This window comes from Cavia porcellus, unplaced genomic scaffold (assembly GCF_034190915.1).
Source record: "Cavia porcellus strain 051 isolate PalLab524CR breed Dunkin Hartley unplaced genomic scaffold, mCavPor4.1 scaffold_18, whole genome shotgun sequence".
Classification (NCBI taxonomy): domain Eukaryota; kingdom Metazoa; phylum Chordata; class Mammalia; order Rodentia; family Caviidae; genus Cavia; species Cavia porcellus.
In genome coordinates, this window is record NW_026947501.1 from 16,187,302 (window position 1) to 16,764,017 (window position 576,716).

General features: G+C 38.8%; 4 protein-coding genes, 2 long non-coding RNA genes, 2 other non-coding genes and 1 pseudogene across 20 annotated transcripts; 7 read left to right on the top strand and 2 right to left on the bottom strand.

Moving 5' to 3' along the window:
* The first annotated feature begins 10,962 nt into the window (after window positions 1–10,962).
* On the top strand, window positions 10,963–12,869 carry CUNH2orf74 (chromosome unknown C2orf74 homolog). Its single transcript, XM_063229473.1, has 4 exons — window positions 10,963–11,109; window positions 11,303–11,416; window positions 11,510–11,666; window positions 12,433–12,869. The coding sequence occupies exons 1-4, from the start codon at window positions 10,991–10,993 to the stop codon at window positions 12,610–12,612; spliced, it is 570 nt and encodes a 189-aa protein (XP_063085543.1). The 5' UTR covers window positions 10,963–10,990; the 3' UTR covers window positions 12,613–12,869.
* Window positions 12,870–18,557: 5,688 nt separating this feature from the next.
* Window positions 18,558–29,392, top strand: Ahsa2 (Putative activator of 90 kDa heat shock protein ATPase homolog 2). 2 transcript variants are annotated; one of them, XM_013150065.2, is made up of 9 exons: window positions 18,558–18,741; window positions 19,741–19,931; window positions 23,232–23,317; window positions 24,894–25,008; window positions 26,034–26,122; window positions 26,832–26,948; window positions 27,447–27,548; window positions 28,727–28,778; window positions 28,881–29,392. In XM_013150065.2, exons 1-9 carry the CDS (start codon window positions 18,662–18,664, stop codon window positions 29,051–29,053), a joined length of 1,005 nt encoding a protein of 334 aa, XP_013005519.2. In that variant the 5' UTR covers window positions 18,558–18,661; the 3' UTR covers window positions 29,054–29,392. The 2 variants fall into 2 exon arrangements, with proteins under 2 accessions (XP_013005519.2, XP_003467559.2); XM_003467511.3 differs by having other exon boundaries at window positions 18,560–18,741; window positions 26,838–26,948.
* A 302-nt stretch (window positions 29,393–29,694) lies between these two features.
* Usp34 (ubiquitin specific peptidase 34) lies at window positions 29,695–276,052 on the bottom strand. 9 transcript variants are annotated; one of them, XM_063229475.1, is made up of 80 exons: window positions 275,866–276,052; window positions 245,439–245,526; window positions 233,552–233,969; window positions 226,283–226,333; window positions 225,968–226,117; window positions 223,045–223,112; window positions 219,720–219,912; window positions 217,586–217,647; window positions 212,406–212,487; window positions 212,228–212,320; window positions 201,091–201,216; window positions 200,803–200,932; window positions 199,173–199,208; window positions 198,607–198,737; window positions 197,912–198,522; window positions 194,745–194,959; window positions 190,600–190,715; window positions 190,388–190,515; window positions 181,848–181,937; window positions 179,977–180,072; window positions 165,053–165,135; window positions 162,368–162,522; window positions 160,295–160,408; window positions 158,310–158,409; window positions 158,023–158,182; window positions 155,257–155,383; window positions 155,022–155,169; window positions 145,027–145,127; window positions 144,392–144,601; window positions 140,979–141,104; window positions 138,859–138,981; window positions 138,643–138,726; window positions 137,262–137,348; window positions 128,893–129,093; window positions 125,779–125,861; window positions 120,226–120,266; window positions 119,981–120,105; window positions 118,515–118,667; window positions 117,494–117,598; window positions 115,261–115,316; window positions 114,992–115,112; window positions 101,036–101,219; window positions 100,634–100,794; window positions 98,193–98,258; window positions 96,567–96,713; window positions 96,424–96,480; window positions 96,261–96,338; window positions 95,621–95,715; window positions 88,135–88,307; window positions 84,931–85,084; window positions 82,752–82,830; window positions 80,137–80,190; window positions 79,931–80,026; window positions 77,911–77,975; window positions 77,737–77,812; window positions 77,608–77,655; window positions 77,422–77,487; window positions 74,567–74,647; window positions 69,784–69,869; window positions 68,797–68,965; window positions 68,633–68,707; window positions 66,770–66,921; window positions 63,381–63,429; window positions 63,194–63,298; window positions 63,070–63,114; window positions 61,939–62,043; window positions 60,431–60,578; window positions 57,636–58,270; window positions 55,101–55,258; window positions 52,814–52,892; window positions 50,160–50,286; window positions 49,770–49,877; window positions 48,630–48,734; window positions 48,388–48,512; window positions 47,278–47,401; window positions 34,581–34,669; window positions 32,434–32,574; window positions 32,190–32,333; window positions 31,106–31,265; window positions 29,695–30,927 (listed from the first exon to the last, which is right to left on the bottom strand). In XM_063229475.1, the coding sequence occupies exons 1-80, from the start codon at window positions 275,906–275,908 to the stop codon at window positions 30,320–30,322; spliced, it is 10,647 nt and encodes a 3,548-aa protein (XP_063085545.1). In that variant the 5' UTR covers window positions 275,909–276,052; the 3' UTR covers window positions 29,695–30,319. The 9 variants fall into 9 exon arrangements, with proteins under 9 accessions (XP_063085545.1, XP_063085546.1, XP_063085544.1 ...); XM_063229476.1 differs by having other exon boundaries at window positions 34,590–34,669; window positions 100,634–100,797; XM_063229474.1 differs by having other exon boundaries at window positions 100,634–100,797.
* LOC111756091 (small nucleolar RNA U13) lies at window positions 70,374–70,474 on the top strand. Its single transcript, XR_002790585.1, has one exon. It is a non-coding gene; the product is annotated as a small nucleolar RNA U13 (small nucleolar RNA).
* Window positions 276,053–307,945: 31,893 nt separating the features above from the next.
* Window positions 307,946–356,763, bottom strand: Xpo1 (exportin 1). Of its 4 annotated transcripts, XM_063229484.1 has the most exons (26): window positions 356,548–356,763; window positions 355,987–356,095; window positions 352,854–352,985; window positions 346,721–346,822; window positions 343,040–343,112; window positions 326,570–326,631; window positions 326,302–326,346; window positions 324,698–324,879; window positions 323,214–323,262; window positions 322,691–322,810; window positions 321,512–321,640; window positions 320,936–321,094; window positions 319,219–319,416; window positions 318,574–318,712; window positions 318,105–318,286; window positions 317,865–318,021; window positions 317,624–317,787; window positions 317,229–317,363; window positions 316,715–316,898; window positions 316,343–316,449; window positions 313,378–313,572; window positions 312,547–312,715; window positions 311,191–311,325; window positions 310,945–311,104; window positions 310,728–310,824; window positions 307,946–308,985 (listed from the first exon to the last, which is right to left on the bottom strand). In XM_063229484.1, exons 3-26 carry the CDS (start codon window positions 352,977–352,979, stop codon window positions 308,839–308,841), a joined length of 3,216 nt encoding a protein of 1,071 aa, XP_063085554.1. In that variant the 5' UTR covers window positions 352,980–352,985; window positions 355,987–356,095; window positions 356,548–356,763; the 3' UTR covers window positions 307,946–308,838. The 4 variants fall into 4 exon arrangements, with proteins under 4 accessions (XP_063085554.1, XP_063085553.1, XP_063085556.1 ...); XM_063229483.1 differs by having other exon boundaries at window positions 355,987–356,763; XM_063229486.1 differs by lacking the exons at window positions 352,854–352,985; window positions 355,987–356,095; window positions 356,548–356,763 and adding an exon at window positions 345,590–345,653.
* A 403-nt stretch (window positions 356,764–357,166) lies between these two features.
* LOC134471273 (uncharacterized) lies at window positions 357,167–365,983 on the top strand. The gene is made up of 2 exons (XR_010040575.1): window positions 357,167–357,707; window positions 361,537–365,983. It is a non-coding gene; the product is annotated as an uncharacterized LOC134471273 (long non-coding RNA).
* Window positions 365,984–371,005: 5,022 nt separating this feature from the next.
* Window positions 371,006–371,131, top strand: LOC111756082 (small nucleolar RNA SNORA2/SNORA34 family; annotated as a pseudogene).
* A 169,495-nt stretch (window positions 371,132–540,626) lies between these two features.
* Window positions 540,627–544,695, top strand: LOC134471483 (uncharacterized). Its single transcript, XR_010040929.1, has 3 exons — window positions 540,627–540,687; window positions 541,761–541,992; window positions 542,501–544,695. It is a non-coding gene; the product is annotated as an uncharacterized LOC134471483 (long non-coding RNA).
* LOC111756084 (small nucleolar RNA SNORA2/SNORA34 family) lies at window positions 541,450–541,583 on the top strand. The gene has a single exon (XR_002790580.1). It is a non-coding gene; the product is annotated as a small nucleolar RNA SNORA2/SNORA34 family (small nucleolar RNA).
* Window positions 544,696–576,716: the final 32,021 nt, after the last annotated feature.

Below are 576,716 nucleotides of genomic sequence, written 5' to 3' on the forward strand. Positions count from 1 at the left end.
GAGGCCTGGCCCACAGCAGGTGGTGCCTGTCTCCCCTACAGCTGTAAGGTATCTCTGCGCTGGCTCCTTTGAGGGCCTAGCCCTCTCACCACCTATATTTTTAACTTGGCTGCCGGGGGCTGGGGATTTAGCTCAGCGGCATAAGCGCCTGCCTTGCAAGCAGGCGGTCGTGAGTTCGATCCCTGGTACCGATAAAAAGGAAAAAGACAAAAAAAAAAAAAAAAAAACTTGGCTGCCTGCCACACTCGCACTGGGGAGGCTGAGGCAGGATGATCAACACCAGTTTGAGGCCACCCTAGGCTACCTAGTGAGTTCAAGGCCAATCTGAACTATACAGTAAGACCCTGTCTCCCACAAAATAAACTAAAAACATGAAGGAGAACTTATAGAACTGCTTCAGAAAGTTAGCTCAGTGGCTCAAGTGCTTGCCTGGTAAGCACAAGGTCATGAGTTCAATCCCCAGTACCAACACAAAACAAAAACCAAAAACCAAAACATAAAAGTAGAAAAGGTGGGGAAATGTCCAAAAAATAGTGGCTGAGACCAAATTTGATGAAAACTTTTATTCTTCCAGCCAGCTGAGCAAACTCCAAGAGGATAAATGCATCCGCAAATGTATACTTTAAAGTGAAAAATGCTGAGAGCCAAGGACAAGGGGACAATCTTGAAAGACCAAGAGAAAAGTGAGTCAGCACTAACAAGAGAACCTCACCAAGATCTTCAGCTGATGTCTCACCAGACGTGATGGCGAACCGAAGGCAGTGAGGTGACACATTCACCATGTCAGGGAAAATTCTGTCAGCCCAAATCTTGTATTCAACAAAATGCTCTCTCAAAAATGAAGATGAATAAATGCATGTATTTGCCCAAAGGTGTCTACCCATCCTGCACAGGAATGAATACAGAGCAAATGAGACCCACAGATGGAGGTTTTTTTTATAAAAAGCAGCAACAGAAAACATTATTTGATCAGCACACTATGACCACACATTCATTAAGCCAGCCGCACACATGTAAACACGCGGGTAACTGACACATCTATTAGACGGTAAAGCAGATGAGGAACTTCTGGCCTGGCTCGTTTTCTCTCTCACCTCGATTGCTGCCCTTTTACTGACCCGATTTTCCCCCACTCAAGTCCCTGCCCAGAGCTCACATCCTTCACAGGTCTGCTCATCTCTCTCCTCCCTGAACTATACTGTTCTCACAGTTTGGCCACAGTTTGGCACTCTGATGTTTCCATGCTCTTTTCTTCATTGGGCTTGACTCCCTGACCAGCAAATATTCTAATATTTCTATTAGAAATATTTATCCTTTGTATATAAAAATATCTGAAGTGAAAAAATGAGAGCTCATATTAGTTACTTTTGAGTGATAGTGAAGCTGTTAAGAATTTTCTGTACTTTTCTGTAGATAATGTATTTTTTCAAATTTAAAAAAATTAGAAAAACTAAAGCTTCAATAAATATAGGCAACTGTCAGAATTATTTCACATCAGGAACAAAGAGTTGAAAGGATCTTAAAAGTGTGTGCACTTTTGGCTATAAATACTCATTGACCACATGAGTGCCTGGAGTCAAATACTTGAGGAAGAAATCAAACTTTCCCCAGTAGGTGCTGCAAGTGAACATTTTTAAACGACATCGAGCTTTGTCCAAAACTCCAATATTGAATGTTTCTCTGATGGTAGGTCTGGAATTGGACCTCCTGTCCACATGTGTTAAAGTTCATCAGATGAATCTGTTATACAGAAGGATTGAAGACCATAATGCAGTGTGACAAGAAAACTTTAAATGATAACTCTGCAAACCTTAGGCTGAAAGGCATTCTGTAGCAAGCAAAATTAGGTAAGCATAAATTCTGACCCTGGAACTCTACCATAAGGTGGCGCTAAAGTGCCAGGAAAGCACAGTTTGCGTTTCCTAGTAACCTGTCTAGTTTTCTTAGTAAGGGGCTCCTGTGTTTTTGTAAAATGAAACAATACTGGGGGGAGGGCTGAGGACACATAGACCTTGTCCGTGAGGAATCCTAGAAGACAGCAAACAGGAAGCAAAGCAGAGAGAGAATTAAAAGACCGCACAAGATGACTTTTTTTGTCTTTTTGAGACAGGGTCTCTGCAGTTCGGGATGGCCTTGAGCTCCCTTTGTGGCCCAGGGTGGTTTTGAACTCACAATAATCTCCCACCTCAGCCTCTCTGAGTACTAGGATTACAGGCATGAGCCACCACATCCGGCTACAAGATGACTTTTAAATTTGATGCCCTGCGTATGCCAGAATTGCCTATTTTCAGATCCATGATTTTGTTGTTCATTCCACAGGTGTTTAGACTAGCAGTTATGAAAAGCTGAAAGGGGAATTTTTAAAAGTAGTGTAAACAAATCAGAATAACTGATAGCAAGCTAATGAATACTGCACTGTTTCTCTGTCTAGGAAATACCTTTCACCGAGGGAAACCGCAGCCTCTAAGCAGGTAGATGAAGACCCAGACTTCCTAGCTTGCTAACTGCACGCTGTCTTCACAGCAGGCACCCAGCAGGTGGATTTTAATGCTGCTGGAGATCAAACCAAGTCTCCAACCTCCTTGCCTGCCTGCCTGCCTTCCTCTCTCTCCTCTCTCTCTCTCTGTTTCTTTCTTCCAAGACACTCTCACACTCTCATAGTCTCAGTGGTTTGCCTAAGCTAACCTGGAGCTTAAGCTCCTCAAGCAGTGGCCTTACTGCCACATGCTCTTTCCTGCTTCTGTAGCTGCTGCTTCTTCTTCCTCTTCTTCTTCCTCTTCTTCTTCTTCTTCTTCTTCTTCTTCTTCTTCTTCTTCTTCTCCTCCTCCTCCTCCTCCTCCTCTTCCTCCTCCTCCTCCTTCATTTTTTCGTTTTTTTCTTCCCTGTTTTTTTCTTTTTAGTTACTATTAAACATTTCCACTAAGCAGAAAAAGAATAATACAACAAACATTTAGGTACCCAATACTCAGCATTTCAACATAATCATTAGAATTGTTTAAAAGAAATAAACAGGGCTGGAGAGCCAAGGTATAAGCGGTATAAGCGCCTGCCTGGCAAATGCGAGGTCGTTTGATCCCCAGTACCAAAAGAAAAAAGAAAAGAAATAAACATTCCAAGCCCCTCCCTCCTAGACAATCCTGCATCCTTTCTTTTCCACGAAGTAAACGTTCCCTTGTGATTGCCATGTGCCCATCCTTGTCATCCTGTATTGATATGCTTTTACTTTTGTGCCCACTGTACTGTGTAAATCTTTTATAATAATCTCAGGCTGTGGAAAAGTTTATATAATAGTTTTCTTAATTTTTCAGTTTTACATATTTTTATGTAAATTCTTTATTAGCAACTCTGTAGTAACCTAGTCTATGGATCTAACAAAATATATTCATCCATTTCCTACCCGCAGACACAGGACTGGTTATTTCCCTCTATTTAGATATAAAGTACTCAGGGACCATCTTCTCTGCTGATTTATGTGTCTGCCTTTATATGTCAGATGTCCTGTGGAGAAAGTCACTGGGGTTCTTGTTTTGCACAGAATTGGCCTCTAATTTTGTTTCACTGTTAAGTGGTCAAGTGCTCTCACGGGAAGAGACTTTTTCCCGGCTCCAGAAGACGAACCCTGCTTTGTTTGCTGCTGAGGCCTTGATCAGCCGTGGGACTGCGGACAGTGAGATGGAAGGCAAGTCTGCTGTAGTGCTTACGGTTGTTAAACTTTCCCTGGAGTTTAAAACTAAGCATGACTGTGGGATGTATATATATTTTCATTTTTCAAGCCTGTGAGCTTCTTGTCAGGACATCATGCTTGGAGCTGCTAAACCATACTGCTTTCTAAGAGGAGTCAGGAGTGCCGGATAAGGTTGCTGCATTAAGAAACAGAAGAGGGAAAAATTTAATGAAACACTTCAGACGGTGAGCGAACCCTCAGGACATTTACATAAGAAAATAGATTTTTCTTAGTAAGAGACCAGTTAGCGGTGCATGGTGGTGCACGCCTGTAATCCCAGTACTCTGGAGGCTGAGGCAGGAGAATGGCTATGAGTTTGAAGCCAGCCTGGGCTACAAAGTGAGTTCAAAGCCAGCCTGGACTGCATAGTCTCAAAAAACAAAACAAAACAAAAGAAAGGACATTTGGATTTTCTGTTACTTGCAACCAAAGCAAAACTAAAACGAGCAGATCTACAAGGATTTTGATTTAGTGGATTCTACAATACTTAGAACTTTTTGAAAGTGACTTCTTTCTTGTCTCTTCTTTTTTCCCCTAGTATTGGTGCTTGAACTCAGAGAGCACTGATTTTGAGAGAGGATCTTATCAAGGGAGCTCAAGTGTGGGACCCTCCTGCTTCAGCCTCTCACAGTGATGGGATCACAGGTACACACCACATCACCTTACATCTGTCTTTAAAACATGAACTTTGAAAAAAGGTGAAAGTTTCTGATGCCCTTAGCATTGGCCTTGTCTTCTGGTTAGTCTTAAAATGATAGGTGTAAGTTATAGTATCAGCGAGAAGAGTTTCTTTGAGGAGGAACAATTAAATGAGGGAATTAGAAGAGGGATATTAACACGGGGCCATTATAGAAGAACCCAAACAGCTGATGGAACCAAGGGCTTATCGTTTGCAGACTCTGGACATGCTGTTCACCTTCCACAAAGGAACAGTTCAAAGGTTGCCCAAAACTAATCATAAAAAACTCATCCTTCAACTGCTGAGCGTTTTGAGTTTGGTTAATAAGGTGTCTTAGACACTTCGTGAAGCTGGTGTCAGTCATTTGATTAATAATGGCAAGAAAACAGAGAATCCATTCTCCAGGCTCCAGAAACGTGTACCCTGAACAACAACGTAATATTCCTAAAACATCAAAGGAGGCCAAACTCCAGCCAACTTCCAGGAAATGTAAGATGATGATGATTGTAGTCAGAGTTTACAAGGGAGAAGATTTACCACGGGACACATAATTTATAGGATTAGTTTATAATAGGTACCCAAAGAGTCAAATGCAGAAGAGCCCAAGAGATCTGTCCACATGCTAGAGACCCAAAGAATCCCGCCAAGGCCTGGATCCCATGGCAACATCCTGCCTGGGTCCAGCTGTAGACCTAGAGCCCATGACAGTGCGCCCCGTGAGTCCAGCCGGAGGCCTAGAGCGCACAACAATGTCTCATGCAAGTCTGTGCCAAGGATCTGCACTGGGAAGGCCTAAAGGTCACTGTGGAAGCTAGAAAGTCTGTGCCAGGGGAATGGAGGATCCGTGCCAGTAGACTGAGGGATCTGCACTGGAGCCAGGAGCAATGCTCAAGGTGGGGACCAGGGCTCCCCTGAAAAGTATCACAGCCATCCTCAGCGAAAGTGAGGTCCCAAGCTCCTCTGATGATGGTAACAGCCGAGCTTACATCAGGAAAGCCAGAGTGACAAGCTTCTCCAGGAGAATCCACAGCACCATCTTCCCCTCCAGTTCTGGTTATATGCTGTTGGCAACGATCCTCAGGGGACCTTCCACATCCAGAACCGCACTGATTTGGTTTGGCTGGGTGTTACAAGTTGCCCATTAGTTAATCCACGGTGGTGATCAGAAAGAAAAGGCTTCTGAAAAGTTGTTATGAGTGACAAAGAGGACAGACTATGACAGTTGAAGTGGTAGCTGCAGCTCAGGGTGCATCTTGGCGTCTGGGGCAAGAGCAGCTGCAAGAGCCCTCCGGCCCCGCGCTCCTCCGCCTGCGTCCCATTCCCGGTTCTGGGGAGGCCTTTTTACTGCAAGCCTTGCAAGCCCCTGGCATCAAGTGTGGTCTGTGACCAGCTTCTGTGTCACCTGCTGCCCTGAGCAGCCCACGCCTGGCTCCCTGCCACACCCGAGATGACCATTTCCCTCTCCAGGGCTAGAAAATGTTATACCCTGAGTGTGTTCAGGGGAGTAAGATGGTGAAAAGATTAATTTTGAGAGAAAAAATTAAACAGTTTGTAGGAGACCAGGATATATCACTCCAAACCATGCCACCTTAATCAGCATTAAAATATTATTTTGATCTGAAGGCAACTGAGAGGCAGACAAAAACTTTCTGCCTTCCCACTTTTGTCCAAATAATATGACATAAACATAGTAATGTCGCTTCCCCTCTCTGACAGTGTGCAGGACAGGGAACCCACAGAGAATTAATATGTGTCATCACTGCTTTGCTGTACACATCCTACCATCTTAGTGTCCCTTGGAACACTGAAGCAGACTTATATTAAGTACTTACAGAAACAGTTTGGTTTTGGTTTAGTTTTCTTTTAATTAATAGATTTTTAAAATTTTTATTTTTGAGGGGCTGGGGATTTAGCTCAGTGGCATAAGAGCCTGCCTTGCAATCATGCAGTTGTGAGTTCGATCCCTGGTACCAAAAAAAAAAAAAAAAAAAAAAAAATTAAAATAAAATTTTATTTTCGAGAGAATAAAACCAAGCAAAGTAAAACAGAATAAAGCCAATCAAAACAAGAGCATGTAAGTGACACAGAATTCAAAACAAGATAATAGGAAAGCAACAATGGTTACCACAATGCCTCTTATTGTCTTCAACAACTATGTACGAGACACCCTCAGACATAGTAAAAATCAAACAAAACAAATAAAATAGAACCAATAAAAACAAAACAATGAATGCAATACAGGACTTGAGGATAATAGTAAAGGGGGCTGAAGATTTAGCTCAGCGGCATAAGCACCTGCCTTGCAAGCAGGCAGTCGTGAGTTCGATCCCTGGTACCGATAAAAATGAAACAGACAAAAAAAAAAAAAAAAAGATAATAGTAAAAATCCAAAATAGCTACTATAATATAGCTTGTTATTCTCAAAATAACTGCCCATGCCATCTGACACAGCATCAAACAAGATAAAACAGAATAAAATCCAATCAAACAGAAAATGAGAATGATACAGGATTTCAAAACAAGCTAATAGGGAATTAACAATGGCCACCACTTTCAGAAGATCTCCATATATGCTGCGATGAGTATTGTTATCCTCTGAATAGATGATTAGACTGTCGGCTTTAGGCCTGCCAAGTCAGTGAAACACCAAACACTACAAGCATTAAGTTGTGTTTTGCCTCATTAGCCATCATCACAGCCTGTGTTCCTCCGGATCAGCTGGTGGCTCCTGTGGCTGGGGTCTGGGGAGAATGTTGGCTCTTTCTGTCTCCCTGCCTGCAAACGGGAAGGGGCTGGCACTGGCTCTCCCCTAGCAGCCCGCACATGCTGCCCACTCACAGGAGGACTTAGCTTCTTACTGACTTCTTGTCCTTCTCCCCCTCAGTCCATGAATGGCCAGTAGATTTTTTTTTTTTAGACAGTCTTGAGAGCCATGTGGCACATGCTGTAATCTCGGCAATCGAGCCTGAGGCAGGAGGATAGCCACGAGTTCAAGGCCAACCTGGGCTTCACAGTAAGACCTTATCTCTTTTTTTATTGTTTTTGTTTTTGAGAGGGGGTGCCTCAGCCTCCCAAGTGTTGGGATTACAGGTGTGTGCCAATACTTCCAACTTAATAATAGACTTTTAAAACCAGTTTCAAGGGGCTGGGGATTTAGCTCAGCGGCCTAAGCGCCTGCCTTACAAGTGTGTGGTCGTGAGTTCAATCCCTGGTACTGATAAAAAAGGAAAAAGACAAAAAAACAAAAACAAAAACAAAAAAACAGTTTCAAGCAAGTGTGAGGTCCTAAGTTCAATTCCTGGTACCCAACAAAATAAAAAAATAAATAAAACCAGTTTTAGGTCTATAGAAAAGTTGAACAGAAAATACAAAGTGATACCATGTACTCTTTTCCTGATTTCTTCTACTATTAACATCTTGCAGGAGGGGCTGGGGATTTAGCTCAGCGGCATAAGCACCTGCCTTGCAGGCAGGTGGTCATGAGTTCAATTCCCGGTCCTGGTAAAAAAAATAAAGAAAGAAAGAAAAAAAAAAAGTGTAAAACGCTAAATGTATAAAAAAAAATCTTGCAGGAGAGTTGTATATGTTATAGTTGATGAATCCATATTAATATAATATTAACTAAAGGCTCTTTGCATCAGGTTTCATTCTTTGTGTGTTGTTTACAGTACTAGGGATTGAGCTCACAGGTGGACAGGCCAATTTTTTTTTTTTTGGTGCTGGGGATCGAACTCGTGACCTCACATTTGCCAAGAAGGTGTTTATGCTGCTGAGCTAAACTCCAGGCCCCTTCTTCTGTCTTTTTGCGACAGAGTCTCACTCTGCAGTCCAGGCTCACTTTGTAACCCAGGCGCCTGGCTCAAACTTGCAACGATCTGCCTACCTAAGCCTCCGGAGTGCTCTGATAATAGGAGTGTGCCACCACGCCCAGCTGATAGGCGCATTTTAAACTATTATTTTTTTGAGACAGAATCTCACTAAATTACCCAGACTGTCTTTGAACTTGGGATCTTCCGGCCCCAGCCTCCCTTGTAGCTGGGCTTACAGGCGTGCACCCCCCATGCCCAGCCATACTGTGGTTTTTGGCAAATGTTTGATGTCATTTGTCCAAGCCAGCATCATACAGAATAGATTCACTGCCCTAAAAATCCCTGGTCTTCCATCTGTCCCTCCTGTCCCACGTTCCCTAGAAACCACAGATCTCCTGGCATCGCCATAGCTTAGAGTTTTCTAAAATGCCGTAATTTGGAATCAGACAACATGAAGCTTTCAACAGCTTTTACCCAGCAATATAATTTAAGATTTCCTTTTGTTTTTGTTCTTTTGTTTGTTCATTTGTTTTAAGACAAATGCTACTTAGCCAGGCGGTTTTGAACTTGGATCCTCCGCCTCTTGAGTGCTGGGATTATAGGTGTGTGCGCCCACCCTTGGCAAGATTGCTTTGTCTTTCCATCTATCAGTTATTGTTAATGCTGGGTAATATTCCATTGTCAAGATGTTCCAGTTTGTGTATTTATTTGCTACTGAGGGACACCTTGGTTACTTCCATATTTTGACAATTATGAATAAAAGTGCCATAAAGAAAAAAACAGAGTTTTTTTTTTTTTTTTTTTTTCTTTGGTATTTTTTGTTTTTATCGGTACCAGGGATTGAACTCACAACTGCCTGCTTGCAAGGCAGGAGTTTATGCCACTGAGCTAAATCCCCAGCTCCCTCTTTTTTTTTTTGAGACAGGGTTTTATTATGTAGTTCAGGCTTAATGTTACTGATGGAACCTTAGACAGTAAGTGTTGGATAGGATCATAGAACACTTTTTTTTTTTTTGTCTTTTTGAGACAGGGTCTCGCTATGCAGTTCAGGTTGGCCTTGAACTCTTTGTAGCCCAGGCTGGTCTCAAACTTGCAGCAATCCTCTTGCCTCAGCCTCCTGAGCTCTGGAATTACAGGCATGCACTGCCGCACCTGGCTATAAATTTTTATTTTGGAACAATCCTACACTTACATACAAGTTGCAGGAGGGCCAGGGATATAGCTCACTGGCACCAGCACCTGCCTGGCAAGTATGAGGTCATTAATTCAAAGAATAGTAGAAAAAAATTCCATATAAACCGAGAGGCCACATTTAAGTTTTGTGAATTGTCCCAGTTATGTTCTTTATAGCCAAAAGATCCAACTTAGTCAGCACTGTATCTGTAGTTAGTTGTTTTGTCTCTCTAGTCTGTTTCAATCTGGAACAAGTTCAAAGCCTTTCACCTTGACATTTTTGAAGACTGTAATTATTTTGTATCATGTTCCTCATTCCAATGAGTTTCTTAAATCATTGTCTTGTCTATATCATTTCATCACCCAAGTAATTTTTTTATGGTTTAATAGAATTGGTAAAAATAGTACCATATATATTTATTTTTCTTCTTTTTTCTCTTAAGGGGTATTCCTAAAATTCATACACATCGACACATGCAGCTGTAGTTTACTTTTTTTTTTTGTCTTTTTAAACAGGTTCTCACTCTGCAGTTCAGGCTGGCCTTGAGCTCACTTTGTAGCCCAAGCTGGTCTCAGACTCACAGCAATCCTAATGGCTCAGCCCTGGAGTGCTGGGGTAACAGGCATGAGCCACCATGTCCATAAATTTACTTCTTTTTATGGCCACATTTGGTTCCACTGTGTGATTACTAACAGACTTTATTTACCTGTCCTTGGTTTACTTTATCACCCCTCCTATCACTCCCTTCCCCACCTCCCCCAGTCTCATATTTAGGCTGGAGGTTTCAGTGTGTAAGATAATCCGAGCTCTCCCTCCTCCCTCGCCTGCTGGGTCACCAGCTCTTACCTGGAGTTAGGTTGGGGCCAGTATTCATCTTTGGTCTGATCATCTCATTCAACTCCTGCTCCGTCAACCCTTTAGAACTGCCAGTTTCCTTGTGTGTCCAGGAAGAAGATCCGTGAGATGAATGAGAAGCACATGGGCTCTCGAGGTGGGAGATAACACCGTCCGCAGAGCTGATGACTGACGTCTGGCTACGGAGAGGGCTGTCGTAAGAAGGATGAGGACTCATTGCTCGAATCTGTTAAGGAAGCAACAAAGAGCTAGGCTCAGATCGGGAAAGGAAGGCTGGTGTTAGAAAGTAGAAAGAAAACCCTTATCCAAGGGACGGCCTAGACACTGGCTTCCACCCTGGACCTTTCAGAAGACAGACAGGTAAGCGACAGCACAGAGGAGCAGCTGGTGGTTCTCTGTGGTCTCTCTAACTGCACAGTTCTATGATTCTGTGATGTCACTGAAGAGAGGAGGATGGGCTCCAGCTGCTGCCATTCCCCTCTCCTCTGGATTCCTATGGTTTTTGGGGTGAGGGGAGGTGACCTGAGTGATCACCGCGACCCAGCTCTGTCTCCCCTCTGGCTGGCCACCTCAGCCCCCACCACATTGATGGAGAAAAATTAGCCACGTGAGTCACCTGCACCGAAATGGGAGGGGGGTCTTCAGGAAGTTCACCCGCTCAGGGCAGCAGCCCTGAAAACAGCCTTCTATTCTTCTGTTTCTAGAAAACTTCAAGCTGAGCTGGAAAAGACTATTCGGACAATCTCAGAATGGACACGCCTTTAGATGCTAGTCAGAGCTTTGAAAGTGCCACAGTCACTTTCTTCATCATCTTTCTACTTTGTTTCATCTGCATCTTCCTTTTACTGGCGTTTTTTATATATAAATGGTATAAGCGCATGCTGATAAGATGGAAATGTACCTAGAATTAATTTAACACAGAACAAGTAACAGCAGCTACCTACTTTTTCCATTTCAGAGCTTTAAAAGTGCTAATTTCCCGTTTAAAAGTGAGCTTCCCACTGCACACCTTAGAAAGAGGGGAACTCTCCCTGTTCTGAATTGTTGGTGTTTGTTTGCAGTTTCCAAGACAAAAAAGATGAAGTGACGGGAAAGAGTCCTTGTGCAGATGGAGGTGCCGACTGTTCACCTTCAGCTGCTGATGAGGAGACATACGATGCAGGAGACCACGAAAAGTGTGTACCTGGAGATGCGGCAGGAAGCCCCTTTTGGGTGATAATGCTAACTCGTATGCATGGGTTTTAAATGTCTGCGGATTGACTTTCCAGGATCATAGTGCAAATCATGGACTCAGATGAACCAGTGAGGCCTGGCATCCTTGTCCAGAGACAGAATAAGGACACATCCTTAGGAAGCACAGAGGACACGGAGACAGAGCAAGAGGACAAAACAAAAGGCAGGCAGGCTGGAGAAGTGAATCAAAAGGTGGGTGCTTTTCTACTTTCACAAAGTCGGTTATAGCTTCATTTAACTGTGAAGCAGGAAAATTACTCACTAGGGGTGACGTCATCTGTAAGTGAAGTTTGTACCAGAAGAGTCCGGGGTCCAGTCATTTAAGCCATTTTTCTAAGCCTTAGAGTGTAAAACCAGCTATGTGTGCCAAGCCTGGTCATGTGCTCATTCTTTATTCTTACATTTTAGTTTATTAATAATTTCCCCTGCTTTTGTTTCTCTCAGACTCCTGGGATCTTGGAGCTATCAGAGAACTCATAGGTCACCTAGTGATACAAATTTCTCAGCTAGAAAATGAGAGATTTTTAACTCTTCACTGAGGCAGCGCTCAGGGCCATCCTCCATGTCCCTGCTCTGACACCTCTGTCCCAGTGCCACACAAACACTGTCAGCACCTCCATACGCTTGTGTCCAAGGCCCTAGATGACCACAGGCACCAGCCCTCCCCACACAGCCAGAGCCCACCCAAGACAAGCAGCAGTGGGCCATGTGGCTGTTGGCTTAGACTCCTTTACAGAGACTAACACCTGTGGTCAAGTAATATTTGACTGTGTCAATTTAGGCTTTTACAGCTACAGAAACATTTGAATGTGGTGACAATGTTGCTTTCCTATATCAGTTAGAAACATAGTATTCCTTTGTTTCTAGTTTACAATGTACATAGAATGTATACTTTTTAAAAGCAGGGCTTGTTATGCTCATAAACTAATCACTTTTGCTGTATCCCATTCTCTTACAGGGTGACAATTTTAATAAAACACTCAGATCTTCAGTTACTGAAAGCCAAAAAAGACCCTTAAAAGGAGTGACGTTTTCTAAGGAGGTAATTGTTGTGGATCTGGGGAACGAACACCCTGCACCTCACAGATACACTATAAAACATAAAGAAAGAACAAGAAGCACAAAACGCAAAAGATAAAAAGAGACATGGAACTGTTGACTAACAATGGAGTGAGTGAGGGTACTAAGTCTGTCAAACAGCAAAAGACAAGAATAGAATTAAGCAAATGCAGATCTTTGGGCAGGAACAAGTGTGCCACCTGCGGAATTTTGTAAGTGAAATACTCAAGAGCTTGAGTATAGTTTTTAAAAAACGGAAATCTGAGTTCAATAAATGATAATACTTTGCCTACTCACTGTCCAAACATGTAAAATAAAGTTTTGTATTTTGGTGCAGATATTTGTTGGGTAAATTATATTAAAGGGGCATTCCCCCGCCAACAAGGGCACTTTTAAGACAGTGTAAAACAAACTGGATATTGATACACCATAAAAACCAATAAAAGCTACAACTATATCACCCTTAGCAATAGAAAAGACATTTATAATAATACAGAATCACATCACTAAAGAAAACGTATAGAAAAAAAAATACAGAATCACAGAAAATACTAACATATAGAAAATCTCTGCCAAACACAACAACTATACCACCATTAACAGTAAAAAAGAACTCATTTTTTAAAAAATTTATTTAAAGAAAGACTAAACAAAACAGAAAATATGTAGAAATAATACATACAGAGAAAAAAATAAACAGTAAGAAATCACTAGTTGATGTTTACATACTGTCATTTTACAAATACTTGTTCAAGGTACAAAAATGGAACATGTAAAGTGGGAATTCAAACAGCGAGACTGCAAACAGCTCTGTTCAACTGTCCAACAAAAACTTGGTAACATGGTTGTCAATCCTATACACTTAAACATACATGCAGGTATCCATATCATCATTTTTTTTTTGTCTTTTTCCTTTTTATCGGTACCTGGGATCTAATCTATATCCTCATTTATGTTTAGATTAAACAAACTAAAGCAGGTTAAAATCTGAACAAAGTATTGCCAGATTTCACATCATGACACTCCATGATCAGCACTGGATACTGTAGTGTCTTTTTTTTTTAATTTAATTTAAAGAAAGTCTAAATAAAACAGAAAACGGGTAGAAATAATACATAATTTCAAAGAAAAAAATAAACAGTAAGAGATCACTAGTTGATGATTACAGATTGTCTTCTTACAAATAGTTATTCAAGATACTAAAGTGGAGCATATAAAGTGGGGATTCAAACAGTGAGAGTGCAACCAGTTCTGTTCAACTATCCAACAAAAACTTAGAAATATAGTTATCAATCCTATACACTTAAACATACATGCAGTTAATCCATATCTTCAATTATGTTGAGATTGAACAAACTCAAGCAGGCTAATATCACTCTGAACAAAGAATAAAACTACTGCTGGATTTCATTATGACCCTCCAGGATCAGCACTGGGAACCTTAGTGTCTCTTTTTCTTCCAAGTATCTGTTCATTTCATCATGTGTCATAAGATCAGGTTTTCATAAACTGTTTATAGATTCTACACATGCATGAGTCTTAACATGTATTTCTATCCTTTCTATGTTAGAGGGAGAAACAAAACAAAGCAAGACAAAACAAAACATATTCCTAGAAACACATGAAACAAAAAAAAAACATATAAGACCATTGTACAAAGAGTTCTACCATGGTTCCTGTGTTGTCTCTTGTTATCTCCAATAGAATTGGCTAAATCATCAGACATAGTATAATTGAGTTTATCAGTACATACAGTATTAATAAAAACAGAACCTTGTATATAGTATAGAACTTCAAAAACCGGCAGTTATCAATCCAGAATGTGTATCATAGAGTCTTGTCGTCTTCAGTGTAGTTGCCTATACTCTGACTTGATACTATCAATAATATCAGTTTTCAATCAAATCTTCTCTGCCTCATTTCTGTGATGCTCTTAAAAAAAGAACTCATTAGTAACGACAACAAAGTCAACTAAGTAGCTAGAAATTAATAAGGCTTAAGAGCAATATAATGAAAATGGAGGCACTGGGAAAAGGGGAAAAATTAAAGACACTGAAGAAGGAGGAGAGACACGTGAGCTCGAGAGTAACAGAAAGTTAACAGAACTAAGAAGGGGCCGTGGTGGTGCGCGCCGGGGATCCCGGGACTTGCGAGGCTGAGGAAACAGGCTTGCTGTGAATTCAAGACCGTGTCTGGGAAGGAAAATGAAAAGCAAAGGGGAAAAAAAAAGAAACAAAAGCCCCCCAAATCAAACAAACAAGGAGAATGCCAAGCTCCCCAGCATGGTTGGTTGAGTGGCTTCTTGTTGGTGTCTGTAGAATCAGAATCCTCCAGATCCCGGTGAGAGGTAAGGAGTCACAGCCAGGCCTTGTGGTGGCCGCGCCCACTTCTCTGTGTGACTCGGTCCTTCCCGGCCTTTTCCAGTGAGTGAGGGGCAGTGAAGGTTACCAGTGTGGGGTCGGCCTTAGGGCTGCGCTCACCCACGCTCTCAGAGTGTGTGTCCCTCTGTGCCCCCATCACTGCTGTCCCCACCTAGCCCTCCAGCCTGTGAGCTTGGGAGCCGCCCCCTTGCTCCCGAGCCCCTCTCTCCACGCACCCCAGGAAGTGGGAACATCCACGCTGGGGTGCAGGCCGAGGGTCAGAAGCTGCCACACAGCAGCACCTGGTGAAGCTTCCTGCAGCCCCTGCGCCAGCGAGGCACCCAGGTTCTCTCAAGGGCTTAAGCTTGCGCTCCGGGTAGAAGGGGACTGGAGACCTGCTGTCTTCGTAAATCTGTGTCCGGCTCTTAGGGAAATGCAGGGCAGACAACTTTCCTACATTCATGCTTCCTGTCCTCGGGCTCACGATGCCCTCCACTTTGCGGGAGGAATACTCTGATGGCTCACGGTCACTCAGCCTGTGAATGGAGGACCAGAGCGGGGTCCTGGGTGCTGGCACCGCTGGGGGAGCCGGAGCCTCTGCTGCTGCCTGCCATCTTCACGCTGGTCCTACACTGCGTGCTCCTCACAGCCTCTTCCACGTCCTCAGGACCTTCCTGCCTGTTTGTGTCCATCCTGCCTTCTAACTGGTTCCATTGCCGACCTTCACGCTTTGGCCAGCGTTGCTCTTTTCCGCCCGGAGCGAGCTGCTCTGTTTCCATCTTTGAGAGTCTGCCCCTGGCAAGGCCAGGCCTCCTTGCACAGCCTTTCGCTCTCTGGTGCCAGTGTACCCACACTTTTATTTATCTCTTCAAAGCCCCAGGCATGGGGGACTCATGTTGTGCAAAACAGCTGAAGAGTCACTTGTCAACTCCTGTACTTGGTGTTTGCTACCAGCAGTGGTTTTAAGCTTAAAGAAAAAAACCAAAAAAATGGAACTTCGTAACCATAAGATATCACGACTGGAAATGATGCCAGCACATATGCACTGCCTCGGTGATTTCGCAGTATTCACCTTAACCACACTGACCATTTAAACAGGATTCCATGTTTAAGATAAAAATGTCGTTAAGATGAAAATGACAGCAGAAGTCAGGTTTGAGGCCAGCCTGGGCTACATAGCGAATTCAATGCCAGCCTGAACTACAGAGTGAGACCCTGTCTATAAAAAAAAAGTAGGGTAGGGTGGGATGTAGCTCAGTGCTAAGGTGCTGCTGGGTTCAATCCCCAGTACTGTAGGGGAAAATCCTTAATAGATTTTACACGAGTCTGAGAGACAGTCACTCTTTATTTCGCCAGTCATCACATCAGAGATTTCCCGGGTGCCGCTGGGTAGCTGGCCCACCTCCAGTGGGCGGATAACGGGGAGGAAGAACAAACGCTGTCCCTCAGCCAGCACCCTGTGCAGACGGCAGCCTGAGACCAGGCTGGCCACCACAGCGGGGTTCCCTTGGCGGCTGTGCATACTGGCAGCTCAGTAAGCAGAAATGCAGTTTAAGTGAGGAATGGGCAGCAGGGTAACAGAAGGGGACAGTGACTTCCTCCAAACAGAAGCACGGCAGCTGGGGGAGCAGTTCCGGTTCTAACTGTCTAGTGAGCGCCCTGCTCAAAGCAAATCCTGGAAACAGAAGTCGAGGCTGCTTTCTTTTTTTTTTTTTTTTTTCTTGTGGTCTTTTTCGTTTTTATCGGTACCAGGAATCAAACTCACGGCTGCCCGTTTGCAAGGTAGGCGCTTATGCCGCTGAGCTAAATCCCCAGCCCCCTTGGGGCTGCTTTCTCTAACCTGTGGAGGGTGACATTAGGGGAGGATACACTGTCTTGAGTTTAACCCAGTACAGATTGGTTATGGGAAAAAAACAGAGCATTTTGTATTACTTACCCCAAAGTCTGCCAGTGTCATCACCCTGGCTACAGGGCGAGCATGATGTCACCTACGATTGTCCAATTGTCCATTGTCTCAAATCTAAACAGCACATTTGACTGAAACTATTTTCATGATTAAATATTGTTAGGAGTGTGTGTGTGTGTGTGTGTGTGTGTGTGTGTGTGTGTGTGTGTGAGACGGAGCTGCGCCTGGAGCCAGGGAGCACCGAGTTCTTGGCCCTTTCAACTTTTTAAATTTTAATTTGAGACATCTTGGAAAAACTGCTCAAGCTGGCCCTAAATTTGTGACCTCCTGCCTCAGCCTCCTTTATAGGATTACAGATGTGCTCATCCAATTTAATTTTTGATCAATCAGCTACATAAAATGTTTTTCATTTACATTAATGAAATGAATACAGTTTAGATGATCGGTGGTGGTGCATGCCTAGAGTCCCAGCATTCTGGGAAGTGAGGCAGTATGATCACAAGTTCCAGCCCAGCCAACTGTCAAAAAAGAAGAAGAAGAAGAAAAAAGGAAGAAAAGTAGAAAAGGGCTGCAGATGTAGCTGTGTGAAGGCCCTGGGTTCAGTCCTCGGTGGTGGGGAGTACATTCTAATGTAATTTTCGCTGTGATCAATTTTCTTATAAATAATATGTTTGTTCCATACATTTTAGTGATTATACTTTTGCCTTTAAATGTTTTATGATCCGCCGGGCGGGATGGCTCATGCCCGTAATCCCAGCACTAGAGAGGCTGAGGCAGGAGGATCATTGCGAGTTCGGGAAAAGCCTGGGCTACAAAGTGAGCTGAAGGCCAGCCTAAACTGCATAGCGAGACCCCGTCTCAAAAAGACCAAAAAAAAAAAAAGTGTTCTATGATCGTATCCAACACTTACTATCCAGGGTTCCATCAGTAACATTCTTTCTGAACTGGGCAAACGGTGCGCAGCTAACCCACAACACAATGGCGCCCGCTGATTGCGCATCAGCTCTTCCCCAGTACCACAGGTTAGTGGTCCACACTGGCAAAGTGTGGAAGAAGTTACAACGTCATTTTCTTCCGGTTTCAAAGCACTGTAAAGAGGCACGACGCACAACTGGTGTCCTTTTTTGGAAGATGCTGGAATGCCATAGCTCCAGGTGGCACATGGGGAAATCGTTCTTCGCCCATTTCTTCACGAAGGAGCACAGAGCACAGAGCACAGGACAGGGCAGAGCAGCACAGGCCGAGCGAACCGTCAGGGACGCCAGCCTTCCACTGTCCCCTCGTTGTCTCTGCTTAATAAACCCACGCATACTCTGTAACATTTTCCAAGGAGCCAGGGCAACCCGCGAAAGGGATCCTGCAGTCCTCCGACTCGCAGAGCGCTGCAGGCCGCCCCACTCGGGCGTGTGACCGCCCCCTGGCGTTACCGCTAGCGGATCTGGAATGAGACGCCCTTTCTGAAGGCGCCGCGCGGCGCTCGCTCCCCGGCCGGAGCTGCCGCGGCCAGAAGCGAAGGCTCAGCCCGGGCGCGGCCACGCGGGGCCCGGGGAGGCGGGAGCGCGCCCCGCGGGCGGTGTCCGGCCGGGCTCCCCGCCAGGCGGCAGGCGGCAGGCGGCAGGCGGCGCCCGCCCCGCGCCCCAGCAGCTGCGCGCCCCGCCCCGCCCCGCGCCGCGCCCCCGACGCCGGCGGGGACCCGGCCGCCGGCCTCCTCCTGCGGCTCCCGCGCGCCCGGCGCGGCGCGGGGCGGGGCCGGGGGCGGGCACTTCTGGTACTTTCTGGGCGCCGCGAGCGCGCTGCGCGGGGCGCCGAGCCGGAAGCGCGGCCGGGACGCCGCCGCCGCTCGCCCTTGTTCTCGCGCCGCCATGGCCAAGTGGGGCCAGGGCGACCCGCGCTGGATCGTGGAGGAGCGCGAGGACGCGACCAACGTGAACAACTGGCACTGGTGCGCGCGGCGGCCTCCGCCTCCGGGCCGCCTCCCGGGCCACGCGGCGGGGACAGACGGGCCGCCGGGTCGGGGCGGCGCGAGGGCCGCGGCGGGGAGGGGGCGGCGCGCCCGCCGGCACCCGGGCTGCGGGTCCCCTGGAAGTTGGGCTGGGCCGCGGGGTGCTTCTGGCCTTTCAGCCCCCACAGCCGTGACCGTAGGTCCCCCGCCCCGAACCAGCCCTCTTGACGTCTCTGGGAGTGAAAGGGGAGCCAGGAGCCGTGCGCGCGCGGGGGCATCTTTGGGCATGGAGTGGAGAGCGCAGGAATTGGGGTCCCACCCCCGTCCCTGACGTGCAGGCCTCCCGCCAGCCCTGCGTTCTCCAAGTCGAGCTCGCTGTCCGTGCGCTTTGTAGCCTTCAGGAGCAAAGGATGAGGTTCGCCTCGCACCCCCTCATCCTCAAAGGAGTGCGCTGTGCCTGCAGGGCTGGGGCGCCTCAAGGCCGTGGGGCGGATGCTGAGGAAGGGCGCAAGGCTGAGCCAGGGCAGCAGCCGCGATTGGCTCTAGTGTCCTCGGTCTGTTTCTATGGTCAGGGCACTCACGTCTCCCGCCCGATTTGTCTGCTTTTGTCCCCTAGACAGGAATACAGTATGACAGTACTTGGGCAGATTGCGTGAGTTAATGCATGTGTGAAACGCATGACAATTGCCATTGTCGTGATTAACATTATTTTAATTATTACCACCATCACATATGCCCATCCTTTTCCAAAGGTGAGATTGGTAGACCTTCCTTCCCCAAGTAAGCCATTGTTTTTGAGACAAAATCTAACCTTGCATGGTGGATACTTACGTGTTGAACAGAGCAGGGAGGAGAGTGAATGGGTGTTTGGTGAAAGGTAGTTGGAGGAGCACTTTGTGAGTGAAGGGCAGGGCTGTGGAGGCGGTGTGAGGGGACCTGGGCTGGTGTGGGCTGGACTGGGGTTACCAGTGAGCACTTTGGCCTTCTGGATTCCCGCAGGACGGAACGGGATGCCACCAGCTGGTCCAAGGCGAAGCTCCAAGAGGTCTTGGTGGGCATTGTTGTGGAGAATGAGGCTGGCCGCTGTGAGACCAGTGAGCTGAAGCAGGTGGAAGGGGAGGCTTCTTGCAGCAGCCGCAAAGGAAAGCTGATTTTCTTCTATGAGTGGAACATCAAGCTGGGCTGGAAAGGTAACGGTGTCGGGGGTATGGTGGGGCTGAGAGCTGCTGGGCAGTCAGTTCATTCATTCAGTAAATATTTTTAGGACTCCTGCCATGGGCGTGGCAGTGACAGGCCGCAGAGTTGGTATTAGTAGTTCTTGACACTCAGATGCACTTGGCATTGGTTCTGGAGCTCCCCTTTCTCCCACCACTCAGGGGCTTGGAGCTTGGTGCGCTCAGCCGGGCCACTTTCCCCACTGCCTGTGAAGTGGGGTCTGGGGAGCTGGTGCCTCCGCATGGTTCTTTTTCTTTGAGACAGGGCCTTTGTGTGCAGTTCAGGCTGGCCTTGAGTTTACTATGTAGCCCTGGCTGCCCCTGAGCTTGCAGCGATCCTCCTGCCTCAGCCCACTGGATGCTGAGGTTACAGGTGTGTGCCCTCTTCCTCCTGTTCTTACCGCCTGTGGAGCGTCTCCTCCCTCTTGTATCTAATTGCAGACCTTTCTTTGTGCTGTTCCCCTTCCTACTTCTGTTTTACTCAGAGTGTTAGAACTTGATACTGTGGATGGTTTTCTAAAAGGTTTTTTTGCTGTCCTCATCCTCCTCCCTTCCACTCATGCATCAGGGCAGGGATTTTTTTTTTTTTTTTAGTAACATTATGGAGCTATAATTCATACACCTTTAGGATGTATAATTCAGGGTTTTTCAGAGTTCTCCAGCCAGCACCCTAGTGAGTTTTAGAACATTTCTTCAGATTATGAGATTGGTGTGCTGCCTACAGTGGTGCTACGGAGGCAGTGTAGAACATTTCTTTTTTTTTTTGTCTTTTTCCTTTTTATCGGTACCGGGGATCGAACTCATGACTGCCTGCTTGCAAGGCAGGCGCTTATGCCACTGAGCTAAACCTCCAGCCCCAGTGTAGAACATTTCTAAGTGTCACCCCAGAAAGAAACTCTCCCCTTAGCAGTCACTTCTCTTTCCCAGCATCATAAACCCCTGGAAGCCGATAGTCCACATTTGTCCGCGTGGACGTGCAGGCGGGTTCCTGCTGAACATTGTGTAGCATCTGAGGACTGGCTTCTCCCGCTGCTGCGGTTTATGCATGTTTAACAGATATCAGTATTTTGTTCATTTTTACATCTGATTAATAGTCTGTTGTGTGGCTATGCTACATTGTATTTATCCATCCATCAGTTAATGGCATTTCAGCTAGTTTCCTGTTGGGGTCTTTGGCTGAGTTTTATGGTATTAGCTCCTGGTGGGGAAGACAGTAGATGCCTAGCAGATACTTGTTGAAATAACCAAGGAGGGAGAAACAGGGAAAGAAACAGGAGGAGACGGTGAGCCTGGGGACCACTGTGCTGTGTGAAGGGCTGGGCCTCGTCCCTGGAGGCAGCTCCTTTCTGGGGAGTCTGTTAGGGAGTCTGGCCTTGGTCTCTGCCCTTGTTCTGTCTGGGAGCCAGACCAGAGCCCAGGCAGGTGTTCAGCAAAACCGTGATCACCCCTTTCTGGCGACAGAACTCCCAGCGAGGGATTTGCTCTTGGTGTTCCCTCTTTGTGGCTGCTGGCTGCATTGTAGCAAGAATCTGGCTGCCCACTGTCTTCCTCAGGACAGGGCTCTGTGGCCCGGGGAAACCTGCTCTGTCTCCTGTCTCCCTTAGCTCAAAGCAACAGTGAGTTTCTTTGCAAGATAAGACCCATCCTGCCCTTCTGGGTTTTTTGTTTAGTTTTGTTTTGAGACAGGATCTCACTATGTAGTTCATGGGTTTGAACTCACTGTGTAATCGAGGCCGACCTTGAACTTAAAATGATCCTCCTGCCTCAGCCTTTCAAGTGCTGGGATTACAGGTGTGCACCCCGACACTTGGCCATTCTGCCCTTCTGGACTAAAGACATAGCTCCCCATGTCTGCAAGGGAATGGCAGCCTGGTCAGTCATCTAGAGGGGCTCTCTGAAGAGGCCATCGTGGAGCTGCTTCTGCAGTCTGAATTCCTGTTGTCATGAATTGGGCGAGAACTTGAAGCCTGTCCAGCCCATCTGGTTCTGGAGAATGAAGAGACCAGACTGCCATAAAGCCACGGAAGCCGTGGGTGTCCAGGACAAGGCCAAGAAGGAAAGCAGGTTGGGGTGTTGTCCTGGAGGCCCCTGCCCTCCGTGCCACTCTTGTGCACCTCCCGCTGCCGCGTCTGCAGGCATCTCAGGCTGAGCTGCAGGAGACCTGGCTCCTCCCGTGTTCGCGCAGCCTTTGGTCTGCACCTCGTCCCTGCAGAGAACCAGGGAGCGGGGAGTAGAAGAGGACTCGCAGCCCAAACTGGGCAGGCGGCTCCTGACCCTGGAGAGCTGAGGGTTACTAACTTGGGGGTTTCGCTGGTGCTTCATTTACTGAAAAGGAGAGGGTGGGCGTCACACCAAAGCCTGACTGATAAGGAGAAGCTGGGCGCCCACATGCCCGCCGGGGACTGTCCTGAAGTTTTCTGGGCATCACAGGTGGTTCTAGTGAAAGATAAATGTAACCTGTAAACCTGTTTTTAAAAAACGTTTTCTTCTTCAATTCCATAGGAGCTAGCTCCAGAGAATTGTCATCAGTCTTGAATTAAATTTATTTGTTGCACACCCCCCCCCCACCCCGCACTCCCTGCACCCAGAAAAAGGCTGCTGAAATTGCTCCACATTGTGGTCATTGGAAAATAAGCCGTGGGCAGCTCCTTGACCTCCGAGCCAGGGCGGATGCTTCCTGCTGTGTATCTTAACCCTTTCCCCAGTGCACTGTGGCAGTGCGGGGTCCCAGCGTGTTCTCCGCTGTCTGATTGCCGAATGATGGTCTAGTTGCTTGACCCATGAGCCCAGAACTCATTTTGAGCTTCACTAAATCTTTTATAGCGGATTGGTATAATAGAGTGATGTAAAATTAGAACAAAACAAAGAAGACCCGGGCAAAGCCTGATGCAAGGCCTGCTGGCCCCCTGCTGTGTCCTAGCGGTGCGTCCCGGTGGCCATGCTGAAGTCTGGAAAGGAGTCGGGGTGCTTGGAGTGCACCTGCAGTTCACTGCGCCGCTGATTCCTGCTGCCCGTGCCCTCCAGGGTCTGAGCTTTCTGTCTTGCCCTTATCCCGTCAGGATGGCCAGTCCTGACTTCCCTGTGCCACCCTGGCTCGTCCCATCCCCGTATTGGCGCCTTCTCTCAGAGATGGCCACAGCCCTGTGACAGAGGTGGGACCCCGTGTGGGCTGTTCAGTTATGCAGGGCAGTTTTTTTTTTTTTTTTTCAGGGCAGTTTTGCACAAAACCAGTTTATTAATTTTTTTAAATTGAAGGACTATTTTGTTCATTTTTAGGTACAATTAAAGAATCTGGTGCAAAGCACAAGGGATTGATTGAAATACCCAACCTTTCTGAAGAAAACGAAGTGGATGACACTGAGGTATTGGTTGGAGTTTTCTTTTTGCTGTATTAATAAGCTTCTGCTACAGGCGGGCATTCAAACACTTTTCAGACTGTGCTTCTCGTGCGATAGTTTGGTGGGCGTGGAGGGGTCACTGCACTGAGGGGCAGCCTGGGCCAGAAAGCCGAGTGGTAGGAAGAGCAGGAAGGGTCCGAGCGGGTGACCGTACCCTCGGTGGCCTCCTCGTGTGAGGTGGGGTTAGCCCGGTGTCACCAGGTGACGTGTGAGTGTATGTACTGTGAATTGCTTCTGCCGCTGGCATGGCTTGCTGAATGTGATTTTGTTTTCCCTTCCCCTGTACTTTGGCTGTTTCCCTTTAAATAGTGACAATTCTCAGCTGTAGCTGTGCTCTGCCTTGGTTACGTGTCATGACTTTTTTCATAAACCAACAGTGCGCTTGCTTCTGACTGTCCCTGGGGAATGGAGCCAGTGCAGCCCCATGTCTGGTTTGCAGTTAGTTAGTGGACTATTTTTGCTGAAAGTGTGGCTCTGGGCGGAGACCATTTGTACAGCAATCAAGAGAGTTAAGTAAAGGGTCTTCGTTGACTTGTGAGTGTATCCAGCATGGAGGCATCCTGAGAGGTAAGGATGAAATCCTCCTGAGCGGCATGTCTTGTGACTTGCTGTTTGAAGGTTACCAAAGCCATCGAGGTGAGGCTGTCCCGGCTGCATCTTTCAGACCTGTGGTTGCTGCCCTGAGGGGCTGTGTTCCCGTCACTGGCTGAGCAGCTTTCTAACAGCAGTTAATGAGGTCTTTTAGGTTCCGTTTCTTCAGCGGCATTACAGAACAAACTCCAGGTTCAAGTGGGGTCTGGGGTCAGGCTGAGCTCAGCTAAATCCCTGGGACCCTAAGCGGTTCAAGGCGGCACCTCTGCTGTGCGCCGAGCGCTGTGCTGCGGCCCTGTGCTCCCTCGCCCAGCTCGCCTCCCTGCCGGCAGTCTAGCCCAGGCCAGGATGCCTGGGAACTTGATTTCCTAATCATCATGCTTTGGGTTGTGCAGCACTAGTGCTGTACAGCATGGTACAAGCCACACATGTAATTTAAAAATTTTAATAACCGTATTAAAAAACAAGTGAAATACTTTCAACAGAGTTTTATCTAAGCCAATATGTGGAGCTGTCTTAGTATATTACTAGTATAAATGTTTTCAATAAGATACTTTGTGTTCTGTTTTCGGTACTGAGTCTTTGGGGTCTGGTGTGTATTACTGAACTCAATTTACACCAGGCACATTTCCAGGGTGCAGCGACCCCACGTGGCGAGTGGCCACCACGCCAGACAGTAGGTTTCCGGCCCTGGTCCACACCCGCACTGTAGTTCCGACACGCTCATGGTTTTGACGCAAGTGGAGGGGTTTGCATCCCGAGCTGCACTTGGCCGCCTCGGTCAGCGCACCCTGATCACCAGCCTTCCCTTATCTCTGGCTCCTCACGGAAGAAAGCAGTCAGGTCTCGGGCAGCTGCTTCCCTCCCCGTCAGCGCCTCCCTCTCTGTGGCCAAATGTGTAACACATTGAACCAGATTTTTCTTAGGTTTGTGTTTTTCTGATTTGTAGGTGAACGTGAGTAAAAAGAAAGGAGATGGGGAAATACTGAAGGATCTTATGAAAACTGCAGGCACCGCCAAGGTCAGGGAGGCCCTTGGAGATTACCTGAAGGCACTTAAGACGGGTAAAGAAGGCACCATCCCCTGTGGCCCAGAGGGTCCCTTTCCTATTTGCCCAAGTTATGCTCTGGACTGTGTTCTGGATTCCCAGGTTAGGCTCCAGAATCGCCCTTCACACTGCAGCCTACGGTGTAGTGCGGATGTTGAAGGCTAGTCCTGGGTAAGGCCGCGTTTAGTGGTCATTAGGGTCGTGCAGAGCGTGAACCATTGTGTCTACAGCATCATGAGCAGTTTTCTGGAGTGGAAGTCACTTAGTCAGTGGTTTGCATAACGCCCTGTTGAATGTCTGTCTTCTCTGCTAGACTGTAAGCGCTGTGCGGGCATGGAAGGTGTCTGTCTTGTTCACTGCTCTTCCTCCAACATCTAGCACAATGCCTGGCACAGAGTAGGTGCTTAATCGGTCTTCGTTGGGTGAATGAATGTATGAATGAAAATGACTGCAAGTATCACAGTGATAGCTAAAATACACCCAGATAACCCCTGCAGGGCATGGAAGTGAGGTCATCACCTTCTAAATTAGGAAGGTTGCCAGCCAGGCGCAGTGCCTGGCAGAGCTTTATCCTGCCCCTGCCCCTTGGCCTCTGTCTGCTGAATCTCCAGGTTTGGGGCTGTTGCCCTTGCCTTTTGCCCGAGATGGCACATTTGCGGGCTCACAGGCTTGAAGCCTGGAAGACGCCCTTGAGGTGGTGGCCCATGAGGGTGCCTTAGTGTTGGGAGTGGGGGAGGGGCACAGCGCTGCTAGCAGTCATATCGAATATAGCTATTTGGAAAAGAGCTTTTAACAAATATTCTGGTTTTTAGGACATGATATAATGAGGCAATTGAAAAGGAAAAGCATAAAAGGCTTTAGATTCTGTGGAATTCATGTAAAGGATCGGTTTTATAAGGAAAGTTATAGATTCTCAGTATGGTATAGGAATTATTTTGATACTTTTTTTATTCATACTGTTTTTGGTTTCTGCTTTGTTTTTTTTTTTTGCTTCACATAAAATAGACGTTTCTAAAACTCTTTCCTCATGTCTCTTTGTAGAATTTACCATGGGAATGATTTTACCAACAAAAGCATTGACAAACCAGGAACTGACTGTTAAAAGGAAACTGAGTGAAAGTACCTTGCAGGTATGACCGTTTGTGGCCAGAGTGTAGGGAGGGAAGAAGTACAGCCTTTTAGGGCATTAACCCACCTGTGCATCCCCCGTAAGGCTTTACACCTGCACATTGTACTGTAGAAATTATAAGACTTTCATTTTAGGGCTGGAGATAAAACCTAGGTCATGCACACGAGGCAAGTGCTCTACTACTGAGCTATAACCACAGCCTTAAGCTTTTTGCTTTTGGTGGAAGGGAAGTATAAACTATCCTTTATAAATGGTGGGTAGATAATGAACTCAAGACTACGGTAAAAATGTGTTTCTTGGTAGGAAGATTCCAAAGTGAGGTAACGGAGGTGAATATATCACAATCGAAGAGCTCTCTCTTAACTTTGGGATTGGGGGACCGGGAGTGTGGGTGTAATTAAAACCTGTTAGCCTTAAGTGGACTTATCTTTCCTTCCACCCTCTTGGTCCTTATTTGCCTGTCCATGTAGAACTAGGGGAATTTATATCATAGCCTGGGAATGGAAAGAGCTACAGACCCGGGAAGAGTGAGCCTTGTTTCCAAAGACAGCACTGCACTGGTAGAACTAAGAAAAAAAGATTTGTCCTGCTGTTTTCCTGTGTCTAGAAGGGGTAGGGTGGAATTTGGGATGCTGTTTTATCGAGAAGACTTAAATCCCAGCAGCATTCTCTCTTGGTATGCTCACTGTGCTCTGAAATCTTTGGCTGAGATTCAGGCGGCCTCTCCAATGGCGCTGGGTGTAAAGATTCCCACTGTGGCTCTGCACATGACAGAACTGTTTGATACAACGGTGGAGCAGCTCTACAGCATCTTCACTGTGAAGGACGTGAGTAGCTCCCTAAGCTAGGATCCTGCATGCTGACGATGGCAGAAACGTGCTACAGGGGCTGGATTTAGCTTTTGATTGAAGGGCTCTGGGATGGTGCTGTCACTGGGAATGTGTAAGCCTGGCTTGTAAACAACTTCAGGGAACCAAACGGGCACCTCCGCGGGCCGTATCAGCAACTAGAGGATGTGGTAGTGGACCATGTTCTCTCTCTAGGAAGAGAAAGCTTTTTTTTTTGCGTCCCTGGGTGGGCTGGAAAGAGAAAGCTTTTGTATAAGCAAAAGCTACATCTACGATAAAAGCAAACAAGTACACTGTTGCAGTATGTATTTCACAGGGCTGGAGATTTAATAGTGGTTTCCTAGCTTGGGGCTTTCCTAGCATGACAAGGCACAAGGTTCTCAATTCGATCCCCAGCACACATGTATGCAGTTACACACATGAAAGGTAATAATAGTGTGTAATGAATAACATGTCTACTGTGTTTTGCTTGGCTAGCTGGTGCAAAAGTTTTCTAAATCTCCTGCTGTGTTAGAAGCTGAAAAGGGAGGGAAATTCCAAATGTTTGATGGGACCATCACTGGTGAATATATAGAACTGGTAAGTAATCTTGGAATTAAAAGTAGTAAGCTGGGAGCTGGGGTAGTCCCCGCACTGGAAGACTAATGCAGGAGCGTTTACAGAGTCAAGCCCAGCCTGGGCAACTTAGTGAGACCCCTTGACTCGAGAGGTTTTTTGTTTTTGAGACAAGTCTCCCTGTGTAGTTCAGGCTGACCCAAAACTATGTAACCCAGCCTGGGCTTGAATGTGTGACAATCCTCCTAACTGCTGGGCGTGTACATGGGCACCACCAGGCCCAGCTCTTCCAAATTTTGAAAAAGGGCTAGGGATCTAATACCAGTGTGAAGGTCCTGGGTTCAATCTGCAGTACCTCAAAAAGCAAAAAACCAAGCTGGCACTTAACTCTGCTTTTAGAGTATTACTCTTTTACAAAAGAGTAATAACTCTTTTTGTCCATACTGTTTTTTTTTTTTTTTTTTTTTAACTTGGAATTTTATCTGAGCTCACAGAATGTTGAGATTGTAGTTGGTTGTAGAGAAAAATTAAAAATGTTATTTAAAATCCTTCCAAAGGAGCTCTGAGGCTAAAGACAACATGATGAAAGCTCACTCTCCTAAGCTGAAAACATTTATGGACATGAATCATTGAAAATAAATGGTGGCAGAGCTGATCCCTTCATCAATCTGGTGATAGATGAGTGTGTGTGGATGGCAGTTAGTAGGCAACAGAACCGCAGTGGGATGGTGGCTGTGCGAGGCAGTGCAGGGTCAGAAACCTCGGAAAGAGTTTAAGTAACGACTGTCCACGTTCTCTATAAAGTGCTATTTTTGTTATGTTTTCAAGTTAAATGTTTTGGTAAACGAATTTTATCTATACTGTGATAAAGATGAAGCCTTCAGTTTCTCAATTGTGCAGATGCTTATTATGATAGAAACAGGTCTGAATCCCAGCTGCTTCTAGACATTTCAGGTTTTATATAGATATAAAACTGCTCTAGTTCTGCACTGAAATCATTATGGTTTGTGTTGCCAAATGTCAGTTGGTTCACCCTTGATACTGGCTGTGCTGTGGCTCCCAGTATTTTCTACTGGATGCTCATCTGTAGGACAGTGGTACTGGCACGTCAACTGGATGGGGGACTGTGTTCACTGATTCTCCTAGTAATTGGGGGTTTCAATTCAGAATGTTTTCAGTGGCGTTTCCCCTTTTGATTTCAGTTAACAAATAGAAAGATCGTCATGAAATGGAGATGTAGAAACTGGCCAGAAGGTATGCTTTGTCTCTTTCCTATCTAAGTGTCCAGAAAACTAAAGCTGATACGGGTAAATTTTCTTTTCTAATGTAGTAATAAGGCTCCTGTTTTTCTTCTAGAACACTATGCAACAGTAGCACTGAGTTTTGTGCCTACTTTAGGGCAAACGGAATTACAATTGGACTGTAAAGGAGTTCCTATATGTAAAGAAGAGAACATGAAATTCTGTTGGCAGAAGCAGCACTTTGAAGAAATAAAATGTTTACTGCAGCTGATCACCCTAAATGGTTGAAATAACTTTTGTAGGGACATTACTTTTTGTAGCAGAAAGTGTCATGTTTACCTCTTTATTAGTCCTTCCTTAAAAAAATTGTAATTTATTTTATATTGGATGAGATCCATGAACAAAATTTAAAAGCACTGACACCAATTAGATTCTGCATTGAGTTCAAAACGGCAAACAACCTGAAATTAGATGTCAAGTGCACTTCCCATAGATGTTCCTTGGGTAATAGATTGAATCTGTGTGCAAATAGTTGAAGTTTCTCAAGCTAAAGCTTGTGCTAACAAGCTGACTTTCAGCTGTACTTTTAAGTTCCAGAAAACAAAAAATAAATGGCATGTTATAGTATTCCTTTATTTTACTTTAGTGCTCTTAAGGTGTGTAGCCGTTAGCCAAGCAGTGGCATGTTGTGGTCAGCAGCATGCTGGTGTGTAGGCTGTTTGGCTGTGTTGTTACACTCCTCCTCGCCCTCTTGGGTTGATCCTGGGACCTTTTACGCACTTTGTGATGGAGGAGAGTGAGAAACCTCGGGAGTAAATTACTCTTTTGGATCGCCACTAAGTCTAATGAAATAAGAGCAGAATGAGTAATTACAAATATTTTCCCTATTCACAAGTTTCCTCAAGACTGAAGCAACGTATATAAACGAATGAAAAGTCATCACAATCAGTTTAATTAAGTGCACAGAATAGCAATCAGTCATGTCAATAAAAATAAAACAATTATTTTTACATCAAGTGTGCTTTATTTCCTCCACAGGTATTCTGTTAAATAAAGCACCATTTATATACTGCCAGGCCACAGCTAAAGAGGATTCTTTACAGAATCAAATTTCTTGTGGTTGTTCCGTATACAAGTAAACTTAATTTTGATAATAAGAACCACAGCGATTGGAGGCAGTCTGCCTCTATTATAAGGTACAAAACTGGCACAGAGGACACCATATTATACACAGTAAAAATGCTGTAAGTTTAAATTACATTGTACAGGGCTGGGGAACCCTGCTTCTCCCAGACAGCCATATTAACCGAAAGCCACTACCGTGAACTTTAATTACATAAAACATACCCATTATCTGATTGCCCTTTAGAAAGTATACTGAAGATGCAAGTTTTTCATCTGGAATCTGCCTGACCAAGAATTAAACCTATAAATCTATCTTGCCATTCAAGCAGAGAGCACTGGACAAACTGAAGCACAAAAACAAATAAGCAAAACTTATACAAACAGCGTGGGTAGGTAGGGGACTTAAAAGGAGACATGCTACAGCTCATGTCAAGAAGCAGCTTGGTTTCCTTTGCCAGATATCCTGGTGACCACGTGGATTGTAGATTCAAGGGTCCTACACAGAGTATCTAATATGTCATGCTGCTGCATGTGACTAAAGAGTCCTCTGGGATGGCCACAGCCGAGTGGGAAAGCAGCCTCAGGGTCCTGGGAAGGCAAGGCTTGGCCATCACAGCTTCTCAAGTCAGCTAAGTCGGACAGAACTGCAGAGAGAGAAGTAGAGGGGAACTCGGATTCTTCCTCGGCCAGGGCGGAATCCTTGGAACAGTGGAGACCTTTGAGTTCTCTGCAGTCCTCCACTCTGCCGTTGTTGGACTGCTCCTCTGTGTGCTGTGACCTGGTGCTAGCCATGTCTTCCGAAAATGAAGCTGGAGCGTCCACTCTGTAGTCTCTCACAGAGCTATTTTCAGGAGAAGGAAGATCCTGCTCAGTTCCTGGGTCAATAATTGAGGAGTCTCTAGTCTCATTGTCTGATGTGCTGGTTGGGGTCAGGACCTCTCTGCTTTCTGTTCTCACGTCACTGATGCAGCTGTCCACAGTGTGCTCCTCGTCACTGCTGACACGCCGTCTTTTAACAGGAGTTGCCCCTTCATCATCTGTGAAGAGAAACATCAGAGTGGGAGGTGCTGTACAAAAGGGGTTACACTAAGCTCACACTGAGGCGTCTGGGAAGGTATCTTTGTTTTCAGCACTGATTTAACAGAACAGATAGTTATTATAAAGTTAGTTAAAAGAGTATTTTATTGCCCCATCCCCAGCCTTGAAAACACTCACCTTTAGTTTTTCTTTCTTTGGCTTCTTGCTCTTGGAGTGAGTTTCTGTGGTGTAGACATGTCCTACATTTGCTTAGAAGTTCTTGCAGAGTTGGAATTAGAGCTGGATTTAATTGTTTGGGAGTGTGAACTGACAGGAGCAAAGCAAGTGCCCTCAGATCCTACAAAAACCCAGACAAGAACATTTCAAATTCTAAACCCAACACTTTGACACTACTGTCTGCAGTTAAATACAGATGTTTACTTCCCAGGAAATCATCTTGGTTTCTCTAGCATCTTTAGAAAAATGTTAGCACTAAATAGGGTTAAGATACTACTGTATTTCATCAGTTTTAAGACACTAACAGCGTTATTTTGTGTCTCCATCAAGTAAACCATAGTATTTTTTGAGACTGAAAAAGGAGCAACCCCCCTGCAAAAGAAAAACACCTTAGGTGGACTTATTGTTAGTAATTTTAAAATGAGGCCTCAAATAATGAGAAATTTAGGTCTTAACAGAAATCTCAATTTGTGAAGCTAACTGGTAGATGTCACAAATAGGCTTTCTTCACATAGCTTGTTTTTAATAGTAGTGTTTACTGACAGAAAACAAGTTTCTCTCTGAGGCAGGAGGTCCTGAGCAGGTGGGTCCACACAGCTTTCTAACCTGTTCGGGGTTATCAGCATCTTATTACTTAGGGAAGTTGCCACTGAACGTGTATCCTTGGTAGCATACTGCCTGTACAGCTGTCACTGGAAACACAAGGCAATTAATTTCCTAGTTTTACTTGTTTATAAACCAACAGATGATTATCTTGGTATTTAGGATCCAGAGGCACTAATAAAATGTTTCAAAAAATATAAATGAGCAGAAATAAAAGTAGTTTTTCTTAATATTGCCCCAACATACCCAACGCCATTAGCTCTTAGCTTCTGAGGTCATGTAAGTATGTGCTATATATAAGAAGGCATTTCTGCAAGTTTCACCCATGTGACTTAGATTTGAACAGTAAGTTAATGTCAAGATAGTAAATTTACGAAGGCCAGCCAAAAGAGCTAATTTAAGGAAAGCTTTAAAGTAGATGCCTACTCTGCGTAGTTCTTACCCCATTTAAGGAAGCACTCGCTTTGGAAATTTCAACTCGGTTGGTGAAGTCAGAGTGTAGGTTTTGGTACTGATTTATCAAGTTTGTAATTAGGGTGCTGATCAAGTTGGCACAGTTTGCTTCAGAAAACACTTGACTTTGAACCTGAAAAAGATGATTTATGAAAATGTCTCCAAAAGGCCAACATAATGAAAACACATATTAACTGGAAACAACATACTTAAGTTTCTGAAATACTACATACCTTTAGAAGGAAATGTGTCATGAATGTGTAGACAATGTTGTTGTTTAGGAAAGTTCTTTCATCCATTAGGATACATTTAATATATTCTGCAAAAACCGGATCTTCGCACAGAAGCTTGATGCAGTTTTTTGACATAGTGGACTAAAGTGGGGAGAAGAAGCACTGCACTTGAGCATGGAAGTGATGGAGCTTAGGATGATACTTAGGACTGGACATCGGAAGTCTTTTTTTTTTTTTTTTTAAATACATTTAAGTTCTCAAGTCATTTTAAATCCTAAAGCCACTTTTGACTCTGTCTATTTAATTTCTGGTGATGGCAACCACGATTCCCAGTACTCCACATTATTACTGGTCTGGGTGATGTAAGTAGGGCTGAAGGGAGACACTGAGTAAACCAAACAAACAGGGTTTTTTTGTCTTTTTATCGGTACCAGGGATCGAACTCACGACTGCCTGCTTGCAAGGCAGGCGCTTATGCCGCTGAGCTAAATCCCCAGCCCCTAACAAATAGGTTTTATAAGAAATGCAGCTTTATTATTCAGCATGCAGCATTAATAAGAACTAGAAAAAAGGCTAACAGGATGAGGCTTTTCAGGGGACCAATGGGCGTGTAATTTGCTTGGTAAATACCCCCTGTAGGAATTAAAAAATAAAGCAACCTTTTCCTATCTTCCGAATCAGTAGACCCAACAGATGGAAATTTTGATTTTTTGTATGTGTGGTGCCGGGGAATCAGACTCACAGCTACACGCTTGCCAGGCAGGTGCTTATGCCATTGAGCTAAATCCTCAGCTCAACAGATAGAAATTTTACTAAAACTTAGTTTCCTGTCTTCAAATGATTGTGGCATTAAATTCAAGTAGTACATCTTTAAACACATATAATCTAGTATTCCCTAGATTTGTATGTGGGCCTTAATCATGTATTACCAATTCATATGAAAAAAATTGACCAAGGGGGTGACTTTTAGATAGCATGTACAAATTTGTGTAACTAGGTATTCAATTAGAGTGAGCAACTGTTGTAAGTAAATTGCTCAAGGTCACCCAAGAACTTAATGCTACAACCAGGGCCCAGGTCTTTAGATCTTAGCGCTTGGGACATCTTGTTTATAGGAACAATAGCAGCAGAGGGGGAAAGCAGATCCAATTTACAGAATAGACCACCGATTTTTTTTTTTTTTGCCCATCTCTGAATACATGAATAGACCACCTAGCTTTAAAGAGGAAAAAAACAAATCAAGCAGTAAGTCATTTTCTTAATATCTATTATGTGTCAAGTCAAGTGAATGAGATCAATGCTTTTCAAAGATTAGAGAAACAAGAAGTAACATTCATTCAGGGAACAGAGATGAGTCTAAAGTATTATCATTAGAGTACAGTGTGACAATGAAATATAGGGCTCTCTATTGCTTGGTAATAGACTAGACTCAAAGTATTTTAGAAACTGTTATGTGCAAAAAGGTTCGTGCCCAAGGAAGGTTAACAAAGTTATCTCTTCCTCTGGCATAGGGCAGATGCAGCCAGGTAGAAGCAATATTTTTTTTTTCCTTCACCACATTTCAAAGATTTGATGAGGATCCTGTGGGTCAGATCCAAGGACTAAGCCAAAGGATGAATAAGGCTTCTTCCCTCCCCCCTTCTCCCTCTACAATTTAACAAGCATTATTTATATGTATACTTTATTCAAAAGAGTTCGTCCTTACTCAGGTAGAAACATTAGTCTCCTGGTCTCTTAAAACTACTGATAGGAAAACAAACAAATGCTTGGACCCCTGCAAAACTATACCACCAAAACTAAAGGACACCTGAGAGAGAGGAAGGAGAGGGGACGCAAGAGGCAAGAGGCAGAAGTGGCTTTTCCCCTAGTATCTTCTTGATTTGGGCTCTCCCTTCACACTGTTGGTATTGACCTATGGATAAGAAATTCATCTATAAACAACTCATTTGAAATGTTCTCTAAAGGACAAATCTAAAAAAAAAAAAAAACCTCAAGGGAAACTTAGAAGCTCAATGTTTAACTGCTAATATTTCCATTAACTCTAAAATATATTCAATTTATAGCTGGTTTTCAACTTTTTTTTTTTTTCCTAAAATTCTGTACAACCTGGTTAGATAAAATTAAAGATCAAATCATCTAAAACTCACTTGCTTTACCTGAGTTTGGCATAGCTCAGTCCAAAGTTTGGGGAACAGTGCAAGATGAAGTGGCAAGCCTTCATAGGCAACTAGGACACCTAATTTTGAAAAGAAATTATAATAGGTTATAATTATAAATTACACTACTGAGACACTAAATTGCAGGTACAGTATTATAGCTAATTTTGGTTAAAACTATGCATATTTCCCATATGTTTAGAAATATGTAAACTACCTATAGGTAAAAATTCATCCCACAATTTTAAACCACTGAAGTCATTTAGGATATAGTATTTTTAAATTTACTTATATTCCATCTCTCATTCCTTGAAAGACCTGCAGCAAATTAAACCAACTCTTTCCTTTTTGAGTATATAACTTTATCTGGGAAAATTATTCCAAGTGGCTTCAAAGCTCTCTTGGATTAAGGTAACACGCTGTGTATTAGAAAACCTTCAGGAAATAGCTACATTTCAAGGCAAAAAGAGGGGTGGAGATCAAATAGGAAATGTTTATCTAAAGACAGAACTACCTCTTCGGTTCATTTAAGTCAATGCTGCTCTGAGTCTACCAGTTTTCTTTTCTTATTCCCAGGATCTTTTTGGAACTTCAGCTTTTTCTTTTTTTCTTGGTAACACTGGGATCAAATCCAGGCCCTTGCACACAGTAGGTAAAGTACCTTTCCCTGAGCTGCATCCCCAGTCCTGGAACCGCTGTGATTTTCATCTTTTCCTCTTTTTGGTGATTTCAGGTATCAAACATTTCTGTGGGATTTGTTCCTCCCACTCTCTACTTCTCTCTCTACAGATGTTTCAGTTCTGTAGCCCTCAATAAATTTCCTTTCTTTCACTCCATAGGAAAGTATAGTCATGGAGGAGAAATAGAACACAAGCTATCTTTCTTCACCTGTGCAAAAAAGAACTATGGGTGGGACCAGGAAAGGCCAACTATAGTTAAGTCAGGCGTTGTGTCTGTATGATGTATCGGCTGGGACTCCTCAATTCTGGCAAGGTCATGTGAAAGCAGCACAGTAGACATTAAGAGTTATCTGTGGCTATCTTCAAATAATATGATGAACAGTGAAGTTTCAATCTCATAATTTTTATATATGTCACAAAACTCTATTTTGAATGTGTAAGCTTTCCTAACCATTTAAAAATACAAACCAAGGGCTGGGGATTTAGTTCAGTGGCACAAGTACCTGCCTGGCAAGTGCGAGGTCGTGAGTTTGATCCCTAGTACCAAAATAAAACAAGTGTGGTGGTACATGCCTGTAATCCCAGCATACAAGAGGTTGAGGCAGGAAGATCACATGTTCAAGCCCAGTTTGGGCAATTTAGCGATTTGGTGGGACTCTGCCTTCAAATAAAAAAAAAAAAAGAACTGGGGAGGTAGCTCAGTGAAGGCCCTGAGTTCAATCTCTAGTACTGCAAAACAAAACAAAAACCTATTCTCAACTCATAGTAGCCAGCTTCTGGTTGTACAAAAACAAAAGGCAAGAGGTGGGTTATAGTTTACCAACCTCTGGGTTAGGCCAAGAATTTTGAGACTAAAATTCTTTTTTTTTTTTTGTCTTTTTGAGACAGGGTCTCACTAATGCAGTTCAGGCTGGCCTGGGGATCACTTTGTAGTCCAGGCTGGTCTCAAACTTGCAAGCCTCCGAAGTGCTGGGATTACAGGCGTGTGCCACCACGCCCAGTTTGAGACTAAAATTCTAAAGAAGCAAAACCAGATCAAGTCACTCAATTTCCCAAGGAAATTTAGGATCACTCTTGTGGGTAAAACTATCTATTTTCCTGTCCAGATCAGTCTTTTTGTAATGACTCAAGGAAATTCTCGTTTCTCCCCTTTTTCTTGACCTAATCTGATGTTGGAAATATTTACCTACCATCACATCACAATACAAAAAAGCAAACGTACTATCAAACTAGTGGCTATCGGGAAGAGTATCTATGCTCCCAAATTTCTCATAATTACCCCTAAAATAAGGGATGATGATGGTAGTGAGGGACTGTGGCCTTTGGGGCCAACTTTGACTCTCAATCTGCTTCTGTATGGCCCTGTGAGCTAAGAAAAGTTTTTACACTTTTTAAGGGGGAGGGGAAATGGGCGACAGTAAGTGATGTGGCCTGCAAAGTCTAAAATATTTAGTGTCTAGATCTTTGCAGAGTCTCTCAGTCTCTGATCCAGGTCTCTTCTGATATTAAACCTCTCCTGACATTAAACCTTTCGTGGGAAAGACTGTACACTAAATTTTTCTGGTCATTCTTTTCTTCCCAATTATTTCCCAAAGTGAAACAAACTATCTCCGTTTTCCACAGCTACCAAAAAGATAGCACTACCATAATAAACGAAAGCCCAGGTGGGGTGGGAAGCTTTTTATTGTTTGAAAACATTTACAGGTGGTATTCTAAAGGTATTTAATTTTAATTTTCTCATCAACTTTGGGAGATGTTATTTTGTCCTCAATGTTTTCATTTTCTTGGATCAGGAAATTAGGCAAAGACATATAACTTGCTTGGCTTCAATTCCAAAGCCAGTACTAGTGTTACAGTTAAGATTCTACCTCCAGGGGCTGGGGATTTAGCTTAGCGGCCTAAGTGCCTGCCTTGCAAGTGTGCAGTCATGAGTTTGATCCCTGGTACCAAAAAGCAAAACAAAACAAAACCAAACCAAGATTCTACCTCCAGATGTCTCTAATTCTAAAGCTTATCTGTCCATTAATCAATGTTTACTCAATCTCATTTTTATGACCTTCACATGTGACCATCATCTGTACTATTGTTTATTTAATACTTTCCTTTAGATTCATTGTGGCTAATATCACATTAGCTTTATTTTAGGCAACACAACATTCAGAGAATTTAATGAACTAGGTTGTAACACAGTAAGAATTATACATATTAATGAATATGAGTATTTTTCCTGGGCCAGGGGTTTAGCGGCCTAAGTGCCTGCCTGGCAAGCATGAGATTGAGAGTTCAATCCTCAGTACCAAAAAAAAAGAGAGAATATTTTTCCTGGACAAACTTATACAGTACACTCCAACACTCTGCCACTCATGGGGAGCTACTAACACTGTATTCAAAGTCCTTCCTATGCCCTCTCTAGCTGTAACAGCTACTCTGGAACACAGGCCACCCTGTCAGAGCAACAGGGCTCCAGTTTTTCCCCCAGCATCTTCACCAGGGATGCTAAGCCTCCTGTGACCCAACTAAGAAGCCAGTGCTATCGTAACTTCAACGTTCTCCTCCAATACCTTCTGTGGTGTCTCACTTGGGAGACAGTCTCCCAAGAGAGATGCTATCTCCACAGTCCTCAGTCCATGTCTAGACTTTGTCTCAGTAAAGGGCGCATCTAAAACAGGATGGGCCTATCTAAAATACATTGGATTCTGTACTGCTTATGTTTCTGCATCCTGTGACTTAAGGTATTTTCAGTAAGTTCCATATCCTGTTTCTTCTGCAATCAAGAACTGTTGCAAGTACGTCCTTTCCTCACTAGTAATGACACACACTGTAAAAGCTGCTGGGGGGTGCATTATTGAAACACTTTTCAAAACTCTTGCTGCTGTAACTAAAATGGTTTTATGTGATTCCTGTGAGGATGAAGTAATTCCTATGTGTATTTTTTTGTTAAGGTTTTTCCTATCTGAATTGTGCTGTGATTCTGTGTCTAGTTTTCTATAGGAGCGCCTACCCCTCCAAGCATTATCCAGAAGAAATGGTGTCTTTAGCTAATGGATGAAAGCTCATGACTAATGCTGCAATGTGAGACTGAATCATAATGACACCCTGAGCCTAAGAATACCACATATATAACCTAATTCCTCTCATTCTGACTTCATATTCATTAAGCAACCTACAGTTGTTTATCTGGTTTCTTTATTGTTCACCAGAAAGAGCTAGCCAGGTGTGCCGCTGCACGCCTGTAATCCCAGTGTTGCTGAGGCTAAGGCAAGAGGACTGCTGTGAGTGCAAGGCCACCCTGAAGTACACAGTGAGATACTGTCTCCAAAAAGCAAAAACAAAAAAACCCTGATGGTCCTTCTTTGCATGGAATATTGAGATATATATGCCATTTTGTCCTCTGGCAACCAACTTTGGAGTTAGAGATCAATATGTCTCTTAAACATGATTACTGTATCAGCCTAGCGTAAGTGGATTTGCTGTTGGTGGCTTCTAATTTGCACTGATTACCTAGAATGGTCTGAAGTATACTTTGCCATTTGAAGCCTTTTGGAAAACAGCTAGTTAGACACTAGTTGTCAATACCAAAGAGAAGTTATGCATCAGATGGTTTGAGTGTTGTTCCCCACACCCTGGTTCTAATTTTTTGAAACAGGGCCATACTATGTAGGTCAGGCTGGCCTCAAATTTTTAAAAGATCCTCTATCTTGGCTTCCAGAGTGCTGGGGTTTCTACCATATGTGGCTGTTTTTTTTTTTTTTTTTTCTTTTTTGAGGCAGGGTCCTGCTATGTAGTTCAGGCTGGTCTTGAACTTGTAGTGATCCTCTTGCCTCTGTGTTAGTGCTGGGATTATAGGCATGTGCTACTGTATCTGGGGTATGGTTGTGCTTTCTATGAGAATTTTTTTTACCTGTTTTTATTTTTTAATAACAAATTTTTAATTCTACAAATTCTGAAGGTTTAGGCTTTCTAGGTGTATCATGTTACTTGCAAAAATTTGTTAATCAGTATATTACGAAAATTCTCAAAAGCAATGCAAAATACTTAAGGTAATAAAGAGACCCTAGTTTTGTTCCTGAAAATGAAAATCACTTACTTAAATAATGATGAAATATGAAGATTTTATTTGTACACTGCATTGTTCATTTTGCATATGATCTATGGGACCTAAAAAACAGTGTGCTTATAATTTCTCGTCATATCAGTTTCTTACACTCAAAAATTATTTCAAATGAAAAAGCCAATTTATGATGATTATAAATAAAACTTTCAAGTTTTTTAGGTGTATGAATTAAGGGTGCCCCCCCCGTTTATAAGAATGTGATTCTATTCTGCATATTTATCTTTGATTATTTTTTGTGGTTTTGGAGACTGAACTCATATAATAGGGCCTTGCTTACCATATAGCTACACCCTTAACCCATTTATAATTTTTTCTTGTATAACTGAAGAACATTTCTATCTTATTTAAAGTCCATATGTTCTTGGTAGACATGTGGAGTGTTTCTAATTTTTACTCCCTATAAACCAAGTGAACATACATATCCTGTGCCACACCCCTGCCACTGGTTTGCGTTATACAGTCTTCATGCCCTACTTTATGAGCACCACACTGAAACTTCATTTCATAGTTACTTGCTTTTATTTTAAAAGACAGATAAAAGTCAGCATTGCTTGCTTTCTTATTTCATGAGTCTGGGCAACTTCTCATATAGTTAGCAAACATTTTTTCTGTGTATTTAAGTGAACTGCCTATTCATGTTCTTTGTGGACCATGACAAATTTTTTCACTATCTGAACAAATCCTAAGAATTTTACATGCTGGCAATGTCAGTCATTAACCTGACAGTTTTTGAGCCTAAGATCTCACATATGTTAGGCAAGCATTCTATCACAAAACTGTATCACAGCTCTCATTTATCAAAGTATACAAATACTTTCCCATTAGCTAGTTTATGTTTTAATTCAATTTATGGCATTTTAAAAAACCACAGTGGTTTCAATTTTTACATATTCAGATTTTTATATTTCTTAAGTGTTTCTAGATTCTGTGTCCTGATTTTTCAAATCTCAAGATGTTATCCATATGACTTTATTTTTTGAGTACTAGGAATTTAACTCATGACCTCATGCTTGCCAGGCAGGTACTATCTCACTGAGCTATATGCCCAGTCTTCCATATGATCTCATTCCATTATTATTTCCAAATTTTTTTCAATTAAACCTTAAGTTCTCTTAGAATTTATTGTGGTCCAAGGAGTAAACTTAAGTATTAAAGACTTGCCTTTATCCCCAAGAGAACTATTTCAGTACACCTATTCTCTAACTTGATTTTATCTTTATTATCTAGTAAATCCCTATATTGATTGGGGCTGTGTTTTCACTGCTCAGTGCCATACGACTTTTATTTTATTTTATTGACAAAGGGTCTCACTATATAGTGCAGGCTGGCCTTGAACTCAGTGATCTTCCTGCGTAAGCCTCCTGAGTGCTAGGATTACAAGCATGTGCCACCATGCCTGGCATTGCCATATGGCTTTAATCATTATAATTTGTCTTTGTTAAGAAAGGGGAGAAGGACTTCCGGGAGAACATGGCGGATAGATAACAGCAACTACCGGAAGCTCTCTGAAAGGCTTGGCTCAGAAGTCAGGAATGATGCAGACTAAGGAGACATGAGCCAGTAGAGATATGCTCTGCTGAGCCAGGAACGAACTGGGCTGAGAGAAACCAACTTGGAATGCAGTCCTGGCACTAAAATAGGAACAGAAAAGACTCGGTGTGGAGGCTGGACCCCGTGCCATTGGAAACCGCGATTTGGGTTTCCCGCCGCTAAGCGGCTGGCTGCCTCCACAGCGGCTCGGCAAGGAGAGACGCGCAGAAGCTCTGGGAATGGGAGTCTGCGAACGGAGTCGAAAACAGGACGGACAAGGAGGCGTACACTGACTTATGGCGAGGTGAGTGAGAGAAACTGACACTCTACCACAGTTTGACTCCAGCGGAGGACTTTTTGGGCTCGGGCAGTCCTGTAAGAGCAGGGCGCGGTGGCCACTCCAGCCACACATTTCCCTCTCGGACGGGATTGGTGAAAAGTGCCTGGCCTGCATGACGCTGCGGGCGGACTTGGTAGGCTGGCCTAACCCAGATCCCAGAGCCTGACGGTGGCCCGGAGGGGCGACTGACTCCCGCGTAGGCTGCCTAGTCTGTAACTCCCTGGTGTGCAGTGGTGGGCGGGAACAACTAGCCAGCGCAATTTGATCAGGCTGTGGTTGACAGGCAGGGAAGCTGGGCCTCCTATGTAAGCTTGCATATATATAAGGAACAGAGAATATGGGGAAGGGAAGCAACAAGAAAGGCTCCTCGGCCCCCAATTCTGAGAAACAGGCAATAGCGGACACCGCACCAATAGACATTAAGTGCCATATAGAGAGCCTCATAGACCAATTCAGGAATGAAGTTATCAGCGACCTGAAGCTAGAAGTATGCAGAATAGTTAGAGAAATGCTATGCACCACCCAGGAAAAAACAGATGGTGGAATGGAAGAACAGAAAAAGAGGGGAGAATTAAAACAGAGAAAGCATAGAGTACGTGAAGCAGGTTCAAAGGGACTATCAAGAAATTAAGAAGTCTATCCAAGACTGGCATAACAGCTTGAAAGAAACTAAGGACAGACTATCTGAACTGGAGGGCAGACTTGTAATATGGGAGAATGAAAAGAAAAACTTCTTAAAAATAACAAAGAAACAAACAGCAATAATACAAAGACAAGAAGATGATAAGAGGAGCCATAACTTAAGGATTAAGAACATAAAAGAAGAAGTAGGGACACAAACAAGTGAACTACAAAAGCTACTCACAGAAATAATCCAGGAGAATTTTCCTAATTTAGCAAAAGGTAAAGATACTCAGATGTATGAGGCATACAGGACCCCAGCCACCTACAACCCAAACAGAGAAACACCCAGGCATATAATAATAAAAATTCCAGAAATTCAATACAAGAACAGAATATTAAAAGCTGTAAGAGACAAGAAACAGACCACTTACAAGGGAACACCCATCAGAATTACAGCAGATTTCTCTGCACAAACCATCAAATCACGAAGAGCGTGGGGGGAAATAATTCAAGCTTTGAAAGATAATAATCTCCAGCCAAGATGGAGATATCCTGCACAACTGTCCTTGGAAATTGATGGAAAAACAAGGTGCTTCCAGGATAAAGAGGAACTGGGGGAATTTGCAACCACCAATTCAACCCTACAGAAAGTATTGCAGGATATTCTAAAAAAAAGAAAAATACAAAGAACCCAGAAATAGTGGCGGGGAGGCCACAACGAATGGAGCAGAGAACAAAATGAAGAAGACAAACTGACAGCTACTGACAGAAAAAGAGCACAACAGAAGTGAGACAGAGAAGACTGGATGATAGGAACAGCTATTTTGGAGAAAAGGACATCTTAATAGGTAATACTGATTTAGTATCATCTTGTTTTGAAGTCTCATCTAGCTTTTGTTCTTCTGTCTCCAATGGTCTAAACAGGTTGTATCTTATTGGATTTTATTATCTACGATAGTATAAGCAAAAACCTTTTAAAGACAAGGAGATTATACAGAAACCATTGTTCATTTTCTGTTAGTCGATTCTAAATACTCTGTAATGCTGTCATTCTCTTAAATGGTTTTACATTGTTTTGATATACTTAATGCTACAGTATACGAAGTTGTACTCAAGGACTTCAAGGAAAGAGTCAATATGGTAACTACTCTTGGGTCGGAATTATCTGGTGGTGAAACACTATTCTGCTTAAATGGTTATGTTTTGATCTGCGCTGTTTCGCTGTTATGCCCTCTTTTTTCTCAATCTCCACTCCATTATTTACTTTTTAATTTTTATCCGTTTAATTAAAGGGAAAAAAATAGCAGGATATAATATAGTAACCCACTTTGACTTTCTATTATCTCAATTTGAAGCCCTGTATTACTCTCACCATCTTGTTTTTGACTGATGTTCCCCTATTCTGTTTTGCTGGATAGTATCAGGTTTGAAAGTTTAGGCATCAGCTGTGAAGATAATGAGATTCATTATAACGCCCATTCTCGTTGACTTTTATCTACTTTTGAAGACCTACAATGTCTCCAATGTTTTGGTTTTGTCGGTTTTGTTCTTTACTGTTTTGTTCAATTGTATTGTAACTAATGATATAGACAATTCTATTAGAGATAGCGGGAGGCATTATGGTAACCATTGTTGATCACCTTGTATTATGTTTTTATATTATCTATTATGTCCACCCTTTTGACTTGACTGATTCTGTTCTGTTATGTCTCATTTGGTTTTACTCTCTTCCAAAAAAGCAGTAAGAACCGTGGGAGCAATGAAACCCAAAATGTGTAATAGTCATTGTACAAAAGAGAGGAAAAGAAAGTGCTCTAAACTATATAACTGCATGTATATTTAAGTGTATAAGATAGAAAATGATATCACAGAGTTTTATTGGATCATTGAACAGAACTGTTTGCAGTATCATTGTTGGAATGTCCACTCTACAAGCTTTAATTTTGTGACTTGAACAATTATTTCTAAGATGGCAATATGTAATCCATTAACTAATGATCTCCTACTGTTCATTTTTTTCTTCTGTAAATCTGTATAACTTGTACCCTTTCACTGTTTTTTTTTTTTCTTTTCTCCTTAAATTAAAAAAAAAAAAAAAAAAGAAAGGGGAGAAAATATAACTATAGTGGTAGCTCAAATTCAGTGGTTAGGTACAGGGTTGACTTTGTGGATTTGGTTCTTGTCCACTTCAGTTTGCAACCAGAATAGTGGAGAAAATTGGGTTCATGAACTGAGGCACCACTGTATTTTCAACAAGGAAATAGATGAATAAAAGTAGGAGACAGATCTGTGATTTTGGTGGGGGGTACTGGTGATCAAACTCATGACCATGTACCATCACTTCCAAGGCAGGTGCTTATGCCACTGAGCTAAATCCTTGGCCCCTAGGTCTGTGATATTTTGAAACGTATCTTCATAGTATTTTAAACTGTGAACCACATGTGTGTATGTATTAAACTCTAAAAATGACCAGACTTTTAGTAAGTATTTTATAAATCAGTAGCAGTCCTCATTCTTTTTCAGAAATTTTCTTACTGTTCTTTTGAAAAAAACTGTGGTTTTGTATATTCGGTGCTTTCTGATAATGAGTTAGCAGCTCTGTTCGTTCTCCCCGAGTTCTCTTCCCTAACTGTCCTTACCCTCAGCACTAGAATATTCCCTTTTTGTGTACTATTTAGTATCTGCAACCCTACTTTCCTCTGCAATTCTAATCTGTAATTACTAAATTATATATTCTTATCTCCTAATAAATTTTAAAGTCTGTTCAAAAATCCATAAGAATCAGCATACCTTCCTTTCAAACTGGAAATCATCTGCAATCCAGTATAGGTTTTAAGACAATGTTGCCTGTGGTCAAAACGTTTTAATATTCTGGTCTTTGGACCATTTAAAACTCAAGCTTTACATGAATGAGGATATAACCAATTCAAACTTACCCTACTTGTTATCAAATATAATTTCTTAAAAGGAATTACACAAATTAAAATTCTGTAAATATTGTGCCCAACTTTGCAGTCATTGATGAGGTTGTTTTTCAAGTCTTTTCCTATCTGCCTCTCTTTGGAAATTTTCATTTTAGGTAGAAGAGAGAGTTAATGTCAAATGCTAAGACACAATCTCCATTTATAGAATGGCAAAAGGATATTACTGCTTTTAGGTCTTTATCTAACTTCGCATCTAAGACAGTATCAAATTTTCTGCATTAGTTAAGAAGTGATTAAAGAAAACTTTTGTTTCCTGCTCAGTTGGTCAAGATTCTGGTTTGAATTTAGTGCTGTACCACCAGTCACATCTTACTGTTTGAAGGAAATCTGGTTGTAAGTAAGATAAAAATTTAGTTCCTGAGTCATCATTTCAAATTCTCAACACTCTTTTGAGGCTATCATACATAATACTGTAGTTAGAAAATATGCCCATTCTTGTAGAAAGTCCCCTAAAATAGTTCTGATATAGGTAACTAAACATTGTATAGCAGCATCAATAATGCTTCATGGCAGGAGGGTTGCTATGAGTTCAAGACCAGCCTGCGCTACAAAGTGAGTTAAAGGCCTGTCTAAACTTTGTAGTGAAACTCACTGTTTCAAAAACAAAACAAAACTTCATGGTTTTAAGAGTGGTATGAATATAAAAAGAATCATGTGATTTGATTCAGCATATGCGATGATCGATCAGGCATGTATCCTTCCTTCCTTTTTTTCTTTTTTAAATTTGAAACAGCTCTCTATGCAGTTCAGGCTGGCCTCCAACCAGCTGTGACTCTCCTGCCTCAGCCTCCCAGGTGTTATGACTATAGGCTTTTTGCTACCACACCCAGCTTCTTTCCTTTCTTTCTTCTTTGGCACCACAGATCGAACTCATTACCTTGTGCTTGCCAGGCAGGTGCTTGTGTGGCTGAGTTGTACCACCAGTCCTTTCTTTTCATTTTTAATTTCTCTAAAAGTATGCATTTGGGTCAGTGAAGAATACAGTCCCCAAAAAGGTAAAACTTCATTATTTGGTCAGAGTTGTTACACAGTTAGAATGATTCTTTACAGAAGTCTTAGTATAAATTATTTGAACACATTTTACCAGGAATTTCCCCAAAGACCAGCAACTTTGTAATAATGTAGTAAGTCTCCCTCCGTATCTGCACTACTGACTCATGAGTTGTTTTCTCATACCTGATCACTGCCACTGCTAGGTTTTTGCCTTTTACCAACCAAGTGTCACAACCCAGGTGCAAAATCTAGAAATGTTTGGTTTGCGGGTATCCTTACTTCCCACATCTTGGCATTTCAGCCAAATATATGTATTTTAAATATATATATATATCTCCAGCTAATTATGACAGGTGAAGGGAACAACCCTTTATTTCTGAATATACTCTAATCACTTACCAATAAGATGTTTTTTCTGAAGAGGAATTATTCCTCACAGCTGTATCACTTCCTTCTTCTTGGATAATGAAATCTAAGATAGGATCATGTCTTTTTGCCCTACCTGAAATGGATCAATCTTCTGCATAGGAAGGAGGCAGTTGGGACTGAGCCTGAGCACAAAGGGGACTTCTAGAATATGGTAATATTCTGTTTTTTGAGCTTAAGTGATATTTTACTTCCTATCCTCTAAAACAAAACTAAAGAACACTGAACAGGATCGTAAGTTATTCTTAGTGAAGTCAAGAGGTAAGATACATAGAGGCCTGGGTCACTGGAGGGCCTAAGATAAGGGACATATATGTGGAGGGCAGCTACATAGACTAGTAGGTAGAGGAAAGTCACCCAAAGGGAACAGTTCTCTAACAGCTCTCAAGTATATCCTTGGAGTGACAACAAGTACTATTACAAAAGAGGAAAATTTCTTCCCTCTATATAATTCGCTGATGGTTTTATTTTCTATTGCTCGTATTCCCCCTTTCAAATTTTTCCTCACTCACCTACTTAGTCAGACTTACCTCCTAATTACTCATATATGCACCTCTGCTTCACGCAAGTGAGCCCACTCAGCTTGCTTCTGGCACTGCCAGCTCCAAAGCCCAGCTGGCACCATACAGCTCATCTTATCCTCAAGATCAGAGCTAGGGAAGTTCATCTCTAAGCCTGTCTCTCTATGCAGAGCAGTTTTTTGTTTTGAAATTCTGCTGGAAAGATGGTGGACTTGGGCTTCTATGTACAAAAGTGATTAGCCCCACTCCACACTACTTTATAGGCCAGCTGAAACTCTGGGCATAACTATTCAATGGAAACCAGTAAGTTGGTGTTTTCTTAATGAAAATTAAAATGCTCCCAAGAATATTAATATTTTAAAACATTCACTTTAAAAAAGAAAAAAAAAAGGATTGTCTCATTTTTTCTCCCCTTCCTGAATGGCTAAGGGCTTAAAATAATTCAGTGGAATTTACTGCTCATCTTTTATACTTACTCAGCTTAACTAATGTTTCAGTAAATTTTTCACAGTTGATTGCAACTCGGCATAATAGATGGATGAATTGATGATAAGAAAAGAAGTAGTCTAGCAGCATACGATCATAAACGTCATCTTTGCCCTGAAGGTTAAAGATGATAAAATGGTTGCACTTAAATTGTATAATAAAGAGCATATTTTGTGCAAATGTAATAAGTTTAACTAAAAAGCTGATTAAATCTTTAATTCTATAAGAACCTAGTTTTAAATTCCAAATTTCTAGTAATGTTAAGATCTTAATTTCCATAACTTTATTTTCAGTGTGCAAATGTATCAGTTAAAATTACCCATTATTTCTATAAACTAAGAAAATTACTGTAGGATTTCAACATGTGACACTTCAGTTCTGCAGACATATCATTGAGAAGAATGAATTAAATGTGATTTTTGAAAGAGATCTGAAGTTATTTCTATAAGGATAACTACAATGTTAATTATTTTAATATTTTATCTTATAATTTCTGAAATATGTTTAAGATCCATAGATGATGGGCAAGACAGGGTGTGAATGAAGTGTAGGTGAAGAAAGATAAAGGGGAAAAATTGTTTTAAAAAGAATGTTATAACTAGGATAAATTATCCTGTGTCTGTACCTTGGCTCAGTATTTAGAATCAGCACTATTTTAGAATGAGCATTAAAAGAACAGAAACCAGACTAAAAATGATGATAAATCTATTAGTTAGTGATATTATACATAGGTCAGAAAGAATATGATTTAAGGGCAGAAAAAGAAGTCTTGATTATATGGCCAAAGTTTAAAAAAGTATCTAACTTTTCAGATTTGATGTATAACCCAGTTATAATTTAGTCTAGTGACAAATACTAAGGCTTACTGTTACCTATTTTTTGAGGGGGAAAAAAACCTTACTACTTGTGCTTAGTGTTGATTTTGCAAATATTTAACCAATTCTACTATTTCAGAGCACTGATAGGAAAAAAGTCCAAATGAGTCAAATCTTAAGATCCACAAAATGGTCATTTAAGCCTAATATATTCAAAACTGCCAGGGGGGAATTTCAAATTACTTTGTGCTGTAGAAACATGATTTTCCTGGCACCCCAACATACCTTACTGGTTTCCACCATTGTGGGCAAGAGGCACATATTGAGTTCAGGGCGCGGAGGCCGAATATTGCTTTTCCCTCCTATTAGCTTGATATTTTCTCGACAAGGGAAATAAGGTCCAAGAGACACTAAGATATTAAAAGTGTACAATAAGAATAAATGGAAAAAATAAATCTCCAAGCTTCAGTGTTGCAGAATGATTAAATGCTAACCATATTTAAGTACTGTGCTAGATAAATACATACTTGGTATATTACTGTGATGGTAAGTACAATGGTTATGTTGTAGAAATGGAACCAGAGTATGAAGAAAATCATGGGGACTCAAAAGCACGAGTTCCTTGAGGACATCTGAAAATTAAAATACAATTTGGGTATTAAAGTACTGGAGTCACATCTATTTGCTACTTTAAAACTCAATCTTGATAGAGACTGCAGTGTGGCAATACTGAACATCTTGGGCTCTAGAGGATAACTGCTAATTTTGTATTCTACTATTAAGTTTCATGATGCTGACTAATTGATTTTCACGCTCTAGTCACACAGGAATAAAGTTTAAAACAACAGTCTACTGGCAAAATTTGTGGTTAACAAGATTATTGCTATGTGTCCCTCTTTACTGAAGAACAAAAAAATTAGGTCAGCTATTGTGTAGGACATCAAGACTGCTCACACACAACAGTCAAGAGTTCTTCACGTTTTTTTTTTTTTTTTTTTTTTTTTTTTTTTTGTCTTTTTCATTTTTACTGATACCAGGGATCGAACTCACGACCGGCTGCTTGCAAGGCAGGTGCTTATGCCGCTGAGCTAAATCCCCAGCCCCCTTCATGCTTTTTTATGATAGTTTTTAAAGATCATAACTTTAAAAAATTTACTTTAAATTTATAATGGAGTATCTTTTAACAGGCAGATTTCTATTGTATTATAAATATGCAATTAATAATCAGGTGAAATACTCAGAACCTGAGAAAGCTACTGAGAAGTATCTTTAGGTAAAAGAACTCAAAGTGCAATACTCATCCTAAACCTTTACAATGTCAGTTGTACCTTGTAAACATCTACATGATTCTACCCTGCTTAGGATGAGAAGATGTTAAAGTTGTAAAATATAGATAACTGAAGGTCAAAGAGCCCAGATACACTGAGTGACCTGCCTATGATCACATGGATAAACACCAACAAGTTAAAAAACAAAACTTAATTTTCTTAGGGTTTGCTAGCCAGTGTGAGTTATACATAAAATCATAAAATGTCTTCCAAGTCCTGCAGACCTAACATCACATTTCAAACAAAACAAAAGCAAATCAAAACCAAACCAAACCACCTTCTTACAAGATGTTCTTTCACTAGGTTATTTAACATAGGTGTATTTTTCAAGTAACTTACCTATACAGGCATTTCTTAGTTCTGGAGGGCTGTATGAATTCAGAAGAGTTAGCAGTTTATGAGCAAATTCAATTCTTTCTTGCCATTGGATTAATGCTTGTTTCACGTCTGCAAATATAAAACCATACACAAATTTTTTTTTACAAATATCTTTTACGAGATCACATTTTTTCTACTATAAACTATAGAATGCTAACAATGAAAATTCTGATTATATGAAAGTAACTTTAATGGATTGTAAGTGATTGTTTTTATGGGACAGCTACTAGATTTGTAATATGGGGTCATGATGGACATTTCCTGATAGCTAGCTTAGGCCTCATCTTCTGCACATAAACCAGAGGTACAAATAAGTAGCATTAACAAAAATTGAAGAAAGATTGACCAAACCTTTTCTCTGAAGATATGGGCGTGTAGATTTCAGAACCGAAAGAAATATTGACAGAAGTTCTACTAAGTCTCCAGTCACATGGCAAGCTGTAGCTTCATGATACATCATGTGCAATGTGTTGAAAGACTACAAAGTGATTTAAAAATAAATGAAAACTTTATTTCATTTTTAGTTTGAGCCAAAAATTGATAGTGTTCATCCTCTCCAATAAACACTTTCAGATTTAGATTACAGGCATGCACATGTGTGCAAGACAAGCATGTGCTTTCTATCCCAAAGTCATATATTTGTATTCAGCTTTTAAAATGTACAGTCCTTACTTTTAGAACTCTGAAACTGTGTATTTTAGTCTGAATAATTAACACGATTAATCACATTTAAAAAAAAACACTATTTGTTCTGAGACTATAAACCTTAGAAAGTACAAAGCAACTGGCAGCAGCCAATTAGGTACCTGCTTTAAACTTTTCAGGGCCTTTATAGAAATACAACTGTTACTGGCTTTTTGTCATATTTAAAATAGCAAACCTGAATGAGGTAAAAGAGCTACAAAATGTAAGACTTTGGTTCCTTAAATTGTACTAGTTTATATTTTTTAATTCCTTTAACTATATTAGGTTAAACCCTAAAGTTTTTCCTACTTCATCTTTTTTTTTTTCTTTTTTCTTTTTATTGGTACTGGGGATCGAACTCACGACCGCCTGCTTGCAAGGCAGGTGCTTATGCCGCTGAGCTAAATCCCCAGCCCCTTTCCCACTTCATTTTATAAATGAAGCATTCCATTTTTAATTTTGCATTAGTTCACCAGTGTTCATATAATACTCATAGTTCAAAATGCTGAACTTAAGAAAGAGTCTGTGACAATACATAATCTGAATATTTCTTTTGAACAAGGTACTTCTAAACCACTTACAATGTAAGCATTAAGGACAGGAACTGGATGGTATCACTATTTAGCATTTTACCCATCATAACATAGACATTCAAATGTCTGCTGAATCAAAGAATGAAATTCTGACTACTACTCTTCATATACTTTTTCTTTTTTTTTTTTTTTTTGTCTTTTTCATTTTTACCGGTACCGGGGATCGAACTCACGACTGCCTGCTTGCAAGGCAGGCGCTTATGCCACTGAGCTAAATCCCCAGCCCCACTTTTTCTTTTTTTTAAAGATAGAGTCTCACTGTGAAGTTCAGGCTGGCCTCCAATTCAATGATCCTACTGCCTCTATATCCCCAGTACTGGGATTACAGGTGTGTACCACTATATCCAATTATGCACACCCATACCTTTTCTTTTAGTCTAACATAAATACCTGTCAACCTTCAAACAGGACGAATACTTGCCTACTTCTGTGCTCATAAAGTTCTTCTCTTTGGGGTAGTAAGCCAAGGGAAGCACTTACTACTGAGTAGTATATCCCCTCAACCTTGGATCATAAGTGTGTGGTACTGTGCCCAGTTCATTATCATGTTGACTACAGGGCTGTATGTCTCACTGCTAGGTGGCGTAAACCACTGGTGGTACATGCACATTTGTCACATGGGTGACTTTTTATTAATTTTATTAGTAGCACTGGTGGCAAAAATGTATCTAATTACTTTCATCCATCTTTTTAACTAATAAAATTAATAAAAAGTTGGCAAAGGGAGAGTCATGCATGTACAATGAATGGTTCAAGCAAGTGGGAATCTTGTCATTTATTTAAATGTTCTCCCACTTACATTCCCAGGTCCAAATTCTTCAAAGAACGCTTTCAAACATGTTCTATTTCCGTTTTATAATATCATCAACTGAAAATGAAAAAACTATTTTGTTTTTATAAAACAAGCAGTCTGCCTTTTGTGGTGCTGAAGAGTGAATCCAGACCCTGCATGTGGCCAGTAAGCATTCTATCACTGAGTTATATCCATAGCTCCTTAACTGCTTAATTCTTACAATACTTTAACATGTACTGCTTTATCTCTATCATGAAATAAGGGTTAAAATGTACTTCTGTTAGATTTAAAACTATTTCACACTTGAAGAATTACAGTGAGAATGATAAAAGATTTTTTTTTTTTAAATCGGTACCAGGGATCGAATTCACAACTGCCTGCTTGCAAGGCAGGTGCTTATGCCACTGAGCTAAATCCCCAGCCCCTAAGAATGATAAAAGATTTTAAGATACTTGAATAATTTGTAGCAATACAGCAGATTTTTATTTGTTTGTAATAGACTCAATAGTTTCCTTTAGTGATGCTAATCCTGGTTTCTATACTGGGTCAGTAAGTGAGCTCTTAGAAAATAATTTGTGCCTTTGATGAAGGAGAAAAGCTATGAATTAATGTAGAAAAGAAGTAGCACCAAAAATTGCCACCTATTTAAATTAGCATTTACTAGTCTATATAATTAAATCCTGCCTGATAAAAGTCTACCATAAACTATTTATAAAACAAGAATTCTTTTATTAAAAACTAATTTTATTGGTACCTTTTAGATACATATAATGATCATTTATCATCTGTACTTGTACATGATATATCTTGCTTCCTTCTTCCCTTCCCTTCAACCCTTTTTCCTTACCTTATTTACAAAAGCTTTTAAATCAAGAATTCTTGATGAAAACATTAAAATCAGGTAAATTCATAGTAAAAAGCAGTAAAATATTTACCTCGGTCATTAGGATCAACCCCCGGTTAAATACAACAAGAAGTCTGTCTTCGTCAGATTCTAATAGTATTCTGAAGGCACTAGAAAAATATGTTTAAGATGTAGTTTGAGATCCTGACTTAGAACAGAACATGTAGGTGAAAAAAATATAAATAGAAGTAACACTGTCACTTAACCTTGCTGCTTTCCTACCTATTGAAGGGTACATTTGGTTTCTTTATTTCTTTTTGGTCTTTTTGACACAGGGTCTCACTATGCAGTTTAGGCTGGCCTTGAATTCACTTTGTAGCCCAGGTTGGATTCTCAATGATCCTCCTGCCTCAGCTTCTTGAGTACTGAGATTACAAGAGTATGCCACCATGCTCATTTACATATTTCTTAGGATTGAACATCTCAAATCTGAAAATTCAAAATCCAAAATGCTCTGAAATCCTGAACTTTTTGTGTGTCATACTGACACTTTAAAATTTCAGTTTTGGAGGATTTTATATTTTTATATTACGGCTGCCCACCACACAAATAAAACTCTGAAAACATGAAACACTTCTGCTCCAAAGTCCTTTGGATAAGGATACTCAACTTGGAAAAGAAAATAAATAAAATTAAATAAGAAACCTTCAAAGTAACTTGAGAATATTACATTTATTGATATCTAATTAACTTGTTACAAAGAAGTATGATGAGAATATTTTTCAAGTTTCAGAATTTGTAATGTTGATTCTTATGACCATCTAAAATATTCTTGTGATGGATTCTTATGATGGATTGATCATCTAAATTATTCTTATGATAGATTCTTTTATTTTTTTTTTTTCGTCTTTTTCGGTACCAGGGATTGAACTCACGACTGCCTGCTTGCAAGGCAGGCGCTTCTGCCGCTGAGCTAAATCCCCAGCCCCTTATGATAGATTCTTATGATGGATTCATCATCTAAATTATTAAGTTCTGGATAATAAAATACATTTATATTACCAAAACATCATCAAATAGTAACTGGGAAAACGGAGTAAAATGAGTGTTAAAAAAAAAAAAAAAAGTAAATGATGACTTGAAAAATCACCATGTATAATAATCCCAAAGTATTTGTATCACTATTGTTCTACAGCTCTGATTTTATTAGGACCAAAATGCTGTTAGTGAGTACAACTAGAAATATCATTTCATGAGATGCTTACTCCTTGCCTTTTTCAAACAAGAATTAAGACTCTAAATTTTTAATGAAAATAACCTTGAAGTATTACATCTTGAGAAAACAATATACTCCAAATTAATGCCAAATTTCTTAAAGAATTCCTTTGAATGGTGGCACACGCCTGTAATCCCAGCACTTGGGAGAGGAGGTAAGGCAGGGGGATTGCTGCCCATTCCAGGCCAGTCAGCTGAAGACCAGCCTGAACTACACAGTGAGATACTGCCTCAAAAAATAAAACAGAACAGAACAAAACAAACTAAATTCCTTTGAAGGGTCTTGGCAGAAGTGTCAATTTCATTTTGTGGACTAATAAAGACTCAAATTCAAAAGCTTTCTGAGAAAGTTAATATGAAATAACCCTACCTTGAATTGATTAGTTTAAGATACTATTAGTAAAGTCTTCATTAAAATATTGCAAATGTATGCCTAATAAAGAACATCATCTCTAAGCCTTAGATACAATACACAGAAAGAGGTTTTTTGTTGTTGTTAGATGCATTATAAAAATTGGCCTTGAGGGCTAGGGATTTAGCTCAGTGGCATAAGCGCCTGCCTTGCAAGCGAGTGGTCATGAGTTCGATCCCCAGTATCGATTAAAAAAAAAAAAATCAGTCTGGACTTTAAAGAAGTATACTATAGCAGTTCTTTTGTAACCATTCAACAATTTTGGTAGCTTTATATAATTATATAGACTTGTTTCATTATTTTAACTAATTCATACAGGTAAGAAATCCAGGGAGAAAGATCTGGACTAAAAAGAATGAAAAACACAATAAAGTAATCAGACCCTTTAAAAGATGGAAAAGCTTCTGAAGGGCTTTAGAACTGAACTACCTAAGCAGAAGTTCAGATGAATTGCCACAGAGAATGATTAAGACTTAAATAGAAAATTGTACATTAAGATTCTCTCTAGTCCTGATTCTAATAAACAAACCGAAGTGTTTAAAAGCAGATAAATTTCTAAATATAATTTCTTCCACAGTAACTAAATGATTAAATGCTTAACCAATGACATTTAAGAATTGGGAAAGGGGTAGTCCCCATCCTCTCACCTGGAAAAACAAAAAGAAACAAGAAACAAAAAACACATTTTTACCTTATTAAAGTAGTCCAGCAGGAACGTCCATCTAAGCAGCGTAAGTAACAACTTATGGTTGTTTTCTTAAATTGTTTAATATCTTCTAATTCTTCTTCCCTCATGTCTGGCCTCTGAGCTATGAAGAGCTGCATCAAGTTAAACAGTTCTTCCACTGCCTAAATAAGGCAAATAAGCAATATGATGATCTTTAAACTCCACAATATTTCAGTATATGACTTCTGATTTCTGAAAGTCAGGCTCATTAGCTGACTCTTAAAATTATACAAGTCTAGGGGCTGGGGATTTAGCTCAGCGGCATAAGCACCTGCCTTGAAAGCAGGCAGTCGTGAGTTCGATCCCCGGTACCAATAAAAAAGAAAAAAAAAAAATTATACAAGTCTAGATTATACCAGTACTGTCATCCAAGAACAGTTATAACATTAGCAATGAATTCTATTTTAAAATTTAACATATTATACAACTAAAAGAATCAACAAATCTTAAAATCAAAATCCATAAAAATTTTAAAAATGACAAATACATTTAATTTTCCTACAGTTTAAAGGACTAGGTTTGTGACTTCAAAGATGTGTTGAGATAGTCCATACCAATGCGTTTAACAATGAGAAATCACTACTTTGTCTCAAAGATTTTTTTTTTTGACAGGGTCTTGCTATGTAGTTGAGGCTGCTCTTGAACTCACTATGTAGCCCAGGCTGGCCTCAAACTCACAAGTGATCCTCCTGCCTCAGCCTCCCGAGTGCTGGGATTACAGGCATGAACCACCATGCTCAACCATCATAAAATTTTTTAAAAAGCTAAATCACATTTGAATTAATACTGTTTCTGAGATGACCCTTTCTGGAAACACATAAAATGATTTTTTGAGACAGGGTCTCACTTCATAATGCAGGCTGGCCTTGAACTTTCAGCAATCCTCCTGCCTCAGCCTCCCGAGTACAGGGATTACAGGCATGCACCACCATGCCCAGCTGGAATGATGATCAGTTTAAGGTCTGATGGATGAAATGTAAAAATGTAAAATCACTAGTTGTGACTTTATAAAACTAACACTCATATGATAAGAGCTATTCTAATATATGTTTGTTAAAGAACTGATATCCTCATCTTTACATTCTTCCCAGCAAATGTTTACTTAACATTTTCACAAAGACATCTACAAAGCCAGTTCTACAACAAAGAGCCTTACATTTCACTGATATCAAGGGCAAGAAACAACATGGACAGAAAATTGCTCTAACTCACTTAGTGTGCATCAACCCTGGATATAATATTTAGTAATTTAATATTATCTGTATGATTTGTGATAAGAGACAAGTCCACTGAAATGTAATAAATCCTGACTCCTTCAAAGTCTGGCAGGGTAATGTTTTCCCCTTCTCTTCTCTTATTTTTGAGACAGGGACCTGGTAGCCCAGCCCAGCCTCGAAGTCACAGTGATCCTCCTGCCTTAGCCTCTCAAGTGCTAGGATTACAGGCATGCACCATCATGCCTGGCTCTTTCTGTATCCTGACAGCATTGACTCTGAACTTCCTGATACACTCTTTTCCTTTATTACAGGCACTCTAATATCCACAAGTGGAAATCGGGTTATTCTTCTGTGTAACAGAATCTAAAGAGCTCATTAAACCATCTATAAAGAACAGCTTAAATAATAAAGGACAGTTAAAGCATTAAGGACAACAAGAGCGTAAGAAGCAGTAGTAAAAAAGTAAAACCCACAAACAATAGTCTTATACAGAGGAAAAAAATTTTAATATAAAACCTATAAAAATTCTTTTGCAGAGCTAAAGGAATCAGTTTTAAACTTTATATAACTGTCTCCTGATGGATTTTTTAAAAAATGGTACTGATTTTATTAATTTGGACATAATCTTTTTTTCTTGGAGACAGTCTCACTATGCAGTTCAGGCTGGCCTTGGGCTCACTCTGTAGCCCAGGCTGGTCTCAAACTTGTAATGATCCACTTGCCTCAGCCTCCCCAGTGCTGAGATTACAGGAGTGCTCCACCATACCCAGCTAAAGATTTGAAATTTTTTTGGTATTGGGAATCGAACTCAGGATTTTGTACTTGCCAGGCAGTCACTGTGCTGCTAAGCCACATCTCCAGCCCCTATTTGGACATAATCTTGAGAACAGCATTAAAAAATAGTTCCCACTTAAAATGTTGTCTAGCTCATAGCTTAGTATACAGATCTTGATCACAAATGTCTAATGTTTGACTAGTACTTACTTTATAAAACTGTCACAAAAATAACTTTTTCAGTAGACACACATGAAAGAGACATTTACAAAGCACAAAATTCCATGAGAAATAGAATTTTACCTTCAACCCAGGAAAACTTGTCCTAAATTAATTTTATAATAATGTACCATTATATATTTGATACTCAAGAAAGCAAACATTTTAAATCCTTAAGAAAGCATGGTTAAAGACTATTCTGTATTTTGTCACCACTTTGTACAAGGGGAAAGACACATAATGTTAACTACTTTGAGGATACAGATACAAGAGTACCAATTTTACTCACTCCAGGGTATTGGCTGGCATGTGGTGTAAGATTTTTAAAGGCCCACTGAATGTTCTGATGAGAAGCCAGTTGTCGTGTAAATGAAGGAGACTGCTCACAGCAGAGCCTCAGAATACCGTAGTAGGCAGGCAGCATCCCACGGTTAAAAAGCACCACATCCTGATCATCATGGTCAGCAAGGATGTAATTGAAGGCAATGTTCTTGGTTACCACTGGATTCTGAACAATAAGGCGGATATTCTCTGGACAGTCAGCACACACATTGTACCAAAATGAAAGCAAAGCCTGTTTATTGTGATTTGTAGCTATTGCTGGCTCAGAAAGTTTAGGCTGGAAAAGGTTCCACAAATCCATGAAATATGTGGAAAACATCAGCTTCTCAGTTTTGGAAATTAAACAGTAAGTCATAAAGCTAAAATAGGGCACTAGCTTTGTAGTGCCATGAACAGCAGCATCAACATAAAGTTTGGCTCTTGAGAGCAAACCAAGGAGCACGTTGTAGACCTGATGTAGGACTACTGTTGTGTCTGGACTGAGTGGAAGGTCACGGGTTGGGATGTGCAAAGACCTTGTTGACCGGAACATCTGGCGGAATGAATTGCTTGGTATAAGGGACACCAGAAGATAAGCTGCAGCTATAAAATGTAAAACAAAACTGTCAGACCTTTGTAAGATATAAAATAGACTGAAGAACAGTCATTAAACACAAAGCCACTCTGCCCTTTAATAATGAAAATGAATAAAAATTAAGGGACATTGCATCTCTTTTAATATCCTTGTGCTTAACCCATGACCCCATGAAGACTCCCCCAAGGGGTGATAGAAATACACGCCTTCTTTTTACTCTGCCACTGGTAAAGGCAACATCACCATTACCAGAACTTGTTTTCGAGCCTCTTTTGTTTACTATTCCCAAGTTGGAGAATTTTCTCTCTTTATTATAAACTTCTGAGGAAACAGTATGATTTAATAAAAAGAACATATAAACACAATATTTGAAACAAGATCTATGAAAATAGATTCCCAATATGGTCAAACTATTTAATGTTTTTGGTTTTAGGGTTTTTTTCCCTCTTTTTATTTATTTATTTATTTTTGAGATAGGGTCTCATTATGTAGCCCAGGCTGTCCTCAAATTCTTGATGCTTTTTCTTAGCCTCCCAAGTGCTGGGATCATTAGGCATGTACTATCATGCCTGGCTTTGGTCTTACATTTTTCTTGTTACTTAAAAAATAATAGTTATTTTGTAAGAACATGCAACAATGGTATAAAATTTACTTAAACTATAAAGACAGAGATCAATATAAAAGTTCTTTGTAATATGTAAGATTATAAAAGGTACTTATAGAACATTAATATTGCAAAATCTTTAGAAGTCTTTTAAGGCTAACTTCAAATCCAAAGATCTTGTAACACATTTAGAAACTGTCATTAAGCGTATAATTCTGAGTTAATGACTTTTTAAAGTCACTAGGCTCATACTCCAACAGTATGCAGGTTAAGTCTCACTTCCTGGGGCATGTGAACATAAATTATTTGGGATTCTCCTATATAGATCTGTTTCTTTTCTATTTATCTAATCATGCATCTACACCAGTATGGACTCATGTTTATTTGTACTTTATAACTTTTTTTTTTTGAGACAGGGTCTTGCTATGTAGTTCAGGCTGATTCTGAACTCACTGTAGAGTCCAGGCTGCCCTTAAACTCTTGGCAATCCTTCTGCTTTAGCCTCCCGAGTCCTGCTGGTACTATAGAGGTGCACCATCATGCCTGGCCTATGACCGTACATCATTTACTTTGTTACTCTAACTGGCCCACCTTTAGCCAATGGAAGGTCTTTCAGGTTAATTCTGTATCTTGAAATATCCTCATTATTTTGTTTTTTTCAGTCTTTAATTTATGGCAACTTCTAGGCCTAAAATCATTCTACAAGGAGCTGTGAATCTTTTTATTAGGAAGTGGTGTTCAAAGTCCAAAGTACTGGATATGCTTGTTACTACTTGAGTATTGCTGATTTTAGGCCGTCTCAGTGGACAACTAGGAAACAGGTTGCTAATGCTGTCAAAAGTTTACTTTTTCATTTCTCTCAACTTTCAAAAGTGAGTACTGTGTGTTTATAAGCAATTTCTTATTCTGTAAAATATTAATTTTGATATCTGTCTACTGAATTATATGTAACAATGCAAGTATTTTTTGTCTTTATTACTCTTTTAGCTTCCTCAAGTTATTTTCAAGACAGGATTTTTTTTGATCCTTCACTAATGTTGATCCTGCTTTGCCATTCCACTAAATGAGAAAACAAAAATACTAGTAATGATATGTCACTCAAGAAAAACCAATGCTTCCTATCCTCTAAAAACAAAAACAACAAGTCTAGGGACGTAGTTCAGTGGTGGAGCTTGCTTCATATGCTTAAGTTCCTTGGTTCAACCCCTAACACAAAGAATAAACGGAAGGAAAGGCACTGTAGATACATTTGTGTAGCACTATAGGTTTCTGAATGTTAACAGACTTCAGCCTTCAAGGACAACATCTCGCCAGGTGTGATGGAATGTGCCTATACTCCTGGCACTTGAAAGGCCGAGGCAGGAGGATCAGTCTGAGGGCAGCCTGGTCAGGACTACATAGGAAGATCCTGTTTTTAAGTAAAAAGAATAACATCTGTAAGAGATTTGTGTTATATAATGGGCATATGGTAAGTGCCTTTAAAAAAAATGTTAAGTATCTTAAAAAAGAAAAAAATTGGAATGACAAGTTGCTATGTTTGCTAAATTCTGAATATTTGACTTACAAGTCCTGACTCTAGGATAATTGTGAGCCAAAAGAAACCGTTCCACCCAGTTTTCCATATTCTGTAGGACCCAGCTGTGTGCCAGTTTATTTCGGGGTGTCTGCACTGCCAACCAATCCAGACATTGAGAAGGATTATATTCAATCACCTATAAATAAAAGGACAAGAACAGAATATAAGTTCCACTTAATGAATAGTTAACATTTTTTATTTTGTGCGTGCGCGCATACACACATACCCACCCACCCACCATGGAACATTGAAATGTAAAGCAGTTTTTGAAAAAAATAGAGTCTGAAGAAGTTTTACCTACATTTTTCACTATTTTAAAATGTATTTGCAATGCACATGGTGACGCATGCCTGTAATCCCAGTACTCTGGACAATAAGGAAGGAGAATCACTGCAAGTCTGAGACCAGCCTGGGCTACAAAGTGAGTTCAAGGCTAGCCTAAACTGCATAGTGAAACCATAAAAAGACCAACAAAACTACACAGAACAACAACAAAATCTATTTGCCTTTATCAGTGGGAAATGATTTTTTCATTAGTTCACAAAATTTAAAATAACCAAGGAATATAACACATGACAAACATGAGAACTCAATGATTTTTAGGTCTTGTTAAATTTATAAATTTATTTAAAAATACTGTTAATTCTTTAAAGTTTCTCACCTCTACTTTTCTCTCCATACCTAACCTACTATTATGTGAGAATGTTCACTGCATTGTTATGATCTTGTTTCCAAAATAAAAGGGAATCTTAGGAATGTAGAAAGAGTTTAAGGTGCTGTAGTCCATCGTCCAAATTCTGTGACTGCCTGTTTTCATTTTATTACTCATTTACTTACTATCTATAGTTATTTTTAGGCTAAAACAGCAATGCTGAGATTAGTTTTAAAGACTATGGCCAAGACAGCAGAGAAAACCCTTTAAAAAAGATTTGCTGATCTGTGGTCAATAACATTTTCGATATTATGAAGAAATTTTGTGACACAGCATTAACTTTAGAAGCAAAGGGGTTGGTGCTTCCTTTTTCTTTTTTTTTTTTTTTCCCCTTTACCATTTCTGTCCACTGCTGAGAACATCTGGTCTTATTTATAGGATTCTAGTTGCCTCATGTAATCTTTCTTGAGGCTAAAGGAATATTTAGGTGAAAGAAATTTTTAAAACACCTGGGAGACTAGCTGAAAATTCATTTTGCTCAAAATCTTATGATTAAGGCTCCTCTTCTTCCTTTGACCTGTGAATGACTCAATGAAATCATTTGGCAATCCAAATAAGAAAAAACTGGTACAGTCCCTAATTTACAAATGAGTTTTGCTCTGGGGAAATTATAAGTTGGATTTGTTTGTAAGCTGACAAAGTGAGTCTTACAGTTGTGAAAATTCACAACTTCAATGTTTATAAGTCAGGGACATATCTTACCATTCTTAAGACAGTAGTGATTGTATTACAAAAGTAGAATCTTCAGAAAGTAAATAATGAAAATACCCATGTCAAGACTTACCTCCCATATCCTCTGCAGAATATAAGATGCAAAGGGAGGCATTCCAGGAGGTCCACCAGCAAATTCCATTAGCATAGTCAACAATTTAAAGAAAGGATTGGCTGCCTGTAAGACACATATGCATGTATTTTTGGATCAGTGTGAACCCCTGTCTTTCAGCAAACAAACCACATATATTCTGCTACGTATTTCATTTAAATCTGCTATATTAGCAGAATTCACTCATACTGTAGCATATGAACTTGAACTACATAAAACAGCAGGATCAGCTAGAGAATACAAAGTCAATTGCAGAAGAGTACATAAAATAGATTTTTTTCTGGATGTCAAATGTGTTTGAAAAAAAGTTTAAAAACTTTATTAAGCTGCCAAACATTTTATGTATTTACAGCATACATTGGGATGTTCTGAAAACTGCATACGTTGTTGAATGGCTATTTTCAGCTAACTAATTTCATACTGTATCACATATTGTTTTTCTTGTGATGAGAATACTTAAATGCTCTTAGTAATTTCCAAGTATTCAGTGCATTATCAATAACTATAATCACCATATGTACAACACATCTCTTGAACTTATCCCTCATGTTTAAATGAAAAATTTTATCCTTTGACTGACATCTTCCCAATTCCCAAAAATTTATTAATGAAACAAGCAATGTCTATTGAAAAAGTTATATTAAAAGTTTCCTGTAGCAAAATGTGGTCCTTGAGGAGTAATTTATACTAATGTTTGATATGTACTATTAAAGTATCTAAACTTTCATTTTATATAATACTCTTCTATGATACTGTATTTTACTTTCCATGTATCTCTCCATATGCAGAGAGCTAGCTAGTCTAATTTGTCTCTTGGACACAATTATGATATATGCTTCACACTAAACAACTGCAAAGCTTAACATTAGGTGCCACTCTGATATACTGAATTCATGTATGTATTTTTAGTTGCAAAAACTGTATTATGATAATAAACCAAGAGATAATTTAGCTTATTCAAACTATACACTTAAAAAGTAGACTACTATGTTATGGGAGAAACCCTAAACAACTAGAAAGACTTATAATACGAAGGCACTATCAGTACTGATAGTAATTTCAAAAGAAATGAATTGAGAAAGATTTACATACCTCAGGAGTCAACTTTGCTATTGAGGTGAAAAGCATAGATACAATCTAAAACAGAAGTAGGAGAATGTTAGAATATTCTTTTGAAAATTACCAAAAATCTTTAAGACGGGTTTTTTGCACTTACATGTTCTGCAAGTCGATTATTATACCGACACAGGCTGAAAATCAGATTACAAGTTTGTCTTATATTGATGCCATCACGAATATGTTGAAACAAGAAGGGAAATCCCTGTTAAGAGTAAAATTTGTTCACTTAAGAACCAGTGAATTATTTTTATGATCAAATTGTCTAATATTAGAGAAGGTATTACCTTTCCTCCTGTTAATGCTGCCATGTCAGTCTGTGATAATGTCAAATGCCTAAAAGAAAATATTAGTGGAAATAAATTTTTTTCCCTGTGTATTACTTTATAGATATTTACATCATGACATGCATCAAAATTGTCATTTCCATTTTAACTGTGACAGCCCACTAACATAAAATGTTTGGATTATTTCTGATAACTGGACTTGTTTGCTAAGCATCTGTTAGGGAATTTTCCAAGATTCTATGATTGGTATATGGAAGGCAAAATCTACTTTATTTTCATTTAGTCAACTCTATTTTAGTACATTAAAATGCTACATTGAGTCTAATTATATTTAGCTGTTTTAGATGTGAGATCCTTTAAAAAACAAATGGACTTCTAAGAAACATTAGTTTTATCTCCTTGTCTAAATGTATTGCAAACAGTTTGTGATTTATTATAGAAAATTACAGATATGTAAAAAGTAGTGCAGGTATTCAATCATTCAGTTTCAAATTTAACAAAATTATAGCTAGTCTTGTTTCGTTCTTACCAGTGACTTAGTATACATTATTCTTGAGTCAAACTCCAAGTATTTTATCATTTCATTCATAAATTCCTAATAGGTAAGTTCCAAAATCATAATTATGGTACCATTATTCATGCCTAAAATAAATTAGTAATTCCCTACTGTCTTACAATATCCAATGCACAAATTTCCTTAAGTTTCTGAGAGAATTTTTTTATAGGCAATTTCCATCAGGAAAGTCCTTTGTTGCAACTGGTTGAAATGTGTTTTAATCCTCTGGTTCCCCCTCTAACTTACATTATTTTGTAATTCTTCTGGTGAAGGAAGAGTCCTGTAGAGTTTGCTATATTTTGCTAACTGTATCCTGGTGGTGGTGCTTTAATATGTTTCTGACCCTGTATTTTACATAAACTGGTAGGCAGGCCTAGAGACTTGATCAGATATAGATTTGACTTTTTAATCAAGGATATTTTGTAGATAGTGGTGGTATGGATTTTCAACAGAAGTGACACAATGAAGAGTTTCTTTTCATAATATTTTTAGCTGACAATGATCATTGTTTAGAGCCACTATTTCAAGATCACAAAATGGTGATATTCTAATTCTAACAGTATTGTTCTTTTATTAACTTGATTATCTCTATGATGACGAGCTTTCTCTCATCCACCACTTGACTGGCATCAGGTTTACTTCCTCCAGATAGAATAAGTAAATACTTGGTACCACTGCCTCTATCACTTTTTAAAATAAAGATCTGATTTTCTAGTACACGCCAAAGGTTGCCAACAAGTTTAAATTTTTTTAAGGTATTATTATGAACTTAGGGATTTAAGTATCTCTGATGTGTTTCAGAGTCCACTGGAGTTACTTATTTTTGAAGCTCACTTTGTCCAACCTATGACCAGTATAAATTACTTTAAATCATTCGCTGAGTCCTATCAACATGAGCTCAGTAGTGTTAAGATAACCTAAATGTGCTTTCAAAAAAATAAACAAATAAAATAAAAATCTAAGAGTTTCATTCATTCTTTGCCCAAAACCTGGCATGCAATAGTTTCAGAATAACAATTCCAACCATATTACTAACAATGTACTGAAATGCTTTAGGACAATTTTAAAATTCTTTTTGTTCTCCATATATATCCCACTAGAAATTTACAATTCGTGTGTTCTAAAGCCACTTTAATTCCTCTCCAGTTGGTTGTATCACCTCCTTAATATGTAGTAAGGCTTATTTCATTATACTTCTGTTGTTTAAGGATTGCTTATTTATTTATTTGTAATTATACAAAACATTTACATTATTCCAAGGTTTAATCTACAAAACAATTTTATCAAGCTTCCATTTCTGCCCCCCTCCATTTTTCCTCCCACCTTCACTGGAAACCATTTTAAACAGATGTTTTTAATTTATAGTTACTTCTTGATATTTATGCTAGTTATGATCTATGTAATGTTATAAATCCCGAATTAACAAGTATCAAATCACTGTGTCTATGGGCTATGTAGAAGTAAGTTCCTTAAGCCTCTGGTCACATTTTCATCAATTAATCAATATATTACCTTGCTTTATGAGTACTTCTGTTTAAAGATACATTTCATATATGTTGTTGATGCGTTAACATTGAACTCACAACCAATAGCATTACAACACATGCCTGAAAAAAACTTGTCTAAGAAATGTATTTACATCCTAAGGCACATAACAGGCTTCCCTGAGGTTAGGAAAACCAGACAGCATTTCAGCATGGTGTTTGGGTGCCATTTTAAACAGTGAAATCAACAGGAAGCATAAACATTTGAGAAATGTGGCATACATCATGTAAAGTACATTTGTTTACAACATGAAAATCAAAACAAGACGGCAGATGGTCGCCTTGTTTGACCTCAGCTAAGAAAATGTGTCAACGAACTCAAAATTTTTATCACTTTGTATCACACGTTTCAGCAAATGACTGTGTAAGTTCTTCAAGTATTGATATTGGTATGACAAATTGATTTTAGCAAATAGGTGAATTTATGTGTAGGAAATACATGAATAATTAGGATCAGTTGTATATGCACACATTCTTTCTCAGCATACTTCTTTTTAAATATAGTATAAAATATGTGTATTTTTTTTTTTAACCACCTTGCTGTTTTAGAGTATGTTGCATGCTACTTTTTTGCAGGTGGAGTTATACACCATAAAGATTTCTCCATGGCAGAACAGGTAATTTCCTCTTGAACTATAGAGGACTCTATGAACTCTGGAGGGGAGAAATCTTGATTGCTTTATTAGTCCCCTTTTGATGCATATGTGACTATCTACAGTTTCTTGCTATTAGCAATACTGCTTTAAATAAACAGCTATGACCATACATCTGCATTCTGGAACAGATTCTTATATAAGCAGAGTTGTTAGGTTAAAGAATGAACGCACATATAATTTTGCAAGATATTTTACTATACATTTCTTTAAAGACACTGGTTTTATTTATTTATTTATTTATTTTGTATGTATCAGGGATTCAGCTCACGACCGTATGCTTGCCATGCAGGGGCTTATGCCACTGAGCTAAATCCCTGGCCTCCCCCTTTTTTTGAGACAAGGTCTCACTATATAGTCCAGGCTGGCCATGACAGCAGCAGCACTTCGGAGAGTGCTGGGATTACAGATATGCACCACCACACCAAGCTTCCTTTAAAGACTATTTCTACTATGACTGAAGAGACACAGTAAGAGTTTGGTAGAAAGGACTAAAATTCTTAAGCCATAAGAGTTGATAAATAGTGGTGTTATTATTTAAAAGGAATTATATAATGAAAACTGAGTATCAATAAAATCATTTACATAGAGTTAAACCAACATGCTTTAAGCATTTTGAATGTTGAAACATTTCACCTTTCTGAGCGAGACTGTTCAACCAAAAGAGCAACTAAAGCTATCATCTTTTCAAGGGCAGCTGGTCTGTATTTTTCTTCTGCCAGAGAGAGGATATCTTCTTCTTCCTCTTCTTCTTCCCCTTCTTCCTCTGATAGGACTTCAACTTGTGGCTAAATGGAACAAAACTGAATTTTAGTGTGTTATTAGTTTTAGCATCTTGATAACTAAGTCAGCTTTATATAATCATCTAGGGCAGATGGTGGCATGATAATGTTATCACAAAAAACTACCATTTAGAGGCCCAATCCTAACTTAAAACAATCTAAACTACATTCAGGACAATTTAAATCAAACTGGCAAAACTGAGAAAACAAGGATTCCTAATACTGTTTACCATGACTAGAGAGAGAAATCCTTTAAAAGTTACTTTGCTCCTCATAAGCAAGTTCCTTGGAAGATGAATTAGAATAAAAAGCTGTAAGTAGGACTGAACAGTATTTCTTGTTTAATAAGCTAGCCACACAGAATAGAAGATCCTTATTGTAGCTTTCAGATAATCTAAACAATAAGTTTTGAAAGGCATACTTTCTGGTGCTCTGAAATGCAAGAGACTAAAATGATTTTATCATGTACAATACCAAGAGAAAAGCAGTCAAGTAGGTAGCCATTTAGACTGGAATTAAGTAATAATGGTATATATTTTAAGAACACTGTAGCATAATGGTTAAGTGTTGTAGCTTAGTAGTCTGACCAAAGATCTAAACCATTCATTTTGATCTAACACAAGTAATCTCTGTGTCAGTTCCTCATCTGTAGAATGAAGATAAAAATAGTGTTTCTCTCTTAGGGTTAAGAAAGGATTAAATGGGGTTGGGGATTTAGCTCAGCGACATAAGCACCAGCCTGGCAAGTGCAAAGGTTGTGAGTTCAATTTTGGGTACAAAAAAAGAGAAGATTAAATAAGATAGTGCAAACAGATCATACAATCTAAATGGCTGTCGCAGATAACACAAAATTCATGATACTTAACAATTATTAAAATAATCTAATTAAACTGGATGTGGTGACATCTATAATCCCAGCATTCAAGAAGTGAAGTCAGGAGGATCACTGTGAGTTGGAGGCCAGCATGGGCTACAGAGTGAGTTCAAGGCTTAGTTGAACTACAAAGCTAGATTCTGCCTTAAAAAAAATACATTTTGGAAGACTGTAACAGATTTAATAGTAAGGCCTGCCTGGCAAGCAAGATCGTAAGTTTGATTCCTGGTACCAAAACAAAACAAAACATCCAAATTTAATAGTAAAGAACTTAGAAAATATGACTACTAGCCAAATGTGGTGGCTTATGACTGCAATTCTGGCTACTAAGCAGGCTGAGGCAGAAGACTGCAAATTCCAGAGCAGCCTGAGTAACTTACCAAGACCCTGTTTCAAAATAAAGAGTTGGAGATTTAACTCAACACTCCCTAGCTTTAATCTCCGTACCATAAAAACAAAATAAAACCCAACCAAAAATGTGCAACCAAGCAATATACTGGGCAGCACAAGTGCCTGCCTGGCAAGTGCAAGGTTCTGAGTTTGATTCCTGGTAGCAAACCTCCCCTAAAACCAACCAACCAACCAACCCCAAAAAAGAAAAACACCAAAGGTTCCAAACAAAGTAGGCTGTGGGTATTCTTAAATTTCTTTGGTTTGTCCCATAGCCTTACAAAGTAACTTATTATTCAGTTGCTTCTTGCTTTGCCACAGATATTACAATTAACAGTATCAACCAATCTTAGAGCCTTAACACTACCTATTTAAACGGGCTAGAATGTAGGGGTTCCAAAACTGTATGACTTTGAATAATGCAAACAAGATCTCTAAATCCCCAATACTTACATTTTCAGGTCCTTTGGTTCCCATGTAAAAATGTACCATTGTAGATATGGCTTGCAAGGAAAGCAAAAACTGGCTCTAAAAAAATTGATTAAAAATTTAAGTTAAAGACAAACTCTATGTATGGAAAATAGGTACATAATCCAAAAAACAAGATTTAGTCTCACCTCTTCTTCACCCATTTTGGCAAATTCATAAAGGAAGGCAAAATACTCTGTAAGATGTTTACTGTGCGGTTTTACACCATGTTCCATAATTAATAAGAGAGTTCTCACAAATCGAGTGACACAGGAACGACCACCAATATCTTCTACTGAGGCATCCATATCATCTGACCTGGAAAGAAAATTAAAAAATTTTTTTGTCTTTTTTGAGACAGGGTCTTGCTATGCAGTTCAGGATGGCCTTGAGCTCACTCTGTAGCTCAGGCTGGCCTCGAACTCACAACGATCCTCCTGCCTCCGCCTCCCAAGTGCTGGGACTACAGACATGAGCCATCATGCCCGGCGAAAATTAAATATTTTAAAAACGTAAATCTGGGGATAATGCGGGTTTGGTGGCTCAATTTCTGAAGGCTGAGAAAGGATTCAAAATTCAAACCCAGCCAGGCAACTAGACAACTTAAGTGAGTCCCTGTCTCTAAATAAAAAATGAGGCTGACAATGCAGCTCAGTGCTAAGGTCCTGGGTTCAACTTCCAGGTACCAAACAAAGAAAAAACAGGGTTTTTTTTTTTTTGTCTTTGAGATGAGATCTTACTATATAGCTCAGACTGGCCTTACATTCACAACAATCCTCCTGTCTTAACCTCCCAAGTGCTGAGATGACAGGCCTTCTGGTAGCTTTCAGATAATCTGAACATCATTCTTGACTTGGGAAAAAAATGTTAAATTTGAATTTTCTCCTTTAATTTTCTGATGTCAGTTGAAGTAGCTACAATACAATTATTGTAAATAACTGTATCAAGCAAAAAAGATTAAGCCATTAAGTTATTTACAGAGGATTTTGCACCTATACTTAATTTAAAAAAGTTTTCCTTCTTGACTCATTATTTTTAAACAAAACAACCAAAATTCTCACTATGGATATTTTAAAAATATTTTGTACACAGATTAAAAAACTCAAAATTCAAAATGTTCAAAAAGTACTTCTTACCCATCTTCCATTCCTGGCTGTAGATAGAGATGAGCATGCACAGGTCGCAGTCTCTGAATCACATGAATACACAAACGCTGAAACATCTGTAAAGGAAAAGATGTAACCATTTAACAGCCAACTCATAACAGTTAAAAAAAGATACTAAGAACTAAGAATTTAACACATTTAATATCCTCTGCAAGCCACATAGTCAACATATAATATACACATAGGTATGTTCATTTACTGGTGTTTCTGAGACAAGGTCTCACTATGTATTTCAGGCCATTCTTTAACTTACTATGTAGCTCAGACTTGGCCCTGAACACAGACCCTTCTGCTTCAGCTCCCGAATGCTGGCATTATAGATATTATGAATGTATAGCACTATGCTTGCTACCAAATGACTTTTTGACCTGAAGTCTTTTTGAATTGTCAGCCAAAGACTGAAAATAAGAGGCAAAGTTTATGTTAAAAACAATACTGAAAGATGTGTACTGTGGTCCACGCCTGTGATCTAAGTACTTGGGAGTCAGAGGCAAGAAGATGGAGAGTTCAAGTCCCAGTTGGGAAACTCAGGAAGACTGTCTTAGAAAATAAAAAATGAGATCCTTCAGTTCATGAATATGATGACTGCGTGTTCATGCTGTTTGTATTTGAGTACTTTCCTCAAATCTTGTTATGATATCAGTACATTATCCATCTAATGTGAGAGAAAACACAAAAACAAACCTGGAGATACAGCTCAATGGTAGAGCATACACGGGTTCAATTCCTAGCACTACAAAAAACAGAAACATTCAAAGCTGGGCATGGTGGCACAAGCCTGTAATCTCATCACTTGGGTAGTTTATGTAGGGGGACCAGAAGTTCTAGGTTAGTCTGAGTTCTATGAATTTCAGAACAGCCTGGTCTACACAGTAAGACCCTGCCTCAAAGTATAGGGAAAATTCAAGTTGGGAGAATGCACAATTGTAATTCCAGCTACTTAGAAGGCTGAGGCAGAAGAATTACAATTTTGAGGTCTGCCTGGGCAACTTAGTGAGATCCTATCCCAAAATAAAATTTCGAAGGGCTGGAGCCAGGTGTGGTGGCACACTCCTGTAATTCTGGCACTTGAGAGGCTCAAGTGGGAGGACTGCTGTGATTTTGGGCCAGCCTGACATACATAGTAAGGCACTGTCTCAAAAAAAAAAAAAAAAAAATAGATACATAGATAGATAGGGTTACAGATGTGGCTCGATCCTACCTAAGTTTAATCTCTAGTGTAAAATTTAAGACAAGTAAAACAACATTCAGGGGACTGCAGTGTAGTTCAGTGGCCAAGCACATGCTTATTAACTCATTTAGAGCCCTGGGTTTGATCTCTAGCACCAAAAAATAAACTTTCAGTTTTTTTTTTTTTTTTGGGTCTTTTTCCTTTTTATTGGTATCGGGGATCGAACTCATGACTGCCTGCTTGCAAGGCAGGCGCTTATGCTGCTGAGCTAAATCCCCAGCCCTAAACTTTCAATTTTATGGTATACTGGGAAAAATCCAGCCAAATATAGGCTTCAGTAATACAGATAACCAAACTAAAAGCTTCACAAAAGCTCCTTGACTGGCAACGCTTTATATTCATCTTCTTCAGCAGGGGAGGGCAGGTGCTTGTCAGAGGAACAATGGTTTAGAGAAGGAAATATATGACTTCACTCAAAAGTAACATGGGATTAAAAATGGCTAGGGATTCTCTAAAAAGCACAAAAAAATGGCAAATAAACACATGAAAATATGTTTAATATCATTAGCTGTTAGGCAAATGCAAATAAAAACTACAAGGAAATGCTACTTCATACACACCTGGATGGCAAAAATAAGCTAATACTAAAGTGAAACCCTTATGCATCATCGGAAGAAATGTAAAGTGGTACAGTCACTAAAAATAAAAACAAAAAAACCCCTCATTTTTTTGAAAGCACAAATTGTTCTTTTTGATGACATTAGAGATTAGTAGTATAGTTATCTATCTTGTATAGATATTACACAATACATGTTTTTATCTATATACAGAATAATCTTTTCCATTTTCTCTTATCCCAGTTGTTCTTTCCTTCTGAGCACTTTCTTTCCCTTTCATTTTCACAGTATCTACTGTATATTTTGAATTTTACTACCCTTTGAGTTTTTGGTTTTTTTTTTTACACTAAGGAGACCGTATGATATTTACACATGCAAGTTTGACTTAATTCACTTATGAGTATGGTTTCAAGATGTATCCATTTACCTATAAAAGCCTCAAGTTTATCCTTTATTATTGCCGAGTAATCCTCTATTGTATAAAAATATCAAATCTTGGGGCTGGAGATTTAGCTCAGTGGCATAAGTGCCTGCCTTGCAAGCAGGCAGTCGTGAGTTCGATCTCTGGTACCGATAAAAAGGAAAAAGACAAAAAAAAAAAAAAAAAAAAAAAAATCACATCTTTTTTATCCATTCTGTGGCTGATGGGCATGTGGGTTGTTCCCAAGATTCAGCTACTATAAACTGTGCTGCTATAAACATGGGTGCACATATACCACTGTGGTATTACGTTCTCAATTTTTCTGGGAAAATACCCAGAAGGGGAATAGCATAAAATGGAACCTCCGATCCTAGTTTTTCGGAGAATCATCATACTGATTTCCACAGTGGTTATACCAGTCTACACTTCTTCCACCAACACTGTTGAATGTTCCTTTTTCCCTAGCACCCCACCAACATTTGTTACTGGTTACTTTCTTGATGACAGCCATTCTTTCTGGAGTGAGATGGTCTCTCTATGTTGTTTTAATTTCCATTTCTAGAATGACCAGAGATATTGAACATTTCTTTACATACTTAATGGCCATTTCTATGTCTTTGTATGAGAAATGCGTGTTCTTATTGAACTGTGTCTTTGAATTTGGGAGGCCAGCCTGATGTTTTCCAACAACAAAAAATTTTAGTATACCTAAAATTTAATTTAATTTAATTTAATTTAATTTAATTTAATTTAATTTAATTTAATTTAATTTTGTCTTTTGAGTCAGGGTATCACTATGCAGGTCAGCCTGGCTTTGAGCTCACTTTGTAACCCTGGCTGATCTTGAACTTGGTGGGATTACAGGCATGTGCCACCATGCTCAGATTAGCTATAAATTTTAAATGTAAGAATGACCACAATACCTAGTAATTCTACTTTAAATATATACCAAAAGGAAATGAATGTATGTCATATGCCTATAATTCCAGTTACTCAGGAGGCTGAGGCAGGAGGATCATGAATTTCAGCTGTCAACTTGGGCAACTATGCATCTCTGTTTTAACATTAAAAAAAATTTTAAAAAGGACTGGGGTCCTGTCTCAGTGGTCCTGGGTTCAATATCCTTACCACAAAGAAGGAAAAGTAAAAGAGAAAAGAAAAATATTATGTCCAAACAAAAATTTCTATGTAAATGCCCATCATTATTCAAAATAACACAGAAACATCTCAAATGGTAATCAACCAATGAATGGATAAATAAAATGTGGTGTAATCATTCAGTGAAATATTTGGCCAAAAAAGGGAGACATGGGGTCAGGGGTTTAGTTCAGCGGCACAAACACCAGCCTGGCAAGCGCAAGATCGTGAGTTCGATCTCCAATACTTCCCGCTCAAAAAAGGATACAAACTTTAAACATGGACAATTCCTAAACAAGATGATTAAACTAATGGAGACAGAAATTAGGTTAGTAGGCAAGCGCTGAGGAGAATGGAACTGAGGTTTCTTTATGCAGTGTTCTAAAATTATAGTAGTTACAATTTTTCAAGATAGTGAACATATCAAAAATTATTAAATTTTACTGTTTGAAAGGATTGAGTGACTTTTACAGTGTGAGAATTCTATTTCGACTAAAAAGCGGCAAAATTCAGGCTAACATTCTGGTTTGGTGTCATAAATGATCATAAAGTTGTCATGGCTTGTGCCTAGATACCCACCCAAAGCTTCATGCAGTTGTAGGTGGGACTTTTCAGAGGCGGTTGGGTCTAAAATGTGTGATGCTGGAATTAAGGATGTGTGATTATTAAATTAGTTCAGTGATCGTGTTGGCATTTGCCCTAAGTCAGGCAGTGTATATAGAATATAAAAGCTGCCACTGTTGAGGTTTGCTTGTTTGTTTTTGCTATTTCCTGCCTGACATGAACTGTTTCTCTTCTGCAATGCCCCTTTGCCCAGCAACCTATGAACTGAAACCTCTACAAACTGTGAGCTAAACTCTTCCTCTTTTTACTTTGAGTGTTATTCTGTCAATAATAAGAAAAGTAATCAAGATAAAAGCAATACTGAAATTTTCATTATGTAATTTTCCAATAATGTAATGATAACAAACTGACTCATCTGACAGTTCCCACGGCATTATTGAAATTCACTTAACTTTCTAGGTTATTATATATTCTCTTATAGTTAAGACTATCTAAGGATCTGAAAAATAATCAGTACAACTCATAAAGCATCCACATCTGAAAAATCAAGCAGTTATAACTTATCTTCCTATATCCAGAAAATGTTCATTTTAGTCCCTTGATTAGAGTAATAGCTGATGTTAAGAGGTTAGTGAAAACAATATTAAAATGCCTTTTATAACAGATGATGTATTTTCAAAGTATTTTCATTACAATATTAAGATGTTTTCAAAGTATTAAATATTAAGATATTTTCAAAGTATTTTCATTGCAATATTAAGATGTTTTAAAAGGTAAATTTAAGTAATTAAACTGAAAGCCATTTCTTTTTCAAATAATTTTTTCAAATACATTTTTCCTTACCTGTCTTACAATTTGATTAGGGCACTTAATTAGTATCTGCATTGGCCACCAGTCATCATCAGCCATGCGGTCTAAAAACCACTGTTAAGAAAACAGAGCATGATTTAATACTCAACCGATATTTGTTAAATAAGATGAAAGTCATAATTTACCTCCACTTGATGTTTAAATTAACTTCTTAATAAAATGGCTTCCCTAGTTATTAAAAAATCTTGTATATAAAATAACAATGATCATCTCATTACAGTTTTTTTGGGGGGGGGGAGACAGGATCTTGCTTGCTATATAGTTCAGCAGAGCACTGGCATGACTGATGTGAGCCACCATGACCACCTCATTGTACAATTCCAAGAATTTCTTTTAAAAATTATAATATACAATTCATATGATGGTGACCTAATTAGAGTAATATAGAACACTATTTTTCTCTTAGTCCTCATAAATGTCAGACTGTAGAATCTTTTGTTCTCCTATATGACCTTACAAATCATTTTCCTTCTGCTTAAAAACAGCAGCGGTGAGGAGTTAAGTAACACCCAGAAAATGTAATTAGTCAAAGCTAGCATGTAAAGATACCCTTCAGAGCAGATTGTACAAAAGGGCATGAAGAAAAAGAGTAACAAGTTTTTATGAATGAATGATATATGTTTTCTTAAAACACTTCAGGTGGAAAAAAAAGGGCTGGGAGGACAGGAAGATAAAACAAGAATGACAACATAGTGACTCACAAACGCTTCTGTTTGCAAACAATTCAATTCACAAACAAAAGCTTTTAGCAAAAATTTTACTTCCATTCATGAACTCCACATCAGGTAACAAACATGACCGTCGCTGTCTTCCCCATATGAACACAAATACAAGCATCTTCCACAAAAATCATAAAAACAAAGTTCGTAAATTAAAGTTTCACTGTATTACTACTTATCAGAGCAATAAGTACAGGAGAATTCACTATGACCTTAGACTTTCTTGCATGTTTCCAAAAATTCACTGAAAGTTAAAAAAAAAAAAAAACTGCACTTTTTGTCTGAAATGTCTGATGGTCAGATTTTCTTAATACATTGCTACAAATAAAATTAAATGATTTTCTAAGTAAATAAAAACTCAAACTGATTTCATGTACTCATCACTAGGCTGTTATCTCTCACCTTTGGAAAATCCTAAGACTTATTAATATTCCTAGGGAAGTTTCCACCTTGTTGTTTTCTAGTAAAAAAATTTTACTGAGTTGTGGAGAGTGATGCACACCTATAATCCCAGTTGCTCAGGATGCTGAGGCAGGAGGATTACAAGTTTGAGGCCAGCCTGGATAACTTAGTGAGACTTTACCTCAAAATAAAAAACTAAAAGAGCTAAGGGTGTGGATTAGTGGTAAAGCTGCCTTTTGGTTATATTCCTAGTACCACAAACACAAACGCAGACACACAGTGAGTTTATGTTTGGGGATATACACTCCCTAAAATAGGTAAAAAAAAAAAAAAAAAACTGAATATAAACTTTTATCTACTAGAACTTTTTTTAAGGGGGGTGAAGAGATAGGTATATATAAGTATGGGGAGATGTTAGCCAAAGAGTAGAAAATTTCAGGTATAAGATAAACATATTCTAGAGATTTTACACATAACATTACTGAAAAAAGTTACTAATATGGTACTGTTTAAAAGGAAGAGATCTTAAAGTGTATTCATCACTTACAAATACACGTTAATTTAGAGAGGGGAGAGCCTATGGTACTGGTGAATAAACCTAGGGCCTCTAGACTGAGGTATATCTGTCACCCTTTTCATTAAGACAGGGTCCAACCAGGTCAATTAACAGCCAGGCTGGGCTTCAACATGCGATCTTTCTGCCTCAGTTCACAAAATGTTGAGATTTTACTACATGTGTGCTGCACCTTGATACCTGACTTACATGAATAGTTTCCAAGTATAAGCGATAGCACTAATTTTAGTGTCACTACACTGTATACCTTGAATATATGTAATTTTTGACAGTTATACCTCAGAAAGGAAGGGGAAAAAAAGTATTTTAAGAAGTATCTGTGCTCAGTGGTAGAGTACTTGCCTAGCATGAGGCCATGGATTCAATATGAAGCAGCACAGAAAGAAGTGAAAGAAAAACTGAGTCTTTTAAATTGTTTGTTTTATCTTGTTGTAACATAAGTGGGGCAAGGTTTTAAAAAATAACAGCAATACTGCCAAAGTGGTGACAGCCATGCCAAGCCTCTCTATGAGTCAGTGCCATGTGAGGACTGGGGTGGGGTGGGCAGGGGTAGAGAACCAGGTCTCACCAAAAGGTGATTCCCTGCCTGGCCATATCATTTTCATTTTTTCTTGTGTTGAGTTTTATTCTCTTTTGTTTTTATTATGTTAAATCTGATGGCATGAGCAGCTATTTAAAAGATAGCAAGACAAATGGTAGCTATTTTGGATTTACTATTAGCTTATTTTTCAAGTCCCTTATTCCACTGTTTTGTTTTTATTGTTTCTGCTCTATTCTGTTCCATTTTTACCATGTTTGAAGGTATCTGCAGCTATTTTGAAGACAACAAAGAGGCATTATGGTAAATATTGCTGATTTTGTAAGGTTTTGAAGTCCTGTATTACTTATACTGATTGGGTTTATTCTGTTTTGTTTTTCTTGGTTTTATCCTCTTAAAAAAAAACAACCAGTGATGATTATTTAACTAGTACAAAAGATTTGATACATAATTATAACTCAGCCATCAAACAGAAACAACTTACCCTGGGTTCACCGTGATTTAGAACCGATAAAGTAATTTTTATATGGTACCTCAGTTAACAAAACAAAGAAAACTGTTAAGTATGTTCTGTTTATAAACTTATTCACCTCACCTCGCAAGCTGCTTGACTATTATTAAACTGTTTGGTCAGTAGTTCAATCCACTGAAGCATTGTGGGCTAGAAAAGAAAAAGAAGTCAGTCAAGAAACAGGAACTTTTGAGCCAAAAATAACTCAACCCAGAAGATAACTAATGACATAAATGATACAAAAATTCACAAAATAAAATACATACATACCTTTTCCTTTGAATGAATAAATGTCTCTAGGACAAAGGAAGTGCTTAACTGTAAGAAAAGATACATTTAAGCACAAAAAGATTCAGGTATTTTAAAGTAATGAATCCGATAAACTTATCTATATATTACCTTTGCTGTCATTAGAGATACAGCTTTAGGATCTGGTAATGTACTTGGAATGCAACTGCACAACTGCCACATAAACCTAGAATTTAAAAAGAATAACTTAAAAAGTTCTTGCAGAAGAGTTTGGAAAGCACAAAGTAAAACAATCTATTTACATAAAAAAATTTTATAACTTACCCAAAGTATGTGTGTTCAAAAATGTTTTTGTCTTGAAGAAACTGCATGTTATCATGCCAAATCCACTAGTGAAAAAAATCCACATTAAATATCAGAAAGTAGTTTACTTCAGACATTTTCAGTAATATTTTTATTAGATAAAAAAGATATGCCGTAAAACTACTATAAAACCAACAAAAACCTAGGCACCTATAATTTACATTGAATTGTTCCCAGGTAAAAGAAATAAAGATACTAAAACCATTATTTACCTGGCTACCTCAAGGGATCAAAGATTTTTAAAAAATCTGTAAAGGTTCTGAAAGAGCAAATGCTGTATTTATAAAAATTATGAGAATGATTATTACTAACATTACTAGGATCATTATTTTGTGTTCCTCTTTCAGAATATCCTAAATATGCTTTTAAATCTTTTTTCAGACAGTCAGTAAAATAATGGTAATTATTATTATAACTTTCATTCTGGTTATCTTTCCAAAGTTTTAGTCATGCTAACCACATGGGCTATCACTGAGCTGCACTCTCAGGTCCATAAATTTATCTAGTACAGATTTGTTCTGTGATTAATGATACTAGGCAGGGGATACAGCTCTGTGGGCTCAGTACTTGCCTACCAAGTGAGGCCCTGAATTTTATTCCCAGGACCAAAACCAAAAAAATCTCCAGCTTAATGGTATTATTGGATTTGTACTACTGCATTTCACATATGCATTTTGAAATGTGAGATGGTAGGTTTGTGTGTGCGTGTGGAGATCAGGCTGGGCTTAAACTCATGATGATTTTCCTGCGTTAGCCCAGTGAGTGGTGGGATTACAGGTGCACACCACTATACCAATTCAGCTTTGGTAGGTTCTTTTCTTTTAGATAGGGTCTAACTTTGTAGTTCAGGCTGGCACTGTGCTTATTACGTAGTCCAGGCTGGACTACGTAACTCATGGCAATCCTCCTGAGTGCTGGGATTACAGGTGTATGCCACTACACCCAATTTGGTAGGTTCATTTTTTTTTTTTGGCCTTTTTGAGACCGGGTCTCACTGTGCAGTTCAGGCTGGCCTTGAGCTCACTTTGTAGCCTAGGGTGGTCTCTAACTCACAACAATTCTCCTGCCTCAGGCTCCTGAGTACTGGGATTACAGGAGAGAGCCACCACGCCCAGCGGGAGGTTCATTTTTAAAGGTCTCAAATCCATCTTTAATTCACCAGTAAAGATTTTTGGCTACTTCTGTCTGTCTCATCAATCTTCTACACTGGTCCAGAATCATATATTAAGGCTCTTGCTGTACAGTGACATTTGGGACATCGCAGTATGGCCTGCTTTAGAGCTCTAGAGCATTTCCAGGCCCCAGCTTCCTTCATATTTTGTTTATAATACTGACACATTACATATTGAGTTATATAATCAATAATGTACCATTTCTACCTCCTATAATATGAAACAAAGCTTAATGAGATATTTTATATAAAATAAATAAATTAATTTCAAATGCACTATGTGGAGTGTTTATATCATGACATACAAGAAAAAAATTTGCAAATTTATCACATAATCCAAGAAAAAGAACATACTGACCACAAGAATTACATGTGAGCACACACTGATTTCAGTAATCCTTTCAGCTTTCTAGTTTTAGTTTCACCGAAAATTATTTTCCACTTCCTTTAAACTCATTCAACTATGTCAGTTAACACCATGATTATATATAAATAGTCCTTGTTTCCCACAGTACTGAGGACTGAACCCAGAGCCTTCACAGTGAGTTATTTTACCAGACCTTTTTATTTTTTATTTTGACACAGTCTGGAAAAGTTGCCAAGTTGCCCTGGCTGGGTTTGAACTTGTGCTCTCCTGCCTCAGCCTCTGAGAATGCTGGGATCACAAACCTATGCCATCCTGTACAGCTATTTCTTAAATTTTCTTAAATTCTGTATGGGATAATAGATGTTATTACTATAAAACTTATTCTTACATAATATCTCATATAAACAAAATAAACTGTTGCTAAAAATAAAGTTAACTTATACCTCTAGTAATTCTGATGAAACATCAAATTTGTATTCTCTGCCATTTTCTTCTTCTGGCTCCATGCGTTTATAAAACAGCATATATGCACTGTGTGTCTTTAAGAGGCAAGGAAAAACAGAATATTTTCATTTGTACAAGATGTAATTCTCACAGTAGAGAATGTAGAAGAAAATATAAAACTACTTTATATGAAAGAAATAATTACCTTTTCAAAGGAGAAATCCATAAATTTATCTGTAACAGAATCATACGTCTTTGTCTGTGGAAAAAAAATCATACAAAAATTTGCCTTGTTTAAGAAAATTTTAATATAACAAGACAAAACAAATTAAGGTATAATGAGGAAATAGTTGGTCTGGACCTAATTTTTGCAATGTATTAAGTGGAAATAAAAACACCACATTGATGCCAGGAGGCATGGTGGTACATGCCTGTAATTCTAGCACATGAGGGGCTGGTGCAGGGGGGTCAGCATCAGTTTGAGCTCAGCCTGGGCATGTCAGTGAATTAATTCAAGACCAACGTAAACTCAGAGCGCTACTCCATCACAACCAACCAACCCACCCACCAAAAATTGCATCAAATTGAAACAAAATTCTTACCAGTACCAACATCAACATCATTATCATCATCATTTTTAGCAACAGGCATTGAACTCAGAGCCTTTACAGTGAGTTACATCCTCAAACTTATTTTTGTTTTGTTTTTGTGGTACTAGAGATTAAACCCAAGTTCTTCAAAATGACTATATCCCCAGATCCTTTTTTTGAGATCTAAGTCACTGAGTTGCCTAGGCCAAGTTTGAATTTATAACCCTCCTGCCTCAGCCTCTGAGTGCCATGATTATAGGCATGGGCTACCGTGCCCAGATATCACAACATTATATAAATCAGAAAAGCAGGTAACTGAAATATCTTTTAAGCATAAAATTGTAACTTAAGATCTCAAAATAGTATCCATGTGTCTCCATCTATCCTTAAAAAAGCCCCTTTTGAGTCTCAGAGGTATAAATACATTTTTGCAAATAAAACTGATTAGTCATATATACATTTAAAAAAGTGTAACTGATAGCCAGGTATAGTGCTACATGTCTGTAATCCCAGTACTCAGAAGGCTGAGACAGGAGGATCACTGTGAATTAGAGGCCAGCCTGGGTTACACAGTGAATTCAAGGCCATCCTGGACTACATAATGAGACCCTTTCTCAAACCAACCAACCACCAACCAACTAATTGATGGTTGACACAGAAAAAAGTATCAGAAGAAGGTATTAGCCAACAATATCACAAGACAAATGATGGAAAAGAAAAATGGTGAAAGAAAAGAGGGAAGCCAGGCATGGTGGTGCATACCTATAATGTCAACCCTGGGAAGACTAAAGCAGGAGGATCACTATGAGCTTGAGGCCAGCCTAAATTATATATAGTGAGAACCTGTCACAAAACAAAACCAACTCAAACCCAACCACAACAAGAAAGAAGAGAGAAAGAGATAGCAACTGCACATGTAGAATATGAAGAGTTAAGGAGTGGGGCTTCTAAGAACATGTACGAGCTACCCCTTAATCAGGAGAAAGACAAAAGTTCTATTGGTAATCTTAGAAAATTATACTGTGATAGAAAAGATGAAAAAGAGTAAGAAGATGAAATAGACCTTTAATCTGAAAAACTATCTTTTAAGTTTCTTATATTTTGTTCTTGCTTTGGGGGGGGAAGTACGGGGGGAGGGGTTGAATTCATGACCTTGTGCTTGCCAGGCAGGCACTTACACCGCTGAGCTAAATCCCCAGTCCTTTTATCTCTTTTTTTAAAGAACAAACTTCAAAGCAAATGTCCTACGAATAACATGTAGCAATGTGTTCGGTTTAGTGACAAAATATGCATTGTAGGTTTTTATTTCCCTTTTCTACTCAGACTACTTTTCTACACAGAAGGGTAGAGAAAGCATACACAGAAGGAATAAGGAAACCTTTATTAAAATATAGGACGTTAATAGGCATAAAAGTACAACAAACAAAACCCCCAAAGAACCCCTAAAGTTATCTTAAAAGAAAAAACAGTAACATAAAAACCTCAAACCTCTATGTGAGCTTATTTATGAAATAAAAATCACAAATGATTTTTTAGAATGAGTGAATTTAGAATGATTTTTTTTAGAATGAACAAATTCTGGGCCTTGCACACACTAGGCAAGCACTCTTAACGCTGTCTAAAAAATTTTTGAAGTTTTCAAGAAATTGGTATTGTGCAAGGATAAAATGACTACAGAGAACTGCAGTATTTTTTTTACTGTCCTGTTACAAAATATTTAATGAAAGATGTTCTCTTTATATTCTATAACTAGTATCAACCAAGTTGCTGCTTGCTGTTTTATAGAAAATACCAAGTTACAATTCTTTCAGCCAACTTCCTTGTGCAAGATTTTTCAGATTACATAAAGGTACTATAATGTCACTTTGGTTAATCCCACAAAACTAATTAAACAAACAGTATATTCGATTATAATTCTCATGGCATTATTCAATTTTTGTAAGGTCTCACTATGCTGGCCTTGAAGCAATCCTCCTGCCTCTGCCTCCCCAGTGATAGGGTTACAGGAATGAATCATCACACCCAGATGGTGAAGGCTGAAATAATTTTATAATATTTCCTAGTGTCTACTGTATATTACGAACATACTGAAACTGAATACATCACAAGTAAAATACCGATAAAAAGGAAAAAGACAAAAAAAAATAATAGCAATTGTAACAAATTTAAGTGACTCTGCTATTTTATGATACATAGAATAATAAACCATTTATAATTTCTGAATACTTACTGTCATCTCTCCACCAAAACATTCAGAGGCAAGTTGAGCAGAGTCAAAAGGTTTTACCTCAGCATCATTAAAAAGATACCTAAAACAGAGCACATAGGACTGATGAAGTATGGCTACTATGTAAAAGTATTTATATACTGCTAAATTGCAAATACTATCAAATTATTATTTCATAAAGTCAATTCTAACATGTTCTTAAACTCAAGTCTATTAGTTTGCAGTGGTCATAAACAACCTTAAAATCCAACAGATATAGTGTGGGGATGCAGCTCAGTGGAAAAGCATTGGACCAGCACATGCAAGAACCTGTGGTTTGGTCCCTAGCATCAGAAAAGAAAAAAATTGATGGATGCCTTTATAACATAACATAACATAACATAACATAACATAACATAACATAACATAAACATTAACATTAACATAAACAAGGAACAGAAAGCTTTCTTAACTATAATATATAAAGCTACTAGATGGGAAAGAAAAGAGATATGAAAATTTTCAGTTATAGACACCATTTCAAAATATACAATAAAAAGACAATATACTTACTGAAAGATATTCAAATGGTTAAGTAAAAATATGATGGCTAAAAGAGAAATCACAGAATGGAAACTATTCTGCTCACTGCAGATCAATTAATAATTATATATTTTGTTCAAAGCAATATCTTTGAACATGTCCTACTACACATGTAGTTTCTGTTCATGAGACCCTTCCTCACCACACCTGTGGCCCAATACACAGCTCAGAGTGACTTAATTTCTAAGTGTTTGCTTGATAAAAGATGGCAAAACGAAAATGTGTATGGGAGGGGAAAAGCAAGATGAAGAGTGGGCAGATAACTCGTAAGTAGCAAACATAAGGACTCTGTGGCCACCCAATGGAGGTATTCAGTTAACAGCTTCTGGATGAATGCATGGAGAAGGTATGATATAAGAAGTGAAGTTTTGCCTATGAATCTCCTGTGGTTGTATGCCAATATCTGTGTGTTCATCTTTCTGAGGAAAACAGTAATCAAATTTTCAAGAGTTCAAACATCTGTAAGTTTAAAAAGCGACTGATAGCCAGTAGAATACTACTCTGTCATATAAAGGATAAGCTGGAGTCACTGGTAGGAAAATGGATGCATTTTTTAAAAAATTAAGTTTCCTAGTTTATTTTAGGTATATGTAACGGTCATACTCCTCATAGAGAATTTTCACCTGTACATGATATATCTTGATCCTTTTTTTCTCATTCCTCTATCCTCTCTTCAACCCTACTTCCCCTCCTTATTTATAAAAGCTTTGTTTCAATTTTTTCCTTTTCCTGTTTTTATTCTCTCATTTCCTCCTAGTTCCCCTTCCCATGTGATTATTTTCTTCCTATATCACAATACCTATTACATATTCTGTTCCTTATTTACACAGAAAATGGATGCACCTTGAGACGAGGTTAAGTAAAATAATTCAAACATACAAGTTTAGATGTAGCATGGTTTCTCTTTTATGAAAAACTCAATATACACATATAAAGTACAAAATAAAGTACAATACACACATATATATTTATATGTAATACAAAATAGAAGACAAAGGGAAAAAAGAAAAAAAAAGGTATTGCAATCCAATACAAACCACATATCTAAAAGTGTACCTTGCCTTAGTACAATTGTCTTATGTGTTTTATATGTTCTTTGGCATAAGAGTCTGGTTTTTAATCTGTATATATGATAATTAACTTAAGGTCTTAAAAATAAATCAGATGCTGGAAAAATAAAACAAGGGTAAAAAAAAATTAAACTGCAATGTATATGTACCAATTTCCTACAATGAATGTGATCATTATGAACCACAAATATGTACTAATCAAAGTAAAAAATAAGCAACAAATTTTAAACAAAAATTGATATTCTTTTTTTTTTTTTTTTTTTGGTCTTTTTCATTTTTATTGGTACAGGGGATCGAACTCACGACCGGCTGCTTGCAAGGCAGGTGCTTATGCCGCTGAGCTAAATCTCCAGTCCCAAGATTGATATTCTTTTGAAAATCACATTCATTAAAAAATTCTTTTATAGGAAGTTTTTAGAAAACTTAAACCTGAAAACACATTTGAAGAGAAAATGCAACAAATATACTTTAAATATAAGGAAGAAAGTTTTATTTTTTAAAGTATAAAGAAAATAATACTTAAAACTCACCATTTATTGTTTTTATAAGCATGTGGATTAACTATATCTCTAATAAAGCTGTAATAGTGTCCACCATCTGCTGTTCCTGTGTGAACAGTCACTCCTATCAAGTCATACTCATAGCTCTCGGTATCTTTTGAATGATCACTGGCTTCCTTAAAACCTGAAATGATTTGTATAAAATAATGGCAGTAATTTTGAAAACTGCCTAACAGTAACATTTTAGGATAACTTTTTATAACAATTTATGTAAAGAAACAGGCACGGATGCTTTATGAATTCAAGCTTTATAAAACAACTATTTGCTAGTCATTCACCAACTGTAGCCTCCTACTTCAAGGAATCTATAACCCATGCAACTAGTCATAGTAAGTGGATGGGACAGCAAGAGCTAAATAGTAAGTTCAAGGCCAGCCTGAACTACTACTGCTCAACAATCAATCAATCAAAAATAGCCCATATACCAGGATCTTTGTGTATAAGAAAACAAAAGATACATTTCCTATAACTAAAGATTTAAAATCCAAAGATAAAAAACACTAAAGAAAAAATATTTCAAATGTTTTAAAGATGATAAATGATTTATGACCTATGTTCCTCTCATCACTCAGAAAAGAAAAAGCAGAATCACGAACAAGGTAGTGAGAGCAGATTTGGTTAAGTAACAGGACCCAAGGAGCATGGATGTGCCTACGTATGTAGGTAGGCCAATTCCTTTATCTCTACTGGTACTGAAAAATCATGAAAAATATAATGAAGCACAAATACTGGGAAGTCCTAAAATTTTCTAATTGGTCTGGCAAAACAGGACATATATAAGCAATCCCACTTCTTAATTCTACCTAAAAATTACAGCTTTCATATATTCCCTGCCAAGGCCTCATGCATTCTTTGGTGGGCTTTTGGCGATCTCTGGATCTAGGGTATGTGATACTGGGATTAAGGGTGACCCACCTTGGGTGGCTTGGGTGAGATAAAAAGGAGAAGCAGGCTTGCTTCTGCTGCTTACTACCTTCTACCTGTCATGCTATGGACTGTGTCTCCTCTTTTGATGCCCCTGCCATGCTGCCCTGCTCTATGGAGTGAAACCTCTACAAACTGTGAGGTAATAAACTTTTCTCCTTTAACTTTGGATGTCAGGTATTTTTCTCTCAACAATGAGAAAAAGCAAGTAAGATACGACATTTTCAAATATTTCTACAAGGCCATTTCATGCAACTCATACACAAAAGCAAATCGTTAACTATAAAAATTGTTTCCCATAACTCCATATTGCTTCATAGCTGAACTCCACCTTCTTTCCTCTCTTTGAATAAATATATGCCCTTCTCTTGAAAGGACAGATTCATTCACTGTTGGTATGTCTCGTTTCCCATTTAGTAAGGATAAAACATTGGACATCTAGTAAGTGTTGGACACTGGAGTTAAAGATTAAAACATGTTCTCTTCACTAAACCTTGCATAGTACAACAGTTATTTCAAATCTTAAAAATTTTAATTAAACATTGCCAGAACTATTATATGAAAAGGAATATCCTTTTAAGAAAAATGAAAGAAACATGAGCTAAATACTTCCTACTTTCTTCTCTTACCACTTTATTTTTATTATGCCTGTGGTCCTTGAGGCACATCAGGAGTTTGAAAATCACTGACTTTATGGAAGTAATAATTCAGTGGTTATCTACTTATGAAACAGCTATCATCTTTAACTTACCACAATCCTCATACTGCAACAGTCAAATGAAATTGCTCTAGTAACCAGACTTTTAACTTGTTATTTTTAGTTCTGCTCTTAGTAGGAACTAAATCCCTCTCTTTATCATTTAATATTTATGATCACACTTCATCCTCCTTGAGATCTTTTTGTGAGAGTGGGGTCACTACCTCTTTCTGGCTAGAAACCAGTCGTTTCCAACCCTGATTCCTCCTTCCTCTAGAAGACCAACAAAAAGGTAAGCTAATCCAGCATTCAGGAGGCTCACGACAAGTTTGAGGCCACCTGGGCTATATAGTGAGTTCGAGGCCAGGCTGAAAAACAGTGAGACTCTTTCTCAAAACATCCAATCAACCAACAAGCTTCAAGGAAGCAAGACTTTGGTTTTTCATCATGTTGTCATTCCTATTACTATAAAAATAGCATTAAGTTCCACATAGTGAATACATGTTTGGTAACTTTTTAAGTCTTTTACTCACTCGATCATGAAGTCTTATTAATTCTACTGATACTGGTTCTCATCTAAACCACTATCTTCAGTATGGTTTACTAGACTGATCTCACCACACATCTTTTGTATTCTTCCTATTCATTTAACTCAACTCCTAGATGCCACCGATTTTTCAATTTCCTGCTGAAAAATTTCTAACAGTGAAATAATCAATAATGACCAAAATTATTGACCTCTTAAAATAAAAAAAGATATGTTCTGATCACAGCCTTTCGCCCATCTCAATAGTATACTCACTCTCTACCCTCCTATCCAGAAGTTTATTCTTTCTTGTCAACTAAGTCTTAACTCTGTTAGACTCATGATATATTCACTATCCTACTTGGTAGCATACTCTACTTGCACTTTTTGCTCAACATAAGACCTATACTCCTAGACCTAAGCTCCATAAAGGCAGGAACCATATTTGTAGTGCTTTTCATTACATCTAAACTGTCTGGAGGAATGCCTACAACACTGTTCTACTAAACAGTATACATTTAATGGGTAACTAAAGTAATGAACCACATTGTCTTTATTTTCTGGTTGACAGTCTCACAGTGTAGTTTAGACTGGCCTCAAATTTGTGGTGATTCTCCTGCCTCAGCCTCCCAGGTGCTGGAATTACAGGAATATGCCACCACACCCAGCTCACACTGTCTTCAAAAACATTTTTCTTTCTATGATTCAATTTAATTTTATTAACTGTGTAGATGAGGACAACTTGATGCTTTGCTTTTATAAAGACATGTAAAAAACAGACAATAGTGGGCACAATAGCACGTCCTATAATCTTAGTATTCTGGGGAGCTAAAACAGGATGATAGCAAGCTGATCCCAGTCTGGGCAAGTTAGTGGTTTACCAAGATGCTGTATCAGTAACAAAAAAGAGATCATGGCAACTGGGGACATAGCTTGGTGCAAAGGCCCTGGGTTCAATTCCCAGAACCATCTATACCCACCCTACTTCCTAAAAGAAAACAGATGAGAGAAAGAAATGGAAAATTACCTTCTTTCCTGTCACTCTTTCCCATAAGAAAATCTTCGGTATATGGTGTCATATCCAAACGTAATGGGAAGGAAAAGTGTGTATTCACTTTTTCTTTCATCATTGTGACCATATTAAATGTATACCTCATAGTATTGAAACTCAGAATGCGAGGTAATTTCTTAAAACATGCTCTGAAAGGTAAAATATGTCCATTAAATACTGACTTTTGAAAATACTTTAGTTTCATTTACAGCTATGCCATACCTATCTCAACATTCAGTGCAGAGTAAGTAAATAGCAGTGTTCTAAATCACATTTTTACTAAAACTGTTTCTAGGGTTAGGGCATTTGCAATGTTATAACATTTGCTTACTATGAATGCGTCCCTGGGTTTGATCTGTAGCACTACAAATAAATAAATAAAGCCTAGTGTGTGCACATCTATAATCCTACAACTCAGAAGGCTAAGGCAGGTGATAGTCCTGTCACCAAGTTTGAGGCCGTCCTATATTAAATAGTGAGTTCAAGTCCAACCTGAACTGCAGTGATACCCTGTCACTAAACATTAAAAAAAAAAACAAAATCTACATATATCCCTCTCTTATATAAGTTTTTCTATTCTGAAAAGGCTATCTTAAGTCTAAATGATGAAAATAAAAAAAAATAGTACACCATATTAAATAATAATGAAAGCACAGAATTCAATGGAAGTATAAATTGTATCATTTATCCTCCAGAGTCAAAACAGGTCTCTGGTTCTGAGTTTTCTTTCCTTTTCTTTTATTTACTTTATTTTCTGGTATCAGTCTTCACACTGAGCTACCTTCGCAAAGCTTTTATTTTTTAAGATAGTTTCACCAACTTTCCAAGTGGTTTATCTTGTTCTTCTCCTGTCTCAGCCTCCCAGAGCACTGACATTACAAGTATGAGATCCCACACCCAATTTCTTTTCCTCTTTTAATAACAGGAATCAAAAAAATTTCTTTTTTTTGAATTTGAAATAGAAAGTCTGGGTGAATTACTTACTAGATATGAACCTAAACAAGTTATTTAACCTCCTTAAGATTAATTCCGTATTTTAAAAAGGAAGTTTAAACTGGGCATGGTGGTACACACCAGTAATCCCAGCACTAAAAGAAATTAAGGCAGGAGGACTGTAAGGCTAAGACCAGTATGTGCAATTTTACAAGATTCAGTAAGCTGAGACCCTGATATTGAAGTAAAAAATATGGAGGATGGGGCTACAGGGGTAGCTGTTCAATGTGAAAAGTCGGGTTTCAATCCAGGGAGAGTTTGTGGGGACAGAGAGATAAAGGGAGACACAGACTGATTCAAATATCTACCTCATATTATCTCTGAAACAATGTCTGGCAAATAGCATTCAGTGTCACCTGTTTATTATTTACTACAAAGGCAAAAGTGGCAGTGGCAGCAAATAATTAGTCACCTAAATTTTAGAGTATGACATCATTGGTTTAAATTTAAAAGTGCAAAAAACTGCAGTTATAATACCTACTACAAGCTTGGATTTTTAAAGAAAATATGACTTTTAGGGAATAATTTCTTACTGTAGTATATAAGGATTAAAAGGATTAGTTTAGGGGCTACAGATGTAGTTTAGCAGTTAAGCACTTATCCAGCATGTATGGCCCAGGGTTCAACTCCTCAATGCAAAACAAAATAAAACAAAACAAAAAAACAAAACAGACAAATGGAAAGAAAAAAGAAAAGTTGATTTAAGCATGGTGGCACACACCTGCAATTCTAACATTCAGAAGGCTGAGGCAGTAGGATAATTATGAGTTAGAAGCCAGCCTAAGCTATATAGTGCATTCAAGGCTAGTTTGTAGCACATATTAAGTCTTTAAAAAAAAAATGATTTAAACTAAGAGGCTAGTTAAAAATTAAAATTTAAGGAAACTAGAAATAAGAAAAGATATTACAAGCAGAGAAAATACAAAGTTCTGCAACTTAAAATGTCAGATTAATTGGCAGACTGGCAAATAACACGGTTAAAGAAATGACAGTCAAGATGGGCATAGTGGTGCATGCCTGTAATCCCAGAACTCAGGAGGTGCAGACAGGAGGGATCACTGTGAGCTTGGGACCAGCCTGGGTTATACTGTAAATTCAAAGCCAGTTTGAAACAAACATGTAGCAAGATCCTATTTCAACAACAACAAAAAAGTGAAAAAAAAAAAAAAAAAAAAGACAAAACAAACAAACCCTCCAAAAGACATCAGTTAAATGTAAAGTTAGAAATATGAACTCCATCCTAGATGCTCTTAAGAGTCCTTAAAGAGCTTGTAGATAGTAAAATCATGCATGCTGATAGAATACAGAGAGAGAGAGAGAGAGAGAGAGAGAGAGAGAGAGAGAGAGAGAGAAGCTGAATGTGATAGCCTATGTCTATAATCTAAGCAATAGGGAGGCTAAGGTAGGATCAGCACTAGTGCAAGGCCAGCCTGGGCTGCAATAGTGAGTTCAAGGCCAGCCTAGGGGGAAAAAAAGAGAAGCAAAGAAAACAGATGCAGAAAGAGACAGAAACAGACATCTGAAAAATTCACATCTGAAAATCTATTCAGTTTAAGACACCCAAATTAAGAAGATACAGCACAGCAAAGCATTCTAAGTAAACTGATACGTAAATGAATAATATGTCAGTAGTACAAACCAGTGTTACAGTGGTACATTTTACTCAAAAAGAATTACAAGACTAAAAAAAAAAAACCCAGAAATTTAAAAAGATAGAGCAGAATACGATCTGTTGAGGAGATAAAACTTTTTTGTTTGCTTTGTCAATCATCCGTCTCTGTTGACTCACAATGTTATTGCAGACATATAAAAGCATAGGAAGAATATACTGAAAAGCACTAAATAACTATTTTGTTTGGAAGAGATGTGACAGATACTCTAGACAAATAGCAGAATCCTATTAGTTAAAATGAGGGAATGTTTCCTGACATAGGGGTTTAACAATGGCAGAGTTATCAGTAAATTTATTCTAATTAGAAAGAGATGCTCCAAAGCGCTTGATTCAGCCCTTCTATCATCTTTTCATGACTTACTCTACTCTACAGCAGCTAACTTCATTTTGGATCAGTTCAAAACTCACCCAACTCACTTTTCCACAGAGGATGTCTTCTTCCTATAAATTTGCCTATACTACTCAGCTTCTATTTCACTATATCCACCCATAGCTTTTTTCTTAATCAGCTTGATTTGAGAACAGAGAAATATCATTCCTTTCAAATGTATATATACTAGAAGACAGAATTTGGTATCAGAGAAGTGGCATTAGTGCTGAGACTAGACCTGACAATGTGGTTCAAGAGCCTTTGGGAATGGTTTGTGGGAAGAGTCTGAAAAGGTTTGGGGATGCAAGATGAAAAAGTACTGCTGGAACGCCTCAGGTTGTTCTGTCTGGGCAATTCGAGTCAGAACTCAGAAAATCAGAAGGCTGACTGAAATCCTGCCAGTAAAGACAAGGCTCAGAAGGTTTCTGCTGGGAAGGATTGCACTGGTTGTTGGGAGTACAGATGATGTGTGTTATGGCTTGGAAGAAAGTTTGTCTGCATGTTGTTCATGTCCAGAACCTTTACCTAAGATTGAGATTAAGGATGGTAGACTAATCTTGTAGAAGAAATTTCAAGGCAGTCCAATATTGAGACAGTGGCGTGGCTACTATTGGGAGACTTTTGGCAAGTCTATATAGAAAATCAAGAGCAAAGAGCTGAGCAGAATGATTTAAAACATTATGCGTTTGGCCAGAAAGAAAGGTCCAGTAAAGCCACTAAAAATATAGAGCAGAGATCTTGACTGTTGAGAAGGAATAGGAGAACAGGAAAAATGGCCTGAGGACATCACAAGCAGCAGCAGGATTTTATCCTTTGCAGCCTCAAAAATGCAAAAATGAAAGCCCCAGAGAACTATGTTCCAGAATGGCAGTGTCATAGAGAAATGCTCCTCAGAATTAGATTCAAAATGCTCAACGATCCAGTCAAGAGAGAGGGAAGCCCTGGTCACTGCTCTACCTGGCAGCAGATCTTGGCATAATCCATTTGGTGCTAGTTTTAGGTACATGCAGAAAGGCAAGAACTGTGAGGTCACGAAGGCACTTACACAGATTTCAGAAGAAAGCCCAGGAGGGCAGGCAGTGTGCTCCTGAGAAGACATGTGTGAAGCTGTATGAAACAAAAGATGCAGTGAAGATTCCAGAGTCTGGTATTTTTGGTGTTGAGTACTGGGAATCAAACTCATAACTCCACATTTTCCAGGCAAGTTCTGTGCCACTGAGATAAATCCCTGGCCAGAAGTTTGGAAAAGCTAGGAATCATCTAAGGAAAGCTGCAAGGAGGGAGCAATGCAAATCTAAGAAACAAACTTAAAGTGCTGTAGGGACAGAGCACCCAAGCCCTTTGGTTCACAAATTGTCACAGATTGTCTTGGATGATGCACATGAAACGATGGGATTTAATGTTTGCCATGCTGGATTTTCAATTTGCTTTGGTCCTATTTCTTCATATCCCCATTTGTAACTTTTGGAATGGAAATGTTTATCTTATGCCACTGAATGTTGGAAGTCTTTAACTTTCTTTTCTTTTGTACAGGAGCTCACAGCTAAGAGTATGCTGTATTTTTCAGTAATGCTAAAATTATTAGGACTTTGGCAATTCTTAGAGATAGACTAAATGCCTTTTTTTGCAAGGAGGGGAATCTTTCTGAGAAAAAGTCTGACTAATGCAGTTCAGGCTGGTCTTGAGCTTTCTTTGTAACCCAGGCTGGACTCAAAGTCACAGTGATCATCTTGCCTTAGCCTCCCTAGTGCTGGAATTACAGGTGTGCACCACCACACCTGGTTACTAAATGCCTTTCGCATAAAGGGATATGCATTAGTCTTTGGGTGGGCCAGGATGGAAAGTTGTAATTTGTGTCTATATGTCCCCCCAAAACTTCACGCAGTCATAGGGCAGACTTCTAAAGTTTGTAATAATGCTGAGATTATGGGTATGAATGCTAGTGCATACAATATAAGCAATGGTAAGAAATTTGTTCCTCCTCCTCAGTTGTTGATTTTGATTTCACTGTCATGAACTGCTGCCGTTCTGCTGTACCACCATGCCTTGATTACGCACTAAACCCTCTGCAAACTGTGAACTAAATAAATCTTTCATTCAATAAATTCATTCATTCATTCATTTTGAAAATGTTTACTGAGATAAACAAGATTTCTCTTAAGCAATTTTAGTATCTCATGGTACGACAGCTTTTCATTCTAATTTCAAATATGCCCAGATCTCTTGATCTAGAAAAGCCCTTGATTATCCTTGCTGTATTTTATTGCCAAACTCCCTTTATCCCACCAAAAGCTGTGTGGTATTTTTCTAAAGCTTTTATTCAGCTGTTGTTTATTTCACATTTATAAACTATGCCAATTGAGCATCATTTTGAGAGTCTCTTCTAAGTTCATAGGGTAACATCCTACCCTAATTTTATTTCTTACCTTGTTTAGCTTTTGTTACTTTTTCCTGTTCACATTAAGGCTGGTTTTAGCACTAAATCCTTTCCAACAATTGTATTCTTTGTTAGGAAGATACTCAATAAACCAGTTATGCAATATGGATGTCAACCATTTGACCATTTGATGCCATCAGTTGTTACCAATCTAATATTCCATTGCTAGTTGTTATGAACCCTTTACTTCACATAGGCCAGCCTAACTAAGAATTTCTGCAGACACAAGGTATCTAATAATTAACTATCAGATGGTCTTTATATGCTATTTCTAGTTACATTAGCATTATTGAAGTCTACAAATAATATTTTACCTGGTCATATTTTTTTTCCAAACCTGCCAAATCACAGTTCTTAAGAACTTCCCACTATATACACTGAGTAAAGTATGTTTTTAATTTGTGAATAGATTCTTTGTTATACTCCACTGAGTGTACAGTACAGTGGCAAACAGAATTTAAATATATTAATGAATTAAAAGAATAAAAGAAAAAATCTGAAAAAAATGCACGAGTGTTTTAAATACACACTGAAAAAGTTTTTATCAAGCAAGCTATTGATTTGGTTTCAACTGAGCTACACAATTTAAAAATTCTCAGTACTAGGGACTGAATCCAGGGTCTTGTGCATGTAAGCAAGCGGTAGCCAGTGGCTACCACTAAGTATCTCCCCAGCCCTTATTTTTTGAGTCAGGGTCTCACTAAGCAGACCACATTGTCCTCAAACTGTTTATTCTTCCAAGCCTAGGAAAGCTGAGACCCATGGCACTCAGTCTACAATCCTTTTTCTTTTTAATACATGAGAACAATATTTATTTTAGATTATTTCACAGATGAAAGAAAAGACATCAGCTAGATATGGCAATGTACACCTATAATCTCAACACAAAAAGAGGCCAAGGCAGGAGAATCATGAGTCCTAGGGCAGCCTGGGCTACACAGACCAGTCTCAAAAGACAAAAGATACATTTACACTGATATCTTTTTTTTTTTTTTTTTTTTTTTGGTACTGGGGACCAAACTCATGACCTTGCGCTTATGAGGCTTGAGCCTCTAAGCTAAATCCCCAGCCCTACTTACATTGCTATCTTGAAAGAATGACATAGAAGTGAAAAAAGATAGTAAGATTTTTGTCATGAAATACTAAACTATTGAAAAGCAACTAATTTTGTGAAGATTAAAACATTATTTTTCAAGAACTTCCATAAAAATTTAAACTGAGGCAGAGTATTCTTAATAGATACACCAAAACTTAAGCAACCCAAAACAACATCAATGTACATAATAAGAAAAAAAAATCAGCTTGAATACAGTTTATAAAACTTACACAACTCTAACTCAAAAGTTAACTAACCCCCAAATATCAGATCAACTCAGAACTCTTTCCAAGCTCCAACAGCTATCAACTGTTAGCAGAATACTTTCACCTAGATGGCTTAAAGAGAATTCAACTTCAACTGGATTAACTATTTCCCTAGAGACTGTTCATCTCCATTTCCTGTCTTAGGGGGCCAGCACTCAGAAAATGTCTCTATTTTTCCTCACAACCACTTCATCACCTGATAAAACAGGAGTAACAATGGTATCTTACCACAAATTAATGTCAAGATTAATTAAATGAAATCATGTAAACTTCAGAGAGTAGTGCTTATTAAATGAAAAAATCCTATGTAAAAATCAGCTAACATTACCTAAGAACAAGTCACTACACTCAGAGACCTGAGAACACAGATGATGATTAAAAACAATCATTGCCTGTAACTTCCATATATCTGCTTCTAAAAATTAGATTTCTTGCAAGTTTAATGAGTCTAAATTTCATTTTAGTGCAAATGGTATGTCAAATTGAATGAACGGTTGCTATATGACACTGAGCTCCACAGGGCTGATTTTTACAAAAAACAATTTCTTAAAAGTTTAATCTTACTTTATTCTTAGTCTTTCACTGGATAATTGATCAAAGCGATAAGAATTACATTTCAAAATCATACCTTTTTTCAGCTCTTACTTTCTTCCCACAATGAGAACAAGTGTACATGTTGTCACCTTCTAAGGTGTCTTTAATAGTAACTTCATCAAGAGATTCCTGTGTATAGAACCACATTTAAAATTTCACATTATTGTGTATAGCATGTAAACACACTGAAGTAGTAGTGAGATTCTGGGCAGAATGCAGAAAGAAAAAAACAAATTTGTTTTAAAAAGTGAATTCTTACTTTTAGTAGAAAGTTTTCTTTCGTATGAGTCTTACTAAAATATTTTAAGGATTAAAGTGTTTACATTTTGATCAGACAAAAGCCAGTTTTGTGGTTTACCATTAATTCTCGCTTAAATAGCAGAAAAGGAGAAAATACATGAAAAATGCTAAACCTATTATAAACAAAGAGTTAAAAGTATACCCAAGTGCGGTGGCACATCCTTGTAATCCTTGAACACTGGAAGGCTGAGCCAGGAGGATTAAAATTTTGAGCCCAGTCTAGGCAATTTAAGGGACTTAGTGAGATCCTACTTCAAAATAAAAAATACAAAAGGGCTAAGGATTTATCTCAGCATGGAGGCCTGAGTTCAACCCTCAGCACCAGAAAACAAACAAATAAAAAACTGTGAAAAATTATGTACACTATTACTCACATAGATGTTCTTCATATCAGCCACCTGGCACCTCACAGTATAAAACTCTTCAGCAGTTTGACTGACATGTTCACAGTCCTGATTGGATAGACAAAAATTAGCAATGTGTTATAATAAAGTAAAACATAATTGCCAAATAACAAAAGCCAGATGTAATACTCACCAGAGACACAACATTGTTCGTAATTACGCCTCCAAATAAACTTTTGACAGTATTTTTCTTTAATATAAAACAAACAAAAATCAGTAATACAAAATACAGGCAAATCCACATATGTTTCAAAAAAATGTTATTTTAGTACTAACCAGTTCTGGAGACATTTCTTCAATTTTAGTAATTAGATCAGTAAAAAACTCTGTCATATCTTTTTGCTCGCCAGTATTCAGAGGCTGCTTGTCCATTGTGTATGTTTTACAGAAAGGTCTAGGATTATATGCTTTGCACTCACTCTCCTAAGAAGACAAAAAAAAAAAAAAATCCTATCAAATAAAAATAACAAAATAAACACAACAAAGTTCTTAAATGAATAACCAACAAAAACAACTATGCAGATAGTAAACCCACAAACTTTTAAAAATGCAACCAGTACTTTACTTTGGTATTCCTGGCATTTTCAACTTATTGATTGTGGTGCCACAGATGATTAAATTAACCTCATAGAACTATTATTTTTAGCTGGGTGTGGTGTATATACCTATAATCTCAGCACTCTGGGCGCTGAGACAAGAAGATTACCTGAAGTTCTAGACTGGTATGGCCTACATAGTCAACTCAAAGCCAGCCTATACTATATAGGGAAACCTTATCTCAAGACACTGACACACACACACACACACACACACACACACACACACACACACACACACCAAAACAAACAAACAAACAAAAAACTACAATATTTTTAGGTATTAGAATTTTGAGGAAAGAACTTGAGAATTAAAGGACTCAGATTTATACTGTGAAGCACAAAATACAAAACTTCTGCAGTCTGAATATATTTTTTTACAGATTCAAATTTCAATTATTAGCTTTTAAGAGTAGTTTAAAATAGTTTTTTTTATTTGTTGGTTCATGACAGGTACTAGCACTCATAAGAGGGAAATTAAAAACAGAATGGAAGGATAGCTAAGAATATCTTTTAAATGTTAAAAACATTTTGTCCTTACTAATCATTAGAAGACAAAAAATATATGAATGAACATAACAATCTTTGTCCTTAAGATTATAACAAGTAAGATTGGAATATTCAAAGATGGAAGCTTTGACACAAAAGGTACAATCTGATGAGTCTGGTATCTCTGGGTTTATGTCAGTAGGAGCAAAAAACAAGGATAATAGAAAGAAAATCAGTGTTAACATGTACAGTGATGTAAGGCAAGAGAAATGGCATAAATAACTGTACAGGCAACAAAGCAAAAGGGTGGTGGGCTCCAAAAGGGCTTACAGTTACTGGAGGTGAAGCTAGATACCAGGCAAGAACAGAGAGGAGGCTGGAGGTTGAGGCAAAATCACAGAGGATATGTGCTATCCAGACGACTCTGGATACCATTCTTTTCAAAATAACTACCTGAGGAATTTTAAGCAGAAAATTAATATTTTCTGATTTACTGTCTTTAAAAAAGACTAATCACTTTTATAAGCTTTGGGGTGAGAATTAAGAGGGGCAAAGAGAATCAGAAAGCTCCGGGAATAAAAGAGGTGACCTCAAAAAAGAAAAAGGGTCAGATACATGGGATTCTTCAAAGACCAAACTAACACAATGTATTTAACTCAAGAAGTGATTGTGACAAGTCCTTAGGACAGTTAAGACAGATAAATTAAAAAATTCAACTTGAAAAGTGAAAATATGTAAGTTAAGAAAGCCAGTATAAACATATCCTGTGGCAAAGGATGTATCTAATTAGTTTTCTCTCCATGATTCCCAAACATACCATTAAATATGTAAACATTTTCTGAAGCTCCAGCAGAGTGGTTTTGTGCTTCATATCTTCTGAATACTGGAAATCAAGAAAAAACTTTCAATCAAAACATACTGAAGGTATTAAACTGGACATTCTAGCAAACAAAGTATTGCAGTGTGCTTAACACTAAATTTATTTTCATCCTTTTATCTGTATGTAGGAAAATACCCTCATTTTATTCTTTCTTTAATTACAGCATTAAAAACTTGGAAATTTTTTTCATTACAATGAATATATCATTATGTCAAGAAACTGAACACAAAGATCTTAAAAATATTCTTTGTAGATTAACACATAATACAATGCTGATTAGTAAGAATGTAACAATGAAAAACTCACATCTTAACTTCTTCTGAAAAAGTATATCCTTAACACTAATAACCAATATGATAAACATCTTTGAAAATCATTTAAATGTCCAAATGTCAATAACATATTCAGATAGCTGGCTTGTTAGCTCGTTCACTAGTGACTTTGTGCATAACATTAGCATTATATGAAAGATCCATGCACATTCACAAGGACTTACTATATATACTGTATTCTCCTTCAGGTACAGTATTAAAATAAATCGATGAAATTACTAGTGCCATTGAAAATACCTGTCATAATGTTAGGCTTGGATAGAAACAAGAAATAATAGGTCTCTCATGTACCAGGAGTATACACCAGTTATTTGTGCCAATCTTGTGAGGAGTGAAGTAATTTGTCTCTACTGTTTAGGAGCCTATCATCAAACTGAGGTCACAAAGTAAGGATTACACCTGAGATCTGTTCAGCAAATAGTTACTATAATATTTCTATGATGGTGTAAGATGAATTAAAGTTAATCAACAAATTGGCAAAAATAACTACAGTATATTCCTACTACATTAGATGTTTGGCAAACAAAAATAAAAAAGATGTTTAATATATCTTGAGATATTATATTTTTATCTTGAGAGTTTAAAATTAGTTGCATAAAATGACATTTTCCAACATACAACAGATTTGGACATACACAAACTTCAAGTCAGCATAAAAAAATTCAGGTAATGATTGTTGTATTTCTGTTATTCTGAATAAAGTATCAGAAAGAAAATTCGTTAATTTCAAGCAAAAATTTCAAGGAAAATTTACTTTATGTACAATTCTTAAATATCCTACAGATACATGTTTTTACTACTAAAATAAACAACAAAAGAACATGTTCACACCCCATTAGCATGGCCATATTTCTTAAAAACCTAAAAACAAAAACAGAAAATGGCAAGAGTCAGTGAGAATGCAGGAAAACTGTACAGTTCTGATGGGAATGTAAAATTGTGGAGTCTTTGGGAAAAATGTATGGTGATTCCTCAAAAAATTAAACACAGAATTAATTATGACCAAAAATACCACATCTAGGTATTTACCCAAAGAACAAGAATTCAGTAAGTATTTACGTACCCCAGTTTCTCATAGTTTTACAAAAGCCAAAAAGTAGAAGCAACTCAAATGTCTTTCAACAAACAGGAAAAATATGCTATGTATATATATGAATAATGAAACATTATTCAGGCATAATAAAGAAGAAAACTTTGACGTGTGATGATATGGGTGAATTATGAAAATGTTCTGCTAAATGAAAATAAATCACTCATAGTCACAAAAAAGAACTAATACTATATGATTTTACTTAATGCCACAGAAATGAATATTTATAAAAGGTTAAAATAATATTTTATCATAATTAAAAAACATGTTAGCTGGGTGTGGTGTTGCACACTTGCAACCCCAGCACTTGAGAGGCTGATGCAGGAGGATTGCTGAGAGTTTGCGGTTAGCCTGGAGTACAAAGTAAGCTCAAGGCCACCCTAAACTCACAATGAAATCCATCACAAAAAGACAAGAAAAAATATATATACATGTGGCTTTAAAATTTCCATGAACTTCAGAAAAAGTAATAAAGATAATTGAAGTTCAAACCAAACACATCACCTTTCTAAAGTCAGGTATCCATTTCTATTTTTAAAAATTTCTAGTGGTTGGGCAGAGTGGCACATGCCTGTAATTCCAGCACTCAGGAGGTTGAGGCAAGAAGACTGCTACAAGTTCAAGACCATGCTGAGCTACATATGAGCTCAAGGCTAGCCTGAACTGCAGTGAAATCTTATCTCAAACACATACTCACACACACAATCTATATGTCTAAGTACATTTTTGACTAAAAACAACATTTAAGAGAACTAGTTAGAATTAGCACAGCTTGGCTGGAGGTTGAGGTAGGATCACAAAACTTTGAACCAGGCCTAAGCTACACAGTGAGTTTGAGGGCAGGGAACTACACAGTTCCCTGTGCCTCCTGCTTCAGTCTCCTGGGTGCTGGGATTATAGATGTGTACCACCATGCCCAGTGAGATTTTCAATTTTTAAAGTGAAGAAAATTCTACCTTAGCAGTGAAGACAGCCTGTCTTGCCTCAGGTATCATGTAAAGTTGTTGAATAGTGGAAGCCAAATAACAAGTAGCTCCAAGGTTAGTCAGACCAACAAATCTACACTCTGCACGGACATCTTCATGAGGCCAATAGTCCCACTTATATGGTGCATGAGCTGCTGAAGAAAGAGGGAGAGAAAATGTCCCCCAACAAACTATTAAACATAATGTATCTTGCTTGTATTAACAACTGTTACCTCCACTAGTTATTCTATTTCCTTAGAACATTATACATTAAAAATTAAAATTAGGTAAGACTACATGCTAAAAAGAAAATACATTTCTGAAAATTCAAGCAGTAATGAAAAATCTCATTTGTATGTTCGAATTTTATAAAGATTAAGGAAAAATGCTTACACTGCATGTGTTGTGCCATAACCCAGTTATGTATTAGCCTGTAGTTCTCAACAGAACCCTTTACCATCTCTACTAATAAATCATAGGCAGCAGCTCTTGAAGAATGTGATTTACACTTTGGCTGTTGTCGATCTTTCAGACTGGGCAACAAAAAGAGGAGGTTGAAGATATCTCTTAAAAATTCCTAGAAGGAAAAAAAAAAGTCAGGTATATCACTTAAACTTGGTTGTTAACTACTTTTCCAAATGCAACAAACAATATACAGAATAACCTAGATTGCAGGACTATCTACAATTTACTAAAAAAAATTATCCAAAATCCTACAGCAGCATCACATACAGTTACCTCAAAGTCTCAATATTCACTTGTCTAAAAGAAAATAGAATGGACGGGGTATTATGTTTCCTATTTCCCTCCCTGTTGATACCTAATAGTTCATTCTTATAGATTACTCATGTACAATGTTATTATTTGCCATTCCATTAGGACATCAAAAAGTTATGTTCAGATCTTATTGCTCCCTATATGGGTTGTCAACAAGTGTGATAGGTACTCACTCATTTAATTTTCTCATTTCATTCTACTAAAAGTAGAAACTTCCTTATTCTGAACAATTACTAAGTGAAATATAATACTGAAAGGCCCAAAACCAAGAAGCAACAAAAGTTAAGAATTTTTCCAATAATTATACAGTAGGTAGATGTCAAAATAAGGATTCCAGACATCAAATTCTTAACTTCTGTAATAGTTTAGTTCAAACTGAAGTAACAAGGCCCTGGATCCAGCCCTCAGCACAGAAGAACAAGGAAAAGGAGGAGTAAGGAGAAGAGAAAGGAAAGAAGAAAGGAAGTGAGAAAAAAGAATGAAAAAAAGGGAAGAATGAGAGAGGAAAGGGGGAAAGAGAAAGAAGAAAAAGACACAGTATTTACCATGTAACCCAAATTATTTTAAAGGAATCGATTTCCAGGTCTCCAGATTAATTGGAGTTTTTCTTAACTAAACCTACTTGGAAAATGTGTTGTTTGCATCTTTTCCATTTGCTCTTTCTTAATTGCTCTTTGCTAGGTTACCTAGTTATTTCCCTAGGTAAAATCACACATATTACCAATACATTGCTCCAAGGTATAAACCCTCTTGGGGCTTTGCACAGAAAAGATAACACAGCAAGACTGAAATATTTCTACCCTCAGTAAGAGTGGCCCTTGGCTGTCACTTGGAAACTGGACTGGTAAACAGTTCCCTATGATGATATAAAACTTTTCCTAAGTTATAAAGGTGGCTCACTGTACATCACTGTGTATGTAGTTAATATTAACATCTGTTTTCCTTTTTAGGATTCTGAATTTGATTGACTGTGGCAAAATATGCAGGTACTGTGTGTCTGTGTGATCTATCGCATAAGAAATCACCAAATTCCTAGGTTTATGAGATTCTCTAGTAGATAACATTTCAGATACTTTGCCACATTCATTCCTAGAGAATTACTAAGGTTTTCTTATTTTCAGTTTTTTTGAGATGGTCTCATTCGGTAGCCCAGGCTGCTCTGAAACTCACTATGTGGCTCAGGCTAGCTCTGAACTCACAGCAATCCTCCTGCCTGAGCCTCTCAAGTGCTGGGATTACAGGTGTGCACCATCACACCCAGCAGTAGTGTATGTAAAGCAACTTATTCAGAAATAGTAAAACGTATTTAAATGAATGGAATTTTTAAAATTCTTGAGTTCATCAAAAAAACAGGCATTGATTTAAAAAAAAAAAATCAGTACTGAGGATCAAACTCACGACTATGCGCTTGCAAGGCAGGCACTTACGCCGCTGAGCTAAATCTGCAGCCCCAGGCATTGATTTTTATAATGTATCTATTTTAAAAATCATGGTAAGTCAATTTAGTAAACATTATAGAAAGAAGAAACTAGTCACACTACTACATAAATGAATAGTAAAAGTAGTTTTGGTGATAAAGCAGTGTAGCTTTTGACATGATTTGGAAGAAATTTAAAGAAGTTAAAAAACATCACTGGCACTGAGGATACTGCTCAATGGTAGACTATTTGCTTATCATGTTAGACATCCTGGGTTTAATCCCAAAAATCACAAAGAAAAAGAAACATAAAAACATCATGAAAACAATTTTGCTGAGAATTTATATCTATAAGAATATGAAGCAAGAAAATAAAAAAGTTTGTTGTTCTAGATGAATATTCACTCACAGTTATATGACTAAGCCCTTCTTACTAATGCATATACCTTCAATAAAATTTTATTTTCTAGTATTTCATATTAAGTTGGAAAAACTTAAAAACATTTCTACTGCAATGATTTCTACTTCCTACAAATAAATATAATGTAATGATGATTTAGTTTGGAAGGAGTTTCGGACAATACTATGTTGTCACAAGAAATAATTTATGATTGTTCTAAAGTATGATAAATGAATAATAAGATGTTCAAAAAGTTTCTATAGTCTTCGCTTGGAATCCACTTTGTATGAGAATAGAATAGCTACTCCTGCTTTTTTCTGGGTTACTATTGCATGGAATATTTTTCACCCTTTGAGTTTCAGTGTATGTTTCTTTATGAATTAAATGTGTTTCTTGTATGCAGCACATTGTTGGGTCTTCCTCCTTAATGCATTCTGCCGTTTTGTTACTTTTGATTTGTGAATTAAGAGCACTAGGATTGACGGTTATAATCAATACATATTGACTTAACCTTGTCATATTATTTTCCTCTTGTGGGCTCCTTTTTTCCCCATTTAGTTGCTTGCCTTGCCTGGTGGACTCATTCTGTTGGGTTCATGGAGTTTATAGTCCTCTTAGCTCTTTCCAAAATGTCCTTCAAAACATTGTGGAGAGCTCGTTTGGTGTGCTTTGTCATGGAAGTATCATTTCTCCATCAATTTTAAATAAAAGTCTTTTGCAGGATATATCAATCTGGTTTGGAAGTTTTAATTTTAGGGCCTGAAATAAATTCAAGCTTTCCTTGACTTGAGGGTTTTTGTTGAGAAATCTGCTGAGATTCTGACAGGTTTTCCTCTATAGGTGACGTATTTCTCTAACAGTTTTTTTTTTTTTTTTTTGTCTTTTTCCCTTTTATCAGTACCAGGGATCGAACTCACGACTGCCTGCTCTCAAAGCAGGCGCTTATGCCTGCTGAGCTAAATCCCCAGCCCCCTCTCTAATAGTTCTTAATACTCTGTTCTTAATGTTGAGTTCTGGAATACTGAGTATTACAAGCATTGTTAGAGATTTTTTTTTTCTTTTTGTCATGGTTAACCGGAGTTCTAAGTGCCTCACTTATCTGTTTATGTCTAATTCTGTTTCCCTGCTTGGAAATTTTCTGCCATTGATTCTGTGAACAGACATTTATTAATGTCATTTGTGCTATCTCCTGCTTTTTCAGTAAGTCTGATCAATCTTACATTATTCTGCTCTCCATCACCTAGCAGCAGCTGGCTTGATTTTCATGAGGCCCCTTGCTACTATTAAGAAAGCTATCTTCTCATGATTGCTATATGCAATCCTGTATCTCTCTTTCTCTCTCTAAAATATACTTTCCTCAAAGTAGCTCATGCTTCTGCATACGCTTGCAATGAAAAAAAAAATTTTTTTGGTACCATGAATTGAACTTGTGACAGCACACTTGCCAGGCAATTTAATGAAATTTTAAAACTCCTGAATATCTGAATCTGTTACACAGGTTTCTTTCTTGGCTATGGTGGAACATTCACAGTTTCCATTGTTTTCTTAAGCCCCAACATTTTTTTTTTCGCTGTACCTGAATCATTGTTTTTAGTCACTAAGGATGTCTTTTATTATGGTACCCAGTATTAGTCAATAAAACTGAAGATGTAATTAAAAACGTACCAAACAAGAAAAAATCAGGCTCTTACAGATTTGCTATTGAACTCTACAAGAATTTAGAGAAGACCTAATGTTGCTACTTCTCAAACTTTTTAATGAAACTGAAAGGTGAGCAATACTCCCAAATTTATTCATGGAAGCAACAATTATCCTGATGTCAAAAACCAGAGAAAGAGTCACCAAAAAAACTACAGGCCAGTCTAATGAACAAAGATACTAAAATCCTCAATAAGATACTGACGAACAGAAAGCAGCAAAGTATCTATAAGATTATACATCATAACCAAGAAGGATTCATACCAAGGTTGCAAGAATGGCTCAACATATGCAAACTAATAAGTGTAATACATCGTATTAACACAGCCAAGGACAAAACTGTATGATCATCTCAACAGATGGAGAAAAAGCACTTGACAAAGTCCAACATCATTCATGATAAAAACCCTAAAGAAAATTGGCATAGATGGTTTATCTCAATTTGACAAAAGCCATTTATGAGAAACCAACAGTAAAAATCATACTAAATGTACAAAAACTGGAAGCTTTCAGACTAAAATCAGGAACGGAAAAGGATGTCCACAGTCACCACGCTTATTCAATATAGCTGTGGCTACATCAGCCATATATACTAGATAAGAGAAAGAAATAAAAGGATTAAGTATAGGGAAAAAAGAAGTTAAATTAACATTATTTAAATTTGACATAATACTCTACAAAGAAGACTCCAAAAACTCCACCAGAAGACCTCTGAACTTAATAATCAAATTCAAGTGTTGCTAGGTACAAAGTTAACATTCAAAAATCAATAGCCTTCCTGTACATAAATAACAAACTCATTGAGAGAAATATGAGGGAAACATCACTTTTCACAACAGCAACTCCCAAAAATGAAACACCTAGGAATCAATGTAGTGAATGAAGTAGAAGATCTCTACACATTGAAAAGTACAGTACAACTTCTGGGAGAACATGGGGGACAAATAACAGCAGCCATGGAGGCTGAGATTACCAGCATAGAATCCAGGAGTGGTGCGGTGTGAGGAGTCCTAAGCGAGGGGAGATGTACCCTGCCGACCCAGGAAAAAACTAAGCTGAGAGAAACCAACAGGAAATGCAATCCTGATGCTATAACAGGAACAGATAAAATCTCAGCACAGAAGCTGGAACCCACGCCTCTGGAAGCCGTGATTTGAATTTCCTGCTGCCACTGCTGCGTCCCAATCCGCACAGCAGGGAGAGAGACGCAGGAAAGCTCTGAGAGCATGAATTGGCGAACCAAACGGAGTTGAGAGTGGGACTGGCAGGGAGCCCTGCATCCACCTGTGGTGAGTGAGAGGAATGGGGACCCTTTGATAGACTAGGAGACTTCAACAGAGGACATTCTGAGACCGGGCAGACTAGCAGGAACAGAGTGCTGCAGGGACTTTAGTCACATATCCCCCTCTTAAGCGGGACTGGTGGGGAGTGCTTGGCCTGGTGACGGTGCGGACTTAGACCCAGTAGGCTAGCCCAAACCAGGTCTCTGCGCCTGATGGTGAACCCTAGCAGTGAAGCCTTCACTATGTTGATCTAGAGGGACAGGTCCAGCAGAGGCTGCCCAGGTCTGTGTCTCCTTAATACACTGAAGTGGGCGGGAACACCTAGCTGGTGGATTCAAACAAACTGTTAACAGACAAAGAGAAAAAACAAAAAACAAAAAACAAAAACTGGGTCTCCTACATATGCGTGAAGGAACAAAAAGTATGGGAAGAGGGAGCAACAAGAAAGGGTCCTCAGTCCCCAATCTTGAGAACACTGATCCAGGAAAGGTAAATGCAAAAGAGAATGAAGACAGAAAACATGCAGTATTAGACACAGCACCAACAGACATAAAGCGGTATCTCCGGAGCCTCATAGATGAGTTCAAAAATGAAGTATTTAATGAAATAAAGCAAGAAATAAGTAGTATAGATAGAAAAATGCTAAGCACCGCCCAAGAAAAAACAGATGGTGGAATGGAAGAACAGAAAAAAAGGGGAGAATTGTTTGATGGAGAAAATAGAGAAAACATAGAATATGTGAAGCAGGCTCAAAGAGATTACCACGAAACTAAAAACTCTATTGAAAGCTGGCATAACAGCTTGAAAGAAACTAAGGATAGATTATCAAAACTGGAGGACAGATTTGTAAGGTGGGAGCGTGAAATGAAAAACTTCTTAAAAATAACAAGAAAATAAACAGCAATAATTCAAAGGCTAGAAGATAAGAGAATCTATAACTTAAGAATTAAGAACATAAAAGAAGAGGTAGGGACACAAACAAATGAACTACAAAAGCTATTCACAGAAATAATCCAGGAGAATTTCCCTAACTTAGCAAAAAGTAAAGATACTCAGATTTATGCGGCATACAGGACCCCAGCCACCTACAACCCAAACAGAACTACACCCAGGCATATAATAATCAAAATTCCAGAAATCCAATATAAGAACAGAATATTAAAAGCCGTCAGAGACAAGAAACAGATCACTGGGGCTGGGGATTTAGCTCAGCGGCATTAGCACCTGCCTTGCAAGCAGGTGGTCATGAGTTCGATCCCCATTACTGATAAAAAAGAAAAAAGACAAAAAAAAAAAAAAAAAAAAAAAAAGAAAGAAAAGTACAGTACTCTAAAAATGGAAATGGAAGACGATTTCATAAAATGGAAAGATATTCCTTGCTCTTGAAGTAGGAAGAATGAAAATGGTCATACTTCCAAAATTGTTATATAATGAAAGCCTGATCAAAATTCTAACAGTGTACCTCACAGAAATAGAGGAAACAATTCTAAAATTAATTTGGAATCAAAAGAGACCTACAATACCAAAGACACTTCCAGGCAATGCAGCCAAGGCAGGGGCATCACAGTCCCTGACTTGAAAACACTAGCACGGATGGCATGGCAAAGAAACAGACTTGAGGACCAATGAAACAGACAAGAAGATACGGAAACAATTCAATACACACTCAGCCACCCTGTCTTTGACAAGGAAGTCAAACACTTTCGCTGAAAGAAAGGCAGCCTATTTAATAAATGTTGTTGGGAAAACTGGCTTTCCTCATGCTGAAGATTAAAACTAGACCTATATTTTTCACTACATTCTAAACTAAAATCAAAATGGATCAAAGATCTAAATACTAAACCAGAAATACTGGGCTCTCACTTAATAAGAAGCTTTTATACAACAAGAGAAATCACCAACAGAATGAAGAAACAACCCAGTCTGTCTGTGAAAAAAATTTTTGCCAGCTGTTCCTCAAAGGACTATGTAGAAATACATAAAGAATTCAAAAATTAAAAACCCAAACTTAAAAGACCCAATCCAAAAATGGGCATCTGAAACGAAAAGACAATCTTAGATGAAGTAGAAATGACAAATAAATACATAAAATGTCCCCGGTCTTTCAAGAAATACAAATGAAAATAACTGAGATTCCATCTCACTCCAGAAACAATAGCTATTATCAAGAAATCACCAATAACAAATACTGGCTGGGCTGTGGAGGAAAAAGGAACTCTGCTGTTCGTGGGAATGTAGACTGGTGCAACCACTATGGAAATCAGTGTGGAGATTCCCCAAAAAACCAGGACTACAAGCTCCATTTGATCCAGCTATTCTCCTTCTTGCTATCTTCCCAAAAGTATTAAAAGCATCCTACTACAGTGATATATGCACACCCATGTTTACAGTGGCAGAATTTGTAATAACTAAATCATGGAAACAGCTCAAATTCCCACCAATTAATAAATGGATTCTTTATCTAAGATGTGCTTTTTTTAAAACAATGGAGTAGTACTCAGCCATAAAGAGGGATAAACTTGAGACATTTCTAGGTAAATGGATGTATCTTGAGATCATATTCTTAAGTGAAATAAATCAGAGACACATGTGTAAATAACATATTTTTTCTCTGGTGTGAGAAACTGAAAGGGTAAGTAGATTCCAAAATGTATAATAGATATTGTGCAATGGGAAGAAAATGTTCAAATATGAAGGGGACTTGGGGCAGGAGCAGGGGAAAAGGAAGGAAGGAAAAGGAAAAGGAAAAATAAAAACAAGAAAAGGAGGGGAAACCATGGAAACAAAGCTTTGCTAGGCATGATGGCATATTCCTGCAGTAATCCCTGCACGTAGGTAAGGTGGAAGCAGGAGGATCACCGGATGTCTGAGGCCAGTGCAGGCTATAAAGAGAGCTTAAGGTCAGCCTGGACTGCACAGCAAAACCTTACCTCAAAAAGACAGGATTAAGAGAAGACACAAGACAATACAAAATGGGAAGAGGGGTAGAACAAAGGGTAAGCGAATGCAAACAAAAGAATTAAGATATATCACGTACAGATACAAATTCTCTATGATCAATGTTATCATTATGTATATCTAAAATATACCAATAAACCTAAGTAAAAAATTTCTTGCAATAATACTGTTTGGAGTCAAATAGAAATATTGTGGTAAAATTAATTTTATTGTTATACTTTAGATATTCATAATGATAACTGAACACAGGGAATTTGTACCTATACATGATATATCTTCTTTTTTTAATTTTTTTCCTTCCATTCCCCTTCCCTTCCTCCAAACCCCTCTTCCCCAAGGAAGATTAAGAAAAAACATAGCAAAGTAAAATTTCAGAAAGCAGACCTTATGTGTTTTGAAATATGTTGACAGTAAAGATGTTCTATCGCTCAGATTCCCTTAGTTAAAACAGATATGATTTATCTTAAACACTAATTTAGGGGGGCATTCCTGTAAATCCAGCACTTGGGTAGCTGAGAAAGGAGGATTGTTTTAAGTTCAAGACAGGCCTGGGCTACAAAGTGAGTTTAAGACCAGCCTGAATTACATACTAAGACTGTGTCTCAGAACGACAAACAAAAAAACAAAAAATACTAATTTCAACAATTCCCTGGATACATATCATTTCATTTATAAACACTTAAAACTAAAAAATTCTATAAATTTAAAAAGCTTAATACTCTGACAATTAGATCACTCATTATTTTAAAAACATCTGGACAAAATAACATGATCAGTACAGTGGATATATACCCTATGTTCAAGTATCTTCCTGGGATTAGTGGAAAACTTCAAAACCATCTTTTTTAAAATTATAAAGTATTTGTCATGATCTGATCTTTTTGTCTCCTAAAATTCATGTGTTGAAACCTTATAACCAATGTGATATTAGGAAATGGGCCTTTCAGAAGACATTGGATCTGTATTCTCATGAAAAAAAGCACTAGAGATCAGTCACCCTTTTTTTCACAGGAATCAGAAGGCATCACCTATGAAACAAATAGATTCAATGCACACAATTTGCCAGTACTTTCATCTTGTACTTCCTTTGTCTCAAAACTCTCAGCAACACATTTTTTAAAATTATTTGAAGTGCAGTCACACTACGTAGTTCAGGCTGGTTGAACTCACTTATGTAGCCCAGTATAGCTAACACAGAATGCCTGGCAATTCTCATACTTCAGCCTCCCAAAGTGCTGGGATTACACATGCATGCCATCACACCTGGCTTATTTTATGATACTTTTATAAAAATATTTATATATATATACATGTGTATAGAAATAAATCTGAAAAAGACACTTATTAAACATAAACTGGTTACCTATGATAGGTGCCAGAAATTATCTCTGTTACTTATATGTACATTCTTCCTGTAATAAATGTAGAGTGGGCTGTGACTTTCGAATGAAGCACTGGCTTAATATGCCCAAGGCCCCATATTCAATCACCATCACCACCAAAACAAACCAACAAAATGAGCTACATCCTTGTTCAGTAAAAAAAATACATAACAAAACATTACTGCATCATAGAAAAGGGTGTAATTATCTGATGTTTGAAAAATATGGATAAAAAAAGAGTTCACTATTAAATGAAATAAGCTGGACACAAAAACATGGGCACTGCATTATCACATTGATACACTCTTAAAAGATTGATCTCACAAAAGTTAACAGAATTGTGATAAACAAAGGCTAGAGAGAGGAGGGAAGACGGAATAACAGAAAATTTAACCACTTACAAGTCAAGTTATTTAAATATAGAATGACCAGAAATGGCATACTTTTTTTAATAAGACAACAGGGGATATAAAAATAACGTTTTTATCAAATTTTATTCAATAATTTTTCTCTGTATAGTACATGTTAAAAACATTCAACACACAAACAATGCTACAATTTGGACAGTAGTATCTAGTTCGCATTGCTGTCTTTCTCTGAACAACATACTTTACACTCACATGCTGATCTTTCCTTTTTTCCTGTGGGTGATATAATTTCAATAAAATGCCCATTAAACATAATGGTGAAGATGTTGATTATGGACACCTTGGCTGGCATTTCTCTATCCCGTGTTTTTCAATTATTTAGATTAGGTCTATTAGACCTAATCCACATTGTATATGACTTTATGAACCCCCTTGTTTTGAATAAAGAACAAACAAGTTATATTGTTTGGTTCAGAGGGTACATCAATATTTAACAGTAAAAATTTTTCCCTCACTTTTTAATTACAGGGTAACTTTTAAGATGTTGGTCAATTCTGTCAAAACCACCCAGAGAATTATAATTACTGACTGCTACTGGAATTTTTCTAACTTTGTTTTTTCTTTAAAGTTCTATCATTTCTGTATTATGGATAGTTGTCAATAAAGACACGTTGTCTTCCTATTTCATAACAGACCTTTCCACTCTAATGTTAATATTTCTCTCTTTTTCAGTTTTTCCTTTGCACATCTTTTGGCACTTCCTTCCTATTCAGTCTCAGGGTCCCAAACACTATTTACACAGTGTAAAAGAATATCATTGAGTTCTGCAGAAGTATAAAACTTTTATCTAATTTATCTAATGTACTTACACAATAAGAGTTTTTATAGATTGTAACACAAAGTTATAGGTTGTTTTTCACAAATAAAACATGAATTAGTAAGAGTAGATTTCACTAGTAAAAAACATCAAAGGCAAATACAACATTCTAAATAAAAAATATGCAGAAAAATAGTCTATTTAAAACAGACATACAATATTCAGGTATGCCTGGAATCCAGGACTCGGGAGACTGAGGAAGGAGGATCTTTGCAAATTTGAAACCAGCCTGGACTACAAAGTGAGCCTAAGGCCAGCCTGAACTGCATAGGGAGACCTTGTCTCAGACAGACAGACAGACAGACAGATCTTGCGTAAACCAGAATCAACTGGTTGACGTGACACCGCCCAATACTGGAATAGTCTTTTATGCAAACAAGTGTATTGCCCGAGTGATGCCTGGGGAAAACAACAGTTAAACACATGAAAATAAATTCACCTTTTTTTTTTTTTTTTTTTGTTTCAAATACAGGATCCTATTACCTAGCTCAAATGGCCTCAAACTCCTTACAATCCTTCTGCCTCAGCCTCCTCAGGGATTACAGGCATGTGCCAACATACCTGCTAAGAAGTTCAATTTTAGTCATCATAAAAGAAATACAAAATAAAAGCAAGGGACCTTTTTTCCAGACTGGCAGAGATTAAATATTTGAAAATATAAAAAGTGTTCATAGAATGTGAGAAAATAAGAATTTATTCTTAGATTGTAGATGTAATCATATATTGGCTCAGTCTCTAGAGTGGAAACATGGTCATATTAATATGTAGACTCTAAAAATTGATCAATGTGTATACCCTATGAACCAGCAGGTCAATTTCAAATTTTTTTCCTATGTTTCCTAAATGTGCTAAATGACGTTCATGTAAAGGTCTTTACCACAATATCACTTGAAATAGTATGACAATGTCTCCAATTAGGAAAGCTAGTTATGTTACATATGTGCAGATAAAAATTATACAGTTATTAAAGAATGAATATATACATATACTGACATGAAAAGAGTCAAACTACACGAGAACCTCTCCTTTGGAATGTCGAAACTTTATTTTCTAATAATGATCTTTCCTTATATAATGCTACCATAAAAATCCATACATTCATATGTTGGGATAAAATTTACACATTCACTCGTATACAAGTCTTCAATGAGATTCTTGGTACAAACAAAACAAACCATGATTCAAGTTAGCAAGTTTATAAATCAAATTATGCCCACAGAGTGTATTGGAAAGAATAAAAGGCCCTCAAATACACAGCATAGGAGTCGTTGTGACTACTGGTGGCAATGTAAATTAGCACAGTCATAAAACTACCCACAATCCAGCAGTAACACTGAAAGGTACAAACTGCAAAGAAACGAAATCGACATGCTGAAAAGACATCTGCAGACCAGGCACATGTTACACAACTGTAATTCTAACACTCTAGAAGGCTGAGCTAGGGGAATACCAAGTACGATCCCAGCATGTGTAACACAGTGGCCTAGAAGATAGTGTCTCAAGATAAAAAAAATTTTAAATGGGCTAGGGATGTAGCTCAGTTTGAAGGCCCTAGCTCAATATACAGAACTGAGAGAAGAGAGAGAATGCGGAAGCAAGAGAAGTGAGGAGGAGAAGGGATGCCAAAGAAAAGGAAGGCAGGGGTAGGAAGAAGACCAAAAAAAAAAAAATCTGCAGTGTAATGCTTACTGCAATCCTATTCACAATAGTCAGGATACAGATAATGCCTAACTGTCCATCAACAGAGGAATGGACAAAGACAACACAGTGTGAGTATATAATGTAAAATTATTCAGCCAGAAAAAACATTAAATCCTTTTACTCCTGAAAACATGCATGGACCTGGATACTGTGTTAAGTGAAGTCAATTAGGCACAGAAGAACACCGCACTATCTCACTCATATGTGAATCTAATTAAAATAGTTAAACTCCACTCATACAAACTGAGAGTAGAAGGGGTAAAAAACAATGGGAAAAGTGAACAACATATGCTATACCCATATATCAAAACCCCAAAAAGAACTGAACTATGATGTACTATAAACATACACTAATTAAAAAGAAATTGAGAGCAATAATGCATTTCATATTTAGAAAAGACTGTCAGAAAGGAATCTGAATGTACTGAATATAAAAAAAGATAAAAGCTTAAGATGATGGATATACTAATTACCCTGAGTTGCACATTCCACAATGTATACACAAACCTAAATACTATTAAATATATTTCATAAATATGTACAAACAAAAATACCGTTACACATTCTATTTCATAAATATGTATAAATACTTTGTATTAAAAAAAACAACCTTGGAGAAGAAAAAAAAAATGGTTGGGGGGGAGGATTAGGGAAAATTTACACATTTAAAACAGAAAAGACTGTAGCCTGAATTTTATCTCAAGATTATTTAGTCTGTGCCGATGAGGACTGCGGTTCTTTTGGTTACCGCTTCTATCAATAATCTCAATGTAACAACTTTCCAAATCATAATAACTTCCTCAATGCAGGAAGTGCCAATGGCATATCAAACAAACCATTAGTACCAACAACAAACATTTGTTGGTAAAGTCAACAGATGGTTCAGAAATTCAATAAACACATTTCATGTAGTGCTTTAAAATATGAGAAGTGTGGCCCAGGGTTATAGCTCAGTGGCACAGCACCTGCCTGGCAAGCACAAGGTATTGGGTTCAACTCCAGGTGCCAAAAAATGTGTCCTGGTACCAAAAAGAGAGAGAGAGAGAACACGAACGAGAGAGACAGGCATGCAGGCAGACAGACACACACTCACACACACACATACACACAGAGACAACTGTGAAACCATTATAACTCTGTAATGACTAGTTATTAATTTCATTATGTAAATCAGATACTAATTTACAACTTAAAATTTTCAATCCTCTAGAAACCATACCATTAAAATGTTAACTTTTTATATATAGTAATAGAAACTATATATAGTAATAATAACTTGTTTTTACCTTCTAAAAATGAGTGTAATTTTGTATTTCCAAAGGATTAACTTTTTCAAAGTTTAGTAAGTTTACTTTTCCTACTTCCAATTGAGATTGCGGCAAACTTTGTGTTTAGATATTTTTAAAGACTTAACATATTCACATACAGTGTAACAACAAAAAACTCTGGTCGCCCTTTATGTGTACATTTGGGTATTTTAATACATACCTGTCCTTCTCTTGAAAATTTAAAGGGTGGTTTGTGTTTAATAACGCTTGTTGCAAGCCTTAGGAGTCCCGAAAGCCCATCATCTTCTATATTACCATCTTGATGATCAAGAATCTCTCTACTGCAAAAACAAAAACAAAACAAAAACAAAAACAAAACAAAACAAAACAAAAAAACAACCAAGAACACAAGCAAAACAAGATAGTATCTCTAATCACATTCTTATCTTTCCTCAATAATATAATCATGAATTTCACATCAAATTTTACCTTCGAATGCAGTCAGCCAAATGTCTTGCCAAAGCATCCAAATCGAGGAGTGTTGTCTTAATACAAAGAGAAAACATAATATTCAAATACAGATTTTTATGTTTAGTAGTACAGGTTAATTCAAAAACACTTCTTTATATGTAAATTATAAACTCCAAACATCTACCCTCATGAATACAAATTAATACAATTGTAGCTTTAAATGTATTAATAGTACTATAAAAAAGAATCCAATGAATGTTGTTCATAAATTATGACAGTCACAATAATGTGATGGTAAGGTTGATTGTTTTCTTCTTTACTAACTTTACTGAGATGTAATTCACATATGATTTGTTTTTAATATCTTAATAAACTAGGCTTCAACAATAAACTAAACTCTATGGTTAACTTCAAAAACTTTAGTTTGTATTATAACTGAAAACAAAATCAAAACAGACTTCACAAAATAGAACTTAATTCAAAAGTGTATTTAAAAAGATGAGCATGGTGGCACATTCCTGCAATCCCAGTGGAACGATTACTGTGAGTTCTGGACTAGCCTGTGCTACATAATGAAATCAAGGCCAGCCTGAATTACACAGCAAGATCCTGTCTCACCACCCCATCCAAAAAAAGGACACTCAAAGAAACAGACCTTTAAGAAGGAAAATCAACTTCACTGAGAATGTTTAGATTTGTTAAGAAGTTTTAAACAGGTAAACCTAGGTTTATAAAATGACAATGATAATCTGGTATCGATATGTTAATAATAATCAAATGAATTAAAATTTGGTCAGTATTAATTTTTAATTATTACTCTTCAAATGAAAAGTAGATTTTAACAATTCAGATATAAACTAAAATGTAGAAGGTATAATTATCATATGATTTGTATTGTAAAGTTACATATTTTATTTTCACTTAAATAATTTAAACAATAAAGGATTGTTTCCCAAATATAAATGGACCTTCCTCATTTGATTTCTTTTAAATTAACCCAGATGCATTTTACCTTAAGTAAATATACATATAAATAAAGAGATAGTCTGCCAAAAAATATGTATGCACACTTCAGGAAAAGAAAAATAATATGATGTCTTGTCAATAAATGGTGTTGTGGTGAACTCTAGAGGATGTCGTGTATTGCATAAAATCCACTATATGCTGCCAGCCCTTACAGAAGACACTGAAAAGCACATGTGTAGCAATCTCAGTGTTTAAGGTTATCTAAGCAACAGTTCCCTGTACTAATAAATGTCTAACCTAACTAATGGCCACCACTTTGAGTATCTCTTGTAATCAATAAGGTCAAAGGTACCTTGTATTAATTTCATAAAATTTCAGTAAATTTAGTATTAAAATATTTTTGTAAGGTTTTTTTTTTTTGATCTTTTGAGAAGGGTCTCGCTATGCAGTTCAGGCTGGCCTTGAGCTTATTTTGTAGTGCAGGCTGGTCTCGAACTTGCAAAGATCCTCTTGCCTCAGCATCCTAAGTGCTGGGATTACAGCTGTATGCCACCATGCCTAGCTGTAAGTTTTTCTTTTCCTGGGGCAGTGCGTACACATTTTGGGTAAGCTGTATATGTGAAAAATCAAGTTTATGAGGCATGTGTGTGTTTGAAATTTAACTACTTCTTTGAAAAGAAATGTTACTTTACTATAAGAAAGTACAAATATGGACAGTGTTTCTTTAGCTTAAAATTAAATTCAAATTTGAATTTGGCCTTAGTTTATATATTCAGGACTCCAAAGTCAAATAACATTATAGAGAGCTGTATATTTAAATTTAAAAATCTTAATTTCACTTTCCAAATAAGGTTTGGAAATGCAAATTTCACTCAGAAGAGGAGGAGGTAACCAATAAAGATATTTCACATTAGGTCTAAGAAAAATGAAATAGAAAGGAACAAATATAGTAGATAAATTATGATAGTACTACCTAGTTATTGATGAGTAAAACAACCCTTAATAGGGGGAGAAGGAGGGTTGTTACTACCGATTGAACCCAGGGCTTTCAAACTGAGTTGTAATTCCAGCCCATTACTATCTTTATAAATTTTCTGAGATAGGTATGGCTAACTTGCCCCTTTCCCTCATACTGTCTCAGCCTCCCAGAGTGCTAGAACCACAGATGTGTACCACCATGACCGACTTAAAGAGTCTTTACTTGCCAAGAAATACTGAAATCATGAACATTCCCATGCATAATTCATATTTATTAACAAATTAATGTATAATCTTCTGAACATACCTGACTAGCATCCTTTATATGTATGTTGTCAACTAATTTGCATAACAACCAAAAGTACTCTTTACATCCAGGTTTTAACACTGGTTCTTCCTCATAATCATCTATCTATTAAAAAAAAAATACTTGGTGAAAATACTTTAAAAACAAGTTAAAATTATAATACATAAAAGAGATGATATACTTTATGAAATAAATTCCAAACAAATAAAATTCAAAATCTAACAAAAAGGGTAAAAAATTATAATAACTATGTGCCTAAATAATCAGCATCAGGAATTTGAGAAAAATGCAAAATAAAAGGAAAATAGTCTCATGTTACTTACATTTGCAAGGATATAAGAAGGAAATAATGTAAGTCTTACAAAATACTTTATTTCTGAGATTATAAATTTTTGTAATAAATGGGCTCTAGGTTTATCAGGTCACAGAATTCTTCCACCAAATTATATATATATCTTATATGGATAAGATAGAAAATTTAAAAACCATAGATTGATACAGATTAAAAATACATACACATGACTGTGTAACTCAACAGAAAAGAATTTATGATGTTTTTATCATTCGTCTACTAACACAAGGCCCCAAACCTAGAAAGTACAAGTGTTATTTCCAAAACAGAATATAGTACCCATGAGAGAGCCCACAGTGCTAACATCAAAACATTTACATTGTACTATTTGGAACATAGACACAAAGTGCCACAACATTGTCATTTTATTTTATTTGGTTGGTGTTTTGAGACAGAAGCTCAATACATAGTCCAGGCTGGCCTGGAACTTACTATGTAGCTGAGGTTGGCCTGGAGCTTCTGGTGATCCTCCCAGGTCAGGCTCCCATGTGGTGGGTTTACAATGTGCCACTGAAGCCAGCATCACCAAGTTACTTTAAAAACCATACAACTACTGTGCTACTAGAAAGTACCTTCAGTAACTACAGTGATACAGTGAAATAATAAATGAGGCAAAGCAAATTACAGGAATAGGAATCTCTCCTAAACACAGAACACAGAAAATCTTACCCTGATAGGTTTGAGTGCTTGGGCATCAGGAAGAAATTTCAACAGTGTTGATGCAGCCAAAAGCAGAAAAGACCGATGGATTGAGTCTCCTCCATCTAGGCCCGACAGAGATAATTTATAAAGACCATTACAGGATTCATGACGAACTGCAGTCTAAATGAAAAAGCAAATTCCAGAGACAGTCTACTTTAGTACTGAAAAGCTAATGTTAATACATGAACAGAAATAACTTTAGATAGCTTCTTTAAGAATATATATTTTTTCTTAGTAATATATTTTAAATACAATATTCTGGTCACATACATATGCATGTAAATAAATAATCAAATACAGTACAACAAAATGTTTAATATAAATATATGCATACATTAAAAATTCTGAGTATGGCCATAAGAACAGAAAACCAAACAAGCCTAACAATAGAAAAGAGATTAGGGGAAAGTAATTAATAAAGTAAACAACAAGATAAATAATTTCAGCCAACTAGAACCAACTCAGAAAAGTATTTATATCAGAATATTTCAGATTGTAAGTAACTACCAAAAACAACATGAACTAATACAGGATTCAATTCAGTCAAGATCCAATATAATCCTGACCACAAAAACATGAAACTTTGTGTTTAAGTATATAATAAAAAGTATATGTATATACAGTTTAACTAAGGAATAAGGCCTGAGCATTACAAAAGAAATATAGCTAGTGATACTGTGGATGAAGCTCAGTGATAGAGCACTTGGACTAGTATGTGTCAGGATCTTGGTTCAATCCCCAGAACCACACAAACAAAAATAACAACAAAATTACCAATGAAAAGAATATTATATTATCAGTGACAACAGAGAAACAAAATGTGTTTAGTTTACTAACTTTAAGACTCTCTTATTTCTACTTTTAATAATGGAAAACCTTTTCCATTTCAAAAGATTCCAATGAAAACGTTCTAAACGTAAGTTGCCAAAGAAACGCTCAAGCTTATACTATGTCTTACAAAAGTTATTTAAAAATCAAGGTGTGATGGTGCACACCTGCAATCCCAACACTAGGGAGGCTGAGGCAAGAGGATCATCATGAGTTGAAGGCCAGCCTGCACTATAAGTGAGACCCTATCTCAAAAAAATGAAACCAATAAAAGTTATTTAAAAATTAAAGCAAAATAATCATTTTTTCTCTTTGCAATGCTGGGATGAAATCTAAGATCCTCACATGCCAAGCAACTATTCTACTGGTCCCAAAATAATCACACTCTAAAACAAATATTTCAAAAAATGACAAAATGGACAAATATGGATGCCAGAGAATATAAAACAATCTCTTTTTAATGTACATTCAAAACACTCTAGACCCAAAAGAACTAAATAATGTGATATACATCAGGCACACTTGTTTCTTTTACTTCCTTTTGTTATCAATACTAATGACATAAACACATATAAAGATTAACTAATCTTCAATCTTTTCCTTACCTCAGGAATAAGGAGGGTTAACTTCTTCAGCCAATCTTGCAAATGATCACTATCAGCAAGGCTAGATTTCACTAAAGAACAGCAATGAGCCCAACTCACCAAGAGCCACATTGAATAATGTGAAACTTAAAAAAAAAAAAAAAGATTATAAAGGCAGATGGTAAAAAGATATAATGCTCATTATTAAAGATATAAATTTAATTATGTTAACATCTTTATTAAAAAGTAATTTGTAGAACCCTTACCTTCATGTCTAGATCTGTGATCAGACTGAGCTTTCAATACTCTGTGAAGAAAATACATCCCACAATCACAAATTAAACTCAACAATGAGATAAAAACAATTTACTATGTCCTGTAAAGTGTATAACAACTTCAGAACATATAAAATTTTAAGAGAATTACAAATTTATTTGTTCTGTAGTTTTTTAGCATTTGTTTTAAAAATCAGTGATAAGTCCAATACAGAAAAGTGGAGAGTAAAATGACAGGCTGGGGATTTATACAGTTGTGTTCAAGGGGTACAAAGTTCTAAATAAAAGAAACAAATGTTAAGATCTACTACACTGAGTAACCATAATCAATAAAAATGTATTGAGCTGAGGGTTTAACTCGGTGGTACAGCTCTTGCTCCTCATGTGCAAGACCTCTGAACTGCCATACTGCATTTGTACATTTCTAAATATATTGGTATATTTCTAACTGCCATTGTATATTTCAAAATAAAGCAAAGATGGCTTTAGATGTAAGTGAATACAATAGTGAATGAAATACATGACCCCTCAATAAGGCTCATGATCTGGACTATGAAGATAGGGAGTATAATAATACACAGTTTTTTAAAAGTCAGCATGGTGAGACATGCCTATAATCCTATAATTTGAAAGGCTGAGCTATAATGAGTGCTATGAGTTCAAGATCAACCTAGATTACACAGTGAGTTCAAAACCAGCCTGAAACACAAAACAAGACCTTGTCTCAAAATAATCAATTAACAAACAAAACCCTTAAAAAACAAACAACGAAAAAGCTGTGGTGATGAACATCTGTAATCCCAGCATTCAAAATGGCTAGGAGGAGGGTCCAAAATGGGCATGGGCTTCACAGTGATTCCAAAGCTCATTCTGACTATATAGCAAGCCCTTGCCTCAAATGAATGGATGAGACTGAAACTATAGCTCAGCTGCATAGCTCCTGCCAGCAAGTGCAATGTCATGAGTTCAATTTCTGATATACGGATTAAAAAAAAAAATCTTTTCAGATGAATGAATGAATGAAGTCAGTTACCTGGCCTGTATCCTCAGCTACTCAGAAGGTTGAGAGAGGAGGATTCAAAGTTTGAGGCCAATTTGGGCATCTTAGTGAGGCTATGTCATGTCATGTCATGTCATGTCATGTCATGTCGTAACATAAAATAAAATAACATGAAATAAAAGCCTGGTGGCACACACCTGTAATCTCAGTACTGCTACTGAGTTTGAGAACAGCCTGACTACACAGTGAGTTCAAGGCCAGCCTTAATTATATATGGAAACCCTATATACCCTGTTTAAGTAAAAGCAAGCAAGCAAGCAAATAAATAAATAAATAAATAGATAAATGTGTAGACTATGCCTGGGTTCCATCCCAATACCACAAAAAGCAAACAAAGACACACTGACATAAAATTTCCTGCCCATATTTTGAATGCCAATTTCTATCAGGAACAGTTAAATTCAAATTATCTTAATTATTTCGTTATTATTTTTCTTCATGATGCTTTTAGTAACTTTAACAAAATTGATGACAAATTTTAAAAATCAAATATTAAAAAAAAATGTCATTTTAGGACTGTGGATTTAGCTTAGTGGCTTAAGTGCTTGCCTTATAAGAACAAGGTCCTCCTTGGTACAAGAAACAAAACAAAAAATTTAACAAAACCAAAATATGTGGATTATTTGGCCTTATAAATAAATCTTGTTGAAAAAGAAGTCACTGGACAGTTGCCCAAGCCTTTAACCCTAGCTACTCAGAAAACTGAGGCAGGAGGGTCCCAAGTTTGAGGCTGGCCTGGAAACATACCAAGACATTGCCATTTCACTCCCAACATTTGTTTAGTATCAAAAACCCAAGGAGACAAGCACCAATCTCCAGCATTCCTATTTTGTAAAAATTAACAAAATATTTCTCAAAATTGCAAATCTAAGACTCGTTCACTTTTATTAAAGTAAAAGATAACTGATTAATACTTACCAATCAAATATTTGGCCATATGTCATATTCAATTTTTATTGTATTGATACAATATTTATTTTTTACCAAGTGTAACCTACTCATGTACTTTTTAATTTTTTTCATCTACCTTTTATTCTTTTTTTTTTTGTCCAAAAAATTAAAACTTAGTTTAATATTTGAAAGCAATCCCATGTAATTCACTTGACTGACAAACAAAAAAGAAAAATCATATAATTGTTTCAGTAGACACAAAATCCAACATCCATTTCTTATAAACTTGAAATACCAGGGGAAATTCTTTAACCAAATAAAGGGCATCTCTGAAAAACCTATGAATCTTTTTTTTTTTTTTTTATTTATTTAAGAGGAAAAAGAGAAAAACACAAAACAAAACAAAGCAGTGTAAGGTTACACATAATACAGAACTACAAAAAAAAAAAAACATAACAGTAAGAAATCACCTGTTAATAGATTACATAATATCATCTTGGAAATAGTTGCTCAAATCACAGTATCAAAGAATACAAAGTAGACATTCAAACGGAGAGACTGCAAACAGCTGTGTTCAATGATCCAAAAACATTAATATAGTCAGCTATTTAACATCCCTAAACACACTTGTTGTTATATCCGTTAGAGCTCTTTTTTTTCCCCTCCCTCTCTTTTTTATAACAAAATTTACACATTTTGGATTTTATTACTCCTTAGTTCTTATTACTTTTTTGGGGGGGAGAGAATAAAGTCAAATATGGCAAAACAAAGCTGTAAGTCAAAACCAAGGATAGACATAGCACATGATGTAGAACAGAGTACAAGGTCATCAACAATGGTTATCAACTACCTTTTATTCTTAATGCTCATCTAACCATTAAAAGTTTTTGTTGACTTGCTTTTGAGGCAGGGTCTTGTTAGGTAGTCCAGTTTGGCCTAGAACTCATTATGTAGCTTAGGCTGGCCTCCAGCTCTTGGAGACCCTCCTGCCTCAGCCTCCCAAGTGCTGGTATTATAGGCTTGTGCCACCAGACCTGGCTAGGAGTTTAAACAGGCAAAACGTTCATTCTATTTCACTAGAGGAAAACTTGTCATCTGGTTTTATAATGAAGGCTTCACCTGACATATAAAGTATATTATCTTTACCATTTGGATGATATATATCCAAATGGATGGGTGGCTTTATCTGTCTCTTCATATTGAAGTGACTATGGTAATTGTATTCTTCTTTGTAATACAATGAGGATATAAACATAAAAAATTGAAAAACAACAATTAGCTCAGCGGCATAAGCTCCTGCCTTGCAAGCAGGCAGTCGTGAGTTTGAACCCCGGTACCGATAAAAAGGAAAAAGACAAAAAAAAAAAAAAAAAAAAAAAAAGAAAAAAGTACAAAAATATTTTTCCATTCTGTTTGTGTTATGTGAAGGCCTAAGATCAAGGCACAGAAGGAAGACCTGACAAAGCACTAGGAATAAGGGGAGGCAAAAGAACACTGCAAAGATTCTAATGGGTTAAACTCCTTTCAGAGTGTTTATAGTAACTTTAGCTGGAGATATAGCTCAGCGGCACAAGCGCCTGCCTGACCAGTGCAAGGTCCTGAGTTTTAATCTTGGTATCAAATTAATTAACTATACTAATCATTTGAGTATAATGGGCAAGTTCAAGCCAACATAATAATAATGAAATACTGGGAAATTAAATTCATATACTCTAACATATAATTTACATGATTATATAAAGCATACAGTTTTCCCCACCTTTTCTTTGTAGTACTGAGAACTGAATCCAAGCCAAGACTTCACACTCAGTTATATTTTCATCTCGTGCTCACAATTTTTATTTTAAGGCAAGGTTTTATTAAATCACACATAATGGGCCTGAATTTGCAATCTTTTTGCCTCAGTCTCTAAAGTGCTGATATTAGAGGCATGTGTCACTATGCCCACTTTGGCCCCCTTTACGTTAATCAGCAAGTTACTTTCTTAAATTTCTGTATCATTAAAGTTTATCAAAATCCCAAAGTAGTCAAAATAAATGGAATATTGCATAGTTAAACTACATTTTAGAAACATTTGTCTAGCCTGTTCACTGACAGTCTACAAGCAAAGATATGCCAGTAACAATACATATAACAAAAGCCCATTTTTCAAGTTTCCCCACCAGTAAGTGTTAGGACTTTTAACGGCTGACTTCAGAATTAAGGCAGGGAAGCTACAAGATGAGCCTAGAAGATATTGTGGTGACATTAAAAGGATCCTAAACTTTCCCCCACTTGATGCCTCAAATAACAGAGTTGCTGGGCACAGTGGTACATGCCTGTAATCCCAGCACTCAGGAGGATCACTGTAAATTCGAAATCAGCCTGGGCTATAAAGCTGAGTTCAAGGCCAGCCTGAACTGCATTGTGAAACTGTCTCAAAAAGACAAAACAAACAAACAAAATCTGGTATAATCTGAACAATGGCAAAAAATATACCCAAAGAACTACAATATACTGAGTGAGGAAAAATAATGAACTGATACTAACCAGGTAAATAAAAGGAAAAAAAGCTTTTCTCATAATGGAACGTCAATTATAATAACAAAAAATGCTGACATTTTGCAAACTTTATATTCATATTTAAAGTAAGCACAAGTCATTAATAAAACCTAAAACCAATGAATCAAAGTTTGACGGAAAGTAGAAAATTTATAGTTTCAAAATGTCTTCCCATACATTGTCTATTAATTTACAGAGAACATTCATAAAGAATCTAATACAGAAACTGATAGAAATCACATTAACTAATGGGACAAATAATACATCACCAAAATGTACCGGGAAAGACATAACTTAGTGAATATTTTTGCTAGAAATGTACAACTACATCAAATAATGAGAAACAATTAGGAAAACAGAAATTGAAAAATGTTCTCTACGATAAAAAAAACAATTAGCCTATAGTACTCAAAAATGTCAGTATCATGAGACTAAGGTTAAGAAACTGTCAATGATTAAAATCCAAGGAAGAACCAGTAATGGTGGCGTATGCCCGTGATCACAGCATTCAGGAGGATGAGGGAGGAGGATTGCCTTGAGTTCAAAGCCAGCTTGGGTTAAAAAGGGAGTTCAAGGCCGGTCTGTAGTACAAAGCAAGACCCTGTCTCAAAAAAGCAAGCAAGCAAGTCAAGGAAGAAAAATGATAAAAATGCATCATTTTGGACTGAGAAAAATGCTGAATATTAATGGAATAATTTGAATATGGACCACATTTGAGATGTATCAACACTAACTTTTGTAAATTTGAAAAATTCTACTTAACAAAATGTCCTTGATTTTACGAAATTAGTATCAAAGTATTTATAAGTTAAAAAAATCAGGCTGTCTACAAGCTATCCTCAGATTCAGAAAAATATGTAAATACCCAGAAACCACATTTTCATGAAAACTTGGCAAAATTTTGGCAATATATTTGATTCTACATGAAAGATTATGACAATTCACTAAGAAATAATAAATTTTCTACTATATTTAAAATTTTCAAACTAAACATTTAAAACACTATATTCTCATTACAAACATACACATACAAAACTTAGGAAAAAGTATACCTGGGAGCCAGATTATCATATGTATAAGCAACAGACATAAGTCGTTGAATCAAACTGGTTCCTTGGACAAGAACAAGAAAGACCTTTAAAACAAAAACATTGAAAAAATTTTAATACAGCAAAACAAAAAAATGCATTTAAAAGCCAAAATGTTAAGTTACTTGATTAATTTTTTTTTCTGACAAAGAATGTCCTGACAGTTGTTGGAAAATACTGTGAAAAATATCAAAAGTGAGAAAACTACAATTTTAAAATCACAATGAAAAACAGCACCTTTAAAATGAACATACTGGAAAGTTACAAATAATAAAGGCAAAAATACTTTTTACATTTGATCCACAATTCTCTAATGTTACGGAACTTGAAGCTATTAGTCTAGGAGAGCACAGTTACAGAAAATGGTACAGCTCAAGTGTACACAATGTGCTAAACAAGCAAACAGAAGAGAGCAGCAACTAAAGCTATCCCTGGCAGAATCAAGGAAGCTTCCAGAAAAGCTTATGTTTAGGGTAGAATCTGAAAGCTATTTGAAAGATAGTAAGGGAAGCCAATGGAGCAATGCATGACAATAAATTCTTACTCAGTGTTCTTTATTACCATTTGAAGTATCTCAAAATTAGATAAACGGGCTTTCTGAATTAATGTAACAAAAATTTTTATTTCTAAAGGGATTTAATACACACACTATTATAATTATTTCGGTGAATAATGGAAAGAATATACAATATGCACATTTTGTGGTTTTTCTTCTGTTATGTTGGTTTTTCAGGCTGGCTTTCAACTTAATGGCAATCTTCCTACCTAGGCCTCCCACAGGCTGGGTCTATAGGTGTGCACTACTGCATCAGGAAATATCTTTTCTCTCGCTCTTTTTCCCCCCCTAGAGGCAGAGTTTCACTATACAGGCTAGATTTGAATTCATTATGTAGCTCAGGCTGGCTTCAAAGTCATGGTGATCCTCCTGCTTTAGCCTCTAAAACGTTGGGATTACAGGCATACACTACCACATCCGATTGGCATATTTTCTAAATTATAAAAATTGCATGTGCATGAAAAAAAGCTCTGATACAGTATCAGGTAAGGATAATAAAGCTACCCTCTAACACCAGAACTTTCCTCCTGATTTTTTTAAAGTACATATAGATACACAGAATTTTAAAAACAAATCGGTTACTTTAAAATTCCATAAATTATATATACTTTACATTTATATTATAGCATTCAATTCTGCAGAGTATTACTTATAATTATTAATGAATATTCAATTTACTAAGTGAGCTGATGAAAAGGATCTCAATCAATTTGATCGTTTATACTATAATCTGAGATGATTTTTTCTAAAACAAAAAATAAAGTACCTGGAATACTGTCGTAAGACAAGGTTACTAACACAGTTCACAATATAAAATACTCTGGAATGCATTTAGACTGTACATGGCCATAAATTTAATATTACTAGATATAAATTATCTATAATACTGGCAGAAATCACTTTTCCCATTTAAACCCTAGTATGCTTCAAGTTTCCATCTGTATCAGTCATTTTCAAATCTCACGTTCATCACCATAATCCTTTATAAAACAGTAAAAATTCATTGCTCTTATGTTTCTTGGGCAGAAGGGGTGAGATACTATTCTTAAAACATTACAGAATGACAGAGAGACTTCAAAAACTCATTTCCATCTCTCCCTACTACTCAGTACACTGCTAGATTTTGGAAGGACAAATATAATCATATTAACAAAAGAATCCATAGTAAAAAAGAATTCTATTTTTTTACTACTGAATGTTCTGGTTACTGTACTTTTTTTGCTTTTTGAGACAGAGTCATGATGCATTTTAGGCTGGCCTTGAGCTCACTTTGTAGCCCAGGCTGGTCTCGAACTTACAGTGATCCTCCTGCCTCAGCCTCCTAAGGGATTACAGGTATATGCCACCACACCTGGCTTATCATACTATGTTCTTTCAGCTTTAAATCTATTTACTTTTCCTTGGTTTTTTGAGACAGTGTCTTGCCAAGCAGTTCATGCTCTCCTTGAACTCTTTATGTAGCCCAGGCTGCCCTCAAATTCATTATGATCCTCCTACCTCAGCCTTCCCAATGGATTATGGGTATGCAGTGTAACAATCAACTCAAATATACATTTTATTTTTTCTACAGTGCAAGGGCTAGTCTATCAAAAACCAAATTCACTCTCTAGTGTTTTGTTAAGTTCTGCCAACCTGGGACACTAGACAACCTGCTACCTGGCTCTGTCAGCATTTACTGCAGAAATAAATTTTTTCATAAGTGCAATTGAGTGTCAGTCACCAATTTTTTTTTAGGTTTTCCCATAGCATTTTTTTTATCAGAATCCCTGGTAGTACCTAAGCAGAACCCTTTTTTCAGAAGCCTAAATTTTCAGTACTCTAACACACATCTGTATATAAATCAATTTCCCATGTTAAACTTCCTGTTTTGAAGTACTTGGTTTCTATTTTGCCCCTGTGGTATGGTTGATACCTGTGTCAACTTGAGAAGTTTAACTAAGAAACTCAGGAGGGAGCCAGGATTCTTACTTTGTAAATATCCTCATCTTGTATAAGAGGAGAGCACAGAAACTTTTTTGAGTGCTGTATCTGCCCTGCAGGGGAGGCGTGGGTGGTATACAATATAGGGGAGAAGAGGCATATTTTTCTTCCTTTTTGCTCTGGCTGCTTTTGCTAGTTTCTGCCTTGAAGTGTTGCCCTAGCACCATGCCAACCTGCCTTGGAGCCTGCTGATTATGGACAGAAACCTCCAGAAACTGTGAGAAACTTTCCTCCCTTCATTCTGGGTGTTGAATATTTTGTCCCAACAAGAGAAAAGTAACCGAGATGGCCTGATTATGAGTTCAAATAATGAATATAATCTCAAACAGTATATCATACCTTCAATTTGGATGATGCACTGAACAACTTTACCATTTAATCACAATTACTTCTTTAAACCATGGTATCCTTTCAGCTATTAGAAAATAACAGTAATCTAGGATAACTTTTCTTAGGTAGTAATGTATTTCTTCACTTTGTAGAAACAAAAATGCATGCTCTCAAAACATATGTGAAATTTCGTGCTGTCTTGTGTACTTTACCTCTGTCAATCGTGGTATATGAAGACCCTTGGCATGATCCCCAGCAGCTTTCCTTGATTTTCCAGGCCAAGTTCTTTTCCTATGGCTTTCGGCTACACCAGACCAGGCAAAGACATCATGATAAGCTAAATCCAAATCGGATGGATCTACTGCAAACTGGCATATTAACTTCAGCAAGCAAGCAAGACAGTCTAGCTGCCACTGTGAAGGAGAAAAAATTGCCATTTCCATATTTTTATTACTTAAATACAGCTATGGCATTATTTTGAAATGAAAATATCAAAAAATAACGATAGCTAGTATTTACCAGAAAGTTTGCTATTCAAATATTATGGCAACATTCCAATTTTATAAAAAGAGAAAATAAAAATCTGGATACTAAGTGTGTAATTAATAAAGTGATATATTTAACAGACACCTATAGTTTTGAGGAAGACACACAGGTTAAAATGTACCATAACTCTGAACAACTACTAAAAATGACATAAACAATAAATTTACTCATTAATAAAGCAAACTGAGAGACAAACTATTATGCATTGCTTCTCCACAATCAGCATATAATGTTGATATTCTGAGGTCAAAGTAATTCTTTTTTTTTTTTTTTGTCTTTTTTCTTTTTATCGGTACCAGGAATCGAACTCATGACTGCCTGCTTGCAAGGCAGGCGCTTATGCTGCTGAGCTAAACCTCCAGCCCCTCAAAATAATTCTTCATAACTCAAAAATATTATGCTTTATATATATACATTAAAATAAAATAATATATACATTGTCAAATAACTATTCAGTATGAAAAAATAGTTAAAACTTATTTCAAGCTCTACTTTGACAGTTCAAAACACTTTCTTTGTACAAGAAAAGAGATATAGAGCCTTCACTACAAATGTTTGGCTTCTTATTCCCAAGATCAATGTCAAATAGTACAACCATATCCATCCTCAGGAAACAATATTCTTCCAATGATAACACAATAATACATTACTGCTGGGTGTGGTGGCCCATGCCTGTAATCCCCAGCACTTGGGAAACTGAGGTAGAAGTGTCAATTCAAGTTTGAGGTCAGTCTGGGCTACCAAGTGAGTTCAAGCCCATCTTTAACTGCATAGCAAAACCCTGCCTCAAATAAATAAATCAACCTCCCCCACAATAAACCTCAATTTTAAAGACAAAGCCAAAATAGTTATGAGAACAAATTCTTTTTAACAAGTGGTGCTACAAAAACTCCCAAGTTCAAGGCCATCATGTGTTACACAATAAATTTAAGGCCAGCCTGATTTACACAACACACCCTGTTGAAAAAAAAAATCATGAAATTAAATATCAAAGACTAGGCAGGTGTAATGATAAAGGCCTGTAATCCCAGCGCTTGGCAGGCTCAGTTAGGAGGATCTCTGTGAGTTCAGGCCAGCCTTACCTATAGAGCAGGACTCTGTTGCTAACACACTAAACAACTATAAAACAAACATACGAAAACAAAGAAAAATCTTTGAGATCTTGGAACAAATATTTCATAAATTGGAGCAAAATTTTATAAAAATTTTATTAAAAATTTCTCTCCTTGAAAGACATTGTCAATAAACCAGAAAAGCAAGCCACAAACTGTGTAAGTATTTCCCATACATACATACACACATCTGACAAAGTCTTATGACTCTTCGTTTTTGTGAGACAGTGTTCTTATATAGTTCTGGCTGGCCTTGAAATCGAGGTAATCCTCCAGCCTCAGCCTTCTGAGAGCTAGGATTACAAAAGTGAGCCACCATATGAGGATTTACAACCCTTAAATGAAGATAAACTAAACAAAACACAAAAACCAAACTAAAGACACAAACACAGTCAGTAAGCAAAGGAAAGCCAGGTGTGGTGGCACATGCTTGTAATTCTAGCATTTCAGAGGTCCAGATGGCAAGATTAACCTAAATTGCATTGCAAGGCTCTTTCTTTCTTTTTTTTTTTTTGTCTTTTTCCTTTTAATCGGTACCCAGGATTGAACTCACGACTGCCTGCTTACAAGGCAGGCGCTTATGCCGCTAAGCTAAATCCCCAGCAATGTAAGTTACATTGTTACTCACATTAGTCACAGTTACAATGCAAGCTATATAAATTAGTTCAAGGCCAGCATGCACTACACAGTGAAACCCTCAAAAAAAAAAAAAAAAAAAAATCAGCACAGGAAAGATACTAAATTTCACTAGTCATCAGGAAGGAAAAATGAAAACCACTATAAAAAATACTAAATATCCACTAGAAGAGTTCAAATTCCCCCTATCCCATGGTGGAAAATGAACCCAAGGACTTCATCCCTGCTAGGCACGTGCTTTACTATAGAGCCACACACACAGGCCCCAACTATCTTAAATTTTAAACACCAGTCCATATAAACTACTATTAAGAATGTGGTACTCTCATAGTTTAGTGGCATCTTGTAGTTATTTTTACTCTTACAATTATTATACTAAGATGCTGAAAAATTAAAATGATTAAAAGGTAATTAGCAAAAATAGTTAGCTAAAAGGATAGTTATTAGCAGTATTGTCATTCTGTACTGAGCTCCTTACCCTAGTAACCAAGCACCAACCACATGGTTATAGATTAACTGACCGTGACATTAATGCTGTTCTGTATGTGACACCCCCGCCCCCCCGCAATTAACCTGTGTGCTATGTCAACCTTTGCTCCCCTTGTAAGAGACAAATGATGCTGTGTCAACCATCGTTCCCTTTATGAGAAACAAATGTTCCTGGAGTTGGCAGACCAAGGGCTATGAATTGGCTAACCACCCACTGTGAAATGTGAAATACCTCTGACCTCAAGCAAAGGGGAACAGAGGCCCACCTCGTTTCTGTTTCTCATCACTACTTAATGATCAATGAGCTAATCATAAATGAACTATCAAAATCAGCCAAAATTCTAACTCAGTTGCACAGCTTTGCAAATTCCATCTCTACTGTGTTGCTGGGCCAGCTAAAATAAAAGCGCTTCCTCTTAAGACGATGTCGTTTTGCTCTATTTATCAAGTCGGGGTCTTGCTTTGTTTTTCATCATGAGGCCTTGTTTTTTGGGTGGGTTACAACAACAATATTACATAATAATTTCAATACCTGTTATTTACTCAAGATAAATGAAAACATATGCATACAAAAAGACTTAAGAATGTTCAAACTAGCTTCATTCATGATAGCCCGAAACTAGAAAGAACTCAAATGTGTATCAAAATAAGCAAAAGGAGCTGGGTATGAAGGAACATGCCTGAAGTCCCAGCACTCAGGAGGCAGAGGCAGGAGGACTGCTGGGAGTTTGAGGCCAGCCTGGGCTACAATTTGAGTTTAAGGCCAGCCTGATCAGCTTATCGAAATCCTACCTCCAAAAGGGAAAAAAAAAAAAAAAAAAAGAAAGGGAATTGAGAAACAATGTATTACTCGGCAATAAAAATAAACTACCAATACACATTCATCAATCACAAAGTACATGTGAAAAGATTACAGAAGAGTACATGCAGTATTGTTTAACTGTATTAAACTCTAAAAAATAAAATTTTATAGTAAGAGAAAGCAGATCAAAAGGTTGCTGGGGTTGGGTAGCTGAAAGAGGGAAAGACACTGACTACAAAATAGCATGCTGAATTGTTTAAAAAAGGTGGCACTGGGGGCTGGAGGTTTAGCTCAGTGGCATAAGCGCCTGCCTTGCAAGCAGGCAGTCTTGAGTTTGATCCCCGGTACCAATAAAAAGGAAAAAGACAAAAAAAAATAAAAATAAAAAAGGTGGCACAGTGACGAACAGCAGAGAAAGAGCCACTGGAGATCTTCTGTCCAGACAGTAGAATATTCCAATGTAAGGAGGAGGAGGAGGAGGAGGAAAGCAGGTCCCCAGGACAAGCAAGGATCTTACATGAAAACAGAAGCAGGCGGGGGAGAGAAAAAGACATCAAAATAGAGGGAGGAGGTGGCAAGCTGCCCTTTCTCCTGAGCTTGGACTCACTAACAGGAGGGGAATAATGACTGAATAATGACTACTGGCAACCCCAGAGGCCTCTGCAGACTATAGTGGCTGGTGGGTTATACAGATTCAGATATCCACCAGCAGAGGGTGCAACTATATAAGAGAGGGGACAACTAAGCTCAGGACTCAGTGGTTGTGGGCTGGTTCCATCTATCAGGAAAGGGAGGGGGAACCAAGTTCAAGTCAGAAGGAAACATAAAGAGTAGTACAATAGACTGAACAAATTCACTGAGAGAAATGTGAGGGAAACATCACTTTTCACAATAGCAACCTCTCAAAATGAAACACCTAGGAATCAATCTAGTGAATGAAGTAGAAGACCTCTACACATTGAAAACTATAGTACTCTAAAAACAGAAATGGAAAAGGATTTCAGAAAATGGAACGATATTCCTTGCTCTTGAAGTAGGAAGAATGAAAATGGTCATACTTCCAAAATTGTTATATAATGAAAGCCTGATCAAAATTCTAACAGTGTACCTCACAGAAATAGAGGAAACAATTCTAAAATTAATTTGGAATCAAAAGAGACCTACAATACCAAAGACACTTCCAGGCAATGCAGCCAAGGCAGGGGCATCACAGTCCCTGACTTGAAAACACTAGCACGGATGGCATGGCAAAGAAACAGACTTGAGGACCAATGAAACAGATAAGAAGATACGGAAACAATTCAATACACACTCAGCCACCCTGTCTTTGACAAGAAAGTCAAACACTTTCGCTGAAAGGCAACCTTTTTAATAAGTATTGTTGGGAAAACTGGCTTTCCTCATGCTGAAGATTAAAACTAGACCTATATTTTTCACTACGTTCTAAACTAAAATCAAAATGGATCAAAGATCTAAATACTAAACCAGAAATACTGGGCTCTCACTTAATAAGAAGCTTTTATACAACAAGAGAAATCACCAACAGAATGAAGAAACAACCCAGTCTGTCTGTGAAAAAAATTTTTGCCAGCTGTTCCTCAAAGGACTATGTAGAAATACATAAAGAATTCAAAAATTAAAAACCCAAACTTAAAAGACCCAATCCAAAAATGGGCATCTGAAACGAAAAGACAATCTTAGACGAAGTAGAAATGACAAATAAATACATAAAATGTCCCCGGTCATTCAAGAAATACAAATGAAAATAACTGAGATTCCATCTCACTCCAGAAACAATAGCTATTATCAAGAAATCACCAATAACAAATACTGGCTGGGCTGTGGAGGAAAAAGGAACTCTGCTGTTCGTGGGAATGTAGACTGGTGCAACCACTATGGAAATCAGTGTGGAGATTCCCCAAAAAACCAGGACTACAAGTTCCATTTGATCCAGCTATTCTCCTTCTTGCTATCTTCCCAAAAGTATTAAAAGCATCCTACTACAGTGATATATGCACACCCATGTTTACAGTGGCAGAGTTTGTAATAACTAAATCATGGAAACAGCTCAAATTCCCACCAATTAATAAATGGATTCTTTATCCAAGATGTTCTTTTTAAAACAATGGAGTAGTACTCAGCCATAAAGAGGGATAAACTTGAGACATTTCTAGGTAAATGGATGCACCTTGAGATCATATTCTTAAGTCAAATAAATCAGACACACATGTTTAAATACCACATTGTTTCTGTGGTGTAAGAAAACTGAAAGTGTAAGTAAGTTCCAAAATATATAATAGATAATGGGAAATCGGAAGAAAATGTTGAAATGACAACAGGATGATAGATGGGGGGAAAGGAAAGGTAATAAAGGGATAAGGAATCAAAAAAGAAGAAAAAAATGGAAAAAAAGCTTTTCAAACAATGAGGACGACAAAGGTTGAAGGGAGAAGAGCGGAACAGGAAAAAAAGCAGTAGCACGATATATTATGTATGGGGAAAAAAAAGATGTATCAGGTATGGCTAGGGATTTAGCTCAGTGGCAAAAGTGCCTTAGGTCATGAGTTTAATCCCCAGTTTAAAAAAAAAAAAATCACATAAAGGTACAAATTTCTCTATGATGAATGTTATCATTATGTGTATTTAAAGCGTACTGATAAAAAATAATACCTAAAGGGAAAATGCAAATTTTTATAGACACAATGAACCAGGCCATGCTGTTGCATGCATATAATCCTAGCACTGGGGAGGCAGGAGGATCCTTGTGAGTTTGAGGCTAGCCTGAGCTTCATAGTGGGTTCAAGGCCAGCCTAAGCTGCATAGTAAGACCTGTTTCAAGAAAATGCACAGACAGATACACAAACAAGCAAAGGGTACACGATGAGAGACTACACAACTATCCTAGATTTAAAAAAAAAAAAACAGGTAACAAACACTTTTGAAAAAAATACCACTCCTACATGTATGCGCAAAAATTGGAAAAGCTTTCATGTACACTAATGTTGACAATAGCCACCCTGTCTTTGAGTCAGCGAATTATGAACTGAAACTTCCCCAAACTGTAAGCTAAATAAATCTTTCCTTCCTTAATTTTTGGTGTCAGGTATTTTGTCCTAGCAACAAGAGAAAAGCAACCAAGACAATCACGAGAAGCTCAACATATTTTGGAGATCCATTTATATGAAATGTCAGAGTCAGAGATCCATTTATATGAAATGTCAGAGTCACAACGTAGATTAGACACATGCTTGGAAGGCCAAATTATCTGGAGTAATTGTTTAATGGGTATGGTTTGGTTTTTGTTTGTTGTAGTGTGGGAGGCTAAACTCAACGCCTCATTTGTTTGCTATACAAACAAGTCTACCATTGTCCTAGCCCCAGCCCCAAATGGTTTTATTTTGAGGGGCTAAAAAAGTGTTCTACATGAGGTAATGAAAATGGCTTTAAAATTTTGTGAATACACTAAGAAACATGAAACTGTACATATTACAGGGCAAATTTTACTATATGTCAATTATATCACCAAAATTCATTGTTGGATATGTAATTCAGTGGTACATAGAAAAATTGGACTAGTATTTGTAAACCTCTGGATTCTCAGCACTATGCATGTGTATACTCACACAAAGACAAACATACAAAGTAATGTTAATGTGTCCCTCAAATAAATTCATTTTAAAAGAGAAAAAAGTTGGATTTGAATTTACAAGAACTGTACCATACTAAGACATATACATTATAAACAAGGTATCAGCTGATCAGAAATCAATTTGTATTTTAGAGAGACTTCATCTCCGGCACTTCAGGTACTATAAGGCTACCATGTGTCATATATAAAAGTAAACTGGCTTTTCTTTGGGTATACATAACAAAAATTTCCATAATCTCAAGAGAAGCAAAGAAAAAGAAATCTTTAGTGTATGATTTCATGAAAGTTTTATTTTTGGGGTTTAATAGAACAGCATATAAACTTTCTACAAATGACACAAAATTATTAATAATTTTAGTTAAATGTTTCCACGATGCTGAAGAACTAAAAGGTACCTCATTATTATCAGAACAAGAAATAACGACAGTCAAATACAGTAAAAAGAAATCTAACGGGGTGTGGTGGCATACACCTATAATCTCTGCACTTACAAGGCTGAGACAGGAGAAACACTGTGAGTTCAAGGCTAGCCTAAACTATATAGGAAGACACTGTTTCAAAACAAGACAAAACAAAAAACAGTTGTGGCAAAACTAAGACAGGCTTGATCCAAAGGGCTAGAGACAATATATTACAGGGACAGATGTTTATGTATGTTTATAGCAGAACAACTAATAGCTAAATCTTGGAAGCAACCTACATGACCATCAACAGATAAATCAATAAATAAAACGTTGCATTTATAGACAGTGAAGTACTACTTTGCCGTTAAAAAGGATAAACTTGACTTCTTTGTAGGAAAATGGATGTACACTGAGACCACATATTTGCTGAAATGAATCAAAAACACAAGCTTAACACTTGATTTCTGTAATATAAAAAATCCAAAATATTTAAACAAAAATTTAGCACTTCAGAATTTTTAAATAGGTGAGGGGTGGTGGCACACCCCTGAGGCAGGAGGATCACTGCAAGTTCTAGACCAGCCTGGGCTACAAAGTAAGCTCAAGGCCAGCCTGAACTGCATAGTGAGACCTTGTCTTAAAAGAGACAAAAAAAAAAAAAAAAGGAATTTTTAACACAATAGATTGGATGTAGTGGTTCACACTTAGAAAACCCAACAGTTGGGAGACTAGAGGAGGATCAAGAGGTAGAGGCCAACTTGGGCTACACCATGAGACACTGTCTCATACACATACATATTTAGTAAGAGCAGAGGACACGGTTTAGCATTCTCTGGGTTCAAGCCACAGTATCACAAATCAAAAGCTACATTTGCTGAAGGAAATGAAAAGTGCTTCAAATGAGATAAGCATGGCAACTAAATAAAAGTCACTTTTTACTTACCACAGCCCATGATTCCTGTTCTTTTGGTTCTAGAATTCCAGAATTAAAAATTTCTAGTAACTGTTGAAGCCCACCAGCAGCAACAAACTGTAAGCAATTTTAAGGATAATGTTAAGAGACAGGCAGCTAAATAATAATTTTTTAAAAAGATTCTTTTAAGAGACTAAATAAGCCAGACATAGTGGTACTCGCTTGTACCTGGCACTTGAGAGGTAGGAGGATTGTTGTGAATTTGAGACCACCTTGGGCTACAAAATGAGCCCAAGGCCAGCCTCACTGCATAGTGAGACCCTGTCACAAAAAGGCAAAATAAATAAATAAATAAACAAACAAACAAATAAATAACTATAAATATAGTTTCCCAAGTTATCAGGCAGTTAACACTGGCATGTCATAACACAGTATTTAAAGTGGAGCTGGAGGAAAAGAAATCATGGTGTCAGCATTAAAAATAAAAGCAGTAAGAAATCATAATCTCAATTTATCTTATTATTACTTATAGAAATTAGATTGTAAAATTATGCTTTAAAAATAAATAGGTCTGGGGCTGGGGATTTAGCTCAGTGGCATAAGCGCCTGCCTTGTAAGCAGGCAGTAGTGAGTTCGATCCCTGGTACCGATAAAAAGGAAAAAGGAAAAAAAAAAAAAGTAAATATGTCTGATAAATAATAAGATTTAGAGAATCTAACTTTCCAAAAATATATGTGTTATGGCCTGTGTATAGATTTCCCCAAAAGCCTTGAATGGTCATACGACTTTTCCAGAGGCTGAATCTAGAGTGTGTTATTGATGTGTAGTGCAACACTAGCAATAAGGGTGCTGGGATTAAGTGTGTGTGACTGCTAGATCAGTCCACTAAGCAGAATGACATCGCCCTAATCCTGGTAGAATGGATACAATATAAGGGACAGAAAGAGGTTTGTCACTTTCTTCCATACTTGCTTGCTTTTGCTGTTTTCCACCGCCATCAACTGATGTTCTGCTACATGTGCTATTCTGCCTTGGAGTTAGCTGATCATGGACTGATATCTCTACAAATTGTGAGCTTATCTCTCCCGTTTTAACTTTGGGTGGTGGGCATTTTTCCTCAGCAACAAGAGAAAAGTAACTAAGACTGTTTTGTTTTTTGAGACAGGGTCTCAGCATATAGTTCAGACTCACCCTGAACTCCTTGCTCAGCCTCCCCAGTGCTGGGATTTCAGGCATGTACCACTACACGCAGCCAGAATTTTTTTTTTTTGGGGTGTTGTTGCCGTTAATTTTTGGTACCAGGAAATGAACTCAGAACCTTGTGCTTGCCAGGCAGGCACTGTGCCACTGAGCTAAATCCTCAGCCACAAATTCTTTTTATCAATAAATTACAAAACACTTATGACCAAACCTTGCAACTCCAGGAATTTTTACTATTTTCCACTTGATCCTCACTGGAATCATCTGAATCTGGATAAAGGTCACTGTAACTCCCCTGTGAGAAAAGGAGAAAAATAAAACATACGAAGGATAGTAGAACAAATAATCCACAACGAAAAAATAAAATCAAGAATTTTGCTCCAGCAAAAATGTAAACATTTAAGGAAAATAATGGATTCACAATTACCGTTGATTCTCTCCTTATTCTTCTGTTAGGCTTTCCTAGGGCTTCAATAATTTCTAGAGCATATAACAGTTTGTGTGCACTCTTAATTTTGAGAAGCTCCTTCCAATTAAGCCCATCATTACTCTTAAAAAAAAAAAAAAAAAACATAGGCTTAAGATAAATTCCTAACAGAACCAGAAAAACTACAGAAACCAACAATGCATAAAAACACATATAATTACATAATTTAGTAATATATTCAAATATAGGAAGGGAGGATGATCAATTATATAACTGATACAATTGCCATGCTTAAAACATCAATTACTCACTACATTAAAACGAAACCAAATCAGGCATGGTGGTATATGCGTGTAATCCCAGCATTTGGCAGGCTGAGGCAGGGAGACTGCTGTGAGTTCAAGACCAGCCTGGGCTACAAAGTGAGTTCAAGGCCAGCCTGAATGCACAGCAAGAACCTGTCTCCAAAAGGCAAAAGCTCCAACAACAAAAACAAAACACCCCAAACCAATAAAGTATACAATCAGCAGTGTAGGAAAATATAAATTTTGAACCACTGCTGTGTGCTACTTTTAACTTTATAAAATAATGTTACATATACTACGCATTTTTGCAATGTTATTACTGGAGCTATACTGAGTCATCATTCCCCATTTTCTCTTTGTTTTTTCTTGTTTTTTTGAGACTGAATCTGAATCTAGATAAAAGTTTTACTATGTAGTTTAGGCCGGCCTCAAACTTGTGGTGAACCTCCTGCCTCAGCCTTCAGAGTGGTGGGATTGTAGGTATGCAACACAATACCTCATCTATCCCCCATTTTCCAGAGTCTTTTTCATATCCAAACCATCTGACAGATAAGACATTTGAAATGTCATGACAATGTCTCACACTATAGGTAACATGAAGCAGTCTAACATTAAGACATTTGTTTTTTCATTCATTCCATAAGAATTCTTTTGAAGATCTCCAGTAAGAAATCATTGGGTTTTTTTGTTTTTTGTTTTTTTTTTTTGGTTATTGCTTGTTTTGTTTTGTTATTGGTGTTGGTTTTTAGAGATAGGGTCTCTTCTGTGTAGCCCAAACTGGCCTTGAATGTAAAGCAATCCTTCTACTTCAGTCTCATGATTGCTGAAGTTATAGACATGTAACCACCACACCTGGAAGAAACCTCTTGTTATATAGCTTTTACAAATAATCCCTAAAGATACTTCTAGAAAGATATCTGCCCCAATAAATTAAGTGATGTCTCTGGTAAAATTATTAAATACATACTAAATTTCTTTGTTCCATTTTCCCCTAATTCCATTGGTTGACTTCTATAAGCATCTAAAATAAGCACTGAAGAAGAGCATTTTACCTTAATGCATTTTCTTTTCTTTTTTTCTTGTGGGAGAATGTTTGAGACAGGGTCTCATTATGTAGTTCAGGCTATGCCTGAACTTAGTAAATACCCTAAATGCTTTTGATTCAGCCTTCTGGCTCAGTGCTAGGATTACAGATAAGTGCCACTATGCCTGGCATAATTATTTTTTTTTAAAACATTACTTTGTGTCATCAAAAACAAAGCAATAGGGCTGGGGATTAGCTCAGCAGCATATGTGCCTGCCTGGCAAGCACAAGGTCATAAATTAAATTCCCGGTACCAAAAAACCCCCAAAGCCGTAATAGCTGGGTATGATGGCACACACTACTTTTAACCCCAACACTCTGAAGGATGACAAAAGAGGACTGCCCTGAGTTTGAAGTCATAGTAGGTTTAAGGACAACCTGAGGCAGATGTTGAGATCCTGTCTCAAAAAACCAAAAAAGAATCCCCCCCAAAATCAAAGCAATGTTCAAATTGTACAGTAATAAATTTAAGAATCTGAATAAAAAGGCAAATCTTTATTTTCAAAAGACAATTTAGAAAAACCTCTCTAAGTAAATGTATAATCAACTGGGTGCTGGACAGGTCCAGGAAAAAAAAGTACAGTGAAATGAACCAATATTTTTGCCTACTGAACGTGCAAAAATTATATTCAAATTTAATGTGAATATGAGTTAACAAGTAAATGTATATACTGGGAGTAGGAATGTAAACCAGTGACATCCTCCAGGGAAGGAAAATATTGCAGGCTCACCTGTTCATCTGAGATATTCTGGAATGCCATCAACATGTTAGGACATGTAGGAAGAAGCATCAGCAATTCCCAGACACGCCTAGACAGATTTTCTGCATGAAGATGAAGTTCTTCACATCTTAAGCTCTATTCAAATAAGAAACTGCTTTAGCAAGATAGATTAAAAACGATAAGCTGAAACTTTTATATAAAAATGATTCATTTGCTAATTTGCTAGCCTGTTATAAAAGTAGGAAATACAGTATTTGTTACCTGGTTAAGTAAAATGTATTTTTAAAAAGTTATGTAAAAAGTCATTTTTTCAACTTCTAATTATTTTTCTGGAAACTTGTCTTTCTTTTTTGATGGTACTGCATATTAAATCAAAGTCTTCTTAATACTCAGAGGACTAGCTGGGAAACTTCTAATGGAAATGAAGCTGTTTCCTCCACCCATTCAAATACAGTGATACCTTGGTTCACCAACACTTTTGTTTGCAAACAATTTGGTTTCCGTTTTGAAAAATTTTGTTTTTGTCTGCCAACTCTGCACTGGGTGATAAACACAACAATGATCATCTTCTGAATATAAACACAAACACAGCCATCTTTTCCAAACTCATAGAACAAATTAAGTTTGTGAACCACAGTACCACTGTAAATTCTAAAACCAACATCTACATGATCTTGGCAGGTCACTATTCCAGGTACCACAAAGACTTTGCTGAATTAGATTCCTGACCTTCCATTATATTGCTTAATCTTAGCTTAATAATATGCTGGCACAATAATAAAATCAATGATGTTTCAGAAAAGTGTAAGATATAAGGACATTTGGGTTTTTTTTTTTTTTTTGCAATTAAAATACCACCCCAAGACATAATAAACAGCAATGGATAAAAGTTGTAACTTCGGCGTTTTCCAGAGTCTGACTCTTTTTATTGTAATAAAACTATTTTAAAGCTGCACATAGTTGCCCACAACTGCGATTCCAGTACTTGGGAGGTTGAGGCAGGTGAATCACTGCAAGTTCAAGGCCAGCATGAGCTACATACAAAGTGAGTTCAAGACCAGCCTGAACCATGTAGTGAAACCCTGCTTCCAAAAAGCCTAAAAAAACCCAACCCAAACCAAACCAAGTCAAAAAACCTATTTCTGCTAACGTAATGATTCCTTGACATAACATATTGAAATGTCAACAGAATATTTTGAAGTCTATAAAAAGCAGGTTAATTCTTTTATACCACAGCTGGTCAACATTGATCCCTCAAGTATCTGAGGGATGTTGGGGGACTGGTACCAGAACATCCACAACTCTGTACAACCCCTTCTTTATAACACCAAACTTTGTAGATACTCAAGTCTCTTATATACAATAATGCTGCACAGAATCTATGCATATCCTCATATGTATTCAAAATCATCTCAAGACCACTTACTACCCAGTACAATTTAAATGCTATGAAACACTATATAGGGTAGGGGGAATGATGACCAGGAAGTGTCTATACGTGTTAGTACAAATGCAATTTGTTTTCTAATTTTCCTTCAGTTGACTGAGTTCACAAATGCAGAACCTATGGGTATCTGAGAGCTGACTCTACAGCAGTCAGCAGGCAAAGGAATTTAGATTGAAATTTCAAGGTAAATTTGGTCTTTAATAACCCTGATGAAGAAACTGAAAAACCCAAGTTAGTACTTCTAATTGGGGAAAATGGCATAGAATTTATTTTTTTGTTAACACTCAATTCTTAGAAGAACAATTAAAAGATTTTTTTGTAAAAACAGGATTTAAACGGGAAAAAGTCTTCTGAGTTTGTATAGTTAGATTCTGTTGTGACTAAAATCCCTATAATATGGAATATATTTTTTGTTAACACCCACTTCTTAAAAGAACAATTAAAAGTCTTTTTGCAAAAACAATATTTGAAGGGGAAAAAAAAAAACCAAAAAAACAAGTTTGTATAACTAGATTCTGGTGTGACTGAAATCTCTGTAATATGGGATGTCATAGTAAAGGTCTTTAATTTTTACTTTTTGGTACTCTGGTCAGGGCTGTACTAGTCTATTCAATGAGTCCCTATGTCAACTACTGCACAGTATACCTCACATGTTTAAACATCTATTAAATCAACGAAATGTTTCCCCTTGAATTTACACTATATTAAGTCTAATACAATAGCATACTCATTGGTCCTCTATCCCTGATGTTGTTTTCCTAATACAGCTTCCACAGTAACACCTAAATTTTGTTTCTAAAAGTTTAAGAACTCATACTTTTGCTTATACCATGATGATAGTAATCTACATTACAATGAATAAAAATCACATTAAGTCTCCTTGTTTTAAAAACGGTAAGCCTTTTTTTAGCACCTATATCTGAATTATTTTTCATTCATTTTTCTATCATCCATTTATTTTTCTATCAACCTATAATGTCGTTCTTTACTCCTCACAAGGTGCAGCTAGACCCAATTATAAAAAAAACCTCATTTGTGCAACATGAAGATTTTTGTTCCTTTCCCTATGTTTCCTTAACACATAGCATAAAACACGTACCTTCTTACTCTCTTAAATCACCAAAACAGTACAGATATGAATTAAAAAGTCAGTAAGTATTTATGACATGAAGTAAAAGAGGTGAGGAAATAGTGGTTCATGATCATCAGTTAATTATTTTTCTTTTTGTAACTTTTTTTTATTAGTGCGTATTTGTCATCCATTTTTATACTTAAAGAAAAGAGAGATTTCTTAAGACTACATCAGGAGAAAAATAAGACACAGGGATTAGAGGACCCAAAATCAACTACCACTACAATAATTATCAAACATATCATGGAAATACAGAAACTCACTGAATATTCTTGGAGAAGAGCAAACGAGCAAACAAACCAAACAAGACAGTAGCCTACCAGGAAAACCACTAAAATGCATTACAATTTTAACTGCCATTCAATCTCAAGGTCATGATTTATTGGTTAAGACACATAATCAAGGTCGTAGTCTGTCATTTTTAAAAAGTTAAAAACTCAGTGGACTGGGGCTGGGGATTTAGCTCAGCAGCATAAGCACCTGCCTTGCAAGCAGTCAGTCGTGAGTTCAATCCCTGGTACCAATAAAAAGGAAAAAGACCAAAAAAAAAAAAAAAAAAAAAAAAAAAAAAAAAAAAAAAAAAAAAAACAACTCAGTGGACTAAAAATAACTTGTGTATGTGATCTCATCCACAATTTTAACTTTTAGTCCACTCGTCACGCTGATAACTCACAAGTGTACTTGTCTAGTACAACCTCTTCTTTGAGGATCAAACCTAACTTAAAAAGTTAAACAGGTTACTAACTAGATTTTACTACCCTTTAAGAAATTACTGAGAAAAATATTTTCCTCTCAACAAAAAGATTAAATAAAATTTATAGAATTGAAATCTGGTATAGTCACCTCACTATCGTCCACTGCCACTTTTCCTGAGGGTGGTTTAAATGACGCAAGCATTTCTAATAGATCAAAAAGAGTAGTTAAATGAGGTTCTTGTAAAAGCAGAAGCATTGGAATATTGTCCTTCTGAGGGGGTGGAAGGCAAGATGCAGGCAGCTGAACACCTTCTCCTTTCCGTTCTCTCCTTGGTGCACCCAAAGACACAAATACCATCTACAAAATTAGGAGAAATAGAAAAAAAAATTACACGCTTTTGGTTTAAAAATATAATATAATATAATATTATATTGACAGTATAAAATAACAGTATAAAATAACTTCAAGAACAATTTTAATAAGAACATTAAGAATTGTTTTTAAACTAGACCTTCACTGGGTATGGTGGTTTGCACCTTTAATCCCAGCCCACGGGAGACTGAGAATGGATTATGGCAAATTTGAGGCCAGCCTGGGCTACATAAGCAAAATCAAGCTCAGCCTGCATTATCTAGTGAGATCCTGCCCCAAAAAACAAAAACCAACCAAAACAGCCCCCAAACAAACCAAAAAAACCCCACAAAACAATAAGAACAAAACCTCTAGTACCTCGAACTTCAACTACTGACATTTAACATCTAGCCTGTAATTAGTATATTTACCTGCATATCCTTAAAACCAAGTTCATGAAGTGCCTTTTCATCATAATCTGTTGTTAATTCATGTCCAGATGAAATCATCCTGACAGGTCCCATGAGGCCACCTTAAAAAAAAAAAACCAAAACAGAAAATAGAAGCAAAATTTTTGAAGAAATACATATGTATAACAATTAAGTCTACTGTAATGTTAACCTTAAATATTATTGTGAAAACAGTGGAGGCAGTACTAAGCCACACTTCCTGAATGTTTTGCATTGGTGAGGTTCGCCTCATACAGTAAAAAGTACAAGACAGTTCTTTTATCAACAGCCTAACTCAAGTAATTCTTACCTGTTTAATAACAATATGAAAAATGTTTTAAATATAAACATTACACGCATCTTTCTGGGAACCACAGCATTTTTCTTAGCAATACATGTAGAAAAATCAGATTCCTTAATGCCTTCACTGCCCAACAAACAAGGAACAGTAACTGAGTTCGCTCTCTCCCGTTATTATCCAACCTAGTCCCTGTGGAGTAAAGAATAAAAATCTCAAGGGGTCGGGGGAGTCAGCTGAAGATCATTCAGACATGTCAGTTTTTTCAACCAGTCTATTCAATAGAATAATTTATTTAAATGAAATGAATAAAGGCAAGTTTTTGTAAAATTTATAACCTTTTGGATGCCTTTAGCTTTAACTTCATTTCCTAACACCTTTTCTGCCTCATTACGCTTTAGATTTGCCTCCTTGCCCTTTCACCAAAGAACAGTTCCATCTCTAGAACTAGGAAGCTCTCTAGGAATTTACAGGGCTTATTCTATCATCTCCTTCAATTATCTCATCCAACAGGGGGTTCTTCCAATTCATTCTATCTAAAAAGTCTAATTTCACTATTAATGCTTCACTCTATCTTTCTTTAAAGCACTTAGTGGCATCTGGCCTTATATATCTATTGCTCCTCAAAACAAATCCTCTAAGTTCTACCAAGGGCAGAAACTTTAGTTTACAGATGTATTCCACGTACTACCACAAGGTAGACATGCGAATTAATTATTGTACAATGCATGAATTTTTAAAGGAACTGCTTAAAACAGTAGCAAAGTCATGAAATATCTGCTGAACAATTTAAACTTCAAAAGTATCAGCTGAACATGATGGTGCAACAACTGTAATCTCTCAGGACTCTGGGAAGCTGAGGCAGGCGAATCACAAGTTCAAGACTAGCCCAGGTAAGTTAGACACTAAGGGAAACTCTGTCTCAAAATAAACAAACAAATAAAATTAAATTAAGTTAAATTTAAAAGGTGAGGATATAGATAAGTATTAAAGTCCCCAAGTTCAAGGTCCAGTAACTTAAAAAGAAAAAAAAAAAAGTATGGGGTGGGGGGCTTATTATAGCCAGGCATAGTGGTGCTTGCTTGTAATACTAGCTGTTTAGGAGAATGAAACAGGAGATTTTTGGGCCAGGGATTTAGCTCAGTGGCATAAGTGCCTGTATGGCAATCAAGAGGTCATGAGTTCAATCCCTAGTACAAAACAAACAAAAAATAGGAGATTTTCAAGTCCCGGACAACTTAGCAAGACTCTGTCTTAAAACTAAAATGTTTTTAAAGAGTTGGGCATGCAGTTCACTAAAAGTTTCTGGGCTCAATCCCTAGTATTAGAAAAAACTGCTGAATTTTATTAAGTTACTATAGAAAAATTCTCTGGACAGACACAAAACAACTATTTTCAAAAGTAACTGAGGCAGGACAAATACTTTCCCCAATGACACAGAACATTTTAAAACGACCTGTCATATTAATCAGGAAATTCTGCAAGAAAATATTGCAAACAGAAATGGAAAATAGCTTTTCCCATTAAAATTCACATTGGTAATTTACCCTAAGTATAATTCTGTGTACCTAATTTTCTTGATTCTTTCCATTATTTCTAATGTAAAGCCTATAAATTAGCCCTTAGGATGGATTGTAAAATATTCAACCCTACGTATTCATGTGAATGCTCGGTATTTTCATTATTAGTATAGATACTACAGAGCAAACATGTTCTGAACGTAAGAGAAAAAGAGATTTCTACTAAGTTGAACAAGTCACATATTAATGTACTTTGGCTGTTTCTTATTCATTCTGTATTATTAAATAACTCATTGATATCATATTACTGTAGTTTAAAATGTTCAGTAACAAGCACAAAAGTTCAGCTATTATCCTTTTAGATTTTCCTCTCGGAATTACTAATACTGCTAATTTATTCATACAGGTAATTCATCATAATTTCACTAAATCTCAAAAATTCTATTCAAATCTTAGGTAAGAAAAAAATATATTGAAAAATAAATTTGATATTATTTCTGTGGTTTTGTGAAACTGGGTCTCACACTATTGTACTTCAAGCTGGACTCAAACTCGGCAATCCTCCTATTTCAGCCTCCTGAGTGCTGGGATTACAGGCGTGTGGCACCACACTCTGTAACATCTCTACAGTATAAAGAGTACAGTATAAAAAGGAAACACACTATGCATTTCCATTTATTCAAGTGTTAACTTTATTTTCATATATATCACATTAAGATTGCTGTAATTTTTTAAATTCTATGAACACTTGATTTCTTTAGTTTTCTAGTTATCAATATACTATTGACTAATTGAAATTGAGTTCTCTCTTATAGAAGTTATACAGTATGTATTTCTTCAAATCATTCTGTATACTATCAAATCAGAAGAAAAATAATGCTTATATATTAGTCACTGTCCCATCACTGGGACAAAATATTCAACACCCATAACTTAAAAGGAAAATGGGTTTATTTTGGCTAATGGATTTAGAGGGTTTAGTCCATGATTATCTGGCACCAAGGCAGAAACAGCAGAGTGGGAGGGTAATACAGAGAAAAATGCTCACAATCTGGCAGGCAGAATAGAGAGAAATGAGAAGACAGGAAGAGAGATACACTCTCCAAGGCACAGTCCCACTAGCATGCTTCTTTGCAACAAGATCCCACCTTTTAACAGCATTTAGTTATGAACTCATCAATGGATTAACCCACTGTTGAGTATAACATTCCTATGATCCAATCACCTTCCAAAAGGTCCATATGTGAACGAAACTTTGGAGAGGACATTTTAGATCTAAACCGTTTGCATAGTACAGTATTTATTAAGGAAAAATTTTGGATACCACATGGATAGAAACTATATTAAGCTTTTATACTTTTGAAATATTAACTGACTACTCTATCTTATCAAAATAATCAAATAAATCATCATGATCAGTACTATAAAAATAAACCATCCATAGAAATGATGCATTGCTAAGGCAACACAAAGTTGATTTACTTATTAGTCTAATAAATACTGTAAATAAACATGCAACACTCTTTTTTCCAAAAGAGAATTCAGATGTTTAGGCTTTTTGAATTCTATTTGAAAAGAATGTATGATGTATGTTATGATTTGATTATTTGCGGACCCCCAAAACTCGTATGTTGAATGTGACAAGAATGGCATCCAAATGCTTAATGCAGAAATGTCTCAAAAATTTTGAAACAAATTATTTCCAACCTAGAATTCTACATCCAACCAAATTATTAGTTTCAGATGAAAATATCAGAGATACTTTTATCTATGTTGCCAAGGCTGTTTCTAAACTCATGTTAGGGAGTCTGGAAGAACATAGCGGATAGCTAGCAGCAGCCTTGGAGGCTGAGAAACCGCACTTGAAATTTAGGAATGGTGCTGGGCAGGAAGTCCCAGGCAAGGGGGGATATTCTTTGCTGACACAGGAATGAACTAAATCTTAATTTAGAAACCATCTGGAAACGAAATCCTGGTGATACAGCAGGCACCGATAAGGTCTCAGCACAGAAGCCGGACCCGCACCACTGGAAACCGCGATTTGAATTACCTGCAGCCGCCGTTGTGTCCCCGGTCGGCACAGTGGGGAGAGAGGCAGGAAAGCTCGGAGAGTGGGAAGTGTTGAAGGGAGTTGGGCGCGTGACTGGCCAGGTGCCCTGCATCGACCCACGGTGAGTGAGCGAATCGGGACCCTTCCACAGAGAAGGAGGCTTCAACGGAGGGCATACTCAGACCAGTCAGACTTCCGGGAACAAGAAGCTGCAGTGACTTCAGTCACATATCCCCCTCTCAAGTGGGATTGGTAGAGTGCCTGGCCAGTGAGACGCCACTGGCTGAGACCCAGTAGGCTAGCCCAACTCAGGTCCCAGTGCCGGAAGGTGCACCCTAGTGGTGAAGCCTTTAGTAGGTTGACCTGGAGAAGTGGGCCCAGCAGAGGCTGCCCAGGTCTGGTCTCCATGGTGCCGCTGCAGTGGGCGGGAACACCTAGCCCGCGCAATTCAAACATACTGTGGCCCACAGGGAAGGAAGCTGGCCCTTATATACACGATTAAATATACGGAACAAAGAATATGGGAAGAGGGAGCAACAAGAAAGGGTCCTTGGCCCCCAACCTGAGAAACACGCAACAGCAGACACGGCACCAACAGACATAAAGCACTATCTCTATAGCCTCATAGACGAGTTCAGGAATGAAGTTATCAATTACCTGAAGCAAGACATAAGCAGAATAGTTAGAGAAATGCTAAGCACCGCGCAATAAAAAACTGATGGTGGAATAGAAAAACAGAAAAAAAGGGGACAATTGCTTGATGGAGAAGATAGAGAAAACAGAATACATAAAGCAGGTTCAAAGAGATTACCAGAAAACTAACAACTATCGAAAACTGGCATAACAGCTTGAAAGAAACTAAGGACAGATTATCTGAACTGGAGGGCAGATTTGTAATATGGGAGCATGAAATGAAAAACTTCTTAAAAATAACAAAAAAACAAACAGCAACAATACAAAAACTAGAAGATGATAAGAGGATCTCTAACTTAAGAATTAAGAACATAAAAGAAGAAGCGGGGACACAAACAAATGGACTACAAAAGCTAGTCACAGAAATAATCCAAGAGAATTTCCCTAATTTAGCAAATGGTAAAGATACTCAAATATATGAGGCATACAGGACTCCAGCAACCTATAACCCAAACAGAGCTACACCCAGGCATATAATAATCAAAATTCCAGAAATCCAATATAAGAACAGAATATTAAAAGCTGTCAGAGACAAGAAACAGATCACTTACAAGGGAACACCCATCAGAATTACAGCAGACTTCTCGGCACAAACCATCAAATCATGAAGAGTGTGTGTGTGGGGGGATAATTCAAGCTTTGAAAGATAATAACCTCCAGCCAAGATTGATATGTCCTGTACAACTGTCCCTAGAAATTGATGGAAAAACAAGGTGCTTCCAGGATAAAGAGGAACTAGGGGAATTTGCAACCACTAATTCAACTCTATAGAGAATACTGCAGGACAGTCTAAAAAAGGAAAATACCAAGATTCCAGAAATAGTGGCAGAGAGGCCACAAGGAGCAGAAAACAAAATGAAGAAGACAAACTGAAAATAATAGAAAAAGAGCTCAACAGAAATGAGGCAGAGAAGATCGGAAGATAGGAACAGCCATTTTGGAGAAAACAAGACATCATAATAGCTAGTGCTGATTTAGTATCATCTTGTTTTGAAGTCCCATCAAGCTTTTATTCTTCTGTCTCCATTGGTCTTAAAAGGTTGTATCTTATTGGATTTTATTATATATGATAATATAAGCAAAAACTTTTATAGACAAGGAGTTTATATAGAAACAAACCATTGCTCATTTTCTGTCAATTGGTTCTAAACTCATGTTAAATGACCCTTCTGGCCTCAGCCTACAGAATACCTGGGATAACAGTTGTGCCCTGCCACATTCAGCAAGAGATTTTTTTTTTTTTTTTTTGGTACTAGGGATCAAACTAAAGACCTTGCGCTTGTGAGGCAGGCACTTTTATCGCTGAGCCAAATCCCTGGCCTGATATTTTTTATTTTAAGACAGGGACTCACTATATTTGCCAGGTTAGACTCAAACTCCTAGGCTCAAGTGATCTTCCTGCCTCAATTCTCTCAAGAAGATGTGTCAATGCAACAAGGTGAGACACGTAATTTTAATCACTCAGAAAATAAAAAACTTTCTTAATGAACCTTCTTTCAAAAAGCTGCAAAAGAGCTGGAGATATATAGCTCAGTGGTACAGTGTCTGCCTGGCAAGCACGGGGTCCTCAATTTGATTTCCAGTACCAAAAAAGACAAGATACCCCAATATAATTTAGCAAAACAAAACGTTAGACCAACAATGAGAAGAGTACCAATAATGGAAATAAGATGTTCAACAAAAGTTAAAGAAGCCAAGAGGAACACAGTAAGGATATCTCAGTATTACTGCTGTGCATCAGACTTGGAGACACTCATCATTCTACTCTACTTAGGAATGAACCTAGCCCAGATTCTTGTCTATCTTGTCTAGGGGCTACTGACATTTCCATTTCATGCCCTTTTGTAATTAGCAAAGGACATTCATTTCATCCTACAAAAAAATATTCTGTACTGATTCACTCCTGAAGGTTAAGGTAATACATAAAGAGTTTAGAAAAAGAAAAATAAGAAAACGTGAGACTATTTCTGCTGGATATTCTAGTATTTTATCAGCATTATAGTCTTAAGATACACCCTGACTACACAATGGACTATACTTGAGAGCTTTTCTAGTGAGATTCTTAGAACAACATAACATGTAAAAAGTTTAGAGCTTGTCATCTTCTTCCACCCTTCATCTAACACTGGCTGCACTGTTTTCTTCACTATACTAGGATAGTGTGGCTAACCTGTTCCACAAACCACAGTTTAGGAATCCATACACTTATAGTACAAGGAACAGCAGATTATAAATTTTTTAAATGAACAAACATATTATTGAAAGGACACAGAAAGCATATTACTAGGAAGGATCAAATAGCTTCTACATGTTACAATTCTTCATTTGGGAAAGAGAGACAAGTACTCACATTATAATTTTTCATTACAGCAAACTAATCATAGCAGGTATCTTTTGACCTGGAAATTCCATACCTATATACCTTATCAATACACATAAAATAACATACATACAAAGATATGCTTTGCATTATTTGTAACAGCAATTTGTAACAATGTGAACCACTGAAATGTCCACTAACAGAGAACAGGAAAATTAAATCATGGTACTGCCATACAATTCAAAATGCAGATTTCAAGAAGAATCAGGTAACTTTCTGTTTTGTAAGGCAACATTAAGCACTACAAAGAGGATAAATCTGCAAAGAGGATAAACTGAAGGGTATCATGTATAGTTTTCATATATATTGACATAAATTAGGCAAAGGGAAATAGCTTAGAAACAGGGATAATAAGGAGACTACCTTACATTTATTATTGTCTACACATTTATTATTGTCTACCAAATATTTTAATTATTCATGAAAAAACTTTATACTGGGTGCAGCAGTGCACACCTATAATCCCAGCTACTTGTGAAGCTGAGACAGTAATATGCCAAAATTTACCTTTTCATTAAGTATTATGGTACATTTTAGGTATACATAATATCATATTCATCATAGAGAATCTGTACCTATGTATGATATATCTTGACTCTTTTTTTTTTCTCCATTTCTTGAACTCATGGCAATCCACCTATCTCAGCCTCCCGACTCCTGGCATTACAGGTATGTACCACCATACCCGGCCAGCCGAGGCATCTTAATAAGGCCTTGTGTCAAAAAAGAGCTGTGCTAACTTCAGCAGCTCATATTCAAAATAAAAGCGCTGGGTATATAGCCTGAGGACAAAGTGCTTGCCTAGCCCCCATGAGGTTAGGGGTTCTAGCCTCCTTATTAAAAAACAAAATTCATTTAAGATAGAGACAGAGACAGAGACAGACAGAGATAGGACACTTTCTGGGTATGGAGGCATTTTTCTGTAATGCCAGCTCTCTAAGGGCTAAATCAAAATCAGGAAGATCACAAGTTTGAAGCCAGGCTGAACAATTTAGGGAGACTGTCTGAAAAAGGATAAAAGGAAAGGAGGGAGGGAGAGAGGAAGGCAGGGAAGGGGGAATCAAGCTGGTGGGCAGGTTGGAATTGTAGCTCAGTGAGAAGGCCCTGGCATCAATCCGCAAGTAAGCTTTCAATAGTTTTAAAAAATATAGTCAGGTGTGTTAGTGCACGCCTGGAATCCCAGCATTTGGAAGGCTTAAGTAGGAGAACTTCCACAAGTTTCAGGTTAATCTAAACTACATAATGCGTTCAAGGCCAGTCTGAACTACTCTTCTCTCTCTCTCTCTCTCTCTCTCTCTCTCTCTCTCTCTCTCTCTCTCTCTCTCTCTCTGTGTGTGTGTGTGTGTGTGTGTGTGTGTGTGTGTGTGTGTTTAGTATACCTTGTCTGACTATATACACATTGAGTAGACACCTTAAAATAGTTTCAGATTTCAGTTTAGATTTTAAAATATTCACTTAGATTTCACTGGTTGAGCACCCTAAACTAAATATCCAAGAATTGAAATATTCCAAAATCAGAAACTCTGAGCATCATGCAGGCATTTAAAATGGTTTAGATTTCAAAACATGTTGAATTTTCAGGACAAATGCACAACCTATATTCAAACTATTATTTCAGACAAATTATAATCAAAAGATCATTTTCATGAACTTCAATAGACATTTTAAAATAGCTCATTTTCTATATGCTTTAGAAAAACAGTAAAACATCCACTAGCAGTAAAAGTAATGGAGGTACCAAACATATTTTTGAGGCTCACATGAAACATTTCCTGCTATTTTTTTTCAGAAAGAAGATAGGCACATATGAAATGACCATGTATCGTTTTCATATCCTCAGAAAAAAGAGCAATGTAATATAATAGAGAGGCAGACATTGGACATGGTGCCACATGCTTGTAATCCCACCATTTAGAAGGCTGAGACAAGAGGCTCATCATGAGTCTGAGGCCAAACTGGATACACAATAAGATCCTGTCTCCAAAAAAACCCCTAATAAGTGGCAGCAAAATTTTATTAGATGGGCTGGAGGTTTAGCTCAGCGGCATAAGCACCTGCCTAGCAGGCAGGCAGTTGTGAGTTCAATCCCCGGTACCGATAAAAATGAAAAAGACAAAAAAAAAATTTTTTTATTAGATAAAATGGTAAGTACTATAATGGTAACTTGAACTTATTAGAAATTCTCAAAATACGCATCAAATAAATTCTCAAAAGTCTTTGTTTCTTTCCGTGTTGATGGGGATTGAACCCAGGCCCAGGGCCTTCACATTGACTACATCCCAAACCCTTATATTTTTTTCCCCCATTTTTACCTTTTGAGAGAAGGTTTCATTCATATTAAGTTGTTATATTGACCAGGGTGACCTCAAATTTGCAATGCTCCTGGCTCAGCCTCCCAGAGCTCTAGGATTATAGGTCACCATGCCCAGCTGCAAAAGTTTTTTTATGGTTATATAAAAGATCTAAGTAGATTTTTTTTTTTTGAGAAAGAAACTGTTTGCAAACAACTATTACCAATTTTTCTTTTAACCTGGAAATCAACAGTATCAAAAGGAAAGGAATATAATTGGATACCCTTTGATGTAAAGATTTAATATTGACTGGGTGGTTTTGATATTTTGGTTCCCAGCATATTCTTCTCCAAACTCAAATCAAACAATGTTGAAACAATGTTGGGAGAAAAAGTTTTTCCGAGGAAAGTGCTTTAAAGTCACGAGGACTATACTCTCAAGAATTGACTAATGTCTATATAAAAAAATTTCAGAGAAAAAAATTTTTTGACCTTTCATATCCTGTACTGGGATGGAGCATCATTCAAGGCATCATCTTGGAAAGAGAAGAGACCTCACCAAATGCAATTGTATTGATTTTGTACTTCCCAACATCTATAATCATGAGAAATAAATTTCTCACTATATGAATGTTTTTTATAAATTACCAGTCTGAAGGACACAATTATAATGACAGTATGTACTAAGATATAGTTGCTATACAATATTATGTAAAAGAAAAAAAATTTTAAACTTTTTAACTTACCAGGAAATTCTCCCTTTCTGCTGCTTTGGCCAAACTCTTGAAGCTGAGCTTGCTGATTTATTTGTTCTTTCTGTAAATTTTCATACCAATGAGTTACTTCAGCCCTAAGATCTGCTACCTGGTCACTAGGGTACATTTCAATAGTCATCTGAAATATGAGATGAACCAATTTTTTAAAACCAGATATCTGTATTGAGAAATGTTATCGATCTGGAAATCAAAATTCTGTAACTACCTTGTCGGGAAGACCAGCTGGCTGGCATACAACTCTTAGGGGCAAAGACTGTTTGTCACTCAGGGCTTTCAAATGACTACTAATACCAGTGCCTTCAATTTGCCACTGTCTCAGGTGATATGCAAACCTAAAATGAGACAAGAACACACAAAGGAAGGATACTATTTTAAATCATTTTAATATTTATGGAAGTTTTTACTATTTTATAAACTGGAAAAGTCCACTGAAGGTTCAAACATATGCCAGTTTGCTGTACTTAATTTTAGATTCATGACATTAAACAAAACTTAAAAAGTATAAATACAGGATTTAAAACAATAATAGCAGCTATTTTTAACAAAATATTCTCCATGAAAAATTGTGGTGGGGAATAATACCATTAAGAATTAGTCTAAAAAGATGATTATAGAAACAAGAAAAATAGAAAGAAAGCCAATAAAAACTCAGCAAAAGGAATAACCACCTGCCATTCTTACATTCAGAAGACAAAAGAAATTGAGAAATATTTTTGAGAAATATATTCTAAAGAAATACTTTTTAAATATATATATTCTAGAATAATTGTGCCAACCAGCCTAACAGAATTTAACAGCTCATTTCACAAATGCAGAAATTTTAAAATGAATTACAAAGACTCCTATTTCAATGGAAAGAGGCATCCAGCATGACACCAAATGACTGTCAATTTTCTAACTCATTTTTGTTTGCTACCAACAGGATCCAGGTACCTAAATTTAGCTATAAAAAGATGATCAATGTCTAAAACTAATCAATAGCTTTGGAATGGAAAGATGGAAACATACAAACAGATTTGCCTTATTCCCAAGAAGCGATCCAGTCTCAATTCTATGACTGAGAAAAATAGTAATTTTAAAACATGTTTTCTGTTATATAGTTCAAGACCATGGGTTTTCAACCTCAGCACTATTGGCATTTTGAACCCAACAGTTTTTTTATCAAGAGATGGAGGGTTGAAGGGGGAGGTATCTCATGCACTGTAGACGTTCAGCAGCATCCCTGGTCTCTCTCCCCAGATATCAGTAGAACTCCCTTCACCAAGCTGTGATAACCAAGTGTGTCTCTAGCTATTACCTACAGATCCCACGGAAGCAAAATCACTCCTTGCTGAGAATCACTGTCTAAGATTACAGATTATAACCATATCTTTTCCTAAAAAGAAAACCCTTTAAGGAATACACAAAATAATTTTACAATTTTAAGTCTATAAATGTTAGGCAATTTAAAATTTGTAGTAACACAAAGCATATTAAGCACTTGATATTTTACAATAGATGAAAACATCTAGATTTGTGTTTAAACTAGTTTTTTAATATTCAATTTAAACCTGTCTTCTAGTTTATTAATCATAGATAAATATAAATTTAATAGTAACATTAACTTTTAGCATAAAACACAGCATGTATACAGAGGTACATGAAAACTTTCACAATAAATTTGTTTCATGAGACAGAACAAAATTTGTAGATTTGGGAAAGGGACTTGGGATTATACTCATTGAATTTATAAAATGCACTAATGAACCCTCAAAAAATAATATACTTTTAAATATTCTTAAATACCCATTACAATGTTAGGTACTAACACTGAAAATTCTAAGTGTTTTAACATACTTTCTGGGTTTTCTTCTTGCAACAGAGAAAAATTTTGATAGAAGTGATACTACATCATTAACAGTAACTATCTCCTAGAGCAAGACAGCAATTATCAGAGGTTTTTATTCTCTATATAATATCAGTGTATAATATTGGATTTTATAATGAACATTTAATGATTTGTATAAGATCACCACATTTGCTAATTTATTTTTTTAAAGTGACGAATATTATGAGACACCATGAAGTTCCAATGGGAAAACTCAGGAGTTCTTGTACACATTCTTTAAAAATATGAGAAATTATTTAAAGAATTTCTACAAATTATAATCATAATAAAGAATTTCACAATTTCCAAATGTTTTGAATCATCAAGCTATGTTATCTGTAAGGAATGTGTACTTTTCTTATTCTGTATTCCCTGAAATTTAAGGTAAATGTCAATAAATGTCAAATGTATGATTTTCAATATCAAACTAAGATCTGAAGTTGAAACAAAGTATTAATTAAAAATTTTTTCAACACAGTTCTTAGTACTTTTACATTACTCATAGCTACTGATTTTAACAAATAAAGTTTAATTAAAACTATCTACTCACCTTTCATTTCAGTTGATATATTCATAAATGTTAATTTGCTTTATTTCTGTATTACACAGGGTATGTCTAAATTAATTATATAGATATTCATTAACAGAATTTTTTTTGGTCATGTTTCCATGGTAAATGGAAATTCAAAATTAAAATACTGTCTCCTAGTCCAGGAAGAAAAAAAAACAGCAAATGAAACAAATGACTCAACTTGATTCAACTTTGAAAGATTATCTGATGTTCTTGGTGAGAGGGTTTTTTTGTAGTGCTTTTCAGTCATAATTAATATCTTCTTAGAGATGGAATTCTATCCTGAGTCTTACTCATGCACATTTGCTCAGAGTCTAATAATATTTATCAGGAAGCAATACAGCCTGTTCCATGATGAAATGGTATATACTCTGAATAAAAATTACTACTATTACTAGCTCTCTAGTCTTGCTAAAATATGCTTCCTACTTGCATTCAACGAAAACTTTAATCTCATTTTAAGAATAAAATTTGGACGTGCTGCAATAAAAACAGTGTAATTCATCTCAATTGTATTTCAGTTTAAAACGTACCTTCTTCTAAATGCCTCCAGATGTGTCTTCAGCATAAGCAGTCCTCTTTCTATAACCATAAGACTTGAGTGTGACTCCTGTTCAAGACTGCTAGAAGCTATCATAAGACTTTCCATGCACTTACTAATAAATTCTTGCTCTTTCTCCAAACCCGTTTTACCTGAAAGCCATGTTTAAAAATGTATTTTAATCCAACATTGGTTAGCAATATTAACGAAAATACAATGAATTAGTCTCATAAAATATTCTCACATAAAATACTTATTAAATAATATTTTAAAACTCACCATTAATATAATAGGAGTTAATATATTGAATAGCTGCTCGACTCACATCACCAGATTGTGCTCTTAAAGCAATGCCCCAAAATTGGTCCATACCACACAGCTAAGGAAGAAAAATATGGTAATTCTTCTAAAATTTGCTTGGCAGATGATATAACTGATCAGATTAAAAATCTTAAAAGTATCAGAGTTTCAATATTTTATAACATATTAAAAAGTAAATCTTTACTGTTTAGCTATTAAATAGTAAGTGATAGAAAGCCATGGACATTTTCTCAGTTAATGAGCAATTTTTAAATGTGACTCTACTGGTTCTTTTATGGATTAGCTGACAATATGTGATGTTTAACACCTAAGTTATGGCTAAACAGTAGGATAACTCCAAAGCACATTACAAAGTAGTAAAATCAACATATGAAATAATCAGCAGAACAATGTTTCAATGGTTTCAAGTAAATTACACTAATAAAACAATCCCTTTTGTGTATTTACACAAAAAAGACATGTTTACAAAATTCTTACTCAAATTTATATTTCAAGTGCTAGATGGCAAAAAGAATGTTTTCAATATAAACTATAGAATGAGTAAAAACCCTCAAATGATGGGCAGATAAATACAGCACGCTAGCATATGCCTGTAATCCCAGCACTTGGGAAGCTGAGGCAAGAGGCGATCTATGAGTTTGAGGTCAGCCTGGGCCACACAGTAAGTTCAAGGCCAGCCTGAACCGTACAGTGAAACCCTGTCTCAAAAAAGAAAACAAAACAACAAAAAAACCCAAAAAGCAAAACAAAGAACAAAATTCCCAACTAATTCCTCCACAAAGATATCTTCTCAATAGGTGATGAATAGCTGTAGAACAAGAATTGATCGATATTCTCTACTTCAAAAGAAGTACTTGCTTATAATTAAGAGAATGACTACTCAGATAAATCAAACTGATCTGGCCACCTGAAATTATCAAAATGAAATTTACTATAAAAATGCTGTATTTAAAAAACAGAAAAGATACTGAATTAAGATTTTAAAATTTGTTTTTTTTTTTCTTTATCGGTACCGGGGATCGAACCCAAAAATGAAGAAAACTCACTATGCAAATAGGAAGATACCAAGAAAATATTCTAGCTAACAAATATTATTATTACACAGATTAACATAAGTTTTTTTTTTACCTTTCTCCTAACACAAACTTCTGAAGAAAAATATGAATGGCTAATAAACAAATGAAAGCTATTATTAAGCAAAATGTCCAATAAGGGAGACTTTTTAAGTTAAGAATGTATGCAAGGAGAGTGAAGATAACACATTCCACAGTATCTAGCAGTCACCAAAATAGGATGATATATCCCTAAGCCAAAGGTAAGAACAGCAATTTGTGAGTCTTCCATTAATAAACTGATCACCATTCCTCACTGATTGACATGTAGTCTACTTAAGAAGACAGGTTACTAAGAAAAACTCTTATTAGAGTTAAATTGCCCAAAAGGAACTAAAAGCTTGGTTATACAACATGGCAAAAGAAAAATTAGAAGAGACAAATTAACTTTTCATTTCACAAAAAATACTTGACTGTGGAGGAACTTTTTTAAGACCAAAAGAACATTCAGATGGTTTCTCTATAAATCAAAGAAAGTTTTCATGCATTACATCCAAAATTATCTCCAGTAAGGGGGGGGGGAGGAATATAACTAAATTTGCTGTATAAAACTTTAAAAAACCAAAACATAAAGCTTTTAAAACTTTAGACAATGGGGCTGGGGATTTAGCTCAGCAGCATAAGCGCCTGCCTTGCTAGTGTGTGGTAGTGAGTTCAATCATCGGTACCGATGAAAAGAAAAAGACAAAAAAAAAAAAATTTTTTTTAGACAAAAAGCTTTTCGGTTAATAAATTCAGCAGTTAGTAAAAAGCTAATCTGGTAATGTAAGCTAAGGAATGTGGAAAATTCGACAAGTTAGCCTTAATAAAACAGTAAGTCTAAAGTCATACCTCAGAGTTTGAACCACCATCATAGGCACTGGTAGCCAATCGAGCCAAGTTACAGAGATGCTGAAACAGGTTTAAGCCGGTCATGCTAATAGTTTCAGGTTTTAGCTGGGGCATCTTGGGAACAAATTTTAAAGCTGTATTAGGGTAGTAAATTAATAGATTTTTTTTACTAGATAAATGCTGACAAATTTAACCTTATTAAAAACAGTGTAGAAGGAAAACAACAGCTCAGATTTTGTGGTAATTTAAAAAATTAATTTATACAACTGAATGAAAAATCCTTTTCAAGCAGAAATGAAACTGCTGATTTATTTCAATTTTCCAAATATATGTGGACCCAAATTAGAGGACATAAAAATATTTTTTCATCTGTTACATACCTATACAATATACACTTTTAATATTGTATGTAGCCATATCTATAGTTTGTGTTACAAGGGCTTCAAATTTAAGATGACTAAAGTTTTGTCTGTAGTTAGGTCATGGATCTACTAAGCAATTTACTTTGTATGTTGTAAAACAGTTATGGCAAATCTATGGCTGTTTGTATCACTGAAAGCTCTAACTGGTTTTCCATCCTTATTGTAAAACATTAATAGATACAGGATGATCCAAAAACTATGGTGTAGTATTTTATTTATTTTTATTTTAAAGAAAACAAAAACAATAAAAGCAATGGTACAAAATTTCAAAATAAGATTGTAGAAGAGTAATATTAGTTTAGTACATTGTGTATTATTATTTTCAAAGCAGTTGCTCCAATATGTATTTTACTTTTTAAAATGTATTACAGTAAAAGAGACATCGCCCTAATACCTTTCAAAAAAGATTCCACAATCCCCACATCAAACACATTTAGGACATTGTTTCTGCACATTCTGAAGCACTTCTGGTAGTCTTTTGTGTCTTTATGAGACATGACAAAATCATGGAGAAAGTGGCTGTTAAGTGTTACCAAGAAAGCAAGGCCAGTTAAACAGTTAAACACAGTCATGGTGTAGCCTCATTTATCTCATTCATCAGATCTGGCACCATGAAACTTCTGGCTCATCCCAAAGTAAAAATGGTCATGAAAAGTAAATGTTTTCAAGCCATTCAGGATACCAAAGCTGTCACAACAGCACAATGAAAGACAATGACAAAAGAGTATTTTCAGAACTGCTTCAGAAAGTGGCAAAAACAATGGTATAAGTCTGTTCAAAGTAAGATAGAGTATTTGAGGGAGATTAATGGCAGTGTGTCTTATAATCTAATAATTTTTCAGAATTTAAATGCTCACTGTATTTTGTGGTCACGCCTAATATATTCTACCACAGAGGTAAGAATTCAAGAACTTTCATAATCTCTAAAATAATAATAAACGTAGGGACAGGGCTATAGCTCGGTGGCATTAGCGCCTGCCTGACAAGCGTAAGGTCTTGAGTTCAATTCCCACTACAAAAATAATTTTAAAAAATAACAACAAAAAATTGCAGTCTACTGCCATTTTTCCATTGATTTTTAAAATTAAAGTGGGAATAGCTCATTTTGAAAAATAATTACCTGAACCAATGTGACATCTGGTGAGGAAGAGTAAGAATTACATCTTTACTATCATGAATATGCTTTGCCTTCTCAGAGATCTACATCTGGAAACTGGCTATTTTTGCCTATAGGACTGATAGGACCCATAGCCATTTAAATAAGGAAGAGTCACAGAATACAGCCCTCACTTGCAGATTTGGGAACCACCTCTGAAAACCATAAAATGTTATTAAGGATTCTTAACAACAAATGCCCCACCAATCTACATCTATAATTACTGTTGCTCTCATGAGCTACTCTAATTATATAAGCAACTGAACATATTTATAAAATAAATTAAGCATTCAGCTATAAATACTTAAAGAGAAAAATCAGAGTAGCAAAAAGTTTTACAAGTACTGACAAAATCAGTATATTATCTGATTTTTTAAAAAATCTATGGCAAAAAAAAGAAAGGAACACAATATTATACAGTTCCTATTTCACAAGATAAAAAAGGGATACAGCAAACCAATGTAAAAAAATAAAACTTTCAGGGAATCAAATTACCTTCTCCAGAAAAAGATGCTTGTAGGTTTCCATTCCCATGGCATGTTGATCTTTACTTCGAACTTGATTTAAAAACCAATGAAGTGCATCATCGTAACACTCAGAATCTTCCACTAAACAATGCCATAAAATGTCGACTTGCTCTAAACTTAATCCTAGATAAAATTATAAATTATACACTTTACCATCTATGCAAAAAAATCACACATCTCTCCTTTTTCTTAATTTGTTTTTTCCTTTGTTGCCTCTTAAGACAGGACTAGCTATGTTGTTTAGCCTAGACTCAAATGTGCAATCCTCCTACCTCAGTCTCCAATGGGATGTATCTCTCAAGAGTGCATGTGTGTGTGTTTATGTGTATACACATACAGTCTATCTATATAAAATATGTATGTAGTTTTTGCTATCTAAATAACAATTCTTCTGCTTTTCTGTTTAGAAAAATCCTTATCACAGTATATAATACTCTTGGTTCTAACTCTATGTACCAGAAACATCCCTCCACTCAAAAATCTAAAGGAGACATCTTAGACCATTGTAGACAGAGTATTTATTAAACACTTTAACATAACTTATGTTTTCAAAATGTAAATATAACCTATGTGCAGTCACCTAAAAGCACGTATCTTATAAAGTATTTCAGAAAGGTCAGCTATCATTCTCCCTAAAAAATGAACGCATCATTTTATTATAGTAAAAATGATTTGGGGGAACATTTACTTGAGAAATTAGTTCTAAGATTTGAGAATTACAAGTGTGAATAACACAAGGCCAGTTTCCACATACAGAGCTAAAATAATACGCATTATTTCAGTAAACTCTAAGAAAGACCTTCATGATAATTAAAGCAAACTGACTGCCTAAAACAGACAATAGCAAAATCTGATACAATTACCTTGAGAACCAGATTAATGAGATGCAATCTTCATAGTACTTTGACTCAAATATTAAAAGATTCTCAACTATGACAGAAAAAAGGAATGAACTACTCAGAAGAGAAGGCATTATAGGGAATAACAGGAAGGCATAAGGGAGCTGTTACTGAGATAATACTAGATATATGTTTTATATGCATATGAATATGAGAAATAAGACAACCCAAAAGCCTAGAACAGGAGTTTCTAGCTACTAAAGGAGTTGGAAAACATAGGGTAATTTTCGAGAATCTAAAGGGACATGATGCACTCAACGACCATCACTAAAACTTTAATTGGAAAAGATCAAAATCTCAAATACTGGGGCTGGGGATTTAGCTCAGCGGCATAAGCGCCTGCCTTGAAAGCAGGCAGTTGTGAGTTCAATCCCTGGTACCAATAAAAAGGGGAAAAAAAAAATCTCAAATACTGGAAAATATCTCAAAAATTGTTCATGTAGTAACAATATGTAATCCAAAAAGATTTATATTACAAAAAAGTATTCTAGCCGGGCACAGTGGCACAGGTCTGTAATCCCAGCATTCGAGAGGCTGAGGCAGGAGGATCGTTTCAAGTTTGAGACCAGCCGGGGCTACAAAATGAGCTCAACGCCAGCCTTAACTGCACAGTGAAACCCTGTCTCAAAAAGATCCCCTCCCCCAAAAAGTATTCTATCAATTTTTCAAAGAATTAGCTATTAAACATTATATACTCTAAGAAGAATGTGTGCCCTTAAGAACCAATAGAAAATTATCTAATTTACATTAGATAATTAAAATGAGGGAGATAAATGAAAATAGTTAAGTCTTCAAAATAAGATCCCAGTTACTCACAGTGGACTATACAGTAAAACAAAACTGTTTTCAAAACTGCAATTGTTGGTGCAATTTTATTTATAAATATATATATATAGAGAGACAGAGACAGAGACAGAGAGAGAGAGAGAGAGAGAGGCACTAACAACCCCAGCTCTTTCTTTTCTCTTGAAACAAGCTCCTCTCCCAAATTACTGAGTGCTCTGGGCTCAAATTGGCAATCTTTCTCCCAGGGTCCTTATGTCATCATGCCCATCTGATTCTCTACTTTAAAAAGCAGAAAGATTAACTACAGTTAAACAGAGTTTAAAGTGAAATAAAACTGAGATCTCCAAATGTCTCTATCATTTATGAACCTAAGTAATTTTGAAAAGATTAGCGCTGACAATAAACAATGGCTATTTCCAACTGAAATGTCAGCAAGTTTCTGAAACAAAGAGATGCAGCTACCCTAAAGTGATATTTTCCCCCATTCAAAGTATTTTGTTTTTTGAAATATCCCTTATGGACAAAATTAGCATTTTGTAAGATGGAAGCAAAAATGATAACATGACAAATATGCTCATTTTAACAAATAATAATAAGAAGAAGATTGTGTTTGGGAACTTAAACAGTATACGAAAAAAATATTCTTAATAATGATAAAATCCTGCAAAAAAAAAAAAAAAAAAAAGGAACACTAAATGACAACATACTCAATGATCATGGGCCAAAGATTTAAAAATTATTATTATTATTATTATTATTATTTTAGATTTAAAAATTATAAGAAATCTTAAACAAAATCCTAGAAATTACAGTGTAAATATGAATTTCACTTGATTTAATAAAATGTATAAATGTTGATAGAATTTAGAAATATATTGAGATTAGTTCAGAAATCTAAAGGTAGAAATAAATTTACACTCTTCTGAGGATAAAAACAGATTATAATACATATGTATTAAAAATCTTACTAAAATGATCAGGCGATCCCAGAGTTGAAAATACACAAGTCAGGAACTGAAGTCTAACTTGAACTTCGGCACTATGACTATACCTATTTGAAAAAAATTAAAATAGTTAACTTCGGTTACACAAAAAAAAGGTCAAAAAGCCAACTACTTTTAAAACATACACTGCTTAAGTATAATAAACTCCAAACTGTAACAAGTTATTTTCAAATTAAGATGAAAGTTTATAAGAACTCAATAGTAAAGCAAAAGAAATGTCATTTTAAAATCATAGACAAATAAACTGAACCCCAAAAAATCACATCTTTATTTAAAACTTACATTTCATATTATTATTCCTGAGTAATAAATAGTACTATCTTCATTGAACCAGAAATACTAACAGTCTCCATAAATCTAGTTTCACAAAGAATACAACTGATACAAAACTGGCATTTTGAATATTATTTGTATTCTAAACAATTACAATTCATATGAACAAATTCAATAGTTATTGTAAGAATATAGAAGCTTAAATAGATGGATTTACATTAATTCTGGATGAACTGAGTCGGCAGTCATTATTTGTAAAGGAATAACATTTTGAGACAGGTGGGTTAGTCTGTCCATGAAAAAGTGTAGGAGGTAAACATGAAGAGGTAGACAACAATCGAACTGTGGCCAGCCCAACTGCCAGAATGAAGAATTTGGTGTTGTTCTGATAGAAAAAGAAATCACTGAAGACTGCTGGGGAATAACCCGAGCACTTGGGATGCTGTGGTAGGAAGATCATTGCAAGTCTGAAACCAGCCTGGGCTACAAAGTGAGCCCAAGTCAGCTTGAATCACATAGCAGGACCCTATCTCAAAAAGACCAAAAAAAAAAAAAAAAAAAAAAAAAAAATTGATGGGGGGATAGGTTGGGGATGGAAATAATAATCTGGTTGCATTTCAAAATTGCTTAGGTAGTTCAGTAAACTGTGTACTGAATGGTGTTTACATGATAATCAATATTTTAGTTCCAGTAAGTATCTGAGCATCCAAATTGATGAAACTGAATGAATGCGCTTTTATTACTGTCACAGATCAAAAAGAAGATTGTGAATGAACTTTGCAAACTTCTTTGCCAACATAAGGCACCTCTGAGTCACATCCTAGTTTATACCGGGAACCAAACTCAGCACCTCATGCTTGCCAGGCAGGCAATGTGCCACTCATTATATCCCCATTCATTCATGAGACAGGGTCTCCCAATGTAGCCCAGGTTGAACTCAGGAACACTTTCCTGTTTCAGCCTCCTGAGTGCTGAAACTGTAGGCATGTGTCACCACGCCCAGCTGAGAGGGTCTCTTAAATTCAATTTCCTGACTTGAGTGGCGGCACACACTTGTATCCTGGAACTCTGATAGGCAAAGAGATTTCAAGTTCAAGTCCTACCGTATCAACTTATGGAGACCCTGTCTCAAGATTAAAAATAAAAAACAGTTAGGAATATACAAATAGCTCAAAGAAAGAACACCTCTGAGTTCAATTCACAATATGACCAAAGAAACAAAACCAAAAACAAAATTCCTATAACCTTCAAGTGCAAAATTTCCTAATTTCCCAAAAGGAATCAGCTTCTTAAAAGTTATCTTAGGTTCACTAGCAAAGTTTTAACATTAAAGTTTTCTAAAGAGGTCCAGGGATTTAGCTCAGCAGCCTAAGCGCCTGCCTTGCAAGCAGGCAGTCGTGAGTTCGATCCCTGGTACAGATAAAAAGGAAAAAGACAAAAAAAAAAAAGTTTTCTAAAGATCCCAGCACTGGGGAGGCTGAGGCAGGCAGATCATTGCAAGTCAAGACCAGCCTGGGCTACAAAGTGAGCTCAAGGCCAGCCTGAACTGCATAATGAGACCCTATCTCAAAAAGACCCCAAAAAAAAAAAAAAAAAAAAAAAATTAAATTTACTTAATATGTCTTTGCTTCTCTTTAGTATTTCTTAGTAATGTTAACAAGGGAAACAAATTTTCACTAATGTTAGTGTCCCTTCTGAAGATTAAAATATATGTAATACATGTGGGGAGGTGTTAAGGAAAGACATGTAGTAAATAATTAACAGCTTAAAATGCTACACAGCTAAAATTTAAGAACAGTTCTTTTTTTTTTTTTTTTTGTCTTTTTCGTTTTTATCGGTACCAGGGATCAAACTCACGACTGACTGCTTGCAAGGCAGGCGCTTATGCCTCTGAGCTAAATCCCCAGGCCCTAAGAACAGTTCTTCACAGCTTAATAGCTTACTTGTTCTTAATAGTCTTTAAATAAAAAGACAGGTTTGGTGGCAGAGGCCAAGTACTTCAACTAAGGAGCTATGTTATTTTGGTTAATGCATTCCTCTGAGAGTCTACAGGACATCAATACTGGACAAGAGAGAAATGAAGTGCTGCCCTTTGCAAAATGTTTTTACAGTCAAAGTACTTTCCCCCCTAAACCTGCATCCTCGAGTGAGGGATTCAAAACTGTAGAAGGCATGAATTCAGTCCCTTTGTCTTCTCTTGTATAAACTTCGGTAGTCTAGCCTTTGGCTCCACACTTCCAAAAACCCTGCCTGCTCCATCAGAAACCATAGGCAACTGGAAATACCCACCAGGAAAATATCTTGGAATCTCTCAAAGTTAACACCAGCACAGACAACTTCTAATCCACAACTTCTGACATTAGAGGAAATGCAAGATAATAGTCTCCTATAAAGGCATGAAACTTTAGGGACAGCCTAATGCTTTATTTTTATTGATTTATTTTCACAGTATTTTGGATTGAACCCAGGGTCTTCAGCATGCTAAACAAGCTGTCCATCACTGAGCTACAACTCCTGAACTTTTGTTTTAGAAACAGGGTCTCACTAAGATGCTCAGGCAGGTAGCAAATGTGTAATCCTCCTTTTTCCACCTGTTGAACAGTTAGATTACAGGTGTACACCTCTAAGCCTGGTTTAAACTAATGCTTTAAAAACAGTCAAATACTGCTTCAAGAGGAGTAACTGGAAAGACACAGACTTTGAAAAATAGTTGTAATTTTTATGGGTTTTAAGAGAATGCATCTTGTTTATAGAATGGAGGAAAAATTACAAAAATAATTTGGTAAGAGTCACAGAATAAAGTGCCTTTAAAAGTTGTTAAACAATGAAACTGGAAATGTTAACTGAGTTTAGATTTTAGAGGGCCCAGGATAGTATGTGAAAGACACTGGTGTTTTGTTTTTCAGGCAGGATAGAATCTAAACAGGGTTAAAGGGCAAAATTTTTGTTTCATACTGTGTACAGTTTTACTGAGGAAACTACAGTTTGTAGAAAATTTACTATGTGCTAGATACGATTTATTATATCATTTCATTCCTATAAAAATACATAAAATAACTAGAATTTACTGGAAAAACAATTGAAATAAGATAAAACAGTTTCAATGCTCATGTAATTTCCTCTAACACCATAATGCTTTCCTAGTTTAACATGGATAAAGAATGAACCTGCAAGCTGGAGACTGACACACATAAAAAATAAATTCAAAGTTAATTATCAAAACAACAGTAATCCTGGGCTGGTTTAGCACATGTCTAGAATCCCAGCATTCTAAAGGATAAGGCAGAACTGCAAATTCAACTACAGCTAGTTACAAAGTGAGTTCAAGGCCAGCCTGAACTGCATAGTGAAACCCTGTCTCCAAAAACAAACAAAAAAGAAAAAGAAAAAAAACCCACGACAACAAAGAAGAAAATACAATAGTAGTACTTGTGAGGTCAACTTGTGAAAAGAAATGGAATATAATTGGTATTAAGATAGATGTTGATGGAAATACAATGTAGTACTTATAAAAATGAGTTATGGGCCGAGGATTTATCTCAGCAGCATAAGTGCCTGCCTTGCAAGCGCGAGGTCATGAGTTCGATCCCCGGTACCAAAAAAATATATATATGAGTTATACAAACACTGGCTGAGCAGGCTGACTGGGGGAGAGCCAGATGCCAGCCATCTCCCATGGGTTGACGCCATTCGCCACTAGTGGACTGCAGGGGAGAAGTGTCAGCAAGAAGCTAAGACCTGTGAGTTGCTGTCATGCACGGGCTGGTTGGAAGAGTCAGATACCAGTGCCGAAGGGAAAAAAGAAAAGCCACCTCCACCTGCCCGACTTCCGCCACCGGCTGATCCGGAGAAACAAAAGGCTATGATGATGGCTAATGAGGTAAGACACAACTTAATGCTTGTAGTGTTTAGTGTTTCACTGATTTTGCAGGCCTAAAGCCTAATCATCTATTCAGAGGATAACAATACTCAACGCAGCATATATGGGAGATCTTCTGAAAGTGGTGGCCATTGTTAATTCCCTATTAGCTTGTTTTGAAATCCTGTATCATCCTCATTTTGTTTGATTGGATTTTATTCTGTTTTATCTTGTTTGATGCTGTGTCAGATGGCATGGGCAGTTATTTTGAGAATAACAAGCTATATTATATTAGCTATTTTGGATTTACTATTATCTTGAAGTCCTGTATTGCATTCATTGTTTTGTTTTTATTGGTTTTGTTTGTTTCTGCTTTGATTTTACTGTGTCTGGGCATATGGCCAGCTATTTTGAACACAAGAGGAATCATGGTAACCACTGCTGATTTCCTATTATCTTGTTTTGTTTTCTTTTTTTTTTTTTTGGTCTTTTTCGTTTTTATCGGTACCAGGGATCGAACTCACGACTGCCTGCTTGCAAGGCAGGCGCTTATGCCGCTGAGCTAAATCCCCAGCCCCAGATTTCCTATTATCTTGTTTTAAAATCCTGTGTCACACTGTCTTGTATCAATTAGCTTTATGCTGTTTTATTTTGCTTAGTTTTATTCTAAAATAAAATTTAAAAAAAGAGAAAGAAACATTGGATGGGTATAAAAAGGCTGGCTCCATTTTTTATAATTATACAGCCTTGGGCAACTGATATATACCTTGTAACTTCAGTTCTCAGTTGAAAAATGAAAGTGTCTATCTTGAAATAGTTATTTCCTGTGTATCTTCAAATAAAGTTAAAACTTCATACTGAGGTTTTTTGTTTTTGTTTTTTTGTAGAACTTACCTGTCATATAATAATTATCAATGAACAGTGAAATCTTTGACTGGGATATCAGTCTACATTACTGGTAATTTTTATCATCATCATACATCACTGGAAATAAAGAGTACACAAAAGCTCCCAGTCTCTTAGCTTAAGAGTTTTATGGTGACTGGGAAAACAGTGCTTCTCTAAAAGGATGCACTAAAATCTAGGGCAAACGAGTGGATTCATTTCTGGAAGTATATTAAAGTCTATACCTTTGGGCAGATTAGCACTTAAGTGTACTTATGATGGTTTCCTACATGGTGATTTTTCTCCATAAACAGTATGATTTCCTCCCCCCCCCCCATAGTATGATTCCCTGTCTCATTCAGTGATATACTGGTACTGACAACAAAATTATTTGATATGGACATGTTTACACCGATCAGTTCAACAGTATAAATACGAATTACACATGCAGCTTATTCAGAAATTTTAAACATAGCTGTACTACTTCTAATTGATTTCTTTCAAATCTCATCCTAAATCACTTATTCCAGTGATTTCAGTACCCACAAAATATTTTGTATATTGTACAATAAAATATTCATCACTTTTACCACCAGTTTTTAAATGTCATATATGTATAAAATCTCCTACTGCTGGCATCCAGCAGTATTTTTCTCTATATAATAGAGAAAAATACTTCAAATTAACTATGTTAAAAATAAACTGTTAAATATATTATTGGAAGTACATATTGACAAATTTTGAACCTAATACATTATGATACCATCCTAAAAAACTAAAGACAATGATGTTGATTTTAGAAAAATGTTTATCTTTTTAAATGTTTAATTTGATCTCTAAGAATAACTTTCAATAAATCTCAATAGTGAAGGAGATTAAAACTGACAGTAAAGATGACACTAACAATGAAATCAGCCTATCCCGCACCTAGAATCAAGACACCTAGAAAATAACACGGTAAAGGAAAAAAAAGTAGATCTCTGGGAAATTGGACACACAAGAAAACTTGGAACTAAGCTGGGACTGGAAGTCTCATTTGATCCAGCTATTCCACTTCTAGGTACATTCCCAGAAGAACTGAAAACATCATACCACAGTGATATATGTGCACCCATGTTTATAGCAGCACAATTTGTAATAGCCAGATCTTGGAAACAACCTAAGTGTCCATCAACTGAGGAATGGATAAAAAAGTTGTGGTATTTTTATACAATGGAGTACTACTCAGCTATAAAAAAGGATCACATTGAGATATTTATAAATAAGTGGATGCAGCTTGAGACTATACACATAAGCAAAATAAATCACACTCACATGTATAAATACCATATACTCTCCCTAGTGTAAGAAATGGTAAGAATACATAAAAGTATGTGATAATCATGATTCTTCATTATATTTCTTTGAAGCCTTATAATGTTTACATTCATTAGTTAGAATGGTTTTACTCTGGGTTGTTTGACTTTATTGTCTGTGATGGTATGAACAGCTATTCTGAAGAAAACAAGACATTATAATAGCTAGTGATGATTTAATATCATCTTGTTTTGAAGTCTTACCATGCTTTTGTTCTTCTGTCTCCGTCGGTTTTATTATGTTGTATCTTACTGGATTTTATTATGTGTGATAGTATAAACAAAATTTTTTATGGACAAGGAGATAATATAGTAATCACTGTTCATTTCCCGTTAGTTGGTTCTGAATACCCTGTAATATTTTCATTCTCTTGAATAATTTTACACTATTTTGTTATGTTTGATACTATAGTGTACAAAAGTATACTCAAATATTTCAAGGAAAGAGACATTATGGTAGCTACTGTTATGTCAGGTTGTCTGGTGGTGAAATACTATGTTTCTTAAATTGTTCTGTTCTAATCTGTTTTGTTATGTCCTCTTTTATCTTAAATCTTTTTATAATAAAAAAAATAAAAAGAAAACTTGGAACTAGACAGAAGCAGGAGAACCAGAGCACCATGCAGACAGAAATGAAGCAGTTTGGAAACCTGACCAGGGCTCCCAGGAAAAAAAACTGTCCTCATTAATGGAATACAACCCTAGCAGTACCACCAAGAAAAGCCTATGGTTATTTGTGACCTGCAAAAACAACACAGGGTTTTTTACTCTGTAAGTGACTGCATACACATGGCTCAGTTGGCAAAGAAATGCAGGGTAGCACCTTCCTTATTTGAGAGTGTTTAATTAGAAGCTATTTTAAGCAGTTAATTGTTTTAAAACTGAGCTATACAACAAATGCACTTCTGGGCTTATGGAATCACTCTACTACTGTGACCAAGTAGGAAATGACCAAAAAGACAGTTGTAAATGGGGAACACAGGCTAGACACAAACCTCTCCCTCGCCCCCAGCACAGAGAAGTTTTAGCCCAGAATAAGAAGTAAAAAGTTCTATCCTCTGAGCTGAGAAACCAGAGCAGTCATGTGTCACTTTCAAAGGGGACTAGATCTGACGGCACAGACATTAAGTATAGCAGACTGCTTGATATCCCCCTCTGCCCACCTCCATGTGATAAAACTAATGAGATCAAGGGTACATCTCAGTTCGGACAATTGCCACAGCCTAAGTAAGGTATAACAGAAGAGAGGGGCCACACAGTAGGGGGATGATAACTCATAAACCCACAAGCTGCAAAGCTAGTAGAAAAAAATCATGACTTGGGAAACATAAAGGACATGAAAACTGGGAACAGGTGGAGTGAACACAGCTTTAGGGCAGATGTTACTGACACAAAACACTCAGCAGGAAAAGCTGAGCAAGTTTCAATAATCACAAAGGAGTGTGGAAAAAGAATAGGTGTTAGTGAGTCACAATTCCTCCCAAATATCTGGTGGATTTCAATACCAGAAGCCAGTAGAATTTAACCTCTTAATCAAAATCTTATTTTGGTTGTCTTTTTTTCTCTGAGTTTTCAACGGTTTGAGTTTGTTTCCCCTTTCGTTTTCTTTATTCTGCTTTTTGTGTTTTTTCTTCTATTGTTTGTTCCTGTTAGTTTTATCTACCAATTTCTTTTACTCCACAAGTGTCCTCTGTTTTATTTTTGCCATCTCCTTCTCATCTTCCTTTTCTTTATAGCAAGTCACTGACTTATGAACAAGTTCCATCCCAGCAGAATTGTTCCTAAGTTGAGTTCATTCATAAGCTGACAAAGTGAGTTTTAAACAGTATACCTGTGAAAATTCACAACTTGAACTTTTCTGTCGGAGACTTACTGTATTAAATTTTACTTCTTTCATTTTTCCCTTTCCCCGTCCTCTATTTTTACAAGTTTTATTATTCAGTTTGTTAATCACTAAACATTTAGTTCACTATATGCTATCATTGTTAAATGCTTTTCTAATAAGAATGGTATAGTTAGGGCATGTAGTAGACATTTTGTTGTATGTCAATATTTGGTTTCTCTTTGTGTCTAATACCACTGTTGTCTAAAACCAACACCTACCTGGAAAATAATCAGCCTTGCAAACGAGAGCTCAAAAATACCCATTCCAATCAGCCTGTCCTTGCCTCACCTGCCTTAAATAGAGACTAGCTACCAAGCAGGAAAAACATATTAAACAGAAATTCAGGAAAATTCTACTGAAAGTATGGGCAGCAGAAGTGACCAATGTGAAAATACTGTCAAAGCTGGAAGATAGGGCTGATATACTTGACCATATACTCAGAGATAAAAACAACAAAAGAACATGGAAAATAGTTTAAATATCTGTTAGGTAATAAAAATTATTGAAAAATTACAAGATAATATGAATGGCAAAAATGTAAAGTATTTACAGTGAGGAAAGAACATAAAATATAGGTAAGGCATAAAAAAAGTCCAAATAGCCATGATTTTTAAAAACCTCTCTGTAACACATCATAGACAAAAGCCCAGAAAACCAACATAAGGACAGAATCTTAAAAAGCTGTTGAAGCCTGGCACTGTGGTGCATGCCTATAATCCCTGCATTTATTTGGGAGGCTGAGTCAGGACCACAATGAGAGTTCAAGACCACCATGGGCTACACGTGAGTTCAAGGCCAGCTTGAACTACATAACAATATCCTATCTCAAAATAAAAACAAAACAAACTCCATCAAAAACAAAAACACAAAAATGGAGAAAAGCAAAAAAATCACTGATAAAGATAAATCCATTTGAATTAAGCAGATTTCTCAAAATAGATTCTAAACACCAGGATCACATGGGATGAAGGGGTAATAATCCCTAAAAGAAAACCACTTCCAAGCCAGACAAATATATCTTGCAAAACTATCTTTAAAATTAATGGAGAAATAAGATCTTTTTATAGCAAAGAATACAAGAAACTCATGACGATCAAACCATCACTCCAAAAAATTCTCAAGGATACCCTTGAAAGAGACAATAAAGCCAACAATGGCAAAGAGTCTAAACTAATGTATATGTCAAGTAAGGTAAGCAATTAAGAAAGGAAAAGGAGGGTGCAACACAAAAATAACATAGTAACAGAAATATGTTAATGCTTTCAGTAATAACTTTTAATGCAAATGGTCTCAATTCCTCAATCAAAAGACAGAGAGATTGGCAGATCAGATCATAAACAGCAAGCCAATGCTGTGTACAACATACTTTTAATTCAAAAAGAAATTCACAGAGTAAAAATCAAAGGATGGTGGGGCCAGGGATAGTTCAGTGGCACAGCACCTGCCTAGCAAATACAAGGTCTAAGTTCGATTCCCAATATTTAAAAAAAAAAAAAAAAAAAATCAAAGGACGGGAAACGGGGGCCACGAATTTAGCTCAGTGGCATAACAGCCTGTCCGGCAAGCTTGAGGTCATGACTTCAATCCCCGGTACCACCAGGAAAAAAAAAAAAGGATGGGAAACGATATTTTATGTAATAGGAAGCCAAAAAATAGGTAGCAGCAGTAGCTATACTATTTTCAGATACAGTGGACCTCAAGCCAAAACTGATCAGAAAAAGCAAAGATGGTCACTACATATTTCCTAAGGAGATGATTCAACAGAAAGCAATAAGAATTATAAATATAGGCTGATATAGTGGCACATACCCGTAATCCTGGCACTCACAGGTTGGGGTGGGAGGACTGCTGCGAATTCAAGGCCAGGCTGGGCTACATAGTGAGTTCTAGGGCAGCCTGGACTACATAGCAAGACTTTGTCTCAAAAAGCAAACAAAAACCAAGCAAAAGAAATTATAAATACATATGCACTAAACACTGGCACACCAAACTTCAGAAAAGAAATATTACTAGACATAAAAGATCAAATAAACACTGACACACAATGGTACCACTCAATATTCCACAAACTTATTTTAAAAACTTATAAATTTAATAAATTAACAAAGATCACAGTTGACTCACATCTTTTAACAAAGACTTTTGATACATACAGTGTTCTGCCCAACAACAGAATATGCATTCTTCCGAGCAGCACAAGGAACTTTCTCTAAAATAGACCACATGCTAGCCCATAAACTGTGGTTAAATACAAAAGAATCAAAATTATTCTATCCATATTGTCAGGTCACAGTGCAATAAAACTAGAAATCAATGGCAAAAGGAAGTACAGACTATGCAGAAACATGAAGACTAGACAATGTACTCTTGAGTAACTGATGGGTCACAGAAGAAATCAAAGAAATATTAGTTCCAAGAACCAAATGCTACTACCTATACATCATACTAAAACCTGTGGGGCAAATGAAAGCCCTAAGATGTAAGCTGGTAACTGTGAATGCCCACATCAGAAAAACTGAGCCAGCCCCTACAAATAACCTAAGGTCCTAAAACACAAGAACAATCCAAATCTAAAGCTAGTACCAGGCAATGAAATTATAAAGATCAGAGCAGAAATTAATTATGTTAACACTAAAAAATAAGGTTGCAAAGACTGAATCAAACATCTGGTTCTTTAAAAGAATATAAACAAAATAGACAAGAATATAAACAAAATAGACATTGTATCAAAAAAAGCACAGACATATATTAAAGCAATTAGAAATGAAAAAGGTGAAGTCACAAAGACAGCACCAAAATCCTGAATATTATTAGTAACTACTTCAAAATCCTGTATCCCAATAAATTGGAGATTCCAGAAGAAATGGATAGATTCTTAAACACACAGGAATTATGACAACTAGACCAAACAAATACAAAAATATTGTAGACCAATTAACAAGCAATAAAATTGAAGCAGTTAACATTCTATCAACTATGAAAGACCCAGTACCAAATGGTTTCACGACTGAATTCTGCAAGAACTTCAGATAAGATTTAATGCCAAGAGTCTTCAAACACTTTAACATGTTCCTGCTGACTGTCAGTACCAGTGGTACATAGATGATTGTTCTATTGACATAACTGTCCCATTGGCTTGTAACACTGCTGGTACAAATGGATTTCATCATTTTTATTACGCTTTGCACTAATAAAATTAATAAAAAGTCTACAAATGAACCAAATCTAACTACCTGAATTTCAAGTTACTGCTCAAATATAAATATTAATACTATTCATGCCAATTTGGTGGAGGGGAAGTAACTGGTAATCAAACTCAGGACCTCACAACTTGCCAGACGGCACTGTGCGACATCTCCAGATTACCAATTTAAAAATTGTTATAATACTATAATAACTCTCAAATTTATTTCACTAAAGAAATTTTATATTCATAATTTATCAATGATTCTCTATAAACTTTAACATGGAAGTCTTACAAATACTCCATTGCTGTACCACAAATTAGCTGTATTACAATTTTTAAAATCACTTTGAAGTTTTCCTTAAAGAATTATAATAAGATGACACTTAGTCTACTAAATCAATGCTCTCTTTACACTATTGTAGTCAACGACCCTGAGTAGAGCTACAAGCCGCCTGATGCTACTGGCAAAACCAATCAAATTTAGAGCTGCCTAGCAATGAGACCTGAATTTCAGCCCATCCTGAACACGTTAATGAAACTAAAAGTGGAAGAGTATCATCAAACTCATTCCTGTAAGCTGCGTTACCTTATCCCAAAACTAGACAAGGACTCAACTAACAGAAAACTGCAGGCCACTCTCTTTATTGAACACAGATACAAATGTTCTCAATAAAATACTAGCAAACAGAAGGTAATAAGTCATTAAAAAGATCACACATCATGACCAAGTAGGTTTCTTCCCAGAGATGCAGAGTTGGTTCAACATATGCAAATCTATAAATGTAATTTATCACCTAACCACAAGGAAGGAGGGGGGAAAAAAAAAATCACAGTATCATTTCAAATAGACACAAAAAAAGGTTTTAACAAAATTCAACATCTGAGCCAGGCAGTTGGACTGTTCTAAGTTTGAGATCAGCCTGGGATACAAAGTGAGCTCAAGGGCAGCCTGAAATCTGTCAAAAAGACTGTGTGTGTGTGTGTGTGTGTGTGTGTGTGTGTGTGTGTGTGTACATTCATTTGTGATAAAAACCCTGAAGAAAATAGATATAGAGGATCTCTTATCTCAAGCTGATAAAAGCCATTTTTCACAAACCCACTGCCAACATCATCTTAAATGAGGAAAAACTGAAAGCTTTTCCTCTGAAGTAAGGACCAAGACAAGTGTCTTAGTTACTTCTCTTGTTGCTGGGGCAAAATACATGGCAGCCAAAGTTAAAAGGAGGAATGGTTCATTTCAGCTCACAGCATGAAGAGGTTTAGTCCTTGGTCAGCTGGTTCCAAAGCAGAGTAGCACAGTAGAGGGGCACTGCAGAGAAGAAACTGTCCATGCTGTGGCAGGCAGATGGCACTGAAGCAGCAAGCAGCAGTAACAGAAGCAGCAGCAAACCCAAGCCTTCCTTTTCCTTTTATGCCATCCAGACTACAGGCCATTTGAGTAGTGCCATCTACATCCAGTGTGGACATTTCCAATTCCCATACCTGAAACTATGCTATTCCAATCAGTACACTAATGTAGTACAACACAGTCTTAATCCCAGTATAACACATCATAGATCCAGCCAGCTCTGAAAAGCCCCACCTATGACTGCATGACGCTTTGGAGGAACATTAGATAAAACCACAACTAGGCTGTCCACCAGTATACCATAGGACTTGAAACTTAAGCCAAAGCAGTCAGGCAAGAGAAAGAAATAAAACAGATACATATAGGAAAGGAAGCAATCAAAGTATACTTACAACATGATCCTTTCCATAAAAGACAAAAAATCTTAAAAGACTGCTAGAACTAGTAAATTCATCAGATAGCAGGATACAAAAATCAACACACAGAAATCAATAGTATTTCTGCACACCACTAATAAAGTCACTGAGAAGGAAATGAGAAAAACATACATAGTGGCTTGAAAAAAAATTACGTCCTTAAGAATTAGCCTAACAAAGGGGGATTAGAAGACCTTTATAACAAAATCCACATTGCTCTGAAAAAGAAAACTGAACAGAACATCAGCAAAATGGAAACATGCCTTGCTCTCAGGCAAGCAGAATTAGTATTGTCAAAATGGCCTTATCACCAAAAAATGATATACAGATTTAATGCAAAGCAAATCAAAATGCCTAAAGAATTCTTCACAGAACTATAGAAAACAATCTTAAAATTCATACACAATCAGAAGTGACCTAGAATAACAAAAGTAATCCTGGGCAACAAGAATAAAGCACGATGCATCATAATCCTAGATTTCAAGTTTATATTAGAAAGCTAGAGTGAGTGAAGAGGCAACCTATAGCAACAGGAAAATAATTTTTGGCAGCTACTCCTCAGAAGACTAAAAACTACAATAAAACTCAAAAAAATTAGGTACCCCCAAATTAAAAAAAAATCCAATCAACAGATAGTCAATTGAAATGATACATGTCTCAAAATGAGTACAAATAGACAGTAAATACATATAAAACACTCAACATTAATCATTAGAGAAACAGAAATTAACACTTCATTAAATTATACTAAATTATACTTCATCTTACTCCAAAATCCAAAAGAGCAGCTATCATTAAGAAATCACAAAATAACAAATACTGGCAAGGGTGCAGAGGAAAAGGGAACTCTTCTACAGTGTCTGTTCAAATGTAAACTTATGGAAATCAGTATGAAGATTCTTTAAAAAAATGAAAAACAGAAATTCCATTCAATTTAGGTTATCCCCTTTCAAATATCTTCCTGAAAGTTAAGACAGTATATTACAATAATATAAGCATACCCATGTTTACAGTAGCACAACTCATAAGAGCTAAGTCTTGGAAGCAGTCTTCATGCCCATCAACACGATAACTCAATAAAGAAAATGTGTTACATATACACAATGCAGTACTATTCTGCTGTACAGAAGGATAAATCTGAGTCAGAATGAAAATGTATGCACCCTGAGACCATGGTAAGTGAAATAAATCAGACATACAAACTCAAATATAGCATCATTTCCCTTATGTAAGAAATCCAAAGAGTAAGTAAACTAAACAGGAAAATAAAAGATCATAGGCAACAGGGAGACAGATCTTTTGAAAATGAGAAGCAGACAAGAAACGGAGTGGGAGCAGAGGATGGGGAATGTAAAAAATTTCAAGGCATGTTATCTATATGCACCAACTTCCCAATATTAATACAATCATTATGTAATGCAATCATACTAATGCAAAACTCAACAGTGAAAGTTAACCAAGAAGTTACATAAGTTATTTTCAGTAAGAATTCTAAGAGTAATATAAAAATTTTTCAAGCAAAAAAATTCTATTTGTCTTTGTTGTTCTTATAATTTTACACAAATGAAACCTTCTGTTATGTTTATTTACTGTATACAACATAGAAATGCTGCAATATTATTTTTCAGAGGAAAGACAATCCACATATAAATATATTGACCACAGTTGAGACGTACTTACAGTGCATGTTTTTGTCTTCCTTCTCTTACAGTTTGAATGTAGTATACCAAATTATCAAAGAAAAGCTTCATCATGTTCAGTTCTTTTTCTGCCCACCTGACCCAATTAAAGAAAAAATAAATTTTTAAAAAGGCAGAATAAGAGAGCAAAACACATGTTTGGAAGGAACTTATTTAAAAAACTTTTTAAAGCAAATATTTTAAATCTTTAAATTTACAAGCCTTATTCATATTTGAATAGAAGAAAGACATAAAGCAATGCTCCTTAATTTCTCTATGAACTTTAAAGTATCATTAGTATCATAATATTAGATAACATGCCTAGTAGTATACTACTATAAATGAGTTTATACTAAAACTAATATATTATTCCATAAAAATACACTACATTCTTTGGTTACTACATAACAAAATTTATTATTATATGGTTTCTTAAATGGTCAATTATGTTTTTTAACAGTCTAAATAAGACAGAAAGAAAATAAATAAAAAAATAAAAAAGAAAGAAAAAAGAAAGAAAAAAGAAAATGCCTAAGTGCTAAATTCCAAAATAACTGAGGAATGGTAGCATAAAATAAAAATAGTGATAAAAACCTTCGGAAACCCAAAGATCTGTATTTCACATAACTTCTGTTAGCAATTTATCTGCTAAATGTATGGGTCAGTAAGCATTAAAATTCCAAAACTTTCCACATAATTTGCAAATCTTTAACATAGCCATGATAGATTGCCGTATAAATTACAATCACCATGCCAATAGTTCAACAAAGGCCAAATGTTAGCATAAAACATGCAGTAAGACATGGGTTTTAAACCAGCTCCCAAACAGTTGCTACATGTCTTCAGTTAAGTACCTGAGTTCTTTTAACTGTTTGCTGTTTACCTTAGATTTGCTAAAAGTCTCTCATTTTTAAAATACTGCCCCCTAAAAGTTTAAGAAATAATATGTACTCAAATGCTGAATCTGCTGTATATAATAGGTTCATAACAAAGGAAAGTTCTTGTTATAACTGATAACTAAACATAGCATTCTTTCACATTATATCACCTTTAAAAACTTTTTTTTGTCTTTTTGAGACAGGCTCTGACTATGCAGTTCAGATGGCCTTGGGCTCACGTAGGTGGTCTTAAACTCTCAACCATCCTCCTGCCTCAGCCTCCCAAGCACTGAGAGAACAGGCAAATGTGCCACCACACCCAGCTTTACAATATTACCTTTCAAAGAAATTCTTTTAATATTAATCACAAATTCTCTATAAATATAAAGAAGCAACAGGATAGTGTAAAGATTATCCCTAAAGGGATATTAAATCTAGAAATGACTTCTAATAATGGAAAAAATTAAAAGAATCTAAGACTCTGTGGGTCTTATTCAAGAGTTCTCTGGTGTGGTCACATACACTAAAAATCTTTTCCCTAAAATTAAAGCATTAATTTCTATAACACGATTCTCTCATTACAAGGAAAAGAAAAAGTTTTCTTTATTGAGAGGGACATAATCTTAATAGGACTAATGGCAGATAAACCTTGGAAATGCAAAACTCAATCCTTCTTGATATACAATAAAAAAAACTCAGCCATTGAAAACCATAAATGATAACTATTATTTTTGGAATGTGCCTATTCATTTATTTACTTAGCAGTACTGGAGATCAAAGCCAGAGCCCCTCAAATGGTAGGTGAGCAGCAGAAAAATTCTCCTAAAATCTTGTATGTCTTAGCTCGTTATCATGACCCATTATTTATAATCCCAACTACTTTGGAGGCTGAAGTAAGGAAGATCCCAATTAGAGATTAACATACAACTTAGCGAGGTATCAGCATTCCCTGGGTTCAAATACCACAAAAATAAGTTATGTCTTTTCTACTTACATTGTAATCCAATGTGTATCATAACTGCTCCCAAACTGCTGAAAAGTGCCAAATAGTTTTGGGAGAAGACGAAGTGAAATTACTACTGATCTGAAACAGCAAAAATAGACATTCACAGAATAAAAGAGTCATTTACTACATTTATTTTTTTACAGAAATTCAGTTATTTAAAATCTTAAAGGATATAATAAATTTTACATATACAAACATCTTAAAAATATAAGTATATTCGTTACAGTTTTTTTCTCTAACAAACAAATTCACTTTATACATGTTAGGCCAAAATAATTAGTTTTTTGCTGATGTGGTCACATACGCTTGGAATACCAGCATTCAAGAGGCTGAGGCAAAAAAGGATTACAAGTTCAAGGATAATTTGGGTTACATACATACTTCAAGGCTGAGCTATATAGCAAAAGCCTATCTCGAAAAACGTTTTTTAAAAATCCAAATTTTAGAATTTCAATCCAAGCCTTTCAAAATGAAACAGAGTAAATACCTGGACACAGATGTAAATGAACAACATTTAAATGTATTTCTTCCCATGAAAAGACTTTTAACACTTTATTTATCACATATGATTGGCATTTGTGTAGAGAATCACTGTCTTAAGAACTATATTAATAAGAAGTACACCACATATGTCATGTGTGAAGGAACAGAAAGGAAAAAGAAATCACTCTAAAACATCAAGAAAATCTGTGTGCACCTAATTCTCTCAAAATAGCAAGTGTGAGAAATATACTGACTTTCAGGTCCCAGAAGTAGGTCAGTGTTTGATTGTATGAGTGTTAACAGAAATAAGACAAATTCTAACAAGGCACTGAATTTCTTCCTTCTTTTTCTTTCTTTTAGAAGTCAAACTCCTTGATACATTCAAAAACCACCATAGGGGCAAAGGACAAACTCATTCCTGAGTGCTTATGGCTTTACTCATTAAAAACATGCTTGTGTTTTCTTCTGAGTCAAAGACATAAAAATACTTTTAGCAAACAACAACAAAACAGTGACTCTTCACTTTGTCCTGCAGATGCTCAATAGGTAACTGAAAGCAGAAAGAAGCTTGACCTTCATTTTGTAAAAGTCTGGATCCAATCCCTTCTCAGAGGTGAGCATGATAGCACATGTCTGTAGTCCCAGTATTCTGGGAGTCTCAGACAGGAGGACGGTAAGTTTTAGCTCAGCCTGGGCAACTTAATGAAACTCTGTCCAAAACAAAAAAATGAAAATGAAAATGAAAATAAAAAATTGAAAGGTCTGAGAATGTATCAAACTGTCCTACGTTTACATCTCAGAACATTGCCAAATATCACATCACATAATCCTAGACAATGTCAATAGTCCAGAAAAGCAAGACACTAATTATACAATCAAGATAAACAGTTATTATCCTAAACTGCCCTATCTATGTGCTCAAATATAAGAACTTTTTTTAAACCAAAAGCTTTATCATTAGGCAACAGTATAGTGTTCCTATAAAAATACTAATGCTGCTGTTTTTGTTTTTTCTGTGGTTCTGGGGATCAAATCTAGAGCCTCACACACATTAGATAAGGCCTCTTCCAACCTACATCTCCAACCCTCTAATATAGGTTGTTGTTAATATAGGTTTTTTTGTTTGTCTTAGAATATTCCACTAGTGGCTTTCACAGTGGAAGTCATGTACGGAAGATTTTATCTAGTTCTGGACTCATCTAAGAAGTATACTCTACAAAACATTAATCAATACAAATAGGTGACATCATAAATTACAAAAAGTTGACAGTGGCATATTCCTGTAATCCCAGCACTTGGGAGGATGAGACAGGAGGTGATATCACTGTGAGTTCAAGGCCAGTTTGAAATACATGGTGAAACCATGTCTCAAAAACAACAAGAAAAGTTGACAAAACACTGTATATAATAATCTCTAGGGAGAGAAAATAATTATATTACTATCTATTTCTTAGTAATATGAACTTAAGCAAACAAGGTCTGTGACACATGCAGTGATTTTTAACTCAAGAAATGTTTTCTACATATAGGCAAGAAATTTGAACACATGATTTAACATACCTAGAAATGGCTCAAGGATAGGCAAAAACTAGTAGTATAATTAATAAGATTCCCAGAAGAGTCTCAACTCAATTCTTGGGAGACCAGAGATTTCAGGGGGTACCTAGGCACATGATATGGACCTGACTTTTATTAAACACAGAATAACAAAGCAAATGATTATAACCCAATGCATATTTCCATCCTACTCACTGGACAGCAGTCCTACCTTATTCATCCTTGGTAACAAACTGTTTTTAAAACTTTTCATTATGGGATCTGCCACCTGTTTTCAATTTATCATACTTTCAAATTTTGGCAACATTCTAAAAGCCAGTCTTCTATGCATTTATGTGCATAAGTTTAAAGCTTTCTCTACTGCTGAAATGTGACTGTGTGCCTCAAAAAACAATCTAAGGCTAAATATGCAAAGGATAAGTATCATATTACAGAAAGAAATTATATAAAAGTTTAAAGTGGTTCTGAATAAATGATGCAATTATGCATGATTTATGGGAGACCACGATTTTCTTTTTCAGATCTCCACACTTCATGAGTAGTTAAGTGTCCATGGGCCAAGAGGAAAAACAAGAAGCCAATCTACCCTTCCTGTGAGCCAGCCAGTGCATGGGACGGGACACAAGAAAAGCCAAGCACCACCACCACCATCCCAGCAACTGGCTGGTTCAGAGGAAAACATACTGGGTTGATAGCAACCGAGGTACAAAAAGAACTTAATGCTCATATTGATTCATTGACTTTGCAGGCCTAAAGCCAGTAGTCCGAGCACTTACTTAGAGGATAACAATATGCAATATAGCAACTATGGGGGATTTTCTTCTGTCTTGTTTTTGAAATCCCATAATGTTTTCACTATTTTGTTTTGGTCCCCTTAGTGTTTGTTTTATTCAATGTTTTGTTTTGGTTGGTTTTATTGTTTTATTATGTCTGAGAGTAGGGACAGTAATTTTGAAGATAACAAAAGGCATTAGGGTCACCATTGCTGATTTCCTATTATCCTGTTTTGAAGTGCTGTATCATTTTCACTGTTTTGATTTGATTGGCTTTATTCTATTTGGTTTTATTCTCTTTTTAAAAATTTTTTTTAAAAGTTGCAAGTCTATGTTTCATTGGGTTTTGTTTTGTTTTGCCTTACTGAGAACTGGACCCAGGGTCTTTGCTCTCAACTACATGTCCATCCCTTTCTATTCTATTTTTCATGCTTTGCAGAGGCAGGATCTTGCCAAGTTGCTAAACTGCCCAGAATAAATTCTACAGCCACAACCTTTCAGCATGAGTATATGATTAAAAAAACCCTATGTTTTGGTAAATTCATTTGGTAAATGAAGTATGAAAAGAGAAAAATAAGATATAACACAATGTCTGACTGATATGTATAAGGTACTCAGGTTGTTCTTAGTAACACACACACACAGAAGAAAAATACAGTGACAGGTATATGAGTCATTACAGGCAAAAAACTGCAAAGAAAATTTAAATATACAAGACAAGTAACACGCAAGCAGCTCAGGCAAGAGGACTGCTGCGAGTTCAAGGCCACCTTGAACTATACAGAACAGCAAGACCATCTCAAAAACACACACAAAAAAATCTTGAAATACATTTACACAACACAAACTCCCCTAACTTTTTTTGGTCAAATGTCAGAATTGTGGTAAACAAATTGAAGTTGGGATGGCCCACTTGTTTGTTACAAGCATAAACTTTCATATTAATTTCAACTTCCTTATGTAGCATTCCTCTATTACTGTGATAGTAAACTCATGGCTAAGTTTGGAAAAAAGGAGTTTATGATGATAGCGAAATCTCTCAATCTGAGCACTTATAACACTTTGCACTGGAAATTTGTTGGGGAGAACTGTCCTCTCTGCATCACAGGATGTATGACAGTACCCCTGGCCTAAAAGAACATCACTAGCTTGATTAGGGGTAACAACCAGAAATATCTACAGACATTGCTTTGGGATCCATGCTTTGGATTAACTTTTTCATTTCATATACAAAATTTTAATTATGTTTACTAAACTCCCTTAAAAAAGATGTTCATTTAAAACAAAAAGACTGGAAACAGATATAAAGAAAAATAGCTCTCAAATATTGCAGAAATAGCCACATTTGGGTAATATATTTCTTGAAATTTAAATTTTTTTAACAGATGTCTGCCCAGCGAGTATGAGGTTCTGAGTTTGAGTACCAGTATGCAAAAAAAAGAACCCAAACAAGACTGTAAGAATTTCCCCATATTGCTATGCAATCTTTGAAAAGATTTTGTTTTGTTTGTTATGAGGTACAAGGACTGAACCCTGAGTCTTGAACCCTGAGTTCAGCTAAAAGCTCTACCACTGAACTATACTCCCAGCCCTTTATTGTTTACATAGTCTCTCACTAAATCACTCACACTAGGCTCCAATTCACAATCTTCCAGCTTCAGCCTCCTGAGTAGATAGAATTTTAAAAGTACACCACCATGTCCAATTGAAAATAGAACTTGGCGAACAGCGGGGCCAAGTCAGGATCTTAATATGTAGCGAGACTGGCCTCAAATTCCAGATCCTCTAGCTTCTGAGTGCTGGGATTACAGGCATGCATGACCATGCCCAGGTAAAAATAGAATTCTTAATGGCTTCACGTTCATCTTTCACTTAGGGTTAGTTTACTAAAGTAGAATATATGAAAAATACACACATTCTAAGTGCACTGTTCAAAATTTAAGGTAATTACATCTGTACAATATCACTGTCCAGAAGCCTCCACCACGTCCCCTTCCATTCATGAACCCAAAGTACAATAGTTTACCTGTTTTTAAACTAACTAGAATATAGATGTTTTACTTTGTATCTAGCTTCTTTCACCTAATATTATTCTTACGAAATTCTTCCACTCAGCTCCATGTGGTATACTCACACACTACTATTGCTATATAGTATTTCATTCTATGAACACTCCCTAATTGGCATTCAAACAGTTGTACAGAAGTTATTTGAAAAGTGCTGCTGTCAACATTCTTCAATGTTTTATGGTACCAACTTAATAGAAATCCTCCTGCCTCAGCCTCCTGAGTGCTAAGATTAAGGTGTGTGTCAAAATTTAACATTGTATAATTAAGTGCAACAAAAAGATGACATAAAACTTAGTCATTAAGAGCATTTTTAAAAGAATGCCAAATAATCACTTAAAAAACTACTTGTGATTTCTTTTAACTACATGAACCAGCAATTTTTCTACTGCAATTGAAGATTCAAAAGTAGACAATAAAATACTGCATATTTGAAAAACACTACTACAGAAAGGGGAAAGAAGAGAAGAAAAAGAATTAAGAGGAACACGTGTCATGCGCAACTGCCACCTCCCCACAATGAATGCATTCATTATGTACTGCAAACATGTATTAACAAAATATTTTAAAATTCAATTACAAAAGAATATCATAAAGCATTTAGGTATTCAACAAAATGACAGCAAGCATAGGTAGATATGAGCTGCTATACCATACACACAATTTTATTCATCAGAAAAAGGAAAATTATAAAAAGCAGTCTAAATTGAGTGAAAGTTAAAATTGTACTAATCGAAATAGCACTAAAGAATCAAAACTGTAATCATTTAAATCTTGAGAACGATATGTGTGACAACAATCAAATTACAGAAAATGATCTATTTTTTAAAAGTAAAATCAGTTTTCTCACTGATAGTTAAAAACTGTACATATGATCTTCAATATATTGTATGCAAGGGGCTGGGGACTTAGCTCAGCGGCATAAGCACCTGTCTTGCAAGTAGGCAGTTGTGAGTTCGATCCCCGGTACCAATAAAAAGGAAAAAGACAAAAAAAAAAAAAAAAAATTATATATATATATATATATTGTATGCAGGGCATAGTGCCACAAACCTGTAGTCCCACCACTCAAGAGTGCAGACAGGGAGATCCAAGCTTGAGTTTTCTCTGGTCACCTTAGCAAGAACCTCTCTCAAAATAATAAAGGGAAGGGAGAAGCACAAGGATGCAGCTCAGTGCAAAGGCCCTAGGTTCAATGGGATGTGTGTGTGTGTGTACACATGCACGTACACAAAGTGCTTTATTCATGTCTTTATGGTAAAAGTTTTCAATACTTTCTTCTAGTTTTTGAAATATACAGTTCATTATAGTCTACTGTGCCACCGCACACCAAAATTTCTTGCCCTTAACTAACTCTAACATAGTACCTACTGATGCATGTTTCCCACTATTTCCTTTCCACTACTCTCTCCATAATCCCTAGTACCTACTACTCATTTCTCAATTTCTATTAGGTCAGCTTTTAGAGTCCACATGAGAGAGAGACGATACAGATGACTGGTCTTTCTTTGCCTTATTTAACACAATGATCTCTAGTTTCATTCATGTTGTCACACAGGACAGTTTTAGGCAACAAAGATCAGCCTAAAACTGATCTTTTATTTAGGTTGCTTCCACTTCCTAGCTATTATAAATAGTACTACACGAAACATGAGAGTACTACACTATACATGCATAAGTCTCTTCAACACATCAATTTCATCTCCCCTAGGTATATACCTGGTAGTGAGACTGCTGCATAATATGGCTGCTACATTTTAAAAATTTCTGAGGAAACTCCATACTGTTTTCCATAATAGCTATACTAAATTTACATTCTCAGAAACAGCACACAAAGGTTCTCTTTTCTCCACATCTTTGCCAACACTCATTATCTTTAGTCTTTCTGATCACAACCTTTCTTATTCAATTAAGATAACACCTCATTGTAATTTTTGGTTTGCATTTCCCTTATGAGTAATGAGAATTTTTTTCAGAAGCATCAGCTATTTTTTAAACAATTTTTAAAAACTAGATTATTTGTTTTTGTGCTATTCAAACTCTTGAGTTCGTTATATTTTCTGGATATAACCCTCTTCTCAGATGTATAGTTTATGTATATTTTCTCTTGCTTTTGAAACTACTTATCGACCTATGAGGGCTTTACATTAGCTGTACATAATCAAAAAGCTACTAATCTAATGCTTTTATACACTATAGAAATTAAGACAAAAAACCTTTCACATGGAAAAACAGCAACATATTCAACATATGTATAAAGTGCTTTAGTTTACATTTAATTTCTTTTAGTTGAGTTTCTTTATATAAAACAAGACAGTTAAAGAACATTTAGGTACAAACTGAAAGCAAATCAATCATCACTTTGCTACCATAATCAGAAAGAAAGTACAGATATTTCTTGTTTAATTAAAGAGTTAGGGCCCCAGGGGCTGGGAATTTAGCTCAGCGGCATAAGCACCTGCCTTGCAAGCAGGTGGTTGTGAGTTCGATCCTTGGTACCGATAAAAATGGAGAAGACAAAAAAAACAAACAAACAAAAAAAAACAAAACAGAGTTATGACCCTGCACTAACTTGTTAAATGAACTGATCAATAAGGAACTGTATATATGTATATATTATAATATTCAGAAGAGGGACTGGGGATATAGTTCAGCAGTACAAGCACCTGCCTGGTTAGCATGAGGTTCGGAGTTTGATTCCCAGTATCAAAAACAAAAAAACAAAAAACAACAACAAAATATTCAGAAGAAATGGTCAAAGAATATTCCCAACTTGATGACTTTGTTTTTACTTGCATTAACTGCTACATGAAATACTGCAATGTACAACAGAACATAAAACTACAGTATTATACAGTACAATCAGCAAAAATTATAGTACTGTATAAATAAGATATACAGTCCAAAAATATTGGTGCTCTATTAGCAAGAGGAACAGAACTGAACCACCACCAAAAAAAAAAAAAAAAAAAAAAAAAAAAAAAGACAGGGCATATATCCAAACAGTCATTAATCAAGTTGGTAGTTTAACAAAGAATATCATGTTAGTTTGTTTTTTTTTATTGGTTTGGTTTTTTTTCTGTTTGAGACAGGGTCTTACTATACAGCTCAGGCTGTCACTGAGCTCCCTTTACACCCCAAATTGGTCTTGGAACTCACAACAATCCTCCTGCCTCATCCTCCCAAATGTTGTGTTTACAGGCAGGAGCCACCATATCTGGCTTGAATATCATGTTATTAGTCCTCTGTTACTGATACAGAGGATCTAACCAAGGGCTCAGAAAAATGCTTAAGAAAGATGGGTATAGTGGTGCACATCGGCAACTCCAGCAAATGTGAAGGTCAGGCAAGATGAATTGCTACAAGTTGAAGGCCAACCTGGACATCTTAGACAAACGCTAACTTAAAAGACAAAACAAAACCAAAGTGCTGTAGAAACCAGTAAGTGATAAAATACAGTAAAAAGAAGCCTTTAAAACTAAAAAAAAAAAAAAAAAAAAAAGTAAAAATAAAAAAATCACAATAACTAAAAAAATAAATAATAGTTTGAAAAGGGTACATTAAAATCAATGAAAACACTACAACTAGTAAGAGGGCAATAAAAGAACTTTTGACTACTTTGTAAAAAAATGCTTAAATTCCTTTTTACCTGTTGTTTCCTAAATTTTCAAGGCAACCTTCAATGAATCTCATTCGAATCTGTCTATCAGTAAACCAACATACCAAGGAACAGAGAAGTTTTTCTGCTTCATTTATTAATCCTTCAGAAAGATTAACCTAAAAAAAGTATATACATAAAGTTACTATTTATTTTGATTTCATTTTGCTATAATTTTTATTATTTTACCTTAAGTAACTTACAGCATTATCATCTTGGACTATATCCCACAATAATGTATTTCCTTTCTTGCAAACATTATCCAAATTAATGTCTGTCACAGCATTACTGTTGAATTGATGTTTATGAACTGCAGGTCCTGCGGGAGCAAAGCAGATCACACTATAAAAGAATGCAAGTGAATGCAAAAAGAGATCAAAAGCACTCATCAAGCTAACAAATCTGAAGAAAAGTATAAGAGTAAAGCTCTTCTTAGATCATAAAACAAAAACAACATTAATGCAATTATTTTATTAACGGAAATAAATAGTATTGTTTAGCGTTAAGGCTAAAGAAACAACTTTCATCAAAACAAAGCTATTGTAAATAAGGAGAACATGGGTTGAACAGGAGAGAGAACAGGAAAAAATTACCAAGATATTATCATGTACAAGTACAAATTCCCTATGATGAACATAATCATTTTTTATACCTAAAATATACCAAAAAACTAAATTAAAAAAGTAATAATTGTTTCCATAGTCTCTACTATTGACTGTTTTTCACATAACAAGAAAACTGGACATAAATATTTAGTATATGCACTGCCCAAGTGAGCACCGACATAAATATTTAAATATTTGAAATTCAAGGAAGCAATTTATATGAAGTAATTCTTTAACTAATGCACATTCCTCAAGTTGATCATTTTTATAGTCTGAAAATTCATAGCACCAGGAAAAAATTTATTTGTACTGGATGATTTGCCCACAACAGTCAAATTAAACATTTCTACTATAACAATTAATACTTGCCAAGAAGTAGGCTAAATAATAACTTATTCCACTGAGTAAAAAAAAAAAAATTTTTTTTTTTTTTTGCTGTATTAGTGATTGAACAGAGGGGCCAATGAACTGAGCAACGTCCCTATTCCTTTTTATTTTTTAATCTCGAGACAGGGTATCATTAAATCATTAGCTAGCTAGTCATCTAGCTAGGCTCAAATTTGCAGTCCTCCTACTCCAGTCTTGCAAAGCCATAAGATTAAAAGGCATGTGACACCAAAGCTAGCTTAATATTATTATTTTTGGTTTTCTAAGACAGGGTCTTGCTGTGTAGTTCAGGCTGGTCTTGAATTCATTATGTAATCCAGACTGTCCTCAAATCTGTGGCAATTCTGCTTCAGTCTCCCAAGTGCTGATATGACAGGCAAGCACTACCACACCAGGTGAAACTTACTGTTTTTTTTTAAACAACAACTTTACCATAAAATTTACTTTTAGGATTATACATCTAGCCAGGGATTTAGCTCAGCGGCATAAATGCCTGTTTTGCAAGTCATTTGATTTCCCAGTACCAAAAAATGAAAAAACAAAAAAAGAGAATTATACATATAAAAGGATTTCATTAAATTGAGAATTGTGACTACCACCTTAATCCAGTTTTAGAACATTTTTACTATCTTAAAATAGTCTCTGTTCCTAATTAACCTCGACTGCAGTCCCCAAACTTGACCTGTTTTATCATTTCAATAAATTAGTCTTTTTTAGAAATTTCACGTGAAAGGAATTATACAGTATGTCCGGCTTCTGCACTCAAGTGTTTTTTTTTTAAAGCACATCTTTAAGGTACAACCATGGCAGCATAATGTGGTGGACTGACAATTGGTGGTCAACTTAAAACTCAGCTGAACTGAATCAGCATGACGCCAAGTATGGATTACTAAACCAAGGACTGTTGCCAACTTAAAAAGGAGAACTGGAAAGAAGAAATGGTGTTGGTTCTCTTGGTTGTTGTGGGTTCTGTTGTTGGTGTTGGTTTTCCTGGAGGAGCTTGTCAAGCTTCTTTTTCAGTATCAACTTGGCTGTTCTCATTGTCAGAGGAACACAGGATCTCGTTGCTGTTGCTGAGCATGGCTATGGTACTTTTTGGGGGAGCACTGCTCACTGTTTTGAGTGTCACTTCCTGGTTCCAGTGCAGAACTATCAGCCTACTAGCACAGATCCTTCATCCCACTGGCATAGGCTTTTTAGCTTCCAAGTGCTGCCCTTTAGGCCTTCCCAAGTGCAGATCCAGAAAACAAACTTGCATGAGTCACTGTTGTGGGTAACATTCTTATGGGCTCCAGGTCTTCAGCAGGACTCAAGTAGGATACTGCCATGGGATTCAGGCCCTCAGTAAACTCTTTGGGATCTTAGTGTGTCGACAATTTTCTGCACTTTCTGTTTTACTCTTTGGATGAATACTATAAAATGATTTCCTAAATTATGTGTCCTGTATTGAACTGTCTCCCTTGAAAACCCTGACTACAACACATACATTATCAGTAGTGCATTACAATATACTATTATACAAAAATACATTTTACTGCTATATTCACCAAGTAAAGGACATTTGGAAAAGGCCTAGTTTGGGATGTTATAAATAATACTGCCATAACATCTGTTTAACAAATTTTTGGATAGGTCCATGCTTTCCTTTTCCAAAGTCAGTAAGTAGGAACTATTTGTATCTTGATTGACAGATACACATAAATTTTAATTCCCAAAACCAATTAGGGCATGGTAGTACATACTTGTTTTCTCAGCACTCTGGGAGATTGAGGCAGGGGAAATCACAAGTTTGAGCTCTTCCTGGAAAACAGTGACTGCTAGGGTTTATATCTAGAAATACCCACCCCCAACCCCTGCACACATCCACCTCATATGTTCATAAATGGGCCTTTGGGGAAGTGAATGTATTCCCCTCTGCTGAAGCTAGCGAACTATAAACTGAAACCTCTATAAACTATGAACCAAATTAAACCTCTCCTTTTAATTTGCAGATGCCAGGCATTCTGTCTCAGCAACAAGAAAACTGAACAAGACAGTGACTTAGTGAGACTGTCTCAAAATGATAAATTAAAAAAGGGCTCTGGATATAGCTCAGTGACAAAGCCCTAAGTTCCATCCTCAGCACTGGGCCAGGGAGATAGCTTAGTGGCATAGCACCTGCCTGGCAAGTGTAAGGTCTTGAGTTTGATTGCCAGTATCAAAAATACAAAAAAATCAATCCTCAGTACTATCAAAAAATGAAGGAAAAACATGAAAATGAAAGAAAAAGAAATTGGCAAATTGCTTTATCAATGGTGTTGTGCCTTCTTATATTCCTACATATGAAAGTATCCCTTCCTGTTTACCTACACCCTCCTCAAAATGTTTGTATGGTCACTTGTTAATCTCCCCCACTGTGACATTTAGCAGAATAGCACTGTGACTACAATATACATTCCCCAATAAAATACTGATTTTGAGTAGCTTTTAATGTGCCTATTCTTATTATCATCTTAGGTAAAATTCTTCACCACTGTTTAGGTTGTTTTAATGAGTATAAAAGTTTCTATATATGTGGGATGTGAGCCCCTTGCCAAACACACAATTTCAAAATATTTTTCTAGTTTATAATTTGTTTTTGGGGGGTGGCTCAACATGAATTTTATGGCAGCAAAATTCAATTGGTATGATATACCAACTTCTATTGAAACACATAATCATGTACTGCAAACGTGCAAATAAAAATTAAGAAATATATATTAATTTTAGAATGTAACGAGGTAGCTCAGGGCGCAAAGCCAGGGGTTCTCTACCACTAAGCCATATCTCCAGCTAATTTATTTTTTATTTTGAGGCAGGTCTCTTTAAATTACACAAGTGACACTCAAACTTGCAAATCTTTTGTCTTAGCCTCTTTGGTACTAAAATTATCATTTTATTCACATTTCCCGACCTCATAGCAACCACTAACCTATTTTATTTCTATAGAATTAGTTACTTTAAATGTTGCTTATAAAATAGGATCCTGTAATATTTCATCTTTTGTGATCTAGTATTACTTCTAGGTCCTAAAATACTAACAACTCAACACAGCCATGTATTTCCTAAACTAAAAATCTGTAATTTCTCTGTATTATTAGTATGCATTGCCTTTCCCACTGATAGAAATGCAGTCTTAAAAAAAAAAAAAAAATGCAGATCTTACTTATATTTATGATGGAATATTTAGAATGATTTCATTTCCTTAGAACGAAAACTAGCATATATAAAAATTGTTTTGATAAAGACACTTATATTAACTGCTGATATGTTTCAGATGTGTAATATAAATTATTCTTGTTTTGAAGAAGATAATAAATTTTACTTTGGAATCTTACCTTGACTAAGATGTTCATGATAAATAGATGCTAAATTGGGAAGGTGCTGTTGGAGATGAGATGTCAGTTCCGCATGTGAATTAATCTGTACTAGTTCCTCCTCACATCCAGACTCCTCACCATCAAAATCAGCCATATTTTTCTCTGATTTTGCACTCACTTGTGAGCTACTGCAACTAACATCGTCTGCACTTAGCATATCATCTACCATATGCCTGCAACAAGAGAAGTACAAAATTACTAATTACAAATTTAAACATACTTTAAGAATTACTAAAAAAAGACAAAACACAAAATACTGGGCAAAAATTACGACACAATCACAACAAAGCTCTATTTCTATATTTCTATGTATGGTTCTTGGGCGGAAAAAAAAATTTTTTAGTAGTACTGAAATTTAGTAGTACTCTGCATTGAGTTATATCCCCAAACCTTTAAAAAAATTACTTTTTTAATGTTTTAGTTTAAAATAGGGTCTCAGTGAGTTGCCTAGAAGAAACTTGAACTTGCAATCCCACTGCGCTCAGTCTATCAAAGTGCTGAAATAACAAGTATGCACCACCACACCTCACTTGAAGGTTGGAACAGCACAGGATAGCATTACAAAAACACAAATGTTAGAATGGATGAATAACTTTATAATAAACATATCTTGTCTATTTTATTATATATTTATACATATATGTGTAGAACATGTTCATGGGGAACAATTGTAGGTCAAATGAGAAATTCTCAGTGTTATACATTATTTTATAAATTCAAAGCCATAATATGGAAAAAAAAAAATTTTTTTTTTTTTTTTTTGAGACAGAGTCTCACTAAGTAGCTGCGGCTGGCCTTGAACTCACAGTCTACCCAGTACTGGGATTATAGGCATGTACCACTATGCCCAACTTGGAAAAAAAAATTATTTACATTCATTTATACAACTACAAAAATCAAAAGGTGGGGCTGTAGTTCAGTGGTAAGAATGTCTAGCACACACAAGGCCCTGGGTTCAATACTCAGTAACATTAAAAAAAAAAAAAAATCAAATGCAAAAACTATCAGAAGACTATTTAAATTTAAGGGATCAATCTAGTCACAGTTAATATTAACTGGAGATTGCTTTGACTGTGAAATATATGCTGGAAAATTTTTAACAAAACTTTACTACCAGGCAGGTGTGGTGGTGCACACCTGTAATCCAAGTACTTGGGATGCTGAGGCAGGAGGACTGCTGCAAGTGTGAAACCAGCCTGAACTACAAAGTAAGTTTAAGGCCAGCCTGAACTACATAGTGTCTTAAAAGGAGCGGGGGGGGGGGAGAATATATATATGATATATTTGCACACACTTTTATACCTAACAAATAACATTTGTAAATATTCTAGGCATCTGTAAATACTTAAAGTTATAGAATGTGATTTACGTTCATGCACTCAGTTTTTAAAAGACGTAATGTCCTATGGAACACTATCTCACCAGAGCTTTAAAAAATAAATAAATAAACGTTTTAAAAAACTGGTATTGTTTTGTCTCCTATAGATAAAAAAAAAATTAACTGGGAGAGAATAGAGGTGCAGCTCAACAGCAGAGTTTGGCAAGTACAAAGCCTATCTTGCACAAAACACACAGCACAAAAGTATAGTAATAATTGGAAGACTTTTTTGTTCTTTTGGAGACAGGGTCTCGACAGGTAGTTTAGGTTGGCCTTGAACTAACTGTGTAGTTCACACTGCCTCAAATTTGTGGCAATCTTCCTGCTTTAGCCTCCCACAGTCCTGCCACAACAGGCATGTACCACCACTTCCAGCTAGGAGTTTTTTAATAGAAACCCAATCCATCACTCAAATATAAATATATTTTAATGTACTGTCCTCAAAAAATTTCCTAAGCTAGCATGTACAACAGAAGTATGCCAAGCACTCATTTCAAAATATATTCTTCTATATATTTCCCAAAGAATGTAAAGACAAAAGGAGAAAAAAACACGAAAAAGGAAAACTTTAGAGCTGATTTAGAGACTCACTGTATTACCAAACATATGCAAGGGGTATAAATTTATGTCTTCAACACTTTTTTTGTAAAAACTGCCCTACGAACAGATTTAATACTGCTTGTAGAAAACCTCTACTAGGGCTGGGGATTTAGCTCAGTGACCTAAGTCCCTGTCTGGCAAGTACAAGGTTGTAAGTTCACACCTGGTACCAAACAAAAGAAAAAAAAAATGAGTAAGAAAAAAAGAAAATCTCTACTACACTGTGATGATGAAAAGGAAAATCTTATGCATCTAGTAAGTTTCACTATAAAGTTTTGTGGTTACATGTGAATTATATCCATGGTATTTAACAAAATTATTCTTAATTTTTCTTTTAATTTTCTCATCTAAAAAAGGAACAGCTATATCTTTCTCATGTGTTTAAGTGAAGATTGCAAATAATAATGTAACTGTGCTAAAATAAGTGTTAAATAAAATGTTACAGCTTTTACTGTTGTCATTATAAGTCTAAATATTTTGAGTTGATAAAAAAGTGTTAAATTTAAAATAGAGTACTAAACACCTGATAAGAAAAGAAATGCAAAATAACTTTTATACTGACTCATTTGGAAATATTTTATGTATTACTAGCTTAAATAAAATACTGTTTCATTTTGCCCAATATAAAAAAGTATTGAAATAAGCACTTTTAAAAAAAGTGGTATGCCGGGGGTTGGGGATTTAACTCAGCGGCATAAGCACCTGCCTTGCAAGCAGGCGGTCATGAGTTCAATCCCCAGTACCGATAAAAAATAAATAAATAAAAAGTGGCGTGCCCAATATAAAAAACTGCCTATATATGGGTTGGGGACTTAGCTCAGTGGCTCAAGCACTCGCCTAATAAGCGTGAGGTTGGAGTTCAATCTTTAGTACCAAATAAATAAACAAAACAAAACAACTACCTATGTAGCCAGGGATACAGCTCAGTGGCACAACACCCACCTGGCAAGCACATGGTCATAAGTTCGATCACCAATAGCTCCCCCCCCAAAAATTAATTACTATCCCTATGTGTGACTTTCATTTATATCCTGCACTATATTGCTAATACACAGTACTCATCCAGAATAAATTACAACTGAGTAAATACTAGTCACAATATTCCTCTTAAAGGAAATACAAACTGAATACTTGTAAGCTGACTTACCCATCATGGTGGTGATGGTGGTGATGGTGGTGATGGTGATGCTGTGGACCAATAAACTGCCGACAATTAAATAATTCATTCCCTATAGTTTCCCCAAGAAAGTCCCCAGTTCGTGTCATACAAGACTCCTGAGAACCTTGTGTTATATGAGCAGCATTCATTTCCCCTGAAATACCATGTTCCGGGTCTTCAGAGTGCGAACAGGCATCCAGTATTCGTATTCGATTATCTACTGAAGGTAATGACTCAGTGTTAAAAACTAGGTCCTTTCCAGTTCCATTACTTGTTCCATTTCTTTCAGATGGGCCTTGGGAATCCCCTAAGCAAATGCCTGCTTGACTTTCTAACTTTCTATTCCGAAGATCTGCACCACAACTGCTTTTGGGAAGATTATGACCATGATCATCATCATCTTCTTCTTCTTTAAGTGCTTCAATATCTGCAATGTCTTCTGACTGCACCTCACTTCCAGGGCTTCCAGCTGACTGGCTTGCATGACTAGAGTTGACCTCATTGCTGGATCCATCACTATGCCCACTACTACTACCAGGACCACTGCTTCCATCTTCACCACTGTTGGCAGTTTCATCAGAACTTCCTTGCATGGATTCCTGTATTTCCAAACAAACAGGTTTAAATTAAAGATAGTAGGAATATAAAAACCCCTCTCAAAGGAGTAGAAATTATTTCCATACCTCTGTGTCTGAAAGCCGCTGTTGCACATGTTTGGTTCTATTAATAAGTTGCTCATCCATTTCAATGTCACTGCCACCACTCTGATGTGTATCACTATTATCACTGCTTTGAGGACTTGCTGCGGGTGACCCTATAAAAAAATAGAATTTCATTTTTACTTTTAATTTGCATTAACTTAGATCTAACTGAAGTACATCATTCTTTGATTCCTTCAGCTATTAAAAAAGCTTTATGCCAAGTAGCCAAAATTACAATCTCTGTATTAACATTTGCTAATTACTTCTAAAGAGGTTATACATGACTTCAATTAAAAGTCAAGATACTGATGGTTTTAAGCAAAATATGTAAAATGACGGATGGGGTGAGTTCAGTGGTAAAGTGCTTGCCTAGCATGCGAGAAGACTTGGATTCAATTCCAAGCACTGTCAAGAAATAAAAAAGGATGAGAACTAGTTTAAGGTTTACACCTTCTTCTGAAAGTGTATTACATAAAATCAGTACTGTAGAAGATCACCAAAACAAAACTGTAAGTTGTACTGTCATGCATTTCTAAGACTCCACTTACAAGGTGATGGAGCTGCCCTTCTGAGCTCTTCTTCCTCTGAAGGAAAAGGAAAAAATGGGGGAAACATTCTAAGTGACTGAACTTTTTGGGACAGCATGTCAGTTGTTTATAAAAGGATACAGATAGGGAAACCTCAAATTGTTATGAGTGCTTGCACAGAAAAGCCTAGCAGTGTATAAAACATCAAAAGACAAATATTAGGTTTGACTATGTGAAGTTTCAGTTCTTATTTTTTGAGACAGGATCTCATTTTGTAATACAGGATAGCCTTGAACTCACTATGTAGCTAAGGTCGAACTCCAACTCACAGCAATCCTCATGTCTCAGCCTCCTAAGAACTGGAATTACAAGCATGCGTCACCCACACCTGGAGAGTATATAAAGTTTCATAAAGTTCTTGGAGGCTATGTAAGAGAAAGACACACACAAAGCATCTGACATGGCAGAAAATCTTTGAAATAAAAAACAAAAAGATAACTCCAGGCTGAATCTGGTGGCACACACCTGTAATCCCAGCACTCGGGAAACTAAGGCAGGAGAATTGCTGTGAGTTCAAGGCCAGCCTGGGCTACAAAGTGAGTTCAAAGCCAGCCTGAACTGCATAGTGAAACCCTATTTCAAAAAAGACAAAAAACAAAACAAAACAAAACACTTCTATTATCTTTTGCCATTGACATTACTTCTAAAATGATTTTTATTTTTCAAAACAAAAATGGAAGATTAGAAAACTCATTTAATTCCTGAAAACTTATTACTATCCTTAACTTAAGAGGGTCAACCAACACCAGGAATCAACCACAATTTTTTTTTTTTAAATAGGAATCAACCACAATTTATTACCACTTCATGTACAGTCTACCTCAAATTGCAAACTTGTCTTATAAAAAGGAGACTAAATTCTGGGGCATAATGATGCATGCTTACAATCTCAGCACTTAAAGAGAGCTGAGGCAGAAAAATCTGCTTGTTCAAGGCCGATTTTGGGCAACTTAGTGAAACTCTGTCTTTAAAAAAAAAAAGCCCAATGTGCTGGCATATGATTATAATTCCAGACTTCAAGAGGCTGACACAGGAGTATCATGACCTCAAGGCCAGCCTGGACTACAGAGAGTAACCCCATGTCAAAAATCCTGTAAGAGAAAAGGAGAAAACAACAACAACAACAACGACAAAAAAAAAACCTGAGTTGTGAGTACAAGACTGAGCATCCCTTACCTGAAACGCTTGGAATATAAAGTGTTTATTTAGATTTTGGTTATTTCCAGATTTTAGAATATGTTCATATACTTATGTATTCTGGAGACAGTAGGTACCCAAATCTAAACATAAAACATTTTTGCATTTCATAGGCACCTTATACAGCACTTCAATCTTCAGGCTTATACGTGGCTTAAAGGTTATTTTACCTTTTTCGTTTTTTTAGTGTACCTTTGTTTAACCCATCACATAGGGTAAAGTGTGGAATTTTCCACTTGTGGCATGCTGACATTCAATCACTTTTCCATTTGGGAGCATTCTGAATTTTGAACTTACTGATTAGGGATGCTCAACCTATATTAGCAGAAAACACTTCAAATGTCATTCATAAACTTCAGACAACTCACTTCAACATTCAATATACTTTACTAACCTTTCTTATTACCAATGGGAATATTAGTGTTTAATAAAGATGCAAAAGAACTCTGTTTAGATAGCTGAGCCTTAGCTGCTAGTGCATTATTCCATAATGCTTTAATTAACATAGATGCCAAGTACAATGTCTGAAAAAGAAAAAAATTAAAATTAGACTTTGATAACACTTGAATATATTCAATATCCTTTGCATTCAACTCAAGTACACCACTAAAGAGCAGCAAAAAAATATGAATCATAAAATGATTACATTAAAAAATATTTTATATTCTGAACATATGATTACCTGTTCAGTATGAACACTTGGCTCAAGAGCTGAGACCAGATTAAGGAGATGTCTAAGTGGTACAGGGTCCAAATTCTTGATAAGTGAAGGAAATAAGTCATGTATGTATCGACTACAATGCTTCAACTAAAAAATAAAAGCACAGAAAAAGTTAAAAAGTAATTACTCTGCATAAATAAACTTACTTGATATGAAAGTTAGTTTGAAAAGTTGAGAAATTTGCTAATACACTATTATTTTATACGCTAGTAAAAAAAAATTACCAAATTCCATAAAGTCAAAACATACTGAAAATAAAATTAGACTTAAGCACATTTATCTTAACCAAAAAACCACAAGCTTCATTTCCTTATCAAAAAGAGACCCACAATAAACACAGCTTCCAGAATTCAAATGTGACTTATACATGTCATTACTAAAAAAGTCAGTTAAATACTAAATTAAGGGGACCTGGGATGCAGTTCAGTGGTACAGCATCTGCCTACAAGCATGAGGTCTTGAGTTTGATTCCAGATTACTCCTCACCCCCCCCAAAAAAACCACTAAATTAAAGTGGAGGCAATTACACATAAATTACAATTAGGACAAAAAGTTCAGATATAGTTCTCATATACACGTTATTTTAAAAAGATTTTTAAGTTTAACAGTCTTAACTAACTTTATTTTCAATTCTAGAATCCTGCAACACATTTATAAAATAAGTGTTCTCATGATCTAAGCAGAGCTTGTTTTATGGACAGAAAAGTGATTAAAGAAACAAAAAACCAAAATGGTTTTTTGTTTTTTTGGACACAGGGTCTCTATACTGGCTCTTCTCAGTTTGACCTCTGACTTATACTTACTACCATGAGGGTAAGGTAATTTTGATTTACCTTGTACAGACAGAACAAGAGAAAAATAATCAATTAGATCTTCTCACCATTATTCAAAATATTTTTTAAATTTTTAAAAATTTTATTTTTATACTTATACGATAGTTGTTGTTGGGAGTTGGCATATATACATAACACATCCTGATTCTTGTTTCTCCTTCTCTCCCAGCCCCAAAACGTGTTTCTGTAATACTTATTTTACTGGAATATATAGTAGACTCTCTTAGCAAAAAGTTAACCAACACAATGTTGTGCTAGACACCTGTAATCCCAGCACTCAAGGAGACTCAGGCAGGAGGATCACTGTAAGTTCAAGGCCAGCCTTAGCTACATACAGGGCAGGCTGAACTACATAGTGAGACCTTGTTTAAAAAGAGGGTAGGGGGAGCAGAAATAAATAAAACCTTAAAGGAAACTAAACCAAGGCAAAGCAACAAAACTGGTATGGTGACATACTCCTACAGTCCCAACATATTGGAAGGCTGAAGTTGGAGGATGGCAAGTTCAAGTAGAGCTTGGGCCATTTACAGACTTAGAAATATCTCAAAAGATGAAAAAGAGCTGGTTAGCCAGGCATGATGATATACATATGTAATTCTAGGCTAAGGCAGGAGGAACACCACAAGTTCAAGACCAGTCTGGACTATATAGCGAGACCTTCACTCAGAAACACAAATCTCCCTTCCATCTCCTGGACAGCTTTCTTTCTCTCAATAAATATATTCTTGCCGGGAGTTTAGCACAATAGCTCAAACACGTGCCTGGCAAGCATGAAGTCATGAGTTTGATCCCTGGCACACGCACACAAACACATAAAAGGAAGAATAAATATATTCTGCTCTTTTTAAAAAACACACACAAATCAATCAATCAATCAAATGAAAAAGGGCTAATGATATGTCTCAGGGCAAATGCACTGGGTTCAACTCCCAGCCCTCCCCCACCTCAAGACAAAGCAAAAAGCAAGTATGATATACATTCTCTAATTGAAATGTGATAAAACACAGAATTCCTGGTTTTCTGCCAATTTAATAATTAATGAAATGTGGCAACCCACTCAGGACCCCTTCTGTCTCTCTTCAGACAGAAGTTTTCTCTAAATAAATATATTCAGCTCTTAACCTCCATTTTTCCTAAAATTCATTCTTCGATTTTAGAGAACACAAGCTCATACCGGACATAATAGATTCATTCCACTATACCGTTTGGAGGTCTTCCACTGAGATCACTGGATGGAGACTTAAAGCTGTGCGCATACCCAAGATAAACATGCCTGGTGTCATTTGAGAAATGCAAATGAAAACAGCACTGAAATTTCACCTCACTCCAGAAAGAATAGCTGCCTTCAAGAAAACAACTGATAACAAATGCTGGCGAGGCTGTGGGGATGGACACAACACTGCTCCACTGTTGGTGGGTGTGTACACTGGTGCAGCCACTATAGAATCAGTACGGAGATTTCTCAGAAAACTAAGATTAAAAGTTCCACTCAATCCAGCTATTCCCCTCCTGAGTATTTTCCCAGGAAAACTAAAAAGGTCGTGTCACAATGATTATGTGCACCCATGTTCATAACAACACAATTTATAATAGTTAAATCTTAAAAACAACCAAAATGCCCATCAACTACAGAGTGGATAAAAAAAGATGTGGTATTTTTTATATAATGAACTATTACTCAGCTATAAAAAAGGATGATCTTGAGGCCTTCATAGGGACATGGAGACAACGTGAGACTATCCTCATAAGTGAAATAAATAAAAATCATATTTGTAAGTTTCACATTGTATCTCTAGTGTAAAAAGTAGTAAGAGCTGTAGGAGTAACAAAATCCAAATTTTACAATTGCTATTGTAAAAAAGAGGGAAAAAAAAGTGCTCTAAAGGACATAACTGCATGTATCATCAAGAGTAAAGAGTGAAAAATAAAGCAAATGCCAGGTCTAAAACCCTAAAACTACAAGAAAATAGGAAAAGCTTTTTGACATTGGTCTAGGCCAGGGATGATGAGATTTCAATGATACAAACCACCAGCTGTGGCACACATGTCATAGGTTGCTACCACTAGTGTAAGGTAATGACTTTTTGAATATGACACCAAATATATGTGCAAAAAATAGACAAGTAGAATCACACCAGAATAAAGAAGCTTCTGCACAGAAGGGAAAACAGAAGATCAAAATGAAAAGGAACTTACAGAATGAGAGAAAGTTATATGCAAACCATATATATACTTAGGGGTTTTATATCCGAAAGATATTAAGACACACAATAGAAAGATAAAACAAAAAAAAAAAAATCCCTCAATTTAAAAATAAGCAAAAGAAGCCATACATACTAATATACCCTGTAATCCCAGCACTCTGGAAGACTAAGGCAGGATTTTAAATCAGAGTTCACACTGAGCAATTTTGAGAATTAGTGAGACACTGTCACAAAAAAAAATTTTTTTAAGGGTTTGCAATGTAGTTCAGTGCAAAGGCAAAAGGTTCAGTACCAAAACTACAAAAAAAAGAAAAAAAAAATTTCTGAAAAGATAGAAAGAGACATATATAAAAGGTGTTCAACATCACTAACCATCAGAGAAAAACAAAAAAATGTGAGATATCTTACACATGTTAGAATGACCATTACCACTAAGAAAAAAGATAACGTTCCGGGAGAACATGGCGGACAGATAACAGCAACTACCGGAGGCTCTCTGAAAACTAGGCTCAGAAGCCAGGTATGGTGCGGACTAAAGAGACATAAGCAGGTGGAGTTATGCTCTGCTGACTCAGGAACGAACTCGGCTGAGAGAAACCAACTCGGAATGCAGTCCTGGTGCTAAAACAGGAACAGAAAAGCCTCGCTGCTGAGGCTGGACCCCACGCCATTTGGGTTTCCCGCCGCGCGGTGGCTGGCTGCCTCTACATCGGCTCGGCAAGGAGAGAGACGCGCGGAAACTCTGAGAACGGGAGTCTGTGAACGGAGTCGAAAACAGGACGGGCAGGGAAGCATGTTCTGACTTGTGGCGAGGTGAGTGAGAGAAACTGACACTCCACCACAGTTTGACTCCAGCGGACTTTCTGGGCCCGGGCAGTCCTGCGGGAGCAGGGCGCGCTGGCGACTCCAGCCACACATTCCCCTGTCGGGCGGGATTGGTGAAAAGTGCCTGGCCTGCGTGACGCTGCCGGCGGACCCCGTAGGCTGGCCCAACCCAGATCCCAGAGCCTGACGGAGGCCGGGAGGGGCGGGCCCCCGCGTAGGCTGCCTGGTGTGCAGCAGTGAGTGGAAACACCTAACCGGCGCAATTCGATCAGGCTGTGGCTGACAGGGAGAGAAGCTGGGCCTCTCATATAAGCTTGCATACATAAGGAACAGAGAATATGGGAAGAGGCAGCAACAAGAAAGGCTCCTCGGCCCCCAATTCTGAGAAACAGGCAATAACAGACACCGCACCATTACACATAAGGCGCCATATAGAGAGCCTCATAGACCAATTCAGGAATGAAGTTATCAACGACCTGAAGCTAGAAGTATGCAAAATAGTTAGAGAAATACTAAGCACCACCCAAGAAAAAACAGATGGTGGAATGGAAGAACAGAAAAAGAGGGGAGAAGTGTTTGATGGAGAAAACAGGGAAAGCATAGAATACGTGAAGCAGGTTCAAAGGGACTACCAAGAAACTAAGAAGTCTATCGAAGACTGGCATAACAGCTTGAAAGAAACTAAGGACAGACTATCTGAACTGGAGGGCAGAATTGTAATATGGGAGAATGAAATGAAAAACTTCTTAAAAATAACAAAGAAACAAACAGCAATAATACAAAGACAAGAAGATGATAAGAGGAGCCATAACTTAAGGATTAAGAACATAAAAGAAGAAGTAGGGACACAAACAAATGAACTACAAAAGCTACTCAGAGAAATAATCCAGGAGAATTTTCCTAATTTAGCAAAAGGTAAAGATACTCAGATGTATGAGGCATACAGGACCCCAGCTACCTACAACCCAAACAGAGCAACACCCAGGCATATAATAATAAAAATTCCAGAAATTCAATACAAGAACAGAATATTAAAAGCTGTCAGAGACAAGAAGCAGACCACTTACAAGGGAGCACCCATCAGAATTACAGCAGATTTCTCTGCACAAACCATCAAATCACGAAGAGCTTGGGGGGAAATAATTCAAGCTTTGAAAGATAATAATCTCCAGCCAAGATTGAGATATCCTGCACAACTGTCCCTCGAAATTGATGGAAAAACAAGGTGCTTCCAGGATAAAGAGGAACTGGGGGAATTTGCAACCACCAATTCAACTCTACAGAGAGTATTGCAGGATATTCTAAAAAAAGAAAAATACAAAGAATCCAGAAATAATGGAGGCCACAACGAATGGAGCAGAGAACAAAGTGAAGAAGACAAACTGACAGCTACTGACAGAATAAGAGCTCAACAGAAATGAGGCAGAGAAGATTGGATGATAGGAACAGCTATTTTGGAGAAAATGACATCTTAATAGGTAATACTGATTTAGTATCATCTTGTTTTGAAGTCTCATCTAGCTTTTGTCCTTCTGTTTCCAATGGTCCAAATAGGTTGTATCTTACTGGATTTTATTATGTATGATAGTATAAGCAAAAACCTTTTAAAGACAAGGAGATTATACAGAAACCATTGTTCATTTTCTGTTAGTCGATTCTAAATACTCTGTAATGCTGTCATTCTCTTGAATGGTTTTACATTGTTTTGATATACTTAATGCTACAGTATACGAAGTTGTACTCAAGGATTTCAAGGAAAGAGATAATATGGTAACTACTTTTAGGTCAGGATTATCTGGTGGTGAAACACTATTCTGCTTAAATGGTTATGTTTTGATCTGTGCTGTTTCGTTGTTATGCCCTCTTTTATCTCAATCTCCACTCCATTATTTACTTTTTTAATACTTTTTAAAATTTTTTATCCTTTTAATTAAAGGAAAAAAGTAGCAGGATATATTATAGTAACCCACTTTGACTTTCCATTACCTCGATTTAAAGCCCTGTATTACTCTCACCATCTGGTTTTTAACTGATGTTCCCCCATTCTGTTTTGCTGGATAGTATCAGGTTCGAAAATTTAGGCATCAGCTGTGAAGATAATGAGATTCATTATGACGCCCATTCTCATTGACTTTTATCTATTTTTGAAGACCTACAATGTCTCCAATGTTTTGGTTTTGTCGGTTTTATTCTTTACAGTTTTGTTCAATTGTATTGTAACTAACAATATAGGCAATTCTATTAGAGATAGCGGGAGGCATTATGGTAACCATTGTTGATCACCTTGTATTATGTTTTCACATTATCTATTATGTCCACCCTTTTGACTTGACCGATTCTGTTCTGTTATGTCACATTTGGTTTTACTCTCTTCCAAAAAAGTAATAAGAACCATGGGAGCAATGAAACCCAAAATGTGTAATAGTCATTGTACAAAAGAGAGGAAAAGAAAGTGCTCTGTACTATATAACTGCATGTATATTTAAGTGTATAAGATAGAAAATGATATCACAGAGTTTTATTGGATCATTGAACAGAACTGTTTGCAGTATCATTGATGGAATGTCCACTTTACAAGCTTTAATTCTGTGACTTGAACAATTATTTCTAAGATGACAATATGTAATCCATTAACTAGTAATTTCCTACTGTTCATTTTTTTTTCTGCAAATCTGTATAACTTGTACCCTTTCTCTGCTTTTTTTCTTTTCTCCTTAAATAAAATTAAAAAAAAAAAAAAAAAATTTAAAAGAAAAAAAAAAAGAAAAAAGATAACAAGAGCTGGTTAGTACATGGATTTAAGGGCCTCCACTGTACAGTTGGTGGCTGTAAACTGGTAAAGATATCATAAAGACAGTTGATGGATACTGAAAAAATTAAAATAGAACTTTCATATGATCCAACATCCCCATTTCTGGAGCTAATCTAAAATAAATAAACCAATCATGTCTAATGATATAGTCATGTTCATTACAGCATTTTTTACAATGAAAACAATCTAAGAAACCTTTTACAGGTGAACTGATTAAAAAATGTGCACATGCACGCATACACACATACACACCCCTACCTGGAGGGTATTATGATGATTTTATAAAGAAGAAAATTCCATACTGCTTGAGTTCATACTGTTAAGTGAAATAAATCAGACAGACATGCTTATATAGTATGCCTTCTCTTGTATGAGAAACCCAAAACATATATAAAGAGCAAAATAAAAGATAATTAAAAAAACAGACCTTTTCAGAAAGGGAAAGCAACCAATAGATTGGGGAAGGGTAAAAAAAATATTAGCATGTGTTACATGCATGAAGGAACTGCAATGCCATGAAGAATGCAACCTTCTACATACTGTAAACATGTACTAATAAAAATTTTAAAAAATGAAATCCTGGGGCTGGGGATTTAGCTCAGCAGCATAAGCGCCTGCCTTGCAAGCAGGCAGTTGTGAGTTTGATCCCTGGTACCGATAAAAAGGCCAAAAAAAAAAAAAAAAAAAAGAAAGAAAAAAATCCTAGCTAACAGGATTGCAATGCCTAAAATCCCAGCTACCTTGGAGGCTTAGGCAGAAATCCCAAGTTTGAGGCAAGCCTGGGCAACTTAGTGAGACCCTATCTCAAAATACAAAGGGACAGAAACATAGTAAAGCAGCCCTGAGTTAGGAAAAAAAGGAAAGGTTTTAAAAAAAAAAAAGCCTACCGTTTTCAAAAGAAAGGTAAATACTTCATAAGTTCAGTTCAATTATATACAGAGTTAAAAGTAATCAAAAACCTACAAGCTGGGCTAGGGATTTAGCTCAGTGGCATAAGCACCTGCCTGGCAAGTGCAAGATCCTGAGTTCGATCCCCAGCACCACAAAAAAAAAAAAAAAACACCTAGAAGCAGAGATATGTGGTTTGGAGGAAATGAAAGGACCAGGATATGGGAAGATGATATAAAACTGTCAAATGTCATAAAGTTTCAATTATGCAAAATAAGTAAAGTCTAGACATTTCACATATAACAACTGACTAGAGTTAACAATACTGTATTGATTCATTCATTCATGCGACGGTCTCACTATGTAGTTGAGTATGGTCTTGAACTCACTATGAAACTTGGCTAATGGCAAACTTGTGGTGACCTCCTGCCCTATCTCTCCAAACACTGGTTTTACAAGCATGAGTCACTACATCCAACAACAATACTAGATTGAGATGAGAAGGTGGCTCAATGGTAGGGCCCTTGCCAAGAACATGTGAGACCCTGGATTCAACTGCTAGCATTTATCATCTGTTTAGAAATTTCCCAAGAAGATAAATCTTAAACTTCTAACAAAACAAAAGGAAAAAAAAAAAAAGAAGAATGAAAATGGTAACTGTAAGGTGATAAGAATGTCAACTGGCTCGATTATGTTTATTATTTCACAATATATATTAAAGCATCAAATTGCACACCTAAATACACACAAGTTTTATTTGTCTACTACATATCAACAGAGAAAATAAAAAAGATTACATACACTATGGAAGAGATTCATGCAAATTAAATACCTGATAAAAGATTAACATCCAGAATAAGGAATTCCTAAAAGTCAACCAAAACACCAAACAAACCAATTAAAAAGTGAGTGAAACACTTGAACAGATATTTCTCCAGAGAAAACATATGAACAGAAGAAATAAGCACATGAAAGGGTAGTTGCTTAGTATAATAAGTCATTAGAAAAATGAAAATTAAAAACACAATGAGATACAAATTCATACCTGTTAGGATGGCTGACTTATTTTTTTTAATAGCAAATAACTAGTAATAGCAAGAAAGTACAGAAATTGGAACCCTCCTGCACTATTGGTAAGAATGTAAAATGAAAGAACTACTGTAGAAGAGTTTGGCAGTTTTTCAAGATTCAACACAGAACTATCACATGATCCAGACATTTCACTTTTATGTACATATACAAAAGAAGTGAAAGGACTTATAACCAGTACACTGCAGTCTCATTCATACAACCAAAAAGGAAAATAATCCAAATGTCCCCAAACAGATAAAAAGATAAAACAAACCATGGTATATACAGATAATGAAAGAAAATTTTGATATATGAACCTTGAAAACATGTTTAGTGAAATAAGCATGTATATGACAAGTATATGATTCCAGTTATGTGAGGTACATGCTAAATGCAAATTCATAGACACAGAATATAAAACAGAAGAAATTAAGAGTCAAGAGGAGGGAAAAATTGGGAATTATTTTTTATATGTGTAGAGACAATTAAAACATTTTCAGTAGGGTGGGGTTACTTAACATAATGTACTAAATGTCACTGAATTGTACACTCACATATAGTTACAATGGCAAGTTTTGTGTTATTCATATTCCATTAAAATAATGAATAGGGGGCTGGGGATTTAGCTCAACGACATAAGCACCTGCCTTGCAAGCAGGCAGTCATGAGTTCGATCCCCAGTACGATTTAAAAAAAAAAAAAAAAAAAGATATGCTGTAAAATAATGAATAGAGATAAGTACATAAGTACATGTTACAAGTCATTATCAAAAATGCATAAAACAGAAAACTTTAAGGAATTTTAAAAACACCAGAAAAACCTACAGGAAAGAAAACTCTTCATAAATACATGATGGGCCGGGTATGTGGCATGTGTCTGTAAACCCAGCACTCAAGAAACTGATACAGGAGGATTGCTGCAGATTGAGGCCAGCCTGAGCTACATAGTGAGTTCAAGAGCAGTCTGAACGACATAGGGAGACTCTATCTCAAAAATAAAAATAAAAAAACTCAAAAGATATGATGTTATTTTTGTTGGAAAGAGACACAGGCTGAAAGTACAGCTCAGCAGTAGAACATTTATATAGCATGCACAAAGCCCTGGGTTTTTGTGGTTCCAGCACTACAAAAAAAAGTTACTTGTTCAAAAATAATAAAATATTAATCATATATGAGAAGACAAAAGTGACTTTAGTATTTCACATTCAGTCAAGCTCTTTATTCAGCAATAAAGAAAAAATAAGTATGCAGAAAATCAGAATATAGCATCCATAGATTTCTCTTTAGAAAACAAAAGGCCAGAGCTGGCATGATGGCTCAAGTCTTTAATTCCAGCACTTGGGAGGCTGAGGCAAAAGGATTGTAGGAGTTCAAGGCAAGGCTGGACGACAAAGTAAAAATGCAGCCGCAAAAAAAAAAAAAAAAAAAAAAGAAAAGAAAAGAAAAAGAAAAGGCTGTACGTTGAAATTCACAAAAATAAATACAAATTAACTCTGAAAAAAAAACAGGATGAGAAAAAGTGAATGAGGAAAAATAACTGTGGTTGAGTTAAATTCTTAGATAATGGTCTAAGTTGTAGGAATTATGATTATAGTATAGAATTTTTAAATGTGGTAACATTTGATAAAGCACAAGTAAATAAAATTTTTTAAAATAAAGAGGTAGAGAAAATGAGAAATGGAGAAAAAGGTTGAGAATTTCCTTTCCTTCAGAAAACTAAGATTAATCATTACCATTCTTTTTTTTAAAAAAAGCCTTAAAAAGAAAATGAGAGTCACCAACAGATGTGCTTCTGAAAGAATGAAATGAATGGAATACCTTTTTAAAATTTAACAAAGAAAGCTGTACCTTACTAATAAGCTCTCGGAGAGCTACCAAGGAAACATGTCAGACAATCAAATACAACTTTCAAAGAGTCTGGGCTCAAAGTAACTGATCTGATGGGTAGCAGGAGTGAGACACGGAAATGAAAACAGGATGTAAGCGAAATATTCTATAAAGAAAAACTATGTTTGTCAGTCATTTATCAGTTAGAAAAACCTGAGTTGCTAATCTGTATTACCCAATATATCAGAACATGTTCCAGAGGAAAACGTTAACATTTATTATTTGGGCTTGAATCCTGTGCATATAGGCCTATTCAAAAAATTAAAGAAAAAAATAGAAAAGAAATGGCATTCAAAATGTAAAGTGCTGACTGTACAAATGAGAATAACAGGGAAATGTCTCCTTATTAAACAAAGACAGTTTTATGAAGTTCTAATTTACTGACCAATTGCCTTCAAGTCTACCAGTAACACAGTAACATATGGACTCTGAAACCTCAGAAGTTCCATTCCCAGTTTTTCCCTATTTTGGACTCCCCTAAGCTATAAAATCAGAATGGTAACAGAATTTACCTTAAAAGAAAGTAAACAACTTAGAACATATAATGAGGAAGCACTCAATAGAAACTGTTAGTATTACCTGTGCTGCAGCCCAAATGCAGTCAATATGCTGAGTACTCAGTCGCCCTTCTGCTGCCAAAAAATTCAAAATCACTTGACATTGTTTGATAATCTGTAAAAGGAAAACTCACTGTAGTTAATTTTTAAAAATATTCTTCTCACTATAGAATACACAGACCACATAATCATCCACAAACCTCAATATGTAAATTTGGTCCAAATATATGCTCCACTACATTGTTGCTAATAAGCCAGTCTGCAAGTTCTTTTGCAATGGACCTATAGTCAAATAATAAAAATAGCACATTAAAATGTTTTTATCATCCTTTTCAATGTCTCAAAAGCAGAACCAGTTGAAAACCTAAATTTGTTATCACAGAAATTATGAAGTAACTATATACAACTCACTGTTCAAAGTACTAAAATGCATAAATAAAATGAAATGTAACAAATGCTAATATTCCCTGAATTTATAAAATAACAAAGTTAGAACAACAACTAAGGCACCAAGTAGAATATCCAGTTAATGATGTGTTGTACTACTAAAAAATATAGCCTTCCCACATTTTTAATTTCCATAGACGACACTGCAGCATTCAGGAAAGGTTATCCAGTATGCTTTCTATAGTGATAGAACATCAGGAAAGAAAGTAATCAAAAAAATGACAAAGAAACAATTATCCCAAGTCAAAGTGCAACTGCCCTAGCCTAATACTAATGACAATTCTACTAATGAATGAAAAGAGAAATGATAGAAATATTATGGGAGTGGTCAAAACAGATTAAAAGACAGGAAGTAGGCCAAGGATTTAGCTCAGCGCCGTAAGGGACTGCCTGTCGAGCACAAAGTCTTAAGTTTGATCCCTGGTACAAAAAAAAACCCAAAAAACAAAAGAAACAGGAAGCATAGTAAAAGATCTTCAATTGCTTTCATCAATATTAATTATATGCAGAACTAGAAAGATTGGATAACTTGTTTGTTCAAGAATTACAAACAACTTTTAGAAAACAGAATATGTAATTTTAAAACAAAAAATTTTTAAATATTACTACTAAATAGGTAATACATTTTATCTATTTTGGTAAAGTCCTACTGAAGCTATGACTGAACTCTCTTATTGACACAATATAGAAAGATAGTTCATCTAATAAAGTAAGTTTGTCAAAAATAAACTCTAGATTCTTGAAGAGACTGAGGGACTTATGAGCTTAATGAACTTAATAAATTATGTTATCAATAATCATTGAGGGCTCTGGAAACACATATACAGTAGTTACGTAGCATTCCAGAAAGGGACAGAGCGCGCCAGAAAAAAACATTTAAAGAAACTTCCCAAATTTGCTTGAATACATTCATCTACATATCCAAATATGTGCAAAATTCCGAGGAGGATAATCCCCTCAAAAAAAAAAAAAACCCAACAGATCACGAAGATGTATCATAGGCAAATGGTTAAAAGGTGAAATGAAATACATACATATAAATATACACACACACACACACACACTTTTTAAACAGGGTCTTGCCATATAATTCAGGCTGATCTTCAACTCACTATGTATACCTAGGCTGCCCTCAAACTTAGCAATCTTCCTGCCTCAGCCTCCCAACTGCTGGGATTACAGACAAGTGCTACCACACCCGGCTAAAGAGAAAAATCATGAAAGTACTGAAGTAAAATCAACTACCAAATAACAATACAATCAACATCTGGCTTCTTATTAGGAAGAGAGTAATAGTGCAACAGTGGAAACAAAATTTTTGTATTTTATCATAGCTAAATTATTATCAATCAAGGAAGTTAAATACATACTATAACCTATTTTTTAAAAGCCCAGGAAGGGGCCAGGGAAGTTGATTCCCAGCACAAAAAAAGAAACCAGGAAAATAATTTTTAGTTATAAATAATGGAATCTAAGTAGCATACTAAAATATATTCATATACTATAAAGTAAAGCAGCAAAGGAAGAATAAAAAGGTTTAAGACACCAGAAAAATACTGTAAATGGCAAAAAAAAAAAAAAAAAGCACAGGCAACACTTAAGGATAAGTAACAAAACAGTGAATGGATTAAACACTCTAAGAAGATACTGTTGGACAAGACTGGGGCGGGGGGAGGGGGGGCAGTTACCAGGTATTGAACTCACAACCTTGCACTTTCCAGGCAAGCGCTTATACCACTAAGCTAAATCCCTGGCCCAACAAGGTTTTTTTTTTTAAAGTACTTGACAAGGAAGGGGGGGCGGCCCCACTAGGGATTTCGCTTGGTGGTATAAGTGCCTGCCTGCAAGTGCGAGGTCATGAGTTCGATCCCCGGTACAAAAAAAAAATCATTTGAGATGGATTTAAAAACAAACAAACCACAAAGGATGCTGTACCACTGGACTACACCCCAGGCCTTTTCCACTTAATTTTGATAAGAGTATTACTAAGTTACTCGGGCTTTTCTAAACTCATTATCAGGGCTAGGGGTTTAGCTCAGTGGCACAAGCACCTGCCTGGCAAGCATGAGGTCATGAGTTCGATCCCCAGTATTCCCCACCCCCCACAAAAGACTAACACTCATGATCAGCACCCTAGTGGCTGAAATTTATAACACTCTCCCAACCTTTTTTCCTTTTCAAGGTTTAATATTGCCTCCAAAAAGATACACTTTAGAAACAAAACCAAACAAACTGAAAATAGATGAAAAAATATTTATCATGCAAACAGCAAGTGTAAGAAAGTTGCAGTAGCTATACTAGGATTAAATAAAATTTATTTTAAGCCAAAGGAAGTCTTTTTTTTTTTTTTTTGGTACCAGGGATCAAACTCATAACCTCTCACAGGTGCTTATGCCACTGAGGTAAATCCTCAGTCCCAAAAGGAAGTCTTAAAAAGACAAAGAGGGACAACTTACAATGATAAAAGGATCCATTTATCAATTTAATATAGCTGTAGCAATTATGTACCTAATAAAGGAGCCACAAACTATATAAAGCAAAAACTGAATCAAAGAGATTAAAGTAGTTCAATACTATAGTCAATTCTTGTTATTCACAGCAGTTAGTTCTGAGTCACTGCAAACACAGAATTAGCTAACACTGCACCGTAGTTCTAGAGAAAATACTAATATAGTTTATATATTTGATTCAGAGATTATAATCTTGATCCCAATAACAACTCATATAAGTACATTGTATCTCTATTTTACAAAAGAGAAAATAAAGACCAAAAGGATTTAGGATGCTGCATCTAGTAGAGTTGAGATTTGAGCCCAATCAATGTGGCTTCAGAATCCAAGCTTCTTGTACTACAATGTACTGCCTACCAACCTCCAGGCTCCATCCTCGGACTGTCTCTCTATGGGAGCTCTAAAACAAGACAGCAAAGTATGACTTCGTTCAGTTTCATTTTGGAATGTGAACACTGGGACATTCAGATTTTTCACTGCACTGCACATGAGCAAGGATAACTGTGACCATGCTACAAATACTGATTTTTGTCGTTACAGAAAAACTACAACAGATGCACTCACAGATATAGAACCAAGAGTTATGAGCAACTGTAGTTGGGTATTTCAGTATCCTACTTTTGATAAAAGAAACAGACACACACAATTAGACTTAACAAATATCTGTAGAACATTCCATACAACCGAATAGAACATTCTGCATGACAGCCCACATGCAACACCGTAAAACTGTAACAACACAATTAGAAACAGAGCAGCCACATAAACTAGCATATGCTTATAATCCCAACTACTAGAAATGGTGAGGTAGGACAAAATTTTTTGTTGTTCTTTTTTTTTTGAGAGAGAGTGTCATTATGTGGTTCAAGCTGGCCTTGAACTCAGTAGGTAACCCAGGGTGGCCTCAAACTCATGGCAATTCACCTGCCTCATTATTCCAAATACTGGGATTACAGTTATGTAACACATCCAGCTGGGGCAGGATGATTTTGAGTTCAAGGGAAACCTGGGCAATTTAGCAAGACTCCTTATCTCAAAAAATATTTTAGAAAGTAAAAATAAAGGGGGGCAAAGTTCTGAACAAAAAATTTATTGAAAAAACAACAGAATGGCATATACATAAACAGATGATTGGAAATGAGGATATAGCTCTGTGGTAGAGCACCCACTTAATACACACAAGGGCCGGGGCACTTAACCGCCAGGTTAAAAAAAGACTACTATTCACATGATTCCATATGAAATACCCCAAAGTCCAAAGTAAACAAATCTATACAGACAGAAAATAGATCAGTGATGCTAGGAATGAGAATAAGAACCACAAATGGGAAATGATGAAAATATTTACTAAGATCCACAAAATTATACACCTAAGTGAATTTTCATATGTGCATGTATGCCTTAATAAACCTGCTTAAAACATCCAATTTAAGTCCCCAACAATACTTATATATAACATTTTGCTCCAATTTTCTCATACTGTATGTATTCTCTCTTCCCTACATAAACTATCCTCAAAACTTTTACTCTCCTCTCTATTCTCTTAGCCACGTCCTTCTTTAGTGAGTTGGTTAATGTGGGTTTTGTAGTCCTTTTGTTTCTTTGCTGCCACACTGATCTATATCCCAGGCCTTTTTCTTTTTTAATTTTGAGACAAGGTCAAGTCGTCCACAGTTCTAGAATTAAAAGCATGCACCATCACATCAATCTTAGCCCTATCTTTAGGATGTATATTCCTTATTTTAAAAAACAGAACTTCTTCTTATTCCTCATCCACTATAAAGACCTAATCTGTACAGTACTACTAAGTTAAAATTCCAACACTTGCCAGGGAGGGGGGTAACAGCAATGAAAAATAAATTAAGCCATAAGAGTAGAGCCTTCATGAGTGGTATCAGTGCCCTTATAAAAACGACCAAGAGGAGCTCACATTAAAAATAATATTTTTAAAATTTTCTCACATTCACTTTTAGACATGTGAAGACAAAAAAAGAAAACAGCAGTCTGCAACCCCAAGGCCTTCACCAGAACTCAATCATACTGGCACCCTAATCTCAGGCAGAAGCACCCAAATATAAAATAAGTATGTTGTCTACAAGCCAAATAATCTAGTTTATAAGCCAAATAATCTATGGTACTTGGTTGTAAAAGCCTGAAATAAGACAGTATGCTTTCTGAAAATGATCTGTATCATCTTTACTCTGATCCCTTGCATAGGCAGCATCTTTCAGCATTTTGCAACAAATATTATATGTTACTGTATATTTTAAAAAAATAGTTCTAAAAACTTATAAAAATTGAACAAATTAAATAAGGCAAAGAATTTCAAGTAAATACTTGAACTCTAATAAAGTCACAATTACATTTACCATACAAACAGGTACACATTAAAAATGGTATACTTACAAATTAATGCTACTTACGTTTCTGTATCTGACACCAGTGATTCATTATTGCATACATCATTGAAGGTATGAAGTTGATTCTGTAATTAGAGAAAAAAAATTAAAAGTTTTCTCCAAAATGTGGCAAGAAACATACTAAACCAGTTGTTTTAACAATGTTAATCAGAACTAGATTAAAGCTGTAAAATGTAAGATAGATAGGGGCTAGGGATATGGGTCAGTGGTACAGCACCTGCCTGACAAGTGTAAGGTCCTAAGTTCAAATTCCAGCAACAAAAAAACAAAAACAAAAACAAAAAAAGTAAGACAGATTATCAGGTCCTGACCTAAATACCCAATCTCCCAAACAAACATACAAGCAGAGGTTAAATAAAAAGAGACAAAGTGTATGATTTTTTTAGGGCTCCAGGAGGGTCAAAACCCTTCAATTAAGCTCACAACTCCCAGGGCTAAGACAAAGACTTCTTTGGACCACCTACTTTATATATGAGGTCCAGTAACAAGGGGCGGGGAAACTGAGGAAAGTGAAGGCAATGAGTAGGACCCTTGGGAGTCACTTCAAAGACATCTCCAAGTAATGAATTAAGTCAATTCAATAGCACAGTCTTATCATGAAGACATGGTAGAAGTGAGACTGTAGAAGTAATTTCTGCAGCTGCAGTCTCTATCTTGTTAATTGGGGTTGGAGCCAAGTGTCTGCAGCTGTAGTCTTATCATGCCCTTTGAGGTATCTCTGGCCTCACAGACCACTACAGTCCTCAGCCAGGGCCAGAGGTTCCCTTATTATAAATCAGCTCCTGATGCCAGGCAAGGGGCCGAGGCCTAGGACAGACTCACAGATAAACATACAAAGCCAATTTCAGAGCTGCTTTGTAGTGGTCTCCAACAACAGATAATCAGACACACATATTTGTCAATTAGTATGGTTATTTCCTTTAATATTAAAATACTTTCCTTTAGTATAAAAATACTAAAATTTATTCCAAAGTAATACCTTCCCCTTTACTATACCAAGGCACAATTGAGAAAAATAAAGTTGAATGAAGAGAAAACTATAGTCATTGCAAGGGGACAAGTAATGTCATTATAGATACAAAGTTTCAGGAAAGGCTCCCATTTAAAATTTATAGGGGAAAATTTCAAGAAGTCCCTTCTGCATTTATGAAGCCTAATACATGGATAAAATTTACTTACTTAAAATTTGCAACACAACTACAATAAAAGGAAATGTAAAGGAGTAAAGTTAATGGGGACTTCAGACACAAACCAGAAAAAGTATGCTTATTTTTTAGCAAACTATTGCTAAAAAAAAGAAAAAAGATCCAAGGATATCAGATCTTCCTTCTATTCTCCCTTCTCCAAGAAAAGAGGTGACTTCTCATGTAAACAGTATTTAATACTCTATAAAACAATACATTCTTACTGGTGAAATTTCACCTATAGCCTAATAATCTGTCTTCTACCTGACAAACTGAGTATTATCATGTACAGTTCTTTTTCCTTTCAAAATTTTTTTTCACTATAAAAAATAAGAAGTTTTTATTTTTGTTTTCAAATGGTGACCATATGCTATAGTCCCAGCTACTTGAGAAGTTTAGGACCACTGGATGAGTTCAGGAATCCAAGATCAGCCTGGGCAACATTATGAATCACTAACTCAAAAAAATTTTTGTAGGGGCAGAGACAGGGTATCAGTATGTGGTCCAGGTTGACCTCAAATTCACACTGATCCTCCTACCTTAGCCTCCCAAGTGCTGGAATTACAAACACTCATACTTAGCTTCAAAAAGTAAAATTTAAAAACTGATGAAAGAGGGCCCAGGGAAACAGCTCAGTGGCACAAGCGCCTGCCTGGCAAGCATGAGGTCATGAGTTCAACCCCCAGTACCACAAAAAAAAAAAAAAAAAAAGTTGGACCCTAAAATCCAAGAGACCGAAGGTATACATCCTTGTATGTCTATACATACTTCAGCCTCCTCATCCTTAGACTACGGAAAATTAAAAAATCATTTGTGAAGACAATACAAAGTAATCGGTGTAAAACACAAAGCATAATGCCTGGCATAAAGAACTTCACAAACAGTGGGTATCATTATTCTAATAGTCTGACAAGCAAACAAAAATGGTAAAAGATAAAGCAAATATAGCTTACTGTTATCTGACTCAATCCAGCCAACCTCATAGTCAATGTAGGTGACATAAAGTACTTAAATGCAAGATCTAGGCTTTCTTTATCAAAGCATAATGTTGTATCCAATGGTTCTTTCACTGTGCTCCACATTAAGTCAGCCATATTACGAGCGGCACTCTGTCGTAACTCCTGATCAGACAGCTTGCATAAGTACCTGATTCAAAAACAGAAAATACACAAAACCTTAAAAAATACATTTTTCACAAAACACTACTGAAGAACACCCCCAAGTTCAATACTCCTTTTCTCCATACCGCCATAATATTTAGTACAGTAAAACCTGGCATCCTTAGATTTATTCTCAACTTAGGGTACTTCTATTAATTTTTAAAGGACTCTTGACCTGTGGCAGTGTGTCTTTTTGGCAGCAAGTTCAACCTGAATCATCAACTACCAAAAGCCAAGTCATTTAACATGTTCCTGCAACTTCAGCTATTGATGGTACGTGCAAACTGTCCCACTGGTAGCTTATACCACTGGTGATGGAAGTGGTATAAGCATGCATAGCACAGTCATGCAGGTACCACTAGTGATTCATCACTCAGCAGCAAAACATGTGAATTATGGCTCTGCCATGAGTTAACATAGGGTTTTATACCTCACATAAAGATTTATTATTCTTTTAGACCTGGTAAATTTTAGTGGACTTCCTAGACACAGTACATTTCTTCCTCTAAAAGCCAAAATCGTTAACATATGTACATTAAACATTATTCTCTCTGCTCCTAAAATCCACAAACATCTATGTTTCCCACCATGCCCAGATTAATCTTTTTGGCTGTCTCTTCTCTGAATCTTTTTAACATTAGTGCTTCTTAGGGCAAATAGTAGACTGCAAAAATGACCACAAATTCTTCCCATTATTATACATCGAAGTCTCTGCAATGTGACTTCAATTCTCTTCTTATTAAAAACTACCTATGGATGGGGATGTAGCTCAGTGATAGAGCACCTGCCTAGAATGCACAAGGGCCTGAGTTGTATCACCAGTGGGAGTGGGGGTGAGAATGGGGAAAAGAAAAAGAAAAAACATATTTCATCTATTTCATTAGTCTTTTGAATTTGAGCTTTGTCATGTAACTTGTTTTGGTCAACAGAGTGGTAACAGCCATATTGCAGAAACTGAAAAGCCTTTGAGCTTGTCCTCCATTATTAGAAGCCCTTTTACCAGCTAGAGAAGTTAACCTACTACATGCAAGAGAAGTTTGATCCCTCAATTGACAGCAACCAACTGTAGCATGTATATGAATAAAATGCCCACTACCAGCCTAGTAATCATCGAACGGGTACATGAGGTTATACTAGACCACCAAATTTTACTAAAGTCAGCCTAGCTCAACAGAACCATCTAAGCAAACAACCAGAGAAATTATAAATAGCTATTTTTCAAGACTCTAAATCAGGGATTGTTTTCTTAACAGCAAAATCAACTGGTACGGGTCTCTGCTCTAGACTTATCCATAATCTATTTCCACATTCTCTCTCCACTGGTTTCTAAATACTTGTTTCTGCTAACAACTCTTATTATTCTGTTCTGAACCTGTATTCTTTATTTGCTAGCATCACTTAAATCTTCTACTGACCCCTTGAAGTTTTGTCTTTAAATTCTCCTAGTCTTTCAAATCTGTGAATGACATACATAGTACAACAGAGATATATAGTAAAAGGGTGATTTTTAGTGTCATCCACAAGGCTGTCTTTCCTTTTATATACCATAATTACCAACGCTACCATAAGGAACAATTTCTTTCTAGGACCATGGCACCAACATTTTAATTAGCCTACAAGTCTCTTTTCCAGGCCAACTGCAATTTATAGTAAACTTAAAGACTAAGAGTGATCTTTTTAAAAATATCATGACTCATATTGAAAAACAGATTCTCATTGGCTTTGTTTTTTGGGGGTTTTTTTGTAACAGAGATCAAATTCACGACCCTGTGCTTGCCAGGCAGGCACCTGTGCCACTGCTCTAAATCCCTGGTCTTAGATTCCCACTGTTAATATTAAATACAAACCTCACAGTGGTACAAGATCTTGAATAATCTGGCCTTGTTTAATCACTTCAACCTTGTATCATATTTATATTCCCTTGCATATTAGGCTCCACATTAGTCTATTCTATATTTTCACATGTTCTACCCTTCAAATCCATAAGCACTTTTTATATGGCTATGCTAATGTGCATCCTCTGAGTATCACCTAATTAGCTGGTTCAGATGTCACCTTTCAGAAAACCCTTAAATTCTCTATGATATTATCACTCTTTGCTATTCTGATCTTTCTCCAGCAACTCAAGTAGTACCAGGAAAATAACAGGCACACAAATGTCTGCGTGGAAAAAAAAAGGTATAAAAAAACTCCTGATTTTTTTTAATCAAGAAACTTAATCCTTAGAACTGACAATTCATACTCTAAATCTACTCAAACAAATCCTGCTCTACTTCCTTCTTAGATTGAGACCTAAACAAAATTCAAGTGTCATTTTTTCCTTAATGAGATCTTCTCCATCCCCACATTTAAAACTGTACTATCACAGCTAGATGTGTACATGCCTATAATCCTTGCACTTGGGAGGCTGATACAGCCTGGGCAACAGTGAGTTCAAGGTCAGCCTGAAATATGCAGCCAAAGACCCTGCCTCAAATGTTGCCCCCCCCATTGTAATTCATACTCTAGAACTCTTACTCAATTTTTGCTATTTATCCTGCAGAGATCCTGTCTCAAATCCCACCACCATTGTAACTTATACTCTAGTAACTCTTACTCAACTTTTGCTATTTATCCTGTAGTACTTAGCACTGTCTGATGTGCTGTATTTTCTATATAATTGTTTAAAATTATTTTTTCTCTACCATATCCACCTACAACATAGTACTTAGCATGTTTTGGTGACTGAATACAGAATAACCATTATTAATCTCTTTCATTTTTATATAGTATGTAAAACACAAGTCCAACCTAAATCACTAAAAAGTTAACATTAAATTGTGTGTGCTGGCGCATGCCTGTAATCCCAGCATTTGGGAAGCTGAGGTAGCTAGATCACTGAGAATTTGAGGCCAGCCTGGACTATACAGTTCAAGGCCAGCCTGCACTATATAGTGAGACCCTGTCTCAAAAAGTCAAGAAAACAAAGTTAACAAACATAAAATCATATACATCCATAAGAAATACTAAACATCAAACTATGAAAATTGTTCTAGAGGATGTGAGTACAAGAGATGCTCAAATACTCTATAAATTATTAAAACAGATTAAAATAATAGGGGAAATTTTATGAACTCACCTGATAACATAGGTCCTAAAAGGTATAATATGCTGCATGACAGCAGGGATATGTAGCCATATTCTAATCTATAAAGAAACATAAGAACAATATTAATATATAATATGTGAAGTATGTCTTTGACTGTAACAAAAATGAGCATTTACTATTTTGCTACCTCTAAAAACTACACTGTTAAATCAATTTTGAGAATAAGCTACAAAATAAGATCACACGTGTATCAGGTAAGTAATATATTATAGACATATAAATAATAAGCTGTAAAATTAGTATTAGATCTCACTGAAAAGGAAACCCATCTACTTAAATTTATCTTTTAATTATATGCTTCCCTATACATACTTTTTGAAGAATATATACTCTACATTTCTTTTATTATTTTTTCTGAGACATAGTTTCACTTTGTAGTTCAAGCTGGCCTCAAATTTATGGCAATCCTCCTGTTTTAGCCTCCTAAGAGTTGACATCATAGGCTTCTACCACCACAGCCAGTCTCTACACCCGTTCACATGGGAACTATCATACAAAACACTAAGTTCTCTTAGTTTTTTTTTGGTTTTTTTTTTTTTTTTTTGGTCTTTTTCCTTTTTATTGATAGCAGGGATCAAACTCACGACTGCTTGCTTACAAGGCAGGCGCTTATGCCGCTGAGCTAAATCCCCAGCCCAACACTAAGTTCTTTGGTTTTACTACTTCACCCTTCTTCCCAAAGAATATCAATTACACCATGTAGGGAAAATATATCTTATAATCATATACTGATTATAGTATCAGCAGCTATTTAATGAAATAAGCTCTTACTGAAAGTACCCTCAACTGAATTACAACAAAAGTTATAATAAATTGATTTCCTTACATTTTACCATGTGCTATTCTAATATATTTCTAAATCCAATGTGTTTACATTATACTATTTTAATAAATAATGGCCTATATGTCATAAATATTCAAATCAAAAACAAACTTGGGAACAGAGAACATGTCTTAAAGTTAGTCGGGAATGTAGCTCAGTGTCTAAGTACAATCTCAGGTAAAACACATACACAGAGTAATGGCTATTTTGTGAATTTTAGAGTTCAATTTTATGCCTTCTCTACAATTACTACAGTATAATTACAATGTCAACACAATTACTCAGATTTCAGTTTTTTTTCTCTCAGAGGAAGCCAAAGTTAATAAAAATTTCTATCAAGTAAATTAAAGCAGAATAAAAAGTACTCAATAAAAACTAAAATGAGTAAAATGTATCAGTCATTAAGTACTTACGATATATAAAGTATTAAAATACAAACTTAGTTGGGCATGGTGACACACATTGTAATTTCAGCACTAGGGAGGCTGAGGCAGGAGGATCAAAGTGAGTTCAAGGCCAGCCTGAACTATTACATAGTGAGACCGTATCTCAAGAAACCAAAAATAAATAAATAAATAAACCTTATATATATATAAAGGAGATTTAGTTTGGCTCCTAAAATTTAGCTTTTATTGTAATTTTAAATCTCACAACAACCCTTTAAAATAGATACCATCATTCTCACTTTACAGAATGAAATTATAGGGCTTGCGTTGGACTTGATGGTGCATGCCCATAATCCTAGCACACAGTTAGCTAAGCCAAGAGGACCACTGCCAGTCTGAACTACACAGTAAAACCCAGTCTCAAAAAACCAAAAAGGGGAAAAAAGGGCTTGAATTTGGGTTTGAAATGCCACTATAAATACAAAATCTATTTCCTTCACTTCCAATGTATACTACAGTATTTTCAACCTATCAGAAAATCTGGGGGTTAAAAAAAAGAAAAACAAAACATGGAATTCTGGAGCTAAAAATGATCTTGATATATTTATTTTAAATATGAAAACATGCAGGGATGGAGACTTAGCTCAGAGGCATAAATGCTTGCTAGGTAAGTGCAAGTCATGAGTTTAATCCCTGCTACCAAAAGAAGAAAAAAAGACCTTTTGGGGGCTAGGGATATATAGCTCAATGGTACATTGACTGCCTGGCAAGCACAAGAATGTAAGTTTGATCCCCAGTACCAAAAAAAATGAGAGCATGCAAAGCTGGGTATGGTGGCACACACCTACAAGCCAGCACTCAGGAGGGGAAGCAGAAGGCTCACTGCAAGTTCCAGTGCAGCCGGGGCTACAGTGAGTTTAGGGTGAGCCTGGACTACATAAGGGAGACCCTGTCAGAGAGACAGACAGACAGACAGAGAGAGACAGACACACACAGAGAGGAAGGAGGGAGGGAGGAAAGGGTGAGAGGCAAGGGGAAAAGGGGAGGGGGACAGCAGAAAGGTGGGAGAGGAGGAAGCGGGGAGAGACACAGAGGGAGGAGGAGACGGGGAAACAGCAAGGGGAAGAAGAAAAGAAAGCAGAAGGGGAAGGAAAGGGTCAATATATTCAATAAACTTCAATAATGCCACTACATTCAGGGTTCTTTCAGTGTTCTACTTCAGTACAAAAAGAGTTCCATTGGAAACAGTGCAGTAAAACTTTGGTTATTTTTTACACAGTATTTAATATAGAGATCAATGAAAAAAAGTTAATTTCAACAGTTATTCAAATTCTAATTGTACTATAAAATTTTTTCTAAAAGTGGTTTATACTCCTGTAATCCTAGTACTTGGGAGGCTGAGGCAGGAGAATCATTTCCAAGTTTGAGCCCAGCCTGGACTACAAAGTGAGCCCAAGGCCAGCCTGAACTGCATAGTAAGACCCTGTCTCAAAAAGACAGACAGACAGACAGACAAGAAGGAAAGAAGGAAGGAAGGGGTTTCTGCTTTCAAGTTTTTCAAACATCCACAGAAAAAGTGTTAATGCACAGGTAAATTATTGAAAACCTGCCTTTTCCACACACAAAATTCATGTTACTGAAATGCTAGACATGAGTCTCAAGATCAATTCCAAACAATACTTACATTAGACACAACTGTAATAAATGCGTGAGCTATAAGAAATGGCAAAGTTTCAGGAGTCCCATACTCGAAGCAATCCTTCATGAGGGAAAGACCATTTTTCCCACAAAACAAACACACGTAACGAAGCAAATGCAATGGAACTTCTACATCCTGTGGGGGAAAAACTTTATTTTAAAACTCATCAAAAACAACTGTCTTTTTATTAGTAACACTGCAAAGATACTAATGAGACATAAAAATAAATTCAACATATGAAGAAAAAAGCCAATCATCAATTTTCTATAAACCTTAGAATGAAAAGAGATGAACACTTACATTCATATCACAGAATGCCCCTAATATGTTACTTTCTTGAGTTGATATATCCTAATTTAAAAAAAAGTAAATAAAATTAGAACATAATTAATAATTTTAAAAAACATACAATCTTCTATAAGACTAATTCCTATCAAAATTCAATGAACAGATTATTCTGCAATTGTTTATCACAGATATATTTCTAATTGAAGCTAATATATTTAACTCTAAGATAAGACCCTTCTTAAAGAAACATTTCTAAAGTATGTATTACGTAGTAATTTCCTTCTTAAAAACGATTTAACCTTTCATTAAAAATCAAGAGTCTTTCGTTTGTTTGTTTTGAGACAGGGCCTTGATACCATAGTTTACCCTAGCCTTGAACACACTGTATAGTTCAGGCTGGGCTTGAATTTCCTGCTATCCTTCAGACTTACTCACTGAAGTGCTGGATTTGCAGGCCTGCAGTACCACCACGCCAGACCAAAAAAAAAAAAAAAAAATCAGGATGATTCCTATAAAAAATCTAATTTGATTTGGCCTCAAAAAAATAAAAAATAAAGACTTTCCACAATGTACTTTCCATACAAAAGATTTAAATTACCTGAAAGCACAAGCACAGTTATCCAATAGTTGATGAGAATAAAACCAGTTATGATCTTTCTGAAAAGGCAATTTGGTAGTATTTATCAAAATTCAAAATGCATAGACAAGCACAGTGGCACATGCCTGAATTCCAGTACTTGAGAGGCTGAGGCAGGAGGATCATTGTGAGTTCGAGACAACCCTGGGCTGCAAATTGAGTTCAAGTCCAGTCTGAACTACACAGTGAGATTCTGTCTCAAAAAGACCAAATAAATAAATAAATAACAATAAAAATGTACCCTGTCTCTGAACCAGCAATTCATTTTTTGGATGCCCATCCTGAGGAACTAATTAGAGAAGTATTGGAATATATATGTAATAATGATGCTCACTCAAAATGGTTTAAAAGACCGCAAATTTAGAAACATCTGAAATAGGGGCTGGGGATTTAGCTCAGAGGCATAAGCACCTGCCTTGCAAGCAGGCAGTCCTGAGTTCGATCCCTGATACCAATTAAAAAAAAAAAACAGAAACACCTGATATCCATCAACCAGATCAGTAGATGGTTGCACAACTCTATAAATCTATATCTCTATAAAATAATCTGTACAGTTTAAGCAAATGATTTTTATGGTATATAGGTTATATCTTCAAAAAGCTGTGAAAAAATAAGGTGGTTACATATATACAAGTAGAGAAAGATGATGATCTTGTATTACATGTAAGAATGGATTTATGATCAGGATCTGATAAATTTTTAAATGTCTGGAAAGACTTGAGCTAATCAGGTAAAAATAGAATTTCTGAAAAGATGAAGAAGAGGGTCAAGGCTTTTAAAGTCTGTGTTTTGTAGATTCAGTATTTTTTAAGTTGTTAGCCAGGAGTGGTGGCATACCCCTGTAATTCCAGCACACAAGAGGCTGAGGCAGGAGACAACACCCCAAGTTCAAGACCAGCCTGGACTACACACTGAACATAAGCCCTGCCTGAACTACACAGTGAGACTCAGACTCAAAAAAAAAAAACACAAAACTATTACATTGGAAATGTGGATTTTATAATCAGAAAGCCAATATATTCTTCTGAAAACCAGTCACTGAAGGACTCTATTCATTGATTGCCCTTATCTATTTTACAGTAGTGTACATCTGTAATCCCAGCACTCTGGGAGGCTGAGAGTAAATTCAAGCCCAGCCAGGGCAAAACTCTGTCTCAAATAAAAAGCAAAACAGACATAACTCAGTGTTAAAAACCCTAGGTTCAACTTCTAGTAATATAAGTTTATATCTAATAAAGCAACTACACAAAATCCTCCCTTATACATTCATGGTTCTCAATTAGAATTTTACCTCAAAGACCACATGAAACAACTGCTTTCAACAAAGAAGTCACACGAAATGATTTCAAGAGTTATTTAATAAGACTGAGGCACTTTACTACAAAAAGTACAAATAGGGCAGAGTGTAATTTTTGAAAATAAAAAAATCACCAATGAACATACTGATTTTAGAAAAATAGACTTAGTACACTTAGAGTTCTCTCATTAAAAAATGGTTAACTGGAAAAATTATTTTTATATGAATTTTTCATATTTAGGTCCTTATCAAGCTATTGCTATTTCTAGCAATTTTCAATAGCTAAGTTAAGATAATCAAACACTATTTACATGATGTTCCAAAAATTAAAATTTTCACGTTTTCATGATGGCTTCCCTTTTTGTTGAAAAGACGCAAATATGACATTTTAGAATGTTTAAATATATCATATACAACAGATCCTTTTAAAAGTTTCTGTTATAGGGCCAGGGATTTAGCAAAGCAGCATAAGAACCTGCCTGACAAGCACGAGGTACTGAGTTCAATCCCTCGTTCCCCGCCCCCAAAAAAAATAAATAAATAAGAAAAAAGTTTGTTACTACCATATGCCAACTCTTTGAAAAAGGAGTACCGGACTTCTGGGAGAACATGGCAGACAGATAGCAGCAGCTACGGAGGCTCTCTGAAACACCCAGCTTAGAATTCAGGAATGGTGCTGAGTAAGGAATCATAAGTAAGAGGAGATATGCCCCAGTAATCCAAGAATGAACTGGGCTGAGAGAAACCAACTGGGAATGCAATCCTGGTGCTATAACAGAAAAAGATAAAGCCTCAGAGTGGAAGCTGGAGCCCGCGCCATTGGAAGCCTCGATTTAAGTTTCCCACTGCTGCTGCTGCATCTGCATCGGCTCGGCAGGGAGAGAGACGCGCGGAAGCTCTAAGAATGGGAATCAGTGAACGGAGTTGAGAGCCGGACGGGCGGGGAGCCGTGCATCCACCTCCGGTGAGTGAGGGAAAACTGGGACTCTCCCACGGTCTAGGAGACTCCAACAGAGGACATTCTGGGACCGGGCAGACTTGTGGGAACAGGGCACTGAGTGACTTCAGTCACGTATCCCCCTCTCAAGCGGGATTGGTGAGCACTGCCTAGCCCACGTGATGCTGCTGGCTGAGACCCAGTAGGCTAGCACAGGACAGGTCCCAGCACCTGAAGGTGACCTGGAGGGGCGGGCCCTGCATAGGCTGCCTGGTCTGCAACTTCCTGGTGCGCTGCGGTGGGTGGGAACACCTAGCCGGCGCAATTCAATCAGACTGTGGCTGACAGGGAAGGAAGCTGGGCCTCCTATATATGCTTGCATATATAAGGAACAAAGAATATGGGAAGAGGCAGCAACGAGAAAGGGTCCTCGGCCCCCAATCCTGAGAAAGAGACAACAGCAGACACAGCACCAATAGATATAAAGCGCTATCTCGAGAGCCTCATAGACAACTTCAGGAATGAAGTTATTAATGACCTGAAGCAAGACATAAGCAGAATAGTTAGAGAAATGCTAAGCACCGCGCAAGAAAAAACTGATGGTGGAATGGAAGAACAGAAAAAGAGGGGAGAATTGTTTAATGGAGAAAATAAAGAAGCATAGAATACGTGAAGCAGGTTCAAAGAGACTACCAGGAAACTAAAAACTCTATCGAAAACTGGCATAACAGCTTGAAAGAAACTAAGGACAGATTATCTGAACTGGAGGGCAGATTTGTAATATGGGAGCATGAAATGAAAAACTTCTTAAAAATAACAAAGAAACAAACAGCAATAATACAAAGACTAGAAGATGATAAGAGGGTCTATAACTTAAGAATTAAGAACATAAAAGAAGAAGTAGGGATACAAACAAATGAACTACAAAAGCTACTCAGAGAAATAATCCAGGAGAATTTTCCTAATTTAGCAAAAGGTAAAGATACTCAGTTGTATGAAGCATACAGGACCCCACCCACCTACAACTCAAACAGAGCAACAACCAGGCATATAATAATTAAAATTCTAGAAATCCAATACAAGAATAGAATACTAAAAGCCGTCAGAGACAAGAAACAGATCACTTACAAGGGAACACCCATCAGAATTACAGCAGACTTCTCGACACAAACCATCAAATCACGAAGAGCGTGGGGGGAAATAATTCAAGCTTTGAAAGATAATAATCTCCAGCCAAGATTGATATATCCTGCACAACTATCCCTGGAAATTGATGGAAAAACAAGGTGTTTCCAGGATAAAGAGGAACTAGGGGAATATGCAACCACCAATTCAACTCTACAGAGAATACTGCAAGATATTCTAAAAAAGAAAAATACGAAAAATCCAGAAGTAGCGGCAGAGAGGCCACAATGAATGGAGCAGAAAACAAAATGAAGAAGACAAACTGACAACTAATGACAGAAAAAGAGCTCAACAGAAATGAGGCAGAGAAGATTGGATAGGAACAGCTATTTTGGAGAAAATGATGTCTTGAGAGATAGTGCTGATTTAGTATCATCTTATTTTGAAGTCTCATCAAGCTTTTGTTCTTCTGTCTCCATTGGTCTAAACAGATGGTATCTTATTGGATTTTATTATATATGATAGTATAAGCAAAACCTTTTATAGACAAGGAGATTGTACAGAAACCACTGTTCATTTTCTGTTGGTTGATTCTAAATACCCTGTAATACTGTCATTCTCTTGAATAGTTTTACATTGTTTTGATATATTTGATGCTACAGTATACGAAGTTATACTCAAAGATCTCAAGGAAAGAGACAATATGGTAACTACTTTTATGTCGGGATAATCTTGTGGTGAAACACTATTTTGCTTAAATGGTTATGTTTTGATCTGCGCTGATTTGCTGTTATGCCCTCTTTTATCTCAATCTCCATTTTATTATTTACTTTTTTATCCTTTTAATTAAGGGAAAAATAAATTGAAAAATAGCGGGATATATTATAGTAACCTACTTTGACTTTCCATTATCTTGATTTAAAGCCCTGTATTGCTCTCACCATCTTGTTTTGACTGATGTTCCTCTATTCTGTTTTGCTTGATAGTACCAGGTTCGAAAGTTTAGGCAACAACTGTGAAGATAGTGGGATTCATTATGACGCCCATTCTGGTTGACTATTGTCTACTTTTGAAGACCTGTAATGTCTCCAATGTTTTGGTTTTGTTCTTTACTGTTTTGTTCAAATTTTGTTGTGACTAATGATATAGGCAATTCTATTGGAGATAGCGGGAGGCATTATGGTAATCATTGTTGATCATCTAGTATTATGCCTTTGCATTATCTATTACGTCCACCCTTTTGATTTGACTGACTGTTCTGTTATGTCACATTTGGTCCTACTCTCTTCCAAAAAAGTAATAAGAACTGTGGGAGCAACAAAACCCAAAATGTGTAATGGTCATTGTACAAAAGCGAGGAAAAGTAAGTGCTCTAAACGATATAACTGCATGTATATTTAAGTGTATAGGATAGATAATGATATTGCTGAGTTTTGTTGGATCATTGAACAGAACTGTTTCCAGAACAGTCTCACTGTTGGAATGTCCACTTTATAAGCTTTAATTTTGTAACTTGAACAATTATTTCTAGGATGACAAGATGTAATCCATTAACTAGTGATTTCCTGTTATTTTTTTTCTGTAAATCTGTGTAACTTGTACCCTTTCTCTGCTTTTTTTCTTTTTCTCCTTAAATAAAATTTTAAAAAAAAGAAAAAGGAGTACCATCATAAAATGCAAATATGTACTAATAAAAATTAAAAACTGAAAAAACTTTCTCTATGAGAGTAGTCAAAGAATTCTGTAACAGACCACAATATGATTTAAAATATTCTTATGGATGATTCTAATAAGGAAACTACTAATTCCTTGGGCTATTTTTTCATATCATCTCAATTAGGTATGAAAATATTCTAATAAAAAAGGACTATTATTTTCTAGAAAAATGACATTTAATTCAAGACCCTAGGTTCAATCCCCAGTATAAAGAAAGGAAGGGAGATAAGAGAAGAAAGGGAGCGAGGGGAAAAAATTAAAATTAAAAAAATAAAAATTTAAGCCAGGCGAGGTATGAGCATACCTGCAATCCCAGCACTTGAGTAACTGAGGCAGGAGAATCATTGAAAGTTCAAGACCAGCCAGGGGCTGAGCTCAACGCCAGCCCGAACTGCATAAAGAGACCTTATCTCAAAAAGATCAAAAAAAGTTAAATTAAATTAAAAAACAAAGTCGAGGATTTAGCTCAGCCACATAGGCACCTGCCTGGCAAGCATGAGGTCATGAGTTCGATCCCTGGTACAAAAAATAATAATAATAATTGTGAGAAAAATTAAAAAGAGAGAAGAGAGATGGGAAAAAAGGAAAGGGGACATAGAAAAAGAGAAAGGAAAATAAGGGAGGGAAAGAAATGAAAAATTTAGAGAAGCTAAGTATGAAAGTTACAGAATATATAATCTAGAAATATGACACAATTCATCCTGTGTCATTTCAAAGGATGGAGTTAACACATTCTCACTGCCTTAAACCACACAGGTGGCTGAAGCCTCCAGACAGAGAAAAAGTAAGCTCATCCTGAACTTAAGAAGTCTTATTGTGTCTACTACCTTTGCCTGCTTTAAATACTACTAAAATTACCATATTAAGCCAATTTACCATAGAGGAGAATAAAAAGTCATGGGGAAAAAATACAAGCCCCAAGATAGTAGCCAGCACCAAATGCCAGACATGCAAGTGAGATCTGGACTGCTAATCCACCATCAAAGCATAAATGAGCACAAAGAAACTAACACAGGGAATGCCCAACCAAATCCACGAAATCACTAGAAACAACAAATAACTGCTCTTAAGCCACTAATGTATCACATTGAATGGTCTCATTCTCTTTCTAAAATGAATCCTTTTTTCTAAAGCTAAACACTTAAAAATGTAAAAATATCCACAGTTAATCACTTTGACTTACAAATTTACAAGCTTTTTTTTAAAAGGAAAATTCCAGTCTGTCATCTATGAAATCAAAAATTCTCTGTACTTCATTTGCAATTAAATAATTGTTTTTTCAAAGAGTCACAATAAGCAGCATACATACACCTATAGCAACAAAATGTTTTTATCACTAACAATTTAATTTCAATGATTAAATTTACAAATCCTTCCTTAATAAGACAATACTGAGCAAATTTTCAACACAAATTGCTACAAAAGTGTTCTTAGAAAACAAAATATGTAAAAATAGTAAGCTTTATGAATTTTTCCACCATAACTGTCTTTATATCATTCATAACTGACAAATAGGATGCCAAGCTATGACTTAATAATTAATTATTTAAAATACCTATTTTAACATACCTCTATAGTAGGATGAGTATTATGCTTGTACGCAGTATATAAGGGAAACTGAATTTGGAAAATTTTTGCTACACATAGTAAGAGTTTTTCCTTCTCATCTGTATTCCATAAACTAAAAGGATCAGAACTCCTTGAAGATTCTTCCACAGGCAGATTACAAATTCTCGCAGAATTTGATTTTTTCTCTATTGATTTTTGTCTTTCTGCACTTCCTTCATTACATTCTCTATCTATATTCAGTGGTTCTTCCGCTTGATTACTCTCATCTTGCCATGTGGAATCTACATTTATAGTACAATGTTTACAAAGCTGGTCCCGGAGCACTTGAACTTGCGCAATCACTAAGTTAATAAGTGCACACACTACTTGGTTAAAAATCTCCAAATGCTTATATTCCTTGAAGCAGCATAGACATTGCCTGAAAGAGAAAATTCAATAAATTAATGCTTTCTAAAAAGGCATTGGTCATTTTTCATACTAAAAAACAAGAATGCAAATACTAAGCTTTTATTTTCTTCTCTCTGATAAAGTAGCACCATAACAACTTATAAAGATAGTATCACCTTAACTGGAATTTTAGTCAAAGTTACCATGTTAGGTTTACAACTATCATCCTCTTTCATGTATGTAACTATCTGTCCTTCTTCAAAAAGAACTTTTTTATTTCTTTTTGGAGACATAGCTCAGGCTGCCCTGAACTCACTATGTACCTAGACTGGTCTCAAACTTGTAATGATCCTCTTGAGTGCTGGGATTGTAGGTGTGCCACCATATACTTGGCTACAAAGAACTATTTAACAATAAGAACTATAGTATGTTTCTTTGACTCTCTAGTACTGAGTACTCAATGTATGCTTAATAAGTATTAGAAAAATGGCAGTAATAAAATACTTTATTAGTAAAAGTATAGAACTCTATAGTTATGTAATTTGTTTTTAATTATCAGCTAATAAAATAACTACCTTCTTAAGTTAACTATTTAACTGAAGACTATTTGGGATGGTTTTTCTGACTGATACGACAAACATATGTGCATGTACACGCTTTACTGTATTTTCTTCTTTTTATTCCCGCCCCTACTCCAGTACTGGTACTGAACCCAAGAGCATACTATCACTGATACCCAGTCCCTTTTATTTTTTATTTTGTGAAAAGATCTCTCTAGGGGGCTGGGGATTTAGCTCAGCGGCATAAGCGCCTGCCTTGCAAGCAGGCAGTCGTGAGTTCGATCCCTGATACCGATAAAAATGAAAAAGACCAAAAAAAAAAAAAAAAATTAAATTAAAAAAAAAAAAAGAAAAGATCTCTCTAAATTGCCCAAGTTAGCTAGCCTTTAATGTGCAATTCTCCAACCTCAGCTTTTCAAGATAGCTAGGATTATGGATGTGTACCACAACACCTATCAACACATTCTTTAATGCCAGTAAAAAGTTAAAAATAGAAACAAAAAAATCAGGAAGTAGTATATGCAAATTTAGTTCTCTTAAATGTGTTTACTTAGTAGTACAACACCTACAGGTAATTAGAAGTGTTTTGTATATCTATAAGAAGTAATGCACACAGAAGAACCTGGGTCTAGTAAAATTAATATTCAATGACAGATGACAGTTAAGCAATTACTTATAATTTGTGCCTAGTGATATTAATACAAACCAAAATATCTATACTGTAGTCCAAATAGATCACCAACTTCCCATACAATGTAGAAATAATTTCATGTCTACAGTTATGATGAATGGCCAAATTCTTGGATATTCCTACATGTAGAAGGTGAAGCACAACACTCCTCCTTGAACATAGACAGTGCTCACTTTCTAATGAGTAGAATGTGGCAGACATAATGTATGACATCTAAGACTAGGTCATAAAAGACACTGCCATTATGTTACAATACTCAAGCAGCCTGCAGAAATGTCTACATTAGAAAGAACGAAGTAAGGCCTCTCATTAACCAGCAATATCTTGACAAGTACATAAACTGAGTCAAACTGGAACAGGTCCTCTAGCTCCATGCAAACTTTCAGATGACTACAACTGGGCCAACATCTTGACCAAAACCTTCTAAGAAAACTTAGTCAGAACCAACCAGCTACACCACTTCCACATTCTTGTCTCATGGAAGCATCCAAGATAATAAATGGCACTGCTCTTAAGATATTACTTCTGAAATAATATTACACAGAAATAAATGGTACATTATGCCTGTTCTCCAGCAGCAAAATGAAGCTTCTACTTCTAAGGGCCACCTCTTATTTTTAAAATTATAATAATTTCTACAAAAAAAAAAAATACATTGGGGCTGGGGATTTAGCTCAGCGGCATAAGCACCTGCCTTGAAAGCAGGCAGTCATGAGTTCGATCCCTGGTACCGATAAAAACGAAAAAGACCAAAAATAATAATAATAATAATACATTAATCCTAAAGAGATTTTTTTGGGGGAGAGATGTCTTTTTTGAGACAGGGTCTTACTATGCAGTTCTGGCCAGTTTTGAACTCATTTTGTATCCCAGGCTGGCCTCAAACTCATAGCATACCTCCTACCACAGCTTCCCCTGTGCTAAAATAACTGGCAAGTGCCGCCACATCCAGCTAAAGTTTTGTTTTGTTTTTCCTGATGATCGAAGTTGATCAAGAAAAACTAGCTTTAAACTGACAAAATGAAAAAAAAAAAAAGATAAATTAAAAATAAACTGGCATAATGACACACACCTATAATAGCATTTTGGGAGACTGAGCTGGGAGAATCACAAGTTCAAGTCCAACCTGAAGAACTTAGTGATTTAACAACATCTTGTCTGAAACTGAAAAGGAATGGGGATGTAATTCAGGGGAAAGGTCTTGGATTCAGTCCTCAGTAAAAAAACATATGCATACATGCATACGCATACACACACACACACACACAAGCTTTAAAGTGAGAAGCAATAAATTTAAGTATTTTTACTTAATAAAAATAGAATTTCAGTCAACATGAGAGGCCCTAAGTCAGGCCGAAAGGCCCATGCCTGTAATCCTAACACTCAAGAGAGGCTAAGGCAGAGGGATGGCAAGTTTGAGGCCAGCCTAGGCAACTTAGGGAGACTATCTCAAAATAAAATTATATATGCTGGAGATGTAGCTCAATCCCTCAGCACAAGAAAAGAAAGGGAAAAGGAAGAGAAAAGAAAGGAAAGCAGGGGAGGGGAGGGGAGGCAGAGGAAGAAAGGAGAGGGAAGCCAAGTTGGGGTTAAATCTGAGTTTAAAAAATTTTTTTTTACTTTAAAAATTAGCTGCTCAAAATAGGCATTAAAATGCTTGGTAGATCTGGGGATATACAGCTCAGCAACACAGCACATGCCTAGCAAGTAAAAGATCCTGCGTTTGATTCCTGGTATCAAAAAAACAAAATAAAATAAAATAAAATGCTTGGTAACTGACTAGAAAAAAACCAATTTTTTGTTAAAGGAAACTAATCTTTAAAGACAAAAATTATACAAAGTAACAATTGAGGGGTTGGGATAATGGCCCAGAAATTAGAAGGCTGAAGCAAGAAGACTGCTTAAGGCCAGCCCGGGGTACATAGTGAGTTTAAGGCCATCCTGAATTATATAGTGAGTCCCTATCTCAAAACAAAACAAAACAATAATGCTTTCATCCACTTGAATGGTGTTACACAGTCTTGATATATTTGATGCTATAGCATATGAAGTTATATTCAAATATTTCAAAGAAAAAGACACTATGGTAACTACTATTAAGTCGGATTATTTGGTGGCGAAGCACTAGGTTGCTGAAAGTGTTATGCTTTAACCTGTATTGTTATGTTGTTATGCCCCCTTTTACCTCATCCTCTCCCTTATTCATTAGAAAATCATTTAATTTTTTAAAAAAATATATATCAACCAATAAAAAATGCTCCTGGTTCTGTAGGGAAAAAGAAACCCTTTACAACTGTTGGTTAGAGAGTAGATTAGCACAAACACTGTGGAAATCAGTGTGGAGATTCCTCAAAAAATTAGGATTAGAGGTCCCATTCAACCCAGGTATTCCCCTTCTGTGTATCTTCCCAGAAGGATTGAAAAACATCACACCACAGTTCAAAATATACAATAGTCACTGTGAAATGGGAGGAAACTGTTCAATAAAAAGAAGAAACTAAGATAGGGGAAAAGAGAAAGGATAGAAGGGAAAAGAAAAAAAATGCAAGTTAGTTATACCATTAGTGTCACTTAGTTCACTGAATAGGAAAGACTGTGCTAATATTGATTGAATTTTTATGCCCATATTTTGTATTTGAGTGACTAAAGATAATGTTGTATAATTTATCAACAATTGTTACTTTTTCATTATTTTGCTGTGAAAATTTGTTTTACCTTTTCTTCTTAGTATTAACAAATAAAGTAATAAATTTAAAAATATTAAAAACAAAACAACCTGATCTGAGTCTTTGCAGATTCAAAATAGTCAAAGGAAGCAAAGCTTAGGTAGGAAGACATAAATATACACATACATGCAAAATGTAACTACATACCCTGTTACATGAATTATACATTTTATTCTTTCATTGAACTCTGAGAAGTATATGTATTTGAATTCTCAACAGCCACAATGCAAAAGAAAAAGTATCTTTAAATAAAAAAGATCAATTTGATTTTATGTATTCTCTGTTCATACCCCACTACAAATATATCTAACATGAAAAAAGACATCTGTTCTCCTTTGGGACAGAAATATTGAAACAAAGATGACACACATTAAATTTGGGATGATACAAAACAGAAATAATGAATGACTTAACAATGAAGGAAATAAAGTTGAAAAAGGGATACAAAAGGATATACCAATAACAAATCTAACACAAACAACACTGGAAAAGCTCAGGACTGAAAGCACTAGACATCTATTTGGGCAAAGATGAAACACTGGCAAAAATTAGGATTCAATGAAAGGAACACCAAATATCCTTCCCTGCCCAACAACCATACTAAATCTCACAGCCAAAGACTGAAATATTTTCTTAAGACAGTAAATATCGGGGCTGGGGATTTAGCTCAGCGGCATAAGCAGGCAGTTGTGAGTTCGATCCCTGGTACCGATAAAAACGAAAAAGACAATAAATAAATAAATAAATAAATAAATAAATAAATAAATAAATGGACAATAAATATCAAGAGAAAAAGGTCATTTACCTCCAGCAAAAAATAAATAAAAAAACCTCCATGCATCATTTTGCTATCACACAATACAGGCAAACATCTGAGATGCCCAACTCTTGAAAAACCTCCAGTTAACTCACCTTTCTAGTGCCCCTGTTACCCATCAGAGGATAGTCAAGGATAGTGAGATTTTCAAGAAAAACCTACATCTCAAAAGGCAGGTATAACAGTATGAAGATTCTGGGGGAAAAAGGTTTTGAATATAATGTGTATCCTAAGAGAACAGATACTCATTTACTAAAACAAGAATGAAATTTTATAAAATAATAAATTTGGATTACAAAACTGAGTACTTTGGGGCTAAGGGAATATTGCTTAGTATCCATCCAGCCCTGAGTTCAATTCTCAACATGGCAGCAGGGGAAAAGACCTTCACTGCACACACATATATATTGGAAGTATGTATTTTTACAAGTAAATTGGTTATAATTTTAAAACCTATCAAAATCATATCGATTTCTAAAATTCATTAAAAAGTCCAGAAGGGAAAAAGAAGAAACTTCCCACAAGTAGAATAGAAATTGGGGAGAAAAAACATATAAAGTCAGTTAAGACTAACAATCAGTATTTCCAGAAAGACAAAGCAGAAAATACGGAGTAAGAAAATTATGAAATAAAAACCTCACCAAAACACATAATCATGTAATTTTTGAAACTAAGGGAGGATATAAAGATCCGAAAATCTTTCCTTAAGCTTATTTGCTAAGAACAATAGGAAAAAGCTCAGGATAAAAACAGCATGTACTCCTCCAAAGCACTACCAGAATCTAGGATACAATGGCACAAGTATCAAAATTCTTAGGAAAAGTAATTTTCCACATAGAATTCTGTATGCAACAAAACCTGTCAATAAGTACATTAACACAAACAGGTATTTCAGATCTAAAAAGTCTGAAAGTCATTTGTCTCCCATGTCCTCCTTAGAAAACAAGTAAATTTTAAGAAAAAATAATAGGCTTCAGAAAATTTTAGATCTGATACAACAGAAGAACAAAAAAATTAAAGATGATACTTGAAGGGAAGATCACTAGTAATCCTCAGAAGCAATTAACACAAACTAAAGCATAAAGCAGGAGGATAAAGCCAAATGAAATTAGTGGAGGAATGGAAATTACAGACCATCTAATGATGTATAACAATGTAAAAATGTAACTAAAAATTAGAGTGTTTGAGAACATTTAGTGATACATGTGTAAAAAACTTAATGAAAAGTAAGTCAGGGGGCTGGGGATTTAGCTCAGCGGCGTAAGCACCTGCCTTGCAAGCAGGCGGTCGTGAGTTCGATCCCTGGTACTGATAAAAATGAAAAAGACAAAAAAAAAAAAAAAGAAAAAAGAAAAATAAGTCAGTAAACCCCAAGAAATAATGTATGACATGAAATAAACCACAGAACAACTTTTTGGCTTATCCCTAAGAGTATTTTCATTTTTACTGCTAAAGGACAAGGAAGTGTAAAAAGTGACACTATATAATAAATGGAAGTTCATACATAAAACTTATACTTAAAACTTGATGGATAAAGCAACACCACAATAAAAATATAATTTCAGAGCCAGGCATAGTAGAGCACATCTGTGAGTCCAACTATAAAGGAGACTGGGGATACGAAGACCCCAAGTTGAGGCCACCCTAGACAACTTAGCAAGACAGTCTCAAAATAAAATAAAAAGGGGTAGGGATATAGCTCAGCACTTCCTAGTTCAATCCCTACTACCACAAAAAAACAAAAGCGAAAACAAACACAAAAACAAAATGTGAAAATACAGGGGGATAGCCAGGTGTGGTGATTCACACCTGTAATCTCAGTACTCAGAAGGCTGAGGCAGGAGGATCCCAGTGAGTTCAAGGCCAGTCTGAACTATATTGTGAGCCCTTATCTGGAGGGGGAAAAAAGGGAATATAGAGGATGGCATCAAAACAATACCTGAAAATGCAAAAGGAGCTGAAGAAATAAGAGCAAAGGACCTTCTTTTTAATTAGAGGCATTTTCTTAACAACTGATTTTTGGTTTTGAGGTGCTGAGCACTGTACATTTTTATCTTTGCTGTCCCTCTTTTTCTGTTTAACTGATACAAACTCACTCCACAGAGCCGGTTTTATCTCCCACTCTTGATTTTTACTTTCTTGAATAAACTTTGCTACTGCTTTTTGCCTGTTTCATTCAATCCTTTGTTGCAGATGAGAAGAACCTAGAACCAACTCCAGGAGAGGTAAGTAATCCACCGTGTGGTAACATTTAGCTGGTGAGCTACGTTTTAGAAACAAGCTACTCAGTAACAGCAAGGAGCTCTGAACCATCTGCTAAGGAATGTGAAATTTGTAAGATACAAACTTAAACCTATTTTATAAATTTAAAGTAAGTCAGTCAGTTGTTGTGGCTCTTGCCTAAAATCCCATCACTACAGAGGCTGAGGCAGGAGGATCACTGCAAATTCCAAGCAGCCTAGATGAGCTACATAGTGAGTTCAAGGCCAGCTTGAATTACATAGAGTGAGACATTGTCTAAAACAACCAAAATTAAGTAAGTAGTAACACTACCAACATGAAAGATACCCTGCAACATTAATGCTTTTGCTATACAATATTCCTTTCAGATCCTTACAGTGTTTCTCTAATTTACATTGTTCAATTTATTTTCCCTTTCACTTCTGTTCTCCAATTTTCTTCCTATCTCATTCTCAATTTCCTTTTTTGGTTTGTTTGTTTGTTGTTGTTTGAGATAGGGTTTCACTATGCAGTTCAGGGCAGAGATATAGCTTGGGGTTCCTTGAAGTCAATTCCCAGTAACATTTTAAAAAAAAAAAAGGTGTTATATGTTAATACTTGATAAAATGGAAAGACTGATTACAGCAGTACATGAAAAGTCAGATTATAAAATATATACAATAAAATCATACTTTGTAAAATTTTAAATATCCTTGGTTAATCATAATCTCAAACCAAGGACATTCACAAAGTCGTCAGTTATTGCTATGAAAAATGAGTATATTGGTCAGAGATTTAGCTCAACTGCGTAAGCAACTGCCTGGCAAGCACTAGGTCGTGCATTCGATCCTCAGTACCAACACAAAAGAAAAATGCGTGTATTTCCTCAAAGTTTAGTTTTTCTTACAATGACTATATTATTCAAATGATAAAAACAAATATAAAATATTAAAATCTAAAGCTTATAGTAAATTCTTGATATATTTTGTAACTGAGCAATGACCTTTGTATATTTTCATCAATGTATCAGAGGAATCTTGATCACTGATGATCTTTCACTGATTAACCACACATGCTTTACACCACTGAATTATATTCTCAGTCCCATTTCACTGATTTTTTTTATTTTATTGTAGTTCTAAGGATCAAATCTGGGGCCTCATGCATGATATGCAAGTGACCTACCACTGAACCACATACCCAAGCCATACCCTGTTGATGATCTTGTGCTTGTTTGTTAAAACAAGGTCTTGCTATGTAGTCCAGGATGGCCTGAAACTCACAAGAGATCCTCCTGCCTCAACCTCCCAGGTGCTAGGATTATAGGCATGTGCCACCACATCCGGCTTCCTGTTAATATTATGAATGGTACTAACATTTTTTGCCAGAAAACTAACAAAAATGGTAAGGCATTAAGGTTCATTTATGGGCCTAAAGTTAAGATTCAGTTGCAGATTAACTGTTGATAGATGTATATCACCTGTGAGAATCATAACTTTAGAAAAAGAAAAAAAAAAGCCAGGTGTGGTGATACATGCATGTAATCCTAGCACTCAGGAGGCTGAGGCAGGGGGAGGATTGCTGAGTCTGAGGTCAGCCTGTGCTATATTGTGAATTCAAGTCACCCTATATTCCTATATTGCACAGTAAGATCTTGTCTCAAAAAAAAAAATCACAATCTTAATTAGGCAACAGTAATTTCTGAAGCTCAAGAAAGTAAAAGGAAAGGTAAGAAGAATGAGGAAGATTATTATCACAAAGCCCTGCTATGTTTTTTGTTTGCTGAATTGTTTTCCCTGTTGGGGGTAGGTTTTCTTCTTTTAGGGTTAAACTTGGGGTCTTGCACGTGCTAAACAAGTCCTCTCGCACTGAGTTAGTTATATGGACCTTTTTATTTGAGATAGGGTCTTGCTAAATTGCCCAGGTTAGCCTTGAATTTGCCTCAGCCTCCCAGTAGCTAAGATAACAATCATGCACCACTGTGCCCAGTCTCAAGTAGATTTTTTAATTCCTCATCCTTTCTATCAATATGAGTGTAATAATATTCTATTTTTATTATGATCAGCTAAAACTCTCATACTTATTCACATATGAACAACACTGTAAATGTTATACACTATACTTTTTAGTTTAGCTCTTTAGGTTTTAGCTAATATACTAGTCAATGTATATTTCATTTTCCAAAATAAATATTAAAATTTTTAGTTGAAATAGGTGTCCATAAGTAAGTTCCTTCACCAGTGCTGAGGAAGCACTGCTTCCACATATCCTTAGTAAAATCACTGCAGCTATTTCATTACTGTCATTTCACAAATGAGGAAATGAGAGCTTACAGAAACTCATTTGTTACAATAACTGAGTTTACAGGTGGTGAAGCAAGAATTTTAATTCTTGTCTCTTTCACTCTAAGATCGTACTACAAACCACTACACTTTTGGGGCAGAAGGAGATAAAGCAGAGGCTCTCATTAGTTGAGCAAACACTATAATCTTCTCATGAAACGTATGAATTACTACCTACAAATGTGAAATTATATTAAAATATAATTTCATTCCCATTCACAAACTCAGTTAAAAAAATTACAAATATTGAAGTTAATACTATGCGTCCAGAAGCCAGACATCCTACCTGCCTGCGATCCTAGCAATAGGGAGGATGAGGCAGAAGATCTCCATGAGTTCAAGGCCAGCCTGGACTACATACTGAATTCAAAGCCAGTTTGAACTACCATACGTAGTGAGACCCTGTCTCAAAAAATGCATCTAGGCTTAAAAAATGGAATTGAAATATATAACTCCCACTCCAGTTTCACCAATAATTTTAGGAGAATTATTTTATTTCTCTAGATTTTAACTAGTGACACACTCTAGATCCTGAAATTAAAATGTTTTTTGGGCTGGGGATTTAGCTCAGCTGCACAAGCATGCAAGGTCATGAGTTCAATCCTCGAATCCCAAAAAAAAAACAGAAAAAAAGAAATGTTTTTTTCCTAGTTAGTATAGCATGCTGCCACCTAGCTATAGGCACAATTCAAAATTGTAACTCAGGTGCAACATTTCTCAGCCAATGTCAATGCTAAATTGTTAGCACAGTATTAGGAAAACAACCATCATCTATACAATGTACACTGAAAAGATGAGCAACCACTGATAAAAAAGAAATTTTTCTGGTTGATATTCAACAAAAAGATATCAAGTACAATGATAAAACCAACAAACTTCTTAAACAAATATATCTACCAATTTCACTAACAGTATAAGCAAAATTCTTTAAAACAGATACCACTGTACAGCAACTGATATTTGCAACCAAAGATCAACTAGACTGTATGTCTCAGGATATTCACTTATATGTCATGCATTTAACATTTTCACTGTGCACAATGCTTCAAATATTTCTACCTCTAAAAAGTTTAGAAGGACTAAGTTTAGTTGGATTGGCACACCAAGATAGACTGGCAGGTAGTTTAGTGACAGCACTTGCCTAACACAGATGAGGCCCTGGCTTCCATATCCAGCACTACAAAAAGATTAGCAGTCATAACTACTTAAAAATCACTCATGACTAAGAACTTGCAATAAAGTTTTTATAAAGCTTTTTTTATAAACTGTAGTTATATTAACAATTCTGATACCTAAAGTTTTATTCATTGTACTGTCATTATACGTATTATTCAGAAATAGGTTTGTTATATGTATTTACTGTATTATAGAAAAGAAATAGCAAAGAACTTCAAAATGTTTCCTATCACAATATTGATTTCTTTTTTTAAAGCCACTCAAATTTAGCAGTGGGGGGGGTGGTATACCAACTTTAGTGACACTAATGTTAATAAGTTCTGATAACCCACTGCCATCGGACCAGCCAATATTGATTTTTTTGTAAAGATTTCTGTTTGTTGGAAGTCTTTAAATCAAAATAATCCCTTTTCAAAATTCCAGTCATTCTCATATTGCTAAATAATAAAGATAAGGTGAATCAAAGAAATCAATTTTTATATTCAAGTCTTAAAAGAACAAAAGGATCAGATCAGCTTTACGAGCAAGAAAAAGGTAAGATTCACTAAATACTGATAAACTGTCCTTTAATGCTAAACGTATCCAATCCAACAACCTAAAAACCTAATAACTAACAAAGGCAATTTTTACTTATTTAACTATCTATCTATCTATCTATTCAAAGACAGGGTTCACTGCGTAGTTCAGGCTGGCCTTGAACTCACTTTTATAGTCCAGGCTGACCTAGTACTTGACAGCAAATCTCCTGTCTTAGCTCTCGACGTGATGGGATTACAGGAATACGCCACGATGTCCAGCAACAAAGGCAATTTAAAACACAACTCACAGGGGGCTGCGGATTTAGCTCAGCGGCATAAGTGCCTGCCTTGAAAGCAGGGAGTCATGAGTTCGATCCCTGGTACCGATAAAAAAGACCAAAAAAAAAAAAACCACAACTCACAAAATTCAGAATACCTAAAGATGCATACCTCTGAGTCCAAGAATTGATATAAGCGAATATTTTGAGAGTATGTTCTTTTCTGAGCTGCAGTCCATCACCACCTTCTATATCTGATACTGAAAAAGAAAACATTTAATTATTAATAAATGCTAAGCCAATATAAAAATCTATACTTCAAATTAAAGCCTAGATTTCAAATGTAAATACTGTACTTACAGTTTTAATTCTTTTGCTTTCAAAAAAGATAATAAATCTTGGTTTACTTAACTGTTGATAACAGATTTTTAACAGGTTCAATTGTGGGAAAGGAAACACTTCGTCAATCATTCTGGTACATATTATCTCCCAACTCCAAATCCACCCTTCTGTTCCATGCTTTGCAATGCTGGGATTGAAACCCTACAAGCTACACTTTAAAATCCCACTGACTTCTTGTTAGAATCTTCCTCCAGTGCTATATTCCTAGCACTCTTTCTATAACCCCAAAACTCTGGGAAGCTGAGATAAGGAGGGTTTCAATTTCAAGCAGAGCCTGGAAAACTCACCAATTTAGCAAGACTCTGTCTCAAACTTTTTTTAAACAGTGGTCAGGCACGCCTATAATCCCAGCAGTCAGGAGCCTGAGGCAGGAGGACTGCCAGGAGTTCAAGGCCAGCCTGCACAGCAAGACCCTGTCTCAAAAAAAAAACAACAAACGAATAAAAATTTTTAAATGTTTAAAGGTTAGGGATGTAGTGTGAAGGTCCTGGGTTCAATCCCCAGCATTAAATTTTTAGACTTTGTAGGCTTTAAACTGTCACAACTATATACCTCTGCTGTTTTATCACAAAAGCGGACAATGCATAAACAAATGAGCAAATCAGCACAGCCATATAACAAAAACAAGCACCTGGCCAGATCTCGTCCATGGACCATATTTCACCAACTGTATGCTAGACAAATTAAAGACATTAAGATCACATAAGTTTAAGATCACATTTAAACTAAACCTTCACTGTATCTGGATATAATCACTTAGGCATTCATTCATATCTGTGAAGTACTATATGTTGAGTTCACAATAGTCCCCTCACCTCTTAGAACTTAGTCTAGTGATGAGAACAACAAAAAAAAGATAAATGAAAGGATAAAAATGTACAAACATATTGTACCAAGAAGAAATCAGGCAAAAAGTTGAATAGCATATAAAATAAAAACCACCTCAGATTGCAAAACCAGAGGGATTACAAGCCTAGCAAAGTCAAAATTTTAAATGAAAAGAAGGGATTTTTTTTAAAATAAGAAAATACCTTTAGTAGAACAATAAAGAACTCAGATTGAAATAAAGGGAAAACACTATCCATTAGAAGGTAAATGAATAATTCAGTTAATAAACTGAATATGTAGAAAGATGTCTAATACAGCTACGCACGGTGGCACATGCCTATAACCCTAGCTATTCAACAGGCTAAAGGAGTAGCACAAGTTTGAGGCAAGCCTGGACAATTTTCAAATAAAATTTAAGAAAAGAAGGGGGTCAGGTGTAATGGCACATGCCTGTAATCCCAGCATTCTGGAGGCTGAGGCAAAAGGATCACTGTGAGTTTGAGGCCAGCCTGGCCTATACAATGAGTTTCCAGGCCTGCCTAAACTGTATAGTGAGACTCTGTCGAGGAAGAAGGAATAAACTAAAGAATGAAAGAGGTAGGGGAGGAGGGAAGGTGGGTAGGCAGATGGAGTGGCATGTAGCTTAGCACTCCTTGGATTCAATCCCCAGTACCACTGTATTCAATCTAATACAGTGGTCCCCATTCTACAATGGTTCAACTTTTAAGACTTTTCACTTTATGATAATCTAAAAGTAATATATATTTAATAAAAACTGCACCATTAGATTCAGTTAAACTAACAGTACTAAGCACATTTTCAACTAATAGCCTTATCATGAGTTACCCCTCACATTGTGCATCACCTAGGAATTTAAATTGAAATCATGAATGAAAAGGTGGAGTTACCTAAGATTACGGATAATATATCCCTCAAAAGACTGTTATTATGGTCTCACATACATTGGCAGTACAAATATACGTACTATGTAATATACTCAGGTGGCTGAGACATGATTGCCTCATGTTTAAGTGCAGTCTGAGATCTACAGTGGGTTCAAAGCTAGCCTGCACTACAAAGCCAGACCCTGTCTCAAAAAAACATGGGGAAAAAAGCACACTAACATTGAGTGGTTACATGTAGGGGAAAAGGAGAAAGTTAAAAAACAGATACTATATGTATCAGCTGTATTAGTGAATTTTTATTCTTTTTGAAAAAGCCAATATACGACAACCATTTCTCTTGATGCCCAGATTTGGGCCTGCAGTAGCTGCTCTGGACTTGAGGAACCAGTATCCTGCAGCATTCCTAAACCTTTTTGTCAATGATTAACGGGGAGGCCAGTGATAGTGAATATGGCTATACTAACATAGCTTATAGAGAGATTAAAAAAAAAAAAGTAATAAAATAAATAAATAAAGAGAGAGATGAGCCGGGCATGGTGGCACACACCTGTAATCCCAGCGTTCAAGAAGCTGAGGCAGGAGATTCACCAAAACGTAAAGATCAGCCTGGGTTACAAAGTGAGCTCAAGGCCAGCCTGAACTGCATAGCAAAACTCTGTCTCAAAAAGATAAACAAACAAAAATATACATACAGACAAGAGATGGGGCATTGTCTGGACATCTGAGTGAAGTTTTAATAAAGTATAACAATTTCCTTTATATCAGAGGTGTTGAAAAAGATATTAATATTTATTAAATCTGGCAGGTACATGTGTATCTTTTAGAATTTTTCTACAGATTTGATCTCATTAATGATTAAATTTGTCCAGATAAATATGGCAGGTTCAATATAATCTTTTGCCTCCACTTCTTCCCAAAGCTTCATCAAAAGCAGCTGGCCATGAACAGAGCATGGTGATGCACACTTGTAACTTGAGCACTTGGGAAGCCAGAGAATCATTACAAATATGAAGACAGCCTGAATTACATGGTGAGTTCAAGGCCAGCCTGAACTACACAGTAACATCTTGTCTCAAAAAAAACAAAACTAAAAAAACAAAACACAAAACCAGTTGGGCATGGGGGTACACATCTGTAATTTCAACACTAGGGAAAATGAGACACAAGAATCACCTTGATTTCAAGGCCAGCCCGCTGAACTTAAGGCCAGAATGAACTATAGGAGACCCTGTCTCAAAAGACCAATCAATCAATCAATCAATCAATCTGTAAGAGCAAAATGCAAGACAATTTGGAACAAAATTATACTGGTTTTAGTAACAACAAAAGCTGAAAACTAAGCTGGAGGTAAATACAGAACAAAAGCAAACCTGTCCCATGAAATCTCAAAAAGTTCTAGAACTGGAAACACTTAGTTATCTCTGAAAACAGGAATACAAAAAGAATTAAAAATTAGGTTTTTAATAAAAAAGAGAAAACATATTATTGGGCATGGTGGCCCATACCTGTAATCCCAGCAGTTTGGGAGCCTAAGGCAGGAGGACTGCCTTGAGTTCAGGGCCAGCTGGGGCTACATATTGAGTTTAAACCCAGCTTAAACTACACAGTGAGACCCTGTCTTTAAAAGCCAAAAAAGAAAAGAAAAAGAAAGAAGAAAAAAGCAGCCCTTCTACCACCACTACCCCATTTCCTAAGACTGTTTCCTCTCTGGAGATACTGCATCCACAAAGATCTTGCCTTTGGAAAATCATGCAACCAGGAGTCAGAGGTATCTTACCATAAACACCTCTGTATAGGTGTTTCTTACTACAATGTCATATAACCATTTCCTGAGGCTCTTGTTCTGTAAAATCAGTAATGAATAACAAATAACGGAGTAAACCAAGGTAGACTGCTCAAAAACCCAAGAAACCTTACACCCAGAACATTGACAAAATCAGTAACTAATCAGGTCTGGCATTGTGGCGCATGCCTGTAATACTAGCACGTTTGGGAGCCTGAGGCAGGAGAATCGCAGAGTTCAAACTGCAGCCTGGGATACACAGTGAGTTCAAGGCCAGCCTGAACTAGATAGCAGACCCTATCCTGAAACACAAAAATAAAACCAAAAACTCCAGAAAAAAAAAATCATTAATCAGATTTAAAATTTTACAAAAATACAGCTAGGTACAGTGGTGCACATCTGTAATCCCAGCAGTCCCAGCAGGCTGAGGCAGAAGAATTACAGTAAGTTCAAGGCCAGCCTAGGCTGCACAGTGAGCTCATGGTTGCCCTGAACTACAGCAAGATCCTGTCTCAAAAAAACCAAGTAACAGTAATAAATAAGCTATAAAGTCTTAAAAAGACAATTACAGATCAAGCTATAAAAGACGACTTCCTAGCTGGGCAGCAGTGTGGTATGTACCTGCGAACCCAGCACTCTGAGAAACTCAAGACAGGAGGACTGCAATTTTTTTTTTTTTTGTCTTTTTCTTTTTTATTGGTACCAGGGATCAAAACTCATGACTGCCTGCTTGTGAGGGCAGGTGCTTATGCTGCTGAGCTAAATCCCCAGCCCCTGAGGACTGCAATTTGAGCTCAGTCTGAGTAATGCTAAAGGTGAGACCCTTCTTGTTTCAAACAAAACAAAATATCCAAACAAAACCAGTACAGTAGTTCCTTAAAATATTTAAAATACAGGGGAAGGGCAATAGCTCTGTGGCACTGCTTGCCTAGCATGCTAGAAGCCTCTCCTTACTTCCTTATTTACAAAAGCTTTGTTTCCACCTTTTCTTTCTATTCTTTTATTTCTTATCCCTTTCTTTCCTTTTCCCCTTCTCCCTTCCTTGTGTTCTTTCTCATTTGAACATTTTTTCCTTTTTCCCAAAACACACCACCACGCTTCACTGCCAGCACTGTTGTTGCCACTAGTCTTACACCTTCAGTTAACGCTTAATTTATTGTAAACTGTGAAGCCTAACCTGCAAGAGTTGGTGATCTGGGTGAACAATTCATGGGAAAAACTTACATGACAGTTGTAATGCCAATACACTACAAGCAAGGGCTACATGGGCAGAAGTACTCATTTAAGGGAAGTTCTAACGCTAGACATGAGGTATTAGGGCTAATGGCTCTACAGAAAATGGAGTTGCAAGAAATTCAGGCCAAGATTCAGAGTTTAGAGTTATGTTCCAGAAGATGATTATAAGATTGTATGACATCTGAATAAATGTAGATTTTTGTACATTAATAAATGAATATTGTTGCATATGAAAAAATAAAGACATCCCCTGAAAATAAGCCCTACTGTGTCTTTTGGAGCAAAAATATGAGACCTGGTCTTATTTTCAAGGACATACAGTATATAGTGAGACTGTCTCAAAAAAGCAAACAAACAAAAGAAAAAGTGAAAAAAAAAATGTGCAGAAAAAAATGGTCTCTATGGTTCAAATATAGGATTGAAATAGTGTTTTTCTGCAACTGTTGACAAAAAGTTGCAAATAACAATTGCTGCCACATTTAAGAGAAAATAGGCAATTTCATGTATCAATGAAGGCAATTTGGCAGTATCTACCAAAATTACAACCATACTAATCCTCTGAGTTAGCAATTACTCTTTTTCCCCCTAGTAATAGGGACTGAACCCAGAACTTTTATGTTGCACTATCACCTCAGGTACCATTCTCCCTATAATGGGGACTGAACCCTGGACTTTCACATTAGTTACATCCCTGGCCCCTTTTGGTTCTACAGGGATTTTAGAGAGAGTTGGTTGGTTAGCAGGTTGGAGACAAGGTCTCACTAAATTGCTAGATTGTCAGCTTGCACGCAAACCGGTGATTCTCCTGCCTCAACTTCCCAGGGCCCTGGGTTTACAGGTATGTGCCACCACAACTAGCTATCCCCAGCCTTCTTAAAATTGTTTTCTATGGAGACAGTCTTGCTAAATTGCAATCTCCTGACTCAGTCTCCCAGAGTGCTGGGATTACAGCTGCCAGTCACACAATTACTGCTCAGCAGTAATTACTCTCTTAAGAGTTGTTTTCTGGGGCTGGGGATTTAGCTCAGCGGCATAAGCGCCTGCCTTGCAAGCAGGCGGTCGTGAGTTCGATCCCTGGTACCGATAAAAACGAAAAAGACAAAAAAAAAAAAAAAAAAAAAGAGTTGTTTTCCTAGGTTTGGGGATTTAGCTCAGTGCATAAGCGCCTGCTGGGCAAGTGCAAGGTTTTGAGTTCAACCCCTGGTACTACAAAAAAAGTTTTTTTCTTATAGCATTTTTGTCATTCAAAATAACATTCACAAATATTCATGGAAGCATTAATTTATATTCATAGAAGACTGGAAAATAATCTTAATATCAACAGAAACCAAGTAACATATATTCTAATGAAGGAAGCTGGACAGGGTGGAGAACATCTGTAATTCCTTCATGCAGGAAACTGAGGCAGGAGGGCTATAAGAGTATGAGACCAACCTGGGCTGCATGATCATTTCAAGACTAGCCTGAATTACATACATAGCAAGACCCTGTCTCAAAAAAAAAAAAAAGAAAAAAGTATATACTTCCAAGAAATAGGTTCTAAACAAAATTTTCTCCTTATACAGATAAGTCCAGCTAGTAAATTAAAAGGACTAGAAAAATAACTAGATCATCATCAATTTGCAACTGCTTGTGGAAGAAAAGGACCGTGCATGGTAGCACATGCTTATAATCCCAGCTACTTACTTGGAAGACTGGCAAGGGGATCGAAAGTTTGAAGTCATCATAGGCAACTTATCAGGCCTCAAGTCTCAAATATTTATTTATTTTTGTCTTGAGACAGGGTCACTATTTGGTCCAGGCTGGCCTTGAACTTATGGCAATTTTCCTGCCTCAGCTTCACAAATATTGAGATTTTAGGTGTACACCACCACACTAGGCTCAAAATTTTAATGAAAAGGACTAGGGAGTAGCTCAGTAGTAAAGCACTCCCACATGCAATCACCATTACCACCAAAAAAAAAAAAAAAAAAAAAAAAAAAAAGACATTAAATGTCTCTACATGAAAGAGAAACTTCTGTTTAGAACCTATGCAACAGTCTTGAAACCTAACCTATATCTAATCAAGCCACAAGAGCCAATAATCAAAGTACAGATAAAAGTGAAGTTGGGCATAACAGTATACATATATGACAACTATAATCCCAGTACTCAGAAGGTTAAAGCAAAACAATACAAAAGTTTAAGGCCAATTTCACCAATTTAGCAAGACCTAGTTTCAAAATTAGATTAAGAACAACAGAGGATATGTAGTTCAGTGGTAGTATCAAAACCCTAGGTTCAATAAGGGTTAAATGGGCAAATATTCCAAAAGGATAAATGAATGCAGATTAGGAAACTCTTGGCCTAAATAATCCACAGCATCAGCAGTTTCTTCAACAGATACACACACACACACACACAAAGCAAAGCCAGACATGGTAGCTGATACATGTTATAATCTCAGCACTCTAGGAGGCAAGAGGATTGCAAATTCTAGCCCAGATTGGGTAATTTAGCAATTTAAGGAGACCCTCCCTCAAAACAAAAAGAACTGGGGACATATAGTTCAGTGCAAAGGTCCTGGGTTTAAACCCAGCACTGCCAAAAAGTGGTAGGAGGTGGGACTAAACATTAAAAAGTTAGAAAAAGTAAGCATGACCATTGAACTATGCTAAATCAGGTATAACTCTGAGTAAACCTAGAACAAAGAACAAAGAAAAAAAACTGAACACAGGTGTTAAGTGGCTACAACAAACTACCGGACAACTAAAATCCAGTGAATTAATCCAGGCAAATAACCAAACAAAAAATAACCCAATGCAGCTCAGTGGGATGGAGCTCAGTGTGAAAACCCTGGGTCCAATTACCAGTTTCTCTTTCTTACATGCACAGGCACAAAGAAAAATACTACTCTTAACTTTTCAGTAATGTAAATCTAAGTATATAATCGTATACAACAATGACATCTCTAGAGGGTTTTTTCGTATTTTGTTTTGTTTTTTGCAGTGCTGAAGATCAACTCAGAACTGGAACACTACAAAAGTAACCCAGTCCCTCATAAGATTTAAAAATATTTTTAAAAAATTAAAACACACCGGGGATTTAGCGCAGCAGCATAAGCGCCTGCCTTGCAAGCACACAGTGATGAGTTCGATCCCCCAGTAACAACAACAACAAAAAAAATTAAAACACACTACAATAAAAACAAACAAAAATAAGCGAAGTATATAGAACTGAAGTACTCTAAGGTCTTAGTAAAGTCTCTTCTAAGAACCAACAGCATCACATGGAAACTTAATGTTAGAAGAATCTCAGGTAACAATGCCAGACTGACTCAATCATTTCTAGTAAAATTTGTGGTTCATACATACTTAAAAAATTCCAGAAACACTCTACTAAAGTAAACAATAAAACATACAAAAATAAAATTCAGTTTGAGAAATTCACATAATTAAGTAAATTTGGATAAAGAAGCATACATGGAAATAAATGTTTGTTTCACTTTTGTTGTATATGAGGAATATTCAGGATATCTGACAGAAAAGTCCAGCACTAACAAAGATTAAACACTGCAGCTTAAAAAAATGATCAAGGTTAGAAATATGTTCTTCAAACTGTCTGAACTGTGATGAAATCATGAAAGTAGATTAAATGCTTACTTCTGCTTCTTTATAAAAGAGAAAAGCCAAGCAGAACTGAGCTTGTCCATAATCCCAGCACTGTGAAAGGCTGATGCAGGAGGATCACAATCCGAACCCCACCTGGGCAATTAAAAGGGACTTAGACCACTATGTCTCAAAACTTAAAAGGGCTATGGACATAGCTCACTGTGAAGGCCCTGGGTTCAATCCCCACATTGGAGACAGAATGGGGACTAAATCTTCAGTGATTTCTATACTTAAGGAACTAAAATAAAAATTTTTATAAAAAGCAAACTAGGGCCAGGTGTGGTGGCACACTTGTATTCCCAGCACTCAGGAGACGAAGGCAGAAAGATCACCAAGAATTGAGGTCAACCTGGACTACTTACCAAGTTTAAGACTACCTTGAACTACACAGCGAGACCCTGTCTCAAAAAAAAAAAAAAAGAAAGAAAACCAGGGTAAAGGAGAAATGTTTAAGATTAGATAGCCTAGCAGTTCTTAAACATTTACAAGACTTTCTTAAATGCTTAAAAATTTAATATTTCAAAGATTTTATATTTACATGATTTATAGCTAACAATATATACATTAGGATAAAAACAATTACTTATTCATTAGTTTATATGCAATAATTTCATTATGTAAATGTTTTCCAACTCCAAAAAAAAAAAAAATCAGCAAGATAAATGGACCTCTTCTACAGTTTTCTAAAAGTAGAATCTGGTTTTACAGACTATAGATGGATCTTTCTATAGACTGTGTTACATTAATTACCACAGATTTCTTTGGGGGATTTCCGTTATTTGTTTTGTGCAGTACCAGGAATTGAACACAGAGCATGCACACCAAGACACAACTCCAGTTCCTTTTTATTTTTTTAAGACAAGATCTCACTAAAGTACCCAGTAGGAGCCAGGAGTAGGATAGACACCTGTAAGCCCAGCACTCAGGAGGCTGAGACAAGGAGGATAGCCACAAGGCCAGCTTGAATGACACAAGGAAACCCCATCTCAAAAGACTAAAACAAATATAATACCCAGGCAGTACTCAAACTTGGAATTTTCCTGCCTCAGCCTCCCATGGGTCTGGATTACAGGTATATGCCACCATGCTGGGTTATTCTGTATGAATAAAATTCATCCTCAGAATATCTGAAGTTGGAGCCATGCACAATGGCGCATGCCTATATCAGTATTTGGGAGACTGAGGCAGACGGATCTCAGGTCAGAGCCCCACCTGGGCAACTTAGTGAGACCTTGTCTCAAAATAAAATATAAAAAAGAGCTGAGGGTGTAGCTCAGTGAGAAGGTCTTGGATTCAAATCCCAGTAACAACAACAAAAGAAGTATTATGCAGTGTGGTGAGACAGGCCTGTAATCCCAGTACTTGTAAGGCAGAGGCGGGAGGATTATCACAAATTCATTACCAGCCTGGAATACAGAATGAGTATGAGGTCAGACTGGACTAGAGTGAAATCATACTTCAAAAAAAATTTTTTTGCCAGCTATGGTGGTGCCTACCTGTAATCCCCGCACTTGGGAGAAGACAGGGGGATCACCATGAGTTCGAGGCCAGCCTCGGTTACACAGTGAGCTCAAAACCAGCCAGCAAAGTGAGACCCTGTCTCAAAAAGCAAAACAAAAAATTTAAGGCAACCCACTCAAGATCCCATCTGTCTCTGACTGAAGCTTTCTTTCTCTCAATAAATATATTCTGATCTTCACCTCTGTTGTTCCTAAAATTCATTCTTCAATTTTAGAGAATACAAACTTGTACCAGACATATAAAAGAAGGTTGGGAGTTTCATTCCCCTAAATCATTTGGAGGGTTCCATCAAGATCACTGAAAGAAGACTTAAAGCTGTACACCTACCCAGGGCCTTTAGACAGAACCTCTGCAGAGTATCCTTGACTGCTGATCAACTACGACCTCCCTTCAGCCTAAAGAAGCCAGATCTGTCTTTCCCCGTTACTCCTTCACAGTAGTTTGGGTTACTTTTTTAGAGGGGGGATTGTTACAGGTAGCTGATTAAATAGAAACATCACTGACGGGCTGGGGATTTAGCTCAGCAGCATAAGCGCCTGCCTTGCAAGCGTGTGGTTGTGAGTCCGATCCCTGGTACCGGTAAAATAAATAAATAAATAAATAAATAAATAAATAAATAAAAAAAACAGGAAAAAAAGAGGGACAGCTAGATAGAAACATCACTGGCAGTCAGACAGGGCTAGGCCCTGGAAGGAGCCAGTGTAAAAGGCCAGATACCTTGCAACTGAGGGGTACCACAGACACCTTCCTATGTAGGACAGATCTCAAGACAAAAGATAAATCAAATGCACCACATACTTTCTAATGATAAGATATTCTTTAGGTCTCTTATCACCCTGAAGAAGCCAGGAGTTACCATCCCAATCCCCTATAAGAAGAGTCACTGCTCTTTAAGTATGCTCACTTGCTATGTGACTCACTTACCCATCTGTCCCTGATTTAATCAATTTTACCTAAGCAACAATCTTATTGGTTGGCCATACTTTTGTCCCACCTCATGTCCACCTTGCATTCCCACCTTAGACCTGCCTCACTTGGTAGTTTTGCTCTATAAAAGTTCCTAGAAGGTAAGTGCCTGCCTGGCAAGCACAAGATCGTGAGTTCAATCCCAGGTACCAAAAAAAACAAAAACAAAAACAAAAAAAAGTTCCTAGAAAGGCTGGGGATTCAGCACAGTGGTGTAAGCACTTACCTGGTAAGCAAAAGATTGTGAATTCAATCCCTGGTACCAAAAAAAAAAAAAAAAAAAGTTCCTAGAAAAGTGTCTGCCTGCTCAGGACCCCTTCTGTCCCTCAGACAGAAGCCTTTTTTCTCTCAATAAATATATTTTGCTCTTTCCTGTTCCTCAAATTCATTCTTCCACTTAAGAGAACACAAACTCAGGAGCTGGGGATTTAGCTCAGCAGCAAAAGTGCCTGCCTTGCAAGCACCGGGTCATGAGTTCGATCCCTGGTACCAAAAAAAAAGAGAACATGAACTCATATTGGACATACATAGTTTGGGTATTTAGTGCCCCTGTATCAAGAACACTGCCCACTTGTTCTATACATATCTGTTCAAGGGCATGTGGAAGGCAGCTTGGATTTGTGTGATCAATGAAATGTTGAAGAAATTAAATACAGTAGATTCCCTGGTGTTGCTCAAAAGGCATGGTTTATGGTGCAATAATGAACATAGTTCATTTTAACTTCTAGTAACCACTGAAGATATTTGATAAAAACACAAAAACATTTTTCCACATGAAAAATCTTTGATGTAATAATCCTTTTTAGAAAATTCAAGTAGAAATTGTGAGAGGTAAGCCAGTTAGGATTGTGAAAGAGGATTTCAAGCATCATTAAAATTTGAAACCTAAAGAAAAAAATTTTAAGTCTTATCAAACACCTAAACTGGATAACCCTCACCTATTCAAAAAGAAATTACATTCCATATTTTTATAAAAAAGGAAGGTAGTTCAGCCAGGCACAATGACACAGATGGCAAGTCAAGCCTAGTCTGGGCAACTCAGAGACTTACTGCTACCATGGCCCTTGGTTTTCTGAGACAGCATTGCACTGTGTCATCCACGCTGGCCTCAAACTCACAGCAATCCTCCCAGCTTCCCGAGTGCTAGGATTACAAGCATGCACCACCACACCTGGCTAGTGCAACCACATCTTAAAATTAAAAAGGTTGAGGGCATGGCTCATGGTGAAGCCCTAGGTTCAATCCTCAGAATTGCAAAAAAGAAACAGCTAGTTCAACTGACACCTCAATCACATGTGCATTGCTCAAGGCAACCACCTTCCTGCAATATATAGGAGAAATGCATTATATATACTTGTCATATTATCACATAGAATTTTTCTAATTGTTTATTGGTACATTTTAGGTATACACACTGATCACATTCATTATAGGAAATTCGTACCTGTACATGATGTATCTTCTTCTTTTCCCTTTCCCCTAGCCCCACTGCAACTCTTCTTCCCCTCCTTATTTACAAAAACTTTTGTTTCCATTTTTTCCTTTTCACTTCCTTTCCCTCTGCCCTTCTCAGTTTCTCCTATTTTGAACATTTTCTTCCTATTTTGCAACATCTGTTTTTGTGGGGTTTTTTAATACTGGGAATCGAACTTAGGACCTTGTGATTGCCAGGCAAGTGCTGTGCCACAGAGCTACATCCCCAGACCCTCTATTATACATTTTGGTCCTAATTTACACTTTCAGTTTCTAATACCAGATAAACAATGTGATCTTTACACTTGTGAGTTTGATTTATTTTACTTAAGAGTATAGGGTCAAGGTGCATCCATTTACTTAGAAATGCCTCACATTTATACTTTATGGCTCAGGACTACACTGTATAAAAAAAAAACCACATCTTCTTTCTCCATTCACTGTTGATGAACTTTTGAGTTGCCTCAAAGATTCAGCTATTACAAACTGCCGCCATAAACATGGGTGTGCGTATATCTTATCATACAGAATATTAAAATGTATATAAAGTGTCAGGTTAATAAAATTTGTACTTTCACTGCCTCATCAATGACACTGAATTATTTGTTTGTCAGTGTAGACTAAACTCATGGCCTTCACACTACCTCCAGCCTCCTTTTCTGTTTTTTTTTTTTTTTTTTTTTTTTTGAGATAGGGTCTCTGAAACTGAGTTTATACTTGCTATTCTTCTGCCTCAGCCTCGCAAAGTGTTGAGATTATAGATGTGTACAACCATGCCCAGATGATTACTTTTTAAGAAGCAAATTTGTGACAGTAAAGAATACAAGAAATAGACCAGAGGTTTAGCTCAGCAGCACAAATGCCTGCCTGATAAGAGTGAGGTTGTGTGTTTGATCCCTGGTACCAAAAAAAAGAAAAAAGAAATAGTACCCCTGCCTCGTCCTGTCGTTAATTGTGTTCAATACACTGTCAGTAAAAATGTCAATACAATGAAAGGGGCAAACTGTTTACCTTGCAGACTCTTTCATGGGTTTTCTTTGACCCCCCACAGCACAGATTACATGTTTTCAGAAATGTTCATGGAACCAATAAAGCACAGATTTAACTATACTTGGGTATATGAAGTAAGAGCCATTCCAATAAAAAAAATAAGGTTCTCTATATAGGTAAGAAATTTTATTTAGAACCAGGGTTAGCACCTGAAATCCTAGCACTTAGGAGGACCACTGCTAGTCTGAGGCCACCCTGAACTACAACACAGTGAGATTCTTTCTGAAAGAAAGAAAGAAAAAGATGTGGTATTTTTTTACAATGGAATATTACTCAGCTATAAAAAAGATGATATTGAGGCCTTTATAGGTAAATGGAGGCAACTGGAGGCTATCCTCATAAGTGAAATAAGTAAGAATCATATTTATAAATATCACATTGTCTTGCTATAAAAAGTAAAAACTGTAAGAGTCGTAAGACCCAAAATATTTAATAGCTATTGTAAAAAAGAAAGGAAGGAAGTGCTCTAAAGGATATAACTGCATGTATGTTTAAGTGTTGTAAAACAGATAACCATATTACTAAGTTTTTGTTGGATCATTAAACAGAACAGTTTGCACTCTCATCGTTTGATTGTCCACTTTCTATATTTTAATTTTGTGACTTGAACAACTATTTCTAAGATGAAAATATGTAATTTATCAACTAGTGATCTTAGCTTTTTTTGAAATTCTGTATTATTTCTACCCTTTTTCTGTTTTGCTTTTTTTCTTTAAATAAAAAAATTTACAAAGAAAGAAAAAGGAAAACAAAAACACAGAAATTTTATTTAGAATATCATAAGGCTTCCACTAAAAACAAAAAATAATACTAACAAATGAACTCTACAAGAGACGAGATATAAGATCAATGCACAAAATCAGCAGAAGGATGGATCACTGTGAGTTTGAGGGTCAGCTTAGGCTATACAGTGAGTTCAAAGTCAGCTTACAATACATAGTGAGATCTTATCTCAGAAAAAAAATTTAAAAATACGTAAATAATGTTTCTGCACACTAATAGTCCAAAAGTGAAATTTTGAAAATTTCAGTCACAATAAGAATAAAATTCTTAGCAATCTAATAAAAACCATAAAATTTATACTATATAAACTACAAAACATTATTAAAAGGATTTAAGTTAATCCAATGATGGTGAACCTGTTAAGAGTTTTCAATGACACAAAGAACCCACTGCAGCACACATGCCACAGGTTTACCACCACTGATCTGAACAAATGATCACAGACCATAAGATTCAATGTTATTAAGATAGCAATACTCACCATAATATTCAGATTTACCACAACCACAATCTGAATCCCACGTGGCATCTTTATTCAAACTGATAGCCTGATCCTAACATTCATATGGTAACTCAAAAGGCCCAGAATAGCCAAAATGATTCAGAAAAAAACAGAAGATTTATACTTTGCAATTTCCAAGCTTACTACATAAAGCTGCAGGAATCCAAAGTTTACTCCCAGCATGAGGACAGGCATACAGATCAAGGGAACAGAATTGAAATAAATCCACACATAACAACTATGGTCAATTGATTTTCATTAAGTGTTTAAAGACCATTCAGTTAAGAAAGAACAGTCTTTTCTACATACAGTGCTGAGACAGCTGAAACAGCCTCATATAAAAGGAGAAAGGAGATCTTTAACTGTGGAGCAGAAGTACTGGCACATGCCTGTAATTCCAGCAGCTACACTATTCAAGACCAGCTTGAACTACAACGTGAAACTTTGTTTCAAAAAAATAAACAAGCTCAAAACCAGCCTGGGCTACAAAGTGAGCTCAAGGCCAGCCTGAACTGCATAGTGAGACCTTGTCTCAAAAAGACAAAGAAAAAAAAAGCCAGGCATGGTGGTGCATGCCTAGGATCCCAGGGGGCTGAGGCAGGAGGATTGCTGCAAACCTGAGGCTAGCCTAGGCTACAAAGTGAATTCAAGGCAGGCCTGCATTCCATAATAAAACCTTGCCTCAAAAAGACAAAAAAAGAAGATTCTTACCTCATGACATACATAAAAAAAAACTTTAAAATGTAGTCTAGATCTAAATGTAGGCGTCAACCTATTAAAAACTCTTAGAAGAGCTGGTCATGGTAGGGTTGTAATCCCAGCACTTTGGAAAACTGAAGCAGAAAAACAAGTACAAGCCCAGCTTTGGCAGTTTAGTGACTTATGAGATCCTGTCTCAAAATTTAATAACGCAGGGAAGAATTGAGGGGACTAGGGATTTAGTTCATGAAGAACCTGGATTTAATCCCCAGTATAGCAAATAATAAATAAAGAAAAGGAAAAATCTTTGGCAATTGACCTTCAGATGACATATAAAGCCCAAGCAACAAAAAGACATAAACTGAATTTCATCAATTTAAAAACTTAAATGAACAGAGACAACCAGAAACAAAAAATACCCCCAAACACACTGCAAAGTGCAAACAGAATCCACAGAAAGGGAGTATTTGCAAATCACAGATCTGATAAAGGAAACGTACCTTAAAGAACTCTGGGGGCTGGGGATTTAGCTCAGCAGCATAAGAGCTTGCCTTGCAAGTGTGTGGTTGTGAGTTCGATCCCCAGTACCGATAAGGCAAAAAAAAAAAAACCTCTGATACCTATAAATAACAAAAAGGCCAATCACAGCTGGGTATGGTGATGCAAGGTCTATAATCCAAACACTATAGGAGCCTGAGGCAATAGAATCCCAAATTTGAGCCTAGTTTGGGCAATTTAATGACTTAGAAATAACATTCTCAAAAACTAAAAAAAAAAAAAAAAAAAAAAATAGGGCTGGGGATTTAGCTCAGGGTGTAAGTGCCTGCCTGGCAAGCACGAGGTCATGAGTTTGCGGGTACAAAAAAAAAAAGATATACAAGTGAGCTCATAAAAAGATGTTCAGGGCTGGGGATTTAGCTCAGCGGCATAAACGCCTGCCTTGCAAGCACACGGTCGTGAGTTGGATCCCCAGCACCGATTAAAAAAAAAAAAAAAAAGATATTCACTAACACTATTCATCTGGAAAATATAAATAAAAACCAGAATAAAACACTTTATAACCAACACATAACAACATACTTGTTGGTAAGGACTTAGAGAAATTACAAATCTCATGCACTACTGATGGGAATGTAAAATGATTCCAAAGTTAAACTAAGTTACTATCTAATCTACTAATTATACTTACATATATACTCCAAAGAAAGGAAAACATAGTTGAGCATAGTGACATACATCTGTAACCCCAGCACCTGGGAAGCTAGGGTAGGAGAACCGCTTTGAATTCAATGTCAGCCTGGGCTAGCTGTGAGGTCAAGGTCAGCCTGAGCTACCCAGTGAGACCCTGTCACCAAAAAACAAATAAATAAATCCACAGGAAAACGTGTACACCAATGATCACAGAAACATTAACATCCAAAGTAAAAAGCAATCTGTTATTCAAACAATAAATGGGTAAATAAAATATATTCATAAAGAATTACTCAGCCATTAAAAGTAATGAAGTACTAATATATGTTACAACTTCAAGAACCTTAGAAACATACTTTGAAAGAAGTCAGCCACAAAACATTATATATTATTATTCTACTTACATGAAAGTTCATCACAGGCAAATATATAGGAAGAATAGGGGCAACAGAAAATAGACTAGGGTGATCAAAAAGGATATGGGTTTTTTTTCTTGAGGTGATGGAAATGTTCTAGAATTGAAGCAATAGTTGTATAACTCTGAATAGAAGCCACTGAGATGTACACTTTAATTGGGTAAACTGTAAACTATGTAAATTCTATCTCAATACAGTTCTTTCATTCAAAAGTAAAATAATAATGAAGACCTGAAAATCTCATTTCTCCCTTTTACTGTTTTTTTTTTTAACTTTCTTTAAATAAAATTAAAAAAAAAAAAAAAAAAAGAATAAGCTGGGGGTCTGGCTGTACTCTTTCTCCCCCATTCTATCTCTCAAAAAGATTGTGTTGTACTTTGTTGCTTTCATTTCTCCATCAATAAAATGTGACTTTTTTCAATAAAAAAAAAAGAAAATCTCATTTCTAATAGAAACAACAAAAATACTGAGGAATATAAAAAATTTTTTGACCCATGTAAAGAGGAAACACACTTCAAAAAGAAACAGAACTTCCTGCCTGGCAAGCATGAGGTTGTAAGTTTGATTCCTGGTACCAAAAGAAAGAAAGAAAACTCATATAAATAAAAACCATGTATATTATGTTTCTCAAAACTATAAGATGTCAAGTCTTGCTCCATCTATTGTTTATAAAGCAAACCAATAAAAATTTTAATAGAACTGGATGGGAAAACAAACTTCAATTTTGTCTCAATAACTTTTCACAATCTGGTATAATATTACCAAACTGTAAGACAAATCATAAAAGAGACTAAGTGAAAACCACAATATTAAATAATAAAAAGCTTAAAAACAAATTTCCAGGAATATACAATGGTATGTTTATACTCATCATTAATCAGTTGCAGGAGATATGACAAGTATCAAAAACTAACAAACTGTTTTGACCAAAAAGAGAAGCAAAAAAATTGGACTAACAAGTTCTAGCTTGCACATTATGAAACAAACAAGGAATACCAGGAAAAATGTTTCACACCAAAATCTGTCAAACACCAAATTTTACCAGTTTCAAAGCAACTGAGTACCAAAGTGTGACTATACACTTGAATTTAGTACAAGACAAATGACACTCTCAATCAGGTTGAGAAACAGTAATCAAACACACAAAGACTAGTGAGTAAAAACTGAGACTAACACTAAAATTACGTTAGACCTAACTTCATATCATAAACCAAAATAAATCTGGCATGATAAAAACTTATCATTTAACAAACTCTAGCCAAGCACAGTAGCATATGCCTCTATCTTGAGCACTTACGGAGGTTGAGACAGGAGGATTACAAATTCAAGTCCTGGGGGCTAGGGGTTTAGCTCAGCGGCATAAGCACCTGCCTTGCAAGCAGGCGGTCGTGAGTTCGATCCCCGGTACCGATAAAAATGAAAAAGACAAAAAAAGAAAAAAAAAAAAAAAAAACAAATTCAAGTCCTGTTTGGGCAACTTAGGCTCTGCTTCAAAAGTTTTTGAAGAGTTAGGGCCAGGTGTGGTGGCACATGCCTGTTATCCCAGCACTATGTAGGCTGAGGCAGGAAGATCACCCCAAGTTTGAGGCCAGTCTGTGCTACAGTGAGTTCAAGGCCAGCCTGAACTATATAGCGATAGCCTGTCTCAAAACACCAAAGACAGACAGATAGACAGACAAAGACACAGAGAGAAAGTTAGTCAGGACGCAAGCTGGGGTCACAGTTCACTGATAAGAATATCCCTTGTTCCATCCCCTCGTACCAAAAATTTTTAAATATTACCAAATCTATAAAAGCTACAAAAAGAAACTTCAATGTCCCATTTCAGGGTGAGAAAGGCCTTTCCAAGTAGTAAGAGTTCTTGTGGACACAGTCCACAGCTGTAACCTCAGCACTTAGAAGGAAGGCTGAGGAAGGATAGAAGCCAGCCTGGGTTACAAGAGTGAGTTCAAGGTCAGCCCTGGACTAGATAACAAGACTCTGTCTGGAGAAAAAGAAAAAAAGACTACTTACTACTAAAACTCATACATGTCAATAAAAATAATGCAATAATTCTTACTCTAACAAAATAGTGCCAATATTTTTTAATAATGCCAATATTAACTGTATCCTTTTTTCTTATTTTGTGGATTCTGAAAAATAGAGTATCTAATGCAAAAGCAAAATAGAACTGCTCTTAGGATACAAATTAACATCCCCTTTCTAGAGGGCAACTAGCAATCAAAAATTTCAAAACAAAAAAAAGCGTGCATCTCTTGCCCAGGACATGAGCCAGATTTCTGTGCTGAAAGATATTTTCCTAACTTCTTTACAGAAAAATAAGGGTTAAATATGTGTTACTCAATCCTGGGCTTTGTTACAAACACCTAAAATCCCAGCACTCAGGAGACTGAGGCAGGAGGGCTAGCAGGAGGGTTCAGGACCAGCCTAAACTACATACTGAGTTCAAAGCCAGCCTCAACTACATAGGGAAAACCCACCTCAGAAAAACAAAATGAAAAAAGAAAGCAGGCTGCCATTAAATTGTGCTCTTAGGTACATAAGAGTATTTGCTCATGAGAAAAGCAAATAGAAAGTAAGGGTGAATTCAGTTCATACATGTACATATTTTCTTTTTATTTTTTTCCCCACCATGGAAAGCAGCAGAAAAACAAACAAACAAACAACCCAGGCCTTTGCACTAAGCTAGAGCCCCAGACCTTAGGGGTTGGTTGGTTGGTTTTGAGACAAGGTCTCAACTATGTACTTCAGGCTAGCTTTAAAGTCACTATGTAGCCCAGGCTGACTTTAAACTTGCAGCAATTCTCCTGCCTAATGCTGGGATTTTGGATGTGAGCGGCCACATGTAGCTTAGCCCTGTTTACTTTTTGCTTGTGTTTATTTTTTGAGACAGGGTCTTGCTAGGTAGTTGCGAGGGTGGCCTCAATTCTTGCCTCAGCCTCCCAAATGCTAGAATTAAAGATATGCACCACCACACTCAGCTTAGTTGGTTTTTTTTGTTTTGTTTTTTGTTTTTTTTTTTTTTTTTTTTTTGAGACAAGGTCTTGATAAATCACTAACTTGATAATCACTAACTGTCCAACCTAGGCTCAAACTTTCAATTCCCGTTTCAGCCTCCCAGAGGAGTGGGACTGCAGGAGTAAACAACCACACCTGGCTGAGCTGAAATTACCTGTATCAAAAACTTAACAATAGGGCTGGGGATTTAGCTCAGTGGTGTAAGTGCCTGCCTGGCAAGCACAAGGTCATGAGTTCGATCCCAGTACCAAAAAGAAAAAAAAAACCTAATAGAATTGCAAATGTTTTTATTTAGTCATATCATTATTTTCAGAGGTTTCCACAATGATTAAATAATACTAATAAGCAGAAACAAATGTAAGAAAAGCAGAAAAAAAAGCACGGATCCATATAAAAGGTTATAAAGAAAATATGTCTATTTGCTTTAGTAAACCAAAAGTCACTATGACCTGTGGCAATACAGTTCTTATTTGGTAGGAGAAGTTGAGAAGTTTGAGAACTTAAAATGCTAGCAGAATAAAGACAGCTAAAGAAGGGCCAGAGATTTAGCTCAGTGGCTCAAGCACTTGCCCGGTAAGCGTGAAGTCATGAGTTCAATCCCCAGTAAAAAAAAAAAAAAAAAAAATATATATATATATATATATATATATACATACATAAAACTAAAGAGCTAGTTCCTTGAGAAAATGCAGAGATCAATAAAACCAGAAAGCATTCCTTGTGAAGCTTTAAGAAAGACAAACCGTATCTATAATCCCTACTATTTTTACTTCAGTGACCATTTCTCCCTCTCCAATCATTAAAAGAAAAAAAAAAAATCACTTAAATATCAACTTAAATTCTACCAATGCCATAACATCTCTAATCTTACCCAAAATAAACTCTTCTGCTATATGGTGTATGTTTAATGTGCTACTGCTACTACACATTTGACAGAATTTACTTTTTTTTTTTTTTTTTTGGTACCAGGGATCAAACTCACGACCTTGCGCTTGCCAGGTAGGCACTTATGCCGCTGAGCTAAATCCCCAGCCTCCCGGTTTTCTGTTCATACTGTTGTTTTTGTATACTTCTCATGCTGGCTCTGATAAGTACTCATATATATGACCTTATTGTCCCTTATTGTTCCCACTCAACTTCTTCAGCATTATTTTAATCTTCAAAACTCATACTCCTATATATTTGCTCCATTTCCTATTAAGGGACAAAGCAGTGAAAGGTTAGGAAATTTAACCAAAGTTTAAAATGTAATGAATTATAGGAGCAGTAGCCCAACTCAGGTCTGTCAAATTTCAAGTCATTTCCTCCACTCCATCTTACTACCTAACCTGTACTGAATCCTTAGCCTTTAAGGAAAAATATAAATCTAAATGTTTTTCTAAGCTATCACACTGCAGTACATGGTAAATACCACATTGAATATATCTGCTATACACTGAAAAAGCACGTATTTAAACAAAAACTTAAAGAGTGAGAGATCCTCAAAATATTCAGTAAATATAACAATAAGGGTTTTTGGCACAGTGTACTCAATATTTATGTCTGCTGCCTGAAACAATTTCACCTCTTTGATGGTAACTATTCCACACTTCTTTCAGGTAAGTGCCTACTTTTAGCTATGAGGTCTGCATGGACACATTAGAAATGGAGTCCAATTAGTTTGAGCCAATCAAATCCCATTCTCTTTGAATTCCATTTCACAGATAGTACCAATAATATACAGCCACTTTGCCAGAAAGGTTTTGTTGTTGTTGTTGTTGGAGATAGGAACTTGTTAGGAGGTTCAGGGTGGCCTTGAACTCATAGCAATCCTCCTGCCTTGGCCTCCAGAGGGCTAGTATTACAGGCGTGTGCTACCATGCCTGGCCCTGCCTGAAAGGTTTTAGAAAAGCTTTTTGTTGTAGTTGTTCATGTATAGAAGGTTCCAGAAAAGATTCTTTCCCTCTACATTGTACAAGTACAATATGCGATGTCTGAACAATATGGTACAAAAATGGCTCACCAGCAATTTCTGTGACCATGGGAATGGCCAAACTTAGGTGAAAACCAAAGGAAGTATACCACAGCAAGCCCTAGAGAAATTGTTTTGATAACAGTATTAATGTACAGACTAAAAGGAAACCACACCTAAAGATAACACACAACCAGGAACACTGGTACATGTCAGTAATCTCAGCATTTAGGGAAGCAGAAGGGCTGCAAGTCTGAGTCTTGCCTCGGTAATTTAGTAAGACAAACAAGAGGGTAGGCAAGCGATACACCTCAGTGGTACAATGCCTTTGGGTTCAATCTTCTAATATTATGGAAAAATGGAAAAAAAGGAGGAAAGGAAAGGAGAATGAAAGAAAACAAACCTGCTGCCCCCCCCCTCTCTGCCCACCAGCCCACATCTTGACTACTTCACTTATTTCTTATTTCTCAGGCCAAGGATATAGCTCAGCAACACAGTATCTGCCCAGCAAGTGTAAAATACTGAGTTCAATTCCAGTTACAAAAAAATCTGTTTTCTTATTTCTCTCAAAAGAGCTACTGTTTTCTGGTCCATGCAACAAAGTTCTAATTGGTTCAAAACATAATTTCAAACCTTAGATTTCTAACTCACCAGTATTAGTATGAAGACCTATTAAGGAAGCTTTTTGCAAACTCCTATATGAACTGGGTGTGTGGCTCAATAGTAGAACACTTGCCTAACATGTACAAAACCTTGGGTCCAATCCCCAATACACCCTCCCTCCAACCCAGTCAAATCTTTACCAAAATAAACTGTTTTGTATTATTAGAGATTGAACACAAGGCTTTCTCACTGAGCTACATCACTATTTTGAGACAGAGTCTTGCTAAATTGTCCAGGTCTAAGGCTTTAATTTTTGATCCTCCTGCCTCAGCTTCCCAAAGTATTGAGATTACACATATTACCACTATCCTCGGCTATGCACTGGTATCTTAGATATTAGGAAATTTCAACTCAAAAGAAAAAAAAATAGCCAAGCATGGGGGACACACACCTGTAAGCTTAGCCCCTGAGAAACTGAGGCAGGATTGCCCCAAGTTTGAGGCCAGCCTAGATTACACAGTGACAGCCTCAAAACAAATGAACAAACAAAAAGTAAATTGGCCTTCCAAAGGTCATTCAGTGACTTCAAAGGCCTAAACTAAAGCAAGATCCTGTCTCCAAAAAAAGAAAAAGAAAAAGAAAAAGAAAAAAAAAATTTAAAAAGAGGGTACAGTGCAGATATAACTCAGTAGGAAGGCTCTGAGCTCAATCATCAGAACCACACAAAAAAAGGTCTGGTTAAACTATAATATAACCAAGTAATCAACAATTACACTGAAGCTATAAAAAAAAAATTCAAATATATGCTAACATGGGAAGATACCCATGTCTTTTTAATCAAAATAATACTAGGGAGGGGCTGGGGATTTAGCTCAGTGGCATAAGCACCTGCCTTGCAAGCAGGCAGTCGTGAGTTCGATCCCCGGTACTGATAAAAAAGAAAAAGACAAATAATAATAATAATACTAGGGAACCAGAGATGTGGCTTAGAGGTAGAATGTTTACCTGGTCTATGTGCAACGTCCTGGATCTGATCTCCAGAACTGCAAAAAAAGTTGTACTAGGGAACTGGAGATGTGGCTCAGTGCTAGAGTATGTATTTGCCTAACATCAAAAGGTTCTGGGTTGGGGCTGGAGGTTTAGCTCAGTGGCATAAGTACCTGCCTTGCAAGCAGGCAGTCGTGAGTTCCATCCCCGGTACCGATAAAAAAAAAAGGAAAAAAACAAAACAAAAAAAAAGGTTCTGGGTTTGACCTCCAGCACTGGGATGATAATGGTATTAGTATAGTATAATGGTATTAACAATATAAGCCAGAATGGTAATGTTCAACTGTAACGCCAGTATTTGGGAGACTGAGGCAGCAAAATTTCAAGCTCATTCCCCACCTGGACAACTTAGCAAGATCTGACTCAAAATAAAAATAAAAAGAGCTGGGAATATAGCTCAGTGAGAAGGCCCTGGGTTTAATTTCCAGTACTTAAGTAATAATATAAAGTAACATATAAAGTTATTAATTTACATAAAATAGCATGTGTGGCCAAAGAAAAAAACAATGATTTTTTAAAAAATTCATCAAAAAGAGAGATTTCTTTAGTAAGCAAAATTTCAAATTCTCCTAATTTTCATCTTTATTATTTTTTGTACTATTCAACTTTCTTTTTAAAAAACAAGTATGGGAGCTGGGGATTTAGCTCAGTGGCATAAGCACCTTCCTTGCAAGTGTGGGGTCGGTCGGAGCTCAATCCCCGCTACCAATTTAAAAAAGTAAACAAGTATCATTTCTAGAATGGCAACAAAGCTACTTTCATTCTTTTGAAAAACACCATTCTCAATAATCAATGACTAGGGCTTTTTTGTAAATACTCATCTGCTCTGCAATCTCCTCTACTTGGTCAATGGTTTATGCTTCCCTAACATCAGCTTGTCAAAGCCTTTTCTCTAGTTCGGCTGTTAAAAACCAATTGACTTTTTTCCCATTAACTATACAATGCAAGCAGGCATGGTAACACAAACCTGTAATCCCAGCAACTAGAGAGGCTGAGGCAGATGGATCACCATGAGTTTGAAGCCAGCTTGGCTACAACAGATTTCAAGGTCAGCCTGAACTCACTACACAGTGAGATGGATATTTATATATTTGATTAGATATAAATTTTATATATATTATATAGAGAGATTTATTAGGTAGGCACAATTGGTTTTTTAAACTTTTTTTTTTTTTGAGACAGGTGTATGTAGTTCAAGCAGACCTTGAACTCATTACAAACCCCACAGTGACCTCAAACTCAAACCAATCCTCCTGCCTCAGTCCTCCAGAATGCTGGGATTACAAACATGCTCCACCACACCTGGTTTATATTTTCCAAATTATTGTAACATTTTTAAGGATAATATTCACCACAGATGAAGATGCCCAAATTGAACACATACTACTTAAAGAATGGCAATCAGGCCAGGCATGGTATATCATTGTGAATTCAAGGCCAACCTGGCTACACTGCGAGATAAAATAAAATAAAATAAAAGGCAAGTAAAAAGGAAAAGAAAAGAGAGTGAAAGAATGGCAATCAATGTCCTTTTTGCTGTGCAGTGCAGGGGAGCATAAAATGAAAGAGCCGCTGGGTGTGGTGGCTCACGTCTGTAATCCCAGCACTGGGGAGGCTGAGGTAGGAGGATCATTGCAAGTTCGAGACCAGCCTGGGCTACAAAGTGAGCTCAAGGCCAGCCTGAACTGCATAGGGAGACCTCATCTCAAAAAAGACAAAAAAAAAAAAAAAAAAAAAAAAAAAAAAAATGAAAGAATCTAGAGCCAGGGGTGTAGCTCACAGTGGAATGTTTGCCTATCACCGGTGTAGCTGTGTTCAATTCAAATACACACACACACACACACACACACACACACGAAGGCATTTAAGCACAGCAGCACACAGTGGATAATCCCAGTACTCTGGAAGGCTGAAGCAGGAAGATTACAAATTCAAACCTAGCTTGGGCAACTCAGCAAGGCCTTGTCTCAAAATAAAAGGCCCTAGATTCAATCACTAGTATCATAAAAAAAAAAAAAAAAAAAAGAATGAAAGATACATTGAAAAATGTTTATATTTTTTGACATGACAATCACACTGACATCAACAAATATTAAAGAATCAAAGCCAGGCATGGTGGCTTACGCCTGTAATCCCAGGACTCAGGAGGCTGAGGCAGGAGGATCACTGCAAATTCAAGACCAGCCTGGGCTACAAAGTGAGCTCAAAGACAGCCTGAACTGCATAGAGACCCTGTCTCAAAAAAAAAAAAAAAAAATCAGGGGTTGGGAATTTAGCTCAGCGGCATAAGCACCTGCTTTGCAAGCAGGCGGTCATGAGTTTGATCCCTGGTACCGATAAAAATGAAAAAGACAAAAAAAAAAAAAAAAAAAAAAAATCAGAGCCCAGCATGGTGAGACATATCTATAAACCCCAGAACTCTGAGAGGCTGAGACAAAAGAATTCCAAATTTGAGGCCCTATGTGGGTAATTTAGCAAAACGCTCTGTCAAAAAATAAAAACTGGCCAGGCAAGTGGCACATGCCTGTAATCCTACCACTTGAGAAGCCGAGATAGGATACTGGCAGTTTGAGGCCAGCCTGGCCTACATGAGACCCTGTCTCAAATTCATCAGTTTACTAGCTAAATGGGCTGGAGCTGTTAACAAGCCCTGGTTCAATACTCCAGTACTACAAAGAGGGTCTGGATGTACCTCAGTACTTACTGGGTCTCATCTCCAGTACACAAAAAGGACAAAACACTCAACTTTTGGGGTATCTGTCAAGATCCAATTTAAAAAAAGGGCCAGACTTAGTGAGGCATGAATGATTGTAATCCCAGCACACTGAAAGGCACACACAGGCACTCAAGTCTAAACCTGGCCTGAGCAATTTAGTAAGACTGTTGTAACAAAACAAAACAAAAAGCTGGGGGTGGAAGTCAATGCAAAGGCCCTGAGTACAATCTATACTGAAAGAAAAAAAATAAAAAGCCAGGTGTGATACAGTTCACCTGTAATCCCTCTTGAGGCTGGCCTGAGCCACAGAGTAAATTCCAAGTTAGCCTGAACTACATAACAAGACCCTGCCTCAAAAAAGCAAACATTGGGCCAAGGATTTAGCTCAGGGCACAAGCACTTGCCTGGCAAGTGCAAGGTCATGAGTTCAATTCTCCCATACAAAAAAAAAAAAAAAGCAAACATAGATTAGATTAGATAAAAATAAAAAGAGTGGGAATCAGTCCTTTCAGGGTCTTTACCCTGCCTGATTCCAGGCAGACTTCCATGGCTCCTCGCTTGTAAGCAACTGTGTGTGCCTATATCCCTGTGAATCTTTCCATAGCCAAAGTTTACAACCCATGATTCTTAGAAGTATATTTGGTAAAATTCATTAAGTCTCACCAAAACTAGTGACAAGCTGTTTTCAATCTGTTTATCAATTTTGTTAGCTGTATTACACTGTCAGAGTTTCAAACAAACATTCAATATGAAACCCCTATGCTTATCAAAACGTGAGCCCAACATTAAAGCTACATTATCAACATTATATCAAAGACAAAATTTGAGATTATGCATTTACTGACGTGTCCAAGAAGGATTCTTCAAGTTGGTTAAGTATTTGTAAATTAAGAAACAGGTTTAAATATAATTATAGAAACATCATTTTCAACATCAACTTGAAAGACACCACCAAAAAAATAAGACATAATTTTATTTCTTCTCTCGCATGATTCAACTATTATGGGGAGTTACACTGAGAAATGAATTATAAGCACATTATTTTGAGGCTTTAAATCTTGAGTTTTTAATCAAGTAGGAATTGATACTCATCTTTGTGTAACTTCAGGGAAAGATAAAGGACAGACAAGAGGTAATTACTGAGGTTTTTTGGGGGGGCGGGGAAATAACCGGGGATTGAACTCATGACTTTGTACTTGCAAGGCAGGCGCTTTCACTGCTGAGTTAAATCCCCACCCCACCCCCTTTTTTAAATGAGAGGAATATTACAAGAAACACATGATCTACTTTGATTCAACAAGTTTTATCAAGCTTCAACCATCAAGCTCATTATCATGATCCATCCATAAATATTACTATGGTAAAATACAATAAATATCCTCTGCTATGAGACACTTTAACAATCTTATGTTTGGGAAACAGGAACTGCACAAAAGAAAAACATGAAAATAATTTTAAAACTATAGAAGGCTAGGGTATAGTTCAGTGGCAGTGCTTACCATGACAAAAGGCTCTGGCTTTAAGCCCCAGTACCCCACTATCCTACTCCAATCCCTATCCACACACAAAATTAACCCACCCAAAAAAAAAAAAACTCTGGTAATAGCTAGTAGAAACGTGATTTATATTTATTTGTTAAAAGTGATTTTTTTAAAAATCCTGTAATCCCCGCACTTAAGAGGCTGAGGCAGGAAGATCCTTGCAAGTTCAAGATCAGCCTGAGCTACAAAGTTACAAAGTGAGCCCAAGACCAGCCTGAACCACATAGCAAGAACCTGTCTCAAAAAGAAAAAAAGAAATTAAAAAAAAAGGCATAAAAAAAGGCATCACTGTATTAGTAATTAGGAGGCAAATTTTTTAACCAAGCCTTGAGAAGCTCAGTACTTTTAAAAATCATTTACTTGTACCAATATTCCAGTTGATTCCCAAATAATCTTGACTAGGACCTTTCATCAATATGGAAATGTCATCTTTTCTCAAAGGACAAAATTAATAAATTTGGGGGCCAGGGATTTAGCTCAGTAGCATAAGTGCCTGCCCGGCAAGCCCAAGGTTGTAATTCTGATCCCTGGTACCAATAAATAAATAAATTTTAGCTGGTTATGGTGGTGCATATCTCTAATCGTAACACTCAAGAGGCTGAGGCAGGAGAATTTGCCATGAATGAGTTCGAAGCCAGCATGCTCTACATAGTGACATACTAAGTTTCAGATCAGCCTGAATTACATAGCAAGACCCTGTCTCCAAAATAATAATAGTAAATTTTAATTTTTTAGATGCCATGGTTTAAATTTTTCCTTGTTACTGAAAGACTAAGGCTGAAAGACAAGTTTGGGGCCACTTAGAGACTTAGTGACACCTGTTTCAACAACAAAATTTAAATCTTAGCTAGGTGTACTGTTTAACACTTGTAAAGCCTGTAATCCAGCACTTTGGGAGCCTGAGGCAGAAAGATCACAAATTCAAGCCCAATTTAGTAACCTGATTAAAGACCCTGCCTGTCTCAAATTAACACAAAAGAGAAGTCAGGGATATGGGGATATAGCTCAGTGCAAAGGCTCTGGGTTCAATTTTCAGTATTTGGAAAAAAATCTTTTCTAATTTGAGAATAAAGTCACAATAACACCACTTGTATCTGAGATACAATTTACTCAAAAATGTGCTGAGGACTTCACTATCTCATAAACCACCTGCACCAAAAATAAATCACAATCTAATGCAATCACAATCTTAAAATTCTAGAAACAACGAAGGATGACACAAGTACTGAAAAGTATATTTGAAATACACTTCTAGGCAAAAGTCTACTTCCACTTGTCAAAGAAGGAAATGCACAGCACGTACATTAGAACACTTGTACATTTCTTACAACCTTTGGTAATTAAATTGAAATTCAAACACAAACAGCATTTTACAATTGTATAAATGAATGGTGTTAGAAAACAGTTTGGAAGTTTTATTATTAAACCCGCATGAAAAAGCTCATAAATGAGCATTTTCTCAGCAAACAAGTTTTCTGTAAATTCATCTTTTCAACCAATTAACCTCTTCCAATCCAGGCCATTGGGCCCAGAAGTAGTTAACTTACTAAGCGGTGTTTCTTTAAACTGAAATCCCATCCTGCAAGACTCAAGGACAATTTTTTTCTTTTATCTAGTCAGAAAATAGCAACACAGGGTCTTTAGTAATAAAAAGCGTTGAGGAGTAAGGCTTTTCATTGCATGAGCCAGGTCATGACTATCCTAGGAGGATATTTGTTATGCAGCGTTCTCTCCTTAACAGCTTTCGCCATTAAACGACAAATATTATTTAAAAAAAAAAAAGGTATGAAGGTTCCAATCATCGCTGTCACAATTCATTTTCAACTATTTATGGGCTGGCAGATGGATTTAATACACCCACACACCTCCGAGGGAGGCAAAGCCACTACCCTGCTCCTCCTCCTCCTCCTGCTCCTCGGAGTTTACAGAAAACGAGCAGGTAAGCGAGGCCTCGCAGCACGCAGAGAATCAAAGAGGGCGGCCGGAGGGTTCGGACTGCGGAGGACAGCCCGTCCTCTGACACCGCCTCCCTCGCCTCCCCGGGAGGGCAGGGGAGGCTCATCAGAGCCCGCGTTAATTGACACCTGTAATGAGGAAACTTTGCGCGAGCGCCCAGGCCCTACTGGGCCGGAGCTCCGCAGCGGCCGCCTCTCCGGCGCCCAGGTTACCGGGCCTGAGGCGCCGCGCCACCACGCACCTTCCCGGCCACTAGGCCCGCCTGCCCGTCGCCTCCTACAGGCCGCGGCAGCCCCGGATGGCCGGGGAGCGGCGGGGCACCCCACCCGCACACCGGACCGACCGCCACCCCGGCTACTTACTTTCATTTAACACCTCCACCAGGTCTGCGCAGTTCTCGCACATCGTTCGGCCGCCGCCCCCCCCTCCCCCGCTTCGGATCGCTCTGACTGATCCCTACCGGCGGGGGGAGGGGAGAGAGGCGGGGAGGGGGCCGGCCGGCCGGCGGGGCGGGGAGGCGAAGAGGGCGGGCGGCAGCGGCGGCGGCGGCCGCGGTGGTGGCGGCGGGGAGGACGGGGCGGGGAGCAGGAGGGTGGGGGAGGGGGCCAGCGGTCCCCGGAGCGGGCGGGGGAGAGGAGGGGGGCGAGGGGAGGTGAGCGGGCCGGAGGGGCGCGGAGGCGCCGGCGGCGGGGAAGGGGGAAGGACGGGGGAGGGGAGAGGGAGGGGACGGGTGGGGAAAGAAGCAGCAGAGTCACTTCACCGACCAGACGCCGCGGCCACCGCCGACGCCGACGCCATTTTAATAGAGCGTTCGGGCTGCGCTCGGCTCTTTCCGCCCAAGTGAAGGAGCCGCCGAGAGGCGCCTCGCGCTCATTCCTCCGCCCCACCCCACCCTCTGCTTCTCCCGCCCTCCCGCCTCGCCTTCCGCGCAACACGCCACACGCTCCACACCCCGCCGTGGCCGGCTCGCCGCCCTCCCTTTCCTCTTCCGTCCGGCCTCCCCGCCCTCGGTCCACCCCCTCCGCGCACCCCGCCCAGCCCGGATCTCTGTCAGCGGCCGGAAGGGAAACGCGAAGCCAGCGCGGCCGTGGGGGGAGTCCGGGTGAGTAGGAGAAGATGGCGGAGGCGCCTAGCGGGTCGCGGCAGTGCGGCGTCGCCCACCGCGGCCCACCCCGCAGGTTCGGAGCCCGGACGAGCGCCGTGACACTTGGGCCGCCCGGTTCCAGCCGCTGCGCTTCGCCTTGTTTCCTCCCAGCCCATGAACGGGAATTGTGCGGGTTTCCGCCGAAGTTCGGGAGCTTTGGGGCGGATGGAAGCGGGGCATCAATGAAGTGTCAGGCCGGGGCGCCGCGGCCCTCTCCCCGCGGGGCTCTGTGACAATGGAACAGCCCAGGTTCCGCCTTAACCTGCTCCCTGTTTATCGCTGCCCCGCAGTTCTCTGAGGCGCGTCCATCTCGAGCGGGGAGACACCTTGACAGGCCTGGAAATGGCGGGACGGAGTGGTAGCGCGGCGTCGCCCCGTTTTCACGCAAGAGGGTGCCTGTCCCCTCCTCACCTGAGATAGCAAACAGTAAAATCTGTGGCGATGCGGAACTACAGGAAGGGGACACCCGGCTGCTTTAGCGTCGTGGTGACAATTACATAACCTTAGGAAACATTTTCTGAAACCTATCTGCATTTATGCTTTCTGCACTAATTCCTGTGTCCAACGTGCTGTTTAGGGATGCGACTGCACAGTCCAAAAGATCATAATATTTTCAGAACTCTTACCCAGAGCAACTATTAAGGAAGGCCCTAGAAAAACAAAATTTGACAAGAAAAATAATAATATAAAAACAAAGCCATGAATTTATTTCATTGTCTTTTTTGAGACATGGTTTTTTCCCTATGCAGTTCAGTCTGGCCTTGAACTCCCAATGATTCCAGTGCTGGGATTACAGGTGTGCACCACCACACTCGGGTTGAACAGCTTTTTAAAAGAAAGTCTCTCGTAATTTTTTAAATAATTTTGTCTAGTTATATCACATATCCATTGCTAGACCACCTTGTCCAACATGCCTTGCCTTTCTAGTCTTTGAAATTGGTGCTATAAACTTTCTGCCAAACCTATAGGTACCGATAAGGGCTTGGGAAACTAGTTGTTTGGTATGAGCAGGTAATTTTAGCATAGAGTAGTTTTGCCAGAGTCTCCCATCTTCTTTGTTTTTCCCACAAATCTTGCATTCCTGCACACTTAATTTTAGATTCTCTAAACAGTAGTATCTGTCCAATATTTATTCCACCTCATCGTTTTTTATTGCCATTCCAAGTTTTACAGATGGCATCACTAAGACCTTGATTTCAGGAAAGATTTCCACAAGGAATATTTTTGATTTGTTTAAAACCAACAATAAAAACAGCATAGTAGCTCATTCTGGGACGCTGAGGAATAAAAATTACATTTGAGACCTCCTAGACAACCTAGTGACATCTTGTCTCAAAATAAAAAAGGGTAGAAATGGGAATATAGTTGAGTGTGAAGGCTGTAGGTTCAATCCCCAGTACCATGGGAGAGAAGATCACTGCCAGTGTAGCTGAGTAGTAGAGCATTTAGTATAAGACCCTGGGTTCAATCCACACACCTACCAGCAGTCATGGTAACCTGATACATGTAGAGTCGACCATATAATTGAGATCTTGTACATTAAATTTAAGCAGAAGTCTGTAGAATAAGTCTTTTGAAAAAGGAAAAACTCAACTGATAAGACCTTTGACCCTTCTTTCTGTCTGAACACATAGTCTTGACACCCAAACTAATACAATATCAACTTTGTAATTTTTTTTTTTGTCTTTTTCGTTTTTATCAGTACCAGAAATCGAACTCACAACTGCCTGCTTGCAAGGCAGGCGCTTATGCCGCTGAGCTAAATCCCCAGCCCCTGTAATTTTTTTTATTTATTTTTTTAGTAAAAAGGCCTTTGCACTGAGCTATATTCCCAGCCCTTTTTAAAAAATTTTATTTTGAGGCAAGGTCTCAGTGAATTGCTAAAGTATAAAAGGCTGGGTTCAGTCCTCCTGCTGGGATTATAGACATATAACACTATGCCCTGCCTTTTTTTTTCCTCTCACCCATTTAAAATACAGGTGACAGATCATATAACGAGCCAGACGAGGTCTATAAGCTGTAGTTTCCCAACCCCTTACCCTTACCTACAGGTTGCCTGCAGCCTAACTCTAACTTTTGTGCTGGCTTGGTAATGCTTTATCAACAATGTCCCTTTAGTGTTCTAGAAAGAGATACATTCTATAAGGATAGTGAAGCAGGTTTCTGGCTTCATGGTACACACCTGTAACCTCAGCACTCAGGAGGCAAAGAGAGTCACCATGTGTTTGAGGCCAGCCTAAACTACATAATGAAACTGTCTTAAGAAAATACTGGAGCAACGTGTGGTGGGTCACATCTATAATCCCATCAGAAGGGACACTGAGGGAAGAGAAATTCAAGAGGCCAGCCTTGGCTTGAGTTCAAAGCCAGCCTGAACTTCATTATTGAGACTGTCCCAAAACAACAAAAGAAAGGCCTGAGATTTAGCTCAGTGGCTCAAGTGTTTGCCTGTTAAGTGCAAGGTGATGAGTTTGATCCCCAGTACCAAAAAAAAAAAAAAAAAAAAAAAAAAATACTGAAACAGAAACTCCAGCAGAATTACCCCTAAACTCTACAACACATACACTGTACTGAGGATTGAGCCCAGGGCCTTCACACTGAGCTACCTCTACACTGCTTGTTTAAATTTATTTTTTTGTTTTTTGTGTTTTTATTTATTTATTTTGAAACAGGGTCTTAATACTCAGTTCTGGCTGGCCTCCAACACATGGGGATCCTCCTGCCTCAACTGCCTGAGTGTTGGGATTACAGGCATGTACCACTTTGCCTTGCTCCCAATCCTTTTGGTGTTTTGGTTTGGTTTGGTTTTGGTTTTGGTTTTGGTTTTTTGAGACACTGATGAGGATGACTTTCCTGTACAGTATTTTGCTTGTATGTCACCACCTAGTGGTAGAAAGACTTTATAAAAGTATACAACCTGAAATTTCTGTTTCCCAAATTTCCAATATATGTGAAATATCTTCATAAGTATTGGTCTGAAAACCAACTCTAAACAATTATGAAAAATTAATATTTTCATGGAAATTATTTCTCCTGCTTGTTATCAGTAAATACAGGTTTTTGGTGTGTTTGGTTTTATTTTGTTTTTGTTTTTGTATGTGAATGGGTTTTTGAGACAGGATCTCACTTTATAGTCTAGGATAGCCTTGAACTTTGTATGTAGTCCACACTGGCTTCAAACTGTTGATCCTCGGGGGCTGGGGGTTTAGCTCAGCGGCATAAGCACCTGCCTTGCAAGCAGGTGGTCGTGAGTTCGATCCCCGGTACCGATAAAAATGAAAAAGACAAAAAAAAAAAAAAAAAAAAAACTGTTGATCCTCCTGCTTTAGCCTCCCAAGTCCTGGGGGCACAGACATGTACCACCATACCCAGTTAGACATAGGAGATATATATAGATAGATTTTTTTTTTTTTAAGTTTGGTTTGGTTTTGTTTGATTTCTTTTGTTTTTGTTTTTTTGGCAAGGTGGAGGGATTACTGAAGATTGAAGCTAGCACCTTTGAACTGAACTACTTCCCCCAGATGTGTTTTTTTGTTGTTGGTGGTGGTGGTGGTACCAGGGATTGACCTCACGACTTTGTGCTTGCCAGGCAAGCGCTTACACCACTGAGCTAAATCCCCAGCCCCCCAGATGTGTTTTTATTGCAGAAAAACTAATATCAAGCGAAATGGAAAACTGCACTGAGAAATTTACAAGACAGGGGCTGGGGATTTAGCTCAGCGGCATAAGCACCTGCCTTGCAAGCAGGCAGTCGTGAGTTTGATCCCTGGTACCGATAAAAAAGAAAAAGACAAAAAAAAAAAGAAAGAAAGAAATTTACAAGACAACATTTATTATGCCAGCAAGCAGTGGGACCAAGTCCAAATTACTAGCAGTGACTGAGATTGAAACAGAAATTTATATATATTTTGTAAGCAGGAACTAAAAAGGTGACAGCAGGTTATTACATGATTGGTTACATGCATTCAATCAAGTCATTCTAAATAGATTTACTTAATCAGAGTTGTTTATCATAATATGGGACCATTCTGGGAAAGAGGGGAGGAGGTTCTTGCGGGAAAAGCAGAGTTAAACGTGTCCTTGACTGGGCCAGTCTGTTCGGGGCCTGAAATCCTTGAAGAAAGTAACATGGCCAAGTTGACTCAGTGCATTATCTGGACACAGACAAGGCTAACTGAATTAGCAGGCTAGATATGTGACATGCAGCAGAAGCATAGTCGCAGGCCTATAATTGGTCTCTTAGCTTTTACTGTGGAAGACTTAATTGCTAATTATAAGTATGCTAATAAGTTTGCTAATTTATAAGTATGCCCTTACTCTAAAACTGTGCCCAAACTTTTTTTTTTTTTTTTTTTTTGTACCGGGGATCAGACTCACGACCTTACACTTGCCAGGCAGGTGCTTAGGTCACTGAGCTAAATCCCCAGCCCAATATTTTGAATTTTGAGATAGGGTCTCACTAAGTTGCTAACTTGCCCAAACTGGGCTTGAACTTCTGATCCTCCTGCCTGAGCCTCCTGAGTAGCTGGAATCATCATGTCCAGCCAAACAAATTCAAATGTATTGAGATTGAGGTAGGGGTATTGGGGGTTGAATGCAAGGCCTTTGCACTGAACTATGTTTTCAGGTTTTTTTTTTTATTATTTTGAGACTAACTAAGTTACCCAAACTGGGGCCAAACTTTTCAATTCTCCATAGCTTCCCATACTACTGGAATTTCAGATAGGCATTAATATTGTTGTCAGGGTTTACAAGAGAAAAGATTTGATACAGAATGCCTAATTTTCGAGTGTCATGAGTAATGAAGAAAATTTTTAAAAAAAAATGCATAATTTATAGGACTGTTCACCCAAAGAGTCAAGTGCAAGAAAAGAGCAGGAAGATCTGTTCACACACTAGAGACCCGAAGAATCCAGCTAAGGGCCTGGATCTCATGGCAATGTCTTATGCAAGTCGTATCAAGAATCTGCACTGGAAAGGCCTGAAGATCAGTGGTGGAAGCTAGCATGCCAGTGGGATGAACGATCTGTGCCAGCAGGCTGAGGAATCTGCACTGAGTCAGGAAGCAGCATTCAAGGTAAGGACCAGAGCTCCCCTAAATAGAGCCACAGCCGTCCTCAGCAACAGCAAGGATCTATCCTTCTCTAAGAATGAGAATAGCCAGGTTCATATCAGGAAAGCCAACATAACAAGCTTCTCCAGGAGAATCAATAGCAAACCATCTTACCCTGTGGTTCTGCTTTTATGTTGACAACAATCCTTAGATGGACCTTCCATACCCAGAACCATGCTGATTCAGTTCAACTGGGTGTTACAATTTGACCATTAATCTACCACAACCACCAAGTCTGGCTAAACATAGCATTTACTTTATCTTAATATCGCTTGAGTTTGGAGTTAAAGCCGGATGTTAAACTTTGTAAAAGGACAGTATGTAATTATCAACTAGAGATTTCTTACTGTTTATTTTTTCTTTGAAATTATGTATTATTTCTACTCTTCCTGTTTTGTTTATTCTTTCTTTAAATGTTTAAAAAGCTGGATGTTAATTTTTTTATTTAAAAGGAAAAAGAGAAAAAAACAAAGCAGTGTAAGGGTACAATTAATACAGAACTACAAAAAAAAAAAAAAAAAAAAACAGTAAGAAATCACCAGTTAATAGATTACAGTTATCATCCTAGAGATAGTTGCTCAAGTCACAGTATCAAAGCATACAAAGTGGACATTCAAACAGTGAGACTGCAAACAGTTGTGTTCAATGATACAACCAAAAACATTAATATGGGCATCTATTTAACACCCCTAAACACACTTGCAGTTGTATACTTTTGAGCACTTTTTTTCCCTCTCTTTTTTACAACAAAATTTACACATTTTGGGTTTTATTACTCCTTAGTTCTTATTCCTTTTTTTTTTTTTTTTTTGGAAGAGAATAAAGTCAAATATGGCAAATCAAAGCTGTCAGTCAAAACCAAGGATAGACATAGCACATGATGTAAAAACAGAGTACAAGGTTATCGACAGTGGTTACCATAATGTCTCTTGCTTCCTTAAAAAGAATTGTCTATCTCATTAGGTATTATAAAGTTGAACAAAACAGTAGAGAACAAGACCAATAAAACTGGATGTTAATTTTAGAGACAATAGTTACTGCAAAATTTACTCCTCTGTCAGACCACACACTGGATACTACTTTGTGCAGTATTAGATGGCAGGTGTTTTATTCTTACCACACCAATCCATTCAGGGTTTGAAGATAAGCTCATTTCAGTCTTAAATTTCTGGAATAATTTTTTTTTTTTATGTAGTTCAGGCTAGTTTTCAACTCACTGTATAACCTATGTCAGCTTCAAACTCATGGTGATCCTCCTTTCAAGTGCCACCAAACCAGAATGATGGGAGGGGGGTTCTTTTTTTATTTTTTGTTTTTACTTCCCTGTTTAAAACCTTTCGAAAATTTTGTTTGGTTTGGAATAAAGTCTTTAATTGGTTCTCCCCCAACTTGTCTTTCACTTTTAATTTTATTAGTTCATGTTGGCAGTATTGAATTCACTGTGAAGAGATGGTACATGTACATAATACATCCTATATCACTTTTGTTTCACCTTTTATTCCTAGAGATGCTGTTTTCCTATTGTTCCTACTGGCCTGAAGCAGTCACCATGGTTTAACCTCTTAGCTGGGAGTACATGTACCCAGCACTATATCTGGCCTTTACTTTCAACATCACTCAGTACATTCTAGCCACACTAGCCTGCTTTTGATCATAAAATTTTCTTAGAATATGCTAATTGTATGTGGTACTAGGTACTAAACCCAGAGCCCCTCCCACAATAAGAAAGCACTCTACCAGCCAGCACACACCTATAATCCCAGGTATTCAGGAATTGAGGCAAGGGAATCACAAATTGAAGCCTAGCCAGGACAATTTTAAAGTTAAAAAGGGCTAGGGCTGGGGCTCAGTGTGAAAAGAAGAAAAGTATTAGTGAGCTACCGTCCAGCACTCTTAATTTTAAAGTAGCCTCTCATTTGCAAGGGTTTTTTTGGTCTGGTTGTGTTTGGTTGGTTGAGATAACAGTGATGACAAACCTTTTAGAACCTTCAGTTAAACAGCCTGCTGTAGCATGGGTGTTAGAGGTTCACCATGAATATAGGGTCTTGCTATGTAGGTTACTGCGCTTGTACTTCCTGTGTACACCAGGCTGGCCTTAAATTCATGACGTTCCTTCTGTTTGATCCTTCTGAGTGCTGGGATTACAGACATGTGCGACCACCCCAACTTCATTCTTAAGGTTTTAAGGTAAACATTACCTACAAAATTAATTCCCTGTCCTCCTCATAGTATATATTTACTGTGTTTATTTATAGTATATCAGGAACATACTGAACTGCAAATTTAAAAGTTCAGTTAAGAATGGTTTAAAGCGGGGCTGGGGATTTAGCTCAGCGGCATAAGTGCCTGCCTTGCAAGCAGGCAGTCGTGAGTTCGATCCCCGGTACCAATAAAAAGGAAAAAGACCAAAAAAAAAAAAAAAATAAGAGTGGTTTAAAGCATAGTGATTCGTGCTGGAAATCCTAGCACTCTGGGTATCTGAGGCAGGAAAATCACAAATTCCAGCCCAGGCTTGACAATTTAGAGACTTAGCAAAATCCTGTTTGAAAATATTAATGCCCAGCATGGTGGCATGCACCTCTAGTCCCAGTACTTGGGAGGTTGCAGCAGGAGTGAGGCTGTCTTACTTTTGAAGCCAGCCTGAATAAGAATAAAGACCCTGTCCCAACTCACGCACACATTAATAAAAAAATAATAAGGGCCAGGGATTTAGCTCAGCAGCTCCAGCACTTGCCTAGTAAGAGTGAGGTTATGAGTTTGAGCCCCAGTATCAAAAAAAAAAAAAAAAAACAATAATGATAAATAGTTTTTTGTCGTCGTCCCCCCCTCCCCAGCCCCGCAGTGTGCTGTGAAAAGCCCTCCTTTACCATGCCATCCTGCCCTGGAGCCAGATGGACTAAAATGTGAGCCAGAATAAACCTCTCCTGTAAATTCTGTGTGTCAGATATTTTGTCACAGCAATAAGGGACAAAACTAAGACAAATTTTAGTAGCAGATAAGTGGGCTCCTCATTGTGACTGTACTTGTCCTTGTGGTTTAGATGACTTTGGAACCATTTTGAGGAAGGATTTTTGGGAAGGCTTTGAGATGCTGGCTACAAGAACAACAGAATGCTGTGAGCTGACCTTATTAGGAAATTCTGGTCAGCTCAAAAGTCCTGAATGCTGATAAACATGCAGACTGTAAGACCAGGCTCAGAAGGTGTTTGTTGGGAACAGAGACTACATTGGTAGGTGAACTCTAAGCCATGTGTGTTATGCTGTCATGGAGTATTTATCTATGTGCATGCTCTGAAACAAGAGACTGAGATAAAGAATGATTAAAAAAAAAAAAAAAAACGGGGGAAAAAAAAAGAATGAACGCAGCCCAACATTCAGGCTATGACATGAGTACTGTTGGAGGCTTTTAGCCAGCTTTGTACTGAATATCGGGAGCAAAAAAGCCGATTTGAAATGTTTTCAATTTCCCCAGAAGGAAGCAATGGCAAAGAAGAACTTAGTTGCTGAAAAGATTACATTAAAAGGAAGTCAAGTGGCCAGGCATTGTGTTGTACACCTGTAATCCCAGGACTTGGGAGGCAGGATGATTTCTGTAGTTTTGAGGCCAGCTTGAACTGCATAGTGACATCCCATCTCAAGATGAAGCTAGTACTTTAAGACAATAGAAAAGGTGTCTTGAGGGCATTATAGGAACTAGCAAGACATCACGTGAACATGGTTAAAGTTGCAAAAGTTAAGGATTTAGTTTTGAGAACAGAGTCCCAGGGCACTATATTTGACTCAGGCTGCCTTGTGAATATCTTCCCTGGGATTTGGCTCATAGCATTCAACCATTCAAGCGCTTGAAGACCATGATACAAGAGATGCTGGCAGCAGACCTTGGAAACACCCATGTGGTGCTATCCTTACAGTCAGAATTTAAGAGTCCTGACTCAGGGCAGGGAAGCTTCCACATAAATTTTGGGAGGCCAAGCAGTGTGCCCCTGAAAAGGCAGTGTGCACAGCTGTGAGAGTCAAGATAAAAGTGCAGTGGAGACCCAGGATATTGGAGAAGCCAGGGATGCAGAATGTCTGAGAAAAGTCATAAACAGTGGGCAAAGGCAGCCCTAGAGAGAAGCCATGAAGGCTACTACCACTGGCAATGCTAAGAGCAGGGCCACCTAAACCATTAGAGTTTGCATCTTGCCACAACTGTCTGGACACAGAACCACAGAATTCAATGTTTGTCTTGCTGGGTTTTGGTCTTGCTTAAGTCCTATTGATTTCTGTCCCCCATTCCTCCCTAATGGAATGGGAATGTTGACCGTGTGCCCTTGTGTCTAACTTTATTTTTGGTACTTAACAGGGACTCACAGCTAAGAGTTTGCCTCAAGCCTCAAAGGAGACTTTGAACCTGGACTTTTCAATAATGCTGAAACCATTAAGACTTTGGTGACTCTTAGAGATAGACTAAATACATTTTTGCATGAAAAGCGCAGATGGAGCTGGGGATTTAGCTCAGCGGCATAAGCGCCTGCCTTGCAAACAGGCAGTCGTGAGTTCGATCCCTGGTACCGATAAAAACGAAAAAGCCAAAAAAAAAAAAGAAAAGAAAAGAAAAGCGCAGATGAGTCTTGGGTGGAATATTGAGACTAGGGTGGAATATTATGGTTTAAATCTAAAATGGCTCCTAGAGCTTCATGTGTTTAGAAAGTAATTGAATTATGGGGACACTATAACTGACTTACTATTAGGAAATGGGGTCTGATCCCCAGAGGTGGGTCATTGTTGGTGTGACCTGGAAGGATATATCTCCCTTCCTGGGTCCATTCTTGACCTCTGCTTCCCTGACACCAGACCTTGAGCAGGTCTCTGCCACGCTATCCTGCCTTGAGACCAGCCTACTGTGAACCAAAATGTGAGCCAAAATAAATATCTGTTTCAAGTTGTGTGTATCAAAATTTTGTCCCAGGAAGAAGGAAAGTAAATAAAGAGTTTCATTCCAGTTTTATTTCCCAAGAGAGGACCATTATTAACAGCTTCTAGTACCCCCCAAGTCACCCACCATGTACAGGCTTTTGTTTTTTAATTTAGAAAAAAATGGGGGCTGGGGATTTAGCTCAGCGGCATAAGCGCCTGCCTTGCAAGCATGCAGTCGTGAGTTTGATCCCTGGTACAAAAAAAAGGGACTATATCATACACATCCTGCCTTCCCAGTCATTTAAAATACTTTAGCCAGAGCCAGATATGGTAGTATATGCCTGTAATTCCAGCTCACAGGAGGCTGAGGCAGGAGGATCGCTGTGAGCTAAGGGCCAGCCTGAACTGTATAGTGAAACCCTGTCTCAAAAACCAAAATAAATAAATTTTTAAAGATAAATATTTTAAGCAGGGTGTGGTGCCATCTGACACCCAGGAAACTGAGGCAGGAGGATAGCCAAAAATTTAAGGCCAGGTTGGACTATATAGCAAGACCCTGTTTCAATCAGTCAAATCTAGAGGCATGATTTATCTACAGGCCCAGGCTGCATTTGAAGTTAGAATACTTTCCCAGCCCCTAAATTTGCTAGGATTACAGATGTGCATCATCATTCTTCATCCTCGCTTTTAAAAAAAGTTAGCGGTATATCTTTCCATGTCAGCAAATGTTATGAGTTCAACTGTGTTTCCCAAAATTTGTACAGTGAAATCCTTGCCCACAGGATTGTATATGGAATATAATTGTATTTGGAGATACCATTTTAGAGAAAGCTGGACACTGATGTTTAGATTGGGAGACTGAGCAAAGGCCCTGGGAGAAGTTGGCCATCTCTACGCCAAGGACAGAAGTAGCCATCCGTGGGAGCACCTTGTCAAAGATGTCTAATTTCTAGAACTTGAGAAGATAAATTTCTGTTACTTAAGCCACCCAAAACATTACTTTATTATGACAGCTCTAGTAAACTAATTCAGTAAACACATACCTACTTGGGTATTGTTGTTTTTGAGATTTGCTTTGTATTCCAGACTGGTCTTGAACTCACTCTGTATCATGCTTGTCTCAAACTTGAATTCCTCCCGCCTCATCCTTCAGGTCCTGGGACTACAAGCGTGTGTCATACCTGTCTTGTTATTTTTGAATTTCTACCACAGGCTTGAACTATTCCATTGAGTTGGCCTAGACCTAGTGGGACTGTCCCATGTTGCCAGAAGGTGGTGGTTCAAGCCAGTGGGAAAGTAATACATTCGAATCATCCCCTACCACAAGACAAAGGAATTAAGGTGTGGTTACAAACATGTTAACAGTAATATGGTATTCTTTTTATGGATAATGTATATTATCATAATGTATTTTACAATTTCTCTAGTGTCTCAACATTTCTATTTTTTTTTTTCTTTTTTCTTGGGGGAGGGTGGGGGTACAGGTTCTTACTATATACTACAGGCTATACCCCAGACTAGCCTTGAACTCTTGGCTAGCCTCCTACTTCAGCCTCCTGAATGCTAATAATAAAGATCTGTGCCACTGCACCTGGCTGAATACTTCTATAATAAACATCCGTTTGTTTGTTTGTTTAAGTAACAAAGGGGCCAGAGCTGTGGCACAATGTAAAAGTCTTGGGTTCCACCCTCTACTACAGGAAAAATGTACTACTTTAACTGCTGGGAAAGATGTACTTTCAGGAAAAAGGAGTACTTCATACAACAGACATTAGCATGATTTTTTTGCATTGTTTTATTTTTTATACTGAGAATTGAACCAAGGGCCTTCACACCTTCACACTGAGCTACACCTTCAGTCCCACGTAATTTGGAGACACAGTTTGCCCAGAGTTTGCTAATTTGCCCAGGCTGAGCTGGAATTTATGACTGTTATGCTTCAGCTGGAATTAAAGTGCTAGAATTAAAGACTGGAAATATTTTTGTAAAGCATGGTTCAGAACTACAAATTATTCCTATAGATCTTGTTAGAAGTTAATTTTATTTGGGGGGGGTCTTTTTTCATTTTTATCAGTAGCAGGGATCGAACTCATAACCGCCTGCTTGTAAGGCAGGTGCTTATGCCACTGAGCTAAATCCCCAGCCCCAGAAGTTAATATTTGCTGTTTGGAACATACAGTTAACTCAGAATAAATACTACTTTTTTTGTTGTCGGAAAAATTAGAGCTGGGTGTGGTGTCAAATGCCTATAATCCCAAATTCAGTTGAGACAAGAGGATCACTGTGAGTTCAGGACCAACCTGGATTATGTAGTGAGTTCAAGGCCACCCTGAACTACACAGACCCTGTTTCAAAAAACAAATCAGGTATGGTACAATGAAAACAAGTTATTGAAACTGAAAAGTAAGGCATCTCCCTTCTCATTCTTCCTATAAAGGGTAGGTAATTATGAAAAGACAGGCCCATTACCATAAAAGATAATATAGCCTTCAGCTACTAAGTTATATCACAAATAGATCATTTGGGGTAAAGGGATTATCCAACTGGGTGTTTTACCTGGAAGATGAAACCATTCTCTTTGTTGTTGTTGTTGTTATTGAGACAAGGGCTTGCTATGTAGTTAAGACTGACCTTGAATTCATGGTAATCCTCCTGCCTCAGCCTCCTGGGTGCTGGGATTACCACACTTAGAATATTTGGAAAATTAAAATGTTCTCAATCTTACAAATTATCTTTGAGTTTAAAATATAAATTTAAACCAGGTATGCTGTATTGCCTGTAATTCCAGCACTCAGAGGCTGAGGCAAGAAGATCTTTGTGAGTTCCAGGCCAGCCTGGGCTACAAAGTGAACTCAAAGCCAGCCAGAACTGCATAGTTCAAAAAGACAAATAAGTAGCTCCATATTCCTATAATCCTAGAAATCTGGGAGGTTATAAATTTGAACCCAACCTGGCCGATTCAGCAATTCAGTGAGATCCTGTAAGAAAGACTACCAAGTAGTTTAACAGTGATCTTACAGTATCAAATAGTGGGAGTTGACAGTATCGTAAAAATATTTATTTCCTTTTGAGTTATGCATTCCTTTGTTAATCTCTTTTAATACAATTTAAGATACAAATTCTGCTGTGTACTAAGCTCAGTGGCACAGCACCTGCCTGGCAAGTGCAAGGTTGTGAGTTTGGTTCCCAATACCAAAAAAAGAAAGAAAAATCCTCAAGAAACTAGTGTCATCTTTTTTCCCCCAGAATATCATGTAACTTTATTTCAGATATAATAGTGATGTTAAAATTGAAAAGTTTAATTTTTAATCACGCCAAGTAAACTTAACCATTGAAGTATTTTTAAAGTTATTCTCTCCAAAACTCAGGGAGGAGTCAGGGATATAGCTCAGCAGCACAGTACCTGCCTGGCAAATGCAAGGTCCTGAGTTTGATGTCTGTTGCCAAAAAAAAAAGTACTGAGGGAGATTTTCCATCACCAGAAACTATGGTTTCCCAATAGTTCTCTTTCAACTAATGGGAAAGAGATATTTTAGAAATCTTTCCCCTAAATGAAAACTAATTTGGACAAATATATATTGCATAGGTTTATCTACAGATTTTTTTATAAACCTAAGTGCAACATATATGGTATAATTTGGTACCTGCCCCACAGTAAAAACCCTTTTTTTTTTTAAGATAGCGTCTTGCTATGCAGTTTAGGCTGGTCTTGAGCTCACTTTGTAACCCAGGCTGGTCTCAGACTTCCCTGCCTGAGCCTCCTGAGTATTGAGATTATAGACATGCACAACCACTCCAGGCTAAAACCGTCTACCTTGAAAATATCATGGATCTCTCCTATCATCTAGTTCATAGGATTAATAATTTATCTCAAAGATTATTTTTACCATTTTCAAAATAACAATGGGTGTTAATCTTTATTGACTCAAAGACATATGAACTAATGCCCCGTATCTCTTCCACATCTTCCCTTCTATTAGTGGATGGAATTACTTAATACTAGCTTCATGGAGGACAATTAACCCTTTACAAACACTAGGAATTTAGATTAAGTCATGAACTAGTGTGGAAAAAGAAACTACAATGACAGGAAGCCTACACACACACTCAATTCAAACACAAATATTTTTCTTGTCTTTCACATGTACTTAATTGTGAGACAGCTGTTTGGTTTTCAATTACCACATTTAGGGATATATTCATAGAACTGCCTAGATAGGTCTAAGTGGACTATCTGAGGGTAGAGACCAAGATGGCAGAGCAGTAAACAGAACAGAAAACAGCCTGTCAGAGAGTTGCCGTCCAGGTGCTGATATACAGCATCATGAGGAAGACAATAGGAAGAGAAGTGGGTCCGTTGAACACAGGAAGAATCTGAAGTGTGAGTTGAAACCCACAAAGTGAAAAGAAAAACTTTAACGAATGAGGCGGTATCCAGAGGCACCTTCTCGTTGAGACAGGACTCACTGTAATAGGAATGATTCAAACTGCGGATGCGTGGTCACACAGATGCAGCAGTGATAGGGAACAGCAGAAATGAGAAACTGCACTGGCTAGTGGTAAATGCAGAGGACTTAGTCCTGCAGGAGAAAGCGATTGGCTTTCAGAGATGGGCTGGCTGAGCTCAGAACTCAGAACTACTGCCAGCTCCATCTAGCAGATCCCAGAAGGGCTCAGACCTGTGGAAATTGCTCAAGGTGGTGAGTCCAATGTGTCTGGTCTCAAGGAAGGCCTGCCAAGATTATCCACTATCCTGCTGAAAAGCTATTACTGGCTTGCTGGGATAGATCAGCACAATTCTGTGCTATCTCCATAGATTGTCACCTTGTGAAATCAGAGAGAATCCTAGAAGTAGAATGTTTGTTTTTCTTTTTCTTTCTTTTTTTTTAATTCTCTTTTGCCTACATTGTTTTTATATGAGTGTGAATATGATTTCGAGCCTTTTTATGGATGTGGTTCTATCCTGTTCTTCCTTTTATCTCTTCCATGTCTTTTCCTTTAATCTTCTGCACCAGTTTGGCATGATCCCTCTTTGTCATCCAACCTTACTTCTAATCTCTTCCTCTTTTAATTCTCTGTTTTCACCTTAATCCATTTTAAATTTTAACCCTCAAAGCCAAACTTGACTCATTAAGGACTTATATACTGCATATAATTTTCTGCTTTGTTTTACATTTTGTAATATAATCACAGATCTAGTTCATACAGTTAAAAGTGGCACATTAAAAGTTAGCTCAGTTTATCATTTTCTAGGCTGTGTTTGATGTTATTGGTACTACGACAGCCAAAACTGACATAATTGGTCTAAACAGCTGTTGGTCCTGATATTTGATGATCAAGATTGACTGAGGGTCACAGAGAATACTGTGACACAGTGTCAAAGAACCAGGAACTAGGTCAAACAAGCAACACGTTTTCATCTCCAACAAACTGAAGAGATAAGATCTTCCAACAGACTCAAAACATAAAAACCAGCTATACCTGGAAGATATCTCAGAGAAGTAGTCATCATCTAAGTGTCCTAAATACTAGCAATAAAGCAACCTACTGTAAGTGATGTAAAGTGTTATCCCAGGAACTAAACAAAAACAAACAAACAAAAAAAAAAAAAAACAAAAAAAAAAAAAGGAAATGAGAAGACACTTAAGCAAAAGCATTCCCAGACATCCAGTCGATCAAAGGCAAATCTAGTGGACAGTGAGGTAGGACAATCCGAAAGCCACCCCCCCCCAACAGTGCCTCTCTGAAGTGAAAACAACAAAGTAACTAATTGAATGAGGCCCTGGAAAAAATGAAAATCAAATAATATCTCAGATAACTACAAAGATTACCAAAATATACATCATGCTTAATGATGTTAGAGCAGATACAAGAAGAAATAGTTGAGTTTAAGAAAATTATGGAAGCTCAGCAAATGAAAGAAATGGAATCCATAAAGCAGATTCATGCAGAGATGCAGGTAATAAAAATTCCATTGAAAGGATTCAAGGCAGATTAGGCCAGTGTGAAGACAGGATCTCAGATGTTGAAAACAGGCTTGCAGTTAGCCACCAGAAAAAGAAGAATTCCTCAAAAATAGCAAGGGACTATGAGAAATCAATCCAACAGCTGTTAGATGAGACAGAAGAATAATGTAACATTGATTGGAGTCGATGAAAAAGCATGTTATACCACAACTGACATTAAAAAATAGTTCACAGACATCAGGACAGAAAACTTTTCTGGTAGGGAAAAAGAATTTGTTATACAGATAAATGAGGCAGATAGAACTCCAATTAACCATGATCAAAAAAAATCTATAGCCAGGCATATAGTCAAGAGTCCAGAAATTCAGTGCAAGAATAGAATCTTAAAAGCTGTTAGAGAGAAACAAAGCACAGATAAAGGAAAGCTCATCAGAATTACAGCTGACTTCTCAGTACAAACTCTCAAGGAGCTTTTGGAGTAAAGTACTCCAAGTTCTAAAAGAAAACAACTTTCAAAACAAAAAGAGAAAAGAAAACAACTTTTAACCTAGATTGATGTACTCCACTAAAGTATTTTTCAAAATTGATGGAGAAATAAACTACTCCCATGACAAAGAACATCAAAGGAAATTTATGACTGTCTTGGTTACTTTTCTCTTGTTGCTGAGACAAAATACTTGACACCCAAATTGAAAGCAGGAAAGGTTTATTTAACTTACAGTTTTTGTAGGTTTCAGTTCATATTCAGCTGGCTCCAAGGCAGGGTAGCATGGCAAAGCGGGAGCTGTTCATGGCAGCCACAGGCTACAAGAGCGAAAGGGCAAAAAGGGACAAGCATGCCTCCTTCCCTCCCTTATAATGTATGCCAGTGCCTGCTCCTGTGTGGCTGCAGTTTTCACACTGCCAGTCCTTGTGCTAGACAATGAACCAATCACAAACACTAGATTCAGCCACCTCCATGACTGCATAAGGCTTTGGGGGCCGTTCAAACAAGCACAACAGCCACCAAACTAGCACTTCAAATGTTCTGAAGGACATTCTAGAAAGAGAGAATAAGGACTACAACTCCATGAACCACAACAGAAGGAATCCATCAGAGAAGGCAAACAATTGGAGGGATAAAATGGGAGAGTCATCAACAATAGGAAACTAGGGCTGGGGATTTAGCTCGGCGGCATAAGTACCTGCCTTGCAAGCAGGCAGTCGTGAGTTCGATCCCCGGTACCCATAAAAAGGAAAAAGACCCCCCCCAAAAAAAAAACAAAAACAAAAAACAATAGGAAACTAACATGACAAGGATAAGTTAATATATGTCAGTTATAACCATCAATGTTAATGGTCTCAGTCAAAAGACAGATTGGCAGAATGGATCAAAAAGCAAGATCCAACAACATGCTGCATACCAGAAACACATTTAATTCAAAAAGAAATTCATAGACTGAAAGTCAGAGGTTGGAAAACAATGTTCCATGCAACAAATCCAGAAAAAGCAGGGGTACTATTCTATTTGCAGACAAAGTGAATTTCAAGCCAAGACTGATTAAGAGAGGTAAGGAAGGTTACTACATCTTCATAAAAGGAACAATCCAAAAGGAAGAGATAACAATCAAATATATATGCAATAAATACCAATGCACTCAACTATATAAAACAATCAGTAATGGCCATTAAATACACCATAATACAATTGTATTGGGAGGCTGCAATACCCCACTGTCAGGAAAAGACTTAACTAGACCAAAAAAAAAAAAAAAAATCAATGATGAAATATTAGAACTAAATCAGACTTTTGTTTTGTTTTGTTTTGTTTTGTTTTTGTCTTTTTCCTTTTTATCAGTACCAGGGATCGAACTCACGACTGCCTGCTTGCAAGGCAGGCGCTTATGCCACTGAGCTAAATCCCTAGCCCTAAATCAGACTTTTGGACAAATGGATTATGGAGTGTTTCATCTCACAACATCAGAATACACATTTTTCTTGGCTGCACACAGGCCATTCTCCAAAATAGACCATATACTGGCTCACAAAACACCCTTAAGTAGATTCAAAGAAATTAAAATTATCCCATGCATAGTATTAGACCACAGTGCAATGAAATTGGAAATACATGGCAAAAGAAACAACAAGAACTTCATGAACACATAGAAGTTAAATAGCACCCTACTGAACAGCCAGTGGATTGCAGATGAAATTAAAGAGGAAATTAAACAGTTTTTACAGTTGAATGATAATGACAGTACAACATATCAGAACATATGAGACACAGCGAAAGCCTTCCTGTACATGAGTAACAAACTCACTGAGAGAAAAATCAGGGAAACAATATCTTTCACAATAGCATCCAAAAAACGGAAATATCTAGGAGTCAATCTAACAAAGGATGTAATGGAAATTACAGTACTCTGAAAAAGGAAATACACTGGAAATTACAGTACTCTGAAAAAGGAGATTGAAGAGGGTATTAGAAAATGGATGATAAAAAAGAAAAAGAAAGGGGGTTGGGGATTTAGCTCAGCGGCATAAGCGCCTGCCTTGCAAGCAGGCAGTCATGAGTTCGATCCCTGGTACCAATAAAAAAAAAAAAAAAAATGGAGAGCTATCCTATGCTCTTGGATAGGAAGAACCAATGTAGGGGAAATTGCCATATTTCCAAAACTTTATACACATTCAATGCAATTGCAATCAAAATTCCAATAGCATATCTCACAGGATTAGAGAAAACAACCCTAAAATTCATCTGACACCAGAAGAGACCTAGAATACTAAAGGCAGTCCTGGGCAACAAAGACAAGACAGGGAATCACAATCCCTGACTTGAAATTATACTATAAAGCTACTATGATATATATATAAAAAAAAAAACACTAGTGTGGTACTGGCAAACACAACAAAATGAACAGACACAAACAAAGATCAGAGGGCTGGGGATTTAGCTCAGCGGCATAAGTACCTGCCTTGCAAGCAGGCAGTCATGAGCTCGATACCCAGTACCGATAAAAATGAAAAAGACAAAAAAAAAAAAAAAAAAAAATCAGTGGGACAGACTAGAAGATGTAGAAACAACTCCACCACACTAACCCAACCTTATCTTTACAATGCCATAACCTCTTTAATAAATGGTGTTAGAAAAACTGGCTCTACACACACTGAAAATTAAAATTAGACCCATATCTTTCACCATGTACCAAGCTAAAATTGGAATGGATTAAAGATCTTAATATTAAAACAAAATGGGATTGGGGATTTAGCTCAGTGGCATAAGCTCCTGCCTTGCAAGTGTGCGGTGGTGAGTTCAATCCCTGGTACCAATAAAAACGAAAAAGACAAAAAAAAAATATTAAAACAAAAACATTAAACCTGTTGAGAGACAAAGTAGGTAAAACTCTTGAAGATAGTGGTGTAGGCAAAGACATTATGAACAAAATTCCCATCACACAAAAGCACAAAAAAGCAACACGTGGGATCTTATCCTATTGAAAATCTTTTGCACAACAGGCGAAATCAACAGAGTAAAGAGACATCCCACAGTGTGGGAGAAAATGTTTGCCATGTATACCTCAAAGGATTAGTATAAAAATATCAGTCCTCTCCTAGATTTAAAGACCCAATCCAAAAATGGGTATCCAAGATGAATATATACTTCTCAGATGAAGAAATACAAAAAGCAAATATGTGAAAAATGTTCAACACCACTGGTCATTCAAGAGATTCAAATTAAAACAACACTGAGATTTCACTTCGCCCTGGAAAAAATGGGTGTTTTCAAGAAATCAAGCAGTGGGGCTGGGGATTTAGCTCAGCGGCATAAACCCCTCCCTTGCAAGCAGGCAGTTGTGAGTTTGATCCCTGGTACCGATAAAAAGAAAAAAAAAAAAAAAAGAAAGAAATCAAGCAGTAACAAATGCTGGAGAGATTGTGGGGAAAACAGAACCCTTCTCCACTGCTGTGAGTGTAGACTGGTACAACCATTGTGGAAATTCCTCAAAAAACTAAGACTAGATGTCCCATTTGACCCAGCTAGTCCCCTTCTGGGTATCTGCCCAAGGATTAAAAACATCATACCATAGGGCAACCACTTGGGAACCCTTCTATCTCTCTCAAACAGAAGCTTGCTTTCTCTCAATATATTCTGCTTCATTGTTCCTAAAATTCATTCTTTGACTTTATAGAACATGAGCTCATACCAGACATCTAATAGGTTAGGAGTTTCATTCTCCTATATCATTTGGAGGTCTTCCACTGAGATCATTGGATGAAGATAAGAGTTTATTTTTTGTTTCATAGACTCTGGAATGTGACTCATTTCACTTTGTGGTTTTGCTCTTTAAAAGTTCCCAGAAAAGACAGAGTATTTCAGAACCCACTCAGGACCCCTCCTATCTCTCTCTCAGACAGACATTTTCTCTCAAATGTGTTGTGCTCTAAAATAAATAAATAAATAAATAAATAATAAAATAATACCACAGCGATTTTTGTGTACCCACATTTATAGCAGCACAATTTGTAATGGTTAAATTGTAAACAATTTAAATGTTCATCCCACTGAGGAATGGATAAAAAAAGGACATGGTAATTTTTTTACAATAGAGTACTACTCAGCCATAAAGAAGTATAAACTTATAGATAAATAGATGTAACTTGAGACCATACTCAGAAGTGTAATAAATCAGACATAAAGGTGTAACATTATGTCTCACGATTATTGTCTCACTAATGTGAGAACCTGAAACAACAGATATATCTATCTATATCTATATCTATATATCCATATATATATATATATATATATATAAAGAGAGAGGTAGTATCATTTCAGAAAATTCATTTATATATCAAAGTCTACTCTGATATATAGAAATTTACAAAAAACTAAATTCTTCACACTATGTATGCTTTCTGTAACTCAAGCTCTCTTCTCTTGGTACAAGCAAGCTGAAACTTGCCCATGAAGGTAAGTAAAGATGCTTAATGGCAGGGGCTGGGGATTTAGCTCAGCAGCATAAGCGCCTGCCTTTCAAGCAGGCAGTCATGAGTTTGATCCCAGTACTGACAAAAAAGAAAAAGAAAAAAAGATGCTTAATGTTAAACATTTCTCCTAAACTTGAATTCAGATTAAGAAGCTGATACCAAAGAGCAACCAACATGTTTTTTCTACATTTTTACTAAGATCAGAACTCTGAAGTTATCAACCATCTTCCTTTTTTTGCTTGGTCTTTCTGAGACAGGGTATCGCTATGCAGTTCAAGCTGGCCTTGGGCTCACTTTGTAGCCCAGACTGGTCTCAAACTTGCAAATGGTCCTCCTGCCTCAGCCTCCTGAGTGCTGAGATTACAGGAGTGCACCACCACTCCCAGCTTCTCCATCTTTCTTTAACATTTTTTTTTTTCTTGGCACTGAAGACTGCTGAAGTCTGTTTGTATTTTCACATTTCCAAATGAAAACTTAAGGTTATAAAGTGTGTACACTCTATAAATTAATTTTGCTGTGTAACTTTATTTGGAGATGAGGTTTTTATATATAAAGATAAATATTACAAATCAAACTTCCTTTTAAAGTCAATGACATGGGGAGCCTGGGAATTCCGGCTAATATTCTTATAGATTCCTAGGGACCCCGGCTCTGTGGAAATGGTTTGCACCACTGCACAGTCCCTGGCGGATCAAGACAAGTTTATTCGTGTCTACCCTGCTTATTTAGATAATAAGAAAACCATCGCGGGGAGAAGGCTCCCAATATGTAAGGGTGTTGAAAATCTACAGCTACGGGGAGGGGGAAAATAAAATAAAATAAAATAAAAAAGAAAAAGAAAATCCTACAGCTACAGAGATTCAAGTCGTATGCTCAGAAGCTGGACTTAATGCACTTACTGAGAAAAATAAAATGCAGTGTAGGGAGCCGAATCGTGATGTGAATTTCAATACAGAGGTAGAGTCGGAGTCCAGCTCAGGCAGGAAGACTGCAGCCTCTGCCTGGGACAGTTCCCATCGCGAAAGTCAGTCATGTTGTGTGCAGCAGAAATGATACCCAAAGAAAAAACATGGACCCAAAAAACAGGAGGTGGTGACCCAAATCTTCAGCCAGGAGAGGGAAATAAAAAAGGAAAAGGGAAGAAGTGATCTGCGACGGAGGCATCTTTGTCGCTGAAGCAGCTTTTCATTTCCATCACCTGAGGTTGTGCCTGGCGTCTTCATCGTGGGGGTTGACAGGGAAATGAGTACATCCCAGTGCAGCACAGTGGAGTATAAAAGAAAAAATTTCTTGCAATGAAGAGTTTTTGTGGAAAATGTATTTTTAAATGGACACTTGACTGTTCCAGAAGCTGATGGAAATCTCTATTTGCCCTCTATATAAGTATATATTTCAGATAAATGTTTACTAACATTTGAATGTTTGTTCATCTTTTAAGTTAAATAAATTACCCTGCAAAAAAAAAAAAAAATAAAGTCAATAACAAAAAAAAAAAATTAAAGTCAAATGACAAAAAAGTCAAACTTTGTGCCCTGCTTTCACGTTTATCAAGAATGTTTCTCGGGGCTGGGGATTTAGCTCAGCGGCAATAAGTGCCTGCCTTGCAAGCAGGCAGTTGTGAGTTCGATCCCTGGTACCGAAAAAGAAAAAAAAAAAGAATGTTTCTTGAGCCACGATCACTGATAATCTAAAAAATTGCAAATACCTAGATTGGACAAGGAGAAGAAAACATGAATATTTCAGATGTTTCATCCTTTTTTTTTTTTTCAGATGTTTCATCTTACAAAAAGTTATCTACGTGTCAGAACCACTCCCAACCTAGCATAAAACCACTCCTCTCAGTAGAGGAGGTCACAGTGATATTTGTACTGTTACCACATCATGCTTCCACCTTTCTTAATAATTTTTTTTTTTTTTTTTGGTCTTTTTCCTTTTTTATCAGTACCGGGGATCGAACTCACGACTGCCTGATTGCAAGGCAGGCGCTTATGCCGCTGAGCTAACCCCCCAGCCCCAAACAAACAATTATTTTAAAAAGTCCTTGAAATTATTAAAACTTGTAAAAGAAAGGGGTGGGGAGGAGAGAAAAACTAAGAACAAGAGAACAAGGAGGAAAAGTTTATTTAACGAAAAGTGAAGGAGGTTTACGGACCTCTATTTATTTGGTGACAAGCAAGTTCATTTGTAATTTATTCGGTGTCTGTGTTCTGCGCATCTGCGTTCTGACCAGAAGGGACTTGGGGTTTTTCTGAAGCACAAGAGCACCAGCAGGGTTCTTTTATTTTACTTTATTTATTTATTTAGTCTTTTTCTTTTTTACCGGGGATCGAACTCACGACCGCCTGCTTGCAAGGCAGGTGCTTGTGCCGCTGAGCTAACTCCCCAGCCCCCAGAGTTCACCTCTTACAGAGATTCTTCTTTGTCTCAGTAATCTCCAAGGCAAACTTCCTGCAGAAGTCCCTTGTTAAGTCACTGCTGATCTGGGCGTGCAGATAGGTGTTCAAAGCACCTTCTTTCTCACAGATGTTTAAGATGTGATTTAACATTTTAGTTTCTATTCCTAGCGTTCGGCATAAGGTGCAAGGCATCCTACTGTCATGATGCAAAGTCTCTTGTGATTCTGTGAATGATCCTGCAGCATACTGCGTCTACAGCATAGAAACAGCCAAGTTGTGCTAGTTCACCAAACTCTGATACCTCCTTATAGAAACTGTCTCTGAGCTGACTGGAAAGAAGACCTGATTAATCTCTCAGTTGTTTGATATTGTGTGGTGTTACATGTCCAAGCTCACTCCAGCTACTTTTCATCTTCCCCCCTGCTAAGGTTGTCACCACTCTCAAAGCCAACATCCTTGCTGCTCTGAACTCTCAGGCCACTCAACCCAAGCAGGCCTCTTTGCCTAGGGTAGGGAGTTGAGGGTGTCATGGAGGCGGAATCTGTGGAGAGGTCGGGCCAGTCACTGGCTGGTGTAGTTACCCCTTCTTGTCCCGCAAATTCACGGCTAGCCAGCCCCGCCCACCATTGTCTTCTCTGAGGAAAGTATTTCTGAATAGCATTCTATACAGTATTGTTGAAGAGAAACTGGGAGCGACGCACATGCCTGTAAACTCAGCACTTCTTGGGGGGAGTTCTAGGACAACCTAGTTTACAAAACGAAATCCTGCGTACCAAAACCAAAACAGCATTAGCGCACCCCCTGTGATTCCAGCACTCTGGGAGGCTTGTCGGAGGATTACTGCGAGTTCAAGACCAACCTGAACTACATAGCAAGCTCCTGTCCCAAAGACAAAAAGAAATTTAGGTACTAGCAATTAGAAGTCTGTACACTAAAATGATAAAAACTAGGGAATATGGGCAGACAATTGACAGTGTCTAGTACCCTCCCTTTCCTTTTCTAATTTCTTTAAATACAGAAGTGATATCTGAAGAATAGTAATTCTAAAACTATAAACCTACAGAAAAAAAAAATAGCAGAAGTCAAGGTTTCAAATGCCAGAATGGAAAAGAGAAAGTCCTGATTTCCTGGTGGCATTATTGAGCAGATGGCCATTGCTTGCTATGCATTTTATGGTAATAAAGATTGAAAACAGGGCTTTCACACTGAGCTACATTGCCAGCCTTTTTAAATTATTTTTATTTTTTTTTCCTTTATCATCAGTATCAGGGATCGAACTCACAACCGCCTGCTTGCAAGGCAGGTACTTATGCCGTTGAGCTAAATCCCCAGCCCTAAAATTTTTTATTTTGAGACAGGGTCTTGCTAAATTGCTTTTGTGAATTTTATGCCTCAGTCTTCCAGAATACTGGGACTAGGCATGGGCCACCAGGCTGGCTGCAATAAGCTTTCTTACATGTATCTTCCTAAACACGTACAAAGGAATCGCACATACCTAGAAGGCAAATTGCTGAAGGTATATACAGCTTCAACTATTAGAGATACTGTTAAACTGCTTTCCAAAGTGGACATACTGGTTTATACTCTCAGCAGCAGGCAGATTTCCTTTGTTTTGTTGAGACAGGGTCTTACTACTTATTCCAGGCTAGCCTTGAACTTGGACTGATCCTGCCTCAGCCTCCTAAGTGCTGCAAGCCATGCACCACCAATCTTAGCCTGAGATTTCCTATTTCTTCATATCCTTGCTAAATCTGGTAGTAGATCTTATTAGACTAATTTCAATCTTTGTGTGAAATACCCATTTTTTTTTTAAAAAATTGCACCCTAATAAGATATCTATTAAATTTGAACTAAATTTTTTCCCTGGATACTGGAAATTGAATCTAGGGCCTTGCACATGCTAGACCAGTGACTGAGTACATCCTCAGACCTTTTACTATTTTGAAACAAGGTCTTTTTACACTGTCCTGGTTGGCCTGGAATTTGTAGTCTTTCTGCTCAGCCACCTAAGTACAGTATACCTCTATATCTAGTTTAGCACATTTTCTTGTTTCGTCTTGTCTTTTGAAAACAGGGTCTTACTGTGCAGTTCAGGCTGGCCTTGTGCTCGCTTTGTAGCCAGGCTGGTCTCGAACTTGGCAATGATCCCACTACTTCAGCCTTCTGAGTGCTGGGATTATAGGAGTGCCTCACCACACCTGGCTAGCACTTTCTTTTCCTCCTTTAAAAAAGGGTGAACAATGCCACTACATAGCCTACGCTGGCTTTGAACTCAAGCCTGTGTCCACCTGGATGCTAGGATTACAGGCAGGTACCAATACATCCACATTTTATTTTATTTTATTTTATTTTTCTTTTTATCGGTACCGGGGATCGAACTCACAACTGCCTGCTTGCAAGGCAGGTGCTTACGCCGCTGAGCTAAACCTCCAGCCCCCTACATCCACATTTTAGCACATTCTTTTTTTTTTTTTTTTTTTTGTATTTTTACAGGTACCAGGGATTGAACTCACGACTGCCTGCTTGCAAGGCAGGCGCTTATGCCGCTGAGCTAAACCTCCAGCCCCCTACATCCACATTTTAGCACATTCTTTTTTTTTTTTTTTTTTTTTTTTTTTGTATTTTTACAGGTACCAGGGATTGAACTCACGACTGCCTGCTTGCAAGGCAGGCGCTTATGCCGCTGAGCTAAATCCCCAGCCCCCCGTTAGACATTCTTAAAAGATGTAATGTCATACTTTCAGATACAATTCAATCTGATGTCAAAGCACTATTAGGCCATTGCATTTGCACTCATTTCAGATGTTTATTATCACCATCCACTTGCACTGGATTGCATTACACCCAACTAAAGATTATGAAAATATATAGGATCTCAGATTCTGTATTTGTATCCTAGCTACCCACCAGTCATTCCTTAATTCTATCACCATGGGTGGAGTGAATACTCTATCTGCCCTTTTAAATTTAAGCAAACCAGGGCCAGGGATTTAGCTAAGTGGCACAGTGCCTGCCTAGCAAATATGTGGTCCAGTTTGAGTCCCAGTACCCCCCTCCCAAGTAAATTTAAATATACTTATTGATTGATTTGAGGTAGAGTCTCACTAAGTCATCAAGTTGCCCAGGCTGGGCTTAAACTTGCAATTTTCCTGCCTCTGTATCCCAGAGTGTTCAAATTAGACATGGGCCACCATACCCAGCTTCTGTCTTTTTTTTTTTTTTTTTTTTGTCTTCTTTTCAGTACCAGGGATCGAACTCACGACTGCCTGCTTGCAAGGCAGGCGCTTATGCCGCTGAGCTAAATCCCCAGCCCCGCTTCTGTCTTTTTTATAAGGATGATTCCTTTGTCCGTTATGTCTCTTCAAGAGTGTTTTCTACTTGGCCCAACTTCTTGTAGGTGACACCTTTTTTTCTACCAATATTTGTGAATACTATTACCGCACTTGCTTTAGTATTTTTGTGTTTCTTGCATCAAGTAATGGAACCCAGTACATAATTAGCACACATTAAGTACTTATCCACCCAACATTCGATTGAATTTTTCCTTCAGGAATCACTAACACTAGCAATCTGGTGGACCGCCTACACACCACCACACCTTTAACCCTCTTTTGGGTTATAGGGAATGACAGGAGCTTGTAACACATTAGAGTTTTTTTTTTTTTTTTTTTTTTTTTTTTTTTTTTTTTTTTTTGCAGCACTGCCGATGGAACCGAGGATCTCATGAATGCTAGGCAAACTCTATTAACTGAGCTAACCATCACCTTCCTTAGTATATTTTACCTTTGAAGAATTAAGAGAAAAATAGCACGCAGGAGGCCCTGGGTTCTACCCCCAGCCATCCCCTCGCACACAAAGAAAACAAATGTTTCATGATTAAATTTAGGTAATAGAATACAATTGATGCATTATGACTTCATATAATTAAAACAAAATTTTAGATTTATACAAGCTTTAGCTTACATTTCAGTTAACAATGAGGTCTGTAGTAAAACCACCTGACTTCTGAAGGGAGCTTTTTCTTCAACCTAGCTGTCAAAGTAGAGACCTTTAATTGAAGAGGAGACCAATGCACAGCATAATTCAGCCCAGGCTATGCAATACTCAGCTAAGACTCGATGGAACACAAAATGTATAAATATTACGAAGGGCAGTTTATCCCACAGCACCTTGATGAACACAACACTGTTTGATTTTGAAGTAATCTGTGTAATTGTTCAGAACTCCAGATAGCACGAGCTAGGAACCTAGTTTTCAACACAGGGGCCTTCAGGGGACTTTCACAATCTAAACTGAGGGTAAGGATGTAGCTCACTGGTAAAGGGCTTACCTAACATGCACAATGTCTCTTGATCCTTTCCTAGCCACAAGGCTTAGGGACATATCCAAAACTACAGCCACTCCAGGCCCTAAGAGAGTACCCACAGAGACAATGTAGCTACTCCAATCGGACATGGAAAAACATACTGGGCATGGTAGTGGACACCTATAACCCCAGTAGTCTGGAGAATGAGAAAGGGGGCTCCAAGTTCGAGAATACTCAGCTACACAGAAGTTTAAGGCCAGCTTGGACAACACAGCCCATCCAAAACAGACTATCAGATTTTTATATATACATGGATTACCTAAGTAGCTATTTTTTTTTCCCCCTAAGTAGGTATTAAACTAAACATTGTACTGGGCAGTTGAACCCAGGGCCCTCTCACTAAGCAAGCTACCTCCTACAATGTATTTTTGAGACATAAAGTCTTTGATTTTTTGGATTTTGTTTTTCCTTTGAGACAGGGTCTGGCGATATAGCCTTGAATTTACAGCAATCATCTTGACTCATCCTCCCAAGAGGTGGGATTAAGGTGTGAGCCACCCTACCTGGCTGAATACCTTAAAAAATCCTTACTGATTTTAAGTTCGTTTGTTTTTTTGGTACCAGGGAATCTCATGACCTTGCACTTAACAGGCAGGCACTTACGCTGCTGAACTGCCTTAACATACAAATTCAGTCAGTATGTGGTATTTCTTACAAACTAATTTCATAGTATCACACTTTCCACAATGCTACCCAATGAATTCAGTTGATTAACTTTTGTCTTTTTCCTTTTTATTGGAACCGGGGATCAAACTCACAACTGCCTGCTTTACAAGGTAGGCGCTTATGCTGCTGAGCTAAATCCCCAGCCCCGAGTAACTTTTTTTTTTTTTTTGAGGAATAACAAGGCCCTTCTCCCACTAAACAGATCATTCCTTAGTATTCAATAGTGTGTGTCTAGTGTCCGAGATGGTAACCAGAGCCTCAAACGCACTAGGTGAAAATTCTATTGCTGAGATATACTACTAGCCTGTTTTTTTTTAAGTCCATTCTTAGCACTGGTCTGAAGTGTCTGCACTGTAGGTCGGCCTTTAAACACGTTGAATGGGGCTGGGGATTTAGCTCAGTGGTATAAGCACCTGCCTTGCAAGCAGGTGGTTGTGAGTTTGATCCCTGGTACAGATAAAACAAAAAACAAAAAACCCACATTGAATGAAAAACAGGGAAAGGGCAGAGCGATGCCACTTGGTCACTGCTTTGCTGAAATCCTAAAATGTGTTCATGTACTGTTACTTCATGAACCACACAAAAGGAAGACACCAACTGACAGGATCTTCCACAGTCCCTATCAGGTAACTTTGCTAGATCAACCCTTTGATACAGAGTTTTACTATGCTGTCTTGCTGTAAGCAATTGTACCTCAACCTCCCAAGATGACAATACAGACACACATCGTACCCAGTAACCCATTTTTGGAAATTTCATGGACTCCTTGATCTTTCTCCAGAAATGCACTGCTTAGTATTTGGTACAGCTGTCTTGTGTGTAAATGAAAAGATATCCTGCTTTCTCAACAACTTGGTTGACAGTCACAAAACAGAAATTGCACTGGGCACGGTGGTTTACAACTGTAATCTCTTTTCTTTTTTTTTTGTCTTTTTCCTTTTTATAGGTACCGGGGATCGAACTCAGGACTGCCTGCTTGCGAGGCAGGCGCTTATGCCACTGAGCTAAATCCTCAGCCCCTACAACTGTAATCTCAGTACGGGGGAGGCTGAGGCAGGAGGATTGCTAGGAGTTCAAAGCCTGACTGGACTACACAGCATGACTGAAAAACCAAAAACTTATTGTGGCAGATGGATCTTTAGCTTGAGATCAGAACACACTACATAGTGCATGGATGAGAGCTACGTAAAACACTTTATAGGGCAATTTAATCTCACAGCACACAAATGGCAATGACAAAGTTCACACTTGGACTAGGTTGGAAATCATGGGCGTAACATTAGATGTAACATTGGGCCCCACTTTTAAGAGAAAATGGAAATACAGAGGCCTGCTGTGTAAAGGAATATATGATCAATTTCTACCAATCTATGATGTGGGTTTGTGATCCAACTTGTTTAAATGACTTGCCTAAGATTTCCCATCTAATGAATACCTAGATCAAGACTACCTGTTTACTAGAGAACCCTTGTTATATACAATCCCTAACTGAAGCTCTGCTTTAGGAGCATAACTAAGCTACACATTAGCTTAATATCATCCATGTCCTTTGCAGCAGAAATACCTTGAGCTTCACCCAGCTATGACTAGTCTTCAACTGAGAAATGCCCACTTATTGTGACCAAATTCTTAATTCAAGAAACACACCTACATGCAAGAGGATCAAATAATGTATATATGCTTCCCATTACCAGGTCTATTTATCAGTTGGCCTCCTTGAACATACTATTTTTTGGTCTTTGTGAGTTAGGGTCTTATTGAGGCTGACCTTGAGGTTAATAACCCAGCATCATTTTGAACTTGAAATGATCCTCCTGCCTCAGCCTCCTGAGTGCTAGGATTACAGGCATGTACTACCAAAGCCGGTTTTGAATGTATTATAAAAGTTTAAGAGGAAAAAAAAAATTTGACCAAAATGTTTATTATCCTTCTTGGGGCTATGGATGTAGTTCAGGATAGTGCTTGCTTAGCATACATAAGGCTCAGGGTTACTTTTCCAGCATTCCAAAAGATAGGTGTGAACTTGTTTTTGGTACCGGTAAAGTCCCCAGCTGTCAATCATTTCTGAGTATGATTCTAGCATTTAAAGTAAAGGTAGGGTTCTTGTAGACAGCTATTTTTGGTTAACAACATTAACCAGGTAGAGTGTGATGCACAGGCCTATAATTAATCACAGGACTCTGGAAAGTTAGGGCAATGAAATAAAGTTTGAGCCCAACATGAGCAACTCACACATTTAATGAAGTTTGTGTCACTGAATAACAAATTTTAAAAAGGGGTCTAGAAGTGAAGGCCCTTGAGGTCAATCCCCAAAACAAAATGCTCTTGGTTTGGCAAGCTCGGTAGTCTGAGGCAGAATGCTTGGGTTCAAGTTTCAAATTCATCTACACAATAGTAAAATCCTGTGTTGAATGAAATTTTAACTTTCTTCAGGCAGTCTTACCATGTATCCTGGACTGGCCATAAACTGTTGGTGAACCTCCTGCCTTCAGATTACAAGGGTTACATTTTTAATTTTCTAAGACAGGATCTCTCTTATGTAAATAAAGAACTCACAGTGATTTAAGGCTTGCCTCTAAAAAGGCGTTAGCTTCCTGAGTGCTGACATTACAGGTATACATCACCATGTTCATCTGACTAGGGTTACATTTTACACTCCATCAATACAATCAACCAGGTACAACAACTGCAGCAGTTTCTCTCTTATTATTCTAAAGCTAAGCTGTAATCATCGTTCCACTTAGACCTTTCTCACAGTCTAGACAAGAGGTGTTCCCTAACCTCAAACAAGAATAAAATGAGTCTAACATCAGACATGTTTCCAAGGAACAGGTGTTTTAAGAGCATGTCCACTTCAGTCACTTGCTGCCTCAAACTAGTAACTTTAGGACTTATAGGAATAATTTTGAACCAATACAAGGAAAATAATGTAAACCAAGTTTATTTTGCTTTTTAAGTAGTGTTCTTAAAGCACTACAGCTTGGTAAACAATGTAAATTAGTATAAGTCATCTCAAAAGCCAGTTTTGTTTTGTTTTTTAATGAGTTGTTAAAAAGATGCAGCCTAGTCTAACAGGATAAATATTTTTAACCATTTCACTTTGAGTTAATGAAGGCTCACAAATGAGCAACACTCCTCATTGAGGAAAACAAAAAGCTGTTGTCGACAAGCGACAGCACACACACACAAAAACAAAAAGAACTGTGTAAAAATAACTAACTGTTCCCATATTTTTGAAGTCGCTTTACAATGGGATGATATGCACATGATCTTGCTGCAAACTTGCCATACAGACTTGTAATAATACATGTAGTCTAGACAGACGATTCAGTCCAAGAGGTGCTAACTTCAGACAATGCAGCACTATAATCCTTTAACAACGAAATTTGTTTTACTCATTACCTTTTCTTCTAGACTGAAATACAGACTAGAAAGAAAATGCTCCCTAATTAAAATTGTTATTGTTTACAAGAAAATCTGTATAATTTTGCATTAGAATTTACAACTGTATGTTCAAATCGAATTTGCTGCCTCCCCCCAGCCCTGTCACAAAAAATGGGCATGAAGTAAAATTTTTTAAAATGCCTTAATTTTCAACTTCATGCAAACTAAATAAAGATGGCCAAAACAAAAGCTTAAACAATGGAAGGATATCTCACAGAAAATTTCTTATACAAAAAACACGTAAGAAAAAGGGCCACTAGGTGACATTTTAATTTACAAATTGGCATCATTTTGGTCGACAAATCTCCAGATGCTGTTTTCTACTGTCAACAAGAGTTGCAGAGAAAAAAAACCAGCCAGCATGACTTCGGATTTTAATCACACATTTCTTCTGGAATTTCATGTGGATTAAGGATGCCAGGGACAGACATCTGAAGTTTATGTTTCTCTTCTTGAGCCTGTCGAAGGGCTGTTTCTCTTTCTTCCAAAAACAAGTCAGATGTGTCTTCGCCTGCAAACTCCTGTGAAAAGTTTAAACGTCAATATAAAAACTCCAACCTGATTTAAATAAAAAATCTATAGATATGCATTTTGCCATTTAGAGAAGGAATACAAGTAAATTATCCATCAATTTAGTTTTAAATTATGCTTTAAAAAACTGTGTTACATTGACACAATACTATGTAGCTAAATCAAAACATTTAAAGGTATGCCAGGTATGGTAGGTACAAGCCTGTTAATCTCAGCACTTGGAAGCTGAGGCAAGATTACTACATATTTCAGGCCAGTCTGAACTATATTGGGAGATTCTTTTAGAAACATGAACAAACTGTACAGGTGTTAGGAGAGAAACCTTCAAGAGTTACGGTGATTCTACATACTAATAACTCCTATGCAAGAGTTCAAAGGAAGCGCTTTTTCCTAAGACTAATGGTACTTATTGAGTCATCATCTTCTCAGCAAGACTTCAAGGTCCTTTTCATATTCTTTTTTGCATTCTGGTTATGAAAAAAAAATTATTTCCATAGTAATAAAACTGAGCCAGCATGGTGGCACCTGTAGTGCCAGGTACTTGGTAGATTAATGTACGAGGATCTCCTCAGCCCTGGAGTTCAAGGCCAACCTGGGCAACACAGATTTTTTGGAGAGAATCTGACAATCTTCAGATTCACTTCTTAGTCATGGATAACTTTTACAGTTCTTTTGAATTTAAAAACAAAATGATATGAAGTGAATGAGCATGATGGCACACAACTATAATCCCAACTAGTATTGACTGAGGTAGGAGGATTACAAGGTTGAGGATACCCTGTGTAACTCAGTGAGGTCCTGACTAAAAATTTAGACCGGGGGGGGGGGGGGGGGGATCGAGGTGATTGGGAATATGGTCCAGTGGTTGAGCTGGATTCAATCACTCACAGAGTTAAACAACTGCTATAGTATTTCAATTATATAATGGAAGTGGTAGTGGAAAAATCTTTTAGAAAAACCTTTAGTGAGGGTACAGTGGTAGTTCCATTTGTGTACTCTTATCACTTCTTTATTTTTTGGTAGCAGGGATCAAATTCAGGACCTCATGCTTCCCAGGCAGGTGCTTATGCCACTGAGCTAAGTCCCTAACCCCTCTTAACTCTTCTGTGGTTGAGTGAGTTTGGTATCTTGAAACCAGGAATTTTAGAATAACATAGAAAGATGGTCTCAAAAACAAAAAGACACAATAAAAGTCCTTGCCAACAGTCTGAATGGAACACTGTAACAGCACTATGAACAGGCATTTGCTAATTTTCATGTTTCATTTGTTATCAAATAAGTATAAAAATTTTAACAGGGACTACCAAGGTATTTCTTATCTACAGACACCTTAACAATTAATTTTAGTGGCCAGGGATTTAGCTCAGTTCACAAAATTTAATTTATAATGAGTTTCTAAAAACATTCCAGCTTGGTGTGGTGATGCACACCTGTAATTCCAGCACTCTGGATGCTGAAGCAGAATTGTTTTGAGTTCGACGCCAGCCTGGACTACAAAGCAATATCCTATCTCAGAAACAAAAAACAGAGCTAGGGATTTAGCTGAGTGCCTCAAGTGCTTGCCTGGCAGGCACAAGGCTGTGAGTTCGATCCCTGGTACCAAAACCAAAACCAAACAAGCAAAAAAAAAAAAAATCCCCCAAATATCCTCCTTTTTATAATACTGTACCATCAAATGATTAAGTGGTTAAACTTAACCTCAGGTTTTTAATCCACCCCCCTCACCAAATACCTTTATTTGTACTAAGAAATCCCTCAGATGTTCTTTGAATGCAGGAATATCCTGATTTAAGCTGAAAAGCCCTGTCACAAAGAGCTTTACTTGAGCACTGCAAATCAAAACAAATGATTATTTTTAAAAGCAATATTAAATTTCAGAATTCTTAAAAGACAATTTTAATGCCCAACACCCATTTCAGATTTAAAAAATGTATTTAAAAGTCATTTACTCTTGTAGATGAGGGAATGCAGACTTAAGGAGATTAGCCACATATTCCTGAATAAACATCTGATTGTTAACTGGATTTCCAGGATTTAATGGTGTACTTATTTTTCCTTCTTCAACCAAGTTAAACATATATGCAAGAATTGATGCATGCATTGTTAAACCTGTTGATATAAAGAAAACTGTTAACTCTAGAATGGAATCTAAAAACTCAAACATTTCTAGTATTTTAAAAGTCCCAAATTCTTACCAGCTGTATGAGAGGTGTCTGTCACAACAGAAAAGATATGCTGAAGAATATCACAAAAGTAAGTTTGATAGAAACTCTGAGCTGCAGCTTCTTCTTGTGCAACATTTTGTAAGAGTGTAAAAAGGATCTGTAATCCTAAAAGATGTTGAATGTGAATATAAAATCATTACAGACGCATCACTTTTCAAATATTTCAGCTAATAATTCATCAGCTTTTGATAATTAATTGCTTATTAAAATCAGTCTTAAATCAGCTATTGAGTTCAACTACAACCAGTGCTGGTGTACTACACGTTGGCCTTTAACGTCTTCTCATTTCCAAAACAGCGAGTCCACGCAGTTTTGCATTCTGTAATTACCATTTGAAAAAAGTAAAACTAGCTGGGGATACAGTGGTACAGTGCCTGTCTGGCAAGCACAAGGTCCTGAGTTCGATCTGCTGTACAATAAATGGAGAGAGAAAAAAGAAATCCACAGAAAGAAAACTCATCCTGGAAGAATGTATTTTTAGTATCTCACAGAACGTATTATTACTATTTCTTCCATGCTATGGAAGAAAAAAAGCACAGGGAAGGGGGAATTACTGGTGAGGGTATAGAACTAAATTTCTTTTTGAAGTGCAGATAATTAAACATGGGGCTTTGACACTAAGAGCTATGCCTTTTAAACAGTCTCTTGCTAGATTGCTGTACTATCCAGAGTAGAATCAAACTTGAGATCTTCTTGCCTCAGAGCCTCCCAGAGTGCTGGGATCATAGGTGTGTGCTACTATGCCTGGCTGGGGCGGAAGTCTTGTGAGTGATGCTTCTACCTATTTTGAGCTTCTTGGCATAACTCATTTTGCTTAGAGACTTGCTTTAGAATGGGTGGCTTAACTACTTCTAGACATCCGAATATACAATTCATGTAAACTATGACAGGTAGAGTAACATCAACCATACATTTACAAGTATACAACTGTCTGTATGTGTACTATGCTCCACTCTTATCAGAGACCCCAGTGAAAACCTTAAACGAATGGTAATATGAACTCATCACATCTTTACCTGTAAATACCTACAATAAATTTACTTACCAACTACACAGATTACTTAACAATATCAATTAACAAAAGTTGACATAGGCACTATTTTCTCACTTGGGGATCATTAAATAAAGTAAATAAAATACTATGTCCCCGATAGAGTAGACTAGAACATATAGTGCAGAACAGTGCTTATATTAAAATCAACTTTTGCATTTATTATTTAGGAACCTGATTGATCAAAGGCAACTGAGAATGAAATGGACAGAATTTTAGTGTAAAGGCTACCAAAGCCATCATACTGATATGAGGGAGAGAGAAATATTATTTACCTGTATCTGCAACATTCCTCATAGTGTGTTTGAAAGCCCAGATAATAGAATCTAAAACAAGTTTAAACTGTGCAGGTGGGATAGCTAGGAATGCTGGGAAACAATGAGAATTGACAGCCTGAAGCAGTAAGAAAAAGTTTGTTCTGTGTTCAGGATATTCTTCAAAGTCCTAAAACAAACAAGCAAAATATTTCAATGCTGTATTTAAGACAAATGGAAAGGAGGGGCTAGTGTATATGTCTGAAATTGTCAACGAAGCCCAAAAGTCACACCATCCCCCAAAAGACAAATCTTCATGTAGTTTACTTTTCATAGCCGAAAGCACCATATACAAAAATTAAAAAGGAGAAAACAAAAGGCTATCTTTTAAAGAAAACTGATCAAAACTCATGAAAAAACAAGGCATTTTCTAGTAGTTGAGACTTTTTTTTATTATAAACTAAGAATATTAATGCAGATTAGAAAAAACAGCTACACTATAAAGTCGTATACTGGTATCTAACCTTCTCTTCCATGTGCGTATTTATGTTCTAAATTATATGCATATAGTACACTTTTATATACTAACCATAGTCCTGCCTTTTCATTTAAACAAAACTAATTTCTTATAAGAAAATACCTGACAAGTTTATTACTTTTTGATAAATGCCAGGTGTTGATGTAAATGTTAAAAATCTTCTCTCCCCACTGTACACACCAGCCCTTCATTGTGCATGTTAGTCAAGTCTTTTATCACTGAGCTATGTAACCAGTATCCTATTCCTATTTTGATATCGAAATGTTATATATTTTAAATTTTCCATTATGTAACTGAAAATATGAACCACCTACCTTATTTATCATATTCAAGGTGCATTCAAAAACAGCATCAAATATCTGAGGTATTTCAGCTGTTATATGTCCCCCTAACTTGTTCACAATAATGGCCATAGTACTAAGCACTTCGGGTTCTCTAGCAGCTGGGACATTTCTCTGGTAGTCAATGAGAACTGCATCCAACAGAGGAGGAACAAAATTTTCAGCTACCTGTGAAAAAAAACTTTTACATTTTAATCTAGATACTATTACAGACAACTAAGACATACTCGTTAGGTTTATTATCTGCTAAAAGCAGTGAAACCCTAGGATCTTTCAGGCTTTCCAACACTGTAATTAGTTTTTAAGGTATAGCTCAGGACGGCCTCCAACTCGCAGCAGTCCTGTCAGCCTCTGAGTGCTAGAATGATAAGCATACACCCCGTACTTTGCTGTTGCTTCTTCTTCACTGTAGCGTTGTAGAACCCAGAGTCTCACCTCGTTCGTGCTAGGCAACACCTTTACCATTATATTAAGCTATATATTCAGTCTCTAAAGTGATTTTAACAGAAATCAAAGGATTAAAATAAAACATAGAGCCATGGGAATGGGGATTTAGCTCAGCAGCATAAGCACCTGCCTTGCAAACAGGCAGTTGTGATTTCGATCCCTGGTACTGATAAAAACGAAAAAGACCAAAAAAAAGAGCCATAGGAGAATATAATATATAGTTCAAATCTATTTTGTAATGGAAGATGAGTCACAAAAGTGAGTGGTTGACCAGTAGATACAGTCTCAATTGCTTTTTTTTTTTTTTTTTATCTTTTTCTTTTTTATCGGTACCAGGAATCAAACTCAGGACTGCCTGCTTGCAAGCCAGATGTTTATGATGCTGAGCTAAATCCCCAGCCCTATAGCCTCTAACTTACAACAATCTCTCTGCTTCAGATTCCAAGTGCTGGAATTACAGGTTTGTACAACCATGCCAAACTCTTAGTCTCAATAATATAAAAAGCAAACTAGGAACATCAAATAATAATAGATAGGTATTCTTATATAAACACTAATAACAATCATTCAGTGTTTATTTACACTTTTTTTGTATGGGAGTGTACTGAGAATCAAACTCGGAACTCTGCACTTGCCAGGCAGGCACTGTGCCACTAAGTTATCATCTCTGGCCCAACTGTTCAATTTTATAAGAACTGCAATTGTCTGAAAGACTGTGTGTCTTTCCATGCCTCTAAATAAGTTTGTGTGTGTTGCATGTATGTGCAATTTGTTCAGGTTCTTTATTCTTCTCTGTACAAACATATCCTTATTATACCGTTCTGATTCTGTAATTTACTTTATGTCACAAACTTCTTCGCATGCATGTGTGTATGCGTGTTTCTGCAATCCATCCTTCCTTCCACTTTCAATTGTTCCTTCAGAGGTGTTAGCAATTCAACATAAGGCCTGAGATATACCAGGCAAGTGTGATACCACTAAACTACACTGAGACCTAAATATGGTTCTGGTCATATATATACAGATGATGTTGGACACCCCCCCACACACAACACTTTCAAAGTTAGCCATCTTGATGAAGATTGCCATAAATTTTTTTTTGTAGCAGGTATTAAACTCATGACATTACGCGTGCCAAGCAGGCACTTATGCCGCTGAGTTTCCATAAAAACTAAATCCCAAACTAATGTCCTCAAGAAGGTCATCAATAAATATAGAGTATCAAAATCATCTTAGCAAATGGCATTCTTATTAACCAGCATTCCCAACAGCAATAGGTGGTTTTGGAAATTCCCCAAGTTTCACAGTAAATGAAGACATACAATATCTAAAATAATACCTATCTTTCCAAATTGAACTCTATCAGGCTAGAATTAATTTGTTTTCTTTGAGATAGGGCCTTACTATGTAATTTAGGCTGGCCCTGAAACTATGTTGTTGAACTTGCAGTAATCCTCTTGCTTCAGTCTCCCAATTTCTAGGGACTACAAACATGTGCCACCATAACCAGCTATGCAGGTATTAGCTTCAGAAAACAATTTCTCTTTTGGTAAGTTATTTTAAATGAGAAACACCAGTCAGATACTGTGATGTACACCCGTAACTCAGCATTCAGGGAGGCTGAGGAAAGAGAATTTAAAGTGCCTGCCTGGCAAGCATTAAATCATGAGTTCGATCCCTGGCCTCTCCCCCCACCCCCCAAAGTTTGAGCCTAACCTAGACAGTACAACTTAGCAATACCTTACCTCAAAATTTATAAAAGGAAAAAAAAAAATGACTGGAGTTATCGCCAAGTACAAAGGCCTTGGGTTCAATCCCAGGTACCAGTATAAGAGACATCAAAATCTTCAATCTGTATTATACTCGTATTATAACAAAACTAGTAACACTTTGTAGATTCATAAATTGTCCTCAAAAATCATGAGAACACAAAAATTCAATTTGAGGCAACTCCCGCCTCTCAGGAATCAATTCCTATTTCCCATTTCTCTTCCCCAGTTCCCAAATGTGTGCCACATTCCTTTGAATATTCATGCTCACCTCGACTGTATCGTTTCTCTCAATAAATCAAAAAGATTCAATTTAAACTTTAGGAACTGGAGGCTGGGGATTTAGCTCAGCGGCATAAGCACCTGCCTTACAAGCAGGTGGTCGTGAGTTCAATCCCCGGTACCCATAAAAATGGAAAAAACAAAAACAAAAACAAAAAAACCTGTAGGAACTAAGCCTTTCTACCAATCTGAGAAAATATAAGTGATACATTCTTAGCATTCTTATTATATATGACCATCTTCCCCCAGGATAAAAGGAAATTTGTTTGGAAAATGAGACACCGTAATAAACTAGTATTTTATAACACAGAAATCCAATACAACAAAGAATATAAAATCTTAATGTAGAACATATAATTATCTTCAAATTGGCAAAATACATAGAAATATAGCATATTCCAGAAAATTCAGTGTCAAAATAAAAACAAATGTTCACTTACCATCTGTGGATCATTGGATCGGCTCACCCAACCAGATATTAACTTTAATGTTTCCCTTTTTACCGTTCGCATACTTCTAATCAATGGTTGTTTTGTAACCATTTCACCTAAAAAATAATTATGTGTATTTCAGATGTAATTAGTTTCCATTTACCATAAAAATATTCAACCACCAGCACACAAAATTTACCAAGAGGAAAGGTTTCCTAATGAAGGACTGAGTGCATGTAAAGGCATGTGCTACAATACCTGGCAGCTCCAAAATAATTCAAAAGAAAAAGTAGCAAGCAGTTGCTTAGAAATTGGAGTCATCTCAGATTTAGCAGTGTTACTGAAATCTAACATTCTAATTACAGATTTAGAATTACATACCATTAGCCTGGATAGCTGCAGAAATATTTTCACTGAGGCACTTGTATACATTAAGCATATCTAAATAAATTCTTCCCAGTTGAATTACAAAGGGATGTCCAACAGCTTTGCAGGCTCTGACATTAGTCTTCAATATGCTACCGAGCTGCTTGACTGTTTCAGGATCTTTCAATATGTCCACATTCTAGAGGAAAAAAATCATGAAAGCTATGTAATTGCTAAGATTAACAGTACCATCTAACCCCAAGCTATTATCCTATTTGTAGTCCTACATGGTAAAATGCAGAAGTCGTCATCATTAGGGCTGGGGTGAAGCATGTTCTTCATACACACAATGCTTTGGGCCTAATCACTAGCACCCAAAGTACACCTTCCCAAAAAGATACTGTCTTTTTCAAGATTCTAACAAAAATAACAACATGGACGAGGTATGTATGTCAATAATGCTGGAAGTGTCATTACTTTTAACATCATCTTCAAACACAGAACTTTAACAAAATATAATGAAACTTACTTTGGTTGCCTGCTGGATTATACTATCCCATACTTGATTAGGGAGCAGCATGTACTTTTCTATCAAATGCTCTTGGACTGTTTGATCTGTTTGTGCACCAATCATGTACCCCACAGCTTCATAAAACGTATGAACCTGTTTTAAAAAACAGGGATTTTTAAACTTTTATACTTGTATGCAGCCTAATAAAGAAAACAATTTAAAAATGCACTGAAACTGATTTGTTATCATTATTATCATGTAGGCTAAAAGTTCAACAAACATGTGATTAAGTTTCTGCCTTATGACAAAGAATTGAATGGAATCCAACAGGGGCACTTTTTCTATTCCCATTAAATTGTGATTAATAAATAGTGGTTAACTTTCTAAATCTAATATGTTTTTTGTTTACATACCTGCTGAGGTTGAAGATCACATATTATAGTGTTAATATTGTTCAAAATTTCATCAATAAATGGCATTACTTCTCCAACCTGAACCTGAACGAAATGCCTCCGACATTTCTGAGCTATTTTAATGAAAGTGTCACAAGCCATGTCCTGGACTCCATCATGGGTCTCTTAAGAAAATAAAAACATTCGTCAATTTTGTTCAACAAAGGTTAACACAAATTAAGTGTAACAGATGAAAACTTACCATGCATGAATTCAAACAGCTTGTTAACTACCGTCTTCAAAAATTTCCAGTGGGCCCTTAGAAATCTTGGATACTGACCTACTATGTACATGATATTTGACGCAATAATAGCCTTATTGTCTTTGCCTCTCTTCTGTTCACATAATCCTAATAGATCCTATAAAATGAAACAAATTTAGGCCTTTTATCTTAACAAATACATTTATATAGTATTTTACTTTGTGTCTATCTGTTTTGTACCTTTATAACAGTAACAAGAAATCGTTTTTCATCCTCTTCGTGCATGGCTCCACTTATGGAGCCTATGGCCCAACACAATGTATTCAGATTCTTCCATGACCATTCTGTACCATTCACTTGATTGTGAAGTTTCTCAGTCATTATTCTTTCTGTATCTACATAATCCAGGTGAGTAAGATAAACTGTGAAAGAAAAAAGTTTCACATGTTTCAAGTAGAAAACAAGCAAAAGTTTTTATTAAGAAAATAGCACATTAGGGCTGGGGATTTAGCTCAGTGGCATAAGCGCCTGCCTTGCAAGCAGGCAGTCGTTGAGTTCGATCCCTGGTACCGATAAAAAGGAAAAAGACAAAAAAAAAAAAAAAAAAAAAAAAGCAAAGCACATTAATAAAGATGGTTACTGAACCATTCAAAGTATAACAATGCTTTCCCTAACATTCAAAAGGCAAACACATTTAATATTAACATACCTAATGTTTCTCTCATATTCTTATACAAATTTATGGAATCTGTATCCTTCATGAATTCTCTCACAACTTCTCCTTGATCATTCTCTACAACCAATACTTCCTCTGGTTTAGCCATACGACTAACCATCAATAAACGAACCTGTTGAATGATAAGCCAATCAGAAAATTAAGACATTTAAATCAATCATATCAAATGTAAAATTGGGAGCAGGGAAAAGTGAGCCATGTACAGTGGTGCCTCAGTTCTTGGAATTTAAGTTTGTTCCATGATTTTGGAAAAGATGACCACATTTTGTGTTTGTATGGGAAAGGTGGCTATAATAATGCTTGTCACAACATTTATGAACAAGGCACCACTGTACTTAAACTGAGACACTAAAAAGATATGGGAAGAGCAGGGTTAGTGGTAGTGGGTACAAACCTGTAATCCTAGTACTGAGAACGCTGAAGCAGGAGGACTGACACAAGGTTAAAGCCAGCCTACACAGTGAAACCCTCCCAAAAACAAACAAACAAACAAAACCCAGAAACAAAGCAAAGCAAAGCTGTTGTTAACCTTGGCATATGAGCCTACACATTTGAATTTAGGCTTCACAATCACAGTAAGAAACAGGAAGAGCACTTAACCAATCACTTTATTGTTACCTTTGATAACACAGGCAAATACAGCTGTCTCCTGGGAGGAATATCAAAATGTTGACTTCCAGATAGCAATGGAGAAGCAGATGTAGAAAATGGGCTCTCTCTATAGAGTTCAGATGCCAAATGATTCCAGTACTCAAGACAAATCTTAAAAATTTCAGTTTCTTCCACTTCAGATACCAACAACATATAATGAAGTGCCTAGAAATAAGACCAACACCATTAAAATAATTCTTACATATTAACCAGTTTCCAAACTACTTTTCACTTGATATATTAGAAAATAAAAACTCATAGTACAACTGAGATTTCATTAAACTGTAACTCCTCTACAGTTGATCAACCATCAAGTCTATTTTTGGAGGGGGAGGGGTTGAAAGAGTCTCTATGTAGCCCAGGCTAACCTTGAACTCTGTGATACTCCCTAGCTCAGCCTCCTGAGTGCTGGAATTACAGGCATGTGACTCAAATCTTTTTAAAAAATGGTGTATATAATAATGTCAGGAATGGTGGTGCATATCTGAAATTTCAGCAATCGGAGGCTGAGCCAAGAGGAGCACAGAGATTTGAAGGCAAGCCTCAGCAACATAATGAGTTCATGGTCAGCCTAGATTACACAGCAAAACCATGACTCAAAACAAAATACCACCAAGTGTATAGGGGCAACAAACAAAAGGCAGAGAAAGTTCCTTTTCTTCATTACAAATGGATGGGAATACAAAATTAGGCACACTGATACAATTGATTAAAAACAGAAATTAAAGCCAAGTACAGTGCTGTATACAGATACATAGTCATACTGGGGGCTAAGGCTGGAGGATTCCAAATTCAAGGTCAGCCAGAGAACTTGGCAAGACCTTGTCTAATAATAGAAATGAAAAAGGGTGGGGATGTATCTCAGCACCCCTACATTAAATCCCTGGATACAAAAACTACAGAATTTCCTTTGCAGATGAGGAAAATGTCTTTGGAACCAGACATGCATACCTGCACAATATTCTGAATGCAGTAATTAATATTCCTCTAAATTGCACACTTAATGGGTATTATGTGAATTACACTTCAATTGTTTAAGATCTTATGAATACCATGTGGAAGTGGGACATGGCAACACATGCCTGTAATCCAACTCTCTGGAAAGGAAGGCCAAGTTTGCGTCTACCTGGGGACTCTCAGAAGGGTTACTGAGCCCCAGTTTCAAACTAAAGGTAGCTCTGGGGATACAGCTCAATATGAATATCCTAGTCAATCCCCAGGAAAGAGATGGGGAAAAAAAAAGTAACATGTGACCAAGTCTGCACCTGTAAGCCTAGAACCTGGAGGCTGAAACAGGAGGATCTTTGAGTTTAAAGCCAGAGCGGACTGCATAGGAAGATCCTATCTTTAGTAAAAAAAAGTACCGATGTAGAATGAACTTAAAAATCTGCACTTGAGGAGCTGGGGATTTAGCTCAGCGGCATAAGAACCTGCCTTGTAAGCAGGTGGTCAGGAGTCTGATCCCTGGTACCGATTTAAAAAAAAAAAAAGGTGCACTTGATTTAAATTTTTTACGTCTACTTTTATGTAGAACACAAAATCAGACAACAGCTTTTAACTACTTTGACAATCTATATTCTAAAGGCACAGGTAAATAACCTCAAAAAGTACATAATGTTAGAAGGCACATTGTATTTTTATTACACAGAGACCTTTAGGAACCAAGTTTCCACACAGAGCCTACCTCCATGAGTGTTTCCCTGAGATTTAATCTCTTTTCTATAAGTTGACCATGTTCCTTAAGAAAGGTGCAGAGAAATAAACTGAGATTTTGAATAAAGTTCTGTTCATCATCTTTTCCGTTTGAGTAAGCAAACCGAATATTAGTATTTAAGGGAAGCATCTGCAAGTTGAAAAACAAACAACCTGTTTTATAAAATATAAAAAAAATTTTCTTCATAGTATCAAAAGCAGATATTGTAACAATTCTTAGGATTCCCACTGCCTACTCAGACCTTCAAAAATTGTGTAGAAATAGACTGCCTCAATACTCCCCAAGATCTTGATTAGAAGGAATTTTTAGTGTGCTCATAGAATTTTTTACCTTAAAGAATTGGGGACTTTAGCTAACACATGCAATGTCCTAGGTTCAAAACCTACCATATGCACTGCTTTCATGCAATATATACCGTACATAAAATACAAGTATGAACCACATTTAGCCAACCTATAAAAATGGACTGCTGAAACAGTTCAACTTAAATTCAACATTTTCTAAGGCACTAAAAACTATTCAATTTTCAAGAACATGGTGTATTACCTGCTTTAGCTGCATCATTGTCAATGTAAATAGCGTTACAAATTGTTCCTCATATTGGCTTACGCTCACACCAGCAATCTCAGTGAGGCACTTCAGAGACACATTCCGAAACATTGGAACATTCAGGAACTGTATACACATATATATATATTTTAAAAAATCATAAACTGAAATGGCATGAAACATACTTTAAAATGAATGATTAACATGGGTTTAAAGACTTAAACAGGAAGAAGAAATACGAAAATGTTAGAGGGTGATGTGTGGTTTCATTATCTAGTCACTGTATGGTAAGTGTTTCATGGAGCACAATGAACCTGATGTGTCTTCAAACATGTGAAAAACAAAACTGTTCAGTAACTTTCCCAAAAAAACCATAGGAGACTTTTAGGGACACTGTATTTTCTCAGCAGTATAACAGCACCTTGGGCATGAAAAAAGTGATTCTTTCATCTTCTACTAAGAAACTGTAACCACTGAGAATGGATGATAATTTGATAAGCACTAAAAGTTTTGAAAATAGACATATATTGAACTATAAATATTAAATTACAGATTGGGGATACAGCTCAATGGCACAATGATTGCCTGGCAAGCCAAGCACAAGTTAGACTCCCAGTACCCCACTACCAAAAAAGGAAAAAAAATTACAATGGGCTGAGCTTTTGTAAGATACAATTAAATATGAAATTTATTACACACATGTCAAGGTAATGTAACCACATATTAAGCATTATTTATGGAGGAAGCAATTACAGAAATGTATGAAGAAACTACACACTACTGACTGAAAATTTTAGCTAGGCACGGTGGTTCATGCCTGTAATCTGAGCACTTTGGGAGGCCAAGACAGGAATGACCACAAGTTCAAGCCTAGCCTATGCAAACTGGTGATTTCTATCTCAAAAATAAAATCCCCTACCCTGCAAAATAGATTTTTCATCTTACATAAATACCACTTGAACTACATCACTGTGATTTGTATTATCTAATAGAATCATAGGATTTTAAGACTTAGGTCAAATACTATCTGTAAGTAAATAAAAGTTCTTTCAAAAAAGGTTGATGTTTGAATAAAGAAAGTTATCCAAGTTAGTTTTGAATAAAGAAAGCTATCCAAGAACAAAGACTATATACACAAGAATCGAGAAATAAATGACAGAAATATATGTGCTTTACCTTATAAATTAATGTGCTGATTAACTTGGTCTCAAAAATATATCCCAGTGGAATCCAGTTCAGAAACCTCAACAACGTTTCTAACGTCGCATGTACAAGTGGAGCATTTTGTGAATTTTCCTGTAACAATAACCCATCTGTAAACATTTTCCTTTAATTCTTAACTCATAAAAAAGGAAATACACCAGACACAATGGCACACACCTGCAATCCCATCTGGAGGCTGGTGCAAGAGGATCACACATTTGAGCCCAGCCTGGCATGTGTAGCATGTTAACACACTGTGCCTCAAAATACAAACATACAGACTTCCCTGCCCCTGCAGGAGATGTAGCTCAGTGGGAAGAATATGGATTCTATCCCCAATAGCAAAATAAACACATATACCCTAAAGGTGGGTGTGGTAGCTTACACCTGTAATCCCAGCATTTGGGAGAGTGAGGAGGGACTGTTGATTTCCAGGCCTGCCTGTGTTATACAGCAAGACTATCACAAACAATATAAGGCATTAAAAAGCACTTACCATCACAAACTGGCACAGTTGAAATATTTGAGAGAACTCATTGCACATGCTGAAAAAAAAAATCACATTTAGAAGACACAAATAAACATTACAGTTATTTATAGTCTAAAACAATTAAAAATCTTCAATAATTGAATCCTTGAAGATTCCAAAGGCTACGCTTTAAACACATCTAAACAGCTGGGCATGGTGATGTACACCTGTAATCCCAGTACTCAGGAGGCTGAGGCAGGAGGATCATTGCAAGGTCAAGACCAGGCTGGACTACAAAGTGAGCTCAAGGCCAGCCTAAACTGCATAGGGAGAGCCTGTCTCAAAAGAAAAAAAACAAAAACAAATAAATAAATAAACAAACCCAACTCTCCCCAATAAACACATCTAAGCATCAGTAACTTCAACAAAAGCTAGCAAGCTATTAAACCTACAATCACTCTTTTAAAGGTCACCTAGATTAAGACTGCCATAAGATCACATTCATGTCTTTGGAGTCTGGTTTTTCCCTTAATGTTTATTCTTAAAACTGAGTAGTGACTTTGAAATAACTGATATGCTAAAAACAAGATTCTCTTCAGAGAAATGTCAGCTCACTCCAATCTGTGAGAGATCACTTAAAAGCCCCAAGTAGAAACCTAAAGTCACAGGTATCACTAAATCCTATAAATACCTTTGTTTTCTGCTATATACACCTACCTATAATAAAAGTTTACAGCAATTGAGGTACACTAAGAAAGAGTAACAATTATTAATAAAATCTCAAGAATATACTGTTGGGGCCAAGAATATAGCTCAGTGGCACAGTGCCTGCCTGGCAAGCATGAGGTCCTGAGGTCCTCCCCCATGGTAAACCTACTCCCCAATAAATATAAATGTATAAAATATAGGAACATAAATAAGTAAATAAATATACACAGTTATGTGAACACGGTCTCTCACATTATTTTATTATACCTTTACCTTTCCAATTGAAGCATGAATATTGCAGCTTCATCTTAGCATGTATAATGCCAACATTTACTCTTGTGCTTGGAACCAGTATTAGTAAAATAAGAGTTAATCACAAGGACCGTAATTTGGCAAAGTTTGAGCCACACTAAGATGGCTAAAAGGTACACACACACACAGAATATGCTGGACAAAGTGATGAGGAAGAAGAATGAAATAACTTCGTATCTGAAGTTCTAAAATACTGTTACTCCATGCCATAGAACTGTATATTCTTTGGATAGTGTAAAAAAGTTTTCTGTGTTCATAACAACGGGAACAAACTTTTATCTAGTAAACGGGAATACCAGATCTCAGAGGTATGAACACCTCTAACACTTTGGGGCTCCATTAGACTGACATTAAGCCCCTTTAGAACTTAATTATTGTTCAAAGTCACAAGTAACGTACACGTTATCAATCAGTTCATTAAATATTTACAATTCACCTTAAAGTCACTTGAAATGGTTTGAGAAATTGTTGCAAAAAAAATCATTACTTGCCTGTCTTTTAAATGTTTTGCTTTTACTTGAGTTATCTGCCCACTAGAGAAATCAAATACTTCTTCACTCAAGAGTTTTAATATCACCATATTATTTTGACACAGACTTTCACTGGTCCTACTTGCTCCAACAATGTCACTGATAAAAGTTGGCCAATGCTTGGGCCATTCTTGTTTCAGTATCTAAAATAAAATAAAACATGAATATTCATTTCATTTCACTTGTCACAGGCAAAATAATCTTTGAAACAAACTGTATGTTACTAAAAGAAGTTAATCACTGCTTTTTATTTCTATTATGGCTGGAAACATATCACTACAGAATACATTTGGTAGAAAATGAAACAGAAAAAAAAAAAGGGGGGGGGGCTGGGGGTTTAGCTCAGCGGCATAAGCGCCTGCCTTGCAAGCAGGCAGTCGTGAGTTCGATCCCTGGTACTGATAAAAAGGAAAAAGACAAAAAAAAAAAAAAAAAAAAAAAGAAACAGATGAAGTCCTCTGTCTTAAACATCCTAAGAACCCACTTCAATTATTCCAATTACTGGTCTCATCTAGGTTTATGATATCAATATTTATCTGATAGGTATGTGTAAATTATTCTAGGCAATATCAAGGTCTAACTAATAAACAGTGATAAGGTAAGACAGATTTTGAGACCAGGGGTAAACAAGTATTCCACCTATAAATTACAACTAAGATCTGAACCCAAATTATTGGAAGACACAGACATGAAAATTTCAACAAGAGAACGGCTGCAACTAAGGATTGACTCTTTTACTAAAAGCCTAATAGACTGAATTAATTTAAAATGTGTAGGTATGTGTAAGCTAGGGATCTCTTAGGTATTTTCTAAGATTCAGATAAGATCATATAAAAATAATACACAGGATCAGAAAATGAGACTATCTGAAAGAATCTAATAACCATACAGACAGACTAATATGAACTCCAAACCGGGCATGGCAGTACACGCCTATAATCCTATTACTTGGGAGATTGAGGCAGGAGGATCACTCTGAGGTTGGGGCCAGCCTGGAGTACATGGTGAGGCCCCTTCTCAAAAAACAAAAGAAAGGGCCCAGGGGTTTAGCTCAGTGGCCTTAAGTGCCTGCTTGGCAAATGCAAGGTCATGAGTTCAATCCCTGGGACAAAAAAGAAAAAGAAATGAAACACAAACAAACCCAAAAGAAAATAAAAATGCAATTCACATTAGTAATTAATAGTTCTACAATATCTGATGATTCCTACACCGGAGCAAATTAATCCTTTCCAACGTGAAGGCAACCAGTTTTAACAGTTAGTTAATAGTTGTTAGACCAGCACTACTCTTTATCTCTTTTTTTTTTCTTTCTTTTTTTTTTTTTTTCTTTCCTTTTTTTGAGACAAGGTCTCATTGTATAGCCTACGTTGGCCTCGAACTTGTGGCGATCTTGCCTCAGTTTCCCAAGTTCTAAGACCACTGGCATGTGCATCCATATCCACCTAGAACCACTACTTCTGTAATTTGTTAATCTATTTTATTTTATAAGGACAGGTTGGATATTATACTCAAATAAGTATGATTAAAACTTTCTATTCTTGTGAGTAAAAAAATTTGATGCTTACCTGAACAAGAATCATATTTAGCTTCCCAATATACACTTTTTCCTTCTAAAGAAAAAAACAGGGGTTGGGTGTCAGATTAAATGAGGTACTAAAACAGATGTAACAAAAGCACAAGAAATAGTCCTAGGAAAGAATGATTTTTCACTCCTATGTAAATGTGTGTATGTTTATACATGTAGGATAAAGTACATTTTATACAAGATGAAGTTTAAATAATTTTCTCATTCTCAAATAAATCTGCAAAAAAATCTAAAGAAAGCACTCTTACCTCTACACAAGTTGGGTCAGATGAGGTCTTGATAATGAGTCCAACAACGTATTTTTTTATTCCTATTTTAAAAAATGTACATAATTGGTAAAAATGAGTATGATAATAGTACACTGAGAAATCTTCAACACTAAGGAGGGCACAGTAAAATCAGATAATAAACTCTAATCTCATCATCAATTTTGTCCTTTTTGGAAAGCAGGCTGGAGCACTTTACTATTTCATTTAAATATGGGTTTTTTTTGGGAGTGAGAGTGTTAGTGGAGTTGGAACTCAAAAGCCTTCACAAAGCTACGTTTCCAGCAATTTTTTTGTTTTGAAACATCATATCATTAAGTTGCTAAACAATTTGCCTAATAGGCCAGAATAGAGGGGATTATGTGCCTATGATATTATACCTGTTTTTTTTTTTTTAAATACCTATGATACTGGTTACATAAATATAATGTTTACATGCATCAGTTAAAATTTGGGAGTCAGGGGTATGGCCTCAAGTATGCTAGGCAAGTGCTGTACTCTACACGCCCAGCCCCATCAATGAGCTGTTTTGTCATCTTTTTGACACAGGGTTTCACTCTGTAGTTCAGTCAGGCTTGAACTCACAGTGATCCTTCTGCCTCAGTCTCCTGAGCACTAGGATTACAGGTGTGTGCCACCACACCCTGCCAATTAGACTATATGGGCTTAAATTTTTGTAATATTTATACGTCAAAATCTGATGTTATCACTTTTCCCATTTTATTTTAATTACTACTAGAAATGTAAACTTTTTGCTTCTATAGTATAGTCTTTACCTGGGCATACTTTATTAGTACAACACATTCTTTAAACAAATAAGACATCATGACTTTTGATCTTAGTTTGCGTAACTCAAAATCTAAGGATCACTTACTATAGGTTACGTCACCTAAAACTATAGTTATCAGTCAGGTGTCCTGGCTCACATCTGCAATTCCAGCAACCAGAAGGCTGAGGCTCAAGAATCACTGAAAGTTCAACTACACAGTAAGTCCTTGTGCTAAAACACACACACGGGGCTGGGGATTTAGCTCAGCGGCATAAGCGCCTGCCTTGCAAGCAGGCAGTCGTGAGTTCGATCCCTGGTACCGATAAAAGCGAAAAAGACAAAACACACACACACACACACACACACACACACACACACACACGCCCCTTACTCATTCACAATCAGCAGTACTGTAAAGCCAACTTTAAGGGAAGAAAATGCTGACAGGATTGCTGTGTTACAGCATGCTTTGTCCTACTCTGGGAGACTAAAGCAGGAAGATCACAATTCTGGGTTCAACTTGGGCAACTTAAGTGAGACCCTATCTCAAAATAAAAAAGGTCTAAAGATATAACCGTGTGCAAAAAACACTGAGTTCAATCCTTAGTACCAAAAATAGGTCATTTTTCCTTGTGTTCTTAAAATAACCTCCCCTCATTTTTTCAGAATCTTCTAAGAATCACCAGAATGTGGAGCAAAGAATAAGATGAAAAATGGAAAAGTGACAGCTGTTCTTCAGTATCCACAGGGGACTGGTTTTAGGATGCTCACAGATACTAAAATCCTCAGGTGCTTAAGTCCCTTCTAAAATACGGTCCAGTACGTGCATATCATCTACCCATATCCTTTCTTAAATCACCCCAATACACTTCTTTGGATTCTTTGTTTTTAGACAAGGTCAAGCTCTGTAGTACAAGCAGGCTTTGAACACACAGAAATAATCCTGCTTCAGCCTCCTGAGTACTGGAATTACAGATGTGTGCCCATTTGGTCATCCCCATAGACTCGCATTACCTAATATAAATTAAACATTACGTAGTTATAGTCACTAGGGCAAAATTAAAAAATTGATACATACTTGATATAGATACAACCCAACCCTCGCTAATACCAGAGTTTGAACTCAGGGCATACATGTTTTCTGCCACTGAACTACAGTTATATCCCCAATTCTTTATTTAGTCTATTTTGAAACAAGATCTTATTTCGTACAAGGACAGGCCTTCAAACTGTCTCCTTTGACTCAATCTTTTAAATAGATGGAATTGTAGGCATGTAACACTGCCTGACCAGATGAAAAAATTTTCCTTTTTTTTTTGAGGGGTGGGCTGAGACAGGGTTTTTCTGTATCTATATCTATATCTACATAGTTAAGGCTGGCCTTGAACTTGCAGCAATCTTCCTGTTTCAGCCTTCCATGTGCAAGAATCACAGCACCATAACACAGAACTTGAGGAATATAATTAAAAACAGGGTGCTGTGATTATAACTCAGTACTAAAGAATTTGGTTGTGTATGAGGCAGAGTTCAATCCCACATACCACACAAACAAGCAGAGGGTATAAAAACTTTAAATTTCATGCCACTGAACAATACATATATATATAATATATTTTTTGCATATAAAAGCCATATATAACTCACTACTTTTTGATTACATGTCTAAAATCTTCTACTGATATGTACAAGGTTTACTTGACCAAATACCGTTAATTTATTCCTTAGTTCTTTTCTCATGGTTTGCACAAATTTACAAAGGTAAAAAAGCATTGAGAATAACTAGCCAAGCATAGTCATAAATGCCTGTAATCCCAGCAGTAGGAGGCAAAATTTACAAGTTTTGAGTTTTTCTGCTTTGACAGAGTCTTGCCATGTACGTAGCCCAGGCTGGCCTTGAATTCATGGCAATCCTGAGAGCTTAGATTACACACATGTGCTATCATGCCTGGTAAGGTCACAAATTTTGAGTTTTGAGTCTAGCTCAGTGGAAACACTGGGTTCATTACCCAGTACCTCAAAAAAGTTCTCAAATTTACACACATGTTGATGCAATTGAAAAGAGGTACAAAGAATCTGAATTTTTCTATGTAGCCGAAAGAGATCAGCATGAGACTCAACAGAAAATGATGAGGTACTTAACTGAAGATGACAAAGTCCTGGTCTCTAAGTCTCTATTTCTGTGACAAATGCTGACTGTCAGTTACAAAATGGACTTTATATTATTAAAGTATTTTCTTTAAGTACTCAGAAAACATATCCAAAGCTAGGATGCCCAGTAGCTTTCTAAGTCTTAGAAAAGCCTGATAGGGGCTGGGGATTTAGCTCGGCGGCATAAGCACCTGCCTTGCAAGCAGGTGGTCGTGAGCTCGATCCCCGGTACCGAGATAAAAAAAAAAAAAAGCCTGATAGAAAACTTGATATAGAAAACAAGATTATTTCGACAATAAGTTTTCAATGTTTGTTTCTGACAAGTACAATTACCTTTTTCATAGTTATTATATAATCAAGATTTTTCAAAGGGTTCGTATGCTGATTTTGAAGCCTAATAACTAACCTAAGTGTGTTCCCCACTTTCTTTTCTTTTTTTAAAGACTAGTCAAGTGCAGTAGTGAGAAGGGGGAAAGAGTAGAACAAGGAGTTCAATCTGTACTGTGAACAATCAATTGAGATACCTCACTACCTTCGGACCAGCCCCCACTCTCTCTTCTTTCACTTTTAAATGAAGAACAGCCTGTAATCCCAGCACTCAGGAGGCTGAGGTGGGAGAATCCTTGCAAGTTCCAGACCAGCCTGGGCTACAAAGTGAGCGCAAGGCCAGCCTGAACTGCATAACAAGACCCCATCTCAAAAAAGACAAAACAACAACAACAACAACAACAACAACAACAGAAATTAACTTCCCTTATGGTACTGTAAATTGGAAAGTCTAAATTCAATACATCAGCCCATTTGGTGTCTGGAAAGGGCATAGTATGATTAAGGAAAGATAGCGTCTCACTTTGTCTTAACCTTGCAGCAAGCTTCCTGCCTCAGACTGAGTGGGATTATAGCGTACATCGTAATGCTGGGCAATGTTTCTCTTCTTTTTATTTTGTACATTTGTGTCTTGAATTACAGGTATGCACTGCCATACCCAGCTAGTCTCTGCTACTAAAATTGATTCTCAGTGCTGTATCCTCATATAAATGAGAGGGAGAAAAAAGCAAAAAGGCCAAATTCTCTTGTGAGGGCACTCATTCTATTCATGAGAGTCTGGCTCTTATGTCCAAACTTCTTACTCTCAGTATGAAAAAATAAAGACCTTTGGGTATTGCTCAGTTGTAGAAAGCATGTTTACTACACTAACTTCACGCACTAGGGGGAAAATAAATCTCCAAAGCTAGTAGTTTTCTAAAATGGGGTTAGTAGCAAGATGGGTATAGTAGCACAAGCCTGCAATCCTACCTACTCGGCAGGCTAGGCAGGACTGAAAATTTCAAACCCAAGATGAACCTGGATAACTAAAGGCAGTCACTGGCAAAACTTTTAGAGCTTTCAATGATCACAGCCTGCTGCAGCACACATGCCTTACATTTGCCACCACTGACTTAAGGAAACCTTATCAAAATTAAGATTAGGCCAAGCATGTAGCTCAGTAGTTAGTAGAGTACCTGTCTAGTACGCCCAGGACCCTAGGTTCAATCCCCAGTACTCCTGTAATCCAAAATATTAATAGAATATAACTCAATTCTACTTTCAAACTTTGACAGTGTCTTTTCAAATACAAACACTAAAAATAGCTGGGTATTATGGTACATCCCTGTAATTCCAACACTCAGGGAACCTGACAGGTCTGAGTCCAGGGTAACTGAGCAAGACCCTGTCTCTCAGGGAAAAGCAAAACAAAAGTATGGGGATACAGCTCGATGGTAGAGTGCCCTGGATTTGATCACCAGCACTGCAAACAGCAGCAGCAACAACAAAACAAAACTACAAACAGCAATGTTTGGTTGGGGGTGTAGCTTGGATTTTTATCCCCAGGGCTATAAAATAATAAACAAGAATCACCAAACGACCACCAAAAAGTCCCAAAACTATCAAATAAAGAGTACTAACTCCTAAAAGATGAGAATTAAACCCCATACTGACATATAAAACACACATCATGCAAGTTACCAAGTCATAATGACTCGTTGGGAATGCCTGCAGACCTTGCACACTTGACAGGGGTCAAAGTTATAAAGGGCTAAATCTGAATAGTTAGTGGTGGCAGTAGGGACTGAAAATTGGTTCTCACACATGCTAGAAAAGAGCTTCACTACTGAGCCACATTCCAGCCCTAATTAATGTAATCTAATGTTAGTGGTACAGGTAATTGAACATAGGCCCTCTGCACTGAGCTACACTCCAGGAGTTTTGAGACAGTCTTGCTAGCCTGCCAAAGCTGGGCCGAACTTCCCAGAGTGAGTTACAGGAAACACACTACCATGCCCAGGTTATGTTTTTGAGAGAAGATTCTGTCATGACACTTTCAAATAAAGAACTGCACTTATTAGGAGACAATAAAGCATTCATAACATCAGGGATTAGCTCAGTGGCACAAGTGCCTGCCTGACAAGTGCAAGGCCTCAAGTTTGATCCCTGACACGACAAACAAACAAAAAGTATTCATAAGTGTATTGTTTAAATTAGTACAAAAAAACCTGTACATTACAATTTTCGCTTTAGAGAATGGGAAAGCCCTAACACACTATCCACAAACATACTCTACAAAATAGGGAGAATGACTAAATCCAATCTGGTTCAAACTATTTTGAGATAACATAGTATATAACTACTTGCACTTTAAATATCTTTTTACCAGAGGTGTGGTGGCACATGCCTGTAATCCCAGCATTAGTGAGGCTGAGACAGGAGGGCTGTTGCGAGTTCAAGACCAGCTTGGGCAACAAAGAGAGTTCAACGTCGGCCTGAACTACATACTGACACTCTGTCTCAAAAAAGGCAAAAATAAAATAAAATCTTTTAACCAAATAAGCTATAAAAATGTAAACTTGGGAGTATTTCTCCACGAATATCACCTATACTAAGTATTTATTACAAACACATCCATTTTAAAGCACCAAGACTAATACTCAGCAAAATGGTCACAAGAAAATGCAGAGTATTGTTCATACTCTTCACTCAACAATATAGTTGAGAAAAAAACAGCCAAATACGCAACAGTTAATTAATTCTAAACAGGAGTCCTTAAACTAAAACTAAGGGCTCCCATATGTAGGTGAAATTGTAGTGCACTTCCCTCAGTCTTCTATGTTTACAAGCATTCACCATCACACCTAGGTTAACATTCATCATTCTTGCATTTTGAGGTAGTGTCTCACCATGTAGTACAGGTGGCCCCAAACAAGGTGATTCTCCCTTCCTCTGCCTTTCAAGATTACAGGTATGCAATACCACATCTGGTAACAGTCATCATAAACAGTTCAAACAGATACAAGAGGGGCTGGAGATTTAGCTCAGCGGCATAAGCGCCTGCCTTGCAAGCAGGCAGTCGTGAGTTCGATCCCCGGTACCGATAAGAAGGAAAAAGACAAAAAAAAAAAAAAAAAAAAAAAAGATACAAGAACACTGTTATCAGGCTGGGGATTTAGCTCAGTGGCATAAAGTGCCTGACTTGCAAGCAGGCAGTCGTGAGTTCGATCCCTGGTACTGATAAAACAAACAAACAAAACAAAACAAAAAACACTATTATCTATAAACATAATTAAAGCAGATAACAACTTTATTCATTATAGTAAAATGATGAAAACAACTCCAATATCCATCAATGGATGAACAAAATGTAAATTTTACTCAGGCCTGAAAAAAAAAAAAAAAAAAAAAAGCAAATTCTAATGTATTCTACACCATGTCTAAACCCCGAAAACATTTCCTAAGTGAAAAAGACCAGGCACAAAGACATATATCATTTCACTTTCAAGAATATGGAAAGTCATAGGAATACGAAGAAAATGGTCACTTGTAGCTAGGGAAGAAAGGGTCACAGGGAGTTCTTGTTTAATGGCCGCACAATACAGCAAATGTATATATACCATTACGTTACACCATCTGATGGTGAACATTTTAGAGCCTTCAATGATACGAACATCTTGCTGTGGCATGTGGGCAACAGGTTTACCACTTGCATAGTATTAAATATATAAATATAAAAAGGTTAAATGGAGTGAGATGTGATGGTACAAGCCTATAATCCTAAATACTTTGGAAGACTCTCAAATTCAAATCCAGCCCAGACAATTTACTGATACTCTGTCTTAAAAAACCCAAAACAATCAGGATACATCTCAGTAGCACAGCGCCTGCCTTGCAAGGACAAGGTCCTGAGTTAAGATTCCTGGTACAAAAAACTGAAACAAAACACAAAACTATCAAAGCCCCTCCAAAAAGCTAAAAGTAGCCCAGTGGTGGAACACTTTCTTAGCAAGCCCAAAGCAATGGGCTCAACACCCAACACAATACCAAATAAATGCTACATGTATTGGAAAACAAAAGATTTTACTACAGATCAGTTTACTTTCCAGTAAAGAAATCAAGTTTATGTAACTACTGAACAAAATTCCCTCCTGCTTAAATATAACACAATAGCTGGAAATTGCTGACTTATTTTAAATATAAAATAAAAACAATACTAATTATACTTTATTATCTCTTCATGGTATATTATCGGCAAGAAATACCAATAGGGATGGCTCTCAATTCTGACATTACACAAATGAAGAACTTGTGCCCTTTTCAACATTATATCCTGGTGTTGGGATGTAGCTCAGTGGTACCAAGAATTGTCTATTAAGCTCCTGCATCACAAAATTGAGAAAAACCATTTTCTTTCCAAAACCACACCACATTCTATAGGATGTGTTATGCCAAAATCTTAAACTATATGAAAATAGGCTGGGGATTTAGCTAAGTGGCACAAGCACCTGCCTGGCAAGTGTGAGGTCATAGGTTTGATCCCCAGTACCAAAAAAAAAAAAAAAAAAATTGTGTTCATGGATTAGACATTGTTAGGACGTCAACCCTCTCCAAATAGATCCACATATCCTATACAATCTCAAATTTCAGCAGAATTTTTGTCAAAATTTCTGCCTAACAAATGTTGGGGATTTAGCTCAGCGGGATAAGTGCCTGCCTGCCAAACGCAAGGTCTTGGAGTTCAATCCCTGGTACCAAAAATAAATTTAAAAAAAAAAATTTTTTTTTCACCTAACAAAATTTGCAGAAGATTTTAAGAAAAATTGAAGGCCAATAGCAAAACTTTTACTTTATTTTACTTTTTGGTTTGATACAACGTCTTGGTGTGTAGTTCAGACTGGCTTTAAACTTGCTGTGATCCTCCTGCCTGACTCCTGAGTGCTGGGATTAAATGCTTCTCCATCTAGCTCTAATAACCAAAAATTTAACAACGAAGTTAGAGAATACTGATTTCAAGACATACCTCATTGCAGGAGGATTGCTGACAGTTCAAGGCCACCTGGGCTACAAAGTGAGCTTAAGGCCCACCTGAACTGCATAATTAAACCTCTCAAAAAAAAAAAAAAAAAAAAAAAAAAAAAAAAAAAAAAAAAAAAAAACCTCACTAATGAGACACTGTAAATTGGCATAAAAATAGAAAAGTGGATCAAAACAGACCCATGCATAAATAGTTAACTAGTTTTTTTTTAAAAAGTAAGAAAATTCAAAGAAGAAAATAATCTTTCCTTTAAAAAAAAAGGTGCTGCAAGATCCAGGCATGGTGGCTCATGTCTGTAATTTCAGCACTTGGGAGGCTGAGGCAGGAGGATTGTTCCAAGTTCGAGACCTGCATGGGCCACAAAGTGAGCTTAAGGCCAGCCTGAACTGCATACAGAGACCCTGTCGCAAAAAAAAAAAAAAAGGGGGGGGGGTGCTGAACAACTGAATACCATACACAAAAAGATTAATCTCAATCCTAACACCATCATATATAAATATCAAATAGAATTTATCATAGATCTCGATGTAAGAACTAAAACAATAAAAATTTCAAGAAGTTAGCTGGGAGTGGTAAGACCTTTTGTAACCTCAGCACTTGGGAAGGCCAAGACAAGTGTATCACAAGTTTGAGCCCACGCTGAGCAACTGGGCAAGACTGTGTCATAGAATCAAATAGAATAGAATAGGGAATGGGAAATGGAAAACAGGTAACTGGGAACTGGGAAGGAAAGAAAGAGACACAAGCCAGGTGTGGTAGCACACTGTTTGTATCCCCAGTTCTAACAAGGAGACTAAGGTAAGAGGACTGATTGCTACGAGTGTGAGGCCAACATGGGATACAGTGAGTACAAAACCAGCCTGAATTATAGTGAGACCCTGTTTCAAAAACAAAAACAAAACAGAATCTAGAAAATCTTACTGACCTTTGATTAGAGAGATTGTTGAGTAAGACACAAAAGCATGAATTACACAATGAAAAGAGTATCAATAATGAAGTAAGTTCATCAAGAATTGCTCTTTGGAAGGTATAATTACAAAAATCAAAGAGAAAAATGCTTGGCAAAACACCTAACAAAATACATCTATTGCCAGACGTAGTGGCACATGCTTGCAATTCCAGCACTCAGGGGAGGCTGAGACAGGAATGCTATTATAAGTTCCGAGGCCATACTGGGCTCCATAAAGAATTCAAATCAAGCCTGGACTACACAGCAAGACACTGTCTAAAAAAACCCAAAACTGAACCAAATAACACAAACTCTTGTATCTAGACTTTCTTTGTTAAGAAACCATTCTGTAAGGAAAGTAGCCTAGTAAAAAATATGCTACTGGCAACGGTGGCTCAGGTTTGTAATCTAGGCACTTGGGATGCTGAGGCAGAGGGATAACTGCAAGATTGAGGCCAGCCTGCACTACATAGTAATGGAGTGGGTGGTGGTGGTTGTATTTTTGAACAGGTTCTTCAGAGAACACACTGGCATCCTTGTAAGGATGTTATTAAAGGATTCATAACACTTAGTTACTAGAGAGATAGAAATTAAAACTACAACTAGACATCACTTATAGGCAATATAATGGTACTAGAAAACTGAGCATATCAATGGCCATTCAAGATGCGAAGCATGCTGCTGGTGAGAATACAAAATGACAGTCATTCTGGAAAACAGGGGTTTAACCTTACTCACCATATGAGTAACCTATTAGGATGGCACAGTGAAGATGAAAGATAAGCGCAGGTAGATTTCAATTACAGTAAAAAAACCAATTTTAAATGGAAGCCACAGTGTCATACACCTGTACTCCCAGCTACAGAGTAGGCTAAGGCATGAAGACCATTTGATCTCTAGAGTTTGTGGCCAGCCAGTAAGATGCCATCTCAAAAAACCATAAAAACTAGACCTATACCAACTAAAAAAGCAATACATTACATACCTACTCTTTAGTGCAACAGATCTTAAAGAGTGACCAAATCAGTTTTATATTCTAAATAAACTTGGTATATATATGAAATACACTAAAAATGCTCTGTGTAAAGTTTGTACACAAACGGGGTGCTACAGGATCCAACTTGAAAGGTTTTGCAGAAGTTCCAGACTCTTTTGAGACTAGTAATATACTAACAGTAAAACAGTTATTTCATAGAAAAAGACTGGCAATACAAATGTTGTTACGTATATTCCTATTCAGCCATTTAGAAATATAGGGATCTCTCTCCCCCTCCTTTGCTCTATCTATCTATCTATCTATCTATCTATCTATCTATCTTAATTCTATTTAACTCCCAACTCTACAACCATCCATTTTGGCACACACCTATAATCCCACCATTTGGGGGGCTAACGTAATAGGATCATCACAAGTTTAAGCCCAGCCTGGGCCACACAGTAAGATCTTGTCTCAAAAAACCAAAAGGGGAGGGCGCCAAAACAATTCACCCAAGATTATACTGCTAATAAATATAAGACATCATCTCACTGCAAAGGAGAGCTGATATAAATTTTTAGGTTGATTTTGAAACTTTACTTGTCTAACTACTTTCTAACATCTAAACTTATGAAATGCTCCAAAATTCCTCTTTTGAATTTCTAAATAAATTCACCATTCTTAGCCCGGTGTGATGCTGCATACTTGTAATTCCAGCACTTGAGAGGCTGAGGCAGGAGCCCAGCACAAATTCAAGACCAACCTGGGCTATGAACAAGGACAGCCTGGACCACACAGTAAGACCCTGTTATCATAAATTAACACACCAATTACTCCTTAAAGAGTCATTTCTTTTTCCATTGAGGAAAAAGAACTCCTGACTTCAGGATGACTTTTTTGAGGAGACTCCACTCATTAAAAATGTTGAATTACTGGGCACATTGGAACTCACCTGTAATTCTAGCACTTGGGAGGCTAAGGCAAGAGGATGGCAGAGTTTGAGGACAGCCTGTATTACACTACATAAGAGACCCTGTCTCAAAAAAAATAGAGGCAGGGGGCGGGGTAGATGCCGAGCTCATTCCTCTCATGTACAGCTAAGACAGAATTAAAATCACTGGCAGTCCTAGAGTTACTGTAAGACTTCAGTGAACAGCAACTACTCCTTATTTGGAAATTCTTCCACTTCACATTAGTAAAATTTCCTCACCAAAAATAAGGCTGGTTGTGGTGGCGCACACCAGTGACCCATCCTGGGATACAAAGTGAGTTTCCCCATCATGCTGAACTGCATAGTGAAACCTTGTCTCAAACAGAACACCCCCCCCCCACTAAAACAATTTTGATATCAGCCTAAACACTTTAACAAGATCCAGTTCCAAAATTTACAGGTTAGGTTTAGAGATCATTCAGTCGTAAAGCGTTTCTCTAGAGTGTACTAGGACCTGGATTAGACCTGGGTTGGATGTTCAGTACCACAGGAAAAAGCAAAACCAACAAACAAAAAAAATATTTTATCAGTACCAGTACACGCACATCAAAGATTTCCAGAAATGCGCAAGTCCCTTAAAATAGAGAACACAATTAAACTGGGGAACACAAACTCAGTATTAAATGCAACTCATTAACTGAATAATTCTGAGCAAACACCTCTTCACAAAGCCATGAGAATGCAACAAAGACATTTTCTGATCCCTACTATACAGAGCTTACAGTTTGGGGTTAGAGAGTAAAGAGAAAAAGTAACAAAACAAAAGAAACAATAATAGCCAAATGTAGTGGTACATGTTATAGAAGGGGAGGAGGAGCCAAAAATGCATAAAAACAAACCAAGTAAGACATTCTTTCTTTTTTCTTTTTCAAACCCTTGTGTTGAGCGCTGATGTTCAATAGACCCACAAGGAAGCCGCTTTGCTGTGTAGGAAACCCAGACCTAGAAGCAGGTAGTCTAAGAATGGTTTACTGCCAAGAACTTGTGGTCTATGATGGTTGAGATGGTGGCTCCCTTTCTAAAGGACTCTTTGCACTTTCCTGATGTGTGGCAGGATGTGCTCTTGATGGGGGGGGGGGCAGTAAGACATTTTTCAGGCATAAATTTAACTAAGATTCACAGCCATGCAGTACATCTCATATAAAATCATTTTGGGCAGGGGATTTAGCTCAGCTGCATTAAGTGCCTGCCTGGTAAGTGCTAGGTCATGAGTTCAATCCCTGGTACAAACTAGATAATCAAACAAACAAACAAATAAGTTTTATTATCTTATCCCTTTTTATTCTGACATTAAAGTGTCTTTAAAAATCAAGAATTTTCAATTTTTATTTTTAAAACTAGGGCCTTGGCAGTATTAACACTGAACTACAGTCCTACCTCACTATTATCAATGTGTCTGTCTGCTCTTTGAAATTTCTTCTGTAAGCCACAGGTATAGGACACACACTAAGACAGAGGTGGCGAACCTATGGCATGGATGCCAAAGTGGGCTGGTTTGTATCATGGAAAGCTCTAAAAGGTTCACCATTACTGCACTTAGGCACAACTTTATGGAATAAGAAACATCTACCCTGATTTTATAAATCAGTCAAAAACTTCATTATTTTTCTGACCAAGTATTCTAGATAAAAGGTCGAAATTAAAAATGCCATCAGCCCTAGAACATGTGAAAATCACATTATATTATGGCTAAAAACCCGAAACAGACAAAATGATTTAAAAAAAAAAAAAAAACTACCGCTATTTTGCAATCAAAGCTTTCTCTAGGACGACAGGGTTTGTAATTTTGTCCAAGATGGTCTTAACTCCTAACCTCAAGTAATCCTCCTGCTTCAGCCTTCCCAGGAACTGGAATTAAAGGGCTGTGACACACTGTACCAGGTTTACTTGTCCTTTAAAACACATCAAATTATTGCACTGCCACTTGTGTGCAAACCTTGCTTAGAGGGTCCAACTTTATCATTGTTTCATTCTTTTGCTTATACAGCATTTATCAAATATACCTAATTTGCTCATGTATTAGATATACATTTTACTTTCTAAACCGTAACACTTTGGTGTAGATTTACACAGCATTAATATTAATTCAGTAACTTTCCACACAAAGCAGCTATACAATATACACTCCAGGTAAACCAACACACATACTAAGGAAGTTTTGAAAGACATGATAGGGGGACAGGGATATAGCTCAGTGGCACAGTGCCTGCCTGGCAAGTACAAGCTCCAGAGTTCAATTCCTAGTACAAAAAACAAAAAAAGACATGATGGGAGGGGGTAGGCACGTAGCTCAGCAGCAGTGATTGTGTAGTGTTTACACGGACCTGGATTCAACCCTCAGCACTGAAGGTGGGGGTGGGGGTGGGGGGGAAATCCCAATTATAGACAAGGGGAATACACAATTTAAGTGTTATTCTAATTTGTTTCCAATACCAAAAATTATTTGAAGTTGGAAAAGTAGCTGGGGCACTCTCACCACCCAAGAGGCTGAGACAAGGCTCCATTGTGAGTTCAAAAGCCAGAACTGCACAGTGAGCCTCTGACTCAAAAAATAAAATATTTAAAAAATGGAGTGGTGATGTAGCTCAATCTAATACACATAGCTATGTAATACAGCATTATATTCATCTTCCAATATGCTAAAAGCCAGATCAAATATAAATGAAAATAAAATTATTAAATTCAAAAATAGCTAAAGGTATACACAAACCTAGAATTCAACACACTCTGGGAACAATTTTTTCATGTTCTTATACTGAGACTATAAAACCCTAGATATTACAACACATTTTTCCCTGCCAAAAGAAACTTTATGTGGGTTGTAAGAGTTAACAAGGTGCTTTTACAGTTTTTTTTTTTCTTTTAGAAAGTTTAAGTACTGAATCTTATTACTGTAACTGGAGGGGAAATAGAGGAAGATAAACAAGCTATTCAAATTTTTAAAAAAGGTATTTTGCTAAGGGTAAGGGAACATAGTTGAGTGGTAGAGCACATGTGGTTGTTTAATTTCCAGCACCAAAAAATAAAAAATTTTGACTCACAGGGAAATACCAGCAACACAGAAAGAACAAATTATAAAATAGAAATCCCTATGTCAGACCAAATAATCACTAGCTCCTCTCCTTAATTTTGCAAGCAACAGACTTAAAGTAAGCAATCTTGTATGTCCTAGTATATTCGATATTTAGAAAATGTGACTTTTTAGGGGCTGGGGATTTAGTTCAGCGGCATAAGCGCCTGCCTTGCAAGCAGGCGGTCGTGAGTTCAATCCCCAGTACAAATAAAAAAAAAAAAAAAAGAAAATGTGACTTTCTGACAAGTATCAAAACATCACAAACTTTAAGCCCTATCTGCAGGGGAAAAAAAAAAATCACAAATGAAAGCAAAAATGCCAAATATTTAAGGAGACTTGAATCTTTCACCTTTTCAGTAACAAATACAATTATGACACTGACAAACTGATTAGTTCAATCCTGTTAAGACTTAAGACCTGAAAAGGATCTATTACAGTTCTATGTGATAAGCAAAAACTCAAATGATTAAAAACATGGCAAGGTTCTTTCTAGGGTTGTAGCTAAGTGGTATACCATGTGCTTAGCATGTTCAAGGTCCTCGGTTAATCCCAAGCACCAAAAAAAATCAATCAATCAATAAAAACATTTAAATTATATTACACTAAATTGTTATTGTAAAAAAGAGAGGAAAGGAAGGTGGACTAAGGGATATAATCGCAGGTATGTTTGAGTGTGTAAGATGGAAAATCATATTACTGAGCTTTTGTTGGATCATTGAATGGAACTGTCTCTAATATCACTGTATGAATGTCCACTTTATATGTCCTTTCTTTTTCCTCTTTAAAAAATTTATATTACACTAAAATGGTACAGATATAACACTCTGCCATAGTATTACCATGGCCAGGTAAACCTGGGGCTCAAATCACTTATATAAAACCAAAACTGCAAGCTGGGCCTGGTGACCCATGCCTGCAATACTAGTACTCCGGGAGACTAAAGCAGGATGGCAAATTTAAGCCCAACCCGAGCAACTTAGCAAGATCTTGTCGCTACAAAGATGGATGGGTATAGCTCAACACAAAGGCTATGGGTTCACTCATCAATAACACAAACACACACCCACCGAAAGCAGCAAAGAAACAAGAAATGACTACACCACAATATCCCTAGGAATGGTAATGTACAAAGGTTCGATTCATTTGGGCCACACAGTCACAGAACATGATTAGAAATAGTTTAACACCATGATAAAAACTCTTCAGTAACAGAAGCTTCTTTGAGGTGGCACTATTTCCTCCTGTACTGTCAATTCTATAAATGGGCTACACAAGATGTCAGGGTTTAAATCAGATTGGCTGAGTGAATTACAGGTCACAGTCCCATTGTAACCACATCATGAAAAAACAAGTGAAGCACAGCAGCATAAAGATCAATAAGTAACCAAAAAAGAGGACACATTTTAAGCAAAAGAGCCTCTAAATGCAACATATTTCCCATGTTAAAGTCCAGGTCTCTCTACCTTTTAGGCAAATAAGTGATAAAAGTATGGTGTATGTATGTGCGAAACAACTGCAACAGGTGAAACAAACTGCAAAGAATTCCAAGAAACTAACTTCTTTTTTGTGTTTCTTAAATTTTGTTTCCTTTTTCTTTTGGGGGGTGGGATACCGGGGATCATCAAATTCAAGACTTTGCTTTGCCAAGCAGACACTTACGCCGCTGAGCTAAACCCCCGGTCCTGTTTCCAAGACTGAGTCTCACTGTATTGTATAGTCCAGGATGGCCTCAAACTTGGAGCAATTTCCCTGTCTCAGCTCCCTGGGTGTTGGAGTTATAAGCATGTGCCACCATGCCCAGCCTCCTTGGGTGCCTTAAAAAAGATTTTTCCCAGTATGTTGCAGAAATAAAGTTAAATAGTAATAAGGTATCATGCTTAAAAAAAAAAAAAAAAAGATCCTCATTTTGCAAGTTATTATCTCATAAAGGAGTTTCAGAAATGCAAAAGTAAAAAAGTTGAGATTTTTAATACTGGTTTTTCTTTAGCCCAGTTAAATTTGTAATACTGATTATCAGTGTCTTCTGAGCTTAAAACAATGCCAATGAGCACACGCTGAAATTTCATTCACTTCCAGACATATACCAGATTTGTCATTAGGATGAAATAAACTAATATGCATACCCTCTTAACACTTAACTGTGATAAAAATGTTAGAAATAATAAAATTCTGAATTTCTAATTCTTTAAAATATTTTCCTACCTTCACACTGGTTCCTTGGAAGAATCTTCCACCTTGTTTTTATCACATTTTCCAAAATTTGTAGGCCATAATACTGAAAATTGGAGAACAGAAGCATGTGAATATATTGCCGTAGGGCTGGCAACTCTCAGGATTCACAAATGGACACACATTCACACATTAACATCTATAAAGTTTCAAAAACATTATGCTACCAACTTTAATTACATATATTAAACAAGGATCTATTCACCCATATACTGAGATTTCATGCATTTTCCTCATTTTATTGTTTACTACTCTATGTAACGTCCTGCTGTTTATACATGCTCACACCAGTAGGAAAAAATAAAAAGCCCTTTAAGCAACCAAATGGGCTTATCTGTAGAAGAAAATGTAGCAGCCAGATATGAATTCACAGCATAAGTGACTGCTCGTAATTCAGGACCCGGCCCCTAAGAATTTAGCAGCATGGATGCTATCAGCTTCCTACCATCCTCTAAGAGTTGTAAGCTTTTGGCCAAATAATAAAGTATTGTCACAGAAAGTGTTTATAAGCATCACTGGTGTGTTATTTAAGGAGCAGCAAGACAACCCACGGGTTCATTTTAAATTTTAACCCCACCCTTATAGTTGCTATTTCTACTAATTTAAAGATAAACTTTTGTGCACAGTCAAAATATACAAATACATGTTGCAATCTGCATCTACCTTTCAGGTATTCCTTCCTATATATAAAAGTTGTAACTAAATCTGTAAGATTTTTAAAAAATAGAGATACCACTTTCAAGACATTTTGTCCCTCCTGCTGATTACTCACTCTAAATAGTCAAAGTGTCTCTCATCAATTTATAATGTTTCACAAGCTACTACCTAGAATTATTACTATGACCAATTAGTGTGGATAGACAGAAGGAAAAATAGAGACAAAAATGCTGTGGTATGTTTCAACTGCAAGAATTAGGGAAGACTCAGCTATAATACCTGAAAGGTAAATTCATTGACATATTGACATATAATCTCAGATTGCAAGTTTTGGCTGAGAACAAGAGTTCATCTTTAAAATTGTTAGTCATTACACAATAAAATAGGAGCATTAGTATTTCAACCAAAGGGATCATGTGAATGCTCATTTCATCCAAAGCACAATATAGACTGTCCCAAACTACATTGTGCTCAGTGAATGTATTTGCTGTTTTCTTAATTTTAACAGTTTATACTTTCCAGGAAAATTTTGCCATCTCAACTCAAATCCTACATTTGCAGAATATTCCTTAAAGACTTGCAAAATAAAAACAAGGCCAAAGCAAAATTCTGAAATTACAAATTTGATGCCATTTAAATATTTCATAATCAGCAGCAAATAGTGAAACTTACTATCTTTTTTATTGAGATATATTCTTGCTATGTAGTTCAAATTGTCCTTGAACTCACTACGTAGCCCAGGTTGGCCTCGAACTTGTGATGATCTTACTGCCTCAGCCTCCCAGGTGCTAGGATTATAGGTGTGTGCCACCACGCCTGGCTATCCTTTTTACTTTTAAGAACACATCTAGGGGCTGGGGATTTAGCTCAGCGGCATAAGCACCTGCCTTGCAAACAGGCAGTCTTGAGTTTGATCCCTGGTACTGATAAAAAAAACAAAAAAATAACAACAACAAAAACCCACATCTAGACCTTGGTCTCAGAAAAACATAAATGAGCCAAAAAAGACAAAAAGTTCTTGATCAATTAAAATACTAATCATCCTATAAAACATAGGACCCTAAAAATTCTAAGGTAGACTGTCAAAAGACTTAGAAAGTCAAATAATGTACTGCTTACTACACAGAATGTTTTCTTTTGCTAATCAACCAATTTAAAAGACCTGCACAAACCCCACCATAATTGTACCAAAAAAATCTTAGATAATTTAGATAATTTCCCCTTCCCTTTACCACTAAATTTATTCTCCCTTATTGACAGTAATCTAAAATTCCTATTTACCAACTTCTGTTCTTTTTCCAAATATAAAAAGGTAAAAATACATCTTGCTAAACATAAAATTTGTATTTCATCTTTTTCCCATGGAGGTTGAGGCACAGTAGCTCAAGAAAGCTTTGAACAGATTGATTTGAAGGAAATGTTTAAAAAAAAAAAAATCATAACACTGAATCTTTTTTATACATAAAGATTACATACTAAACTGAGAAAAAAAGAATTTATATTCCTTTGAAGAAAAAGTTTTTTGTGTCAAAATCTCAGGAGTTAGCCAAATCAGAAAGCCAAAATAATAAATGACTTCTCTGGAAATACCCATAAATAATCTATACATTTACTATACTTCTGTTCTACATCTCAAAAATTTTTGAGAAATCCACTGCTGAGTTATGAAGATGAGGGACAGATAACAGCAAAGACTACATGGAAAAAAAAAAATAAATGCATGAAATGATCCCTATGGTAGAAATTTCTACTGAGCCCTTAGAAATACTTATCGTATGCATTGAATGCCCCTTTACCCTCCCCCCACCCATAAAACAAAAACAATTGATGAACAGAATTCAGTTAAAGGGAATCAAAAGGGTAGACCTTGTGGAGGCCTGCCGTCAAAGCCTAGCTGTGTCAGTTGCACAGGAAGACACCCCTTTTCTTCCTATTACAAGCAATCAACATAATGGAACATTATGATTAATATCAGGTAGTGTTAACATCTTTAAAGAAAAAAAATATGTTGCATAAAAGCCAAATGTCATAGTGCATAAATTTAGCACCAAATCATTTGTAATTTATGTAAATTGAAGAATTCTTTACCTGTTGCTTTCTTTCTGTTCCTCTAATCATCTCATTTTTCACAAGACAAATTTGAGTTTTTAAAAATACTGTTGATAAATCAACTTAAACATTAGTAATGTCTGTCAGTATAAAAAGCAAAATTTACCAGGCAAGCAAACAGGCAAACACTGTTATGTTACTTAAGGTTAGCACTTTGAGGAAGTTCTGGACTGCATTTTTGCCTTAAAATTTACAAGATGTCAAAACTAATTAATATTTTAAAGCTGTTAATTAACACAGTCTGATTTCAGAAACATGTGAACATGGCTATTTTCTGTTTTAACACAATGTATATCAAGTGAAAACTTTTTGTGTATTAAACAGAATGCCATGGTATTTTATTACTTTAAAGCAGTTTAGAGAAGCGTGAATCATCAAGCCTGCAACAGTCAAAACACATTTTGATCAACCCTTCTGTTCAAACTTAACGAAAAAAGGACCCAAATTATAACATTTTTAAATTGCAAATAAAAACTGAGTGCTGTCCCATTAAAAGCATTGGTACCATGGAGCAGTAAACTGTCCACACAACTTGGTGTGGGAAGTGCCTCGCCTGTATTATATTGATTACTTGCCCAAAATAATTAATGATGTTATGCTTCATCTCTGAGTAACATTCAGAATTCATGCTACTTAGACCTGTATACAAGTTCTAAAAAGAAAAGAAAGGAAAAAAAGCCACCTTGCATACTAGTCCCAATTACAAACTTCATTCATAATTCTCAGGACCATTTGCAAGAATTAATTAAGACTATAAATTTTGAAATAAGTTAACAATATAAAATGATGAGGTAACAAATACTAGTATTAAAAATGAGATACCTTCCTCAAAGTTTATGACTGGAAGAAAAGAAGAAATAATGGATTTAAAAACTACCACTTGCTTACTTTCGTGTTCATATTCTGGGAGAATTCCAAAATTGTGTCAACTCTTGTCCACGCATCAGGATGCTCCTTTAAATGTGTCAGTACTTCTTGAGCCATTCTTTGCTAAAATCAAAACAAAAATCATACAAAAAGAATTTCAATTTACTTTATTATGAACACTAAAATATGAAGTACAGACAGTATTGAGCAAGAAATAAATCCAAACAGGATAGTGGCGCCACCAACTTTCGGAAACATTTGGTAAATGAGCCCTCCAGAAGTTCCTAAGTATCACTACTGTTAAACCTTAATTTAAAATAGAAATATTTTATGTCTTTGAAATTGAACAAGCCTTCCTCTACTTGATATCCTCAAGTACTATGTAACTAGAAGTATAACCTGGCAGTACACATGAACTTGGGATATGAAGGCTGCAAGTTCAAACACTAATTTAACGAGTTCTCAGCAATTTCAACTGATCATGAATATATTAAAAGCATTACATTACATTACAAACAGTCACATCGACTTAAGTTATTTAGTTATAGTCCCCAATGAGTTACCAAGATATTGCTAATCAACTTTACTTTTAAAATTGCATTTCATGGAAAGACTGGTAAAAATATCAGGAATAAATCTACATATCCCAAATATATAAAACCTGAAGATCCTTAGGATGACAACTTCTTATAAAAACTTTTTCCATTCTGAAATTTTCCTTATTTCATATATTAAATCCTAGCTTATTCTGGAAACAACTTCCTTTTTTGCTTTGCATTTTTAAAATGGATCCCTGGAAGTACTATCAAGTGTATATGTCTATCATCTAAAGTCAACAAAATCAGGTGTGGTGACACCTGTCTGTAATCCCAGCAATTGGGGGGCTGAGGCAGAAGGATTACTGTGAGTTTGAGGCCAGCTTTGGCTACATAATGAATTCAAGGTCAGCTTGAACTAGTGAGACTGTCTCAATAAATAAAAACATATATACAAACATCAACATTTTGTTGTTGTTCTGCCAGTTTTCTCTCCCTTTTGTGCTGGAGAGGAAAGCCATGTGCTCTTGCATGCTAATTAGTATATGTAGAGTCACTGAGTTATACCCTACCCTACCTTACCTGACACCCAGTCCTGATCAGTTTTTTTTACTGAAACACAAAAGAGTTAAAAACTAGGGGACAGGGACGTGGCTCAGTGGTAGAATTCTTCCCTTGCATGCAACAAGGTCCTGGGGTTGATACCCAATACCACCAAAATAAACAAACCACACAACTGAATGTTATGGCTTTTATCAAGGCTCAAGGAGTCATAGGCAGACAGATCTAGAGTATGTAATGCTGGCCTTGACCAAGGGTATGTGAGTACTTATTAAGTCCACTGACTGGTTTCACATAATTCTGGCAGCACATAATGGAAAAACCTTCTGTGGGTGTGAATGCTAGCTGCTAGAAAATCAGGTAGTCTGGATAAAATGTAATGGACAGAAAGATGGTTTTGCTGGTCACATGCTGCTTTGCTACTTCGTTGCTTTGCTGCCTTCTGCTGGCCATGAACAAGATCTCTTCTAAGATGCTCCTCTGCCATGCCACCCTGCCTTGGAGTCAACAGATTATCAACTGATTCGTCTCCCTCCTTTAACTTTGGATGCCAGGTGTTTAGTCTCAGCAACAGGAGAAGTTTGAGACCAGTCTGGGCTACATAAGTTCAAGGATAGCCTGCACTGTGTAGTGAGACCCTATCTTAAAAACAGAAGACTCTGCCTCAAAAACAATGGAACCGAACCAAACCAAAAGCCTTCCGAAATGAAGCAAATCAGTTGCTTGCATTCCACTAGAAGAACTAGGGTCAGAAGTTTACTATTAAAGTGTAGTAAGTCTTTAAAACACAACTGTACATATTTTAAAATGATTTCATTAAGGGTCTGCTAGCTATAAATTATCATTGTATCACAAACGAGTAAAAGGAGCTGGACAAAGTGGTGCAAACTTGCAACTGCAGCATTGAGGAAGGCTCAATCAAGAGGACTGCAAGCCTGTGAGCCCCACGAGGACAACGCCTGCTCACGAAAGAGCCAGGATGTAGTTCAATGATAGCGCACCCATGGGTTTCATCTTCAGGAAACGTTCCCACCCCATACATAACAGGGCTAAAGAATTGTAATGTGAAAGTTACACAAACAAAAGCACACTTCAGAATTTTAACACTAACTGGTTATCCATACTAGATATGAACTTAGCACATAAAAATACTTCCTGAACCAGTCATTTCAATCTCTACATACAGTGTCTCCCCTATTAAGCTTTTTTTTTTTTTTTTGCACCTGGAATAGAACTCGGGACCTTCTACTTGCCAGGCAGGTGCTGGCGCCATTGAGCTGTATATCCCCTGCTACCATTAGGTTAACTTTATTCTCAAGTTACTTTTAGTATTTTCTATTTTTTTTTTTTTTTGGTACTGGAAATTGAACCCAGGATCTTGTACTTGCCAGGCAGGTGCTGCGCTGCTGAGCTAACTTCTCTGCCACTTCTAGTATTTTTTTTGCCTACTCCCATCATCTTTATATTCTTTATTCAGTGGAGGTTTAAACAAAAGATACAAAAGGAAACTAAAAGGAGGGAGAATATCTAGCATTTCCCTGTGCTACTGAGTAAATGGTAAAAGCATTTTAGATGCTAAGTGATAATGTTCAGGATCCTAACACAGTATTAGGACAAATATCCAACTCTCTCCCTTTCTTCTTTTTTTACCTGTTCACAGTAAAGTTAGGAAAAAAAATAGAAAAATGCTTGTAACATAAAGTAGCCAGGATGGTACACTGCTAAATATCACCTACATTATACATCTAGATAAAGGTTGACTACAGATTAAAAAAAAATTTTTTTTTGTCTTTTTTGAGACAAGGTCTCTTTATGCAGTTCAGGCTGGCCTTGAGCTCACTTTGTAGCCCAGGTTGGTCTCGAACTTGCAAGAATCCTGCCTCAGCCTCCCGGGTGCTGGGATTACAGGCATGAGCCACCATGCCCGGCCAAAAAAGATTAATTTTTAAGGTTACTTCATCCTTTAAAAAAAATTAGGCCTCCTACAGCTGACTTTAATTAACATAATAAATTCTAGCTGCAGTTATTATCACTTATTTTTTTTTTTAGTACCAGGAATCAAACTCAGGACCTCACACTGGCCAGGCAGGTGATGTGCTGCTGAACTATACATCCCCAGCTCACCATCACTTATTTTGAGATTAATCAAAAAGAAAAACAAAACAAAAAAATTTAAGAAGTCACCTATGCAAATCTTTTCAATTACATTTCTAACTGTACCTTTTCTTTTACAGTGTTTTCTATATATAATGGAAGGAATAGGCGCTTTACAAACCTCATTACTAATCTTCTAATCTCTTGCAATACTGTAACATTTGAACATGGGACTCTTTAAGAGTAGGAACGAAAAAAAATTCCAGTAAGTAATTTAACATATTCAACACTAAAAGTCTATTTTTTTCACTATAGCTCTGCACTCTTTTTTTTTTTTGGTATTGGGGCTCAAACTCGTGACCTTGCACTTGCCAGGCAGGCACTTATGGCGCTGAGCCAATCCAGGTTCTGTATTCTTTTAAATAAGGCCCCTCAGCAGGGGATTTAGCTACAGGTACCTTTAAAAAAAACAACAAAAAAGGGAGGGAGGGACCCTCAAAAGATGAACTACAATTTTAAAGACAGGACTCTTAGTAACTAAATGGGAAAAACATTTTTTCTGAGACAGGAGCTTGCAGTGTAGCCCAGGCCTTGAACTCTTGGCAATCCTCCTGCCTCAGCCTCCCTTCCAGAGCTGATAACAGGAGTGTGCTACCATGCCTGGCCATAAAAGGAATTCTTTTTTTTTTTTTTTTTTTGGTCTTTTTCATTTTTATCGGTACCAGGGATCAAACTCACGACTGTCTGCTTGCAACGTAGGCACTTATGCCGCTGAGCTAAATCCCCAGGAATAAAAGGAATTCTTAACTGGTCTTAAACTCTAAACCATGGCTAGGCCTGGACTACACAATGAGACCCTGTCTCCAAACAATTTCTAAACCTCACTTTCCTCCTTAACAGTTCACTGATTATTTATACAACTGATTTTTGTCACATGATAGAATTAGACATAAAATCACTTTATTTTGGTAGAAAGCTTACTGCCCTGATAAAAAAAAATTGAAATTTGGAAAGTTTTCTAAATCTGTGTTTTATTAAGTCAACTTTAAACTACTAAATCTTTCAAATGCTGTGAAACACTATTAAGAGCAGTATTACTAATATATATGTACTTTTGGTGGTACTGGATATTGAACCCAGAGCATTCATACTAAGCTATACACCCTCAGACTTCTCGTTTTTTTGAGCTAGGGTCTTGCTAAACAAAGATCCTTCATCTTAAAATTACCCAAGTAGGACTCAAACTTTTTGACCCTCAAGTCTCAGCCTTCTTCTGAAGGTAGGGATTACAGGCACAGTATGACACCAACCTGAACTTTTATATACTTTTTATAAAAGGTATCCTTAATTCCCAGTTAAAAGTTTAGAAGACTGGTCTGTACTAATTCATTTATACATTTAGATGTTTTCAGCTAAATTAAGATAAGGGAAGATTCAAAAGTATTAGCATCTTAATATGAAAAAATTAAATGATCATTTTCCTAATTGCCATAGACCCATGTTCCCATTAAAATATTCAAAATTGACCCCCATCTTACTTCATTATTTTTTTTCCCCAATAGCAGGTGTTTTTTATGTATCCACACTGGCAGAAAGAAATGAAGCTTAAAGCCTCTATGCTGAATGTATAACAAAAGCAGAAAGTCTGTGATTTAAACACATGCCAAAGGAGTACTTCTTTGGTACTGATCAACACATTACATTGATCAAAAGTACTTAGCAGTTTAAACCTGGACTAATATAAACGCTGCAGCTTTTTGTTTTTGCAGCACTGTACCACTGAACTACATTCCCAGCCTTTTTATTTTGAGACATGGTCTCAAACAAGTTGCCCAGCTGGTTTGGAACTTGTAATCCTACTGCGTCAACTGCCAGAGTAGCTATATTACAGGTATGTTCCACCATGTCTGGCCAAAGTAACTCTTACATTCTTACAACATCATGACCCCTTTTCCTTATAAAGTTTTTCTTTATTAAAAATCAAATCATTACTGTTGGAGCAAAAGTATTCCAACAGCATGTGTTATAAGCTACATAAGCAGCACTATATCATCTTTCAGATTTCCAAAATATAAATATCTTGAAAATATACATAATTTCTTACTTACTAGCAAACCTACCATTAGATGTTATGTGATATTAAAAGATTTTTGATCTAGCTGTAGAAATTTTTATTCATGAAACAGTGTAGTTCCACAAGGTTAAGAGTCAAATGTGCCTACATTCTTGTATCATATGCAATTTAAAATTTATACAAATTTCTATCTTTTCATTGAGTGAAAAAAAGTAAAATGATTAAAACATAGCTCACATTTAAGATAATTCATTACATTAATATATCACTTTTGCAGGTGTGCAAGATTCAAGTAATCTCAAAAATACTGGATATTATTGGAATTTTAAGTAGACATCCATGCAGCACCTCTGCAATTCAAGCGTTCAAAAATAGAACCGTACTGGGGCTGGGGATTTAGCTCAGCGGCATAAGCACCTGCCTTGCAAGCAGGCAGTTGTGAGTTCGATCCCTGGTACCGATGAAAAAGAAAAAAAAAAAAAAAAAAAAAAAAAAAAAAAAAAAAAGAACCGTATTAACTCCTAACACCTATATAAAGTACCTATACAAAGTACATTAACTTCCATCTTACCAAGCACTTAATACAATGGATTCTTTTATTAAAGAGCAAGCACAACATCCCAAAGGATCCCACTGTTTACCATGTCAAACATCATACAATTTTTTTGTTGACACCAATTCTCACTACAGTAAATCACACAAACTATGAATAACCTTTTGTTTTGTTTTGGTATCAGGAACTGAACTCCAGGCCTGAGCTTGCCCAGCAGGCACTGTACCACTGAGCTATATCCCTGGGTCCATGGAATACCTTTTTAAAAGGTAGTAATTTACCCAAGAACTATGTTCCATTTCAATAATTTTATATAGTCTTGGTCAGCTACTTTACCTGGGCTCCTTCTCCATGGTATAAGCAATTCACCACATTGTCTAAAAGGTTGATATCCAATTTCTGGCTGAAATCAAGCAGCTGACGAGCTGCATGGTCTGCTAACATTGTCATAATTGCTGGCATAGATTACTGAAAGGCAAGGAAAAAAATTGAAGCTGTGTGAAGAAACTTTGAAGTTATCACTCAAAAACTATGTCTACTCATCTTCCTCCAACGAAATTCTTACACATTTTTAAATTAGAGAACTTTGAGACTTTCATCTAATTAATAACTGGTAAGAACAAAAACTGAGTTAGCTACTCCATAATAATGTTAGTAGGACTCATTCAATTTTCCTTAGTATTTTTAACCTCTATAAAATTTAGTTCCTACACTCAAACTAGCAAACAATTTCTTTCAAATTACATTTTACAAGCATACACATTCCTTAATTTCAGTCTCCTAAGAGCTGGGATTACAGGTGTATTGCACCTTTCTCTGCTACAAAACAAGACTTCAGATTTTTAAAAATTTTCAGGTATTTGCCAGTAAGGTAAAAGCTAGCCAACTTCTAAATAAAAGCACATTTTATCATAACAAGCACTAAAATAAAAAAAAAAGCTACTTCATCTCAAATAAATGTACTGGTCAAGACTTATTGGTTCATGTGTAAGGTATCCAAGACTATCCCAACACTAAGATAGATGCTTGTATGTAAACAAACACACTTTCAGTTGCCCAGAATCACCAAAATCTTTTCTCTGCTATTTCTTCAAAGTCAATTCTACTCAATTCTGACTGGTTGAACCACTTTGTTCTTCACCTTCCCTTGGTCAAGACGCCAAAGAATCTGAGAAACACAACAGACTGTAGCCCACTTTTTAAAACTTCCAATTCTGTATACAACTGAAGAGATTCACAACATCCTAAAACCACCAATGAAGTCTCTACAAAAGAATATTAGATCAAAGTCAAGATGGTCATCTCCACTTATCCCTCAAAAACAACAACAAAAACCTCACAGAATAAAATGGTTAATTTGATTACAGTTTGGACAAAGCAGAAGTTAGGAAAAAAGCCGTTTCTCCTCAGCTGTTCTATAGCAGTTCAAAAAAGTCCTGTAGGATACGGCTACCTCTATAATTCCAGCGCTCTCGCTACCGCAGAATAGCTCGGTTCGTGGTCAGCCTAAACTCGTGTATTTAGACCCTGTCTCAGGAAACAAAACGACTACAAGTTCAAAAAAATGTCACCTGGGTGAGGTATAACAAAAACACACGTAAAGATTTTTTTTTAAATTATGAACAAAAGGATTTTAACTTCTCTAAAGTCTGTTTAGTCCATCACCGACAATTAAAGAGTCCAAAATCTTTATCGGGCATTAATCATTTTTTTTAAAAACCAAACGTCACACAAAACCAAAATCTTTTATCTACATACATTCCACAAATAAAGATGTAAATTTTTTCTACCTTCAAGTGACAGGAAACTTTAAAAGACTGTCAACATTAAAAATCAAAACTTAAAAAACAATGCCCAATAACCAAGACCTATGTACACTATCTCAAAATTCCGGTATTTTTGGTTAAAAAAAAAAAAAAGCGAATCTTTCTCCGGCCGTAATTTATAGCTCAAAGAAAAAAGGATTAATAAACTCCAAAAAAGTTTCACTTTCAAACGTGCTATCCTTGAGTTCTCCGTACTAGCCTCGTGAAAAGCCAATAAAGTTTAAACACAGTAGTGTACCATCTCGAACTAGCAGTTATCTTGGAAAGGTCCCACCTATTCCTAACTGTATGCAGTACAAAAATGGCGGCTTTGTGGTCAATGCCAAGCACATTTAGTCCCCCAGATCAAACAGCTTCCAAAACATTGTTTCCACCATCAGCAGTGTGCCACATGCTGAAGATACCAAATCAGGCAAAAAAGCGAACAGCTAAAAGCAGGAGAGGTGTAACTACAAAGGATTTTCTTCCTCACTGGTAAAATCCACTCGCTGGACTCCTCCTATGGTACTAGGGACACCTACCTAGTAGTGGCGTCACTCTGCGAGTGAGTGCCAAAACACCTTCACCGCCACAACAAACTAAACGGGCAAATACCTAATACTACCGGTGCCTATCCAGAAACGCACACACAAGTAGCAACCGTAGCTTTAAGAAGTTAACTTCATACTAAATGAAATAACAGGTCGCTCCAAGGCGAAAGGCTGCTGCTCAGTAGTGTGGGCAAGCGCCCGCTTCATTCAGCAGAAACACAGCTCACTAAGGCCCGCCCTCCTCTCGCCTCCCAGTAGAGCCGATTTGCAGCACTTCTAACTATAGCACACAGGAGCACGCCTTCTCCCCGCCCCTACTCGGAGCAGGCTTTTAGACCAGCAGCCGTAAGTTCACCGCCCCACTCTCAATGCAGCATGGCCTCGCAGGCACGAGCTGGGCAAGTACTTGGTATGTTTCCTCTACTACACCGCTTCCTTCCCTCCACCCCAAACTCCAGACACATCAGAATGGAGCAGGACCTGGGCATCATCTACCCGCTGCCAGCAGTAAACGACTGGACCAACTTAACACATTCAAACCCCCCTAAAAGAAACTAACACGGCGCCACATCTGCAGATCCCTGAAAAATTAACTCATCTTTCCCATTTCTCGTCTTGCTGTTTAAAACAAAAAGCAACTTGAGTTTCCCTGCAGCAGAGCAGGGACTCGGCAGCCCCTCCCTCCCCCATCCCAAGCTCTCCACAGAGGGGGCCACGTGATGCAGGCGGACGTCTCAATACTGCTGCACTAAATATTTCTGGAAACTTCCACTCCTAATAATTTAGAAATGTTCCTGAAAACACCTCAACTTCTCCCCGGCCCTCTGGGATGGGGAAGCCCTTCCATTCCCGCGCGGGGGCCCCAATTCACTACCACGCTCCTCACCTTCCTCCACCACCACCCGCACACGCGAATGACCCAGCAAGCGCTCCCTTCCCGCGGCCGCCTCCCCGCCTCCATCTCCGGCAGGAGAAGCGGCTCCATTCAATTGCAGGCTCGGGGGCCCGAAGCGCTCGCCGCCACCGCCTCCCGGGCTGCCGCGCCCCACGCCGGCCTCTCCCGCCCGGCCGCGCCGCCGCCCGAGCCTCGGCCCGCACACACAGCCGACTTACCCAGAAATTGAACCAACTGCTTCTTCCTTCCTTGTCGAGGATTAGGGCGAGGGAAGGCGGGGAGGGGGGAAAGGGGAGGAAATCAAGGTGGGTTTCACAGTTTTCCCACCTTAAAAAAGGAAATTAAAAAACGGATAAGAGCAAAAAAAATAAAATAAAAGCTCAATATTTACTATTCCAAGGACACCTCCCCCAGACACACACCCACCGCCCCCCCCCAAAAATGAAGGGGAATAATAATCTGAGGCGTAAATGCTCCCGCCCGCCTGGGGAGTGAGGGAAGGGGGAGGGGAACAGGGTCAAGTCCCAGAGATTCAGCCCCAGGGGGACCCTAAGCCACAGGCGGCAGCAGGAGCGGCAGGAGTAGGGGTGTAGAGTCCACACGTCGGGGGAACGCTCTGCTACCAGTTGCAGTCCGACTCCCCCCTACCAAAACACGGCTCCCTCTCACGCGGCTCCGGCGCCGGGCCCCCCCACCCAGGCTCGCCTAAACTTTCCCCCCTTCTCTTGCTCCTCAGCGACTGGTGGTTCCCCCCTCCCCCTCTGGGTGGTTGCACGGACTGCAGCAGCAAAGACTGGAACAGGCACCGCCGCCGGGGTTGTAGCTACTGCTGCTCTTGCTGATGCTGTAGCTCCCGCTGCTCCTGCCGCGGCCGCCGCAGCCGCTTCTCCCCCTCCTCCTAGTGCCTCAAACTCGGAACCGGTTGAAACCGGTTCAGACTGGGAGATTCCATCTCGGTTGAGTTTTCAGCCCATGGCGCCGCGGAGCGTTTGGAACCTGGGCCTCCGCCCCCAGCCCGCCCGCCTATTGGCCGGTTCCAGCCACTGCCGCGCCATCAGCCTATCTTTTACTGGCCTGAACGTCCGTCAATCCCACCTCAAGTCGCCACACGAGCCTGCTGCTTCGGCCCCCGCCTCTTTCCAGCAGCGATTTGTCCGCAGAGTGGGGGAGGGGAGATTGGGCGGGCCGAAAAAGAGCGAGGGGGTTCAAGGAGGAGGAGGTAGGACTGAGAACCGTGCTGAACACAGAGGAGAGCGACGAGAAGCCGCAAGGAGGATTGGTTCAAAATAGTTGTCAATCAAATGCACCCCACCCCCGACTTCCCTTCCCCGATCCCCCTCCCAGAGTTTAACCCGCAGGGCCCGCCTTTCCGGCTCGCTCATTGGCTAGGCGCCTTTAGTGACGGGAGGGTGGGGCGCAGCTCGTGAGCCGCTGGCGGCGCGAGTTTGAGCGCGGCGCGCGGCGGCTGGCCCTAGGCTTCTGTGGCCCGCGCCCTCCCGCCCCTGCCGGCTCCCGCCAACCTGCGGAGGCCTGAGCCCGCCCGGACCAGGATCCACCCCTCAAAGGGGGGTCTGCGGGTCGGAAAGGGAAGGCACGCTGTTGTTTGTAAATCGGGGGTGGGGTGCGGTGAGTAAAGGAGCCAAAGTACACTTCGGAGGTGAATTGTAGACCGGGACCTCCGATCCGTTTCCGCGGCCTGGGTTTGGGTCCTGGAACAGGGGAGAAGAGTGTCCGGGAAAAAGGCTGGCGTGAGCTGCGGGGCGTGCTATCTGGGCGCCTCATGAGCAGAGTCCTCGAAAAGGTATCCGTTAGTTAACTCGGCGAGCGTAAGCATTTTAATTCTGCCTTCCTAGACTGGAATTTGTTTCAACAACCAGCCCTTCCTAAAAGCTGAAACACTTATCTGTTTACTGGTTTAACGGCGCGTATCTTCACTTGGGTAAGCTCGAATGCCAACTGCTTCCCCCCTGGTGCCCTTCATCTGCCACGCTTTCAGTTTTGTTTCTCAGTTTAGGTGCTTTTCACGTGCTTCACCACCACCAAGTAGTATTTTCCATTAAAGTCACGCACATGGCCTTTCAAAAGGTCGCCTCTCTTGTTTGTCCCTAAGTGTCCACCAATTCGGCTTTGCAGATTGTTCCTGCGCTAAAAAGAGCAAACAGCCCACCAAAATTTACTAGGCACATTGTGCCACCAAGAGGCGGATAACTCATTAAATCAACACAGTCTTCAATTGCATTGAACAATGGCTAACACCAAATCACCACTTCAGTATAACCTCAATCTCCAGTGAAGAAAAGCCCACTAACAATTCTTTGATGTATCACAATGATGTTGGATGACTTTTCAGACCTAACGTTTCTTTGTTGCTTAACTGAATGGTATTAACTATAACATATGTATATGAGACATAATATATACTGATCATTTGAAATACTTGAGATTCAATTACCACACAGCCTGAGCTACAAAGTGAGTTCAAGGCCAGGCCAATTGCATAGAGAGACTCTTCTCTCAGAAAAAAAGGATTCAATTATCAGAGTGTAGGAGTTGTACTGTTTTTTATCCTCTTACTGAGATTGAATCCAAAGGTGCTATGACTGAGCTATGTCCCCAGACCTTTTTATCTTGAGAGCAGGTCTCTTTTTTTTTTTTTTTTTTTTTTTTTGAGAGGATCTTGCTATGCCCTTGAGGCTGGCTCTGAACTCACTATGTAGCCCAGGTGATCAAATTCGAGGTGATCCTCCTGCATCAGCCTCCTGAGTCCTGGGATTACCACGCCTGTCGGGGGGGTCTCCTGTTTTTGTCTTTTCCTGGAAATGCAACTCAGGACCTTGAAAGGCTGAGACAAGAGGATCCCTGTAAATTCAAGACCAGCCTGGCCTGTATAAGCGAGTTCAAGGCCAGTCTGGACCACAAATCCTATCACAACACCCAAACAAACAAAAACCAGAGGTCTTATCTGTCTGATCACAGTGAAATCACTGCCAATACTTGGCAAGAGGTACCCATCATGGAAGAATTCCATATAAGCAATAATACATACTAAAAAAGTTATTAATATAACTAAAAAGCTACAAAAAGAAGTGACAAGGGCAGATAATTATATTTGATCACTACATTTTTAAGGTCAAATTCAGAATATAGGTGTGATGTGTTATGTGTTTCATATTTTTTCTTTCATTAGTTGGAATCCAACAGATTTCAAACCTCAGAATAAAATATGGATAAGGAAATCTAAGTAAATTTGAAGGCCTATTTGCTGTCCAACAGGGTGTTGGAAACCATCTGGGTAATATTTTGTTGAATGCTCTCACCCTATGAGATAGTTATGATTTTGCAGCTACCCCCACTCCAAGCCCACACCATTCTTTAATTCTGGAGTCAGTATTAGAAACTATTCTTTCTCCTAATTCATATTGTTTCACAAAACAATTCAGAAATAAAAGAAACAGGAGCCTATAAATTCCTTGTCTCGAAATCTGATGTGGTGGTGTACACCTATAATCCCAGCACTCGAGAGGCAGAAGCAAGAGGATAACCATTAGTCCAAGGCCAGCCTGATCTACATTGTGAGACCCTGCCTCAAAAAAAAAAAATTCTTTTCTCCATTTCTCACTTTTTTGGATTTTTAAAATTTATTTTATTGGGTTGGGGATTTAGCTCAGTGGTATAAGTGCCAGCATGGCAAGTGCAAGGTCATGAGTTCGATCCCTGGTACAAAAAATTTTTATAAATTTATTTATTTGGTAACTGGGCTCGAACTCACGACCGCATGCTTGTGAGGCAGGCGCTTATGCCGCTGAGCTACATCCCTGGCCCTAAAATTTATTTTTAATTTACGAAACTGTGCCCTTGGTCGAAGACACTGACCACCCCCATACAGGAAGCTTTCCTCAGTCAAGGTTATAGGAACAGCTGTGCCACCTGTTAGAACCTCAAACAAGTGCTCAAGAAAGTAGTAAGTGATCACAATTAACAATTCAAGCGATGGAGAAATGTTTAGAATAAAAAGTGAAAATCTCCTTCCTGTAATCATCCATTTTCCTCCCCAGACGCAGTCATCAAGAGAAACTCATACAAACTTTAAGATATATTTTGTGCATTTACAAACATTCGTTTTGTGTTTTGTTCAGCTTTTTACTTAATAGATCAGAATGTATAAATCCACTTCATCCTTCTTAATAGTGCCTCAGTCTTCATCTCCTCAGCACACTATATGACCGAACCATTTCCTCACAGAGGACGTTAGTAGGTTTCCTGTTTCCACTCTGAGGAGTAAGACTGCAGTCACTATCCCCCTATACATTCACCTTGGGCACAAATGCCAAAGTCCAAAAAGTAGAATTACTGTGTTAAAGTAATTCCTAGGCAAAGATGCTCTACCACTAAGCTACACCTCCAGCCCTATATGTATGTTTTAATAAATACTGCTGAGATGTCCCCTAAAAACATTGTATCAACTTACATACTAACCACAAAATAAGAACAGCATTTATTTATTGTCTGTCAAAAGCTGTATAGCCAAATGTGGTACAAGCCTGTAATTCTAGCTTTCCTAGGAGGTTGAGGGAGGAGGACCGTGAATTTGAAGCCATCCTGGGAAATTCAGCGGGAACTTGTCTCAAAATAAAAAATAAAAGAAGGCTGTGATACAGTTCAGTGCTCCCTGGGTTCAATCCCCATTGTAGTGAGGGTTGGGGCAAGGAATAGATACTTGCTGTTTCTGTCAATACTTAATATAATCAGAACACAGTCCTGTAAGAAAGTTTAATATTGGGGGCTGGGGATTTAGCTCAGCTGCATTTGCCTGCCGTGCAAGCAGGCTGTCGTGAGTTCGATCCCCAGTACCGATAAAAAGGAAAAAGACAAAAAAAAAAAAAAGTTTAATATCAGTTGAGTCTGATCATTCAAATGAGCAATCAGCACTTTTATTTTCTTTTAATTATTCTGGCTTTTTGAGATCTCAGGCTGGGGTGGAGGAGCTATAGTTCAGTGGTAGAGTGCTTGCCAAGCATGCACACAAGGCTCTGGGTTCGATCCCCAGCCCTGCACTACAAAAAATAAAAAATGAAGACCTAAAGGAGGTGAAAGAGAATGTTGCTACAAGGATTTTAGAAATAAGAGTTTCCACGAAAATGGAAAAACAAAAGCCTTGAGTCGGGCAGATTTGATATGTTACTTATACTGAAGTGCTAGAACTAGCTCATTCTTGAGTTGTTAAGTTTTTAGAAACTTGGTGAGCTGATTGTGGAACAGTCATTATTTTAACAATTAACCTATGTAAGTTCATTATCAAATAAATCATATTTCAAACAAAAGTAACCAGTCCTCAAACCCGTGACTTCCTAATTACATTGTTGCCCTTTTACTATTGTCTGTACCCTGGAGGTTATTTGTATCAGTGATGTCTTCACATTAGAAATAGTACAATGGTGGGCTACCGTAAATCTCTTTACAACTCCACAATTGGTGACACTAGTCACTTGAAATTGGTCACGGTGGGAATGTATATATCGCGGTGGGAATATATATACCATGGAAGTAAAGTAAAAGTCAGAAACTTTTACCCTGGAGTGCTGACTGGAAACATTTATCATTGTACCTCTGTGTTTAAGACTATCAGGTAGTTAAGTTGTGGTCAGAGTTGGCTGAACAGGTGGCAGTGCAGTTAAAGAAGTAAAGGAAATAGGTTGGGGCTGCCCATAAGGTTTTACTCTGCCACTGAAATGCTTTGTTCTTTTTTTTTTTTTTTTTCTTTTCCCTAGTGCCAGTGCTTGAATACAAGGCCTCCGGCATGCTTCGCCAAAGCTGTGCTGAGCTACATCTCCAACTGTGTTTTGGCTTTTTCTCTTAAAAGGAAGGGAAGGAGGGAGAAAGAGGAAGAAAAAGTTTAAAAATTTTTGATAACATTAAAATTATGGTTCAACACATAAACAACTTAATGTTGACTCAAACTTCTAGAAAAAGAAGAGCAGGCTAAATGAAGAGCACATACAAGGGAAGAAATTGTAAAGATCAGAGAAGAAATTAACACACTGGAGATTAAAAAATACAAAGAATCAATGAATTGAAGAGTTGGTTCTTTGAAAGATTAAATAAAATTGACAAACCCTTAGACAACCTTATCAAAAAAAGGAAAGAAAAGAGTCGAATCTACACAATAAAGATTGAAGAGGGCAAAATCACAACAGACCCTGCAAAAATCCAGAAGATCATCTATGCCTATTTTGAAATCTTGTATTCTAACAAGATGGAAAATACAGAAAAAATGGACAGATTCCTAAATACATATGAAAGCTGAATCAAGAAGGTATAAAAATCTTAAATAGCCCAATATCAATGAATGAAATCAAAGATATAATAAAAACTTACCAACAATGAAAAGCTGAGGCCGTGATGTATTCACTGTCAAATTGTACAAGAAATTTAGAAAAGACCTAACACCACTACGTCTCAGATTCTTTAATGAAACAGAAAGGGAAGCAATACATCCAAATTCATTCCTAGAAGCAAGCATTACTCTGATACCAAAACCAGAGAAGAACCCAGCTAAGAAAGAGAATCACAGGTCATTCCCTAATGAACATTGATGCAAAGCTCTTCAGTAAGATATTGGCAAACAGACTGCAGTAAATTGTCAAGAAGATTGTACACCATGATCTAGTGGGATTCATCCAGGGAATTCAGGGATGGTTCGACATGCGTAAATCCATAAATGTAATACAGTATATCAACAGAGCCAAGGACATAAATCATATGATCATCTCAATAGATGCAGAAAAAGCTTTGGACATGGTCCAGAACCCATTCATGATTAAAAAAAAAAAGCTATAGAACATTGGAATAGATGGTCTTTATCTCAATGTGATTAACTGTGACAAACTAACAGCTAACATCATACTAAATGGACAAAAACTGAAAGCTTTCCCTCTAAAATCAAGAATAAGACAAGGAGGGGCTGGGGATTTAGCTCAGCAGCATAAGCACCTGCCTTGCAAGCAGGCGGTTGTGAGTTTGATCCCTGGTACCAGAAAAAAGGGGAAAAAAAAAGAAGACAAGGATGTCCACTGTCTCCACTCTTATTCAACACAGTCCTAGAAACTTTAGCTGGAGCAATTAGATAAAAGAAAGAAATAAAAGGAATAAAAATAGGAAAGGAAGAAGTTAAACTATTGTTATTTGCAAGATAGCATGTAATTAGAAGACCCCAAAAACTCCAGTAAAAAACTTATAGATTTAATAAGCAAATTCAGTATTATAGCTGGATACAAAGTCAAGACTCAAAAAAATCAATAGTCTTGTTGTACATAACAAACTCATGGTGAGAAATCAGGGAAGCAACACCTTTCAACAAGAGCATCCAAAAAAAAAATGAAACATCTAGGCATCAATCTAATAAAGAATATAAAATACTTCTACATTGAAAACTACAGTACTCTGAAAAAGGAGGTTAAAGAGGATATTAGAAAAAGGAGAGATAGCCCATACTCTTGGTAGGAAAAAGCAATTTAATGAAAATGGCCATTCTTCCAAAACTGTTATACAGATTCAGTGCATACTCAAACAAAATTCCAATGGTGTATTTCAAGGAATTAGAGATAACAAGCCTAAAATTCATCTGGAACCAGAAGAGACCTAGAATCACAAAGGAAATCCTGGGCAATAAAGATAAGCCGGGGCATCACAATCCCTGATTTGAAATTATACCACAAAGCTATTGTGATAAAAACAGCATGGTACTGGCAAAAAAAACCCCACAAAAAACAGACCTGAAGATCAATGGAACAGATTAGAAAATGCAGAAACAGCTCTGGACACACTAAACCACCACCTTATCTTTGGCAAAGGTACCAAACACATTCACTAGAAGAAAGATGGCCTCTTTAATAAATGGTGCTAGAAAAACTGGCTCTAACTTGATCCCTATCTTTCACCATGTACTAAGCTCAAATCAGACTGGATCAAAGATCCAATATTAAAACAAATATTAAATCTGCTGGAAGGGGCTGGGGGTTTAGCTCAGCGGCATAAGCGCCCGCCTTGAAAGCAGGAAGTCGTGAGTTCGATCCCCGGTACCGACAAAAAGGAAAAAGACAAAAAAAAAAAAAATCTGCTGGAAGATAGAGTAGGTAAAACTCTTGAAGACATTGGTGTAGGCAAAGACTTTGTGAATAAAACCTACATTGCACAGGAACTATTCCAAAGAATCAACTACTGGATCAGGGCATGGTGGCACAGGCCTGTAATCCTAGCAGTTGGTAGGCTAAGGCAGGAGATGGTTGCCAGTTCAAGATCAGCCTGAGCTACAAAGTGACCTCAAAGCCAGTTGAAAAAAATCAACAACTAACAACTGGGATCTCACCCTACTGAAAAGTTTTCACACAGTAAGAGAAATCACCAACAGAGTGAAGAGACCACCCATAATGTGGAAGAAAATGTTTGCCAGCTGTGTCTCAGACAAAGAATTACTGTTGAGAACATATAAAGAACTAAAAAAACAACAACAACAACAAAAAACCCACAAAAAACAGTCCCCCTAGATTTAAATACCCAATCTGAAAATGGGCATCTGAGTAGAATACACACTTCTGAGATGAAGAAATACAAAAAGCAATATGTGAAAAAACATTGAACATCACTAGTCATTCAAGAGATGTAAATTAAAACAAACTGAGATTCCACTTTGCCCCAGAAAGAATGGCTACTATCATGAAATCAAGCAGTGGGCTGGAGATTTAGTTAAGTGGCTCAAGTACTTGCCTGGTTAAGTGCAAGGTTGTGAGTTCGGATCCCCAGTACCAAAAGAACCAAACAAACAAAAACAAAAAGAGAAATCAAGCAGTAACAGTGTTGGAGGGGCTGTGGGGAAAAAGGAACTCTTCTCCACTGTTGATGGGAGTGTAGACTGTTGCAACCACTCTTGAAGTCAATACAGAGATTCCTCAAAAAACTAGGAGTAGAGGTCCCATTTGACCTAGCTCTTCCCTATTGGTTATCTTCCCAGAAGAACTGAAAACATCATCACAGTGATATATAGGCACCCGTGTTTACAGCAGCACGGTTTGTAACAGCCAGGTCTTGGAAACAACCTAAATGCCCATCTACTGAGAAATGTATAAAAAATGTATTTTTATACAATGGAGTACTACTCAGCCATAAAGACGGATAAACTTGAGACTTATAGCTAAATGAATGCAACTCAAGAACATACTCATTAGTGAAATAAGACGTGTAAACATATGTGAGATAAAGTATGTATATGTATATGTACATAAAAATAGTTAAGATAATTGTACTATCGATTTTTCTGAATTCACAGAAGAGAAAGATTTGTGCTGGTATTGTTCAGACAATTGAATGCAGATGTCTTGTGCTCTGAGTAAATAATTTTGGGATGACAATATACAATGTATGTACCATTGTAGCTTCCTGATTGATGTGTTTTAAAATTTAGTTGTAATGGTTTTTAAATTTTTATTTATTTTGTCTTTTTGAGACAGGATCTCACTATGCAGTTCAGGCTAGCCTTGGCTCACTTTGTAGCCCAGGCTGGTCTCGAACTTGCAATGATCCTCCTACCTTAGCTTCCCAAATGCTGGGATTATAGGAGCGTGCCACCATGCCTGGCTTGTTATAGTTTTTTCTTTTTTCTTTTTTTCTTTTTATCCTTGAAATAAAACAGATGTGGAAAATAAAATAAAATTATTCTTCAAAGCCTTGTTTGTCGTAAGCGCCTTCCTCTGGCATGAGCCAGGAGGAGACCCAGTCAGTGTCCCCTGTGAGCTTACCGGTGTGTGGGCTGGGAATCAAACACACACACACACACACACACACACACACACACGCACACACATTAGCAGCTGGGGACAGAGGTCGGAGCATCTCTTGGGAGAATGATTGTATGCAATAAGCAAATATGGGGGACTTCCTTCTATCTTCTGTTTGAAAGTAAATGTTTTGTTTCATTTTTATCCTATTCAATATTCTCTTTTGATTAGTTTTATAACATTCTGTCTTTGGTTTGATTTTGCTATATGTAATTGGCTAGACAACTATTTTGAAGATAACAAAATATACTATGGTACCTATTACTGTTATCCTGGTAACCTGCTCTGAAGTTCTGTAATAATTGTCTCTATTGGATTTGTTCTGTCTTGTTCAGTTGTATTTCTACTACCTTCAAAATAAAAAAATAAATAAATAAAAAACAAAGCCTTATTTGCATATAATAAATAGATTCCAACATCAATTAAAAGCTGTACTATTATGTTTTTTGACTTTTTCTGTTTTTTGAGATAGTTTTGCTCTATAATTCACTGGCTTCAAACGCATTATGTAACACAAGCTGGCCTCAAAAATCATAGTGAGCCTCCTGCCTCAGCTACTGTAATGCTGGGTTTACAAGTGTGTACCACCATGCCTGGCAGTTGGACCTCCTGCTTCAGCCTCCCGAGTGCTGGGATTACAGGAGTGCACCATCATGCCTGGGCGTCTGAATAAAATATTTCAATAGCAAGCAGGTCCCGAGTTCCATCCCAGTACTTTAGAAGAAATGATGAACCTAGAAAAGTTAGTGAACCTACTTCAGTGGTTCTCAACAGATAGTATTTTGTCCCCAATGAAGAAATGTAGTAACCAAGCACAGTCTCACAAAACAACATGGTCAGCCAATGCCAGAATCAAACCAAGTGCATTGCAGGTAGTTTAGAAGGTGATGGTAGGCATAAAAAGTAGTATGACAATGCTAACATGGAGACATTTTTGAATTATCACAACTGTTTGGGGAGGAGTGCTACTAGCATTTAATGGGTAGAGGTTACTGAGTATCTTTCAGTGTATATGACAAGCCATTGCAACAAAGAGTTATTCAGCTCAACTCATCAGTAATGCAGGGACTGTGGAATAAAATCTTTTTTCTTTCTTTTTTTTTTTTTTTTTTTTTTTTTTTTGTCTTTTTGAGTCAGGGTCTCTCTATGCAGTTCAGGCTCACTTTGTAGCAGAGGCTGGTCTTGAACTTGCAACAATCCTCTGCCTCAGCCTCCCGAGTGCTGGGATTACAGGAGTGCACCATCATGCCTGGCGTCTGAATAAAATTTCTCAATAGCAAGCAGGTCTCGAGTTCCATCCTGGCACAAACAAATCAAAACAAAACAAAACACCCAAAAAAAAAAAAAAAATTAGGTCAGGCATATTGCTCAGTGGCCCAGTTCCTGCCTGGCAAGCTCGAGGTTGTGTGTTCAATTCCCACTACAAACAAAATACAAAACAAAAAAAAATTGTTTTAAGTTATCCTCGCCAATAGAGGGGAAAAAAAGAAAAAGAAAGTTGGAGCTCAACAGGACCAGTGCTTTTCGAACTTGACTGTAAATTTGAGTCACCCTGGAAACCTATGGAAATGCACATTTGAATCAGCAGGTCTGGGCAGGGTCTGAAATTCTACACCTCTAAGAAGCTTCCAGGTGCTGTTGATGCAGACCCTCTAAGGACCATACTTTGAGTAAGGAGGCACTAGCACTTGTAAACCTACGACACTCGTGCCACAGCTGGCTATTTATTACTGAAAGGGCTAAGAGCTTCTTCATCTCTGCAGCTGAAGTGTTTCTGTGGTGTGTGTGTTAAAGCATGATGAGGACAGCGCTTCCTTAAGAATCTGAGAAGATCCAAAACTTAAATTTTGGGGATGTGGCATGTGTAAGTTTGTGTTTGGCTTATTTTTTTTTAAAAACTTGATTTTGGCATACTCTGTAATTTGTGATTCTTTTTTTTTTTTTTTTTTTTTGTCTTTTTCCTTTTTATCGGTACCAGGGATCAAACTCACAACTGCCTGCTTGCAAGGCAGGCGCTTATGCCGCTGAGCTAAATCTCCAGCCCCTTGTAATTCTTTTCTTTGGGAGAAGTTTTTTAAATATGTCTCTAGAGTATAAAAAGTTCCTCTCTAAAGAGATCAAATTAGCTTTGTAAATGCATTAACAGAAAAATCTCAGTATTTCACTCTGCCTTTGGATGTTACTATATTTAAACACTTTCAAGTGGATTTCTGCATACTTACTGAGACTCAGGTCAAACAGCAGATAGACCATAAACCCAGGCAGATTAGAAAAGTATAATAGTGGCTAACATTTATTGAGTGCTTATAAGTGCTAGGAACATTTCTAAGCATTTTGTGACACGAAATCATTGAGCAGTTACTCACTTTCGAATACTCCCTACTTGTCCACAGTAGCTGTTTACCATGTCTGTTCTCTCTCTCCTTCCTCTTTATCCACCTTCAAATAAATTCTTATTTTCTTTTCTTTTTTTTTTGTCTTTTTCCTTTTCATCGGTACCAGGGATCGAACTCACTACTACCTGCTTGCAGGGCAGGCGCTTATGCCACTGAGCTAAATCCCCAGCCCCGATTTCTTATTTTCTTAAAAATAATAAATCAGGGCTGGTTATTTAGCTCAATGACATAAGCACCTACCTGGCAAGCACAAGGTCATGAGTTCGATCCCCAGTACCAAAAAAAAAAAAAAAAAAATCATTGAATTTCACAACAACCCAAAGAGTTTAAAATGGGAAAATTGGCCAGGTGTGGCAGTGCATGCCTACAATCCCAGCATGCAGGAGGCACAGGCAGGCGGATTGCTGTGAGTTTGTGGCCAACACGGACCACATAATGAGTTCCAAGCCAGACTTAACTTCATGAAGAGACCCTGTCTCAAAAAACTAAAACAACAACAACAAAAAACTACCAAAGGGTTGGGGTGAGGGAATAGACATAGAAAGTTACGGTATTTAAAAATAAAGTGAGGGGCTGGGGATTTAGCTCAGCGGCATAAGCACCTGCCTTGCAAGCAGGTGGTCCGGAGTTCGATACCTAGTACCGATAAAAAGTTAAAAAAAAAAAAAAAGCAAAAAAAAGATGAAAAGAATACGTACAAGGATAGCCTCATAAAAATAAATAGATTGACAGATAAATATGAATGAAGTGTGAGGAAGTTTCCTAAAGGAAAGAAACTCAGCTCCTATTCTGGTATTCTTTTCGATTTGAATACAAATTCTAGAATATCAGAAGAAAAGAAATATCTTTTGGAAAGACACAGCATGTAACTATAATGGGGTCTCTTTTGGTTTTTGGTATTTTGGTTTTGGTTTTGGTCTTCTGAAACAGGGTTTCACTATTTAGTCCAGGCTGGCCTTGATCTCACTACATAGTCCAGTGGCTTTGATTCTGCTTTAGCTTCCCAAATGCTAAGATTACGGAGTTTGAACTACATCGTAAGACCTTGTCTCCAAAGAACCAAAAAGGAGGAGGAGGAGCAGGATCTATCATGTTTTGCCAATACAACCCTTTATTTGTAATGTAACTAGAATTTGGGCTGATGATTTGCTCAGTAATAGAATGTCTACTTTGCATATGTGAAAGGGTTTGATCCTCAGCACCACCAAATCAATACCACTACCAATGGGAACAATATTTAAATGTAATTAGATTTGGAGATTTTCAAACGATGCATTATTCCAGCCACTTTTTTGTATGTGAGTGTGAGGATTGGGGGTTGAACATAGAGCATTTGCTCCCAGCTACACCCCTAGCAGCACCTTCTTACTTTTTTAAAATTTTGAGATAAGGTCTCATTACATTGCCCATCTGTGATCATGCTGCCTCAGCCTCCCAGAGATAGGCATGTGCCACCACACCCTGCTTCAAACCACAATTTTTTTTATCAGTACCGGGGATCAAACTCATGGTCATACGCTTGCAAAGCAGGCGCTTATGCCGCTGAGCTAAATCCCCAGCCCCTCAAACCACACTTTTTTGGAGTCAGTCTTATTATATAGAGTGGCCTTGAAATTATTAATTGGCCCAGGCTGGGCCTTGAACTCTCAGCTATTCTCCTGCCTCAGCCTCTTGAGTGCTGGAATTACAGGAATGTGCCACCACGCCCAGCCAAGAAAAAGTTTTAGAGGATGTCAAAGGAGCTTCTTTACAAGGCTCTGCATTTTAGACAAATTTTTTTCAACCCAGATAAAATAATCTATGGGAAATCAAGTAGTAATAGTTCTCTGAGCTTACCATTTACCCAGACACTTTATATACAGACAATCAGAAGTCAAAAATAGGGGCTGGGGATTTAGCTCAGCGGCATAAACGCCTGCCTTGCAAGCAGGTAGTCATGAGTTTGATCCCTGGTACCAATAAAAAGGAAAAAGACAAAAGAAGTAAAAAGTAATACCAAAGCACATTCAATTTTTTAAATGTTTCAACAGTTAATAAAAACCAAGATGTTAAACATCCTTACATACAAAGACATTTTGCCGGGGCTGGGGATTTAGCTGAGCAGCATAAGCGCCTGCCTTGCAAGCAGGCAGTTGTGAGCTCAATCCCTGGTACTGATAAAAAGGAAAAAGACCAAAAAAACCAAAAACAAAAACAAAAAACGACATTTTGCCTGTATCATAACATCATGAATACAGAAAATCTATAAATTTTGACATTAGTCAAGCATGGTGGTGAAAGGGTTTTGGCCCAGACAGGACACTGTAGCCAGGAAAACCTCAACTGGAAGCAGGAAGCCCCTATCTCCCCTACCCCTAGGAAGTTACCTGTGACGCCATCTTCCCGCCCCTGGAAATTTACATATGGCGCCAAACCTAGGACCAATGGGCTACCTGTGCATCCCTAATCCCCGCCTTAGGTTCCACCCCAAACCGAGGCTATTTACAGGCTCCCACGCCACGTGTCCACTGGAGAGATCGCTGGACGCCAGCAGTGGGGGTGCCGGTCATCTCTCTCCATGTTCTCAGAATAAAGGCCGCTTTTTATTTTATGCTTCTCATCTTTTGGAAATATTTTTCATCTTTTGGAAATAATCCTAGCAGGTGGCACATGCCTGTAGTCCCAGGACTCAAGAGGCTGAAGCAGGAGGACTGCCACAAATTCGAGCCCACCCTGGGCTACACAATGAGTTCAAGTTTTTCCTGACCTATAGAGTGATACTCGGTCTCAAAAAAAAAAAAAAAAAATCGAAGTAAAATGATGTTTTTTTGATTTTTTGAAATAAAGTTTCCATGATACTTTTCTTTGCATGCAGATATCTAGCCTATTGGATACTACATAAAAATTTTAATTATTTTTTAACTTATTCTGAGATCAGTGAAGACAAGCATTTGAAAATATTTCAAGTCTTTTTCATGTAGATCAAATTAAACAAAAGGACACACTGAAAATCGTTTAATAATTTGTAATTTCTGGCCCTGAATCAAGGCCTGTACTGTTGGTTTCAAGCAAGAGCCTAAAAAGATGTCTTTCAATGGTCTGTTGGCTATTTCAGAACTTGGGCAGTGAAATGGTCAATTCATTAGAAAAAAACAGCTTGAAGCAACTCCTCCCTCTGTGAGCGCTGTGAGCATGGCTGGCTCCAGTGGCCCAGAATGGGAGCCACCAGCGTTTACTGGGACCCGTGCCACGTTGGGACTGGGAGGGCCGGGAAACCAAGCAACTCCTTCCCACCTGCTAAGCAGCTGTGAGCGTGGCAGGCTTTGGCGGCCCAGGACAGGAGTCACCGACATTTACTGGGACCTTCACCATGCTGAGACCTGGAGCACTGGAAAACCAAGCTACCCCTCCCCCTTGCCTATTTTGTTTTGTTGAGCTTCAAAATATATTAAAAAGTAAAAATTATTTGTAATTTAATAGGTTTTGTGTAAAATCTAAGTATAATTTCTGTACTCATCAGGAGCACACCACATAGCCTTTTCTTTCCAGATTGTTTACACCACGACAAGCAATATTTCTTTCTCTACTAGGTTACAACAGAATTCCCAACAAAGGTTTCACAGTGAACTTGGGACAAGGTGGAGCGGCCAAGGTGGCTAAGTAAAATGGCCAAGGGTGTGTGGAGCTGGAGCTGAAGCAGATGCACAGTTGAAACTACAGGGCCACGTCTGCTGGAAGGGATGCAAGGCCTGGGCTGGACTGCAGCAGCACGGGGGACCCCGTGCTGCCCAAGAGGCTGAGACTGGGTGAGATGAGGCCACTGACTTAACTTCCCATATACATTTGTATTCTGCCAGGCAGAAGCATCACGGCTATGATAGATCAATGGGCTCAACTCCAGGAAGTTGTGGCAAAGCAAAAGGGGGCTCTTATGAATGACATCCATGCAGTTCCAGCTTATTCCTCAGTCACCAGGGTGCAAATCTCCCTGCCACATATGAAGGTTTCAGTTTTCAGGTTGGAAGGAGAGTGGGTTGGAGGCCACTATATGGATTAGGTCAGGGATTTGGAGAACTACCAAGGTGGTGTACTTTTTCTAGCATTTTCAAAATCCAGAGCAGTCCACAGTGGACTTGATTTTCTGATAAATTTGTGCTTCCATTGCCATGGCTGGAAAAACCTAGAAGTGAGTAAATGAAATCATTCCTTTAGCCACATCAGAGAATTTGTCAGTTATCAGCTCTGATACTGGAGAGAGAGAAACAGAGAGGCAGAATTTTCATATGGAACAGCATAAACCAGGCATGGTGGCACATGCCTATAATCCCAGCATTGAGGATGCTGATGCAAGAGGATTACTGTGAGTTTGAAGGCATCCTGGCCTACATAGCAAGAATCTATTAAAAAGAAAGAAACAAAGTAAGAAATTAAAAGAAAAAAGACACTGTGAGATATTTAAGCTTGTGCGTCTGAATTATTTCATGAATGTCTCCAGTGTATATAAATACCATATTTTCTGTATCTATTCATCTGTCAATGGACATATGTTCTTTTTTATTTTTATTATTATTTTTTTATTTTTATCGGTACCGGGGGCCAAACTCATGACCATGCTCTTGCAAAGCTTATGCCGCTGAGCTAAATCCCCAGCCCATATGTTCTTTTTAAACATCTAGTTATTATAAATTGTGCTTCTATAAACATACTAAGAACATATCCCTGTAATACGATGACTGTAACTCTTTTGGAAAGATACCTAGAAATGGGATACTTGGGTCATGGAATTTCTATTTGTAGTTTTTTTTGAGGACTCTTCATATTGATTTTCATAGTGGTTATAATAGTTCACATTCTCACCAACAATGTAGAAGAGTTCATTTTTTCCCCACATCTCCACCAGCATTATTTTTTTTAATAACAGCTGTTCTGACCCAGCTCGCGGGTCAATCTGGACCCGCAGGGCAATTTCCTGGGGAAGGAATGGGGATTGACAGATGCAGGGTAGGAGGCAGACAGAGACAAGTCGAGGAAGTCTGATCAAGCCTCATTTATTGAGAAAGTGGTCAGGCTATGGGCTGATCTGCGATGGGTCATCGTCACATCCGTGTAAGTGACGTGAGTGGGAGAGGATTAGGGTTAATGTAGGCGCATTATGTGCCCATATGAGGGAGAGGCGGGGAGACAGCAGCGGGGAGTCACCCTACCCTGTTCTTTCTGGGGTATCTCAGTATAGTTCTAATTTGCATTTCTCTGATGGCCAGCAATGTTGAACATGTTTTCATGTATTCATTGGCCATTTTTACTTTTGAGAAGCGTCTGTTCATTTTGGTGGCCCATTTTTTGACTTTGTGGTAATCTCCTGCCTCATCCTCCCAAATACAGTAATTACAGGAATGTGCTTTCATGCTCAGCTCAAAACATTTTTATAAATATAGCTATTTCTTTTAAAAATTGGGAGTAGCCAGGCGTGGTGGTTCACGCCTGTAATTCCAGCACTCGGGAGGCTGAGGTGGGAGGATCGTTGTGAGTTTGAGACCAGCCTGAGCTACAAAGTGAGCTCAAGGCAGGCCTGAACTATATAGTGAGACCTCATCTCAAAAAAAGACAAAAAAAAAAATTGGGAGTCAAAAAGATGACAATAAAAAATACTTAGAATACTTAGAATACTGCTTTCTCCTCCAAGGTTTGCCCTTTTAGACAGAGGTTATCACCACGTATGAATTGGTCAAACTTTTAAAGGATCTCATTTTAAACAATTTTTACAAAGAGAAAATTCTGTGGAACAAGCCGCTTAGAATCCTATTACATAGAGATCACTGCCCAGTGTAACCTAAGAGTATATTGTATGCTCTTCTATACATCTGTTTTGAATAATCTTATCATTTAGATATGTCAAAAATGTTAGACACAGAGTTTTGTATTTTCTTAACAAAAAAATACAGTACTCCTTTTAGATTCCCCTGGAAATCTTATAACCCAAAATACTGAACTATATGATGCCTGAAGGTAAAGAAGAGGCCAGCCCACAAAAAGATGTGTTAGGCTTGGTATAAGGGGTCATTTATAATGAATCAATAACCATTAGTGGAAATCAGCAATAATCTTAACAGTTAACACATTTAGTCCACATAATGTTATTTGAATCATTTCCCAATTTACCTATTTCCAGGATTAAAGAAGTTGTAGTAAAGCTTCCATTTCCAACTCATTTTCCTAATCCCCAAAACTTTCCAAAAAGGACAATAATCATATACACAGAAAAACAACATCGTGACACCTAATTCATCCTTCATTTGCATAACTCTTGATGGTAAACTCAGAAAAGAGCATAAATTACTTTCTTTTCTTTTCTTTTCTTTTTTTATAAATTACTTTCTTAAACATGAAAACAATGAACTACACAGGAACAACTGAAAACCCTGACTGTCACAGATAACAACACAAAAGAATTAGTTTCTCAAAAAGTAAGACTTATAGATTTCTTATTTGCCTGCAAAATTAAGCATAAAAACACATCAATCCAATTGTACTTTTTTGAAAATATTGAAAAGACCTAAAGGGATCAAAGGTAAAATTACTTTGGTTTTTATTTTTTGTTTTTTTAAAGAGGGTCTCATTTTGCAGTACAAGCCAGCCCTGTTTGGACTCAGTGATTCTCCTGCCTCAGCCTCCTGAGCGTTGGGGTTACAGGCACACGCCACCATACTTAGCAATGACAGTACTCTGAATTATATGAATTATGTTGCTGAAAATTTTTAGTTGAAAGATACTTTGCCATATGGGATCTGAAGTTAATTTTGTTTCAAATTTTTGTGGACCTCTAATTCCTTTCTCTTTTCCCTTTCCTTTCTTTCAATTCCTTCTTCTGTCCAAGGGATCAAATCCCGGTGACACTTTACTACTCAGCTACATTCCCAGACCTTTCTTATTTTACTTTTTGAGACAGGTTCTTGCTAAATTGCCCAGGCTGCCCTTGAACTTCTAATCCTGCCTCAGTGATACAGATTACACAACGACTGTTTATTCTTTCAAAGACACAGAGAAGCCGAGCATAATGGTGCATACCTATAATCTCAACTACTTGGGAAGATGAGGCAGGAGGATTTCAAGGCTAGCCTGGACTCCAAAGTGATGTCTTGTTGAAAGAAAGGAAGAAAGAAAGAAAGAAAGAAAGAAAGAAAGAAAGAAAGAAAGAAAGAAAGAAAGAAAAAAAGACAAGCAAGTAAGAAAGAAAATAAATGATGGGCAATGATCTACTACTTGAAAAACGCTTGGGAGGCTGAGGCAGGAGGATTGCCACAAATTTAAGACCAGCCTGGGCTACACAGTGGGACCTTATCTCAAAAAAAAACCCAGCAACAACAACAATAACAAACGTTACAGTATGTACTCATCTAACAGATCTGGTACCTGGACTTCGGCCTCTTCTCCATGGTCAAAATGATTATACAGTTAAACTTTTTGAAATAATTCATGGTAAGGATGCAACCATGACAATGTAACTGAAACCATTCATGAAAGAGGACTCCAGAACTGCCAGCAAGTGGCAAGAACGATGGCATAAATGTGTTTGAAGTGAGTGGAAAAATTTTGAGAGGGTTCATGGCAATGTGACGTTCACTGTGCTAATTTTGTAAATGGAAACTTTCTCCATATGTTGATCACATTGTGTATTGTTTGTGGTACCAGGCACTCTCAGGCACCCACAGATATGTTGTTCTCTGGATTCAGCATGTCATCTTTGCTTTAAAAACTAAAAAAAAGTCCGCTGGACATGGTGGTGCATCCCTGGTAATCTCTAAGACTCAACAGGCTGAGGTAAGAGAATTGCAGGGCTGAGGCCAGCCTGGGTATTGTAGCAGGATCCTGCTTCAAAATAAAATAAAAGGGGCTTAGTGGTACAGGACTAATCCAGTATGCACGACTTTTGTGATTAGGTTCACAAAAGAAAAAACAAACAAACAAAAAAAGAAAAATCGACTACCAAGTACTGTAATTACCAGCTTTATCAAGTTAGGCTACTACAGGTAGCATGTGAGAGTGTTTTCATTATAGTCTTCCTTGGTAAGGAAATATTTTTAATGCAATATATACAATCTTGAGGGTTGCCTTTAGAATTTTTATTCACTTATATTTACCTGGGTCACAGTGCTGCACTGTTATCTAGAGAACTAATTATACAAAACTGGCCATGGTGGCACACATCTGTAATTCCAGCATTCAGAAGGCTGAGGCAGGAGGATTGCTGTGAGTTCAAGGCCACCCTAAACTACACAGTGAGACCCTGCCTCAAAAAAAAAAAAAAAAAAAAAAGAATTGAAGGAGCTGAGTCACAGCCTTTCCTTCATTCAACTATAGTTACTACACCACCCTAATGATTGCCCCGGCTTAAATTTAAGACCACCCTAATGATTATCTGGGCTTACATTTAGAAGGTTGCACAGACTGCTGCCATCATTAAAGAGAGACAGTGGGAGGCACCTGGGACCAGCGGATGTCTGACCTTACAGATGCAGGAGGCCTGAGTTACAAAGCCCTCCCACCTTCTGTCCATTCCAGCTGCCGCCCTGCAGTCTTCAATAAGCTTTCTGCATACCACGTGCAGTGTATGCTTGGCAATTCTTCCCCTGTCATACACAAGAACCTAGACCACTTTGGCCCGCCCAACGACAATACCTGTCCCCAAAAACTAAAAGTAAAACAAGTATATAATAGTGGTTTCTTTCCTTTTTTTAGACAGTCATAGGATGAAAAAAGGTTTTTCATCCCTAAAGTCAAAACTTTCTAAACAGAAATTCAAAACCTTAATACTCAGCTCTTATATCAGCAATAAGGTCAAACTGTTTACAAAGTGAAGAATAGAGCTGTGTGTGATGGTACACATCTATAATCCCATCACTCAGGAGACTGAAGCAGGAGGATCCCTGTGAGTTTGATGCCAGCCTGGGCTATCCAGTTCAAGAGCAGCCTGAATTACACAGACTGTTAAAAAAAATCCACATTTAATCAATTATTTCTCATACCTTAAACCTTTCATAGAAATTCATTGTTGTCACCAAGACTACTGGTGTTAAATTGTATTTATAGTCTCCACCCAGAGCCACTGCAAATATTTTTCTACTCCTCAGTCCCTGAAGATCAGCCTCCATGATTTTTTCCTCCTGAAAGTCATAAAATCCTATTCCTTAGGGAGGAAGTTGCCTCTGGCTAAAGCAATTTGATTCATATTTAATTCTCAGGTTTATTATTATTATTATTATCACGGCTTTTTAAAGACAAGCTCTTGTTATGTAGTTCAGGCTGGTCTGGAACTCTGTCCTCCTGCCTCAGCCTTTGAGTTTCTGGGGTTTCAGGCATGCACTGCAGCCCAGTCCTCACTCTGAAAGTGGAAGCCTCCCATGGATGATTCTCTCCAGAGTGCAGCTGTACTGCATCTGCTCTCCTTTTTCCTCACCCCTCTGTAATCCAGTCAGCATCTGCTTCATGCAGTCTCTCCTACCAGACTGTCCACAAGGCCATGCGTCCCTTTAGCGTTGCACAGCAAGCAGAGAACCTGCTCCCTGGGCCCCTGCTGGGAGAGGAGCACAGACTGACTGTGTGCCTGTGACAGCGTGCTGCTGCGTCTGGGTGGCGGTGCCAGCTGAGGGCAGCACCAGGATGAGCAGGCAGGGTGTTTGCCCTCACAGGGGTCAGACTTGAGAGGAAACTACTGCTCGGAACACAGGGTTTTGGGAGGGACACGGGTACCAGCTACCTTAGGGAAAAAGGAGGAACAAGTGACAACTCAGAAAACACAGAAACAAACATTTCCACTCTGCTTGTAACCTGACTCCAACCTAACACCTCAATAATGTCTTCCTAGTTCAGTTCTGTGACAAGCCCTTGTATTCTCCTTAGGGGTGGCTAAGGAATCTTTTCAAGGCCACAGCCAATATCTGAATCCAGCATATCCAGGTCTTCTGACTCCAAAGCAGAAAATTACACAAATCCACACCAGTTGGTGGAGTGAGCCCCTGTGGATGCATTGTCACTTCGCTGTGACTCTGACACTTTCAAAGGGTGTCTGGGACCACAAATTCATAATGGCTAGTTTTACATACACCTCTACAGAATGAATGGAGGCTTGGGATTTCTGGTATCAACCTTTTGAGATTTCCCACTCTCCCATTAGGGGTAGCCCATCCTTTCCCACTTCCTAAGACTAAGACTAAGGCCAAGGCTACTAAGACTAAAGATCTCCATTGTAAGAGCCTCATTAGTGTGCCGTATTTGATGAACTCCATCCCGAAATAGGCTCAAGAGCATCCGCTTGCATAGTCACCTTCTTAACTGCGTATTGGTATTTTGACATACAAGGTTTACACTGGCTTATCTTTAAATAGTCTGGTGTCACAGACTGAGGAGTTTCTTTAAAATTCTCACCTGGTTCTGGGTCTCCCCTAGAATCCAGAGGCACAGGGAGCAGTTTTCTCTTTCTTTTATAGTTTTCTCCTTTGTCCTGTTCTAAAACAGAAACTCTGGGGCACTAGTACTTAATGGAGCTAAAGCAGGTTTTATCAAGCTCCAAGCTGAAGTCTCAGGAGAATTTCTCCTCTCTGTGAACACTTTAATTTTTTTTCACCTTGTCTCAATTTTTAAAAAATTTTATTTAAAGAAAGAATAAACAAAACAGAAAAAAGTTAGAAATAATACATAATTTCAAAGAAAAAATGAACAATAAGAAATCACTCGTTGACAATTAACATATTGTCCTCTTACAAATAGTTGCTCAAGTTACAAAAGTAAAGCATACAAAGTGGACACTCAAACAGCAAGACTGCAAACAGTTCTGTTCAACTATCCAACAAAAACTTAATAATATGGTTATCAGTCCTATGCACTTAAACATATATGCAGTTAACCATATCGTCATGGATGTTAAGATTAAACAAACCAAAGCAGGCTAATATCACTCTGAAAAAAGAATAATAGTATTGCTGGATTTCACATCATGACACTCTGGGATCAGCACTGGGTACTGTAGAGTCTTTTTTTCTTCAAAGTGTTTGTTCATTTCATCATGTGTCATAAGATCAGTTCTCATAAACTGTTTATAGGTTCTATATGAGTTTATAGGTTCTAACATGCATGAGTCTCTACATGTATTTCTATCCTTTCTATATTAGAGGGAGAAACAAAACAAAGCAAGACAAAACAAAACATATTCCTAAAAACACATGAAATGAAAAAGTCATACAAAGGCACCGTACAAGGTGTTCTACAGTGGTTACTGTGTTGTCTCTTATCTTTAATAGAATTGTCATCAGGCATAATATAATTGAATATAGCAGTCCATAACAATATTAATAAAAACAAAACATTGTGGATAGTATAAAACTTCAGCCGGGTATGGTGGCTCACGCCTGTAATCCCAGCACTCAGGAGGCTGAGGCAGGGGGATCGTTGCTAGTTTGAGACCAGCCTGGGCTACAAAGTGAGCTCAAGCCCAGCCTTAACTGCGTAGCGAGACCGTCTCTCAAAAAGACAAAAAAAAAAAAAAAAAACCAAAAACTTCAAAAGCAGATAATAATCAAACCAGAATGGGTATCATAGTGAATCTTGTCATCTTCAGTGTAGTTATCTATACTCTCAGACTTGATACTATCAGTCATAACAGTTTTGAATAAAATCCGTCGATACCAAACAGCAGTCTAACAAACCAGATTCAACTAAGATCAGTCCTGATAAAACAGTGTAAGTTATATAGGGCTTCAAATTAAGTTAAAGGGGAATTAAGGATGATTACTGTACTATATCCTGCTAATTTTTGGATAGCTGTCTGTGCCCTCAGATCTAGTGCAAGTAGACAAACTGGGACAGAATTAATCTAACTAAAAAGAGCAGTGTGAGTAATATGAGGTTTAAATCCTGATACACTATTAACAAGTATCCTCCACCTTGTTTTTTAGACTATTCCTCCCCTTTCACTCCCACAGGGTGCTCTGTGCATTTTGGGGTTCCATCAACTCCCTCCTTTTTTTGACTGGGGGGGGCAACCTGCTTTTTACCTAAGTGGTTCTAAACCTTCTCCCTCCTGGACTTGATCCCAAATTGTATTCCTTTACCTACAAAATCTGTCTTTCCAACCTATCTGCAGGTGCTGGTCGAGTTGCTCCTATTCTTCTCTGGTTCCCTGTCATATTGAGCATTGTTTTCTCATATTTGATTTTCGGTCTATAAACCCTTTTTCAGGTTAATTATATTTCCTGTATAGAACATCTCGGTGGACCCTGCCTCCTGATCTATTCTGCCTGTGTTTCTTCTTCTTCTTCTTTTTTTTTTTTTCGTGTATCAAGGCCATCTATATTAGAGATTATAGCCAACCTTGTCTGCCTCTTTTCTGTTGTGCTATTTTTTCTGCCATTAGTTGTCTGCTTTTCTCCTTCATTCCACTTTCTGCTCTATTCATTGAGGTCTCTCTGCCACTGTTCCTGAAATCTTGGTACTTTTTTCACTATCTAGAATGTCCTTCAGTATTCTCTATAGAGTTGGATTGGTGGTCGCAAATTTCCCCAGTTCTCCTTTGTTTTGGAAGCATCTTGTTTCTTCATTAATTTCTAGAGACAGTTTTTCAGGATACATAAATCTGGGCTGGAGGTTATTTTCTTTCAGGGTTTGGAATACTTCATTCCAAGCTCTTCTTGATTTGATGTTCTGTGTTGAGAAGTCTGCTGTGATTTTGTTGGGTTTTCCTTTTTAGGTGATCTGTTTCTTTTCTCTGATGGCTTTTAATATTCTGTTCTTATATTGAATTTCTGGGATCTTGATTATTATATGCCTGGGTGTAGCTCTGTTTTGGTTGTAGGTGGCTGGAGTTCTGTATGCCTCATACATCGGAATATCATTTCCTTTTCCTATGCTTGGGAAGTTTCCTTAATTATTTCTGTGAATAGCCTTTGTATTTTCTTTGTTTTTACTCCTACTTCTTCATTCACATTCTTTATTCTTAAATTATAGATCTTCTTGTCATCTTCTAGCCTTTGTATTGTTACTGCCTGTTTCCTTGTTATTTTTAAGAGATTTTTTTTCCTTTCATGATCACATATTGTAAACCTGTCTTCATGTTTTAATAGTCTATCTTTAGTTTCTTTCAGACAATTTTGCCAGCTTTTAATGGAGTTTTTTATTTCCTGGTAATGTCTTTGAACCTGCTTCATGTATTCTAGGTTTTCTTTATAGTCTTCATCAAACATTTCTCTCCTTTTTTGTGTGTGTTCCCCCATTCTTCTGTCTGTGTCTTCTTGAGAGGTGCTTAGCATTTCTTTTATTAATCTATTTATATCTTGCTTTACTTGATTAAATATTTCACTTTTGAGCTCATCTATAAAGTCCTGAATATATCTTTTTATGTCCACTGATGCCGTGTCTGATATTGCATGTTTGCTGCCCTCAGTTTCTTTTGTATTTACCTCTCCTGGATCAATGTTCTCAGGGCTGGGGGCTGAGGACTTTTTGTTTCTTTCTCTTGTCATGCTTTTGGTTTGTTCCAACCAGGTGTATACAGGCGGTCCCAGCCCCTTTCCTCTTGGTTATGGTTCTTCTGAAGCACACTGGCTAAGGATTTCTGCCTTCTTCAGCTTGCTATTGGTTACTGAGGTGCAAACAGGGGCAGCATATGCTGGGCCCTCCCCTCCGGGTCAGTCAGAGGCTTCACTGAGTTAGTGTGCACCAAAAGTATGGAATTGGTTTGGGGTGACTTACTGGGTTTCAGCCAGAGGCATGACCCAGGCCAACCATATCCCACTAATCTGGTCTGGGAAAGGAACAGCTCACTGAAGTCACTGCTGTTCCCTGTTCCTTCCTGTCCTGCCCAATTCCAACATGTTGTCCAGTTGATCACCCCTTTCCTGTGGGAGGGTCTTATTCCCAGCACGCACTGTGTGGGTCAATGCAGGTCCCTTGCTGGCTCCTTTGCCTGTTGGGCTGGTTGACCTCTGACTTCAGCACAACTACGGTTCCAGAGAGTGGCAGCAGTGGGAGTTCTGGCAACTAGGTCAAAGTGGTGGGGATCTGGGCAGCTCAATCACAGCAGCAGGAATTCAGGGGACTCAGCAGGTCGTGACTGTGCCAGTTCAGGCACTGCAGCAAGAGCACCATGGCCACTAATCTTAGCTCCAATGGTAGCCCCAGAACTGCATGTTTGACCAGTTCTTTTCCCATTAGTTTTTTTCTGGGGTCAAGAGGATCCATCTCTCTCTCTGGACTGCACCATAATATTTTATTCTGGCATCTGTCTCAGGGAGACTTTGTATTCTGCTGCTTATCTATCCACCATCTTTAGCTCCTCCCCTAATCTCAATTTTGAATAGCCAAAATTCCCTCATGCAGGAACCAAGGATTGTATTTCATTATTTGCTGGACTATTTTGTGATATTGCTAGAGGGCACTGTGTACGCTGCCTTCTTTAAAAAAGATTCTAAGGAAAGATTTTAAGCAAAGAGATTTTTAAAAAAATTATATTTAAGGAGAAAAAAGAAAAAAAACAGAAAAAGGGTACAAGTTATACAGAATTTCAGAAAAAATAAACAGTAGGAAATCACTAGTTAATTATATATTGTCATCTTAGAAATAGTTGTTGAAGTTACAAAATTAAAGCGTACAGAGGGGACCTTCAAACAGTGAGACTGCAAACAGTTTTGTTCAATGATCCAACAAAACTCAGCAATATGGTTATCCATCCCACACACCCAAACATACATGCAGTTATATCGCCCAGAGAACTCTCCCCTCCCTTCTTCCATACAATGACTATTACACATCTTGGGTTTCACTGCTCCCACAGTTCTTATTACTTTTTTTTTTCTGAAGAAAGTAAAACCAAATGTGACATACCAGGACAGAGTCAGTCAAATCAAAAGGATGGACATAATACATAAAGTAAAAACAAAATACAAGGTGATCAACAATGGTTACCATGATGCCTCTTGTTATCTTAAAAAGAACTGCCTATATCATCAATTATAATAAAATTGAACAAAACAGTAAAGAATGAGACCAATAAAACCAAAACATTGGAGACATTAGAGGACTTCAAAAGAAGATAATAGTCAACCAGAATGGGCGTCATAATGAATCTTATTGCCTTCATAGTTGTTGCCTATACTTTCAAACTTGGTTCTATCAAGCATAACAGAATAGAGGAAAATCAGTCAAAACAAAGATGGTGAGAGCAATACAGAGTTTCAAATCAAGTTAATAGGAAATCAAAGTGGGTTACTATAATATATCCTGCTATTTTTTATTTATTTTTCCCTTAATTAAAAGGATAAAAATGAAAAAGTAGATACTAAAAAGGAGACTGAGATAAAAAAGAGGGCATAACAACAAAACAGCACAGGTCAAAACATAGCCATTTAAGCAAAATAGTGTTTCACAAGATAATCTCGACATAATAGTAGTTACCATAGTGTCTCTTCCCTTAAAATCTTTGGGTATAACTTTGTATACTGTAGCATTAAATGTATCAAGACAATGTAAAACCATTCAAGAGAATGATAGTATTACAGGGTATTTAGAATCAATTAACAGAAAATGAACAATGGTTTCTGTATGATCTCCTTGTCTATAAAAGTTTTTGTTTATATTATCCCATATAATAAAATCCAATAAGATACAACACATTAAAACCGATGGAGACAGAAGAACAAAAGCTTGATGGGACTTCAAAACAAGAGGATATTAAATCAGCACTAGCTATTATGATGTCTTGTTTTCTCCAAAATGGCTGTTCCTACCATCCAACCTTCTCTGCCTCATTTCTGTTGAGCTCTTTTTCTGTCATTAGTTGTCAGTTTGTCCTCTTCCTTTCACTTTCTGCTCCATTCATTGTGGCCTCTCTACCACTGTTTCTGGAATTTTAGTATTTTTCATTTTTAGAATATCCTGCAGTAATCTCTGTAGAGTTGAATTGGTGGTTGCAAACTCCCCTTGTTCCTCTTTATCCTGGAAGCACCTTGTTTTTCCATCAATTTCTAGGGACAGTTGTGCAGGATATATCAATCTTGGCTGGAGGTTATTATCTTTCAAAGCTTGAATTATTTTCCCCCACGCTCTTCATAATTTGATGGTTTGTGCCAAGAAGTCTGCTGTAATTCTGATGGATGTTCCCTTGTAAGTGATCTGTTTCTTGTTTTTGACGGCTTTTAATATTCTGTTCTTATATTGGATTTTTGGAATTTTGATTATTATATGCCTGGGTGTAGCTCTGTTTGGGTTGTAGGTGGCTGGGGTCCTGTATGCCTCATATATCTGAGTATCTTTACCTTTGCTAAATTAGGGAAATTCTCCTGGATTATTTCTGTGAATAGCTTTTGTAGTTCATTTGTTTGAGTCCCTACTTCTTCTTTTATGTTCTTAATTCTTAAGTTAGAGATCCTCTTATCATCTTCTAGTCTTTGTATTATTGCTGTTTTTTTTCTTGTTATTTTTAAGAAGTTTTTCATTTCATGCTCCCACTTTACAAATCTGTCCTCCAGTTCTGATAATCTATCCTTAGTTTCTTTCAAGCTATTATGACAGCTTTCGATAGAGTTTTTAGTTTCCTGGTAATCTCTTTGAACCTGCTTCACGTATTCTATGTTTTCTCTATTTTCTCCATCAAACAATTCTCCCCTTTTTTTCTGTTCTTCCATTCCACCATCTGTTTTTTTCTTGGGTGGTGCTTAGCATTTCTCTAACTATTCTACTTATTTCTTGCTTTATTTCGTTAAATACTTCATTTTTGAACTCATCTATGAGGCTCCAGAGATACTGCTTTATGTCTTTAGGAGCTGTGTCTGATAGTGCATGTTTTCTGTCTTCATTCTGTTTTGCATTTACCTTTCCTGGATCAGTGTTCTCAGGATTGGGGACTGAGGACCCTTGCTTGTTGCTCCCTTTTCCCATACTTTTTGTTCCTTCCATACAAGCATATGTAGGATTCCCAGTGTTTTTTTTTTTTTTTTTTTCTCTTTGTCTGTTACAGTTTGTTTGAATCTGCTGGCTAGGTGTTCCTACCCACTGCAGTGTACGAGGGAGACACAGACCTGGGCAGCCTCTGCTGGGCCCGCCCCTCCAGGTCAACCTACTGAATGCTTCACTGTTAGGGTGCACTGCCAGGTGCAGGGACCTGATTTGGGCTAGCCTAATGGATCTTAGTCTGCGGCATCACCAGGCCAAGTGCTCCCCACCACTCCCGCTTGAGAGGGGAATATGCAACTAAAGTCACTACAGGGCCCTGTTCCGGCTAGTCTGCTCGTTCCCAGAATGTCCTCTGTTGGAGCCTCCTAGTCTATGAAAGGGTCCCCATTTCTCTCACTCACCACAGGTCAATGCAGGGCTCCCTGCCAGTCCTGCTCTCAATGCCATTTCAAGCAAAGAGATTTTAAGGCAAGAAATCACCCTAAGTTTTTTAATCCCAGTAAATTCCCAGTGTTTGTCAAAAGCACTTGCTTCAGTTCATGCTCAGCACCTCTAGGTTGGCTTGTGAGACCCAAACACCTGGAAACTTGGCCAGCAAATCCCTGGGCTACACCCTGTGGGGTACAGTTATCCAGACCCCAGCTTGCAGTTGTTCTGGTGCAGGTGCAGAAAGAACCAGCAAGAGGCAAAATGGCAGCACAGCGGGCATCCAGGTGACCAGGCAGGTGTTCAGTAGGAACAGAAGGCCATAAGGCAGCAGCCCCTCAGCGTTTTCAGAGGCAGGGTGTTCTTAAATTAGTAAGATTATTGCCAAGGAGCATCTTAGCCTCAGTAGTCTTTTTTGTTTTTTTAATTTAAAGAGAAAGAAAAAATGGAGAAAAAAAGGGTAGAAATAATACAGAATTACAGAAAAATAAGCAGTAAGAAATCACCAGTTGATAAGTTACATATTTTCATCTTAGAAATAATTGTTCAAGGGGCTGGGGATTTAGCTCAGTGGCATAAGCGCCTGCCTTGCAAGCATGCAGTTGTGAGTTCGATCCCTGGTACCGATAAAAACGAAAAAGACAAAAAAAAAAATAAATAAAATTAGAAAAAAAAGATATAATTGTTCAGGTTACAAAATTAAAGCATACAAAGTGACATTCAAATAGTGACACTGCCCACAGTTCTGCTCCATGATCCAACAAAAACTTAGTGATACAGTTATCAGTCCTACACACTTGGTTTTTTTTTATCTTAATGGGGGTAAGATTAAACATATCAAAACAGTTCAAAAAGAAACAATTTAAAGACATACAGATTTCAAAGCAAGTCCACTGGAGATCTTCACTGTCTATCTTACTGGCTCTAGTTTTCTTCCAAACAATTGTCCCTATCTTCACACACATTGAATACATACTGCATATTATAGGACTAATCAAATCATTACAGGATGATGAAGGCTTTTTAGGTCTTCAAGATCTGACATTGGGAAAGTCAATAATGACTACCATAGTGTCTCTCATTCTCTTCATAGTAGCTGTCTTTATCTCTACGTATGCTGAAATTGAACTTAAGAGACTAGACTAATATTGCTCTGAACAGTGAATAATATTATTGCTAGATTTTATATCATAATGCTACAGAATTAGCATTGAGTTTCTTAGTGTCTCTTCTCCTTCAGAGTATCTGTTCATTACATCTTGCGTTATATAATGTTTCTGTAAATAGTTTAAAAAATTCTTCCCATGTGTGAATTTCTACATGTATATCTATCCTCTCTGTATTATAGGGGAAAACAAATCATAACAAGACAGCAAAACAAATTCTTAGAAAAACATGCAATGAAAAAGACACATAAGAGCACAATATTGGAGTGATCTACCATAGTTACTATGCTATCTCTTGTTATTTTCAATAGACTTGTCCACATCATCAGGCTTAACATAGTTAAGCATAATATTACATAGCTATTTTTATAAAAACACAACTTTGAAAACATTGTAGGACTTGAGAGCTGTTAATAATCAGAACCAGTATGGATATCTTTTACATCTTGTCATCTTCAGAGTAGTTGCCTCTACTTTTAGACTTGATACTATCAAGCATACCAAATTCAAATAAAATCAGTCAAGGCAAAACCACGGTCTAACAAATCAGATTAAATAAGATCAGTCATAGTAAGACAATGTAAGTAATACAGGGTTTCAGTTTAAGTTAATAGGAAATTAAGGATAGTTACCATGGTATAACCAGCTATTTTTGGGTCAGATGTCTGTGCCCTCAAATCTGATATGAGTGGACAGACCACAACAAAATAAATTCTAACTAAACAGAGCAATAAGACTACTGTGACTTTTAAATCCTGATACACTATTAACAATGACTTCTGCCTTTTTTTATAGTGTATCAAAGCTATCTGTACTAAACATTATAGCTTACCACCTCTGCCTCATGTCTGATACTCCACTTTACTGCTATAATTTGTCCACCTTACTCCCTCAATCCACTGTCCGCCCCATTCATTGAGGCCTCTCTGCCACTGTTGCTGGAATCCTGGTATCCCTTCCTCTCTCTCTCTGGAATGTCCTTCAACATTCTCTGTAGGGTTGGGTTGGTGGCCATGAACGTCCACAGTTCCTCCTTGTCTTGGAAACATTTATTTCTCCGTTAATTTTGAGAGAGAGTTTTTCTGGGTACATTAGTCTTGGTTGCAAATTATTTTCTTTCAGGGCTTGGACTATTTCCCCCCAGGCCCTTCTCGATTTGAGAGTTTGTGTTGATAAATCTGTTGTTATTTTGATAATTTTTCCATTGTAGGTAATCTGCCTCTTTTCCCTGACTGCTTTTAGTAGTCTGTTCTTTTGGTGGATTTCTGGAATCTTGATTATTATATGTCTGGGTGTAGATCTGTTCTGGTTGTAGGTGGCTGGAGTTCTGTATGCCTCATTTATCTGGATATCATTTCTTTTTCCTATGCTTGGGAAGTTTTCCTTTAATATATCTGTGAATATTCTTTGTAGTTCATTTTTGGTTACTCCCGCTTCCTCACTAACGTGCTTTATTCTTAAGTATCAAAAGTGTATCCTTTTGTCGTAAAAGTTATGTATAAGTTATGTATCCTTTTGTCATCTTCTAGCCTTTGAATTGTTTCTTTCTGGTTCCTCCTTATTTTTAAGAGGTCTTTTCTCTCATGATCCTATACCATAAATCTCTCTTCAAGTTTCAAAAGGCTAACTTTAGTTTCTGTCAAGACATTTTGCCAGTTTTCAACGGAGTTTTTAGTTTCCTGGTAATCTCTTTGGATCTGTTTCATGTATTCTAGGTTATGTTCAAATTCTTCATCAAAGGTTTCTTTTTCTTTTCTGATTTCCTCCATTCTTCCATCTGTGTTCTCTTGGGTGGGGCTTATCATTTCTTTAATTAATCTCTTTATATCTTGCCTCATTTGAATCAGAAGTACAGTTTTAAATTCATCTATGAGGTCATGAAGGTATTTCTTTATTTCAGTTGATGCTGTGTCTAGTATTGGATGGTTACTGTGCTGGTTCTCTTCTGTATTTACTTCTCCTGGGCTTATTTTCCCAGGTTAAGCAGCTGGAGATTTTTTAAAATTTCTATCTCTTGTCAGGTTTCTTTCAGACTGGTGTGTCCTGGGGGGTCTCTGGCCTTCTCTGTATTGCTTAGGGCCTTTCTGAAGTATGCTGACTGGAGTTTTTGCTGCCCTCCCCACTTTGCTGTTATCTGAGGTAGGCAGGGATGCAGGGATGGTGCAGGCTAGCCTCCACCCTCTGTGTCAGTCAATCCACAAGTTAGGCTGTACCTTGTGGACATCACAGAGTCACGACTATTTTGTATCTGTTTATTGGTTCCCAGCTAGAGGCATGGTTCAGCCCAGCAGACCCTGCTAGTTCTCTCTGCACCAGAGGCAACTATCTGATGTCACCACAGTACCAGTGTCTGCCCAACTCCAAGATGCCCTCCACCAGTCCTTTCCATGTCACTGATAACCGCCTTGGTCGCGGGCTCTGCCCAATTCCCAGATGTCCTCCACCAGTCCTCTCTGCACCAGGAGTGACTATCTGATGTCAACATGGGGTGGGCTCTGCCCAACTCCAAGATGTCCTCTGCCAGTCCTCTCTGTGTTACTGATGCCGCCATGGCACTGGGGTCTGCCCAATCCCAAGATGTCTTCCAGCCAGTGACAGCCAGCATGGGGGACTCAGTCCCTAGTAGTCATCGGGACTCAATGCAGATCTTCCTCTTGGGTCCACTGCACGCTGCGCTGCGTGTCTTCACTATGTTCTCAGCACAGCACAGATTAGTCAGAAAACTGCATGGTATTCAGCTTCAGAGCTCCAGAGCTTCTCGCAGTCTCCTCTGGAGCAGCCAGGTGGCTCTGGCTGCTTCTCGGGGTCCCAAGTCTCAATGTCCAGTAGTCACCAAGAGCCAATACAGCTTTTCCCTTTGGATCTACTGGTTACTGTGCTGCGTCCTCCCATTAAGGGTGTGGGATTCGCAGACTCCTGTTATTGGCAGCCACAGTCTCAGTATGACCTTAAAGCCTCTGGGTGCACCTAGTACAGCGCAGAACAGGGCTCAGTGAGTACATCGGGCTTCAGCTCTCCACCGGCGCTTTTCCTTCCTCTTCCTAGTTTTATTTTTCCCTTTGGTTACCGCCCAGGTTAATAAGAATTGTTATCCATTTGTCTGGCCCTCTCCATGTTGTCATATTCTAGTATCTAATCTGCTTTCTCTGCAGAGATTCTCCACCCAGCCCCCTAGCAAGCCACCATTTTTGAACTCTAGTCTTAGTAGTCTTAGTCTTAGTTTTAGTCTTACACTTAGTCATAGTCTTAGTAGGTGGGAGACGATGGCCCAACCCTAATGGGATATTCTGAAATCTCAAAAAGGCAATTCCAAAAATCCCCTGCTTCTGTTCATCCCTTAGGGAAGTATGTAAAACTAGCCAGTGTGAATTTGTTGTCCCCAACAAAAGGCACCAGGTGTGATGTCGCATCCCTGTAATTCTAGTCCTTGGGAGACTGAGGCAGGAAGATTTCCAAGAGTTCGAGGCCATCCTGGGTTACATGGAGAATGCTAGCTTGAACTACACAGTGAGATTGTGTCTCAATGAAACCCTCCAAAACGGAAATAACTGATGGGAAGCTAGTTATGATGGGGGTATGTTTGTAATTCCAATTGCTGGAATGGATGAGGCAGAAAGATTGCAAGATCAAGGATTCCCTGGTCAACATAGCTAGACCATATCTCCGAAATATAAATAAGTAAAATTAAACAGGTTCTGTAAACATTTTCCAATTCTATGTCTTTTTGCCTCAGACCCATTTATCAAAAAGCATCCCTGCTGTAGAGTGCTTGATATATTATTCCAAGACTTCTTTATGAATCTACAACTGAAAGTATATATTATTTTGCCACAATTCTCCTCACAAAAACAGACAGTATTCTGTACTTTGTTTGTTTCGGTTAGTAATGCATTTTAAGATCTTTATTAGCACATCTTCCTTTCTTGGCACGATAGTATTCCATTTAATGGATATATTACAATTAATTCAGCCAACTCCCTATTATGGGGAACACTTGGATTGTTGTCAGCTTTTTGCTGTTACAAATAATGCTGCCATGAATAAACTTATACGTAAATCAATTAACACAAGTGCAATTATATCCATGGGATAAATTCCAAGGAGTGGTAGTGCTGGGCCAAAGGGTATACACATTTGTAATTCTGTCAGATATTGCCAAACTGCCCTCTACAGGAATCAAACCCATTTCCATCCCCATCAGAGGGGTAAAAGCACCTGCTTTCCTACAGCCTCTTAGCAGTATTAACAAACGTCTGGTGATTTGCCAAACTTTTTTTTTTCTTTAATATTCCTAGTAAATAATGGCTCTACAGCATTTTTCTTGATGGGGCTGGGGATTTAGCTCAGTGGCTTAAGCACCTGCCTGGCAAGCTAGAGGTTGCAAGTTCGATCCCCAGTACCAAAAACAATCCAAAAAACAAAAACAGTGATGTTGACTACTTTCCCCCTCTGTTATTAGTATTAGTATTATTGTCTTTATGAGACAGGGTCTCACTTTGCAGTTCAGGTTGGACTTGAGTTGACTACATATCTCAGACTGGCCTCAAAATCACAGTGATCCTATTACCTCCATCTCCCAGGAGTGCGGGCTTACAGGTGTGTGCCAACACACCTTGCCCTTTATACTTTAGAGAACAAAATACAAGAGAAACTTTGAATTTGGAAAACGTCTGTCTCAGGAGGTTGAGGCAAGAAGATCATCATGAGTTTGAGGCCTTGGCTCATAGTTTGTAGAGGTTTCAGTCCATAATCAACTGGCTCCAAGGCAAGGTGGCCTCACAGAGGAGAAACAGTTCATGGCAGGAAGTAGGCAGCAAAGCAACAAGGGGCAGCTGCAGTTCTATGTCATGTCTTATCCAGGCTCCTCAGAGCGGGCAGCACTCACACTCCTGATCCTAGTGCCCACATCCTAGCATTGCACCATGACTCAATCCCAGTGGCACACCCTAGATCCAGCACCCCTGGAGGGACATCTAGACACAAGCAACAACAAGCAGTAATGCTAGCCCATCACTAGTTTACTTAAAGTTTTGTTTAGAACCTCAGATGTGGGTCTAGACATTGCTTAAAATCACCTAGGTAGCTTTGGAATGATTCCAAATACATAACTGGCTGTATATTTTTTCTTGCAAATTTGTGTTATTGTTTTTTCTTGATTTTTTTGGTCTTGATTTTTTTTTTTTTGTCTTTTTTTCGTTTTTATCGGTGCCAGGGATCGAACTCATGACTGCCTGCTTGCAAGGCAGGCACTTATGCCACTTAGCTAAATCCCTAGCCCCTGTACTTGATGTTTTAAGAATGAACATCTTATCCAACTCCACATACGAAAATTTAGAGAAAGCACCCCCTTTTCTTTGTGAGTGGACATCTTATCAAATTCCATATGTGACAACTTGCTAAGAATCCCTTCTTCCCTCAGGAATGTTACTTTAAATCTTATCAGACCTCCTGTGTGTGTTACTGACCTCAGATGATGGATTTCAAAATACACAGAAACATGGGCGAGCATTTGCCTGACACTTGGAGAGCTCAGCCATGAAGGCTGCATCCTGGTGGCTGAGCCTCTACACTGGAGCTTGAGCTGTGCTCCTCTGGGGCTCTGTCTACCACCAGGACAGCTGGTTGGCCTTGGAGCTTGGAACCTCGAGCAGCCAGCCCCGGCCCCACCTTCTCTCATAGCAGGACCTGGGATGTCCTCAGAGATCTATGAGGTGGTAGTAAAGCCAGATTCTACTGAGAAATACTTGTGTCTGCCTTAAATTTGGATAGGACTTTACTTTCTGCAGAGGCTGCTTTCACCCTAACTGAGCAATTGGAGTTTAATAATTTTGGAACTCACTTACTATGAATAAGGTAAATGAACTTCTCCTGAGTATGTACCTTGCGAGACTTGTGTTATTTCCCCCTTAGAGCATTGTGAATCTCAGAAAAATTCTCCTTTTATGGGAAATAAATCATGTGAGTTGTGAACCTATATTTGGATTATATCCTTATTTCTATCATGCATGCAAAATATGAAATGGAAAAGATACTCAAACCCACGACAATCTTCCTGCCTTCCTGTTTATGCTCAAAGAAAATTCCAGTCGGTTCTCACAATCATCAATGCCCACCCCATGAGCCACTTCCAATCAGGGGCCATGTAACCCTCTGCTCTCTATATCTGGTTGAAGGAGACAGCCCAACCACCAAGGGTTGTGGGCTCCTTCCCACGTCCTCAGTAAACCTGTTCTTATCTTTTTTGTACTTTTTGCTCCTCTATTGCGCCAGAAAACTCTAACATCTATGAATAATGATTCATGGTGACAGATTCATCTCTTTTATATTTACCTATACCGAAAACTTTCAGTTGATTTTCAATCTTGATTTCTTAATTGTGAAATTTAGACAAACTTCTGTTATAGGGGAAAAGAGCAGGATACTTATTCATCAAATAACAACAATACTTTTTATTTTTGTTTGTTTTTGTTTTTGAGATCAATGTGTAGTCAGACCTCACATGAACTCACTCTATAGCCCAAGTTGTTCTTAAACTTGATAATCCTGCCTCCACCTCCTGAGTGCCAGGATTACAGATGTAATCACCACACCCAGTTGCAATGTTACTCTTTACATCAAAAGAGGACAAAAAGGAGAAGGGGAAGGAGAAGCAGAAGGAAAAGGAGAAAGGGAAGGAGGAAGAGGAATAAGTGGAGGAGAAGGAGGAGGAGGCAGAGACAGAATCAGAATGAGAGTCCATTTCCGTCATGGTTCAGCGACTTTCTCTCCCTCTTTCTGTCTCTTTCTCTTCCTTTGAGACAGAGTCTCACTATGTAGTCCAGGGTGGTCTCCTGTGTTAGTTTTACTCCTTCTGTATCAGTTTCCTGAATGCTGGGATTCCAGAAGTGCACCCCTATACCTGCCAGCGTCTGTCTTTGAAGTGGCCATAACTGTGTCCCCACAGCCCTCACCACTCAAGATTGCTTGAGGGACAAATAAACTGGCATATGTGAAGTAATTTCTAAGTGACTAAATGCTCTACATTTACCTTGTTTGTGATGGAGGTCTTTTTGTTCATCATTATTTGTGTGGTATGATTAGAAAATATGGTAAATGTTTAAATTTTTAAAAATTATTACAGTAAAAGACATGTCAGCAGCCAGTCATAGTGGCACACTCCTGTAATCCCAGCACTCGGGAGGCTGAGGCAGGAGGATCGTTGCAAGTTCACAGACCAGCCTGGGCTACAAAATGAGCTCAAGTATCAGGAACCCTCCCAGGAGTCTCAAATATCTATCTTTTTTTTTAAATTTTGAGACAGGTTCCGCCATATAGTTTAGGCTGGCCTTAAGATCACTTTGTAGCCCGTGCTGGTCTCAGACTCACAATGATCCTCCTGCCTCAGCTTCCCAAGTGCTGGGATTACAGGCATGTCCCACCATGCCCAGCACCAATTGTCTATCTTACAGGTACAGCAAGAAAAATAAAAAACAAGTTTAGTAATAATACACATATGGCTGGGAAGTCAGTGTCTCCTGATGAGTCCTTTCCCTCACTCCAAAAGCAGCCACTATTTATTAGGTGTATACAGTGATAGCAGGGCTAGTAAAGGATTCTAATTCGGTGGACGATTCAGACTCAAAATAGTGCAGATGATCATATACCAAGAATGGGCTTGTCCTGGAGTATAATCCCAGGATGACTCAAGAAGGCGAAGATGATTTTATGTTAAGAGTCAATGGGGATAACCCCAAACCTCCATTCTATCAGCCCTTAGGGAAGTATGCAAAATTAGCCATTGTGAATTAGTGGCCCCCAATACTCAAGGACACCCTGAACAGCATCACAAGACCCTGTCTCAAAAAGACACACACACGGGGCTGGGGATTTAGCTCAGTGGCATAAGCGCCTACCTTGAAAGTGTGTGGTCGTGAGTTTGATCCCTGGTACCGATGAAAAAGAAAAAGACAAAAAAAAACAAAAAAACAAAAAAAAGAACCAAAGAGACACACACACACACACACACACACACACACACACACACACACGCAAGACCACATCTGTCTTCCTCAAAACCCTCCCTTTCTCTCCCTTCCCTTGAACACACTGTCCCATCATCCACGTCACTTTCTGAAGCGGTCCTGGATGACCTCCTTTGAGTGTCTTTAGTTGAGCAGTAATAGATGTCTTGATGTCCTAAACTGATTCAAAAATGTTTACCTCTCATGGTCATTTTGAGTTCAGGGAAGAGTCAAATGTTGGACAGTGCCAGGTCTGGTGAATAAGGTAGATATTTTTTGAGACAGGCTCTCTGTGTAATTTAGGCTGCTTTTGAGCTCACTATGTAACCCAAGCTGGCCTCAAACTCTGAAATGTTCAGCCAACCTCAGACTTCCCTGTGCAGGGATTACAGGCATGTATTACTATGCCCAGCAAATTCATTTTTATTAGTACATATTTTTATTTCTAAATTTTTTTTTTTGGTACTGGGGATTGAACTCATGACCTCATGCTTGCCAGGCAGGCACTTACACCACTGAGCTAAATCCCCAGCCCCATTAGTACATATTTGTAGTCTGTAATGACTACATTTATCATGAGGAGTTTGTAAGTCACTAAGTGCTAACTAAGTGCCCATGTTACATGTACGTAACATCTTAAGTTTTTAAAATCTCCTCTTCCCCTTCCCCCCGCTGCACCCCTTCTTCTCTTAGAACTCTTTCACTGTAGTTTGATTACATCTGGTTTGACCCCAAAATCACAAAAGAGGTCCTCTAACCTGCTTCAGGAATGGCAGGAGTGATGGGGTAAATGTGTTAGAAGTGAGGGAATTCTTCTGAAGGGAATTAATGGCAATGTGTCTCTTAGTGTAATATTTATTCTTCTTTTTTCTTTTTTCCTGTAATTTTCTTAAATTAGGTATTTATCATATACTTTGATCACCTCTGTGTAGATCAAACCTAGAGCCTCCTGCAGTCAAGGTGAGCCCTCTGTCACCACCAAGTCACACCTTCAGAGCCCCTTCATGTCAATATCATCGGCAAGGTGGTGTATGCCAGTGATCCCAGCTGCTTAGGAAGCTGAGACAGGGTGACAGCAAGTTTCAGGCCAGCTTGGGAACCTTATGAGACCCTGCCTCAAAATTTAAAAATAGAAAGAGTTGGAGCTGAAGCTCAGTCTTGGCATGCTTGCCTAGCATGGATGAGGTTGTGGATTCAGTCTCCAGGAATAGGCAAGAAAAATCGTTGTGCAGGTGAATGACCAGACGTGTTGCTTTGCAGCCGTTCTTCCCTGCCAGTGTCCCTCTCGGACTCCGCTCCTGTAGCTTGAATTACTCAAGGTTCCCTGAAAATTTCAGTTTTTCTTCTATATTTTAACACAGCAAACCATTTTCCATGGGAAATGGTACACTAGACTCCACTAGTACATCATTCATGCCTGACTTTCCTCCTCCTTCAGTCTCTTTTTTCCTGGATTGTTCTTTTTACAGATCTTAAATATTGGTATTTCCCAGCTCAGTGCTGAGAGTCCTATCCTATCTCTATACTCATTTCCTCGGTGATCGCATTAAACTCTCCTTGCGGTAGCTTCCAAGCTCTCCAAGGTCTCTCTCTGAACAGTTCTCTGGGGTAATTGCCGCTCCCCACCCACTCAGGGGCTTTGTGTTTTCTATTCCTCCTTCTATGGATCCTCCTTTGCTTCATTCATTCAATCCTGACTCAAATTTCATCTCAGAGAGTCCTGCTTTTTTTTTTTTTTTTTTTTGGTACTGGGGATTGAACCACAACCTCATGCTTCAGGCAGGTGCTTATGGCGCTGAGCCAAATCCCGGCCCCTGAGAGTCCTGCTCTTGACTATCTTATCTAACGTGTACACACTGCCCTAGACCCTCTCCTGCCCCTTATCACATTTCACTGCACGTTTATTCTTTATTTCTCCCTCCTTGAGGACTTAAGCTTTTCTGTCTTGCTCATTTCTGTATTCATAGAGCCGGGCACATATTGGAAAGCATGAAAGTTTGATTCCTCTAATTGGACTGCCATGCCATCTGCCTAATTTCTAGTCATCCTTAAGGAGCCCGTTAAGTGTCACTTCTGTGAGTGGCCTTTCCTGACAGACTAGGCTGGCTTACTCTCTCTTCCTCTGTGTGTCCTTGATACCCTGTAGTCATGTTAAATCCAAATGTTGTTACTACTATTACAATTACTATTTTCAGTACTAGAAATTGAAGCCAGGGTCTCAGACATGCTTGGTGAGCCCCGTACCCCTAAGCTACACCCCCAAACTTTTTATTTTTCCTTTGAGACAGGTCTCGCTAAATTGCCCAGGCTGACCTGCCTCAGGCTCCCACACGACTGGGATTACAGCTACAGATGACTCTAAGCCAGATTTGGTCTTTGTTTCTGTGTATATAGTCATAAAACTTACTTTAGCTCTAATCACACACACACAAATAACTCTACCTGCTTCTGTCCTGCAGTGCGTAGAGACAGTCTTTGGGACTCCCCAAGTGTGCTGGCTCTTTTGCTGGTTTATGCATTATTAGTATGAGGGGGCGGTTCCAAGGATCAAACTCAGGACCTCATGCTTGCCAGGCAGGTGTTGTGTGCCATTGAGCTAAATCCCCTATAGCTTTATGTATTATTGAGCTGATTCAGAATTAAATTCTCAAAAACAATTCTGTCTCTGTCCATCTATCTGTGTGTTTGTGTGTCTGTCTGTGTCTCATGCTGCAGACTGAATCCAGGGCCATGGGCATGCTAGAAGAGACTCTACCTCTGAGCTGTGTTCCTAGCCCAACTGCATTTCTTTTTTTTTTTTTTTTTAATTTTTATTTTTTGTCTTTTTCCTTTTTATCGGTACCAGGGATCGAACTCACGACTGCCTGCTTGCAAGGCAGGCACTTATGCCACTGAGCTAAATCCCCAGTCCCCTGACTGCATTTCTAACACCAGTTAGAATTCTTTATGAATGTAATATTGTGGAAAGTATAGAAATATCCTCTTAAAATATCATGAATTCTAGCGGCATAAACGCCTGCCTTGCAAGCAGGTAGTCGTGAGTTCTATCCCCGGTACTGATAAAAAGGAAACAGACAAAAAAAAAAGGAAAAAAAAAATATCATGAATTCACAGTAAATATATCATTTGTTGAGAGGAACTGGGGAAATTAGCAACCACCAATCCAACTCTACAGAGAATACTGCAGGACATTCTAAAGAGAGAGAAAAGTACCAGGATTCCAGGAACAATGGCAGAGAGGCCACAATGAATGGAGCAGAAAGCGAAATGAAGAAGACAAACAGACAACTAACGACAAAGAGCACAACAGAAATGAGGCAAAGAAGGTTGGATATAATTTCTAATATAGATGGCCTAGATACACTAACTCAAGGGAAAAAAGAGAGAATCGCAGGTAGAGTGGATCAAGAGGTAGGGTCCACCAAGAGACTCTTTATAGGAAATATAATTAGCCTGAAGAAGGTTATATGGATCAAAATCAAATATGAGAAAACAGAACTCAATGTGATAGGGAACCAGAGAGTAATAGGGGTAACTAGACCAGTATTTATGGATAGGTTGAACAGACAGGCTTTAATAAATGAAGAAATATAACTAGAAACCCAAACCCAGGAGTGAGAAAGTTCGGAAACACTTAGGTAAATAGCAGGTTACCCCCCAATACAAAACCGTGAGTGTTGGGGAGACGCAAAAATACACAGTTTATTCTGGGGGAATAAAGAAGAGGTATAGCCTTCAAAAAAAAAAAAAAAGCAGAAGATGTAACTAATAGTGTATCAGAAATTAAAGCCCTTATTACTCACACTACTCTGCTTGGTTGGAACTTGTTCCGTCCTAGTTTGCATGCAAGCCCTGGATCTGAGGGCACAGACAGCTGTCCTGAAGATATCAGGACACAGCACAGTGGTCATCTTTAATTTCCTATTAAGTCAATCAGGATCCCTGAATGACTTATGCTGTTGTATCATGACTGGTCTTAGTTAAATCTGGCTTGTTTGATAGCTGCTTATTATTGACAGATTTTATTCAAAACTGCTAGGTTGCTGGTATCAAGTTGAGGAGTATAGACAACTATACTGAAAATGACAATGATTCAGTACGCTATCCATTCTGATTTGATTACTACATGTTTTTGTAGCTCTACACTATCTACAAAGTTGTATTTCTGTTAATTCTGTTATGTACTGATATGTTCAATTATACTTTATCTGATGATATAGCCAGTTCAGTTGATGATAACAAGAAACAGCACAGTGACCATGTAGAACTCCTTATACAGCAGTTTTATGTCTTTTTAGTTTTATGTGTCTATAGGAATATGTTTAGTTTTGTCCTGCTTTGTTCTGTTTCTCCCTCTAACATAGAAAGGATAGAAATACATGTTAAGACTCATGCTTGCATAAAACCTATAAACAGTTTATGAGAACTGATCTTATGACACATGATGAAATGAACAAATACTTTGAAGGAAAGAAAGGGGCACTGAAGTAGTGTTATGATGTGAAATACAGCAATATTATTAATCTTTGTTCAGAAGGATTTTAATCTAATAAGTTTTGCTAGGTCTCAACATAAATGAAGATATGGATAAATGTGTACATGTCTAAGTGTATAGGATTGATAGCCATATTACTTAGTATTTGTTGGATAGTTGAACAGAACTGTTTGCAGTCTCCCTGGTTGAATTCCCATCTATATGTTCCACTTTTGTATCTTGAACAACTATTTGTGGGGAGACAATATGTATACATCAACTAGTATTTTATTAATGTTTATCTCTTTTCTTTGAAAGTATGTACTATTTCTGCCCATTTTCTATTTTGGTTTGTCTTTCTTAAAATAAAAAAAAGAAACAAGAAAAAATATATCATTTGTCTACCAGCATTTTATCAGGAACAAGATTATCCTTGTGTTCATAACAAATTTTTAGCCTTAAAACTTGGATAGCATTAAGTGAGACATGTATACATGCCAACTCCCGATGGTGAATGTATTTATTATGTGTCTCAGACATATAACAATTAAAAAATAAAAATCTGGATAGCAGTGACATTTAAACTGTATTCTAGCTGGGTGTGGTGGTGCAGTTCTTTAATCCCAGCACTCAGGAAGCTGAGGCAGGAGGAGCGCTGGGAGTCTGAGGTCAGCCTGGGCTACCATGTGAGTTCACGGCCAGCCTGAACTGCATAGTGAAATCCTGTCTCAAAAAGATAAAAAATAAAATAAAAAATAAACCCTGTTTTGAGGAATACTGGGGTACAATGGAAGGATCCAGTGGTTATTGGATTGAGGATGTGGAAAGTGAATGGGGCACCAGATCACCTATCCTGGATCTAACCAGGTAGATTTTATAAAATTTTGCTTTTGTGGGGCGTGGTGGTGTACACCTGGTGCACTCGAGAGGCTGAGGCATGAGGATCACTGAGAGTCTGGGGCCAGCTTGGCTGCACATCGAGTTCAAGTCTAGCCTAAACTATATAGTGAAACCTTGCCCATCCCCCACAAAAACTCATTTTTAAAAATAGTTTAAACTTGGGAAATTGGGATTATAAATGTGTACCAACATGCCCAGACCCATGCTTTTTTTTTTTTAACATAATAAATAAATAATTAAAGAATTTGAAAAACACTGTGTAATAAAATACTCTCATAAAGCCACTTCTCAAATGCAAAGTTGATTAAATTTTAGTGCATTTAAGATGATACTGTTATTAAACATAACATGACAATGATGACCCAGCTTTTCTCCCATGCTGCCTTCACGCGTCCTCAGCTGCTCCTTGGGCAGGGCTTGTCTGAGCCCTGCTCCTTTTCCCCTTGGACTGTGTCCCTTCCGCTTGCAGGGCTTCCGTCCTGGCTGTGGGTCTTGGCCCTTCCCCCTGACCGCTTCTCTTTGCCTTTCTGCAGGGTCACCAGCGAGGAGCCCTCTGAGCCAGCAGGCTGCGCTTCCCATTATCCACAAAAGCCATTTCCAGTGTCCACAGACCTCTGACTCTCCTGCTTCTCCTTCCAAGAGTGACTTCACCTCCGACTTCCGAGAAAATAGAAATCTTTAATTAGGAACTCCCCTGACTTCCTGCCTCCAAAAAAGCACCCTCCTTTCACTATTCAGGCTATTTATTTCCACCTATGCTGTGGGTCACATGCCCTGCCCCTGTGCTCTTGGGTTTTGTGCTATTAATTACCTTCTCACTCTGTTCTGAATCTTTTGTGCTCACTAGTCTTAAACAGTTGTAACTCACAATGACAAACAACTGCCATCCCTGACACACACAGCCTGACCAAGCCTGATCACCATGGAGTTGGTATTTGGGTCCTATTTATAGAATGGAATTAAGAGAAGTTTGTTGAGAAATTTTCAACAATTTTGGTCACAGAGAGAAAGATGAGTAGGGAAAAAGTAGAAAGGTTTAAAATCAACTTACTGAAAATAATATTGAAATAACTGGCAAGGTTAACAGTGGACAGCCTAACTGGTGGATTTCCCAATGAGTTAGACGCATCTCTCTCAAAGCCACCAGTTAGTAAGACAGGTTGAAAGAAACATTTTCCAGAGACCCACGGAACCACATCACCTATGGAAGGACTAGCTCAGGGGCACACTTGCTGATCCCAATGTCTCCTAAACAAAAGAAGAGGTGGGTCATCATCTACATTAAAGAGACTAGATGTCTTTAATATTTCAAAAAATATTTTGTACATGGTTGCAGTTCATGCAGTTTACACTTGTCTTGAAGAATGGTTAAGTGTAGATTCTTTAATGTGTCTGAGGAGACATTCAGAATAATTAGAAGTAAAAAATAGAATAAGTGCCTAGTAATTCCCCCCCCCATTCCCAGTTTCTTTGTTTAAAATTTAAAGATAAATGAAAATATTTGAGGCATTTTTGACCTTTAAATTCCCTAGGAGGCTGGGTGTGGTGGCACCTCACTGTAATCCCAGTTCTCAGGAGGCTGAGGCAGGAGAATTGCTGCAAACTCAAGGCCAGCCTGACTACAAATTGAGTTCAAGACCAATTTGAACTGTATGGTGAAACCTTGTTTCAAAAAAAAAAAAAATCACTAGGAATCAGTCCCTAGATTGCTGTTATCAGCAAATCATTCATATTTCTGTGTTTAGCTTCCTCCTTTTAAGAACACTTAAGATGTATCTTTGCAACTATTCCTTGACACTCTCGTGTTAAGTAATGTCAGAAAGCAAGGTAACTTGTTGATATTGAAATAATTTCTGCTAAAGGGCTTTGCTAAGTTAAGATTTATTCTTATTATCCTTAGCTTTTGTACAAAGGTTATTGTAAGAAATGTCCTTTCAAAGAAATATTTCCTATATTATTTGCGAAGTCAAATTAAAGACATTCATACAACTGGGTGAGACAGAGACATACAAATTAAGCGTTAGAGTGTCTAATTACAGCATGAATGTAGTGCTCTGGGAATAAAGGAAAGAGAGAGTAATTCTGCCCTTGGGTGAAGGAGGACTTCTCATGGGTGGTCTTGAGAAACAAGGAGACCAAGACATGAGAAGAGCTCACCTGACCAACAGGGCCAAAGAAAAAGTTACTCCAGCACCCAGACCAGCCATAAAGAGGGGCGAATATGCACTAGGGGCAGAGCTCAGCTTTGGAGTGCTTGCCTACCCACCAGAGGCCCTGCTGTCAGTCTCCTGACACCACCACCAGCAACGACGAAAAGGCAAGTATACAGCAGTTTGGTAAATTTGGAGAAAAGCCATGGAGACAGGTGATAAACACTAAGAGGGATTCAAATGAGCTTGGAAAGAGGTTAAAGTCCAGGAGGATGACCACGAGTTCAAGGCCCGCCTGAACTACATAGCAAGCCCCTGTCTCAAAGAAAATCACAAAACAAAACAAAAACCTGATTATCCAAACATTAAAATACCTCCTTTTATGAAAAAAAGGTACACTTTCCAGCTCAGGATGTAGCTCAGTAGTACAGCACTTGCCTAACATGCTTAAGGGCCTGGGTTCAAATTCTTAACACACACCTAACACGCACAAACCCAAAAAACAAAAAAATAATGTCCCTATTTATTTATTTATTTATTTATTTATTTATTTATTTATTTATTCGTACCGGGGATCAAACTCACAACCTTGCTCTTGCCAGCCAGGCACTTATAACACTTAGCTAAATCCATGGCTGGTGTCCCTTTTTTATCCTGAAAATAACAGGAAGCCAGATTTCAAGGGGGAAGAATCAGATCGGATATCTTGGAGAAAGAGTACTGGCTGCGGAGGAGGACTGAGTAGCAGAACAGAGAGTGATGAGAGACGGGAGAATTATTAGGTGAGTCCAATATGCAGATCAGAGACCTGGTGTATTTGCAGAAGTGAGGCTGGAGATGAAGGCAGGGATCTGAGAAATATTTAGACGAGAGAACTTGATACCAGGTGTGGTAGTACAGGTGAGAATGAAGAATCAAGGGTGCCCTGTAATTCATGGTCAGGTTAAGGTGACAAGACCAGTGGTGCCATTAACTGAGACAAATGGAGGCAGGAGTAAAAATGATAAAAAGGGTCCACTGGAACGATGAGAGAGAATATAAATAGGTAGGTGAGGATAATAACTTTAACATGGTACATGTCGCCTTCAATATGCAGATATATAAGAAGTGAAAACAAACATTGCTGGGCATGGTGGCACACGCCTGTAATCCCAGCACTCAGGAGGCTGAGGCAGGAGGACCACTGGGAGTTTGAGACCAACCTGGGCTACAAAGTGAGCTCAAGGCCAGCCTGAACTGTATAGGGAGACCCCTGATCTGCATAGGGAGACCCCGTCTCAAAAAGACAAAAACAAAAACAATCTTGAAAAATAAATGACAACAAACAGATCTGAGCCAGGTCCAGTGGCACTGGCCTGTAATCTCAGCACCCCAGAGAATGAGTCAGGAAGGTGGGAAGTTTGAACCCTCTGTGAGCAAGTTAGAGACACCTGTCGATGTCGCTCCCGGCCGGCAGGAAGGACACATGACAAAGTCTGGCAGTGGACAACCTTTTCTTTTATTTTCCTTCTCCGTACAGCCTGCCCTGGGATCGCTCCCAGCCGAAGCCTCCTTTGGTCCGCTCCCCGCGGCTCCTTCTGGGCTTCTACTTCCAGGCTTCTTCTTCCCCCCCAGGGGTGGCACCAGTATATATACGGATACAGTGTCCAATCATGTTAAAGTAAGCAAGGCAAGCTGATTGGCTAACATCATCAGTTGCCAGGCAGACTATATTGTTGAGCGGGTTGCTTACGCGGTAAGCAGGAAGCTAACGTGCTCGATGGGAGGGGTAATCTACCTCAGGCTTTACTCTTTACTACAGGCCTCACGTCCGCCAAGTGAGGCGACCGGGCTCGGGGCTGCGGCTCCCAACATCTCCCCCTTTTTTATTTTTTTATGAATGTGCGCATCGTAGCCCTTCCTGGACTGGGTGCAGAGGCTTATGCCCTATGTGTAGGCCCACCGTAGGTCCTTGGCTTAGACCCTGGTCGGCCGTCCCATGGTCCGCCAAGGCCCTGAGGCCCTCGTCCTTTTTCTAGGGCCAGGCACAAACTGGACGGAACCTGGATGCACACAAGCTTGCACTCATTTTCTCTCCGTAAAGAAATCCCCTCGGAGAGAAATTTAGACCTGGGCAGCATCTAACAGTCCAGCAGCTTACGTGCAGAATGGGGTAGGGCCTGGCTTAGGTTGAGTCGCACCGGGGGAGTACGCTCTTACCCGTCATTGACTCTCCTACCCAGCTATGTCATAATTTTTTAGAGGAGGAGTGTGGGAAGCTCACCGTCCCTAGACTCGGTCGTAGGCTAGGCGAGCGAGCCATGCATATGCCTGAGGATCTTCTTGTCCATTTCGGGCTACCGCTATTTCTATTCATCTTGTTGGTTGGTCTGTGATGGATCTCCGGTAGGGCAGGTCTGATCTTCAGTCGAGGGCTTTGTCGCCCGTGTCAGTCTCTCCGGTACCCACAGTGGTTCTCGTCCCGATTCCTGTGGGAAAACACAAACCGCGCCTCGGTTCCAGCTGACCACTGGATCCGGGCCCATCCATTGTCCTGTCAGGACATCTTTCCACTTCACCCACCCTTTATGGTTGGGGGAAGGGTTGCAGTGCTCCACGGCTGGGGAGCAATTATCATTATTTAAATTTAAAAAATTGTGTGTGAATAGTGCCATGGATAATCGTGCCTTTGGGGCCAGGCCTTGGCCTACTCCCCCTTTTTGTTTTTGTAAAATTTCTTTGAGGCTTCTATGAGCCCTCTCAATGATTCCTTGACCTTGGGGATTGTATGGGATACCATGTTTTAATTGAACCTCCATCATTTTGCAGAACTCATTGAAGGCTTTGCCTATATAGGCTGGTCCATTATCAGTTTTTAATATTTTTGGTTTGCCCCATGCGGCCCAAGCCGCCAGGCAATGATTGATCACATTAGACACTTTTTCACCTGTTTCTGCTGTTGCGAATATGACGTGAGAACAGGTGTCTGTGGAAACATGAACATATTTAAGAGTCCCAAACTCCTGTATATGTGTGATGTCCATCTGCCAAACATCACCAGGGATCAAACCTCGAGGGTTTACTCCCATCGGTATGGCAGGTTTGTATGTGGCACAGGAGTCACATAGTCGCACGATATCTCGTGCATCTGCTCTGGAAACATGGAAATGGTTTGCTAGTGTCCTGGCATTGACATGAAACTTATCATGGAAGGCACGGGCTCGCTCGATTGGTGTTAGTAAGGTAAAAATCCATAACGGGCGAGTGGCAGTATCAGCAGCCGCATTCCCCTGTGCCATGGGCCCCGGCAGGGATGTATGTGCTCTTATGTGGGTGGTGAAGACCTTATGGTGTCTGTTCTGAAGCAATGTCTGGATAGACAGGAACAGCCCAGCCACTGTGGAAGTGGATCTAATTAAACCGGCAGTCTCAAGCACTTGCATAGCATTGACCACATACCTAGAATCGGAGACAATATTAATGGCTTCTGAGAACCGTTCAAGAATCATTTTAACGATCTGCAGTTCCACCACCTGAGGCTGATCAGGTTCAAATTGTATGGTAACCGGGGGCTTGCCTAGGATCACATAGGCGCCTATCCCCGTCTTGGAGCCATCTGTGTATATTGTAGTTGCTGGGACTAATGGCTCAGAGGCAGTAACCTTTGGAAAAATTATAGGGTGCTGAGTGACAAATGACAAGATAGGGTCTTTAGGGTATTGATTGTTTATATCCCCATGGAAAACACATCTCAGAATGGCCCATGTATCTATGCAGGCAGCCAGGGTCTTGATCTGGCTGGCGGTATAGGGTACTCGGATGGCTTGTGGTCCTGAGCCAAAATGTTGGACAGCTCTATCATGCGCTTCAAGGGCCAATGAAGCGACTGCCTCTGGGTAATGCTCTATGACTTTTGCAGGTGAGACCTTAGGGTGTATCCACAGTAATGGTCCTTTCTGCCAAATCACCGCTGTGGGCTGTAGACTAGTCTGTAGCAAACAGACATCAAAGGGTCGCCCTGGTTCAATTCTGTGTAAGGTAGCCCCACCTAAGGCTTTTTCCACTCTCTGTAAGGCAGCTCTTGCCTCAGGAGTGAGCCTCCTGTGGGAGGCTATATCTGGGTCTCCCTTTAGAAGGTCGAACAGGGGTTTGAGATCTGAATTTGGTATATGTAAATATGGCCTAATCCAATTAATGTCTCCCAATAGCTTTTGCATGTCATTTAGGGTCCTAACGCCATCCGTCCTAATGGTGACCTTCTGTGGAGAGACTAGCATAGGGGAGATTTTCGCGCCTAAGTAGGTCACCATTTCTCCTCCCTGAATCTTGTCGGGGGCAACATGCAGATTAGCTTGTCTCAGGGCCTCGACCAACTGGCCGAGCATATTATTTAGCATGTCTGGGTCCCTGCCGCTGAGCAAAAGGTCGTCCATGTAATGCACACATCTTATCTTGGGAAAGGATTTCCGTAGGGGGGCCAGTAGGGAATCAAGGTAAATCTGACACATAGTGGGACTGTTGGCCATACCTTGGGGCAGCGTTATCCACTCGTATCTGAGATCAGGGCTTTCTTGGTTAATGGTGGGTAAAGTAAAGGCGAACCTATGAGTGTCCTCTGGATGCAGGGGGATTGAGAAGAAACAGTCTCTAAGATCTATAACATAAACTGGCCAGGACTGAGGGATGGCTGAGAGAGCTGGCAGCCCCCTCTGGACCGCCCCCAGGGACTGCATCTGCGCGTTGACCGCCCTTAGATCATGGAGCAGCCTCCACTTGCCAGACTTTTTCTTAATTATAAAAATGGGGGTGTTCCATGGGGAGGTTGACGGCTTAATGTGTCCTAATCTAAGTTGTGTACTGACTATTTTTGACAAGGCTAATAGCTTCTCCTTAGGCAGGGGCCACTGAGGTACCCAAACCGGATTATTTGACCTCCAGGTGATTTTGATCGAAGTGGGTAGGAGAGCTTCTTCAGCGGCCCCTAAGAAAAACCCAGCCCTTGCCTACCTTTTTTGTTCTCTACTGGTATTGGGGATGTCCGACCCTGTAGGGCATTGCCCAAGCCTTTGCCGGGGGTATATCCCTGGTTCCTGAGTATATCCTTAGCCTGGGGGGAGCAGTTTGACGTAAGCGTGACATCCATCTGAGTGAGGATGTCCTTTCCCCATAGAGACACTGGCAACTGCAACACAAATGGTTGGAAATTGTCGATGTCCGCTCCCGGCCGGCAGGAAGGACACACGACAAAGTCTGGTAGTGGACAACCTTTTCTTTTTATTTTCCTTCTCCGTACAGCCTGCCCTGGGTTCTCCCAGCTGAAGCCTCCTCTGGTCCGCTCCCCGCGGCTCCTTTTGTGCTTCAGTCTGCCCCAAAGCCTCTACCGGTCCGCTCTCCGCGGCTCCTTTTGGGCTTCTACTTCCGGGCTTCTACCTGGCTTCTTCTTCCGCCCAGGGGTGGCACCGGTATATATACGGGTACAGTGTCCAATCATGTTAAAGTAAGCAAGGCAAGCTGATTGGCTAACATCATCAGTTGCCAGGCAGACTATATTGTTGAGCGGGTTGTTTACGCGGTAAGCAGGAAACTAACATATTCGATGGGAGGGGTAATCTACCTCAGGCTTTGCTCTTTACCACAGGCCGCACGTCCGCCGCGCAAGGCGAGCTATCACAGACGCGGCTCCCAACAGGAAATGGCCCTGATGACCCTCCTCATCGCACCAGAGCAGGGTTGAAGCACTAACCTGAGGAGCTGACACCATCCCCAGGCCCTGCAGCGTGTTATCTGCAGTGTTGGTGGGCCAGTTGGAGGGCCAATCCTTTCTAGAGATAATGGAACGGTCAGCTCCTGTGTCTAGGAGCCCTGTTATATTCTTGCCATTGACCTTAAGTGAGAGCATGGGCCTTTTATCAAGTATTATATGGAGTCCCTCGAAGACTTCCCCTGAGGAACCGAAACCTTGACTTTCTCTAATTTTCTGCTTTGAGGGGAATCTCTTGTGGAGACTGGGGAGCAGCAAGAGCTGTGCTATCTTGTCTCCTTTATTGATTACCATAGTACCCACAAGAGATTGAACCATAATTTTAATGTGTCCTGTGTAGTCTGAGTCTATGACCCCCGGGACTACTATGAGACCCCGAAGGGCCGTGGAGGATCTCCCGATCACCAGACCCACGGAATTTTCAGGTAACGGTCCCTTAAAGGTGGTTTCAACCACTTGAACACCCATATCAGGCACTAATATAAGTCTGGAGGCGACACTGAGGTCCACACCTGCTGACCCAGGGGTGGCCCTTGTTGAAGGCTGCCATCCTGAGCTGTCCTGTCTCTGGGGCGGGGGCCCGCCTGTGAAGGGGGCCCCCTCTGGCCGTTTTTTGGCCCTCTAGCATCTCGTCCACAAATACGGTTGCCCTGAGCATCAAAGACCGACCTACACTCCTCAGCTTTGTGTGATCCCCTCTTGCATCGCCCACAAACATATGGTTCTTCATTCCTAGGGCGAGGCCTAGCATCTGCATTGTTTGGGCAATGACGTTTAATGTGTCCTGGCTCCCCGCAGGCAAAACACCCTTTAGCCTTACATTCCCCTTCTAACCCGCGAGGTCCCCTCTGCTGTACAGCCGCGGCCAGGAGAGCAGCCACTCCCGAGTTGGAGAGCGGCCCCCCTATCTCTCTGCATATCCTAATCCAGGCGTTGAGGTCCTTGTTCTTATGAGGAGCTATCGCTGCCTTGCACTCCTTTGTACATTGCTCAAAAATCAGCTGCCTTACCAGCGGTCGAGCCACTCCCGGATCAGAAAATATCTTATCGGCAGCATCTTGCATTCGGGCCACAAAGTCAACAAATGGCTCTGTGGTACCCCGAATTATTTTTGAAAGACACAAGGAGGCTGTTCCGGCACCACTTACCTGCTTCCAGGCGCGGAGCCCTATGGCGTTGATTTGTTCATAGACAGCGCCGGGGAACTGAGTCTGATCATCAGCGTGCCGACCTTCTCCCATAAGCATTTCCTTGTTCCACCCCCGGTTTCCCCGACTGGCATTTCTCTCAGCCTGCTCTGCAGAGAACTCTGCGTACCAGGCTCGCCAATCCAGGTAACTACCCGAGGGCAGACACGCCTTTGCCAGCTGAATCCAGTCCGCGGGGGTGAGGGGCCCAGAAGACAGGTTCTCCAGCATGGCAATGGTGTAAGGCGCAGTCGGCCCAAAGGTTGTAACTGCATTTTTAAGTTCTCTAATCTGCTTTATCTCAAAAGGCTCCCATGTATTACGTCCCTGGCCCATAGCTACTTGTACAGGAAATATCCCGTAGGGGCCACTATCTATCCCAGGTGGTGGATGTACCTCATGAGACAAACGTCCCCCCTGCCAAAGCCGCCTGTAAAAATACCGACCCGCCGGCGGCGGAGCATAAGACGGCGGCCATGATTGGGCGGAAAATGGGGGCCCGTGCATCACTTCCTGTTCTGGCGAAGGGGAAGGGAGCTCCCGGGCGGCCGCCTCGCGGCGAGGGATCGCCTCCGGGAACAGCCCCCAAGGTGGGGCGGAAGGCTTCGCCTCCCTCTCGCGCCGGGGAGCACTCAGGAGCTCTCTACTCCTCCGCAGACCAAATTGAGCAGAGTGCAATTCACGGCGCAACGCTGGGAAAGAACCCTGCGACTCCTTATCGAGCGACTTAGGCTCCTGACAGCTGGTCTCTTTGGCCTCCTTGCCATTCAACTTTCCCTCGTCCTCGGAGTCAGACGACTCCGGGGCTAGAGCCCCGTCCTTCTCCTTAGCATCTTTGTTCCCCTTGACGGGCCCCTCTCGGGAGCTCCCCGACTGGGCCTGCTCAAATACCCTGCGTACTTTTGTAAGCTCTTGAGAGCTTTCTCCACAACCACCCTCGCTCTTAGTGTTGCTACCTAGCATGTTTCCCATCTTTTAATATGTTACTCACCGCGTGAGGCCCAAGGAATCCGCCACTTACGCGTGAGCCTGAGGGGAGTCTAAAAGCCCTGTAGGTGCGCGCCACCCAGAGCCCAGGCTTATCCCCAACTCACCTGTCTCGCAGCTCTGTACTGGAGCGTTGTCCGCTGTCACGTCTCGGGGGTGATCAGTCCCCGTGCGGGCCTCCAAATGTCGATGTCGCTCCCGGCCGGCAGGAAGGACACACGACAAAGTCTGGCAGTGGACAACCTTTTCTTTTTATTTTCCTTCTCCGTACAGCCTGCCCTGGGATCGCTCCCAGCCGAAGCCTCCTTTGGTCTGCTCCCCGCGGCTCCTTCTGGGCTTCTACTTCCGGGCTTCTTCTTCCCCCCCAGGGGTGGCACCAGTATATATACGGATACAGTGTCCAATCATGTTAAAGTAAGCCAGGCAAGCTGATTGGCTAACATCATCAGTTGCCAGGCAGACTATATTGTTGAGCGGGTTGCTTACGCGGTAAGCAGGAAGCTAACGTGCTCGATGGGAGGGGTAATCTACCTCAGGCTTTACTCTTTACTACAGGCCTCACGTCCGCCAAGTGAGGCGACCGGGCTCGGGGCTGCGGCTCCCAACAGACACCTACTGAAGATAAAAATAATAGAAAGGATTGGGGGCTAGTGCAGATCCAAGGCCCTGTGTCCAGTCCCCAGCAGTAGGGAAAAAAGCAATCAACAATTCACAACCTAGCCCTGGGTGAGGAGAGATTCCTTCGGTGGGGCACCAGGAGCTGGCCATGGGAGGCAAACTGCCAGGGTCAGGTGCAGCTCTGCTCTGCACGGCCGCTGCCCGCTGCCCAGGGAGGTTGTTGATCTCTGCCTCCCCTCCTCACCTACTCAGTGGAGCTGATGGTAATCCCACCTCCCAGCGCTCCTGGAGAGGCATCCGTGAGGACTGTATGAGTTGCTAGACATTTGTGGTATAGAGCCTGGGATGCAGAGCATGCTCAAAGTGTTAGTAGTAATCGGCATAGGTGATTTCAAGTGAGAAACAACCTTTGAAGTGTGGTCCATGGTGCCTATTACTGTTATCCCAGTATCCTGCTCTGAAGTTCTGTACCAATTTCACTGCATTGTCTCAGGTGGCTTTGTTCTATCTTGTCTTTTTTTTTTTTTTTTTTTTTTTTTTTGTCTTTTTGAGACAGGGTCTCACTATGCAGTTCAGGATGGCCTTGAGCTCACTTTGTAGCCCAGGCTGGTCTCGAACTCACAACGACCCTCCCATCTCAGCCTCCCGAGTGCAGGGATTACAGGTGTGAGACATCACACCCGGCTCTCTGTCTTGTTTTGTTGTATTTTACTACCTTCAAAATAAAAATTAAAATAAAGTAAAAGAAAGTTTTATTTAAATAAAAGAAAAAAACCCATCAGTACATATATACTCACATGTTAGAGTTCAGAAGGCTGTATTACAATGTTTATAGTAGTTTCCTTTGGGCATGGAATTAAAGGGTTTTGGGGATATATATATATATGTACATATATAATATATATACATATATATATTATATATATACATATATATACATATACATATATACATATACATATACAAATATATATATATATATATCCCTCCAATGCAGTCATCAAAGTTTTATATATTTTTTTTACATATTCTTAAAAATACTATATTAGTGTTCTATTTCACAGAGCAGCGAGCCTTGAGGGAGACCCCGTCTTCTTGTCTCCTCTTAGGTCGGCCTGTCTTCTGGGAGCACAGTTCTAGGAACTAGGAGCAGGAATTTGGCCAGGCCTTTTTCCTAATACCAGGATACCTTGGTTGTCCAGCGGCTCTAAGCTTGAACTTTCTACTACTCAAACGGCAAAATCAACTTGGTGTTTATAACTTTGATTAGTTCAACCAAAAATCCTACTCTGTAAAACCTGTAAGACGGAGAGTGAGTCAGGCCTAACAGGATCCAAAGGGCGAAGCTTCTATGTGAGCGCTGCGGGCCCGAGTGACATCCAGGGCTTGTGTGAGTGCCTCACAACGCTGGTCACAGGGCTCCAATAGTGGGTGATCCCAGCTGTAAAGCTAGGAGGAAAACATGGTAAAGTTAATGAAAGAAATAATTGCAAAATTTGTTGAAGTCTTGAAAATGAATTTATAAGTATAATTTGGGAGCCTCAGAACCAATTATTTGCTTTTCCTTAGTTCTTACGGGAAAATATGTTTGGTTCTCAAACTTTTCTGTGTTCCTACATGAATTTGGAATGAATTGAGTTCAACAAACAGGTATCACGGTATATTTGTTGTTTATAATCTTGGAAATGGGCGAAGGGGGACAGTTTAGGAAGGTTGCTGCTAAGTGCTAGTTTAGAAAGTCTGAATTTGAAGTGATGGGAGTACATCTAAATGGCGAGACACTGCTGCCTGAAGGAATTCTCCTACCCGGGTCTAAAGAGTTATGCAACTGTTCCAATCCTTTGACTTTATAAGACTTCTACAAGAAGTTTTTCATATGGAAATTATCCAAAAGAGGAGGAAAACTGAGAAGCAGAAAAATAAAGAAGAAAGAAATCTAATTGTCTAATACTATGAAAACAGCTAAGTAAATTACGTACTTGATCTATAATAGATTATTATATAACTATTAAACAGTGACTATGAAGACCATAGCAACATGGATAATAAGAGAAAAAAGAAGATACTGACATGTACACAGGATATAATTATCATTATTTTAAAATACAAGCTCAAAGAAAAAATCCTCAACATGGTTTTGGAAAAGAATTAATGAAAACATTCCAAAAATAGTGATACTGTTCCCTCTCTCTTTCTCTCTTCCTTTGTATTACTGGGAATCAAATGCCTGTATTCTTTTTTTTTTTCTGTCTTCTTCCTTTTTATTGGTACCGGGAATCGAACTCACAACGGCCTGCTTGCAAGGCAGGTGTTTATGCCGCTGAGCTAAATCCCCAGCCCCAAACACCTGTATTCTTACATGCTAAACATATCTACCTTGAACTACACGTGAGCACAAAGGGGAAAACATAAAATGTTTGAAGAAGACAAAGAATATATTTGATTGGTTAAAGTGCAGTGTTGCCAGGTGGGGTGGCACACACCTGTAATCCCAGCACTCTGAAGGCTGTGGCAGGAAGATCACAGAGAGTTCGAGGCCAGCCTGTGTGACAGCAAAATGTTACTTCCAAAAAAAAAAGTGCAAAGTCTTTAATTAGTGGTTAGTTGGCGGTTTTTTTCCCTTTCTACTATTAATAAGCATTTCAGTGGCTTGGTTTCTATATTTTTCGTTTTAAGAGCAGTGATACCATAAGCTTCCTCACGCATATCTTCTGGCTTACGCATAAGAGTGTTATGGTTTGTGGCTCATGCAGTCATGAGGGCGGGCTTCTAGAATTTGTGATTAATTCACAATCCAATGCTGGGGTCACAGGCTGTGGCCGACATATAATATAAGGGAGAGAAAGAGTCTTTTCTTTATGCTCTTTCCTTTTTGCTCTGTCACTTTTGATGTCTGTCGCGGCTGCCATGAACAATGCCCCTCAGCCACAACATCCTGCCTTGGAGCCAGCTGAGTATAGACAGAAACTTCCATAAACTGTAAACTAAACAAACCTTTCCTTCCTTCATTTTGGGCATCAGGTATTTTGTCTCAGGAATAAGACAAAAGCAACACAAAGAGTTTCTCTAGAATACATACATAGCTCCTGATAGTAGCTGGATACTCACATGCTTCATCTTTTTCAAACCATGCCTAATTCTTTTCCAAAATAATTGTCCTGACCTCCCAGTACCAGGGGATGAATCCAGGGCTGTCTCATTGCCAGCTCAGTTTTTCTGGGGGCAGCGAGTACCGGAGATCAAACTCACAACCTGGCATTTGCCAAGCAGGTACTTGTGTTGCTGAGCTAAATTCAGCCCTTTGTTTTGTTTTTGGGGTCTTTTTTTTTTTTTTTTTTTTTTTTGAGACAAGGCCTGTCTATCAAGGTCTGTCAGGCTGGTCTTGAACTCACTTATCTTGCCTAGGCTGGCCTCAAACTGACCATGATCTTTGTGCCTCAGCCTCCTGAGTGCTGGGATTAGAGATCTGTGTCTCTACTTCTGACTTTGTTTTATTTTTATGTTTTTGAGGCAGGATCTCACTAAATTGCTAGATAGCCCATGCTGGGCTTGAACTCTCAGTCCTCCTGCTTCAGCCTTCTGGAGCGCTAGGATTGTAGGTGCAAGCCACACTTGGCTACTTGCACGAAGTTAACCCCCACAACTATTGTACAACAGATCCTTGCCAGAATGGGTTAATAGATGACCTTTCTGCCTTTTGGATAGCTGAAGATTAGTGGCTTATACTTCTCCTCCTGGCCATTCCCCTGCTCTCCCTCTAATTTTCAGTCCTCTGATAATGAATGAGGTTGTGCATTGGCTTATTACTTTTCTTTTCGTTGCTTAGACAAAGTACCTGATGCCCAAAGTTAAGAGAGGAAAGGTTTCTTTAACTTAGAGTTTGTAGAGGTGTTAGTCCCTAATCGGCATGTTTTAGCCAGGCTTCTTAGGGTGGGTATACTCACACCCTAGGTCCTAATGGCATTGAGCTTAGCATTGTATTTTGAATCAATCTCAGCTGGGCATGGTGGTACATATCTGTAGACCCAGCACTGGGGAGGCTTTGATTTCAAAAACAGCCTGGGGTACCAACTGAGTTCAAGGTCAGTCTGAACTACGTGGCAAGACCCTGTATCAACCCCCACAACCCCCAAAAAAACCCATCCAAAATGAACAAAACAAAGCGTGAATCAACCCAGCATCACACCTAGATCCAGCCACCTCTGAAAAAGTCCTGCCTATGACTGCATCAGGCTTTGGAGAGACATCTAGATACACGCCATACCATGCATTTTTCATGTTTATTAGCCACTGAAGATTTCCTTTCTATGAAATGTTTCTTTATATTTTTTGCCTTACTTGGTCATATGTCTTTTAGTTAAGTATTTTGTAAGAATTAACAGTTTTTGCCTAGGTTATATCATTACTCTTCACTATTTACTTCCTTGAGTCCTCTTTTGGAACAAAAAGAATTTATATATATTAATGAATCTTTGCTACTGTGTAAGGTACCTATCTACTGATTTAAAGAAAAAATATATACTTCTAAATTTCCTAACACTGTTAGCAAAGTGTTACGCACCCACATCCAACACTTTTATTTTAGGAATGATCTTAGTCCTGGCTTTATTTCATAAAAACTATCTGAAGGCAATTAAAGAGTCGGTTCCTTTTTTTTTTTTTTTTTTTGGTCTTTTTGAGACAGGGTCTCACCTATGCAGTTCAGGCTGAATTTGGGCTCACTTTGTAGCCCAGGCTAGCCTTGAGCTTGCAAAAGATTCTCTTGCCTCAGCCTCCCAACTTCTGGGATTATAGGAGTGCACCACCACACTTGGCATTTTTGGGGGGGGTGTCTTTTTGAGTCAGTTACTTTTCATCAAAAAAAGTAGCATGTATTTGAAAAAGAGCATTACAAAGGGCAATGAGGGGATAATAGCTTTTCTGTTTTGTTTTGTTTTGAGACAGGGCCTCACCGTATAATGCAACTTGATCTTGAACTCACTATGTATCCCAGGCTAGGTTCAGACTTGTGGTGATCTTCCTACCCTCAGTCTCTCGAGTGCTGGGATTGCAGGTGCGTGCCATCACACCTGGCTCCAGCCCCATGTTACTTCAGGTATAGAATATAGACCAGAGCAAGGGGTGCTTGTTAAAAATGAAGAGAGGGAGAAGGGAAGGGAGTGGAAGGAGGAAAAAAAAAGAATATGTGTTATGCATGTGCACCAACTCCGCAAGATGAATGTAATCATTATGTACTAAAACATGCACTAATAGAAAACTTATGTCAGTGAAAAAACAGGCCGGGCATGGCGGCACAGGACGGATCCCAGCACCTGGGAGCTGAGGCAGGAGGATTACTGGGACAACAAAAACAAACCGGTTAACTCAGCGATCGCTCACATGGATGAGATCTTGTCAGCACTAGGGTTGAAGGAACATCTTTGCTTCCTCAGTGTATACAGAGCAAAACTATGCCTGGTTAAGGGTGTCAAACTGTGAGGGGCCCACCAAAGTCAAACAAGCAAGAGCAAACCAGTGACTTCCATCTATCAAGTGGGACTCTCTTCTGACAGCCCCAGGAAAACAAAACAGGATAAACAATTGGCCTAAAATGTTTCTAATCAAGACCCACTTTATTTTAAAATTTTTTCTAGAATGATCCATATAATTGATCCAACTCTGCACTTCATTTTGAGTGTATGATTCAGTCTGACAGTCTTACAATAATTTGTAGATTCAAGTAATAGATTTTTGAGCCTCAGGACCAGAGAAATCATTTGTACCAGCACTTTCTCTCACAGATTAGACAAATGAAGTATTATGCAATTAGGTAACATAAAGTTTGAGGCAGGATGACACTCTTGTTCTCTGGTTTTTCCCATTAAATCAGAAACTTAGATTAGAACTGTCTTGACTCCCTTGATACATTTTCTGTCCTGAACTGGGTAAAATGCAGGGTTTTTTGTTTTGTGTTGTGAAGATCAAAGGAATCAATTAATATTTTGTGGAAAATAGGCTGGTAATTCAAATATTACATAGAAAACAACTTGCTTTTCTTTCTTTCTTTTTTTTTGTGCAGTACTGGGCCTGAAGCCTGGCTCTCAGGCCTGGTAATCAAGTGCTTTACTGCTGAGCATCCTCAGCTGTTTTGTTTGTTTGTTTGTTTTGTTTTGTTTTTTTGAGACACATTCTCACTAAATTGCTAGGTTGACCTTGAATTTGCAATCCTCCTGCCTCAGCCTGCCAAGTGAAGTGGGATTTTAGGCACACACCACTACATATAAGTGAAAGGCACTTTGCTTAATGAAAAGATTCAATGACATCCACCTATTTTATTTATTTTTTATTTATTTATTTTTGTCTTTTTTCTTTTTATTGTACCGACTGCCTGCTTGCAAGGCAGGTGCTTATGCCGCTGAGCTAAATTTCCAGCCCCTGACACCCACCTATTTTAATCCTCATAGAAATTATAAGGCAGCAAAAGAACTCTAGTGCCCTTTTTTCATTCCAGTGCAGTTAGATAATCTAGACTGAAAGCAGCTTCCCATGTTGAAGACTGTGATGCTTTTTCTAACTCAGCCTGTTCTATAATGCAAAGATTTGAAAGTTTCACTCTGATGATTTAATCCCTAAATTACATTGATTTAAACCAATGCTAAGCTTAGAGCTGCCCCACTCACTCCTGAAGGGCAGAGAGAGCCTATTGTTCTGGGCTTCCTTTCTTTGTCCACCGCCTGCCTCTAGGTCAACACCTTGACTCCTCCTCCCACTCTTAGCTAAACAAAGGCCTGGGGTTTTCCCTGCTGCCTGGCCAGTTTATGATAAATACTGTTGCTCCCCTATTATAAAACTTCCCTTTCTCCAAAAGCAACATTTTTGTGGTCACTGGGGACTCCTACAACTAATAATAAACACAATGATGCAGGTAGCTCAAGGGGAGTCACACATGGTTTCAAAGAATGAAGGTGGAGATTGGACGCGTGGTACATGCCTACAGTCCCAGTTCTGCTGCAGGCTGAGGCAGGAGGATGGAAACTGAAGCCCAGCTTAGGAAAAGAGGATTTAGCAAAATCTTGTTAAAAATCAAAGATTAAAAAGGTGCTGGAGGGACCAGGGGTTTAGCTCAGCAAGTGTACATGCCTGCTTGGCAAACACTAAGTCGTGAGTTCAATTCTGAGTACAAAAAAAAAAAAAAAAAAAAAGAAAAGAAAAAGAAAAATAAGTGCTGGAGATTTGCTCAGTGGGATGGTCCTGGGTTTAATCATCAGTACTGAAGGAAAAAAAAAAGATAAAAGAATGATACAAATAGTTCGAGTTTTTTGTTTTGTTTTGTTTTGATTTTCCTTATTTTGAAGAGTTGGGCTGGTGAAGGAAGGTTAATGACACTTTATCTGAGTAAAGATATTTTGCGGGACTAGCGATACTGCTAAGTGGCAAAGTTCCTACCTGGCAAGTGCAAAATTGTGAGTTCCGATCCTTAGTATCAAAAAAAAAAAGATTTTTTTTGTCTTTTTGAGACAGTCTCACTATGCAGTGTGTGCTAGATTTGAGCTCACTTTGTAGCCCGGGGTGGTCTTGAACTTGCAATGATCCTCTTGCCTCAGCCTCTCATGTGCTGGGATTACAGGCATGAGCCACCATGCCAGCCAAAAAAAAAAAGATATTTTGTAAAAAATATTAAATTATTAAATAATTAGTCAACTGAGTAGGAAGTGAGTAGGGGGTGTAGGTAGAAAAAAATAATTAAAGTCAAATAATCATGGAAAAGCCAAAAGAACTACAGATCCACATTAAAATTTTAACCTAGGTCAAATGCAGGGACCCATTCCTGTAATTGCAGCACTCAGAAGGCTGAAGCAGGAGGATCACTATGTTTGAAGCCAATTTGAGCTACAAAGTGAGTTCAAGGTCAATTTGATCTGCATGGTGAAACCCTGTCTCAAAAAGACAAATATATATATATATATATATATATAGTAAAATTTTAAGCTATGTACCAAAGGAAGTAAAAATTTGTCATTCCCAATTCCTTAGGCCCCTCCCCAGAAGGCCCTGTTAGCAAATTCTTTATATCCTATTATCCAGTTGCTCCTTCTAAAAATGGCTTACAAAGTAAACAATTACTGGGTTTTGGGTTGTTCTCTTCCTCCGGGAGTTAGATTCCAGGTTCTTTTCATATTGAACAAAACAAATTGAACAACATGAGTAAAAAGCAGTGGCAAAGTGTGTTTGAAAAAGTAACTGTATGGTAGGGGATTTAGCTCAGCAGTGTAAGTGCCTGCCTGACAAGCATGAGGCCGTGAGTTTGATCCCTGGTACCAAAAATAAACAAAAAGAAGTTAATGTATTGTTTGATAATTGTGCATTCATATATCTTGTAATCTGAGCAGCTACTTCGAAGATAACAACCGGAGACTAATAAAAGGTGAAAAAGCAAGATAAAAGGACACACTGAAGAAAGCAGGACCATCAGGAGGAAAGACACGATAGCAAGCTCTTTTTTGGCACCTGTGTCCTTTTATAATGTCCAAATCTTGAGGAAACCCATGAGAACGTCTACAGGGACCTGAGGGGTGCTACTGGGGTCCCAGGCCTCAGGCTGAGGTCAAGTCTAGGCTTCCAATTGAAAACCTGCTCCAATTCTCTTGAAAAGTCCATGTGCAGGATTTTGGAAACTGTGCTGAGCACGTATTCCCGGGTCCTGTAATTAACAGGTCACACTGACGTTCTCAGCCAGCTATGTCATGCCCTCATCTCCTATGCCACTTCCACTAATGTTCTAGGCATATCTAACAATACCCATTTAGGCCTGGCATGGTGGTACATGCCTGGAATCCCAGCATTCAGGAGGCCGAGGCAGGAGAATCCCTGCAAGTTGGAGGCTTTGTAATGAGTTCAAGGCCATCCTAAGCTACTAGTAAGACTGCCTCAAAAAACAAAAACAGAAATAAAGAGTGTCGATGTATTTCTCTTTCCCTCTCCTCTCCTTACCTCCCCTTTTCTCCTACCCCACAAATCACTAGGAAATCAGATCTTAAAGAAAACAAAATCTGGCTGGGGATTTAGCTCAGCGGCAGAAGGGCTTCCCTTGCAAGTGTGCGGTAGTGAGTTTAATCCCCCATACCAATTAAAAAAAAAAAGCAAAATCTGAACTTCCTTTATTTACCTAACACTGGCCTGCATGAGATTGCTCTTGCAATGTCCCACACTCTGTGTACTTAGGTATGTATTTATTTTGTGTTTCTTTTTCTGAGACAGGTCTCCCTATGTGGCCTGGGTTGGCCCTGAACTCACAGCAATCCTGTCTCGGCCTCCAGAGTGCGAGGATTATAGGCATGTGCCTCCAAACCTGGTTTTAAACTGTTTATTTAAAAGCTAATTTAAAAACGAAGAATGTGTGGCATTGCTAAGAGTCATCTCCTGCAAGATAGTGTTAGATGAGTTAAAAAGCAGTTAAAATAGTGCTTTCTTTAGGATCTGATTTTCTAGTATTTTTTTTGAGGGATGTTAACACAAGGGTAAGAAAGAGAAATAGATGGATATATATACATATTGGTTTTTTTTTGAGGCAAAGTCTTGCAAGCTGTGTGTCTCAGTTTCCTCTTGATGGACATTTGTATGGTTCCCTTCTGGTGATTATTGTCTTTTTTTTTTTTTTTTCATTTTTTCGAGACAGGGTCTCACTATGCAGCCCATGATGGCCTTAAACTTTCTGTTTTTCTCATTTCAGCCTCCTGAGTGCTAGGATTTCAGGTGTATCCCATCAGGCCCCATTTATATTGTCCCTTCATGTGAAAATCAACTCACTGCATATGAACAATACAAGCTATTAAAAACAGTTAGGGTCACAGAAACAGAGGGGAAAAAGTGCTACTCAGAGAAATGTGGAGGAGAGATCCAAAACTCTTCTCTGATATGGAACAGGAGGAGCTTAGAAGAGAAGTAGGGCATTCGTATGAGTGAAGGAACAGAGACAAATTTAGTTAAAGAGATTAGTAAAATTATAAAGGCCGACTGCAATCAGCTGCTGTAGGAATCTGTGGAACTGAGGAATTTGGATTAAGCAACCAGGAGTCACCTTTTTTTTTGTCTTTTTGAGACAGGATTTGGCTATGCAGTTTGGACTGGGCTTGAACTTGATTTGTAACCAGGCTGGCCTTGAACCAATCAGAGTGATCGTCTTGCTTCAGCCTGCAGGTGTGTGCCACCTCCCTCAGTGATATCAGATGCTTTAGGGAAGGATCGTAATGAACACATAGTTTTGGCAGAGATTCACATGGACCTATAGGGTTACTGTTCTATGGACCAGGTTAATGTTAGAGTTTCCTGGTGAATAGAGAAGTACAAATAGAAAAGTACAAAAGAGATAAGAACAGGTTTATTGAGGATGTGGAAAGGAGCTCACAACCCATGGAGGTTGGGCTGACACCTTCAACCAGACACAGAGAGCAGAGGGTTTTAGGACTTGTGATCAGAAGTGGCTCATGGGGTGCACACTGCTGACATGTGAGGATCTGATTGGAATTTTCTGTATACAAACGGGGTGGGGGAGCTGCAATCAGGGCTGAAGAAGAAGCAGGAAGTGGCAAGCATTCCCGCTTCAGCCTTCTGCCATGTTAGACCACCACCATAATTGTACAGTAATTTATGTTACGGCAACCTTTCATTCCCATCTTTGTATTGTTAGGAAAAGGGCAAGGTCTCTCTCTTATTACTTCCTGCTGGATGAGGGCGTTGTGTTTTGGGGGGTTGCGGGATGATGGTTGATGCCCATGTAGAAGCTGGTACCGGGTATTTTAGCCAGGACAAGAATTAATCATTGGTGAACACTTACATCCTAGATTGGAGAAATAAAAAGACAGGGGCTATGAGGAGGCAGATCACTATCATAATTAAAGGACCCAGGTGAGGTAGAAGGAAAGACGTCCTTGATCCAAATGTATCGTTCCATCAGGGCCTTGGTGAAGAAGACTGTGAAAAATAAGTGTGGATTTTTGGGGGGTGGAGTTATGGGGGCCATTATTCCCCCATCTGAAAGGGTTAAAGTAAAAGTGTAGGTAGGACTTGTTCTTGGTCCAGGGGTAAGCAGAAGAGAATGGGAAGCACAAGACACGTAAGGCCTGACATTTGAATCATGTTTGGGAAATTATAAACTCAGGGTGGGGAGGGCCCTGGCTGTGCTGCTCTAGTGAGAGGAGATCCTAGAGGGGTCTCATGTTTAGAATGTAAGGGATCAGGAACCAAATAGGATAACAACACATGACCCAGCCTGAAAATTGTGGCTGTGGGGCCTTGGTGAGATAGAGATAGGAGACAGGAGATGAGATGACCACTCAGGATGTTTAGAGTCAGGGGAATTAAGGTTAGGAGGGTAATGCTTAGCTTGAGTGATGTGGAATCAGGATGGCAGTCCAGCAACCTTGACCACCGCTGAAGTTCCAAGGAAGACCAGGTAGGGGCCACTCCACTTTGGTTGTTGTCCTGTTGAGGGATCTGAGAAATAAAGGCTGGACCATTATCTGACTAGACACTCTGAGGTAGACCAAATCTTAGACTGATTTCTTATAATGGGACTTTAATAACTACATTAGCAGTCTCCCTGGTCATGAGAAAGGCTTTTATCCATCCTGAAAAAGACAAAGGTAAGAAGATATTTGAGAGTTTTGTGGCAGAGCAAGTGTGTAAAACCTATCATTCAGTCCTGACCAGGGGTGTGTCTGTGAAATTGATGAGTAGGAAAGGAAGGGGGTGGTGTGTGTCCCTGAGAGAGGTTCTAACACAGAGATGACAGGTGTGAGTAAGTTGCTGAGACCTGAGAGTGTCAGGGTCAGTCAGAAAAGGAATCCTGACAATCAGGGTGTAGGGGGAGGGTAAAAAAAGGCATCTTTAAGGTCTAGGACTATGAAGTCAGTGGTGGAGGGAGGAATACAACAGAACATAGTACAAGGATTTGGTACCACTGGGTGAATTTGGGTAACAGTACCACTGATTACCCTAAGGTCTTGGACCAGACAATAAGACCCATTTGGCTTGAGTATTGGGAGAATGGGAATATTATAGGGTGAATGGGTAGGTTTAAGAAAACTGTTGTTTAAAAGACACTTGAGTATAGGTTTAAGTCCCTACAAATGTTTGGGAGCTATAGGATATGGGGGAAGGTAAGGAATAATTAAAGGATCCCTGAGATGAATTAAAATAGATATAATATGGGTAGTGTCAGTGGGGTTGGAGGTATCTCAAGCTATGAGATCAACCAGAGAAGAAGGAAGAGGAAGGGATGGCTTCGTGGTACAGTGTGAGGGTGTTTGGGGAACGGAGAGAAGGTAAAGGAGAAGTTAAGTTTTTGAAGGTCTCTACCTAAAAGGGGTGTGGAACATTTTGGTATTATGAGAAAGCTATAGGTGAAGACGAGAGTTTGGAGTCTGCATAGAATGGGCCGTGTTTGAAGAGGCTGTGTAGGCTGACCGTCAACACCTACTACAGACACTGAGGATTTAATATAATGGCCTGAAAACTTAGGAAGAACACTGTACGTGGTCTCTGTGTCTACAAGTACAGAGAATGTCTTACCTGAGACTTTCAGTGAGACTTGAGGCTCTGAGGATACCTTAATCAGGGCTGTGAGTGCCAAGCCCCACCGATCTTCAGCACCAAGTCCAAGTAGATCAGCCGGTGACGAATCCCAGTGGTGATGAGATCTCCTGTGAGAGCAAGAAATTAGAAGATGGCTTACCTGCTCTCTAGTGGCTAGGACAGTTGTTGGAGACCACTATGAAGCAGTTCTGAGCAGGATTTAAAATTAACTAATTGACTTTCAATGCATCTGTGAGTCTGTCCTAGGCCTAGGCCCCTTGCCTGGCAACAGGAGCTGATTCATAGTAAGTGAACCTCTATGAATCACTGGTCCTGGCTGAGGCCTATAGTGGCCTGTGATGCCAGAGACAAAGGCAAGATAAGGCCACAGCTGTGGACACTTGGCTCAAACATTAATTAAGTAGATAGAGACTGCAGCCGCAGGAATTACTCCTTCTGTCTCTCTTCTACCATGTCTTCATGACAAGACAGTTCTACTGAATTGACTTGATTCATTACTGATGTCCTTGAAGTGACTCCCAAGGTCCTGCTCACTGCCTGCACTTTCCTCAGTTTCCCCACCCTTTGTTGTTGGACTCAATAAAAATGGGCAGTCCAGAGAAGTCTGTGTCTTAGTTCTCAGAGTCTCGAACTCAGTTAAAAGTTTTCACCCTCCTGGAGCCCTAAAATCATACCACCTGCCTCATTTTATTTAAGCCTTCACTGTATACTTGTTTGGGAGACTGGGGATCTAGGTCAGGAACCGATAGATAGTTGCTCTTCCAATGTCCTTGAGATTGCAGAAGGGCGTTCTGGCCCAGTGTCCTTTTTGTTGCACTTGAAGCCTGGTCCAGGAGGGGCTCAGGCAGCTTCACCTTGTCTTGGTTTACATGTCTTAGAGCTCCAAGTGTCACTGCTAAAAGATCAGATTGTTATTTTTCCTCCTTTCAAGCTTAATTTCTGGTGTTGAAAACATGAAAAGCTATATTAAGAAGGTCTCCCTGTGGAGTTTGGGGGCCAAGTTTAGCCTTGTGTCTTGGGATCTGGCCCAGAGTGAGAGGTAGCTGTCTCCTTTGAGGACACAAAACATCTGGTCCTCTGTGTTGGCTCCTTTGAGACACTAGCCCTGTCTGACTGCCTATAATTTTTTTTTTTTGTACTGGGATTGAACTTACAACCTAGCACTTGCGAGGCAGGTGCTTATGCCACTGAGCAACACCCCCGGCCTCCAACCTATAATATTTTCAACTGACTCAGCTGCCTATACCATTTTTATTTTCCTCTGAAGAAGTAACCCAAACTGCATGAAGGGTGATGGGTGATGACCAATCTTTTTTAAGGCTGAAGGGGGTTGAAGTTGTTGAATGGTAGTCAGGGATACTCTGCAGAGCTTTTAACTAGTGGCACTCAGTAGAGAGCAGGCATTTTCATCTTGGGTAGGTGTACAGCTTCAAGTCTACAGGAGACAAAGTTAAAGAATCAATTAAGTATGCAGAGGCCAAACAATAGAATCAACAGGATATTTATGAGTATGGTTTTAGTAATGGCTTCCCATAGGGAGGATAAGGATAAGGTCCAGGGAATTTTAGAAACTGACATGTCATTCATTTGTCACACATACATTTAGGTTTTACAATTTTGTAAGTACCTCCTGTGCTTTTAGAGTGTTTAATGCCATCTGATTTTTTTTTAATCGGTACCAGGGACCAAACTCACGACTGCGTGCTTGCAAGGCGGGCACTTATGCAACTGAGCTAAATCCCCAGCCCCTGCCATCTGATTTTGAAGGATGGCCTGTTTCATTAATTTTAAATTTTTATTTAGGAGAGAGATCAGCTGCAATGTTATTTAAGGCCAGTTGAGTATAGTTCAGTATGGCCTCAATATGCATCATATAACCTTTTTCTGGAAAAGATCTGGTGGATCCCAGTAAAAGGAATCTAAGAGGAATTATCTCTAGATTTTAGTTTTCCAGAAGAAAGATCGATAACAGTACAGTGTAGTAGAGGCAGTAACCTTAACATAGAACATTAAATGCAATGACTATTTTCTATTAACCATAGGTGTTTTAACATTTGAGCATTGAAAAAATTTGTGACATTGTTTGGACTGCTCAATATTTAAGCATCTCTAAGTATAACATATATATTACATAAGTTTTTGTTTAAAAAGTATCATTTGACTGGTGACCTCATGTTGGTTTGACTTGAATCTCCTGGCTGAAGTACAAGAAAAAGGCAGATATCTGGATCTGAAAGAAAATATTTATAATCATAAATAATCCCAATTTTGCACTTGATGGTGTGAGTATACCACAAGATCAGCAACAATGAATTGTCTTAGCATATGAACTTTAGTTGGAGTGTCTCCCATAAGGCTATGGAGATTATTGGGGCCTCTGATTAATGAATAAGAACTGGTTAAAATCACCAGGTGGCTGCTTTTTTATCCATCAATTGAAGTCTTGTCTAATCTCTCTTCACTTCAAGAGATTTTGTTTAATCAACTTTAGCATTATTTTGGGCTGGGGATTTAGCTCAGCGGCATAAGCGCCTGCCTTGCAAGCAGGCAGTTGTGAGTTTGATCCCTGGTACCGATTTAAAAAAAAAAATTTTTTTAGCATTATTTTCACTAGCTGGCAACCTAGGTGGAAGCATGCTTTTTAAGTCTATAACCCAAATAAACCTTGACTAAGTGATCTGAAAATGCAAAAAAAAAAAAAAATTAGAGAAGATTGTTTAGCTCAAATAAAAAGGAATAGCTGTTTAAAGAGCAGACAAATGAGCAAAAATGGGCAGACAATCCATACAGTATAAACAGACTGAACATACAGACAACAGATATATAGACTGACAAACGTCTTACAAAATCAGAGTGCACTCAAATATATTTGGCCAATTTGAACTCTAATAAATGGACTAGTGTGAAACTTTTTGTATGTTAATTAATAAAGATCTCTTGAAATAAGACTGGCAGAAAAGGAACCTAATTTATGGTTACTCTGAGATAGATCAATGAGGAAAAAAGGAACGTGAATATGAACTAATCCTTTGGGACCAACCTGTTTCTGAAGGGGGAATAGGGACTGAAGCTGAGAAGGTTGTGGCGTGATAAGTGTAGATGACCACTGAGCAGCCAACCATACCCAGCAGGCGTTTGTGGGCAGTTACTGGGTGATCAACTACAAGATGACCACTAGCCAGCATGTGACAGGGCAGCACAAGATGGCAAATGGTTACCATGAGACCCACAACAAGATGGCTGCTGCTGGTTACATAGTTAGGGAGCACAAGATGGCAACTGGTCATTATGTGACCTGCAACAAGATAGCTTCTGCTGATCCCATGATGAGGGACCACAAGATGGCAGCCATTTACCCTGAGACCTATTACAAAATGGTGGGGCGCTGTCACATGGCAGAGGACCACAAGATGGCAGCTATCCTCCATGTGAGCTGCAGCAAGATGGCTGCTAAAGCCCATGTATGGAATTGCAAGATGGTGGTCAAATACCATGTGGCTTGCTAGGTGGCTGACACGTGTGAGATGGAGTATAATGAGCCAGTGGGGAAAATGGTGACGCAGGAGCAGGGACCAAAGAAGAGCTGTCTGATGGAATAGATGGCTCAGGTAGAGGAGAAATCTGAGACTAGGGAGAGAAACTAAGGGAAGAATTAGAGGCCACTGGGTGTGAGGAAGAGAAAGAGAGGATGACGCAGGGGGCACAGAAGCCTGTGGCTGAGAAAGCTGCGGGTTTAGGCTTGGAGATATGGGGTGAGGGAGCAAAGACAAGAGGCGCATCATCTAAGGGGTCCAGTGGGGAGGAAGTGAGAGTTCCTGGTAAAGTAGAATGAGCTAGCAATATTTGGACCGCTGTACATGACTGAATGAGAGAAGAACTTGTCCTTAAAGTAAGGAAGGCCTGCACATATGGGATTTCTGCTAACTTGCTGCCATTATGACAAAAGTTATACAAATTTTGAAGGATAGAGGGGTCAAATGTTTCTCCCTTGGGCCATGGGCTGCCATTAAGCTGGTAGATCGGCTAAGCCACCCAGCAATAAAAAAATTTGTTTTTTGTTTTTTTATAGCCTTCTTTGGGCCAAGAGCACCAAGATTACGAACCAGGCATCCCAAAGGTGTGTTTTTTGGGGGACAAGAAATAGTGCTCCCCATGACCAAATTAAAAATGAGCCAAACAAACAATTTTGCCTCCGGACATGAGAGTTTTAACTCCCCACTAAGGAACATGAATGCTGTCTTGAATCACACCTATTAAAAGAAGTTGTCACCTGTTTTGAAAGTGTGACATGGAAGGTCCCAACACCCATTCTCATTGGCTGTTAGCAGGAGTGTGGGGTGGGGTCCCAGAGAACGAGAGGGTAACAGTTTTGCCTGGGTCTGTCCTGTCCAAGGAAGGGGAAAACTGCTATCTCCGTCCGTCCAGGGACTGCCATGGATAGGTTTTAGGTTTTCTGATGCAACTTGCAAACTTTAGGAACCAAAACAAAACTTTGGACAACAGCTCACCTGTGATGAGTGAGGAAGGTTGGGTCGTATGTGGATTAGCAGTGGCAAATAAATGGGTCCTGGAGGAAGGAAAGGTGGCTCGTAGACAGGGGAGCTTGAACTGGCAGTGACTCCCAGGAGCTAACGGGGTTGAGTCTCAGGCACCAAAATGTCAGAGTTTTCTGATGCAATAGGGAAACGAAAAGTACAAGCAAGCTAAGAACAGATTTATTGAGGATGTGGAGAGGAGCACACAGCCCATGGCGCGGGGCTGTCTCCTTCGACCAGACAGACAGCAGAGGGTCATATGACATCTGATCTGATCGGACGTGGCGCATGGGGTGGACATGGATGATGTGTAAGGAACTGATTGTAATTCCCTGTGCATGCAAACAGGAGGGGAGTTGTAATTAGGGCTGAAGAAGGAGGAAGTGGGAAGTGTTCCCACTTTGGCCTTCTGCCATATTAGACCACCTTCATCATTGTATAGTAATTTTTTTTTGTCTTTTTCATTTTTATCAGTACCAGAGATTGAACTCATGACTGCTTGCTTGCAAGGCAGGCGCTTATGCCGCTGAGCTAAATCCCCAGCCCCCAATTGTATAGTAATTTATACTAGGGCAAGAACCTTTCAGCCAGCATTTACATAGAGTCCAAATTCAGACATAAAATGCAAACAAATGAGACTAGGTATTTAGAGACCTGGTCAAAGACCCCCAACTGCCAGATTAGGGGCTTGGTGAAGAATAAAATTAGAAACAAAGACAAACTTAGTAATGCATGATAGGGGACTGAGAGGTCAATGCCTTAGAATGGGCAAAGGCCCAGATACTTCAAACCATCCACTATTTATTGGGTATGTTCAGTGGAGTGGGTGTATTTAGTGATAGGAGGGGCTAGCGAAGACTCCAGGTCAGCAGAAGAGTCAGAGGTCCAGGACACTGCAGGCAAGGGTGAATCCTGGGATGACTCAAGAGGGTGGAGATGATTTTATGCTAAGAAGGATCTTACTCTGCTCCTTTTCATCTTAGTAGATTTAGTTTAGTCTTAGTGGGTGGGAGAGTTAATGGCAAGTCTCAAAAAGGTGATACCATAATGCAAGCCTCCCTTTATCCCTTAGGGAAGGATGCAAGATTAGCTGTTGTGAATTTGGTCCTCAGTTGGATGTAGCTGAATGGCAGAGTATGCTCAATATGTAGGAGGCTTTGGTTTGGAGCCTCAGTGCTGAAAAAATAAAAACAATGGGGATTATCTGGTGGAATGAAAATGTCATGGCCAGATGTTCCTTCAGTCTGTGTTGAACAGATACTGTTTCTGCCATGGATATAAGGAGCATAGGAGTGGTTAGTGCCTCTGCAAAAGAAAGTCTCTGTTTGAGGCTGTTTTATTTACTAGTCCATGTTTCCATACTGTGTGGGGCTGGTCACGTGCATAACACACCTTCATTCTTTTCCGTCCCTTCCTTCCCTCTCTTGATCCACTTCCCCTTGAGAAAGGACTCTCGAGTTCCTGTTATCTTATCTTTTATTTTGCCCTTTATTTATAATTTGGGTTTCTCATGTAAGACAAATCATGTGATACTTCAGTTTCTATGTTTATTTCACTTAACACTAAATGAGTCAATTTGAATAGGAGCTCAGATTCTGAGGTCTATGGGGCTTTTTTTGTTTTTTGTTTTCCCCGGTGTTTTAAAAGCCATATGGATTCTAAATTTTCAGCAGTATGGATATAATTATTTAAAAATTGAACAAGTTTACAGAAAAATACTCTATGGAATACTAATATCTACATCATTTATGATTCCAAATTTTCCATTGCTGTTAATTAATTCGTGCTTAAATTTTAGCATGGTTGGGCTGGGGATTTAGCTCAGTGGCATAAGCACCTGCCTTGCAAGCAGGCGGTCGTGAGTTCGATCCCCGGTACCCATAAAAAAAAAAAAAATTTAGCATGGTTACAGTCAGAATACAAATTACTTGATGTTCTATCTTCTGAATTTCTTTGATTTAATATACACATATCCATGCATTGCTTTTAAAAAAATTTTAAGTGCGCAGTACCTTATACAGCAAAGATGGCACAGTATTTCTGTTTTGTTTGGTTTGGTACTGGGAGTTGAACTCAGGGCCTTCACACTGAACTACATCTCCAGCCCTTTTTAGTTTTTATTTTGAGTCAGTGTCTTTCTAAAATTGCCCATGCTGGGCTTGAACTCACAACCCTACTGCCTCAGTCTCCCAGAGTGCTGGGATTACAGGTGTGGCACTGTGTGCTCAACAATGCCACAATTTAATTTTCTCTTATCACAGCCATTTTTTTCAGTTGGTTCATTCACTGATTCATTCATTACAGAACCATTCAGGTCTTGTGCTCATTCATAACATGTGAACATAAAAACTACAGCTCTTGCTTTCAAACCCCAGCATTCTGGGAGTAGCTTCCATACCCTAGTCTCTACTGATGAGGCTACATTCCCTGCTTCACTGGCATGGCAGGGCTGGGTTCCTTTACTGTAATGATTCTTTTTTAAGGGAATAAAACAAAACAATGAAATGAAACAAAACAAAACAATAACAATACTGGATTTCAACAACAAGACAAAAGGAGACCCTCCCCATAGTTGCTATACTGCATATTGTTATTCTCTAAACAGATTCTCAGACTACCAGCTTTAGGCCTGCAAGGTCAGTCAATCAATCAAGCAAGCAAGCAATACAAGCATTAAGTAGTTTTTGTGCCTCCATTGCTATCATCCCAGCCTGTGTTCCTCCAAAACAGCTGGTTGCCTATGGGCCAAGGGTGGGCTTGGGGCCTCTTCTGGTCTCCCAGCCTGTGCACCAGCTGGCTCACAGCCTGCAGGCCAGGTGGATTTCTTGTTCTCGTCCCATTCTGCACGGTTGCTGCTGGCTCATGGTAGGGGTGGGTTAATTTCTTGGTTCTCTTTCCAGCCCATGACTCTATTGTTTGTTTTTTAGAAGGAGTGTTGGGATTCAAAGCCAGGGCTTCACCTATACTGGGCAAGGGCTCTACCAGCCCCACCCCTGAGCTGTGCCCTCCGCCCTTTTCCTTATGACTGTGAAAGGTGGAAGCACTGGCACAGTCCACAAGGGCTGCCTTCGACGTTTCCCAAGGGTGAGCAAGAGTGTGGGAGCTGGATGTCCCAAGAGCCTGGGTCTCCTGGTGCACTGACAGTGCTGTAGCTAGCGGGCAGCTGGATATTGGCAAGACCAGCAGACAGGCTCAGAGTTCTGGTGAGAGGAGGAGGCTGCTTCGTACTGAACTGAGTAGGATAATCAGGGCAGCAGCAGATTGAGTTTTGTCATCATCCAGTTTTCCCTGAGAGGAGGCGAGGGAGTGGCTGAGGGATTGGTTGCTGGAGGTGGACGAGGAATTAAAATTATTTTGGTAGCTTGCCATGATTACCCTTAACCCGAGCATGCAGGAGACTGAGGCAGGATGATCATCACAAATTCGGGACCAGCCTGGACTATATAGTAAGTGCAAGGGTTACCATTCCCAATCTCCCCAAAATGTTTATAACTAATATGCACTAATTTAAAAAAAGGCATTTTACAGTGGTTGTGGTGGTGGTGGTGGTGTGTGTGTGTGTGTGTAGGAGGGGCTAATAAGGACATATCCCTGGTCTCTGAGGAATTAATGATGAACAGGAGTGCTTCCTTCTAAGGGAGAAGAGATGAGAGCAGGGAAGGATGAAGAAGCTGAAAAGGTTCTCTTCTCTGAAATCTGATCAGCTACAAAAAGCACGAGGAAAAGTGGGACCGAGCCGAGGAGAGGTCTGAGCTCACCACGGCTGTTGGAGGCAGTAGCTGAGGTGGTAACAGCTGCCCCTGTGCTGTGGCCTCTCTCACAGCTCATGAGCATCTGATAGTGGTGGGGGCACTGGCTTTGATCCACCGGGTCTGTGCGTCCCACCAACTCTGTAGACTTTGGGCAATCTGCTTAACCTATCTGCTCCTCAGTTTCCTTATCTCTAAAAAGCATTCAGGCCAGGAGTGGTGGTGAACACCTCTAATTCTCACACTTAGGGAGGCTGAGGCAGAAAGATTTCTGTGAGTTATAAGCCATTTTGTGAGCTACACAGCAATATCCTATCTCAAAAACTACAAGACAAAATAAAATCAAAAGTGTTCAACATTATTAAATTTTGAAAATTTTATTTTAACAAGGATAAAATTAAACATAACAAAACAGAACATAAGAAAACAATGTAAGAAACACAGATTTCAAAGCAAGACAACTGGAGATCTTCACTATTATATTGTCTCTTGTTTTTTTCCAAATAGTTGTCCATAGCTTCACATACAGTGAATTCATACAAAACAACATAGTATAAAACTGATCCAAACAGGATGATGAAGGTATTTTAGGTCTTCAAGACCAGAGAATAAGGAAGTCAACAATGGCTGTCATAGTGTCTCGCATTCTCTTCGAAATAGCTGTCCATACCTTCACCTATGTTGAAATTAAACAAAACAAAACAGACTAAAATCACTCTGAGCAAAGAATAACAGTATTTCTGGATTTCACATCATGATGCTATGGAATCAGCCCTGGGTACCTTAGAGTCTCTTTTTCTTCAAAGTAGTTGTTCATTTCCTCATGCATTATATAATCAGTTCTCATAAACTGTTAAGAAGTTTTATGCATGCATGAGTCTCTACATGTATATCTATCCTTTCTGTGTTAGAAAATAAAACAAAACAAATTCCTAGAAACACAAAATGAGAGTCATATAAAACCACAATATAAGGTGGTCTACAATGGTTACTATGATATCTCTTGTTATCTTCAATAGAACTGTCTATATCATCAGGCATAGTATAATTGAACATAGCAGTATATAACAATATTAATAAAAACAAAACATTAGAGACTTCAAAAGCAGGTAATAGTCAAGCCAGAGTGAATATCCTAGTGAATCTTGTCATCTTCAGACTAGTTGCCTATACTCTCAGATTTGATACTACCAATCATAACAGATTCGAATAAAATCAGTCAATACAAAACAGCAGTCTAACAAACCAGATTCAAATAAGATCAGTCATAATAAGACAGTGTAAGTAATACAAGGCTTCAGATTAAGTTAATAGGAAATTAAGAATGTCACCACAGTATATCCTGCTGTTTTTGGAATAGCTATCTGCCCTCAAGTCTAGTAGAAATAGATAGACTGGAACAGAATATAACAAAACTAAACAGAGTGATAAGAACAATGTGGATTTTAAATCCTGATACAGTATTAACAATGTCCTCTGCCTTCCTTTTTTAGACAATTCCTCCCCTTTCACTTTCACAGGGTCCATTGTACATTTTTGGTCCCACTAACTCCTTTAGTTTTCAAGTTAGGGGTGCAACCCACTATTTACCTAAGTGGTTCTGAATCTTTTTACCCCTGGGCTTGATCTTAAGTTGTATTCATTTACCTACAAAAGCCTCAAGATTTTCCTTCATTATAGCTGAGTAGTTCTCCACTGCACAAAAGTGTCATGGCTTTCCAACCTATCTGCAGGTGCTGGACGAGCTACCCCTTTTTCTCTCTGGACCCTGTCACATAGAGCATTGTTTTCTCATCTTTGATTTTTGGTTTATAAACCTCTTTCAGGTTGATTATATTTCCTATACAGAACATCTCAGTGGACCCTACCTCCTGATCTACTTTGCCTGTGTTTCTTTTTATTAGTGTATCAAGGCCATCTATGTTAGAGATTATAGTCAACCTTCTCTCCCTCATTTCTGTTGTGCTATTTTTTTGCCATGGGTTGTCTACTTTTGTCCTTCATTCCACTGTCTGCCCCATTCATGGAGGCCTCTCTACCACTGTTCCTGAAATCCTGGTGTTTTTTTTTTTTCCTCTTTCTCTAGAATGTCCTTCAGTATTCTCTGTAGGGTTGGATTGGTAGTCATGAACTCCCCTAGTTCTTCTTTGTCATGGAAGCACCTTGTTTCTCCATTAATTTTGAGAGACAGTTTTCAGGGTACATCAATCTGGGTTGGAGGGTTATTTTCTTTCAGGGTTTGGAATACTTTGCTCCAAGCTCTTCTTTTTTTTTTTTTTTTTTTGTCTTTTTCATTTTTATCGGTACTGGGGATCGAACTCACGACCGCCTGCTTGCAAGGCAGGTGCTTATGCCGCTGAGCTAAACCCTTAGCCCCCTCCAAGCTCTTCTTGATTTGATGGTTTGTGTTGAGAAGTCTGTTGTGATTTTGATGGGTTTTCCTTTATAGGCGATCTATTTCTTTTCTCTGATGGCTTTTAATATTCTTTTCTTCTGTTGAATTTCTGGGATCTTGATTATTATATATCTGGGTGTAGCTCTGTTTTGGTTGTAGGTGGCTGGAGTTCTGTATGCCTCATACATCTGAATATCATTTCCTTTTCCTATGCTTGGTAAGTTTTCCTTAATTATTTCTGTGAATAGCCTTTGTATTTCCTTTGTGCTTACCCGCTGCTTCTTCACTCACATTTTTATTATTAAGTTATAGATCCTCTTGTCATCTTCCAGCCTTTGTATTGTTACTGCCTATTTCCTTGTTATTTTTAAAAGATCTTTCCTTTCATGTTCACACATCACAAACTTATCTTCAAGTTTTGTTAGTCTATTTCTAGCTTCTTTCAGACAATTTTTCCAGCTTTCAATGGAGTTTTGAACTTCCTGGTAATCTCTTTGAATCTGTTTCATGTTTTCTAGGCTTTTAAAATATTATTCAGTGAAGGATTTCTCCTTTTTGTGTGTGTGTCCCTTCATTCTTCTACCTGTGTCTTTTTGAGAGTTGGCTTAACAGCCAACTGAAGTCACTGCCATTCCTTGTTCAGGCTCGTCCTGCCCAATATCAATATGTCGTCCATGATCCATACTTAATCCCTAAGATTTATACTTAAGGGATGTGGTTTCTTTTGTGTTGCCTTCTGTTTTGAAATCTGGCCCACTGCAAGAGGTGAGTGTCTCCTACAAGGTCACCAGACGTCTGGTCCTCTGTGCCAGCTTCTTTGAGGGCCTAGCCCTGTCTGACGGCCTATGATATTTCTAACTAGCTCAGCTGCCTGTGACCTTCCCCACTCTGAAGAAGTATCCTAAACTGCCACGAGAGAGAAATGAGGACTGACCAATCTGGCTTTTTCAGGCTGAAAAGGATCATAGTTGTTGATCGGCAGTCAGGGATACTCTACAGAGCTTCTAACTAGTGGTGCTCAGTAGACAACAGGCATGTTCATCTTGGGTGGGCATACAGCTTAAATCTGAAGGAGATAAAACCAAAGAAACAATTAAGTGTGCATGGGCCAAATTACAGAATCGACAGGATTATTATGAGTGCAGTTAAACAGTTCTACCAAGAGGAACTAGTAATGGCTTCCCACAAGGAGGATAAGAACAAGGTCCAGGAAATTTTAGAATCCAACATATCATTGATTTATCATCTAATATCTTGAACAGTTAATTGAGATATTAGCAAAAGGATCAGGAATGTACACATTTAGTTTTTATAATTGCATAAGTACCTCCTATGTTGCTAGAATATCTAATAACATCTGATTTTGGAGGATGGCCTGTTTTATTAATGGGAGTGTTACAGGCAGCTGAGTGAGTTAGAAATATCATAGGCAGTCAGACAGGGCTGGGCCTTCAAAGAAGCTGGCACAGAGGACAAGATGTCTGGTGGCATTGGAGGAGACACTCACCTCTTGCTGTGGGCCAGATCTCAAAACAGAAGGCAACACACAAAAAAATCACACCTTTAAGTATAAATCTTAGGGATTAAGTATGGATCACTTGGGGCTGGGGATTTAGCTCAGCGGCATAAGCGCCTGCCTTGCAAGCAGGCAGTCGTGAGTTTGATCCCGGTACCAATAAAAAGGAAAAAGACAAAAAAAAAAAGTATGGATCACTTTGAGAAGCCAGGAGTCACCATCCCAACCCCTACAGAAAGAGTCATTGATCTGTAAGAACACTCACTTGGTACATGACTCTCATTTGTCTCTGATTTGGTCAATTTTATCTGAACAATTAAACTTATTGGTTGACCATAGCTCTGTCCCACCTTATGGCCGTCTACCTCTTGAGTTCCCAGTTTTTCCCACTTAAGACCCACCTCACCTCATGATTTTACTCTATAAAAATCCCTAGAAAAGACAGAGCCCCTGGCAACCCTCTCGGGACCCCTTCTGTCTCTCTCAGACAGAAGCTCTCTTTCTCTCAATAAATATTTCTGTTCTTATCCTCCGTTGTTCCTAAAACCCATGACTTTGACTTTAGAGGACACGAACTTGTACTGGACGTATAGTAGGTGGGGAGTTTGTTCCCTATATCAATCCTCTGCCATCTTGCTGTGCCGTGTGTTCGTGTGCTTAGCTTAGTTCCAGTTGCTGATGAGTTGAACTGTGTTACCTAGATACGTCTTGGAGAACCTGAGGTCATCTTGGCCGATGCATTAATATTTAACAGGCCTGGGAATGATGGGTGGAAGATAGCAACATTAACTCACCTTCCAGGTGTCTGTTGATAGAAGTGAGACCGTCCTGCAGGTGGGTAACAAGGGTTTCTGGGAAGAAAGCACCGAAAGCGATTTTGACCTCTAGATTCTAGACTTGATGCTGGTCCTTCATTGGTTTTCTTTCACATTTGATCCCAGACAAATGTTTCTTGATTGGCTGCTGATGGGTCGGGTTGCTTCTATTTCTTATCTTTTACTAAAATCCTGAGCTCCCAGAAAATAAATAGACAGATAAGAAGGAAAAAACAAAACAAAACAACCTCCCCAACTTCTTGGCTAGGCAATATTGTCATTTGAAAATGTCAGTTTTACCTTTTTTTAAAATGTCAGTCTAGGCATGATGTTGAGCACATATCAGGTTAATCAGTCTATCAGATTTATGCATTGACTGAATACTCAGGAACTGGCTGCATGGGTCTGTGTCGTTCCCCAGTGGCCTGGGCTACTCATTGTCTGTAAAGGGAGGTATCCTGGCAGCACTGTCTGAACCATGCATGTAGGGGCATGGATTTATAATCCACAGATCTCTTTGTTTCCTTTCCTCCCCTTCCCCTTCAGCTTCCTCTGTTCCTCTTTTTCTCTCTTCTTGTTTTGTAGTACTGGGATGGAGCCCACGGAACACTGAGCTACATTCCTATTGTTTTTGTCTTGAGACAAGATCTGGTTAAGTTCCCCAGATGGGCTCAAGTTCACGGTCCTGCCTCAGTCCTCTCAACAGCTGAGAGCATAGGTGTGTGACAGTGCTTGGCTCGCGGACCTCTTTTCAATAAGCAAAAGTCACACTGGGTATAGTGGTACGTTCCTGTAACCCTGCGCAGTGGGAGGCTGAGGGAGGAGAATACAAATTTGAGCCTGGCCTGGACAATTTAAATGAGTCTGTCTCAAAAATAAACAAATAAATAAATAAAAGGGTTGGGGATACAATGCCAGTACTGGGAGGTGTGGGAGGAATCAAACCAGGTGTGGTAGCTCACTCCTGTAATCTCAGCACTTAGGAGGCTGAGGCAGGAGGATCCTTGCACATTTGAGACCAGCCTGGGCTACAAAGTGAATTCAAGGCCAGCCTGGGCCACCTAGCTAAACCCTGTCTCAAAAAAAAAAAAAAAAAAAAAAAAAAACAATTCTGGTGTTTGGGCCAAACTTAACTGACACCAGCCACATGTTACTGTGTTTCTGTGAAGATGGTTTGCAAGAGAGACATATCTGTAAGTACTCAGAGAAAATCATTGGAAGAGCAATTCCCTTACATGAAATACAATCTCAGAGGCTTGCTGGCAATTACTCATTTCCGTCTGCCGAGGTTCTAGTCTTCCTCACGTTCATCACTTCATTTCAAACTCATAGCAACCCTGGAAAGGGGGCATTGCTACAAAGGCAGAAATGGGTGACTTCAGTCACAGGTCACTGGCCAGGCCCGCAGAGCGCCCGCCTTGGCAGAGCCCCCGGGCTTGCGGGACGCTCCAGCACCTCTGTCCTGGTCACTGCCCTTCAGCCACACTCGCTCTTTGGTCTGCTCCAGCAAGCCTACGCACTACCTCAGGCCTCTGCTCTGTGCTGTTCTCTCCTCCTCCAGGAGCTCCCAGGATTCGATGCCTCGTGTCTCCAGGATTCTGACTCAGTCTACACCTTCTCAGTATGACCTTGTCAAAAAGATGGTATTGACCCCACTGAAAGCTGCAGTCCCTGCTGCCATGCTCCTTACCCTCTGTTTCTGTTTTTCTCCATAACACTCAAGATCACCTTTTAAAATGGTCTACATTTTAATCATTCATTTTGCTAATTGGTGGTCTCTTCCCAACAGAATCCACATTCTGTTGCAGTAGAGACTTCTGTCTGTTTTGCTCACTGAATCCTAAGTGTCTAGCACAGTGCCTGCCACAGAGTAGATTCAACAGATAGGTGTTAAATGAATGAATGGATACATGAATGAAACCCACTCAGCTGGCAAACGGTAGAAGCAGAGATTCAAGCAACCTGTTTCCTGATGTGCAACCTGGTTCTTTTTGATTTTCAACTCCATGGCATTGCTGGAAAGAATAAAGGTGGATCAATTTTTTTTCCCAGTATTGGGAACTGAACCCCCCATCTTGACACTAAGCTACATCTCCAAATCTTCTTTACTCTTTATTTTTGAGATAAAGCCTCATGAAGTCACTAAATTGCCCTGGCTGAACTAGAATTTGGTGATCTTCCTGCTTCGGTCTCCCAGAATTCAAGGATTGCAGGCACATACCTGGCCCTGGATCAAAGATTTAAATATGAAAAATAAAACCATGGATTTGGAAATGTAGCCCAGTGGTAGTACAGTGTAACAGGTGAGGCCCTGGGTTCAATCACCAGCATCACAGAAAAGAATCATGGACTGGGCCTACTGGTGCATGCCTGTAATCCCAGGAGGAAGGGGGACTGAAGATTCAGACCCAGTCTGGGCAATTTAGTAAAAGCCTGTCTCAAATTGTATAAGTTAACAAAGAAAAAGGACTAGGATATGGGCTGAGGGCCCGAGGGCCAACTGTCAGTACCAACCAACCAGTGAAAACAAAGCAAAATTCATCCAGCTTACTCTGATACAAAAAAGCTCACTTGGAGTTAAACTTTATGTTTCTCCCGACAATTATTCAGTGATCCCAAAGCCATTATTATTATTATTTTGTCTTTTTCTTTTTTATCAGTACCAGGGATCGAATTCGCAACCACATACTTGTAAGGAAGGCGCTCACGGTGCTGAGCTAAATCCCCAGCCCCCCCCCCCCCCGCAAGCCCCAAAGCCATTATTAAATAACCCATGTCCCCCCCCCCCCTCGTGTAAAGATGTTGCTGACATAATAGCTTGGGGATTGAGCTCCGTGCCTTTGCCTTGAGATATTCTCTAGCCTTTTTCTCTCTCTTTTTTAAAAAATTTTGTGGCGGGGTCTTGCTAACTTACCCAGACTGGACCTGAATTTTCACTCCTCCTGCCTCAGCCTCCCAGAGTGCTGGGATTACAGGCATGCACCACTCCACCCAGCGTCCATTTTCTATTTATTATCTGTGTCTGTGAGGCATTAGTGTCAGTTTTAACTCCTGAATTTGTCAGTTTGGTGTCATATCTAGGAAGAAAGGTCTCCCTCAGTATTCTTCCTGTTCTGCATTTCCCTGACTGTTCTTGCTTATTTGTTCTTCATGTGAACTTTAGAACCAGCTTGTCTAATTCCTAGAAAAGTAATTTTCTTAGAATTTTTGTTAGGGTTGTGTTAACCATTTTTAGAACTGTATATTATTATCTTTATGTTATTGAGTTTTTCTTTTGAAGAACATGGATGGCTCTTTTTTTTTTAATGTCTTTTTGAGGCAGGGTCTCTATGCAGTTCAGGCTGGCCTTGAGCTCACTTCGTAGTCCAGGCTGGTGTCAAATTCATAACAATCCTCCTGCCTCAGCCTTCTGAGTGCTGGGACTACAAGTGTGCACCACCATAATCGGCATGAAGGCTCACTTATAAAGTCTTTATCCCCTCAATAGTAATTTTAGGTTTTATTTAAAGGGGTCTTACACTTTTTTTTTTTTTGAGGCAGGGTCTCACTCGTAGCTCAGGCAGCTTTGAATTTGAAATCTGCCTGTCTCATCTGGGATTATTGGTATGTACAACTCTGCCTGATTTACAAAATAAATTTCAGTTTATTTGAATTTTTAAAAAATCCTTATGCCAGGTGTGGTGACGCACACATGGAATCACAGCACTTGGGAGATCAAAACAGGAGGATTGCTGCACGTTTGAGGCCAGCCTGCACTCCCAGGCAACACTCTGTCTCAAAAAAACAAAAAAAGAGTAAACAATAAAAAATAAATCCTCATACAAGGATACATTAAGGGTCTGCTCTAGTATCTGTACGTAGGAAACCTAAGGAAATCCTATACATAGGGAGATCACTATGAGTAGATCAGTGGTAGAGAAGGCATCTGATTCTGTCTTAGAACTAAAAACAAAACCATGAAAGCAGCCGAGGAGAATATATGAAGTATTTGGTATAAAACAGAGTCCCTAAAAAGCACATATGACGATGTGAACACAAAAAGTATGCTGCATAAAATTTAACTGTAAGGCCAGGCTTGGTGGCACAGATCTGTAATCCCAGCACTCAGAGCAGAGGCAGAAGGGCGGTTAGGGGGGTCCAGCCTGGGCTACGAAAAAAAAATTGACTGTAAGAAGCAGCAATAACTGGCAAAAAGAGTATAATGCATTTTTATGGAGGCTAATTTCTCTACTATGTAAAAATTTATCATCTAAAGACCAAAAACGTAGGCAGATGGAGTGATGTTTGGGAGACTGAGGCTGGCAGGTCATATGTTCAAGGTTGGCCCAGGCAACGTACTAAGACCTTTCCTCAAAATAAAATATAAAAATGGTTGGAGAGAGGCTGGGGATTTAGCTCAGCGGCATAAGCGCCTGCCTCGCAAGCAGGCAGTCTTGAGTTCAATCCCTGGTACCGATAAAAAAGGAAAAAGACAAAAAAAAAAAAAAAAAAAAAAAAAGGTTGGAGATGTAGCCAGTGGTAGACTGCCCCTGAGTTCTATCTCTAGTACCACAAGCAAACAGAACCATGAACAAAAGCCTTCTATGTATTTTTCTTTTTTCTTTTCTTTTCTTTTCTTTCTTTCTTTTTTTGTCTTTTTGAGATAGGGTCTATAATGCAGTTCAGGCTGGGTTTGAGCTCACTTTATAGGTCACTTTGTAGCTCAGGCTGGTCTCTAACTTGTTACGATCCTCCTGCCTCCGCCTTTTATGTATTTCTATAGGATGAGGAAGCAAAGCCTTATATATATGCTGGTGGTTGCAAAAATTGGTATGGCCTATACAGTTGACACTCCATCACAATTACAAACACAGGTATCTACGGCTATGCATTTGTCTTCCTTCTGGGAAATTCAGTATCCAAAGACTAGCATATGTTAAGTAATTACAGAAATTCAAGTTACTACAACCAAACTGTGGTACAGCATGCAGCAGCGTACTACTGAACAGTAGTAAAAGAATAAAGTCATTGTCTATTTACAATCTGAAATGTAAAGTTTATACAAAGTATATTTTTTTTTCTTTTTTTCCTCTTTGAAATAAAATGAATTTGGAAAACATACAAACTACACTGTTAGATGAAAGAGAAAAATATAAAATTAGGAGAGGAGGGAATATCTCAGTAGTAGAGTGCTTGCCTACCATGTGTGAGGTTAAATAAAAACTTAGAAAATAGAGTGCTGGGGTATAGCTCAACAGTAGAGCACACACTTAGCCCTGCTTCAATTCTCAGCACCAAACCCCACCAAATAGAAAGCTGAGTGTACAAAAATCAGAATTAATTGAAAAAATCAAGGAGCACACTTATATATGTCTCCATACAGCCACACCCAGCACTGCTACAAACAGGTGTAAGACGGTTGTAACACTGGGTTCTCCTGAAGTGGGGAAATGGGTGGCTGGAGACCAGGGACAAGAGGGGACATTTTATTCCATGCCTTTTTATGTCATTTGCAATTAGCACAAGTAATACTGTAGAATTATTTATTTAAGACCCTATGAAATATTTCTGACCCTTGACTGTATAAGCGAGGCCTCTTGGCGGGAAGAGGGCTGGTGGGAGAGATGCACAGAAATCGATTGTCCTGGGAGCATGAGACTTTAAAATCCTGCAGTACTTTAATTCTTTAGCCACATAGTCTTTCCCCCACCAAAATTCTCCATCCCTCGCTTGACTAAGCTCTCACGACAACAGAACTGTACTGTTTTGCCCTTGACTCTTATGAGGATGCGTGGTGCAGGCGTTGCTGTACTTCAGGGGTCCTGTAAATGCACGTACCCCAAACCAAGGCTTTGACAGAGAAGTCTGGTTTCTCCCTCCACATCCCCAACAGCTTCCTGCCAGCTTGATCGGCTCCATTGGTCCGCAGCCCTCAGCTAGGTTACACACTCAGAGAGTACAAACCGCTTAACAGGAGCATTGGCTGAGCCGGCAGGCTGAAACTGACTCAGCTTGGAGCTCCCTGTCAGGACCCAATCGGGCTCTGGGGGACTCATGCAAGACTGCAACCAGACGGTTGGAGGAAGCAAAGAAATTCTCCAGGAATCTCTGCCTAACACCTAGCAGGCCCCTCATACACATTTATTGGTTGAATAACAAATATCTAGCTGGGAAAAAATTTGAGAGTACTTTGGAGAGAAAGCTCCTGAGGTGGGCTTAAGCAGTAATCAATGTTCAAATTAGTTTTGACTGATTGCATTTCACAGGTTCGGGGCCCTTCTTATTTTGAATGAACTAGCAAAATAATAAGATTTAGTACCACTTGGGCTCCATTGTACCCAGAGCTGGGTGTCTAATATTTTATAGGTTTCTCAGAGATAAAAACAAGCAATTCAGCTGTTTTAGCTAGATGCTATGTAAGATCTTTCAGAATTCTTTATTTTATTTTGAAGTTCTTTTGCTTGGAGAAATCAAAAACTGATCACACGTTTTCTTCTTCCAAGTCGTAGACACCTAGTAAAACCCTGCTAGAAGCATCAACAAAATTTATTAGTATTTTATTTATAATTTTAATATTTTATTGCATTGCTGTGGTTTAGACAGCAGAATAAAGCTGATAATTACTCTCAGATTGTGTGATGGTTGCCATGTGTGGTTTCTTGGTGAACTGTTTCCATATAATTACAGCTATGTGTGCCCTGCAAAACAAAGAAGTGCCCGTAATATTCATGAGAAGCAGGAAATAAAACTTTCTAGACTGAGGGTTACAATTTCAATTCTGAGGAATTGAGTCTTCAAATACTTCTTTGGAAAATCCAAAGAATGTCATTTGTCAGATGTACAAATGACTTTTGGTTTCTGATTACAGTTTAGTGTGAATGGAGTTTCATTTGTTTTCCTGTTTTTTGTTTTTGAGAGTTTTTCTCTATGTAGCCAGGCTGGCCTTCACTCACTATGTAATCCAGGCTGGCCTTGAGCTTGCAATGATCCTGCTGCCTTGGCCTCCTGAGTGCTAAAATTACATGCATGTATCATTATGCCTGGCTGGTAGATTATTTTTCTGAAAATTGTAATAGAGCTAGATACTAGTTGGACTCTATCTTAAAATAAAATTAAAAAGAAAAGGAAGAAGGAAAGGAGATGGAAGAGGAGAAGGAAAAGGAGGAGGAGAAGGAGAAGGAGGAGAAGGAGAAGGAGAAGGAGAAGGAGGAGGAGGCGGCAGGATGGCAGGAACCTAGCTCAGTGGTAGAATACTTGCCTAGCATGTGAGTATCCCTGGATCCAACACCCAGTACAGGAAAAAACGTCTTGGGGCTAGAAATGTAGCTGTGGAAGAGCCCCCCTAGCATGCGAGCCTGGGTTTGACCCCAGGACCAGAAAAAATAATAATATAATAATTTGCCAATTTGATAGACACAAATAGTTTTTTTTTTTTTAAATCATTGCTTTAATTTGTATTTCATTATTAGAAATGTTTTTAAAACTAATATCTTTGTTTGGTCTTCTGTATTTCTTTAGTAAATTGTTTGTTTTCTTTGTACATTCCCCTTGGGTGCTGGCATTTTCCAACACATTGGTAAGCAGTGTTTGATACAGTTTTGAGCCCTGCTCTCAGGGATTGCATCTTGGTTACAGAGAAAATTTCTGGATCCATGTATTATTAGTCTACAGCAAATTCCATGACCTCTGCATGAAGTTCACACATGCTGGGTGGCAGCTGAATTCCAGATGGTCTTTCAGAAAACTTAATTTACAGTATGCTGTTGGCCTCTTTGAGTTTATGAAAACTAGTCCTGGCGATGTTTTTGTTTTTTGGAGGCAGGATCTTACCATGTAGCCCACCTGGCCCTAAACTCACTACATAGCACAGGCTGGCCTCCAGCTCGTGGTGATCCTCCCGCCTCAGCCTCCTGAGTGCTGGGATTCTAGGTAGGTGGCACCACACCTGGCTAGTCTTAGAACAGTTTTAGGCACCGTGCCACACCTTTACAACTGTCCTAAATCACCGAAGGCTGTCCCAGCCTCATTTGCCAGTGAGTCCTATATTCTTTGTCATCTTGCTTTTACCGATGTTCTATGCCTATGTCTAAATGATTCAGATCTGCTTTCATTTTTAACATTGCCACCAGGGAGGACAGCGAGGAGGACAAGACCCTGCGCATCCCATCAGGCGCTTCCTTTCCTCTCGCCTCCCGGGGTTGGCAGGCAGAAGCTGAGGAGCCCAGCCGTGGTAGGAATGTTCACGGCTCTCAGCTGAGAGAGAGAGCAGTGCTGGGCGGCTTCGAGAAGATGGAGAGACCGCCGTCAGGCCTCCGTCTGCCTTTCTCGTCCTTCCCTCCTTTCCCTTTCTCTTCCACTCTGCCCTCCTTCCCTGCCTTCCTTCTCGGGCTTGCACCAAGAGCGTTGTCTGTGCAGGCCAGTGCTCTGCGGCTGAGCTCCCCCGCGCTGAGAGTTAACTGCTGTGCCAGCTTAGCGCTGGGTGTACCTGAGTGGACCTACCGAAGGCTCCCTGGGTGCGAGCGGCACCGGCCAGTCGTCATGTGGCCTGCATGGAATAAAAAGCGAAATCAGAGGGACCTCTTGCTTTTGTTTCTTCAGAGGCCGCCCAGACTTCACCCTGCAGTGCTCCCAGTGCAGATGCTTCAGCCTCCTGATGCAGACTCCCACAAGGCTCTACCGGGAGCTCCAGGCCTGGGGCTTTCCACCGGTCCTTCAGAAGCAGCGCTTTTGCATCTTCCACACCAGACTCCAGGCAGCTGGTGTAAGCCTACCTTTTAAATATATATATATTTATATGATTAAATCTATTTCTCTAATGATACAGTTGCCTTTCCCCTTCTCTTATTTTCTTATTAATCATTTTCTCCCTAACCTCTTCTTTACATGTATAATTTAAACATGTGTGTGTGTGTGTGTGTGTGTGTGTGTGTGTGTGTATGTTTGCGTGTGCACGTGCACATGTGCTGAGGATCGAAGCCAGGGCTTTGCTCATGCTGGGTAAGTGCTCTACCATTGAGCTAAATAACTAGCCTGGAATATCCAAATGTTAAAAAGTGCTTTATACATTTTAGATGCTCACTCATATTTGTTATATTGAATAGATGCCTTTATTACATTTTTAAGGCTTGAAGGGAGAGATTCATTCAGCTAGTGAGAGGCAGAACCAAAGATGTTAATGTACACATTTGTTGATGCCGAGCATAGTGTGACGGATATGAATTGATCAATGCATGTCTGCGACTATTGGCTGTAAAAGCCTCTCAAACCACACATTCAGATGATGGCATGAGAGAGGCCACCTTTTCTTATGAACTAAGCACTCTTGACTGATCGTCAAGTTCCCTGCCTTATCTGTCAATCCCACCTCCATCCATGTCTCCTATCATCCATTCAAAAACATAACCTCGACCCTCACTCCCTTGGTAAAAATCACCATCGCCGCACGGCGGAAGCCCACAAGACCTTGCGTGATCTGGCCCTGCCTACGTCTGTGGCTGCATTCTAACTTCTCTCCGGTTCTTTCTACCCAGAGCTTCTGCAATTGCTGAACTCTTTCCCCAGCCTCTTTGCAAGGCTGGCTTCATCAGGCTTTTAGATCTTAGCCTAAATGTTTTTTCTCAGAAAGGCCTTCCCTGAACACTGTCCCACTGTGTTTCTTAGATTGTTTATTTGTTATTTTGGCATCCATTCATCACAGGTCCAAATGAATGGCCAAAAACTATTTATAGCTCCTCTGTAGTCCATTTTCAAGGCTGCACAGAAAATCATGTTACAAACCCTCCAACTAATCCCACATTCATACTGCCACCTCTTCCTTTGTCTAACTTTCACATAGCAGGCCAATATTTTTCATGCCCTAAACCAACCCTGGGCCAGTACTCACAGCTAGAGACGACCCTTACAGCCCCAAGCCTCACACAGAGAAAACACAGCGAAGGCTCTGGGCCGCGCTTCCACTGCTGCCTTCTGACTGTACCCCGTTCTCTCAGGCAATGCTTGCTTTCTTCAATGGTTTAGCCCTCTCCCTGTTGTCATGCAGGTATCTCTATAAATTAAAACACGGATAGTCCAGCATGGTGGCACATGCTTGTAATCCCACCACTTGGGAGGCTGAGGCAGGAGGATGGCCAAGAGTTTGAGGCCAGCCTGGGCTACATACTGAGTTCAATACCAGCCTGAACTACATTGTAAGACTCTGTCTCAAGAAAGAAAGAAAGAAAGAAAGAAAGAAAGAAAGAAAGAAAGAAATCCTCTTTCTTAAAGTCACCTCTCTTAGTTGCTCATTACTCCCACTTATTTTCTTCAAAATATTTCCTTATCTGTTTGCGTATTTACTGTCTTGAAACCAAATGCGGGTACCAGAAAGGTAAGAACCTCATTTTTTCAGTTGGGCACAGTGGTGCACGCCTCCAATCCCAGCATGTGCGAATCTGAGACAAGAAGATCACTACGAGGTCGAGGCTGGCCTGGGCTACATAGTGAGGCCCTGTCTGCAAAAAGGAAAAGTGGACCTTGGTTTTTCTACCTTGATCATTCTTGTGTCTCTAATATCTGGTTTTCAGTAGGTAGTCAATCAATACATATTAAATGATTAAATAAATACATAAAAATGAATACCATTGGTAGATGATTTTTGTTTTGCTTTGTTGTTTTTGTGAAGTTGGGGATTGGATACAGGACCTCATGCATGCGGGTCGAGCACTCTACCTTTTTTTCAGTACAAAAAGTAAAAATTAACAAAATTGCTTTCAATCTTGTATTTATGGAGCGCTACTAATGCCATTTTTAATTCAAAAAAGGAGTACCATTAAGATCCAGAAATGTTCACTGATAGTCACAGATTATAGTGTTTTTTAAAGTCGCTTTCATTTAAAAAACTATCTTAAACAACCATATTAATGACATTTTCCCAGAAATTTGAAATACTGTTTTTCTATATTTATATCTTTCCATTTTTAAATAGTTCTATGGGATGGAGGTGGGGGGGTTGAGCACAATGATATTTACTTTGGAAAGACAGACACTAAAAGTTCTCTTTTCTTACATGCTGAGAGTAGAAATATGACCCCTATGCAATGCAAGATTCGCAGTAAAGCTGAGAATGGACAAGGCATTGGCATTCCTATCTATTATAACTGGACCGAACTTCAGTCACCAGCTGAAAAAATAAACACACATCAGCAGGCATTTTGCCTTGCACCCTGAGTACATTCCAAAGTGAAAACTGCAAGTAACCTCAAGATCTGTTGCCTCCTGTTGTAGAATTCACAGTCATGCAGTCAATCAGCGTAGGTCCAGAGTAGGGGCAGTGTGTCCTTGAATTTGATGCCCATCGTGGGAGAATGGCTTGGGGACAAGCAAATCGTATGTGGGCTAAAAGTTTGAGTTCTTGACAACTAGGGTTACTAGGAGAGAGCTGTTTTTGCTGTAGTGGGATGGGAAGTCCCAGCCTAGGAGCATGCAGCAGTTGCCTGGCTGCCCCAAGGAGCAGGGCAGGTGCAGAGGGAGGAGAACACCACAGCCACCACAGTGTCGCCCTGTTGCTTGGCGTGAGGAGAGAGCTGCCTTGGTGCAGCCCTTAGGAAAGCAAACCGGGTGGGACCAAGACCTCTGGAGCTGTCTCTAAGTGGGAGAGACTGAAATGAATCCGTTCTGTTAGTTTAGGGGTCACCCAGAGCTCTACGCCACGGCTCCGGACTCTTCTCCACCATAGTGATCTCAGATGACTTTACTTTTTCTCCCTTGTCTTACTTTGGATTTCTGACAGTAGAAAACAACACAGATGATGCAAGTATAGAAAGCAGCACATCTTTACCTTCCATATCACTGTGTTCTTTTTTAGTGCTGGGGATGGAACCCCGAATCTTGTGCCACCATGGGGTTACATTACTAGCCCAGAGTTCTTGTTTGTTTCTGTTGGTTTGGTTGTTTTGTTTCTTTTCATGTGTCACAATTCCTGTTCCTGCTTTTTACTCCTGTATGGCCGACTATGAAACTACTCCAAATTTAATATTATAAGAAAATGTCTTATGATGATCAAAGTGTGGATTAGGAATTTGTGCGGGGCACTGTGGAGATGTGTTGTCTGGCACCCAGCTGGCATGACTCAAACGCTGGGGGCTGTGAAAATCTGAAGGCTCTGCTACTCGGGCTGTGTGCCTGCGGCTGGCCTCAGCTGGGGTAGTTGACTGGAAAACCTGCTTAGGGCTTTTCCCTATGATGTGGGCTTTTCATAACATGGGAGTTGACCTCCTGGAGGGAGCACCTTGAGAAGTATTCCAAGAAGACTCGGAAGGATCGAGCGGCCTTTCTGACCCAGGCTTGGAAGCCCACTGTAGTCTGCTGGTTGTTACAAGAGAAACACATGCTCTCCCAGAGTCAAAGGACAGGGAATTCAATTCCATCTCATGGACGGAGTTCTGGGACCCTCTGTGTGTCTGCAGAGGGACATGGCCATCATATTGCTAAAGTTCAATTCTTTTTGTTTGTTGGTTTGTTTGTTTGTTTGTTTGTTTTTTGAGACAAGGTCTCACTAAATAGCCCAGGCTGGTCTCAAACTGACAATGATCCTCACTCAGCCTTCTAAGTGCTGAGATTACACCTGATTTCAAAGCTCTGTATTGAATGGGAAGGTTCCATGGCCTACCTTTAAGGTCCTTAGAAGACTTTTATATAACAGAAAGAGTCTGTGAGGTACCACCTTAGATTTTACTGGATGTTTTAACAAGGTATTTTATCTTCCCTGACTTTGGCTTTTGCTCTGAAATTATTTTTATTTAAAAAAAATTTTTCTTTTTGGTGTTTTGGATTGAACCTAGAGTCTTACACATGCTAAATATGCTCTACCACAGAGTTACACTCTCAGCCCCTGAAATTATTTTTGAGAATTTATTCACATGTATATATATTTTTGGTGTTTTTGTTTTGTTTTGTTTCTGGCTTTTTGAGACAGAGTATCCCTACAGTATTCAGGCTAGTTTTGAACTCACTATGTAGCCCAGGTTGCCCTTGAACTCACAGCAATCCTCCTGCCTCAGCTTCCTAGGCGCTGGGATTACAGGCATGTACCATCATGCTTGGCTGATTTCTTCATTACTGTGGTATTTTTCCTTTTACTAGTACAAGTCTGTGATCCATGGTAGCCACACTCTCTGTGGAGAACCGGTACACACCTGGATCTCACCTGGATCTTCTTCCTTTCCTCTTCCCCTCCCCTCCCTCTTGTTTCTCACTACTGAAGATTCCCTTCCCATCTCCACATAGTCTGCATTCCTGTCTGCTATCATCTGCCTTTTAGTTTGCTTTTTGTTATTTATACTTGGGGCTTTGCATATAAGAGAATGCATGAAATATATAATCTTTTGTGTGATTTATTTCACTTAGCATTATGGTCTCAAGGTGCATTCATTTTTCTACAAATGATTCAGATTTATCCTTCTTTACGCACACATACACACACATATCTCGGTCACATTTTATTTATCCATCATTTGGGGTTTTTGTTTTTTGAGGCAGAGTGTCACTGTATAGTCCAGGTTAACTTTGAGCTCACTATATAACCCAGATCTTGGAAGTTGTGGCAATCATCTATTCATCTATTAATGGCTAGATAGCCTGTTTCCAAGACTTAGCTATTGCAAATTGTTCTGCTATACCACATCTTTTTTTTTTTTAATCATCCGTACCAGGGATCGAACTCAGGACTGCGCACTTGCAAGGCATGTGTTTATGCTGCTGAGCTAAATTCCCAGTTATTCAGCTGTAAATATGGTTATGCATGTAACACTGTAACATGATGGTTTTAACTAAAGTGTAAATTTGTGTCGGATGTTCCCCAAAGCCTCATATGGTCATGGGGAGGGAGGTGGGCTTTTCTAAGACAGCTTATTAACCTGGACCTCCTGTTTTCATGCCTCTGCCTCAGGAAACAATGTTACAGCATTCCCAGCTCACCCCTGAGGGCCAGGCTCCTCACTTTGTAAACATCCTCAGCCTTTGCCAGAGTGGGCCTTGGAGATGATGCCAAGGCTGCTCCTGCCCCAGGGCAGTAGCCTGAGTATTATCTAGGAGGAAGACAGGCTTGCTTTGCCCTTTTACTCTTGTTTCAGTGTTTTCTGCAGACTTGAACTGTAGCTCCGTGTCATACCACCCTGCCTTGGAGCCAGCTGATTGTAGACTTAAACCTCCACAAACCATGAGCTAAACAAATCTTTCTCCTTCTTTAATTTAGGGTATCGGGTACTTTGTCTCAGCAGTGAGAGAAAAGTAACTAACATAGAACTGGATGAAATGGAATTTCTATTTTTAGATTTTTCAGGACTGAATGAAGAATATGCATTATCAGTGAACTACACACTCAACCCCTGAATTAATTAATTAATTAGGTATTTTGAGACAAGGTCTTGCTATGTAGTTTGGGCTGAACTTGAACTCACTATGTAGGCCAGGCTGGCCACAGTCTCGTGTTGATCCTGCTGTCTCAGCTTTCCAAGTAGTAGGATTATAGGCATATGCCACCATACCCAGCTGAAATTATATTTATTTTTTAATTTTAATTTTTTTTGTCTTTCTAAGACACTCACTATATGGTTCAGGCTGGACTTGAGCTCACTTTGTGGCCCAGATTGGTCTCTAACTTGCAACAATCCTTCTGCCTCAGCTTTCCGTTGTTGAGATTATAGGCATGTGCCACCACATCCAGCTTGAAGTTATTTTTAAATTAGAGAATTTATTACCTTCTGGAATAGCTTGAAACAAGTTTTTTGTTAAATTTTTTTCAGACTCAACAATTCCTAGTTCCTTTATATTTCTTCCAAATTGTGTTTGTTTCTTAGAGGATCTCGATCTCTCTCTCTCTCATTGCAGCTAAAAGAAACCATTTGGCATGTTCAACATTCTGCCCAGAAATCTCCTTAGCTACACAAATGAGTTATCTGGTGTAGCTCCTGTTTTCAAGTTATGCTAGGCAACAGTGTTGCTAAACTTTCTTTCTTTCTTTCTTTTTTTTTTTTTTTTTTTTGGTCTTTTTTCTTTTTATCAGTACCGGGGATTGAACTCAGGACTGCCTGCTTGAAGGCAGGAGCTTATGCCGCTGAGCTAAATCCCCAGTCCATTGCTAAAGTTTCTACCACTAAGTAAAATGATTTTCCTTCCTTACAGCTTCCATTAATTTTCTCATTTTCCTCTAAGCCCTAATTCACACCTTCTGGAACCCTATAAGGATTCTATTAATAATCTTCTCCAAAAAAACCTCCCATTGGGGGGCTGGCGATTTAGCTCAGCGGCATAAGCGCCTGCCAGGCAAGCAGACAGTCCTAAATTCAATCCCCGGTACCAATAAAAAAGAAAATGACAAAAAAAAAAAAAAAAAAAAAAAAAATTGGGGGCTGAGGATTTGGCTCAGTGGTAGAACGCTTGCCTAGCAAGCTGGAAGCCCTGGGTTCGGTCCTCAGTACCAAACCTGAAAAACAAAAAATCCATTAAAAAAACCCACAAAAGATAAAAAAAAAAAACCTCCCATTGTGTCAAAAAAAACCCCTCCCATTGTGCCAGGGATTTAGCTCAGTGGCATTAGTGTCTGCCTGGCAAGCTCAAGGTTGTGAGTTCCATCCCTGGTACTAACAAACAAAACAAAACTCCCATTTTGTCCCGGCCACCCCACCCCAAATCCAGGTCCTTTAGCCCTTCCTCCTCCCGTCTTCCCTTTCCCCTTCCTTCTCTCGCTCTCCCTCCTCCACACTTCTCTCCCTTTCTCTCCTTCTCTAACTGTGCTGCGTAAGCAGGCTTTACACTTTCTATCCTCCTGCTCAGCCTCTCAAATAACTGGGATTACATTAACTGGCGTGTACCACCAGCCCAGTCACTTTAGGCTTTTGTTATAGTAGGATCCCATTTCCAGGTAACAAAATCGTTCTGAATATAATTACTAACTACAAAACCACCTCAACCTTAGTGATATAAAATAATAACCATTTTATTTTGCTTATTGCATAACTAGGATACAAGGAAGATTTGTTGTGTTCCATAATACTGTGTCCTCCAAGAGGAAGACCTGGGCCCTGAGAGGACTCGTTGGGTTGGTGGGTGAGGTAATCTAAAACACACACCGAAATGCCTGACCAGAGCCTATCAAAGGCTCAGCTGGGTTGTGATTAGAGTATCCGCCTCCAGCTTGGGCTCCTCCCAGCGAGGCTGCTACCTTGTGAGTGATGGACCCCTGAAAGCAAGCTCCAGGACAACCAGGTAGCGGGTGTAGTGGTGCTGAGGCAGGTCACCGTGAGTTTGAGGCCAGCCCGGGCTGCATAATGAGTTCGAGGCCAACCTGAACTGCATGGTGAGGTGCTATCCCAAAAGGACAAAAACAACAAAACCAGCTGGGTGTTTAGCTCAGTGGCATAAGTGCCTGCCTTGCAGGCAGGCAGTCATGAGATCGATCCCCGGTACCGATAAAAAGGAAAAAGACAAAAAAAAAAAAAAAAAAAAAAAAAAGTAATGCAATTGAAACTTTAAAAAAAATACAAAGAATTAATAAAAACAACAAAACCAAACAGGGCTGGGGATATAGCTCAGTGTGAAGGCCAGCAAGACGAAGGAAAGAAAGAAAGAGAGAGAGAGAGAAGGAAAGTAATTCAGTAGTCTCTAGTCTAGTCACAGAGTTGTGCACTCATCATCACCTCAATTTTAAAGCATTTCATCACCGCAAAAGAAAGCACTGCACCCCTTAACCACTAACCACCAATCTCCTCACCGCTCCCCAGCCCCAGGCAAGCATCCATCTAACTTCCTGACTATAGATTTGTCTATTCTAGACATTTTCCTATATCTGAAGTCAGGCAATGTGCGACCTTCGTGACTGGTTTGATTCACGCAGTGTAAGGTTTTCAGACTTTACCCCTTTTCATTCCTGATACCTCCCTCACCCCTGGTCAAATTGTTATGCTGTAACTTTTCTGGAGCTCCCGCTGCCCCAGAGCTTGACTCTCAGCTCACAGAACTCATGCTTGCTTGCAGACAGGCATTTATGCTGAGCTAAATCCTTGGCAAAAGATTTCTTTTTTAAAAAAATTTTGGTACCTGGAATTGAATTCAGGACCTTGCGCTTGCTAGGCAGGCACTTGTACCACTGAGTTATATTCCTGGCCCTGCTTATTTATTTATTTTGAATCTTAAAATTCCATATTTATTACAAAGGTCAATACTGATCTTCTTCTTCTTCTTCTTCTTCTTCTTCTTCTTCTTCTTCTTCTTCTTCTGCCTCTTCTTCTTCTTCTTCTTTCTTATTTATTTATTTATTTATTTTTTGAGACAATGTCTTACTACGCAGCTCAGGCTGGTCTTGAACTCACCATGTAGCCCAGTCTGATCTTGAACTTGTGATGATTCTCCTGCCTCAGCCTCCCCAGTGCTGGAATTACAGGCATGTGCCACCACACACAACCTTCGATGCTGATTCTTAAGACAAACTTATTGGAAGGATTTCTGGTAAGGATCAAGGAAACTAGAGGCTCTAAACTTTTTGGGTTAGCTACCAGGAGGATCGTCGTATCAGCTGAGAAGGTCCTGATTTCCTTCTCGGACACCTGGTCCACATGTTTCTACGAGTAGCCAGTAAGGCTCAGGAGATGGCCTGACAGTGTTACTGTGGGCCACATGACCGCCACCCTTCACAAGCCACTCTTTGTCCGGAAGCAAAACAGGCTCCAGGAACTTGCACTGCAGCCTTCTCAGCTCTGTCATCTCCAGGGAACGCCTGCCCGCCTTGATGAGGCCATTGTCCTGTTTGCCGTGTGCCATGGCTGTGCCTGCCTTCTGGTGACTGAAGACCTGCGCTGACGGCAGTGGGCCTTGGACGGCAGGGCTGCAGGCATAGACCAGAGTTCCCCACTGTGTTGTTTTGAGACAGAGTCTCGATAAATTGCCCTGGCTAGGCTCACACGTGTAAGATTCCTGCCTCAGCCTTTCCAGAGTACTGGGATCACAGGTGTGTGCTACCACCGCCTGGTGAAATCAACATCTCCATTCATTAAAGCATTGTCTCTACATGTATGTTAGGCACCGTGGAGTGGCTTAGTCTAGGTCCCTCTTTCCAGTGTGTCCTTATTTGACAAAGCTGGAGCACTAAAACTTGTGTGTCCGAGTCCCTTTTAGCTCCCTACCTGATGAGTGTGATTTAGACTGCTAAACCAGGCGTGGTGGCATATGCTGGGGATCACAGAACTTGGGAGACTGAGGCAGGAGGATCACTCTGAGTTTGTGTTCAGCCTGGGATATGTAGTGAGTTCAAAACCAGTCTGAACTACATAGCAAGACCTTGTCTCAAAAAATAAAGAATAAATAAATAAAAGTAAAAGCAGATTCTGCTAATCAGATGCCCCCGTGTGAGACTTGAATTTGCAATTGATGGAGATGGAGTCCTGTGTTACTGGCATGGATTAAGGCAGAAGAGGCAACAGGGCTCAAAAGTCAGCAGCTTCCCACGGGCTGGCATGATTCCCCCACCCTGCAGAAGCACCGTGGTTCTGGGGAAACTCCACCTAGAACCTGCTCCTCCAGCCCTACCTATGCTGGTAATGAGTGCACTGTATTGTCTTTGAAAGGGACCTTCACAACCTCAACCGCTATGGCTTGTCTTTCCTGCCTCCAGGAAAATGAAATTCCTGGCATTATAGCTAGGTGATTGCTTAGCTGCCTTGTTTTGTTTTGGTTTGGCTCTGGGATTGAACCACTGGGCTACCACTAGGCTCCATCTCCAGCCTTTTATATATATATATATATATATATATATATATATATTTTTGCTTTGAGGCAGGGTCACATTTGCAATTTCACATTTCCTAGTAGCTACATTTAAAAAACAACTTATAGGGGCTGGGGATTTAGCTCAGTGGCATAAGTGCCTGCCTTACAAGTGTGCGGTTGTGAGTTCCATCCCCGATACCAATAAAAAAAAAAAAAGAAAAAAAAGCAACTTATAAAACTAATTTTAATGATACATTTTATGGAACTCAATATGTTTTTTAAAATGTATCCATATATAACTGGTGCATAAAGTGGGTCCTACCTCTGAAATCCAGCGCGCTTTGAAGTGCCCAGTGGCACATGTGGCTGACAGTACCTACACTGGACAGAGCAGCTGGAGAGCCGCTTCAGACACCTGGCTCTCCTTTTTCCCCTGGGAAAGCAGCGGATTAGATCCCTTAAAATAAGCTGCCACTGAAAGACGGAGCGGCTGCCTCATCCTGAGCCACTCTGGCTCTTGCTCACTGCACAGACGCTAACTGCCTTCTTGCGGTGCCCTGACTGTGCCTAGCCCTTTAGTGCCACAGGCCTTTTGCAACAGTTGTCACCTGCATCCAGATTATGCTTTTTCTTATTCTTCCTCCAATATCTTCAACTTACTCTTTTTGTTTATTTGTTTGTTTTTTAGTTTTTAAAGTGATGTTTGACTGGGTGTGGTGGTGCATGCCTGTAATCCTGGCTGCAGGAGGATCACTGCAGATTCAAGGGCAGCCTCAGCTACACAGTGAGTTCAAGACCGGCCTGGACTATATAGTGAACCCCTGTCTCAAAAGACCAAAAGGGTCTTGCTCTTTTAAAGATAAAGTCCACATTAAAAAGAAAATCACACTAATAAAGACAAAATCAGGAATGTGCAGGGAAGTTCTCAGCCAGCAGTTTTCTCATTCCTTACCATAAAGGAATCAAAACAAAGCTCCCCAGGAAACTCAAATGGCACCTGCGACACAGCGCTTGGTTAGAAGCCACGCTTGTAAACTCATCGTCTATGCTGCTCAGGTGTGAGAGAAGGCAGCACAAGGTGACACCTGGTAGTTCTTACGTTCTTCTTTTTGCAGCACAGAAGTTTTCTTTAACCTCTTTTACTTACTGGATCAGAGGGTGTTTTACATTTGGCCAATCACATCAGCTCCCAAGCCGAGAGCTCCATGGCGCTCCTTTGCCCCTTCTGACTATTGTCCCATCGCCCATCTGAATTTGATTATCCAATTATTCTTGCCCACCATAGCACATACTTCTCCACAACTCTGCCACTGAGCTAAATCCCTGGCCCTAATGATGAGTTTTAATATTGCTGATAATACAGAATAAGTAACAGCATGTTTCTTCAATGCACATAGGCTGTTTTAATGTAATAATTGAAAGGCACCCAGGAAAAGCTAGGCTACTGAACGAAGAGGACGGAAGGGCCAGACTTCCGGTCAGGAATGTGGTGCTATGATACAATGCAAAACTTCAGTTGCAGGGAAGGGCCGCCCTCACCCTCTCTCCACCCTCTGCCTGCCTTCCTGGGCACAAATCAGTCATTCAGGGCCAGCTGTAAGTCCATAGCGGCCTGAAGTAGTGCCAGACTCCCAAATATATAAATATATATAAGGGGTCTCTCACAGTCATGATTATTCCCAGAAACCCTGCAGCCTGTTCCTCTAGACGAAAGCTGGCTCAGTAGCTGTGTCAGTTTTTTAGATTAATCAGTGACCTTTGTCCTCCTGTTGCCTGCATGTAATAGGTTCTGCTACTTTTTGGTGGTGGTGGAGGGACTGGGGGACAAGGCAGGTGCCTGTCAGTGGAGCAGTGTCAGTGGGAGAGCCCACAGGGTCCTATAACCGAGGGCCCCTGATCAGCTCTGAGCCCCAAAGGCTCCTGTCCCAGCCCCAGGGAGCCCAGGAGCAGCTCCTCCTGGACTAATGTGAGGTTCTTGCTCTGACTCTTAGCAACAAACCCCTTTTATCTTACCTAACTTGCGTGCACCTCAGTTCCGTACAATCAAAGGAATCTAAACTAAAACTGATGTTTTAAACACCAGATGTAACAGACATTTCATATTCCAGCCCACACCTTCTTTCTCCAGGAGCTGTCCCTACCCAAACCCTGAGCACTTCCTGGCCGAGACAGTAATACCTCAGGTCCTCACAACCTGAGGTCATTTGTCTGTGATGCCAATCGTCTGAGTCACCAGCAGGTAACTTGTGAGAGCCTGCAGTTAGCAACAATGTTGGATGCCAGAAGCCCAGACGGGGCCTTCCTTGACCGATGGAAAGTGAGGCTGCGTCTCAAGTTAGAAATTCCTGTTACTGAGAAGCACTTTAATACAGATGCCCTCCTTTAACCACTGAATTTGCTCCAGTTAAATGAACTGATCGCTAAGTAAGGAATTGTATATAGCATGCATGTTACAATACAGAGAACAAAGAAATGGTCAAAGGAAACTCTAGCTTGATGAATTTGCTTTTATTTGTATAACTTACATGCTCTACTGTAATATATAACAGAACAAAACTACAGTACTCTACTGCACAGTACAATCAGTAAAAATCACAGTACTGTACAAACAAGGTGTACTGTACCAAAAGACATTCAACAAACAAGATGTACAGAACTGTACCAAAAAAAGAAAGACAGGTCAAAAGTCTGGGGAGCCGGTCGTAAATCCAGACGGTGCTCACTGGTCATGAATCCGGAAGTCGTTACACTGGGCCAGTCCTCAGAGGAGGAGGATGGGTCAGCACAGTGTTGACTGTGAGGGAAGCTGGTGGATTTCATTGTTGCTTTTTGGCCAAAGTAGGAAAGGGGCCAACTCCAAGAGAGTGATTCTTTACTTTTGTGGGTATGAGAATATCAGAAAATATTTTCTTTATGATTTCAAGAGTAAGATGCTCAAGAGTTGGGTAGAGCTTAGTGGAACAGTATGTGTTTTGCATGCACAGACACTGGGTTAAATTACCTAGTGATTAAAAAAAGTAATATGCTCATTTTTAAAAAATATTAAACACGCTTGGTTTGGTGGTACCTGTCTGTAATCCCAGCGCTTTGGAGCCTGGGCCAGAAGGATTGTTGCGAGTTCAAAGCCGACCTAGGCTACATAGAGGGACCTTGTCTCAAAAGGAGGAGGGGAGGGAATTAAACATTACAGAAAAGTATTCAAGCCAGGTGTGGTAACCCATACCTATAATCCCAGCACTTGGGAGGCTGAAGCAGGAGGGTCCCTGAGAGTTTGAGGTCCACCTGGGCTACATAGTGAGTTCAAAGCTAGCACATAGCAAGACTTTCTCAAAAGAAAAAGAAAAAAGTATTCATTCAGCAAGTATTTACTTAGCACTTAGGAGGCACTAGAGGTCTAATAGTGACCATAAAATAGGTCTTCTCCTATAAACTCAACTCCCAGAAAAAGCATTATTAACAGTTTGATACAGTTCGTTCTAGGCTTCGCACGTGTCTGGAGTCATGCGATAAGCCTGTGGCCCTTGGCCCAGCTGTTAAAAGCCTCAGGTCAGGACCGTTGCTGCCTAGGGCTTGGAATGTTTGACTTCACAGACTTCCACCTCTGCACTGCAGGCTACTGATAATCAAGAACCTGCGGCAGCGCCCTCGACAAGAGCTGGCTCCTCTTCCACAGATACTTCTCTGGTGAGAGCCGTTTCACGGAAGCAGGTCCCAAAGCAAACCAAGACAAATATTCCCGGTGTCCATTTCATCAGGTGGTGGTGAAGGGGAAAGCGTCCTATTTCAGAGTCAGGTACTTGAATGCTTAGTATTTTGGAGCCTTGGTACCTAGTAAAGACTGAATATTACTGAAAGGTGGAGGAAGGAATGCGAGAGGGAAAGGGAGATAAAAAGGCCTAAGACGCCTGATGTACATGTAAACTCTCCATGTGAATATAATCATTACCGACTCAAACGTGTACAAATAAAAATATAAAAAGAAAAAAATCAATGATTATCATTTTATTAGGCAATATACAGGACATGATACATTAATCACAAGGATCCAGCCAGCAAAGTCCAGACTATAGGAAACCATAGGTCAAACAAGTCCATTTCTTCATAAATACATTATAAGGGACAAGAGGGAGACAACAGAGTGAAAGCAACCTAAAAGACAGTTTGAAATATATCGGTCCCTAGGGGCTGGGGATTTAGCTCAGTGCATAAGCACCTGCCTTGTAAGCAGGCGGTCGTGAGTTCGATTCCCGGTACCGATAAAAAGTTAAAAAAAAAGAAAAGAAAAGAAAAGAAATACATCAGTCTCAATGCATTGTGAAATTCATGAGGCAATCGAAAATTTGAATACCAATTAAATATTTGGAACTATTTGAAAAATAAGGGTTAAATTTCAGGTGTTATACTGGTATTATGCCTATGTATTTTTGAGAGTCCTTATCTTTGAGGGACACATGCCACACTATTTACAAAAGATAGGACAAGGAATCTGAGCTTTGCCTTAACATAAGGTGGGATGGGGGAGTAAAAGGAAGTACAGCAAGCCAGCTTTTAGAAAGACCCCAGCGGCCCCTGCCACCCATGCTGGACTTGGCACCAAGATGGCCAGCTCTGGGGACAGTAACTTGGTGTTAGCTTACACTACTCCTGGCCAAGTGGTGTTCACAGGACCTGTAGCTCCTGAGAACTGTGATCTGTTTGGTTGCCAGCCACTCTACAGGGTCCCGTTCCACAGCAACAATCCAGAAAAACTGCATTCTTATTCATCTGCCTCTGTTCACGTGTCTTCTTTGTTGTTTGAGTCAACTGAGGAGGAAGAATGGCCGCGTGTGTGTGTGTGTGTGTGTGTGTGTGTGTGTGTGTGTATGTGCGCACGCGCGCGTGCACGTGCCATGTATGAGCCAAGACTTCATATAAATTTCCTCTGTCTCAGGGAGAAGGACTTGGATTGGCCACCTTTACCACAGTCTCTGGAAGTTAACAAGAGAATTCAATTAACAGACACCATGCTAGACATGACTTTTTATTCTTGACTGGTATGTTTTTTTGGAACTCTACTGTGCCACTTTTTTAAATGATTGTATTAAAATACACTTGACTACCAACAATTTGCAAGTTGATATTGTTGTGGTACCAATAATATACAAGTTGATAAGTTTTGATATAGGAAATCCCACAAAACCAGTAACATAATAAAGCAAATAAGCTAGACATGGCGGCACATGCCTAAAATCCCAGCATTCTGGGAGGCTGAGGCAGGGTGATTGCTGTGACTTTGAGGCCAGTGAGTTGAAGGCCAATCTGAACTGTATATTGAGACCTTGTCTCAAAAAGAAAAAAAAAAAAAGAAAGAAACATCCAAGACTCTCAAAAAACAAAAACAAAAACTGAATTTTGCCATCAGCATTCCAGTTGCATGTGAAGAGAGGGGTGGTTTCACGTTGCTATTACAGAGGAATTTACTAGACAGGTACACAACTACACTTTAAAAAAATTTATATCTAATAGCGCATGTGTGCTATTAAATTTGAAGAGTCTCTGAAGTCGGCACCCTCCCTGCATGTTGGAGAGGCTCGCTGAAGCGGGGTAGATGGAGTGGGTGGATGAGTCCCCTCTAACGACACCTCGTCTTTTGTGTTTTAGTTTAATGACAGGCTGGGACACAGTTTTCTATCTCCTTTGAGCATCTCTCTATGATATCAAGCTCTCCTACAACTTCTGTACTTACAACTAATTTAGCTCTTGGGGTTTTTTTTTGTTGTTGTTTTTTTAGATATCGTCTTACTCTATAGTCTAGGCTGACGTTGAACTCAACATGTAGCACAAGCTGGCCTCCAACTCACAATTCTCCAGCTTCGCCTCCCACAGGTCATCAGAGATGCCTGAATTGGAATTTTTGTCTAAATATTCTAGAAGTATCCAGGTATGGTGACGCATGTCTGTAGTCTCAGCAGCAAGGAGGCAGAGGCAGGAGGATCACTGCGAGTTTGAGGCTAGCCTGCGCTACACAGTGAGTTCAAGGCCAGCCTGGCTACTTAGTGAGACCCTGTCTAATAAAAACTTAAATATTCAAGAAATACTTTTTGTGGGGGGAAAGGTCAAGGATGCTACCTTTTATAATATATATCTAGTCAATTCAGATGAAATATGTATGCTGCTTGTTAATCTTCTTGGGCTCACTTTTTCATTATTAAAATGCTACATTTAATTTATATTTATGTTACACAGAATCATACCTAAAACAGTCTTTGAATCAAGTATATAAATGTTTTATAAGGGATTTACTGAGTCGGTCCTGACCCACATCTTCCATTTTCGAGATTTCTCCTTGTTCAAGGACAATTTTAAAATATATTTATATATTATTTAAGGAAGAGATATTCTTTAGTCTAGACAAAGCTTTCTATTGCATATTTTTTGAATTTCAAAGCTTTTATAAATATTTGTTAAAAAGCGGATGGTATTGGCTTATAGAACATGCTTAAGTAAATGCAAAGGAATTGAAATTATCCTATGTAGACCATTCAGACCACGGTGCAATGAAACTGGAAATACATGGCAAAAGAAACCACAAGAACTTCATAAACACATGGAAATTAAATAGTATCCTATTGAATAACCAGTAGATCACAGATGAAATTAAAGAATAAACTAGACAATTTTTACAGTTGAATGATAACGACCATACAACATAGTGGAACTTGTGGGACACAGTGAAAGCAGGCTTAAGAGGGAAATTTATAGCAGTAAATACCGATATCAGGAAAACAGAGCAAGCATATAAACAACTTAATGGTGAACCTCAAACTTCTAGAAAAAGAAGAGCAGGCTAAGCCAAAAGCTCTTGTGAGCGAGGAAATTACAAAGATCAGAGCAAAAATTAATACACTGGAGATTAAAAAAACACAAAGAATCAATGAATTGATGAGTTTGTTCTTCAAAAAACTAATAAGAACAGGAGGTTTAGCTCAGTGGTATAAGTCAATTACCAGTACCAAAAGATAAAGTGTATGAAAGATTAAATAAAACTGACAAACTCTTAGCCAACCTTACCAAAAAAAGGAAAGAAAAGACACAAATCCACCCAATTAGGAGTGAAAAGGGCAAAATCACAGCAGACCCTGCAGAAATCCAGAAGATCGTCTACACCTGCTTTGAAAACTTGTATTCTAATAAGACGGAAAGCAGAAGAAAAGGACAGATTCCTAGATACATATGAATTACCAAAGCTGAGTCGAGAAGATATAAAAATCCTAAATAACCCAATTTCAATCAATGAAATTAAAGATGTAATTAATTGAATTTCTTTTATTTTCTTTCTTTCTTTTTTTTTTTGTCGGTACCAAGGATCAAACTTACAACCTTGTGCTTGCTTGCCAGGGAGGTATTTATGCTGCTGAGCTAAACCCCCAGTCCCTTGAAGATGTAATTAAAAACCTATCAACAGGGTCAGGGATTTGCTCAGTGGCATAAGCATCAGCCTAGCAAGCCCATGGTCATGAGTTCAATCTCCAGTACCAAAAAACAAAAACAAAAACAAAACAAAACCTATCAACCAAAAAAAGCCTAGGCCCTGATAGATTCATTGCTGAATTCTACAAGAAATTTAGAGAAGACCCAACACCATTACTTTTCAGATTTGTTAACAAAATGGAAAGGAAAGCAATACTTCAAAATTCATTCCTGGAAGTAAGCATTATCTTAATACCAAAACCAGAAAAGGACTTAACTAAGAAAGAGAATTACAGGCCGATTTCCCTGATGAACATTGATGAAAAAATCTTCAGTAAGATACTGGCAAACAGACTGCAGCAAATTGTCAAGAAGATTGTACACCATGATCTAGTGGGATTCATCCAGGGAATTCAGGGATGGTTCAACATAACTAAATCCACAAACGTAATACATTATATTAACAGAGCCAAGGACAGAAGTCATAGGATCATCTCAATAGATGCAGACAAAGCTTCTGACAAAGTCCAGCACTCATTCATGATAAAAACCCTACAGAACATTGGAATAGATGATCTTTCCCTTAATCTGATAAAAGCCGTCTATGACAAACCAACAGCCAGCATTATACCAGATGGGCAAAAACTGAAAGCTTTCTCTCTAAAATCAGGAACAAGACAAAGATACCCACTGTCTCCACTCTTATTAAACATAGTCTTGGAAAATTTAACTGGAGCAATTAGACGAAAGAAAGAAAAAAAAAGGAATAAAGATAGGAAAGGAAGAAGTTAAACTATTATTTTTTGCAAATTACATGATATTCTACTTAGAAGGCCCCAAAAATTCCACCAAAAGACTTCTAGATTTAATAAGCAAATTCAGTAACATAGCTGATACAGTCAACACTTGAAAATTAATAGCTTTCCTGTACATGAATAACAAACTCACTGTGAGAAATCAGGGAAACACCACCTTCCACAATCGCATCCAAAGAAAAGAAAAAAGAAATACCTAGGAATCAATCAATCTCAAAAGGATGTAAAAGACCTGTACATTGTAAACCACAGTACTCAGAAAAAGCAAATTGAAGAGGATATTAGAAAATGGAGAGATAGCCTGTGCTCTTATATATAGTGAAAATGGTCATATTTCCAAAACTGTTATACAGATTTAATGCAATCTCAATCAAAACACAATAGAATATCTAATAGAATTAGAGAAAACAATCCCAGAATTCATCTGAAACCAGAAAAGACCTAGAATAACAAAGGCGATCCTGGGCAACAAAGACATGACAGAAGGTATCACAATCCCTGATTTGAAATTATACTATAAAGCTACTGCGATTAAAAAAAAAAAAGTGTGGTACTGGAAACAAAACAAAGAATAGATCCAGCGATCAATGGGACAGATTAGAAGACACAGAAACAGCTCCAGACACACTAAACCACCTTGTCTTTGACAAAGGTGCTCAACACATTCACTGAAAGAAAGATAACGTCTTTACTAAATGGTGCCGGAAAAACTGGCTTTACACATGCAGAAGATTAAAACTAAACCCATGGCTTTCACAGTGCACTAAGCTAAAATTGGATTGTATCAAAGAACTTAATATTAGAACAGAAACATTGTATCTCCTGAAAGATAAAACTCCTAAAGACATTGGTGTAGGTAAAGACTTTATGAACGAAACTCTGATTGCACTGGAACTGTCACAAAGAATAATTGGGATCTCATCCTATTGAAAAGCTTTTGCGAGCCTCGTGTGGTAATCTCAGTACCTGGGAGGCTGAGGCAGGCAGATTGTTGTAAATTTGAGACTAGCCTGTGCTACAAAAAAGTGAGCCCAAGGTCAGCCTGAACCACATAGGGAGACCCTGTTTCAAAAAGACCAAAAAAAAAAAAAAAAAAATGCTTTTGTACAGCAAGAGAAATTACCAACAGAGTAAAGGGACAGCCCACAATGTGGGAGAAAATCTTTGTCAGCTGTAACTCAGACAAAGGATTACTATCAAGAACATATAAAGAACTAAAAAAATTTAGTCCTCCCAAATTTGAGGACCTAATCCAAAAATGGGCATCTGAGATGAATACACATTTCTCAGATGAAGAAATACAAACAGCAAATAAATGTTCACACATCACTGGTCATTCAAGAGATGCAAATTAAAACAATATTGAGATTCTGCCTCATCCCAGAGAGAATGGCTACTATCAAGATATCAATCAATAACAAAGACTGGAGAGATTGTGGGGAAAAAGTAACCCCTCTCCTCTGTTGGTGGGAGTGTAGACTGGTGCAATCACTGTGGAAATTAGTGTGGAGATTCCTCAAAACCTTGAGGTCCCCTTTACCCGGCTAGTCTTCTGGGTATCCAAAAGAACTAAGAACATCATACCATAGTGATATACGCGCACCCATGTTTATAGCAGCACAATTGGTAATAGCCAGATCTTGAAAACAACCTAAGTGCCCAATGACTGAGGAATGGATAAAAAAGATGATATTTTTACACAATGGAGTACTACTCAGTCATAAAGCAGGATAAACCAGAGACTTAAAGGTGAATGGATGTAATTGGAGATCACACTTAAAGTGAAATAAAACGTACATGTGTAATCATCATATTGTCTCTCTAGTGTGAGAAGTGGAAAGAATTAATATATGTATATGTAGATATTATTTTAAAAACTACTGAAGATCATTTTACTACTGATTTGTCCGAGTTCACTGAAGAGAAATATTTGTGCTCCTCCTGTTTGGACAACTGAATGCAGATGTCTTGTGCTCTGGGCGCTGATTTGGGATGACAATAAACAATGTGTGTACCATTGTTGCCCCCAGTTCATGTGTTTTGAAATTTTGTAATAGGTTTTAAAAATTCTTCTCTTTTTTTTCCTTGAAATAAAATAGATTTGAAAAAAAAATACGGTCCCGGTGAATCATGAAGTTTGTCATCTCTAAAACCATAAAATAGTTGATTTAGCTGCAACATCATTAAGTGACTCTACCTAGAAAGAAAACTTGTTAACACAGGTAGCAAAGTCATTTAAAGAGTCATTTAAAGTGTCTCGAGCCCCTTTGACCACCTGCCTCTCGTCTGTTTTTACCTCTGGTCTTGTAACACACAATCAAATTGGAAGAATTCTCTCTGTAACTGACCCTGATTTTTCACACTTTGTTCATCTGTATGTCTCAGTACCTCAAGAGATTAATGAGCAAATGGAGGTCCTCACAGAACCTTCCAAATTGAATTTGGGGTGGAGGTAATATTTTTTATTCTTTTAATTATAAAAGAAAACATGTTAACTGTAGTAATTTTGGAAAATGCAGGCAAGGACAAAGAAGGATATAAAATAATCAATAGCAAATCCAAAGATAAGAAGCATCAACACTTGGTAAATGTATTTTCCACATACAGCTATATAATTTTTAAAACATGAATTAGGATGATGCCTTATATATTGTTTGATAACTTGCTTTCTTCATCTGTCAACACGCAATATAATCATTTCCACCATTCCGTCATTCTTCTGACATCTGGTTGTATGAAATTCCATTCCCATCTGAACCACATAGTTTAACTACAGCAGCCCTATATTTCATAGCTCTTTAGTTTGGGACCACATTTTTTGGGTGACAGAAATAAATTGAAGTCAGCCTTCTGGTATATATGTAGTGGTGGGTGTCTTTTTCCTCTCTTTATGATAAATGGGAATTCATGGTAGCAGAATTTGGAGGGTCAAAAGTTAAGAATATTTTTCAGATCCTTGATCCATATTAAATAACTGAAAACTAGCCGGGTGTGCTGGCTCACACCTGTAATCCCAGCACTCTGGAGGCTGAGGCAGGAGAATTGTTTGCAAGTTCGAGAGCAGCCTGGGATACAAAGTGAGCCCAAGGCCAGCCTGAACTGCATAGCAAGACTGTCTGGAAAAAGAAAAGAAAAAAAAAAAAGAATTGATGGCTGGAAACGATGTAAACAACAATCCAAACAGAGATTTGTGAAACCTTAAGCTGTTTTAATTGAGATGGTTTCAGAGAGTCACTGTCGTGCCCAGATGTTAGAGCAGAGAAATAAACACATTTTCTTCGACTTTCTTTTCTTATGTAAAATATGCTGTATAATTAACTGCACAGACCATACACGGCACAGCTCCAGGAAAATGTGGCACACTTGAGAATATGACCAGTTCACGTTCAGGTGATAATGTGGCAACCCTTTGGAGATGGCACACAAGGCTTAAATGTATGGAATAAAATTGTAGAGTAAGAAGTTAGTTTTTGTGCCACCGGTGCCCCAGCTATCCTTCCGAGGTCAGTAACTCATTAGGCTTTGAGTATCCTTCCAAGATGCTCAATGCACATACAGATATTTACACATGTGTATATATTTTTTTCTCTTACATACAGTGGTATAGTATGGATCCTAGGACTGGAAGTATAGATCAGTGGAAGGGTGCATGCTTAGCGTAGGTGAGGCTTGGGTTCAAATCCCAGCACAAAAGACAGTCAGACAGTGTGCTACTCCTTTGTCCTTGATTTTTTTCACTCACCAATAGATTTTGGTGATTATTCTATATCAATATATCTTATGTTACCTCCTCCTTTTTAACAGCTTAATGGTGTTCCACCATAGGAATTTTCAGGGATCAGAAATTGCTGGGGACAATCAGGGGCCCTCTGAGGCTAATTTTGGCCAGGCTCCAACCATTAGAAACAGGCGAGTGGAAAAGGCACCTGCAGTTTGGTCTGGGTGACACACCAACCAGTACCTACCTCAGCATTATGACCAAAGTTGCAAAAGAGGGTTTGAGGAAAATGGGATTCAAGGACTCTAGAGACCCCCACAGTTATGTGACAGTGGGAAGGAGAATTGTCAGGAAAGGAGATGCTGGAGAGATGCTGGCTCTAAATCACAGCGAGAATCTGAGTTTTTGTTTTGTTCTGTTTTTTGAGACAAGATCTCAAGATATAGCCTGAGCAGGCCTCAAACTCACAGCAATCCTCCTGCCTCGGCCTTCTGAGTGCTGGGATTACAGGCATGTGCCTCTGAGTGCATTTTTAAATTTATAAAGGAAGGAAACAAATGAGACATACACACACATGGGAGGAGGGTGCTAGCTTGGGAAAGAAATCAAGGTTAGAGAATGAGTTTGAAGTCATATAAAATATTATGGCACCAACAGCAGCTGCAGCAAAGTTGCTTGCTTTCTTTCTTTCTTTCTTTCTTTCTTTCTTTCTTTCTTTCTTTCTTTCTTTCATCAAACCCCATTTTGAGCCTGTTCTAGCTGTTGAAAATGAGAATCTCAGTATAAACTGCCAAGGAACCCCTGTCTTCATACTTGGCTTTCAATTGGTAATTATTTGCCTTCAGTCTTTTGATGTCTTTCTTCAACGCATCAGTGATATTCAGAAAGAACCAACTGATTCCATTGTTCTTTTGATTAGTACTTTTCCAGTCTGTCAAAAACGTTAGCTAAGGCCAGGGCTTTAGCTCAGTGGTGTAAGCAAGCGCCCGCCTGGCAAGTGTGAAGTCGTGAGTTTGATCCCCGGTATCAAAACAAAAAAAAACAAAGCAAAACAAAACTCGCAAACCCTTAGCTATTATACTGACTGAGACATTCCCTTCTGGTGTTATTCTGCCCAGATTCACCACAAGTGAAAGTTGCATTGCACTCTGGGAGCTTGTGGGGTTCCTCTTTTTCCTAGCAGTGGAAGATGTGATCCAAGTCCTGGGTCCCTTTCTAGAGACTGCTCAAACCATCGCGGGCACTAAGTGTCTTAGGTTGGGTTGTCCAGGAATGGGCACTGAAATGAAGACTTTTATCCAGTGGCTTCCTGAAGTGTGTTTTCAGGATTAGCACCCTGCAGAGCTTGGTACAAGGAGGCAATGCGTGCAATACAGGAGGGCGATTCTTTTACTTTTTCTGGTTCTTTTTTTTTTTTTAAGGAGGGCAGATCTTACACAGAGTGAACATAAGTGCTACCCTCCTCACACTTTTCCAGCAATTGTAGAGAGAAAAGCCCAGAGGTGACAGGGTCTGGGTGACACACCAACCAGTACTACCTCAGCATTATGACCAAAGTTGCAAAAGAGGGTTTGAGGAAAATGGGATTCAAGGACTCTAGAGACTCCCACAGTTATGTGACAGTGGGAAGAAGAATTGTCGGGAAAGGAGATGCTGGAGAGAAAAAGCAGGGAAAGCAGGGAGCCAGAGCCCTGGGAAGCAGGTGGTAGAGTTATCAATCCAGTGTCCTGACTTCATTCTTTTTTTTAACTGGCGATCGAACTCATGACCTCACGCTTGCCAGGCAGGCACCGTGCCACTGAGCTATGTCCCTCGTGTCCTGACTTTAAAGATGAGAACTCCAGCGAAGGAAGACTAAGTGGTTTAATTCCAGTTCATCCAGGAAGTCAGTCACAAAGCCCAGAGCAGCGTCTGGGGTTTTTGGGTTCCCACTCCAGTGTTCTTCACTGTTTCTCCATGGAATCCTGGGTAGGTACTGGCTTTCTTACTTCCCTTGGAACAGGGAAAAGTTCAATTAGAGACTAGTAGAGAACTTGGGAGTGTTCTGTTTATGTGGGTTTGGTTCCTCACCTTGTTACCTCCCACAAATAATTCTCTTTTCTTTTTTCTTTTTGGTTTTTTGAGACAGGGTTTCATTATGCAGTGCAGGCTATTCTTGAACGCACGCGGTAGCCCAGGTTGGTCTCAGATTGACAGTGATTCTCCTGCTTCAGCCTCTCGAGTGCTGGGATGACAGGCACGTGCCACCACACCTAGCCTCACAAAATACTCTTGGATTATATGTTTGTTCTTTCACTTTGAATAACATTCTCAGAGTGACGTTGTTGAATGAGAAGAAAGTTACTAACTATAGATTATTTGTTTAAAACAGCTATTGAAGAACTTTGGGAATAGCAGACCCATCACCTGCCCTATCATAGATTCAAGACAGAAACCACGGATGTGTCTTTTATTTTTCTGCTTTAAATGTGAAGCTGATGATACTTCTTTTCTTTCTCTTCAGGAGGGCAGGGGATGGAACCCAGAGTTTCATGCATGCTGGGCACGCACTCGATCACTGAGCTACCTCCCTAGTCCTTCTAGGACAGTAGCTAAGTTACAAATTAGTACATGGTCAGAGAAGGACTAGACTCTCCAGAAGTTGGTGAAAAATATGGATATCAGAATTCTACTTGAAGGTGGAGCTGAAAAAATCAAGGCCTTAAGGTAAAGTCACAGTGGCCCAGCTTTCCTACTCCCTAAGGAATAAGCAGGACTCCAGGCTATATTGTAGTTTGTGTCACCCGGTCCCTTAAGTTCAGAGATGCATCAAACACCCAGTGGGTGAGTAGAACACCTGGGCCCCTCCCTTTCCAAAATGTTCCTGGTTTGCAAGTCATAAATAAGCCTCTTAATGGCATCAGCTGTATACCCTTGCTACATGAACTGCTTCCCTGTTGGATCAATATTAGCTAAGTGGCTGTACTTATAATCATGTTGGTTGATTTTAGCTTCACCTACCTTGTATTCATATTGTAACTTTGCTATATAAATTACCCCTGACAATGGGCGTCTGTGGCAACGTACTTGGGATCCTTCCTGTTTCTCAGGAAATATTCCTATTCCTCAATAAGCCTCCCAGGAATCAAACTCAAGACTGCACTTGCCAGGCAGGTGCTGTGCTGTGGTTTGTTGCTATGGTTGATTTTGTTTCTGTTTCTGTTTTCTTTTTTTTTTGTTTTTTGTTTTTTTTTTGAGACGGGGTCTCACTCTGCAGTTCAGGCTGGACTCAAACTCACTTTGCAGCCCAGGCTGGTCTTGAACTCATGGTAATCCTCCTGCCTCAGCCTCCTGAGTGCTGGGGTTACAGGCGTGCGCCAAGCCTTTCCTACTCTTAACTTTCTTTGTCTCTTAGAATTTATTCTTCAATTTCAAGCTTCACGAATTCAACACATTTGACATCTAGCAAGTTGGGAGTTAGATTTCTCCTATATCACTTATGCTTTTAAATAAAACTTACATGTGCCAGGAAGGTTTAATTTAAAAACATTTATCAGATGAGAGGAACTGAGTTAGCACTGAAATGTTATAAACTGGAACAGTTAATTTAGCATCTGCCAACTTGTGATTATTTTATACAAAAGTACTTTGAGATAAATCAGTGATTGTTGATGGAACCAGTTCCTGAGACCTGGTGCTATAATGCTTAGTCTTCTGTACTGCTTTAGAGTTGCAACTGAAAGGTCTCTTTCCTAGTTTGAGGCACAAGAACTCTATGCATTAAGGCAACAGTGAACAGTATGGCTTGAAATGCCCAGCACGACTTGGGACAGCAAACCATCTTCATAATGGCCTGATGACCTAAGCTGGTCCTGTTGTCACTGCACTCTGTTTTCCACAGTTAGGAATTAATGTCCTCCTGGTACCGATTAAAAAAAAAAAAAAAGAATTAATGTTCTCCAAGCCAGGTGTGGTTGTTCATGCACTTGGAGGCTGAGGCAGGAGGATCATCACAAGTTCAAGGTCAGCATAGGTCACATAGTGAATTCAGCCTGAACTACATAGTGAGACACACACACACCCCAAATAAAATAAAATATAAAATAAAGCAAAGAATTAATGTCCTCCAGGACTCTGAAGACAGAGGATCTGGGCACAATAAAGAGACAGATGGCTATGGATATTGGACGGGAAGGACAGGGTTTTCCTTCCTCCACTCCCACCCCTCTGGTTTATAAGGGTAATAGACACTTATTCATTTGTTTTGTTTTGCTTTTTTTTTTTTGTCTTTTTCCTTTTTATCGGTACCGGGGATCGAACTCACCACTGCCTGCTTGCAAGGCAGGCGCTTATGCTGCTGAGCTAAATCCCCAGCCCCTTGTTTTGCTTTTTGACACTGTTGATAATATCTTTTAATAGGCCAGTAATTTTTATTCAGATATTGAAATTATAACTCATAGAAGCATATTAAAAATATTAGTGGGCTGGGGATGTAGCTCTCTGGAAAAGCATAAGCTTACTTAACATGTACAAGGCCCTGGGTTTGATCCCCAAATCACAAATAAATAAAACATAAAAGTAAAAATAATTCTGGCTTATCAGTGTATTTGTCTAATATCTAATGGCTCCAAAAGTATTTCATTTCAGTTTGCTCATGAAAGGAACCTTGGGATGATTCCAAGGAGGCTCACATTCAGTACATTTGGTGGCCATTTAAACTGTTTAATCAGTGATATTGAGCAGTGTGATCACATTTCTCTTCAAAATAGATCCATGTATGAAGTTAAGTTTACTTGAGTTCATTTTTAATTTTGAGACAGTAAATCAAGTAACCCAACAAAGGAAATTTATTAAGAGACCTCAGATCTTCATTCATGTTCTAACTCTAAAATAAATGCATGATACAAACATATGGCTATTGTTCTCAAAAATACCTGGAAGATTAGAATGTGCAGTTTTCAATTAAGACTTTCGCCATTGTGTTTAGAGAACATCAAGAGGCAGATTGTTCTCTCAGGAGGGAACACACATTTACTGAGCTCCTCAGGCTGACATATAAAACCTGAACTCCAAAATACTGATCCATAATGAGAAACATACAGTTGCTCAGACCTGAGACCTTGTATTAGCATCATAATGACTACATTTCCTCCCAGTAGGAGCACTTTCTAACCATCTTGTAGGCCTTAAAACAAGCTGCAATAATTTTAGAAGCAAGCAAGTTATAAAATTAGTGTTTTCTCTGATTAAAATTGAGTTAAATTAGAAATAAATAGCAGAAAGATCTCTGGGAAAATCTCCAAATACCTAGAAACTAAGTAATAAACTATGTAATTTGTTGAGAATGAAAGGGAAATTTAGAAAGTATTTAAAATTGGCTGAAAAGGAAAACAACATGTCAACATTTGTAGATGCAACCAGGGTAGACCGTAAAGGGAAATTTACCACACTAACCACTGATGCTAGAACAAAAGAAAGTCTTCAGTCAATGACCTCAGCTTTCACTTTTAGAAACTAGGCAAAAGTGCAAATTAAAACGAAAGTGCAAAGGAGAAAGAAAATAATAGAAGAGCAGGAAAGAATGAAACAGAAAACAAAACATCAGCAACAAAATACAGAACGTCATGAAATCAAAAGCTAGTTCTTTCACGGGATCAATAAAATTGACAAACATCTGATCAAATTCATGAGAGAGAGAAAGAAGAAGGAGAAAACGCAGATTGCCAGTGTTAGGACTGAAAGGAAAGACATCATCACAGGTCATATAGATGCTAAAGAACCCCAAGGCATTATTACCAAACAAGTTCTTGCCAATGCATTTTAACCAGAAGTGGAAGGGAATCCCCCAGCCAGGTAAAAGCATCTAAGACAAACCACTGCTAACCTTAGGCCTGATGTTGTAAGAGTGAATGCTTCTCCCTTAAGACCAAGAGGGAGGCAAGGGTACCTGCTCTAACCATGTCTATTTAACACGGTGCTGGGGGTCCGAGAGTTCAGGAAGGAAAAATAATTAAAGAAAAATGGAGCAGCAGAGTTTGTTCATATAAGGCATTGTTATGTAGAATATCCTAAGCAATCTAGAAAAAATATTAATTATAAATTAGAATTATAAATGAGTTTAGCAAGCTCACATACATATATAAGCTTATTAAACGCATAAAAAAAGCTTATTAAACACACCTTTAACAATGGTCTAGAAATTTCACTCAGATTTTTTTTTTTTTTTTGTCTTTTTCTTTTTTATCGGTACCAGGGATCAAACTCACCACACACTTGCAAGGCAGGCACTTATGCCACTGAGCTAAATTCTCAGCCCCATCTTTCTTTGTTTTTTCAAGACAGGATCTTTCTATGTAGCTCTGATTGGCCTTGAACTTGTAGTAATACTCCTGCCTCAGCTTCCTGAGCATAGATATCAACCTGAGAGAAATACATAAAGTTTTACATAAAGACTTGTACATGAATGCTTATAGCAGCTTACTTCGAATAGCCAAAAAGTTGAAATACTCTAAATGTCCATCTCTATCTCCTGGTGATCAGATAAATAAATAGATAAATAAATCATGGCCTATTGATAAAAAGAAATACCACCAGGCAATAAACGGAAAGAAAAGTACTGATGTGCACAACAAAATAAATGGATCTCACAAGAGTGAGTGCCAAGGGAACGGAGCCAGATACAAAATACTGTATACGGTATTAGTCAATTTACTTGACCTTCTAGGAAAAGCTTAAACTATAATTATAAAAAGTAAAAAAAGGCCGGAGATTTAGCTCAGTGGCGTAAGTGCCTGCTTAGTGCTGCTGGTGAGCATGCGGTTGTGAGTTCGATTCCTAGTACAAAAAAAAAAAAAAAAGCCAAAGGAGGATTTTTCTGGAGTGCTGGAAATATTTTATGTCACAATATGGTAAACATCATATGATGGTATATGTGTCAAAAGTCATTTAATTATATATTTAAATGGCCATAATTTATAATGTGTAAATTGATCTGAATAAAGCAAGATCCATCATCTCAATATTTCATAAACTTTGAATTTCCATAGAGAAAAATGGGTAACAGAAAAGTTGGGGAACATCCTACTTCTTAAGGAGAATACTAGAGGTCAGGAGCAGTAGTGTACACCTGTAATCCCAGCTACTCTGGAGGCTGGGCCAGGAAGATTAAAACTTCCAGGTTAATCTGGGCAGCAGAGTGAAATCCTGTGTCAAAATAAAAAGGGCTAAGATTGCACCTCAGTGGTAGAGTCCTTGCCTGGCATGAGCAATTCCCAATACTGGCAAAACGCAAACGGACAGGCAAAAAAAAAAAAAAAAAAAAAAAAAAGTGGAGTGGAATATTGGAATCTAGAAGATAATTAAAGCTGGGCCTGGGGGCACACCTATAGTCCCAGCGCTCCGGAGGCTGATGTAGGAGGATCATTGCGAGTTGGAGACCAGCCTGAGCTACAGAGTGAGCTCAAGGCCAGACTGAACCGCACGGTGAGACCCTGTCTCAAAAAAAAAAAAAAAAAAAAAAAAAAAGAAGATAATTTAAAAAGTCCTTCAAAATTCTGAAGAACTTTATAACCAGTTAAACTGTTACGTAAGTTTGCAGATAGAATATAGATCTCCGCCTACTCTGATGGTGCGCGCTGATACACGTGCTAGCAAGAAAGTGCTGTACCATTGAGCTACCCTCCTGGTCATTTTAATTTTTTTTTATTTTGAGTTACCCAGGCTGTTTTCCAGGCTGGTTTTGAACTTGTGATCTGCCATCCTCAGCCTCCTGAGAAGCTGGGAATATAGACAGATGCGTATAACCGCACTCTACCTTTCTTTACCAAAAATATATCTTATTTTTTATGTATACTTAGTGTACAGTGTTTGCCCCATTACTTCAAGTTTTTCTTATTCTTTTTTAATTAATCTTTTTTTTTTTTTTTAGGATTTAACTTTCACATATTAGTTTTTTTTTGTTTTTTGTTTTTTGTTTTTTTTTGCGCTGGGGATCAAACTCACAACCTTGCACTTACCTGAGCTGCTGAGCTACATCCCTGGCCCTTAATTAGAATTTTTATACCCTGATTTTTCATTGTGGCATAGGACATGTTTAACAGATTCAAATATCATTTGTTCATTTGCAATAAGAAGTAAGAAGCTGGGCTGGGGATATAACTCAGTGGCATAAGCATCTGCCTGGTAAACGTGAGGTTGTGAGTTTGATCCTGATACCAAAAAAAAAAAAAAAAAAAAAAAAAAGAACAAGAAATAAGAAGTCAAAAATATACAAGCTTAAAATTACGTTCAATAGCTAAGGTTTTGGCTGTATACATGTATGTGTATATATGTTTTTCTTTGTTTTTGTACAAGGAATTGAACTTAGGGCCTCATGCTTGCCAGGCAGATGAATTGCATTACCTGCCTGGCATTACATATATGTTTCTTTCCTTTTTATTTTTATTTTTTGTACCAGAGACTGTACCCAAGAATGCTTTATTTCCGAACTACATCTCCAGCCATATTTAAGCTTTTAAATTTTGAGGCAGAGACTTGCTGAGTTGCCCAAGCTAGCCTGAGCTTTCTCCCTCAGCCTCAGCCTCCTCAGTAGCTAGGATTAGCATAATACCTTTTTCACTAATGATCTAGATATTATGGAATAGCTTTATTTAATTTAACTTATCAAAAGATTTTATAAGTGATTTTTAGTAGACATATCTTAGCTGGGCATGGTGGCACATGCCTGCAACCCCAGTACTCGGGAGACTGAGGCAGGAGGACCACCTCTAGTTCCAGGCCAGTCTGGGCTGCATAGTGAGTTCGAGGCCAGCCTGGAATACATAGTTAAGACTCTGTCTCAAAAAAAACAAAAACAAAAACAACAGAAAAACCAACTCAGCACTCTACAGATCAGCAACACGCCAAACAGCAACAGCAACACCCCAAAGATCTCCCAAGAGAAGCCAATGAGAGTAGACACTCATTGTTTTTTAACTTTTTTTTTTTTTTGTCTTTTTCTTTTTTTATCAGTACCAGGGATCAAACTCACGACTGCCGGCTTGCAAGGTAGGCACTTATGCCACTGAGCTAAATCCCCAGCCCCATAGAGTACACATTCATTGTTAACATGGCAGCTTAGGATGATGGAGACAAAGTCCCCCAAGCACTGGCACGGACAGAGAGCGTGTTCCAGCCGCTCTGCAGACTGCTGAGCTGCCTCTCCACAAACTCAGCTACTTTGGTCTCCATCTGGACTTCTCCAGAGATATTCTCTCCAGTCACAAAGCCACGCTCTCAAGACATAAAACAAGGTGAAAGAAGCATCTCGTTATGATTTTCCTCCTGTGACAAACCACACAGACAGATATGTGGTTTGATTGAAAAGTATGGGGAGAGTTAAAATTTCCAAAATTATTACAGTAAAACACACAGTGCTGTTCATCCCCCTCAGAAGCCTCCCCCTCCCTTTGCACACCCCGATCCCACCCTCCTGTCACTTTCTGCAGCAGCTCTGGACGTCCTCTTTCGTGAGTGCCTTAGTTTTGTGACTGCCTCAATGTCCTGCAAAGTTCAATGTTCTTCCCTTTCGTGGTCAGTCTGACTTTGAGGAAGATCCAGAAGTCACGCACTGCCAGATCCTATGAATAAAGCGGATGAGGGCTCATCGTAATATTTTTACAAAGCTGCCTTTCTGTTGGGTGGCACTTCACAGTAGCATTTGCCATATTTTTTATCACATCTCACAAAGACACTCATGAAAGAGAACTTCCAGAGCTGCTGCAGCAGTGGGATAGTGATGTTCTGTCTAAAGCAAGGACAGCATTTTGGAGGGTGTGAGTGGCAGTGTGCCTTTTACTGTGATAAATTTAAAATTAGACACTCACTGTACATATCTGGATTATTCCCTGTGTGAGGAAACAAGGCTATTGTGTGAGGCTGTGAGTCACAGACAACGAGTCTTCAGACCGAATGAATTCACAAGATTCATCATCCAAAGGACTACAAACGTTTTTCTCCTGGCAATCTAAATTCAAAAAGGAAGGGACAAGGAAAACAACTTTATTTTTTACGTTTCTCTCTCTACTGGGCACTAGAGAGAGAGACCCAGGAGTGCTGTCCTTTGTAGGAATCCCGCCTTCTGCCAGCTTTTGCCAGGTTTCCTAGGCTCCAGAAAAGCAGGATGCCTCAGCCTTTGAGGGTCCCGTCCTTGTTGCTAGAAACAGTAGGGAAGGAAAACTTCTCAGCACTTCCAGCTGGGCCTTAGAGTTAAATTTAATGTAGTATAGGAGAAAACTGGAACAGAAACTTTATGTGGCATAGGAGCCTTCAAATAAATGAAGGTCAGTTACTTACATTCTGGGTTGCCATAAACTGTGAAAATGTGATAAGCAAAGGACTTGGGCTTGAGTAGGTCACTGGGCACAGTAGCAGCGAGGAAGTGCTAGTTTACCAAGGCTCATTTGTGCAGAATTCCTGGTATCTCAGCTTTATTCTCCTTACAGATAAAGCGGTAGCAGCTCCCTAGTACGGACCGGGGATGGAACTCACGACCACCTGCTTGTAAGGCAGGTGCTTATGCCGCTGAGCTAAATCCCCAGCCCCCAGGGCATCTTTCATATGGTGATTCAGTCAGAAACTGCATGAAGGTCCAAGCCATCTTACTGTTTCTCAGTCCTTTGTTTTTCTATAACTAGGGACTGAGCCGGGGAGTACTGAGCTACACCTGCAGGCATGCTCTACCCCACCCCCACTTGAAAACATTTTTATTTTGAAAAAGAGTCTCACTAAATTTAATGGGCAGGCCTTCAGCTTGTAACCTTCCTACTTCCTATCTGAGCCTGGCTGCAGGCACCTTGAACTTTCCTTTTTTCTTTCTTTCTCTTTTTTTTTTAATACCAGAAATTGAACTCAGGACCTCAGGTTTGCCAGGCAGGCGCTTAGGCCACTGAACTATATCCCCAGTCCAAATACCTTGAACTTAAAAATCAATACGATAAGAGCTGGGGATTTAGCTGAGTGGCCTAAGTGCCTGCCTGGCAAGTGCAGGGTTGTGAGTTTGATCCCTGGTACAAAAAAAAAAAAAAAAAAAAAAAAATCAATATGACACAGTAGCATATTTTAACCATTTCAGTTGAAATATGTGGTATAACATCCAAGATTTAATGCATGGTCTTCATAATATGTACTATGACTTGTACACTGGCCTTTTTAAAATTTTTTTGCTTTATAAGGCAATGGATAAATTATCTAACTGTATGGTGGAAATAATAACACCTATTTCAAGGGTTGTTGTAAGGATTAAAAATAGCAGGATTAAACTGAGGTAAATTTACTTCATTTATCAATTTTAAAGTTATGAAAACAAAGTCATAAGCAAGGCATGATGGCTTTCCCCATGGATTTAAAGAGCTGGACTACAAAAATGAATTGATCTAGCCTGTAACATATAACTGTGTTTTTGTTAGAAATATTAAATAAAATAAGATAAAAATGGATTAATACTTGAATATTTTATCACATGATTTGATACAAATATCTTATAACTATCTTGTTGAATAACATCAAATTTAAGAGAGGTCATATAAAAGCTTTATCTGGGTTGTTTTAGCCAATGTGTCATGACAAATTTAAAGATTCTAAAAAAAAAATTTTTTTTTTTTGAGGCAGAGTCTTCCTTTGTAGTTCAGGCTGGCCTTGAACTCACTATGTAGCCCAGGTTGGCCTCAAACTCATAGCATTTTAATCTCATTTAAAATAATCAAGGGCAATCCACTTTCTAGGCCCCCTTCTATCGGTTTTAGACAGAAGCTTTCTTTCTCTCGATAAATTCTTTCTACTCTAAAAAAAAACCCCAAAGCAAAACAAACAAACAAACAAACAAACAAAAACAACTAGCTGGACGTGGTAGCTTACGCTTGTAATCCCAGCCCTTGGGAGGCTGAGGCAGTAGGATTGCTGTGAGTTCGAGGCCAGTCTGGGTTATATAATGAGTCCAAGGCCAGCCTGCAGGATTCAAGGGTGATCTGGCTGTGACATTTGTCACCCCATTGATGGCCAGGATTGATATTGCTGGCATCCCTTTCCTCCCTCAACACTTTGTGTGTCCCTCCCAAAGCTGGGTGTTTGTTCTGAGGACAACTACCCTCATAGAGAAGGACCATTTCCTAGGTCGATGGGATTTTTGCTACAACCTCCAAATAAGCACTCAAGGCCAGCCTACACTATATAGGGAGACTATCTCAAAAAAAAAAAAAAAAAAAAAAAAAATCACCTGAGGGTGTAGCTCAGTGACAGTGTTTGCCCACCATATGCAAGATCCAGGTTTGATCCTCAACCCTGAAGCAGGAAGATTGCAAGTTCAATGCCAGCCTGGGAAATTTAGGAAGACTCTCAAAATGAATAATAAAAAGCTCAAGGACAGAACACACACTAGGCCTGCACAAGGCCCTGGCTTTAACTCCCAGGACAGCAAAAATGTTAAAAATGGAGTAATCAACTATACCAGTCATTTCCACGCCTTTCTATTGTGCTTATGATGTGACCTTGGGAAAGGTATTGAGAATAACTGAAAATAGTTATATTTAAGTCTGTTAAAAAAAGGCATTAAAAATTAGATTTTCTTTGGGCTTTGCTGCCTTAAAATCAATGCTTTCTTTGATAATTCTTATGGGATGAAAAAAATCTTTACTCCTGCCATTCTACTGTACTATATATTTTATTCAGACCATAACAATGTCAGTCCAATACCCTACTACTAAAGCCAAGTTTCACTCTTAATGAAAGTATGTCAAAGGTAAGACTGGGTTCTTTGTTAATCACTGAAGGAGATTTCCCCTATGTTTGCTGTCTCTATAGATATTATTCACCTGATGGTGCCATTACATCAAATTTGAGATGACTAATGGGCATGCCTTTCTTTTAGAAAGTGGAAGGAATTTTGAGAACACAGGTTCTTTTCCAAGTAGGTTGGTTTCAGGAAAGAAGATGCGTGGAATGTGAGCTCTGATACACTGGCTTCCCCAAAGCTCTCCATAATCGAACACTTCTAGAAAGTTCTAGAAAGCTTCTGTAACTCCAGGCTGTAGGAGAACCCCCATCCAAAGACCACTGCAGTGCACTCAAAACTGTCTTAACATGCTTTAAGAAAATATTGCCATCTAGTGGCAGCTACTCAAGTAGTAGACACAGGGACCTAAGGTTCCCTTGACCCTTTGGGTTCTGTGAATTCGACCTCTACTAGCAAAATACTTTAAATTCTGTGTTACACTTAACATTTTTATTTCTAAAAAATTATTTTTTTAAGTATTCCAAGAAAGCCTTGATGTAGAGACATTATTTACTCCTACAAATGAGACAATTGAGGGTCAGAGAGGGTAATTTAATACCCCAAATCACCTGTTCATTTGTTAGCTTAAAATCCATTTATCATCTGGGTTTGGTGGTGCCCAGCACTTGGGAGGCTGAAGCAAAGGACTGCTGCAAATCTGAGGTCAAATTGGGCTACATAGCAAATTCAAGGCCAACCCGAGGTACATGGCAAAACCGTGTCTCAAAAAAAAAAAAAATTCATTTAGCAAGCACTAGTATGTGACTGTCATTACCCTTGGCTTGGAGCAGGATCATGGGTTATGGAAGAATTCAAAGAAGTGTAAGACATATGTCCTTTAATCATTCTCAATCTAACAGGGACAGTTATCAATGGTGGAATCAGTGCTAATGTGGATCAGTGTTCTGCCTATTGTACCGGGTACGAGAAACAGAAGTGGTACAGTATACACCACGATGCAAAAACGTAAATCAGTGCATCTGGCTGACCCCAAGAGTTCTCTAAAGATTGGATGAGGTCAGTCACAGAGGAAGGTGCTTCTCATGCAAAATGGCTCACTGCTTTAAACTGTCAGCTGAAGGGGGTGACGGTCCTCTCTCCCTTTGAATCTGTGGCTTATAATCTGCCACGGGCTTGGAAACCAGATAAGGACCATATTGAAAGTGTGTTTATCATGAAAGCAAATGACCTGAGTGAAAATTCCAGGAACTCCCAGAGGAGCACTGAGCGTGACCTTTAGAGCGCAAACTTTATTACTTCTGTTTGGGCCTCTCGAGACTTTCTTAAAAGGTCCTTTCTGTGTGCCGAGACCGCTGAGCTCAGCAGCGAGCTCTGAGTGGAAAGTGTCACCACAGGACAGACAGTGGAGCCCCGCGAGCACAGGGTCACACCCTGCTCGGGCGCAGCCTGCCTGCCTCCTCCCGGTCAGGACCTCTCACCCGACTGTGCACCGCAGACACTGAGCTTCTGTTCTGCGTGCTACACCTTCCCAGCGCAAGCCATTGTAAGTAGCTGGCCCTGTCCCTCCCTCCACACGTGGCTGGCTCATCTTTCAGAACTCAGCTTAAATGTCACCTTCTCAGAAAGCCCTTCACTGACTGCTCTGCCTGACATGAAGCCCATCCTGAACCATACCCTACCAGCATCTCTCTCTATGCCAACCTTCATGCCAACGAACCTTCTCTATGCCAACAAACCTTCAGACTTAACAGCCCTCTGACATACACTGTTATGCCCATTCTATTTATGGTCTATCTCACCCCAGCCAGAATGTAAGCCTACTGAGGACAAGCATTGTGTTTCCTTGGCTCATTGCTGTATCCCTGCCACATGGAACTCGGCTTGGCATGCGGTGGTGTGCAATAAATATCTGGGAATCAACTGACCCTCCTGCTTTCTGCATTGGCCATTCTCAATAAACACAGCCAGACTGGCCTGATTTTTCATAAATAGATTCTAACAGCTTTACTTGGCAGCTCAGTAAGCAGCAGTGCTGTTGCCAAGAAATAGACTCCAAGTCACCTCCCCAGGGCCCGTGCTTCCCCAGAAGCGTGGCACCCCCAATCAGACACTGACGGGGTACATTAGCTTGGGACTTCCTAACGTGCCTGCCCCATCATCTAACTGTCAGGTAGGACGGTGGACAGCAAAGCCAGGGGCTCATTCCTTTTTTGTTTTGTTTTATTTTTTGGAACCAGGGATTGAACTCACGACCTCACACCTGCCAGGCAGGTGCTTGTGCCACTGAGCTAAATCCCTGGCTGGCCAGGGGCTCATTCTAACTGGCTCAGTGCCCCCCACCCCCATGCCTGACCACAGACCGCACTCTGAGGCACTGGCTCTCCAGCCACTGTGCCCTACTGCATTAATCATGCCAAGTTCATCGCTGCTGGTTGGAAGAGTGGGGACAGCATGGGAGACGAACTGCACAGATCCAGGGAAGGGCTGAAAAGATACCAACCTGCAGTGGAAGCCGTGTAGGCAGGAGCAAGGTCCCCCAGACCAGCGGTCTCAGGAAACAGCCAGGAGCACTTAGCTGGTCTGAGTGCTACCGGGAAGCGAGCTATGAAGACCCCTGTTCTGCCGACGTACAGGGACTCCAGGTGGATCTGGCAACTTCCGTCCATGAGGAAACAGGAGCCCGCAGCGACCTGCTCCTGGGCAGCCAGTCTTCCCAGCACGCTGCCTGTCTCCACTGCCTCGCTTGACTCCACTCTTCCTGAGCTAGCTCCTTCCAAACCCATCATTTACCCACAGTTCCGCACTGACCACTTTACTTTCCCCCTTTTTTTCTTTCTTTTAGTTTAGACAAGGTCTCTCTGTGCAGTTCAGGATGGTCTTGAACTGGCTTTTACAGCCCAGGCTGGCCTCTAGCTCACAGTGGTCCTCTGGCCTCAGCCTTCTCCTGAGTGCTGGGAGCACGGTCTTGTGCCACCATGCACAGTTCACTCAGCACTTCTTATTCAGCTCTCAGCCCCTTTGATGTAGTAAGTATTTCCCTCCCACATCTTTGCACATGCTGTTCTGTCTCTATCCCCACAGTAATGACGGTCCTCTCAGCTAACATGATGTACTGCCTCTGGCTTCAATTTTTCCTTCTTAATCTACCTGAAGTATATTTGCCAATGTAACCAAAAGTGCATCTGTTTCTAAATGTGCAGGTTTATATAAGGGGCACTGATGTTTTGTGAAGAACACAATAGCTCTTCCCAGTTAGTCAAACCTTTGTGTTTCTAAAGAGCATTTAAAGTTTCATCTTACAGATCTTGCACATTTCCTGGCAATTTTATCCTGGGAACTCATATTTTGTTGTTGTTGCCCTTATGAATGATGTTTTCCCCCCCTATATCCAGCTATTACATATAAGGGGTATTAGATTATACACATTATTGGATTCTTCCTTTACTTTATGGTGGATTTTCCACTTGATTGTCTTGAGTGTTGTGGATATATAATCATTTTTCTATAAATACTTTATACTCCTTTTCAAGGATACTGTATAGCTCTTTTTTTTTCTTCAAGTTTTGATGTCATCAGTTCCTCTTATCCAACTGCACTAACACATCTCAAACAACTCTAAATGACAATGGCGAAACTAGGCATCCTTGTCCTTTTGGGGGGGTTGAAATAGGATCCCACTGTACGGTTGAAGCTGGTCTTGAACTCACTATGCACACGAGACTGGTGCAAACTAGTAATCATCTTCCTGCCTCAGTCCCCTGAGAGCTAGGGTTACAGGCATGAGCCACCACACACAGCTGGAATTTTTTTTTTTTTTTTTTTTTGTCTTTTTCCTTTTTTATCAGTACCGGGGATCGAACTCACGACTGCTTGCTTGCAAGGCAGGTGCTTATGCCGCTGAGCTAAATCTCCAGCCCCCATGGAATGTTTAATGTTATCCCCAGGCTTTGCACACTCAGCCAACCTCTCCTTTTTAAAATTTATTTATTATTTATTTATTCTTTCTGAGACAGGGTCTCGCTATGCAGTTTAGGCTGGCCTTCAGCTCACTTTGTATCCCTGGGTGGTCTCGAACTTGCAATGATCATCTTGTCTCAGCCTCTCTAGTGCTGGAATTACAAGTGTGCACCCCCATGCCTGGCTTGCATGCTGTCCTCTGTTTTCACGACCCTCTGTTTTCTCCCTGGGACACTTATGACACTTACATGTAACTATTCATATAATTTCTTATTATGTATCTGTCCTATTGGATGGTGAATTACAGATGTACAATTCTACCTTGTCAGTTTTGTTCAAAACTATCTGTTAAGGCTGGGTGTGTAGGTCAGTGGTAGAGAGCTTACTTGTATAGCATGTGGGAGGCCCTGTGCCACAAAAAGCAAACAAAAGATCTATTTGTTAAGTAAGTATAAATTATTCATTATGTGACTAAGACACAAGGACTGTGTTACTGTGTTCTTATATTGCTACAGCAAGCAGAAACACTGAAACAACATTCAGTATTTGGAGGCACACTTATTTTATGTCAACATGCACTTATCAGAATCATTTCCAAGGTATCAGGCCTCGATCTCTGGTGGTGGAAGGCTTATACAGTATAAGCAAGCAGTAAGTACAGAAGCAGAATGGCTTGTCAACTGGGGATGGTTCTTACAATATGTATCACAGTGACCAGCTGTGCTGTTTCTAAGAAACAAAGTAACAGGAACTGTAACCAGAATTGTTACCTGGGCAACTAGTAGACTGGCTGGAGGTGGTGGGCATCTTCTGCTATGATGTAAGAAGCATCTCAAGAGTGAGTGTGGCTTTTTTGGGAGGGGCGGATTGAGACAGGGTCTTGCTCTGTAGGGTAGGCTGGCCTTGAACTCCCAGCAATTCTCCCATCTCAGCCTCCCAAGTGCTAGGATTACTATGTGGAGTTTGAATGTGATAGTACACATATGTAATCTCAGCACTCCAGGAGGTTGAAGCAGGAGGATCACAAGTTCGAACTTAGAAATATAATAGCTCAAAATAAGAAACAAAAATAAACAATCTAAAAGGGTTGGGAATGAAGCTCACTGTGAAGTCCCTGGTTTTAATTCCGAGTACCACACACACAAATAAGAAACATCTGCAGTTCTGAGCCTGCATAATCATGAGTGGGGAGTGTCTTTGCAGGGGGAAAGTAGATGATTTCAAAGGAAGCCCACTGGAAGCAAGCATCTGTTGTTATACCAGAGTGAAGAAATGTCAAAGTCTAACCCAGCTAACCCAAAGATGTCCCCAAGTGCCAAAGATGGAACAATCAGTGTGAGAAAAAGAACTATAGTAGACCACTTTACATATGCTTACCCCATGATCACACTGCCCACAAAAACTCAGAGTTAACCTTCTGAAAGATGGCAGACAATCAGCTTATCCTTTTGAAAACAGGTAGTAAAGAGAAAAAAATCAAGTCTTTATTCTGCTTTTCTTACAGTGAAGGATATATTCCAGCTAACGAAGAAAAATGATAGAATTAAAATATCATAATTCTGTAGCCTAACTTGAATTAATGGATCTAGATAAGGATTACCAATGACCGATCACATAATTATCTGATATTTTGGCCAAATACAAAGTACACAACCCAATATATAAGATCAGAAGAGAACTGAGGGATGTGTTCTGATATATGATGGGCAATGAACAAAGGCCAGACTGGAAACTCTCTTTTCTTCCTTCCTTGCTTCTCTGTCTGTGTGTCTGTCTGTCTGTCTCTCTTTCCCCCAAGGGTTGAACTCTACCACTGAACTACACCCTTAACCCGTGACCTGATTTTTTTCTAAAGACAAAAGTTTGTGAAGAATAAAAATAGAAGCGGGAGAAAAAAGATTTGAAAGACCTCACTACCGTTTGCATTGCATAGACCTTGTTTGTAACTGGTATTTGAAGATGTTGGAATTGCTGGGTTTATTTAGGTTGTTACAATGGCATTGTGTTTAATATTATTTTTAGATTTAGAGATATATGGAAAAATATTTACAAATGAAATGATGTAATGTCTGGTATTTGCATCAGTTTAATCCCAGTGGAGAGGGTGACTGGGGGATAAAAATGACACAAAGGAGCCTATGAATCAACCATTGTTAAAAACTATTTGAGAATTTGTTATATGCATCTGCTTCCTTTGTGTATGCTCAAAATTTTCAATTATGGGTCAGAATTTTAAAATTAGTAGAAAAATAGAATTTTAAAATTAGTAGAAAGCAAAACAAAACAAAAACTTTTTTTTGACCATCAATCTATCAGAGTCAGAGGTAAAGCCTAAATTGTAAGAAGTATTTTTAGAAGAACGTAAATCTGACGCTGAATGTTAAGCTCTTGTCAATGTGGGGTCTGAGAAAGAAGTGTTCCTCACTGGCTGTGGGCAGTCAGCAGAGCACACTTCAGAGCCTGAGGCCTGCAACATCCAGATGATCCAGATGGCAAAACCAGACGAAAACTTATTCCATTTTAGTGTTGCGTGGTACTAATTGGATTTCCAAGAAGAAGCCTGGATTTGAGGCCATCTTTTTTGCTCAGGTCTTTTACATTTTTGGTTCTAGTTCCAGCATTCTCACAATGGAGGACCAGAAGTCATGGGGCTGATTGTTTTGTTTTTCTGAATGGAAGTAAAGACTGCAACTATAGAGATGGACTAGCACTGTCCAGTAGAACTTTTTATGATGCTGCAAAGGCTTTGTATCTGCAGTTTAATATGGAAGCTAATGACCGCATATAACTGTTGAGAATTAAAATGTGTCAATGTGATTAAGAAACTGAATTTTAAATTTTATTGAATTTTTAAAACTTTTCCTTATTTTAATTAATTTAAATAACCTATGATCAGGCCTGGTGGCACAGGTCTGTAATCCCAGTATGCGGGAGGCTGAGGCAAGAGGATTGCCAGCAGTTTGAGACCAACCCTGGCTACATAGTGAGTTCAAGGCCAGTTTAAACTGCATTAACAAGACCCTGTCTCAAAATAAACAAATAAATAACCTGTAGCAAGTGTCTAGTGTTCGACAGCATAGTTTAACTCCTTGTAATATCCATAACAGTTGCTTCGTTAATGCTTCTTACCCTTACTCAAAATACAAAGAATGCTTGAGTGTTTTAGGCAAATGCGTCAGTCAACATTAACTGTAGTAGATCTTCTTTTCTTTTTCCTAATCCCACACCTTTATTTAAACAATAAACTATTAGGAAACCTGCAAGGGTTTTGATTCATCAACTCTGATCCACATTCTCGTGACGACAAATAGATTTCTGCAGTGTTATGGGAAGGGACCATCTAGTCCATGCTTCCCACTCTGTATAATTTTTTGGGGCCCCAGTGCACGCTAGGCAAACACCTCATCCCACTTGAAGAAGTGTTTAAGGAGCACCTCCCTGTCGGACACCTCCCCTGAGGATGGAATCGGATGCTGCCCAGTATCCTCCTTCAGGGCTGAGAGACAAGCAGGCACTGTGAGTCTGATTTGAAAATGCATAAGTGTGCATTTAGATGGCAGAAACGAGGCTGAGACAGAGAGGCTTCTCTGCAGTGGCGTGCGCAAACAGAGAGAGACAGAGAGGTAGGCAGTCTGATGGCAATTTGTGATTTCCCTAATGCCGGTGTCTCCCTGTCCTATCTAGGACTAGCTTATCTGAGCCAATGTGTTTCTCCCTTTCTGCTTGAGCCAGTACAAGTTGGGTTTCTATCCCGTGGTTCCACCACCCAACCAAACGGATTCCATTTTCCATTTTATCTCGTCACCTGTAATTTGTATACCTGTTATTGTATAGCTTGTGCACCCTGGCATTTTGTTTCGCATTCTGCCTTTTCTTTACTTACTATTTTCCACATTTAACACAAAGACCATGAGTTCCCAAAAGCTCATCTATTACAATCTACTTAAATGTTGGCCAACTATGAAATACATTGCTTTTTTTTTTTTTCATGCTTTATTTTTTTGTTTTGTTTTGTTTTGGTCTTTGGGCTTTTTGTTTGTTTGTTGTTTTTCTCCAGGGCCTCACTATGTAGTTCAGACTGTCCTTGAATTTGCTATGTAGCCTAGGCTGACCTTGAACTCCCAGAGATCCTCCTGCCTCAGCCTCTGGAGTGCTGGGATTGCAGATTGCCTTTTTTTCCTCCTTGTTCTCATACTTAACACTATAATGACCAATTGAGAGTGAGTGTATGGCTATATTCTTTGGTTAATTGTTAGATTCCCAGAGTGGGAGCATTGAGTTAAAGGGTATGGACATTCTTCGTGGTTGCTGAAGAAAAGGTGAATATTTTTACATTTTGGGTGAAGTGTGCCTATGTGTCAGCATCTTTATGGTGAGAGCCAGGAGTCACGCCCTTCCCCGTCCCTCTTCCTGCAGTAACTGCTGCTTGCTGCTCATGGGATCTGTAGGGGTGGGAAGACACACTGGGGGCACAGGAGCTGGCTCCGTGCCCTGCTCAGGAATGGAGGGTGTGGGCTCTCCTAGGGGAAGCAGAGGCTGACCAGCCAGCCAGCCAGAACACCAGGAGGGTCTTTTGAAAGACGCACCAAATTCTTGCCACAGCCAGATTTAGAATCTCATCACGGGGAGCAACCCACCACAAACACCCTGGTAACCAGTCCTTAAGAAATGCTCTTATAATGTCTTCCACAGTAATTTGGATTTTCTTCATAGCGCTTATTAGTATTGCAGATGATTAATTATGCAACTTACTGTTCCATTTCTGGTATTTAGCTTAAAAATTCATTATGCCTCCAATCCCAGCAATTGGGAGGCCGAGGTAGCAGGATCACATTGAGTTCAAGGCCAGCCTGGACTATACAGTGAGAGCAGGTGCCCCCCTCAAACAAAAAATTAATTCTTTCTTGCTGGTCTTGAGACAGTCTTGCTGTTTAGTTCAAGATGGCCCTGAACTCACTAATTAGTTCAGGTTACTGTGGCCTCACAGCGCCCCTCCTGCCTCAGCCTCCCAAGTGCTAAAATTTCAAGCTTATACCACTATTCCTGGCAAGAATTCATTCTTACAAGGACATACTCTTGAGAATTAATTCAACAGAAGGAAAAGCTATCTATATCATATTACATACAAGGTCTATGAGACCAGAGATTTGTAGGCTTTTTATTCACCTTTATATCCTAAGCACCCTAAGCAGTATCTGACCTGGGGTAGGCATTGAACAAACATTTGTTAAATTAATTAGTGACTTAGCATAGGGAAAATAATGAGGTTATGTGATTTTTTTTTTGTACCAAGGAGCATCAAACTCACGACCTGGAGCTTGCCAGGCAGGCACTTGTGCAGCTGAGCTAAATCCCCAGCCCTTTGTTATTCTTAAATGTAATTGATGCAAGCATTTGTTTCCAAATCCAAGTAAATAGTCCAAGGGATTATAGGAAATAACCAAGTCCTTGCATTCTGGAAGTGTGGAGAGGATGCAAGACAAGCTGCCTGACTGGCATGGGGGGTGCCCCACCCACTTGGGGCACAGAAAAGGGAGCTCGGGTACTTGACTGGAAGGGAATCTTGGTCAAAGCAAGCCCATCCATGTAACAACACCTTGATAATCTGATGAAAATGTAATCATTCTTGCTAATGCTCCCAGGGAAATAGGTCATTTATGAATCGTTGAGCAGTTTTCTGGGCCATTTCCATCATACGGTTTAGAAGACATCGCTAAAATGCTTCTCTCGAAAGCTTGAGAGCATTTTCAGAGTGCTGACTTGCAAAGTTAAAAAGAGTCTTTGTTTTTAAAAAAAGTCTTTTGCATATGACCAACATATCCAAATAAAAAGATTAATTAATGCACAGAGATTTTCTCTGACTGTATAAGTGAGAAATCATTCTGGTGTTTAGTCACTCGAGGTATAAAGAGCTCCAGATTAGGCATCTAGGTGAGCTGAGATAACTGGTTCTAAATCCAGCTCTGCTCCCAAACATCCATCTTGATCTTTAGGAGACTTTCTGAGTCTGTGTTCCCTTCTTTAGTGAGAAGACAGACATAAAAGACCATAATATTCTTTCCAGCCAGGACAGCCAATGGTGCTTATCAGAAAGCACATTCAGTATCTAAAAATGGCATAAGTAGCTGTGAACACGAGGAACTGTTTAATACACTCATTGGTGTGGTTAGTATAGTCCTGGAGTCCATTACAGGAAGTGGTTGTTAAAATGCAAAGTTCAAGTTTCACGAACTTAAATCATGATTGCGCTTTGGCTGAACAATTTAAAAGGCTTTCACAAAACAAGCTGAGTAAAGCCACTTTAAGTCTAATGCTGGCTGAGAAGAAAGAGAAATGTGATGAAAGATACACCGAAATCAACCTGAAGGAGACCCTGGGCTACTTGCAGGTCTGAAGCCGGGCCACGTTACCCACCAGCTTTGTTCTGTGACCTCATAAATGTCTCTCGAGCCTCCAGCACTGATTTTTCCTTCAGATACATTTCCCTTGTATTGCTTATCTTGTAAAATTAACTACTGTGTAACAGATGTATGAGCCAAAGCTAATTTTATAAGAAACTTGAGTGAGAAGAGATCAATTTTTCAAGGTCCCTGAAGTCCCTCTATCATAAAAAAAAAAGAAGTAATTTCTCCTTTTTTGCTTTTTTTATAGGTTTCAGTCTTCTATTTCAGAATCTCTCTCCCTAGAATTTGCGTGGCATATATAGATGCCCATAAACAAAACAATGACAAAACTAGGCTGCTAGGAAGGTCACAGCTCCCGCTGCCAACACAGCCAGCCCGGCTTGTGAGTGGAAATTTACAAATGATAATGGGCTGCCACTTTTGCTTTAAGAGCTACGCCCACTTGGGGACCGAAAATTGTGTAGTCACCAAACAGCTAAAAGAGATTAATTCTTTGGTTTATTGAAAGGAGCCCTACTGATCGAGTTCACTGAATATTACTAGTTCATTCTACACAGTAATAAAGGTTACTTTTGGCAGCCACAGGCATTTCAGTACTCACAAGGATTCAAATTTAATTATTGTTGAGTTATGAAATCATAGGCTATGCCCATTCCTGCGGGCCCAATTTTGACTCACGTTCAAGTCTGAAATTCTAAGAATTGTTTTCAGTTTTTCTCCGGGTTATGAGAATTAGTGTGTTGTGTTTTTGTTGTGGAAAAACGCAAATGTAATGACTGTTTTGAAAAGATCTAGGCAAAGGGTCAGACAACAATTCAGCTATTTAGCACAACTCTGTAAACAAATCACCAGAGAAAGGCTTAAAGTGAGGGAATAATTCCGGCTCATTGTCAGTGAATAAACATCAGGCAGCTATAGACATGTTTAATTAATCCCTGCACTCTCTTCAAATACAAACTGATACAAAATAGCATTTTGTGACTTGGAGTTAACTGTCCACGTGGCTGAACTGTGTGTCTCCAAGAACTGTTTGATTTAAGTGAAGGCTTATATAGGGAACATATGAGACTCCAAATAAGTATTTTGAGATGAACATTTATTTCACTGAAAAGGCAAATAAGGTAATAAATAAACGCTGGCAAGGGAGACACTAGACACCAGTAACAACACTGCCAGCCAAACTGTGCTTTGCTAGAGGTCTAAACAAATTACCCGCTTCGGAACCGAAGGGAAGCAATTTAATCCAGACCGGAGAACCAGCCTCACAGAGGACCAGGAGTTATCCTGAGAAGGGGAGAAGGACTTTGATGCATAGAGGAGGCAGGAAGCATCCCGGCTAAAGGAATAGCATAGGCAGAGGGAGTGAGGGTTTTACTTGGGAGATGTGGATAGGAAAGGTGGAATGCGGGGCTGGAACTGTGGGCAATCAACATGGAAAGTGGGAATTCATCAAAGAAACAGCACTTTTGCCAGTGTTGTCTTCTTCTTCTTCTTCTTCTTCTTCTTCTTCTTCTTCTTCTTCTTCTTCTTCTTCTTCTTCTTCTTCTTCTTCTCCTCCTCCTCCTCCTCCTCCTCCTCCTCCTCCTCCCCTCCCCTCCCCTCCCCCTCCCCCTCTTCCCCCTCCCCTCTCCTCCCCCTCCTCTTCCCCCCTACCCTTCTTCTTTTCCTTAACAGCCACAACAAAAAGCCCTCTCCTGTCCTGGTGGCACACACTGTAATCCCAGCAGTCTGGAGACCGAGGCAAGAAGCTGATTGTGACTTGAAGGCCAGCCTAAACTGAACAGCAAGACCCAGCCTGAAAACAAATAAAAAACTCACAAAAAACAGAAAAACCTTCATGCATATATGAGTATCACATGTATTATTGTGTCATATATGTATGTGTATATAGGTATAATAAATACTAAAATACTATGAAAAGAATTGAACAATATTGTGAGAAGTAGGCTAGTCTTTTATAATTCTATAACACCAGAGACAATCGTAGTTAGGCCAAATAGGTATGAAGAAAATTTAAATCACACTATGAAATTTTTGTCTTAAAAGTTTATATTAATACTCTCACTAAGAGTAGATGAGGTGTGAGCATTAGACATTTCCCACATAGGGATCAATCTAACAAAGGATGTAAAAGACCTTTACATTGAAAACTTCAGTTCTCTGAAAAAGGAGATTGAAGAGGATATTAGAAAATGGAAAGATAGCCCGTGCTCTTGGGTAGAAGAAGCAATGTAATGAAAATGGCCATAAATCCAAAACTATTATACAGATCCAGTGCAAACTCAGTCAAAATTCCAATAGCATATCTCACGGAATTAGAGAAAACAATCCTAAATTTATCTGAAACCAAAAGAGACCTAGAAGAGCAAAGGCAGTCCCGGGCAACAAAAGCGAGACAGGGAACATCGCAATCCCTGTCTTGAAATTATATTACAAAGCTATTATGATAAAAAAAGAAAACAGTGTGGTACTTGGCAAAAAAAACAGACCCAAAGATCAATGGAACAGATTAGAAGATGCAGAAACAGCTCCACACACCCTCAGCCATCTTATCTTTGACAAAGGTGACAAACACATTCACTGGAAGAAAGATAAAACCTCTTTAGTAAATGGTGCTGGAGAAACTGCCTCTACATATGCAGAAGATTAAAACTGGACCCCTATCTTTCACCATGTCCTAAGCTAAAATCAGAATAGATCAAAGATCTTAATATTAAAACAAACACATTAACTCTGCTGGAAGACAGAGTAGGTAAAACTCCTGAAGACATTGGTTTAGGCAAAGACTGTGAACAAAACCAGGATTGCATGGGAACTATCACAGAAAATCAGCGCCTGGACTCTCACCCTATTGAAAAGTTTTGCACAGCAAGAGAAACCACTAACAGAGTGAAGTGGGAGAAATTCTTTGCCAGTTGCTCCTCAGACAAAGGGTTATTATCAAGAACATAAAAAGAACTCAGAAAAATTAGTCCTCCCAGATTTAAAGACCTAATCCAAAAATGGGCATCTGAGATGAATACACATCTCTCAGATAAAGAAATACAAACAGCAAAAAAATATGTGAAAAAATGTTCAGCATCACTGGTCATTTGAGAAATGCAAATTAAAACAACATTGAGATTCTGCATCACTCCAAAAGAATGGCTACTTATCAAGAAATCAATCCATAACAATTGCTGGAGGGGCTGTGGGGGAAAAAGGAACTCTTCTCCATTGTTGGTGGGACTATAAACTGATACAACTACTGTGGAAATTAGTGTGAAGATTCCTTTAAAAACTAGGACGAGAGGCTCCATTCGACCCAGCTCTTCCCCTTCTGGGTATCTTCTCAAAAGAACTGAGAACGTCATAACACAGTGATATTCAGGCACTCATGTTTATAGCAGCACAATCTGTAATAGCCAGATCTTGGAAACAACCTAAATGCCCATTGACTGAGGAATGGATAAAAAAGATGATATTTTTACACAATGGAGTACTACTCAGTCATAAAGCAGGATAAACTGGAGACTTTCATAGGTAAATGGATGCAATTTGAGACCATACTCATCAGTGAAATAAATCAGACACACAATTATAAACATATTGTTTAACGAGTGTGAGAAGCTGAAAGAAACAACAAATGTACATGTATACAAAAATAGTTAAGATAGTTAGACTACTGATTTCTCTGAGTTCACTGAAGAAAAAGATTTGTACTGGCATTGTTCGGACAATTGAAGGCAGAGGTCTTGTGCTCTGGGTGAATGATCTGGAGATGACAATGTGCAGTGTATTTGAAATAAAATGGATTTTTTAAAAAGTTAGGCATTTCCAATCTTTTTAATCTTTGGTAATCTCACAAGGCAAAAATAACATTTCATCCTTGAACACCATTTTATTTTACTTGAGACAAAACTTCATGATGTAGTTCAGACTGGCCTTGAACTCACTATGTGGCCCAAGCTGGCCTCGAGCTTCTCATTTGATCTGGACCATTTGACTCCTTTCCGTCTGATCTGAAATGTCCTCTTTCCCATAACTCTCCAATGCATCCCTAGCAGCCAGCATATCTGAAGCCCTCAGTGAACAAAGGAATATGGTGAGAACGATCTATTCCTCTCCTCCTCCTCCTCCTCCCTTTTTTCCTCCTTCTGTCCTTCTCCTTCTTTATTTCTGGTGCCGGTTATAGAACCCACAACCTCATGCTGCTCACCTGCATCCTCAGCCCTGTTGCTGTCTTTGGAGGAGCTGCTAGTCGGGCAGCTGAGTGGATTCTGACACAGCCAGTGGGCACCTGGAAACCTAAGGAGACCTGCCTCCTCCTGCCCCACCACCTGGGACCACGTTTTGTCTTCTTGCTTCAATTCTGATAATGCTCCCCCTGTGTTCTCTATTTTGTGATCTTCAATTCTATCTTCAGGCTAAATTCTTTCCCTTAGAAGCACGTTCAGGTCGCTCCTTTAGCAGCTGTAGCATTGTTATGGCTTCTCCTTTATTTCCTCGCTGCCCCCCACTGGTTATTTAACCCAGGGCTTCCACACTGGGCTATTTCTCCCCCTCCCCCTCCCTCTCTTGCTGGTCCTCCTTAAGCTGGTTGACTCTCTCTCTCTCTCTCTCTCTGTCTCTCTGTCTCTCTGTCTCTCTCTCTCTCTCCTTAGCTTCCTTGACCCCACCCTTCCTTCCATTTTCTCCTGTTTCCTGGAACAGCCCGTTCTCCCTTCATTTCTCCCCCAGTCCGTCCCCTCTTTAGAGACCAGCTCCCCTCGCTCTGAGGTCCTGTACTGTAAGTACTTGATGTCTATCTGAACCAGCCCACATTTCCTCAAGTGTGTTCGGTGGAACAGATCTGTTTTCTCTTCAGAGCGCTGTGATCACATACTTTTGGGAAGCTCAGGGATAAATACTGGGCTTCTTGGAGTTAGAATTTCTTAGAGCAATAAATATGCTGAGAGGAGTGTCAGACTATCTATGGAAGACATGCAATGTTTCTATTGAGTCTGATGATAGAACTGTATTTAAAAATTTTTTCTCCCAAGAAAGAGTCATGTTTTTTCCTCCAACTTTTGCCCCCCCTACCATCTCTTGGTCCTCTTCCATTTTCAATTTTTTTGGTTGTTGATGGTCTTTAGAGACAGGGTCTTCCTAAGCAGTTCAGGCTGGTCTTGAGTTTATGTTGTAGCCCAGGCTGGTCTTGAACTTGCAACAAATCCACCTGCCTCAGCCTGCCACGTGCTGGCATTACAGGTGTGCGCTGCCACACCTGGCTTGAACCTTTTTTTTTTTTTTTTTTGCATCGAGAATCAAACTCAGGCCCTCACGCTTGCCAGACAGGCACTTGTGCCACTGAGCTAACCTCCAGCCCTAAAATGGATACAACAGTAGATTTTTTTTAAAACTTCTATTATTTAAAAATTTTTTATTTATTTACATTTTAATTTTTAAATTTTATTTATACTTTTGATACTGGAGATCAAACTTACGACCTCACACCAACCAGGCTCTGTGCTGCTGAGCCATATCCCCAGACCCTGAAATTTATTTTTTAATTGTGTCATATAAAACTTCTGTCTAAAGAACAAAACTTTAGGAAACATACTAGAGAATAAGCTGTTTGACAGCTGAACCTTATTTTACCTATTTGTTCATTTACTCCCTAGAAACCTCAGGACTGTTTTGGTGCCAGTAGGTATTTTGTTCATTTCAGTAGAGACGAAGTTGAAAACAGATACAAAAAAATGCCACTTGTCCAGAAAGCATGAGTCATGAGCAGGAGTATTCAGTTTAGTTGGGGGACAAAAGAAGGGCCACCATGGGTAACTGTGCATCAACAAATAAATAACTTACCCTTAGAAAGACATAGGCTATCAAAACTAACTACAAAAGGAACAGACAGTCTGAATAAACCTATAACAAATCAATAGATTGGACTGATAACTAAAAAGACTGTTCACAAAGAAAAGTCCAGCCCAGGCACAGATGACTTTCCTATTAAAATTTCCCCTCTGTTCCAGGAACTCTGCATTGAGTTACATCCCAGCACTTTTTTATTTGAGCCAGGCTCTTACAAAGTCAGCAAGCTTCGAGAGTTGAACTGAACTTTTGATGCTCCTGCCTCAGCCTCCCAGAGTGCTGGGATTACAAATGCGCACCATCATGCCTAGTTTCCCACTGAATTCTAACAAACATGGGTACAGTAGTTTCCATCAAGCCTAGTGATGTAAAAATTCATATTTACCCCATCAGCAGGAAGGTCAGGAAAGGAAAATGACACAGTGGGGGAGGACTAACTTTCTCTTTCCAAATAAAGATGCCGATGAACCACCTGGATCATCTACACCTCTAAACTACAAGCAGGCTGGAACCAGGTTCACTTTGGACCTGCTGGGTACAGGCTCTGCCCTATTTACTGTTTGATCAGACACTGAATATAAGATGCCAGGCAGTTTAATAGTTCTTAAAGAAACAGGGTATCAGAAATGATCATTACTATCCCAAGTCCAAAATTTGCAGCCACAGGACCTTAATGCCACCTAGCTGTGTAGACACAAGTCTGAAAGTAAGGTGTGCCGATATGAATTGGGCAGCTTATTGTTGCTGCAGGAAATTGGTGTCATTTTGGCTAAATCAGGCTGAACTCGCTTTCATGAACTTTAGTAAGGAATCAAAGCTACTCAGAAAACTATGACCAGTTTATCTCAATAACCATAAATATCATCATCTCAAAGTTATCTTAGTGTTATAAAATCTCCAAGTGAGTTTCTCCTCATTTTTAATTTATTTATTTATTCATTCATTTTCGGTCTTTCTGCGACAGTCTCACTATCCATTTCAGGCTGACCTTAAACTCACCTTGTAGCCCAGGTTGGTCTCAAACTTGCTATGATCCTTCTGCCTCAGCTTCCTGAGGGCTGGGATTACAGATGTGCACCATCATACCCGGCTTACTTTTTCAGTCCATAAAATATTTACTGCAACATGAGCGTAGGTACTTTCCTTGTTACTTGTGGACGTTGCTTTACTTCTAAAGACATCCTCAGAAGCCAGGTATGGTGTCGCCCACCATGTTCAGGTATTCAGTAGGCTGAGGCAGGGGAATTGCCAGCTGAGCAGGTTGCACGGAAAGGATCAAGTAACACCAGGGTGGGGTGAGTTACCAGCCATGAATAGTCCCAGAGATCAGCAGAGAAGGTTAGGAAAAGAAAATTACACAGTTGGGGAGCTAACACTGGCAGCACTGGGAAGATTCTGGTGTTTCAAGGTCCTGTTAGTATATCGTGTTACCTCAATCAGCTGGTTTTATTTCATTTAATTAAATGAGTACTCAGATTAATAGAAAGTTTTTCTTCCAGATGCTTTAATTTAAGGAAAAAATTTTGCACTCTATATTTTGTCTAGTGAGTAAACTTCATTTGTAAATTACATTTAGGGATCATTTTGTGTTGCATAAGTTTGAATATTGTTTGTATAAAAAGATACTTAACATCTGTTTTATGTAAAATATTGTGCTAGTATAGGTTGTAAAATGGGCCACATTATCAACTCACTGGTAATGTTTCCCCTCAAAAACATTTCAGTTATTTTTGTTGAAAAACCAATTACTGGACTGGGTGTGGAGGTACACGGCTGTAATCCCAGCACTCAGGAGGCTGAGACAGGAGGATTGCCGCAAGTCAGAGGTCAGTCTGGGCTGCAAAGTGAGCAGCCTGAATTATATAGTGAGACCCTAGCTCACAAAAACAAAACAAAACAAAACAAAAAGAACCCTCCCAAATTTATTAACTCAATGCTGTTATTTTAGGGAAACTGTCTATTTCCATGTGATATTTTCTTTAATTTTGTACTGGGGAACCTACTTTGTTCTACATCTTTCTTTGATGTATAACTACATTGATATAACTGCCAATGGAAGATGTTCATTTTATTTATTGAAATAGTTACGGCATAGCTGAGTTTTCCAAAAGGATTTTTGAAATTGCTTTATAGATATTGGATAAATCAGTGTTTACCAGACAAACAGATTAACACAAGATACACAAACATGTAAGACTTTACAAGATTGGCTTACAACGGCCTCCAGAGTCCGATGAGGAAGCATGCAGAGGGTCTGTCTGCACACTGGAGACCCAGGGATCCAGTCACAGGTCCGGCGCTCACCACAGTGTCCCGTCAGAGTCCACGTCAGGGGGCTGATCAGTCTGTAGTGGAAGCCAGGAGATGACATCCGAGGTGAAGCTGAACACTGGAGCCCCTCTGAAGAAACAGAAGCAGATCCCTCCTTCTTTACTTCCCCTTTACACCATCCAGGAGATGAGCCGCCCTAGGGTGTGCAATTGTTGAGCTGGTATAGTTGAACCTCTGTTAGTCACATTGACAGAATCAAGTAGTCAATCAATCATCACAGATATGTTCAAGGACTTATTTCTTTCAAGTATTAGGCAGATATAAAGTTATATAATTTAGTCTGTCAAAATTCTATATGACTGGGGCGTGGGGGTGCATGCCTATAATCCCAGTACTTGGAAGGCTGAGGCAGGAAGATTGTCGCTGTGACTTTGACATCAGCCTGGACTACATAAGCAAGTTCAAAGTTAGTCTATAGTACATAGTGAGACCTCTTTTAAAAGCACAGTCAGGCGTGTGCCTCAGTAGCACAGTGCCTGTCTAGCAATCATGAGTTCGTGAGTTAAATTACCCATACCAGAACAAAAAATTAAAACAAAAATTCTGTAGGAGTAATTTGCTTCCCTAGTTGCAAATAAAGGCTCAAAAGGAAAAATTCTAACAGCTCTGGGTAGCATCTTTTGTTGTTGTTGTCAAATGATGTTAAAACCCCTGTTTTCTTTTATAAAACCTATATTTACACATTATAAAACAAACAATAAGCAAAAATGTCCTGAAAAACACTTAAAACTCCACCATTGGAGAGCTTCATAACATGATATGGAGCTTTTCAGACTTTTCGTAGCAAATATGAAGTTTTACTTTCAAAAAGTTTTTTGTTTTGACTCTCTACACTGTTTAACACACAGGCCTCAAGGCTCTTAGGCTTTTTGGAAAGAAGAAAACATCATTAAACAATTTATTTTGGGGTTTGTGTTATTAATTTTTTTTTAAAGTTAACATTTTGGGCTTATATAGGTATAAGCTTTTAGATTTCATTCACTTTAAAGTATTCTACTTTGGCAGAAAAAGGGTTGTGGGACTGAGATACAGTTCAGAGGCACAGCACCTGCCTGGCAAGTGTGAGGTCCTTAAGTTTGATTCCCAGTACCAAGTAAATAAATAAAATAATATTTAAAAAAGAGATTTTTCAGTTCCAATAAACATTTCTAACAACCATTTCAGGATAAGAATAAATGGAAGGAGAAGGTAGAATAAAATTAATTGATCTCTAAGAGTCTTTGGGATATTTCTTGGCTATTTACCATACACACGCAAGAAGATTTTATTCTCTTGGTTCTGAGCGAGAAGTTGTTTATGAAGCCTTCTAAGAATTCTCTTTTTTCCTCCTCTTCTGCTTTCTCTCCCTCTCTCTCTCCCTCTCCCTCTCCTCCTCCTCTTTCTTCTTTTTACTAAACTACATTCCTGGCCCTTTTTTATTTTTGAGACAAGTTCTCATTAAGTCACTAAGTTGCCCTGGTTGGGTTTAAATTTGCAATACTTCAACCTCAGCCTTCCAGAGTGCTGCGATTACAGGCATATTGTGCTATACTCAGCTCTGTGTTTTTCTTTTTTTAAGTAGAATATTATTTTCCTAATTATTAAAATAAATTGGGCTCGGGATATAGCTTTGTAGCAGAGTGCTTGTCCAGCATGTGCTGGGCCCTAGGTTAGATTTCCAGTGTGCCATTCGATATATAGTTCTTATGGAGAACCCACTAAAACATTCATGTATTAAAGTTGTTTCCACCTGCTCAGAACTGTTTCTAGTAAATGAGTACATTTGTGGAATGAATCATTATACATTCTATTAATAAGAACAACTGTACGAGAAATTAGCTGGAGTGGAAACATTTTTTTGAGTCTCAATTATAGGCTTATTCATGTCTGAGAGGACACAGCTGCTTTTATTGCCAAGCAAGCTGCACAATATTTAAGAAAGATTAAAGTAGAATATTGAAAACAGTAACCGCCAGCAGGAATTCGAGGTGTTCACAGTGAAGCTGCACCTCAGGCTCTCTACTGTCCTGTTTTATCTAAATACCAAAATATTATGGCGTGTGTGTAGCTGTCTCCGCCCCCACCTCAAAGCTTTATGTGGTTATAGGTGGGGCTTTTTCAAAGGTGGCTGGATCTAGCATGTGTGACATTGGGACTGATTTACATTGCAATGCTAGGATTAAGCTCCTGGGATTAAGGGTTTGAATGCCACCTGCCTGGACTGGATAAAATGAAAGCACAGAGAGGGGCTTGTTGCGTGTCATTTGCTCGCTCTTGCTGTCTTTTGCCTGCCATGAACTGTCTCCTCTGTGACACTCTTCTGCCCTGCCATCCCACCATGGTGCCAGGCAACTATGAGCTGAAATCTCTAAAACTGTGAGCTAAATCAACCTTTCCTCTTTTAATTTTGGGTCTCAGGTGTTTTGTCTTGGCAACAAGAAAACCAGCTAAGACACAATAGTTGTGATTTGGGTTGTTACGCTAAACCTTACAAAAGAGCCCTGCCGGTGGAGAGTACTGGTCAGAGTCTCCTCCCCTGCAGGAAGGATGCTAAGAATACGCCCTGATTAGATGCTCTAATATTCATGCATTAGCTCATAACTGGTTTCTTTTTCACTTAGGATGTGTCATTGTCTTTATGATTATTGCTGCAAAAAAATATTCTCTTGGAAAACGTAAGGTTGTGTAGATATCATATCTGTGAAATTCAATTTGTCATACCCTATTCTAAGGGCTGTGGAGTTTGTCATTATTGTAGGGCTGTTAAACTGACAAACACAGACATATTCATGTTAGGTGGCAATTATGGATTTAAGCGCCCTAAAAAAGCCAGCCTTAGGTGTGATTTCACATACCTGTAATTCCAGCACTCCAGGCTTTGTTGTTTTGGGTTGAGGCGGCAGGATGTATCACAGCATGAGTGGAATAGGTCTACTCACCTCACAGTGGCTTGGAAGCAAAGACAAACAAGGAAAGGTGTTGCGATCTCAACACTTCCTTCAGAACACATACCAAAGACCTAACTTCCTTTACTAAGCCCCACCTTCTAAAGATTCTGCTACCTCCCAACAGTATCACAGGCTGGGAACCAAGCCTTCAACATATGGGCCCTCGTGGGACATTCAAGATCCAAACTACTAGCTAGGTGTGGTCGTGTACGCCTATAATCCTAGCACTGGAGAGACTGAGGCAGGAGGATTGTTGTGAGTTCAAGACTATCCTGGGCTACAAAATGAGCTCAAGACCAACCTAAACTGCATAGCAAAACTCTGTCTCAAAAAAGCAAAGCAAAACAAAACAAAAAGTGACTGCACTAATCATTCAGTGTATATGTTAACAACATGTATTGATAAAAACATAAAATATGCCAGGCACGGTGGCTCACACTTGTAATCCCAGCACTTGGAAGACCAACGCAAGAGAATGACTGAGCTCGAGGCTTATGGGCTCCATAAATGAGTTCAAGGCTATCCTACATTGCAAAGTGAGACTCCATCTCAAAAAAGAAATAAAATTCATTCTGATTTTTTAAAAAACAACTTTATTAAGGTATAATTTACATAAAATGCAACTATTTAACTGTACAATTTAATGTGCTTAGATAAATGTATGCCCCCGTATTTTGGATGATTTTTAATTTAGAGAAATTGGTTACCTGAGTTCAACTCTAGCCATGTAACACTGACACTTCCCAAGGCCCTGGTTTTTACTCTCCGTATAATTCTAAAGACCATACATACATTGTGATGGTTTAAATAATGACACATGACCAGCACACAGCCCACGTTCACCTTTTATTCCTAAGTAGGGTACAAGAAGGCTTCCTAATTCTAAATTTCCACCAAGGCATTTCAAATAGAAATCTATGACTGTGTCTCTTTACTGATAACTTATTTCTTAATTCTGTTAACTATATTCTCCCATCCTTTACATTTAGGGACAAAAGGCACACTGGACAAACATGTGGATATCATATCTGTGTTTCACCGACATGTGTTTCACCCACAACTCAGAATTTTCACCATCAGCATGGCAGGCATACACAGTACAGTTCCATGTGCTTTTCACTCTGTAACCAATTACAGTCCTGAGTCTTTCTAAAGGGCAAAGTTTCACTAAGAACAGCTAATTGTGGTCTCACAAGGACACAGGCAGAAGGATGAATAGCTTCTCAGCGCAATGCTAAGCACTCTGAGCAGGTAAAAGTTTTCACAATTTTTTTTCCTTTCCCTCAAATTCCCTACAAGAAGTGTGAAGGCAAAGTGCTTGAAGCTTCAGGAAACACTGGCCATCCATTGTATGTGCTAAAGCACCTAATTTCATTTTGATCACAAGGGCTTACACCAGCCAATGAGATACTTGTAAATACAACCTGATGTCAGACATCTAAATGGCAGTGCCTTCATGTCGTTTTTATCCGTTACGTCTGATATCTATATTCCTTGGATATTTTTTCCTCTCATTCTTTCAGATACCTGAAGAGAGCTCCAAACTACCAATCCCCATGTTCCTGCTCCATGCCCAAATTTCTCTGAATATTGCCAGCAGGCCTACCGAAATTAACAGGCCTCCTGTGGACTGTACTTCAAAGGCAGTATGAAATGAACACGTAGACGGAATTTCTAGCCATTCCCACTTTCTGACACTAAATGCATCTCAAACATTTTTGGTCTTTTTCACGTCATTTCTCCCTGATTGTTTTTCCGCCCAGGGACTTCGCAGTCCGGCTTTCACTCATCACCTTCCAGTCACTTCCACTGGGGTCGAGCTCCAGAGCCGGGAGACGGAAAGGCCCAGAGTGACTGATCTCCAGGCTCCACCCTCCCCAACAGGTTCACTGCAGGCACTGCTGCGCCTGAGTCAGGGAAACTCAACCCCCGGGCCACCTAGCCTTGGGGGTGGCCTTTGGGAAGGAATCCTGGGCTCCCCGCCTTTTCTCCATAGGGCCCTCGGGAATCAGGACTTGCAGCACCCGGGGTCGTCCCCAGGCGCCAGAGTGCAACCGTCCGGAGGCTCCGCCCCACGTAGGCGGCCGCCCGCAGGGGCCTCAGGGGCGGGGCGGGGCCTTAGGGGCGTGGTCTCGCGGGCGGAAGTGGGGCGGGCCGTCCTAGGGGAGAGGACTCTGGGGCGGGGCCTACGGTGCCTGCCGGGGAGGGGCCTACGGGGCGGGGCCTACGGGGGCGGAGCCCACGGACGGGCGGGGTCGGGAGGGACGCGCCCTTCTGGCTGCCTACGGGTGACTCTGCGTTCCTCGCGGGCGCCCAGCGTGGAGGCCCGCCCGCGACTGCAGTCAGGGGAGTTTCTGTTTTCTTTTTCATTTTCCCAGCTGGCCTTCGATTTGGAATTGCGGAAGTGGCGGGGCCAGGCCCTGGTGTCCCGCCCGCGTGCCCAGGCAGGTGGCCCCTCCAGTAATACTTGGTTATCCCGTATTTCCACCAGCAAGGTGCGAGAGCACGCGGGGTTATGATACATAACTAAATATCTCTGGGCTCCAGCTATCTAAAACCATCCTTCTGGTTAAAGAGTTAGCTGCCTTTTCTGGAAGCAAACAAGATTCTGGCTCTCTAATTGTTTCCTCTCCGCCTTGGCTCCATTCTCAGCTCCTTACATATGACTTTTTTCCCCCTGATAAGCCACTTTTTTTTTTCTAGTTTTGTGACGTCTAAACTAATTTCCTCTACTTTGAGTTCAGTTTGTCTTCATTGTGTCATCTATCCTGATGCTAAACCAGTCAAAGGAACAAGAGGGACTCGGCGTTTAGCTCAGTTGGTAGAGTGCTTGCCTAGCGTGGGCCAACCCCTGCGCTGGATCTCCAGCACCTCTTTAAAAAAAGCAAAGAGAAAAATGAACATGAGTAATCCTTTCACAGAAAAAAAGCAAGAGAAAGAGGAAGAAGAGGAAGCAGCAGCAGCAGCAGAAGCAGCTGTATAATTGCCTATGCAAAGTAATTGCAACATATGTTTGATTTAATCAACTAAGTTAAGTGCGAGTCCTTGGAAAAACAAAGACAAATGTGACACAGACATTGTAATGGGGACCATGACTGGAAAGCAGCCATAATTCAGTATTATAAAAGTTAACAGTAAGGGGCTGGGGATTTAGCTCAGCGGCATAAGCACCTTCCTTGCAAGCAGGCAGTCATGAGTTCGATCCCCGGTACCAATAAAAAGGAAAAAGACAAAAAAAAAAAAAAAAAAAAAGTTAACAGAAAAACCATGCACTACATCCAAATGTACCATAGGTAAAGAAGTGACTAATTCTATGGAATATGGGAAAAGGGAGTCTTAAAAGATTTCATCTAGGAATCATACCCATATGCGAGGATATTTGAAATAGAAATAGAAATGTAAGAAAGAAAGCCAGCCCACAAAATAAATATTAAATTACTAGAGAATACTAATGACAACAAAATGTAAAATGAAGAGGACAAAATTTCCTCCATTTCAAATTGTTCACCTTAAGTGTTGAAAGATGGAAAATTTCATTTACTCAAATTGTACTCATTATAATAAAAATAATGACCCTCCTATTCCAGGAGACACCACTATTATATCGGCATATATTCCTCCAGTTTGTGTATTTATAACTGAGTCTTCCCATTTTGGGGGTGCTGGGGATTGAATACACGACCTCGAGCATACTAAGTGTGTGCTTTACCACCCTTCGCTGGTTTCCACAGAAAAGGAATCTCTTAGGGGTGATACAGGAAATGGTCGAAATGTGCTGGCTCTGGGAGCTAGTGCTACCTGGGCTGGAATGTAAGATCCAACACTTCTTAGTTTTAACATTTTGGGAAGTGTTTGTTTTGCAAAACAGGTCTGTGTCTGAACCCATCGTCAAAGGAGACTTTACATGTGAGAGTTTTTTGTGTGTAGCTGCTTATGTTTTAATTTATCCTGGATGTAAATTTTAAGGCTAGTGTTTTTTTTTTTTCTTAAGGCTAGTGTTTTTAAACATTTAACCAATTTCTCAAATATATTCATAAATGATCAGTGTTATGTTAAAAACTTTCACTTGTTTTTGATTCGGCTCGATGAGCTTACTGAGATTCAACTTCACATTTAAATACTATAAATGTAATAGAATTTTCTTAAGCATTGCGTATTAAAGTTACAGAAGGAAACATATCAAACAGATGAAATTCTTTTCATAATTAACACTTTATAGGCTTCATTTATTAAATTTTCTTGGGATTTACACATTACTGTTTGACTGTTGTAGGTATTTTACATTGCTAACAAGGCAGATTTATAGTCTATGAATCACCTTGGCTCATTCTCTGCCTAATTCTGATCATTTAGCCTGTTCCTGTAGAATGGATCAGTTTTATGGGGTTTTTAGTTTGTTTTTGTTTTGATACCAGAGATTGAACTTCAGCCAAACAGTTTTAGTTTGGCATGTGGATGTATTAGTTAACTTTCCATCACTGTGACAAAATACTTGAGATAGACAACTTAAAAGATGAAAAGGGTTATTTTGGCACACAGTTTCAGAGGTTTCAGCCTGTAGCTTCTTGACTGTTGCTTTGGGCCTATGATGGTACTAAACATCTTGGCAGTAGCATGCGGGGGACTAGGATTGTCACATAGAGCTGAGAATCACAGAGTAAAGGAGGGACCTTGCAGGGGATGTTCTAACTTCCTGCCACCAAGCCTCCATCACCTGCCAACATCATTGAACGGAACACCAAGCCTTTAACACATGTATCTTTAGGCAACATTCCAAAATTCATTTGGGGATAACCACCCAGACTGCTTAAATTCTGGCTGTGCCACTAACTGTCACATTGTGTGACTTTGGGCAGATCATGACTCCATGCTTCTGTTTCATCCTCTGAAAATGGGGCTAGCAACAGTATCACAGAGTTATTGTGAGTTTCCCTGACTTAGTACGCAGCAGGCACTTTTGTACCTTAGCAGTGTGGCTGGGAGTCCCAGCTCCTAACTGACACCCTTTCAGTGCTCAGGAAGACTCCAACAGGAATGCCAGCTTGGTCAGATCGTATGATTTCAATTAAAAATCAGTCTAAAATGTCATTTTCTTATCTTGTAAGAGTGTACAAAACATCTAAAATTTTAAATATAGAAAATCCATATACAAGCCATCCAAAGATAAAAAATTTATTACATTTTGGTAAACATAACTAATACAAAGTATCACTAAAATTATATTGGGCTGGAGATTTAGCTCAGTGGCACAGGCACCTGCCTGGCAAGCATGAGGTCATGAGTTCGATTCGTAGTACCAAAAATAAATAAATAATAAAATAAAATTACAGTAGTTTCTACATCATTGTCCTGTGGGATTGTATTCAGTTTCTATTAGAGGGGAACAGATTTATGTCAGGACTACTAATCTGTTGTGATTTGATACAATAGGATTGTCAGTCAAGGATTTGAGATGGACTTAGGGTTATTAGTCAAAGATTCCTATTGGGGAATGGAAGGAGGGAAAAGAAGGAGCCGGCTCCTGGGGAATTCAACCTGTGTTGCTGGGCTGGGGATTTAGCTCAGCGGCATAAGCACCTGCCTTGCAAGCAGGTGGTCATGAGTCCGATCCTTGGTACCAACAAAAAAAAAAAAAAAAAAAAAAAAAATCAGCCTGTGTTGCTGGTTAAAAAGCTGCATCATTATAACAGCTGGGATCTGCCTTCCATTTAGTGAAAACTCAAACCATGCATTTCAGCTGGGATTTATTTTCATAACTAAGGCATTGCCATTCTAAAGATAGGAATCCTACAGATTTTAATCATCACCTTTTTTTTATGGTAACTGCTTTTAGTTTTTCTCTGCTTGGTTTAAAAGAATGGAATGCTGCATCACGCACAAGAGAGTTAGCTAATCAATTTGCTTATTTAAAATTAATTAAATTTGTCACCCATTTGTATTTTATTTCATAGGAGTATGATAACCCTTAAATGAGAATTTGTAAATCATGCACACACGTTTAAAAAGTGATAAATATTTCCAAATAACTCTCTGATTTGCCAATTTATATTACCATCAACAGTGTGGCAGAAAAGTGATAAGAAACCAGAATTCCTCACGCAATGTAGGACCGTTCTGGGCAGTGGGAGTCATGTACCCGAGTTACTAAAGTGTCTTGGGAAATTCACGGGCTGTATTTAGCCCCATTGCCTTCTGTTAATCAGGTATTTACTTGAACTGAATGTGGGTCCGGAACTTAGGGAAGTTAGAATCTAGAGCCATAGATTTATAAAAGTCAGGACCACATTGCAAATATGGTTTTCTGATCTAGTTTCATTTTTACACTTTCAAACAGGTTGTAAGCATACTTTTACATCAAGAGACTTCTATACTGTTACTAATGGCAATAATATATGAAGGTGACCTGTCCTGATTGTTGAACATTTAGGTTGTTTGAAAAAAACAACAATATAAGCAAACAATCCTTGTAGCTAAATTTGCTGGTATCTCTAATTATTTTCCTAGGATAAACTCCCAGAGGTGGGTCACAGATACACAGGTTTTTAGAGTTTGGGTCTGTATTTCAAGTTGTCCTCCAGAAGTGATTCCAGTTTATACTGCCAGTAGCTGAGTTTGAGAAAAGATAATGTGCTATGACTTTAAAAACTATCCTACTGGTAACAGTTTAAGACTTTTGGTGGTAGGTTAATTTTTGTTACTACTTTCATTAATTAATTGACTTGTGATGCTGGTATGGAACTCAGGGCATTATGCTTGATAGACAAGTGCTTTGTCTCTGAGCTATATTTCCAACCTTCCCCCTTTTAAAAAAAAAGATTTTTGAGATAGGGTCTTGCTGTATAGTCCAGGCTGACACTGAACTCACTAGAAGTTACTGTGTAGCCGAGGCTGATCTGGGATTACAGGAGTGCTGGGTTTACAGGTGTGCACCCTCTCACCCGGAATCCAGTCCTGTTTTTAAATACTGTATTTATGTTTTCTGACTATGAAGATAACATATGAATTATAAATATTTAAAAGGTAAGAAATGTGTCATATAGAAAGCAAACGTTCTCATACTTTTCATTATTCAGAGACAGCAGGAGAGTATCTGTAAACACTGATTACCAGGCATATTGGGTGTAGCCTTTTCCTATAAGACTGTACCTGTATTCTTTGCAATTTGCATGCTTCAGTTATCTTTGATACCTTCAATGTATCTTTGATACATTTCTACACCAATATAATTGGACTAGAACTACCAGTATCTCTCTTTTTTTTTTACCTTTTTTCCTCTTTCTCCTTCATTTTCCAACTTTATTGCTCATTTGTTTTTCCTTTTTTCTGAATTGACCATTTATAATCTTAGCTCAGCTTTAAAATTGTGTAATTAGCCAGGCAAGGTGGCACATACCTATAATCCTAGCACTCAGGAGTCTGAGGCAAGAGCTTCATTGCAACATCGAGGTCAGCATGGACCACGTAGCAAGATCTTATCCCAAAATCCAAAATCCATAAATAAATTATGTATAAGTATGTTAGTATAAATTATGTTAATTTTTCTTATGAATTATGTTGACTATAAATTGTGGATATTCCCCTTTTGATAAATTTATGGCAGATATTTTTATCCCATTTGTTTTGTTCATTATCTTTTATGTTGCTTTTCTGTAATGTTACTGTGCATTGTCAGCAGGTGTATTTGTTTTCCTGGTTGTCTCTTAGCTATGTCCAGTTTCCTTAGTCCCTATTTTCCTCTTGTTCCACCTACCAGGGTTGCTGATAAAATTCAACAGGCAGCCCATAGACTAGAGTTTGTTGAATCTTTTAAAAAGTATTACATTAATATATAATTGATCTCAATTACTGAAATTTTTGTTGGCCCTTTAAATTCTGTACCCAAATAAGTATTTCACTTACCTCATCCAAGTCTTGCCCTGCCTGAGGTTCCAAGAATTCTTTGTGTCTGAGCCCATGCAAGTTGCAAGACTTCTGTGATGTTCAATTAGATGGTGCATCCTGAAAAAGTAGCCTATCAAAAATGTATCCATACCGTGTAAACCTATTGTTTCATTAGTGTGACAAGCTGAAAGAAAAAAAATATATATCTAAAGAAAGTTATACTACTGATTTCTCTGAATTTTCTGAAGAGGATTTGTACTGGTTTTGTTTGGACAATTGAATGCAGATGTCTTGTGCTCTGGGTGAATGGTTTGGGGTTGACAGTGTGCATTGTATGTACCATTGTTGCCCCCTGATTGATATGCCTTGAAATTTCATTGTAGTTTTTTTTTCTTTTTCTTTCATTTTTTTATCATTAAATCAAATATATTTGAAAAAAATGTGTCCAATAACTTGAGCAACTATTTTGAAGATAACAATATGCAATATAACAACCATTGTTAAATTCCCATCATCTTGTTTTGAAAACCTATATAGCTATTGTTGTTTTGATTTTATTGTTGTTTTGGTTTGTTTGCTTCTTCACTTTTCTATTTGTTCTTTTTTCTCTTTAAAATAAAAAGAAAAGCAGAAAAAAATATGTCCAACGTCAACTAAGGCACAGGATTATGTGAATTTGATTATTGCTTAATACTGTTTTATTTTGCTCTTATCAGATGGCTTATCGTCATGAAGCTCATCATCAGTGACATGGTAACAATATTTAATAACTTTTTTGGCATAATGAATGTATGTTAAAAGATAAAGCGCCATACAGAAAAAAGTTACACAATTACAAATGTTATTACTTTATCACTTTACGGGAGCAGATATTGATAATAATCATGATCAGGTATTTCAAAGTCAGCACTGCCTTGTATTTGAACAAGTCATTTGCACTTATCAGATATGACACTAGCAATTCTTTGGAAAGAAAACTAGGAAAGTCTATCTACTACATTCTCAGTGGATGCTGCTTAAATATGTTTGCCTAAATAAACATTTCTATTTAAAAGATGTTTGCCCTGATTAAAATGCAAGAGAATTGTTGTCCTTCAATCAATGCTCAGCTATAGGCTTGGGAATATAGCTCAGTGGTAGGCAGCTTCCTAAATTGAAGCCCTTGATTTAATCCAACACCATGAAGACAGCACCAACAGAAACCACTCAGCCTTGTATTACCAAATGATGAAACATTGCAAGTGGCTGTGGCGGTGACTAAGACAGGAGATCTCAGGGAGTTCAAGGCCAGCCTCAGCTACATGGCAGAACCCTGTCTCAAAAACAAAAACAGCCCTCCCCAAACCCTAAAGCTCCACATTGCATTAGTTTCCTATTCCTACTCTTAACAAATTATCATAATCTCAATGCCTTAAAATTGCATAAATTTACTATCTTACAGGTCTGAAGATCAGAAATCCAAAACAGTTTCTTGGGGCTAAGATCAAGGAAGGTATCAGTAGAGGGCTGCATTCCCTTCTGGAGGCTTCAGGAGTGAAGTCATTTCCGGCTTCTTCCAGTGGAGGCTGCCCTGCATTCCTTGGTTTATGGTCTCTTCCTCTGGCAAATGTTATCACTCTGACTTCTCCTTCTGCTGTATTTTGCCCCTGAGGCTCCTGTTATCTTTTCACATAGAAGGGCCCTTCTGATTACATGAGGCTCACCTTGATGAGTCAAGATACTATCCCTATCTCAAAACCTTAATTTAACCACACTCACAAAATCCCTTTGTGATAGCTCGGACCCCGGAATAAAATCCAAGGAAGCAAGAAATTAAAATTTAGGGATCAAAGGCTTTATTTTAGGCCAGGCCCATCTATGCAGTTTCCAGGAGCCAATATGGAGACTGTGCGCCTTACAGGTTTTAAAGCCTAAAACCACAGGAATGTTGTGAACTTTGACACAGTTTGATAGCATGTGGGCTTCTTGGTATCTCCTGTAACTTCCTTGTAGTTAAACATTTCTTAAGGAACAGCACATTTTATTGCAGATAGGCTGAAGGGGGACGGTTACAAGAAACTGAAACTTAAAGCTTTTATGGGAAATGGAGACTTAACCTAAAAAGAATGGGGAGAGGAGGGGGATTTAAAAGAAACTGAAACTTAAGTCTTTACTGGAATGGAATTTTAATCTCTATTGAAACGGCACATACAGAACAGGAAGAAGGCGCATAGGTTAGAACTAGGTTACGACACCTTTTGCTATGCAGATAACATTTTTATAGACTTCAGAAATTAAGACCTGGACATCTCTTGCAGCCATTATTTTACCTGTCACAGATACTATTCTTGAACTTTCTGAAATCTGATATAATGAAACCAAAAATGGTATTATAGATCAGCAAAGAAATCAAAGATTCTTATTCCACTGTCTCTGTATGTATGTATGTATGTATGTATTATACATTGGAGTTGGGGGTTTGAAGGGGTATTTTTGCGGGTGAGTTCCCCAGGGAAAGGAAACTATGCAGAGCCAACATTAGCAACAGCAGTGAGTGTCTTTTTTGTTTATCTGTATATATTGGCTGTTATCAAGCATTCCATTCTCGTGTACTGTTACAACCAAGCATCACATACGTGGCTGCCTATGCCGAATCATGCTTATATAAGTGTATCCCGTTGTGAGCATGTGCCAGACAGTGGGGGTCACATCCTTACAGTCCTCAAACACCCCAGGCTTTGAAGCAAATGGAAGTGTCTCCCCATAGTATGTATGTGTGCATTGTGATGCTGGAGGCTGAACCCAGGGTCTCAAGCTAGGCAAGTGCTATTCCCCTGTGCCATATAGAGATAGTCAGAAGCTCTGGGTTTTTTCATTTATTCTATTATTTCTTATTATATTTGCTACTACTACAGCTCTACTATGGGTATAAATCACCAGCCCTCATTGTCTTTTTAATAGAATTTTCCAAATGCTAATATTTGAAGACACAGCCTTTGCTTACTTGCTTCCTTAGGTTTTAGGACTTTAAAAGATTCTGAATACCTTCCAAACCCTACCCCACTCCATTCTATATATGACATGATATGAAACTAATTTCTTATAAGGATTTAGCACTAACACAGTGACTGACATACAGTAGATAGTATTTGCTGGCTAGATTAAATCATCACAAATATTATTCTCATTATGAAAAAGTGCTCTGACACTATCAAAACATACCCTATTTTACTCTTGATTGTTCCAGACACCTGAGATGTTTAAGTGCTAACAAAGTGTGAGAGCCATAGTAGAATAATAATAGTAGCAAGTATAACTTTTGAAGATAACTATGTAAAACAACAAAATTAGTTATGTTCCTACTACCTTGTTTTGAAAGCTGACTTTGTTATTGTTTGGGGTTTTTTGTTAGAGTTATTTATTTGACTCTTGCTTCTTACATTTTGTTGTGTCTTATTTTATTTTTCCCTGTAATACACAAAGGATAGATGTACATATATAGGCTTGTATTTACCTAGAACTTCACCTAAAGGGTTTACAAGAATTTGTTTTAGTATGTGTGAAGGTATGAACAGCTACATTGAAGAAAACGAGACTTCATGGTAGCCATTGCTGACTTTCTATCATTTTATTTTGAAGTCTAATAATGCTTCTATTTTTGGTTTTGATTGATTTTGGTCTTTTTCAATTATTGGATTTCCATATGTGTGATAGTATGGACAGCTATTTTGAAGAAACCAAGAGACATTAATGGTAGCCATTATTAATTTCCTATTGTCTAGTTTTGAAGACTGATAAGACTTTCATTCTTTTGTTTTGATTACTTTTATATTATTTTGTTTTTTTTATTAACTTACTGTATGTGAAGATATGGACAACTGGGGCTGGGGATTTAGCTCAGCGGCATAAGCGCCTGCCTTGCAAGCAGGCAATCATGAGTTCAATCCCTGGTACCAATAAAAAGGAAAAAGACAAAAAAAAAAAAAAAAGATATGGACAACTATTTTGAAGAAAACAAGAGACATTATGGTAGCCACTGTTGATTTCCTGCTGTCTTGTCTTGAAGTCCTGTGGTATTTGCATTGTTTTACTCTGATCTGTTTTGTTCTGTTCTGCTTTATTCTTTTTAAAATAATAGTAACAAATATAATAAAAATAATGCAACATATGAAACAACATAGGAGTTCTGATTGTTCCCTTGCTGGCAAGCCATTTGTTGTCACTTGAAATCATGGGTGATATATAGGATACATATGTAACATATGTATATATGAGATATATATATATATATATATGGCATGTATATACGTAATATTATCTCATGTATCCTGAACATGGTGATACTACTAAAGCTTTGAGAATAATCAACACACACAAGCTCTCCTGATCAGCCTATCGAGCTGACAAAATGGTGTTAAGACCTGTGGCTCACATACTTAGGTCACATCCTTAAGTAGATAGTATTTACACTTGACATGCCTCCAGTAAGCTTGCGTATCTCCTTTCCAGTTCTTGGCTGACTTGAGCAGAAAATTAGAAAGGCAAAAAGAAAAGCTCTAGGCAAGTAAACTGATAGAACTAAAAAGACCTGATGAAATTTGATGTGACTCAATTATGTACTATAGTTAAGTGAAATAAAATAATAGTCTGACTTACACACGAGTTCCATTCTGGGAGAACATTAGTAAGTTGGATTTGTTTGTAACATGATGAAGTGAATCTTATATAGTACGGCTGTGAAAATTTGCAACTTGAGTGTTCGTTTGTGGGGAATTAATGTACAATAAATCTATACATTCAAGGAAGATGGGAAAGAAGTACAATGCATAATTTCCAAAGTTTTGGCCAATCACTACTTTTCTGGGTTTTAATTTCTCTATACAAAAAATACACCGAATACTTGATGTCTAGTCTCCTATAGAGTTCTGTGATTTCAGGTAACAGTATCCTTCCAAGGGACAATCAGAAGTGCTATGTATTTTGGTTTATTCTATTGTTTTTTTGTTATATTTGCTGTTACTACAATAATACTACATGTGGTAAATTGAAAAATTGTGGGCAACTTGTAACACCTAGCTGAACTTCGGTGGTTCTGGGTGTGGAAGGCCTGCCAGAGGATTGTTGTCAACGTATAAAGGCGAACTGGAAGGGAAGATAGTGTGCCGTTGGTCCTCATGGGGGAGCTTGTCACGCTGGTTTTCCTCATGTGAACTTGGTTGTTCTCGTGGTGTTGGAGCTTGGGACTTTGTTGTCACTGAGGGTGGCTGTGGTACTTTTCAGGGGAGCTCTGGTCCTTACGTTGAGCGTCACTTCCTGACTCCAGTGCAGATCCCTCAGCCTGCTGGCACAGATTCTCTATCCTATTGGCACAGACTTTCTAGCTTCCACCGCCTACCTTCAGGACCACCCAGAGCAGAACCTCGTACAGACTTGCATGAATCATGGTTGTGGGCTCTGGGCCTCTAGCTGGACACCTGGAGGACTTTGCCATGAGCTCTAGATCTTCAGCTAGACTCGTGAAGGACATTGTTGTAGGATCTAGGCCCTCAGGTAGATTCTTTGGTTCTCTACTCAGTGGATAGATTTCTCGCATTCTTTTGTATTTGATTCTTTGGTGAATATTATAAAATAATCCTATAAATTATGTGTGCTGTATTAAATTATTTCCTTTGCAAACCCTGACTACAATACTATGAATCTAATACTGTATGAACATTTAAATATCTCAGGTGTCTGGGACAATTGAGAATGAAATAGACAGGATAACACACTTTAATAAAGCCAGAAGCACCTATTCACAATCAGAATAATAACTAATAAAAATGACAATATAATAAAAAATTAATGAACAGTTATAATGTGCCAGGTGCTGTGTTAGGTGTTAAACCTTCATATGTTTTAAGAGATAGCCATTTGGCAATAACTACATTAAAACTTTTTTTTTTGAGACAGGGTCTCACTATGTAGCCCCAGCTGGCCTTGAACCAGCAGTGATCCTCCTGCCTCAACCTCCTGAGCACTGGGATTACAGGTTTGTGCCTCCATGCCTGGCTAAAACTTTTTAAGTAAGTATTTGGACTGAGAAGTTTTTTCCAGAAACTGTCCAAGAGAAACTTTCATGAAAGTGCCTAACTATACCTATTTAGAAATGCTTGCATTGTTTGTAATAGTAGAAAACTGGAAATGACTTAAATGTCTATCCATAGAAGTAAACTTGTATACACTGACGTGGAAAGATTGCCAAAATGTAGTGCTAGATGACAAAACAAAGTTATGACAGTATTTTTTGATATTTGTGTAAGTATACGCACAGGATATCTGGTGATATATACATATACAATAAAGTCTTTCTTTTGGGGGAGAGGGTCTCCCTAAGTAGCCAGGCTGGCCTCACACTCATGGCAATCCTGCTACCTTAACTCCTGAGTCCTGAGATTACAGACATGCTCCTCCACATCCAGCAACAAATTCTTACTAAAGGTCAAGATTAGGAGGGATTTCTTTCCCTTTTTTATATGTTCATTTAAAAAAACCCACACTATATGCCAGAGATATAGCTCAGGGGCATAAGTGCCACAAGGGCATGAGTTTGCTCCCTGGTACTAAATACAACAACAATAACAACAACAACAACAACATCAACAACAACAAAAACACATGAGAGATGAAAACCAGGAAAGGTAAAACAAATATAATAATATAAAAATAAAAGACAAGAGACTAAGCAATGAGTTCTACTGATATCTTTATGGGGAAGTATTGAAATTTGATTTAAAGCAACATGTTTTCCAAGAATTTGAAGAGGTCAGGTTGCTCCACCTGCATTTTTCTCGCCGAGTAGCGAGATGCTATAAATGCTCAGTTTCCCCTTCCTCTTGTTGGATGTGAGTTTTCGATAAAGCTTTTCACCTGACACAGGATAACAGCCAGTGCATGTGTGCTCATCTGTTTACCACGAGTCTCTCAGAGGAAATTATGTGCGTCTGTCTGTTTACTTTTCCGTGGAACCTAGAAGGTCACCTCTAAAAATAATCTTGCTCTGTGTCGGAGCTTCTGTGACACAGGGGCACATACCTCGCATGCTCTCCGCAGTTAGAGCCCTATGCCGGCCATATCCAGCTCTCCAAATGACTCAGGTTAGTGAAGGAGGGGGAAGAGCTGCCAGCCAACTGTCCAGCTACTAGCTTCACTTAATAATGGATGCAAAGGAAGCCCTTTAATCAATGGTACATGCCTTTTCCTGTGGCTGCCACTCTGAACTATTGATATGGAACTTCTAAACATGTATACTGGCTGGCTGTATTTCTTCTGTGACTTTCCAAAGGGAATATTAATATTTCTGAACCACGGCCATGCTATGGCTATTTGACTTTCCAGTGCATACCTACAGGGTGCTAACCAGCTTCTGCCACCTTTAGAAGGGCACCGATGCTCTCCTGGTGGGGAGGTAGTAGCTACACTTGCACCCCAGGAACACACTGTATTTCCCCCCACTGCCACACCACTCTTCTTTGACTGGACTTTCCACTACCCTAAGCCAGCCTGGGGCCACATTGTGAGAGACCTTGGAACCAGTGTAGGGAGGCTGAACAAGGAGGGAAGATGGCGAGAGTGGTGCTTTAAGATTAACCTGGATCGTTAGAAGATAGAGGACTGGGAGAGGTGAAGAGACGGGAGGTCAATTACAAGTCTGTTGTCCACGTCAGAAATAATGAAAAGCCAATTAAAGGAATAGACACGAGACGCTGTAATAGAGAGATGGCAGCTGAAGAAGGGACTCTTTTGACCTGTGTAGCTGATTGGAGCCAGGAAGCAAAGGGGTTCCATTGGTCCCCAAAATTTCAGAACCTGTTGTAGGAAATTGGTGGTGCCAATGTGGAGATGTCCCACATTAGGCTCTCAGTTTGTCCTCTTCTGCTTTTCCAGGGACTTCATGCCGACCTCTGATTTGTCATCTATTTCAACTGCCCACTTTTATCAATTCCTGCCCATTAAAGCTTATTCAAGAATCTCCTATATTTTGGGGGGTCTTTTTGAGACAGGATCTCACAGTGTAGTTTGGGCAGGTCTTGAACTCACTTTGAAGCCCAGGCTGGCCTCAAACTTGCAACAATCCCCTGCTTCAGCCTTTCAAGTGCTGGAATTACAGGCGCACGTCACCACACCCGGCAAGTTCCAGATGCAGCATTTTTTGTTGTTGCTTTGTTTTTGGTACTAGGAATCCAACTCAGGACCTTGTGCTTGCCAGGCAGATGCTGTGCTGCTGAGCTACATCCTGGGCCCAAGAATCTCCTACATTTTAAAAACAAAACCAAACCAAGCTTTCCTCCTTGAGAGATAGTAGAAGACTAGACTACTAATGGCCTTACTTGAAACACAGAGTCAAGAGACATCATCTGTGACTGATTGAAAACCAGAGCTTATGCATAAGCAATCTTACTGCTTGAGAGTCTTAGGGTGCTGGAATTCTAGATGTGTCCACCAAGCCCAGGTGTCTTTCCTTCTTTTAAAAAATATAGTGGGAAGAGAAGCCTTAAAAACCTTCCCTAAATTCACATTTTCTGTCCTTCTTTGAAATATACTCCTTGATATAATAATTTGATGGAGACCACTATGAAGTGACTCTGAGAAGGATTTAAAATTAACAGTTGGCTTTGTATATTTACTTGTGAGTCTGTCCAAGGCCCAGATTCCCTGTCTGGAGATGGGTAGCGGACTCACAGTAAGTGAAACTCACTAGTCCTGACTGAAGCCTGTAGTAGCCTGTGATGTGTGATGCCTCAAAGGATAAGATAAGGTCACAGCTGAGGGTGCCTGACTTCCACCCCAATTAACTAGAGACGAGAGCTGCAGGTGTCTCATTCTGGTAGTGAAAGTCGATCTGGAGGCTGTCTCCTAAGATAGTTCTCCTAAATTAAAAAAAGACAGTTCTTCTAAATTAATACAAAATAGTTTTTCTTAAATTAACATAGTCTACTATTTAGATAAGTCCTTGAACTACTCCCCAGGTCCTGCTCAGTTTCCTGTGTTTTCTACTCTAACCCCTTCTCTTGTTTGAAAACCAAATAAAAATGAGCCATCCAGAGAAGTTCTTTGTGTAAGCCCTCAGGAAATCTTGAACTCTGCTGGAGGGTTTGGATCCTCTTGGAGCCCTCATAGCATACCATTTGTCTCTTTTATTTAAGCCTTCGCTGTCCACTTGTGTGGGAGATTGCAGGTCTGATCAGTCCGCAATAATAATTATAATGGCTATCATTTCTCTATTATTTATGTCTGCCTTGAATTATGTGGATTGCTCTACGTTTAATCTCTCATTTAATCTCCACGATGAATTTATTAAACTAGACATCATGAATGGGATATGTACTTCAACACCTCCCTCCTAGCTTCCCGTCCAATCTCTGCTCACCACTTGTGGACTGGCTCTTGCTGCCCCAACTCTACCTACAGGGCTCTCAATCAGGACACAAATAACTTCCCCATTGTTCATGCTAGTTACATTTTTAGTCTCCAACACCAGTCTACTCTGCTGTTGCCTCCAGCAGACTACTGTCTTGGTCTGCCTCCTACCTGTTTGGCTTCCTTTCTCAGACTCTGTGGGGAACCACTCAGACTGCTTTAAAGCTCAAGGGCATCCAAGGACACCTGAGGATGTGACTCCACTTGTCTAGCACAGGCGCACAGTGGGATGCATTTACATAACCATGACTTAGCATAGGTAAATATGCATGTGCTGGCTACGCCACTATGTAAGAATGTAAATATGAGATAACAACTTGTATAAGAATTATACAGCAAAGATGCAGGCAGCTCTTGCTCTTGTGCTCTGGCTCTCTTTGCTCCATGCCACCTGCTATTGTTGCTGATGTCTTGCACAAATGTGTTCTTGAACCTTGGGACCTCACCTGTGAAGATCTCCCTGGGCAGCCTGAATGGACCAACAGTCTCCATTAAGGCCTTTGCTTTGTTTTGCTTTTTGTATTTTTGAGACAAGTTTTTACTATGCAGCTCAGGCTGGCTTTCAAACCACTTTGTAGCCCAAGCTGGCTTAAAACTCCCGGCAATCCTCCTGCTGCAGTATCGGGGGTTCTGGGGTTACAGGTGTGCACCACACCTGGTGGGCTTTTGTGTTTCGCTCATCTCCTGAATGTTGGTATTCCTCAGTGTCCCTTCATATAACTTTTGATTGTTTATGTACTCCCACGTTAGTATCAATGGCACTCAGACCTCTGTCTCAGGTCCAAACATTCTTTCTCCTCAGCTACAAACCCATAAAACACTGCCGAGCTGACCTCCAGATCTGGCTGTGCCTCTGCCACCTCAACTTCAGTGTCCCCAGGCGAGACCCAGCCTTGTTCCTCCATACCTGCCCTATCCATCTTTCAGGGACTCTGCCACCACGCACAAGTTACCCCATTTCCAAATGTGGACATTACCCTAGCGCCCTCCACATCTCATCACGCACCAAGTCCTGTGCTGCCCCTGTCCTGGAGAGCTGTGTACTCCTCTTCATCTGAAGCCCTCTGCCTTAATTTCCAGCCTCCTCATCTCCATCTGGATTACAGTGTGGCTTGTTAGTTGGTCTTTCTACCTTAGCTTGAGGCCCTCTTTGGTCTATTTTCTTCTTGGCAGCCAGAGTGATTCTTTCTCATATGCAAATCTGAACACAGCCTCTGCTGAAAAGCCTATAGTGATTTCTTGGCACCCTCAACCTAGGCTCTAGTGGCGTCCCCTTCCTCCATCTCAGCCCCTTCTGCTTTGGCTCCAGCCACACTGAACTGCTCCCCTTAGTTCTCAGGGACCTGCACTTACCGCTGGCCATGCCCTTCTATCACATTTTCCTCCACGTAACTCTAGTTCTTTGTGCTCTGACATACATTCTCCTTGGTGGAGCTTTTCCTGTCTCCAAACCCCTATCACAGTGCTTTTAAAACTACTTTTTAAAAAGTATTATACTCTTGGACCTGAAGCCAATGTGGGAGCTGTTAGGTTAGCCGTTAAGCTCAGAGCTGAGGTGTAGGAATAAGCGCAATTGTCACAATGAGATGGTGCCTTGGGGAGGGCACAGGCCTAGAGGCAGTAACAGCAGAGTCACTTTTGCAAAAGCAGGAGGGTGTGGTCTGATGATGGGAGAGGAGGAGGGAAAAGCAACAGCATTGCACATCATGGAGAGATGGGGGAAGTGCCCACCTGTGGGTTTGGACTTAATAAGGTCATTGATGTCCTTGAAAAGACTGTTGGCAGTTGTTTTGTGTGCTTAATCATTTGTTCTAGACCAGAGAAGAAAGGGGAGTGGTTTGACTGGGGTTCCAGAGCAAAAGCCATCTGAACTGATAAGCAGGGGAGGAAGGGATGGGGGTAGCAACAGCAAAAATGGCCCTATATTAATCAACCACACAGAATGTGCACCTGCAGGAAGTTATTGTTATTGGTTCTGCCTGTGTTTCGTGTTGCTCTCTTTACTCCTAAAAATGGTTCCTTTGAGGAGTTTTGGGGCATGTGCAGCTGCAAACCTATTTTGCTCAAGCCACACAGGAGCTGTCATCACTGAGTGAAGCTAACAGACTTTCCGCAAGCCCCCTGCTCTCAAGTCCCAAGTGAAGACGGGTGGTAAAATATCTTCATTATCTTGATTCCAAAATAAAGCAGCCTCAGTTTTATATATATATTGCAGAAAATAAGAGAATGTGGACTCATATTTTGCTGAGAGGACTAAGTGAAATCACATATGTAAAGTGCTTAGGCCATTGTGTGAAATATAAATTAACTCAGTCTATGTTAACTCAGTATAAAGGAGAGAGAAGATACTTCTAAAGGCATGTCACAACTTTTTTGGTCCCGGCTGATTCCAGTTAAGGTATTTATTGGATGCGCACCAGACAATCTTACCCACTGGAAAGGCTGAGTCAATCAAATACCAGGAGAGCGGGGTACAGCTGGAGCTCAGAATGCTGCAGGCTTTCTTGTCTATATTAGTGGGTGTGTGATTTCAAGGGTTTGGGAGGAGGTGGCAGGGGTTTATTCTTGTTCACTACAGATGGACTTCCTTGCATGGCCAGAAACCACAGCTCCTGAGTGTCTGTCTTTGTCTCTATTTCTCCCTCTTTATGGTTTTCTGAGTCACTATATAGTTGAAGCTGGTTTTGAACTCACTATGTAGCCCAAGCTGGCCTTGAACTTGCCGTTATCCTCCTGCCTCAGCCTCTCAGGTTCTGGGATTATAGGCATGTGCCACCACACCTGGCTCTGAGTCTGTCTCATGGAACAGCCTTGCTGGAGAGGCTCTCTTTTTAGCTGAATAGAAAACAAACAGTACTCCAGGGAAGACCTGTGAGTGGCCCCTTTTCCACACCCACTCTTTGACCAATCAACTTGGGTAATGTGAGCTGATGTTTTGCAAGTGGGTTGCTCCTGCTGGAATTCCCAGGGCTTAGGGTAAGGTTTGGGTAGCAAAGTTCCTCAACATAAAGCAGGGTACTGGGAGACCCTTGCCATGCCCAGTCGTTGGCATGGACCTGAAAAGGCACAGCCTCAGCTCAAATACTGCAGCAGATCCCAAAGGCTCTCCACTGTGGGCTGTCAGTGTCCATGCAACTGCTCATGGAATTCATCCTGGAAGGGATGTTTGAACAGGGCACCTATCCACCACTGCCACAATCCACACCTGGTACTGCACAGGTTCAGGAAGCAGCTCCTCCCTGTTCCTTCTTCGTGAGAGGTCGTTGTGAGCGTTGGTGATGACTCTGTTTTCAGGCAAGGATCGCTGCACTTGTTCACTCTCAGGTACAATTGCACAGCAGCTTGCCAAGAGGTACCCAGTGGGTCACTTGAGCTCTGCGCATGTTCCTCTGCTGTCCCTGCATAATAGGAGCCTTGCCTCTGCTTGCTGATCAGGGACAACGACCTTTGCTAGGACAGTGGCTCCCCTTCTTGCCTGTCAGGCCATGGATGGACACAAGGGATCCAAAGGGCCCTGATTGCATTGACTGCACTCACTGACAAGGCTGTGCCCTCTCATTGGGCCTTTCAGCTTTATAGGGCCCAGAGTGGCAGGGATGGGAGAGAAAATTCTCCAGTGGTTTGTTGGAAGTGATGGTAAGTAGAGTCACTCCTGTTCCCATTTTTCAGTTCCTAGGCACATATTTTCCTCCTGTAGGGACAGAGCACCATGCAGAGGTCACTGCACATATGATTCAGTGCACATACTGTACCCCAGAGCGGTACCCTACCCTTAAGAATCTTAGCTCCTGATGACATTTCCTCTCCTCTATGAGGTCAGCAGCTTCCAATGCTGCAGTGAATCCTAAGGCCATCGCCCCACACTTACATCCCTTGCCTTCAGAACTGTTTTTTTTTTTTTTTTTTTTTTTTTGTGCCAGGAATTGAATTTAGGACCTTGAGTTTGCCAGGCAGGTGCTTGAGCTGCTGCACTATATATTCCCAGCCCAGAACTAGTGTCTTAGTTCAGACTTCTACAGCAAAATGATTAACTGGGTAGCTTTGTTTGGTTTGTTTATTTGCTTGTTTTGAAACAGAGTCTCACTATGTAGTTCAGCCTGACCTTGAACTCACTATGTGGCCCAGGCTGGCCTAGAACTCATGATATTCCTCCTGCCTCAGCCTCCCAAGTGCTGGGATTACAGGTGTGTGCCACCTGGCCCAACTGGGTAGCCTATAATCAACAGAAATTTACTTCTTATAGTTCTGGAGCCAGAGAATTTCAAGACAAGGTGCCAGGAGATTTAGTGTCTGGTGAGGGGCTGCTTCTCACAGATGATGCCGTCTAGCTGTGTTTTCACATGGTGAAAGAAATAAACTCCCTCTGGCCTCTTTGCTAAAACTGCCAATGCCACAGAGCAGATGCTTCATGACTCAGTCACCTCCCAAATGCCCTGCCAGCCAATACCATCACCTTACCAGTTAGGATTTCAATATAAGAACTTGGTGGTGGTAGGGAACGGCACACAAACATCCAGACCATATTGCCTGGTCGCCTGGTCAGAAGCTGTGTTGTGGGAGATGCAGTGCCTATGGATCTAACTCTGTAAGTCCCCAGACGGTGGCCATGGCTGTGGCTCTAAGGACAGAAGGAACAAATCCATACTCAAATAAGTACATTTCTCTGAGAATGAAATGTTGCCCTTGTGGGACAGAAGGGGCCCAATTTATCAACTTATTGTTAGTTGGTCTCCTGAAGGACTAAAGCCATAGTAGGAGCCATGCGTTGGTCTCTGTGACTGACAGGCTGGGTATTTGGAGGCAGCAATAGTGAGGTCAGATTTGCGATGAGAAAGTCCATGCTTTCAGCCCATACCTGGCCTCTGTCTCTGACACATCTGGGGCTATTTCAATGGCAAAGCTTGCACCTACACACCAGGCTGAGTCATCAGCAACCAAACTGGAGCTTTCCCTCCTCCTTTAGCTGGTCATTCTAGATGTCGCCTGTAGCCACAGGAGCACCCAGGGACCACTCTGCATAGGAGGTCAGCCCCAACTTTTCAATAAAGAGACAATTTCATTGCCTTCATGAGTATTGTTTTCCCTTCCTCCTGATACCATGTTCACTCTTTCTGTGTTTCTTTGTTTCTTTCTTTCTTTCTTTCATCAGACAAGATCTCTTCATGTTGCCCAGGTTAGTCTTGAAATCCCAGGCTCAAATGACCTTCTTGCTCAGCCCTCTGAGTAGCTGTGACTATAGGCACGTGCCACCATGCCTGCCTTAACACCATGCTTTCCAAAGGCTTGCATCATTTACCAGCCAGTGCTTTTCTCATTGGGACATCACTTCAAGTCACTACTGGTAATATTTTTAGCAATTGGGGTAGTACTTGTGACTGGGACTCCCTGCCCAAATACCACGTGGAATGGGGTTTTCTTTGTCATCCAGGAGGCATGTGGTCTGGTTCCAAACTGAGCTTGTTGTTACAGACCACTCTCAGTACCAGCTGCGTGGAATCTGCCCTTGGGAAGGAGATGTCAAGGCAAAATCAGAAGGGCAGGAAATGCATTGTGGGTAATACCTGTTAAAGGGCAAAGGAGCACTAGGGCAGGAGTCATCAGGGAAGGTCTACAGGCCATGATGCATGTCTGGCACGTAGCAGAGAGGAGACAGGAAGCGGGATTAGGTACCCAGAGCCTCAGCCCAAGGGGAATGGAACGCAGAGAACATCTCGGCTGGCTGCTAGAGGGAGCCGCACTGGGCAGAGACAGCCAGGCCCCACGGAAGCCTCACCGGTCAGGGAGGAGCCTCCTGGGAGAACGCGGCGGTGTGCAGGGCAGGAAAGGCGCTCTCGGGGCTCGATAATTATGTTTTGAAATCTTTTTACGTGTGTGTTCATTTTATAAAAAATTTTAAGTCAAGTCTTTTGATTTATGACGTTTATGTATTTATTACCATGTGTCAATTTTTAAAAAATCATAAATGGCCTTAATAAGGGATCTTAATTAGGATTTAGAAACTCAAACCCTAGATGGGAATAGTCTCAGATGCAAAGATCAATTTTGGGAATAGTCTCATATGTAAAGATCAATTTGGTGATGTGCCCAGAAAGTCATAGAAACACATGAATTCATTTCTAAAATTTATTATATGGAAAGGATTGTACTACATATGAAGTCTTAAATTTAAAGGTGTGCATAATAGTGTAAATAATAGTAAATAAATAGTGTAAATAATAGTAAATAGTGTAAATAATAGTAAATATCTGGAAAAATACCTCAATTTTCATCACACAGAACCTGCTGACTGAATTATTGGTTTAACCGTACAATAGAATACAATGAACATTTAAAAATAATGATGAAAATCTACATTTAATGGAGGGAGAGTATGTTCATTATATAGAATGAAACTGCTATTATATAACAAAAATATATATGCCATTATATATATAAACATGTTATTAGATAGCACTGTTAATTAAAAAGTGTCACAAAAACATTTTAATATGACTTCTACCAAGAATGTAATCAAAATATGTTTTTATTCTTTGAAAAAAAAGGTCAGATATTTGCATAAAATATGAATAAAAGGTATCTTTTTAAATAATATGTTGAAGTAGCCAGGCATGATGGCACATACTTGTAATCCCAGTACTTGGGAGGCTGAAGTAGAAGGATCCCTACATAGCAAGATCTGGTCTCAAAAAAAAAGTGTGTTGAAATTATTATTTTCTTTATCTTTTTAATGTTGTTTCTAAATATTATTGATTTGATTGTTTTTATGGTAGTGAGGATTGAACCGAAAGCCTTTATACTGAGCTTTTGTATTTTGAGACAGTCTCCTACAGTGCAAACTGCTCAGGCTGGGCTTGACCTTACCTCCTCCTGCCTCAGGCTCCCAGGCTGCTGGGGTTGGTGTGTACCATCATGCCAGTCTACAATTTTTTTTTTCTTGAGGCAGTATCTCACTGTGTAGTTCAGACCAGCCGTGTACTCACTATGTAGCCCAGACTCTCACCTGCGGTAGGCTAGTAATCCACCAATGAGCAACCCCATCAGTCTTTCTGATTCTGAGGCAGGGTCTAAATTGCTCAGGCCAGCTTCACAGTTGTGACCCTTCAGCGTCAGCCTGCTGAGTAGCTGGGATCTCAGGTGAGCACGCTAAGCCGGCTGGCTTCTCTGTTAATGCCACCCACTGCAGAATTTTATTTATTTATTCACTTACGTCCTTGCTTTTTTACGTGCTGGGAATTAAACTCAGGGCGTCAGCAAGTTAAACAAGTGCTTTGTCACTGAGCAAACCCGCAGCCTTTGGTCGCAAAATTTGATTTTAATTAGTAATTATTTGTAATACAGGGGATCGAACCTGGGGTCTTTGCACTGAGCTATATCCCAGCCCTTTTACAAAAAAATGTTTGGGTGTTTTTGGAGGGGGTGTTGGTGGGGCAGGAGTTTCTTTAAATCTCTAAATTGTCCAAACTTTTGGATCAAACTTTTGGTCCTCCAGCCTCAGCCTCCCAGACTGCTGGGATTATAGTCATGTACCATCACACTTGCCCAGCTGGTGACCAGAATTTTAGAAGTCATCATCATTTTCAATCTTTACTTTCATTTGTTGCTACATTTTGTCATTTCTTCAGTGGCTGTGGAGTTGGTTTTTCTCTCTGTTTGGCATCTTTACCCTGCCGCACTTCCTTACCGTGTATCTGCCTCATCGCTGTGAAACTAACTTCTCTAAAATGAACACTCATTTCTCTTCTCCTTAGCGTGATCGATAGCTCCCGTCTGCCACTGGGTGAAGCCCTGAGTCCTGGGTGAGCCTGGCTGACGTGCTCCCTGCTCTGGTCCTGTCCCCCCTCACTCAGCTGCTCCTTACAAGGCTGGAGGCTTCCTTCTGTGGGTGGGGTTGGGCTCTCCTCGTTTTTGTAGTTCTAGTGCCATTATAGTTTGGGGAAGTCAACACAGTTTTTCTAAATGAATGAATTAAGAGATTAAAAATGAATTAAAAGATAAAGACTGAAATGGGTTTTTGAGATTAAGCTGGATGGACAAAATACAGATAGAGGATCTATTGCCAGTTTCTTCAAGGAATTTTTTGGTAACTGTGTTGAGTTTATTGATGAGATTTCTTTTTTACTGTCCCCATTAAAACTTGTTTCTCTATGACCTGCAAAGTACTTGGCACATACTGTGTATTCAATAAACACATATTAACAGGGTGTTTACTAAAGATATCGTATTGTATTCAGCCAAGAAAAAAAATTTTTTTAAGATGTAATGCTCAGTTAATTGTAGAGCAGCTTGTTTGTGGAAAAGATGAAAACCCCATTCTTTGTGAAAGGGCCACTATGCTGGCCAGATACCCAAGCAGAGAGATCAGGCTTCAAGGCAATTTAATTAAGCACATTTCTCATTGCCCAGAACGTGGATCTGCTGTTGGAGGGGACACCTGTCTTCCTGAGGTCAGCAGTTCCAGCAGTAGATTTATTAACTGTAACCAGATCTGGCTACAGATGCTGCCAAAACAGGGATCTCCCAAGGTGCGGTGACTGGATGCTAATTTGGGATGGATACCTCTTTGAGACTTTCAGTCTTTCAAAGTGAAGATCACATGGCTTCATAAACTCTAAGATGAGTTTCCATTTCTAGTGAATACACACTTTTTTTTTGTAGTTGGGACATGTAATGGACATGCTGACATTTTTATATTTATATTAAGGTTCAAAATTCAGTATCTTAAAAAAAACTCCATATCTTATAAGTCCGAGGAACTTGTTTGCAAAGTAGTGTGTTATGAAAAATGACTCTGGTGCAATCTGATCACTCCCTTCGGAGAACTCGCGAGCAAACCGAGTCAGTTAAAGCTTGTGCCAGCGTGCTTCTAGCCCAGACCATTGAAAGGTTACCTCCAGCTGCCAATTACTCTTTTCTGTTGCCTTTCCTGATGCCTAGTTTGAAGAAACTCCACTGTGCTGCAGGTGCAAGGCTCTGGGTATTCTTCCCTGCACGCTTCTCCAACCAGCGGAGTCTCTCAAGCTTTCAAGGAACCCAGTGCTCCATAATACATGCCTCTCCCTTAGAATGTAAGATGGTAAGCTGGTTAAAACATTGGTAGTCAAGAATTTAAAAGGCATTTTGTTTTCTTGACAAAAAGGTTATTAATTAACTATATTAATCACATGAAGAGATCAAACACTTAATAAACCTGAGTGTGGCTAGATACTTTCTACATCAGGCTACCATGAAATTGGCCTTTTCTTTACTGTTCTGCTGCTGGAAACTGAACCCAAGGCCCCGCACATGCTAAACACACCCTGTCCCCCTCCAGGCCCTCTTGCTTTCAGCTTTATCCAGCTAGAAACTTCAGCAAATAAAACTTGAATTTTCAAATGAAGTGGTCTCCTTTTGGCCCTCTGGGAGAGAGCATGCAGAGCTGGAAAGAAAGGAAATCAGCTTTTGTTCATCCTAATCACCAAGAGGCATGGAGCTTTAGGGAAAGATTTCTCTGATGAAGAGAGAGAAAGTGGCATTTACCGTTCTTTAAAAAGTTTATAAGACAATTTGATTTTTAATGTTTCTGAAGCCTTAGTATAGGGTTTTTCTTTAATTGCCCTGCACTGTGTGTTTAAATGGACAAGAGTTCGGCCTTTGAGGAGCGCACCATGCATGTAAACTGACCTCAAGGAAGAGAGCGTTGTGTTGTCAGGGCTGTGGCGCTGCATGCGGGCTCCTCTGCCAGTGTGGCGGAACCCTCAGGCACCTTTCAGTCTTAGAACTCATGGGGTGGGGCAGTGGGGGAGAACCTGAAAGGCAATCGTGGCGTGATTTTTTTTCAAACCGAATGTTTTCAAGTTGGTCGTTTGAAAATAAACATTTATTGTTAGTTTGAAACTACTTCTTTTCCTTAACTGAACTAATACTTGGTCAAGGGCAGATCAGAGTCGTAGCAAAATGCTGAGCTACTCACATACCCTCGTGTGCCTCGCTTTCTTTGGGAATGACATAGTCAGAAGTGATTCTTGACCTTATGATTCAAACAAAACTCCGAACAATCTAAGTTTATATATGGGTTGACCAGTAGTACCAAGTGGTCCAATTTAGTCCTGGGGAAATAGGATAGTGATTTCACCAGTGTGGTAGCGATGAAGAGAAATGTATAAATTCAAGATCCTCGTGGCAGCCTACTTTATTTTTTATTGGGTTTCACTGTGCTCTTTTCATACATGCATACAACATACTTTGATCATATCATCCCGCCTAGTAACCTCCTCCTCCTCTCCACTCCTCTCCCTCTGCTCCCCTTCATCTTTTCTATTTGCTTTTCTTTTCTTTCTTTTTTTGGTACCGAGGTCAAACTCATGACCTCATTCTTCCAGGCAGGCGCTTATGCCACTGAGTTAAATCCCCAGGTGCCTCTCTGTTTTTTGAGACAAGGTCTCACTATGTAGCCCAGGCGGACCTCAAACTGGCAGCAATCCTCCTGCCTCCGACTCCTGAGTGCTGAGGTTACAGGTGGGGGCCACCACTGCTGACCCTTTTCCTCTTTTCTAATAGTCCCTCTTTTCCTTTCATGTCATCACCACCCCCCCAGATTCCATATATTAGGGAAAACTAAGTCTGGCTTGCTTTGCTTAATATAAAGATTTACACACCTACCCGTTTCCCTGCAAATGACGTTATTTCATTCTTTATGGCTGAATAATACTCTACTGTGTATACGCACATTTCCTTTACCAGTGTATTCATTGGCAGATGCCTATGCCAATTCTGTAATTGGCTATTGTGAACTGTGTGCCAATCAACGTGGGAATGCAGGTCTCTATAATATGCTGTCTTTGACTCCTTTGGATAAATGCCAAGCTAAATCATACGGCAGATCTATGTTTAGTTCTTGAGAAACTTCCATGGAGATTTCCACAGTGGCTTAGACGGCCTATTTTAGACATGACATGTTATGAGGAGAATTAATGAGTAACATTTTCTACAAGACTCTTCGCTGCAGACAACAAAGGTATGTGGAGTTCTGTTAGAACCAGAAGCTATACGGAAAGACAGTGATACAGGTCTGGAGATGTGGTTCAGTGGTAGAGTGTTTGCCCAGCTGTGCAAGGGCCTGGGTTTGATCCCTAGCACCACACGTGCAAACACACGCACACACGCACACACACAATAGTAAAAAACAAGACAAAACAAACCCAAGCATAATGCTGGTGAGGGTAAAATTACCAGAGCTAACTCCTTGGAACTCTATTCATTTATTCTTTTATTAATTTAAAAATCAATTTATTACATTTCATCGTATAGGCTATGCACCATGTGTCAGGAACTACATATACAGCAGCAAACCAAAAAAAGCATCTGTCCTCCTCTTGTGGGGTTGGAAGAAAACAGATAACAAGACGGAAAGCAAATACATCATTAAATTATATATTCACTCACTTATGTATTCAACAATAATTATTGAGTTCTTATTACAGAGTAGCAATATGGTAAGAATTGGGAATACAATGAAAAGCAAAATAGATGGGTGTTGTAGTCAGGGGTGTGCGGAGAGCAATTAGAATCAGGACATGGAGTTTATAATATTATTTTTATAATGATCACCGGGAGTTAACACAGGTAACTGCAGGAAATCTATCCACAACACCAAGGACATAGAATATTTAGTCAAGGCCTAAATCTCACAGCAGTGTCCCACATGAGTCCAGATGTAAACTCAGAGCTCATGACAATGCCTCCCACGAGTCCAACTGGAGGTCCAGAGTCCACAAGAAGGCCTCACGCCAGACTCTTTTATGGATCTGTGCCGGGAAGACCCAAGGGTCAGCGGTGAAAGCCAGAAAGTCCATGCCAGCAGGGTGAAGGAGCTGTGCTGGTGGGATGAGGGTTCTACGCTGGAGCCAAGAAGTCACATTCACAACAAAGACCAGGGCTGTCCTGAAAGGTACCACAGCTGTCCTCAGTGACATGGAGGCCCCGAGCTCCTCCGACGACAAGCACAGTCGGGTATGTGCCAGGAAGCAGCGTGACGAGTTCATCCTGGAGACTAAGCAGCACATGTCTTCCCCTCTGGAGCCAGGAAGCAATGCTCTATGTGAGGACCAGAGCTTCTCCAGGAGAATCGATGGCTCAAACAGCAACTTGCAGGAGAACCCACAATGCCTCAATGCAACAATGCATTAATGCCTCAGCGTCTCAATCCCTCCTTCTTCTTCTCTACTATTTATCCTGGCAACTTTCCTCAGGTGGAGCATCTTCGCTCAGTGCCATGCTGAGGTAATCCAGCAGGCATTAAGTTGCTCACCAGTTCTTAATGCATAACAATGGGTGTCTGTCTGTGTGGAGTTTCCTGTTTGAAGGGACAGGCAACTTACTCAGAGTCCCACTCCAGCAGGGTTAGTTACAGGTAAAGAGCTGGGGCTGGGCTGTGGCTCAGTGGTAGAGCTCTTGCCTTGTGTGCACAAGGCCCTGGGTTCAGTCCCCAGACTGTGACAGAATGTTTGGCAGGGCAATTTGCTCTCTAAAGGAGGCTTCGCTCAGGAAGGTGAGAACGGATGGAGAGCTGGGGCGTGGAAGAGTTAGCTGAGGAAACGGAAGGAGAAGACAGCTGCCAGACCAGGCGAACAGCTGTGCAGAGGCCTGTTCTGTCCTGCAGGCTGCAAGCTGGCTAGAAGGAAGAGCAGCACCCCTGGGGGCCGGGCGCGGGAGGGGCAAACCCCAGAGCACCGATCCTGGAAGCTCTGGAAAGCGTGCTTCCGAGAAGGAGGGCGAGGACAACTGAGTCACGGCGACTGGGGGGGTTAGAACTGAAAGTGTCCCCTGGATTTCACAGCAAGGTGAGCACCATGGAATGAGGGCCAGCAGCCGGGATGGCCCAGCTGGAGGCAGTGGGAGGGGAGGAAGTAGGGTGCCACAGGGCGATGAGAAACCCTGATGGGACACACAGTGGAATCTGGTGGCAGGAGCTCGCCTGTGCATCGCTGTTTTTTTACATGGGCATAATGCCGGAGGACGGCAGTTCTCAGTGATGGGGGAGTTCCATGATGTCATCAGTGTCCTGGAGTTCTTTTGTTTTTCTGTCCTGTCACCCTCAGGCAAAACCTTCCCCCCTCCAGTATGAATGCAAAATGACTGCTTACTCATATAGGAGGAAAAACAAAACACCAAGGCAGAGCGGGGCGTGGTGGTGCATGCCTGTAAGCCCAGCATACAGGAAGCTGAAGCAAGACGATTTCAGTGAGTTTGAGACCAGCCTCAGCTACACAGGGAGTTCAAGCCCAGCCTGAATCACAGAGTGAGACCTTATCTCAAAAAACAAACGGGCTGGGGATTTAGCTCAGCAGCGTAAGTGCCAGCCTGGCAAGCATGAGGTTGTGAGTTTGATCCTGGTACCAACAAAACCCAAACCAAAACAAAAACCTCCAGAAATTTGCTACTAGGTGGGGCATGGAGGCGCACACCTGTAATCCCAGCACTTGGGAGGCTGAGGCAGGAGGATTGCTGTGAACTTGAGGTCAGTCTGGGCTACAAAGTGAGTTCAAGTCCAGCCTGAACTCCATAGCAAAACCCTGTCTCAAAAAGATGAAAAAAATGTTAAAAAGAAGAAAGCAAAGGGTTGGTGCCAACTTTGGCCACACCTTTCACATCATTGGCCGGTACCGTGTCACCTGGCCACTCCTAGCTGCAAGGGAGGAAATGCAGTTCTTTCGATGCTGGCAACTTTCCTCAGGTGGCCATCTACGCTCAGCGCCATGCTGATTTAATTCTGCTGGTGTTAAGTTGACCACCAGTTTTTAACCCATAACGGAAAGATAAAATGACAAGAGGAGCTTGTGGGATGGAGGAACTTGTAAAAATTGGGGATGATGGAATATATTTAGAACTTGATGAAAAGATCTAACAAGAGAAAGAGGTTGAATATATAAAAAACAAAAAGGATAATTAATAGTGTAATGTTCCTTAGAAGGAGGAAAGAGAAAATAAATTAAATTAGGAAAGAGGGATTAACATTAAAAGAGCAGTAAAGATAAGCTCTTTATTGTAACAGAAAGTAGCAGAAGGATGATGGTATGCTTTGTGTTGAGAAGAGACTTCTGTTTGCTGTGTGTTGTGGGAGGGAAGGTCAGGGCTGCGATGGGAAGGTGGCAGGACTGTCAGAGATCTGAGAAGTTGGTGGGGTGAATGAGTCATCTGGCCTCAGAGATTTGGCAGGAAACATTTCTGTGATGATACTTACATGAACTGTCACTGTTCCTGAGTGGATTGGAGACTATCACAAAAGGCAATTGTCTTAAAGTACTTAATGGATAAAATCAGACATTTATGGAGCTTTGCCTATTCTGTTAAATAGAGTGTTTTATTGACCAGGGAAGGGAAGTTTAGTGATCCTATTTGCTAGAGAAGTATCTTCATGGGGTCTAAAGTATTAGGCAAAAATGAAAAATCAGAACATCCAAGAATATTACACGCAGAATCCTTCGACTCTCAAATATGGAAAAAAATTTTGAAATACATATTTGTATATGAAGGGAACAGATATAAAGACAAATTGGAATAGAGTGAAACCATAATATAAAACTTTTATAAAACCATAATTCTGTTTCAGTATGCTTTTCTGTCCACAAAGAATACGGGATTTCCAAATTGGCATGTATGTATATAAATGACTACATCTTCTTACAGTCTAACAAGTTTCACTTCAACCTGGACTAGAAATGGAAAGTCTGAAAGTGCCTCCTAATTAGCAAGCTAGGATGTCTAAGCAAATCCTGGGAGATGCAACATCTGAGTGTGTGGAGCGTTACCGCGTCCCCTTGACAAAGGCACCCAGTGGCCCAGTGTCTTAAGTGAGCGGTGTCGAAATAGAATTGGATCAAGGAGAGGGAGCAATGTTAATTTTTTACTGACAGGATACAAAAAAGTAATGAACTTATTTTATTTATATCTTTTTCTTCTTTGTGGTACTGGGCCTTGAACCCAGGAAGCGGCGTACTACTGAGCTGTACTGCTTTCTCTCTTTTATCTTGGGTCAGGGTCTCACTAAGTTGCCCAGGCTCCCCCAGAGCTTGCAATTCTCTGGCCTCCACCTCCTGAGTAGCTGGATGACGAGTGTGTGTCACCAATCCCAGTATTGATTTTTTTTAAGGTTATTTTTATCGTGTGAAGCAAGTACTGTATACTTCTTTCATCTCAGAAAAGTACTTATCAATACAATTAAATTGTATTTGAGAAGTTTTTTAAAAACTAGTTTTTAATTTTTAAGGGAGGACAGATGGCATTGCCAGTGGGAGAGCACTTGCCCAGCATGTGAGGCCCTGGAACTGATCCCCAGGATCCCCCCAAAAGGACTGATTGCTGTCTACTGTCAATAGGGGAGGTGCCGGAGAAATCAGTGGGGAAAAGCAAGATTCACTCATTCCAGCAATCAAGCCAAGAAGCAAGGACAATCAGAAGGGAAAATGTTTGTTACAACCGAATTTTTAACTGAGTTTTAATTTGGACATCTAAATGTTTTATCTACAAAGTCCTGTCTCCTTCTCAATGTAGTGGAAATTTCTACCACCTAAAATATCAGTATCCATTGGAACCCAGGCCATGAAACTTGACTTTTAAAGTATCTGACTTTAAATTTTTTCTTCACCAAATTTATTTGTTGTATCCCATATGAACACATTCTGTTTTATTTCCCCTAGAAATGGAATTTTATCTAATTTGTTTTTTTGATTTTGAGACCGGATCTCGTTATGTAGTACAGGCTCATTTATGTAGCCCAGGCTGACCTCGAATTCACGTGTCCTCCTGCCTCTGCCCGAGTGCTGAGATTACAGGTGTGTGCCACCATGCCCAGTTTAGATTTAATTTGGAATTTTGGTCAGTCCAGCATTTAGGAGGAGCTTCATTTGCAACATTAAAGGAAAATTCTATTTCTGATTATATTTCATAGAATTCAAAAAGTCAGAGGTTTCTCTGGTGTGTCATTTGTTGGCACTGTAGTCCCATATTTTGTCAGAAGATAGGTCTGAAAACCCTTAAGTAAGTATTTGTGCTACCAAAGCACCGCGGCACTTTGGAGAGTAGTGTCCTATTCCCTTGGAGAGAGAGTGTCACGTGCTGCAGGCCATATGCTGTTCTAGGAGTACTGAGTGTACCCTGGTAGCAGCCCTCCAGGCTAGTTATTATGTTCCCATTTATGAGGCAACTGAACTGGGGCCTGTAAGCTTAATTAATTTGCCCAAGATTACATGACTGATACACAGCCAAAGCAGAATGGTAACCATCATGCCACATCATCCCAGTAAGGTGTTTGACTCTCAATGAACACCACACAAATCATGGGGCGCAGTCGGACTGTCTCCTAAGGAGTGAAACAGGTCACAACCCATTTCTCAGACTGTCTTGCCGGGGTGACAAGGCCACGCTGCTCTGTTAGGTTAAATGACGCATGCTGGCCACCAGCTATTTCTAGTATAAACAAGAACATCTGCATTTATATTGTGATATACACTTTCAAAAAGGCTTTGTTAAACTTGCCGCATATGGTAGTTCCCTGCTGCATCACCTGGGGTGCAAGATACTCAACTGGCTTAGCAAGTACTGTATATGGTGCTGTGACCAAAGAGGTTTACTGAAGACGGAAGACCTGGCCAAATCTTTCTATTATATGTGTACATATATGTATGTAAAAATAGTATTAGCTATAGTACTGATTTCTGAGCTTGCTGAACAGCAAGTTTTGTGCTGGTGTTGTTTGGACATTGAATGCACACGTCTTGGGCTCTGATTTGGAGATGACAGTGAACACTGTATGCACCATCACTGCCCCTTGATTGACATGGTTTAAAATTCTGTTGTAGTTTTTTTTCTTCTTCTCCTTCTTTTCTTTTTTATCCTTGAATAACATGGATTTTAAAAACAAATAAATACATTTTATATTATATGATATGTTTGTCTAGTGTCACCACATTTGTTAAGCATTGCAGCTTCCATGTATGCACACAAACAATAATACAAAACATGTCCAGAATATGAATTCGGTTTGTAATAAAGGCTAGTTGTACCCATGGTAGGGATATTCAGTTTTCTGTAAACTGTCATTTAATAATGTGATTTTTCTTGTGGAGAAGTAAAAGGGTAAGTCAGGTTGTTTTACTCTTTTATGTATTTTTTTAATGTATATACTTTTTAGCCATTTCTTTTACTGGAAAATTTCAAGCATACACAGAAAGAGAAACAATAATATTATAATTAATGGCCAGGCATTGTGACACAGCGTATAATCCCAGAACTCTCAGAGGCTAAGGCGGGTGGACCACTAGAGTTTGAGGTCAGCCTGGGGTACCTAGCGAGTTCAAGTCTAGCCAGAACTATGTAGCAAGGACCTGTGTCAACAAGCCAAAGCAAAACAAAACACATTTCATACACTTCCAGTTAAATTTTTAAAAAACCTTATATATTCTGTTTACAAGAGGCATGCAAACCAAATGTCAAAGAAAAAGTAAGAAATAAAGGAATAGATCCAGGTATGGTAGCACAATGCCTGTAATTCCAGCACTCTGAGAGGATGAAGCAGGAGGATCACAAGTTCAAATCCAGGGCTGGGGATTTAGCTCCGTGGCATAAGCACCTGCTTTGCAAGCATGTAGTGAGTTCAATCCCCAGTACCAAAAAAAACCCAACAACAACAAAAAACAAGTCAAGTCCAGTCTGAGAAATTTAGTGATTTAGCAAGACCCTGTTTTAAAAATGTAAAATAAAAAAATGCCAGTCGCAGTGGCACATGGCTATAATCCTGACTCTCAGGAGGCTGAGGCAGGAGGATCACTGCCAGTTTGAGGCCAGTGCGGGTTACAAAATGAGTTCAAGTTCAGCCTGAACTGTATAGTGAAACCATGTCTCAAAAACAAAGAAAAGAAAGAAATGGAAGATTCAACACAAAAAGTGTTAAAAGGGATGCAAAAATAGCACTTTTATAGTCCTTCTTCTTGAATGTTATTTGATATAGCACTGTAGCACTATAATTGTATACCTGAGAAATTTTGCAGACCTAGTAGTCTGAGGAAAAGCAGGTAATGGAGATTTCCTAACCGCACTCTCCCATCTCTGGTGCCTCACCCCCTGCTTTATGGGATCCCCCGCTGCTCCCTAGATTCCCAGGTCCAGTTTCCCCAGCATTTTTACACCCACTTACAGCGGGCTCTATACACATGCCCTCAAGTGTCTCCTTCAAAACACTAAAGGGAGCCAACTGCAGCTGCCGTGCGGCTCACTGGAAGTTAAGTCACGCCTCCATTTTCCCCCAGTGAGCTCTTCCCTCCTTCCTTCCCCCTTGCAAGCCTGTCCACGTCACCTGCTGCTGGCTCCATCACAGGCCCCGGATCAGGCTGAATCTCTGCCTACGGAACGGGCTTTCAGCATCCTGGGCCTCCAGCCCAGCCTTGGTGGCCTCCAGCCCTCAGGCTCTGGCCTCACTGCCTGAGGTTTATCCAAGGCCAGCATGGTGGCCATCCTCTATTCCCTTTCCTTCCAACCAATCACATCACATATTACACTCACTTAAGTTAGACACTCATTTGTGCTGAGCACTTTGTCACCAGCTTCAGGTTTTAAAAATTTTTATCACGATCCATAGTAAAAATAATGCTAACAACATAATCATAACATTTTACATTGTGAAAAGGTGCACAAAAGATTTCTCTAGATAATACTTAGTCCAAAGCATCATGGGGAGTCTTATTTATCTGACCCAGGTCAGCCAACATGAAGTCACTGATGGTTGTGAGGTCGATCACCAGCCTGTCTGAACCAACGGGTCTTCATCTAGAAACTGATATATACGTTTGATGTTCATTTGTTCATTCACTAGGCAAACACCTCAGTAAGTAGTGCCAGGCAGGTAGAGATCTGGCTCCCCTGCTCATCCAATGACTCAGGACAGATTTTATAAACATATCGCATATAACATATAACATGTGCTAGGGTTCATCTCCGTTACGTTCATGCTTCACTAGCTGTCACTTACGAAGCAAGCTGCTTCACATAGCACATTACAGGCCTCAGTTTGTAACAACCTACTCTTGCTGGGGATACTGCTCAGTGGCACGGCACCTGCCTGGCAAGCGTGAAGTCGTGAGTTCGATCTCTGGTACCAAAAAAATAGAAAATGAATGAAAAAGCACATAACCCAGAAAAATATGCTCTTCTGTGTAAACCATTTCATAAAAATCTAAGATATTTAGAAACCTTATTGTACTTCATGATAATCTAATGAATTAATTCAAATGATATAAAGCCTGTTTTCATTTAAATTTGATGAATTTTGCCAGGTATGGTGGCGCATGCCTGTAACCTCATCAGAGGGCTGAGGCAGGAGGAGGATCATGTGAGTCTGAGGCCAGTCTGGGCTGCACAGTGAGTTCAGTATTAACCTGGGGGCTGGGGATTTAGCTTAGCAGCATAAGTGCCTGCCTTGTAAGTCCATGGTTGTGAGTTCGATCACCAGTACTGAAAAAAAAAAAAAAAAATCAACTTGCCCTACATAGCAAGGCTGTTTCAAAAAAAACAAAAAAGGAAAAAATTGATGAATTTTATACAAGTTTAACTTAAAATGTCCCAAATGCATTTTGGATAAACTCGGCCCTATCTCCACGTATTGATATGTACAGAGATGGTGAGGCTATTTCTTTGTCCCTTCAATTGATTTTTAGCAATGTAAAGTGGGTTATCAGAAGAGCTGATGTGTAATTTCTGAAGCAAAGTGACAGGTCAGTGTTTCCCCAGATACGTGGTTGAGCCTGGTGGGATGGAGAGCCATGCTCTATGCTGTCGGCTGGGACCGAGCCTCAAGAAAGAAGCTATGACTTCCCAGGGCAGAAAGAATTGGGCATCAGAGCTGAAGCATTGACTCCCAAATTATTAAACACTGCCTCAGGTGTGTTATGCAGATTGCTCTCTCTGCATTTCTTGCCCTCTGCTCATCACAGAGGTGATCTCAGGCCTCCTCCCTAGCCCAGCTCGGTCACAGCAGCCACATAGTTTCTGCCACTCTCCCTGTCTCCCTGATATCCCTGAGCCACTGCCCTCGTGGAGAATTAATAAACCTGGGCTAGCGCCTGGGTCATGGCCTTGTTCTAGTGAACGCCGTCTTGGCTGGATGTAGCCCCCCGTGGCTCCCCCTCACTGTGCATGGGGTCTTTATTCTCACCTTGGAAGTGGTAGATTGGAATTAAGTCACTACAATTCCAATAGCTGCTCCATGAAATTAGAAATATAAGCCTTCCTGGATCATGATGAGGACAGGGAAGGGAGCTCTCTATTTCCCCAGCTTCTCTTTATCTCTTAACTCTCTTTGAGTTGGTACAGTGAGAGATGAGAGTGTTACTAAAAGCTCTGCTTTCACAACACAGGTGTTAATAGCTTCACTGTACATAAAAGTGATTATAGAGAACATAAAATATCACACAAACTCCAGCTTAAAGGTATTCCCAATCCCCAACTCAGCATGATCTCCCAAATGTCCTTACTGTAATGGTACTTGATGAGCAGATACTTATGGTATAAGAATGAAGAATCTTTTTTTTTTTTTTTTTTTTTTTTTTTTTTGGTACCAGGATTGAACTCATGCTTTGTGCTTGCCAGGCAGGTCTTGGAATGAAGAATCTTAACTGACTGCCTATTTTACAGAGACTCAAGACCAAGTGAACACATTATTAGGAAATTCTACTCCTAGGCTTTGGAAGGGCGTTGGACAAGTCAAGAGTTTGATGCTTAAGTCTCACCAGCTTTGTGGTAAACCTGCTTCTGTGAGTATCAATTACTAAATGGAATGAATACGGTAAGGTAATTATGAGCATGACTCTGAGCTTAAAGGAATCAAACAGATTTTTAACTCCACCATTTTAATTTCTGAGTTTGAACAAATTAATTTCTCTGTGCCTCGATTTTTCAATCTTTGATAAAGGAATAATAGTTAACACATAGGGCAGTTATGAGTTGAAAAAAATAATGTATACAGTGCATAGTCTGGGGTCCGGTACATGGTTGATACTAAAAAACGGAGAAATACTTAGTGAAGAAGATGATGCTGGTACTAATGCTGTACTGATACGATAAGCACTCAGGAGCTTTTAGGGATGTTATAAATTTTGGTCCTTGTTTTGATCCACTTTGACAAAATAGCTGAGGCTGGATATTTTATAAAGAAGAGAGATTTATTTGGTGGTTGAAAAGCCCAAAAGATAAGGTGCTAGCATCTGGGAAGGGCCTGCACAGCTGTTACGACTTGGCGAAGAGGTGGGAGGGTTAGGCGTCCTGAAGGTGCAGAGTACCTGGGACACCCTCAGTTTGTAACAACTCACTCTTGCAAGAGCTGCTTGTACTTCAAGAACTACATATGTGCATCTTATCTGAGGGTGATGCTCCTGTGTTCTGATCAGCTTCCCCTCGGCCCTGTCTCTGAAAAGCTCTCGCCTCTCATCACCATGGTGTTCCAATCATGTTTCAGGTCTGCTAATCTTTGGGGGAACACACTAAACCATATCCAGGCTATAGTAATACTGTAACAAATGTTCCCAAATAACTATGACTTTTGAGTGACTTGGTTCTGGTGTCCAAACTTTTTGCAAAATTCTGCTATAAAATCTGGTGGAAAATGCCTTAAATTTTTTCTAACCTGAGCAGAAAAGTAGCATAAACAAACAGGATGTTAAGGCAGAAAAGATAGGAAAAGTTTAGAAAGTATTTTCATAGTGCCGGGCGTGGTGGCTCACGCCTGTAATCCCAGCACTCGGAGGCTGAGGTGGGGGGATCATTGTGAGTTCGAGACCAGCCTGAGCTACAAAGTGAGCTCAAGGCCAGCCTGAATTGCATAGCGATACCCCATCTCAAAAAAGACAAAAAAAAAAAAAATTTCATATTGCCAGGACTACAAGATATAACTAACATTCATATCAGTTGATTCTTGTTTTTCATTTAGTTTCTTTTTTAATTGACACAGCGTCTTGCTATGTAGTTCAGGCTGGTTTTGAATTTATAGTGCCCTCTTCCTGCCTCAACCTCCCAAATGCTGGGATTACGGGCAACACCACACCCGGCCAGTATATCAGGTGATTCTAAGAACTGTGACTTCCCTGACCTCCCAGGCTGCTCTGTAACCTTCTACCCATCTCTTTTAATTTAGAGTCCTTTGTATCACATTAGCTCTGATTTCCATGAATTTTCCTCTTGTGTGCCTCTCTGTAATACCCTTCTTTGGTTTTGTACAACTAAAGGTAATAGCAGGAGAAGTTTTGAAGGAGAAGAGCAAGCGGCCACCATTTCTTGGTTGTTTAGAGCTGATCCCTCATTGCCCTGTGAGTGCATTGGTGCTTGGAAATGGTCTGATGTTGGGCTTAAAATCAAGGTTTAGAATGTTAGCTCATTAATCCAGAGTTCTCCAAGTCCCCTCTTGCAAGCCTTCCTTCAACTGAAGGCTGTTGTGTTTTGTTTGTTCGTTTGTTTGTTTTGGAATTGGGGATCAAACAATCTAAAGGCTTTTAAAAGGAGAGTTGGGTGGGCTAGAAATAGGCTGCTCCTGCCTTGCATGTACAAGATCCTAGGTTTGATTCCCAGCACAAAGAGAGAGAGAGAGAGAGAGAGAGAGAGAGAGAGAGAGTTGAGGAACATATCTGTATCTATATCTATATCTATATATTATATCATATAGTAATTATAACCTCAATGTATATTTTATATTTAATAAGTCTTTATATATATGTATATTAGCATACAGTGAATAAATGTTTGATGTTAAGAGAAACTAAAGAAATACACTTATTGCTATGCCCCTGAATCAAGGCCAGCAGTGTCCTTTCTTTTTTTCTTTTTCTTTCTTTCTTTCTTTCTTTCTTTCTTTCTTTCTTTCTTTCTTTCTTTCTTTTTCTTTTTCTCTTTCTTACTCTTTCTCTGTTTCTCTCTCTGTGTCTCTCTCTTTCTTTCTTGTCTTTTTGAGTCAGGGTCTCACTATGTAGTTCAGGTTGGTCTTGGGCTCACTTTGTAGCCCAGGCTGGTCTCAAACTTGCAATAATCCTCCTGCCTCAGCCTCCCAAGTGCTGTGATTACAGGACTGTGCCGCCATGCCCAGCTAAGGCTGGCAGTTTTCTGAAGCTGTTGTTTTCAAACAGGAGCCTAAAGTGGTATCTTTCTATGGTCTGTTGGCCATTTCAGAACTTTAGAAATGTAATGACTGATTCATTAGAAAGAAGCAATTTGTCCCCTGGTGAGCCAGGTGTTATACCCACCCACGTGCTCCAGAGAAAGGGAGGCTGCCCCCCAGCTTGGTTAGCCCACACCTCAGGCCGAGAGGAGAGGAAGCCACACTCCTGGGGTTCCACTGCCATCAGGAGAACATCACTGAGCAGCCATTCCACACCTCTCTGCCACCCAGGAACCTCAGATCAGAGGAACCCAAGTGCCTGGCCTCATCCCCTGCACTAAGGGATCAGCAGCCAATGCAGGAAACACCTGGGACTCAGCAACCAAATGATTTGAAGGAAGACGGAAAAATGTAAAGATGAAGGAGCCGTGTGCAATCTCAGACCTCCAGCCCAACCAGAACAAGTCCAGGAGGAGACAAAACAGAAGAAATTGGAAGTCACACACCTGAAATTTCTGAAATGGTAACAACTGAAGTAAAGAGACAGCTTAGCACTTACATTGTTTAATGTGCCATTTGATTGACTTTGCATGCCTGTGTCTGGTGGCTTAAGCATCTATTTAAAGGATAACAATGTGCATTATAGTAACTATGGTTGCTTTCTACTGTCTTGTTTTTGAGATCCAATATTGCTGGAGATTTAGCTCAGTGGTGTAAATGCCTGCCTGGCAAGTATGAGGTCATGAGTTCCCCAGTACCAAAAAAAAAAAAAAAAGAAAGAAATCCAGTATCATTCCCATTGTTTTGTTTTGCTTGTTGTTTTATTCTCTTTAAAATAAAATAAAAAAAAGAAATACGAAATATGAAAGAAATCAACCTTCCATTAGGTGATATAAATTGGGAGCAGGACTATACATCTTCAGAGTGAGAGTTTGTTTGTTTTGTGAATCTGGACTGGAGTGTCCTTGAAAGTGGGGGGTCCTAAAAACATACAGGTATATTTTTGTTTAAGTATTTGCTCATGTTTGCAGGTCTGGACTATTCTCCTCCATTCACCAGGCCAGAAGAGAAGTCACGTGAAGGAATTCAACTGTTTTGGTCCCAGGACTCCGTAGAACCACATGGCTGCATGATTCAGGATTGGTGTTCCACTGGTAGCAATCCCAGCACTCAGGAGGCTGAGGCAGGAGATCATCGTTCAACTCAGTGGTCCACTTTGGAAATATTCTGCCATCTGATTGCATTTCTGTGACTTGTGGGGCAAGACCATCCCTGGGAGTGCCCCGAATACAGAGAACTCTCAACAGGAAGTACAAAGAATGCAAACAACCCATTTTTTTCTATAATACTTAGAATTGAAAACAGGACCTACACATTCTAGGGGAGTGCTCCACCACTAAGCTACATCTTCAACCCTTTTCTTTATTTTGAGGCAAAATTGTGCTAAATTGTCTCAAACGTACAATCTTCCTGCCTCAGCCTCCCTGGTAGCTGAGATTACTGGTATGTGTTACCATTAACCAACCCAATTTTAAAAATGAGCAAAAGATTTGAACAGATACTTCACAGAGAAATTGTAGGCATGGAAAATAAACACATGAAAATATAATCAATAGCATTAGGAAAATGTAAATTAAAACCATGATATTCTACTGCATTTATTAGAATGGCTAAATTTTGGACTGGGAGTTTAGCTCAGTGGTGCAAGCACCTGCTTGGCAAGTGTGAGGTTCTGGGTTCAATCCCTGGTACAAAAAAAGAGGCTAAAATAAAAGACTAACTATACTAATTACTGGCAAAGAGATGAATAAAGTAGAAGTTTCACACATTGCTAGAAAAAATATAAAATAAACAACCACTTTGGGACTTGGCATTGTATTATAAATGAGATACGTACTTATTATATGATTTAGCCTTTCTGCTTCCAAGTATTTATCCAAGAAAGCATATGGCTATTAGAATGCAAACATATGTATTTGTACACAAATGTTCATAGCAGCTTTGTTTTTAATGGCTCCAAATTAGAAACAATCCAAATGTCTCTCAACAGTTGAACAGATAAACAAATTGGCATATCAAAAAACCTGAATATTTAGCAATAAAAATGAATGAACTTTTGATACATACACTATGAATAAATCACCACAGATAAACCAGTAACACAATTATTTTTTAAAAAACACAAACAAGCCAGGTATGAGGGCGTACACCTGCAATCCCAGCACTCAGGAGGCTGAGGCAGGAGATCACCAGTAGTTTGAGGCCAGCCTGAACTACAAAGTGAGGTCTTGTTTCAAAAAACAAAACAAAACAAAAAGAAGAAGAAAAGGAGGAAGAAGAGGAGAAAGAAAGGAAAGAAGAAGGAAGTAAGAAAGGAAACAAAAAGATGCACATGATGCTCTGTTTCATTTTAGAAAGTACAAACTAATTTGTACCAGCAGAAAGCAGATCAGCAGTTTCCTATGGCTGGGGGTAAGGGCAAGAAGGAGAAATTACAGAGGTATGAAGAACTTTTGAGGATTGCAGAGAGGCATGAAGAAATATTTGGATACATGTATTATTTTGATTGGGTGATGGTAACTTAGGCTACACACATACATTACAATTCATTGCATTGTACACTTCAGGAACCGTGGGAACCTGAGGGAGGAGAGTTGAATGTGTGAGCCCACCCTGCACAATGGAGTGGCTTAGTGACTGTTTTAAAATTGAAACAAATGTGCCAGGCATTTTGGTACATGCCTGAAAGCCCAGCACTCAAGAGGCTGAGGCAGGAGAACTGGTGTGAGTTTGAGAGCAGCCTGGGCTACAAAGTGAGTTCAGGTTAGCCTGAACTACATAATGAGACCCTGTCTCAAAATGACCAAATAAATGAATTAAAACAAATAAATGCATAAGTAAATAGGGGTTGGAGATGTAGCTCAGTGTGAAAGCGCAGGGTTCAATAGGGTACCAAAGTCACATCGGCTGATTGAGAACCAAGAAGATCTCCACACCCCATAAGCAACTGGCTGATTCGGAGGGTCACAGGCAGAGAAGACAGCAACTGAAGTAAAGAAACAATTTAATGCTTGTATTGTTTGAATAACTTTGAGGCCTAAAGCCAGTAGTCTGAACATCTATTGGAGGACAACAATACACAATATTGGGGATTTTGTACTGTCTTGTTTTTGTAATCCAATATTGTTCTCATTGTTTTGCGTTGTTCTGTTTTATTCTCTTTAAAATAAAAAGACCCAAAAGGATGTATACTCTAAGTATGTCTTTTTTGTATGTTAATAATAATATTTCAATAAAGCTCTTAAAAATATTTTATCACAACAACAACAACAAAACCAAACCTTATCTCAAACTTAAAATGTTTTTAAGGTCTAGCGTATCTGGTATTCACTTCCCTCTTTTTTATTTTTTAGTGGTGGATTTTTGCAATACAACCTAGTTGCACTTGTTGTGGGGCAGTGGTACATGTATACCTTTGATCATTTTCAATCCTTTTCCATGGTTCCCATCAGTTTCCTCTTAACTTGATCCTTGAAGTCCTAACTGATGGTAACTCAAATGCTTGCAAATTTCACTAACATATGCCTACTTGAACACACTGCCAAGGCTCTTCCCGGGACCTGCAGGAGGCCCCAAGGACACATGGGGACAACAGGGAACTCCTTGGCCTTCCTGGAGTTTGAGAGAAGCGGGGAAGGAGGCAGGCCCAGTGGTGTAGCTGACTTCCCAGACCCCTGGACTCACAACAGTAGTTTGGATATTAAGCTGCGCACCCCTGTTCTGAGGTCACAAGCTTGTAAGGTCGGAGAACCTATCGATTACATGGGGAATGGGCAAGTTTGGAAAGGTCAGCGGCTCTGACCTCCGGAGTTTATGCATTATCACCCGACACAGACCTGCCTGATGGCTTAGGAGATGGACTTGCAGTTCAGGCAGTGGGTGTAAGATAAGACGTCTGGATTCTATTACCGAGCAGCGGCTGCTACTATTTGCTGATTTGTGACTTGGTAGATCATTTCATCTCTGGGTGTGGATTTCAGCATTAGTAAAATGAAAACAAGAGTTGGAGGGAAGGGCGTGGGACGAGGAGGGAAAGAGAAGAAAGGGAATTTACGTGTCTTATGTACATGTACCAACTGCACACAAGGAATGTAAACTTTTAGTGAAAAAAAGATCCTCAATATTTAGACTGGAGATAATCACTAGCCTCTCTTTGATTGTCTTTAGAGGCTCTTTGTAGACTCATCCACTTAAACAACCCATGAATATCCTAAACTTGCATTTTCTACCTCGGATCATGGTCCTCTAACGAGCCACTGACAAGGGAGAAGCAGCTAGCACAGGTTGGGTGTACACTTTTTTCTTCATCCCCGTTGACCCTATGTGTGTTTCTTCCATTCTCAAAGGCAACAAACAAAAAGAACAAATAACGCCCCTACATGGTAGGTAAAATTATTATCCTTAATTATTTAGGACTGTCAAAACAGATGCAAGCAGATTGAATTACTGTGAGGACCACAGGATGACAGCCACGTTTATCCCTTATCCACCTCTTCATTATCTCCCCTCCTGCAAAGCACAGCCTAAAATCTTAAGCACAATACAACACAAGTGCATTTGAAATTATTGTGACAACTGTTTAAGGTTGAACATTTTAACTGAAAGTTTCTTATGCTAAAAATAGTTTTTTTATTTTTATTTTTTTATTTTTGGTCTTTTTGAGGCAGGGTCTCTCTATGGAGTTCAGGCAGGCCTTGAGCTCACTTTGAAAAATAGTTTTTAACAGAAAATAAAAGAAAATATAAGATATGAACTAGTTAGTTCAAAAGGAATTAAGCGTCTTTGCTTTATTAATTTGTAAAGAGACAGGCTCTCACTATATAGTCCAGGCTGTCCTTGAACCCACCACATAGCAAATGACAGCTTTAGACCCTTTGTGATCCTCCTGCCTCAGTGTCCCAAGTGCTGGGATTACAGTCATGCACTATCATGCCTGGCTAAGTGTCTCTGCTTTAAACAATTCAGATCTGATGTACCTTTTGCTATTGCTTTATAATGAACTCAAACACATGTCTGACAATTTTTCATCATTTTGTATACAGATATAATACCTTCAAGGATTACTTTATATCAGCATTATCTTAAATTAGACAGCTCAGCAGAACTCCACGCTGAACACTTAACAATAACCCGTTTGTTTTGAAAACAACCATTTTACGTTTACACGCTGTTGGTCAGTGTTCTCATTGGATCACTATCACATCCTCTGAGAGACACAGACAGGTGTTACAGAAAAGGAACTGAGGTATATAGTGACAGTGACTTGCCAGCATGGTGGCACACACCTGTAATTCCAGCACTTGGGAGGCTGAGACAGGAGGACTGCAGTGACTTCAAGGCCAGCCTGGGTTACACAGTAAGACCCTGTCTGGAAAAAAAAAAAAAAAAAAAGGCGGTGACTGCCTCAGGGCCAGAGTTCCTTAGTCCCCAAAACTTGCATTGTGCACCCATGCTGCACCTTGGGGACTGGGGTTGCTCTGTGTCCTGTTCGTGACCTATAAGCCTAGCTCAGTGCCTACGGTCACTCTAGAAACCTTTTAGATGGCTTCGTCATGGTATAAATGCCTGTAAAATAATGTGACTAATGGGTTTATCTCTGTCCCTGATTTCTGGCTTAGTGCTCCTGAAATCTGTGGAGCCGGGGACACTAGATCTTTTGTTCTAGTATTTGGTCTTTGGCTGGTTGCTAACCCAGAGCTCTTCAGGCCTTCTTAACTTCCTGACGGAGGTGCTAAATTTGCTGAAATTTCTTGGGCAATAGGAGCATTTTTTTTCTTCCAGGAAAATGACCCCTGGCAGGCTCCTGGCCAGTCTCAGAACGGGGCCTGGCCTCCAGGAGAAGCATGTGATAGGAGGGTTGAAACTTCTATTTCCTCTCTGACCTCGGGGAAGGAAGGGGGAAAGGTCAAATTGATCCCCCAGGGCCAGTCCTAGAAGCAGTCCTGCCTACACAACGCATCTCCACACAAACGCAAAAGGACAGTGCTGGGAGAACACACAGCGAACCTGTGCGGCAGGCTGGAGGGGGAATGGAGGCCCTCTTTCCCCATGCTTTTATCTAACTGTTCATCTATGTCCTTTATTACTTTTTTTTTTTAGTCGGTACCAGGGATCGAACTCACGACTGCCTGCTTGCAAGACAGGTGCTTATGCCACTGAGCTAAATCCCCAGCCCCTATTACTTTTTATTAATACAACAAACCAGCAGATGTGCTTTGCTGTGAGCCATCCTAACAAATTAATCAGACCCAAAGAGGTTTGTAGAAGATACCCCCTTATGGTTTTCTGTTTCCTTATGTTGATTATTCTTCAGATCTTTATTATAAAATTCTGTATTTTGAAATAATTGTCGATTCATATGAAGCTGCAAGACATACAGATACCCTGTATACCCTTTATGCAGTTTCTTCCAGTAGTTACATTTTACAGAACTATAATGAAATGTCATAGCTAGAGTTTAACATCCACACAGTGGAGACACAGAAACTCCCACAGTTCCACCACCATAGGAATCTTCACACTCATGAAGAGAAAGGGTTGAGTTTTGAAGATTCTCGGCCCATGATTGGCTGGTCATCTTGCTCTTCTTTCTCCTACGGTGTCTCTCTCTCCCCTCCTCCTCCTGCTCCTCTTTCCTCATGTGCTTATATTTAGACACCCTCCCAAAACCTCATGACTGGTGGGCTTTGGGGAGTGACTGGGTCATGGCTGTATAATACTAACACTGATTAGCCCCCTGATGGGTCTAGCATAGTTCTGGGAATGGATGATGGACTTACTTCTTCTTCTCTTTCCTCTCTTCTCCCTCTACCTCTTCCTTCTCCTTCTGAGCCAGGGTCACACTATTTTGCCTAGTCTAAACTCCTAGGTGGGCTCAAGTGATCCTCCTGCCTCAGCCTCATGAGTGCTTGAGCAGTGCTTTTGTGCCTGTGGTGAGGCAGCACTAGATGAGACGCATCAGCTGGAAGACAAGCTTCACACAATGTCAGCAGGCCTCGCACCAAGCCCGCCTCTTCCCAATCACACCAAGCTGGGGTTTGAACACTCAAGCACTCAGAGACACCCAAGATTCCAGAGCACTGTCCATTATTACCACACTCATGTTTCTCCAACTCCCAACCTCTCCCTAACCTCAGCAACCGCTTCTAGTTCTGTGACTTCGAGAACGTTATGGAGTGGAATCACACAGAGTTAACCTCTTGGCATTGCCCCTTTTCATTCAGTGTAATTTTCTTTTGCTGTCATCAGCTTGTTGCATCACAGCATTTTTTTTTTACCATCTTACATATATCTTTGCTTAAGCCAGTTCCATGAGAGCAAGGGTTGTTTTGTATATTGTACGTATGAAATAGGAATATCTGTTGAATGCAGTTTAAAGTCTTTAACATGATTGATGGACTCTAACTGAAACATGCTTCCCTTCCAACCTCATCTTTCATTGTCACAACCCGCCACTCCATTCCCTTACCCTGTCATTCACCTGTCTGCCTTTTATGGCAACACTGTCTACTGTATGATTTGTTTCAGACTGGCTGTTTAGAGCAGTGGTTCATAAACTTTAATGTGCACCAGAACCACCTGGATGACTGAGCTGAGCTCTATCACCAGAGCTTTTGATTAAGTAGGGCTATGGCATTTCTGATATGTTCTTTTTTTTTTTTTTTTTTTTTTTTTTTTGGTCTTTTTCGTTTTTATCGGTACCAGGGATCGAACTCACGACTACCTGCTTGCAAGGCAGGCGTTTATGCCGCTGAGCTAAATCCCCAGCCCCCTGATATGTTCTTTGATGATATTGATGCTACTATTCTATGGACCACACTTTGAAAATTACTAACTTAGGGGCCAGGGATATGGCTCATTGGTATAAGCACCTGCCTGACAAGCACAAGGTCATGAGTCTGGTCCCCAATACCAAAAATAAAATAAAGTAAAATGCTTTAAAAAAAAAGAAAAAGAAAATTATCACCTTAGAATAATGTTAAATCCCACAGTCTTCACCCACCTGACTTAAATTTTGAGTTCCTCCCTTGCACTAGAACACAGTGTGCAGGGCACTCTGTACTCACCCCATCACATGAGCCATTACCAGGTACTGTTTGTGTTTTGCACCCACAGGACTGTACCCTCCACATCTTAGAGTCTAACCCAGAGAAGCCACCCAATTTATATGACTAAGTTCTCTAATTTTGATACTTTAGAAGACTTAAATAACATCTGACAACCACAGGATATTCAGAGACATGCTCCTGTGTGCTCAAAATAAAGAATGGAGACACACAGGCAAGGATTAAGGGAAAAGACAGCAAAAGTTTTTATATTAAGGCTTAAGAAGGTTTAGTGTTTATTGCAATTCTTTACAACCAAAACATGATACTGAAATCATGACTGACTACAAAGGTCAAGAATGTGAGCTAAGATACTTTACCCATTATCCTTGCAATAAATACTTCAGAGTCTGTATTTTGTTCAGACTAAACACTCCTAACTACAAGACTATCTAACACAGCCAGGGCTTCGAAATACTCTTCAGTCAATTCCCAGAGCTGGCCAGATGATGAAATCTGAACATAATTTGCCTGCACAGGTGTACAGACCATCAGCGTGTCTAAAATCCCCCAAGCTTCCACAGCACTAGACACTTGAAAGGTTTCAATAAACTCATGACAAAGTCGTGCAAAATCTGGCCTAATGATTGTACCAATGGCCACTTGTGATTATTTCTAGCCTTAATTTAATCCTACTTAAGAGTTAATACAAGTACTGCTCTAGATTCTGCTGGGGTGTTACAGCATATATGGCAGATGCATTATATTCTTAAAATCCCTGGGCTGAGGGTTTAGCTCAGAGGCACAAGTGCTTGCCTGGCAAGCGTGAAGTTGTAAATTCAATCCCTGATACAAAAAAAAAAAAAAAAAAAGCCAACAAAAAACAAAAATCCCAGCAACTCTGAGTTCTTCAACACATGTAGCAAGAAAGGAGTTGGATAAAGAACTGTGTGCCTACATTGAGTGAATCATCGATTTCCTAGTCTCTATTTTTGTGTCTACTGTACTCCAAATATTTATTTAAATTCTGCCTATTGTTTTATTGTCTTTTATCTGAAAATTAGCTTTATTGAAAGTAGTTTTCTTCATCCTATGTTTTAATATCAGCTATACCCACTGGAAATTACATGCTCCTAGTCATAAACAAGACTTACTTTTTAAGACATCAGGTTATAGGGAATTTTATACTTCTTTGGGATCCTTGTGGCTCACTGAAATCAGATGAATCACTGTCATCCTTCTATGAGTCATCACCAGAACAACTAAAGTTATAGACTAAAAAATTGTGTCTAGTGGGAAACATTATTTTGGGATGCATTTCAAGGAGTGGTATCACGTTTAAAGTCAGTAACATTTGGCAGTCTCGACAGAAGAAAGAATTTTTGTAGATTAAGATGTAAAGGGAACAAAGAAACATTAACATTGTAAAGAGAAAAATGTAAAACAGAAACATCTAAAATATATGTAGGAGTGAGCTAAACAAGAATTGTGAAGAAAATGTCAGATCCTTTTAAAGAGATGATCATGAAGACTGATAATACCCAGAATTAGCAAGCAAGTACAGACACCACATTATCATGCTCTTGGTGGTGGAAAAAAATAATACATACATACATACACAGTAAGTATATAAATATAGTATAATAAACATACATAAATATATACATAATAAATACATACTAAACACATAACAAATACACAAATAAGTACATTTCTAAGGAGAGGCTTTTAACATTCAGAATCTTACAAAGATGTGTATACATTGATTCAGTAATTATATTTCTGTGAATTTATTGTAAGGAAATAATATGAGAAAGGATGTTAGAATATGTACCTAGCATTGTTTGTAATAGTAAACAACAAAATACTTTAAAAGTCTACCAATTAAGAATTAGCTGAACAACTTATTATACTTATATAGCCATTAAAATTATTTTTTGACTTGTTCTATTACAAAGTTTCTAAAACTGGGTGTGGAGGCTCATGCCTGCAGTTCCAGCATTCGGATTTCGAGGCCAGCGTAGGTTACACAGTGAGTTCAAAACCTAGGCTGAACTAGGTTTTTTGAGACAGTGAGACCCTGTCTCAAAAAACCTAACTAAAATAAAATTTTAAAAAATAATAAAATGTCTCAGTAAAGGACATTAAGAATTGCCATGAATATGTAAGGTGATGGGTATGTTAATTAGCTTTATTGCATCTCTCATTCACAAGTTATACGTATCTCAAAACTGCGCACCTTAAATTCATGATTTGATCAATCACAGCTAATAAAAATTTAAAAATGTTTATAACCTATCTAATTTACCTGGAAAGACAAACGTTATTGGGAGACAACCAGCTTCAACCAAAACCTTCTGGGTATATGAAAATGTTACAATTTATAAAGTAATTCCTGGAGGGGGGAAGCTGTGGGTTTCTTTTGCATATTTTTTATGTGCTGTCTGGGCTACTCCTATGACAATCACCAAAGATTTTTGAAAAGCAGTATTCTACAATCAGGAAATACCAAGCAACTATTAATTACTAATAATTTGCGGAGGAAAAATCGGGCACGTGATGACGCCGTCACAGCGTCGGCGGCAAGACGTGTGTGGGGGGGGGAACTTCCGGAAGCTCGCGCCTCAGCCCCGCCGATCCGGGTCACTGGCGACCGGAAACATCCCCGACACGATACGCCGCCCAGAGAATTCTGGGCCACGGAGGGTCCCCTGGTGACCTCACGAGAAAATGATCTTTTAAAAAAGAAAAACCAGTTACGCATCTCCGTTAATCCAAGAGCAGTCTAGGGCCGTTTCTGTCCTAAAATGGACACGGGAGACCCAAGCGTAAAACAAATCAGCGTTTCCCACTCCTCTTTCACACAGGTCCCGGAGAAGTCCGTTCCTGAGGGCCGAGTTGGCTGACAAGCTATTATGTGTAAGGCGGCCCGAAGGACGCCTGAGGCCCGCCAGGCCGGGGGCGTGGAGCTAGGCGCACTCTGATTGGCTCTCGGGTTTTCTGACGGCTCTGATAGGTCACGGTTTTGCGCGTGCGCAGAGGCGATCCCGACGCGGGAGCGTCGCCTGTACTTCCCGCTGGCTTGTGGAACTGGGCGGAGCTAGGGAAGTAACCAAGGCATCCAGGTGGAAGGGTGCTGGTAAACCTTTGCGTCCTGAAGGTGTGCAGGTTTCTTCCGAGGCCAGGCGCATGGCGGCCTTAGGCTGGAGATCAAGGGAAGTCAAGGCACAGGCGGAAAATTAGGGTCAGCCGCAGTCAGATCGCTAATATCCCGAACTGTAGACCTTAGTGGACAGCGGAAGCGCTGAGAATGTTAGGAGCTGGAGACGCTTTGGAGACCAAGAGGCCAACACTGTCCCTTTTTCTCCTGGGAGTCATCATCCTGGTTAGGCTCACTCCCCGGCGTGAGATTAGGCCATCTGCTACCTGCTTCCCCAGCCGGCTTTGCCACCCCCTAACCTTCTGTTTTGTGTCCAGTCTGCTGGCTTTACAGCAAAAGCAGCCCATCTCAGGGTGGTGGAAGCAGAAGGCTTGAAGGGAGGAGCCTGGAACGGAGCTAAAGCCTTGGTGGGCGCCACCCGCTCCAGTAAGCAGGCCTTCCCAGGATCCTGTTAGCTCTTAGGCACCAAAGTGCCATCACCTGTGTGCTGCTGAGGCTCAGGAGGCAGGAGGGGATTCAGAGGTAAACCATAACACTGAGAAGAAACAAAGAAATATACCCTGAACATTTCTATATCACTTATGTGTTTCATTACTCCATCCACTGATTTTAAAAGATTTTGGAAACTAATATCCACAGAGTAGCTTTGGATGAACATAAGTGATTAAACATGGGTTTATCTTGCTTCCTAGTGAAAGCCTACAAAAATGAGAAAATACAAAAACCCACAGGGGCTAAGGAGGTAGGAAAGAGAAGTGGATGAGAGAGGTTAGTATGTTCATGCTGGAAAAAGGAAAGGAGAGGAATGTGAGAGTAAAACAATTTATACTTCAGAGTCCCAGAAAGACTCAGAAGTACCACTTTGTAGGAGGCTGAGGAAAAGAAGACCGTAGAATGACCAAACCTATCCATATGGACCAATTAGACTTTTAGGTTCAGGCCAACTTCCCCAGGCCAAGCAGCTGAATGACTTACTCCTGAGTTTGTGAGACAAAAGGTGCCTGCCATTGAAGAGAATTTGGACCAGAGGAGCTTCAAATTCATCAGATTAAAAAAAAAGGGGGGGGGGGACTGGGGATTTAGCTCAGCGGCATAAGCACCTGCCTTGCAAGCAGGCAGTCATGAGTTCGATCCCCGGTACCGATAAAAAGGAAAAAGGCAAAAAAAAAAAAAAAAAGTTAAATGAAAAGTGTGTATACTGAAAAGGGAGGAAAATCAGCTCTTGTCCCCTTCTCTGTGCTCAGAAACCTCAGAGCCATGTAAACACTCAGAAAAGAGATTTTTCTTTAGATAAAAGGCCTCAGGTAAAGTTGGATGTGGTGATCCACACTTGTAATCCTTGTGTTTGGGAGGCTGAGGCAGGGAGACCCTCATTCAAGACCAGCCTGGGGTGTATAGTGAGACCCTGTCTCAACAAAACCAAACCAAAACAAAACAAAACAAATCAGGCATGGTGGCATACATCTGTAACCCCACCTCAGGAGGCTGAAGCAGAGAGTGTTGTGAGTTTAAGGCCAGCCTGGGCTATAAAGTAAGCCTAAGGTCAGCCTGAATTACATAGTGAGTCCTTGTCTCAAAACAAAAAGTCTCAGGTGAAAAACCTCACAGTGACATTTTGGAGTACCCCAGTGAAATGGCTGGGTCCCTGCCCCACCATTTTACAGTACCATCTCTGAGTGGTAAACTGTCCAGATAAACAGACAGCTCCATGTTCTGCTGCCTCTACAGGTCCCTGTTGGCCCTGCTTTCTGAAACCTGGGAGATAATCCTGCCCCACACCTGTGGAAGGAGTGACAGCCCTGAAGGTTGATAAATGGCCTTTGGAGTTTTCTTCCCTTTTCTGGCAGAGCAGTGTTTGCAGCTGAATATAGTCCACTCTTACGCACAGTTTCATGATCAGTTGTTACACTTTCTAGAGTTTCAGCTACCCATGCTCAACCTTGGTCTAAAAATGTTACACTGAAAATTCCAGAAATAAAGGATTCACCAGTTTAGATTGAGCTTCATTTTCAGTAGCATGACAAAATCACACTTTCCTGCTTCATCCTGCCCAAGACAGTGAGTCATCCTCTTGTCCAGCATATGCCACCTGCCCTTTGTCACTCAGCCACATCACAAACCAGGCTTCTTCTGCTGACTGCACAGTGTGCCAATCACTGAGGCAATGGAGTTTTACAGGACAGTGTTTGTCCCAAGATGGCAACGCATGGAGGGGTAAACACACGCCAATCCACCCTCCCAGCCCTGCTCAAGGATGGAGTTTAGGGGTATTTCTGGGCGAAGGAGGCAAGGTGGCTTAAGGCATGGGGAAATCGGATTGGAAGTGAAGCAACCAGAAGTCTGCACAAGAATAATCAAACTTCCTAGCTCTTCATAGGCATGTGTCCGGAACATGGCAGTGCTAGAAATCTGAGGGTACTTTTGGAGTTTTTGAGGTTAAAGGGTGAACATTAAATACTTAGGAAGGTTCAAGTAAACAGTTAGTGGTCCAGACAAAAAGAGCCTTCAAATCCCTAAACTATACAGTTGGCAGTGGTTACCATCATGACCCACACGATACAGGCAAACCTATTAGAGAACTCTATGGGTCAACTGCGAGACCTCCAAAGGTAGTGATTTTTTTGGTTTGTTTTGATTTTTGAGGCAGGATCTTGCTATGTAGTTTTCACGTTGGCCTTAAACTCGCTTATGCAGTCCAGCCTGGCCTTGAACTCACAGCAGTTCTGCCTCAGCCTCCTGAGTACTGGGGTTGCAGGCATGCGATACCCAGAAAGGTAGCGTTTTAAAAAATCAACTAAAAGCAAGTAACTAAGAGTAAGTGAAGCAGGATTTATTTACCTTCTCTCTCAATTTAAGCAGCTGTCTCAGTTAGCAAATTGGCTGATATCACAGGGCTTGAATTCAGTGCTTGGGTTTTCTTTTCCTTAATAATGGTCCTAAACCAGGTGTGGTAACGCACACTTACAATCTGAGCCCTTGGGAGGCTGAGGCAGGAGGATCACTGTGTGTCTGAGTACATAGTGGGACCCTGTCCCAAAAATAAGTACCTAAATAAGTGCTTTGAAGCCCAAGAGTGGTAATGATGAAGATCTGGATATGCCTGCACGTTTTCAGTGTTTCCTTTAAGTAAAAAGTTGAAAGTTCCTGGTTAGTAAGGAAAGAAAAATCATGTCGAAGTTGCTGAGATCTATAGTAAAGACAAATTTTCTCTCCATGAAATTATAAAGAAGGAAAAATTCATGCTGGTTTTGCTGTCACACTTCGTACTGCAAGTTACAGCTGAAAGGTGTGACAATTGCTTAGTCATCCGCCTCACTTCCCCTCATCACATAGGAATTGTAAATCATCTCACAGCACAAGAAAGGTGAGAACCGACAGTATTTTGAGAGACCACATTGGCTAACTTTTTTATAGCATATTATATGTTCTATTATTGTTAGTCTCTCACTGTGCATAATAGATGATCTTTAGGATAGTAGATGGTCTTTATCACAGTATGTATGCATAGGAAAAAAATACTGGGGCTCAGGCATCAACTGGGGAGCCATGGACCGTATTCCTCATAGATACACATACGTGCCTTAGCAGTAAAGACTTAAGTCCTCTCAATTGGTTACAGTCTGTAGGAGTCATAAGAGAGGTAAGAATCCACAGAAATCTTTTTTTTTTTTTTTTTTTTTTGTCTTTTTTGTTTTTATCGGTACCAGGGATCGAACTCACGACTGCCTCCTTGCAAGGCAGGCGCTGATGCCGCTGAGCTAAATCTCCAGCCCCTAGAAATCTTGTAATAGCTAAATCTCATGAAGACAGAAGTCACAGCATCCATGTCAAAGCCCAGGTTATGTTGGGAATCCCTCAGCGGTAGTCTTTTGGGTAGTACTCAGTGGACAGTACACAGTGAACCACAGGCTTGCAAAGCTCCTCCCAGGAAGTTGACATATATCCTGTTCATTCTCACTCTGCTCATCAGAACGAGTCACGTTACTGTGTGATTTCGGTTGCATAATCATAAGCAGGAGAGACACCTCAGAATTCACCAAATGTTGGTTTCTATTAGGTGACAGCGCCCAAAAATGAGGTGTGGCCTGTGAAACGTGAGAGTGACAAAGTTATGAGATCAGTGGTCACAGTCTCTAGGACTAAAGCCTTGATGGTAGTTTTTTCTGGCTATTTATTAAAGTCTTTACAAAAAGTAAAAGTAGGAAATGGGAGGACAGGATAGGTGAGAACTTAATTGTTTAACTCTCCCAGCAACCATCTTTGGGTAATCTGGCCTTCACGATTTCCGTTCTTTTGAACACATCTTAGCGAAACATCTTGTGCAGTCCCAGCAGCGTTTTACTGGGACTAAGGTTCTGCTTTCATTTCCTTTACACTACGCTTTAGCCAGACTTTCTCTGGAACAAACAATCACTTGGCCTTGCAGGGCTCAAAGTTCTTGGAATTATAAGAGGTAAGGTTAATTAAGACATATCTTTTCCACAATCAAATATGAGTCAGTAGTATAAAATGGGCCACATAAAAGCCACAGTCTTAGGTGGGATTATTTTAAATTATATTTATTTTGGCACTGATACTTTAACCAAATTAGTTGCCAACCCCAGTTTCAGCATTTGATCAAGTAAAATAATGTCAATTAAAGCCATTGTTGTATGAATATGACAGTAGTTTTGTGCCACCCTGGTGGTCTCTTCTTTTAAAGCTGTTTCCTGAGAGTTGCCCTGTGTCTCCCCATAAGAGATTCTAGAATGCTCAGCCTCGCTTAAGGGCTGGAGAAATAACTGGTTGGATTTAATGGTCTAGGATGGAGTTTGGGTGTGGGTGGATTGGGTGAGTCAGGACTGGCTGTGAGGTTGACAGATTGAGCCTTTATTTAGACAGTCTCACTCTATAGCACAGGTTGGCCTCAAACTCACACGATCCTCCTGCCTCAGCCTCCCAAGTGCTGGGATTACTGGCATGTGCCACCACAGCAAGAGTTTTTGGGGTCTTCTATGTAGACTATCCTGGCATTTTCAAATAAAGATCATTTAATTTCTTCCTTTTTTGTCCTTATTCCTTTTGTTTCTTTCTTGTATAATTACTTTGACTAATGTTTTCAGGACAATAAGAGTGGAAACAGTGGACATCCTTGTCTTGTTCCTAATTTTAGAGTGAAAGCTTTCAGGTTTTGTCCATTTAGTATGTTGTTGGTTGTTGGTTTGTCACAGATGACTTTTATCAGATTGAGGTAAAGATTATGTATTCCAATTTTTTGTAGATTTTTCTTTTATTATGAATTGGTGTTGGACCTTGTTAAATGATTTTTCGCATCTATTGAAATGATCTGTGATTTTTGTCTTTGGCTCTGTTAAAATGGTGTATTGCATTTATTGATTTGTGTATGTTGAACCATTCATTCCTAGGATGAATCCTACTTGATCATGGTGTGTAATCTTGACAATTTGCTGCATTCTGTTTGCCGGTGTCTTATTGAGGATTTTTGCATTTATGTTCCTTAGGGAGACTGGCCTGTAGTTCTCTTTCTTAGTCAGGTCCATCTCTAGTTCTGTGACAAGGTAATGCTTGCTTCCAGGAATGATTTGGGAGCATTGCTTCCATCTCAATTTCACTAAAGAGTAATTAAAATGGTAAATATACGGGTAATTTCAGTAAATTACTTTTTTCCTTTTGTTTTGTTTAAAAGATGTTTGATGGTTGAGAGCATCTAGTGGGGGTGTCAATGGTTAGTGACGTTATATAATTAGAAGTGATATGGAGCAGTAATATTTTTACATTCCACTAATAGTGGTAAATACAGATTTAAATAGGCAGTGAGAGTTACTGTCTTAGTTACTTTTCTCATTGTTGAGACAATACTGAATACTCCAAGTCAGAGGAGAAAAGGTTTTTTTGGCTCTCATTGGTAGAGGCGTTAGTCCATAGTCTGCTGGCTCCAAGGCAGGGTGGCATCACAGTGGAGAAATAGTTTATAGCAGACATAGGACAGAAGTTACAAGGGACAAAAGACAAGCGACCATAGCAGCTTCTTTCTTCCTCTTTTATATTCTCCCTAGGCTAAGTAGTTTAGAGCAGGTACCAACCAATCAATGGGCTAATTTAATAATCACACATCCTTAATCCAAGCATTGCCCCATGAACCAATCCCAGCATCATGTCCTCGGTCCCAGCAATATAAACTCTCAATTCAGCCACCTGTGAAAAGCCTTACCTACAACTACATGAAGCTTTGGGGGACATCCGGATACAAGCTATAACAGTTAAACATTCCTTTCTCTAGAGCAGCTACTGGAAACAGGTACCGTAAAAATCTCCATAGATATATTATTTTAAATGTTCAAATAAAGAAGAAAAAAGCACAAAACAGGATGAACAAAAGGATGAAAACCACAGGTATCAAAAATAAAAACAAGTAATGGTAGACTCAAACCCCCAAAATATAAATAATAACTTTAAGTGTAATTGACTTTGGCATCAGGGTAAATAATGGCTTCATAAAAGATGCACCCCCCTCAGTTCTCTTGGTACCAACTCCTAGTAGCTCATAAGTGTAATTGACTTCAACAAACCAACTAGAAACAGAATCCCCCCAAAAAAGCATGAACAAATATGGAAAACTGTATACACTTAAGCTCAACAACATAGATCGAAAGGATCAATTGCTCGAGAACTACAACTTACTCAAAACTTACCAAAATAGAATAGGCAAGAAAAGATAACATGGTTTTTGTTTTTGTTTTTTTTTGGTGCCGCTGAGTTATATCCCCAGTCCAAGAACATGTGTTATTAGGGCCAGGAATTTAGCTGAGTGGCACAAGTACCTGCCTGGCAAGTGTGAGATCGTGAGTTTGATCCCTGGTACCAAGAGAACTGAGGGGATGCATCTTTTATGAAGCCATTATTTACCCTGATGCCAAAGCAAAGACATTACAAGAAAGCTACAGATTAATGTTCCTCATTACATAACAAAAATGTTCAACAAAATATTAACAAATTAAATCTAACCAATACCTTTTTAAGGACACATCATGACCAAGTAGGATTTATATTTTAAGAATGTAAGATTGATTCCACATTTGAAAATCTTGAGGCTGCAGGATTGCTGTGAGTTCAAAGCCAGCTTGGGTTGGCTACAAAGTGAGATCTAGGCCAGCCCAAACTTACTAGTGAACTAAAGTGTGCTCATGTTGGCTTTTTAGAAAGCATTCTCTAGTTTACACACTATCTTGTCCATTCGCACTTCCATTTGCACTGAGTGTAACCTTGGCCATTAAATACCCCACACTCCAACTCCTAGTAGCTCATATAAGGAGGCATGGAAACTGGGGAACAAGTTCATCCAGTAGGCATCATCCCCAAAGTGGAAAATTCCAGGAGAATCAGTCAGTATGATTCTAATCTGAGAGACAAGGGTAACGTAACAGAAGGGATTTTTGAGACAGTTTTCAAGTTTAAGAGCAAGCCAGAAACAGTGAGTGACATGGTCATTCATCTGAGCATCAGGGAGCCACCGGCCACAAAATGACACTGGGGGAAAAAAGCACAGCTCTGGGGAGAGGATGGCTAGATTAACAAGACTGAGATCCAGACCCAGCAGGGAGCTGGAGTTGGAAGCAGTAACCAGTCACACACTGGTTCTTCAAGGAAGACGGCAGACTTACTGTTCATGAATACACCCAAGATGCAAAGAAGGACCATTTCCATGCTACTCACCAATCCAGAAGGAGAACAGAGCGGCTCCTGGGTGACTTGGAGGACCGGGGAACAAGGGATAGGGGAGGTATAGTTGTAAGATGGTTCATAAACAAAGCAATGCCTCCATAACATGAATGTTATTGTATGGCCCGATTGCAATGTAGAAAATCATCCTTCTGAGATTACATGTCTGAAGTCAATACCATCCGTGTCTGTCAGGATCCAGGAACAGATGGCACCCTCAACCTAAACAAGAAAGCAGAGTTTAATAATGGGCTATTCTGAAAGCCAAGGTTTGCACAAAATGAGGAGGGATGCGATAGGGCTTTCCAAAGGGCTAGGAAAGGCAGGAGCCCTCTGCACCTTTCAACTCCAAAAGGGATGGGTGGTAGCTAAGCCCCGAGGGAGCGATGTGTTGTGAGGACACAAGCTCGGGCTCTTAGCAGTGGACCTGTGCTAAGCTGCAGAGAGGGAGCCAGAGGAATACATGTCTCTTCTCCACTTCCCTGCCAGTTTCCTGCAACTACCAGCCCACACTTACTGCATCCAACTAGAAACCAGAGTGAGAAGGAGCCGGGTTGCAGTTCAGATAGATCTAACCTTAGGGCACGGAGGACAGAGGAGGCTGGAGAAAGAATCCAAAGGAAAGACAGACCACACAGATGGTGTGCGTATCCTCGTTAACTTTCTTTTCTTTCTTCTTTTTTGGTACCTGGGATTGAACTCACAACCTAGCACTTGCCAGGCAGGCACTTATGCCACTAAGCTAAATCCTCGGCCCTCTTTATTTTATTTTTCATCTTTTTTGAGTCAGGGTTTCATGCAGTTCAGGCTGGCCTTGAACTCACTTTGTAGGCCAGGCTGTCCTCAAACTCATGGCAATTGTCCTGCCTCAGCCTCGTCTTCTGTGATTACAAGCATGCACCACCATGCCTGGTCTATGTGCACATTTTTAATAAAAAGTACATATAGCTTTTGGAATTTTTTTCTATTTTCCCATTACATTGGTTACGATTATATTTACTGAAATGTAAAGATGATAGTTCACAATTGCTATATAAGTATAGGAGAATCCAAAGAACATCTAGTTGTGTTTCTGATGGCTGTTGACCATTTTGAGTTATTTTAATAGATGACTACAAACAATTTACAAAGACATCAAAGAAGGATAATTTTCAGAATACAGTATTTCTAACCATTTTAAATTCTTTGTTAAATTTTTACAAGGTTTTCATGTGTTTAGGGGAATGCAAAAAAAAATTTTACAAGGTTTAAGAAAAAAATACATTTACTCATAAAGATTTACAGCACCATTTTGTGAATGAAAAACATTTTCATTTCATGGTCTCTGGACGTGTATCTTAAACTGCCCTTTTTCATTTGTTATATTTGGAAGCAAGATTGTTAGATAGATTATCAAAAGACAGATAAATGTAGATTAGAGGGTTTTTAGTATAAACAGAATAAATTATTTTATCTGCCGACTAAAAATAGCAACACCACCTTTCCCATGCTGAGCTTTTAATTTCTTTTTCTTTTCTGCACTAGCAGAGAGGCAAAAAGAACATTTATTTTCTGAAATTAGAGCATAACTCAAGAAATATTAAAATTTATAATATCTCCACACATTAATAAAATGTTTTAAATGATGGCAAATATTTCTATTTTAAAAGGATTAAATACTAGGTCTTTACTTAGGTGATTTTAAATTACAGTTTCCCTGAACAGTCAAATATTGAGCACAAACAGCTCCATGGAGATGACAAAATGAAGCTCAAACACAATTCAATTCCTTTCTTCTCCAGCGTGTGTGATCTGTTTCCATGGAAATTTCATGTTGACCAGCCACTGTAAAAATACTATATGCAAACAAATCTTAGAAGCAAACCGTTTTAGTGAATAATCATGATTTAATTTGAATCATTCCATTAAAGTTGTTCAAACAATAAAAAAGAAAGCCGTGTTTTTCTCTAGGCGGAGAGCGTTCCACAGTTTCCCTCGTTTGGTATATTAATCTAATATACCTGGAGATTATAGGGACTGCACTTTGCCCTTTGATGTGAGTAAAATTAAATTGTAATGATTTAGCTAAATCATTCATTCATAAAAGATTAAGGACTTAGTCTGAGCGAGGCGAGGTGAGCTGCGAAGAATGGAGTGCTTGCCAGTATGTAACAGCAACATGCGATGGCTCCAGACAGGCCAGCAGGCGGGCGCTGGCAGGTGCCGGACAAGGCCGGGAAAGCAGGGGAAGCTTGGATTTGAGAAAGAAAGTGAGCAAAGGGCCTTTCCTGGAGCGAAGGCACAGAGGTGGGAAAGCCAAAGGCGTGTGTGCGGGACCAGGAGAGCACCGGCAGACACTGGAGGAGAGTGAAAGGCACTGCGGCGAGGCTTGCAGGGCGGAGGCCACGTCCACCTTCAGCAGTCGTGGTGCTCAACTGGGGGTCACAATCCCCACTGTCACTGGTCAGTGTTGAGGGATGACAAAGAAAGAGAAGGAGGAATAGATCGCTGTTTTGAGGTTTTGGTTCTCAAATCAAAATGTTTGAGCTGGGTTTGGTGGCACATGCCTGAATGCCAGCACTTGGGAGGTTGAGGTAAGAAAATCATTGCAAGCCAAGACCAACCTGGCCCACCACGTGAGCTCGAGACCAGCCTGAACGCACAGCAAAAGCCTGTCTCAAAAAGACACACACACAGAAAAACAAAAACAAAGTGTTTGGCAAAATTTGGTTTTTGTTTGTAAACTGCATCGGGGACAAACACCACTGTGGCCATGTTTCCTACATAAACACGAATGTGGCCATCATCTTCAAAGTCACAGAACAAAGGAAGCTGGTGAACTGAGGTACCACGGTTTGTTCTTTGCCTTTCCTGATTCTCTGTGCAGTCTCCCATCGCTGTTCCATTTTTTCCTGTTCTCAGGAAACACCGTATGTTAGCAGGTGACCAAACCTCGTATTTTTCTGGGGAATCAAGAACATCTGACTTAGTTTTGCTTTTCCTCTTTCCAGTTTGAAAATTTTTGTGACCCTCACTCCTTTCCAAAAATAACTTCTCCATCCTTTCCCAATGACAATGATTTACAGTTTGTACCTCCTTGATAGCAAGCACATTGCTTTATAGGAATTCACCGTTTGCTGAATCAATGTATTAAAAAAAATCATTCTAGCATTTTGCACGGGTCCTCCCACCAGCTCCCCCCCCCTTTCCTCACAATAAGCATCTGATTGAGGCTAAAGACCTGTTCCTTTTAGACAGTCAAATGTGTTTCATTCTTGTCTTTAAAAGCCAGAATCCCTGGATGCTTCTAAAAGGCATTATACAATTACCAAAAGAGAGCCAATACCTGATTGGCTAAAAATAATGTCTAATTATGCCTGTGTGAAGTGACCTTGACATAAACCTTGCATGATTTCTCTTCAATCTGACAATAAAATAAAATAAAAGTGGTAAGGCTGGGAAAGAGAGTGAGAGCCTCACTTTCTCCTAGAACATCTGGAGGCCTCAGGAATCTCACTGATGCATAGGTCCAGAATGCAGACTCGAGAAGGGGCATCTACTGTGTTTTCCAGCCTTAATGGACATTCATATATTTCTCCTGGTGCCCCTCCATCCATTGTGTTCCTGAAAAAAAGAGACCTGTTAAGTCCGGCAAAACTATTAAGAAAAAAATTGGAACTACTAAACCATTGGACACAGTGACTGCAGAGTTCCTTCAATGATCAAAACATATAGTGTACATTTACACTAAAAAAAATTTGGGGAGTGTATCGGGAATCGAACTCAGGCCCTTGTGCTGGAGGCGGATGCTGTGCCACTGAGCCATATTCCCAGCCCTTTTAAAAAATGTATTACATTAAAAGATACATTCTCATTAATTCCCTCAAGATATTCTTCCTGTTTGGAGTACACTTATCCCATCATTTTGCCTCTTTCTGAAGCAGCTCTAGAAGTCCTCTTTTGTGAGTGTCTTTGTAAGGTTTAATGAAAAATATGCAATATGAATGCAATATGGTGAATGCATGGTGGTGAATGCCGTTCCAAGCACCATCCAACAGAAAAGCAGGATCATGAAATCACTACTGTGTGTCCTTAGACACATTACTCACGGAGTCTGACACCACGCAACTTTTGGCTTTTCCCCAACATAATAATGACCACGAAGTTAGACACTGTGGATCAAGGCAGCCAGGACAGCCCAACTAAAGATACAAAAGACAACTTCCAAATCAATTTACAAAATGACAAGAACAAAAAGGTAATTTTGTTCCAAGCAAATATTTTGAAGGTGATTAATAGCAATGTATCTTTCATTATAATAAAAAAATTTTAAATTTAAACATTCACCGTATCTGATCCCGTCTTGTATGTGGGAATTTCAAATTCTAACTGCCTGTGCTTCTCCATCTATGCAGTCAGATTTAACTCCCCTTTCAGTGCAGGTTTTTATGCATCAGCTAATGAGTTAATTTTTGAACTATGGTATGTGATTAGCCAAGTGTTTCAGTTAAGCTATTGGCAGTCATTACTTGTGTTGGTGAATTCGTATTATACAATTGTTTTTATTATACAATTATTTCTTATTAAAATGTGAAACACAATGTGAGCGTGGTGTTACTAGACAGCAAGTCCAGTTATCACACACTTAGTACCATTAAGACAAACAGGAAGGGTATGAAGGGCCAGCCACACCTGTAACCCTGGCATTCCGGAGGCTGAGACAGAAGATTATAAATTGGAACCTAGTCTGGGAAATTCGGGGATTTAGGGAAAACTTGTTCTGAAAAATGGCAGGAAAAGTAGCTTAGAGCAATGGCCTTCGGTTCAACCCTCAGTCCTAAAAGAAAAAGAAAAAGAAAAAAAGCAAAGATGAAAATCATTTTACTACCAACAAGGAGCAGAATTCACTCAGACACTCCTTAAAAGGAAAAGAAATGAAAGCACACATATAAAGGGGTGGGACCAAATTATTGAAAATTATGTCAGAAACGGGGATATAATTAGAAATTTTATAATAACTTTTTGGTCTTAGGTCGTTACTTTCGGTCAGCCAGTCAAATATATGTAAGTTGCGTTATGTCAGGAAGCAAGGAGCCTCCCAGGATCAGGATCAGGAGGCTGCCCCGGCCCTGCGCCGCTTGCACAGGAGAAGTGAAGCCTTCTATTCTGCACCCTGGATTCTCAGAAGGATTTTTTCCAAAGAAAGAGTTCCCAGCTAACAAAATCCAGAAAAATCACCGCCTTACCCGAGGCAGTGTTTATGTAAGAACAGAACGTGGTTTGACCTTACCAAGGGCCTTTCAGGCAGTAACTGTTACATTTAAGCACTAGGCTGGTGCCCTTGGGAGGCTGAGGCAGAATTGTCATGAGTTCAAGGCCACCCTGACCTGCATAGTGAGATACACACACAGACACACACACACACAAATCTAAGCACTCAGGTTGTTCAAATAATCAATTTTACCTCTTGTGATTGATATGCAAATAATCATTCATGGGCGCAAAAAGCATATGTACAGGATATTTATTGCAGCATTTTTGGAAAAGCAACGGATTGAAAACAATGCAAACAGCCATAAATATGGGATGTGTTAGCATAATGATAGTCATGTATTAGGATACCACGCAATCTTTAAAATGAATGGGTAGAAAAATGTCCAGGATAGATTGTTAAGTGGAAAACAGAGGTTACAAAACAGTCTGATTCCATTTGTAAGTCAAACAGTAAGCTAATAAATGAAAAAAAATAACCCATATGCATATAGATAGCTATTACTTCTTAAAATTGTTACTAAAGTTCACAGGTTTACTTGTGTTTACACTTTTTCTTTTCTTTTCTTTTTTGGTGATGGACTGGGACTGGACCCCGCTCCTTTGCACTGAGCTACATCCGTCCCATTTTTCATTTCATTTTGAGACAAGTTCTCACTAAATTGCCCTGACTGCACTCAAACTTGTAACCCTCCTGCCTCCGTCACCCAGAGTGATGGGATTGCATAAATGTATCACTATGACCAACCGACATGACCTTTTTTTTAAGTATGAGACTATATTTATCTTTTTCAAATAGAAAATCACCCATGGAAATGGGTTTTCAGCTATTGTTTCATCTGAAAGTCTAATTTCTTGTTTTTAAAAATTAGTCAAACATATAGTATGATAAGTTTTAGAAATTAAAAAAAACATTAAAAATACCATGTCATCTTATATTTAGGAAGATTATCAATGTTAATTTGTGAAATTTAGTCACCTGTGTGACTGGAAAATAAGTTGAGCTCTAAGTTCTACACACACACACACACACACACACACACACACACACGCACACACACCTCCATCACATGCAGCAATAATGTGCTGACGGGCGTCTCCCAAATGAATGCTCCTTTCTCTGTGTGCAATGCGGAGGTGGTTGGTTACAAAAAGCACTATTTGTACATTAGGACGCTTGGCTGGCTTTGTATCTCCTTTTTCTTGGCTCTTTTCTTATTGCTGAGGTCATCTGTGATAAAAGAGCTCACGTGTGCAATCCCTATCCCCAAAATGCCCCGGCTTCAGTTCAGTAACCAAAGCAGCTGTAAAGCCCTTCTAATACTCGGTGAGTGGACACTGTGTGACAGAGGTTTGCCAACTTTGTAGCTGAAATATAAACCAATAAAGTCATATTATGTTTCTTTTGCTAGTTTTATCAGCATATTCATTAAATATTTTTGTCTTAGCAACAAACAAACATACAAATACACACGCATATATATGTAACTACAAGAGAGAGAGCAATTTTTTTTTTTTTTTTTGGTCTTTTTCCTTTTTATCGGTGCCAGGGATTGAACTCACGACCGCCTACTTGCAAGGCAGGTGCTTATGCTGCTGAGCTAAATCCCCAGCCCCTGAGAGAATAATTCTTTTTGCTTGTTGGTATAACAGGAATTTCTGTCATTTAACCTTAGAGACCTACTCTCTGCTCATTTTTTTTTTTTTGTCATTAGTTGGGTAAGCAAAAGATAAAAAGATTTTGTTTACACAAACATATGTTGAAATTATAGCGCTTGGTGTCTGCATAGTTGATAAAGTATTCGTTAATTTTGGAGCACGGAAGGCTACATGGGTGTCAGAATGGACGGTTTGTTTTCTGTAGTGGTTTCCATCAGATCCCTAGGAAGGGGGAAACTCAGCAAGCCTGGATGTTGCCGTAGATGTGTGGAGCAAAAAAATGTCCAATTCCACATTATAATCACCTACACCGATGATACCGAATACAAGTACAGAAAAATGAGACCAGGCAGGACAGCATGTGTCTATGGTTCCAGTTACTGAGGAGGCGAAGGCAGGAGGCTCTCAAGTTTGAGATCAGCCTGGGCAACAGAGCAGCCCCTCTGTAGAAACAAGACAAACTCCTAGAGAATTAAACAGCATAAATTTCTTAAGTTTCATACCAAATTCAAGTGACACCTTTAAAATGCTTGAAAATTCCACTGAAAAGCAGACTGTGGTCTTGCCTTCTCGCAGTTACAAGGCTTGCTGCCTCATTCTATACCTTGTTGGGTACCCAAAAGGTTAAGTGGGGAGACCCCAGGGGCATAAGGAACCCTCATTGTCTAGAAAGGACTCAAAGCCTGCGTTTATTGAACAGCCAGGCAAATTCACTGCATCCCAGACAAAGCACGGGTTTTGCTGGGGAATTTACAAGCCAAGGCCAGCAAGAGAAGGCACAGGGGACCTGGTGGGCCTGCTGGACACGTCTTCAGTGAGCATTCCAGCACAGGGACACTCCTCCGCTTTGGTCAGAGAACAAAGTGTCAAGACTAAAGCGTGGACATCCTCGTCAGTGAGTCCACACACGCGACTTGGTGTCAGGTTGTCTGGGTTTAAGTGCCAGCTGTTAGGAGTTATTTGAGAAAGCCAGCTACCCCAACACTGGACTCGCTGCATGTCTGCAGGAAGTCACAGTCACTGCTGCTGCGGGGAGAAAGCCACCTGTGCCGTGGGAAGCAGAATTTAAGAGAAACAGAAAGGTCCTGATTACGGCTGGTTCATTGTCTGGGAGCCCAGAATTATCTCCTGGGATCATCTGCAGACCATGTTGTCTGTGTCACAGTGGCCCTGCCCGAGGCATCATCTAAGACTTTTTAAAAAATCATTAAATTGAAGAGTTTATTGTTATTACATTTTTAGGATGCCTTGCTTTTGTCGTCATTGCTCAAAATTCCCAGGGCCTTTTGCAGCCCTTATGTCAGTCTAAACGAAATTTAAATATTTTAAAGGATGGCACTTAATATTGAGAATGTTAAATATTCCTGCCTCTCTGGCCTTGGCTATGAATAATTCTCTCTGGCGTTTTGGCACTTGCTTACTGCCACCTGCTGGAGAAGGAAAGAAATGCAGCTGAACACTCGCAGTCGGATGGAACCTATTTCTCCCCCGCAGTTTTGGAAAGAAATCAAACCTTGATCTCTGGGGCGCCCCCACCGTTCCAGAGGAAGGCGCTGGAGCAGTGCTTGGTAGCCTGGGAAAAGAGTTCTGTGACCTTTCCATGGTTGTTCTGCACCTGTATTGCATCCCTTTACTCCAATTAGATTTTTAAAAAATTATTGTGTGAAAGAAAATAAAACTATTCCTCCAAGTCTATTTTAAATGAAAAGACTCATGAGACTCATTCAATTCATTCTTTTCTATGACCTGATTTCCTAAATAAAATATATTACTACAGAATGATTTTTTACCAAGACTAAAATATTAATATAAAAAGTGTGACAACACTGATGAAAGGTGTAAATAACTCATTATTAAATGTGTTTAAATAACTCATAATATTCTTTCCCACTAAAAAAGTTGTAAAAATATTTTTGAATGAAATGTAGGGTGCTTATTTTTCTGTTTAAGAAGGCAAAATGCAGAGCAAGTTTAAATTCTGGGCTTCTGAACCAAATTTCAAAAAGGCTTCCTACTGGGGGCTGGAGATTTAGCTCAGTGGCATAAGTGCCTGCCTTGCAAGCAGGCAGTCGTGAGTTCGATCCCGGTACTGATAAAAAGGAAAACCACGCTGTTTAGCTGCCGCGCCTGGCCATAGGTCTGCAGAGGAGGAGCTGGGCAGATCTGGGGTGCCCTCACTGGCCTCTCTGCGTGTCTGGAGGACTCTGGATTTCTGCGCCCAGACTGCTGGAGTTCCCTCAGGCTTCCAGGTGCAGTGAAGGAGAGAGGTGGGTTTGAGGCTTCCACATCAGCCTCCCCATTCCCGGCTTCATTTGGAGACCTGCTGAGCTCCCGATAGGTGGGCTGGCCCACACTACCAGCCTAGCCCAGCCTGTTTAGCTGCCGCGCCTGGCCATAAGTCTGCAGAGGAGGAGCTGGGCAGATCTGGGGTGCCCTCACTGGCCTCTCTGCGTATCTGGAGGACTCTGGATATCTGCGCCCAGTCTGCTGGAGTTCCCTCAGGCTTCCAGGTGCAGTGAAGGGGAGAGGTGGGTTTGAGGCTTCCACATCAGCCTCCCCATTCCCGGCTTCATTTGGAGACCTGCTGAGCTCCCGATAGGTGGGCTGGCCCACACTACCAGCCTAGCCCAGCCTGTTTAGCTGCCGCGCCTGGCCATAGGTTTGCAGAGGAGGAGCTGGGAAGATCTGGGGTGCCCTCACCGGCCTCTCTGCGTGTCTGGAGGACTGTGGATATCTCTGCAACCAGGGAGGGTCCACAGGTTCCTGAAGCACTGCGGCCTGTGGTGAGTACCCTAACCCGGCTGCGATTGAAGAACTGTGGAGCTTCCAAGGGGCAGGTGGGCGCACAGTGTCCCTGAGGCCCAGCTTGTCTGGAACTGCGGAGTTCTGAGCAGGCAGAGGAGGGCCACTGGTTCTGTAGGCCTAATGGCTTGGAGTAGCACGGCGCCAGAATCCCAGTAGCTCCAAACATAGAAGGGGATTTTCAACAGATCCTGAGGAAGCTTTCAAATAACACTTGAAACATAGAAATATAGGAAAATGACAAAACGAAAGACCAAATTACAACCTCAAACCTCCAGCCCATCTCAAGAAACCCTAGGAGCGATGTATATAGAAGAAAATATATCCCATTCACCTCATATATCGGACACAATAGCTACTGAAATTGACAAGCAACTCCAGGAAGCTTTAAAGAAATTCAAACTCGAAATAATCTCCCAGATAAAAGAAGAAATGATAAAAGAAATGAAAGAGATTCTAAATATATCTAAAGAAAACACAGATAAAAAATTGGAGGAACTAAACAAAAAGATAGAATCCCTAGACGAGCAATATAAGAAACAAACAGAATACATAATGCAGATGCACAGAGATATACAGGAAATAAAAAACTCCACTGAAAGTTGTAAAAACCGCCTTAATGAAAGTGAAGATAGAATTTCAGACCTTGAAGACAGGATTGCAGCTAGTGAACAGGAAAGGAAAGATCTTTTGAAAATAACAAGGAACCAGGAAACAACAATTCAACAACTGCAAGACGATGCAAAGAAGAATAACATAAGAATGATAGGGATTAATGAAAGAGAGGGAGACAACATGAAGGATGTCAGGAGGATATTTAGAGAAGTAATAGCTGAAAATTTCCCAAGCATGAGATCAGAAACTGACATCAGGATCAGTGAAGCATATAGAACTCCAAACAGTCATAACCAAAATAAAACTACACCCAGACATATAATAGTCACCATCCCAGAAATCCAACACAAGAATAGATTATTAAAAGCTGTCAGAGAGAAAAGACAAATCACTTATAAAGGAAAACCTATCAGAATCACAGCAGACTTCTCAGCACAAACGATAAAGTCAAGAAGAGCATGGAGTGAAGTATTCCAGATCCTAAAGCAAAATGATTTCCAACCAAGACTGATATATCCTGCAAAACTATCATTCAAAATAGATGGTGCAATACGATACTTCCATGACAAAGAACAGCTGAAGAACTTCATGAACACCAAACCAACCCTGCAAAAAATATTGAAAGACAGTTTAGATACACAAAGGAAAAAACCACTAAGCAAAGCAAATAATTAAACAGAACCGAAAGATAAAGATGCAACAGCAGAGAGATAACATTCCTACAATTAACCAGCATTTAACAGTAATAACCATTAATGTAAATGGTCTCAATGCACCAATCAAAAGAAACAGACTAGCAGAATGGATCAAGAAACAAAATCCAACCATATGCTGTTTACAGGAAACCCATCTAACCCAGAAAGATACTCACAGACTGAAAGTCAAAGGATGGAAAACAATTCTTCATGCAGCAGGAATCCAAAAAAAGGCAGGAGTAGCCATTCTGTTTGCAGACAACGTGAACTTTAAACCAACAATGACCATAAAGGACAAAGAAGGTCACTACATACTCGTAAGGGGAAAACTCCAAGAGGAAGAGATAACTATCTTAAATATATACGCACCAAACTCCAGAGCACCCAGTTATATAAAACAATTATTAACAGAAATGAAAACTCAAATTATCAGTAACACAATTGTAACAGGAGACCTTAATACACCACTGACACCAAGGGACAGATCAACCAGACAGAAAACGAGCAAAGAAATAACAGAACTGAATCACACCTGTGAACAAATGGGTTTGATAGACATATACAGAATGTTCCACCCAACAACATCAGAATACACATTCTTCTCAGCAGTACATGGATCATTTTCTAAAATAGACCATATATTAGCTCACAGAACATATTTAAGCAAATGCAAAAGAGTTGAAATCATCCCTTGCATATTATCGGATCATAGCGCTCTGAAATTAGAAATTAATGATAAAGGATACTGCAAAAATTCTGCAAACACATGGAAACTAAATAACACACTCTTGAGTAATCAGTGGGTCACAGAAGAAATTAAACAATACCTAAAAGAAAATGAAAATGCAGATACAACTTACCGGAATCTGTGGGATGCAATGAAAGCCGTTCTGAGAGGAAAATTTATTGCACTGAGTTCCCACATCAGGAAAACAGAACGAATACAAATAAATAACTTGATGCTACACCTCAAACAGCTAGAAAAAGAAGAGCAAGTCAAGCCCAAAGCCAAAAGAAGAGAGGAAATTATAAAAATCAGAGCAGAAATCAATGCAATAGAGACTAAGAAAACAATCCAAAGAATCAACGAATCAAAGAGTTGGTTCTTTGAAAGAATAAATAAAATCGATAAGCCCCTAGCCAACCTTATTAAAAAAAGGAAAGAAAAAGCTCAAATTCATGCAATAAGAAATGAAAAAGGAGAAATCACTACAGACCCAATAGAAATACAGAGGATCATCAACACCTATTTCGAAAACCTCTACTCTCAAAAGTTTGATAACACAGAAGAAATAGACAGATTCTTAGAAGCATATGAAGTACCAAAGCTAGATCAAGAGGATATAAAACTGTTGAATAACCCAATCTCTGCTAATGAAATTGAGGATGTAATTGGGTCCTTGCCCACCAAGAAGAGCCCAGGCCCAGATGGATTCACTGCAGAATTCTACAAGAAATATAAAGAAGACCTAATGCCGACACTCCTCAAACTATTCAATGAAATTGAAAGGGAAGCAATCCTTCCTAAGTCATTCCTGGAAGCAAATATTACTCTAGTACCAAAACCTGAGAAAGACCCAACTATAAAAGAGAACTATAGACCGATCTCCCTAATGAACACAGATGCAAAAATCCTCAATAAAATATTGGCAAATAGGATCCAGCAAATCATCAAGAAGATTATACACCATGACCAGGTGGGATTCATCCCAGGAATGCAAGGATGGTTCAACATACGCAAATCAATAAATGTAATCCACCATATCAATAAAGCCAAAAATAAGAATCACATGATCATCTCTATAGATGCAGAAAAAGCCTTCGATAAGGTCCAACACTTATTCATGATAAGAACTTTACAGAAAATTGGAATAAATGGTCTTTACCTCAATATAATAAAGGCCATTTATGACAAACCAACAGCCAGCATCATACTAAATGGCCAAAAATTGAAAGCCTTTACTTTAAAGTCGGGTACAAGACAAGGATGTCCTTTATCACCACTCCTATTTAATATAGTACTGGAAGTACTAGCCAGAGCAATTAGGCAAGAAAGAGAAATAAAAGGGGTAAAGATAGGAAAAGAAGAAGTTAAATTATCACTGTATGCAGATGACATGATACTCTACATAGAAGACCCCCTAAACTCCATTGAAATACTCTTAGATACAATAAATAAATTCAGTAATGTGGCTGGATACAAAATCAATACTCAGAAATCAATAGCATTCCTATACACGAACAACAAAATTACAGAGAGGGAAATAAGAGAAACTGGACTATTCACATTAGCAAGCAAAAAAATGAAATATTTAGGAATTACTCTTACGAAAGAAGTGAAAGACTTATACAGTGAAAATTATAATACACTGAAAAAGGAAATTGAAGATGATCTCAGAAAATGGAAAGACATCCCTTGCTCATGGATAGGAAGAACAAACATTGTGAAAATGGCCATTCTCCCAAAACTGTTATACAGATTCAATGCAATCCCAATAGAAATACCATCAACATACCTTATAGATCTAGAGAAATCACTCCTAAATTTCATCTGGAACCAGAAGAGACCTAGAATCGCAAAGGTAATTCTAAGCAGCAAAGACAAAGCAGAAGGCATCACAATCCCTGACTTGAAGTTATACTACAAAGCAACAGTAGTAAAATCAACATGGTATTGGAATCAAAACAGAGCTGAAGATCAGTGGAATAGATTAGAAGATACAACCACAACTACGAGCACACTCAACCACCTTATTTTTGATAAAGGAGCCAAGCAGGTTCACTGGAAGAATGACAGTCTCTTTAATAAATGGTGCTGGAAAAACTGGCTCTCCATTTGCCGAAAACTAAAGCTAGACCCATGTCTATCACCATGTACTAAATTAAAATGTAAATGGGTCAAAGATCTGAATATTAAAACAGAAACACTAAATCTATTGGAAGACAAAATAGGTAGAAACCTTGGAGACATAGGAGTAGGTAAAGAATTCATGAACAGGACTCAAACCGCACGGGAAATACTTCCCAGAATCAATAACTGGGACCACTTCTTATTAAAAAGTTTCTGCATGTCAAAAGAAATCTCCAGCATAGTGAAAAGAAAACCCACAAACTGGGAAAAGATTTTAGTGAACTCTCTCTCAGACAAGGGCCTCTTGTCTAAAACATACAAAGAATTAAAGAAACTCAGACCTCCGAAATTCAAAGATCCAATCCAAAAATGGGCATCTGAGATGAATATGCAATTCTCAGATGAAGAAATGCAAATGGCAAATAAATACATGAAAAAATGCTCATTATCATTGGTCATTAGAGAAATGCAAATTAAAACCACACTGAGATACCATCTCACTCCTGAAAGAATGGCCAGGATCAAGAAAACCGACAACAAATGCTGGAGAGGCTGTGGGGAAAAAGGAACTCTCCTGCACTGCTGGTGGGAGTGTAGACTGGTACAGCCTTTGTGGAGATCTGTCTGGAGATTTCTCAAAAAGTTGGGACTGGAAATCCCATTTATTCCAGCTATTCCACTTCTAGGCATATTCCCAGAAGAACTGAAAGCATCATACCACAGTGATATATGTGCACCTATGTTTATAGCAGCACAATTTGTAATCGCCAGATCTTGGAAACAACCCAAGTGCCCATCAACTGAGGAATGGATAAAAAAGTTGTGGTATTTCTATACAATGGAGTATTATTCAGCTATAAAGAAGGATCACATTGAGATATTTATCAATAAATGGGCGCAGCTTGAGACCATACTCATAAGTGAAATAAATCAATCTCGCATGTGTGAATACCGAATAGTTTCCCTAATGTAAGTAATGATTCAAATATATAAAAATATGTGGTAATCATGATTCCCCATTAGGTGGCCTTGAAGCCTTATAAAGTTTTCACTCATTAATTAGAAAGGCTTTATTCTGGGCTTCTTGATATGAAAATATTTGAAGCTAGAATATATGAAGTTTTACCCAAATATTTCAAGGAAAAAGACACTATGGTAACTACTATTAAGTCAGGTTATAAGGTGGTGAAGTACTAGGTTATTGAAACAGTCATGCTGTGACCTCTATTGTTATATTGTTATGTCCTGTTTTATCTCAATCTCCCCCTTATTGTTTCAAAAAAATTATTTAGTCATTTCTTATGTTTGTCTTAATTAAAGAAAAAATTCAAAAAAAATTAGGATATATAAATAGTAACTCTTTTCGATTTCCTATTAACTTGTTTTGAAGTCCTGTAGTACTCCCACGATCTTGTTTTGACTGATTAGACTCTGTTCCATTCTATATGATAGTATCAAGTTTGAAGACATGGGCAACTACTTTGAAGACAATAAGATTCACTAAGATACCCATTCTGGTTTGACTATTGTCTTCTTTGGAAGTCCTGTAATGTTTACAATGCCTAAGTTTTATTGGTCTTGTTCTCTACTGTTTTGTCCAACTTTATAATATCTAATAAGATAGACAATTCTTTTTAAGGAAACAAGGGACAACGTTGATAACCATTGTTGATAAACTTGTACTCTGATCTACACCATGCGCTATGTCTATCCTTGGTATTGACTGACAGCTTTGTTTTGCCATATTTGACTGTATTCTTCCCCCCCCCCAAAGAAAGTAATAAGCACTAAGGAGTAATAAAATCCAAGATGTGTAAATTTTGTTGTAAAAAAGAGAGGGAAAAAAAAAAAAAAAAAGAAAAAGAGCTCTAACGGATATAACAGCAAGTGTGTTTGGGGGTGTTAAATAGCTGACTTTATCAATGTTTTTGGAACATTGAACACAGCTGTTTGCAGTCTCCCTGTTTGAATGTCCACCTTGTGTTCTTTGATACTGTGATTTGAGGAACTGTTTTCAAGAAAATAGTGTGTAATCTACTAGCAGGTAATTTCTTACTGTTATGGTTTTTTGTTTTGTTTTGTTTTGTAGTTCTGTATTGCGTGTACCCTTACGCCGCTTTGGTTTGTTTTGTGTTTTTCTCTTTTTCCTCTTAAATAAAAAAAAAAAAAAAAAAGAAAAAAATAAATTAAAAAAAAAAAAAAAAAAAGGAAAAACACAAAAAGGCCTCCTACTGCCCGTGACCTGATGGTTAATGTGTTTGTCCTGCATCCCAGGAGCTCTGGGATTACACAGTTGGACACCACTGTGTTCGCTGGCATTTGGCGAGGTCCCAAGGTCCCAGGCTACTTTTGCAAGGTGGTGATAATGACTCAAGCGGTGAATGCTGACAG

What these genes read in the sequence shown, in the direction of transcription:
- Ahsa2 (XM_013150065.2), top strand. Translation starts at nt 18,662, where the DNA reads ATGGCCAAGTGGGGCCAGGGCGACCCGCGCTGGATCGTGGAGGAGCGC. An exon ending in CTGGTGAATATATAGAACTG is followed by an intron (nt 27,549 to 28,726) that starts GTAAGTAATCTT and finishes TTTTGATTTCAG; the next exon opens with TTAACAAATAGAAAGATCGT. An exon ending in ATGTAGAAACTGGCCAGAAG is followed by an intron (nt 28,779 to 28,880) that starts GTATGCTTTGTC and finishes TTTTTCTTCTAG; the next exon opens with AACACTATGCAACAGTAGCA.
- Usp34 (XM_063229474.1), bottom strand. Translation starts at nt 275,908, where the DNA reads ATGTGCGAGAACTGCGCAGACCTGGTGGAGGTGTTAAATGAAA. An exon ending in AAAATTCCTGGAGTTGCAAG is followed by an intron (nt 137,349 to 138,642) that starts GTTTGGTCATAA and finishes AATTGCTTACAG; the next exon opens with TTTGTTGCTGCTGGTGGGCT. An exon ending in GGTTGATCCTAATGACCGAG is followed by an intron (nt 50,287 to 52,813) that starts GTAAATATTTTA and finishes ATCACTTTGTAG; the next exon opens with TCTTTCAACACATTGCACAT.
- Xpo1 (XM_063229484.1), bottom strand. Translation starts at nt 352,979, where the DNA reads ATGCCAGCAATTATGACAATGTTAGCAGACCATGCAGCTCGTCAGCTG. An exon ending in GCTGTTTGAATTCATGCATG is followed by an intron (nt 317,788 to 317,864) that starts GTAAGTTTTCAT and finishes TATTTTCTTAAG; the next exon opens with AGACCCATGATGGAGTCCAG. An exon ending in AGACACCTCTCATACAGCTG is followed by an intron (nt 311,105 to 311,190) that starts GTAAGAATTTGG and finishes TTATATCAACAG; the next exon opens with GTTTAACAATGCATGCATCA.
- CUNH2orf74 (XM_063229473.1), top strand. Translation starts at nt 10,991, where the DNA reads ATGGACACGCCTTTAGATGCTAGTCAGAGCTTTGAAAGTGCCACAGTC. An exon ending in GCGTTTTTTATATATAAATG is followed by an intron (nt 11,110 to 11,302) that starts GTATAAGCGCAT and finishes GTTTGTTTGCAG; the next exon opens with TTTCCAAGACAAAAAAGATG. An exon ending in CTGGAGAAGTGAATCAAAAG is followed by an intron (nt 11,667 to 12,432) that starts GTGGGTGCTTTT and finishes ATTCTCTTACAG; the next exon opens with GGTGACAATTTTAATAAAAC.